General features: G+C 35.9%; 2 protein-coding genes and 1 pseudogene across 11 annotated transcripts; 2 read left to right on the forward strand and 1 right to left on the reverse strand.

The window, feature by feature from the left end:
- Positions 1-91,581: 91,581 nt before the first annotated feature.
- On the forward strand, positions 91,582-100,329 carry Prmt6 (protein arginine methyltransferase 6). 2 transcript variants are annotated; one of them, XM_063255134.1, is made up of 3 exons: positions 91,582-93,227; positions 95,102-95,219; positions 99,778-100,329. In XM_063255134.1, exon 1 carries the CDS (start codon positions 91,813-91,815, stop codon positions 93,130-93,132), a length of 1,320 nt encoding a protein of 439 aa, XP_063111204.1. In that variant the 5' UTR covers positions 91,582-91,812; the 3' UTR covers positions 93,133-93,227; positions 95,102-95,219; positions 99,778-100,329. The 2 variants fall into 2 exon arrangements, with proteins under 2 accessions (XP_063111204.1, XP_003479233.2); XM_003479185.5 differs by lacking the exon at positions 99,778-100,329 and having other exon boundaries at positions 95,102-96,363.
- A 48,797-nt stretch (positions 100,330-149,126) lies between these two features.
- Positions 149,127-153,836, reverse strand: LOC134472793 (tudor domain-containing protein 3-like; annotated as a pseudogene).
- Positions 153,837-171,529: 17,693 nt separating this feature from the next.
- Ntng1 (netrin G1) lies at positions 171,530-487,052 on the forward strand. 9 transcript variants are annotated; one of them, XM_063255137.1, is made up of 10 exons: positions 171,530-172,022; positions 178,869-179,605; positions 349,797-350,437; positions 407,795-407,967; positions 419,149-419,175; positions 429,459-429,524; positions 432,029-432,088; positions 439,903-440,070; positions 444,688-444,822; positions 485,149-487,052. In XM_063255137.1, the coding sequence occupies exons 2-10, from the start codon at positions 179,360-179,362 to the stop codon at positions 485,376-485,378; spliced, it is 1,746 nt and encodes a 581-aa protein (XP_063111207.1). In that variant the 5' UTR covers positions 171,530-172,022; positions 178,869-179,359; the 3' UTR covers positions 485,379-487,052. The 9 variants fall into 9 exon arrangements, with proteins under 9 accessions (XP_063111207.1, XP_063111228.1, XP_063111237.1 ...); XM_063255143.1 differs by lacking the exon at positions 171,530-172,022 and adding an exon at positions 172,144-172,258; XM_063255158.1 differs by lacking the exon at positions 444,688-444,822.
- The last annotated feature ends 65,015 nt before the right edge of the window (positions 487,053-552,067 follow it).

The raw sequence follows: 552,067 nt of genomic DNA on the forward strand, positions 1-552,067 counted from the left end.
GCAACAGAGAAGAGAAGTTGAATTTTTTAAAGATTTAAGTAAAAGAATTGAGTTGATGTAATGAATAATTAGAATAGTCGATGAGGAGAGATGAAACAATGTGATTCCCAGCTTCGAGCCATACGTGAATTATGGAGTCATTGCTGAAAATCGTTGGTGAAGAAAAAGCCTTACTAAGTTGACTTTGAGTGGGTGAATTCCAAGGAGCTCTAAAAATCTCTAGCAGATAAACATAGAAAAAAGATAGCTATCATGTTGAGAACTCAAGTAGGATAAAGATAAGCCTTTAGGGCTACCTCCCTAACAATTATGTTTGTTAGGGAGGTAGGCATTTTTATGGTCACTGTATTGATCAGGATCTGAATCCTCCTGAATTGGAATCCTGACTTCCTTACATATATTTTTTGAGATGTCTTGTCCAAGTTATTTGATATTTCAAGGATCACTTTTCCAATTTGAAAGTAAAGTTAATAAAAGTAACTAATTACAAGGTTGTTTTAAGGACAAAATGACATAAAGAGTCCAATAATATACAAAAACCAGAGCCTTTCACAAAATGAATTTCCAATAAATGCTAACAATTTTTAAATCTTATTAACCAGTTTGACATAAAGATTATTAAATTGATGGGCTTTTTAAATAATGGAGAGAACATTCAAATCCAATACACCATCACAAGTTAAATTTTTGTTGCCTTTGTTCAAATATTTACTTATGTTTCTAGATATATACTATCTATTAGAAGTAAAAGGGAAAATTCTTTCATTTGAACATTCACAATGTTTAAATCCCTAACCATAGTGATATGGGAGTTGCTATTCAAAAGCTTTTACCTTTCATTTTTATAGTAAGTGCTGACATCATTTTAAACATATTTATTCCAAATATTTTCTATTCTTTGTATTAGACTTTTCTCATTTTTGGAAGTAATTACTGGAATATGAATATATATTATTTTCTTAAGAAAACATTAATAAAAATTAAAGATACATATCCTAAATTTCTGTCACAAGCTTTTACTAGTAGATCAATAAAAAAGCATTTGATATATAATATACTTCTCACATGTTTATGTTGAAATTTTTCACTGAATAGGATTTTCATTTTTACTCATAGTAGATAATATAGGTCTATATGCATTAGCAAATTTATAAACTGGAGTTATCTTGCTTCTCTTTTTCATTGAAAGACTTTAGAAAAGAGTTTAAATATTAAGACCAGGTAGAGATATATCTCTGAGTGATGTATATGTGTGTACTTATACACACACACACATATGTATGCAGAATAAATTAAATGAATTATGAGTAATTAAATATGAATTATTTTTATAAAACAGAGTTTTAGAAAGCTAATGAATCTTCATCTTGGAAAGGGCCCTAAATAACACACATTTCAGTGGTTGATAACAAAGCTGCAGTATATGTAAAGTCTGAAGAGGTGGGATGAATTATGGGCAGTGATGCAATACTATGTGGCAGGGTCAGACTAGACGCCCAGGCTCCTAACTCACAGCCTCGTATTCATTTCACTGTATTTTAAATTGCTTCTGATAGAATCACAAATGAGTCTGTGGTGTTCAACATTTCACATCTCCATTACAGCACCTCAACGGAATTAAATCACAGCTAAAATGATTCCCTGTAACTCCTTATTTACCCATATTGTATAGTGTTAATAATAAATAACCAACATAGACAATTAAAAGATTCATATAGCAACTCATTGTCTGTAAAAGATCTGAAAATAAGGCTGGCATCTGTTACAAAGTAGGATTAATTAGGTATTACTTTAAATGATGAATCCTGGCTCCATTTCCCATGAGAACAGTTGGTAAATGTACTGTTCTAATTAAGGATTTGGATCAAAATATCATTTTATTCTGATCATGAAGCCTATTAAGGTTTTCACTAATACTATCAGTTTTACTAAGTAAGTACATCACACATGTTTAAATGATAAACAGCGATACTTTTCCTCTGGTGAAAAAACATCTTATCAGTGAAATAATATTTGCAGTTGGGGCTATTAATTTAGAGCTAAAATGCTGCATTAGAATTCCTTTCATCATATGTCTCCTTCATAATATGTTGTTGAAGATATTATGTTATTAAAATCTCATAAGGTTCCATAAGTAAGTATAGAAAAATCATCCAAGAGGGTGACAGTCATGACTTAGATCATGGGTTTACTCCTGTATTTTCAAAGAAAAGCAAATGACAGGCTCCCCAGATCCTATCTTCTATCTCCCTGTTTATACCTAAATCCAGTCATATGACTTTCCCAGCTCCTACAGTGCTACACTTGGAATGGTAGTTTGAGGTAAAAACAAACAAACAAAAAAAAAAAAACTAGAATAAGAGGTTCTGAAATAAATCCTGCTTTTGTTATTTTCTCACTTCATCATCTTAGGCTGTGATTTACTTAAGCTCCTAAACTCTTCATGTCTTCATTTTGTCATGTGTAATATCAGCAGCAATTATGATGATGGTTCATGTGTTTCTCAAGTGTTATTGTCAAAGTTCAATGAGATATCCAATGAGTGGATGGGACAACATCCACTGCTATTCATAAGTTAACTTATTCAATGTTTATCAAGACCTCTTATAAAGGGTTGTCTTACATTGTTCTGAGATGTATTACTTTTAGAAATTATACATTCTACACACAAGTGGGAGAAAGAGTACATACAGTAAATTTAAATTATAAATACGTGTATGTGTATAAATAGGGATCAAATTGCTTGCAGATTTCTATTGAAAACATGCTTATTGTATAAATGCTTATTATGTATTTATTACTCATGGAACAGAATTTCTATAATTTTACAACAACCACTATTTTTAAAATTAGTATTATACTTAGAAAGAAAAGAGAATAACAAAGCACCTTATTTAAACATAGATATTTGGAATGGCTAGTTGCACGAGGAGGGCTGCCTGATGTAACTGCATCCTCCTCATCCCAATCTCCCTTGGTGCTGCGACCTCAAAGGACAAGTGTCAATGTGGGTGAAAAGCTGTTAGGCCAGAGATGGAAGAAAGATATTTGTTAGATGGATTTTACAAATGGAAAGGATATATACACTTTCAGGAGAAATATGTTTATGGAATGTATATGGGGGGGTGTTCTGATGTACAAGTGTAATTTGAAAGTTCATCTAAAAGAGACTGTTACATGTGTGTGTTGTGGGAGAGTAGAAATACTAATAGATTGCCAGGAGGAAAACATAATCCCCAAAATGTTGAGATAGTAAGCCCTTAAGCTGTGTGTCCTAATTTAACTTACATTCATATAGGAATTATGTTTTAAATTTCATAAGCCATTATTAACATCTCTTATCCAGCCATCAAAGCAAAAATCCATTGTGGCATGTGGCAAGAAAGTTCCTGAAAGCAGCCACCCTGACTTTCACCTGTACTAGTAGTACTAGGAGTGAGAAAAGTGAAGCCACAGCCTCCAACCATTGCCCACTCATCTTCTCACATTATTCCTGTTTCTAACAGCCTCTGCGCCCTGTCTCAGCAATAGGATAATATCTTTGCATGCAATTGTAAAAAGATGTTTAGAAGAAATAGTATTAGAATTCAAATTAAAAATAAAGTCTTACAGAGTTTCATAAAATTATTCTTGTAACTTAGATTACAAATTTCACTAAAGAGAATGCCAATGAAAAAAATTGTTCCCACAGATTAGCTACTAAAATAGCCACATCAAGAAATAGCTCAGAAATCATAATAAAGAAACAGGTATTAACTTTCAAACTAAATATGCATCACAGGACATATCTCAAAGGAAGTTAGGTCACACAAGGTGATACTATAAATACAAAATCTGCATCGTCTATGAGTCAAAATAAATACAATATATCTAAAGCCCAGTTAGTTATAGTAACTCCTCTGCAAACATCTATCCTTGGAATCCTCACTCTCTTATACTGCTGTAGCAAAATGGTGAGCTAGATAAATCCCATTAGAACAAGATGTATCCTGAAAGTTGTGGAGATTTGTACAACTGAGTGAATTTGTAACACCATTTTTTCTGATCATTAAATTCCTCTCCCCAGGGGGAAGGAGTTAGGTCAATGGCATAAGCGCCTGCCTGGCAAGCGTGAGGTCATGAATTCAATCCCTGGTAAAAACCTTTATTCTGAGTTCCAGTTTCTATCACCTTGCCAAGAAATTCTTTGGTATACTTTCTTTTTGCTTTCTCTTACACCTCTCCTATCAGTTAGACTATCAACATATAGGCTTGTTCCTCTATTTCCAATCTTTATAAAGAGAAAAACATATCATTTCCCCACTGCTCTGTCTTTATTCAAACTTTTTAAAGAGTTTCCTTTATCCCCTAACTTTATTTCTGACCTTCTATCATTTTCCCCCATAAACATTGGTCATCTGCGTGTAACACTCCATATAATCTACACTTGGTAAAGTTGTTCCTGACTCCAGACTTATTTTTAAACATTTGACTCAACTGGCCACTAGTCCCAAAATACAGCCTTCATTCGTTCTAGCACGGCATTTCCTTTTTCTTCTTCAGCAACACTTTCTCTGTTTCCTTTGCTAGCTACTTTTGTTTCATTCACAATTCAAATTAAACAAAATTTCTTGGTTTTCAGACTTTAAGACTCCATTCTTTTCTTAGAGTCTTTCCTCCCTAAGAGGTCTCATTTCTTCCCATGATTTTAAAGACAATCAACACTAATGACTCCCAAACTCATAGTTAGTCTTGACCCAAGAATTGTAACTATGCGCTTTAAACACTTGTGGCAAAGTCTGTAAAATCAACTTTTCCAGTACGAAGCACTTATTCTTCCTACCATTATGCTTTTCAATGGCTTTCCATTTAATTTAAAATAAAATCTAACCTCTTCACTTAGTGCACCTCGGTATAACCTGTTCTTTGTCTGGATCTTCAAACTTATCATATACTTTTGTATTGTAACTCCACTGAAACCATTTCAGTTCCTATAAAATACCCAACTCCTGCCTGTCTCTGGTTTTCATATGGTTTTGGGTTTTTGTTTGTTTGTTTGTTTTTTGGTCTTGACATTTCCTTTACTTCGTCCCAAACATCAATTAAGTGTCTTCAACAAAATCAGTTCATGTATGGATTCAGTTCAAACATTATACCCTTCAACTCTTCAGTCTATGTTACTTATCAACTCATATATAGTATTCTCTTACATAGAATCAAGTTTTGCAAACTTTGTCAAAGTTATCAAAATAATTAATGATATAATCATGTATATATCTATGTCTAACTCTTTTCTTATTATTTTTTTCACTGGTACCAGGAATCAAATTTCAAGGGCTTGCACTTGCCAGGCAGGCACTACACTACTGAGCTACATCTCAGCCCAGAAGTCCAACTCTTTTAGACAGAAAACTCGATGAACCAGAGGCACTTTCTGTTATATTCACTGTTATATTATCTGCACCATGTCCAGTGCCAAAATACATTTCTAAATCAAACAGTAACAGAGGGGTTCATTACTGTCTGGTTGTTATGGATTAGATCTACACAGTCTCCCTTAAAGGTGCTAATGTTCAGAGGTGGGAATTTTTGAAGGTGACCGGGTCATGAGAACAACGCAAATGACTAGCTGTTAGGAAAGGTACTTGGTAGAAGCTAGGTCACTGGATATGTAGTATGTTTCCTTGACTCCTCCTTCGTCTCTCTGCTTCTAGCCACCATGCCAAGAGCAGCTGTCTTCCTTCAGTCCTTTTCACCATGCCTGTCCCACCTTGCAGTCAGCCAGATATGAGTCATATAAAAACCATGAGCTAAAATAAACCATTACTCCTTTAAATTATGGGAGTAAGTTATCTTGTCCCATATACCCTCTTTCCTAAAACATAAGACCTACCCAGAAAACAATCACCCTTGGAAACTAAAGGCCAAAAATGCCAGCCTCAGTAAGTCTGACATCACCTTACCTTCCAGCACTATTCTCTTGTTTGTAGGCTATTGTGTAAGGCAGGTAAAGTGAGATAGGATAATTAGGGCTGGCAATTTTTTTTGACACTAGGTAGTTCAAACTGGTCTTGGACTCACTATATAGCCCACACTGGCCTTGAATTCACTGTGATTCTCCTGTTACACCCTCTTAAGTGCTGGGATTACAGGCATGTGCCATCACACTCAGATGGGCTGGCATTTTAGTTCTTCAGGCTGAGTATTTTCTGACTGGAAAATTAATTTAGGAACAAACACAGTATAAGAAAGTTGTAAAGGACAGATTTCGGTACTAGAGAAGTGTGGTTCTACCTCACCATGTGGTTTAGAAGCATTTAGAACTAACTCATGTGAGGAGTTGTGAGAAGATTTGAAGATGCTGGCTAGAGAAACCCTAGAATTCTGTATGAACCATGATAGGAAATTCTAGTCAGAGTTAAAAAGCCCAGAGTACAGCTAAAAATTTAGATAGTAAAGGCCAAAATCAGAAGGTTTCATTGAAAACAAGTACACTATTGACAATTGGATTTAAGGCCGTGTGTTATGGTTGTGCAGGAAATTTGTCTACATTTTGCCCATGTCCTGAGACTTTGAGGGAGACTGACAGGAAGGGCAATAAACTAATTAATCTACTGGAGGAAAGTTTAAAGCATTCCCACTTTCAGGCTATAGTATGGGTGCTTCTTACTGCTTCTAGCCAGATTTACAGTGATAATCAGTAACAAAAAGGAGTGAAAATTTATAGAAAGGTTTCACTTTTACCATTAAAAACATGCCCACAAATTGTGGTCTAGGGATCATGGATGCTGAAAAGATTGTATAAAGAATTCCAGTATATTTGTCCAGTATATTTGTCCAAGTGAATCAAGATCATAGATCAGAAGCCTCAAAGGCATTGCAGTCTACCTTCTTCAGGCCATGAGGTACAATCTTACATTTGAGAAAAGAGCCCATGAGCCCCCTACTACAGAAGGACCACCTAGAAAATTTATCCCCTGGGTTCATTTCAAAGCCGTCCCAGAACCCACAGAACTCTGTAGCCATGATCTAATAGGGCCTAACTACTGTTCATGCTGTGGCAGACTTGGCATCATCTATGTGGTGTTACTTGTACACGAATGCAGAATGCAAGAGTTATCAGTTCAGGGAGGCTTCCACACAGATTTCAGAAGGAGGCCTAGGAGATCAGGGAGTCACTCCAAGAAGGAAGTATGTCAAGCTGTAAGACTGAAATCAGAAGAGCAGTGGAGACCCTAGAAAGTTACAGATGTGAAACAACTAAGAAGAATCAAGGAGTGAGGCAAGCCATCCCAAAACAGAGTTCATGAGGGCTGCAACTGCCACTCCATAGAAGAGGAACCATCTAATCCCTTTGGAACTCACATCTTGCTACAGTTTACCTCAGATGGTGGACATGATACACCAGGATTTAATGTTGTGTTTTTATCTTGCCATGGTCCTATGCTTTTCTATATCTTATCTCTCGATCTTGAAATGGAAATATTTACCCTACTCCTTTGAATACTGGCAATCTCTCTTTTCTAATTTTACAGAGGCTGACAGCTAAGAGTTTGCCTTGAGTCTCAGATAAGACTTTGGATTTGAACTTTTCAGCAATATTAAAACTGTTAAGACACTGATTGACTTTAGAGATTTGGATAAAGTGGTAGACATGAGCCTTTGGGAGATCAGAGGTAGAATGTTACAAAATAGATATAAAATGTCCCCCAAAAGTTTCATGTATTTGGAGGTGGAACTTTTTAATGGTGATTGTATTATGAGGTCATTGTCCTCATCAGTGCACTATTCTGTTGAAAAGTTAACTGAGTTGTTTGGGGGTGGAATCTGGTCAGAAGATACAAGTCACTAAAGGCATGAACTGGAAGAGTGTCTTGTCTCTCTCCAGCTCCGCTCTTCTCTGTCTGCTTCCTGGCCACTATGATATGAGCAGCTTTCTTCTACCAGACCTTCACACCAGTCTCTTTCTGCCTTTGATTCAAGTAGGTATAAACTAAATCCTCTAAAACATGTGAGCCAAAATAAACCTCTACTCCTTTAATGTGAGTGCCAGGAAGTCTGTCCTAGTGATGGAAAATTAACTACAACATTGGCTACTTAAGCAGATTGTTATTTACTCTTTTTAAAGATTATACAAATAATGCTGACCATTCATATTACAAATATGAAGCATCTAGTGTTTGCATCTCATACAAGACTGACTTTACACAAAGTTAAAGACATGGTGCAACCACATAGATAGTTTGCCAGTTCTCAGAGTATCTATATTTTGTGTTAAACATAACCTCAAGGATATCACTATTTTTAACAGATAATAAACTGAGACATAAAGAGATAGGAGACTAGCTGAAATTCACATTTCTAAGGAGATGACAGATCTTTACATTTGCATCTCAAATACTCTTTGCATTGTACATGTGAGTACTCTGCATTATTCCAGAACAAATTTTAAAACTTTTAGAGAAAAAGGGCAGTTTTCAATCTGTTATTTATTCTTCTGAAATCCAGTCATAAGAATACTAATTTTTATATCATTAATAAGTTTCAATGACCAATTCCCCTCTTACTCTCACCAAGCATAATGCTAAATAATTTTGTCAACAAAATATGAAGATTTGAAATATTACCTTGGCACAAACTGTAACATTTTGTTTTTCTAGTACCATTTACTGATTAAAACCATGATAACATGGTAATGGGGAAAATACATTAATTTTGAGGTGAGAAAACTGAAAAAGAATCACACTTGCTTGACCATTCTATTAAAATTTTAATTTCGTTTACATACAAACCCACTAATGGATGATCAACATTTTATTTTGATTATTTTCCAAGGTTCAATTTTAAGTAATAGTTTAAACAAATGGAAAAAAATCTCCTACTGGTAAGATAATGCAGGTAGTATCTTTGGTCTTTTCAAATGTAAAATTACCGGGAGCAATTATTATTAATAGTAGATAATATTTACCGAATAATTTTGATGATCAAAGCATTACTCTAAACTTTTTTAAATGCTATTTTATTTGCAAACTACTCTTAAGACAGATATTTTGTTGACAGTGATACTGAAATATGTGAGCTATAAAAATAAACAAAATTACTCAGTTGCTGAGATTTTAAAATCAATTTGGGTTCTCATTATTAATTTTCTTAACATGTTGTAAATACTAGTCACTTTTTTCTTTCCAGTACATATGTTTGGTTTATTTACCTTTAAGACAATGGTGATTATTCTTTTTATAAATATCTAACCTACGTTAAGACTGTATATAAGTCATGAACATGAAGTCACATAGAAACATGGAATCCCATTTTTAGTTTTCACTTTTTAGCTCTTCATCATTAGCACATCATTCCCTGATTTATAAATTAAAGATAAAAATAATTTTAAGCTACTTCAAGATATTCTCATGAGAAATAAATAATGCACTAAATAAGCTCCCCAACGTACAGGAGATCTTCAACAGTTAACAGTTCTTATCTCATTTTTAAGAGCTTTTGATGATTCCTTTGGCACTTGTTAGCTGTGTTACTTTGAAAAAGGTGCTTAAAATCTCTAGGCTCCATTTCTTCTAATCTACAATGGGAATCATAATATCATCACTTTTTCCAAAGTAATTTTGTTCAAATAGACAATTCTGAGAATGAGAAAGCCATTAAAGTAAGTGATATATAAATATTGAAAAATATATTAACCAAAATTGGTTTCTTTTATATTGACAGACCTAGGATTTGTTCCCAATGAAAATATTATAAAAGTAAAATTATTTCTAAAACATGAAAGTATTTCATATGTGTGTATCTATTGTAGAGCAAAATGAAGGACTTACAATGGCTATGCAGCTCTAAGAGTAATTTGTACGCAATAATAGTTCGTGTTACATATTTATACAACTTACCATTAACTCAGAGAATTTCAGTATAAATCTTTCTGAAGCATGTGATTTTCAGTATTTATCTTAATTTTTAATAAATGTGCATATGGTCATCCTTACAATTACAGTTTATAATCCATAAATTTCAAATTGACTCTTCTTAACAGAAAATTTTTGAGAAAATATTATGTGTGAAAGCAGAAAAAATATAGCAAAAAAGATAATTAAATGAAGAAATCTGAATTTTATTGTTCATACTTAAATGATAGAAATATTTCAGCCTAAATATTTTCGTATCTTTTAGTGCCAAAGTAGCACTGTTCAGCAAATATTTTTTACAAGTAAAATTTGTCAATAAATTGTCTCTATTATTCTTCTGAATGTCTCTCCAAAATCATCAATCATGTTAGTTTGGTTTTATTGTGATATAGACTATAAATATTTAAAATAAAATTGGAAACTATATCAAATGAGTCTTCTCACAATATGAGATATTCTAGAACAAAAATTATAAGATTCTAAAATTAAATTATGTATGACATTTACATCCTAGGAATTTAATGGCTTCTTTTTTTAATAGGGAGAATGTCAGTGTCTACCTCTTTGTTGATTTTCTCTTCCATAATTATGATTTATTCAAAAGTTATAATTATACTTTTCTGCTCTGATTACGTTTATAATGTGACAGCTACGCACCAAAGTGGAGAAGATCATGCCCACTTATCTCTCCTGTTCCTGACCCACTTTCCATCACAGTAGATCATGGCCTTTCAAGTGTTTCAAATTGTTGTTCTCTAACATTCCCAACTCTCAGTTTCTGTGATTATTCAATCACCCACACCAGTTAACACATTTAGGCACAAAAGTAATCATTAGCTAATTTTCCAATCTACCTAAAACAGTGGATGAGACTGTATGTTGAATTATGTATTTATTCTACTTTCAAGGTGGTTAAACTGCAGAAATATTTGTGTAAAACCACATCTATCTATATTGAGGTGTAAAACATGCATCATTATACTACCATGTGAATGATTCTATATCACATCAGAAAAGAAACTCAAGTGACCTCGAAGGTATTTAAAGCCTTGCAAAATGCTGTTTTTGAAGTCAAAATTAGTCTAACTCACTGTTAGCATGATGATTTTTAAAGAGACAGGTATGATTCTATGTAGTGCTTTAGACTTAGTTACTAAGATGAATAGAAAAGTCAGAATAAGCTGTCAAAACAATAAATAAATAATAATATATACACCTAATCACATTAGGTGTGTTTATTCATAGTTATAATTTGTATCCATGAAAATTCTGGCTATTACCTATTATATTCAGAAAATCAAGCTATTAATAGCAAGGTTATTACCAAAGTAAAGAAAGCTTGTAAAATGTACAGAAATTATAGAAAAGTCTAAAATGAGCATATCAATACATGAGTAGAACACATTTTAAGTTTTTGGTACATTTGACTGCTATCCCACTCCATTAATTGCTTTTCTGACCAAATGGGCAAAATTGTTAGTGATTAACTTCACTATAGATAAAAATATGGGTTTTTTCCTTTCCCTGTGGAAAATTTTCTGCATTATAATGCAATGCTGAGCAAGTTTATTCTTAGCAATATGTCTCCTCAGACATTTCATGGCAGCATAGGGATCATACAGCATGTTAACTGTATTATTAATAAATAATTATAACTGTGCATCCAATCTTCAACTTATATTCAAAAATTTTGATTATCTAAAGCCTTCGAGAGAAGTTCTAAAAAGAATATATCTACATATTTAATATTGATGAATTACAGAGTTAAAACACAAATATTTACATATTCCATGTACTTTACATATAGAATTACTTTATCCATTATCAGCATACAGCTACCTCTAGAGACAGAGAGATAAAGAATTTACCATCAGAAAAACATATTAAACAGTTTAGAACAAAATGTAAAGAGTATCAGAAACAAAAAGCATCTGAAATTAGACAAAAGTTTTTTTTTTAATTAAGTAGAGTTTAATCACTCAGAATCTCTGTTACTAGAACTAGAGCATATTTTGTGGAAAGTGCTTTCAGATATTTCTTTAACAAATGAAAATCTTCTTTTAGCCTTATCCACTGCCTATTTCTCTACCTTAGGGTACAATACTGTATAAGTTTAGTATATCCATCATTATGCAGTGACAGAGGCAAGACCATAATATTTGTAGTATGATATAATCATGGGAAGCCTAGGTCTTAAATTTTCTGGAGAAGCCCCAAATTTCTGCTTGATCAATCCTGAATTAGGTTCTAAATTTAAGATCGCTGTAATATGCAAGAAAAAGTTGTCAATGGAAAAGAAAATATTTCTGCTTCCAGAACACATTCAATGTATGACCCAAAATGCTTTATACAACAAGATTAGCAGTCCTTCTTTATGCAAAAACATGAGCAAAAATGTGAGACAGCTGTATCAATTCACAGCTTTATTTTAACTAAAATGACATAACACTTAAGAACACACACTGATATCCCTGTCATTAATTGGAATTCCAATTACCCTAAGCCTAACTTTTGTTTGTTTGTTTATTGTTTTTTGAGACAGGGTTTGACTATGTGGTTCAGGCTAACTTTGAATTCACTATGTATTCCAGGCTGGCCTCAACTCCCAGTGATATTCTTAACTCAGACTCCAGAGTTCCAGGATTACAGGCATGTGTCACCACACCCAGCTACTAAACCAAGCATTGTGCAGCCCTGGGCAAGCTGTTTTACCATTTTGTATCCCAGCCTCTTCCTTTATAATCCTGATGATAATGCTAATCTTTCAGAGAGTTGTTACATGAAGATTTATTAATAAACTGAGACATGTATACACAGAAAGACAAATTAAATAGACAGCAAAGAATTCTAAACTGCTCTTCATTTGGTTTTTTGGCTGTCATAACCTTTTTATACACCACCTCAAAACGCCTTGAGAAATGGGTCTCGTCTGGTAGGACTAAAAGGAAACAGATTAGTGAGACCAATAAATTTGTCCACAGTTCCACCCAGTAAGTAACCTCCATTATGCAAGTCCTATATCTGATTTTAAAATCTGTGCTCTCCAAATTCTTCTTCCCCAGGATTCTTAGAAATTTTCCCAGGCAGTTATTAACATATTATGATAGCCCTTGGTTCTAAATCCATTTTCTATACAAATAAATAATAAGCATGAGTTTTGGATATAACATAATTGAAAAGAAATTCCTCTGATTTATTTTCTCACTATAAATAGTAGAGGTTGAAAACCAGAATAAAGACTTGATTACTTATGTTCATAATATTTTTACTTACTATCTGCTTGACATGGGCTTAGTTTTTTAATCCTCAGTCTGTTTTTCAATAAATAAGCAAAATGGTATCTAATTCAGAGGGTTAAACTATCAATTCAATTAATATAAACAGATTTGAATAGTGCTTGGCACACAGGAAGTACTATAGAAAGATTTCTAGTATCTTTACTACTAGTAGTAGTACTATTACTGCTTGGACTATTTGAGAGTAGATTGGTGAAGAAACATGTAATGGGCTACAAAATATAATCATGGTGCAACAGAAATGGTAAATGTGTTCCTAATTTTACTGAAAGTCACTCTTCCCATCAAAAGGAATTTAACCTTCCCTCCCCACAAACCTGTAGCTTTAAGGTACCAAAGGACCTTGGTCCTCCAAATAGAAATGCTTGAAATACCTCACTTGGAGATACAAACAGCTGGAGATTACACATCCCAACTAACAATAAACAAAAATGTTTAAAGCTTTCAATAGAAACCAGTTGTTAAAGAGGCAGGGCCTAATAATTAGTGACTACATTTTTAAAACATTTAAAAAACCTGACAAAAATCAAATGGATATGTCTGACTAATCCCAATGAAGGAAAACAATAGGATGCACAATAGGAAGTGCAGATGAAAATATAGATCTCTTGGTTACACCTGCTCAGAGCTTTCAGATTCAATGAATAAAGAGAAAAAAGAAATAATGATTTTGAAACTCTTCCATAGCCTTGAAAATCCACTGCATGTCTGTACACAGTCTATAACTCCCAGTACAGAATGTAGACTTATATCATTCACCATATTCATAGACTCCTAAATTAGGGGAGTCTTTTCAATTACTATAAAAGTAGAGTTGATTTAATTGCCTGGGCCCCATTCAGCCATTTGATTTGGTATTTATAATGTGCAAAATAAGTAGCCTTTACAGTACTCTTTCTTAATAAGGCTTATTTGTAGGTAGGCTGTTCTTAGATTGGTCTTGGTAGGGGTTTAGTTTCTCACTTGCCTTTCCCTTTGTTTTCAACAGTGGGGAGAATTTGAACAGATTTGTTGAGATGCTCAGTGAATGGGTCACTAAGAGGATTGTAGATTTTAATAGACTCTTCTCTTTCCTTCCCACGCAGCTAGCTATTTTCTAAAGCCCTAATTTTGAAGGATATGAAATAGAACTTTAAATATTATAGAAGTGAATCATCAAAGGTTTTTAAATCTGCCACTGGATGAAGGACAGAAAGAAAGGACTATCCGATCTAATGTCATGAATTCTTAGCAGTTCGCTGGTTCTCCTGGAGCAGAACAGTGAAAAACAGAAAAGGAAATGTTTAATTGAACCAAAATAGGCTGCTATGCCATACATGAATATCAAAACTTTAAAATGGCAAATTAAAATAAAGAGTACAGAAGGCAGAGGTGATTTTAGCTTTCTTTCCCACAGGCATCTATCTAGGGCAATGTATCTAGGTGGCAGAAAAAGCACTAGTCCAATAATATTTTGAGTGATTTTTCTCAAAGTGAGGGCAAAGTAATGAGGTTTTTCATTAAGTAAAATTTATTCAATTAAAGAACTTTGTTTATTATAAGAGTGTGTCATACCTACATTGTTATATTTAAATATCTCCTCTTTGGAAGAAGTAGTGATAATACAAGTTTATGTTGTATCTTATTTGTGTTTCAATGCCTTTAGTGATTAACTTAAAGGTCAGCAACACTCTTTGTCCCCCAATCAATTTTAGTATTTTTGCTGTCCCCCCCCCCAATCAAAATAGAAAAATGTTCTGGTCTGTGAAAAACAAAAGTCTGAGACTCGGTAATCAGTCAGTTCTCTTCCAAGGGTGGATCAAAGTTACCTTGGAAGTAGTTTCAAAATAAGTGCTACCCCTATTATGGCCTTTGAGGAAGAAACAAGTAAGAGGGGGAGGAGATGATGCTAATTTTGAAATAAGAATCTGATACAGTTCCTAATTGACACCCACTGCTTGCAGGAGAGAATAGCCAACTGTCATCCCTGGAAGATCCTAATCTTCTTTACTTTTTAAATTTTCCTTGAGTTTATTCACCTTAGTGAATAGGGAAGATGTAGTTAATAATGAATTTTATAAAATAAGATGAATAATATTTCAGGAGACAAGTTTCTATGCACCACATAAAAAGGTCTTTGAAGGGGAAGCTTCAAGAAAATGACAGTTCTTTTCATAAAGAAATCATATTAAGACTCTAGGGATATAACAAATATATTCTTGTCTATGATGGAAAACTAAATAAAGACCTTGAGCTAATTTCAATGGAAAGGTCTCTATACACAAACTGAATAAGTAGACCTACTCTATAAATATATATGTCCTGAGCTCTAAAAAGCTACATGGAAGACTGCTAAAATAGATGTTCGAACTATGTGAGATGGGTGAATGTGTAAAAGAAAATCCAGACCTCTAACACTGCAAGCAAAATAAAATACTGAGCTCTTCTCTCTCCTTGCAGAGATCAGTCTAATAAAATCAAATGAATAGCCTCAGTTGCCTGTGTGTGCATGTATATATGTGTACAATTTATTTAGCAGTTGATTTTTGTGAAAGGTTTTGCAACCTTACAACATTATTTTGAGTAATGCTGTATCCTGTCCCTTCTTTCTCCTCTTCCCCTCATTCCTATGCCAGAATGAAATGAGTCTCAACTCTTCCTATGCAAATCCTACTGTCTAAAGCCTATCATGTTTATAAAAACTAAATGTGTGCCAGGCACTTGCTTTGCCCAATATACAACAAAGAGCAATTTCAGGTTTTATGCAAATTTATGATTTAGAATCAATACAATGGTGTGAAATGTAATTTGGAAGAAATCCTGAACAGAAGCAGGGAGATTCATTAGGTGGCTATTATAATAGAGTAGGACAACGATTATCAAAGTGTGGTCCTCAAACCAACAGAATCAGAATTACCTGGCAATGGCTATAAATGAAAATTTTCATGCCACATCTCAGGCTAGCTGAATCACAAATACATGCTCTATCCCAATAATCCATATTTTAGCAACATCTAGGTGATGCCAGGCACACTAGGCTTGTAGAGCACTAACATAGGAGATGAGTTATGGGAGACAACATCAGTGGAAGTGGATTTGGAGAGCAGGAAATATATTTTCCAGGTGTTGCAGAATTAAACAACCTGAAGATGATTAAATGATAAGAAGTGTAATAAAGTTTTGAGACTTGTGATCTGTGTGGTACTTCCTTTCAGAGACAAAAAAATACAAAATGTTTCAGTATCAGGTTAAGCATAGTCAACATAGAAAATGCATAGTTATCTCATATAGTGAGATGTGAAATCTGAAATACTGAACAAATGGAAACATCAAGAATGGTAGCACAATAGAGGTTTCATAATATAGGAAAAAGATATGTATTCTATATATCTTAATATGTAGGGTTCTTTAGAGACAGAATATGATTATGAATATAAATAGATGAGATGAGATGTATTAGGCTCATTGATTCACTGGATTATGGAAGCTGAAAAGTCCCAGGACAGATCATATGTAGCATGGAGATTCTCAGATGCTGGTAACCTGGCTGAGTTCAAATCTAAAAGCCTCAAAAATAGGGAAAACAAAGATATACCTTTCAGTTTAAACTGATGTCCTGAGTACCTGAGACAAAGACCACTGAGGCATGTTCTGAGGTCTAATGGCCAGAAAGACTGGAGTCCTGATGTCTGAGGCAGGTGTCAGGCATGTCTCAGTTCTCAAAGGGAGACATTATTTAATCTTTTATGTTTATTTCCTCTGGGTACTTACCAACAAGATGGTGGTCCTGTGTATTGAGGACACATCTTCCCGACCTAGTTCAATCAAATTCCCATAAAAATATCTGGAAACAACCTCATAGGCATACTCAAGAGAATGCTTTTACAGCTTTCTGTATATTCTTCATCTTATCATGGTGAACCTTTTAGAGCTATCAGAGATAACAAACAGCCCCACTGCAGTATGCGTGTCATAGGTTCACTATCACTGGCTTAATCAGTCAAGTTGATGCAAAGTTAATCATTCCAACATAGAAGTGATTTCAAAAATTGTTAAAGTTGAAAGGTTAGGTAAAATTATGAGTTTAGAGGAAGTCACTCGAGCAGAAGATGAGGAATAAAGGCAACTGAAAGTAGAACCTAGAAAAAAACTATCATTTAAAAATAGAGTTTGATAGCAGCGAAGATCAAAGCATTCAGTTCCATGCCACCCCATGGGAGAACATTGTAAGAACAAATTATTTTCTGTTGGTACTCATTTTGTCTCATGTCATACCAGTCTGAATAGTTAACCGTGCACCTAAACCCCTTTATAAGAAATAAGCCACAAAAGAAATCATAGTGCCTGATTTTAGTATAATAATAGTGATGATATTCTGGGTCGGGTATCAAATACCTATTATCCCAACTACTTTACTTTCTGAGGCAGAAGGATCACAGGTTTAATGTCAGCCTAGATAATTTACTGTGCTCCTGTCTCCAAATTCAAGTATAGAAGGTTCTCAGGATGTATGTAGCTCAGTAACAGAGGATGTGCCTAGCAAAAGTGAAGTCCTATCATCAGTCTCAATTAACACATGCACGCATTTGCAAACACACACACACACACAAACACACACACAAAGACAAGAAGAATTACCTGTTGCTATGATATATCTAGATGTTTCCCCCAAAGCTTTTATTGCTCATAGATGGAGATTCCCAAATCTAGGGTGTGTGAACGTGGATTAAGTGTGAGATATAGGAATGAAGAGTGTATGGTACTAAATCTGCCCAGTGATTAGAATTAGCATAGTTTTGAGTGGCACCCTCAACAAATGGGCAGCCGGGGACATACAGGGAAAGAGAAGACAGCCTTGCGGCTCGCTGCTATTGCTTGCTGTCTGTTGCCTTCTGCCTGGTATATCATGAGCTGTTTCTCCTCTGTGATGCTCCATTACAATTCCATCCCACCCTGGAGCCAGCCAACTCTAGACTGAACCCTCTAAGAACTATGAGTGAAAATAAGTCTTTTCTACTTTAATTTGCGGTGTCAGATATTGGTTTAGGAAATGAGAAAAGTAATTAGGACATCTGTGTCGCCCTTCCCCCAACTCCAAGCAACCCAACATAAAAAAGAGATGCTTTCCCACTGGAAAAGGGGGAAAAATTTAAGTCCAGACCTTAGACTTGAAACTCAGTTCCAGGCCTACAATGGTGAAACTCTGTTCAACAGCTCCTGCCCTCAAGCCAATACTGGTTGACCAAGCCTCTCGGAATGTATTAACCAGGTAACCAAAGACTGCCTTCACTACCCTGTTTCCAATCTGTGTAAACAGAGGGGTAAGCAATAGTTCACTCAGATGGAGAGCAGAACACCAAAGCTACCACAGGATTTTCCCTTTCAGTAAGATCCAGTACCAGGCAAAAAACAGCAGCTCCTACACCCAGGCCAGGACCCAAAAATAAAAATTCTAAATCTGCCATAGCATTAGATATAGACTTGTGCTGACTTGCACTATTTCTGACTTTCACTGAATTAGGGAATACTACCCCCAAACCACTCTGCGACTGTTCAATACTTGGAGCTGTGAGACTCAAGTAATGATATACTTTAGTAGCAGGCTTGGTAGTCAAGGGACCTCTCCTCTATACTCAGCAAATACAGCTTTCATTAGGACAGTGCTCACTGATAGAGTTTTAAACCTGTCCCAGAATCAGAGGCCTGCACTCCAGATGGATTTGTATTTCAGCATGCATCACTGCCAGCTATAGCATGAGCTTTGATATACCCCTGACATTGTACAAATCTTTGTGGCTTTAAGACTCAGCTGCGACCCAGCTTAGCATCAGCCTTGGTATCCAAGTGAATGCCTTCATCTACAGTTTCCCTCATTGAACAGCACAGTGTGGAGCAGGATTCCACTTCCTAACTGTAGGACGGGGTAATAAGATCAGAAGTCTGCCTTGGAACTCAGTACAGGGTTGGTGAAACAACTTCCTTCCCAAGCCCAGTGCCCAAAGAGAGGCTCTATAACATCCTTGGTAATAGATACACAGCCACATGTATAAGGCTTCTATTCTGACCAACATTACTTATGACGGGCTACAGTGTTATGTGTCCATGAATCTGCTACAGCAGTAGACAACCCATGGCCATGTGGCCCTTGACCCTACCTACTGTTATGCTGGTTGAAGAAGGCTGTGGGCTCAGGGTATGACACAATGTTGTAGTACTGGTGGACAGAGGCATACCATAAAACCCTGGTGCTGGGACAGATCTAAGCTCCATATGTAAGCACAGTGACTGATCAGAATCCAGTCACTATGGACAAAGTATTCAGCTCTATACCTTCCCCAGGGTAACCTTGTGGGAACAAACTACCTTCTCTTGATACTCACCCAGTTCATGCTACTCAGCACTCCAACACACAAACCTGGGCTTGGATTGCCTTCTGATGCTGAGACAGCAACAACATACCACAGGTAGATTCACAACAAACTTAGACTTCATGTGCTGTGGTAATGAATATTGAAAGTGTTTAAATACTAAGAAAATGAGAAGTCAATTTAGGATTTCTAGGCACAAACAAAATCAGATTATAAGGACTGGAATACACATATAATCATCAAAGCACAGATGCATCACATTTTAAAAGGCATCAAGAATTTTCAAGGAAATATGAATTCATCTTTTAATGACTCAGAAGCCAACTAGACAGCAATTAGTACGGGGAAACTATGATAAAGAATTTAGAGCAACTATCTTTGTTTTTTTTTAATTTTATTTAAGGAGGAAAAAAAAGCAGAGAAAGGGTACAAGTTATACAGATTTACAGAAAAAAATAAACAGTAGGAAATCACTAGTTAATGAATTACATATTGTCATCTTAGAAATAATTGTTCAAATTACAAAATTAAAGCTTGTAAAGTGGAAATTCCAACAATGATACTGCAAACAGTTCTGTTCAATGATCCAACAAAACTCAGTGATATCATTTTCTATCTTATACACTTAAATATACATGCAGTTATATCATTTAGAGCACTTTCTTTTCCTCTCTTTTGTACACTGACTATTACACATTTTGGGTTTATTGTAGAGCAACTATCTTAAGAAATTCAATAGGCTTAAGAAAACACAGGCAAGTATTCAATATTTTAACACAGAAAATTAGAGACATGAAGTCAATTTTCAAAAATCGAACAGAAATTCTTGCACTAAAAAATATGAAAAAAATTAAAAAGATGAAAGAATGCATGAGTAATAGAATAGAAAGAAGAAATTAGTGAGATCAATGATAAGGTACTTCAAAATACACAGTTGGAAGAGTCCTGAACATAGTTGAGTATGAAAGTGGAGCCTCTTGGCCTAATGCTCAACTGGGTCATGCCTGAGACTCACAGCTTCAGGAACTGCATGATACTGGGGTAGGGTGGCATAGTATTAAGTAGGCCCACTAAAAGCTGGAAATAATGCAGGTTGGAACATAGTGATCTCTGTACTGGGTCTAGAGAGCTCTACTTTTTGCTGTCCTATATTAAATACTAAAAGGAATTTTTGAAATTGCAAAAAAAAAAATCAAAGATGTTAATGAGTAAGAATAAACCACTGGAAGACATAGAATTCATTGGTAATAATAATATAGAAGAAACATAACTTCCAATCTGCTAGATGTCAGATGTGCCGAGTTCATGTTCGCTGAAATAGAATAAATTCCAAAGGATAAAGAAAGTTAAGAGTAGCAAAAGTTTATTGGGAAATAGAAGTACCTCCTGAGAGACAGATGGGGTTCCAGAGATAGAATTCTCTGATAATGTTTCATAAGGCAACATCATAATACTATATGGGTCAACCTATAATCAATCAATAAGACTACAAGTAGGACCACTTAACTATAATTGATCCAATAAGGAATTGGAGCACATAGCAAAGACATATGGATGACATCATTAACCTTGGCTTTTCTATAACTTCAAGGAAGGAATGGGCCCAGGTGTTCTGGTCATCCACTTAGATGTCTGATGTGTGTACAGACTTAATGGAGTGGACAACTCCATTTACAGTATAATCTCAGGTTTTCTTCATCCCCCAGAGAAGTAAGCAATTGTGACTTTAATCTCAAGGTTTTGCCTTCTTCAGATGTACCTCCAGCCACTATTCAGATGTCCTCATCTTTCACTGATTTCCTTGAGATCCCAGATGCTCTCTGACTGTATATTAATTTTTATCTAATGGCCTGTAATTATAGTAACTATACAGATACAATTAGAATGCCCTAATATTATAAACATGATATACAAATGATGCATGTTTTTAGTATAAAAAGCTGAAAAACAAAACAATTAAAACATAATAACTATATCTATATGTTAAAAGAGATAATGCAGAAGACTGTAAATTGAGACATCAAAAATACAAAATGCGAGAAAAAAGGAGGGAGGGGCATGAATCTTGCTTTTTATTAGTGTATTTTCTGTCTCTCTTACAACTTTTGTAAAGGTTGTCTTCATTTCAAAATAGTTTGTTACAATTAGAAGACTTTTGTTATTCATGGCAACTAAAAACCCAAAAGCTATGATATGCAAACCAAAAATACAAGGCAAGGAACAAAACACATTATTAATATTAATCACTTAACTACAACAGACAACAGGGGAAGGCAAAGGAAAGGAATTACAGCAAAATTAGGAAAAATATAAAAATGATGATAGCAAGCCCTTATTTTTCAACAATTTCCTTAAATATACATGGATTAAATTCTTCAATTAGAAAACATAGAATGACTGAGTGGATAAACAAAAGATCCAACTATATATCGCTTACACAAAACTCACTTCATTTCCAGGGATATGCATAGGCTGAAAGTAAAATGATAGATTACAAATAGAATCCAAAAGAAAGCACAAATATGAATTTTTTATATTTTTTATATTATATCAAATATTTACATAATATTATATTATATAAAATATTTATATTATATAAAATAGGTTTATATTATATAAAATAGATTTTAAATAAAAAACATGAAGATAAGGAAGATATTATATAATGACAAAGGTTAACTTAGCAAGAGGAAATAATAATTCTAAATCTCTATATATACAACATTGGATCACCAAATATAAAATGCAAACACAAATGCATCAAGGTAGGAAACAATGAGAAATTTTAATAGTTTCCCCAGGTCAGTGTTCTCTAATAAGTAGGTATCTCACATAAGTAAGAGATCTCAAAACCAAATTAGAATCTATAGCAAAAGAACTCAAAAGAAGGGAAAAGAGCATATATCTTCAGGAAAAAATAGCACTACCTGTGGATGTTCTTGTAAATCTAAAACTATTCTAAACTGAAAGCTTATTTTTAATAAATTAAAAATAAGAGAGCTGATAACAGTAGGGAGACTAGTTTGCCAGAAAGGTAGAAAGAAGGATACTTACCTTTCACCACAGACTCAGCTACTGCACCAGTCTCAACAACATAGTAGCTGTGAGGAGCCAACACTGGCACCAGTGTCTCTGCCAGTTCTATGACTGGTAAGACAGAGCATTCACACAACGAATCTGCCAAAGCACATTTACCACTCACATATAGGTAGTAAGGATGAACAGGACACCAGTGTCCATGGGACCTGATCTCTAAATGCTCAGGGAAGTTTTCCAGGTGGATGAAAACTCATCTGTTCATAACCTGCATCACATCATAGCTGAGGACCCTGAAAGCACTCTGCTCTGGGTTTATCTATCATAGGTACTCCTTGATTTGCTAAGCACAAGTAATAAAGAGCATCCTGTTCCTAGAAGAGTAAGGATATTTACTAGGTTACTATGGACACACTCTCCTTATCTCAGGATGGGAAATTCATATGTCCTTATACATTCTGCAATTATTCCAACAACAAGTGAAAGAGGAAAGAACCAGGTTAGTCAAATGCCTAATACCCTACATTGGACATAATTTCTCCACAGCAAAACCTGTAACAAAGGAAATCATTTTTGGTATAAAAGGAAGGTGTGTGATCACTGTGAGACAGACTTTATTCAGGTCTCTCATCTTGGATAGGAGATAAAAATTTCTCTTGTATAATTTTTGATACACAATGAAGTCTGAATAGAACACTGACTTAAATCTAGAAATCAATTACATTGTAATTTAAATTTTGGGGTTTTTTAGCACCAGACACTAATTAATTGCTCCAGCCAATAAATAGTGACTATTAAACAAAAGTGCACTATTTATAAATGTATTGACTCTAATACTATGTAGTAGGTGTCTCAGGAGTTTACTATGTGGCAACATGATTCTAAATTCTATAAATTCGGTAACTACCTAAATCCTTCTATCAGCTTTTTGGGATATCACACCGCCCCTATTTAACAAGTGTGAAAGCTGGGACCCAAAGTGTTTAAGAAGTCTGCACAACTGATGAACAAGAAGGTCAGAATCTGAACGCCAGTGGTCTGATCACAGATCATAACTCCATGCTTTGTAGATACATGTAGGTTTTTCATATTCTTATTGAATTCATATTTTTCCACTATTATATTTGTTTTTTCATGTTGCAAGTGACAACGAAAACTGAAAAAATTATCTCGGCATCTGGATCACTATCTGCTTGCTCTTTCAACAACCTTCATTAACCTTTCAGAATCTTCCTCCTAGTTATAAGATTTCTAAATTAGCTAGCATGAATATAGAGAGATGTCTTGACTAAATGAAGCTTATTTATTCCTGTAGTGTTACAATCCAATATGACAAAATGATCTGTAGTATTATCAACTCTAATTCAAAAAAATAAAATATTCCACCTCTGACAAAATAGGAATATCTCTCACAAACAAAAGCTAATAGCACTCATTTTTAATAAAGATTGACTTGTTAAATATATATTTAGAAATACCTTTTTAAAAAGAAATAAACATGAGTATGGACAAAAAATTTTGATAAAAGATGTTAATTACAATAATGAAAATTTAACATTATCTAAACTACCATAGAGACAGGTAGTGGTTCAATAAAAATTGTTGTATATATACAGATTTGTATATCTACACTGAAAATTATATTGAAAACTAGTTAATATCACCAAAAATGAGTTTTATACAGTATTAAGAGAAAACCATCCTAATACATTAAAAAATTAAAACATATATCCTAATATCATCCATCACCAGTGATTATGCATTAGTAGTATGAATCAGGGTAATTTAATACTTTTGTTTCTGTTTTGCAAATAATCTACAAAAGGATAATATGATAATAAAATCTTCATTAATAAAATCTTCAAAAATAAAAGGATAATCTGATAATAAAATCTTCATTAAAATAAATTTTGAATAATAAAAAGGGTTTATGCTTTATTTTTCTGGAAATAATGAGCATATAGTACAACTTCATCCTATCAGTAATAAAGTGATTCTCTAACAAAAAGCCCTAGATTCAAACCCAGCATGGCAAAGAAGAGATAAAGAGAGAAGAAAGACTCTTAAAAATGTATTTACCATGCTATTTAATCTACTTATTACATGAAATCTACATGGCTTCAAATTCTATCTAAAGTCCAATAAAACACATTTTAACTTCATTCTATTGGCTGAAACAGCAAAAGCAAAAAAGAACTGATTAATTATGTGAAATAATGCTAGACATCAAGCAATGAAGGATAATCATCCCTAAAGAAAATTTCAAATATATAACACTTAAGATTGTATTATTTTAGTACTTTTGCATGGTTTCCAGGACATGGTAAAAGAATGGGGAAGAGGAACTCAGAGAACAGTGCTTCCCTAAAATTAGGTTTGCGACTATGAACCCAAGGATACAAAAGAAAAGAAAAAAAAAAGCTTAGAATCACAGGATAAAGTGCTGTAAAATTCTAGAGATCACAGTGTGTCTAAAAACAACCTGAGACTTCTGAGACTTAAGAACAACCATTCTGTAGTTTGGGGCACAAGGACTCTCGCAGTCTGGTATTCACAATTTATATAATTACTCCCTTAGAATGTGAAAAGGACAAGTGCTCTAAAAAATACAACAAAGGTGAAACAGTCTATGTGATTAAATGTATGCAATTACAGCATGTAAAAGTCTCTTCCCTGCATGCTTTGAAGAAGTAAACTACCATTTTGTGTTCTACTCTGTGGAATGGTCACAAATTAAAAGGTGCTGAGAGGAACCCCTCACAGCCACCAAGAAATTGAAACCCTTTGTTTGGCAACCTGAAAATACTGAGCACTTTCACCAACAATGCTTAAATCTGAATTTAAAAGTAGGTGCTTCCTAACGTGGGCCTTGCATCAGACTGAAGCTTAATCCAACATTTTGCCTGCAATCTTTTGAGACCCTGTAACAAGGAACTAAATTTACCGAGCATTGTCTGCACTCTTTCATGATTTTTTCTATTGAGTATTTCAAATGGTTTTACCATACACTAGATTTTAGTAAATACTGGACTTGTTTCTAGTCTCCTTGCTCATCTATCCACTCCCCACTCACACCCAGCCCTTTCCCAGGGACACACCACATGGAGAATGAAGCACTTCTCGTCATCTGCAAGGCAACTTTGTCAGAAGATAGATAGATAGAAAGATAGATAAATAGATAATTGATAGAGAGATAGAGCATAAGTATGTATACATAAAGGATATATATATGTGTATTTATGTATATATAATATATATGTATATATATACACCACACACATACTTTTATGGAGAGAGAGCAAAATAGAAGAGACATAATAAAGTATAGGGAAAAGTTCATATACTTCCCTAAACTTCATGTTCTATTGTTTAAAAATATTGCAATACATGCTAATTTATGTCAATAGGATTGAAGCTGCTCCTTTGAATTTGCAATTCAATATGAATAATCACCTCAAGACTTGCTGACAAGAAGGGGGCTGTACCTCTCTGCTTAGATTTACAGTCTAATACCTACTCGGCCATCTTATCTATTTATGTTAATTAACCGTTAACTATTCTCTACAAATCACAAGGACATCAGCACACTGATCTATTTGGTGCTTGAGCTGGAATAGTAGGAACGGCCCTCAGTCGCTAATGCAAGCAGAGCTGGGGCAGCCAGGTACACTGCTGGGAGATGACCAGATCTATAATGTAATCGTCACTGCCCATGCTTTTGTAACAGTTTTCTTTATAGTTATACCAATTATGATTGAGGGTTCGGAAACTGATTGGCTCCACTAATAATTGTTGCCCCTGACATAGCCTTCCCTCAAATAAACAATATAAGCTTCTGACTTCTTCCTCCATCATTTTTACTCTTACTTTCCTCTTCAATGGTTGAGGCTGGAGCTGGGTCAGGGTGGACCCTTTATCCTTCTCTGGCAGGAAACTTCGCGCATACAGGGGCTTCCATAGATTTAACCATTTTTTCACTTCACTTAGCAGGTGTATCTTCAATTCTAGGGGCAATTAATTTTATTACAACCATTATCAACATAAAACCCCTGCAATGACACAATATCAAACTCCATTATTTGTTTGATCAGTTTTAATTACCACTGCCCTCCTTCTCCTCTCCTTACCCACACTCGCTGCAGGCATTACAATATTACTCGAGGATCAAAATTGAAATACAGCCTTCTTTGATCCAGCTGGAGGGGGAGACCCTATTTTATATCAACACTTATTTTGATTCTTTGGGACACCCTGAAGTCTACATTCTTATCTTGCCAGGATTCGGAAAAATTTCACATATTGTTACACACTACTCAGGCAAAAAAGAGCCATTTGGATATATAGGAATAGTGTGAGCTATAATATCTATTGGATTTTTAGGTTTTGTTGTATGAGTTCATCATGTTTACTGTCGGAATAGACGTAGATACACGAGCATTCACAATTTATATAATTACTTCCCTTAGAAGTAATTATACATCTGCCACAATAATTATTGCAATACCTACAGGAGTAAAAATATTTAGCTGATTAGCAATATTACACGGAGGTAATATTAAATGATCTCCTGCAATGCTATGAGCTCTGGGGTTTATTTTCTTATTTACTGTTGGGGGATTAACAGGTATCATACTAGCCAACTCCTCACTAGACATTGTCTTACACGACACCTACTACATACTTGCACACTTCCACTACATCTTGTCTATAGGAGCTGTATTCGCAATTACAGGCAGCTTTGCTCACTGATTTCCATTATTCTCGGGATACACATTAAACACCACATGAGTGAAAATCCACTTCTTCGTAATATTTGTAGGCGTCAACCTGACCTTTTTCCCTCAACACTTTCTAGGGCTCTCTGGTATGCCTCACTGATATTCTGACTACCCAGATGAATATACATTATGGAACACTGTATCATCCATAGGCTCTTTTATTTCCTTAACAGCCATAATAGTGATAATTTTCATAATTTGAGAAACCTTTGCATCAAAACGAGAGGTCATCGACATTGAATTAACCCCAGTAAACCTGGAATTACTTTATGGCTGCCCTCCACCATACCATACATTTGAAGAGCCAATATATATCAAGTCTTAGGGACAAGAAGGGAAGGAACTGAACCTCCTAAAGCTGGTTTCAAGCCAACCCCATAACTCCTATGACTCTCTTGACTAGAAAGATATTAGTAAAAACATTACTTAACTTTGTCAAAGTTAAATTATTGGTTAAACCCATATATATCTTTATGGCCTACCCTTATGAATTAGGTTTCCAAGATGCTTCTTCCACTATTATAGAAGAACTACTACATTTTCATGATCATACATTAATAATTGTCTTCCTAATCAGTATATTATACCTTATCACAATCATACTAACCACAAAACTCACCCACACAAGCACTATAGATGCTCAAGAAATTGAAATAATCTGAATCATCTTACCAGCCATCATCCTCATCCTCATCGCTCTCCCCTCCCTTCGAATCTTATATATGATAGACGAAATCAATAGCCCATCCCTTACTGTCAAAACAATAGGTCATCAATGGTATTGAAATTATGAATATGCAAATTATGAAGAACTTAATTTTGATTCTTATATATACCTACAACAAATCTTAAGCCTGGAGAACTTCGATTGCTCAAAGTAGACAACCGAGTTGTTCTACCCATAGAAATGTCAGTCTGTATATTAATTTCATCAGAAGATAACCTTCATTCATGGGCAGTTCCATCTCTAGGTCTAAAAACAGAAGCAATTCCAGGGTGCCTTAATCAGGCTACCCTAATATCATCACATCCAGGACTATACTATGGTCAATGTTTAGAAATCTGCAGCTCAAATCATAGTTTAATGCCCATCATTCTTGAAATAGTGCCATTAAAAGAATTTGAAAACTGATCATCTTCAATACTATAACATTAGGAAGCTATTTACAGTGTTAACTTTTTAAGTTAAAGATCAGAGGAATGTTTCCTCCATGATGAAATACCACAACTAGATACATCCACATGATTTAAAGTTATTATGTCAATGATCATCTCCCTATTTCTGCTTTTCCAATTAAAAATCTCATCTCACTTGTTCTACTCAGAACCTGACAACTCTCTAAAAAACTACAAAATATAATTCACCTTGAGAAAACAAATGATCGAAATCTATTTGCCTCTGTCATCACATCTACCTTAATAGGACTACCTATCGTAATTTTTATTATTATATTTCCAACTATTTTATTTCCCTCACCTATTCATTTAATCAGCAACCACCTTATTACCATTCAGCAATGAGTGGTCAAATTAACCCTAAAACAAATGATAATACATAACATTAAAGGGCACACTTGGTCACTAATATTAATTTCCCTTTTTTTTATTTATTGGGTCTACAAACCTTTTAGGTCTCCTACCACACTCCTTTACCCCTACCACTCAACTATCAATAAACTGAGGTATGGCTCTTCCACTATGGGCAGCAACAGTAATCTTAGGTTTGCAACATAAAACAAAATCATCACTCACACATTTCCTCCCGCAAGGAACTCCTGGCCCCCTAATCCCAATACTAGTATTAATTGAAACAATTAGCTTATTTATTCAGCCAGTAGCCCTGGTAGTCCGTCTAACCGCGAACATTACTGCTGGTCACCTGCTTATACATTTAATTGGAGGAGCTACACTAGTCTTAACCACTATCAGCACCCCTACAGCTCTAATTACATTCATTATTCTATTCCTCTTAACAATATTAGAAATTGCTGTAGCAATAATTCAATGTATGTATTCACACTACTAATAAGTCTTTACTTACACAACAATTCCTAATGACCCACCAAACACATGCTTACCATATAGTAAACCCCAGCCCGTGGCCACTCACAGGGGCTTTATCCGCCCTCTTACTGACCTCAGACATAATTATATGATTTCAATTTAATCAAAAACACTATTAATGTTGAGCTTCTTAGCCAACATCCTCACCATACATCAGTGATGACAAGACACCGTACGAGAAGGGACATATCAATGAAACCACACAACAACTGTATAAAAATGGTTACACTATGGAATAGTTTTATTTATTATTTCTGAAGTATTTTTTCTCAGGTTTTTTCTGAGCATTTTATCACTCTAGCCTGGCCCCAACCCTGGAATTAGGGGGATTCTGACCACCTGCAAGGTATCAACCCATTAAACCCCATAGAAGTCCCTCTCTTAAATACATCAGTTCTCCTGGAATCAGGTGTGTCAATCACTTGATCCCACCACAGCCTAATAGAAGGAAATCGAAAACAAATAATTCAAGCCTTACCTATCACAATTGCTCTAGGCATTTACTTCACTCTCCCTCAAGCCTCAGAATACTATAAAGCCTCATTTTCTATTTCTGATGGGGTCTATGGTTCAACCTTTTTCGTTGCCAAAGGATTTCATGGCCTACACGTAATCACTGGATCAACATTCCTAGTAGTATGTCTTCTCCCTCAACTACATTATCATTTTACATCTAAACACCACTTTGGTTTTGAAGCAGCTGCTTGGTATTGACACTTTGTAGACATAGTGTGGTTATTCCTTTACGTTTCCATTTACTAATGAGGCTCATTCTTTCTTAGTATAACCAGTATTGCTGACTTCCAATCAGTAGGCCCCAGAAATACCTGGGAGAAAGCAATAAACATTATAGTATCTCTATTAGTTAACTATTTCTTAACCCTCTTACTAATCACAATCGCATTTTGACTCCCTCAAATGAATACTTATACAGAAAAAGCTAGTCCATATGCATGTGGGTTTGACCCCACAAAATTTGCACACATACCATTTTCCATGAAATTTCTCCTTATTGCTATTACTTTTCTACTGTTCGACCTAGAGATTGCTTTATTACTTCCACTCCCATGGGTATCTCAAATCAATAATCTTAACCGCATGTTATTAATTGCACTTATATTAATTCTAGTCTTAACACTAGGCCTAGCTTATGAATGAACCCAAAAAGGCTTACAATGGACTGAGTATGGTAGTTAGTTTAACTCCAAAATAAATGATTTTGACACATTAGATTACGCTTAACACGTAATTACCAAGATGTCATCAATCCATTTCAATTTAATCATAGCCTTCACCATCTCTTTTTAGACAATACTCCATCGATCCTATATAATATCAACACTACTATGCTTAGAAGGCATAATACTCTCAACGTTCATCTTTGGCTCTCTCATCATACTCAACTCTCATTACCTACTATCTTTCACAATTCCTATTATCATACTAGTATTGGCTGCCTGCGAAGCAGCTATAGGTCTCGCCCTCTTAGTCATAATTTCAAACACCTACAGGATTGATTATGTACAAAACTTAAACTTACTGGGGGCTGGGGATTTAGCTCAGTGGCATAAGCGCCTGCCTTGCAAGTGTGTGGTCGTGAGTTCAATCCCCAGGACCGATAAAGAAAAAAAAAGAAAAAAACAACAAAAAAAAATTTATTACAATGCTAAAAATCATTATACCCACAATTACACTTATTCCTACTATCTGATTATCCAGTAAATCAATAATATGAATTAATACAACATCACACAGCTTGCTAATCGCATTAATTAGTCTGACAATTATTAACAAATGACACCACCAGACAAAATTATTCACCGAACTTCTTATCCGACTCACTTTCCTCCCCACTACTCACCTTAACAACATGGCTTCTCCCCTTAATAATTATTGCTAGTCAACACCACCTAAATAATGAAAGAGAGCCACATAAAAAATATATATTACCCTAATAGTTCTTCTTCAAATCTCCTTAATCACAACTTTCTCTGCTACCGAGATAATATTTTATTTGAAACAACCCTAATTCCCACCTTAATTATTATTACCCGATGAGGAAATCAGGCAGAGCGTATAAAAGCAGGTCTATACTTCTTATTTTATACACTAATTGGATCTCTTCCCTTACTAATTGCCTTAGTATACCTGCAAAATCTACTAGGCACTCTAAACTTTCTCTTATTTGACTATAGTAGTATAATTCCTCTTACAACCTGATCTGCCAATATAATATAATTAGCATGCATTATAGCTTTCATGGTAAAAATACCGCTTTATGGGCTTCACCTATGACTTCCAAGAGCCCACGTTGAATCTCCAATCGCAGGTTCAATAGTTCTAGCAGCTAGCTTACTAAAACTCGGGGGCTACGGAATAATATGAGTTCTTCAACTTCTAGATCCATTAACAAACTTCATAGCTTACCCCTTCATCCTTTTATTCCTATGAGGTAGAATCATAACTGGTTCAATCTGCTTACGTCAAACAGACCTGAAGTCTCTCATTGCTTACTCATCTGTAAATCAAATGCACTAGTAATTGTAGCAATCATAATTCAAACTCCACTAAGCATCATAGGTGCAACCGCCCTAATAATTGCCCACGGCCTCACATCTTCCCTTTTATTCTGCTTAGCAAACTCCAACTATGAGTGAATCCATAGCCGAGCCATGATTTTAGCCCGAGGACTTCAAACAGTTCTCCCTTTAATAATAGTTTGATGACTATTATCAAGCTTAACCAATCTAGCCCTTCCACCAACAATTAATCTGGTTGGAGAATTATATATTATTCTTTCTACATTTTCCTGGTCCAACATAACCATCATTCTCACCGGCCTTAATATACTCATCACAGCCTTATATACACTATATATGTTTGTTATAACACAAAGAGGAAAACTACCATATCACAGTACACATATAACCCCATCATTCACTCGAGAAAATCTCTAATGACTCTCCACATCTGTCTTAGTTACTTTATGCTCATCGCTGAGACAAAGTACCTGATGCCCAAGTTGGGAAAGGAAAGGTTTATTTCTTACAGTTTTTGGAGGTTTCAGTCCACACTCAGTTGGCAGGCGGGCATGGCTGGGCTGCCTTTCATGGCAGCTGCAAACAGCAAACAGGAACAAGCAAAGAGCAAGATACATCTTCTTTCTGCCATTACATCACATCCTGGCTCCACCCCTATGTGGGTGGAGCACTGACACTATCAATCCCAGCACTAGACAACGAACTAATCACAAATACACAATGCAAACTTATGAGGCCTGGGGGCCACAGACATAAACCATGACAACATCCTTCCGTTAGTACTCCTCGGCCTAAGTCCCAAAGTCATTCTGGGAAACCTGTACTGTAATTATAGTTTAACAAAAACATTAGATTGTGAATCTAATAATAGAAGATAACCCTTCTTACTTACCTTAGAGGAAGTCAATTGGAACTGCTAATTCCTCACCCCATATTTAAAAATATGGCTTTCTCAAGTTTTATAGGATAAAAGTAATTCATTGGTCTTAGGAACCAAAAAATTGGTGCAACTCCAAATAAAAGTAATTAACCTACTCGTTACATCTTTTATTCTAACATTAACTACCCTTTTATTATCAATTTTAACTTTCACAACCAACATCCACAAAAAAATCTCATTCCCAATATATCATTATTTGTTTTATTTTTTCATAAAATAAAATGAAAAATTAGAGAAAGAACTGCGAACCTGCAGGCCATAGGGGAGTAGTCCCACATTCAATCGCCATCTGAGCCACTGGGGCCCACGTACTAGCAGACAGCATAGTGGTGAATCTCAGCTGACTCACTGCAGTTGCAGCCAAGTCCAGCTTTGTGTTCTACCCTGATCCACCAGATATTGCACCCTTCTAACCTGTAGTACCAGCATCCCCATTATGGGATCCTCCTCAAGTTTAGGAACCAGGGTCCCCAGCATGTGCAGTCCAGGACTTAGACTTTATCTATTCTCACATGCATGTACCTGGGCTCACACGTTTCAGTTTTTATCTGGGTGCAATATTGACCTCCTTTATGCAGTTCATCCACATAGCACAGGTAGTAGTCATTAATGTCAGAGTAAGTCAGCCCACTGCTAGAGGAAAGATGGCCCACACACTGTCAGGATCAAGACTTTCTACCTACCCATAGAGGTAGGTATCCATTAGGGCCAGAAAGAACAACTACAGTGCCACCAAGCACCAGCCCTTGAGGCAAGTCTTCCTCATCCTTTTGTTGCTTCCTATCTGGCCTTGTGGGTGGAGGAGCCACTGGAGCCATTAGAGGCTAAGGCATGGGGCTCAGTGGGACTAGCAACCAACCCAACTTGGGCCTCCATGAGTTTACACAGGGCTTCATCACTTGACTGAAAGTATAGCCAGTACCCTCGCCAGTTTCCACCCCTGCACTGCAGCATGGCCAGCCCTTGGGCCTCCACAGGGACTGCTTCATAATCAACCTCTGGCACTCTGTTATCCCACAGTGCTCTCCCTGAAATTTTCCAGATAGCAGTATATCCTTTTTGATTCATGGGGATAAGTGAGCATGGGATCAATACCACATCCTCACTCTCTTCCAGTGACATCCTGGATTCCTCATAGAGGACTTTCCTTGATGATACCCCATCTGTCAAGGCCTCTGAGAATGGCCGTGGGGTTTGGACCAAGGCTGCTTGCAATAGCCATTCTGAATCAAGAAGATAATCAACTCTTTCAGGGCTTCTGGGGGCTTCATACTCTTCATGTTTTTTCCTTCCACAGTCTTAAAGAAATTCTCCTCTGGGGCCAACCGTGCATTTCCACCCAATCTACCAGCCACCTCTGGACAGAAATACTTGTGAAGCCTGTGACATTGGGGCAGTGGAACTGGCAGCCAACTCCAAAATATTGTGTTCACTATCTGCCATTTTCCCATCTCTACAGCTGCAAGAAAATACAAAGATTTAAATTACTAAGTTTGTGTTATATTTTACATAACAATAGATAACTAAAACATTGTTTTGATAGATATAGGCAAAACAGTTCACCAAAATCATTACTGATATTCTTAAATCTTGATAAATAAAATAGAAATTCTTCAATCTAATAAAAGAATTCCATTATGCATTCACAAATAAGATCATATTTAATGGTGAAACCTTGAATGGCAAGTATGCCCAAAGTTTTGTTATACCTATTCAAGATTGTACTAGTCCTCTCCATTGTAATACAGAAATAAAAAGAAATAAAATTCCACCTAGATGAAAATGGAAGAAATAAAACAATATTCACAGTCAAAATGATTATCTTACTGAATTAGACTCAGTTTGCAAATTATACCCAACCAGCCAAAATACAATAAATTAAAACTGACTATAGTTGCAAAGTTTATAAACTAACAACAGAGTTCAAATGTTTAGAACTGTCATTTTTAATACTTTAAAATATTAAATACTTGGAGATAAATTGGATAAAATATACAAATGACATACACATTGAAAATGATAAATTATTTGAGAGATATCTAAAAAATTATAAACAGATATATATATACTGTGTTCATTAGTCAAAAGATTCAGCTATGATGCCAGTTTTTCCTAAATTGATTTCAATATACAACACAATTCACGTGAAAATACCTGGAAACTTTTTTCTAAAAATAAAGATGATTCAAAAACTTCATATGGAAATATGGAGACCAAACAGAAATATAAAGACTAAAAACTATTTTGAAAAAAAAGGTTTAGTTACTTTTCTTTCATTACTGACACAAAGTACCCAACACTCAAAGGAAAGATGTATTTCGTGTCACAATTTGGAGAGGTTTCAGTTCATAATGAGCTGCCTTCAAAGAAGGGTGGCATTGCAAACAGGCGTCTCAAAGGAGAAGCAGATTTAGCAGGCAGAAAGTGACAAGGCAATGAGGAATGATCACAGCTTTCCATCTCTTATATTGTATCCAGGATGTGCAGGGTGGGTAGCACTCACACCCTGATCCTATCACCCTTGATCCTATCATTGCACTATGAGTCAATCCCAGCACACACATACTAGATCCAGTCACCCCCACCTATGTTAGCATGAGGCTTTGGGAAAACATCTAGACACAATCCATAACACTAACTCTATCTGTACATAAATCAATGTTGAGAGGTATTGGCATAGAGGTTTTAAAAATAAAACACAAAGAATAGAGTTCTGATTGATAAATAATATAGCCTTAGGATAGAACGGAGATATGTTACTAGTTTCACTAGCTGAAAGGAAATTATTTCTGATAGGCTTTATATGTAAGTATGGAGAAAGAGGCATTTGCCAAATGAGTAACTGCTTACCAAGTACCAGGAAATGAATTAATTTAATGAAGCAAGGATACTGCACCTGGTGAAGACAATGCAATTGGAGTCACCACCTAACTCAGTTTACAGTAATCCACCATCATTCTCCAAGATTTATCTGTCTTCTGTGAAGCCAAATAGAATTAAATGGGACTGTGATTGTAGCCAAACTGCTACGTCTTGAAAATCCTTGATAGTGACAGCAATGTCTACAGTCCCTCCAGAGATTTCTTTCTGGTTTATTACTGTAGCAGGTAAAGGTAACTCTAAAGGTTTCCATTTGACCTTTGCAACCATAATGTCTCTCATGCTGCAGGTTAGGAAACCGGTATGAGAATTCTGCCAAGTACTAACTGTATCTATCGCAATTATCCATTCTGAAGTCAGGATAGATTCTGGGGCTTACTAGAGACATGGTTAATCAAACCTTTACTAAAACTCCACAGACCACCTGAACTCTAAAGGTACTCAGTCTCACTGAAAGGCTATAATGATATTTTGGATCCCTTGGAATCAGTGTTAGTTCAGAAACAATGTCCAAAAGTCCCCCAAATTTATAATCATTTCCCTTCTCTCAGTGTACAGTTTAACCAGTGTACTGGTTAAAGTTTTTAGGTCCTTTGGGGGAATGTATAAATTTTTGGTGGTGTACCAGGGTCCTTACACAAGGAGATCCACCACCCACCCCTTCGTTCAAGGGGTTCTGAGTCTGTAAACTAGCTTACATCTGGGAACTGGTTGAGGGGCTGTGTTTTTCTGCTATTGTGATTTGCAGTAGGTTTCTGATCATTTCTCCTTAAAATTTCTAGATTATATAAATTTAGTAAAAAATGTAGTAGATTTCTTGTCTATGTCATTTTTGGGTGACACCATGGCTAATCAGCCAATGCCATAGGACTACACGTGTCAGACCATTCTGATCCTTTCTGTTTCTACAGTCCATTACAGTAATTATGTGCAACTGGTCTTTAGTGGTTAAATGCTGTTGCTTGACTGCTGTCACTTTGGAATCTAGTTAAGCCTATTGCATTAGATTTCCCAATTGAGTTACTGTGATCCTCACTGTAAAGTCTGTCACATGGAGAAGAGCAATGACTGAGCCCTGCGGGGATGCTGGGGCTCCCCTCATAAATCTGATTCTCAAGGTGTTAGTGAAGGGTGCGTTTTCCAGATTTATCTCAGTGTGGAGGATTAGATTTAACATGACCAATTTACTGAAGCATTCTCATTTCCTGGAGACTTTGAATCTCCTCATTAACACTAACCCAAGAAATACCAGGCATTATTAACTCATTCATAGTAAACCATCTTTTGTCAACCAGCCAAATAATCTATTAACCTATTTTAACTCCCTGAGCTGAAACATTGAATTCAGGATCTCTGCTTAATGAATTCCCAGGTGTATGTTTTTGGCAAAATTATTCCACACCTGAAAATCCATTCCTATACTTCTTAATAAGGCCTCTACTTATAAGAAAAAACTCAAAGAGCTCTTTGGGAATGTATCAGACCTCCTTATGGATCACAATATGTGCCTTATCTTTAAGGGCTTTCTGGAATTTGAGGCTGATTATGGAGGCAAGGCTGGTAATAAAAGTGAGTCTTGGGAAGTGTCAGCATGATCATGCTTGCTAACTGTGCCAGGCTACACAGGATGAGTTCCCTCAGGTACAGAATGAGAGGCCGGGGCACCGTGGGTGGGGCACATGCCTCTGCCTCTCTGGGTGGAGACATCTCTTCTGGAAAAATAATCTCATTAGAGTGTAGGCACTCAACATTCCTAGCCTTGTGAGGATCCTCCCAAACATCTCTGTCAAAATTTATAGGTTCCCATTCTTCTCTGAGAGGACTATCCCACTTTTATTCCAGATACTCTTTGAGGCTGAGCATTAAACTTATTATACTTTATTTAAGCAAATTGAATTACAAGGGCTTGTGTTTTGGTTTCTGCAATCTCAGTCCTATACCTCCAGCAAAGAATATTCTCTCTGGACATACTTAGGAGTGTTTTTATTCTTTAGCTTGCTTTGTGCTCAAAAGACTTTGCATTTTTCATGCCTGCTTTGAGCTTATTATTTTCTGTTATTAGTTTGTTCAGTAGTTCCTAGAGCAACAAGGAAGCATCATTATGTTTCCTTGTCTGCCAAAAATATTCAAAAGTGTCTTATATGAAGTTATAAATTCCTTGTATTTCACCAGTGGTGAATGTAGATCAAATGAATCTACACTGCATATCACTTTAAGCAATTCCCACCATGGATTATCAGTAAGTACTTCACACATTATCAGAAGGAGAGACTATGGTATCTTTAGATTTCATCAAATTAGATTGCCAATTCCAGGAACTACTAAAACCATTAAAGAATTTCAACTTTACCATTCTGTTTCTCTAGAGTCACTCTTGGTAACAAAATTTGGTATCAAAATCTGTTTTCAGTCAGAGTTCACTAGAGTGACAGATTTAATATGAATATAAGTATTATAACTATAATACCTTGATTCAAAAATGTTTCTATTCATGAACAATGTGGTTTATGAACAGAAGCATTCTGCTTCCATTCAGAAACTCCACACTGGATAACAAACACAAATGTAACCATCTTCCCTTCTGTGACAAGTGGTTGTGGCTTTCTCTAGTCGAGATCACAGTTGCAGGCAGAATTTGTACATGCTTTCCATTAAGCTTTTTGTGCACTTTTTAGTACATACAGTATTGTACTGTATTATTGAATCCAGCATGGCTCCAAAGAAAGTGCCAGAAAAAGCCTGGTGGCAAAACAAAAATGCAGAGCATTAACAATGATAACAAGAAAGGGCACAGTAAGAATGATAAGATTTTGAAGAATACAACCACTGAACTGAAGCAGGAAATTGCAGGAAAATATGAGCATGGTATTCCTGTGACTGACTGGGCCTTAGAGGACAAGTTAGTAAAGTGAACATTCTCAACCATTTCAAAGAATAACGATGTCATCAAAGGAGCTGATGTGGCAAAAGTAGTAACGATGTTAACCAAGCAGAGGACACAAGCACTCAAAGAGGCAGAAAAACCTCTTCCCCTTGTTAGTCTGGTTGAATAAGCAACAGCTGGCAGGTGATAGCATTAGCGAGGCTATGATCTGTGAAAAAGCCAGAAAATTGCACAGTGATTTACTGCAAGAAAATCCCTCTACCAGCGGAACAAGTGATGAATTTATAGCCAGTAGAGGGTGGTTTGTTAAACTCCAAAGTAGCACTCACTGTGTGATGAGACATGGTGAGTCCTCCAGTTCTAACAAGGCTACTGCAAAAGCCTACAAGAAAGAATTCTCAGAAATCATAAAGGCAGAAGGATACATTGCTCAGCAATTGTTTGACTGGAAGAAGGTGTTAAGCAGAATCTATACCGCACAGGCGGAAAAGGCACTGCTGGAGCACAAGCCCATAAACAACAGAATGAGCCTTCTGCTGTGTATGTGAATGCAATCCCTCATCTAAAGATTAAGCCACTACGCATGTACTGTTTCCAGAACCCTTTTGCATTCAAGGAACAGAATATGAACAAGGCCAGACTGCTTGTCATGAGCAGGGCCAATGGGGAACCTTGAGTCACAAGGCAATTGTTCATTGAATGGCTGTTTGCCCTCACCATTAAGAATCATGCTTCTGTCAACCTACTGCCTGAAAGGTGCCCTCTGATGGACAATGCCCCAGCATACCCTTCAGCCTTGATGGATGATTTGGATGCTGCATATGACTTCATAAGGTCAAGGTCCTCTCCCTCAACATGACAACTTTTCTGTAGCTCATGGACCAGCAAGTGATTTGCAGCTTTAAGAAGCTGTACCTAAAAATGCTTTTCATCAGGCATTTTATTGTCACTTAAGAGATGTCCTTGACTCTGAAAAGGTTCAAGAAGAAATATTTCAAAATCTTCACTGCGTCAACTTCACTGAAAAGCCTAGAAAAAATGTCACATACCAGACCTTAAAGTTGGTCAGGAGGAAACTGAGATTAAAAATGTGTTACTGAGAAAATACTCAGGAGGGGAATAAGCTGGATTGAATGGCACTTCCAACGCTGGTTTTTTGAGGAATCTCCACACTGATTTCCATGTGACTGTACCAGTCTACACTCCCACCAACAGTGGAGAAGTGTTCTGTTTTCCCCACAGCCTTGCCAACATTTTTTATCAGTTGATTTCTTTATCGCAGCCATTCTTTCCAAAGTGAAACAAAATCTCAACGCTGTTTTAATTTGCACTTCTCAAGTAATAAGATCCAAAATGTATAATAGATACTGTTATAATGAAAGGGAAAAAAGTCCTCTAAAGGGTATGGCTGTATGTTTAAGTGTGAAGATAGATAACCATAGTACTAAGTTTTTGTTAGTTCATCAAACAGAAGAATTTGTATTGCCATTGTTTGACTGTCCACTTTTTATGCTTTGAATTTGTAACTTGGACAACTACTTCTAAGATAACAATATGTAATTTATCAACTAGTGATTTCTTACTTTTTTTAAAATTCTGTATTATTTTTATCCTTTTTTCTGCTTTGCTACTTTTCTCTAAATAAAAAATTTAAAAAATGTGTTACTGAACACGACATCAAAGGATCTGATGCACACATAGTGGAAAAGATGTTGCCCATAAGCAAAAGCATGGGCCTGGATGTTGATGGTACAGACATAGAGAAGCTTGTTGAGGACCATAAGCAGGACCTGATGACAGAGGAATTTGAAGAACTCCAGTGTGAGTAGCAGAAGTCATTTGTTAAGGAGCATTCCACTGAAGAAGAGAAAGACAGCGGGGAGGTTAGCAGTGATATGATGAAATCCATTACGGAAAAATGAAGTAAAATGCAAGAATTTCTGCAAGAAACATGACCTCAATGTAACTGTAATGAATAGAGTGTTGAAGATAATGAATGTTCACATGGTTTCTCATTTCTGGAGAGTTATGCAGTGAAGGAAAAAACAAGTGACATTAGATAGATTTTTCATCAAAATTGACTCTGCAGCTCAGAAACAAAAACAGAGGAAACCCCTGGAGTATATCTCTCTGATACTGTTATAGGCAACTAAGTGAGATAGAAATATTATAGGGAATCAGAAGGGCTAAGCCCTCAACCAGATACCTTGCACTTGTGAGAGAGGCAAACACCTCCTACTGTGAGCCAGACTTCAAGATAAAAGATAAATGAAATGGACTCACATCATAAGGCTAAAACTCAGAAACTGATGTTCTAAATAGCTATCAGATCACCTTGAGTAAGCCAGGAGGAGCCACTAACCCAACCCCCTACAGGCAAGGTCCTGTTCTGTACTCATGACCACTTGCCTTGCTTCTCCATTTGCTCATGATTTAATCAATTTTACCTGAGCAATTATACTTGTATTTGTATTGATTGACTTTAATTCTGTCCCACTTTATTCCCACTGTCAGGTCTCTGAACTAGACCACCACCCAACTAGCAGAAAAAACTTCCCCTAACAGATCTTTTATTCACACCTAGAGGGGCATGGTATTCAACAAGAAGCCAGCAGCTGTACCCGCACAACCTGCAAAGAGCTGCTTCCCCAAAAAACCACAAGAGATACCTTCTGCATTCTAGCATCCTGTGTACCCAACACTGCCCTATCACCTAGCCTTAGACATCCTACTCATAGACCCAAACTTTTGCAACCTCCTCAGCCAATACCTCCCTCCCCTGCCTAAACTCCCCTCTAAAAACCTCTTGCTTGGAGCCAGCAGTCTTTTTACCCTTGACACAATCACACTGGGTCAGCAATATAGTCCCTGAATATTGCTTCTAACTTTGCCTGCCTCAGTGGTCTCAGTTGCACATTGGCTTAGCCTAACACCCACCTTGTGAATCCTCCTTTTCCCCACCTTGGACCAACCTCACCTTGTAGTTTTGCTCCATAAAAATTCTTAGAAAAGGTGGAGTCTTTGACAATCAGTTGCGACTCTTTCTGCCTCCCTGTCAGAGAGAAGTTTTCTTTCCCACAATAAATATATTCTGTTCTTAATCTTCATTGTTCCTGAATTCATTCTTCAGTTTTTAGAGAACACAAACTGGTATGGGACATCTAGTAGGCTGGGAGTTTCTTTCCTGTTATGGATGATACGTTGTGTCAACTTGAAAAGTTTAGGAGTATTACTAAGAAATTCAGCAGGGAATCAGGGTCCTTATTTATAAGTATCCTCACTCTGTGCAAGAGAAAGACACGGAGATTTTGTGAGCGCTACATCTGCTCTGGAGTGGTGGGTGACCTGCATGCAGTATAAGGGAGTAAAAGAGGCTTGAACTCCTCCCCTTGTTTTGCTCTGGCTTTTGCTGGTTACTGCCTTGAAGTGTTGCACCTGTTCCATGCCACTCTGCCTTGGAGCCAAATGATTATGGACTGAAACCTCCACAAACAGAGAGCTAAATAAACCTTTCCTTCCTTCACTTGGGGTGCCAGGTATTTTGTTCCAGCAACAAGAGAAAAGTAACTAAGACATTGCCCTGTTTCTACATTCTCATGGAGGGGGACTCTCCTTCCAAACAATGACCTATCCACCCACTTTCCTGTCTTCCACACCAGAAATCACCTCAAACAAGATTGGTGTTCTCTTTCTTCATATTGTACTTTATTTTATATTTTTGATGGTAAAAATAAGACATATGGTTCAGGAGGGATTAACTTTATTTATATTGAACTTTTTAGGGAAATTTGATTCTGTTTGTGACCACTTTGGTTCCCAACCAGAATTGTAGAATGAATTAAACTTGTGGGAAAAAAGTGTGTGTGTGTGTGTGTGTGTGTGTGTGTGTGTGTGTGTGCATGTGTATGTGTGTTTTACAAGGCAGGCAGGATTATAATGGCCACTTATAGAGTCAGGTGTGGAAAAATACAAAAGGACCCTTTGCAGGCTGAAGAGCCAAATGATCCACGCCAAAGGTGGAAGATCTGGAGCTCACTGCTGAAGTTTGTTTGGGTCTGTATCAGAAGCCAAATGGTCTCTCCTGGAAAGCTGAAGAGTGTGAGCTGGAAGGCTAGATAAACTGCACTGAAAGCTACGAATAAGATGTTCAAGGTGACAGGAAAGACTGGACTGCCTCCAGAAACAGAAAGGACACCTCTTTCTTCATTCCTCTTTCATTCATCCAGGCTAGAAGCCTGTTATTTGGTGCCAAACCTTCAGCCACATTGAGAACTATGTTAAACCAGTCAGTGGATTAATCCAGTATCACACACCTAAAGTCCAGTCACTCCTCAAAAGCCCACCCATGAGTGCATGAAGTTTTAAGGGGACATTCATACATAAGCTATAGTACTGTCCAGTCCCAATATATTTCTTAAATCACTTATGTTTTCCTTGTCACTTTCAACATGCAAAATATCCAAAGAGCAAAAATGTCATGATTCTCTCTGCTACTACAAACTTTCATAACTTAAAAATATACCCTGCATCACTGCACTGAGTTGATCATGGAGGGTTGATGGTGCAATTTGTGTAGCCAACACCAGCAGCAGCAATTTTCAGCCAGCCACCATCATTGCTAATGCTCTATTTCCCTTTTAGATTCCTTTTCTTAAATCTGAAACTCAATTGACATTTGCTAAAAATGTAAACCTTCAACTAAACCCTGGCTTGATTTTGGTGTGAAATCAAGCTTCCCAGATCATGTGTGGATCTAGGCTGGAGTCCAGCTTCTTCTACTCCTTATCTCTTTTCATTGCTCAAGAATCCTCCTCCCTACCACTGTCTCTTTATGGGGAAAACCCTTTGGCTTGACTTATTCCTTCTTGTCAACAATGTACAACAGCCAGGTGGCCTTCTGCCCACACTTAGTTCATTTGCCAGTTCTCTCCATCTTCTGTGGAGGAGGACAAATCAGGGGAATCCTATCTTCTTTTAAATTAAGACATGTTGTGAGAGCCTGGGAGTTTTTTGGTTCTTTTGTTTTCATAGATTAAAGTAAAGAGCTGAAATCTCTAACTTGCTGCCAGTTTTCTGATTGTTCCTGTATTTTTCTGGAATCCAATGCTACAAAACCAGTCAATTCTCTATTAAAATACTTTCAATTTAGGGGGTAATTTAGTTTTAACTTACATTTTAAATGTAAAAACAAACTTTAAAAAGAAAAGCCCTAAATAGGCGTTTTTCAATCTCTGAATTTCTTTCTTTTTTTCTTTTTTTTGAGACAAGGTCTTACTGTATAACTCAGGTTGGCCTTCAATTCAGTATCCTCCTGCCTTAGCCTCTCAACCACCAGGCAAGCCCAATTTCCAGTACGTGATAGATAAATAGGGGGAGAGAGACAGTGAGAGAGTGACAGAGAGAGAGAGAGAGAGAGAGAGAGAGAGAGAATGAGAATGGTACCTCGGTTCACAAACATTTGTGTTTACAAATAATTTAGTTTGCAAGCAGAAGCAATTGACAGAATTTTGTTTTTGTTTACAAACTCTGCATCAGGTGACACAATTACAGTCATCTTTCCCAAGCAAATATTAACATATCCATCTTTTCCAAAAGTATAGAACAAATTAAATTCATAGATCAAGGTACTATGGTATGATATATATTTTTTTTGAGTTTTTGAAAAATTCATTAGTACATGTTTGCCGTATGTAATGATTTCCTTCATTGTGAGGAATTGGTATATGTACATAATGTATCTCAATTCTTTTTACCCCTTATCTGCCAACTAACTCCCTTTTTATGCCAGCATCAGATTCATTTATTTGTCTTATAAGTCCTTACAAACTTAATCGTCATCATACAGATTAACAACCAGACTATCGGACCAAAAAGCATGTAAAACACTTAAAACAATTAAACTAAATCAAGGTACACTTTTAGATGCATTGTCCATACTGGATTACAAATATTTCTTTCTCTTTTCCTGTTATCTTTTATTTTGCACTTATATACTGCATTTCTCATATATGTGATATTTAACCTTATGTGTCTGATTTAATTCACTTAACATTATAGACTCCAAGGTACATTCATTTGCCTATAAACGAGGCAAATGTATCATTATGACAGAATAGACTCTTTGATGTATAAATGCCACATCAATTTCTTAAAAACTTTAAATTGAAGTGCTCTAAAGGATACAACAGCAAGTGTGTTTAGGGGTGTTAAATAGCTAACCATATTAGCGTTTTTGGTTGGATCATTGAACACAACTGTTTGCAGTCTCACTGTTTGAATGTCCACTTTGTATGCTTTGATACTGTGACTTGAGCAACTATCTCTAAGATGATAATATGTAATCTATTAACTGGTGATTTCTTACTGTTTTTTTTTGTAGTTCTGTATTACTTGTACCCTTACACTGCTTTGTTTTATTTTGTTTTTTCTCTTTTTCCTTTTAAATAAAAAAAAAATTTAAATTGAAAACTAAAATATCAGCCTCAGGCAAAACTATTGGGATACTTGATCCTATAGGTAAATCAAACTTTGAAAAAACTTTCTGTGTCCACAAAAATTGTTGAAAATGTTTCTATAATTCTCTAATTGACCTAATTGCATATCTGCTCCATTTCTCCTATTTGTCTATGTCTGATTCACACTCCTTTCTTCTCACTTTCCAGTTATTTGTGATCCACTAATATCTTACGTTAGGTGAAATCAGACTGCAGTGACAAATATCTCTTATTCAGGTCACGAGTCAGGACCCAGACTGTTCTAACACGTAGTGACTCAGAATCCAGTCTGCTTCCATGGCATAGTCATGTCAACCACGATGTGAAGGCTCTAAAGGCACATGGCAGGGCAAGGTTACTGACTGTTTCATAACTTCTTCAGCCTCAAATAGACTTTCTTTTTTTGTTTAAAATCATCAAATTCAAGAGAGCCTGTGAAGTGTGGAAAAACATACGGACAGTTCAGGGAGCACCAGACACCTTCATGAGAGTGAACTTCTGGAGTGGTATTCATGCATTCTGTCTTTACCTGGGATTTTTTAATGCTGCATTTTTTTCAGTTTGAAAAAAAAGGGTTTTTTTCCAATCTTAGGCATTCTTGCTTTCATAGTACACTGAATTTCTCAGAAACTGGGTAACACAATATTTAATAAATATTACCTCTCTGGGAAAGTCTTTGAGTTAGGCTGCAGGCAGGGGGAAGAATATCTTGTCAGTAGAAGCCTCTCTTATCATGAAACAATCACATGAGATGTAGGGTTCAGGTATGGAGGGGTTCCTTAATTTATCTAAAAATAGGACATGTAGTCTACTTCCATGTATGCATAAAAAATAAAAAGACAAAGTCTTTCAATATCTACTTCGAATGTACTGCTGCAATTCTGCTGCTTGTTATTACTTGCCAACACATATTTTTCATGTTTTAATAAATCACAGAACAACATTCACAGCCTGACTGACTTAGAAAATAGTTATGTTGTTTTAGAAAAGGAATTCTCAACAGCCAGCCTCATGACCAGTTTAAGCATAAACAAATTCAATTGTCAAAATGGCATAAAAGAAAATGTATGTTGTTACATTAAAAATGTTTTCACATCATGCAAATAACAAACAGAATCAATAAATGATATTCATGGTGAGTGACAAGTAGATGCCAGCTGAGAATAAGAAAAAAGGTAAAAGAACAACATAACAACTAAATGACTACCCTATGAAACTAACATGTTCTCCATGCCGGCAAGACCTGGCGATTTCCCTATGCAGATCATCATCCTTGCAGGTTTTGGTTCACACCTAAAATCTGAGCTAGTTAGTAAAGAATAAACTTTCTAAGTCTCCATGCTACATATATATGGAATTCTGTATGTAATACAAGGAATCTAAGACTACCAACAAATCAAGACTATGAAAAATGTTTAAAACATATTACAGTGTCTAGATAGCTAATTTAGTTAAGCACTGCAATTCTTAATACCACAAAAGTGTACACATTCACACTTATGTTTCTTAACCAGAGTGATAATCCCTGAAAAAAAATTTTAGGTTGTAAAATCTGTAAGAATGCTCTTGACATGTGGTGAGTACAGGCCAGAAATTCTGATAATTCTTCTACAATGCAAAAGACAGATCTTTATCAAAGAATTATCCGGCCTAAAACTTCAATAATGCTTCTCCTGAGAAACTTTGATCTGAATATCAATAATATATTGTCAGAGTAATAAAATTTAGAGTGACTGTTATTCTTTCTTTATGATTTTTCTATGTTATTGCTATTTACAAAAAGTAGATATATTGGGTTTATTTGTTTATCAAGTAAAATCCACTGGAAAAAATAATTGTTTCAATATATATGAATTCATGTGAATAGACTTAAATTAAGACTTAGATAAATTTTACTTAATCTAATTGCTAGGCAGATCCAAATTCTATTATGTGACCTTGTAATTATAGTAAATTTATGTTGCTTTGCACTGCTACTCTACTCAACTTCTCAGAATCATATTGTCATGATCCCAAAACTGAATTTTCTATTCATGAATATAGCAATATAGCAAGAGCACAATGTTGAAAAGATTCATGTATCAGATCATGATTGGCGTGATCAAGAACCAAAAAAAAAAAAAAAAAAAAAAAAAAAAAAAAAAAACACTGCTTATTATCACAAACCATTTTAATACCAGTGTACACTTATCATTCCTGCCCCCACCAACAGGATCCTTCCCTTTTGGTCATGTAACAATGAGAATAACCAAACACATTTCCTAACATTTCTACCCCACTTCGAGAAAATCATGGCCAAGAATCACGTGAAAAGATGGTTTCTTGGAAGTTTCCTCCAAAATTTTGTGATTCTTTGATCTCCCACATATCAACCAAAAAATCATCCTTACTCTTTCATTCAATAAAATACTTTCAAATGATTCCTAGACTTCTAATGTTGAAGAAATATCATTTTATAGATAACTTGGGTTTTGGTCAATTAAACCAAGTGACCTCAAGTGCCAAAACAATAGATGATAACATCCAGCTTTGAGTACAACCAATGGAACTGAACACATATTAATAAATGGTGACTTCATGTGATTCATGAAAACATTTGCATAGGTTTGACATTTATTTCTTATGTTACAATCTTAAATTTATGTCTCATTGCTTCTAATTTCAGAGTTTCAAAGTAAACTATAAATAGCCAAAATATTCTAATTTCCATAAAATATTTTCATATACTTCATCAGGTAGACTATTTCCCAAAATGTTACTACTAGAAATAACACTGCAGTATTTTTGCTCTAAAATTTTGGACTGCTCTCAGTAGAATACTGCTGCATTTAAAAATAAATTCTATACTTCAAAGATTTTCACTGTAACAATGTTAAAATAAATTTTAAAAATACTTTTCTTAGACATATTATGACACACATGAATACTTGGTGACCTTGATTTTATTTCATTAAGGTCCATTAAACTCTTTCTAAGTATTTCGTTTTTATATGTTTGATGACATGCAGGAAAACGGCAGATGGCAAAGGAAATGTGAGCATTTAATTAAGGGACTATAGTAGGTACAGTGGATTGCAACTGAGAGAAGACAGTCTGAAGGTTTAATTATAAGGAGAAGAGGAAGAAAACCTTAAAAGTGGCCTGATGAGCAATTTTGTGGATATCTAAACCCATAGCAGAGGCATAAACAGATTATTAGGAAGTTAACTTTAATTCAAAGACTGAAATTTTGACTGAAGTCTGTAATTCCCAGTTAACATATTTAAATGCCTTTGACTATAAAGCATATGTAACAGAGTGTTTGGTCAAGTTTAAGAAAAATCACTTGATTCTCAGAATTACTGAGAATTATTGAACCAAATTTTTAAAAATATGTTTTATGACAAATAATTTCAAATACATTAAATTCTGGCAGATATGTATGATGAACGCATATTTGTGCATTATCTGATTTCAACCATTATCACAAGATCGAGCATGCTCTTTGACTGTTTCTATTTTGACAAACATCTGACTGGATGCATGTAGAGGCAGCTTTCTCAGAAAGCCTAAATAGAGTTTGGATAATCACACAATTTCTGCCTTCAGTTTCAAAAAAATCAACATCTCAAATATAGCATCAAGTCTGACATGCCCATTCACTTTCATTCTCTCTAAAAGCCCCACTAAAACAACAGCAGCAGATACTTTTTTGGTCATTATCACACATCAATGACAAGTACAGGAGAAAAGGCATTAGCAAATACAATTTGGAATTTGGAGATTGAAAAGCAGATGGAGGAGAGATTATTTAACTGGGCAAAACTAAAAACCACTAGCAATTGTGTCTCAAAATATCTGTCAAGGTTAAGATAGTAGCCTCTCTCCATCTTCAAGCCGATGACTGGAAGACCATTCTCTGCAGCATTTGACCAGCATAAGGTAAAATCCTCAAAGAGGAAGATATTAGAACCCTATCTTATCAAACAGCCAGTGAGATCATCCTACATCAAAGCTCATCAACAATTACTCTTCAAGGTCTTGAATTTTTCAGAGTTCAATTTCTCCACTTTTAAATATAAAACAAGTATTACCAGACAACAGTGGTACTAATGATCATGGTACTAATGTAACATGAGGCATTAAGATCAAAATAATTCAACAGCAACAACAACAACAACAATAAAATATTTGGAGGAAAAAATCAATCACATAGTAGAAAGGACTCCCTTAGAACAAACTATCATCAGTATCCTTAGACACACACAGGAAATGAAATCAGAATGGCAAAAGAGTGCCCCTGTTCATTTACAGCATTATTTGCAATAGCCAAGAAATGGAAACAACCTAAGAATCCATAAAATGATGAATAGATAAAGCAAAGCTGGTACATGTAGCAAATGGAGTACTATCCAAACCTAAATAAAGTAAGAAAATCGCATCCTTCATACAATGTGGATGGAAGTAGGGATCATTATGTTAAGTAAAATCGACCAGACACAGGAAGACGAGTACCATATGAGCTTATGTTATGCAGAATTTACAAAAAATCTCATACTAATTACCAGAGACTGACAAGAGAGGGTTAAATGTGGAGAGGTTGCTCAGTGGAGAAGGTACAGTTATAAAAAACTAAAAGGTACTGGTGCCGCAGCTGGGCCTACAGCTTGGTGGTGACATGCTTATCAAATAAGTGGGAGAAGTATTGGGATCAATCTCCAACTCTGCAAAGGAGAAGGAGAACAGAGAGAGAAACAGAAAGACAGAGACAGAGACAGAAACAGATGGGAGAGAGAAAAAACAAATAGTGGTGTACTTTTGCACCACTATTTTTATAGAAACATTACTACTGTATAGAAAAGAATAGTGTAGTATGTATTTTAACCATTAAGAAAAAAAATGTTTGACTGTTGCCACCATAAAGAAATAGTGACTGAGTATAAATGTGTTTAACCTGATTTAAACATTACACAAGATACATGTATATTACATTACCACATGTAAAAGATTTCTCTGAAGCAAAGAATGATTTCTCTGAAGAGGGAAATGGATAAAAGAATAGAGAGAAATTTTTTCATGCCAAATCTTATGCGCTTATTTATTTGATTATTAAAAATTATTTATTTTGTTTCTAAAAATTGACTGTAATATTGGTAAAAATATTCAGACCCGAACCTTGACTTCAAAACAGAAAGCTGCATGCAGTCCTCTTGTGTTACTTGTAAATTAATGTTTGCTCTAATTTCCTTTGGATGTAAGCAGCATACCTTATTTTCCCATCCTTTGGAATGGCCAGCAGTCTCTGAGTATGTGAGAAATCTTTGGTAAGACTTATTGGGAAATGAGCCTTGACAAAATGAGCCTATGAAAGAGAAATAGAAAACAACTGACCTGCATAGTATTTAATATGTCTGCTGGGCACATAAACATTTAATTAGCTGGAATGTGTTGACAAAGTAAGACCTTCCCCATGGATCAACAATTTTATATTAGAAAAAGATCTACTAAACAGGGGATGTAAGGGAGCCATTGTTGGATTGCTTATAATCAAGTTTTAATATCATACATGCCTTGTCTCTGGAGGAGCTTAAAGAGAAATACGAAACTTTAAAAAATCACTGCTAGGCATTCATGAGATAATTTCCAGCCACAAGAGTCTTAATATGAAAGGACAGTAGTGATGTGGTCACAGCCTGTCTCCTAGTTATCTGCCAACAAGAATCAATAGCTAAGATTTTCATGCCTATAATGTTAATTTTTCTGTTTTTTTTAATTAAAAACCTCTGAGTACACCAAGACCTATGCTTTCATTTTTCCTTGATGCTGTGATCACCACTACCAATAGAACTAAAAAATAAAAATAAGATAAGCATTTCAAGATAAGTAAAGTATAATTTAATTTACAAGAAAAATAGAATGTATTCTTATTTGCTTTTATTCATTAGCACCACTGTTTTGGAATATGTGCAGATACGGAAATAATGTGCTGTTTTTAAATAGATTAATATTTTAATATTTAAAAATAGCTGAGTCCTCTGAAATCAAAATTATAAATATGCACACAAAATTTTTCACATGGTTAAAACAAATGTAAAGTTCTCTAATTAAAGTTAAAATATTCAGCACAAAAGCAGAAATGGAATCAAATATTTTTATTTATAATTCTTGCACCAGACATTCTGATCATTAAAATTATGCTAAAAATATTAACAATCATCCTACAATTACAGCACTATCAACTCTAATAATTGTGTCTTTATGTTAATAATTTCATTTAATACAATGAAAACAATTTTAGTTTATTTTATAATTTGCACAGCTATCTTGTTGCCTTATTTATTTATTTTGTTCTCTTAGGCCACAACAAGTACTTAGAAACCAAGGAAAGGGATGAAGTGAAGTGAAATAAAGCTTTTAATATATTCTTTTCAATTATTTTCAGACTTTGATTTTGGGGAGATAATGGGTATATAACCCAAGGAATAATGCATTCCACACATGTACACTGTCACTGAGCTATACCATCAAACACCCTGAAGTTTGCCCATCTAATTAAGACTCTTGATGCAATTCTGCTGTGGTCTTAAAATCAGATATGTGAAGATTTCTTACATATACACATCTTTATTCACATATAAATATATATGTATGTATCCTCATTATTTACAACATGTAACAGAGGCAGGACTAGTGTGATGAAATTGTCTGACACTAGATGATGACAAGTTTAATTTCTTTTTATTTCTTACAGATTCACATATATTAGAAATATTTCAAGAGCTCATACAGATGTTGAATTTTTACTGCACCAAATGTACTTAACGCTCTTCTAGTATTATTTCCTAATTAATTTTAGCTTCTCAGATGTATTAAAAGAGCATGGTGAATATAATCTTTGTTTTTATTGAAAATATGGATTAATCTGTGCATACATATTTCTGACAGAAATTTAGTAGTAACATTGTCAAATATCCTTTTCCGTGCAATAAAATTTGTCTGAATTGAAATATTTAAATAATTTGAACTGACAATCACCCATAGAGTAATGAGACGACACTTCAGTAGGACAAGGAAATTGAGCATTATACATAAACTCTTGTTTGGTTGAAGATCTGCCAAGAAACTGTCACACCCTCTGATCTTCTTCTTGTAGGTAAGAAGGCTCTACTCTCTCGAGAAACTTGAGTTTCAGTTCTCCTTCACTGTTAATTGTTCTATCTTTTTTACTAAAGATAAAGATAACTTTTTCTTCTTAACATAAAGAAGTAACATTGGTTCTGTTTTCTTTTTTTTGTGTTTCTACATGTGTACACATATGTATGGGTGTGTGCATGTGTCTGAGTGTTTACAGTGGTTATCATACAATTCTCATACAATTCATACAATTATTTTTCATTCTTGCCCTACTTCCTAAGACAGGCATTAAGATTGTCTCTAGCAATTTTCATTGGCCTTGGTTTCATTGAGGTTTCACAATTCTGTCATATATATATTAGGATTCACCAGAGAGACATAATCAATAGAAAATATATGCATAGTTGTGTGAGGAAATTAAATAGGATTACAGGCTCACAGGCAGGATGGTCTACAGTCTGTCTGAGGGATCAGAGGCAGAAAATCCACAATGGATGTCTGCATCCAGGACACCTAAAAGATCCAGTAGCTGCTGAACTCAGCAAGATGGAAGTGTCAGAATAAGAAGGACTAAGGAAGTAGCACCAGTCTGTTCTATTTACTTTTTCATCACTGGCACAAATCACTTGACACCTGTTTTAAAGGAGTATAGGTTTATTTTGGCTCACATATTATTTTATTAAAAAGGAAAATGTGTTCTTAACCAAAGAATAAGATAAAACTAGTTATTACACTGCATATCATTTCTTTAAGGTAGTTACACAGTACAAGAGTAACAAGACCAAAGACGGACATTTTTAATCTGATGTCTCCAAGGCAGAATTGCACAACAGAGCAGCACAACAGAAGAAAAGCTATTCTCATCATAGCATCCAAGTATCAACAAGTACACGGGAGAAGCCAGGAGGAAGAGATGCCTTACCAAGTAATACCCACAGTGATTCATCTCTTTCAACTATACTTCATCTTCTAACATCGAGCTGTATGGTTTCCATAATTCAATCACTTTCCACTCAACAGCCCCACCAATGAGCTTTTGAGGCTCTTGGGTGACATCTATATATAAATCATAGCATTCACCCTTGGCCCCCAAAGACTCAAGTGCGTTTATTTATGCAACATGCATTTAGTCCTTCTCTAAAAGTCACCAAAGGCTTGACAGTTCAGGCACTGTTGAAAAGTCCAGTTACAAGTCCAAAGTCTCTTTCAAGACTCAAAACAAACTCTTGACTCTGAACCCATATAAAAAGCACAAAGCAAAACACTTCCAACACACAATGGCACAGGGAAAGCATTTCCATCCCCAAGGAAGGAATATGTGGGTAGAAAGTAAAGGGATCAAAGGAAGATTGAAACCAAGAAGGGCAAATATTAAATCCTGTAGCTTTATGTCTAGCACTTGGGGTAAGTTTTAGCAACATGAAGACTCCAAATGATTGGGTGACCCTTATCCTACAGCATCACCTGCCACAGCCCCAATTCCTTCTCTTTCTGCCCATTGTGTGAAGTTCTTCTCATATGTCCCACGTTCCAGGCTTCTCCAAATTCTTGGGGCCTCCACTGCACTTTTCATTTCATGCACTGTCTTCTCAGGGGCACACTACCTGGCCCCTGCGACTTTCTATTGAAAGCAGGTAGAAGTTTTTCTGACCTCATAACTTTTGAATTCTGCATGTTTGTAAAACCAGCACTACATGGATGATACAGATGTCTGTAGTCAATTACAGTAGTATCAATTCTTCTGTATAATGGCTGTAGAATTCTCTCAGTGCCTAGAAAACTGAATTTCAGTAAAGTCTCTCCTACTTCTTCCTTCTCAAGCTCAAGTCTTGGGCCATGGGCAAATGAGTCAAACTGCCAGTGAAGTCCTCTAAACCTTGATTTTTGCATCTGCATTTTTATTTGCATTCTGATTCTAAGCTCCAACCAGATTCACCCATCAAGGTAATCTTACAGCATTTCTAAGGCTGCCTCATCAGCGAGCATCTCCAAAACCTTTTGAACTTCTCCCATAAGCCAATTCCAACAGCTTCTGAAACACATGGTCAGGTAGCATCACAGCAATGATCTCACTTCTCTGGTACCAAAAAATCTGTTTTGTTCACATTTCTTACTATTGTGATTCAATACTCAACACACACACAAATTCAAGGAAACTTTTTGGCTCACTTTTTCATTTTCAGTCTATAATTGGCCAAGATGGGAAAGCATGATAGAAGAGCCAAGCACAGGAATACTGCTCTGTACTCAAGAGTTCTGATATCTATTGCAAGAAGTTAGAGTTGAGTTACAAAATCTGAGCAAAAACCACCTTTACATCAAGCACAAACTTCAAGTTCATGGAGGTTCCAAAAGCACCTTGCAACTTTCTTAGTCTAAGAAGATCATACTGAACACTGTTCTACTAATGGTTATGTGTTATCAAAGGATAGAGGAACAAATTGTAATCAGCCAAGTAAAGAGTCACTTAAGGCAGTTTGGGAAGGTTCCCAAATAAATCCACCCTTGTCCTCAAACATGTTATTACTGTGTCACCGTTGTGTAACAACACACATGTTATTGCCTGCCAGAGTTCAATTTCAATGTCCAGAATTTTCACTGAAACTTCATTAGTTAGGAATGATTGATTGATTTCTCACACAGTTATATTCAGCTTTTAGGTTGACTAATAATTTTGTGGCACAATGCCTTTGTCCTAAAGCACATAGTTGGTCTTTCTGATGTGGTCAATTGTACTGCAATGAATGACCCCACTTTAAGATCTGTTGTGATAGTCTCCTACCTAAATAAAGATAACCTGTGAAGTATAGCATAGGTCACTTTGTGAAAACAGAGACAAAAAACTCTGTTTTGGCAAAGTCAAATTCTTTGTTACATAAAGTAGCCACTGGAAAATGTTCAATGACATATGTGGCTCATATTATAGTACTATTAGCACTTCAATTTTCCATAGGCAGAATCCTGAGAGTCAATATTATCATATTATACCTAAGTAATATTTTTAGGTTCATATAACCAAGTAGGTTCATATAACCAAGATGTGCTATTTTCTGCTGTTTAAAAATTTATAATATCTCTATTTTTCCCTTTGTCCAATGTTACCTATTAGGGACTTTCACCATTAGTATACCTGTTTCTAGGTCAGTTTGTGGTAATTAACTGTATACAAATTGTTTAGAATCTGTGATCTATTTTTAGCTGATCAATCAGAAAGATTTCTCAGGAAATGAATTTCCTCTCTTTTTGAAGCTCTTTGTTGACCCTGATTTGTATAATCCGAAACAAACATCTAGCAACTAAACTTTATTTTTTCCTAGTATGGAGGCTAAAGGTAAGGCCTTTGAACTGAGCTGCATCTCCAGACCTCTGTTTATTTATTTATTTGTTTTGGTTTGGCTTTTTGAGAAAAAGCCTTGTTATATTTCCAAATTGTTTAGGCTGGACTTGAACTTTAAATCTCTCATTCAGCCCCCCAGAAAACTAGAATTACAGGCACTGCCTCTATGCCCACTTTAGCAATCAAATTTTTGACTCAGCATATTCCCTTCTCTTCCATAGCAGAAAAAGAAGACCTCAAGGCTTTACAAGACATAGATACGTTCCATAGACTTTTTTCAGGAGTTTTACCTATTTTCTAGCCATAGTAAAATCAGGATCATGTTCAGTAATTTTACCATGTTTCTTGTGTAAAAATGGCACTCCTAGTCAGTTCTTCCAAAATTAACATCTTGACTATTGCTGATATAAAATTATTGATTCGTACACTTTATTCAATTTAAATGTGTGATGTTAAGCAAGATCAATAAAAAGAATGAAGATAAATTTGCTTCTCTCAATAAGTTCACAGCCTGGAACGAAAATTCAAAATAGATGTTCAAAACATTTAAAAATTTTAAACGCCATGGGACAGGCAATCTGAAGGCAGATTAAGAACTGAATCATGCATTCCACAGATTATAGAATTCCTGAGAGATTTATTCCATGTTAGTATTAATCTATGCATTGTTGGAAGAAAATATTGTCAGTTTCAGTAAGGTCTTAATTAAGAAATACTCTTAAAGAATGCACATTGCTCCAGTGAGTAAGTGGGATTCCTAAATCCTAGATCTCGTGTTTAAAACAGGCCATTAACTATGTTTAGTGCTAATTTATTTTCTAACACTACTTCATTCAGTTGTGGGACATACGCCAGTTAAAATATGTACACTTTGCTTTTATGAACACATTAACTTGAGATGACAATTACTAATCCAATATCAAAACAAGTCAATTGTTCTGCTGTGATTAGCTCCAGAGGTGAGCAGTGCATGAGATTCTGCAGCCTCAAGCAGTTCTGTTGATGGTTTCTATTTCCTGAAAACCACTGAGGATGACTCTAATAGATGTTGCATCGGCACATATGCTGTCCGTTGCCCTTCCTTCACGCTTATTCTGCTTTGGCTAATTTTGCATATCTGACATAATTTGCTGAACAATAATAAATACATTTTTGCAATGTGTGATGCTGCAAAGCACAAATAACCAAAAATTCATTAGACAAATAAGACTGAAGAAATAATCTCATTGTGTCATGGGCCACGTGCTACAGCCACCTGGTACCAGACAAAGACTTTTGAACCTTGAGCTCTAACCTAATACTTGTGTTCTTGCTTTGCTGAAAAGTCTTAGGAAAGTTTAATTTTTCTGCCTCAATCATTCATCTGAAAAGTAAGGACAGTAGTTTATGCTGCATAATTTTGCAGAGTTATTATAAATATAACTGATGGCTTTTTAAGTGTAAAAAACAGTATGTCACAAATTTGTATGTACATAATATTTTAAGGTTTTTATTGATGCATGATTTTCATACTTCTTAATCGAGACAGTTTTTCTTGAAACTACCTAATAATTAGTGCCTCTCAAAGAATTGGTTTGAAATTCCTGCTACTAGTTCATAAGGCTATATGAGTCATAAGTTTTCTCAAAAAAAATCATAACTTCTTGATCACATACCAACAGACATTAAGGGAGCTTTTAAGAATATTCTTAGCAGGACATGGTGGCATACTCCTGTAATCTCAGCCCTTGGAAAGGCTGAGGCAGGAGGATCACCAAGAGTTTGAGGCCAGCCTGGGCTACATAGTGAGACTTTGTCTCAAAAAAGCAAACAAATATTCTCAAACATGGGAACAGTAAAGGAAACCTCAGAGAGTTGACTACAACTGGGGACAACAAACTGTTTCACGAAACTTTATATTTCAACTTCTTTTTTGCCAACAAGTGGCTGTAGTTTTCTCTTGATTACTAAAGCATTCCCTTACAAATAGTTGTATTATCACTGAGTAATAAAGCAGCCCTCTTCCACCATTATTGCATGCCCATGGAAATGTTTTCTGCTGTTAACTCATTACAAATTAACTCAATGGTGCTGAAATTAATCACCCATACTCTTTATCTCCATTTAGAAAAATAGGAACTCTTGGCATTTTGTCATTGGTACCATGAGAAGCTCAACATAACTTTCGCATCATCTAAAGTTATCTGTAATTGCCTTAATAGGTTTAATTAGTTTACTGGATTTTGTTTTCCAAGAGCTTGCATATTTTTAATGAGTTTGTTCTCTTGTTAAATGGTCTAAATGACTTTTCATGAAGACCATATCCGTATAGAGGCAGACTGCATATCAATAAAAAAGACTATACTAACCTAGGAATGTTTTTCCCCATGAGTTTAAGTTCAAATATTTTGTGATGAGCTTTCACCAACTGCAAGCAAATAAGCTACATTAACAGAAAAATTTCAAATGTCTTGTGAAGACTTGTTTTCATTATTTTAAATTTTAATATTTATAAATAAATTTCCAACGAGCTTAGTAAATATGTTTTATTTAAAAAGATACAATGTCTATTTCTGGGTTAAAATATTTTCCAATTAACCATATCAAAATATTCAATGATAACAATATCTTATGTCTAAAAAGCAATTAAAAGGGATTTGTTTAACATTTTTTTTTGAGCTGCTGCATCGTGTTTCAATTAATGGTGGAATATAGAAACTCTAAAGATCCTTTAAGGAAATAATATCTGCTTTATTTATTCACTAATACATGTTTACATATCTTGTGTGGAGATGGTACGTGTAACACATCTTAATTCCTTTTTCATCCCCTTTCTCTCCCATCATGTTCTTTCCCTCCATCACTGGTCCCCATTCCATTCAACAAAGATCTGTCTGCTTGCTTCCTCTGGAATTACTATCTTTTATGTTGCTCTTTATTTATACTTGGGTTACTTGTATAAGAAGAATCATGAGATATTTAAGCTTCTATATTAGATTTATTTCACTAAAAAAGGTATATCCATTTTCTTACAAATGACTTGAGTTTATCTTTTTAATGGGAGAGTAATACTGCACAGATTTTAAATAACATATTTTCTTTATCCATACATCTGTGCATAAGAGCTTTTTTTACAAATTAGGCTGATCATAAAGTTTGGTGAAAATTCTGGCAATTTATTTGAAAGTGTTTTGTTTCATAAATTATTATAGAACGTAATAAAAAGACCATGGATGTGATCATTGAGATGGGACTCACATTACTTAACACAGATACAGTATATGATTACTTTATTTAAAGAGATAGAGCCAATGCAGAGGAAACTGTAGTGACCTGAGAACATAGTCACCACCTCCAGTTTCCTAAACAAGCTCAAAGTGAGATAATCCCAGAGAAGCCGCAGAAGCAGGAGGTGGAAAAATTTAACACATATCCACTTTTTGCACTGAGGCAGTCCATCAAGAACAAGCCTTAGGTGCTCACCAATCTCCACAACAAAAATCTCCTAGGCTACCTAAAGACCTTTGACAGGTACAGTGGCACAGTGCTGAACAATGTGAAGGAGATGTGGACTGAGTTCCCTCGGGGAAGCAAGTGTAAGAAGTCCAAGCTGGTCAACAAGGACCAGTCCACTTCCACAATGTCCCTGTGTGGAGCCTCAGTCTACCAAGTTTTGCTACATCCATTCACTGGTAGGGGTTTTATACTTGTCACAACTTGCTCCCAGCCCTGTGAAGATGTGCCTTTTGTGATAGTAATAATAAAGTGCTCTAAAGAAAAAACCAAAACTTCACTTAAAACAAATTTTTAAAAACATTCTTTATAGATAAAGTATATTGGCAATAGGGAAAATTAAAGAAAGGAAGTAAAAATGTTTATAAAGTAAAATCTCAATACACTAACAAGTGTTTCTACAGTTTCCATTTGATCCCAGGCACTATTCTAGGTCATGGAGACACATTAGTGAATAAAAAAGTTTGATTTATATTCGGATGGTAGATACAGCAATAAGAAAATAAATAAATATAAAATAAAACTTGTGGTGTCAAGAAGAAAAGTGGGGTGTTACGGCTTGTATCTAGATGTCCCCATGAAACCTCATATGTTCATAGGATGGCCTTTTGGAAACTGGCTGGATCATGGGTGTATGATACCAAGATTACAACTGTATGGTACTTGATTAGTTCTGTAATTGGTTTAGCATAGTCCTGGGTCTGGCTGGCTGGATTTATTGAAAGTAAAAACTCCACCACTCTGCAGGTGGCACCAACCAGTAGGCATGTAGCCTGAATGGAATAAAATGGAAAGAGAGGCTCACTGCGTCCCTGCTTCCTGCCTGCTTTGCTATGGACTGTTTCTCCTCTGCCATGCCACTGTGCCATATCACTTTGCCTTGGAATGAGCCACATATAGACTAAAATCTCTATAAGTTAAGCAACAATAAACCTTTCCTCCTTTAATTTAGGGCATCGGGTATTTTGTCTTAGTTACAAAAAAATAACTAAGATACGGGGGTTTCAGAGTGAAGGGAAATTTCAGAAGCACCAGTTAGGAAGAAGCCAGGGAAAATAGTTGAAATAAGACCTGACAAATAAGCAGAGACAAGTGAACATCACATACAGTTACATCTATTTTAAGGAAACTTTCACAAAGGCCCTCAGGCAGCAGCAGTGCTCAACATATTCAAGGAACAAAACTGAGCTGGAATGCAATAGGAAATCCATGTTTTATAGGACTTTTTGGAACAGTGGATGTTAGACTTCCACATACTGGATTAAAATACCAATTATACAACATGATACAAGAGATACTTTAAAAATACTATTGAATAAAATGCAACATCTGAATAAAAAACAATGATGTGATCAATATGTGGACTATGCTTGTTTCAAAGCACATAAAAAGCAAAAAGCAAGTGATAAAAAAAAAGCGACCTTTCTTTTCCTGATATAACATTATAAGTACATGCTTTCTGTCAGATGAAACTTTAAATTATGCTCAATTTTTAAGAGGAAAAAATGTTTCAAATCCACTATTTTTGGAAAATTTGAATATAGACTTCAAACCTGGTAAAATTACACTTTAAGTTTCACTTGCATTATATTAATAAATATGCTTTCTCTTGAGGTAAGGACTTGTATTATATATGAATGAAGCAAAAAAAACCCCCACTTAATTACATATTTTGGTCACTGAAGTTTCCATAATTCTGGAGTCTTGCTTGTTAAAAATAGTTTAATTCACAAAAATGCCTCTATCTTTATAACTCTTATACAAATTTTTTCTGGCATAAAGGATGAATGGATACATAAAAGTATATGTTTACTGACTTTCACATTAAAGTGCACATTAAATTAGAATAATATTTATGTGAAAAACCAAAATCAGTTGCTTTTATGTTATTTGTCCTGGGATGTTAGTCTTTTTATGAAATTTTTTTTTGGTCATAACTAATCTTAGCAATATTTTGCAGTTACAGGAGGAAGAAAAAAACAAAATAGTCTACTACTTCAAATAGAATACATCGTGTTAAATGCTGATTCTGCCACTTACTATGTTATGTTAGAAAGTTACCCAATTTCCCTCAGAAAACTCTTTTATTAACCAAGACAATAATTTCTTATTCTTTTAAATGCATAATATTAAAATCCTAGGTATCAGGTAACTGGTAACGTTCTCAAAAAATAGCATCTGTTTAATTGTTACTTGTAGTAAGCTTTTGTAATCATCATTGTTACTATTACAATTACTATCAATTAAAAATCCTAATTTGTTGACAGCAATCCCAACAACCTGTGCTCAGCTATAATTGTATACCTGACCCTGCCAAGATGCACTGGTTATTGTACAGGACTTGCTCTGGCTTGCATTACTAACTTACCTATAGCAGATGGTACTTTTGTGACAGTGACTCTCCTGGGAGTCATGCTGTGTTTCCTTGCCATCATTTAATGAGGAAGGCCAGGCTAGCACAGAAGAAAATAGTCACCAACATCTCCAGAACTGTAATCCCAAGAAGCAAAACAATAAAGAAGATTTTTATTTTATTATGTTTTAATAATTGCTTTAGCCAGGTGGTGCATGCCTATCATGCCAGCACTTCGGAGGCTGAGACAGGAGAATCGCCATGAGTCTGAGGCCAGCCTAGGTTATATAGTGAACTCAAGGCCAGAGTGAACTACACAAAAACTTGTCTCAAAAACAGACAAGCTGCTTTATAATATAAAGAAGAATTAATGACTTATATTGTTGCCCCAGAAAATAGTGAATTGTACCATTTTATATCCTACCTTTGGAGAAAATCATACTAACAAAGTCTTCTTAATGATGAAGTTGTATACTTCTTAATGAACATTAGCTTTATTAATCACAATAGCTTCAGAAGAATATAGACTATGTATGGAAATTTAGTGTATGTTGAAAATGAAAATTACAAATCCAGGAAGGATAGACTACCCACCAAAACAAGGTTTTGAGCCAATTGAATAACATCACAACTAAACACAATCGGTTTAATACTTCAGGAAAATAAATTAAATTTTCAAGTAATCAGAAGTGAAGCAGCCAATATGTTCAGTTCAATGCTCTACCTCCCCAGAAGTTTCCAAGACACCGATTTGGAGTCAAGACTCAGCACATTCTGAACAAGATCATGATACTCTCTCTATTCAGTGTCAAGAACCTAAAACTATACACCCTACGATTTCTGTCTCCCTAATCAGAAACTCAACTTCATTGTGCACACACACACACACACACACACACACACAGCCCCTAAGTTAGATTCCAAGGTCTACAGGGTTTCTCTGCTTTTAGTACACACAAACTTATTTCATTACTGCCTTTATTCCTATTTCTGACCATTATCACACTATTAGACTGTCTACACTGTTTTCATAACAAGAATCCCCGGTCTTTTCTGCTCACTTTTCTCAGTCTAGCAAATAGTGAAACTTTTTCAATGTCCCCTCAAAATTTCATGGGTCCTTTACCATGCCATTTCTTTTGCCCTTTTTTCCCCTAACGGAAACTTAACATATCTCTGCAGTGTGGCTTTTTGATCTGTAGCCTGATATACCTGGTCTGCTAAGGTGGCAAACTTATCTTCGTTCCTACTGCTTGACCATTCTCCTTCCTAAAACACCCACATTGGAATCAACTCATCCCACGGTATTACAAATACTCCCTCTTTTTACTGAAATACCACATGCTGTGGTTCATTATCCTTAATTTTGCAAAAGGTGGGGGCTGGGGATTTAGCTCAGCGGCGTAAGCACCTGCCTTGCAAGCAGGCAGTCCTGAGTTCGATCCCTGGTACCGATAAAAACGAAAAAGACCAAAAAAAAAAAAAAAAACTTTTGCAAAAGGTTTAACCATTGATTTGCTGTTACTCTCTCTGTCCCTACGTATTCCATACAATAAACATAGTCTATTAGTTTGCTACAGCTACCACACACACACACACACACACACACACATACACAAAAGAAAAAAAAAAAAAAACGTGAACATTGAGTAGCTCAAACAACAGAAATTTGTTTTCTCACAATTCTGAAAGATAGAATTCCAAATCAAAGTGCCAGAAAGTTTGGTTTCTTCTAAGTTCCCTCTCTTTGGTTTGCATCTCTTTGGTTTGGTGGCCACTATCTTGTGTCCTCTTTCACATACTGATTATTCTACGGACACAACTCTGCTATTTCTCTGTATGTCTTAAATTTTTCTTTTTACAGTACCCACATGATGAGTTAGTGTTCATCTTAATTTTTTCATTAAGTGAATTGTCTTTAAATCCCTATTTCCAAATGTAGTTACCTTCTGGAATACTGGTATTTAAGGTCTCAACATAAGAATTTGGGTAAGACACAATTCCATACATAATTTAGATGATTCATTTTACATCATCCCATTTAATGATCTTCTTTTTAACAGTGTGTTCTTTAAAAACATGTCTCATTCACTTTATCTCAGCCCCTCATTCTTTTTTGTTTCAGCCACTAATTCTTAAAAGCAATAATAGGTTTTGTCATAAATTCAACTTCTCCATAATCTCAAGTTATTGCCTCTCATTCTCTAGTCATTCTTCTTTCCTGCACATTCCTTTTAAAATCTCCATAATTTCTTGACTCTACTAGAATGGACCTTTGCTGTTGTCAATTCCCTGCTTATCCAACTGAAATTATTTTATCCTTATATCCTTCTCTCACTTCATTCAACTGATCTGGAAAAACCTAACACTGATTAAGCTTAATCCTTCTAGTCCGTCATCCTTAGAGCTGAACATAGCCAAAGTAAAAAAATACTGTCTAGTCTCACTTTAAACCTGTGCCCATGAAACTCAAGAAGACCATTGTCAACTCACTCTCTCACGCTTTATTCAAATCATAGCACCTGAGAATCTCTCCTAACCCTTAGAATTCTTTTATCCTCATTCTGAAATTTCACACTACCTTCAGACTAAATGTGTGTGATTCCCTAAGATTCATGTGATTTCTCTAGGAGGTGTAATTTTGTGAGATTATTAGTACATGAAGGTGAATTCCTTTTACATATAATTTTTTAAAAATCCCAAGAATCTTTTTTTGCAACATAAGAATACAGCAAAATGATAGTTATCTACAAACTAAGGAGTAAGTCCTCCCCAGATTCAGAATTTGTCAGTGTCTTGATCTTAAACTTACCAAGAAATGAGAGGAAAAAAATATTTGTTTTTTGTAGTACATGAAAGAGAAATTCTCTTAAGTAGAATTTTTAAAAGATCCCAAGAATATTTTTTTGCCACATGAGAATACAGCAAAATGATTGTTGTCTACAAACTAAGAAGCAAATCCTCCCAAGATTCAGAATTTGTCAGTGCCTTGATCTTGAACTTACCAAGAAATGAGAGGAATAAATATTTGTTATTTACAAGCCACTGCTAGTGATTTGCAGTAGCACTCTCAAAAGGGTAAGATAGTTCCTCAATGAAATAATTGAAATATTAAGATTTTGACACTATGGTGACATATGGACACCTACTGCCATCTGAACCTGCAGTCTGCTTTTCTTCCCACTGCCATACACTAACCATCATCTTCACAATGGAAATCCCGTGTCCTGCTTGTATGCCAGATCTCATGCACCTCCCCTAATCTGTCGTACAATGTCAAATTCTTGTTCTCTTCTGTATCATATATCCCAACATCAAACAATAAACACATTTTCTAAAAAGAACCTTCTCTTAGCTTAATTCCCCCACCCAGCTAGAGTCTCATTTCTTTTCCCCCACACAAAATAACTTTCTGAATTGGCTAAGCTACCATTAATTTCTGCTTTCTCGTGTTTTTGAAACCACTAAAGTCTGATTTTTTATATACTGCACTCCACCAAAACTGTTCTTATCAAGGTCATTAGATAATTCTACATTGTCTTGCTGTCAGCTCTTAGTTCTCATCCTCCTTGATGCATACTGCTCCTAGCAACACTTGAGAGACTTATTTGCAAATTGTAAGTGTGCCACATACTCCTTTATTTTCCTCTGTATTTCAACTCATTATTGCAACTCTTGCTGGTCCCCTTCTTCTCAAGTCGTAATAATGAAGAGCCCCAGACTACAATTTTTAGTGTTCTTCTCTATATATATTCATTCTTTTGGCAAATCTACTCTAATTTCATGGCCCAACTTCACATCAGTAGTTATGGACATGTTACCAAAATAAAACAAGCCCATAGTGAACTTTCAATCTCAGTCCCTACTTTCAAAATTTCTCCATCTATAGCACTTCTCCTTTTTGGTTGAAGGTAATTTTAATCTTCCAATTGCTCAGGAAAGTCTTCGTATCATCTTTAGATTCTCTTGCATTCTTTTTTTCCCCTACCAGATCCATCAGAAAATCCTCTTACTGTGTCTACAGCATACATTAATTTGACCCTTATCTCTCCTGCTTCTAGTTTGTAGTTGGTCTTCATCTCATCCCATCTAGAAATTTATAGTATTATACTGACAGCTTTCTTCCTCTACTTTTATCCTATAGTGTGTTCTCAACACCACAGCCAATATGATCTTAAGTCATGTTATATTTTTCACTTGTCTGCTCAGAACTCAACTGTGAATCCTTACTTAACTCAAAATAAGAATGAAAGCTTCATTGCTCAATATAGTTCATTGCCAGTGGCTTCTTTCTCTTTATCAGTCATTCTCTTGATTGAGGGTCTATACCTAAAACTTTCTTCCTGTAGAGAAGAAAATCATTCACTTCCTTCTTGATTTTGCTCAGACACTGCCTTTTCAACGAGTTCTCCACTGGTCACTACTCTAAAGTTGCAGTGTTCACTCTCCACTTCGTATTCCAGTTCCTGTTCATCTGCTTTCTCTATCTTAATTCTAGTACTGCTTACTACTTTCTAAATATATTCCATAATCTACTTATTTATTTTATCTATTTCATTTCATAAGAATGTATGTAAACATTGCTTTAGTGGAATGTAAACTTCACAGGGTAATGGTAGATGTCTATTTGGATCACCAGTACATCCCTAGTGCTTAAAACAGTTCATAATATGCAAAAAAATCAATGAATACTTAGTCAGTGAATAATTGAATAAAATAAAAACATAAATGTTTTAAAAATATAAATTACTGGGTCAAGGATATATCTCAGTGGCACAATGACTGACAGGCAAATGTGAGATTGTGAATTCAATCCCTGGTACCAAAAAAAATCATATTAAGAAAATTATATGCATTTGGGAAGGACTGGGAGGTTTTTGTACTATATCTCAGAGTTAATCTAAAAAACTATGAATGAATAATTTTAAAATAAAAAACATGGACTTTGCACAGCAAAACACCATAAGGCAAGAAAAATCTTAAGTCACAAAACATAATATGATTCCTGAATCAAAGATAGAAGCATATGACTTATAATATATAAAGCCCTTCTAGAAACTGATAAGAAAAAAATCTCACAACCCAGTGGGAAAATAGGTACAGGCTATGAGCATAAATTTTACATAAAATGAAATGATGGTTTTTAACAATGTAGAAGATGCCAACTCCTGTAAGACAAAAACTTAAACTGCCCCGAGATTGTGGAATCACTATCAAAATAGCAAAATACAGTAGTTTGGTAGAGAACTCCACAGATAAACTGGATGATAGTGCTCTCACACATTTCTGAGGAAAATATCAATTCACATAACTTCTGTGGAAGCAGATTTACTTTGAAAAAAATCACAGCTGCATTCACCTTTTGACCCAGTAATCCCACTTTCTCAATTTACTCTATAAAAGTCTATTTGGCATATGTGACACTAGGTCTATAAGAAGTTAAATAACACAGATCATTGTATTTTGATATAGGGAACAATAAAATTTAGTATAAAAACTATAAGGTTAATAATAGTATCTCATGTTTTAAAACAAAGAAATATGTACATTTGCATCCAAATCACCTTAATGCACTTGGGATGCCATACTAAAGTATTAATTTCATGGCTTATAAACAACAGAAAAAAATTGAAACTAAAGATTAAAATATCTAAGATAAATTCACCAGCAAATCTGGTGTCTCATGAAGGCTTCATTTATGCTTCATAGATATCATGTTTTCAATGTGCCATCACATAGCAGAAAATCTAGGAAGTTTCTCTCAGATCCCTTTTACAAGGTGTTCATCTTATTGATGAGATTTCAATTTTCATGATCTAGTGATCTTCCAAAGACCTCAACTTCCCAATATTTTCAACTCATATAACTTATTTCTACATATAAATTGGGCAAAGGACAGAAATATTTCTGACCATAGCACCTATGTATAAGCAGACACTGAAATGTATATAAAAATTAATTACAGTTGTTTCTTGGGGAGATGGTCAATCAGAATTAGCAAAGGAGAAGAAAAGAAGTGAAACATTTCACTATGTACTATTTTATAATTTTAATATCATTTCTAAATTGTGAAGTTTTACTTAACCTAAAATTAAATGATAAAAATAATTGCAGAAAATAATTCATTAAAAAATCACATATATATTATGTCATTGAAATACTTCATTTTGTACATACGTTTACTGAACACTAAGTATAAAACTGGAGAAACAGGAAGCAATGCCACTTGCAGAATGAATAGACAGGTGTATATACACATTAAGGGTAATTTCTACATTATAGCAGCAAATAGATACATGAAAGAAAATCTTCCTACTGAGGCTGAGAAAAATTAGACCACAGAATAAGAACAAGATTGTATTGTTGATGTAATAGTCAAGATAGTGGCTGATGAAAACAGAAAACAAACAGAAGTAAAGAGGAAGCCCTCCTTACTGTTAGCCATCTGTCAATTCCCTTCCAGGTACAGTTCAAGGACAACAGCTAAATGGAAACCTCCACTCAAGTACTTCTGTATTTGGGTCCCCAAGTAAAGACTGGATGTAACTTAAAACTGTAATGTTAAGTGAAAGAAGTCTGAAACACAGCTTAAATATTGCACGTTGTTATGTTTTATGTCTGGATGCCCCCTCCAAAGCCTCATGCAGTAATGGAGATAAGCTTCTAGAATTTGTGATTGATTCATGATCCACCTCTGGGATTATTGGTATGAGTTCTATACCCACCCTAGAATGAGTGGCCTACATACAATATAAGGGACACAAAGAATCTTCTCTCCATGTTCCTCCCTTTTCCTCCTGTTGCTTTTGCTGTCGTTAGCCACTGTAAACTCTTGCCTTATCCCATAAGCCACCCCAACCTCTGTCTTAGCTACTTTCCTCTCATTGCTAAGACAAAATACCTGGCACCCAAAATGAGGAAAGGTTTACCTAGCTCACAGTTTGTGGAAGCTTTATTCCATAATCAGATGGCTCCAAGGCAGAGTGGTTTGGCAGAGGGCAACAGTTCATGGCATCAGAAAACAGCAAAAGCAACAGGAGCAAAAGGAAGAGCACAGAGAGATTATTTCTGTCCCTTGTATTGTATGTAGGCCACCATAGGGTGGGTGTAGCACTCATACCCATAATCCCAGAAGTGGGCCATGAATCAATCACAAATTCTTGAAGCCCTCCCCCGTGACTATATGAGGCATTGAGGAGGATATCCAGACAGAAACCATAACATTTCCTCCCCTGGATCACCAAAGACTCATGAACATCCTTTATGCAAAAAACATTTATTCCATTTTCAAGAGTTGTCAAAGTCCTAGCAGTTTCAGAATTGCTGAAAAGTTCAAGTCCAAAGTCTCCTCTGAGATTTAAAGCAAACTCTTAGCTGTGAGCCCTTATACAAGCAAAAAGAATGTTAAATACAGTACAATGGCACACGAATGAACACTATCACCCCTAAAAGAGTACAAACAGAAATGTACAAAGGAAAGAGACCAAAGGAAGTCAACATTCAGCAAGGCAAACATTAAATTTTCTAGCTCCATGTGGAATGTCCAAAGCAATCTACGGAAAATTGTAAGCTCCAAAACTCTTATGTGACTTCACCCCTACAGAATTTCCAGTAATTGTAGCTCCCAGGGCTTCTCTCTTAGACCTTCTCTGCTCAATCTTTTCAGCTTTCCTTAGATGATCCATATTCCTGACTTTTACAAACTTCTGATATCTCTACTGCATCTGTGGCTTCATACTCACAATTTTATCTTGCCCTATCAGGGGCACACTGCCTGGCCTCCCAGGACTTCTGAAATCTAGGGTAGAAGCTATTTTAGCCTCAGAACTCTTGCATTTTTGCATGCACCTAAAACCTATGCCACATGGATTATGGCAAGATCTGCTGCCAACTAGCACAATAGGCACGCTTTCCTCTCTCTTTTCAGTAGGTGTTGAGTGTCAAGATTATTAAGCACTTTGAACCTGATTGTGAGAAACAAATTCTCTAGGCAACCACCATTCTGGAACCTAGTACAGCCACCACCATTTTGGAAACTGAAACAACCACTGCCACCATTCTTAATTATATTGTGGCTGTAGACATTCTGAAACATGGTGCTCTGTAACATTATTCTCAAAGCAAAACTTTTCACTTTTGTAGTTTTGAAGTTGCAAAAAGTGGGGACTTGTTGCTTCTTGTGATGCCCTCACACCATCTTTTTTATTCTCCTATTCCTTCTTAGCAATCAAGACCTCCTCAGATCTATTTTTGTGACACACAGCTTTATTGAAACTTCCTCTTTGTGCAAACACACAACATTTTAAATCATGCTGCTGGACTCTGTACTTTTTATTTGTAACCTGGATCTGGCTATAAGCTACCACCTCAAAATTTGACTGCCTTGAAATTTTTCTGCCAGATTAAGTAGCGCACTGTCCTTAACCTTAATCTCAGGCAAAGTCTCTGGACATGCAAAATACAAACAAATTTTTTGTCAAGTATTAACACATGTGGTCTGGAGTCCAACAGCCAATGCAGTTTCTTCCCTGAAGAAACTCCCAGAGCCTTATCTTTACCAGCAAGATTTCTATCAGCTTTCTAGTCTTCTGAGCTCTGAACAAATCAACTTATAACATTCCAGTGTTACTCTTTCAGATGACTTCTCAGAACCTTCCCAGATGCCTTCAATAAGCCATTTCAAATGCTGAGTCACATGATCAGATATAGTCACAGCAATGACCCCACTTCTATGGTACCAAATTCTGTCTTGCTTATTTTTTCTTGTTGCTGGAACAAAATACCAGCCATTCAAAATTAGGGAAGGAAGGATTTATTTAGTTCACAATTTGTAGAAGTTTCAGTTCATAATCAGCTAACTCCAAAGCAGAAGTCATGACAGAAGTTCAACAACCCATAGTAGCAGAAAACAGCAAGAGCAGCAAGAGCAAACAGGGAGGAATATAAGAGAAGACTCTCTCTGTCTATTTTTTTAAATTTATCTTAAAGAGATTAAGACAAAACAGGACATAACAAAGCAGATCAGAACAGAAAAATGTAAGCAAAATAGTATTTCACCAGAAGACAACCCAAAATTAACAGTAGCTACCACGATGTCTCTTTCTTTGAAATAGTTGAGTATAACTTCATGTACAATAATATCAAACATAACAAAATAATATTAAAACATTCAAGAGAATGAGAGTATTACAAGGTTTTCAGAACCAAATAACAGGAAACAAACAATGGCTACTCTATTATCTCATTTTCCATAGGAAATTTCTTTATACTTTCACATGTAATATAATCCAATAAGGTACAACATGATAGAGCCAATGGAAACAGAAAAGCAAGAGCATGGTAGGACTTTAGAGTAAGATGATATCATATAGTACTAGCTATTAAAATGACTTGTTTCCCTCAAATTAGCTGTTCATACCATCACAGATAATAAAATAAAAAAAAACAGGACAAACACATTACAACTGTGATCATTATAAGGCTTCAAAACAAATGTAATGGGGAATCATGGTTACCCTAAACTCTTATGTACTCTTACTATTTCTTACAGTAGGGAGACTATACAGTATTTATTCATGTGAGTTTGATTTATTTCACTTATGAGTATGGTCTCAAGTGGTGCCCATTTATTAGTAAATATCTCAATGTGATCATTCTTTATAGCTGAGTAGTAATCTATTGTATAAAAATACCACACCTTTTTTATCCATTCCTCAGCTGATGGACACTTAGGTTGTTTCCAAGATCTGGCTATTACAAATTGTGCTGCTATAAACATGGGTGCACATATGTCACTGTAGTATGATGCTTTCAGTTCTTCTGGGAATATGCCCAGAAGTGGAATAACTGGGTCCAATGGGACCTCCAATCCGAGATTTTTGAGGAATCTCCAGACTGACCGACATAGTGGTTGCACCAATCTGCGCTCCAACCAAAGGTGCAGGAGCGTTCCTTTTTCCCCACATCCTCTCCAGTATTTGTTGTTGATAGTTTTCTTGATCCTGGCCATTCTTTTTGGAGTGAGATGGAATCTCAGTGTTGTTTTAATTTGCATTTCTTTAATGACTAACTATGATGAACATTTTTTCATGTATTTATTTGCTATTTGTATTTCTTCATCTGAGAACTGTGTATTCATTTCAGATGCCCGTTTTTGGATTGGGTCCTTGAGTTTTGGAGATCTGATTATTTTTAATTCTTTATATGTTTTAGACATAAGTCCTTTGTATGCGGGACAGTTCACTAAGATTTTTTTCCCAGTTTTTGGGTTTTCTTTTCACTATGCTGGAGATTTCTTTTGACATGCAGAAAGTTTTTAATAAGATGTGATTTAATAAGATTGATTCTGGGAAGTAGTTCCCATGCGGTTTGATTCTTGTTCATAAATTCTCTACCTACCCCTATGTCTTCAAGGTTTTTACCCAATTTGTCTTCCAATGGATTTAGTGTTTCTGTTTGAATATTCAGATCTTTGATCCATTTAGATTTTAGTTTAGTACATGGTGATAGGCATGGGTCTAGTTTTAATTTTCGGCATATGGAGAGCCAGTTTTTCCAGGACCATTTTTTAAAGAGACTGTCATCTTTCCAGTGAACGTGTTTGGCCCCTTTATCAAAGATAAGGTGGTTGAGTGTGTTGGTAGCTATGATTGTATCTTCTAGTCTATCCCATTGATCTTCAGATCTATTTTTATTCCAGTACCATGTTGATTTTACTACAGTAGCTTTGTAGTATAATTTTAAGTCAGGGATTGTGATGCCTCCTGCCTTGCCTTGTATTATATGCAGGCTACGCACCGTAGGGTGAATGTAACACACTTGTAATTCCCACATTAAATCATGAATCTAGAAGACCGCTTCCATGATTGTATGAGGCTTTTTGGGGAGACATCCAGACACAAACTATAGAAATCCAAAATATAAATAAAGAACAAAATCAAAGATAGCTAACGGGAAGTAAGGAGACAGATTTTTCTTAAATGTGAAGTGAATCAAGGGATGGAGGAAACAAAGAGGAAGTGGTGTGGAAGGAGAAAAACATAGAATTAAGATCCATTATGTGTAGGTGCCAGTTCACCAGAAGGAAGGTAACCATTATGTACTGTGAAAATGTACTAATTTTTTAAAAGTGGATATTATGGGCAAGCAGGTATCTCTGGCTACAGCCCTGCACAAAAATTTTCACCAAAGCATGAGAAATAAAGGAAGAGCAACTAAATGAACTAAAAATACAATTGAAGGATATGAGTAAATAGAATTGGGAACATTTTATTTTAAAAAGAGAGAGAGAAGTAAGAGAATGAGCAGTCAGAATTGCTATCAAGAAAAACAAATAGTATTTGATTTCCAAAGAGTGTAAGCCTTGGGAATTATAAAATAAAAATAAAACACAAATTCTGCCTTTAACAAGCCTAGGAGACAGGGCACCCACATATAATAAAAACAGTAAACTGGTCACTAATAGTAATCCACAGTGTAAAAATGTGTTAAACTACATCATGATATATTGATATCAACAATAGTAGGCAATTTCTTATTTAAAAAACCTGAATATTTAGCTTTACTTCCAAAGTAAAATGGACTGCAGAGTTTTGAGGGGAGAAAGTAGCTCATGTATCATTCTATGATGGAGAAAGTAGAAGTATCACGTGAGAGTAACTGATGACATCCTGTGATTTAAAAGGTAGTGCAAAATCAAATACAGTGTTGAGGAATACTATAATGAAATACCACAGACTGCATGGCTTCTACAATGGAAATTTCTTTTCTAACTATTCTGGAGCTAGAAATTTGAGATCAGGGTGCAAGCATGGTCTGGTTCTTGTGAGGACTGTTTTCCTGATTCGTAGACTGCCACCTTTTCACTGTTTTTCACCTGGTAGAGAAAGAGTAGTCTCTGCCTTTGTTATGGCTTAGATCTTGATGCCTCCCCCAAAGAGGCATTCATAGGTGAGGCTTTTAGGGGGGACTGGATCATGGGTATGTGGTACTGGATCATGTGTATGTGATACCTGTCACTGGGTTAAACCACTGATGGGTTTGTAGCTGAATGTGATTTCAGGAAGTGAAGCCAAGTGAAAAAAATGGGTCATCGTGGGCATGGCCTGGAGCAGGAATATCCCTCTTTCCTTGATCCCACTCTGCTTTCTGCCAGCCATGCCATGGAACAATTAATTCTCCGCTGCCCTGCCTTGGAACCCACCAACTATGGACTAAAACCTCTACAAACTGTGAGTCAAAATAAATCCTTTAGGTTGTAGCTGTTGAGCATCATGTCTCAGGGGTGAAGAAAATGACTAAGACATTTTTCCTTTTTGTACAAAACCCAATCCCATTATGAAGATTCTACCTTCTTAATACTATAAGCTCCCAAAGGCATTATCTCCTATACTAGAGATGGCAAACTTTTAGAACATTCAATGATACAAACAGCCTACTGGGGCATGTATGCCATAGGTTCATTACCACTGGCCTATACCATATCTCTGGATATCAGAATTTCAACATGTGAACATGAGAGAAGCATGAGCATTCACCTATGGAAAAAAAAAAACTATAGTAATCTGCTAGCTGAGTAACAGATTTCTATGGCATTGAAAGCCTTGTTGGAAGAGATATGATTTTTCAATTCTTTCATATCTCTTTTATATTTTAAATTCAGTGTAAACTTTCTCCACTCCAAATTTGACCCTTTTGTTTGTAAATATTAGTTCTCCAAGTTAGATTCTTTACAATTTTTATTGCTGTTCATCACTTCTAGAAAAGGTAATATATATTCCATCATATCATATATATGTATGCATATCTATATTTATATATCACATAGCACATGAAGTCAATTTCACAGTCCATATAAGAAAATTGGTCTTGTCAGTTTATAGTCATCTTTCACAAAATAATATATTTGGTGAACAGACTATTAAGGTTGCCAATAATAAAATTACTTAAGGATTTAACTTAGCAATGCCATATATAGTCAAATGTGATTACACGTTTTACTTTTAAAATCAATCACTTGTGCACCTTTATTAACAATATGGAAGCCTCTCACTTATTTTGCAGAACAGCTGTTAGATATTTAAATTTTAAAAACATTCCACTAAAAATCTTCTTTTGCCCATAAAGCTCACCATATTTACATCTCTATTATTCTCCATCCCACCTCTTTCCTTTGAAAGCAGGTGGCTTGCATTTCAAAATTAGCAAAATACCAAAATAGACCATCAAAATGTAACTTTGTCAAGCTCCCTAAAAACCAAAAAAGAACATATCAGAGTACAGTTCAATCCATCCTAGTGGTACTGCACTGGTAAAGCCAGCTCTCTGTGGAACACAGGATACTGTCACAGCATTCCACACGCAATTATCCTCTTACTGAGCTTCATTGTCAGAGTCCTTAAAGCTTAGTTTGGAATCAGCATTAGCTTTTTTTTTTTTTTTTTTTTTTTTTGTCTTTTTCATTTTTATCGGTACCGGGCATCGAACTCACGACCGCCTGCTTGCAAGGCAGGTGCTTATGCCGCTGAGCTAAATCCCCAGCCCCCAGCATTAGCTTTTATAAAAGCAAAAGAAAAATAAAAAACTAAAAAGAAAATAAGTGTAAAAGAGATCTCAAAAGCTGTATTGTCCAGTCTGCAGATTTGAGAATCCCATTAGTTACAATTCCACCATGTACTACTTCTTTGGCCAGTTTACTGCACCGAAATTTTATTCCATCATATCTAAAATTAGCAGAATAACAGAACCTTTTGCCTAATTATTAGGACCTATGTTATACTGTCCTACAGAAAAAGAGGAGTTTTAAATGGAGGTGGATGCACATACCAAAAAAAAAAAAAAAATACACGAATTATTTTCTTCCTTCCTAAAATCATACCATGTTAGAATTCGTTTATTTTGGTTCAAGCCAGAGTCACAAGGAAAAAGAGAACATGAATAGAGAAAAACAATAAAAGTTTGAAAGCAAGAAAGTAAATGATAACTGACATGGTGAATGACCGCAGCCCAAGGAAGGTAAAATGCAATGCTGGAGTCTTAGTTACTTTTCTCATTGCTGAGACAAAATACCCAATATCCAAAATTAGAGGAGGGAAGGCTTACTTAGCTCACAGTTTGCAGAGATTTTAGTCCATAATCAGCTGGCTCCAAACCAGAGTGGCATGTAATAGAGGAGTAACAATTCATGGCCACAGAAGATAGCAAAAGCAACAAGAAAGAAGAACCAAGATTCTTTTTGTTCCCTATGTTGAATATTGGGTGGATGTAACACTCACACCCTTAATCCTAGCCAGAACTATGCCAAACCCATCAGAAGAGTGATGCACTAACACACACCCATAATCCCAGCATCACATATTCAAGATTCAACCCCCTCCAAAAAATGCCCCATGACTGTGAGAGGAGTTGGGACATGTAGACACAAACCATAATGACTGATAATGGGTGAGACAAGAAACAACCCTATTTGCAGCATACACGTGCACACCTCTGAAAGTAAAGGTAAAAATAAAACCAAGAGATGAAGACTAACGAAAAGTATTCCTAAATATCAGTTATCTCACCATAATATCACCAGATAAATCAGTGATTTTCCCTACTGAGCATGTAAGTCAAACGCAGATACCTTGCTTTCTCACCCATTCATTTGACAGATGTGGAAAGACAGTCTTACAACTTCAGGAAAGAGATTGAAAGAGCTTTCTTAGAAGAATCTGATTTTCACTTAGAAAAGTGGGTAATAAACTAAAAAGTGAAAAAGCTTCTCACAAGAAACACAAACTATAAAAGGAAGCAGATTTCAAAATAATTTTAAGTGATTCTTGGAAATGCAATAAAACACAATGTACCTATGAAAAAGAAAGCAGAATCCTATTTTTAAAAAGAAGCATCAGAAAACAAGAAAAAGCTTTCTGATCACCACTCTAGGCAATGACATGGTGATTGTGGTTAGTACATGCTGTTGATTTCCCAAATTTGAAATGGCCACATATGAGTTGATCTGGTTCATCTGAATCACATCCTCCCTGACTCTCCATCATGATTTGGAAGCTCACTATCTCTGTACACCCAATGTATCCTGCACAGATATCTTCCATAGCATATCATTTCTTGTTTGGTACTAGGAATCAAACTCATGACCTCGTGCTTGACAGGCAGGCAGCTGAGCTGTATCCCTGACACTACTATCATTTGTGTGTGTGTTTAATTATCTAGCTCTCATTCTAGTAGGTGAAGTTTCTCCAGAGAAAGGACTATCAACAACACAAACCATAGTGACAGACACTATAATAAGTGTTCAAAATGTTTGTTTAATGAATACATTTAATGAGTGAAGCACTATCACATCACTTTAGTGTTGTCACCTGGCTGGGCAATTCTAAAAGCCCATGTTAGTTTTGTTGAATTTCCTTAGTATGCTATTTCCAACAGAGAAAGAAGCAGAAAAATGTTTTGATAGACAACAAAGAGAAAGATGGGGTTCCCTTGTTAGTAATAAATGCTAATCTGAGCAATGAAACTTACAAATGAGGAAAATGATTATTTAGAGCTCCTGTTGAATGTTTTAACTTCAAATTCAAATACTGTACTATTATAGTTAAATTGTACATTTCCATTTGCTATTTTAAAATAGGAATAGTGGTCATATTTGAAGTTTTTCTTGCTTCTGTGTTATGCTTCTATGATATACAAATGTTATTTGGCTAACAAAAATTAATTTTATTTGCATAAAATAATAAATGTTCTATTGCAGATGGCAAAATATATTTAGTTATTATTCTAAAATCTATGAAATTCCTTTTGAAGTGAAAATATTATAAATTTCTCATTTAAAGCATCATAATTGCTGTAAAGCTTGTAAAAAATACGCAGTGGGCCTGGTTGTTTCCAATTCTGTAGGATCAAAACCTGAGAGAAATCTAGTCCTGCATTTCTTAGAAGAAAACAGGAAGTCTCATTACAAATCCATTATCTCCATCCTTGAACTAAGACTCAACCCCATAATTCCAGCCAGTGACTTTATGTATAACTGATAGGTAGGAAAGTAGTCATTAGGGAAGATGATGGGTAAATGAAAAAAACATAAAGAGCAGGATTTCTTAGGGTGACTACTGAACACAGTGTAATCCAGATTTGAAGTATCTATTAAATGAAGACAATAGGTTAAAAAGGATTTACCAGGCTTATTTCAAATTTATCTTGCTTTTTCGTATTTCTAACTGCTAAGGAGTGATTTCTTACAGGATTACCTCCATTAAAACCCACCGTCTTATCCTTTTTGCCAGAAATTCTTTCCAAAGCCTATAAAAGCTAATTTCACTTCTTAAGAAGCTAGTTAATCAAATGGATGTTCAAGTTCATTTGCCTGGTGTCCTCTGCTCACAGTTGACACTGAAATAAGGGCTTATAGCATATGCATGGGAGCTATTAACCATGTCTTCTAACCATTTATCTTCTTTTTCCATAGACTTAAAGGCTAAAATTCTGTTAGCCTGCCACTTTATTTTTATTCACCATATTAATTTGAATAGCACCCCTATTATATTAATACAATGAATTGTCTCCATAATTGACTGTGAACACTATCACTTTGTACCCTTCCTGAGTTATTAATTTCAATATATTCACTGTTTTTTTGAAGGTAGCTACATAATAAATAAGGCAGAACAAAGAGGCTTTAACCTATCCCCAAAGCATTCAGCAAGCATCTAAAGCCAGTGGTGTATTAAGTTAAAAATGGAACAATCTTATCTTGTAAAAAGAAGACAAAAGGTAGTTCTGTAAGTAAAGACAGCCATGCTTGAGGTTGTAAACTATACTTGAGAATATAAGGAGAAGCCTAGAAGCATGTGTTAAATTTTGTTTCCTGTCCTTGGAGAAAATCCTTAACTCCAAGGACATTTAAAAGAAGCAGAAAATAAAAACAAGAGTGGATTCAGTCATCTGGGTATTTCCTCATATTGCCTATACTGAAAAAATACAAACCTCACAATAACAATAATGGTACTGTGATTTCATGACACTTTAAAAAGGATTTTATATACATGAAAGTGAATATTAACTGAACACTTAAATCAGTACTGTAAAACACTCAATAATATCCTGAGAGTTACACATTAGAAAACCAGGTAGAAAATATAGCAGTGTCGATCAAAAGATGAACACAAGAGTTTCTTGAACCAAAGCTAAAACTCAATGTAAATTAAATACCTCCAAGACCATGTAAGAATGGTATATGGACTATACATTATTTATCCTCAAATTTGTGAAAAATGCACTAGTCTTTATATTCAAATATTAGACAAACCTAAACTAAAAGACTTCCAATTGGTTTATGAAAATTTTTTATTGTGAGCTCTTTCTCCTAAGGGTGGAAACTGAGCAGTCTTAATAAAGATACCTGAAAGATTTCTCTTTTTTTTCTTTTTTAAATAGAATTTTGTTTTGAAGTTGACTGACCTTGAACTCACTAGATAACCCAGGCTGGCCTCAAACTTACAGTGATCCACCTGTCTCAGCCTCCTGAAAGTTAGGATTACAGGCATACATTGCCATGCCCAGTCTGAAATGTTTCAAAAATCCAAAAATTTTGTGTGCCAACCTGATGCCACAAGCTTTGTTTAATGCTCATCATTAAAAATATTTAACAAAGTTAACTTTAGTCTATTTGTATAATTGTATGAAGCACAAATTAATTTCATGTTTAGATTTGAGCTATATTCCTAGGCCATGCATATATATATAAATCACACATCTATAAATGCTGTATATGCATGGAAATATGTAAAACATTTCCGGTCCCAAGTATTTTGGACAAAGAACCCTCTATTTCTCTGAGTGGGTAAAAGGTATGCAGAAATTTGCGTCCCATGTAAATGCTCACCAAAGCAGAGAGTGTGAGAGTTTAATAATTAAGGAAATAGTTTGACCCATTCTGTAAGTATCAGTCAACTTTTTCCCCCTGGCCGTTCTTGTCACTGCCCAATGAGCTCATAGTTGAAGTGATCATGTTGGCAGTAATCAAACTTATTTATGGACTCACCATCATGAAGTTACACTCACCAAGGCCAACCCAGCAATGGCTGTTTCAGAGTATTCAACCTACCAGTAGCAGAGAGCAGCACTGATCTCCTTGATATGGCATTATTCTCCAAGGCAATCAATCAACTATCTAAAGACAAATAGATAGCACTGGATTCCTTCCTTTAGGGAAGGGCAGTATTTTATTTTTACCGGAATAGACCCTTTGAAGACCCATTTGCCTTTCCTATATGAAATGCTTCTGCCAAAAATACCACCCATAGATCCACAGAATAATTATGCTTCAAAACAGTATCCAACACAACATTGTTTCTACCAAGGAATTCACTTCATGTCCAAAAAAGTGTGTCAGTGATCTCATGTGGGTATGATTTCAGGCTTATCATATTTGCAATCATCTTAAACAACTGTTTTGATCGTGTAATAGAATGACTGTTCGAAGACACAGTTACAGCATTAAATAGCTGACAATACTTTGCAGGGGTAGGACGAGGTTCTCTAGAAGGCTGTATATGTTCTGAGTTAGTGACAATTTATGGCATTACTTCTCTTATAGCCAATAGTCACACGTATAAAAATTGAGCAGTGGAAATTGGAGTAGTAAGTACCACTTACCATTACCCCTAATAACTTACTAGCAAAAGGATTTGCTATCTGTGCTGGAACTGGAACTCTTTCTTCCTTCTGCTCCTTAACATGAGAACTGAGAATTCTATGACTTTGGAAATTCAGAATTTAAACCAGAAGTATCCTAAATACTCAGACTTTCAGCTTCTGAGAATCAAATCACTAGCTGCCTGGATTCTAAGGCTTTGAGATCCACACACCCAAAATCCCACGCTTTGAACTTTCCAGTAGCCTGTGTTGGGATTTCTCAACCTCCATAATCACGTGAACCAATAGCCCAAATAAATCCCCTTTTATCTATCTATTATTTATCCGTCAATCCCTCCATATTCCTCTTTGAACTACAGTATAGGGTTTATACTGATAAATCTTTCATAAATTAGAAACATAACTGAAAAATCAATATATTATACCTCATTTATGGTGCTCCCTACCTTAAAAACATAGTACATAACATAGAGTATTGATTGTTTACCTTTGTGATCTGACTGGCAGCTGTGTCTACTACCACTACCCAGCATCTCAAGAGAGTGTTAGAGTATATATTGGCAGTCTGAGAAAATGTCAGAATCTAAAATTTAACATACAGTTCCCTCTGAATGGGCATCACTTTGGCACCATCATAAATTGGGCCATCATTAGTTGTGGACCATCTGTCTGCCTCTCTGGAGAATCCTAATATAAGATTATTTCCTAACATACATCTGTACAAATATCAAGGGACCCATAGAGTAGTAAGTTTTCACTGAATGAATAAATGTATAAAATATTAAGCAATTCTTAGTACATACAAAACACAAAATTCAGCTGGCATTAGTCACTTATCATATGTAGTATGATAATAAAAACATTTATTCAAAGTATTAAATATCAAAAGATAAAAGAGCTATATAGATAATACTATGAGACTTCAAACAAGAATAATTATTTCCATCTAAGAAAATCTGTGATACAACAGAATACAGTTAAATAAATTTTTGTGTATTTGTAATTTAAAATGAAACAAAGCATTAAATGAGAAAAAATATTGTTGTATAAAATCACATGAATAAATGTTACAATTATGGTGCTAAGAAAAATGTTAGACAATGAGAGAACACATTTTATACGAATTAATTTGTTACTATGTAAAAACTGAGTTTTCTTAAGACACTCTGGCAGATACCATGGTAGTAAGAACTGTATTATGAAGACAGAGCTGATCATAATGTGTTAAAAACTGGTGTGGTGGCACATGGCTGTAACCCCAGCACTCTGAGAGGCCAAGGCAGGATGATTGCAAGTTTAAACCTAATCTGGGCAGTTTGGTGACTTAATGAGACTGTCTAAACAAAAACTAAAAAAGGATTAAAGTGTAGCTCAGTGCAAAAGCCCTAGGTTCTCAATTTCCAGTACTATTTAGAATAAAGCAGTTATACTGCTATCCTAAAGGATCATCTTACTAGGAAATTCATTTAGGAGTACTTCATATAGTAGGTGAGTGACTAAAGACTAATGGATCTTTTTTACAGGTGAAAATCTGTGGTCAAATGACACATCTAGTGTTAACACCTAGTAACAAGATGTCTTGAGGTTCTGAATATCTCAAGAAGAAAAATGATTTTTCAAGACTTCTGGGAGAACATGGCAGATAGATAACAGCAGCTATGGAGGCTCTCTGAGATACCCCACTTAGAATCCAGGAATGGTGCGGTGTGAGGAATCCTAGGCAAGGGGAGATATAACCCTGCCAACCCAGGAATGAACTAAGCTGAGAGAAACCAACTGGAAATGCAATCCCGGTGCTATAACTGGAACAGATAAAATCTCAGTGTGGAAGCTGGAACCTGCACCACTGGGAGCCATGATTTGAATTTCCTGCTGCTGCTGCTGCATCCAAATCAACATGGCAGGGAGAGAGACATGCGAAAGCTCTGAGAGTGGGAATCGGTGAACGGAGTTGAGAGTGGGACTGGCAGGGAGCTCTGCATCGACCTGCAGTGAGTGAGCGGAACAGGGACCCTTCCATAGAGTAGGAGGCTCCAGCAAAGGACATTCTGGGACTGGGCAGACTAGCCAGAACAGGAAAGTGTGGTGACTTTAGTTGCATATTCCCCTCTTAAGCGGGATTGGTGTGGAGTGCTTGGCCTGGGTGATGCCACTGACTAAGACCCAGTAGGTTAACCCAAACCAGGTCTCAGAACCTGGCAGTGCACCCTAGCAGTGAAGCCTTCGGTAGGTTGACCTGGAGGGGTGGGACCAGCAGAGGCTGCCCAGGTCTGTGTCTCCCTAGTGCACTGCAGTGGGCGGGAACACCCAGCTGGTGGATTCAAAAAAACTGTAAGCGACAAAGAAAAAAACTGAGCCTCCTATATATGCTTGTATGGAAGGAACAAAAAGTATGGGAAGAGGGAGCAACAAGAAAGGATCCTCCGCCCCCAATCCTGAGAACACTGATCCAGGAAAGGTAAATGCAAAGGAGGACAGAAAACATGCAATATCAGACTTGGCACCAATAGACATAAAGCAATCTCCAGAGCCTCATAGACAAGTTCAAAGGTGAAGTATTTAATGAAATAAAGCAAGATAAGTAGAATAGTTAGAGAAATGCTAAGCACCGCCCAAGAAAAAACAGATGGTGGAAAGGAAGAATAGAAAAGAAGGAGAGAATTGTTTGATGGAGAAACTAGAGAAAACATAGAATATGTGAAGCAGGTTCAAAGAGATTACCAGGAAACTAAAAACTGTACCGAAAGCTGGCATAACAGCTTGAAAGAAACTAAGGATAGATTATCTGAACTGGAGGGCAGATTTGTAATGTGGGAGCATAAAATGAAAAACTTCTTAAAAATAACAAGAAAACAAACAGCAATAATACAAAGGCTAGAAGATGATAAGAAGATCTATAACTTAAGAATTAAGAACATAAAGGAAGTAGGGACACAAACAAATGGACTACAAAAGCTATTCACAGAAATAATCCAAGAGAATTTCCCTAATTTAGCAAAAGGTAAAGGTACTCAGATGTATGAGGCATACAGGACCCCAGCCACCTACAACCCAAACAGAGCTACATCCAGGTATATAATAATCAAAATTCCAGAAATCCAATATAAGAACAGAATATTAAAAGCTGTCAGAGACAAGAAACAGATCACTTACAAGGGAACATCCATCAGAATTACAGCAGACTTCTCGGCACAAACCATCAAATCACGAGTAGCATGGGGGGAAGTAATTCAAGCTTTGAAAGATAACCTCCAGCCAAGATTGATATATCCTGCACAACTGTCCCCAGAAATTGATGGAAAAACAAAGTGCTTCCAGGATAAAGAGGAACTAGGGGAATTTGCAACCACCAATTCAACTCTACAGAGAATACTGTAGGACATTCTAAAAAAGGAAAATACCAAGACTTCAGAAACAGTGGCAGAGAGGCCACAATGAATGGAACAGAAAGCGAAATGAAGAAGACAAACTGACAACTAACGACAGAAAAAGAGCTCAACAGAAATGAGGCAGAGAAGGTTGGATGGTAGGAGCAGCTATTTTGGAGAAAACAAGACATCATAATAGCTAGTGCTGATTTAGTATCATCTTGTTTTGAAGTCCCATCAAGCTTTTATTCTTCTGTCTCCATTGGTCTTAACAGGTTGTATCTTATTGGATTTTATTATATGTGATACTATAAACAAAAACTTTTATAGAAAAGGAGATTATACAGAAACCATCATTCATTTTCTGATAAATACCCTGTAATACTGTCATTCTCTTGAATGGTTTTACATTGTCTTGATATGTTTGGTCCTACAGTATACGAAGTTATACTCAAAGATTTCAAGGAAAGAGACACTATAGTAACTACTTTTGTGTCAGGATATCTTGTGGTGAAACACTATTTTGCTTAAATGGCTATGTTTTGACCTGTGCTGTTTTGTTGTTATGCCCTCTTTTATCTCAATCTCCTTTTTTTAATTATTTACTTTTTTATTTTTATCTTTTTAATTAAGGGAAAAATAAATAAAAAATAGCAGAATATATTATAGTAACCCACTTTGATTTCCTATTAACTTGATTTGAGACCCTGTATTGCCTTCACCATCTTGTTTTGACTGATTTTCCTCTATTCTTCTTTGCTTGATAGTACCAAGTTCAAAAGTATAGGCAACAACTGTGAAAACAATAAGATTCATTATGACACCCATTCTGGTTGACTATTATTTTCTTTTAAAGTCTTATAATGTCTCCAATGTTTTGGTTTTATTCTTTACTGTTTTGTTCAGTTTTATTATAACTGATGATATAGGCAATTCTTTTTAAGATGGCAAGAGGCAGTATGGTAACCATTGTTGATCATCTTGTATTTTGTTTTTACATTATGTATTATGTCCATCCTTTTGATTTGACTGACTCTGTTCTGTTATGTCACATTTCATTTTACTCTCTTTAAAAAAAAGTAATAAGAACTGTGGGAGTAATAAAACCCAAAATGTGTAATTGTCATTGTACAAAAGAAAGGAAAAGAAAGTGCTCTAAAGGATATAACTGCATGTATATTTAAGTGTATAAGATAGATAACCATATTACTGAGTTCTGTTGGATCATTGAACAGAACTGTTTGCAGTCTCACTGTTTGAAATTCCACTTTATATGCTTTAATTTTGTAACTTGAACAACTATTTGATATATATTAGATAACATGTAATCTATTAACTAGTGATTTCCTCCTGTTTATTTTTTCTGAAATTCTGTATAACTTGTACCCTTTTCCTGTTTTTTTTTTCTTTTTCTTCTTAAATAAAATTTAAAAAAAAAGAAGATTGATTTTTCTTGTCACTGATTTGCCTATATGAGTTCCTGACCCAATGGATAGGCTAAAGGGAGTAATTGCCTTGAGATTCTCTTGCTGATCACCAAATTCATGGCAGTGAAAGAAAACATACTTCATCTGATATTTAAGAAAGATGAGGATCAAATGAAGTTAAAGAGGAAGCAGGACAAGGGTCCTGTTTCAATGCTGGGTTTTAACTCTGGGCATATGAAGTTCAAACACCAGGACACTGAATTCTTATGGTATGGGGAATAGTTATCTTTGGGAATCAGTAAAATTAGAGGTTTGAAAAAGAACACAGGGTAGACTCTGGTTCTGGTAATGTTTTATCACCACCCAGGTAGTAGGTCTATAATGATAATTCATTCCGTACATATATATTGGTATTAGTCAATTGGTTATTATAGAAGTAACAAATAATCACAATACTTCAGTACTCACAACAAATGTTTTTTGTTCTTTGCTTCCAACACATAAGAGCTATGATCTGTAATGTTCCCCTGGGTCCTCCAAGCCTCAGTTCATCTTGGCTTCATTCCAAGAAACCATTACTTCTGCATCCATGCTAGAAAAGTAGCCACCATTGGTTTCATGCTTCTTGCACAACAGAATTCAACAATAAAAGAAGCAAGCTACAGAGCTGTTTTCATTAAAATTCTCCAATCAGTTGAGAGGTAGCCTATAGCTTGCTCAAAACTTTGATTTTAATCTATTTGGTCTAATCATTTTCCCATGATTTAAGCCACACTCATATTTCTCTGAAACACAGACTTTTGACAAATGGTTTTGAAACTGACTTCATTTGAACACAGCTTCAATCTCCTTTGTCCTGAGCTATTTTCTTCAACTAAATATATTAATTTACAGAGGTAATTGAGGTTTTAGAGCAGTTAATTTCAAGGTTACTTAGGAAGAAGACTACCTTTGGTTTGGAGAAGGTTGATATGGACCAGGACTCTTTGTGAAATCAAAACCTTTCTCTAGCAGATCCTCTTGTTGTGGGAAAGCCTGGGAGATGGCCACATGGTGGAGAATTGCTAGCAGCCTGTCACCATCGGATAATCACAACACCAAGGGGAAACTGCAGGCTTATAACTACTGAGGAACTGAATTTTACCAACAATCACCATAGCTCATGTATGGTTTATTTCCAGATGTTTCCCCCCAAAGCCTTGTGTGCTGATAGGTGAGGCTTTTGCAGGAAAATTGGACTATGGAGATATGATATTCAGTAGTGAATTAGTTCACTGATGATGTTTGGAGTTGAAGCCTGGTTGAAGGAGGTGGGTGGCTTAGCTAAATTTTCTTGTTGCTGAGACAAAATACCCAATGTCCAAAGATAAAAAAGGGGAGGTTTATTTTGGTTCACAGCCTGTAGAGGTTTCAACCCATACTCAGCTGGCTCCAAGGCCAGTTAGGGTGGTGGAGGGGCATTGCAGAGAATAAACAGTTGGCACAGGCTAAAGGCAGCAAAACAATCGAAGATGCATGCAGCAAGCAACAAACAAGAAGTGATGAGCCTCTTTCTGTCCCTGATATTTTATCCATGCTACCCACTCTTGCTTCATGCTTGTGATACCATGAACTGCTCCTCCATGCCATGACCCTCTGTCAAGCCACACTGCCTTGGAGTCAGCTGACTATGGATTGAAACCTCTGCAAACTGTGAGCCAAAATAAACTTCTCCTTTAAATCATGAGTGTTTAGTATTGTATCTTAGTGACAAGAAAGTTACTAAGACAGCTTGGAAGAGAACCCATAGGTCCAGAAGACTTCCAGATCAGAACCTTGACTGTCCTGCAGAAGACACACCTAAATTTTGTCTGCACTCCTGCTCCAAGGACACTATGATATGAAAATTATATTTTATGTAAGCTGCTAAATTTGTAGAAATTCATTAAATAGTTGTAAAAAAAAGTAATGTGCCCTCCATCGCATAGATCATGTTTGGCCCTACACTAGTGCTAGCACTTTTTAGCTTGTCTAGGAATACAAAGTAGTTCTCAAATTTCAGTGTGCATCAGATTCATCAGTAAAAATAAGGACTGAAGAGCCTATTTTCAGAAATTCTAACTCATGATATCTAGGGCAGGATCCAAGATTTTGGAATTATAGTAAGTTACAAGACAATACCGAGGCTGATAGTCCAGAGACCACAGTTTGAGAACCATTGGATAACTACGATGACAATTACTTCTGTGCTGTTTAAATTCCCTCAGCAATAGCAAAAAAGAAAGAAAGAAAAAGAAAGCATCTGATAAAAAGTAATTGTTGTCTTTTACATGGTACTCATTAGGCTTAATGACTGATTTTCATTTAGCTATCTCATTCTTATCATGCCTTGGGCAAATGAGCAATTGCTTATGTCAGCAGGAACTCTGATACATTATTTGTTCCCTTATTATAATTTACATTCCAGTTTTTCTGTACTGTTTCTCTAATGGTAGCCTGATTTGTAGCACAGAATATTAAAATACCCTAGTAAATATTTACACTTGAAATTGCTAGAATGTCACATTGTATAACTATAAACCATATTGCTAATTATGGATGAAGTCCATAATATTCCTGTTATCATTAAAGAAGTCAATAGAAATATTTCCAAAAGTATTACCAGAGAACTATCTGTTTTAGTATTGGGTTTAATAGCCAGGCCCACACATCATGGAGCTAAAAGACACCATGTATATCAAGCGTTTAACATATCTAGGATTTTTATGTTTAATGTTCCAATTTGTTTAAATACAAAGTAACCATCTTTTGTCTTTATTTTCTACAAAGGATTTCTTTGTTTGACAGAAGTGCCTTTTGCTATTCTAGCATCTTCCTAGTAACTGCAGAACAAAAACTATACTATTTAATGAATATTCATATCAAAGATATTTGTAATATTCTTCATATCATTGCTCCTTTGCCCTTTCTCAATACACATTTTAAAAATTAAAGTGTTTTCCTGAAACTCATAAGGAAATATTTTCAGTCTTTATGCTAGGCTTTAAGTCCATTTTTGAATATACAAAAATATACATCTGTTCAGTGTAAGGATTTTTGTCCTTTTGTTTAGTGGCACGTTTTCTGCTTTTAGAATGATTTTTAGTGCAGGACAGAAGCCCAGAATACTTTTTAAATAAATGAATGACTGAGAAAATGGGTATGTGTGACACAGAAAACTGATCATGATCCTTCTGGTCAAGTAAAGCACATCTGTGATCCAATCTGAAATGTGGAAATGGTTAACAATCTGAGATGTAGAAATGGTTCACATTCCAGCACGATGTACTAGGTCTTCAAAATAAAAGTGAAAAATACTAAATCCTGGTGTTCAATGCTCACAGGATGCAGCATGGTATGAGGAAGCTAGGGATTGTCTGACAAAAGAGGATAAGTAAAACATTTTTTAAAAAGTAGTTTATTTGAGAATTATCTAAAAGATGAGGATGAAAATAAGAGTTCTAGTACCCAAAACAAAAGGACATAAATGTCAAAGTTAGCAGTGAGAGAAAATAGTAAGCTATGAATTTCAAAGTTTTTAACCTAACCTGTATCAAGAAATGTACATATAGTACCCTTAACTGAAACACGATTTGTTTTTTTGAAACAAATTCTTCTGTGTAGTCTAGGCTGCTCTTGAACTCACTTCATAGTCCTAGCTGGTCTCGAATTCATAGCAATCCTCCTGTCACAGCCTCCAGAGTGCTGGGATTACAGACCTGGGCCACCACATCCAGCAAGACACAAGATTTATGAAACAATACCTACCTCTACTCATTTATTATTAGATATTTTCTGACATATTTCATCTTTTTATTGTTCATTTCCATATACATTTTTTGGAAACACACTGGGCTTGAGCCACTGTCTAGATGTGGCAAGGAGACCATTGACACAAAAGAAGCACAAAAAAGATCCTTCCAGCATGGTAGCAGCTCTACTCCCACCCAAGAAGCTTACAGCTAAAAGACTTACAGCTGTTCTGATTTACAATGACTCAAAACAAATGGGTATTGAACTTTGTCTTTGCATTAATCCAAAGTGCTGGAAGGGAAAGTACTATGGACTTTTCTTCTCTGCTCTATGTTTAGACTTTACCATTATTCTATCTTGAAGTTTTAAAAAATGAAACTATTCTCATTTCTTGGAGATTTTAAATTCAATTTATATTAAATTAATTTTAGAGTTTGCCAGACTCACATTGTTGCATTGCTATACTTAACTTTGTGTAACTCTAATCCTTCCTCCTTTCTGAATAACAATTTGTATATCCACAGTAGTCTTCATTCAAGGCTATAGAAGTCAGTGAGATGGCACACACATCTAATCTTAGCTAGTCAGTGCTGGAGCAGCTAAAGCTGGAGGATTCCAAGTCTGAGTCCACCAGGGCAAGTATATAAAGGAAAGACTGTATACAAATTGTCAAATTTTTTAAAGGTTTGGGAATGTACCTCAGTGTTAGAGGTCTTGCATCATATGCACAAAGCTCTTCTGTTCAAGAATCATTATCAAAACGCCAAAACCAAAACACAAACAATTTACTGAGTCCTCGTATGTCTAAAGGGCTGCTGTTGGGGTAAGAATTATAATAGTGGAGAAATGACAGTCTGAGCCTCCTGGAGTTTATATTACATAAAACAAGTTAAATATATAGAGATAATAAAAGCCAAGAAGTTATGGAGGTTAAAAACAAGTAGTCAGGGAAGGTCATTCTCTAGAGGTAACATGAGAGCTGAAAATGAGCAAAAATCCATGAAAGTGAAGTGCTAGGGGGGAAAACAATTGTGCAGTGAATTCACAGTAAGTGAAGACCTGATACAGAAACAAGGGTGCTTTTTTAAGAGATCAGCACAGTTTGACTCTATGAGGAGTGGAATGCTATTATGAGGTGAGATGCGCACCATCCATTAACTGGAATGGGAAGTTAGGAGTGAATGATATGATCAAATATGGGTTTTTATTTCTTATGCTTTTATTTTTGAGACAAGGTCTTGCTATGTAGTTAGGCTGGCCTTGAACTTACTACATAGCCCAGGCTGGCCTTGAAATCACAGTGATCCTCCTGCCTCAACTTCCCAAGTGCTGGGATTATAGGCATGTACCAACACTCCCAGCCAAATTTGGGTTTTGTATGATTTATTTAGCTTTTTGAGAAGAGTTTTACTAAGTATTCCAGGATGGTTCTGAATTTGTAACAAACATCCTGTCTCAGCCTCCCAAATGCTGGCATTACAGGCATGCACCACCAAACCTAGCAAAATTGGATTTTTAAATCCTCATGCTTCTTTCTACTGTATTTAAAAACGGATTTAGATAGTGTGTGAATAGAAAGGAGATCACTTGGGAGTCTGATTTTTAGGCAAGAAAAAGATTAGTGTAAGGTGTTGACAATGAAAGTGGAGCAATATAAATGAATGCAAAATATATTTTGAGTCAAAAGGAACAAAATTTATAATTTTTACAGAAGAGGCCACAAGGAATGAAAACTGGGTGAAGAAGTGAACACATTTAAAGGGGAAAATGATATTCTGAGGAAAGAATGGGAGTGCACACCGAGTAACACCTCAAAAGTAATGTTATGCTGTCACATATACAACTCAAATTCCACTTTCTCTCTGAGCCTGTAATTTCTTAAAATACGGTATTAAACAAGGGCAGAAAGAAAAAGGATAGGATATCTAAAAGTTAAGGATATCTGATCTTAGGTAGTTGGGCCTAGGCTAATGAAAAAAAATGTAATTTATCTAATGTAAATAACGCAAGATCTAACCAAGATCATTTCAGGAAGAAACAGCGAGGTAACTAGAGTTGCCTGGGGCACTTTTAAGAACTACAAGTCTAGGTTTCAGCAAAAGGAATGTGATTTTATTGGTCTGAGGTGGACATAAGCATAGATAATTTTTTAAAGCTCCTTAGGAACAGCCAAGATTCAGAGTCCTGTGTTACAAGTAAAACTGAGTCTTTCACATCAGTAAACCCAATCTGTTAATGAAAGATTAATAAAACAGAATGAAGGAATTCTTTTCCCACACAAGGAAAACAGCATGCTCATTGATTAAATGGGTATATTTTGACACCAAAGGAAAATAAAATTTCATTTTCTTTTTTTGTGAATATTTTTAAACTAGGAGAAAATGTTATTGCCATCTCACTTATTCTTTAAGAGACACCACACACTTAAAAATGTATTTTATTTCCATTATGTGCAGCGAAGAAGCGAGTAACAGCTGATGGTTGACTGAGAAATAGAAGAAGTGGATATGAAGCTTGCCCGTACAAGGAAACACCCATCAACAAATTATATGCAGTGAAAAAAAACTTTTTTTTTTAATAGCATGAAGCGCTTCGTTACATCTGGAGCAGAAAAAAATATATATATATAAAACAGGTTACCAAAATGCACTGGCAATGGATTTGCACCACATCACTGTCGCGTTTTTAACTGTTTTCTCTTGAATGAGGCGCACAATTACCACAATGAGACCCACAGCCTAGTGACTATTCTCTTCAACAGAGACCAGACACAGTTCTTGTAAAAATGGTTCTTCTCTGGTGGGAGAAGAGGTAAATCCAGGGAGGTTTTCTTTGACATATGAGTGGTCACGTTAGAATCTAAACCATGGTTTTGCACTGTTAAGCTTTTACTTGGTCCTGTTTACACCTTCTTTCTACCTTAACTCCACTGAAAGCAAAAGCAAGTTCCAAACTCGCACTTCTTGAAAAGTTGAAAACGTGAAAAGTTCCACCAGCCCGGAGAGGTGGTGCGTAAGTGGCTCAGTGATCTGGTGCGCTAAAACAAGGGGGTGGGGTGGGCGGGGGACAAACAGAAAACAAAGTGTGTTTCTAGTCTTAAGTGGGCGTGCCTCCTTCAGGAAGGAAGTGAGTGAGGATCCTAAGAATGAGAGACAGGGATTCTAGGATTTCAACGACGCAGAAAACTAGAAGGGAAGGGGAAGGGGCTGCAGCTTCCGGGCCAGGGCGGCCGCGAGAGAAGCACACGCCCGAACTACAAGTCCCAGAAGTCCCTGCTCGGAGCCCGCGCCACGCCCCGCCGCGCAACGCCCGCCGGGAGTGGGTCATAGCCGCCAAGATGTCGCAGCCCAAGAAAAGGAAGCTTGAGTCTGGGGGTGGCAGCGAAGGAGGGGAGGGAACAGGAGAAGAAGATGACGGGGAGTTCGATGTGGCCCCCCCGCGACCGCGGAGGACTAAGCGCGAGCGGGACCAGCTGTACTACGAATGCTACTCAGACGTGTCGGTCCACGAGGAGATGATCGCCGACCGCGTCCGCACCGACGCCTACCGCCTAGGCATCCTGCGCAACTGGGCAGCGCTGCGAGGCAAGACGGTGCTGGACGTGGGCGCGGGGACTGGCATCCTGAGCATCTTCTGTGCCCAAGCCGGGGCCCGGCGCGTGTACGCGGTGGAGGCCAGCGCCATCTGGCAACAGGCACGCGAGGTGGTGCGGCTGAACGGGCTGGAGGACCGCGTACATGTCCTGCCCGGTCCAGTGGAGACGGTGGAGTTGCCGGAGCGGGTGGATGCAATCGTGAGCGAGTGGATGGGCTACGGACTGCTGCACGAGTCCATGCTCAGCTCTGTGCTCCACGCGCGGACCAAATGGCTGAAGGAAGGCGGTCTCCTCCTGCCGGCTTCCGCCGAGCTCTTCATCGCTCCCATCAGCGACCAGATGTTGGAATGGCGCCTAGGTTTCTGGAGCCAGGTGAAACAGCATTACGGCGTGGACATGAGCTGCATGGAGGGCTTCGCCACGCGCTGCCTCATGGGTCACTCTGAGATCGTGGTACATGGTCTGTCGGGTGAAGACGTGCTGGCCCGGCCGCAGCGCTTTGCTCAACTCGAGCTGGCCCGCGCCGGCCTGGAGCAGGAGCTGGAGGCGGGAGTGGGCGGGCGCTTCCGCTGCAGCTGCTATGGCTCGGCTCCGTTGCATGGTTTTGCCATCTGGTTCCAAGTGACCTTCCCTGGAGGGGACTCAGAGAAACCTCTGGTGCTGTCCACCTCGCCTTTTCACCCAGCCACTCACTGGAAACAGGCTCTGCTTTATCTGAATGAGCCAGTGCAAGTGGAGCAGGACACGGACATTTCAGGAGAGATCACGCTGCTGCCCTCCCGGGACAACCCCCGACATCTGCGTGTACTGCTGCGCTATAAAGTGGGGGATCAGGAGGAAAAGACCAAAGACTTTGTCATGGAGGACTGAGCGTTGCCTTTTCTCCCAGCCATCTCCTAAGGCAGCCTGGCCTGTTGGGGAGAGGCACTGGGAGGTCGGAGGAGAAAGGGAGATCTCATTTACAAGTAGGGGACAAAATCTTTTTCCCGTGGTTTCTAGGGAGGGAGAGTGACTTTAGTCTCCGTTGAGGAGAGTCTTCTGACAGTGTGTATTTAAAAAGTGATTTCACCATGGATGGACATAGTAGTTATCAAGGGGCTTTTAAGCCTAAAAGTCCGCGGTATGAAGCAGGCACTGGTTAATGTTCTCTTTCACAGGGGAAAAAAATGAGTGAAAATGAGTTTCAGAAGGGGCCATTAACAAACCCCAGGAGTCACACCTTATGTAGGTCTGAAGTTGGGGAGAAAATTAGATTCCAAAAATTTCTAGTACGACTTAATATCTTCTTGGAGACAGTATTTGCTCAGTCTCCGAATGTTCTCCATTTTTAGGTGCCTTTAGGCTGGGGTATTTGTTCCTCATTGTTTTCTAAGTGAGCTACTATTAGGAGTGAAGAAGAGGTGTAGTTTAAATATCTGTGTTCTTATTACATCCAGAGGGTGCTAAAGTTGATAGACATGTGAATCCATTAAGAAAAATGTATTTTTTGTAATTATAATGGTATCTAAGAAGATCAAAGGGCAACATAAGAACACTGAAGTAGTCTAAATGAAAATTATTTAAGTCTGCTGAGTTACAGAAAATACTTTCCCAGCTAGAAAAGCGTGCTCATTCTCATTTAAACTCATTTGGAAAAATCATAAGAGTTGGCCTGCTTGTATCTAGTGAAAGTTCTATGGTTTACCTTAGGTTTTTTTGTTTTTTAAATCTTTATTTCAGCCAAATGTGAAAGTTGTGGATTTAGGAAAAATCACTTGTAATGAAGTGTGAGTTATGTTATAAAATTTATTTCACTTATGTTTCCCTTATCCCCGGCAAATAAAATGTTGACATTCCCACTGTTTTTATAGATGAAGAAATTTCGTGTTTTGTCTGAGTTGTAATGATCTTGCATTTCTCACAGGGTCAGTCCTGAAGTATTAAAACCCTCACAGGGCACAGGTTAACAAGGCAATTCAAATTATGCTTAAGGTATGATCTTTGTGTGCTAGTAGCTTATATACTAATAGGAACAAGTATGAAAAACTGGCATTTTTAAATATTCTGACACGTAACTGCAGTTTTTGTGTAGTTAGTAAGTATGACAACTAATTTGCTGAAATTTGGTGTTTAATGAGATCTTCCAATATAAAGGGAAGCATATAATCATCAGTTTTTACAAGATAATTGAATAGCAAGCAATAAAATATAATGGTCACAATTTTGAAGTGATGATAGTTATCTTGTATAAATGCTACCTTTTGGGAGAGACTTGACCTAGAGGTACAAAAATAGCTACTTATTTTAAGTCAAACTTGTTTTTTAGAGTTTCAGTGTGTGACTTGAGTTGTTACAGCAACCCTTTACTATGTAACCAAACAATAGCATTATTCTGAATTTTATTTTTTACATATTTTATATACCTAAATTCTATAGTTATCAGCAATATAACTCAAAAGAAATCTCAGTTGAAACTTAGAAAATTAAAAATAAGGGTAGCAAAGTAAGCTTCAAGATTCTTTTTACTCTTTCCCAAAATAAAAATGAGTTGGGAAAATACAGCTACACAAACAGGCAAGCGGCACTGTAGCGTAGCGGTTAATGACAGGTAGTCCATGACTCATTTATTATGTATCTTTGGTCAGACTACTACCTTTTATTTTTTTCCCTTCAAAGTATTCATGCTCAAATTAGAGATAATGATACCTACTCCATAGAAATACAAGGGTACAATGACTTAATACAGATAACCACACTACCTGGCACATAAAAGTCATGCAAACCTGGAACACATGGATACATACAAAATGAGTTACAGTATAAATATTTAACATTGTTTTTGTGGTTTTTTTTTTTACAGGTATTGCCTGACAGCATGGCTGTACATAAAGAATATGACCTGGGAAACCAGACATTCCAAAGCAAAACCAAAGTCTTTGGAGTGAGGAGCCCTGCAGAAGGATGAAAGTGTAAGATGTGTCAGTGTCCAGGCACCATCCAATCTGTATGGACTGACATCAGTTGCTTGGGACCATTAGGGTCACAGGCAGGAACTGCTGGGCCCAAAAAGGGAGAGCAGTAAAGTTCTACCTGCTTCCCTCGTACAGCTTCCATTTATTTAGCACTGTGAGATTTTGTAAATATTTTCATTCATTAGACCAACGAACATTTTTGTCAAGTGTACATGTAATGATTTTTGTGATAAACATGCCAGCTACAAACCAACTAGATTCTGCCTTCAGATAAATGCCTTCTAAGTAAAATTAGTGATAATGGGCTATGTGTGTGGGGAGGTCCTGGTATTTAGAAGGACACGTAGTTATCTACCAACGTATTACAAAATAGTTTACAGCAATACTGAAAGATTTGCCTAAGGTTCCATAGCTAATTCTAAGCAGTTACATCCTAAGCACAAGACTGACCTCCTAACCCCAGAGACATTAACCTTGTACTGTTCTTTAAAGACAGAAAAGTTCGTAACTCTTGGTTGTTTTTATCATTTAATGAAAGGAAAGGGACAACAGGAGCCTGAGGAAATCCCTCTGCATCTGCCTCTGAGGCCTTAAGATCCAGCCTCCAGTGTGTAGGATCTCAAGGATGACAAATACAAGGCTTACAGAGTACCCCACGCCCATTTCCCTAGCTGCTAATCAAATGCAGCACTCTGAAAACTGAATTCTTAACACATATGATAAATATGCGCGTCCTATCCTCAACATAGGACACACAAGGGAAAATAAAATTACATCAACAATTTGCATACATTCTTGAACCTGAAATGAGCCTCATTCTAATTAAATCTATTGAAGCATGGCTGAAAGAACAACCTGGTGTCTAAAACTTCTCCCAAATGCAAAAATATGTCATCAGACATGAAATCTTCAGAAAAGTTCCTCGTATTAACTCTAAAAGTGAGTCACTGTCTTCTGATTTCTTTCATAATAGCCCCAGCACATTGTGTAGATGACCCTTCTCACATTGGCTGCTACACAGCTGAACCAACTTTAGTGCCTCACTTTGACTTTTTTAAACCTTGCTTTCTATCTGGCTTTTTGTATGCTCGATTTTTTTTTTTTTCTGATTTGTCCTCTCATTTGTAATAAATACCACATTTTGTTAGAATTTGTGTAGTCTTGTTCTTTTCTGTTAGACATTAAAATATTTTCTGACTTTCTGGAATACTTACAGAAGTTTTGAGGGGGAGGAGGTTAAAAAAGGTACCAAAGGGCCCTGTTCATTTGCTACAAAATGTGTTTGTCCCAGATTTTTTGGATGTTTATCTCTTTTGGTTTCATCCTCTTGTAGAGCTTAAGAGAATTTTGCATTTTGTAGACTCAGAGATTATTAAATATGTGGAAACAGACTTGTACATGATCAGAATGCAATGTTCTGCAGCTTTTTCTAAGTCTAGAAGAGACTGATTAAATCTTAGAAACAATAGTAAGAAAAGCTGTAGTCTCCTGAACCTTCTCCAAGAATATGACAAAAGTTTAAAGTGGAAACAGAGATGTGATATAATTAGTTTCTCAAAATAGGACACATTCTTGTTGAAAAAGATATTTGAAACAAATTTTGGAACTCCTTAAACACTTAAGCTTTTAATAAAACTAAGACATGACCAGTAATATTGGAACTGTGCTCCTTTGGAATCTTTCATAATTAAATTTATCATTGATAATAATGAGAAGATTGCCAGGGATCTCAATCGATTGCATAGCTTTAAACAATATAGAGAGAACTGTGAAGGGAAGAAATTCCTCTTGAAACTGCTGCTTACAAGAATGAGACAAGGAAAAAGTAAAAAGTAGAATAGAAGTAAACAATTTCCACACTTTAAAACCATGTTACAGGCATTTCTACACTGATACATGTGTTATGAAAAACATTCATGTTCTTCAAAATTGTTTACTAAAAGTAAAACTGAAGAGAAAAAATAGGTGAACCATCAAGGCCTATATAATTTTGTAAATACAGCAAAATAATAGTAGTTCTCATTCAGTTTATTACCAGGTATGATGGTTCATTCCTATAATCCTAGCTCTCAGGAGGCTGAATCAGGTTGATTGCTGCAGGTTTAAGGTCACCCTCAAAATAGAGTGAGATCCTATCTCAAAAAATCATAAATGAAAATTTATTAAGATATTCTTGATAAACACTGGAGTAAATATAGGATAACTTCGTGGAAGGAAACAGAAGAACAACAAACAAAATGTCAGAGATAGAAGACACAATAAACATTTCTAAGATGCGGTGGCCAAAACAGCCCAGAAGAACAATCTAGAAGACAAGTCATTCGGATCCATCTGTGCTGACATAATTTTTGTTTAGTGGCTGTTACCTATTAGTACCACATATTAATGGTGGGAATGATCACATGAATTAACCAACATCCACACTCAATACAGACATTTCTACTTTCCAATTGGACTTGAGTATATTTTGTGGAAATAGGTATTGTAGCAGAACATTTTGTCCTTTGCTGAGTTTCCAGAAATTAAAATAATCAAAAAACAATTTTAAAATGTCATTAGGCTTACAGATTTTTTTTTTCAATGCAAAAATTTTTTGTAGGGAAAGAATAGTTTTGGGCTCCAGAAAAAATGAATAGGAAGGGAGAAATGCAAGTTCTGACCTGAGACTATTAGAACTAGTATTTTTTTGCTGTATTTACAAAACTATATGGGCCTTGATGGTTCACCTATTTTCTCTTCAGATTGTTAGCTTTAGTAAACAATTTTAAACAACATGACTGTTTTTCATGAACACATGTATCAATGTAGAAATGCCTGTTACCTGTTTGTGAAATGGAAGGAAAATAGTTGATAGCTTCTGGACATAAAGAGGTGGTTGGGAAAGCTGGGAATGGGAACAGCAACTATTTTTTACACAGAACATAAAGACATCTTGGGACCAAAGAAACCAGATGGCAGTGAAACAAGCAATAAATGAAGATTGGGATCCCCATGCATACATTTGCCTATATCACAGTTTTCTTAGGCAGGGCTTTTTGTTGTTTTTTGTTTTTTCTTAAATCACTGGATTATCAAATACCTAAGTATTTTGACCTGTGATAAACTGCTGCTTTTATAGTAGTTGACGTTTTTAGCCTCTGTTTTCAGTTTAATTTCAAAATTTACTTGAGGAATTATGCATTTATTATTCAGTTCTCTAGTTTATCAACAATCTTTCGACTACCATTATTTCAAACTGTGTGCAGTGTAGTAAAATAGGTATTGTGGAGTAGTGTGACTATCAGCCTCTAAAAATAACTTGCAGCTTTGTTCTTAAGATTATGTTACAAGTATTTCTTAATACTAACAATTATACACATGCTATGAAACTACCATAAGAAAGAAGTATAGGGTTTTGACTTTAAACTGTATACAATGTTAAAAAAGATTAAGATCCACAAATGGTTAAAATTTTTATGTTATACAGTCATCAAGATCAGATTTCTGTAAAAATACAGAAATAGCAAACTATTGTAAACTTGGTTCGACTGTCATTTATCATCTGGCAAAATTACAAAAATAAACATTTAAATGGTTATGAATGCACAGTAAAAGGATTAAAAAAGAGGATTTGGAAAATCCAAAGATTAAATAATAGTACCTGAATAAGTGAGAATTTTCACTAATCAGAATAATTATAGGAAAACAAGGAGAGAATGATAGCAATTACAACAAAGGGATTTTAATGTAAATGAAGTTAGAAGCCATCAGGAAATGTGCTTTTTATAGTAAATAGAATTACATGTCAGCAGGCTTTGAATGAAACCTGAACCAAGTAAATTTTATGGAGACCAGGCATTATTGCAGTGTATGTTCACCTAATATAAATTTTATATAAGGTCCAGGAAAAATTTTATAGTAAGATTTTAGAATGATAAAACTTTATACAGAGAAGACAATGAGTTACTTTAATCATGAAAGGACAACTAGGTTGATAAAAGTATATGATCATTTACTATCTCCACAAATAATGTTAAAACATTAAAATTATTTAGTATTCAGTGACAAAATGTGCTTGCTACTAGGATTTATAAGTTTCATTGTTTGGTCCATTATATCTATTTTATTTTATAATATTATCATATATTATTCACAGGGATACATTGTAAAAATAGGATATATTGTAACTTTATTCCAAACAATATTCAAATGTGCCCACAACTACTCAACATGTAGACTTTTTATCTAATAATGTTATATTAATCAAAGTCCCATTAAAATCAATAATGTTCTGACTTTGTTTACATCACATGATTACACATAATAAAATAATACCCTACAAAGGGTGATTTTCATCTTAAGAAAGATTCCAGAGGTCTGCACTTTCATTTAAAAGAAATGTTTCCTTTGTCAGACATGCCACAGCCTGCATAGAGATAAGCAGTTGATACTTACATAAAGCAGCTTTGTTAACTTTGATATCATTGTTCAGTGACTAAGGTGTCTGATGCACTTTAAGTTCATTGTTTTATTTACTCCTCAGAATAGCTCCATTAAGTAATCCAAGCATCATCCTGTCTTACAGATGAGAAAACAAAGGCATGAAGGAGTTTGATGAATTACACATGGCTACAAGGTAAGTGAATAAGCCTAGGAGTCACTCCCGAAAATCGGAGCACCTGGCGTATATCCATGACCCCTGTGCTCTCAGAGTTAGTGACGTCTATGGACACTTAAGTTGACTGGTCTTTGTCTTAGGTCAGAAATCTCACAATGAAAATTGGACAAAAGGACACATATACAAGCATTTATCAAGAAAATGTTTCCAGATAATGCCACAAGAGCAGCTGGGAAATGGGATCAGGAAGGAAAGGACATGAGGTTAAATTGTGACTCCACGCAAATTCCTAAGACATGCGAATTCTCACGAAAGGTCCTGAAACCCATTTTAGAATTTCCAAGTAAGGAGAACAGGATCTGGAAAACTGCTATGTTCTCATCTGTCAGCTATTGGTTAATGGCTGCCTCAAGGAAGATACAAATTCCTGGGCATTTTCTAGATTTCTGCAAGGCATGCATAGCATGTCCCATCAGCATAGGGAAAACACGGGGAGAAAAAAGACTCAGACAATACAAAGGAATGTAAGCAGAACATGAATAGAATGTGGCTTCTGTCATAACTCTAAGATTCGTGTATGTTGTAAAATAATTTCCAGGCACATTTGCTTTATGTTATTCAGTCATTAGAGTGTTATATGCTTTAAAATTAAGATACTAATATAACAAGATGCTTCAAAAGAAAAAGTTTAAAAATTTCCCTATTCCCCACAGCTAACAGTAAATCTTTGCACTACCTAAACATGTGCAAACATTTATGTTCAATTTTTACATATATTGAACATACTGTCCATGATATTCTGAAAATTGTTTTCTCAGGTTGAGATATATATACTACATATCATAAGTGAAAGTGATACCAGAATTTATTACAATTTTCTATTGATGGACAATTGTTTGCAATCCTTTGCTACTGGAGATTGTACTTACCTTTCATGTATTTCTGTTTTTCTAGATTATCTCATTCAGTCCCATAAATTTATATTCAATCTCATAAGTTCATATGCCAATCACTCCCAAATTTTATTATTCTGACCTCTCCACTTGGTTTAGATTCACATATACAATTGCTTAATTGTCATATCCACTTGGGCCTAATAAATAACTCAACATGTATAAAATTATATACTATAAAATTTAGCACATATACCTGAACCTATATGTATATTTTACCATATACATGTAGGTATCTTTAAACAACATATTTGTTTCATTTGTGAATTTTGTAAAAGTTACAAATGCTGTCTTATACGGCTCTTAATTTAACACAGCACAAATAGCAACTATTATCTCTTGAAATTATTTTGTTCATTTTACTTCTGTGGTAACATTTTTCTAATAAAATCTGTATTTTACAGAAAATTGTATCATCTTTTCCTTTACACTCATGAAATTTATAAATTAATGAATGTTAAACACTGTCTTGCCTATTGGTGTTTTCACATCTTTTTAACCTAGACGTTCCTAAGTATTTGTTTATCATCAATCTTTGGTTAATCCTGACAGATTGCTCTCTGAAATGCTCACATAATTCATATTCTGACTAATGAAGTGAAAATGCCTGTTTCTTGTTTCCATTATTCACCTAGACTGAATTGATAATATTTTTGTAAAACTTATGGTTAAAACTTCTAATTTTGGGCCAGGCATGATGGCACATCCCTGTGATCCTAGCACTTGGGAGGCTCAGGTAAGAGGATCACTGTGGGTTGGAGGCCAACCTAGGCTATACTGAGTTCAAGGAAAGCCAGAACTACATTGTAAGATCTTATCTCCAAAATAAAACAAAACAGGACAAATCAAAACAAAACAAAACAAAGCAAACAACCTGCTAATTTCTTTTAATTACTTTAGGTGCTAGTGGATTGAAATCCTTCTTTACATTCATTGGCTCTTTGCATTTTATTTTCTGTGAATGTACTGCTTGCTTTATTCATTTTCCTATTGGATGCTGTGCTTATTGGGAGTAATTTCTTGCCTTGCTTATTTTCTCATCTTTGAGACAAAATACCCAGCATCCACAATGTTAAGGAGGAACAGTTTATTTTGATTCACATTTGTAGTCCATAGTTGGCTGGCTCAAGGCAGAAAGGCATGGTGAAAGGACATGATGCAGGACAGTTTCAGATCAGGGCAGCCAGGAATCAGAGATGGAAGGAGCTGGGAAGTGAGATGCTCCCTTCCAGGTCACACCTCACTGACCCACATCTCTTAACCAAGCCCCACCCACTAACTGCAAATTAGCTGTAGCACCCAATGGTCCCATCTTCTTCTAAGTCCTCCCTATGAGTGCATGAAGCACTTGAGCAGCATCTAAATATTAACCATAACATCTAATATATGCACTGCAGTATTTCATTAGCTTTTACTATTTTTACATTACTAATTTTTGGCCATTCTAACTTTTTTATTTTTATTAATCCAAAACTATTAATCTTATTTTTCCTGAGTTTCTTTTCTAAGAAATCTTTTAATCCATTATTACAGAAATACTTCTAATTATCTTCCATTTTTCATTGTTTAAATTTTAAACTCAGACATTAAATCCCTACAAAATTTGTGAGTATTTGAATGTTACTTTGTGTGTTTTAATTTTGTAACCTGAACAACTGTTTCTAAGATGACAATACGTAACGTATCAACTGATGATTTCTTACTGTTTATTTTTCTATAATTATGTATTATTTCTACCCTTTTTTTCTCCATGTATTTTTTTGTTTCTTTCTCTTTAAATAAATAAAAGAATGATGTGAGGTAAAGTTCTTTGCTATCAGTGTAAAATTCTAAAAGTCACATAATGAATACTAGTGAATACTTTTACTCCAAGTTGGGTAAGTGTTTTTCATAAAATATCTCAGCATTTAGAGACATAAAATAGTAAGCAAAATTGGGGGGAAAAAAGAGAAAAGTACACATGCACATTGTGTGGAAAGCAGCAATAGAGAGATTTGCAAGGGAAAAAAGAACATTTACAATTCCTAACTCAAAAAGAATACAAAGGGAGTGGGTAAGTGTTGGAGGGGATCCAAATAACAGTGTCTGGCAACAGTATAAATAAGAAAAGCTCACAAAGGTTTGGAATTTGGAAATAAAAGATGTCCAGATGATAGATAAAGGAGCTGAGGCACACTATCCAAGGAAAAAAATTCTAAAAATAAGGCTAGCAGTTGAAATAAAATTTATCATCATTAACACTTGCAATTCAAAGAAAGTATTGTTTCGGAGTAGTTGCGTCCCTGCCTCAGCCAAGTCTGATGCAGTTGCTTTAATGATAAGGAACAATTATTTCCAAACAATATTCTGAGATTTGCTTTGCTTGAAAGATTGACTTCTCTTTCATGAATATCTGCATCATTCTTTTATAAATATAATAAATATTTATTTATTAAAAATTTTTCAGGTGGTATTATGTTAACCTTAAAGTAAATTTAGAATTTTTTATAACTTTGTCATAGCCCTGGACAAATAAAGATCTTAGATAATTGATCAAAATAATATGCAATATTAACCACCAGAAACTAAATTTTAAAGTATCCTAAAATATATTTCATATGTAAATGCCTCTAGACAAATGAATCCTCTGGGTGTTATTTCTGGGTATGGAAATATTTTGAAGTTATCTTCAGTGAGCTAAATAAAAGGGAACAAATATTTAACATACATGAAGTCATTGAACTTACATTTGAAGGGGAGGGTGTACCGGGGATCGAACTCAGGACCACATGCTTGCAAGGCAGGCACTTATGTCGCTGAGCTAAGCCCCAGCTCTGAACTTACACTTATACTTCTAATGCTATTTAAAAATATTTTTAAAAGTTGCATATTTATGTTTTCAGGTAATGTATTTCATCACCAAAAGAGAACTCTATTATCAGAAACACACAAGAGAAAGTTTTTTCCTAAGATTAAATTTGTGTAACAATAAACAAATTCAGTGGAGTCCATTGTGTATTCAACTTATCTACCCTGTTCAGTCTGGTAGGCACATAAACACAGACACACATTTTTTTAAGAAATGTTTGAAACAGACGTAGAAAGTGATTATCTATTGGGCAAATGTGATATGATTTTTAAAAATATAATGATGTTGTCGTTGCAGCACAGTATGCAATTGCCTTGCTTTTTTTTCTTTGCTTGTGGTGTCACTACTTGCCTGTCTACAATGAATGCATCTCTGCTTTCTTTACCTTCCTGTGCCCAACCATTTACTACTTTCGTTTAGTGGTCATTCCTCCTTTGCCTAGCATACAATACTTGATTGTATTCCAAATTTTCTGTAAGTTTCATGTTCCTCACTAGGGAAAAAGAGAGTGTTTTTAAACTTTAGTCATATTTTCTCACTGAGTTAATCAGCCTTCTGTCACTATACCAAATACTTCTGATAATCAACTTATAAAAAGATTGATTTTGGTTCACAGTTGAGGGCCATGATTGCCTTATGGGAGGTGCCCCATCATGACCCAAATATGTAATCAAGCAGAACTGCTTACCTCATGGACAGAAAGCAAAAAAAGAGAAAGAGGAACTGGCGGAGTCCTACTGTTCCCTTCCCAAGCACACCTTCAATGACTTAAAACCTTGTATTAATGTTGATTTTGTAAAAGTTTCAACACTTTCCCAAAGTACCAACCTGGAATGCCACTCTATACCATATGGACTTTTTGGGGACCCTGAAGGAATTATACTGGCTTAACTAATTTACTAAAGACCTTGGATAAGCATGAAATTCATTCATTAATAAGTTTTATAAAGGAGAAATCAATTTGTAGATGTTATATTTTTAATTTAACATGACTTTGAAATTGAGTTCTCCTGGCAAAATAATAAAATACCTATAAAACAAAATTGAACATGTTTCTGTTCTTCAGAAAATATTTAACCAATACAGTGAGTTTCATAGTGAAGAAACTCATCCAAAGCTGCAACGCAAATGCCAGTTTTTGGCGTAATATGTTAGAATTGCTTCAATATAATATTTGTAGTTTATTACATTTAATGTATACATATGAAATGTGGTATTGTTATAAAGTATTACTGTTTTTAGAAACTCTGTAATAAAGTGTTTTTAATTAAACATCTGCCTCATAATTATTGCCCAAAAATTACTTTATCTCAGAAAAATTAGGCAGTATTTTAACCAAAACTTGAAAAAATGCATTAAATCTATTTTGAAAAATGTTTTATTACATGCAAGTTTCAGCCTGATGGGATTTTAAAATAGCCAAGTTATAAACTCCTGAAAATTGGAGCTTATAATGGAAATACCGACAGACCCTTAACTTTTAGAACGCATATGCTGTTGTAATAAGATTCCCTGGTGGTGTCTCAGTCAGTGTAGAAACATCACCAGAGTGTGAGATGTAATGTTTCAAATATAAAACTGGTTTAATACTTGCTGATATATTTTTCTCTACTTCTGAATTTTTAGAAAACTATTTTCTTGTTTTGGAAACACTTTCACAAGTTGTTACAATGAACGAATACGAAAGCCCCTTTCCTTTCTACAGTAACTGTTGTCTTCTATTCCCTCATAGCTGAATTTTCAAACAGGAAATTTTTCTACTCATTGTGGGTCCCTTCCATCACCTTTTTGCTCAGTTTAGAAAACTGGATGTCCTTGGAGGGAGTGGGAAGGGGATGAAAAATACTTCAGATGTGTTACGTACATGTTCCAACTCCTCATAATGAATGTAATCATTCTGTACCACAAACACATACTGATAAAAATAAAATATTAAAAAAAGACTTGGGTGTGGGGGAGGAAAACTAGATGCCAATTTTATCTTCACACATTACATCTTCCTTTACATTAGAGGCATCATGAATTCTGAGGGTTTTACTGCCAAAAGTGAACTTTGAAATCATCCATACTCCTTTGCTCCTTTAGCCCTTAGTCTGTGTGTCACCATAACCTCTAGCCCAGCTAATCACAACAGCTTCCTAGGTTATTATCTCTGAAATGGACCTCAAGTAAAATTTAAACCTCATGTAATCATCTGTGAGATCTTACCTCTCCCTCCTCCTCGCTCCCCCTCCCCCAAACATCACCTACTATTATGCCACCACAAGGCACCAAAGACAAACTAGCCATCTGGAAGCACCTAAAATATGCCAAGTTCTTTAAGCTCCTTAGGTCTTACACATACGTTCTTTACTTAGAACACTCTCACCATGAGTGCTGCTTTCTTTCTTTAGTTTTAATGTCTTTAGTTTGAGTTTTAAGTTTTAATTTCATTTCTGCACAGATATAGCTTAATCCACTCATGTGCAACTTCTCTCATGAATGTTTTCTCAAAGTACCCTGCTTAATGTGGCATTTTAAATAGTCATTTTAAATACTTTATTTGTGTCATTTTGAATAATGTCATTATAAATATTTTTTACAAAAATTTAAACTTCAGAAGGAAAGAAATAATACTTTTTTCTTCACAATGCATATTTTGTTTAGCCAAGTGTTCTATGAATAAAGGATCAATGCATGAAACAATGAATACTAATAGTCAATGTTTGTTGATTATTTTCTGTGTGCCAGGAACCACCACATATGCTTTATAGCACAAATCTTTTAACCTTTTCAACAATTCAGTGATATCAATAAGGTCATTAACCTCAGTTTACAGATAAGGAAGGTGATGCACATGTAGAAAAAATTTCCTATATGTCTATAAAAATGTAGAATGATCTGTAGTAATGAATTCTTTCAGTTCTTTTCATCTTTTCATAAGTTCTGTGTTCTCCGTGTTATTTAAAAGTAATTTCAGGGAATCAATGAATTATTTTGCCAATTGTATTACTGATTTTTGTACTGTTACAAGAAAATACATAAAGTTGGGTAATTTATATGGTAAACAGGTTTATTCAGCTCATAGCTCTGGAAGTCAAGAAACATGGTGTCTTCTAGGCTCTGCTAAGGGCCTCCTTACTGCATGACAGTATATCAGGTTGTATCATGATGGAAGTGAATCCCACAGGTTGAGGATTCACATGGTAATCAGTTTTGCTTTCTTATAACAACCAGCTCTTATGCAAACTAAGCCACTTTTTGGGAACAGCATTAATTCCTTCCTAGAGTGATACTTCAATGATCTAACTCTCTTTGCTCAGGCCCTACCTACCTACTTCCACCACTTCAATATCTGGGAACAAAGCTTTCAAGCTTCTAGCACACGAAACTTTGAGGGACATATTTAAATCATATCCAATATACAGTAGCACCATAGCATTGATATATATTCATATTTATAATATATACATACACACACATACATGCATTTTTCTTTGAAGGATGTATTTAATTACATCTAAACCATTGCATCTATATGCATTTACATATATATTATATATATATATATATATATATATATATTTAAATATTTATTGAGTGTTAGTGCTAGGACCACAAAGATAAGATAAATCAGACAAAACTACTTTCTCTTGCAGAGTTTGTATCTTATGAGTGAATTACAGATCAGGTAGGAAGAAAGGAAAAGCAAAATCAAGATAGGAAGAGGGAATACAGAAAAGAAGACAAACCGATCTCCTAATACGGGTCTCAAAACGAATTAAAGCAGTGAGGTAGCTCATAACTGGAGGAGGCAAGTTAGATCTTATGGTCTGAGAAGTCTTTTCAGTTAATGTAGCGTTTGAGCTGAAGTTGTAAGAAAGGTAAAAAAAAAAATACAAATACTCAAAGACCCAGTGAAAGAGTATTTCAGACCAATGGCCTGAGCAAAAATGGAAAATAGGACAGAAATGGACATTTTCCAGGTACTGATTGAGATTCAACATAGAGAATAATGAAAGCCAATAGGCTTGGAAAGATGGGTTTGCAAGCAAGTGGTGAGAACTTTTTTAAAGAGCAAAAGGAAATAAAAAAATCTTTCAACATCAAAGTACAGTAATATGATTTACATTTTTCCCCTTGAGATCAACCTAAAGTGAATAATGGATCTGAAAGTGTTAGCAGTGGAAGCAAAGAGACCAGCTAAGGAGCAGATGCACAGAGGATAGTCAAAGTCACAGAAGCAAAGAACTGAATGAAGATTACCAAGATCTGAGGGGAGGAAGAGCTGGAGAATGTTGATCAAAAGGTGTGTAATTTCACTTAAATTCCTACTGTTTTACTTTTCAATGATACACATACTTGACAGTACTGTATTGTATACTTTAAAAAAAATTTGTTCAGAGATCATATGCTAAAGTCTCTTATCAAAAGGAATTCATTTATAATAATAATATTAAAAGGAGTACAAGATTTCAAGAGCTAATTGTTAAGATCAGATTACTGCATGGGTTGAGAAGTTTCTCAGATGTATCTTACCTTTAAATGCATTAAATATATACATTAAAAATGTACAGCTATTTTTAAGTCAATCATAAATCAATTTTGCAAAGAAGATATTGTATATATTGAAAGAAGTCAAACACATAAATCCGTGGTGCTTTTTACAAAAATTTAAAAGTTCCCACACACACACATCAGCCATTTTGAAATTTAGTGAGGCAATGCTTTATTTTTCTCAAAATTCATAAAATTTTCTTTCCCTTACTAGAAGAATTTCAGGGTAAGCTGTAGTTGGTGAGGTTAAGCTCTGATTTATAGAATCCCAGGAAATAAAATAGTAGAAATAAGAGAATTAGACAAGCACCATTTTGCAACCAATACTGAGTCTCCGTAATCATCATCCATAATTGCTAAAACCAGGAGGACCTTGTAATGAAGGAATTAGGCTGACATACTCTGAACTAACCAATTGAGCTAAATCACTAACAGTTGGAAAGCCAGTTGCTATGTGTCTCAGCATAGGATGATTGCAACAGAAAGTGTGTATCATATGTCCCATGAAATATTGCTACCTAAAATATTGAATCTGAGCCTTAAAATTTGTAGTAAGTATAAAGCATTTAACGATAAACTATAATCAGCCAAATCTAGAATATAAAAATTCTATATAAAAATGATGTAACTTCTCCAACAGACCAATGACATATAAAATGTGGTAGTGATGAGAGGAAATTGTTATAAAATAAGAAGCATAACAACTGAATATAATGTTAGACTTTCTGGAATGAGGTTTAAAAGAAAACTTTTGTTGAATTCATTTGAGGCAATAAATAGAATTCAAATATGGACTTTACAAAAATCTTAAGTTATTTTTGTTAAGAATATGACAATGGAATTATTTAAAACAATGTTGTTATCAGAGGTTCATAGGAAGTCATTGTAGGTGAAACGATATTATAAACAGATTTTCTATAAAATACTTCAGAAGGTAAAGAGAAGAAAAATCAGTGTAGTACTGATAATAGTTACAGTGAAGTTATTCATATGTGGACTTTATTTTGTGCTCTTACTTTATCTTGTGCATTTTGAAATTTCCCAAAGAAATTACATTCAAAAGTCTAAGTCCTCTGGAAGAAAAATAATTTTAACAAAAGTAGTTGCAAAGGAGAGAAAGAGAAAAATATATTAGTTTGGAATGATTATTTAATGGTCAAATATAATGAGTTAATTGATCAGAACAGTGCTTTCTTCCTGGTGATACAAGAGGCATTATGTTGGCTACTTGAAATTTAACCTGAAGTGAGTGATAGGATTATTTCCAAAAGATGAAAAATATTTCCAAAAGATGAGAAGTATAAAACAAAAAGCGACCTTTATTCTGAGAACACGGAGAGAGATGACCGGCATCCCACCGCTGGCATCCAGTGATATCTCCTGCGGACAAGTAAGTAGCCTCAGTTTGGGGTGGAACCTAAGGCGGGCATTCGGGATGCACAGGTAGCCCATTGGTCCTAGGTTTGGTGCCATATGTAAATTTCCAGGGGCGGGAAGATGGCGTCACAGGTAAATTCCTAGGGGCGAGGGAGATAGGGGCTTCCTGCTTCCGGTTGAGGCTTTCCTGGCTACAGTGTCCTGTCTGGGCCAAATCCCTTTCAGTGAGGATTTAAATCTTTAGCATCTTTTAATTAATTGTAAAGTGCACTTAAATATATGTAAAAACAATACACTAACTCTTTGGTCCTAAATTGAACATTTGGCCCTACACACTGACATCAGCTAACATTACAAGGCCCCATTTAAAAAAAAAAAAAAACAGTTGCTTTGCCTCAATTAAAAAAAGAGCAGTTAATTCAGTTAATCGCCTACCAGCCAGGACAATATTTTGCCCCTTCTTTCCCATACCATAAGTGGATGATATCCCCAGCTTTGAAACCCTAAGACTGCATAAATTTGCATTCTTTTTGGTCTAAATAAATATCAGAAGGGCAGACAGGTATTTAATTTCGAACTAAAGTTCTTTAGGTTTAAGATTTATGGTCCTGAGCACTGATAATGAAGAGTTAGTTATAGAGGACCCTTTCCATGACACCAGTTACCAATCCCTGATCTCCTGCCCAGAGTTATGGTGCAGGCTCAGAGGACAAAAAGAAGGGTGCACCAGAGATGTGGGATGATCAGTTGTTTGTAGGAACAAAATGCCACGAGGCCCCTAGAACCTTGATATTTATTGATTACATCTGTATGAAGCACAATACGTGAAGGGCAGTGGGTATTTCCAGTGAACAGGAATGGTGATTAAGGAACAAAGCATTCTTTCAAGGACAAGGAAAAGGACAAGAACAAGACAGGGAGCAGTGAAGAAACCGCAGGTGCCATATCACCTTCAGCAAGTCTTATTTTACCCTGTGAGAACCACAGCAGCCACTAGCCCTAGAGCTTGACCAGCAAAAGAGCAGAAATTTCCGCATTCCAATCTGGCTCAAAGGGCAAGACCAGAAAGCTTTGGACGTCTCTGGACTCTGTTTATGACTTGTGGTCCCCACCAGTTAGTGAGCTTAAATTTTGTTTTAAGAAATATAAGTCTTTGGAAGCACAATTCATTTTTAAGAATTCGTCTTGTGTTATTTTTGTTTGTTTTTAGAAGTACTTATCAATATTGGAGCCCAAAGAAAAGAATTACAGTTTATCCTAGAAAAGATATTATCTCCATCTATTCCTTTTGAAAGAAATGAGAAGTGTGGTAGTTACCTTATGGAAAAGCACTCAAGCTTAACTATCGCAGTTTCTCTTCAACAACAAGTCCATATTCTGAATAATGAACAACACAAAAGGTAGATGATAGACGGAGATAGATCTTTCTCAAATGGAGAGAAGATCAAGAGGTGGTAGGAGGGATAGGAAAAGAGGATGAATAAAGAAAATAAGAAGGGTTATGTACATGTACATGTACCACCTCTACACCAGGAATATAAACATTATGAGTTGTAAACATACACTAATTTATTAAAAATACCTTCAGGGAAGGTACTATTCAATTGTTTGCTAAAATACAAACAATTAGATTGCAGTCTTCAAGTAACATTTTGTTTTGATTAGATTCACAGAAATAATCTGGGCTCTTGATTTAATCCAAGAAATAATTTGATTGAAAAGTATTAGTAAACTAACCCCTAAAGCATAGGGAAGATTATTTCTAGAAGTGATCAATATCAGCATCTACAGGATGATTTTTACTAATTTTGTTTTAACTTCATAACACCTGATTATCTCTCTAAATTTTTAGCATTCTTGATTATGTTTGCCTGTCCATCACAAATAGCAACATTAATATTTTACTTCTGAAAAAGCAAAACCATTTTCCAGATTTTTTAAAGAAAACTTATTTTACATTTCCATTAGAAGATAAAAATTTTATTATTTCCATTTATCTGAAGAAAAAATTAAAGCAGTTACTAAAAAACACTACCTCCAAATTTCTTTGACTTAGTTTCTTACAGTAGACACTTATTTTTTATTTTTATGCTATAAAATTTGTACTGTAAGCATGAAACTGTAAACTAAATGAGACATTTTGGAGCTCATTGAAATAATGTTCCACTCCCACCTTTTTCGCTTGATTTCAATTCCCATAAGTTTTAATTTGATTCAGTCATCACTATTCAAAATATGCTATGTACAAGGCATTTAGAACTCTGTAAGAAGGGAAAAATATCAGTGGTCTTTTGAATCAGACATAGGTCCAAAACATATAAGATGCATGCAGAAGTCATTGTATTTTAAAATTAAAGTGCCAGTTGACTACCTATGTGAATGCTCTGGAACTCGGGGATGTTTTGTTTTTGTTTGTTGTTGTTGTTTCTACTCTGGTATTGATGTTGTTTTGCTAATACTAATGATGGCTTTATTTTTCCTTTCCTTTCTTTTTCTTTTTTTTCCTTTGCTTCTCTTCTTTTCTCTCTTTTTTTTTCCTTTTTCTCTTTCTCCTTTTCCTTCTCCTCCTCCTCTTTCTTCTTCCCATTTCCTTTCTCCTCCCTCTGCTTTTTCCCTCTCCCTCCAGGTCCATTTCCCCTGTCTCTTCCTGGAAAAGGAACCCAAGGATCTCCAAACCCTCAGCTACATCCCCAGCCCTTTTTATTTTTTATTCTGAGACAGGGTCACACTAAGTCACTAAATTCTTCCAAATTGAGCTCAAAATTGCCACATCCCTGCCTTGGCCTTCCATTTCTAGTTTACTAACTTTCAATGCAACAAGTGCACAAATTTTAAGTTTCTCAGACTTACTAGGTACTTAATAAGTATTGATTAATTAGAAATTGTTTAATTCTAGGACTTCAGAATTACATAAGAATTATATATGTGCAGAGTTTGGATGACTAAATGGAAAATCAAGCCATTTAAGGACTCATCAAAAATTCTAAGTAATTTTCTGTGCAAGATAATTGGAAAAAAAATCAAAGAAAGAAATAAAGTGGTCACTTCACAAAGCAGTCTTGCAATATGAGAGAAAGTTGAGCATTTGAAGATAAATTCCCAGTGCAATCTCTCTTGCTGAAAATCGATGCATCCCTGAAGTCCAAAATGTCAAGATCATTGACTGAGCAACCAAAAGGATGAACCAAGTGATGTTAAAGGGGAGATACGGCATTCCAAGGGAGACATTCCAGAGAGCCATCCTGATCATGCTGGTGAATCTTGACAATCTGAAATTCTGAGAAAGATCTAAGTCTGAGCCTAGAAGAAAATACAGCGACAATACAGCAACAAAGTGTAGGTATTGTATGCTAAAACTGCCCACATGTTCTGAGTCTATATGATATCAAATGAGTATGTTTTTAAAAGAGCTATCTCTCATTTTGACTTTTTTACTATGTACAAAGCATACCACTAATTGCTTTAGGCTGAAAGCAAAACAGTGAATAAACACAAGATTTCTGCTTATGTGAGCAGCAAGTCCTCTGTTGAGAAGGGTTCAATGGGGCCATATTTCTGGGTCCTCCAAAAGGTCTGTGTTCAAATGACACTACTTTAGAGAGGTCTTCCCAGATCACACTGTTGAAATACCTACTCACCACTGTGGCTGGTAATCTATTGTATGTCACTTGCTATTTATTTGTCATCTGTTCACACGCAGAGCATGAACATTATGTCATCAGGAACTTTACCTAGCTTGGCTATAATGTCTACAAATAATCAGCTCTCAGTAAATATAGTTGTTGAATGACTTCATGAATAAATAAAGATCTTAGCTTTGTCTTTTTTATGGTTATTATAATCAACTTTGGAAAATTCTTTAGAAAAATTCTAATTTATTTCTATTTGTCTAATTTTCTTAAGACAAATTCTTGCCAGTATATCTATTAGGTTTGTATAATTTTTAAAGACTTTTCACAAAACTTTAAGTATTCTGATAGAAAACTTAAACTACCATTTCTTTGTCTAGAACAATCTTTTCTTAGGACACAATAAGTCTTGATAACTTGTACCAATTTTTAGGGTTAAGGTTAGGGTTAGGGTTGCAAAATATTTGCCGTGGTGTTTTATTTTGAATTTGCTCAAATAGGTGGATTAGAGGTAGATTCTTCTTAGGCTAATATTAATATTTATTCTTTTGTGAATTTTCTATGTTTGGCTTATACTGTCATTTTTGCTTTTATCTGATTGGTAAGAACTCTTTGTATTTCAGAAATACTAACTCAATGTCACATGTTAAATATTTCAACCATTTTGTTGTTTGATGTCCAATTTTATCATGGGAGTTTAGCAGTAAAAATTTTATGTTGTCAAAATGATTAAAATTGACCTCAAGAATTTGTATCTAAATTACCAAAAATCCTTTGAGACTTCTCTTATCCGGAGGTAGAATTTACTTTCCCAGACAGAAACTTTGGAGATTCGTTGTGCCTAATAGGATGAAGCAGACCATGTGCAACTGTTGCAGAAAGTAAGCAGTCGGCGCAAACATGAGAGCTCCCCAGCCACTCCGAAGAGCCAGAAGAAATCATAGATATTTGTTGTCTAGAATACAAAACTGGTAGAATAATGCTTTGTTTTATGCTCTGATACTTTTTTCCCAATTAACATCGTAGAAATGGTTGGGGAATTAGGTCAGTGGCTCAAGGTCTTGCCTGGTAAGTGCAAGGTTGTGAGTTTGATCTCCGTACCAAAAAAAGAAAAAAAAAAAAAGTAAAAGAAATATATATGTAAAGTTTTAGTAGATTATGACTATTTATATTTTTATCTTTAACTGGAAATTCTTTCTGTGATCACATAGAAATCCAATGTGCTTATTTTTCTAATACCTACGTAGTGTCTCCAGATCATATATTGAAAAACTTACATTTACTTCATCCATTTTAATGAGTCTACTATCATACTAAAATCACCCAAATTAGGATCTATTTGATAACTCAAAAATTTTTTAACTAATTTACTTATTTATTCCTAGTCAGGTTTCACATTTTATAATAAACATAGGTGTGGTTTTTGTTGTTTGTTTGTTTGATTGTTTTACAGCACTGACAATTATGAGTAATCACTGGGGATAATTTGGGGGGCTTTTGTTTCTTCTCTTCTACCACACTGAGCTTGAGTCTGGCTTCTGTGCTTGCTATGGCTCAACCATATGTCAGCATTCAAATATTTTCTTTTTAAATTTGAATAGTTTTACATTCAAATAGTTAAGAATCAGAAGATTTTACATAAGATACAGAATTTGTATTTCTTTTAAAATCCTGGATGATCTGGCAAAATTGGCTGAGAACTCCTTGTGATGTCAGTCAGATGGAGCTGAGCAGCAAGCATTTCTACCTCCAGGCTAAACTTGTTTTATAAGCTACATAGCATATTTCCAGGCATTAACTGACATATTCTTTTCCAAAGACATTGCTTTCCTGGTATCTATCACTGCAATGAAAAAGTCTGAAGGCAACCTAACAATTTTTCACTTTTTAAAAAAGTAACCTGCATATTTTTTTCCTGAATGTTTGGAGGAATATTTTGTTTATTTTTGTAGAGCATACATGTGCAGCATTATCTCATAGCACACAACTATTAATGAAAGTAGTTCTTTGCCACTTTGCAATTTGATCTGTACCTCTTGACATCTTTCCAGGATGGGAAATGATATTGAAGATTTCCTAGACATATTTATCATGCCTCCTGGAGCACTGAATTCCTACTTCAGAAAAAAATATTTAATGTAAATTACAGTGTTTGCTTGCAATTTTGTTTAATTTGCACTGTTCTTAAAAGATAGTCCTTCCAGTTTGTGGTGTAAATTTGAAACAATTCCCTGGTTTTAAATGTGTTGTCTATTTTGTTTATTTTGGTAGATTTTAGGCTACTATTTCTGAAGCTTTCCTGAAAATGTTTTCACTAAATGTTTGACATGTCTCATATAACATGTATGACTCATTCAATATTTTACATATCTTACTGCAGCTGTGTGATACTAAGGCTTTCTTTCATTTTTAGCTACTTCTTTATCAAGGATGAGGTATATACACCACCTGTTGACATTTGATAAAGCTAATCACTGGGGAATTTGAATGTGACTTGTTAAAGTTGCTACATGAATACTTGGATAGTGCTTATTGTTATTAAGTATGGGCATATTCTTCCTTAACTTCTCCCTTAACATACAAATCAAAAAATAAAGTGTGTTTAATCTTATTTTATTTCTAAAAACTATCACTTAAAAATTGCTTTCCGGATATGTAGAGTGACTTTTGTAAGGTCACTGTAAGTTAATTTTTAAAGTGGTCTTATTTGTAAAAGACTGTTGCATAGCATATTTTGATTATTGGAAAAGAAGATTCATTCTTTGGTGAGCCATCTGTTTGTTTATTGTCAGTGTGAACTGATAGAGCCACAGCTATTTTAAACTAGCATTAACACAACATATTACAGAAACTACATATGCTCAAAAAATTGGCCAGTAAGACATACTGATGAATAGTTCTTGACACTTTTATTTATGAACACATTTGCAGAAACTAGTTCATATTTTTTGCAACAGGTATTCTTTTTTAAGTTTGCATAGATCATAATACACATAGTATAACTCAGAAAAAAACATGAACTGAATATGCAAATATTACTCCAGTGGGCACAGGTAGCATCTAGAATAATTAGATCCATATTTTAACAAAAAATATAGAGAAAAGATAGAGATACACTTTTGTGGAAAGTGTTAACTTAAGGTTCTACAGTGTTACATGTTGAAATGTTTACTTTACAGAAGCTATTCTTTTTTCCAAAATAAAAAAGAAAAATTTTCTCCAAGAAATATTGAATTACTATATGTTCCTACCTTTATATTTGTTGGAGACCACTATGAAGTGGCTCTGAGCAGGATTTAAATTTTACTAATTGACTTTCTATGTTTATCTGTGAGTCTGTCCTAGGCCTGGGCCCCTTGCCTGGCGATGGAAGATGATTCATAGTAAGTGAACCTCTATGAATCACTGGTCCTGGCTGAGGCCTGTAGTGGCCTGTGAGGCCAGAGATACCTCAAAGGGCAAGATAAGGCCCCAGTTGCGGACACTTGGCTCCATCCCCAATTAACAAGATAGAGACTGCAGCTGCAAAGATTACTCTTACAGTCTCATTTCTACCATGTCTTCGTAAGACAGTGCTACTGAATTGACTTGATTCATTACTCAGAGACATTCTTGAAATGACTCCCAAGGTCCTGCTCATTGCCTGCACTTTCCTCAGTTTCTCCGCCTTTTGACCTTGGTCCTAATATAGGTGGGCTTATCCAGAGAAGCTTTTGTCTTAACCCTTGGAGTCCCGAGCTTAATTAAAGGGTTTTGACCTTCCAGGAGCCCTAAAAAATCATACAATTTGTCTCTTTTTACTTAACCTTCACCATACTTACACCCGTTTGGGAGATCAGTGATCTAGGTCAGGACCCAATAATATTGTTTTTCAGTATTTTTTAGTTTAGGGAGTAACTTCACAGATACCACAAATATCTGCTTGCTAACCACAAAATAGATTTCATTTAGTAGCACTGTATTAAAATGTCCTCAGTTTAATTTATCAATCTGTAATCTGGGATACCTAATGCCAAAATCTGTCACACAGAAATTGAATGATCACTTTTCTTATGTGACTATAATTGTGATCTATGTGATAGAAATATTTTTATTTACTATCAGTAAAACCACTGGTTCAACTTTATTCACTTTTTTATTTTTTTCAAAATATTCACCATTTTTTAAAAAATCCCCATACTTTTGTTCACACAACTCTTAGTCTTGGAAAAGTACTGACTTCTCTTTTAAGCTCTTAGGAAACATATCCTTCTTTAAAAAAAAAAAAGTCCTGGAATGATTCTTCCTAAAATGGTTCCAACTGAAAAGTTCTCTCTCTAGGCTTCTAGGTGTTCTATAGAGTGTGACTGGCAGGAGAAAATAAATATTCTTGTTGCAAATGTCTATCAGTCTTGCTGGGCACTACCAATAAAGGTAGATTAGTATGTGCCATAAAAGAGATTTTAGGGTTTTAGGAGTTCAATAAATGTAGTCCCTGAGAGTTAATGATGAGATGCTTTTTTGGACTGAACCCAAATAGTTGATGGAGTGAAGTCCAGACGTAAGAGGTCTTGTAGCATCTTACCCAGTGGTCTTCCTTCTCTTAACAATTTTGTGGGAATTAGTTCAAAGCTTTAAGTGCATCACCTGATTACTACATCTCCAAAAACGCAGACTTGTTTCTCATCTGTCAGTTGCTTCTATGGATAGTTCCTGTGTGTACTGTCTCTACCACCAGAATCACTCTCTCTTCCCTTCATTGTAGACATTAACAGCCTGAAAACAAGACTTCAAATAACTGCAAATAGAAGCAGTGTTTTCTAGAATAGTCTCAAGAAAGCAAAGAAGGGAAGAAAAATAAAAATAACTTTCTATGTTAAAAATATCAACTGTTCTAGTTATGCTTCAATGTCTATGTAGGGAAATCAAGAACTTATTAAATGGCATTTTCTTTGAGACACTCATAAACAAAGCTTCCTTTTCAACTTCTTTCAAAGAATGCTGTTTGCATGACTTTGCTTTCAACTTGTTTCTTTGTATGCTCTCTAAAGGAAGCATCCTATCTTTCCTTTCTATCTGTTATGTGGTCTGACTATGAGACTCTGAGCCCTGGATGAGACAGTGTTTTTGAACACACACTTTGAACCAGGAGAGAAGGGCTGTGTAAGAGCCTATGGTGATGAAAGAGAGAGATTCAATCTGCTCCCTATTTCTTCTGGTATTAACTTACCATTATGAAAAAATAGAGGAGAGACGATGGTGGGGAAGGAAGGAAAGAAGGAAAAAAAACAGGGCTGGAAATTCAGCTCAGTGATACAAGCACCTGCCTGACAAGCCCAAGGTTGTGAGTTTGATGCCCAGTACAAAAAAGAGGAAAGAATGGATTATAAGAAAGACATAATAAAACCGTACAGAAAACATCCCTTATCCCAAGTTGAAAAAGTCTGCTCTATATTTATGTTGGAGGTTTCATGCACCTTTAAGAATTTGGTTACTGCCAATAGTGTGAGCACACCTGAATTTCCTGCCTTTCAGGAACTGTGAAGAGTCTGAGATTTTACCGTTTCCTAGTTAACAGTTCAGCCTGCTGCTTTCATTGATACTGACAGGAGACACAAGGCACACTGGCCAGAGACAAAGAAATTTATTACCACACAACAAAATGAAAAGGCTTCATGTTCATGCCCATTCTCCTTTTCCACTCAGTCCCCTGGTCCACTTTGGCAGGCCACATTGATGCTGCAGCTGAGAAAGCCTGAGCTGAGAAAGTGCCAGATCTAAAAAGGGACATCAAGCCGACCTGTCTGATCCATGGTCCTAAGAAAGTCATGATAAGACCCAATGTGTGTATGCACCAATTCCCCCAATGAATGTGGTTATTTTGTCCCATAAACATATACTAACAATAAGGCAAGTGATTGTCTTCTTCCTACAATACACATAACGAAATTTATAATCTCAAGTCATTTTAAGTATGTAATTTTGTGGAATAAAATATATTAATGATGTTATCCAAACATTATCATCTTCCATCTCTGCATCTCTTTTCATCTTCTAAAACTAAATTAAAATGTGACATCAACTAAACAGTAACTCCTCATCCTCCTTTTTTTCTGTCCCTCAAAACCACCATTCTTTTTTCTATCTGTGGGATTTTTGAATACTTTAAATACCTCATGCATAGACCAGTGGTTGTAGTTTAGTGGCAGAGAACTTGCTTTAAATACTTCATATAAGTGGAACCATACAATAAGCTGGTTTATTTCATTTAGTACGATGCTTCTCAAGGTTTATCCCTGCTGTAGTTTCAAAATTTCCTTCTAAGGTGAATAATGTTTCCTTATTTGTGTGCAGTATATTTTATTTAATCATTCATCTGTCCATGGACACTTAGCATTGTTTTTGTGTCACCTGTATTTTAGGGAGACTATATTTTAACCATACCACCTAGCTTGAGACCTCGAGGTTCTGAAGGTTAGATGCCTGTTTCTTTTCATCTTAAACCCCCAAATCACATCTAGTTAATCAATAACCAAGATCACTCATTTCATTCTCATTTATAGATTTTAAAATTGTCTCTTCTTTAAACTCAGGCCCTTAACATCTTTCCCCAAGGTATTAAAATCCTAATTGTATGGATCACTCAAGGCACTGCCACACATTCCTGTCAGATAGTTCTTAATGCTTCTGTCTATAAAATAAAGTTTAATCTTCTATGTCATAGAGTGCAATTGGAATTTGGTTTCTATTTCATTTTCTCTCTAGCCTTCTCTCTTCTCTAACTGCATTTATTTATTTAATTACCAGTTCTCTTCTAGGATATAGACACCTGAAATTCAAGGATCTCTTATTTGCTTTTGATTCTGCCAAAAACATAGTGAACACTGAATACATCTTTACTGCTTATTAAGAGCCTGTATGTACAAAGTTGTATAGGTGTATGACATATTTCTTCTGTTTGGTCTTGCTTATGCTTATAACACTAAACTATAGGTTCAGATCAACTATCTTTTTCAGAAACGTTAAAAACCTTCAAGGTTAGACATCATTTTTTTTTAACATTTTCTCTTTCCAAAGGGGGCTTTATACAAATAATATTTTCTAGCTAAGCAGATATTTTTACTCAAAAACTGTATATGTGGGTTATGTTATTGTTGTTCAGAGCAGGTACTATCAACATGGCTTTGATGAGATAATTTTGCACTACAGTGTTCTGTGACTGTGCATCATAGAAGGTTCAGAATCACTGATTTCTACTCAATCCCAGTAGCACTTCCCCGATTCAGTTTGTACAACCAAAACTTTTAGACATTGCCAAATGTCCTCAGAAATTTATGAGAATGTGATTTGCATCTAGTTTGAGACTTACTGACTCAGAACTAATATATAGACTTTTTTGCTCTCTAAAATATATTCAAACAGTTGAGGCTAGTATAAATTTCTCTCATACCTACAAGTTACTAGGAAAAAAGTAGCTTTCAGCCATAAAATAGTACACTATGGGAAATACGGGATAAAGTCTTTCACAGAATATTTATACTAGTGAATGGGATATGTGGTATGTACAACAAAATCAGTGAAGAGTATGATATCCCCAAACCATGTTGCAGTGAGCCACATGCCCCACATTAGCCATGAATGTCTTTCTTAAGTCTACAGAAGATATTTATATGTTTCCTTTTGTTTATAAAGAAATCCAGCTATATAAAGAGATTTATAAAATTTTTATTGTTTAGAAGACTGCTTATTTTGCCTATTAAAATTCTTATGACATGTGTATTACCATAGTCAGAACTCTATTTATGGTAATGCTAATAAATGTTTATGTGTTTGGTTAATATTTTCCAATGAGATAGTATACAATGATTTTAACAATTTAGATTTGCAAAGGAGTTGTTATCATATTGTCTGATTTTACTTATTATTTTGAATAAAAGTCTTTGAATCGCTGAGATATTATACTCCAGAAAAATCAGTTCAATTTCATGCAATAACAGCTTTCATTTGAGTTAAGATTATTAGCATTTTACTCAAAGCATCAACTCATATTTTTAAATATGCTACTGTGACTCATTTGGAATTTTAACATTCTTAAATAATGCATACTAGAATAGGTTCAATCAGTAGGATATTTAATATACATTTAAAAATAAAAAAATAATAACAAGATACATACACACTTTGGTTAAGTGGAAAGGTATATTTTAAGGTAATCAAACATATTCTTCATCATATTCATTGAGCCTTTCAGGAATGATTTTGAATGTTAAAGCAAGTATCAAATAGTAAAGTATGACAAGCAAATATCAGAAACATTAATACCATTTTCTAAGGAAGATAATATTTATTTACTATTTTCATGAAAAATGAAAATATGAAACCTGCTTCCGTTTGGTTCCATGTATCATTTCTCGTGAAGGATACTGATAAAAATACACATACAGACTTCAGCGATGATGGCAGAGTATTGAGCAACAGAAGAAGAGCCTTTCTGAGATGTGGTGTCCAGATGCTGGAATATAGCAAGGTGAAGAAGAGAAGAAGGAAGGAAGTGAGTCCCTGTACTCCAGGAAGGATCTAAAGCAAGAATTGAACCCAAAGAGGGAGGGAAGAAAGACACTTCAACAAAGAACAAAGAAGTGACAGGTGACACTGTCTCCATGATGCCTGACTCACTGTGTGTGTGGGCACAGTGAGTACTGGTGACCTCTGGGACCTCTACAGTGAAACACAGCAGTGGGATGGAGCAGTGGAAGCCCTGGACTTCAGTGGCTGGTGAATTCAGATTCTGAGGTCCCTCAGGTGAGGGCAGTTGGCCTGCAGCCTTCTTGTACAGGAGCTAACTAAACTCAGAACTCAGAGCAGCTGTGGCTGGCTCCATCTGGCAGCTATCAGTGTCTGGGTAAGGCTGCTGAGTTCAGGGCAGCAGAAGACGAGGAAGCCAAACCGGAGGAGGTACTCAGCATGCTAGGGGCTGCACAAATCAGGCTCCAACCTCACAACTGGAAGCCATCTGAACTTCAGCAGAACTAAGCTTTCTGGGATTAATCACCTGGAATCCAGACTTTGTCTGCCCACATTGTCTACCAGTGACAGCTGAGACACAACTTGATCTTTTTTTCATTTCCTGGTTGTTTTTGTTGTTTTTTTTTTTTTTTTTTTTTTTTTGTTATTTGTTTTTACTTTTATATGAAAATGAATACTGTTTTAAGAGTTTTATTAGTTTATTGTTGTTCAGTTCTGTTCTTGTTATTTCTTCCTTCCCTCTTTTCCTGCTGTCTTCTTCACCAGTTTTCCAAAGTTTGATAATCATCAGCCTTGTTTTTAATCTCTTCCTTTTCTGTTTCCCTCTTTCTCCCACTCACCCCTTTTTAATTTTCTCCCCTCAGGGTAAAATTGTCATAAAGAGGACTCATTTACTAAACACAATTTTCCGGTTCATTTTAGATTTTCCTTTGTAACCACAAATCTGGTTCATATGATTAAAGGTGGCAAATTAATAGTTACCATGCTTGACATTTAATAGGCTGTGCTGATGCTATTGCTGTTGTTGATTGTACTCCTTTAGCAAGGTGACAAAATTGTTCTAACCAGGTGTTCTTGGTATACCAAGAGGAAAATTGCCTAAGGATTATAAAGAATACCGTACGCTAGCGCCAGAGTTACCTGTGTATTCCTAGGTGCAGAGCCTTGTCATAATCATGATCTTCTCAAAAAGTCACATTTACTTTTTCTTCATGAGAAACCTCATCTCCTTTTCTAACAAAAATGTCAAGGTAACTTCAGGTAGATCTTCAAGGTTACTATTAATTATCATTTGAGAAAGGGAAACAAGAACTAAGAGGTCTAGTTCCTCTTCCTTGCTTTTTATTATCACAAGACAGAACAAACTGATAGTTGTAATTGGCCTATAATTTATGCATTGCATATCTTTAAATTTTTCATAAAATTTAGCATATATTGCCTCTTTGTAACATAGAATAACACTATGAAAGTCTAGCTATCTTTGAGGTCATAAAGAGGTAAGAGCTGATGCTGAAGCTCCATTTTGTGTGACTCAAAGCTCCCCCAAGTCAGTAAATGTCTCAGATGGGATGGATGAAGTAATGAATAAGATGGTTCTTACACTGAATGTAACCTTACATGACAGACAATAATTTTAATCCTGATATTCTGTGATGGGCAGAATAATGGCCCCCTGAAATGCTCCCATTCTAATTTCCTGAAATTGTGAATATATTAGATTACACAGAAGAGGGGACTTTAGAAGTGGATGGAATTATATCTGTGGATTAACTAACCTTGAAATGGGAAGATTATCCTGAATTATGTGAGCCAACCAAATGTAATCATAAAGCGCCTAAAGGTTCATAGAATACATATCAGAGTGCCACAATATAAGAATTCAAGTGGCCAGATGCAGCTGGCATTAATGGGAAAGGAGTCACTATCTAGTGCAGGCATTTTCTAGAGTTTAGAAAAGGCAAGAAGACAGAAGTTTAGATATATAGAAAGAACACCACCATGTGACATCTTGATTTGCGCTCAGGGAGACATATTCTATACTTGGAACTGTAGAACAGTAAGATAATATATTTGTGTTGGTTTTAAGCACTAAGTTTGTAGTAAATTGTATAGCAGCCAGAGACCACTAAAAGTTAACAATATACAATATAACATTCTCTGTTTTTCTTTCTTTATATTTATTCAAGTATCTACTTATTCAATCAGCAATTATTTTTGGAGCACCAATAGATAACTAACTTGGTGTTAAAAAAAATAGTGGGAGGCAAAATATCCAAAAATTTGTCCTTTGTAAATTAATGATCAGAAAAGTCACAAATTTCAATTTGCTGAGTGCTGCCTGAGCCTTTGCTATATACTTAAATTAGTCAAAAAGAGTTTCAAAAGAAGTTCACAATGAAGTCCCATGTGGATTAAAAGAATAAATGATATGGTCAGGCTGGGTTGTAGAACTTCTCTCTGGGTCACCTCTTTTGTCTACAGCACTCAGACATTCTTTTCCAGAATCACTATCTGGCTGCCTCTTTGCTCCTTAAGACTAGCTTTGGAGTAGCTTTGATCTTGAGCGTTTCTTTTTTTTCTTCACTATTTCAGTCTTTCTTTGAATGCTCTGCCTACTAATGACTTAAGAGGAACAGGCTATTGCAAAACATGAGCAACAAAAGCAAGACATGAATTTTAAAAGCCTGTAATATTCCTACCATAGGAGTTTTGATTGTTTTTCCATAACTAGAGGTATTCCTGTATTTCTAAGAGGTTCTCAAATATTCAGATCACCCTATAGGTTTAATTAAGCACTAAATATGGAAGTAGGATAGAACACAAGTGACCCCTTCAACCTTAAGTGGGCAAAAGTTGCTAAGAGATGACACCCGATGCACTAGAGTGCTTAGTACTTATACTTGTTGGGTGTAATTTTCCCAGTACCATACATCAGCTAAGGAATAAATCAACAGACATGTTCTCAAGCTTATTTTAGTTGTAATTCTGTAGGAAAGGTGTATTTTAATTTGTGATGTGGTGTGGACCTGTAAAAAAAACAGATTCACATATAATTTTAATCCTTTATATTGAACAATTTGATGAGTTTTTTGTTTTTGTTTTTGAGACAGGGTCTCCCTAGCAGTTCAAGCTGGCCTTGTGCTCACTTTGTACCCCAGGCTGGTCTTGAACTTGCAATAACCCTCCTGCCTCAATCTCCAAAGTGCTGGGATTACAGGCATGCACCACCATGTCTGGCTCATTCTATTTTTCTAAAAGACCTAGACAAGTCACAGCTTGTAGTTAGGAAAACACTACAATGAGCTGTCATGAAGAATTCATTACACAGTCCTGTGACAAGCATGGCATTACAATCTGAAACCTTGAATGTGTCTGCTGGCCTGCAGCATTTTGTCAGCTGTGTGTTAATTAGTTTAACTTACTTCACATCTCTGCTCTTGGTTCCTCATATCTAATTTGTGGAGGTTAATCTTTCAGAGGAGAATGGCAATAATACGTAATATAATGTAAAATGTCTCTGTGGAGGCATAGTTTTCATGTATTTTGTTTATTGGTACTGAACATTCAATGGAGTGTTAAAGTTGGCTTGCACAAGCTCACACGTGCCAATGGGTGAACCACGGACTACTTTGTTATTCAGTGATGACGTCCTCTTGATGGCTTGAAATCAGTCATGGTAGGAGGATTTAATCAGCGAAAACAATAAGTATATGATTCAACCCCTGGCCTCCATCATTATTAGTAAATGTTTACATATCTCTATGTCTACACCAGGCAACCAAAACAGTGCCACATCCATAGTTGCCTCTTAAATATTTGCCTAATCAATAAATGGAAAGAATGATATAGAATATTATATGACAATAATTGATAACACCATCAGGAAATGCATGAATAGAAAATACTTTGAGTTCTATGTTCAAAGAAAACTCACTTAAGGAATTGCGTTTAAGGAAGATCTTGACAGTAAAGCAAACGGTGTTACATGTTCCAATTCTGTCATTGTAGACCAGTGAGTGGAAAGTATTTTTAAAATTAGATTTCATTGGTACATTTTAGATATACATAATGATAACATCAATCATAGAGATTTTGCACCTGTACATAATATAATTCCCATACCTTCGCTTTAACCCCTCCTTCCCTGCCCATTTACAAAAGCTTTGTTTCTATGTCTTCCTTCTTTCTCTCTCTCTCTCTCTCTCTCTCTCTCTCTCTCTCTCTCTCTCTCTCTCCCTCTCCCTCTCTCTACACACACACACACACACACACCTTTCCCTTCTTTTCCCTCCTTTCCTTTCCCCTTCTGACTTACGGAAACTATTTTTTAAAGATTTCATCTTCACTTTCAACTTTGTTTCAGGTGCAAGTAGCTAATTTTGAAAGTCTTAAATATCAGATTATTCTACCTAATATACAAGCTCAGTGTTACATGGTATCCATATAATTGGTACATACTTCTCTTCTAACAGTAGTATTGAAGTAGTGAAAAATTGATGTCCTAGTGTTAACTCATTAAGCTCCCATTCTGCAATATGTGTTTGTTAGTTCAAGATAAAATTAAATACAGTATTATTATTCTTATTTTTGTAATATCTCCTAAGATTTCCTTTACCAAAATTATATATTTTCCAAGAAGAATTTTATAATCTTTTGGGGGAAAATTGAATGTCCCTCTGTAATAAACTTTCATGGCTTCTGTGTATATATTGTACATTTCCAATGTGGATAAAATTACCTTTAATGCATTGACCCTATATGAAAAACTTCAGTTTAATGAATTTATTTTGTTTCTAATTTTAGTCTCAGAGTGATGACGGTAACTTTCAGAATCCCTGGTACACAATAGGAGTTCAGCTATATTTACTGAGATCTTTGTCAAATTATCATTAGTGAACAAAGAACCCTTTATAACTTAAACTCAGGACTTCTGAAGGGCTCAATAACTACAACAGAAAGAAAAAATAAAATAATGAAATTTTAGAGTTTTGTTTTGAGGCCAAACCAGTCGTGACTACTCTTCAGATTATATGAGGAGATGTCCAATGGATACAAGCTGTTCGGTGTTTGTGGGATGAGAGAGAACAGGGATTCCATAAATAATTTAACTAGCTCTACGGGGAAAGTTCAAGGACAAATGAATGGAGACAGGTGTTTATCCAACACTTATCATGTAGCCAATGCTTCTATTAAACAGATATGTGATTGAATTGCTTTAGAATCTTTACTGAAGTGCTATGTCTACTTCCTTTTATTCAGTAACTCAAAATGTTTAAATGCAACTTGTTCAAGACTACTTATACCCATTTTATTGTTTGCATACATTTCATTCAGGGATTGTTTGTACTCATTTAGGTTTAAATATAATTAGATACAAGCCTTAGAAATTTTTACAACTATTTAGTTTAAATGACAAATACAGAAAATACATAGCAGAACAAATGCTAAACAAATCACACAGCTGAATTCCACACACTTGAGTTGGTTTATTTACCCTGCACTTGTTTGAGGAGATGTACAGAAGTATCATTCTCTGTGCCCTTTGCTTTGTATCACATCAAAGCAGCCAATAGTCACAGTAAATCAATGCATATTCTTCTCCCTCCCTTAGGTGTTGTTGAATTGTAATAGATGCAACTCTATTTCAGTGAGCTGGGCTATAGTCCAGGAGAAAGGAAAATCTTGAATTTAGAGTCAGCTTATCCATCGTTCAGCAAGACACTCCAAAATTTAAAGAAGGTACCACAACTAATGTAGAATAATGAAACTGGAGATTGTTTTCATCCAGCACAAGACACCATGTTCAATATGTCAATAGTTCTTTTTTTTTATATAATTAGGCTTCACATTGTTGTGCCATTACAAATGGATGAGCCTTTTTAAGATGCACTGTGTAGTTTTAGAGATTTCCTATTGTTATTTTTTAAATATTAATACCAGATGCAATATTGCTTTATATAATAATTATTAAATTGGATAACATTATATGCTCTCTGCAAGTATAACAATTAGTTACAATCCCACTAGAGACCAACACTGTTAGGTATTCAAATAGAGGAATTTCATAAATGGACAAGAGATTTAATTTTCTATGAGGTTTTTATTATCAGTTTGATCAGATGTTTAGACCAATTGATCTTTTGCTTTCTTTAATTCTCAAAGTAACTTTGGACTTGTGAAATATTTTATATATGATATTAATTATTAGCCTAAAAATATAGTTCATATTCACAGAGATAGCTAAATGGTAAGTGCTTAACCATAAAATTTGCCATAATTTTCCTGTTAAAAGAAAACTATATCTTTGTGTTGAGCTAATAAGACAACTGATACAAAATTTAACTAAATTTTAAAACATAACAGATTGTGTATGTGCATGTGTGTGTGCGTGTGTGCGTGCGTGCGTGTGTGTGTGTGTGTGTGTGTGTGTGTGTGTGTGTAGGAAGTGAGCACCAGATGTTCTCAAACGATTTCATTTCCAATTTCAAATCACTGCTAAAATCTATGTTAGAAGAGAAAGATGAAAAGGTTTTCACACAAACCCAAACCGAGATTGTCTCTGGTATTTAGTAAGTAGTAAGGAAAATATTCTAAAGAGCAAAGGTTGCATTCTACTTTTTGTTTCTTTCCCCTAGAAACATTCACTGGACTATTCAAATGTTGATTTGATATCTGGGTTGCATTAAACTCTGTTACTACTGTAGTGAACTACATTTTCCAAAGAAGACAGCAACAACATCTATTTTACAAATTCTTTTTTCTTTTTACTTTCTTCTTCTTCTTCTTCTTCTTCTTCTTCTTTTTTTTTTTTTTCCTGTTTCTCACTATGTAATTCAGGCTGGCCTCCAACTCACTCTGTAGCCCAGGCTGATTTCACACTCCTCCTCCCTCAGGATCCCTAGTCCTGGGATTACAGGCATGAGCCACCATATCTGCTTTACCAGCTCTTTTATAATAGAACCAAGCTACTTTCCATCACGAGGCAGTGTCTAATGCCCCTCCCCTTCACTAGGCTAGCTTTAGGATTGCTTTTAACCAGTTGAATACAGCAGAAATGAATATGAATAATTTAAAGGCCAGGTCAGAAAAGATCATGCATATTCTCCAGGTGATCTTGAAAATCTTTTCCTATGGGAAGCCAGCCAAAACTTATGATGTCTGCTTACCCTGGGGACTCTTTGTGGGAGAAGTCATTTATAGATATTCTGGCCACCTGGTTGGTTGAGCTCAGTCTTCTCAGACTGAAAAAATATCAAATGCGAATGAACCTGTCTTAGTTCCTCTGGTCTCAGTCAATGTTGCAAGGAAATTATTCAGACAAACCCTGCTTGGAATTTTTATCTGTGAAATGTGACATATAACAAAACAGTCTTGAATCAAGCCACTTGATTTTAGACTTCATTATGGAGTAACAGACAAACATAACAAATATTATTAATAGTAATTAATGTTAATTGATCTCCAATGTTTTTGGCTCTTCCTTAATTCTCACATAAGTAGTGACATTTGCATTTCCTAAAGTGGCCAGAGCTTGAAAGAAATGAAAATCAGGATTTAAATATGTTTTAACTGCTGTGCTCTACAGACTCCTTGCCCTTAAGGAGCTCAGAGTCCAGTAGAGAAACAGACCCATAAGTGGTTAAAATGAAATGTGACAATTACTGTAACATAGGCTTACAAAAGATATTATGATAATTTTAAAAAGAGAGAGATAATGTGGCTAACTTTTCTAGAGTGGGAAGGGAATGGAGGAGAGAGAAAAAGTCTCAAAGAATTGGAATTACAATTTATGTGAACATCAGATGCTTCAGAGCAAAAAGCAATGGATTTCTTCCTCTTTCCCATTTTTTTATTAGAATAATATATAGTTATGACTGGAATAAGGAGAGTGACGGTATAGAAGAGAAAAAAAATGAGGAAAATTTTCAGGAAAGGTTAGCTTGGATCATTTTATTCCATGCTAAAACTTTTAAATTGTTTTTCTTTAGGTAAAAACCATTAGAGAAAGTGTGATTAAAGAAGGAATACAGCGAGCTTGCATTTTATAATACAATTCTAGTTTCAGTGTGGATTAATTAGACTAAATTTAGAAATGAGTACACAGATACACGTTCAGTACAAAATAATGAAAAGATTCGTTGAAATCTTAATTTCATTTCTCATTCACTTCTGTTACCTTCAGCAATTTGTCTTAGTCACAGAAAACAGTGCAGAATATACAAAGTATTACACACAGTAGTAAGATAAGTCACATTTTAAAACACTTATTATGTCTTCAAAAATTACATCATAAGAATTACTATGATCTCCTTTTTATAAAGAGGAAAACTGAGAATGAATTCATCCAAGATTATTTGATAGCAAAACTGGAATTTAAGACAACGGTCCACTTGCAATCAGTACTACAAGTTCTGAGAAAAGGCTCAGAACTTTTTGGTTGATCCTGAAGCAGGTATCTTCAACTTCATTTAGTCAGGGTAGCAACATGGATAGAGTGCTGGAAATATCCAGGGAAAATGCACTAAGCCAGAATGGAAGGCTTGGTAAAGTTTTTCTTGAGATTATCCATTAATGAACCGCAAAAGGTGAATTTCTTCCACATATTCATTCACAAAACATTTTGAATGTCTCTGATATCATGCACCCTGTTAGGATAATGAGAACTGTGGCTTTTCCATTTGAGGCAGAAGCTATAAGTTATAGAGTTAATAAAAACAATTATAAACTTAGATAACACAATTAAATGAAAACTCTATGGTTCTAGATAAATTCCTCAAAAAAAAGAATTTTCACCTGATATGGTGAGGTAAAGTGTAAACCAAGTTCAAAAGGGTAAGTGTTCAAGTAAAAGTGAGAAATGTGGCATAGAAAGACCATTCTAGGCACAGGGAGTAACATGATACAGGCAGAGAGATCTCACAACACAAGGAACTAAAACTCCATTGAGATTGAATCCAATAACAATGCTGGCTATTCTTTCTTTCTTTTTTTTTTTTTTTTAACCAGGGATTGGACTTATGACCTTGTGCTTGCCAGGCAGCCATTTATGCCATTGAGCTAAATCTCCATCCTGAGTCTCATGACCGTAGACAGCAACAGAATTACCAATATGCAAGGCAAGTCTAAAACATGAGAATTTTATCAGCATCACATGGGCTATGGAGGCCATTAGAAAGCATTTGAAAATCCAATTTAGAATGTATTATGCTTACATTGGTTGCCCAATCAGAATGGAATTGGGGATAAATGGATAGATTTTTAAAATATTTTGGAAATTATAATTGATAGATTTGGTGATGGATTACATATTAAGATTGAGTAAGGAAAAGGCAATTTGACAGCTCATCCATTTCTAAATTGTGTGACTAGATACATGGTTGTTTCAATCATGGAACACTACAGAAAACTAGAAGAGGCCCTATGAAGGGGGTGTGGTGACAGTGAAGGATGGGAGAGATCATAAATGTAATTTGTGCAAGGTAAGTCTGAGGTTTCTGTTTGCTGCCTAAAGTGAAAAAATATATGTTGGATACATGGAAGTAGAAATGTTATCTGACTGAAGCTATAGGTGTGAAAACCTCTGGACAACAGATACATGGTAAATGAAGTTATGTACTTATTTAAGGAGAGTAAGGGGAAAGGAAAGGATGATTTGAGTGGAGGGCTGAAGAACATTTCAGACTTAGATGTGTTATGAGACAAAGAGACAGAAGGGTTTTCTAGAGAGTCATAAATTTGAAACTGAGCACGACAGCATTGTAGACAATTTTGAGGTGAAAGAAATTGTTTATGTGTCATTTTTTGACATAAAAAGTGGAACAAATAATAAAATGTGTTAAATTTGACCCCGTGGGATAGTGTTAGCTTCCATGAAATGTTAAGGTAGTTGCTGTGGGAAGGTAAGATAATGCTTTGAAAAAAATTGGCTGCAAGGAATATAAGACATTAACTGGAGCCCCAGAAGGATTAGGAAGACATTTTATTGTGGGTAGTTTTTGTTTGGTTTACCATGGAATATTCTAGATGGTGTTTGACTATTACAGTCAGGGTTCACCAGACAGAGAAATGTGAATGCTTATATGTCAAACTCTGCCCCCTCCACTAAGAAAAGGGAGTTGTTTCAAAGAATGAGATCAAAGGGAGAAAAAAGATCACAAAGATCAAAATGTGCTTGGAAGGTGAGAACATGACCAGAAAATACATTGCTGCAATAATTTTGATAAATCTTTCCCCCAGAGAAAATTATCTTTCATAACTTCAAATAAATCTTTGATAATTTTTACAGTCATTAATTCTTCACTGTGAGATCTGTGGTTCTTAATGTAGTTAATAGCCCAAACATTTATTTAGAGTAGATAATCAGTTCAACATTGCACACATTATATGTGCCCAGTGAAAGTATGTTTTCTTGCTTGTAGTTACCAAATATTTAAACTCACCTCTTCATTATAAACAAGACTATATCATTCAAAAAAATTCTAGAAAATTGTAAGAATTAACACAGTTTGCTAGCTGTCTTTATTGAAACCTAATGTTGATATACCATAGAAATTAGATAAAATTTCTCATTCTAAAAAATTACAACAAAAAAGGACCTGAGGAGGTTACTGTTGGCCTCTTCCTTGCTGGAAAATAAAGAAAAGCAGCTCTAGCCAAAGCCAAGTATTATAGAGGTGACACCCAGCAGCCTTCAACTTTGTGTATATATGAACGGCCAGACAGCTGGTAGAGGCAGAGACTGGAGTTAGTTCGGGAAGCTCTGCCATGCGCTGATCTCTCTTACCACTTCCCCCAACACCTGTGGGGTCACGATGGAATGCATACAGACGTAAGGCAACCTGGCTGCTTATTGCTGGGGAAGGGCTAATTAATCATGGCAGACACACATTATGAAATACTGTGCAATGGTTAGAAGCAATGAATTAGATGTGCAATTCTAATTGTTTATGAATTTCGATGTCTCCCTGAACTTTAAGAAGTATAAGGAACAAAAACAGAAGTATGATCTATAATACACTGTTATTTACATTAAAAATATGAAAACATTCAAAACAATATTTAACAAGGATAGAATATTCTGATAAACATATTCTAAAGAAATTAGAGTATCTGGGAAGAAGAAAGACCATGAGAAGAATGAGTCCAGTGACTGTGGGAGAAAGTGATGGTTAAATAAAATTAAAAGATGACTGATAATAATAGTGTGCCACAAAGCTAAACATAGTGTTAAAACAAGCCTCTATACAAGTACCCATAAAACATAAAAAATGACATCTAAAAGCAACTGACAAAATATAATTAATTATTTAAATAGATTTAGAGTTAATGATTTGTATAAGATGGAAAGCTGCCAAAAATACAATTTAGAAGGGCATAGGTGTTCTTCTGAGCCAGTTCACATGAACAAAAATTTAGCAGCTAGTCTTCCAGGCTACTCTCAGTTCACAAAGCTTTCCCTAGCAGTTCCAAAAGGCACAGAGCAAAAGGGGCAGAGAGAGTACAAAATAATATTTTGGATGAAGCAATCTTTTGGTAGAAAACAGGAAATTTGAGAAAAGGGTTAAAAAATATCTCAGTAGGCTAATCAAAACGTCAAAATATTGATCATTTGTCAAGTTTGTTTTGGAACTGCTTTTATGTATTATAAAGTATTTTTGAGAGGCAAAGACTGCAAGCACTGCCAATTAATAAATATAGTAAATCTATACACTGAAAAATTTTGCTAAATTAATATTTTAAACTTGCATTGAATGCCAGTCTTGACCCAAATGACATTGTGACTTTGAACAGAACAAAAGAAGGTTAAACACGCCCTTCATGTGAAAGTTTTATATGCTGACAGCACAAAGGGATGAAATACTTCCTCATCTGAAATAGCAGTTGTCTGGAAGATTCCTTTATTCTTTCACTGGCACACAGTAAATTGAGTCTTTTCAACAGTAACGCAATTGGGAACTTTAAAGATAATTAAGAAACATAAAATATGTCAGTCTTCTCAAACATAGTTGGAATATGAGTTTCTCTCCTTCAAGAACATTAGTATAAGTTTAAGTCTGTACTTTCATAATTTTTAAAAAGAATATCATTTAAATATATATATATATATATATATATATATATATATATATATATGAAGTACCTAATAACCATGTATAGAAAAATAGAATGTTTATGTTTTTATAAACATTTAATAAGAGCTGTGCTTGGAATTTATTGCTGATCCATGAACAAAATAATAGGTTGATGTAGTATAGCAAAAAGTACAAAGAGTAGAGGAGAAAAATTAAACCTTATGACTGCCTCTGGTATAAATGTGGTCATTCTGTTTTTGCTGACCACTTGGAAGGTCACAGACAGCACAGAAAGATATGTGTTTCTATCTCACCCTATGAATCTAAGGAGCTAAACTGATCACAGAACAGCATAGTCTGTACCAGAACGTACATCCACCATTCACAGCCTCTGTGGTCTCCACGAGGTTTCTAAACTCCTATCTAGTTTATCATATACAAGAAAAAATCTTGCACAATTGATGCCAGCTCCATGATGGTAAATGATCCATGCCTCAATTGCAGTTCAGAAAAATAAATTCCATGAAAGATCATCTGGGTGAAACCTCTCTACACATTGTAGTCTTATTCATAACCCACTTTCCCATTAAACTGTCCCCAAATTCTCTGCAACCCACACCCATGCTGTATAACAATTGAATCTCTTATTGAAAGAGATAGATATTACAAATTCAGATATTGAACCTTGGATATTAAGCTTCCCCTCAGAAATTAAGCTCTCCACTTACTAAGGACAGAGAACCCCAAGCATGCAACATTTGACAGGCCCCATCTAGGCCAAGGCATTATGAACCTTTTGTTATCAGAGTTCTTACTCAGCACCCATCGTGATTATAAAGTCAAACACTGAGATTACAGCAATCCTACATAACATGCATGGAAATAGAACAGAGTCGCAGCTGTCACTATGCCTAACTGCAAATAAAATTTTGTGTTGCTCTAAAATAAAATACAGTCATACCGGGAAGGCTGATCAGCTCTGGGAAGTAGGTTTGAAATATCTAAAACCAATTCAGAACTGCCATTTAAGCATATTATACATCTCCAACATCTAGGAGTTTCCTGTATGCTAAAGTAACACAAATAGAGTATGCTTTCTGATGTCACAGAATAATGATCTGTGCCCTTCAAGGGCACAAGGTTAAGGCAGTTTTCACCAAATGAAACATTGGGATGGAGAATGAGTCTCTTTTCCATGACTCCATGGAAGATGAGCAGGCCTACCTTTCTTGAGTTCTAGAGTACTCTATTCCCCCAAAATAAGAATACATAACAAAAGGTATAATTTGAGGAAATAACTCCTTGGAGTTACAGCTTCCAACAATCAAAAAAAATGTATGCTTTCAATCCATTATTTTACTAATTATTTTTATGAACTGGGGGTGGGAGGCAGCTCTTTAACTTTGTAGGACTCTGTGTCCAAATTTACACAGTAAGAAGTTTGTTAGATGATTTCTAGGGTATTTGTACTTTGCATTTTCATTGATTTCTTTATCTTAAGTTAAATTTAATGGTTGCTTAGTTTACATAATAGATGCATTATAATTAAATTAATATATACCTAGAATGCTAGGTATATACTAAATATTAAAAGGAAGGCCAAAAAGCTACCACTATACTTTATACATCAATTCAAATGTCCATTTAATATAAGTATCATGTGACCATTTTACAAAAATAGAAAAGATTAGACAAAGATAAAAAAGTAATTACTTTTTTGAGGGATCTATCTATCTCAGTGAAAGTATTCTTGAGTTTACACGGAGGATGAGATATTTCCTGCAGATTGGCTCAAATTGTTCTCTGTATATCATTTCAAATTCTGTGACTCTCATAAAAGTTACTGACATCTTGCCCATCAACCACCAACCAAAGAAGTATTACCATTATTAAAAATAATGAAAAATCTTAGTGTGTATCTCCATGTCAAAAGTTATAAAATTGAAACTTTGCAGCCTTTTGTTCACTGCAAAGCATCAACTGTAGTAGAATGTGAGCTAATTTAACATTTAAAGTACCCTTTTTCATTTGTATTCAATCAGGACTTTTGGTAAGGGATCAAAACCCGACTTGAACTAATTAATGCAAAATTTGCAAGGTTGTCAGATCTCAAGGACAGGAAGAATCCTGAGGTAGAATAGAATCTGCCTACGTACTCTAAATTGATAATCCTGGCTTCATTGTCTTAGTCTGGCATTTTGCATGTCATGGGAAACCTGGTTGCCTGGTGGCAGCTGCTACCACCTAAAACTTTCAGTTAATAGCTTTTGTTCCTCTGACTATTACCACACTATCTTCTCCTTCCCAGCTCCAGTTTGGAAATGACGACCTTGAGTCATGTGATTCATATTAGGAAAACTGACTGAGGGTATGGGTAAAGGTAATATTGTCCTTCCAGTTTGTTTCTGGTAACTACCATAGAAATAATATTGTCATCAGGGAGGGAAAGATATAAACAACATGTCTGGGGACCCCTGCCCCCATTTAATGATCTTGGGATGACGGAAAGTTTGCTAAACCTTTCTATGTCTCTTACTTCATTTATAATGGAGAAGCACTAGTTCCAAATCTACAGTTTTATGTGATTAAGTGAATCAATATGCATAAAGTGATGCTTACGGAGTCAAAATGCATATTAAGTGCTCAGTAAAATAGCACGTGGTATTTTAAATTATTATAATCACCAACATCATGGGTGCTCCCGTTAGAATCACATCACCGTCAAGGGGAAAGTTGTTTTTCCTCAGAAGGAAAGTAGAAAGTGCTGGATAAACAAAATGATATTTCTAGTTTAGATTGCCTCCAGAACAGAATAATTTGAAAATCATTTTGAAGCAAGAGTAAAGTTAGATAAATACGAAAAAACTAAACATATGACTAAAACAGGAAGGGAACCAAGGGCAATTACAGTGAACATATGGATTAAAAACACTTAAGCCTGTTTTATATTTTAGCAGTTGAACAGACACATCTTTCTATATTTTTGTTAATACTGCAAATGCACTGGGGTGACAAGTTTATTGGGAGAGCATTTCAACTGTCTTCCTCTAGGGTGACATCTACTGAGGCAGGTAGGGGATGGATGGAAGATAGTAAATATTCATTTCAGTTTGAAGTCTTAACAATTACATAATTCATACATATTACATATAATAAATTATGTGATTCAGTGTAGTACAACTTTTAGGTGGATCTCAGTTTCTTTTGCATCAAAATGTCCTGTTATTTAGATTCCTTTCCCTGCTTCTTTTCGTCATATATATTCCTTGAGGGAGCAGCTGGAGGTGGAGGCAAAAGAGGAATAGTTTGGCTTTTCCAGCTTTATGGATTTGGCAGGGGATATAAGGCTTAGTGGCTGCCTGCAGGTGCCAGTTGGCCCCTGCCAATGAGGGACAGACTACTCCAGCTGACACTTGTGAGTCAAGATTCCAAAAGCATCATCCATGGTTTGGTTTCCTGGTAGTCCTCCTTGAATATCTCAACACTCTAATGACAGTAGGGGTAGAAGACTACTCACCCAGCCCAAAGTAGCACTTTTTCTGTAGCCTCCATCTCTGCTGGAGGCTCAGCACATTGCTGGCAGATCCAGGGCCAGCACTGGACCCAAGGCCACATTTAAACCACCCAGGAGTGCTGACCTTGCCTTGTGTGCCTCACTGGCTCACTGAGGTTTTCTTAAGGGTTACTTTTTAGTGAGGTATGCATGAACGCATATCTTTGTTGTAGTCAGAGTTTGACAGGGGACATAGACACATTATAGGTTTACTTTATATTATTCACCCAAAACGTCAAATGCAAAAAAGTGTAATAGATCTATCCTTGCACTAGAGACCCAAAAAGTCCAGCTGAGGACCTGGGTCCCACAGCAATGTCTTTCACAAATCCAGCTGGAGTCCTAGAGCCCATGACAATGTCTTATGCACATCCGTATCAAGGATCAGCACTGGAAAAGCTGAAAGGATGGTGGTGGAAACTGGAAAGTCACAGGTCAGTGAAGGATCTAGGCAGGCTACGAGATCTGCACTGGATCCAGGAAGTGATACTCAAGGTAAGGACCAGAGTTCCTTCAAAGAGAACTGGAGCCATCCCCAGTGACAGCAAAGACCTGATCTCCTCCAACGATAAGAGCTGAGCTCACACCAGGAAAACCAGCATGACAAGCTTCTCTGGGAGGATCAACAGTGCATCATCTTCCAATCCAGTTCTGCTTATTTGCTGTTGGCAGCAATCCTCAGGTGAGCCTTCCACACCCGGCACTACATGGATTCAGTTCAGCTAGGTGTTACAACTGACCATTACTTAGTCACCACAATCCTGGAACAGTCTCTGTCCCCTTTCTTGCTGAGGACTCACTGCCATTTAACACAGAATATACTTTATTTTCTGTTTAATGTCTGTTTTCCCCTACCAGTTTGTAAGCTTGATGCCTTTGTTTATGCTGCATATCCTGTATCTACAATACGACCTGACAAAAATTAAGTGATGAATAGATGCTTTTGAATAAATGAACAATTAAAACCTGAAAAATCCTTTAGCATTTCAAATTGCTTGTCTCTCCATCCCCTATTTCTTATACTATGATCTCGAAGACTGAATATCTGTTTCTTGTGCTCTGTTCCAACCACTCTACACCCTTACCTGCTCCTAAGAGGAATTCTGCTTAGACAGAGCCTCTTTGCTCCTACCTGGTTTCAGATTATTGGCTAAATACTTTTATGTACAATTCTGGAAGTCCCTCTCCATCTTTTTCGAATTTTCAGAAAACAACAAACTCATCTGACACTGTCTGAATTTTCTCTGTGTAGTCATACTGTATCTAAAATTGTAGATCTTTGCTCTAGTTAAGAACCAGCTGATTATAGATCTAAATTCTGTAAGCACACTATGAATATTGTAAGATTACATAAACTTGCAAATTTAAAAATAGCAAACATTTATTGAGTTTTTATTATGTGTCAGACATTGTGCTAAGCATTTTTCATGTATCCATCTCTTGGGTAACTTTATGAATGGAGATTGCTGTTTTAGTCCCATTACTGAGATAAGGAAATTAAGATCAAAAGAGGCCCAAAGATTCACCCTAGATCACATATTTAGTAAGCAGCAGAGTTGAATTCATGGTTAATTGTGTTTGTCATCAAGGTTTATGTTTGGAAAGCCACACTATATAGTCTTTATTATTCTTTGCTATGAAGAGGAATTTTACTACAATTTCACAATTCATTTATTAAATAAGTGAACTGTGTAATGCAGAGCTAAGAATTCTTTTAATTTCCAATTATAAAACAGAAAAAGGCATAGTTTGTCAATCAGAGATATCTTTTGATAAATTCCCAGAAGGACACTGAAATTACAAGCAAACAAAGGCATTTCAATGAAGCAGAAACATATATTTTTTCCTTTTTATGTCAGTATGATCTTTTTTAACTCATTTTAATGCTACACTGCATTTTCATCCTACTGATTAGACACAAAATTCTTCCTTTAACATCTTCCCCACATCCATTTACATATTGACTTTGTCTAAGCATTCAGACTATACATATTTCATTTGTCAATGGCTATCATTCTAATTAGTAATTTAAATAAATATGGCAGTAGACTGATCAGTCCTATGCCAGGCCACATTAGAGCTTGCAACTGCCAAGTTGTTTACTATTCCCTCATAATATTCTAATTACCAATATGGTCAGGGATGAAATGCTATTTTGTTGAATTTTCTCTCCCTTTTAACATGGCTCAGCATGGATAAGCTGTGAAATATATTAAAAAACAATATTTCTAATGATTTGATTTCAAAATATGTTTCAGATTGTTCATGCTGAGAAAGTTACCATCCAAATCCTTAAACTGCTGTGATGAACTGAGCTTAGAATTTCCTTGTAATCATTTCTGAAATTGCTAAAATGAGAAAAGTCTTCAGAATGGGAATGACTTTATGACCCACATCCCTTTGTGTTTACATGGGGCTTAATTCCTGAGGTCTCATAAGTGAATTTTGACTTCTAAAATAGAAATATGGAGAGACAATGATGAGGAGAAGATAAGAGAGGAATAGATTTGGGTCGCCTCCGGAACTATAGCCCCTGCAATTTACAGCTAACTTTCCTCCATATCAAATCACTCAAGCATTGTTACTAAGTCTACACACACCCTTGCTTTCTCTTTCAGCAAATAAGTTCTTTCATGGCTCCTTCAGAGCAGCAACTACTTTTGTCAACAACCAAAGCAGCTCACTGCTGTGAAAATAACTTGGAGTAAAAATCAACCAAGCAAATAAAAAAATATATTTGTTCCTCAAAATTGAAGTGGAAAGGAAAATATCTGGGGATACAATATTCAAAGAAATATGGTAAGGAGACTAGCAGTATAATGCTGCAAGCCCTGTTGGGAACACAGTTCTAGAGTTTAAATTCTTTCAGGATGGAGGCCGTTTTGGCATAGTTTGGACAGTGAATATTTATTTCAAGGAATCTTCCAGATAATCTTCTGCATTGACAATTTGGTTGATTTGAGAGAAATGGGTAAAATATATTTCTTTTATTTTGTGACTTTAATTGTAGATGTTTCTGAGATTTCATGTTTCCTGAAGTTCCAGCAGACTAGGAGTAACTAGTTAATGGTTTTAATGATATCCAGGCTGTGGCTGACTGAATGATTGAATGATCCTGTTGCAGAAAAGAGAGACAGAACTTAATACATGGAACTCCACTTCTGTTTTGAAAGCATAAATGCCCCCAAACCTCAACAATTAGGTGTCTGAAATTTCAGCATGAATGTGTTAAATGACAAAAATAAGTTGTTTTCATGGATGATGAGATAAAATTAAGACATTTGTGAAGTGACTGCGAAGCTGAGAGGAAGCTGAGTGCCCTCATTTATCACCGTAATCAGACAAAGCTCTGATCAAGGGCAGTGAGGCGTGTTCAACACCCTCTCACAGAGTGGCGTCACCTGACCTTTCCTGGCATAACTGCACACCTCAACACTCACTGACACTGAAAAATGTAGATAAGATGAATTATGTTTGTAAGATATTGAGGAGTGTTTCCTACCTTATCACAATAATTACATGATATCACACAGTTTATCATAACCTTATTGTTCACAGATCTGGCAATGTGGTATGTTTATAACTTCCCCTAGTCAAAGGCAAATTAGAAAGCAGATTAACAGAGAAAAATGTTTCTTTAATAATTCCACTTTGATTTTTATCCTTTTTATTAGATGGGTTCCCATATGTTTTGATTTATACCTGGATGACTCATTAAGACCTTTTGTCTCATAGGTGAGACATTGAGAAGGGATTGTATCATGATGAGTAATTCTCATCAGTGAATTAGTTTATAACTAAATATGTTGTTGGGAGGTAAAGCCTAGTTGGAGGAGGAGCATTACAGGGGGCATTTATCTCTTCCCTCTCTTCCTTGCATCCTCTCTCTGATTCCCAATGGCCATGCCATAAACAAGTCTTCTCTGCCATACCACTCTGCTTTAGAGCCACCCTATGGACTGAAGCCTCTACAAACTATGAGCCCAAATAAATCTTATCTCCTTTAATATGCAGGTATCATATATTGTGTCCCTACAACAAAGAAAGTAACTAAGACACTATAGATTAATTCATACAGGCAATTCTTAATATAAAATGCACTAAAATTACAATATCTAGCAAATAAAGCTTTAGGTCAATTTAGGAAAATGTATATTGCTTCATTGGAAAACATGTATTAGATCATTCTGGAAGAACATCTTTTCTGACTTAAGTGGTATCTGACCTTAGACGTAATCTGACCAAAAAGCTCCCAAGAGCATTCTTTCTTTTGTCTGGTTACTTAAGGACCTGATCATTATGTGTTATTTACAGTCATACCATTAATTAGTACTAAATTAGAAAAGAAGGGCCGTGAGATGATGGCAGGTAGATATATAGACTTTTGTTACAAGATGTGACCTTACACAGTTTCGAAGCTCAAGTTAGTTAAATGGTCTCCATAAAGCAGTTATCTTTGTAACTGATGCTAGAATATTGTGAAGCAGAAAATTATTTTTCCTTGATAGTTATAATCAAACACACAAGCCAATAGAACATTTCTCTTCTTTACCTGATTATCCGGTTGCTTAAGAAAACCAAGTGTCCAGAGTAACAGTTTGAACTGCCAGTATAAAATAATCATTGTTGTATATCCAGTAGCCATAGGAAAGAGAAACAGAAAATTTCCCATTAAATCACTTAAGGTAACAGTGAAAGGAGTCACTCCTACTTCAATTCTTTTATTCCTGGGTTTATGAATCCAACATATAAGGCAACGGCACTGTTAGATGCCATCTCAGAGTTCTATATTTGAGATAATTTGTCATGTCTCCCTCCCTAGCACAAGTTTTCTAAACCAGTTGCTTGAAGATGATGGAAATTTTATTAAGAACTTTAGATTTCATGAGTATGGGTTAACTGTTGTATTTCATTTGCTGTCCCATAAATTGCTAGCTTCAAGTGATATTCTGTGCAATGCTATTAGGTTGGTAAAACATTCCAAAGTCCATGGTTGATCATTTTGGCAAATTCACATCTACAGTGAATGTTTACTTTAATAAGAAATAAATGTTTTCCCTTTCATGATGAAAGTGGTCTATCACAAATAACAAGATGCAGATAGCCCTTCTTGGGAATGGTTCCGTATCAGATGCTCAATAGGCTCATGATGCTCTCTGAAGCTGTTCTCTACTATAGTTCAGCACTCGGCCTTCTGGTCAGATCAACCTTGGTGACAAGAAGTCCATGAAAACAAGTTCACATATAATCTCAATTTTTGCTGTCAGGGTAATTTGTTCTTGAGTCTATCAGGCAACAACAGGAGTGGCTGGGGAGGAACACTAACTTTGTCCATAGAACAGGTCATCCTGTCCATTTAATTACAAAATCTCTTCTCTGCTAAAGTAATCTGTGTTGAGCATTCATATGAGACACACTATTCAGCCTCTCCACCTGTTTGAAAAGGCAATACACCTTCTCCTAAGACTAAGGAGACAGTTTTAAATGAGAAAATCATATTCCAATTCCCATTACTGAAATTCTCTGGATGTGTTTCTCTATTGGATTATATCAAAATTCTGGCTTCTTATTTTTTTGGTATAAACAATTTTGGATCTGTATTTCAACCAATATGCAAAAAACAGCCATTCTTGGCACATTTTAAAACACTAAATCTAGAATCTTTGATTAGTTGTTTTGCAGTAACACATTAGGCCCAGTATAACTTTATATTTCTTCCATTTGATCTCACACGCGTAAGATGTACTCTCATGGAGTTTTCTGGTTTCGGGTGAAGACAAATTAGAAAACCAGACAACTCACTTGGTGAATATTCTACCAGTGACAGTCTTACTCCTGTCAGACCTTCTAAAAGCACTTGTCTACAGGTATCTATAGGCCATAAATTGAGTTACTCTGTTGTCAATGAATGCCATTTGATCAGTAGTGCTTTTTTTTTATTAAGGAATACAGATAATTGCTTTAATAATAGCAGAGAAACAACTTCAGGAAACTCATATAAAGACTTTATTCTTAAGGCTTTGCTTCTTAGTACCTACCCCATTTTCAGTGCCAAATATGATTATGCTCTATTAGGATATAATCAAAGATACAAACCATTAGGAAACAAATGATACATAAATACATACATACATACAGCAACAGAGTGACATATTTGTTACAAGGATATGATTTGCAAAACTGGAGAGCTAAAGTTGATTGAGCAGTCTTTGAGAGGCTTTGTTTTTCACAATTGATGATGGATCTTTAAGTCTTAGGGCAGATAGCCTATAGAGAACGTGAATGCAAAGTGGGAAAAAAAAGTGTAAGAGGGAATCCACAAATACGAGCTGGAACTCATAGGACTGAAGTCCACATCCCTTTATCATTCCCTCTTTTTGGTATTACGTATGTCTTGAAGAAGCCAGAATCCTTCGTCAGGAAGCTTGACACAAACGTGCTCTAGAGTCAAAGAAGTAGGAAAAAGATGCGGGGACAGCTGCGCATTAGTGGCGGTTGCAGGCTCAGCTACTCCCTCAGGCCAGCATGGCGCATCATCAGATCAGTAATGTGTGAACCGCAAAGTGGCTGCCATTTTCACTTTTATCTTCTAAATTTCAAAGAAGAATCTCTCTCAGTTTCACTGTAACCAGAATAAGGCAAGAAATTCTGGGGAATGTAGTTCAGCCTAACCCTTCTGGCACATTGCAAAGCCCCTGTACATCTCAAAGGATGCTAAGAAATAAAGGGTGTAGAAGGGTTCTGAAAGACTAAGCATTCTGAATAGCAAATACGAAGTATCTTTAATAGAGAAAGTGAAGCATAAGGCTCCTGGATGTGAAAACAGAAATTAACACACTTTCTAATATCATACTACATTGACTTCTAATTTCCTTTATTGATGCCCTACTCAAAAGTTACCGTGCGTTTATTTCCCACAGATTCTTCTGAAGATTTCTTTTTCCTGTAGAAAGGAAATGAAAATGAGCTATGTGATTCTGTGATTAAAAATTCAAATTTTGATTTCTCCCTTTCTCATTCCTTTGAGATATGTCTAGATTATTATTTCTTCGTTCACAAATGCAATAATAGACATCTATATGTAGCATAATTGCCAAGGTTATTAAATATATGATTGTTATAAAATGTTATGCCAATAGCTGAAAATTAATCATGAAGTATAACTAAATAATAACTGAAAAGTAAGTTAACAATACGTGTGGTCAAATTATTATGTTCACCCTGCATTATTTGTGATTCTCTTCCATGGTAGATTATAAAATTGTCATGTTTTATGCTGCTAATATATTTTCAAATGATATAAGTATAAAATTTGTTTAAAAAGGTTATAATATTTTAAAACAGCTAACTTTTTGATCAGAAGAATAAGAATAATAAATATTGTCTCAGCTACTAACTTTTCACTTTGAACTATCCAGTTGCATTTTCTATTTTCTTTCTCAAACCCACTCAAAATTGTTTCCCTTCAACTCTATCTAAAATTAAAATACCTATAACTTATGGAACAATTTTCATGTGTTAAGCAAATGGCCTATTTGAAAATTAACCTTCCAAACTCTGACAATGAGAAACTCTACTATGAAATTGGTGCTTTAAACACTATCATAGGGCCAGTGCTGGGTAAGACACTGTTGTACTCAGGGGTTATGAGAAGAACAATTAGAATCAGGACACTGAATTTATAATATTATTAATGTGATCACCCAGAGTTAACACAAGAAAGTACAGGAAATCTGTTCACAACACTAAAGACACAGAGTATTCAGCCAAGGGCCTGGATCCCACAGCAATGTCCTACACGAATCCAGATAAAAACCCAGAGCTCATAACAATGCCTTCCTCGAGTCCAACTGGAGGTCTAGAGCCCAAGAGAAGAACTCACATCAGTATGTTTTATGGATCTGTGCTGGGAAAGTCCAAAGATCAGAGGTGGAAGCTAGAAAGTATATGCTAGCGGGGTGAGAGAGCTGTGCTGGTAGGTGAGGTTTTTATACCGGAGCTGTAATAAAGAACCAGGGCTGTCCTGAAAAGCACCACAGCCATCCTCAGCGACAAAGAGGTCCTGAGCTTCTCTGACAATAAGAACAGTTGAGTACATGCCAGGAATCCAGCATGACGAGTTTGTCCTGGAGATTAAATGACACATGTCTTCCCCTCTGGAGCCAGGAAATGATGCTCAATATAAGGACCAGAGCTCCCCCAAAGTGAACCAGAGCCACTCTCACCAACAACGTCCTGAGCTCCACTGATGACAATGGTCAAACTCACACTGGGAAGCTAGTCATGATGAGCGCCTCCAGGAGATTAATGGCTCAAACAGCAACACTTCAAGAAACCCACAATCCCTCCCCCCATCCCTCTCCATGTCTGTATTTATGCTGGCCACTTTCCCTAGGTGGAACATCTACACTCAGCGCCATGCTGATTTACTTCAGCTGGCCTTAAGTTGACCATCAGTTGTTAATCCATAATGTACACTGTCTGAATGAAAAAATAAAGGTTTATTTAATTGCAGTAAACTTAAAAGTAGCCAAAGGAACCCATAGTAGGGACAGTTAACCAGCCTCTATGAGAGAGGAAACATTTTAAGAAGTTATTTGACTTGAAGGACTTTTTGGAGCTGCAAAAGAATATGATAAAACTTAAAAGAAAGATACTTCCAGAGAGAAAACAGTGTGTACAAGCCCAAGATGAAAGGAAAAACCTTTGAAAGAAACTACAAATAGGCAAGTGTATAGTGTAGATTGTGAGGGTTTGACAGGTGATATTTGAGAATGGAAAGTAAAATGAGGTCTTAAAAAGGGCATAAACTATCAAACTCATAAAGGCCTAATGAAGGTAATGTGTTAGGAAAATCACTTTGCATGACTCTAAGAAACAAAATTGAAGAGATGAATGGTGGCAAATGGACCAGTTCCTAAATAAGAAATGATTAAAGTATGAACCAAGGTATTTTTCCATGGCTTGCAGATGATGTAACTGAATCAAGAGACACTGAGATGGTAGATTTTATAAGCATTAGTGGGCTAAATAACAGGAAGAAGTAGGATCCAAGAAGTCTCCCAATATTCTGGTTTGGGCAACTGGTTGGTACTGTCAAGTGTCAGTCATTGAGTTTAGGAATAAATACAGAGTAGCAAGTTTTTTAGAGGAGTATAGAGAAGTTAAACAGCTTTCCAAGTTCAAACACCCAAAAAGTGGTTGGATCCATGGCATTATATGTGTAAATGACTCCAATTCATGCTAGTAGTAGATTCTGTGAATTGCTTTCCACATCTTTGAGGAACTGTGTGTTTATTTTCCCAGCTATTGGAAGTGCTGCCAGTTCAAAGGTCCTTCAAGGAAATCACTTACACTAGTGATTCCCAATGTAAGACCTCTGGACCAGAAATATCAACACAATTTAAGTAGTTAGAAAAGCAAATTCTCTGTTCTTATGACAGACCTGCTCTGAAACTCTGGTCGGAGAGACCAACAATGATTAATTAAGCTCTGGATTCTGATTCTAATATATGCTAAGGTTTGACAGTCACTGGCCTCTACTAATGATAGCAACCTTGACAAATTCCTTATTCTTCCTACTTTCTCAAACTCCTAACAACATGAAAGAGCTATTTCAGTTTTTTGAATTCTTGAGGATCAGTTAGGGCTTTTAAAATGACTGCATTGCATACCAGCTTCTTCTCCTGCCTGTTATATTTACTTTCCCTTTGCAACACATGCTTATCTTGCACACTAATCTCTGTCTCTGATGTTGGTTTTTAAGAAATCCAGTCAGAAACAGCTGATACCAGGAATGGATAGAGAATATAGAGACTAAAATGGGATGCTGGAGTTGACTACCTCCTGGGACCTTTTCACTGGTGGTACACAGAGCTCTTGACAAAGACTGCAGTAACATCAACAGATTTACTGGCGATATGTGCCGGCGATATAAATAACAGTGAAAGGAAATGTACCTGTGATTGTAACGTATAAAGTATTTAACAAATATAGGATAAGTTCAAAGAAATTGAAATTATTTGACAATTGTTGGTGAAAATGTATGCCTTAGAAAAAGAAATAGATGGCTGAGAGTAGTCAGTTAGCAATTAAAAGATGAGTGCAAAAGCATCAAGTCCTCTTTGGCAGCATAGGAACAGACTAAGATCTCCTGGAACTAGATGGCAAAAAAAGTGATGACCGCTAGGCACAAATGTAATTGTTTTAAAAGGTATTAGATCCTGAAAGAAGATTCAGTTATTTACCTCATAAAATCTGCTGTGTCTAAACCAGAGCTCTAATTGGAAAAGAATGTGGCCCTGAGACATAAAATATAGCTAGAAGTATGAAGTCGTCCTGCTCAGTCAGCCTTCTGGATTCCTGCATTTGCCTCTCCTCTCTGTTGAAGACTAGCACTTCTCCATTGCCTGAATTGACACACAGGCTTAGATACTGTGAGAAAACACATACTACTTTAAGATTTCTCGTCCTCTCCACAATAATAATTAGAATTAAAATCAGAAAATAAGTTAACTAGGAAAGTTCTAGACTTCATTAGGCAGTAAGAGGACAACAAAGGAGAACCTTGTAAGTATGAGAAGAAGCCAGAACACAGAGAGAACACTGGATCAGGAGGGCTCTGCAGAATAGAAAGCTAAATATAGAAACATATGTTGATGTGAGACCACTATCCTGGAACTAGAGTATAAGTTCCTGGCAAGGACCTGCAGGTGACGTGCTGGAAAAAAGCAGTAGCCCAAATTAAATAAAATCGAAAAATGACCCTGCTAAGTTAGAAGGAAAGAAAGCAGTTGTACAGGTGAATATTTATTATCAATTTAATTAAGAGATTCTTGGTTAATGCGTTAATGGGTTAATTCCTTGATAAGTTCATAGCTGAATGGGATACTAGAATGTGGGGCCCAGTTGGAGAACTGATCATGGGGCCATGTCCTCGGGGACTACATCTGGTCCCTGACATGTTCTTCCTTAGGTCTTTCCGCTCTGCTCTCCTTCCCAGGTACAGTAAGCTGAGAATCCTTTGTGTCATCACGTCTCTGCCTGGGACCCAGGTGACCGTGGACTAAAGCCTCTGAGGCTGTGAATCAAGATGTGCTTCTTCTCTTTTAAACTGCAAGCATCAGATATTTTTGTCTCGGCAATGGGGAATCTGATGATGATAGGCATATTTATTCAAGAGTGGTCATGGTGTGACCAAAGGTGTGACCAAAAAACATGATGAATATTTAAATATTTTACAATTAATTGCATTAATTCCCCTCACTTTGAACACATTTGTCCCGTCATTTTTGGCACTTTCTGAAGTAGTATTGGAAAGTCTCTTTTGCGAATGTCTTTATTTTCAGTCATGGTGGTCTTCTTTTTTATTTTAAAAAGAAAAACAGAAAAAAAAAGGATACAAATACAAAAAAATCATACAGAATTTCAAAAAAAAGTAAGGAATTAACACTAGTTAATATATTGCATATTATTACCTTACAAATTACAAAATTCAAGTTACATAATTGAGGCACAAAGTGATTAATCAAACAATGACAGTACAACTTGCTCTTTTTGATGAACAGAGTTTAATAGTATGGTTATCTATTTTGTATACATATATACTTTATATATAAATGTTTATATTCATTAACACTATCTTTAAAACCACATATCATTTCTTTTGTATTATAATACATTTATAGTCCTTACTCCAAGGGAAATTATACCAAGTGGTATATGGAGATTGGTGGAAAAAGCTGTATAGAGTAAAATCTTATACTTTATATTAAAGAATCACTTTTTGAATCTAAAACGTTTTTAAGCTTTCAATAAAATATTTATTTAAATACCTTCATTTGCTGACATGTTATTGAAAATCATTGTATGTAATAAAAGCACTTTTTAAAAAGTTCTTCCAAATCAAACACAACCCAAATAGTTCCTCAAGTGTGAAACAAAGGTAGTAGATGAAAATGAATCAGTGATGCTGACAATTTTTAAACTTTTTTTGCAATTGCTCAAATATTAATAACCTGAGATCCAATCTTTTTAAACATTCAGAATCTGCTTAAACCTTTAAAAAACAAAAAAAAATCATAGACAATTTTAGCCCCATATTGATAAGAACAATCCCAATGTGACAAAGAAGATACTAGACAATAACAAGACATTTTGGGGTTGTTATTATTATGCCCTCCTACAGAATATGTTCTAAGTGGGATTACTACAAGAAAATTGAATTCATTCTATGGATTCTAGGCTATGTATATATTTTGATTATCTCTTATTCAGACACAATGGAAATTGATATGAGAGATCTCATACCAACGTTTGAATAAAGAGAGAGCCAGAATACAAATCATTCCAAAGCAGGCACTCTTTGTTACAGAATTTTCAAAAGCTTAAAAATAAACCTTTGAATTCTTAATTAGTAAATGATTATTTCTTGTTGTTTTTCAAGGTATGAAATATGAAACAAAATACTCTTCAAAGCTCTGCTTGGTTACTAAATGTTAAATTTGAATACTACTCTTGTTAGAAATATAGGAGGCATGTAAACATGATTTTTTTTTTATAAAGCCTATGGTAGTAATTTGCTTTGATCTATTATGTATCTCAATTTTTTCTATCTGTATGAGGGAGATTATAGAAGTAATTACCTCATGAATTCAAGGGGAGTGAATATCCACCAAATTCAGAGGTCACTTAGCATGTCATATGAAGGATATTAGCTATTGTTATATTGTCAAACATTGTTGTGTCAAGTAGTGTTATTTTGTCAAATAAAGACCTATAGTATTTCCAGCAGAATATTTTGGTGCCTTATAAGCAAAATAGGCTCTTATGGACTTGGAACTTAACTAATTTTTTTATCACCTAAAACTTTAGGAAAATGTATTCTGGCTCAAATTACCAATTTTTAGCAGCTTATGCAAAGGCTTCAGTGGGGACTGAAAGACCAAGGAACTGATTATATCTAATGTTTTCTAGAGTAGGTTTATCTTTTGAAAGTAGTCCATTGACAAGAGACCTACATTTTTTCCTTTTCTTAACTTGTTAGGAGGAGCAAAAGTGTTGTGAGGTCAGTCTGAGGGGGTAGCAGGTGTCACAGGATTCCTTCCCACACAGCCTATGTTAAGGATTTTGCTTTCATGTTCAGAGCAATGGAGAGTCACCTCAGTGAACAAATAGAACATGCTACATGACTAGGTATATTTATAAGCAGATAACTCTGGCTGTTATGTAAAAAATAGGTTGATGTGAGATTAGAAGTTTGGATAAATGTAGATGAGACCAATAAGTGATGAATGCATTGTTCTGATGAAAAATATTTTTAATATATAGTACAATAGTTCTATTTTGGCAGAAGAAAAATCTTCCTTTTATTTGTAAAAGGCTTAATATAATTTTTCCCATTCTTGGATTTTTCCCTTAAAAATGTGTAATTCATTTCTTCAAACAGTGGTATCTAAGACAGCTGCATTTTATTCTAAAGGAAAAGTAGAAGGTCTATTGAGAAGTTTCGACTAGGAAATTTCAACAAATGCTTTCTTCACAAAGACTCTTTTTGTATTAGTTTCCATTCCCAGGGTTTGATAAAAACTGCTGGACAGGCAGATTGGATCATCTAGGTTGGCCGTCACCTCTTCTACAGAACTGAAGAGCTTGGTCATCTGTGCCTTTTCTTTCCCATGTCTTTGTCTGATTGGGCTTGTATTTCGTAGTAGAAACTCTTCATACTGTTCATAACCAATGGGTTTAACAGCTGCTATCATACTTTCAGAAAGGAAAGCTTCAATTTATGCTCCATAAAACTTATCTTCCCAACAAAGTGCAATCCATTCACCCCCACGTTTTCTCCTTTATTGCATACTCCATAGCAATTGATTATTCTAGTACTTTCCTGTCTTTATTGGCCCTGATCTTCTTTTGGGCCCACTGTGATCAATTCTACCTTCATAGGGTCCAGCTGTGAGAGATCCTGCAGGCTTAATCTGTCCTGCTCTTCTCCCAGTGACATTTTTCTTTCTCCATTTGGCACACCAATGACACAATTATTTTTGGCAGATTTCTGGTAATCAGTATTTGTATTAAAATGTTCTTCAAATGTTTATACCACTGAAAGCTTCATTATTTATGTTTCATGATTTTCTGTCACAAAAATGATACGGATTATTTGTTTGGATTTCTCTTTTCCCATGTTTTTTTATTATTGTAATTTATGCATTCTTGAGGAAGTGGATTTTCATTTGCTTCTGCATAGGAGGGACCTTTACCTGACCTGCTTTGTGTAACATTATCCCTTTTGTTTAAAAAAAAATCATCATTGTGCTGGGAATTTAGAGGCTATGAAGTTTACCTTTAGTTATGTCGCATCTAGGATATGGTCTACCACATTTTAATCTCTCTTCAGATCCTGAAGAAATACTTGGTCTTTCAGAAACTATTTCTAGTCAATCTATTGCCATCAAAAATTGACTTTGAATTTTGAGTGTCTCTTTGAAAATGAGATTTTTCATTTCTTGCCATCCTGGCATCGTTACAAGGAAGGTGACTTGATTGACTATTCTTTTTCCAATTTTTTTTTATGTTTTACTTTATCTATATCTATGTCTATATCTATTTCATGACTACATTCATTATAAGGAATATGTACCTGTACATAATATATCTTGATTCTTTTTAAAAAAAATCTCTTGCCCTCCCTTTAACCCCATTCTCCTCCTTATTTGAAAGCTTTGTTCTCTGTATTTTTCCACCTATTCTCTTTTTATTTTATTCGGCCCAGTATTTGACATCTGTACTGTCCCTGATGAAGCTCCTGTGGCTGTGACTTGGAGTTTCCCACATTTAAATCCCCATTTTAGGTTCTAAGAAATTGAATAATGTGCCTGGTGCCAAAGGCCTTGCATTTCCATCTTCATGTTTTACTTAACCCTGCCTTTCCTCTATCCATTTATTACTATTAGGCAGTATATTCAATGCTCCTTCGGGGTTGTTACCACTCTCCATAAGAGCTTGCCTGCATGCCTCCTTATTAAAACCTATTTCTGTTATATGCTTCATTGCCTTCTCATCAAATAATTCTATCTAGACATCTTCAGGTTTCCCTTCTGCTTTGGTTGACTTTTCTTCCTGTAAAATTTTCTTATTTCAGGTAATAATAGCATTCATACTAAAATTACTTGTGGCACCATTTCCTCCTCTTCCAAGGTCTTCGTTCCTTTTCTCGAGTTATTTTATTTTACTTTATTTTATTTTGTTTTGTTGACAAAAGTTCTCATGAAGTTGCTAAATTTCCCAGGCTTGGGTTAAACTTGCAGTCCTCCAGTCTCTACCTCCCAGAATGCTGCAACTACAGATGTGTGCCACCAAACCCAAATAAAAAGATATCTTTTTGAACTAATTGTGGTTTTAGTGGAAATGAAGAGCAGGAGAAATTACATGAGAGTTTCTTTCTGCTGACAGGATTCGAATACAAACTATTGTTCTCAGATCTCTAACTAAATCTCCACTTATAATCGCCACACACAGTAGCTATAACGAGTAAAGGAAACGTGGACCCAGGGAGGTTTAGCAAAATCACAGAGCTTGAAAATGATGGTGCCAAGGCTTAACCCAAGTTGTTTTACCATTGGGGCCTCTCCTTTTGTGACATCCTGAAAAATTAAATTAGAAGATATTAATAAAGTGTTGAGTCACACTTTGGTACATTGGCAAATATCATCAATGGCTGTTGTGCTTAAATTAAAAAACCTTGTATATATTTTAAAGCACCAGAATGACCTAGTTATAAAGTAATGTATGCTTGGGTGTCAGTAAACTTGTAAAGACAAGTTTTAGAGTTTTTCTGGTTATTTGACCAAAATTCTAAGAGGAAAAGGAAATAAGAAGCCAGCTTTCATGGTAGAGGTTTTACTTTGCAGACTACTGTTACATATCTTCTTTGCAGGGTGCTGTGGTGATTTCTACAGGGGCTATCAACAGAGGTGAAGTTATATCCCAGCGCCCTCATCTGAACAAAGAAGGTGTGATGGAAGCAGCTCCTTCCTCATATAGGAGTCTTTCATACTTCCCATACTGGCATATTCTTGTTTATTCAATGAGAAAAACATTGAATTCCAAAATGCTCACTCAGTGCTTGACAATATTCACTCAAGAGGTGAACCTTCCTGTTTTATGGAATTTGAAATTTGGCTTTTATGAGATTTGAAATTAAACTTTCATCAGGTTTAGGGCTTCTGTATAGCATATTTAACTGATTCAAACCATGCTTTGAGACCCAGGTGTATCCCTCTGATGTCATCCTGAAGGAATAAACAAAAACAAAAGAATCTGGTAGTACAGCACCCAGAGAGATCATTGTGGTCCCATGTTTTGATTAGAAGTTCCATCTGGAGATGTCTGAATGCTTGGAATATGAGACCCTTTCATATTGGAAACAGGAATGACAGATTAGGAGGAAAAGAAATTGCTGTCTTTTCTACAATATTCGTTTATCCACACATTCTTTAAATGAACCTTCCTTTTTTAAACCACCAGGTGTTAGAGAATGCTTAATTAGATAAAAACTTGGGTAAAGGCTAGGAAAAAATAAAAGGTCTCACAAAATCAAGTTATCCTAGAAGCTGTTTAGCAGCATTTGTGACCTTCCACGTATTTGGAAGAAATACAAGGGCCCTGTGATTCCATATCCAAGGAAGAGTTGAATCACTTGCCTGAAGTTCATAATGCACATAACACTGGTGGAAACTTTCATGTGCATAAACCTCATGCATTGTACCAGTTTCGGGTGGTAATAAAACCTGAAATTAAAACATTTAATTTTATATTTGTGAGCAAACATGGTCCATAAAGTGAGTCAGCCAGACTATATCTTAAATAGTACTGTTTAAAAAAACCTGCAGGGAAATGGACCAGGTCACACTTTCACAGAACATCTACTCAGAAGCTGTGACCTGTGCACCAATGTCACCCTCTCTAAATGTCCATTTCATCATGAATTTGCCTGTACAACTTACTGAGTAATTGAGAAAATGTTCTCTGCATCACTTTTTAACACTTTTAATCTCCAGCCACTTCTAATATCACTATACTAGGAACTAAAGAAAGATGCAAATTCTAGTGTGTTTCATAAAAGCCCAGATTTGATGGCAATACAAAGAAGAAAACAAGTTACTTTCTCCTACTGTTTAAATGAAGAGCAATGAATAGAAATAATAATCTCACCCAAATGCAACACTTCTTGGTGACCCAGGAGACTTACCAACTTACCAGGAGACTAAGGCAAATGTGTCCGTTAAACAAAAATCTGAGTCTGCCATTCAAAGAGTGTTATAGTCAAGTTCTAGCCCAGTCCTTCAAAGTCTCCAAGAACTAGCCTTGCTATTCAGAAAAGAAAGAAAGCATTATGATACCAAAGAAAACAAGGAAGCCTTTTTTAAAAATCAGTGTGAAACTCACATCTTTCAACTTAAAATGTGTGGGACAAATAAAGGAAGCTAAGTGTTAGATATTGCTGTGTTGATTGCTTCACCAACCCAGGAAGACTAAAATGGAGTTAAGCTAATAATCTTTTGTATTCCTGCTTTAACATGTCTGTAACTGTGTCTCCTGTGGGGTTCAATTGTACTTGTTGAGTCCCTGTCTTCTTTCAACACAGCACGGATTTTGAATTGTTTCATTTGTGTTCTTTTGTATAATCAAAACTTTGGAAAATAAATTGATAAGACATTTATATTTTAAATAGCAATTTACTGAAAAATGATGCTTATAGAAAATGATAAGTAGCTAATTCTTTACTTCCTGCCCCAATTACAAGTATTTACTCTTACTATATTTTCCACATTTAAAAGTACCTACTATTTTGAATCAAACATAGTGTGACACTTTGTGGAAGAAGAATTATTAAGTATTTAGAAATCTTAGTAAATTTTGTATTCTTACATTTAGAGTAAAGATGATGGAATTACAGAATTTAAGAGTACAAGAAGCCTTCAAGAACTTCCACTCGACAGTATTTTGCAGAAAAATCAAGAGGCTCAATTAGATCAAAGAGGCAGCATTTTGTATACCAAAAAAGGGCAGGGCTTTGCAGTGAGCCAACAATGAATTCCATTAGGACATGGCTCCATAAGTCACAAGCAGTTTACTTAGTGCAGAGAAGCCTTCATTTCTTCATCTGCAAAGGGAGCAATACTACCTCCCTTTATAGGTTTCTTGTGAGGACAAACAATGAATAACACTCCCTGAAAACATGTGACAAGGTACAGTGTAAGCACTCAGTCTATACTGTGCCTTTCTTTGTTTGCCTTTTCCCCAGACTCTTGGTCAGTGCAGAATGGAAATGACTATCCAAGCCATTCTGTTCAGTGTCTGAGAGGACTGAGCTGTGGCTGGTTTGCTCAAAGACACTTTCATTACAGAAATCAAGTAGCCAAAGAAATTTGTTTCAAATTCACAAACAGATGCAAGGTAGAGAAGGGGAGAGGAAGTGGAGCAGAGTTCTGTTCGGCCTGTAGGACGCTGGTGAGTGCTGAGCTGCTGTTGTCTACTCTCCAAGAATTTCCCCATGCAGTTGTCTCTGGGTATCTGTGGCAATTGGTTCCAAGAATTTCTCCTCCAACTATGAACACTGACATTTGCAAGTAGGAGTTTCTTCTATGAAGTGATGTATAGTATTTGCATATAACCTATCAGTGTCCTCTCACATACTTTATCTCTCAGCTACTTACAATAACTGAAACAATGAAAATGCTGTGCAAATAGTCATTATACTGTATTATTTAGGAAATTAATGACAAGGAAAAAAGCCAGACACATTCAATACAGACACATTTGTTTTCTGAATAGTTTTTGCTCAGCAGTTGGTAGAATCTATGGAGGCCAACTATAATTTCAAAGGAATTGAGTGCTTCTGTTCTGTAAGCAAGGCTGCCAATGTGCCTCAGTAAAAATAATGAGTGAATATACTGAAAATGTCCTCAGAAACAGAGACTGATCTTCACACTCACCGGTGGGCATTATGTCGGAATACTCTACTAGCAGGAAGAGGCTAACATTTATTGTCTACCAGAAATGAAGTGTAGTCTTCTCTGCTTGTGGAGTAGGGGCTATTATTCCTATTTACAGAAGCAGGCTCAGAGATGTCTTTACATCTCTATGATATGGGGATAGTGAATGTCAGTGCCAAAACTGAGGGTGAGGCACAACTCACTTCAAAGTTTGCACTGGCTTTCTTGTTCCTACAGCCTCACAGATTCACTTTGACACATAACAACTAAACCTGTACAAATGAACCTTTTGATGTGAGTAGTTGGAATTACAGTAACCTGATCACAGTTCATTAACACTGCCCACTGCAATCAAAGGCATGCCATGCAGACTGCATTCTATAAAGCATCACATAGGTAAGGAACAGTCACAACCACAAGATTCCTTTATCTATGGAAGGACAAAATCATTGCATGACAGTGGGCAAGACTACAGAAGAAAACATCTCACTTCAGTATTTCATAAAGGAAACATTTCCTAATCAGTTTTGAAATATCCAGTTTTAAATAACCAGTTTTTAGACATCCAATTTTAAATATTTAGTCAAAACAGGAACATTCACTATGAAGAGATTATTTTTAGTTATTCTTTGTTTATTTATCAAGTGAGACTAAATAACATTTTTTAAAACAGGAGAAACTCAGGATAAAATGTATTCTAAAAATTTTAAGTGTTTGGAAAGAAAAGCCACACATTTTGTACATTAGAAGATTCAAATAACAGGCTAAGTCTCAATTTTAAACCAAAGTATTATTTATTTTTACTAATAATGCCACTATAATAGTAAACAAATAATTTGGTGTATTTTAAGTAAATGGTGACTGAGCCACTGGCTGTTAATTGTCATACTCCTGTGCTGATATTACAGAATTCTTATCTTTTAAGGCATATTTGGCTATCTACAGTAAGACTCTAAATAATTTCATATAGCTATGCATATGTATATTAGCTTACCATTTCTGTAGTAAAACACTTGAGATAAATACTTACAGGAGAAGAGATTTACTTTGGCACAGTTGCAAGGGTTCCAGTTGATAGTTGGCTGCTCCATTTCAATGGGCCTGTGTCAAGGTAGAGGATCATGACATAGAAAGTGCAATGGAGCACAGCTGCTCACCTCGTGGCAGCTGGAAAGCATGGAGAAAGAGCCAGAAGGGAAGAGGCTGGAGACAGACATAATCCTCCAGGTCACATGTCTACGAACTATTCCCTTTGTCTAGGAGCAGCTTCTAACTTTCCACCACTTCCGAATAATGCCATCAAATTAGGAATCCATCCATGGGCCTATTCATTTATGAAGATAGAACCCTCACTATCTAATAACCTTCCAAAAGCCACACCTCTGAATATTGCCACATTTGCAAACTACGTCTTTACTACATAAGGTTTGGGGAACAGGCCAGATCCAAACCATAACACCATCCAGCAAAGCAGTCCAAGGCTAAGGTGGTAATCTGTTACATCACAGATGAAATCCTCAATCTTTTACAGTATAACCATTCCCATCTGGCTTCTATGTTCATTCTGGCTCCTACTATCACATACACATGTAGAGGGAAGGGAATAATAAGAGAAAAGGGGAGGGCAAGGCAAACTCGTCCCCCTTAAGGTTATGTCCTAGGAGATTTGCATATTGCTTAACTAAAGCTGAAAAATTTCCTTGGGTAAAAATTTTGTTACTAGGACAGAAAGGAAGACCAGGTAATGGAGATAACTGCTACAGAGGCTGAATCTACTATCTGTGATGTGAATCTTAATGGGGCAATTTGGAAATTACTCTGTCAGAAGCTATTTCAAATTGTAAAAAATTCACAAATTTCATAAGACATATTCATTTACTGAGCAGGATGTACTCCAGGAAAGCACTGAAAGAAAAATGTGATAAGGCAAGGCAGTGCTATGACAGATAGATGACCCTCCTGGGTCCTTGAAGAAACGGCATGGATCAACCTCCACCTTCATTTCACTGGAAATTGTTATAGTGTAGGTTTACTATTTAATCAGATAGTTATTTCTTTTCCAACTTTTTAAAATGCCGCTTTTTAAAAAAATGTATGTGAGCCACCAATTTTTATTCCAATGCAAATCTCACTTCTGATTAAAACTTGCTTTCCTTCCACCTTTCAGCATATTGTGGTGGCAAATTAATTTAATCAAAAAGCTCTTACAAAGTGTAAACTCATTGCATTTTTCTAGTACATATTATTAATCTATGGTAGAAAAGTATAAGTTCAAGTTGTGAACTGAAAGGATGCCTAAAATAAATTCAGTGAGCTTAGTACTATATGTTTCTTTGACTGTGATTACACTTTTTGAAATATCAGATCAATGAAATATTATGCTTTTGCAATTGAATAATATATTTTTGCATGGCAAACTAGATTGCAAGAAAATATTTCATTTCTAAGTGTTTCCCAAACAGTTGCAGAAAATCTTTCATATCTGTTTCTATGTCTGCTAAGAAACAACTGTTGACAAAATGGTCAGTGGTCATGTTAATTATAATTTTTTGGATGTAATAAAACAATATTTTTAAAGCTAGCCTATAAGCACCATTTATGGAATATAATTTGCAACAAATGATTTTATATATAAAAAGTTAATCACTTTTATTTATGACTTGAGTAACTATTAGGCTTCATCAGTCAGTGTTATAAAGCCGTCAGCAAGTGCTGCCCTGTGCTGGTTTGCAGTGGTATGGCAAATCATAACTCACGGCGTGCTGCCCAAGGTGTGAAGATTCTATTTGCAATGTATTATTTTAAATGGCATGTGTATGTAAAGGCCACCCAGGGTCCCATTGGAAAGTATGCTTCAGCCCAAGGCTCACAGTGGCTCTGCACCATTTTTTTCTGGGTTGTCATTTCCTCATCTGAAATCATGTCCTCCAGAATTTCATAACTTTTCTTACCATATTACCTTACAAATGTCAGTGGTCATCTGTGTCCTTATGTCAAGCAATACTTACATGGTCAGTGAATGAATTCTTTCACAGATTTTCACATAAATCTAATGAATGTAACATAATTAAGAGTTGAAAATGAGTCAACCCTTTCAAATCATGATAAATATGTAATTACACCATATCAAATGCATACTATAAAACCTTTGAAACATTTTTCTGTGCTCTCAAAATTTCAACTATTAAGAGCAACATCATGCATTTATATTCTTTTTTATTTTGGTACCGGGAATGAAACTCATGACCTTGCGCTTGCCAGGCAAGCGCTTATATCGCTGAGCTAAGTCCCTGGCCCCATATTTATATTCTTTATCATGATTTGTATTGTAATGTTCTCTGGCAATAGCTTGGTAGCTACTAATCTTATTTGCTGGTTATACTGAAGTGTTAATACACTTTTCCTTCTTGGTCACATGTTCAAATGACATTTAGGATTTTATACAACAGCATATTTAAAAAGTTTGGTAAACACTGAATTATGAGACAAACTTCCATGAGGCCAGGTTTTCTGGGCTCTGTGGTACTTATCCTCAGCAGCTTGCTAGCACTAGACAAACTATTCCAGTCTCTTATTCTCAGGTGTTCTTATAAAGACGTAGAACAAAAGCAGGAATCCCATCCAAGTTTTTTCTGGCTTGAAATAGTGTCTTAATACAGAAGGGACAAATATGTAATTTGTAGAGCTGCAAGCTTGGGCTTATATGACATCCTAGTGAATAAGCAAAATCCTGCTTTGCTAAAACAAACATTACCTCAGATGTACCCCATGCTTTTCCCAGAGGTACTCAATGAAAGTCATGAATTAAACTGCCTTTCCCATAAAACTCCTCTGATATCCATAACTATTACAAAAATGTTGAAAAAAGCCTTTGTTTCATCATATTATGTTCTTTTTGGAGGATACCTTGGAAAATTTTTATAACATTTTAATAAACATTATACTTTTTTCTGTATACCAAGTTTAAAAATATCCTTCCAATATTGTCTATTCATTTATGATTATTTTCTTTTTATCCATTAGTAAACCTGGGTGAAAACTAGTGATATGTAAATGTATTGTATACCCATTTTAAGCTTTGTTCTTCACTCTGTCTTATGTATCCTTGTAAATAGCTTAAATTATTTTTATGGATACTGGCAGTAGTACAAATGTAAAAACTGACAAAGTGAAAAAAGAACCCCCAGAAAATTTCAAAACTGAACTGTTAACATAAATTAGTAAAATAACAATAAGGCAAGCTACTATAATGCAAAAACATAAGCATATAGCATTGAATATACTCTACACAGTTCTGAATCTTTGGGAAACGGATATACTTTCCTCCAAAGGCTCAAAATTGTCTTAGAGAAGGCTGTGAAACACGTGCTGAGTACAAATATGATTATTTCTGAAAGAACTGCATAAATAAATTTTAAAAAGTGATTTGCTTTAAGTTTCTGTCAAATCTTAAAGACAAAGTACTAAATAGTAAGCAAACGTTCAGATGGAAAGGGGAATGAGGGAGGGATCCAAGGGGAATGGACGGAAGGGAAAAGAAAAAGAATTGAAGAAAAAAAAGGGAAACACAGCTTTTATGAATAAGGAAGGGGAGAGGGGTTAAAGGAAGGAAAGGGATTGAGGAAAAAGAAGAATCAAGATATTTTTATGTGTAAACTTCCTATGATGCATGTGATCATTATGCATAAGTAAAATATACCAATAAGAGTACCTTTTTAAAGTCTAAAGTTTTCAGCCACCCTGACCTCTTCCAACATGATCGGATGCCCTATCATTTTGCAGTACTTGTTACCTCTGCCTGGCATAGTATTCCTTCCTCTGTGGAATCAGTTTTTCTTTTTTAAACTTGTAATTACCCAGTGCTTTCTTCTCTGTGAGATCCACACTGATCACTCTGTTTTACATAGCAACCCACCGTCAACACATCACTCCAAATCTCTCATATCCTGGTGTGTTTTTTCTTTCAAATATAATAGATCATTAATTATTATTATTATTTTGACTATCCTTTGGTTATTGATTTAATCTCTTTTTCTCATTATTAAAATTCAAACTTCCAGAAAAATCCATATACGATGCATTCAATTAATGTTTGATTGGATGGAAAGTTTTGTGCATTTTGAACATTTGAATGAAAGCGAAAATAATAAGACTGTTTTCATTTTCACCTAATTTAAAAGAACAGGTTTGCTTAAAATTATTTTAAAAATAAAATCTCACAGAAAACTCACCATTGTACCACATATTCATTTTTTTCTACTTCAACCCCTACTGTTTTAGAATAATTCACTGTCTACTCAGCCATCTGATTGCTCTCTCTTTATCTATTACTTCTCTACCCTGATTCTTTATGAACATTACTCCAGGAAAATGTACAAATCTAAAATCACATTATTTGTGGGTTCTCACTGCTTGAAATTTTAATTGCTTCATATTTATCTTCTGGATATATTTCAAACTTCTCACTGGGAAATTCAAGGATCATTGACTTTTGACTTTCGATACTTTTCCAAATATGATACTTTAATTACAGTGACTTCAGTTCTCCCACCATGTTCTGAAAATGGCTCACCTTTTCTGGCTTCCGTGAATTACAAACACATTCCTGTTAAAATTCTTACAGTATTTACCTATCATATCCTAGAAAAATCTAGCTCATTGTCACACTTGCTTGTACAAAATACTATCTGGTCTTAGAACATCAATTGTATTCATTTATTGTCAGTCTTTAAAATTAGCATTTCAGTTTTTAACCTTACACTGTGTGACACTGTTATAAAAATTTAAAATTTAAGTGCCTTATTGTAGACATTACATCTTATATTTCTGGATCTGTTTTGGAGAATACGTGATACAGTGTTAACATATAGAAGGTAAAAACATAATAGATGTTTGTGTATTAAGTAACCAAATAAATAAATATCGAAGTTTAAACTGACATATTATGAAGAAAGGTTCAATACTATAACATGGAAAGTAAATAGTGGTTTTAGTATTTACAAATCATTATTCTGTTTTTACCAAACATCACAACTATTTTTCACAAAAATCTTACAACATACTCAGCGTATTACCATTTTACAGTTGAGGAAATTGGGGCTGAAAAGTGTTAAATCAGTTACTAAAGGCCAACTGTTAAGCATTGCATTAAAAACACGAGCTCTGGTCATTGGAGACTTACTAAAATAGTATACAATATCTCCCAGTTACTTTAACTTGGATACACAGAAAACATTTATGTATGCATACACACACAGATATATATATATATATATATATAACTTATTATTATATATATGTTATATACTGTACATAATTTCATTGATAAAACTTTAATTGGAAATATTTCTGGGAACCAGACTCTTGTGGAAATCTGATTATAACATTTTTCAAGGGCAGTTTGAACAGATATCATTAACTTATGTTGGTAAAGTCCAGTAATCACTGACTGATTCTAAAAATAATCAACCAGAATATAATGTCCAAAGCTTTTAATATCTCTTGACTGGTTTTTAAGATAGTTTTCAGAGAACTGGTGTTTACCAGGCAAGTAAAATACATTTCTGGGAGAGATTATGGCAGCTTATAACTAAGCATATGTTTCAGAAATTGGGTCTCAGTGAGCACGGTTACAAATTAACAGAAATGTAGCAAATGCTGGATTTCTTTCTCTTTAAAATATGATTTCAAAGTCCTTGGCTTTTATTCTGTTTAATCTTTTAGAGAATCAAACTTATATCCTACTTAATTCTCATATATATAGAAATTTATATACAACTTTTAAAGAATCAGAGATCCTATTTATTATCCAAGAATATCAAAGATAGAGTTATTTTTATCTTAGCTTTTGGTTACATTAGTCTCAACCTAGAAGTAGGATCAAAATGTGAAATCTGGAACAAACTTTAATCTAGTGAGAGTCAAAACTTTATTGTGCTTAAATAAGAATCACCTGAAATGCTACTGACGCAGTGGATGTGTGATGGAGTCAGGATCCTAGTTTTTAGCAAGTTGATTCAGAAACAGAAAATCTACGAAGCCAGCTTTGAGAACTACTGCTGGACAATTACCAAACTCAGCTTCTCATTTTTCAAACGAGGTAGTTAAAATATAGAGAAGTGAAATAACATATGCAAATTCACATGGCAAGAAAATATTGCAACACAAGCTTGATCTGTCTCTTGGCTCCTAGTTCAGTGCTACTTGCACTATATCTCAGTGATACTGAAAAATTCATTTGAAGAATTGAAACATATAGTAAATTTTAAGCTAAACATATCCATTGCTGAGGTCCCAGGCTTTGTTTCTAAATAGCAAGCTGGTAGTATCCAGCTTTCCTGCCAATCAATTAATTCTTAATATCAGGATAATCACCTTATCCTAACAATAATATGTATATATGAATATGCACACATATATGTACACATTGTAAATAATAAATATGCTCAAGTGTATATATAAATTGTAAATAATAACTGATAGTCTGGTTATCTTCTTTTAATATAATCTTAGCTTTCAGAGTAGTGAGATCAGGGTAGTAGTGGAGGAAACAAGTAATTCCAGCATTCATATGTGGATATCAAGAAAACTGAAGCTTACAAATGCATCAGGCAGTGGGACTACATAAGGGAAATAAATTAAAATATGATTCATTTTTTTTCTCATTGCTAATATCATACTCCCTGACTTTTTGGTCATAAACTGTGTTAGACCATACTTAATTGTCTCTATTTAAAAAAATAAATTTGGATTCTGTTTGTTTATAAGGAAGTACTTAGTTACTGTTATCAACAATTTGTTCCTATTTCCTTCCATTATGCATAATGATTTCTAAGTTTCTTGACTTTTAATATAATTTTCTATATTTTATTCTTTCTTCTTGTTGACAAGTATTTTTTCTTTAACAAGAATTGGAATGAAACACAATGATAGAATATTAAAACTGTGAAGAATAAAAGGATGATTGAAGCCTGGTGCTTTCTGTTTAAGGCTTAATTAACTTAATTACTAATTATTCAACTCTGAATGATTCATGTGTGGCTTGTCGCTGGTTAGATGCTTGGACCTTTTAGTTTCTGTCCACCAGTGTGCTCTGCCAACACATTTTCATGTAGTCTGTGTTTGCTCATGTAAATCCAACTATTTTTAATGTCAATATAGGCTCAATAATTATTAGGAAGATATATGTTCTCTTAAAAGGTATATGTAATGTTTTTCAAAAGTGCATAGAGAAATTTTAGTTACTTGCTGTTTTAAATCCTTTTTTCAACACAGATTACAAAGAACTGAGTGGAAAGTATTTGATCCTGTTAGGTTGAGACAAAGTTGTCATTTTTGTGTAGATCAATAATGGTCAACTATTAGCATGTACATTTGTCTCAACCTGATATCACAGGGTGCTTCCTTTTCTTTGGCTTTGATTTATCACCCTTGGTTTGTTACCGATTTCCAGGGTCAAAATGCTTTTAAGTATTCACCAGAAACACCATCTGTATAGTGCCATGACCTGCAGACATACCATACTACTTGTAAGTGTCAACTAGGTTTCTTGACTTCAGATTATTGAACAAAGCATTCTATCTTTGTTTCCTGTGCTTTCTCATCAAAATGTCTTTTATTCCTTTGTGTTGCATGAGCACTTACTCATTTTTGAAAAGGAGGTACATATATCATCTCATCTACCCATCTTTGCTGAGGATCCCCAAGGAAAACTATGCATCCTGCTCTCTGTGGGTTTCTATCCCAGTTTCTACACTGGTATTTCATTATTGTTTACAAATTTGTCTTCTCTAATAGACAGCAAACTAAAGGCAATACCTCATTCATCTTATGTCTAATTAAGTTTCTAACACATAAAATATATTAAATTTATGGTCTGAGGAAGAGGAAAAGGAAGAGAGAAGTGATCGAAAATAATTTTATGAGATCATAGGGATCTAACAATTATGCTATCTTCTATGAGATTTCAAAGTTGATAGAACTGACAATCAAGTTTATTCCTGGCTTACTGAAGTGAGAAGAGAATTCATAATGCCTCTGATTTCATTCCTTTCCCTTACAAATTGAGGAAAACTTTAAGAAAACTAGCTATTTTCTGTAGCAAAGGGAACATTATTGCTAGAAGAGATGGCAGGCTACTATGAAATAAAGGGCACTTGCATCTTGGCATGACTGCCTTACTCAGTTGAAGCCAACATTAGGCTTGTAACCACTACTTCCATTTCATACAGAAGCAAAACTAACAGAGCAGTAGAACAGTTAAAAATAGAAATCAAGCTAATAATTTTACAGCAGCAAGCCTCAAACTATACTCAGAAATAGATAATCAAGAAAATCAAGAAAATACATCTAGGTAAATTACACCTTAAACCAAAGCATTCTGTGATCATGAATTTCTCTTCTATGTCACTTTCCTATTGTACATGTATCTTGTGCCATGGATATTCTCACTGGTAATAGCTCACTGAAGTTTAGGTGAGTCACTATTGCATTTTGTTCCGTATTTATATAACAGTACAAGAATTCATGCCCAGGCTACTATCCAGAGAGGCTGCTCTTTATTATGTTTGGATGAATGGCCGCCCAAATAGAGAACTTTGTGCAAATTTACCCCATTTTTGGCATAAAATGAGTCTCTAGACTTGACTATAACAACTATTTTCCCTTAAGCTATCTCTAGTAACATCAAAATGCACATTACTGTTAGTTGTCCAGCTCTCCTTTTCCAATAGGATTGGTGAGTGCCCTGATTGAGTTTGGCATTTCCTTCAGCACCGAGGACAGTTCCCAGCGGGCACTGAGTTCTATCAATGTTCACTGAATTGCAAGACTGTATTGAGATGGAATTGATAGAATGATCTCTAAATTAGAAAAAGGATGTTACTCAATCTTCCTCCACGTGCTTTTCTCTATTTAAAAGGGCTGCTTGTTTTTTGTGGTTTTACCATATTTGAAAATATGAAAATTACATTAGAAGAAATCTGTTGAAGAAATTCATCTGTTGATTTTCAGTCTACACATGAGGTAAATGGTATGATGGCCTCTTTTCAAGAAATAAGTTCACAATTTTAAGCGGACAAAAGTAAGCACATAAAATATAAGTATGAGGAAGTTTACGGAGTTTGCTGACTTTAGAATGAAAATATTATTCATGCTTGTGAGATGTCTTTTTTAATACCATCAGAAGACAGATAAAACAGTGAAATGAACACCGTATGCATGTTCTTATTTTCAAAAATATAGGTAAAAAAAATCAAGGTGTTAGGATTTTGATAAAAATTTTAATTTTAATTATAGTGTCATTTGCTCTGAGGAATGATTTCTTATGGATGAGAATGGGTTAACAAAATTAAGAAAATCTTGTTTATCAGATATAGAGTCATAAAGTAGGAATGGATCAGACATGAATATTTAATAAGATTACATTTTGAGTTATCATTCTCTTAAAATAACAAACTTTATTTTGAGAATTTAGAATCTATTATTTCCAAGCTATTTTACATGATGCAAGGTAATATCCTGAGAGTATTAGAAAGCACATGCTATGTAAAAATCATGTTCACTGAATCAGTTGTTAACTGTCAATAACTTGTATTATTTAGCCTTCTTAGTTCCAGAGTTTGCAACTTAAGAGTTGGAGATGAGATTAAAATAAAAAGCTGAATGTTTAAATAAAAATTTGTTACAGTAAATGACACATCACCATGATTCCCTACATAATATTCTCTCTTAACGCTTCTGTGGTGGCACTCAACTGTAAGCACAGTACTGGGAGGCTGAGGCAGGTAGCTGAGGCAGGAGGATTGCTAAGTTTGAGGCCAGACTGGGCTACATAGTGAGTTCAAGACCAGCCTGGAATACACACCAAGGCCCTGTTTCAAAAATAACAATAAAATTTAACAATATTCTTCCATACTTCAAACACAATCATTCCATTATTTTTGCCAATTTCTGAAGCAATTATGGAAATTTTCTTTCACAAGCGTTTTAGCTATGCTGTTATGGCTGCTTGTTTGTCCTAAATCAATTCAAAGCATTTACTATTTTAACTTTACTTTTATATATTACTTTGGTAAAGAATCAGAAGTTGTACTACGTCAGATATTGTGAGGGTAGATGAAGAAATACTATAACAATATTCTTATAAACCTGTAATTTTTATTTAAACATTCACTGTGTTTTGTAAACATATGTCATAGATTTTTAAAAAGTAATCTGTTATCAATTAGAAAGGTACTAAATGAGACAGCCCTATGCTGGGCATGTGTGGTACTTAGTTTAGATTGTAATTTAAATCCTTAATAAAAGCATCCTTCGGTATCTAAAAAAGGAGGAAATTGCCAGAATAATTTAGTGATAGAGCACAGACCAGGTGTGTAGGGTTTGCTAGAGGTCTAGATGTCAAAATATTTAAGCATTAAAAATGTCTTTCAGGTAAGGAACTTAAAGCCAAAAATACACCATTAATGGTTGTGTAGTAAAACATATCCTTGAGCACAAAGTGGAGGTAAGAAAGTGCTTAGGGTTTTATATTTGCTAGGAAGAATGTATCTATTGAGATACAATCAGTAATTATCAAAGTCACCTACCATATAGTATATAATTGGTCAAATAGAACTTGCTCCTTGTTGCAAACTAAATATATTTCCCACCATCAGTTCACATGCTTAAATTCCAACCCTCAGTGTGTTAATGTTAGGGGGTCTTTGAGAGGTAACTAAGTCATGAGAATGGAGCCTAGAAATCGAGATTAGTGCCCTTATCAAAGGAACTACAGAGAGCTCCCTAACTCCCCTTCTGGGAGTAGTGAGTTGTGTGCAACTCAAAAGAGGGTCTTCTCCAGAATTTGACCATCTCACATCTTGACTTTGCTCTTTCAGCCTTCGGCTTATGAAAAATAACTTCTGTTGTTTGTTGATAAGCCAAACTGTGGTATCCTCTTTTAATAGCCTGTCTTAGTTACTTTCCTCATACTGGAACACAATACACAACACCTGCAACTTACAGAAAGACAAGTTTATTTTGGCTCACATTTTTAGTCCATAGTTGACTGATTCCAGGGAAGGCATGGTGAAAGAGACTGGGGGAGGAAATTTGCTCCTCTCTTAACAGCCAGCAAGCAGGGCAAGTGGAGGGAGTTGTCCAAGAGAGACATGAGCCCTTTCAGGTCATTGTCCCATTGACCAGCCTTTTATGACCAGGTCCCTTCTCTCAACACAATCTAGCACCATCTAATCTCATTCCACAAAGTTTTGCCTCTGAGTGAAGGCTTTGGGTGACTATCCAGATATAGATAAACAATAACATAGTCTGAAATGCCTATAAACCTTGATTTGGATATTTCAGTCTTATATTTTATATATTGGAGTTAGTTACTATGACCAAGGAATCCATAACTAAATCCTGAGAATGACCAAAAATTACTCACACCTGCAATGAATATTTATCTTATAACCTACTTTATGGTAATTGCTTTACAGTATTTATAAAGAGACACATATCGTTTTGGACCAGATCTATTGCAAATATGTTATCACTACCAGTTTGGCATTTTGAAGTTACAAGTATTTAAACAAACCTGCCAAATCTCTAAAGAGATTTTTAGGCAGCTAAGAACCTAGAAAAATGAACAACAGTTAGAGATCTAACAGGATTACAAATAAATGGATATCTAAATTGAAGAAGAATGAGGAATGCCTGGAAACAAGCCAGGGAGCTGAAGCCAGAGAACAGAAAACATCAAACCATTTGCTACAGGAAGAGAGAAAAAAAGTAGAGTTGAGAGGTTAAATAAAAATGGAAAAATCATTCTTTCCAAATACATACATATATATACACACATATATGTGTATATATATATATATATATATATATATATATATATAAATTGTTTTCCCTGATACCAATGAAATATGTAAATCTCTGGTTGATGCTTATTATATAAACAACTATGTAAAGACATCTTCAGGAGACTTAGGTTAGTATACATATGTCAATTGATGAACGATCAGTTTGTAGGAGAATATCAAGTCTACCTGAAGTGCTGTTTTGGAGGAAAGCACCCTGCCCACCCTTCCCTAAGAAACAAGGAGGGAGAAGGATTTTAGTGTTAAAAACTCTGATTTATTCCCTAGAGTTTAGAGTCACAGGCTTACTTTGATTTACCAAGCCTCTGCAAAGGTCAGAGCACATGTTTGAAAGAAAATTCACCTCTGGAAGACTCTCCTTTGCCTGAACTAGGAGACATTATCTAATGGGAAACGGACTCCACTTCCATCTCAGACTCTGGCCAGCTGTCTGCCTCCTAGTCCAATGAATTTTGCAAATGAAGGCAGATGCAGGAAGAGTGGAAGGTTATTTCTAAGACTTTGACAGAGGAAGGGTAACTTGATTGTGGTTGAGGAGGCAATATCTCTGTATATCCCAGAAAAAATTCCATATTTCCTCATACGTTTGTTTTCTTCTTACTGGAGATGGGAAAATGAGAGCAACACTGTAAAAGACAAGAAGGAGAAGACAGGCTGAGAGTTGTCCACACTTTATGCACAGGCTAGGGGTGGGGATGGGAGATCCAGAAGGCCCCTAACGTTGGTCTTCTGAAGGCCTACAAGCCACAGGCCTCCTTACAAGAGACAGGACTCTGGGTCTGGGAAGGCAGGAGGATCAGGTGTGAGCAGAGTCACTAGAGACTAGAGGATGGAGTGACAAAGGTCACACACAGGCAGTTAATCACCCCATGGGAGTCTGGTGCCTGCAGGTGTCTCTTTTTACAAGTCAGCACCAAAGGGCTGAGGTGGGAAGGAAGAAAGCAGGGAAGTCTCAGGTTGTGAGGTGCGAGTTGCTGAACTACACTGTGTTAGCACAAAAATCTGACCCAAGTACTCCCACCTCACATTCTTCAAAGTGGGGCACGTGGTTAGTGAGCAGCCATAAGCCAGGCCTATTTCTTACCCTCCGCTTTGCATGAACCAAACTGGAGTCCTGCTTCTGCCCTCCCCACAGGCCGCAGCACTTTGAACTCCACTGTCACCCACAAGCACTGAAATGTGGAGCATTCACCCTTGGCCATTTATTCCCAAGATCCCTGGGCCACGGAGATGCAAGTCTTGTTACATCATGAGCTACCCCTGCCATTGGTTCACTCTCTGTTGTATGTCCCACTTTTTTCTAGGGTTCACTCATCTCCTTATCTTATAGAAAACCAAGCAAAACAAACACATAACCAAAAAGTCCTCTAACTGCGGTTTGGTTTGGGGATATATGTGGATTGTGAATTCAGAACGTTTCTCCTACAACGAAGGTCTTTCTTTCTAATAAAAGCTCTTGAGCCTGTATTTCTTTATGCCTTTCCTTAGTCAGTGGTTAAAAGGCGATCCCAGGTGAGGCTGAGTCCCCCTTGCTGGGGACTGACACTCCTCCTCCCCCAGACTTCTCTCTCCAATGCGGGGAGGGCAGCAAGTCTGTCAGCTATCTCTAGAACTTCAACTTTCCGTGGCACGATGAGTTTCCAGAAAGCGGGTTCCAGCTCTAAGGACCACTGGCTGAGCCAGCTAATTGCAAAGCAGCGCGGTGTTCACTGCTAGGGGTGAGGGGTGTGTTTGGGAAGGAGGTGGGGAGGCGACACAGGAGCGCAGAGTGGGATAGGCGGGGGCACAAGCGCGACGTGTGGGAGTTAGTGGGAGCCGGTGGGTGAACGAGGACTGGGCTGAGGAGTACGGTGGTCTTGCAGTCTCAGCACCCATAGGGCAGGAGCGGCGGCAGCGGTGGCGGTAGTCACAGCTAGCGGGACGGAGTTAGGACCGCTCGGAGCGCCAGGTCTCGAGGTAGTATAAGGTTTGCCATCCTTCCACTTGCTGCCAGTTGCAGAAGAAGATCTGCTTTTTAAGTGAAACGTACATGCCACCCCTCCCAGGGCTGCGGCTTCCCGGGGCTGCTGCGCGGCGCCTGCCCGGCCGGGCTCTCGCGCTCACTCTCTGATCCGTGCGCGCCCCCAAGTTTGCCGAGAGCTCCCCGGCGCTCGGAGCGGGGTCCCGGACCGGGCCCGCGGGAGGGGGCTGGGAACCCGGAACCGCAATCCAGAGGCGGCGCGGGCCATGTATATTTCATCAAACGGACTTGGGGTGAGTCGCGTCTCGCAGCAGTCAGCGCGATGTGCGGTGACATTTCTGACTTGAGTGGAGGAATGCGCGAAGGAAGCCCGGGCGAAATCGGTGCTGGAGGATCTTCTTGGCGCCAACACTAATTGTCCTGATTTATGCCCCTTCTGACTAAGCTCAACGGCTCCGTGTGAAAGAAAATGAAAGCGGTGCCAAGCGGGATAGAACCGCCTGGCCACCGGGTCTGACCCCTCCGGAATCAGAGCATCGTCCTGCAGCTGAAAGAAAGAAAGAAATAGCAATAGGAAAGAGAGTGGAGGAAAATCCCTCCGTAAAAGTTTAAGGCAAGAAGTGGCAGCAGCAGCGGCGGCGCGAGGAGGCGCGGAGAGCCGGCGCGCGGGGACCGGCTGGCGACACCTCCGAGGGCTGCGATCGCGTTATCCACACCGCCGCGTTTTGGAGGGAGAGGCACCTTTCCCATCCGCGCTTCCTCTCCGCCCACCCTCCTCCCTCCCCCTCATCTACCTGTCAAAGTCACTGATCTTTTGCATTTCGGAAGAGGACGTCAACAGGAAGGAATTCCCCCTCTGGGCGCGGGCTCCAAGAGGGGGCGACGCGCAGGAGGCGCCCCGGGCCACCAGGCGAAGGTAATTAAGCTGCCGCCCGCGGCGGGCCGGCGCGGGTTCTGGGTCCGCAGCGTCCTCCCGGCGGTGGGCGACCGTGACCCCGGGGCCCGCGCGCCCACCCCTCCGGCTCCGCGCGCCCGGGAGGAGGCTCCGCGGGAGCTGCTGCCGCCCCAGGCGCCCCGGGCTGGGCCGGGCAGGGCCGCCGCCCCGCGCGGACCGCTGGGCTCCCGCCGGCCGCAAGGGCACCGGGCCGCACGGTAGGTACCGCCAGCTGCCCCTTCTCTCCCGAGGCGCCCGGCGCCTCGCGTCCCTGCTGATCCTCTGCCTCCCTCCCTCTGGTCCGCCCCCCGGTGCCAGCCACAGGCGGGAGGGGAGGCTCCGGGTGGGCAAGGAACTTTGGAAAGCGCCTGGAGGAGGCAGCGCGCGGAGCCTGTGCGCGCACTCACAGCCCGCACCTCTCACACCCACACGCGAGTCTTCCTGGCTCTGCTCGCGGCGGGTTCCGCGTCTGTTGCACCCGGAGCCCGGGCGTAGGGTCGGTGCCTCGGGCCACCGACTGACTACGGCAGGGCGCTCCGCCTGTCTCTTGCACACCTGACCACACACAACACTCAGGCAGGTTATTATCCTTATTGTTTCTTTGGGCAATTGTCTGCTTTGGTGAAAAACTTGCCCTGTTGCCAGTCCTTTGGAGCTGGTGGCTACACCGGGATCTTATGAAATCCGTCTTTTAATCTCTTTTATTGGTACGGGATTAAAGCATTATTATCCCACGTTGTGCAACTGGAGAGAAAAAAAAAATGAAAGAGGGAAGGACTTGGTGTAGGAATGCTGCTTGGAATATTTTTTCAGATATTGGCATCACATTAATCCCTGAAGGGATTGAGCTAGAGACATAGAGTTGCTCTCTGGTATAGATCTGTGGATATCTATATATAATACACATAATACCGAATATTATTTGCCCCAAAATAACCAATTAAGTGATTCATACCAGAGAAAACTTAGATTAAAAAAAGAAACTGCGCCCTCTGCCGTTTATTTTGGTCACCTCACCTGGGGACCTTTTTTCCTCCCCCACAGAAGTGCACTTGAGCAGGTTGTCATTTTACAGGGTAAGGGAGGAAAATTCCTTTAGGAGAATTTTAAGACAACTTTATTTAGAAAAGAAAACCTCAGGCTGAGTTCCTATCGTTGCATCAGATATATATTTTCAGAGCATAGAAGCCTTCGTTCCGCACTCGCTCCCATTCTTGTCTGCACAGGAATAATGGAGCCACTCCTTGTCATGAGAGTTTGTCAATGGTTGGAATGGAAAATTCTGAGTAAAATTTAGAATTCTGCTAAACATATGGAGAACCTGGCAGTAAATTTGCTCTAGAAAAAAGACCTCATTTTGAGGCTGAAAATGCTAAAATTTTTCTTAGAGAAATGAAAAAAAGATTTTCCATAAAAATCATTTTTTCAGTATGTTTGGGTTAAGTTTGCTGAAAAGTTCTCCAGAAATCTTTTCTGGGGGACGGTAAGGCTTTTAAAATTTGTGTGATCCTTGAGGAGTATCTCTAACCTGTGAGGAAATCAGCAAGCCCATATTTCATGAAGTATTTTGAACTATGTCACTTTGAATGCTTTGCCCACCTTGCTTTCTGTTCGGCAAAGAAAAAGCAGTTCACAAAGTGTCCAAGATTATTTCTAAAGATAAGTGAGTTATAGTTTTCCATTAAAATAAAATTTGAATATCTGCATGTGGCTTATGGTGCAAGGAAAAGAATGCCTCAAGTATCTCACATGTAATGTTGCAGTTTACATGCATAAGGGCTGTATTTTCTTTTCTGTATGTCATGAAATGAAATATATTTAATCTTTAAAGGCAAACATGAGGGCATCTGGGATTTTATATATCTGGCTATTAATTTGATGATATTTCTTATTGTGAGATTTGAGCGGTAATCATAAAAATTTTATAAAGAAGTGATTTATTTTATTTGGACAAAAAGCTTTTTCCTATTAAATTTTTTTTGTTTTCTTTCACTGTGTGGGTATGTAGGTTACTATGATTTAGGTTAACTTTTTATGAAAAGGCTAACAGAGTTTGCAGTTCCTTTTCTATGTTTGCGGTTAGAGCAAACACTTGTTTTTGATTCCAGTAAAGTATTATTCTGAAAAAGACCAGGTAATATAATTAAAAGTTAAGCTATTATACATAGTTGATAGGTTTTCTAAGTGGAGATTTGGAGACAGTTTTTAACTTACAAAAGCACCAAGTCACGTGCAAAGGAATACATTTTCATACAACTTAGAAAACCGATTATATGTTAATATTGAAAACAGAGAGAGAAAGAGAGACAGAGACAGAGACAGAGAGAGGAGTTAATTGCATTATAGGTCAATAAGATATTTTAGTATACTTTCAAAACCAATTTTATTTTCAGAATCCAGAGTTTTGCTCCAAAACTTCAGGTGGGTGTGGATTTTCTCAGATGTGTATTTGAGACCTTGGATCTCTAAACATCTTTGTATGAGAATGAATCATTTGTTGCTCCTTGGTTAATTAAACATCCAGATTTCTTTTAGACTTTAAATAATTTTGAAATAATTTTATGTATTATCCAATCCCTAAGCATTCTATAAAATTTATGCCTTTTGATTTCCTTCTTTGGTTTTCTCTTAGTGAAAATAGAGGTCTTTAAAATACTAAGGTGTGTTACCTGTTTTATTAAGAATCTCCTGATAGGCAGTTGCTCATAATACCCAATCAAGGATGAGTAAGATAAACCAATGATGTTGCAGGACATGCTAAATTCCTTATATTTTGAGGGACAGTTAACAAAAAACCCCAGCAGCCTATGTTTCCTGTTAAAAAGCATAAAAGATGCTTTTTTTCACAACAAATAAATATGTGAAAGAGCAGTCAATGTATGTTAAAATAGTTTATCTAATAAATATTATTATGGATGTGTTGGGAGCTGCTAATTTTGAGATGTTATAGAATTTGTATATCTTTTTTCTTTATATTTTTATCTCAGTGGCATATGATTATAGTCAATTTTCCTTTTATTCCTTTTCATTCAGAAACATGCATATTTATAAAATTCTTAATGTCTATAAAGAGTGAGTGAATAGCTGTCTATTTCAGGTGCCCTCGAAGAGGGAATAAATGGAATAAATAACCTACCACCACCACCACCTCCTCCTATTATATAATAAAATGAATGCTGAAAGCCAGCTAGTGTTAGTATATTTACTGACAATATTTTCCTCTTACTTGATAAAATTGGCAATTGCTGTTAGAATGTGATTGTCTATAATTTTAATCATTATTATTTCCATATAATACTTTGGGAAGATTTTTTGTTTCCTCCTGATGACAGACAGGGTCTTTGAAATGTCTTCTATATACAAAGCTAATCCAAGGCACAAGAGAATTAACTTCAGAATCCTGGGAATATATATGTTCCATCTATGCAAAGCTATTTTATAGCCCATTTTAGCCTCAGTGAATAATATCTATCAGCTTTCCAGCCATGACATAATTTTATATTTTTTATTAGCTTCTGAAATTTATGTATCAGAGGTCTATGGGGATATTTTTACATTTTTTGGTATTTTTAAATAAAAAGTTTTTGATTAACAGGTAGAGCTGATGACATTATTTGATTACAGTGAGTCCCCAAGTTTGGCAAAGTAAAGAACTAGAGATGGGGTTGCCCAGAGCTCCTCTGAAGCTGTCCTTGTTTAGGTAATCTGGACCCTTGAGACAAATTCAAATGCCACATTACTTGGTAGTTAGTTCAGTTATGGTCTGGGAGGGATATGTTTGGTATATTAAGTATCAATATATGTCATTGACTGTCCTCATAATCGTTTTGCTTTGCTGTTTGTTCTGATGTTCCAGCTTTAAAAGCTCTATTGATAGTTTAACCTGATTGAATATAAAGCCAGAAGAGAATCATTGCCATTAGGTAATGGAAGTGCGGTGTAAGTGATATTCTGTTTGTATATCATTTTCTTTCCTTTGAAAATTCCATAGTTATTAAGTATTAAGTATTCAGTATTAATTCTTGATTTTCATAGACAGAGGTGTCCTTTCTATTGTGTGTCATGGGAGTTCATACATTTAATTTATTACCAATTTGAAGGTGAATGGATTTCCTTTGAAGGATAGCATGTGTGGCACAGACAAGTAAGGAGACCTTGAAATGAATGCATAGTAGGTGATATTCCAAAATTAAAAATTATAATAAAAAATAATTACATTAGAGAATAGCTTAGTGACCCCTGTTCCTCATCTGTAATATGCAGTGGTCACTATCTTTTTCTGTGTCAATGGGAGCTCATTAAATGTAAATTCTCCAGACTAACAAAACCATGCCATAATAGTGCTTGCCAAAGCTTGACATTTTTAATACATTAATAATATGTCTGTAATGTAATGGAAAACTATTAATCACAACTGGTTATGTGCCAGAAATTTAAGCTATAATTGGCTGCTTCTTGTCAAGAATGTCTGTCGCAGAGTCCTGCAACTGCCTAATATTCAAATATCTTGCACTCCTCTGCACTTTTCCTTGTCACTTCTCTAAATTTGATCAATGTTGTAGTCCATAATTCTGTGTAATGACCAGTATTATAATTCTGGTACACTTTAATGAGAATTCGTTATATTGGGATTGCTGTTTGTCAGGAGATAGTAACAGGCTCACATATGTTTCCTTAGTGTCCAAATTTTTCAGGTACCAATGTATGGTCATTCTTCATTACAAAGTTGCAGTAAGTCAAAATGTGGTTCAGAAAAATATAACCAAGATTAAGTGGAGAATCATATTGTTTAAAAAAAAATGGAAGGTTAATCTCAGGGATCATTCCAATATATGCCTGAAATCATATTTTCAAAATAATATTACAGGTTAACACATCCTGTTTATTCAGTTCAATTTTAAAACAATTCTGAGTTTTTGGTTGTATTGTTTTCAATAAATAAATTGTGGTGTATTTGCAACTAACAATCAAAGTTAATAATTTTTGACCAAGTGGATTTTAAACTGATTCACTTGTAATGCCCACTCTCCTTATTCCCACAAGTGTTTATTTTTCCTTTATACCATAAACACGTTGAAAAATGCATCTAGAAAATGTAGATTTATAGCATTTTAACACCTTTCTGTATTTATAAGTTATCTGAGTGTTGGATGTTGCTGAAAATAGCAATTTAAAATTACTAATGAGTAATGAATCTGGAAAAAGCAGAAGGCTATAGTAGCCACAACACATGGTCCTCTGTGATTTTTTTCTTGCTTGCTTAAGATTTGAAAATGTGCTCAACACAAAACAGTCCTTACAAGGAAGAGGAAGATTTAAATCTGTAGTTTATACATGTTTAGACGTACTGCTAATTATTGCTTCATAGGAACTCAAATATTCAACACTTTTCCTAATAGAAAATATCACAAATTGCAGCTGTATGATAACATTTTATGAATTGAATATAATGAAAATTGCACTTGCATCCATAAAGCAATTATTATAAATTACTTTGCTATGGAAACACAATTCAACCATCTGTTGGCATTTCAGAGTCTCTGTGGCTTAGTTCATTTTAAGATGGTACGTGTTATTTAAATATAGTGAATTACTTTTATAAGATTGTTTTAAGATAGTGTGCTTGCGCATTTAAACTGTTTTATGTGAATTGAAGAATTTATAATGGAATTTTCCAAAGTTACAGGCTTTTTCATCCTTTTCAAGCCATTTAAAAATAGTTAATAATTGGATTGTAATTAATAATTTGGAGTTTGAGTAGGAAACAAATAATTAAGGAAACACACCTTTTTCCCCAAACACCTGGATTCCAAGTGTTAGTGCTTTTTAAGATTTAAGTAATGATCTCTAAAGAGAAAAGTTGTGAATTAAATTCATCAATGACTTGTATCTAGTTGCATGGGTTACACTGTCAGTTTACCACACTGATTTTCAAATGGTAATTTTTATTTTCTGTGAGAATTAGTGCCATATTGTCCTGCTTCATAGCCTGTTACCTCACCTTCAGCTATTTTTATATGTGCACTTTAAATTGTACATTTTACTACAGAGCTTTTACTTATAAAGCAGCATATAATATTTGCCTTTGGGACAAATTCTCTTCTGTTAGAGAAAGTAACTGCAAATGCAAATGTAATGACTATGAAAAAGATATAAGAAAATAGGGAATTCTTATGGAAAGGATGATTTGTTCCTTTAGTTTTACTTCTGATTTTTTTTTTTTTTTAAAGAATGACAAGTTATCTTTATCCGCAAATGCAGCTAAACAAAAGATTGGTAAAGTCTCCCAATACAATGAGGAAATCCAAAGGGACAGAATCACATCAACAATACTAGTTTTCAACTTAGCTAACAAAAGTGTGAAACATACAAGGAATTTGGAGATTTTTAGGGTCTCTTTGCTAAGATTAAAAAAAAAACTTACAAGCAATTGTCATTTCTTTATTATTGTTATTTTTAAAATAACACATTTCCCCCACTGTTCTCCTAAAAGATTTTTCTAGCACTGCAATCTATAAGAAGTAGTTAAATCTAGCAGTTTGCATGCAGTTAGGATGGAAGCATACTTTTTGAAGTGAAACACGTGACTCACCAGAAACACACATCTTGTCTTTTTTATGGGAGAGGTAAATACTTCCTATCAAAATTCTCCCCAATATGAGTGATTTTCCTGGTTTTTTCATTCTAAGAAAAGCAACTGAGTAAAGGTTAGCCATATTACACCAATTTGCTTTGTATTGCATCCAACCTCCCAAATGTCAACATATCGTAAATTTTGTAAAGCATTGATTGTGGGACAATAACTCTTACTCTTATTGTTTTTAAAAGGGTATTGGTGCCAGAAAAACAGAATGATTGATGGGAAACAGACATCAGGCAATAAGACACTCGTCTTTTTGCTTCAGCTACTGATATCTCTGCACGTCTGAACAGTCCTTGTAAACTGGGAACGTGAAGATCACTCAGGGTTATCGGATGTACAATGAGAGAGCCTTCACTTTGATGAACTACCTGCTCCTGGACATCTTTAACAAAAAACAAACTAGACCTGAGTCTAATAGATATGTTCTAGGATGAAAAACAAGCTGCAAGTAGTTGATGCTAACACTCAAGTATGTTAGGCTTCCACCAAAGTCATCTGTATTCCTGAGTATGCACAATATCTAAATCCTTCACACTGGTTTTGGAATCTTTTTGAAATCTCATCGTCTCTCTCTTTTTTAAGTATACAGACCTACCTACATAAACAGACGCACATATGTATATGTAAAATAGACACAGATTACAGATAAGCCACGAAGACAACAAAGAATTTAGAGATGTATTTATCAAGATTCCTGTCCATTCATGCCCTTTGGGTTACAGTGTCCTCAGTGATGCAGCCCTACCCTTTGGTGTGGGGACACTATGATGTGTGCAAAACTCAGATTTACACAGAAGAAGGGAAAGTATGGGATTACATGGCCTGTCAGCCAGAATCCACGGACATGACCAAATATCTGAAAGTGAAATTGGATCCTCCGGATATTACCTGTGGAGACCCTCCTGAGTCATTCTGTGCAATGGTAAGGCAATGTTTCAAGTAGAGTATTTCATATAAATGATTGAACTGCATACACATTCCAAAGTGGTGAGTGTGAGACTCGATTCATGCAGGTGGCAGATTTGTGTTAACAGGCTGGCTTCATTCTCAATGGAAGATGCACTACCTAGAATTACAGTTGGTGCATTGGAACTTTCTGCTTCCCAGCAAATTAAGAGTTTCACCGAGTCTATACAGTGATCTATACAGTGATACCTCTGTTCCTGAACTTAACTCTCGCCATAATCCTGGTCGAAAACCAAAATGGACGAGAATCAAATCAGATTTCTCCATAAGATCAACACCGAGCCTAACCATTGAATTTGATTTGGCTCTCATGCACATTCCATTTGCAGCAAGAATCATGGCAAGAGTGAAGTTTGTGAGCCGAGGTATATATAAAATTCAATAGAAAGTTAGAGTTCAAATCAGAAATTGGAAATAAGGTTAAGTCAAATATGGTATATTAAAGGTAAAATTCATTGACAAACCAACTTTGAAGGTTTCTTTATGCTCATATTATGAGACTGTCTCAAATTCTGTGTAGTTGAGGTTAGATCTCATGGCTTCTTTCAACAAGCAAGGGTTGTGGTTTGGAAGTTCATGGTTAGGAGACCACTGAGGAAAAAAGCAGAGGAGAGAGGAACTAAAGTTTCCAGAGATGCTTTTTTAGAAGTCTTTTTACCAACTCACATTGCCTTTTAATATCAAAGAGGCATGTATTTTAAAGAGGAATGTTGGAATGTTAAAAACATAGTCACTGAAAAATAACAATCCAGGAAGTGAAAATTCAGGTATTCTTTTTTTATTATTATAAAAAGTTACAAAATGCATTGTTCTTGGTGTGTATAAATCTTTTTCTTAGGCGAAAAGTTAAATACTATGTGAAAAAATAACAAACATTGGGATGACATAATGAATTTCCACTATGAAAATAGCTGATAATATGCCTGTAGGATATGAGTAAAGAAATTGGTGGTTAAAATGGTGTCAGTTAACATATTAAAGGATTCAGACAGTATGTACGTTTAGTTTATATGGTTGTTTTTTTATATAGGTTGTCTTTACTTGATACAAGGACAGGGATCCCATTTTTCTCCTCATAACAGATATAATCTTATGGCAGATTTTAATAGTATTCTTGATTTTATTATCTTGAACCTGGCCTGGCATTTTTAGGATAGTGAAACTATTAATCAAAGTAGCATCTGCTCACAGTCCCCAGTGAGTTAAATTAGCATAAGATCATCTTAGACCAAGTACTATAGAAAAGGTTCTGTAACAGGAAACAATTTTAAGCAATAAAGAGTGTTTTCACCTGAAAGCTAAGGGCTTGCCATTTTTCAGAAGTGCCTTTGGGGACTGGTTTGAATTATAGTCTAAACCTGATTTTGTGGAGAGTGAGAAAAAGAGCTTGGCTATTAGGTGTCACTATGACTAAAGTGCCCTGAAAGACTAAATATTTCAAAGACAGGGCCCATCTCTCTAGGAAACAGGTATGCAATTTGCAAAGAAGTTACATTTTAGAAACCACAGGCTTCCTAAGTAGTTTATTCAAACATATTAAGAAAACTATAATAAATCTGTGAAAGAACAGGGAAATTTGTTGGTTTTGTATGAGGTCTTTAATAATTTCTTACAAAAGGTCAAATTTAAGATCTTATTGCAAATCTGAAGTGAAATTGCTCTTTGGGTGATAGATTGTGCAACCTTCTGCTCTTTTTCAGAGGAAGAGTTCTGGGCCAACTTTTTGTATTATTAAGAGCACTCTAGCTCTCTATATTAGTTTACATGATACTTGTAACAATATACTACTTCTGAGATTGTTTAATAATTTAAAGCCTCTGTAAAATTGCAAATATCCTTTCTCAGGTTGGTATTTCTACTTGCACAGGCCTTTTATGATGTGTTTAGGGTCTGATTTCTATGTGCAGCTTCTCTGTTCTCAGCCTGTAGCTGAAGAATACCTGATCAGCCCTGCTCCTATCCACCACATTGAAAGGTTTGCTTGGTGGACATCTTTAGCAAGTCCCCCCCCCCTCCCGTCATCCTAAGCAGGAAAGGGTATATTACAAGATTTCCCATGCTTGGCTTTCACAGGAACATGATCTGATGTATTATACAAGCTAATCCTTCTGAGTTCATTGACTAAGTGATATTGGAGGCCAAATGAGAAAAGTGAATTTAAATGATTTTCCTCTGCTGTCCTCAAGTTCAGAAAGATATATACTTTTTATGTTCACATAAAACTCCACAGAAGACTCTCAAAAGCTGCATGTTAATATGATGCAGATATTCAGGAGCCTTGATAGATTTTAAACTTGTCATTGAGCAAAGCAGCTTTTCAAGAGAGTCTGAGGTTTGTGATAATCCTTAATTTGTATTCCTTAATACAATGCAATAATTCCTTAATACAATAATTTGAATTCCTTAATATGGATTTGGGACTATATGCATGACTATTATATGCCCAGTCACTGATAATGGCCTAATGGTGCAACACTTCTCTCTGCAGTTTAGATTTCCATAAAATTATTTAGTTTAGAGGTTCCTGACACAAAGCTGTAAAACTTTTTCAGGTTACTGTCATATCAGGCCTCTTTATGTTCCCAAGGTCTAATAGGGATCCACCAAGTCACTTGTGTTATGATTTGAATGTTCTCTCCTCCTTTACTCTGGTGTCCAAACCTGCTCCCTCTGAGTCATTATGGCCTATTACATCAGGGTAGCTGCCAGATAAGCACAATCACTGTTTGGCCCCTACATGTAAATGTGGGCTGCAAAATGGTTTCACTTGCTCAGCTAGTGACACCCTTATTTAGCTATGGCTCTATTAGTTCTGAGCTCCAAGAGGAATTTGACTGTAGAAATGTCCTATAATTCTCACAGCCAGTTTATTTAATATGAAGTTGAAGTTCATTGGCATTGAATTATGAGTCCATGTTGCTCCTTTTGCATTTGCTCTATCATTGTTTGCCAGGGACTGTCCAGGAATGTTGCACTCATTTTAATCTAAAGTGAAAATTTAGAGAAAATGAGCATATGATTCCTTTTAATAATAGATCTCTGCTTATTAACCTAGTTGACATATTTAATAAATCTTCAGTTTCATGTATTTTAAAATAGGTGCATTTTAAAATATTTGTATTTTAATTATACAAGCATTTATAAACAGTCATTTTCTGGGAGAACGCTGCCGTTTCTAATTATGATAGTACAAAAGAGAAATGTTTATGTACATGAGTTACATGTTTTGTAAACTATACATTTGCTTTTATATTTATTGTATTCCTTTTAAATTGAAAGAGATTTAAGAAAAAAATCTGTTTTTGTCACGAGAAAGGAGTTTGGAAAATAGAGGAGAACTAATCACTTTTGTTGTTTGGGTTGGGTTAGAATATTTGTGGCGACCCAGTGCTTTCAGCCACATTACAAGCTCAGGTAGCACAGCTTTGTCAGAAAACACAGGTCTAGTGACAATAATTTGTTTCAATTTGCATAAAGAGCAAATAGAATGATCTGAACCTGTGTGTAAAGCTGAAGTGACAAGACAAAGCTATGACTTGTTCATTGTGTTTAGACAAACTTAGCTGTCATCTTTCCACGCAAAACCCCAGTGGCTTAAAAATGGCAAAATTATCTGCAATTATCTTCAGCCTGAAGCTAATTTTCTGGATAAGTTAAATAGAAGCTTTGAAAAGGAGCCTACAGACGGGAGAAATCGTGTGCGTTTGTACAATTTACGGTGCAGAAGTGCTGATGACTGTGGAAATGGGAGCCCTTGAGTGCTGCCATGGATTTCAGAGCCAATCAAAACTAAATTAGGAAACAAAGATTATTAAAAAGTCTTCTGTGCATGTAATTTTGCCATAATATTATGAGGTGGACATTAAATGTTTCCCTTGGAGACTTTCAGCATCATTAATGCAGCATGCCTTTAATTACAAAGAGACTCATATTACTAAAAAATGGTGAAAATAAAGTACTCCAAGGTGTAGTTAGCAATACTCTCATTATATTTACTGAAATAATTATAAGAAAGGGTATAATTTTTCTAAATAAAGTGTCAGAATTTGAAATGAAAATGGATTTTCTATAGAAAATTTACTAATGTGTACTGTGCTCTTGATAGGCATTTATTCAAGTACCTTAACAGGTCTATTAATGTTCATTCCATATTGGGCTATTTCTAGATAGAGTTCTATTAAGGAAAAAGTCTTTAATTACTGCAAGCATAAAATAGAGCATATTTTATTATACTCAAATGAAATTTACAAAGGTACTAGAAAGCCTTTATGTTTTACATTTTTAGAGGAATCTATGGGTTGAATGGGTGGTATTGCGTGGTCTCAAGGGTTCCCATAATATAAATTTAGGATGTAACATCATTTCATGTTGCTATCTGGTGGCTATTGAGTGACCTTTGAGAAATGAATTTGACAACTGATTATGGTTTCAATGACAAGAGATTAGTATCAGTTCTTCCAAAAAGTAGAAGTTATATTGACTTACATAATAATTTAATCATCTTAAAAATACACTCTGTTCATATGAAACATAATTTAATAAGTGAATGAAGTCTTAATAACAGTTACATCTTTCATTTGAACTGGTTTATCCCTTAAATATGCCAAGATGAAATTTTAAAAAATCTTTGGTTCTTTCAATATTAGCACTTTGCTGTTAGCTCATTATTTAGACATTTCTTAGAAAAGTTTAATTCATGTTTGTAATGTATTAAGTTCCATAGAGATCAGTCATTCTGATTTATCACTATATGAAGTAAATTGTTATTAGGAAACCTGCAATAGCTCCTTATTATCTATTACATCAAATCTAAAGTACACTATCTGCTGTTAAAATCTGGGTACATACAAACTTACCTCCCAAAACTTTCCATTGAACCCTATGAAGTCTTTAGAGGACTTAAGACTAATAATCTCATTGGAGGGAACTGCTTGAGGGGGGCTAAGGCTGCATTGGCTTACTATGCAAAGCTTATGGGGATGATCATGAGCGGAAGCTAACAAAGATTATGGCAGAGGTACAAAAGCTAAAGCTATTGCCTGCCATTTATTGTCCCCAGAGAGTACTCTGTATATGTACAAACACCCTTGTTTTAGTTGGGCTAATGTTTCACAGGTATTACTGCAGTCTACCATGTACAGAGGAAAGTGAACAATGCACACAGCATGTGCAAAATCTAGTGGTGTTTTTGAAAATTTTGTTTTAAACAGAATGAAACCAAACAAAATAAAAATAGAATAAAGTTAATTAAAATAAAATATTGAGAGTGATACAGAATTTCAAAACAGGATAACAGGAAATCAAACATGGCTGCCATAGTTCCTCTTGTTATCTTCAGAATTGCTGCCTATAACATCAGACATAATAAAAGCAAACAAAACAGAACAGAATAAAACCAATCAAAACAGAACATTGATTAAAACAAAACAATAAAACAGATCAAAACAAAACAATGAGAACAATATTTGATTTCAAAAACAAGACAGTAAGAAATCCCCCATATTTGCTATATTGCATGTTATTGTCCTCTTAATAAATGCTCATAGTACCAGCTTTAGGCCTGTAAAGTCAATCAAATAATACAGGCATTAAGTTGTTTTTTACTTCAATTGCTGTCAACTCAGCCTGTGTTCCTCTGAATTAGCTAGTTGCTTATAAGGCAAGGATGGGGAGTATTCTTGTCTCCCAACCTGCACACCAGGTGGCTCATGGGAAGGGCAAATTGGCTTCTTGGTTACTCTTCCCAGGCCCCATATGACTTGTACTGGCGCATGGGAAAGGAATACTGGTTTCTTATCACTCTTCCTGTGCCACACATGGCTTGTGCCAGCTCATGGTAAGCAAACCTAGTGGTACTTGTGAGAAGCAATGTCAAAAACCATGTGATCATTGCTACCAAAAGAAGTAAGACTCCTTAACAAAATTAACACGAATTAGCTAGAATAACTCTCAGAATTTGAAGGTAAAACATTGTTTTCCACCATTTTAAAGGACCACTTGAAAATACTATTCACTAGCTAAATTCCTAACATTAAATGGTGTCAGAAAAGAAGAGGAAAACATGCTAAGTGGAGCAGATGGATTCCTGCAGAATTTAAATCAGTTTGATGGCCTGCTTAATGGTAAAAATAATTTCTTATATCTGGCAGAATAGAGGGGGAATAAAAAAATCAGGAAACTTGACAAGCTTTAAACACACACATGCCCCTTTATTTAGGAAATACAGGAGTATGTGAGTATAATAAGTCAGGTCTCATATACATGGAATCCCCAATCCATACCAAGGTTAAAGAAACATTTAACTGAATGAAAAATGACAGAATTTTAAAGGTGAACTACAAGACTTCAAGTAATGGATGTTTTGTGGTTAGACCTGTTTGAGTTATTTCTTTCTATCCTGTAAGAAATAATCTTATCTCCTTTTAATTCAGAAGAGCATCACTTGAAAAGTGTGAAAAGCAATGTCCTAAAATACTGTAAGTTTTTAGGGCATATTCTCTCTCTGTCTCTCTGTCTCTCTGTCTGTCTCTGTCCCTGTCTCTCTCTCTCTCTCTCTCTCTCTCTCTCTCTCTCTCTCTCTCTCTCTCTCCTGAAATCTTCATCCTCTGATTTTTGAGGACTAGTGTCATACAAGAAGCCCTTCACCTCACACTACCACCTGTCTTTACCAGGACAAAGAGAAATCATTCCTGTCCTTAGGAGTAGTCTACGCCCCTCTCCACTCACCCTTATCCCAAATGTTCTTCCAGATCTAACTTGTTAGTTTCTATCTACACCTTCCAATATCAACTGACATCATTCTTGTGATCAATTACCTACTTCTGGTTGTATCTGTTTATTTGTCTGTCTACTTACTTATCCATCTAAGTATATATATGTCCTGTTTGTAAGCTTAATTATACTCCACCATTTAATATCTTAATATATCTTATTTTGTATGCCCATATATACATTTGTTTCATCTTTATTATTATTCTTTAATGAGATTATGATTTATACGAGATATGTATAAGAATTGTACCATACTTGTTGACAAATAGTGTGAATTCAGCAGAGAGTGTATTTTACTACTTTTATATTTCATAGTGTTTTCTACCATCCTTCGCAACAAATAAGTAATAACACAGTTGTAGGTTATTAATTATGCAATCGATTTCTTAAAGTGTTTAGTTACCATAAAATTTTTTATTTCTTGAGAAATCCAACCTTAAATCTGATGTTTGATTTTCCTTTGTAAATTAAGAAGCAACTACAAAAATTTACTGAATGCATTTGAGCAGCTCATGAACATAGTCTCAAAAAAAGAGACAGAAGTGAAATTTTGTCTGAGCTTTAGTATTGAAAGTATGTACCCCTCTATGTGGACTATGTATATGAGAATTTTTCCATTTTAAATTGAATTCTTTTAAAAATTTTTGAAAAAGTAATTCTTGATTATTGTATATAATTTGGAAGAGATAAGAAAAAAGCACGTAACATTGAGATTATTTTACAATATTCCTTATATTTCTCATCAAATATAACATATTTTGTTTCAAATTTGGGTTATATAGTATATATAGCTCTTCAGCCTTTGTTTCTCTACTTTGAACTTAAGTCACATAGTTTTCACTTACTATTTTCTGCATCTATTTGTCAGTTTTCAAAAGTATAATTTTTTATACCTGTAAATATTTAACAATGTGAATTTGCAATATTTATTTGTCTTCGCACTTGGACAACTTGATGTTGTTCCTATATTTTTTGCAATTGCTCAGTGCTCAGATGAACACATGTAAGAAGAGTGCTCTTTAAACAGAACCTTCTTCCACACGCTGGATGACATGTGTTTAGAAATCTGAGCTCCGTGTGTTGTATTGAGTTGATAATAAAGGGAGGGTTAAATTCCTCTTTGCTCAGGAATGAGATCGCCGTGGAATGGAACAGACTTCATGTCAGTCATAAGGAAAAAGATTTTGTGGAAGTTAGGCACATCCTTCTACCTGGGTCTTGTTCTCCTTTGTCTAGACTTGAAAGTCACTCTGAAAGGAAGAAACTTTGAAGTAAAAAATCAGGAGATCTCTTTGAAAACGGAAAGCTTACAAACAATAAATGATCCCTTGTGAACTATACTTGCCTTTAAAACTTCCTTAGATTTAGATTGACCATAATAAATAAGTTTCATATTGAATCTCAATAAACACACTTGTACTCACACAATCAGAACAGAAGCTTTGCAAAACAGTGGTTACCTTTTGTATATGTTTTGCTTTCTGGTATTTTTTTCTTCCTTTATGTTCCTTTATGTAACAAGTGATTGAAACTTGTGTACTTATTCATAAGTTGTCTGTAACATTATTTTGAAATTTACATAAATGAGGAAATACTATACATATCATTATATACAATTTTTTGTTAGCTTAATGTTGTATTCTTGAAATGTAATCTTGTATAATATTCAGTCATATGGATATAGGTTTTTTTTTTAAGTTGTTTGTTTACAGACATTTTATGCTCTATTACCTTGAGGTTCATGACCAGTATTGTCAAATTGTCAAATTGTCAAATTGTCAAGTGAGTGGGTTGTAGATTTAGCCCAGTGTCCTAAGTGCCTGCCTGGCAAGCGCAGTTTGATCCCCAGTACAAAAAAAAAAAAAAAATTGTGTGCCATATTTGCTTACTGAGGTTAACATTTCTCTAACATTTAAATGTCTTTATTTCTAAGTGTAGTAGTTTTATTCCTTTATTTGGACCCTTTTTTCTAATGTTTCTACAGAAATCATCTTATATGTATATAGATACATACCCACAGTTAATTATATGTATATATGCATGAATTTGAGCTTTTTAAAAGTTGCATTTTTGTTAGTTTAATCAATTTGAAATAAAATATCTTTTTTGCCATAAAAAAGAGCATACTTCAGAGGTTTTCTCACATCTCTCCTTTTGTGGAAATGTTATGCTTTCCTCCATTGTGCTTTGGTGGAAGGAGGTCATAGTCTCAGGGTGAGAAGAGATTTCTGTGAGAGGTTACTTTCTCCATCTTTTGTTCTCAGTGTAAGAATTTTGCAAACTTGTGTTTGACCCTTAAGCAGAGGATCTGTTTTCATTTTGAATCAGTGCTTTTGGAAACACACATTGAAATGCATTCTCTGTATGAAGCTGCTGGTGTGAAATCTGTTTCACTTTTTAATTCCCCAGACCAATGAGTAGCATGTCTTGATTTTTCATGTGTCATTTTTAAATTTCAGAATTTCATTTCTTACTATACGACCAAATGATAAAAGTTGTTTCACAAGCACAATATTGGAAGAAAAGTTACTGACATTGGCAGGTTGTAGGCTCCTTCTCATCTTTTTGGGAATAGATAGATTCAAATAGTATCTGTTTAGATTCAAATAGTATCTGTTCCATGAAAATTAGAGATGTGAGCTGAGGAAGAAACCAGAATTGTTTTTCACTCTTTGACCTACTTTGAAGCTGAGTTCTAAAATATTAAATGCAGAACAGAACTGGGTATTGCTCCAGTCCAGAGAAGTAGCCCTTTTGTTCAGAAGCTGGATGTCCACTGAGAGGTCTGGCTACTGACTGTACCACCAGTTTATGTCTGTACGATGATTTTTTTTCCCCATCACATATAACCTTTTGTTTATTTTTTGTTGATCCTTTTCATCCTTGAAAATGATAAAATGAAAAAATCAAATATACTTCCAAACAACTTCCAAAGTATGATCTAAAAAGCAATCTTGTGTTTCAGGATTTTGTTATGGTCCCGCTATATTGATTTGTCTGAGGGATGAATTTATCAGTTGGTAGAAAGTATTGCACAAAGAATATGAAACTTGCTTAGGAGTTGGAAGACTGTTCTAGTGAAAAGATTCTATATTTCAGAGAAAGATATTTTAGTGTGTGCATAGATACAAAAGAGATGAATGTGGGTTATATAAAACTAAAAATTGTCTGCCAAATATAGTGAGCTGATACTTGTAGGTCACTTATAGATGGTATTTAGACCAGTTCCCCAATTTATTTGCAAGTGACACTAAAAATTTACAGATTTCTTTGTGGCTATAGTAGCTATATATCAATTGTGAACGATTTGAAGTCTCTCATATGAGAGAAGAATGCAAACTAGGTGGTCTGTACAAGTCACAGAAGATGACATGTGTTTGACACAGGGAAAATGAGCTGGTGGCCAATATGCTAATCAAAGGTTGATTGCATATGGCAAGACCAATACATATGGATTTTTATTTCAAAGTTTGGAATGACTAATTCTATATGAATATTAGGGCACATTCTCATCAATATGTCTGCAATCAGGCTTAGACTAGTGTTCTGTCTAGTCATCGTGGTGATCGTGTGATGATTATAGTAGAACTTACAACATTTTTTGAAATGAAGTTGTATTATATGTTTACAAATAGTATCTACAGTTATTTTTCTGGAGAACTTACATAGTGCCATGAACCATATTAGGTGTTGGCCAATGTTGGTTCTTGTAATCTTCAATTTTATCATTATTTTTATTTGCCAGGTAAAGCAACTGAGGCATGAGGTAAAGAAATTTTCCCAACTATTGGAAGCAGGATGCATCCAGAAGCTTTTGGCCCATGTCTCACTCTTAATCTGTTCTATATATTAGTAGCATGTGTGATAAAACCACAGTGAGCGCCTTTTAAAAATCATATTTATGATTTGGACTATGAGATGCAACACTATGTTCTTACTACTTAAAAAGCTTTTCATCTGAAATAACCTCAGAAAATTAGATTCTGTAAATAGAGTGCATGGAGTGCTGGAAATGCACGGTATGTAATGAGTGTCTTCATTCAGGGATTCAAGAGCCAGTCAACAGCATTTGTTTCCATTCTTGCTTTCTTTTCCATTAATGTGTTTATATAAATGAAAACAAGTTGTTAGAAATCATACAGAGCAGAGTACAAATCACCATCTCAAACCAGAATAAGTTAGCAACTGTTGACTAGTTATAAAATCATATTCTTGTGGGTGAGGTGTTGAGAAAAGTAGTTAACGTGATGCTTTTTGTTGTTTGTGTTTTACAGTGTCAATAACAACTGTTATCATGTATCCAGATGCCTATACGGTGTCTCTACTTGGATGTCTAGAAGGCATTTTTCAATGTAATATATTCATTATAGAACTCTTGATTTCTTCTCGAATAGACTGCTTCTAGTGTTTCCTATATCTGTAAATGACAACTTATGTTTAACGATTTAGCAGTTTAAGACAAAACAACCTAGCATGCCTTCTATAGTCCTTTGTATCCCTTATAGCATAGCAACAAGTCTACTAACAAGCTTTCAAAATATATGACAAATTCAGCCATTTCTTACCTTTTCCACAGGTGACAGTCTGGTCCCATTCAATTCTTCTCTAGTCTGTACCCTACAGTATTTTAATCAATTTCCATGCTTTACATTCTTATATGTTATCAAAACCACATACCCTTCAAAATATTATATAATATGTAATATAAAACATAATTTCATATATGTATCTATAGGTTCTGTATCTATAGATCAAACTAAAGCTGGATAAAAAATACTAAAGGAAATTGTGTCTGTACTGAATTGCATAAACTATTTTTCTTTGTCATTTCATAAACAATACAGTGTAACAACTATTTATGTAGCATCTACACTGTATTAGTTTTTATTAGAAATGTAACTTAAAGTATGAAGGAGGACACGTATAGAGTAGGTACTAATATTGGGTTATTTCATATAAGAATGTGTGGATTTTGTTTGGTGCAGAGGAACTAATCCCTCATTGATACAGAGGGATGATTATCATTTTAATAATCTGGGTCAGTCAGGTCCTTCTCTTGTTCAGTCTTTTCCTGAAAGTTTGTGCCCATCTAAAATTAAATTCACATCTGCACTATTGCCTGACAAGTCCTGTTTAGTCTCTGTATCCAGCTCTGACTTTCGCTCTGACTGTTCTCACTTGCTTGGTTCTCTCTGGCTGTGCCTTCTTAATGTTCCTCATGATGATCAGTTTGTGCCTGGAACATTGCTTGGGTATGCACTCTCAATGTCTTTTATAGACTTTTACTGAGGTCTCTCAGGGAGAAACTTTCTTAAGGGGGCCTATCTGGCCACCCTATCTAAAATTCAGCCCCTCCACATCATTTATCCATCTGTAACCTTGTTTGACTGTTTTCACTGTACTTATTGCATGGATAATATAAAAACACTTAATAACTAGACAAAACAAACATTGGTCAATCATAAGAGATGTCACTGCTAACCTTTTGACTGGACATTGATCCAGTTATAATTATCTGCTATTTTTTATCTTATGTATTTGCTCATTTAATATATTTAATATATTTTTCTCTCCAGAATATAAATTTCAAAGGAGACATATATCTCATTTTTGCCTTATAGCCTAATAAATACTTGTGGAATGAAAAAATTAACTCTTAAAACAGAGTTTTGTTAATTTCACCATATCATTAATATCTAAGACGATGTTTACATCCACACATGGTTTTTGGGCTGCACTGACCATGCTGGAAGTCCTTAATCTTAAAGGTCCTTAGCCCTGAAGAAAATCATAAGCCTTTTCTTAATTAGAAGTTTAAAGTACATAAATAATAAGTCATGTAAAAACACCATTTGGAATTAACAGGGGTAACATATATTGTTTTTATTAATTTTTTTTAAAAGACATTATGTACGGAATTGAATGTCTTGCTGATCATTTCTCACCTTCTGCCAGAGGAAAACAGTAACTTGAACTTTGTGTTTTTATCTAGTTCATATGTACTTTATAACCAAGCTTATGAATTTTCATTCAACATTATTTTTGTAAGTTATCCATTTGTTCTGCATAATGTAGTTCATTCATATTAAAATGGTACACACACATAGATAAAAAAAATTGTATAAATATATTACTCATTAGTGGGAATTTGGAAAGTTTCCTTGTTGTTGTCTTGCAACTACAAATCACTTGTACCAACTTCTAGTGAGTATGAGCAAGAGTCTCCCCACCTACACCAGGAAATGCACCTCAGAGCCAGTCGGCTGGGTTGTAGACTACAAGCATTTTTATTAAATGTGACTACATGATATTCATTCCTACCAAAAGGCTACAAGGGCTCTCCTCTAGGATTTTGTTTTGTCTTGTTCACTGATATGCTTCCTCTTATGGTGCAATTAAATATACTTAAGATACTGTGTTTCTTTTATTTCCTTAGTTGTAAGGACACTCATAGATTTTACAATCTACTCATGATTTTTGATAAAACTAGTTGTACCATGGATCTTAATCTCTCATCTTTAATTATTTAATAGTATGTTGCTTGAAAGTTGTATGTGCATTGTTCATAAATATTCATAATAATAAATCAATAGGGAAAAAATGAAATTTGAAGTAAATATCCACCTTGACTCTATGAAAACTTCTTTAACTAAGTCTTTGTACAGTGGCAACAAATGTTCAGGGTAGCACCCTGGACTTAGCCACCTTATTAGAAAGGTGTGTTCTGACCTGTACAGCTTACAACAAAATCATAGTTGTATAGTTAATGTTAATGGTCACCATACATCATTTTTCCAAAGTCACTGTCTTCATTACTGGACTATAAAAGTAGTCTTATAGTGATTTTTAACTGGAAGTCTCCTTGTTTGCTTTGCAAGATGATATATAAGTATTGCCTCATCCATCACTGGAATGACTTGTCTCATAGATGAAAACCTGAGGGTGGTGAGTAAACTGTAATAAATTTGGACAGTGAGGGTAGGATTCTTTTCCAGTTAAAACCACAGCTTGGAAGTCTCTGTTTAGATTGACAAGAGGTAGATCAGCACATAAATTGTATATATTTTTATTTGCTGGGTGGGGGGGGACTGGCATTATTGCCCTCCTTCGGAGAACTCAATTTCCCATTCTAGAGAGGAAGTTTTTTGATTCCTCTTAAATTTTTAAAACTTAGAGTCAGGTATTCAGAAATATAATATCTAATGCAAAGGCTATGCCCTTAAAGATATTTTATTTGGATTCAAATACATATGAAATACAAGTTAAAAATTAATTATGTCATTTCACCTTGCTCTGAGGAATAAGACAGTAATGTACTTAACATAGTGCCTGGCATAGAATAAATGCTCAATAAATATTCATTACCTTTATCATTGTGCTGATTATTTGTATTGCAAAAAGATTGTACTTACTTTATTCTTGGTTTCTGCTTTAAAGAAACTTTCTGAATGTTTTCCTATTATCTCCCCTTTCTGTAAACTGTCTGGCTCTCTCTGATGTTACTATTGGTATCCAAAAGCTAGCAGCTTATAAAATTCAAGTTTCAAGGCAGGTATTTAAAACCAAAATAATTTCAGAACTGTGTTTTTAAAATGAAATATTCTCTAAGTATCACTGTCTTAAAATTATCATTCATGGATGGATGCAATGGCATTTGCACTGAGATTATAATGGTTTGTAATGTATTAAGATGCACTAGACATCCATAAAAACAATATAATAACTATTTATGAAAAAGTTAAAATAAATAACGGTGCAAAAAACAAAAGCTCATTTTATTAGTAGCATATTGCAATGAATTCAATGTTTTGGCTTTTATGAAGGTTTAGCAAGTGGGAAAAATTCCCACATGGGAAATAGAATTTCCCATGCTATCCTCTTTCTCAAAAGCATCCAGAGATCGCTATAATACTCATGCTCAACAAAACATGGTTAGACAAAACCCTAGCTCCAAAGTTACTACTTATGACTATTGCATTTTAGAAATTCATGTTATTCACACATAGTGGGGCTTTTGTACAGACACCAAGAAGTAGCATTCTCAAGGTGTCTGTGAGTTTGGAAACTGTACTGTTTGCTTCTAATTAACGTAGTCTTGTATGATGGCATGAAAAGAGAGATCCAGGTAGATCTCAGCTACCACATACAGCATACCATGCTGTCTTGTATTAAGCCCAATCTGCCCTATTTTCCTCGCAGTCCTATGCATTCTGCAGATGTCCCAGCTATAAATTTTTGTTTGTGCAGGACTCACAGTACATTCTGGAGTGAGTATCTCAGAGAAAAGGCTCTCTTGCAAGCCACACAGAAATATTACTTACATTTCAATGAGTGATAAAAATAACAAATGTCAGTGATTTAACTTGCTGAGCACCTACTGTGGGTAATGTCCTGAGTTAGAGATACAGAGACGTATAAACAGACACATTTCCTAAGCTCTTAGCACTCACCAGGAGAGCAGGGAGAAGCACATTCAACAAGCACACCAATAAGTGCTACTGTGGTAACTTATTTTGCTTTTGAGGTTTTTTTTTTCTTTTTTGTTGTTGTACCAGGAATTCAACTCATGACTTCATACTTGTCAGGCAGGCAGGCACTGTGCCACTGAGCAATATCCCCAACCCTCAATGGTAAATATTTTTAATAAGAAATTTATGTTCCTATAAGTACATAATCAGAATGTTGGTGATGTTAGAAACTTGAAGGCCATTTATCTTGAAAGATGTCTGAATATTGTCAACTGCTAGCTTTGCTCAGTGATGTTTTTGATTTTGCATCTGTATTCATAAAGCTATTAATTAAGATGTGCAGCTTTATAATAGAAATTCCTATAGTAAAATAGCTTTGCTATTGTAAGAGTGGAAATCTAGCCAACTAATACCTTTACCCTCATGAATTATGCTTTTAAGACAATTTAAAAGCAAAGTTCCTTTTCAGTGCAACTGCTCTGTGGTAGGTAACAAGATACTCATCACTTTACTTTGTAATTACCAGTTTTTGGTCTGCCTCTAATAGCCAGTCATAATCTCTTTAAGGATAGGAGCAAAGCCTTGCTCTCTGTTGCATCCTCTACCAATAACAATGCTGTGTAGTACATTGGAGGGCTTTAAAATCCCACTATGAAATGAAGAATTCTTTCACCAGCCCACTTTTCTAAATCTCTGCTCTGTACTCTTTATTTTTATTGTGTTTTTCTGCTACTTTTTCTTTTCTTTCTAATGTTTTTGCCATCATTTACAATATCTAAGTATCTTCTTGTAGAATCTGTCAGAGGGTAACTCTTGGGGCTATTTTGTGAAAATATACTGTCATTTTCATATGGCTTGTGTGTCCTTTAAGGGTTCATGTGTGAAGACTTTGGTCCCCAGCATGGCAGTACTGGAAGATGGTATGAACTTAAATTGTGGTGTCTTGTGGACAACATTTAGGTTACTGGGGGCTTGGCCTTAAAAGCAATTAACACTTTTCTCATGGGATCTGGTTACTTCTTGCAAGAGGGTCATTGGAAAAGAAGCAAAGCTGGCTGTACACGTCTTTCTGCTTCCTGATTAAGACATAACTGTTTGGTCTCACTTGAACTCCTACTATGATATCCCATCTGCTGTTCTCATCAGGGGTTTAGCAGTGGGGCCACTTCATCTTGAGCTTTGAAATGCTAAATCTGTGAGCTAAATAAACTTCATTTTCCTTATGCATAGCCTGGGTTAGATATTTCATTATGGTACTAAAGTGTTTAGTAGTTCTCTCAACGTGAATTCTCTGACTTCATAACATGCCCTCCACATAGTTAAATTTGGCATGTACTGTGGAATCCTCTGCTCTGTGAAGCCCTGTGCTGGACATGAGGGTGATAATGATGACTGGCCAGCCTTGCCTTCAAAAGGCTTTATAAAGTAAATAAGTATTTGCACAGGAGAAAGGAGCTACGTATAAAGGGCTATGAGAGCATTTGTTGTAGATCCCCAGAGATCAATGATGGCTTCATGAGAGAAGACCTCTGAGCTGAGCTTTCAGGAAAGACACTTCTCTGAGATAGAAGAAGTAGAATAACATTCCAGTTTCTAAAAACTGCAGAGCTTTATCTTTTGCCTCCTTTTAAAAATAATTTCCTTTTGTGCTCTATCTTGACAGTAACAAATGTATGACTGTTCTGCTGATTAATTAATCTGAGTCCTGCTCAGCTTTTTTTTCAGTATATAACACAGTATTTTATATATTCTGCCCCTCTATACTATATCAATCTTTAAGCACAATGATGTATGTGAAGACACTTCATAAAAAGTGAAGTATTATACAATGTAAGGAAAAGTGCTATTCAAAGGTAAGTTTTCTTTGTTCATGTTATGTCCTTATTTGTGAGCTCAATGGTCACAAATCATAGGTACTTAGCAGATAATAATAACTGAATTCAATAAATATTAATAGAATCCTAACAAAGCAATGTTGGACGATTATTTATTTACACTTTTTGGGTTTAGTTCCTTTTTCTTTGTTTTTGTGACGACTGACTGAAATGCTTAACATTTAAGCCTAAAATTCATTATAAGAGAAAAAGCATTCTTAATGTATATGATACTTCTAGCTTGTTTCAGGAATTTGCCTATCAAAAGCTTTGCTGCAAAAAATGGGACTTACATTACTGAGATATATAACTATACACAACAGATAAGTAAGTATCAAAGTCATTAGTATTGTCACTAAGTACCATGGATTTAAGAGTCCTTATTTAGTGAGGAGACAGAAGAATCAAAACAAGCACAGAGTTCAGATACGAGCAAAATTACGTAGATTGTGCCATAATCTTGGACATTAAGAAGATCCCCCTTGATCCTAGTTTAAACTTTTGTTTTCCCTTTTTTGCAGAATACTAATTCATGATCATTGTTCCACTGAACAATTTGAAAGCCCTTTTATTTCATTTGACCCATAGTGTTCCAAAACAAACCTTCTTCTTTCAAACAAACAAACAAACAAACAAAAAAAAAAAGAGCTGGGGGCTTAGCTTAGTGATATAATCGCCTGCCCTGACAAGCACAAGGTTGTGAGTTTGATCCCTGGTACCAAAAAAAAAAAAAAAAAAAAAGTGTTACATACCCCTGCTCAAAGATACAAAATTTGGGGGGCTGGGAATCTAGCTCAGTGGTATAAGTGCCTGCCCGGCAAGTGCGAGATCATCAGTTTGATCCCCGGTACCAAAAAAATAAATACATAAGTAAGTAAGTAAATAAATAAATCCAATGGTGCAGAATTTCAAAGCAAAATAATAGGAGCTTAACACTGGATAATATATTGCATATTGTTATCTTCAATGTAGTTCAGATTATAAGATAGGTATGAAAAAAATGATCAAAATGAAACCACAAGTTGTTCATTTTGAGGAACAGATTAATAGTATAGTTGAATACTATATATATATATATATATATATATATATATATATATATATATGTTTTTCTCATTTCTTTTCTGCTTCCCCTTATCCCAATTGTTCTTTCCTTTTGAGCAGTTTCTTTCCCTTTCATTTCACAATATCTATTATACATTTGGAGCTTATTTACTCTTTTGTACTACAGAAACAATGCTATTCATACATGCAAGTCTGATTTATTTCACTTAATGAGTATGGTCTCAAGTTGCATCCATATACCTACAAATACTTCAAGTTTATCCTTCTTTATAGCTAAGTAATACTCCACTGTATAAAAACACCACATGTTTTTACCCATTCAATGGGCCTTTGGGTTGTTTCCAAGACTTAGTTATTACAAATTGTGCTGCTATAAACATGAATTTAGTTATATCACTGTGGCATGATATTTTCAATTCTTCTGGGAAAATACCTACAAAGGGAAGAGGTGGAATTGAATGGGACCTCCAATCATAGTTTTTTGAGTAATCTCCACATTGATTTCTACAGTGGTTGTACCAGTCTAGACTTCTACCAACAGTGGAGAAGGATTCCTTTTTTCCTACAGCTCTGCCCGCATTGACATGGTATCAGTATTATCTTTTTACCATTCTATTGAACATTTAGGATAATTCATATTACATATGGTCATTATTATCAGGGTTATAATTCCTAAAGTATCTAAAGTTCAAGCCTCATATTTTTGTACTGATAATTAATAACTTGTACAAGAGCAATTTAAACATTTTTCAAGTGTCTTGTGTCATGTGAATCCTAATATACATGGAAAAAACTCATTTTACAAGTAAAGCAGTTTTGAAAGGTTAAGTGACTTACTTTAAGTTGCCATAATTAATAAAAGGTCATTGTTAGATTATCAGATATATTTAAGAATATGATAAGTAACTTGTGTGGAGTATATTGCAGCAGACACTGTCTCTGTAACCAGTATTATTAATTTTATTTTTGGATGAAAGCTTGACTACATTTCAGAAAGCTGTAAGCATATTGCCTCTGAATTTGCAATTTCTTTCAAAGCCGTGCTCTGTTCTTTCCATGTATATGTTGTTAGTTAGTTAAGTAAGCACTTGGCAAAAGAGCACCACAGTCATTATTGATGCTTCTTACCTTGGGTTGTCATAGGCTTATGAAAGGCTTCCATAGATATAATGCTAGAACAGATTCCTTTGGGTACCATAGGATCAGAAGTATTGGGCTATTGACAAATTGATACCAGAAAAGAACTTTGAGAAAAGTGCTCTGTAATTTTACATTATAACTAATGGAAACTTTACTGTAAAACCGGAAGGTGATTCATGTGGTTGTAGTCTGAAGTGCACAAGGCAGTTCTCAAATGTTGCTCTCCTGGCTTCCCTCCCTCCTTCCCGTCCTTCTTTCTTTCTTTGTGCATATTCATAGTCAGCATAGAAAGTCATTGATAAGTCCCTGTTTTCACTTTAGAATACTTTAGGAAAGAAAAAACCTTAGCACTAGATTCTAATAAAAAAATGTAACTTCAGCAGCCAATAAATTCACATTTATAATTAGTTACTAGTTTTTAAAATAAAATAGTATATTCAGAAAATATTTTTCTAACTTACAAATCTCATTTCCTTTTAACATTTTGGGCAGTGATATTTCTTGCTCTTGATAGAAATTTCCAGTATCTTTACTACCTTGACAGAGTGCTTCTCTCTGTATCTGTTTGTGAACGTCTCTTGTCCCTAGAGGAAAACAGAAATGGATCTACTTTTAGCTGACATTTACTAAGGACAAGAAAATAAGCCCAACAGTAAATTTGTTTTAAAATAATTATATTTTGAGTTGTATCCTGGATGAACATAGAGACTAACATATTGTAGTTTTTCATACCTATGACAATACGTATCTGTCATACGTATCGTTTACTCCTTTTTGTCTTGGTTCTCCAAATTTACCATACATTTGTCAGTCTCTCCGTTATAAAATCTATAAAAGATTTATAGAAGCAATACAGCAACAAAATCTAGAGAAACATATTGGTTATTTGTTGCTATTATTTTGACCATTTGAGAAATTGATTAAAAAGGTGACCATTTCTAAGTATACAGCATGTTTTGGGTGGGCTGAGATTTGCTGAAGCTGTCCCAAGTCCGATAAGTGAGCCATCTTTTTGAGAAAATATTTAAATTGAATGTGTACCTTCATTTTGGTACAGTAAATCTAAAACTGGCCATTTAACACAGTTTCATCTACACATATATTACTTTATTCTGTAGTTTTTGTAACTACATATGTTTCCTTAAATTTATAGATTTTTAAGAGTTTCTTGATATGTGGTGTGAATTGTCTTTTTGACCATGAAATCCTATGAGGATAAGGTCTTAATGGCCTGGGAACAGGTAATCTTACATTTAAGCAGAAGTTCAAAGAAGCTTGGATGGAGATGAAGTTCTGAGTGCACTGTCCCCTGGTCACTAGCCCTTGGTCTTAGTGATACTCCCATTTGTTGTCTACTCTCCCATTGGTCTTTCAAATTTTCCTAACTCTGTGTGCCCCAATCAGAAGTAGGTGACCTCAAGTGGTAAGGGTTTTCATAGGAATATTTTATGTGTTGGCCCCATCTAGAAAAGTCTCCCTTTTATGGGTCCTCAGAAAGGAGTGAAGTTTAAAATGTTGTGACATATATTGAAGGGCAAGAAAAATTTTCCAATTCATCCACTCTCTGATACACCTCCCCCGTGACACCTTGCACCAGCCTACCATATCAGTCAGGATTTGTCATTCATTAGAGGGCTAATCTCCTCTGCAACCAGAGAGGCAGAACTATATATTTAAGAGGTGTAGTGCAAAGAGTTGGATTACGAGTTTATGAAGTTGGCAAAGGAAGCCCAAATTCTGTCAGGTGGGGTGTCAGGAAGGGCAAGTTGAAACTCTCATGCACTGTCTGAAGCTGCTGTCCACAACTGGAGCTTCCTCTTCAGGGAAGCCTTAGCTCTAGGCTTAAGGCTTTCAACTAGTTGAGTGAGGAATCTTCCTCAGTGTCACTACTGCTTACCTGCTGCCTTTGTTACTCTCAACTTAATTCCCTGCCCCTCCGTGCTCTCTGAGAAAACACACAGTATTTTTGGAGTCTGAAGTGACAATTGTTAATCTTCTCCAGACAGTGTGAGTGCTGAAGGTAACTATCTTCACCACTGATTTTTTAGCCTCACATTTACTTTGGGATACAGAAGTATTTTTGCCCAGAGCTTAAATTCGGTTTTGTTTTTTATTTATTATTGAGATGGCAAGTGAGAGTCTGAGAACTAAATATTAACTTAGTCTCCTTTATGAATTCCCTTTCCTTTATGTATTTGACAATTTAGTATATAAACCATCTACTTACTGGCGCTGCCATGTGCTATTCAAAGCATGTCAAGAATTTTGCTCCTTGCTTGTCTAATCACACAGTTGTGTGATAAACTATTGTCCTTATTTTACACTGGACAACTCTGAGACTCAGAGGATGAAGTTTTTTTTAGACTATAATTACAATATTAATGAAGAACTGAAGTGGAATTTGTACCCATTTCCAAAACTGGTCCAGGGGAATCCTTGGAGACCTTGCAATAATATATTAATGACTGATTTCTATCGAACACCTATTTGTCAGACACTGTTAGAAGATATTTACATGTGTTAATTCATAACAACCCTAATAGCTAAGTATTTTTATTGCTTTCATTTTTCAAAAAGATGGGGCACAGACAAACTATGCAATCTATCCAAAGTCACAAAATCAGCAAAAAATCTTAGCAATCTGATTTCTAACACTTTATATTTCACTTATGTGCCGTAAAGTGTGATGTCAAGTTTCAGAATCTAAGACTTGTTTTATGTCATCATCAGGGAAGAAAAGCAACCACACATGGAATGTGACACATACTGGCTTTGCCTTTAAAAGTTGTCTTAAAAGGTAATAAAAATTTTTATGGGATCAATCTGATTAAAGGTTCACTTGAGATTACAGATCTCAAGTTGATTCCATCCGTCACTCATGACTATCATAAACAATAAATTCAGTAATTTTCACTAATAGAAGCTGACATTTAAAAATAATAGGCACTCAATAAAATTTTTATATAAGATTTTTTTCTTAGAAAACTTAATAGTAGAGATTTTAGTAGTGTCCTTCTGTAGTTATTACATTGTGAACTTGACTTTTGTGAACAACTTCCTTTCTGGAGAATCACTGTGCTCAAAAGAAATGACTTTTCAGTTTTCAGATTGGGGTGAAATTGGTACAGGAGTGTTTGATAATAAATGAACTAGTTCACATAGAATGTCATAGTGGCTTTGTGGCAAAAACCAAAATAATACTTTGTTTTTAAGCTATTTACCAATAATCATGTAGTATTGCTTCAAGCATTTATTGAGATATGCCCAGTTAAGATACTTCTTTCTCTCAACGTTTTCACACCATTCACTATTTAGTTGTCTCACTTTATGTTTTTTTTTTTTTTTCCTTTTCCCCTTTTATGTTTTCCTCCTCACCCCAGGGTGAGATATAGTCTAGTCTGTGATACAGGAAGAGTGGTGGTTCTTCAGACTCATTTCAAAGACCTGGTTAAAAGGGGTTGGCACTTTTCTCTTTGTCAGTAATAGATAAATGGAATAACCTGACATATTTTTTTCTTGGGGTAGAACGAGGGTCAGGGATTGTGCCACAGTTTATTTTCACAATGAGTTATAACCCACAACATTATACTTTGCCTGAAAAAACATATACCAGACCTAACATCCTTCAATAATACCCCAGCACACCTTAGAAGGGAAGGTTTTATAACTCTAGATCTGCTGAGAAACATCGCTCATCAGGTAAAAGAAGTGTGGAGAGTGTTAAGAAGTTTTCACTGATAGCAAGGAAATACAATGAGAAAAAAGTTATGACTCTTTTTGCTTAGACACCATTCTACGATAAATAAGCAAATAAATCTTAAGTACCTAAATATTTTATGAAGAAAAATGTTCAACTGAGAATTTTTCTTTGTCCTAGAAGAGTTCTGTTTTAGAACTTCCTTTCCTGAAGAGAATTGAGACGCCATTATAATTTTCTGAATGTGATTAATAAAAGCACTATACTAGTCAAAAGAACCATTGGGACTGGAAAATTGAGTCCCATTCAGGATCTATGTAGCATAGAGGATAATGTGTACTATATCTCATGGCAGAAGAATATGCTAGGGTTGTTTTTGCTAAATCTTAAAATTTCAGTCTTCTAAACAAACAACTATGAATTGATGTTTTACATAAGTTGTATCTAGGGTAGAGTCATATACTTAATAGTGGTTATTTTATTTTATTTTATTTTATTTTATTTTGTTTTGTTTTGTTTTGAAGCAGAGTATTTCTGCATACTTCTAGCTGGCCTTGAACTCACTATGTAGCCTGGGCTGGCTGCAATCTCACAGAGATCTTGCTGCCTCAGCCTCACAAGTGGTGGGATTACAGGTGTGTATCTCCACTCCTAGCTCAGTGATGACCATTTATTGAGTATATATTTCATGCCAATTTTATTTTTTTATAAAAACCTTGTAACGTGTCTATTATTACCCCCAATTTGTAGACAAAGACAAGAACCAACAAAGTTCAATAATTTACCCAGGGACACACTGTTGATGTTTGAGCTGTATCTCCTGGGGTTTCCACTGCCGAACACAAAATTTTGGCTGGATTTTGCCTGTTTACTGTGTTACAATATGCATATCTTCCTGTTTACTTTATGTTCTTTAGTCTCTTCTTCCTTGGCATTTTTCTAGAAGTTGTTTTGTTGTTTAGTAGAAGCTATCTCTATGTCTCTGGTAAAACATTCCTTAACTACCTGCTGTCAGCACTGTTGAATGGCATAATTTTACAAAATTCTCCCATAACATCTTTGTCTGTGATTGTACTTACCATACTGTACTGTAAACTTCTGTTTCAAGTTGTAGCTCAGTCATCAGAGTAAGAATCATAGTTTCAGCTTTACCTTAACCTCAAGATGTGATTTTAGAAAATGCCAATGTTAAAGGCCTATCTTTAGAGATGAGTTTCACATATTTTAAAATTGCTAAGTAATTTTACAGCTTTTCTTTCTCTCTTTATTTTTTTAAGTCAGGGTCTCACTATGCAGTCCAGCCTAGCCTTGAACTCACTATACAGCCCAGGTTGGCCTCATAACTGCAGCAATCCTCCTGCCTCAGCCTGCCAATGCTGGGATTACAGGCTGTGCCACCACACATGGTCTGCCTAAGTAATTTTAGGGTGAGTTCTGAGTTGAGAATTTAACTTGTAAAATAACTTAGTATTTCCAAAATTATCACTCTTAGTATATAGCAAGTACTTAATAAATAAGATTGGATACGTGAATGAATGAATGAATGAATTTTAAAATGCTGACTTGTGAATTTTACAATATTAATATTTTATTTGTTTGATCGATATATAGTTGATGAATACATGAATAGTGGGAAATCATCAAATATTAAACAGCAATTATGATCCTAACTTCAAATTCAGCTAGTGCTTTGTGATTTCTACAGCCAAGCTATATTTGCCTAGCAGAGTTCAGTGCAGTGGTTTTCTATCATGCTTCATAAGAATTCAAAACTCAAGAAAAAGCAGCTTTTTGAAAGAAATAGAGTTTAACAATAGTGTAATCAGAATGTGAGATTTCTTTGCAAATCTATCTGGAATTTGAAAGACCTTTACCCACTGGAATATTATATCCTGGTCAAGTTTTATGTCAGAAAGCAAGAGGCATTTTTTAATTCAACAACCTGGAAAAAGAATCCTGGCAGCAGCACACAGCAGGCTACCGCCTTGGGCAACTTCCTAGGAGAAATTGATTGTTTCCCTAGGTAGCCATCAGGATGTTACTAGATTTCTTAGAGCCATAAGAACAGTAAGTGGGATTTTCAGAACTGTAATATATCCTTCAGGTCTCATTTCAATGGCAATCAATGTGCATAGTTCTCCTTTCAAAGCACTGGAATACATGCTGATATAATTAATGTCACTATGGTATTGTTTTTCTCTTTGCTTTCTGTTGTTTTCCTAAGAAAGTTAGGCAAGTTATAAGACAGATGTCTTACATGAAAAGCTATTATATAATTTGAAACAAAAGGGCACTCTCTAATAATAATGGAGCGTTGGGGGCAATGAGTAAACTTTCTTGAATTAGATCAATCATGGAAATTCTCTAGGGTACCATATTTCAACTTGGCATGAAAATTTCAGACTCATTTAACATAGGCCTAGTACAAACCACAAGTAATTTTAAGGTCAGTTTGGTAAAAATTCATGAATTTGTCAGTTGGTTATGTCTTTGTACAAGATCATAAGTAATTTTAGTGTTGACAAGAACATATTCTTGCTGGGGGCTGTGTGAAATTAAACTCAGCAATTCAGTACAAATCAATAGCTGCTTATTCAGGGGCCACTTCTTTCAAAGTTGAGCAATTAGAGGGGAAGGAAGTTGACGAAGAAAAGATTCCTACCTTCCTTTTCTATCATTGATAGAAAAGCTTCAGTTTTCGATAAGAAAACAAGACCTTTCTCAAAGACACTGAGGTTTGTACAGTAGCACAATGGTCGTGAAGATTGTTTTAGGTAGTTGTGAGGCTTCCTATTCCTTGAAGATGCACTTTTTCCACATTCAGTGTAATCAATGACTCATTTGGGATGGGAAATTTGAGAAGATATGATGTGTATAATTTTGTGTCTGAAATTTTAATAAAAAATACTACAAATTTCCAATGACACAAATACTGTATCTTCACTCTAATTGTCCAAATCTAAGATGCTTTGGAGAAAGAATTTCAATGAATTAACTCTTATAAATAAGTCAGTTGTATTGATCCTCAACTAAAGTATTCAAGATTGCTTAGGCCCATTTGTTTAGCAAAGCACAAATCTTAACATCAGTGTTAAGTGCATTAGCTGACAGGAACAAACTGCATACATACTTAAAATAAGGCTGACAGTTGGGGTATGGCGCTTATCTGAGTTAGCATGTTTAAAAATTGGGAGTTTAAATGCAATCCTATTCTACATGAGAAAATTCCCTAATATAGATAAACAATTTATAACTGTGCTTCCAAAGATTATTTTAAATGTTCATTCATCATATATAGTTTGCTCCAATGTCATTATTTTCTCCTAATCTTTTATTCTGTCATGCAAACATTTCTGTCATTGCCAATGTGCTATCTTTTAATCTCTCATTAAAACAAACGTATAGTTTAAAGCAAGCTTTCTAGAACTTGGCATTGTCAACTATTTTGGCTGAATATGTGCTTTTTTTTTTGTAGTTAGCTATCCTGTGCATTCCAAGATATGGAGAAGCACCCTTGGCTTCTACTATATATCAGGTTGGACATGTAGATGTCACTAACATAGTTTAGATAAATTAAAGTATCACCTGATATTGCCACATATAACCTGCATCTAAAATGATCATGGTCGATGATACATTCATCGAATTCAGCTTTGTTGGTATTTTTCTCTCTTCTTACCTTTCTTCACATCTGCTATTTTAACAATTCTGAAGCATTACTTGTTATGAAATCTGCATGTCACTCTTACATCTCCAAACTTTCAGTGACTCCTTACACTAATGTTCAAGGCTTTGCCTCTATTCTGTCTTTTATAAGTTTCTTCACCTTTTTTTCTGTTTTTGCAAAGCACTACGTGAAGATGCAAACAAAACAGCAGAGAAAAGCTTTGACACACAAGTTGCCATCCCTTTTCCCCCACTCTCATGTCAGGAGGTAACTTTTTAAAAATGCTTCTGGTTTACTTCTAGCAGTTTCTTCTGTAAGCCTGGACATATTTCCATTTATTTGACTTATTTACTTTAAACAATGTTCATTTTTTGTTGTGTTTTAGTGGTGAATTTGTGATACAATTATATATTTCTCCTGTTTCCCTATCACTCTTCCTCTTTTAAACACATATAGTACCTAAGTGACGATTTGTGGTCTTATGGGTAATCATTTAGAAATAATTTATTACTGGTTAATTTACTTCAGGACAAGAGCGTTGCATCCTCTGGAGCTGGGGTGGAACCAGACACCAGCTTGATATTATCTCTCCATCCTTTCACCTAGTAAGTTGAGAACTTCATTGCTTTTTTTCTTTTCTCCTTTCTATATTTCAGGTCACTTCAGTTATATTTTATTTACATTACCATTTACAGTGTGGAGGCTTTCATTCTGCCTTGGAACTATAAACAAGTCTTATTGCTTTATTTTTAGGCTGACTCTTTAAGATGAAAAGCAATAAGCCAGATTTGCATGGTGCAAACATTTTTCTGCAGCAGGTCAAGTGCATGCTGTAATTCTGTTTTCTCCTCCATGGGTCCAACGCCATTATTCTGCATGAGTTGAAGCTGAATGAGCAGTGTCAGTGTTAAAGTCTTTTCCTCCAGCTCTCATTAGCTGAGAAAAATCATGCCTTACTTTACACTGATTCACAAATAGCTCTTATCTTGTGAGTTTTCATCTTTTGAACCATTTGCCTGTTTTTATTCATTATATTCTTACATTTATCATATCTAATGCTTTCTCCAAAGATTTCAAATTCATTCTGAGATCTTCTCTTCATTGTTCTCCGAGGTGAACCTGGACTTTTCTAGAAACTGTCGGTTTCTAGTGTTATTTTATGTTTATTTTGCTGAAACACAGCTTGAAATAGCATAAAGTATATTGGAAGGGAACATTACATAGGTTCTTTTTGTGAGAAATTTTCCCACTCTGCTTTCTCTTTGATAGACTGGACATACAATTCTAAGTTTAAAATATTTTCGCTCACAATTCAAAAGGCATGGGCTGCTAAGAAAACTTTTTTTCCTCTAGTGTGGGAATTGAATTCAGGAGCTTCACAACCCTTTATTTTAGCTTTTCTAAGTCTTGAAGTTGCCCAAGCAGGGATGGAATTTATACTTCTCCTGCATCAGCCTCCCAGATTGCTGGGGTTGCTGACCTATTCCTGACTTTTTCTTTTCTTTTCTAAGGAGGTACTTTCGTTCTTTGTACTATATTCGGTTTCACTACAGGTGATGTTGGTGACATATAATCCCCAAATTTTAATGGCTTGCAACACGTTAGCTGTAGGTTATCTTTAGAATAGGTCCACGTGTCTTCTTAAGTCTTGGCTCTAGAGAGTTACCTTCTCGTATGTGCAAGAGAAAGGAGCAATTGTGGACCAAAATTTTGATACTTAACACTGATTAGACATAGTATGTTATTCCTCCCCATATGCTAGTCCAGTCGTATGACCTATCCTGACAAAAATGGAGTATGAAACATTCCCCCCACTTCCACCCCCTTATTATCTACATCTTCTATACAAAAATAAAATCCCGGTAGGGTCCTAGAGCTAAACCCTACAAAGAGGGGCAGGTAGTGAATAACTGGAATCAACAATAGAGGATATCACACTCTTGAAGGATCCTAGAATAAGGGACTTTCTCTTCATTGGAGATGTAAAAATTTATAATGTTATACACAGATAGTTCTTTTATTCATTTGTTTTCCTGGGCTCTTGGTGGATCCTCACAATCTGAAACTCTCCCACTCTTCCTGTGGGAAAGGTGTTTCTAAGATCTTTTGAAGTAACTTCTTTTTGCTCTTATTTGCTTGTTCTTCCTAAAATGTGAAACATATGAACTGCTTTTATATGAATTTTCTTTTTATTCTTAGCAACATATTATATTGTTTTGTTTTTATTTCTACGACATTTTTCCAGGCATGTATTTCATGTTTTTCTAAAATTTGACAATGAATTGCTATTTTGATCATTTTTCACAAAATATTTTGTTATCATTTTAGGAATGTAAAACATCATTGAATCTTTCTGAGCAAATTTCTTGTATTAGGTTAACATTTTTTTTAATTGTCTCCATTTTCCCTATGGTGAGTCTTTCTGATTGCCTTCCTTTTGACAATTTCTCACTCAAAGTTGCATGTCAGGTGATAGGTGTCCAGGCTGCAACAGCACAAAGGCTTCACTTGAAAACTCCAGGATACACACAGGAGCCTTACCTTTGCCCAGATAATGAACACCTGACCCTTTGTAAGCCTTACCATCTATGTGACAGACAGTGCTTTACATTTTCTTGCCTGAAGATGGACATGGATTAGTTACAGCTCTTGGTAGCAACCTGGGAATTATAATGCAGTCATTAGGAAATGAAATTTTATTTGCATATCTACAAGGTAGCAAATGTCACAAATGTATTTTATCCTGACGTGAAACTCTCAGCCAACCGTTTTAGTTAGTAAGCAAAAGAATCAAGTTGAAGCTTCTCCATGCTTATTCCTAATGCCAATGTGAATTTTAGATGATATGATGAAAAACTCTCAAGCACAGTCTTCCAAAGATTTTTTTTTTTCTCTAAAATTAAGGGTAGGGTAATGCCTTATATGTCACAATTGAGCAAACACATATCAGCAAAAATGTACATTTAACTGAAATACAGCTCACAAAATGCTTTACTGCAAAACATTTTATATTTTCTACTTTATATTTTAAGTTTCTGATCAACACTTTCTAAACTGTTCTCATGACTTATTAATAATTTTGTTGTATAAAAAATTTTATAGAACTTGGTCCTAAGAATAATTAAAATGTGTTCTGGGTTTTCAAATAAATGTTACCAAGTTTCTACTCTAAAGATATTGTCGTTATTTTTACCGTTTTTTTTACTTTCTGTAAATTCAGAGCCTTAATATGTGTATTTAACATAATTTTTAGGAGCTCTGTGTGGGTATTTTCTCCAAAATTAAAACTTAAGGGGTGGGATTCATTTCAGTGGCATAAGCATCTGCCTGGCAAGTGCAAGGTCTTGAGTTTGATCCTTAGTACAAAAAACAAAACAAAACAAAACAAAAAAAAACCTAAAAGAAAGAAAGCCACGACACTAAAACAAACAAGTGATCAAATAATTGATTGCTTAGTGTAACAATACAAAAATGTGGCCACTATTATTTGAAAGACATTATGTATTCAGCTTCACTTGTTTCTTATGGCATGGAATTAATAGCATATTTTAAATAACTTTCATCAAAAAATAACCTTTGCTGCTTGACTTTGGTCTGCTTCTGTGTTTAGAGATCTCTATAAGGACAGCTGTAAAGAAGTGGCCCAAGACTATACTGCAGATTTCTCTCTGGCAGTGGCTGCTATGCTGAAAGTTCACATAATATGCTGTTAAATTTACTATACCTATGCAAGATTAGTTGAACATGCTAAGATTGATTAAAATTTGGGATTAGGGATTAGTGCAAAAAAGGATTCAACAAAAGCTTAACACACGCAGAGTTATGCTAAAGAAGAAAAAATTTGCATTCAGCATTGCTTTCTGACAAAACTGGAGACAAAAGCAGTGAATTCTAAATGAAAAATACGTTTCAGTAAAATAACCCATGATTGAAAGGTAACTGTGAGCACACCCACGGTTAACATCAATTGATTATGTGTTGAGTAAGTAACGGTTTGTTTTCATTTGTTATTTGAAGAACTGAATACCTTTCAAGGAGTTAGCAGGTTGCATAGAGTAGTTTTAAGTGGATTCTGTCATCCAACTGAAAATCTTAAGTGTTAGTTAACTTGCAAAAAAGAGAAAGCAAAATATTCTAGGTAATATTTTTTTCTTTCAGTGTGGGTTGGGAAGATTTGATTTTAGTTATCTAGAACTTATTTTGAAAAAGCATTCTTGGGGATTGTGTCAAGTAATAGCCACACAAATAATCTCAAAGTGTAGTGCCATACAATTCCATTAACTAAGTGAAGGAAAAATAGCAACATTTTCATTTTAATGAGGTGTCAGCTCCCCTCTTGCTGTACTGTGCATCCTAATGTCCTTGCCATCTACACTGACTTGGGGCTCCAAGGCTCTGTCATTACTTGGCCGTTTCTTTCTCTAATTTCTTATGGCACTCAATGCTTAAATCCACAAGAAATGTGAGGTAAGGCAGAGAGAATTCCTGCAGACTGGGTTGCTATATGCAGAACACTCATTTACATTATTCATTAGATAAGAGCACTGATTTGCATCTCATTCCGGTTGTCTCATTTAGGTGAAAAAAAATGCCAGAAAACTCTCCATATCCCTCCGATGTTTTACATTAATAAAAATTATTAGTACAATTAGGTTTGACTGCTTTCCTTGATTTTTGTCTGGTATTATTTGCTATTTCTCTTTTAAACATATTTAATACTTCAAAACCTCCAAACCAATGTTCATTTCCCCCCTTGTGTTTAAAATATTTGTAGCTCTAACATTTGATGAAAGATCTGAATGCATAAATATATTTTATTGAAATGCAAAATGAGACATTTATGATCCATATCTAACATTAGGAATGGGAAGGAGGAGGAAGTGGAAAAAAGTATAGGCACAAATTCAGCATTTAAGTCTCCTTAAATCTCATTTTAGAGAAATTTCCTAGCAACAGAAGCATGCCATAGACGTGAAGATACTGCCAGTAATAAATTATTCTTCCCTTGATGGTCAAACCCAAGTGTTGAAATTTTGCTTTTTATTTCATTATTTTTTTTTGCAAAATAAGATTATTGTCTTATAAAATTTAGCCCTACTGCAGTATAAAAATACCACTTACATTCACTACGTGTAGAGTGCTGTGCTAGTCCCTAGAGTTCTTGTACTCTGGAGGATATCAGAAAAACAATAAATTATTCTTTACTCTTCTTCATTCTATAGTCAGAATTCCCCACCGTCCTGGTAAACTTCCAAGCACTCATGTTTCCCACACACCCACCCCCAAAAGGCTGTATTAAATGTCTTTTTCTTTGTCTTGGCTTTTGAGGTATAAGACGTGCAGAAGACACTGAACCATAAACACATGTTCAACTGGAGCCATTGGTGTGTTCACAAAGGAAAAGTAGGACATAGAGTAAATGGCAGCTGTCTCTATCTTTCGGGAATGAAAATGGGACAAAGCTGTCAGAGACTCACTTGCCTACCCATTTGTTTGCCACTATTATGTTACTCCTTGAATAAATGATGGCATTTTCTTGGGCACTGCAGCAAGTGTGGTGTCATGAGTCAATCAACACATCCAAAAAGGAAAGAGAATTCTGATAATATTAAAGTGACATTGCAAGCAGAAGCATAGTGTTTGGCAGGCTGGGATGATTTGTTCTGAGTATATGTTTCTTACAAATACCACATTTTGTTTGATCGAAACAGGTAACAGGAGATTGCATAAATTCTTCTACTCTTTTTAAAAAATGATTCTCAATGATATTAATTCAGGGGTGAAGAGGTCACTACAAATATTTATCGTCTTTGTTTGTGGGGAAACTCCTCACCCCACTGTTAATTATTCTTTGTCTGGTTTCTGTGACTAACACAGTGATGGAAGGCAACTACTTATGTTCTTTATGGTCATACCTACCAAGCCATAACATTTAAGGTCTTTTGATGTTTCTACTAGAAACAAGATTTGATTTTTGATTAGAAATTTATTAGATCAACTTCAAATTGCATTGTTCTTTTAAGGGTGATTATTTACATGTGCCTTTCCACTTTATGCATACATTTTCAAATTTAAAAATTATGTTTCACATATTTAACTTTGGCCAAATAATTTGCTTTCAAATTAACAAATATTAGTATCAAAAATTTGAGCAGTTCATGCTTACTTGTATTAGTGTTGGGTAACTATGTTATTTGGAAGACATTAACGTTTGTTTTGGTTAATGTCAAAATGAACTTGTAGTATCTGCATTATAAAAATGTCACCAGTGAATTGTTTCCCTATAGATGTCATATTGTAGTTTCACAATGTTGAATGAACTAAGCGTACATTAGAATGTCTCCTGTATGTTTCAAAAATAATAGCTAAAGTCAAGTACAATATCTTTTGTTGCCCTCTTCGTACTTCTCACCCCTAAAATCTATCACTGAATATCTCAGCAAGTGGTATCACTAATCATCCATTTGCATAAACCAGAAATACAGTAGTCATTCTTGATTATCCTTTTATCTCATCCTTGTAATCTGTTCGCTATTATTATATAACAAACTACCCCAAAACTCAGTGGCATAAAGCAGAGCATGTTAAGATTGAAGATAAAGTTTTAGAAATGGTCAGTGACTAAAATCATTCACCATCTTCTTCTTTCCACAACTACTCACATTGCAAGATACACCCCATCTTTCCCTCAAGATTCCCAAAGACTCATCTCATTACTTGAAGCCCAAGATATTGTTTCCAAATCAGGCCCAGCGCTGATGAGGCTATATCCATGTTGTTCTACCAAGATTCTTCTTAATCTTCAAAGAACAGTGAACAGAAGATTCCAGTTATCTTCTTCCCACATAACAAGATGTAATGGAGGCCAGACACAAGGCCTGTAAATATTCCATTTACAAAAGAGGGAGAAATGGGAGACATGACAGTAATAGTTGAAGGACAATTCTAAAATTCAGTTGTTTAAAAAAAAATGAATAAAAAAATAAAATTCAGTTGTTGCCACATTGTGGGTCAGAGCTCAGACCTACTACATAGAAACTATTTTCCCCAGACATTGGAACTATCTTCTTAGAATTCATTCCCACAGCCTGATTTGTTCTTTCTTTCCATTATAATATAATGTCCCAGGTATTCAGCCAATTAGTTTTCTTGTCCTAGTTTTTGCCCAAAGTAATTAATGGGTTCAGAGATTCTACTCCTTTCCGTTTATGGCTTATCTACTCCTTTTAGTCCAAGTTGTTATAGTTCTTTTAAAAATGTTTAGACTTCCCACATATCACTTTATAAATCAACTACATTAGACAAAAGATGCATTCACAGATATTCTCAGTACAGGCCTTTACTATGCTGGTCTTCCAGTGAACTGCTGTGGAACATCAGGTGCTTATTGTTAAAAAGGCAGGGTCTTAAATCCCACACACTTTGTATGAATTTGAAAGGTTTATGAAACATCATCTTGAATCTTTCTGAAGTTTTAATGGAGAGTTTTATAGTCACACTCTTGCCTTTATCCTAACATTGAGACATTTTCTTAACAGGTATTGAAGTTGATCTTTGCCCTGAGATCCTTTGTCTTGTTGAGAATTTTCTTCTGGGAGACCTGGAGTGAGCAATGCTCTATTTTGTTTGTCTTTTGTTTTTGCAAATCCAGTAAAATCCAGAGATTTTTTTAAAGTTATTTTTTATACTAAACAATGCCTTTTCATTCATATAAATTTCTGTATCGTATACCTGGCTAAAAGTAACACATCAGCACTTTTAACATTCTGGAGAAATCCACCAGTCCATTAAGTGTGTTTTGTATATCAGTACAGCCTGTAACGTTGCTAAACTGTCACTAAGTAGCAAGATCAACTTCTTGCTAGTGTTCAATAACAGTTTCTTACTAATCTTTCTAACTTTCACCAACATCTGAAAAGATCTCTGGTTTTCCTAACTACTTTCTCTACTCACCAGCATTCACTAACTTTTACTGCATCTCTTATCAATTAAGGTCTTTTCTTCTGCCCACCTGCTACTAAAGCCAGGGACACATGTTTTAGGGTTGTGATGTTGTAGTACTCTGTTTTTCTACACAATTTTTATTGCAATTTTCAATACTTTGTAAGAAACTCTGAAATTCAGTGACATAAATATTCTTTTCTTACACTTAAAGATTTTGTAGATCAGGAATTCGTCTGAGGTACAATAAAGGCAGCATACATTGCACCACAACTCCTGGAGGTTTTAAGTAAAAGGAGTCAGCAGCAGGAAGATTTGATACCTTGGATTGCACTCATTGAAGGTGTCTGCATTCATATGTCTGGTTGTTGGTACTGGCTGCCAGTTTGGCCCTCAACTAGGTCTGTTCCCTAAAGAAGCTCTTATGTCCTGTCCATACGTCCTAGGTTTCCATATGGTCTGGGGGACTCAGAGCAGTTGAATTTGCTACATAGGAGCTCTGACTTTTAGTGTGTCATACGAATCAAGATGTATATGAGATTTTCACTGTTTCAACAAAATGAAAAAAAAATGTAAGGCTTGGAAGCAAAGCACCACGTATTCATTTATACTCCTAGAAATCAGAGTCTGAAATCAAAGTGTCGGTAAGATTATATTTTTTTCTGAAGGTTCCTCTTTGGTTTTTTTGATGTAGACAGCAATGCACAGTATTCCTGCTTTGCAGCTCATCACACAGTCTCTGACTCCCTCATCATGTGGCCTTCTTTCCTCTGGATGTGTGTGTGTATTTGTGCCCTTTCCTCTTGATATAAGGGCACAAACTATATGGGAACCAGGTTTCATCCTAATTCAGTATGGTCTCATTTGAACTAATTACATCTGACAAAATCTTATTTCTAAATAACTTTTCATTTTGACATGAATTTTTTTTTAATTTTATTTAAAAGGAAAAAGAGAAAAAACAAAACAAAACAAAGCAGTGTAAGGGTACAAGTAATATAGAACTACAAAAAAAAAAACAGTAAGAAATCACCAGTTAATAGATTACATATTATCATCTTAGAGATAGTTGCTCAAATCACAGTATCAAAGTATACAAAGTGGACACTCAAACAGTGAGACTGCAAACAGTTGTGTCTGACATGAATTTTGTGGAACATTATTTGAATCAGTACAAGGTGAAAACTACTTTGTCTGCGTGGTTTAGCCTTGAAAGTTGCACAGCATCATTTGTGCTGGGTCCCCATTCTTTAAAGCAGTCACAATCACACTGAGGTACAAAATGAGGAAAATTAGGCTTCATATAGAAATGAGAGACTTCTAGGATCACACTACGTGAGGACATGTGCATCCGGAAGTGTATTCATCTTCAAACACTGCAGTGTAACACATTCTTATCTAGTTCTTGACCAAATTCAATTTACTTTACCTTGAAAATATATCTCAAATCTGTTCCTTTACTTCATTTTTATCAAATCATGCAAAGCACTGTAATATCTCATCTGAATCATTGCTTTAGGTTTTAATCTGATCTTTCTGCATCTACTTCGGCAGTTTCTAACTCCATTCACTGCCAAGGTGCAAGAAGATAAGTTTTAAAACTATAAAGTGATTCCTGTCACTACTTTGAGTCTATGTAGAGATGTCCAGGTACATAAGCAATAAAGTCCAGATGGTCCCAGAGACCTAAGTAGCCCTTTATAATGTCTTTCTCTTCAATTCTGCAAGCTTACTTGTCCTTGGATAGAACTCTTTAGCTACTCAGATCTTCTAATAGTTCTTGGATCAAGAACTAATTCTACATCAAAGACATTGACTTGTGCTTTCTTCTGATTGTAAATATCTGTACTTGGTTCTTCACCAGCCCCACATTTTTCATAGTTTCATTTTAAGTGTTATTTAAATAATAATGAGGAGGAGGAGAAGGAGGAGGAGGAGAAAGAGGGGGAGGAGGAGGAGGAGGAGGAGGAGGAGGAGGAGGATGAGGATGATAGCTAACATTCTTTTGGATGAGCTGAACACATATGCTGAGACCTGGAGCTAGGCATTCTATTTGGATTATAACTGTTTAGAGATGTTACATAATGTTCTCAGTGATATCACCAGCGTGATAGGCTCTATATTATATTATGTAGGATGTTCAGTTTAGAACACATTCTGGAAACAGTGACTTCAGAGACTACCCTCCAAACCAATAGGACTCTTCTACCTCTGCAGAGAAGTTTATTCTTTTATTTTCAGTTATACCAGTTTTCTTTACTTTATTTTGATAATCACTAGTTATTTTTTCTAAATTATATTTATGACCACTTATTTATAGCCTGTCTTTTATAAAAGTTGAAGATTTTGTTACTGTTTTTTATTCTGACACCCTATATAGTATTTGACACACAGTAGGTATTCAGTACTTATTTGATGATTCAGTGAATTCATGTGTTGGGAAGTGCTTGCTATCTAGCTATAGAACAGGAGTGAGGTATGGCTAAAATCACTTTTTTATTTTCTGTATTCTTGTCACCATCTAGTTTCTTATAAAAATTATAAGATTCTGAAAACTAAGCTCTAGCACATCTCTGCATGAAGGAATGAATCAATGAATAAAAGAGTTTTGCAACAAGAAGAATATCTGCCCAACAGTAAGTAAGCCATTTCCAAGCAGGCAGAGGTATTTCCCCTTACCAAAGGCCTTTTTGGCTCAGCTCTGAATAGCCCACATACATTGGTGTGAGGAGTCGGAGTGTAGTTGTGATCAAGGCTATCAAAGAGTTAAAACTGCCTCTGAGATACTAAATATCTCCAACAATGTGGCGAGAAACACAGATCAGATGCTGTCATTTCTTCATCTTTTTTCACTGCCTCAGGTGCTGGAGAGGACACGTGCAATTCTGAAGCAAGGACAGAGTGACTTTGTTTTACCCTTTAAAGAAACAGATTGGCAGAGATTGGAGCAAAAAAAGAATGAAAACAGAGCAAGGGAAAGAAAAACCATTAATATTTAACATTAGGCCTAAACATATTCAGTTATAGCTTCAGCTAAGAAGGGAAATTTCCTTGAGAATATTAGATTTTTATGCTGCATGCTCCTACAAAGACTGATTTATGATTGATCCAGTTATTCACCTCTGTGTATAATATGGAATGGCATAGGTATTATTTTTAAAACTATATATGCCATTCAGTATGGCTGACAGCATCTTATTTGACATTTCTTAATTATAAAAGTATCGACTGATTTTTGTCATTCAACAATGGCATAGTTTTGATTGGTGTGAATCTGGCAATAGCTGTGAATGAATTTGCAGCGCTTGGTAGGATTGCACTACTCATACAACTGAATTGAATTGAAAGCCCTGACATACATTGGCTGGCTGCAGCTCTGGGGTGGTAAGACAAGGGGTGATCCTTGAAAGTCAGGGTCTCAGTCATGACCAAGGTGTCATATGTCTCCCATTTAACAGACAGGTCTATACCTGACCCCAGATACTACATTCCCTTCACACTTTGAATACATAATGCCTTGTGTTATGCTCATTCACTGTGGGGTTTGAATTAATAAATTCTAAAATGCTCTCCTTCCAGCTCCAGGATACAGAGTTTTAAAAGTACATGTATATAAAAAAAAGTACATGTATAATTAACTTTGCTTTAGAATTTTTGATTAGTACCAAAAGAAATGCTTTGCTCTGCAGTAACTTCCAGGTGTAAAACTAAAGAAAACAATGACCACTCTTCTTGAAAAAGCATGAGTAATATTGGAGTAAGAGTGTCGCAGTTGGAAACAAAACGTTATATCTGTGACTCTTGGTAATCTATCCATCGGTTAATGGACCCAGAACCCTCTAGACAGTTCACAAATCCACATAACGGAGCAGATTTTTGCATTAGGATTCCTGACTTAGCTGAAAAAAATGTGAAAATTCAGATGCAGTGGAGAGTTCTCTATTGATTATAAATGTGAGGATCAAGAGTAAGTTATTCCAACTAAGGCAGCATTCATTTAAATTTAAAATGGCCCTTCCTGGTAATCTCATTTTGGGTAGTGACATACAAATCAATGGAATTTTTAAGAGTATTAATTCCATTTCATTGGAGGCTTCCTGTTTGAGACGTGAAAGAATAGATGCTGGTATTTGATCATATTTTGGGGAGCTCTGAGAGTTTGGGTGAATTTAGAAATGCAAAGAAGTTTGAGAATAAAATGATAACTAGTTCATAGTTGTTGGTTTTTTTTTTTAAGGAAAACAGGCAACCAATGGTCTCTAAAAAGAAAAGTGAGTAAAAATCAATCACTACCCTGTCAAATTACTGTGTGCTGCTTAGATATCTTTGACAATTTGTCATATTTGACTCAATTTCTTCTTGTAACACTTAAATGTAATATGTGATATTATAGATATATTCATAAAATATTGATACATTCTTAGAAAAAGATGCTGTAGATGTATAACTAGTTTCTTTTTAAGCCTCTGATTTGTTGCAAGAATCCTGTATATATCACCTTGAACAAATGTACAGTTTTAACTTGAACACATCTAAAAATAGAATGTTCTCAGTGTCCTCAGGGGACAAGAAGATATGGCCCAATGAATCAGAAGTTTAAAAAAGATGCCTTACATGAACAAGTTTCAATGTTTAGAGCATCATTATCCACAATAGTCAAAGGTGGAAACAGCCCAAGCGCCCATGGATAGATGAGTGGACAAAATATGTCATATGATTTCACTTTTTTGAGTTCTGTAGAGTAATTGAATTGATAAAGACAAAAAGTAGAATTGTGATTGCTGGGACTAGAGAAATAGAGTATTAGAGATTTATTATGTAATAGAAATAGAGTTTCATTTTGGAAAAATAAGAATGTTTTAGAAAGGAATCAAATAATAGTTACACACCTATTACCAATATAAATGTACTTAATTCTGAGAAACAGTGCAGTTAAATTTAAATATAATATAATATTACAGAAATTACAAACAACACAAAAGAGCAACAATAAGCAAAATATCCTCAAAGAAGATGAATCCGTGTCCATCCTTCTGCTCCATCTTACACTCTCTACTTTTTATGCCCATCTAGCTTCTACTTTGTGCTACTGTTCTTCGTGTGTGTGTGTGCGTGCGTGCGTGCGTGCGTGCGTGTGTGTGTGTGTGTGTGTGTTGAACCCAGGGGCCTTTTCAGGGAAATACAAACCTACAAACCCAGTCATTTTTAAAATTTTTATTTTGAAAGTGTTTCTAAGTCGCTAAATTGCCTGCCTGGGCTCAAGCTTCCCATCTCGTCTCAAGTCTCCCAGAGTGCTGGGATTGTAAATCTGTGCCACTATACTGGTCTCTTTCTTCTACACAATCGTCCTGGATGGATATGTTTGCTCAAAGTGTTTCCTAAGTGGAAGTGGATTGACTTTGTTCATAAACCTTTTTCAAGGGCTGAGGTCTGTTCAGTGAGTTGCTGTGTTTTTTTTCCCATGAGTCTCTTTTTAATCTTGTGGTTTCCAAGCCCTGACTGTCAGCCTAAATTGCTGGTGTCACCATGTCAATTCCTACGTTCCTCCATTCAACTTATGGGGTCCTAGCAAAACATGTATTAGCCTGAGATCTCCCTCTCCTTGTCTTTATTTTTTCTTTTTTAGGAACATTTTCCCTATTTTGTTTTTCTTTTATTTCCAACATGTGTATCTAGTTTAAAAATTTAAGACACATGCTCTCCCTGGTCAACTGAAATAGGCTTTGTTACAATTACTGCCACATATGTGTGAATACCTAGAGCATGCTTGGAAATTACCAGGGATGCTGTGGGATTTGAGTCTAATGTTCACTTTAATTCAGTTGGCTCTCATAATACAATAAAATCTGACTAATTCTGAGTAATGATGAAAGTTAGACTACTGTGATTTCTTGAAAAATGAGAATCGTTGACTAATGTTGAAAATAATTACATTTTCTTCCTTTTAAATTCCATGTGTACTGTAAACAGAGCAAACAGAGACTAATCGGTAACATTAAATAAGATAAAGAATTATAGTTCAAAATATTCAACATAATAAAATAAATGCCCTTTAACATATACTAATTGCCTAATGGCTAGGCTCAGAAATTAAAAGTACCTGGACTGGTGGCCTTTTTGTCATGATCTTTGAAGGTCAGGGCAGGTTTCTCATACGAGAGCAGGATGTCTCTCCTAGCATTCTCTCTGCTTCTTGGAAATGCTTACCCCACCTCCTTATCATTGCCTCTCAATACTATAGTATTTTCTCACTGTTCTCATTTCTCATAGTCTTCCTGATGTGGTCTTCAGTTTTACCTAGTTGTTTATGTTTATTCAACCTCAAACCTTTTTATGCTTGTCCACCCTGGCTTCCCAGCTGCAACCTTCTCCATCTCAGAGAAATATAAAAATTTAAGATCCTTTAAACTAACTTCAGGCGCTTTTCCTAGTTTCCTACTCTTCCGGGTTTCTCTATACGTGTCTGGCACAGAAACCAATCCTTACTTCCCTAGCAGTAGCAACAGCAGTAAGTAATATTAACATTTGCTATATATTAGACACTTTCATTCATTGTGACATTTCGGGTTGTACTTAATAATATCCTCTGCTCACAAATGAGAAAATAGAGGCTGAACAAGGTTAAGTAACTTGCCTAAGAGAAACCAGTGAAAGTCCAGGCATTAAGATTTACAGGGCTTACACTCTATAAATTTCTAATGCTGTTTCGTCAATTTCCTACCTAGGCAGTAAGTCCTACATAGCTACATTTTTAATGGCTCTTGAAATCTCCCTTCTGTATTTCCTCAACTATTTTGGTTCTAGCCCTTGTAGTTTCACATGGAATATCTCTTAATTTGCTTTTAGTTTCACCTCAGATTCATTCTCTTTAACTCTTACTAGGGCTGGCTGACTCTTAGCTACTTTTCTATCTGTCTTTCTCCCTATCTTTCTTTTCTCCTTTTGGATGTCTCCTGCTTAAATTTTTTAGGCTCCATCTTGCCTTTCCAATAAAATTCAAGCTCATTTGTCCTTTATGTCCAGTTCCTAAAGTTTTGCAGAGCATTATGTATCAACATTTATGAGCCAGCACATCACTCCTGGCCCTATCAAACTTCAATGGATCATACATTCCTGACCTCCTGCTATAGCATGTACTTCCTCTATTCCCTACAATCCTCTACCTCCTGGCTAACTTCCATGTGCTACCTCCTGCCCCACTTCTCTATCTTGCTGTTTTCCTGTGGTACTATGGGATCTAGATTCTCCAAAGCTACTTAAGGTAGTTATGAAATATACTTTAAGGATATGCCAGATAGTAACCAGTACAAGTAATAACCTAAGATGAAATCTTTCCCACTGTGGCATTTGCAAGATTTTCCTGACCTCTTCTTTATCATTTCTTAATTAATTACATCTCACATCAGTGCTTTTCCACAAAAATACATCAATCTCTCCTTTTCTCTTAAAACATTCCAGTTAACATGACCACGAAGGGGAATACATGTCTTCCTGCTTCTTACTTCTGTCCTTCCTTCAGATCTTTTAGTTTTGAACTGCAGTTATGATCCACATATGCAAACTAACATCAGTATCTATAAAAAGAAAATTGAAAGTGTTTGCAACTGACATGGGTACAATATACCAATAGAATTCCATTTTAACGTGTTTAGAAATTTCTGGCAGGCCCTGCTATATCTTCACCGTGTATCCATTACTTTCTGATCTATCTCGGTATACTTTGCTTTACTTCCCACAAAAATCTATAAAAATAAAAATATGTTGTTTATGATTTTATGTTGATTATTAATATGAGAGCATACTTAGTTTCTACTACATTTTTAATTAAAAGTATCTATGATGATTCAATTAGAATATGGGGTTAGGCAAAATCTGTGGGTTTTTAAGAGTTTCTGTGGAAGGAAGAAGACCTTCCAAATGGTTGCCTTCCTGACCTTGAAATGTAACCCTCCTGGTCTGCTTAAACTGAAATTTGTTGAAGTTTTGCTGCATATTTACATTGTCTTCCCTAAATCTGCTTAAGGAACAATGGGCATGTAGTGAAAACTGATGTGTTTTAGAGGTAGGCAGATCTGAGTTTGAATTCCTTTGCCAAGATTTATTTTTTTCTGTTAATGGATTCTGTATGGAAGAGCCTTGAACTTCAATTTCTTCACCAGTAAACTGAGGATTAAAACCTCATACATCCTGCTTCTGCTATGTTAGCAAATCAGATTTGCCGCAGGGTCAGACTATACTGAAAATCCTCTCTCTCTTCACTTGCATACTTCCATCCAGGCCCATCATTATCACCATTACCTAGATAACTGCAATGGATTCCTCATTGGCTGCCCTATCTCTGTCTTTGCTCTCTTTCTTCAGTCTGAGATTGGCAGCCAGAGTATACATATTAAAATGTAAATCAATTACAGCCTTCCCATTGCCCAAAACTAGGGAAAACCTCCCCATTCACTGGGGTAAAAGCCAATGTCCTTACTGTATCTACAAGGCCAAACATTAATTCCCACCCTGCACTTTTCCTAGCCCCTTACACAACCTCAGACATACACTCATGCTTATACCTACATGTCCTCTCTCACCTCTATCTTAATATACTGTCTTTTACTCAATTTTTTCCAGACTCATTGCTCTGATTGTTCTTTGCTAAACTATTATGTTCCAGGGCTTTTTGCTTGCTTATTACTCTGCCTAAAATAGTGTCTGTATTCACAGAACTCACTGCCTTTTTATCTGAATTCTGACTCAAAAACTACCTTCCCAGTAGTCTTTCTAGTTATCCTTTCTAAAATGGCCAGTCACACCCCTTGACCCTTAACCTGCAACACACATTCTACTCTGCATTCTTTTCTCCTTACCATTTACCAGTCTATACCAGTCTACCATTTACACACACCAGTCTGTGTGTTTTACTTATTTAAGCTTCATTCATCTTGCCATTGTAATATAAGCATCATGAAGTATGGAAATTTTGACTATTTGCTCATTTTGGTGCCCTCAGCATTTAGAATGTTGGCCTGACGTACTACTTGTGCCTCATAACTTTGTGTAATAACTACGTATCCCTTTTCAAGGATTAATGAAATAATTCCTATAAACAATCTGCTGCATTGTGATCACATCATCTAATTTCTTTTCCAACTAATTGCAATGAATATGATCTTTAAAGTGGTAGCTAAACTATAAAATATATTCAGCTTATTAAGCAATTTGTTCTTTTGGGAGAGGCAAATGGATTTACATTTAATATAATTCTATTATTAGCTGTTATTCTGTAGGCTAGTTGTTCATCTTTTGCAGCCTTAGTATGTCCCGCCATGGGTAAAATGTTAATTAATGTCTCATTCTAGCATAAGAATGAAATGATATAATGCATATAAAGTTCCCAGCACTCTGTTAGCATACATTCAGCACTCAGTAGTCCATGACCAATAATATATGCCTTATTTAATATTTCATCCCATGACATTTGGAGGTCACACGCTCCAGTGAACTGGAGTCAGTGGTCTTCTCTTCAGTTTTCATTCTGCCATTTTGTATCTTTGGACTTTGACAAAATAACATAACCTGTCTGAGCCTCAACTTATTTTTTTAATCAATTAAGACTTAATCATCATCTAGTGAGAGTAGTACATTAAATAATGTCAGAATGATACCCACACAAGAACTATTCATCAAAGCAAAACCATTTAGTTTCTCTTTGGAAAAACTGTTATGAATTGTACTAGTAAATTAACATTACATTACTGGTATTAATTTCAAATTCTGGATAAAATGAATAAATGAAGATTATCTATTATAATTATGAATTATCTGACCTTTTCAGGACTGTTTGTGCCTTTTCCCAAGTATCAGCCCTCAAATGAGTCACATTTTCATAAGTAGTATCAAACTAAAAGCCTATGATAGTCTTGGACTTGTGTTAATTCTGGTGTGTGTGTGTGTGTGTGTAAGCACAAATAAAATAAAATACAGGACATCCAGGTAAATTTAAATTCTATCTAAATAAAAAAGTTATAAAACATTAACATGTAAGGTTTATTATAGAATTATTCAATTTATCTGAAACTCAAACAATCATGATTTGATAAATCTCACCAATCTTACATTGGGTGCTAGTAACCTCCCTGTGTGACACCGTTAAGCTTTAATATAAGCAATCTGGTGGGGTTTGTTCTCACCCTTAGTGACAGTTCATCAATTACACTGAAACTGGGTCTCTGCTTTCTTACTTTCCAGTCCCAAATGTTGTCCTCTGCAGAAGCTAATTACACAGTCACAGAGCCCCATGATTAGATGAAATCTAATGAAAAACAGAAATAAGTCACCACTTTGGGATTTTGTTCTTCACAAACTATATGACAAATGAGGCACATTGGCACTTAATTTCATAATGAAACGATGCCTTTGAAGTTCAATCAACATTTATAACTGTTGACTAGCATATATGCAAGGGACTTCAGAGGCCACCTTGCCCACTCCTTTTAACACCAGTAAAGACCTTGACACCTGGAGCTCAACAGGTGTGGGGAGACCCACATTCTCCTTGGTGATATTTCAGCGGCCTGATTCCAGGCCTCACTGCCTTCTCCCTATAGAGATTGTCCAGTGCCTACCATGACTTATTAGGGTTCACTGGTGTGCTATGACAGGGTAGAATTGGTCTTCTTCTATGTGGCACTTTACCCAGGATCACTCAGTTGTATGGATGTAAATGAAATTTGGTTCATCATGGCATATGAGCATTGCTATCTACCCAGCCCTTATTTTAACCATGAACTTATCTATATTAAAATGCTTTCTCATGATTGAATCAGGTCTCTTTAACACAGGTACACAAAAATAATTGTCTTATTCTCACACACTTATGATAGTGTAGCCCCATTTTTTTAAGGTGCAATGCCAAAGTAGATTTTGGTGTGACTTTTATCACCACAGAGTTAATTCGCTTGTATTTTCAATAATTTAGTAAAATTTAAATTATCCTTAATTCAAAGAAAGTTCAAAAAATTGCTATATCTCTAGAACAATTCAGAACTTGAGCACTGAGTCCAGCGGTAATTTTAAAGGACTGTTATTAATTATTTAGGCATGATGTATATATTTTTTACATTTAAACATATATATATATATATATATATATATATATATTAACACAATCTTTGGGTTTACTTAAAAATTATATTATAGGCAAAGGAAAGATTAAGTAGGAAATAGATAAGATTAGCCAAAATATAATTATTGAAGAGACATGGTAGACAAATGACACTTTCATTGTACTGTCTACTTTTGTATATGCTTGATATTTTTCAGAATGAAAAATTAAAACTGTATTTCTCATCATTAAGCTCTAGTGTGATTACACAAATATTTAAGGAAAGCACAGTATATCACAATAATCAAAGATTTTAATACTCATATTTAGGGAATGGAAATAATGTTTGTCTTAAAGTCTAATATTTATTTGTCTTTGTGTTCTTTTTAAGTCATTTTAATTGAGTTTATTGGTATAATTTAGATATCTGTAATGATCACATTAACCATAAGGAGTTTTTATTTGTGCTTGATGTATCTTAGTTCCTCTTTTTCCCCATTCCTTACCACTCCCTTGGACCTCTCTTCCCTTCTGAATTACAAAGCTTTGTGACCATTTTATCCTTTTTTGTTCATTTTTTCTCCCCTTCCCATTCCTTTTTCCTTTTCAACAATTTCTTCCTATTCCACCATATCTATTATACATTTGTGGTTCTTATCTACACTTTCAGTTTCTCACACCAGAAACACAATATGATATTTACATATATGTGTCCAATTTTTTTCACTTTAGCGTATGGTCTCAAGATCAATCCATTTAGCTATAAATGTCTTAAGTTTATCCTATATATATATATATATATATGTTTATCCTTATATATATAAGTTTATCCTTATATATCTCCTATATAACTGAATGGTACTCCATTGTATAAAAAAGTACATCTTCCATACTCGCAAGTGAAATAAATCAGGTCCATATGTGTAAACAACATACTGTCTTTCTAGTGTGAGAATCTGAATAAGTAAATAGGATCCAAAATGTGCAGTAGATATTGTGAATTGGGAAGTAAATTTTCAAAAGAAAAGACAAACTGTGATGGGTGGAAGGGAAAGGAAAAAAGGGAAAAAGAAGAAATGTATTTATACACATAAAGTTAAGATAGTTATTCAGCTAGTTTCTCTTAATACATTGAAAAGAAATGTTGTGCTAATATTGTTTAGGCAAGACATCATGCCTAAATATTGTTCTCTAAATAACTATTATGAAAACAATAATATTCAATGTATTAATTATTGTGACTCTTCTACTAACCTGTTTTGGAACTCTGTTTTATTTTTTCTCATTAAAACTAAAGAAAAACCCACATCATTTTTATCCATTCATCAGTTGATGGACATTTAGATTGTTTCTAAGATTTAAGTAGTACAAACTGTGCTGCTATAAACATGAGTGTGCATATGTCAGTATGGTATGGTTCTTTTAATTCTTTTGGGAATATGGCCATTTTTACTATGTTGGTTCTTGCTACCTAAGGTCAAGGAATATCTTTCCATTTTTTGGTAAGCTCTGCAATTTCTTTTTTTAGAGTACTATAATTTTCAATATAGAGATTTTTTAACTTCCTTTGTTAGACTGATTACCAAGTATTTCATTTTTTCAGTACTATTGTGAAAGGCATGGTTTCCCTAATTTCTCTCTCAGTGAGTTTGTTATTTGTGTACAGGGATGATACTGATTTTTAAGCACCAACTTTGTTTCCAGCTACGCTACTGAATTTGCTTACTAAATCTAGGAGTCTTTTGGTGGGGTTTTTGGGGTCTTCCATGTAAAGTATCATTGTCATCTACAAATAATGATAATTGAATTTTTTCCTTTCCTGCCTTTATTCCATTTCTTTCTCTTGTCTAATTGCTCTGGAATATTTCTGATTTTAAAGTAAAAGCTTTCAGTTTTGGACCATTCAAGTTGATGTTGGCTGTTGGTTTTTCATGGATGGCTTTTATCAGATTGAGATAAAGACCATCTATGCCAATTTTTTGTAGGGTTTATATCATGAACAAGTGTTGGACTTTTTGAAATGCCTTTTGTGCATCTATTGAGATGATACTATGGTTTTTGTCTTTGGCTCTGTTAATACGTTTTATTATATTTATTGATTGCATATGTTGAACTATTCCTAAATCCCTATGGTGAATCCTACACGGTCATTCTGTGCAATCTTCTTGGTGATTTGCTGCACTTTGCTTGCCAATTTCTTATTGAGAATTTTTACGTCCAGGTTCATTAGGCAGATTGGCCTGTAGTTTTCTTCTTTATAGTCTTATGCATTGAGAAAGTCAGTGTTAACAGAAAGAATTTAGAAGGAGCAATTCAGAATCTGCATTCTACCTGTAGTTTGCACTTTATTAGCTGTATGACTTTAGAGCAGACACTTAATCTAATTGGATCTCAGTTTTGTCCTTATGCAAAATGAGAACATTAAACATGTGGTTCAGCTTTACAACTGTTCAGTTTGATAACACATTCAAATTTTGCAACTTCACAATAAAGATGGCTCCCGCAGTATACTTAGTATTGTATTCTGGCCTTATTGGAATAAAGGTCTATATTCTGGGAACAGCTGATTTTGATTTAAATATATTAGAACTGAAATGTTAAAATGCTATATGTTTCCTATGGAGTCCATCTATATGAACTTATTTAATTTGATATTTTATTAATACTTCCTCATCAAAGACAAGCTATAGAAGTTACTTCTCACTCTGAAAAGTTGAAATCTTTTGATCTAGTATTCCTTATTTTAGTATTGCAAAATTTTTCAGTAGTATGTCATTTGCTGTCGTTTCATGATTCTATTTCCTTTAATTATGTCCTCCATAGTTCTACGAGTGCAGCCGGAATGGGGAGGTGGATGTAGGCGCCTCATATCCACTTAGCCATTTCACTGCACCCGGTAGCCTGGAGGGTCCCGAACAGTCTGGGCTTCGGGCAGAGTGCTCTAGGCACTTACCCCAGGCCGCGGGCCTCTGGAACTGGTGAGGCTCGCCTGCTTGCTGAGAAATTCACAGTCCTCCAGACACACAGGGAGGCAGATGCAGGCGCCCCAGACTCGCCCAGCCCTCACTCTGCACCCAGAGGGTGCAAGAGTCCCAAATAGGCTGGATACTGTGTGCCTGCCTGCTTGCTGGAAACTCCACAGTTCTCCAAGCGCAGCAGGAAGGGGAGGTGGATTCTTCTTAATTATTTTATATGTTCTCAACTAACTTGACATTGACCTCTTCACTAATTTCATAGGCTATCCTGTGGACTGTCCCTAGTTCCACAGTTTGGCATGCATTGTGCATACAAATTGTGTTTAATGCCTTTTTACAAACAGGTGAAACTTTTCGATATGTGAAGCACAATCCTAGATCACAGCAGGCCTATGACATTGCAACTTGTACCCAAGTGTTAAATGTCCTTATACTCCTGTAATCATTGCAAAAAATTTTAATTAAAAATGTATGCTGAACTATTCTTTATAGTCTTATGCATTCTACTTTATAGTCTTATGCGTTCTACTTAAAGTAATACTAAACTTAAATATTATCTCAATGTCACATCAAAATTCATTCATTCAACAAATGTTTAATGAATGTCTTCTAGGTGTGTTAATTTTGAAAAGGAATTTCACAGGAAACTAGGTTTAGAGGAAATTACCAGAGGACATAGATTTCCAATTTTAAACTGATTTATTTATCAGAAAATGTTACTAAGAGACTTTACTTATTCATACACAGTGCTTCTCTTGCATAAATACTTCAAAATTTCCATAATTAATTCAGAGTCCCAACTCTGGCCCTCCTAAAGTGAAGTGACTATTTCAGAGGAAGCCATAATGGAATATTATCCTCAAGAAATTAATTATTACCCATTTTTAAAACAAATAGGTTTTGCCAACTCAGTGTCTCTGTGATAGTGTACTTTATCAATCTATAGCCTTCTAGACAAGGATTTGTTTGTATTAAACTCATGGCCTTTGTACTGAACTACCATCCTATTTACTTTTTATGTTTTGATTTGAGTCAGGGTCTTGGTAAGTTAGTAAATTTCCCAGAATGGGTCCAAACTTACTATCTTTCTGACTCTGTTAATGAGCTGTGTGCCATGTGAGGTTCACTAACTCTAGAACTGTGACCATTCCTTTCTTTCTTAATTGGTACATTAGAGTATGCTCCACTGTTAACTGTTAACATGCATTCATTTATTCTTTCAGTAAATATTTTTAGCACCCACTGTGTGATACATAAATGAAATGCAAAAAATTATAACAACCCCATTTCAAATGGCACATTTCTCTTTGACAATTTTTGGTCACTTATCAAACAATCATATATTGAGTGGTTGAGGTAAAACAGTGTGCTTGTCTTGCTCATTGTACCTTATTTCTTTTTTTGAATCTTTCGTGAGAATATTTTCCTGAGGATTCCCATCAAGCTACAGGAGAACCTTAACTGAGGAAAGTTGTGCCAGAGGAGATATTTGTCTAAATCATTCTCTCTTCTTGATCAACTCCTTTGAAGAAGAATATTTTGAAGACTTTTTAAACTTAAAGAATCTGAGGTCACTGGTTGCTTCTGGTTCACATAATTTTCTAACTATTCACATAACTTTTTATTTGAGGACAGTCTGATCGTCCACTTCAAAAAAATCAGTTGCTTTTCTTCCGCAAGTCTTTACTATCTAAAGTGACATTTTATTCAGCTATTAAGCATTATCAAATGCTCATTGTGTAATAGTACTGCATAGGTACAACACTGAATCTGAATATTTTTCTTGAGAAGATTCTAATTGAGTCCTTTACTCAGACAAGCATGGTTTGTGTTCTGATGTCACTGACTTGATCCATATCTGTTTCTTGTATTGAGCATTTACTGTGCACATTTCTATTTCCCCTGGCCTTTTAAGCAAAAGAATACAACTATGAGTAATGGTTACCTCCCCAACAGAGCCTTTTTTTAAATGTGTTTACTTATTTACTATGTATGTATGTATGGTTTTTTGTTTTGTTTTGTTTTTGTACTGAGGATCGAACTCATGACCTCGCACTTGCTTATGCCACTGAGCCAAATCCCTGGCTTCCCCAACATCCTTTTTAAAACTCTTTTTAACTTTTGTTGGTGCACTTTAGGTATATATAATGGTCATATTCATCATACGGATTTTGTACCTATAAATGATATGTCTTGATTCCTCTGTTTTTTCCTTAATCCCCTCCCCACCATTCCTCTTCCCAAGTTTATTAATTGAAAATTGAAGCATATGATTCATGTATTCTTCATGTCATATCCGTACTATCATCACAAAAGTGAATACTTACTTGTTTTTTAAAACATCGTCATTTAAATATGTAACTGTCACTCTCTAGTTTCTATGTGTACTGATGGGCAACTGTCTCTTTTAGTGATGAAAACTCTCAAAGTCTAACTTTCTTTTTGTATGACTGGGTTTGACTTGAATCATGTTCTAGAGTCCTGAATGTATTTCTTAATTATACTAAATACTTTCCTTCGTGTCCAAATTATTGTCACCTAAGCTTTACAATCTGAATCAGATTTCACTTATGTGCCAACTTGTTGAATGGCCTTCCAGTTCTGTGTGTAGAAGTTTCCTTCATCATGTCATAAGGGGTTCTTCTTTATTCCCCTGTCTTGTGTATCACTTTGTTTAGAGATCTTGCTGTCACTTCTATGACAAGGAAAAGACTTCCAGAGGCGTTATGTTACCTACCTTTTGGATTCCCTTTATTCCATGGCCCATTCTGTGTCCATGGCCCCATACAGCATATGATTAGGTTGGAAGAAAAAGAAAGTTCAATCCATACTTCACATGTCCAATTTCCTAGAAGATTTCAGGCTTTATAACTGGTCATTCAGTCTTCTTGATGCAGTCCAATCCATGGTCAGATGTTACTGTTAACTCTTTAAAGCACAAATGTATGTACACTTAGACACATCTTCTGGCCCATTAAATAACACCTGTTTCCATTTTTTTAACATTCCCTTCATTCACACTCATCCTCATAATGCACCTCTTTCTTTAAAAGGTCAAATTTTACTGGCTTCATGGAGGAATTCCTAACATGTAGTAGATAATTAGTCAGTTCTGTCTCTGTATATCTTTTCATTATTTTGTGATTATTTAATGTTTCTCTTTATTCCTAAAAATTCTTTTGCCTACAAATTTTACTTTGTCTAATGTTAGTACTAATACACTTTAATTCCTTGGTTGTATAATTTTTATTCATAGCTTGTTAGTTATTTTTTACTTTTTCCTACTTTATGTTTGCAGTATATAATGTTTCCATTTATTATGTAGAGGTGGTGCAGGAACATAACACATTTAAATTCCTTTTTTTCATATTTTTTCCCTCTCTTCTCTTCCCCTTCCTACTAGTTTCTATTTTTAATCTTTTTATATTTTCCCTTTCCATTTTATTTTTGCTTTAGGCATGTCTTTGTACTTCTTAGCTTCTCTCCTTTTTTTTACTATTATTAAATACAATATAACTGAAGACTTTAAATCATTTACATTCATTGTTATTTGGATTTTTGTTTGTTTTGCTTCTATTTTCAAACCTGATTTTTAGCCTTTGTTGACGCTATGATTTAAATTTGTCATTTAACTTTTATATATTCCTACTTTTTTGTATTTGTTTTTGTTATCTAGAAAAAAATAATAGAAACAGGACTACCTTACTATAAAATTCATTGTATGTGTTAAATGCTTAAAGCTGTACATAGTAAATATACTAGGAATGCTATTACTACCACTGTCAACACTATTACTACTATCTTGTATTTTCTATTTTAAGGCCTTTTGCTTTTTTTTTCTAATCAATTCTTTTATTACCTTAGATTAACTTAGAATGTTTTCTATCTATCTATGATTTTAAAATTATGAACTTTTTTCCATTGCTTTATTACTATTATTTTTGTTTCTCTTAACAAAAAAAAAAAAAAAAAAAAAAAAAAAAAAAAAAAAAAAAAAAAACCTTTGTGCTAGAAATCACCTGTTCAAGGTATAAATTTATAAATTTAAATAGATGTATTGATTTTGTATCCAACACCAGAGGCAGGATTCTAGACAAATTCTTTTTATGGACATATAGGTATACTTTCTCAATTAGTAAATGTTGGCAGTGTATACAGTTAACAATAATCTTGGAGACTGAGTATATGTATAATACAGTTTGATTCTTTTTTAACCCCTTTCACTTTTTCTCCTGCCTCCTTTCCTCCTCTAAACACTTTTCCTCCATTTTTGTTCTTGTTTACATTTTTAACCTTTCTCACAGTTTAGATATTCAATGTTTATATTTATTGACACTAACAATTCACAGAATTTTCTCGTGCTCACTTTTGTGGTCAGACCCTACCTTTAGCCCTAATCTTTGCCAACTACTGATGTGCTTTGTCTCAAAAGTTTTCCCTTTTTCATCCAAAAGTATCCATACATGCTATCATTTTGAGATTGGCCTACATCACTAAGAATAATACATTCGAATTCATTGCATGTGAAAATCTGTGACATTTTGATGGTAAAAATTCTTCATTTTTAAAATAGCTAGAGATAACCAGGGAGAGAATTATAGTTTGACAGTTGTTTTGATTTAACTTATAAATATATTTTCTATTGTTTACTGGGTTTATGGTTGCTAATGAAAGTTTATTGTGAGGTTTTTTTTTAATTTCATATTTTTGAAAATAATCATATATTCTGTCTGGAAGCTGTATACACATATACTTATACAGAGTATGTCAAAAATATATATACACCATAAATGAAAAACTTGTATAAATATTTTAGTACTAAATTTATTGAGAAATAATGAGACTCATACAAGTTACCTTTGACTTATGCAATTGCAAGAAGTGCTCAAAGTGGTGGCGATTAGTTTCTATACATTTAGTAGTATGAACGTCTACCTGAGTCACCTTGGTCATTGAAATTGTTGCACGTGTATTTTTAATTTCTTCTCTAAAGGCCATCAGTACAGTGGATTTTCTGTGATGTGCAACATCCTCTAGGCTCTCCCATGTGAGGGTAACACTATCTGTTGAAAAAACATCATACTAATTTTCTTTTCCCAAATTATATTTCTCTCTCTCTCTCTCTCTCTCTCTCTCTCTCTCTCTCATTAATCTTCATGAAACTTCACTAAACTCTAAGTAGAGTTTTATCTTTTGTTTTAGCTTTTCAGCTTTTTCTTTGCTTTATTTTTTAATCTAAGAATACTTATTTTTATTTAGTACTGAAAATTTTTATCTATTCTTCATTTTATGCTTTTTATTCTCTAACACTCCTAAAATAATGGATCTTTGTCTGCTTTTTCATCTAATTTTTAAATATAATTATTCTCATGTTATATTTTAGGTGAATTTCTCAATACCACATTTCAATTTACTAATTCTTGTGACCAACTGTGAATGAATCAATCAATTTACAATTCATTCCATTAAATGAGCTATAATTTTTTAAGAAATTTACTGTCTCTTTTAATATGCAAGATTTCTAATCTACTTACTCTTTTAAATTACTTGTTTGTGTTTTGCTGTATATATTACCTATATGCACTTCTATGAGGTGTGATTGGAAAATTAAGCAAATGTTTAAACTTTTAAAAATTGATTATAGAAAAATACACATTGCCTTAAATACTCCCTGATACATTTGAGCGCAATTATCCCATCATTCTTGTCACTTTCTGAAGCTGTTCTGAAAGTCCTCTTTTGTGTCTTCAGTTGCTCTACCCTGGCTTCCCTGATACCCTGAGTTGATTCAAAGCATTCACATTTCACAGTTATCTTGACTTTGAGGAAGAGCCGGAAGTTGCACAGTGGCAGATGGTGAATAAGGTGGTGAAGACCCACTGCGATGTTTTATGAGTGTGTCTTCCTTTGAACTGCACTTGGAAGCAGTATCCTGGGTATTTTTGCTCACACCTCATAAAGGCACAGCTGTGTCAGACCCTCTATGTCACCCCAGCCACCAACAAATGCCATGCATTGACCATAAGTAGTATTACATAAGCAGAAGAATCATTCAGCTGAAGCTTGCTTTAGTCCACAACTCACAAAATTATAAGATACAACAAACTCATAATTGGTTTAAGCCACTAAAGTTTTAAGGTATTTTGTTACACAACAACAGAGCCTTATTTTAAATATGACTGTTTCCCTGCCTTTCTACTCCTCAAAGTATGATTTTTTTCTACTGCTAGTTTTGGGATGCTCCACTGAAATTCCCCATTCCCTAACCCAGAAAGAGGCCTCAAAGTCTTTGCCTTCAGATGGCACTAGAAATATTGCAGACTGAATTCACCCAACCTAAATCAGCGTGGTCCAGGTTCTGGCTTCCATGCAGGACCTCTGGTATCTTCCTTTGTCCTACCAGAGTCATTAAGGATCATTATAATGAGAAGCCTGTGGTCTTCCTGGAAGAAAAGTTCATGAGAGTGTGGGGCCCACTAAGACTCTGAGTCCCAGCAAGGTCTCACTTGCACGCTAAGTGCCTGTCCAGCCTCCAATAATTCACCAGCATTTCCTTTTAAGTGCTCCCAGCAGTTTCTAGTTCGAGAGGCTTCTGTGACAGGTACGTTGTTGTGGGCTTTCTCTTTTGGGTTATGCCCATTTCACCAAAGTTTAGGACAGTGTTTTGCCATGCAACTTCAGTCCTCTGATGGATCAAAGAAAATGTCAGTGTTTTTCAATTTATCCTGCTTTTGCTCAAAGTCATAACAGGGATGACTTTCAAGTTCATTGTGTGGCAGAACTCATACTGAAAATCTGCCATGAAATTTTTTATTTTAAAATTTCACAATAATTTTTTAATATATCTGCTATCATTATAATTTGCACCAATGTTCAAGGACCCAAACTGTGAAATTACAATACCCTGTTGTTCAAATATTCTGAACATTTTCTTTATAATTATTCTTCATTATGTAAAAGTCTTTTTTAAAACCAGTTACTCACTCTAATATTAACACAAAAGTATGCCTAAGTCATAAGTGTACAGAACAGTGTCATCTGTGTAACTGGCATAAGACCTACACACAGAATCTTCCCCTCACTCCCAGAAACATCCCTTATGCCCTTTTAACTTTACTAGTTGCCTCTGATCCCCAAAAGATAACTACTATTATGACTTCTTCTAGTGTAAATTAGCCTACCTTGCTTGTAACTTCACATGAATGAAATCCTACAGTTTGTAGTCTTTGTATCTAGCTTATTTGGCTTGGTGTTTCTTTTTAAATTAACCTGCATTATTATACATTGTTATAGACTGTTCTTTTTGCTCATTATCACAATTTATTTGTTACTACAACACTGAATAAATATTTGCATAGTTTTGAGGGCTGCCAAAACTTTCTAAAACATAAAAATTTGGTGAAAATGCATGTATTTTTCTTTGTCATATGCATAAACATAGTTTGATTATAGGCTCATTAAGTATGCTTACTTTTGGGTCTCATACACACTGGAAGGAGATTTTTGTACTGGCTCGCCGATACTCCATTATCCCCTTATCTCTCTACTCAGCCAACACTGTGTAGACTATATGAAATTTCTGAGTGTCTCAAATCCTCATCAACATTTGATATTTTGCCTCTTTTTCTCCTTTGCTATTCTAAAATGTGCAGTGATGTTTCATTATGATTTTAACTTTCTTTTCCTTTATAAGTAATAAAATTGAAGTCTTATGTTTGCTGACCACATAAACATGTTATTTATTACGATGAAGTTTCAATCTGCCTGTCTTCCTAACTGGACATTCTTTCTAGGCAGGGCTCACATCACATTTGCATCTCCCCAAATCTGGCACACTGGCCTTTCTCACATGCTTTTCAGCTAATATGACTTGGATGCTGGCTTAACTGAATGAACACGTAGAACACATATGGTTTTCCATTTTTATAGACCAAGTTGTGCCTGGTAACCATTCAAAGGATTATTCCTGGAATCAAATATGCAAGTTTTAAACATTTTTTTTTAAAACTTAGTAAATAGTTTTTCATTGCCTACTATATATTGGCCATTATGTGAGGTTGTGTTGGCAGAGCATTTATGGGGGATCGGGGACCATGCTTTAATTTAGGGATTACTGAGACCCTACGGCAGCCTGGAGTAAGTGCTGATTTTGAATGACCTTCACTTAATATAAGACCTTGGTGTTCATTCCTTCGCACTTCCTGTGCAATCGGATGGGGAGAAGCTGATAAATAACCCTTTAAACATGAGATCTTGGAAGCCACTTTGAAATTTGGTCTTGAGAGATTTCTGCCTAGCAATTTTGTAGAGGGAAAAAAAATATTTTTCACTGACAAATTTTTCAAAAGTGGTATGAAGCATCTAGGAAAGATAAAAAACATCCAATTATTTGGCTCCTAATTTCTCACATACCCTGACCAGTCTCAAGTGTCAGAATCCATGTTATTAAAGAATCCTCTTCTTCGTCTCACACAACTTTATTATGCTCTGTAATAGCAGGTCTGTGGCCTCCACCCTGAGGAGACTCTTCCTGGCTCTAACTATAACACCTTGGGATATCATTTTGCCTCAAACACTTTTCCATTTTCTTCCTTTCTCATTGAAAAACTCTCCTATGGAATCAGATACTTTTATACAATAGGTATTCATGTTGATAAAATGACTTTCAACCCTTGGACAGCCTCTTCCCAGAGGAAGTATGATAGCCAGGAAGATGATGCACAAAGTGAAGTTTTTTTTATGCTGTTTAGTGGGAGATCTCAGTATGCATTTTTTAAAAAAAGATTTTCTTCATTGTGCTTCTCCCTTTTGATCAACTTCTGCTCCAGAAATTCAGGGGGAAAATGAAACCTTCCCTGCAAACACTATATATGTTTTGTATATAAAGATTTCGGTGTTAGCTTTTGCTTTATTTAATGTTTAAAATTATTCATAGCTTTGACCTGTTGGCAGTGAGGTGACACTGGTATGTCTCCACAGTTATTCTTATGCCAGATCTTTCCTTCTGTACCCCATGAAGAGATAAATAGTTTCTATTGCACCACATCTTGCATCTTAACTAGTCTAGGGTTTCAGGTCTCATGCACTTCCCCCTCAGTTATAAGTAGGATTTCCCAGGAAGGTTGCTGCATACCATAGACTTGAACCTGTTTTAGTAGTCATAATATGGCAGCTGAATTTTCTTCCTGTCCCATCGTGGTTCAGAGCTCAGTGACTCTGGTGCCATTATGTCTGATGTACATAGGAGAATGAATGATTTTTGACCACTTCTCCAACCCCTCACCATTACCATAGGGATAGAGATGGTGCTGAAATGCTCAAGGGACCAAAGATCTGTGTGCTCTTCAGTCACCTTAGGGCATTAAAGTCATACTTGAACTAATGCAGAAGAAGGAAAGGTGCTTCTTTGCTCGCTGCAGAATTAACCATTTCCAAATATGTCTTCAAACAACACATCTTATGCCCCAGAGTCTCATGGGACTTGTAGTGAAACACCTCCAGTGGCCATCTGTTGTGTGAATCCCAGTGACTAGCAGCCTGCTGCACTTCTCTCCCCCTCTCAGTAGCCAGGGTCCTGTTGCTGGATGGGCTTTCCTTTCCATAGGCAGAGCTCCTCCCCAGGGTGCGGTGTCTGTCTTTATGGGGGCTTATCCTACCATTCATCTGACAGAAGGTCTCTGTCCACCAGGCTCGCAGATTCTCAGGCTTTTTTGGTGGGACTCTACCACAGCTGCTGTCCCTATCCCTGCCCACTTACCACAGCACTGATTCCTGAAGTTCCTATTCCTATCAGTAAATACAACCATTCAGAGAAAATAGGGAAGATTCCTAGTTGTCCAGTATAAATTAAGCTTAAATTTTATATTTAGTGTATATGAGATTCTTTGCTTGATTTCTGAGGTTCTATGTTCTTACATTTTTCAGACTCATACTTTTTTCTTGACTGTATCTACTTTCTCTTTCTGCTAACTGCAAACATTCGTATGAAATTGGGCCTGAATCCTTGCTCTTGGACTCCAGGCTACTATTGTTTGAGACCTTTAATTGTCACTCTAGGGTACTTATTCTGTTCTCTTTTGATTAGTCACATACTTTGACTTCTTTTAGCCTATTCACTGCACATATGAGAGATCACTATATACAAGGCACTGTAGTTTTGGGTAACATGCCTCAAAGTATACCCTTGAAAAAGGCAGAAAAGGAGGAAGTGATAGTATAACGGTGACTAAGACAGTGAATATAGAAGGATTAGAAACAATGACCAGGAACAGAGACAGCGTTAAAAGATAAGAAAAGTCTTCTTGTATTGGTTACTATTTTTTCTTGCTCATTCATTTGTCCCCTTTTCTGGTAACAGCTCTTAACATATGATCCATTTTGTTAAATTTTATTTTAAAGAGGACAAAATTAAACACAAAAAAACATAACATAAGAAAGCAATGTAAGAGACACAGATTTCAAAGCAAGACAACCAGAGATCTTCACTATTTATCATATTGTCTCTTGTTTTCTTCCAAATAGTGGTCTATATCTTCACATACAGTGAATTCATACGAAACAACATAGTATAAAATGGATCCGAACAGGATGATGAAAGCATTTTAGGTCTTCAAGTCCAGACAATAAGGAAGTCAACAGTAGTTGTCATAGAGTCTCTCATTCTCTTCAAAATAGCTGTCCATACCTTCATGTATGTTGAAATTAAACAAAACAAGATTAATACCACTCTGAACAAAGAACAATAGTATTGCTAGATTTCATATCATGATGCTACAGAGTTAATTCTGCCCCTGTCTTCCTTACCATAACAGTATATCCAGGGATAGACACATGACTTTTGTTGAATCAACTGAAGCTATTCTTCTGGAATGTTCCATGAATATTTTTTCCTCTCTGGTCTAGAGGCATTTGCCTACACATGAAGATACCAAGCCTGTAGGAAGAAGAAATGATGGCTTTAAATTATGAGAATGGAAAACAGAGAGAGTCCAGAGAGAGAATTAACAAGTGTGTCACTAGATGGTGCAGTGCCTGGGGTCAGATCCATCACTTTCCTTGCTGTTAAAAGGTCCTTTTATTTATGTTGCTCCAGGTTTTGCCTAAGTTGGATGGTTCAGAATTTTTAGTCAATTACAACTAAAAGAGATGTGATTCAAATATTTTCTAAATGAGGAGATAGCAGATTTGAGTGCTGGAGATCTTTATAGAAACAGAGCCATTTTGAAGAAACACTTTGGCTATATGTATATGATATATAAACAATGTATTAGTGATATGTAAATATGGGTGGTAATGACTTTTGTGAAATGGGAGGAGGAAACTATTTCAAGAATGTTGAAAAATCATTTCCTTGAGTAATAAAGCAAAGATGTTTGAGTTTTTTTTTCCCTGAAGACAATACTAAAATAATACATTTTAGGAGATAGCATTGGTACGGTAATCATTTTGCACTCAAAGTAATTTGGAAATTGATCTGGCATAGGACAGAAATGAAGAGAAGGAGAAAAGTTATACAGTTCCTGCTTTAGTCCACTCAGAAGTGATGAAGACCTAAATTAAGAAAGCGGTCTTATGACAGAGAAAAAGGGCAACTACGAGACAGAACACAGAGTTAGAATTAGAGGCCACCAGTGGAGAGAAGTATCACTGCACTGGACTAGGGATGCAGGAGGAAGAGATGGTCCAGAAGAAAGAGAGGCATGTGCCCAGAGTACCTGGGAGCTCAAGTGGTCCAGATGTCATTACCAAGTGAATCTTGATAAAATACTATGTTCAGTATATTTCTTCATGTCTTAAAATATTTTACAGGCTGGGCAAGTTTAGAGTAGTTGATTTTTAAGATTTCTTCAACTGATTTTTTTTTTAAAGAATTGATTATATGTCACTGCCAACAAATCTACACCAAGGTTCAAACTCCAGCTTCTCTTCCTGGCTTTTAAGTCTTCTATTCTAACGTGGCCTCCTTGCACTTTTCTAATCTTGTTTACAGACGCTTCCCTTGCCACTCCTCTGAGGTAGAGAGAGCAGTTCCTTCCGTGCTCCTATAGATGCTGAGTTCATTAGGGTGCCCACATCTAAAAGCCCTTCTCTCTCTTCTTTCTTTTTCCATTGGTGTAGCCCGGCTAGTCTGCAATTCCTCTGGGATGACTTCTGTTTCCATGTGATCTTTGCCATGACCCCGGTATAGTTTCTCTGACCATCATCCATCTCTATGCAAGTGCTATGTAATACAATTGGTTATACATACTCCCTATTATTTAGAACTCTAATTATTTCACACAGAGAGTTTGCTTATTCGACTAAACCTAGTGCTCTTTTAGGGGTTTTCAGGGTCTGGATCAGTGCTGTCAGTTAAATTGTAGGATATCGTATAAACCAGAAATATGTGTTCTTCACTTCTACAGGGTTCTTGCTTCAGTCTCACTTTCCTGCCAAAATTTCATTTAAAAGGGAGAAAAGGAAAAAATTTTCAAAGAAGGATAAAATGGAAATGTAACTTTGTAAATGATGGAAAGGCAGAATGAAGGGATGACAAAGGATTAGAGAAACAAGAGCAAAAGAATATATCATGTATAGGCACAAATTCCCTGATGAATGTGATCATTGTATATATCTAAATTGTACCAATAAGCAATAAAATTTTTAAATTTAAAATTATATTTAAATTTAAAATTAAATAAAATATAGTTCATAATTTATCTTATCTGTGAAGTTAAGCCCCAGTCTGAACTGAATTTCTCTCTCTCTCACTCTTGCTCTCGTATACTCTGTCTTTGTCCGTACACACGCACACACACATGCAGTATCTCTCACAAACACACAAAACATACATATATGTATGTACACATGTACAACAAGTTTATGAATATTTGGGCATATCTCAATAACCACCTTCCTTAAGTAACAGAATATATATGAGCCAAACAAAGCTCTTTTAATATTCTTAAACTTCCTTGCTCAAAGTAATTATTACCCCACCCTTGGAAAGATTTTTTCAAGGAGAAGAGCTCACATCTGTATCCATGGAGCCCCATTAGCACGTTGCAGCATGAGAAGGTTGAACTCATCTAAGGAATAAGCCCATCAGCTGACAGAAGGCAAGTGATGAGATCTCTCACCAGATTAAAGAGGGAAGGGCAGCACTCGTTAGGAAACACAGAGATGTCTGCTTAATTGCTTGAAAAATGTCTTAGCCAGTACATTTTATGACACCTGGAGGGTATAAACATGCCCATAAATTTAATTAATTTTCTTTCTTCTTTCATTGCACCTGTATGGCCTAAAGGAAAAGAAGTCTAATGAAAGTACAATCAAGCACTTCTGCTGGACTTCCACAATTCATTTGGGCAATATTCAGAAAATGAAATACTGAATTTCCCATCAGTTTATGGGCAGAATGTATTTGGAAAAATGCAGCCCAGCAGTGAAATTATGCCCACGTCAAACTCTGATCAATGGCTCCTTCAGCTTTATTTCCAAGAAGAGCTTAAATCTCTTTATAGATGTATTAAAATATATTTAATACTCATAAATCTCAAAGGAGAAACCCAGAACTAGATATTATTGTTGTCCTGGAGGAAAATGCTATATGAGAACCAGAAAGCTTAAGGGAGTCAATTAAATCCATAGAGCAAGTGACCTCATTTGTTCTTTGTTGTATGAAGATAATCCACGTATTTTCCTTAAAAATCTTTACATTGATGCTATTGGTGTTTTTATTAACTGTAATCTTGATTATAATGAGATGCTTGTACATCATTTATAATAATGGTATACATTTAATGAGTGCTATTTTCCCAGAGACTGTGCCAGTATTTTATGTCTTTTACCTTGAATCGTCAAACAGCACTACAAGAAATACATCATCTGCATGAGATTAAGACACTTATTCAATGTCTCATATCTAGAAAGTGTTGAAACTTGAATTCAAATCCAGGTCCTTTGACCACAAAATCTATGCTCATTTAATTTTATTGTATGAAACAAGAGTCAGGCCACTTTTTGTCCTGTAAATTCAGTGTCATTGAACATATGAAAAGTTCATAGAGAAAAATTATGTTCTTAGAAAAATTTTGACATCATTGAGCTTTGCATAGTAAGTTATTCACTGGACTTCTGAACATAGCCTGAACAATCTGTCTTCCCCAGCACTTAAAGAAGAAAAAATCCAACTCTGTATGAGTCCATTTAACCTAAAAATACACATTTTGTGCCTAGTTGTTCCTACAGCAAGCAAGAAAGAGCTTCTTTGCTGCTGTTATGACAAAGAGAAAGCAAACTGAGTACCTACTATGTGCACAAGATCCTCAGGCCTTTGCATATATTGACCCACTTAAAGTAAGTTCTTTGGATAGTGAAGATGACCATTCAGAAGCTGTACATGTTATCAGGTAAGGCCTATTGGGAACTCTGTGGACAGGTGCTGCCTATTACTTTGAAATCCTACTCTTAAAAAATATAGCGTTGAATGCCAAGACTCAAGCCAAACATATTCCAGGGTGATCTGAAAATTGCTACTAAATAAAGGTGAAATTCTGAAGTATTTTAATTTTAGTAAATTTCTCATTCGGTCATGAAATACTGCCATTAGTACTGTTTTGAGTTTTAATTTCTTGTAAACTCACTGGCTGTTAATGTTTAGAGGGCCATAAACTAATTTGAATCGATCTGATTTTGCACAATCAAGCCTGTGACACTTGTTTCAATTTCTTGCATCACAGCTTTCACATCTGGAAGCTATGAAAAGCACAAAGGCTGATCTAAATAGATTGTCAAAAGGACATATTATTAAGACTTGACTAACCATTAGCATTAAAACTCTGGCCATGTTTTCCGTTTTGTATTTCACATCACAGAGGGGAGTATAGCAAGGAGCATCCGTGGAGCAAAATACTACCTGGGAATCTGTTCCCAAAACAGAGACTTCTCTAAGTACCTAAGCTGCCTACGGAGGCTTCCCGTTCCCTTGCCTGATTGGTTTAACCCATGCCAATTATTAAATAAGCTCTGACTAGTTCCTTAGTGGTAATTTAGACATAATTAGTTCTAGCCAACAAAATCCTATGGCAGAATCAGAAATAACTTTTGTATACACGATTCTGAACAATCACGTGTGCATCAGCAAGCTTTAAGCCTTTGTGCTTTTATAATCATTGTTCTTTGAAGAAGGTAGTAAACACGTAATTCTGCCTGTGAAAGTACAAAGTTTTAAAAAAGAGACAGCCTGTGATTTCACACCAGCCAGAGCAAGGGAGAATTAAAGTACAAATTCATTCACACATTTACATGCATTTTTAACCTTGATTTAGATTAACATATGTTTGTGTTTCTTACCATTTTAAAAAATATTCTCTCTCCTGGATGGTATATGGTGTCAGCTTTGGTGAATATGCCTAGTGTGAGAGCTGAGAGGCGGGGCTCGCTCTTCAAACTGCTTGTTACTTCTGAGCTTCAACACTCAAGTGCTGTGTGAGTTCAGACAATGATTTAACTGCTTTTATCCTCAGTTTCTTTATTTGTCAGAACTTTATCCCATAAGATTGTTTTAAACAGTAAATGAGCTAAAGGATTTAGAATTTTGTTTGCCACAAAGTATATCATAAGTATAACGTTATGCATTTTAAGTTATTTAAATAGTACCCTTATTTACCATCAAACTCTATATACTTATGGTAGAAAGAGTAAAATATAGAAACATTAGGAAAAAAATGGTGTGCGTTTTCCTTCATCTCAGTAGTAAGAGGCAGTTAATGTTACCATGTTGGTATATTTCATCCCAACCATTTTTTAACTGAAACTTATACTTTGATAAAATTATCAATAGAACTGTGACCAACTCTTCTAACTTCTGTATGCCTTGATTACCTTGTCTGTAAAATAGAGGTAATTCTCTATTTCCTTGAAAGTAAGACTTAAGTAAAATGTAATCAACCTTGAAAACTACAGCTTAAAAATGCATTCCTCAGTCATCTTACCTTACCTGCCATTACAGAGCTAACTAGCAAGAGAATAGCAAGGTATCATTTTCTCTGTAATACTGGCCATCACCATGGAAATGAGGAGCACTCATTTTCTAGTTAGGTCTTCTTTTCTGGGAAACATGAGTTGTAGCACTTACATCATAGGGCTATTGTGAAGATTAATTGAGATAGTTCGTGTAAGTCACTGCCAGCTTAGTCAGTGTCTGATATTTAGGTTAACCACATGACATTGCCAATATTTACCATTTTGACCTATGAAAAAGTCAATTTTGTATAGTCAGTCTAATAAGAAGAACTGAATATGTGTTAGCTTTTCTGATAAGGCTGTGCAGGGCTATAAAGGTATAATTACCCTAGGGTTTCAGCCCTCAGAGAGGCCACCCTCACTCTCAATCCAAATTTCTTAGAGTGACTTTGGGTGACTGACTTTATGTAGCTAATTCTCAAAGTGCTGATGTAGGCAATGAAGATAATAACAGAACCTAACCCTTAGAGTTGGTGTGAGAAATAAAGACAGTAGCATGAAGTCCTTAGCACAGTACCTGGAATGTAATTAAAACATTTTAAGTACTTATTAAAAATTTGCTGCCAGTAGTCACAATTGTATCCTGGGAGTGCTCCACAGTTGAAAGTTACCAAGTACATAATAAGTGTGCTGGATGTTGTTGGATGATTAAAACGGTGTCCATGGAATGAAGACAGTGTTGGCATGGAAGTGTTTTAGAGATGAAAGCCAAGCCTGGAAGTGTTTTAGAGGTGAGAGCCAAAGGGACTCTGTAACATAATTTAAAGGAGAGAGCAAAGTGGGAAGATGTCTGTATCAAGAGTCTAAGCCTGAGGAGTGAGAAAATCAGTGCATTTTGGAACAGGAAAAAACATGGGGGCGGGGGGTGAAAAGACAAGATCATTCAAAATCCAAGTGGGTGCATGCAAAATTGTAAGTCTAGTAAACAGTCCAAAATTCAATACTAGGGGCTGGGGGTTTAGCTCAGCGGCATAAGCGCCTGCCTTGCAAGCAGGCAGTCGTGAGTTCGATCCCTGGTACCGATAAAAAAGAAAAAGACAAAAAAAAAAAAAAAAAAAAAAAAAAAATTCAATACTAGAGTTGAGGAAAGAAGTAGCTGCTGTGGGACAGCACGTAATTGAAGTCAATTTTAAGTAGTGCATTTGAGCTAGAGCTCCTTAATTTTAGAATACATAGGAACACTGAATGTGGTTGTAAAACGGTAAAAGAAACGTTGCCACTAATCCCTCTCAAAACACACTTCTCACTTTGAACACATTTATTCTGTAAGTCTTGTCACTTTCTGCAGCAGTTATGGAAATTCTCCTCCTGAAGTTTCTTCAGTTGCACCGTCATGGCTACCTTGCGCTGAATCTATTTAAAGTGTTTACCTTTTGTGTTCTTTTTGACTTTGTGGAAAAGCTAGGAGTGGTACAGTACCAGATCCAGTGAATAAAGTGGACACAGACAGACAGTAATATTTTATTTGAATCCACTTTTCTGTTGGTTGGAACTTGGCAGTAGCTTTCACTATATTTTTTATCACATTGCAAAAAGATACTCAGAAAAAGGACTTCAGAACCACTCAGAAGGTGAACAACAGTGAGATTTGTGCATTGAAGGCATAGGAGAATATTTGGAAGAGGATTAGTGACAATGTGTCTTTCACTGTAATTTTTTTTTAATTTAAGCTTTCAAAGTTTAACTCACTCACACCTGATACTATGGTTTGTGCTTAGATGCCCTCACTTAAGCCTCATGCAATCATGAGTGGTGAGTTTTCCGGAGATGGCTGTACTTAGAGTGTATGGTGCTGTGATCAAGGGTGTGGGATTAGTAAATCAGTCCACTAATTGGTTTAGCATGGCTTGGACTAGATTAAGGGTTCAAGTGCTACACCCACGCTTGGCAGGTAGCCTGCATACAAGATAAGGGACAGAAAGAAGCTTGTCTTCATACTTCTTGCTTTGCTACTTTCTGCCTGCCCTGAACTGTCCTCTGTGAAACCACCCTGTTGGGTAAGTCAACCAGTTATGGACTTAAACTGCTACAAACTGTGAGCCACATAAGCCTTCTCACCTTTAACTTTAGGTGTTGGGTATTTCGTCTCAGTGAGAAGAGTAAAATAGCTAACACATTTGATAAGTTGTGGACAGTGTTTTTAAAAGGCTCCTATTTTTTTCAAACACTTTCAATAACATGGGTCTGTGGTTTAGCCGAGGAATACATATTTTGACAAATTATTTAGATGCTACTGCTATTAATTTTGGACAAATCGCTTACTCAGAGTCACAGTTTCTACCCTAGTTTATTGGGAATAATATCTGACTTTTGTGCAGTGTAAACGTGAAGAGAATCTGCAAGGGAAGCAGTGTGGGAAGGAGCTGGCAGTATTTTGGAAAGTGTGTACATGTGTGTGTATGTTGTGTGTCATATAAGATAAACAAGTGAAAATTTCTGGAAAGAAAGTTTGATTATCACATAGTGTCACATGTGATATTAAGTGGGTAAAGGGAAAGAAAGACAGCAATCCAAGAAAGCTGTGAGTTTGATAATCAGAACACACAGAGGAGAAAATTGTGTCCACACTCAATAAACTAGGATATAAAAGGTGGTGAGAATAAAGCTGGGTGTTTCAGTCTTCCTCCGGAATAAAAGACTATTCAGTGTCATGGGAAGAGGTAAATGGCATGTTTTTAAATAAAACATATAATAAGTCACAGTGACCTCATTTTCTGGTATATTCACACGATTGTATCATGTACTGTTTCTAATTTCATCTTTTTCCTCAAATGTAGGCATTAGTTTTTCTATGATTAGTTTTATAATGAAAATAAAGTAATGAATACTATTCTTGAATTCTTTGAGTCAAGTCAGGGAGAAAAAATGGTTTCTCTGGTGATAACAGAACTGAGAGAAAGGCTTTTTTCTCTAAGTAAGAGAATATTTCTGCTTGATTGTTAGGTGAAGTGAAGGATAACATCCTGAAAGAATCAGTTTAGAATTATATGAGATCATCAGGTGCTCTTTAGATGAAGAAGGAAAACATCTTATGAGGGAGTAAGAAAGACATGATGACCATAAAGAGAGCTTGAGAAATATTATCCTTCTCAAGGGAATTTTGAAAATACTAGGTTAAAATGTTGTTTTAAGACTTTATTAGAGGAAAAAGTCACAGATTTGATCCCCTAACGGGCCAATTAACTTCCTTCCATTCCTTTAGGCTGAATAATTTCTTCTAATATCAGACACCTGTTTGTGGAATGATGCCAGTGTCATAAAGAACCCTACACAAGAGAGGATGAATGGATCATTGCATATTTATTGGTACTATGTAAGGTAAACCTCAAGTGCATTCATTGCCAAGGTGCCCTAGTCTAACACAGGCCAGCCTTGCCTGAAAATTTGCTGAGTTTGAATTTAAGGTTTAAAACTCTAAACTAGAGCCCATGTTCTGAGAGGTTTCTGTTCTGGAAAAAGATTACTATAAAAATATTTGCCCATGGAGATCTAAGAAACACATTTTGAAGAAAATTGATGCTTATCTGGACAGCTGAGTGCAATGGTTGCAGAATTCTGAGGCTAGTGATTTATGACATGATCTCTCCTGTGATGAGTCTCAGTTCTCCTGTATATTCAGACTGTTTCACTCTGTCCATACTTACCACACAAAGAACTCCTAGAGAAGAGGATAGAGCACAGTCTCTAGAGAGAAAGCTATTAGAGTAGTTTCTGTGGCCAGACATCTGTTGGTCCCTGAAGATTTTATTAAGTGGGATTTGATTCAGTTTTCCTGCCTGGAATGCTGCACTTTTAAGTGTTCTCTCCTGGGTTACTGTCTGCTTTTCTTCTGAAATACTGCATAGTACTTAACAGAAGCTATAAGACTGGATTGTATTCATTTAGTTATGCAGAAATAATGAAAAATTAAGTTGCATCTTAGTTTACATTTTACAACCGAGGCAGAATCTATAGTACTTACAAATGTGGATGTTGGTGTCACACAGAATCCAGTTTGATCAAAAAAAAAAAAAAAGAATCCAGTTTGATCTCTGCAAATCAATAGCGCTAATACTAAGGCTTAGTTTCTTATCTATTCTATACAAGCACTTCCTTTATACAGACTGTGGTGAGTAGCAAATGAGATAAAGTACGTCTATCAATTGGTATAGTATCTGGCATATAATAAATATTTAATAAATGTTAATGAGTACTAATTACTACTTGTGCTGTTACTGTTACTCTTAACCTGTATACTTAAGAAAGTAAAAGAAGCTTATTCCAAGAGAAGACATCAATATACCATTAAACCAGAATTAGCAATTTCACTTTAGTGACCAATGACTGCATAAGAACTTGACTTTGAAAAGGTGCTTTCGGGGGACAATCCAGGATTAGGATATTAAAGACTGCTATACCCTTCTCAGAGGTAAAGGCAGATAAGAAGCACCTGTTTTCTTTGTAGGGTCAAAGGAAAATGACATGCAAATTAGAAAAAAAAAACTCTTGCTTGTCCTCAGTGGTAAGTTCTGTGTGGAAATAGGTAAATAGATCTGGGTAAGTTTTGTGAGTAGGTGAAATAACACAGATTAGGGGTTCAAACACTGTTTTGCTATTAGGTATATCCAGTTTTAAATTCCAGATACATCATTACACTAGTTGCAAGTACCTAAGGAAGATACACAATGTCTTCAAATCATATCTTCCTACTTTCATGAGGATTAATTTGATACTAAATGCAAAGTAGCAGTCTGCATAGAGTAAGATTAAAAAAAAACCTTGTTATTGTTTCTGTATTTGAGACTGTGGCCTGAATGTGTAAGAAAGTTTTCTTGTATGTCGAGATAAACCTGAGACTTAGTTTTCCAATCTTCAATTATTCTATTGATGTAGAAATCTAAATAATCCAGAGGTTGTTTGTAGAATCTTTTCCAAATAATTAACATTTTAAGTGCTCAAATAGCCTTTATGACAAACACAGACTAAAGAAGTGCACGTGAAAGTTCTGGGGCGGCACCGATGCCTCTGCCCATCACTGTTCCAAGAAGCTGGCATGTAATGTCTATTCAGACCTGTATCAATGTTCTGAAATAGGATATTTCATTTGCATTCATAGAAAACCGAAGAGTCAGAGAGATTAAATGTCTTGCCAAGAATTTTGCCGTGTGTAAGAACAGAAGAGACAAACCTTACTCTGTGTCTTTAAAGCCAGTTTTTAATCTACTGTCAATTGTGTAGCATATAGAAATGAAATAGTATGATTATGTTGTACAACAACAAACCCTTACTATGTCTTGGTGTACTCTTGTGAGTCTTCATTTGACTAAATTGATCCCAGATGTTAAATGCTGAATGTGATTCACTGTTTTAGGTTTTTTTTTTTCCTTCCTTCCTGCTACTCGTATACAATCATTAAGATGTAAAATGTTGCACTCAAGATAAATGGCATGTTTGTGTTCCTTCCTTCCCCACCCCCAATGTGCAAAAGAAAAATTTTGTAATTATTATGAGAAAAGTTTTATTTCTCAGGAATAAAACATATGTAGATTCATACGCCTCCAGGGCAATCGGATATACGTTGCAGCTCTGCATCCAACCGGTACAAAATGGCAGTTTCTTACCCAGTACAAGAGTCCATCTCTAGTATCTTCATTTCTTTAGTATAAGTAGTTGTTTTCCCAGGTCATGTCAGCCTAAGGATGAACTGTAGTAAATAATAGTGATAAACAATATTTCTTTGACTCTCCATTCATTTTATGGCACTTCATCCTTTTATAAAGGAAGGTACCCTCAGTATTTCCAGCAAGATCTGCTTATGAAGTCTTCCCCATAACGGACTACTTTTTCTGGGTGTGTTCTAATTCCTGAAGTAGTGGCATTGTGCAAAAGCTGTTGGGGTCTCTGAAGCAACCTCCAATTTTGGTTCCAAGAAAAGATACCAAGTCTCAAAGGCACTGCTTGGTCCTGCATCTGAGCAGCACCAATGGTTCACTGAAATTTTTGAAGCCTCGAGTCCATTTTGGTATGCTTTAAACCATGAGAGAAATAAATCTATTTCTCCATCTGAATGTCAAACTCTATGAACTGTATAAATCAGAAAAAGGATTTAGAAATGGATCTTTTACCTGTGGGTCTGTTCTTCGGACCTGTCTGTTTGCAGTGTAACCTTGAACAACTTCTCATCTCTGCCTAGGTTTTGTCATGTGTGAAGTACAGTTAAGGGTATTACTCAACTTGCAGGTTGCATGTGGTTTAGTCTGAGGCCACTGTTACTATCATAGGAGTGCCCAGATCAAATTGGTTCAGGCTCCCAAGATAGCAGAGAGATGCTAATGTTCTGCTCTTTGGATTTGTATTTACAGCTCCTCTCCTTTAAAACTCAGTCATGAGCAGGAGGATGCTGTGAGTAGCACTTGGCTTTTTTCAGGCTTGCCTTGCTATCCAGCTCTGCAGTTCTAACCTTAAATTACATTTGTGTGCTTTAATTATTTCTTCTGTAGAATTGACTGTTTCTTAGCTAGCTCCTCAGTACTTTGAGCTAGGGAACAGTTCCAGTAGGAATCCAAAAAAACAAGACATGGGTGATGGTTGAATTCTTGCCTAAATTTTATTTTGCTTAAGCTGGAAGCAGGTACTCATATTTTCTCTGTCTTACATACAAACACACACACACACACACACACACACACACACACATTTTGTGCAATGCCTTAAACCTTCAATTGCTTTTAACATTGATTTAGATGCATTTGAATTATTACTAAGTCTTATACAAGGATATTTCAACAGAGCATATGAAATGATGACACTTTCCAAGTAATCCTATGGTGCTAATTGGTTCTTTTTCAGTTACATGAAGCTGGAATTCAAAAATTGTAGAACACTGAAAATATTTACTTTATTAGCTTATTGAAAATACCCATTTTCATGATTTTTACATAGTTATCATATATGCCCTCTTGCTCTCATTCAAGTGCTACATGAGTATCAAGTAAAACACATGTGATTTGTACCTCAACTTTAAAACATTTAGTTTTTTCCTCTAGATTATCCTTGAATCACAAGGATTATTTTCTAAAGAGAAAGATGAAACAATTTCTCCAAGACAAAAGCAGCGTGATTTTTTCACCAGTAGCTTAATTGAACTTAATTATTTATCTCATGATCTTTTCTCTTCCTTGATCATCTTGAATATTGAAACTTTCCACTCAGTACTCACTTGTTACATGACAACAAGTTCCAAAAGTATGATATCAGATTGACTGTTCTTTTGTGAACTCTAAAACTCATTCACACAATTATTTTTGATCTTCCATGCCAGCAAAAATTCCAAACTAACCTAAATTCCATGCAGTCAAATGACCATTTCTTCTATTATTATCTCTGTTCTCACTGTGGTTGAGGAAGCACAAGTACTCCTCTCAGTGGATCCAGGATTTTATCTCAAGCAGCAAAATGATAAAAAAAAAAATTAAAAAAAAAAAAAAAAAAAAAAAAAAAAACGCCTTAGGGATAACTACAGACTGCCCTTACTGAGTACTTTTCAAGGAAGGAAGACTTAGCCCAGCCTACAAGTGAGTAGACAGACTACAATTGTTTTGTCTTGAGCAAATGCTTTGACTATAGCAAGTCTATGAGGTTAAACATGCCATAAATAAAGAAAATCCTTCAGATGCCAACACTACATACTAATTGATTGAAAAGCATTGATTGCATTAGGTCTCTAATACATACATGTCCTCAATTGACCCAGCATTGGCCTTTTTAGCCCCATCTATAACTGCTTGATGTCATTTTTCCCTCATATATGCCTTCCCTGAAAATAAGAGCCAGCGAGGAATACAAAAGCTGGAATGACAAGATTCCTTTTCTGTCCTTGCAGGCTCTTAATCCTGTCAGCCTGGAGTGACTTATTTATGATATGTTTAGTACATTGCAAAGTTATTTTTATGTATTCTAAAATGAAAATTTCAGAAAAGCATTCAGCTCTGAAGAAAGAGAAAACTGGAAAAATACTTAGAGATGGAGGTACCAAAGTGTTAGGCTGCTCTGTGTGGACTGGGAAAGCTGATCTCGGGTACATCTTCCCTTCTCAGTCTTCAAAAGTTTGGTATGCCATGACAGTTTGCAGGAACTTTGGGAGATTTCTTTTTTGCTTAAAAATATTCTTTTTAAAGTCTCAAGTGATTTTTCTCTTAGGTCATATTGCTGAGTATTTCTACACTTATCGAACATTCTTTTGGAAATGATGATTATCCTCTGAGAGGACTCTGGGGAAAAAAATACGTTGGTTTCTCTCCAAGAGAAAGCAAATTCATTTCCCCTCCAAGTTACTTTGCTCTGTAGATCCCTGGGAATATGTTAATGACCATAAACACAGAATTTATTTCTTTAGAAACAATATTCTGTGGTCTCTAGGAAATTGTTTTATTTGTAAAGATGGAAATCTCTGGTCTCAGAATTTTTCACTGAGACAAAATATGGAATGCAAATCTAGAAAATCCAGTATCATGTAGATAAACGATGAGGTAGTACTCATCCTAAAATGTGAGGTTTCTTCTTATTTGCTGGACTATTAAACTTATTTAATTTACTCATTTTATAAGCACCTAAAATGATTGTGAAACACATAAGAAATAATGACTTCTCACAGCATTTGTATTTATTGGGTGTAACAATGATAGGGTAAGGAAAGACAGTAATGATAATCTTCACTGCAGATTCCTACCAATTCATTATTATGTTGATATGAGACAGAATTCTATACTGCCTGTGATCTTTTCAGGATGGTTCTGTGTGGGAGAGCAGACAGAGCTCTACAATGAAAACGTCTGAGGAGAAGGTACTGGGAATGTCTAGGACTCGGTATTGATCAAAAGAGTAGGATTTGAAGATTGCTTTCTATGTAGCAGCCCAACAAATCCTCTACACTTCCGTTTCCTGGACTATTTTTCCTGCTCTCTTTTGATCTTAGATATGTTTCACTATATTTAAAAGGGAAATATTAATAAGATATACTTCAAACTTGCATTATACAATATTGTGCTTTTAAAAGTATAACAGAAAGCTGAGTAACTTCTAGGTCTGCCAAAAACCTACTTTAATGCTGAGAGCTTAGATATTCATGTGACTCACGAGTTGGCCTTGGTAGATAACACAGCACCATTGTCCAATTCCTAACCAGTTTCAAAAATGACTGAGTTTACATGTCATCCATCTTAGGATGGATAACTTCTCATATTTTATCCACATTTTGAGTCTAGTAGAGAAAAGAGGGAATCATTTTAGAATGGTAAAAAGCTTGAACTTTGGGGTCAGATATACATTGGATTGAAGCCAGTTTCTGGTAATCATTAAATATATGACAAAATACTTAACACATAGAGCCTGTTTCTGCATCTGTTACACATTTAATGTATACAGAGTGACCTTTTGGTCCTGAATGTGGTCTTCTGGGATATGTTGGTATGCACACATCTAGTAAATAAACTTTAGAGTTAAGAACTTACTTCTCCTTAACTTGACTTGACCATTTACTGCTGTTAAGTGGTAGTTAATTCAGCAAAGTGATCCACATTAAATGTAATTCTGTATGTCTTTCCAGAATATTATATATATATATATATTTTTTTAGGGTTATTTATTGTATCTGGAGGATAATTCATCTCAAATGATTAATGTTTTGCTCTTTGTAACATTAGAACATTAGATTTCACACATTTACAAATTAATTATATTTTGAGATTTTTTTTACCCTTTGTTAAATTACATTGTGTCACACAGAAGGGTAAATGAACAAAGTGATTTTAACTCCTGAAATGATATCTATTAAATTCATAGAAGGAGGTCTAAAGAGTAAGGGGTGAAACTCTCCCAGTATCTGTTAATTGTTCCTCAGTAACAATTATTCCTTCTTCATAGTTTCATATACCACTAGTTCATGGAAGTCATATTTTGCCAAAGAAGATGAAATGTAATTAGTATAAGACTACAATATAAGAGTGGATTTAGTTCATAGATTGACTCCTTTACTTTGAATGCTTCAAATGCAATCAGTCTGGAGACTCAATAAGCATTCCCATTTATCTGTAGGTAATATGTATTTTGGACATGTTTCTTACAGAGGAAAAGAATAGTAAAGTCCTCTTGAATCAGATACTCTGGATAATAACCTGATACTTATGAATATTACACAGAACAAATTCAGGGTTAATCTCATTTAGTCTTTGTTGCGTTAAGTCAAGATGAATGGAATAAAGGAATGCAACATTTAATCTTCTTTTCCTGACTACTAAAATGTTTCAAAATCAAGTACAGATCCAGAATAATGAAGTGTAAATGACACTTAATGCACACTGGAGTTCTTTATAGATGGGGAAAAATTCGTAACATCTTACTGGTTGTACCCAAAGTTTAGAGAAAACAGAGAATATCTGCTTAAATCAGCTCTCTGTGTATCTTTCCCTACTTCCATAGAAATAACAAGGTCTGGATCTCTTGCCTTCCAAGGTCTCTCCATTTTCTTTTAATAATATTCCTTGAGCTCATTCACTCACTTATTAGTGTCACCATGTGCATATATTGCTAACAATTTAAATAAAGCACTTCCTTTGAAAACATAATCTCCTTGTAAATACATCATCATTTTGAAATGATCTCATAAATTTTGTTGCTGATCTGAGATCTTAAATGGTATATTTATTTATATTAAAGTCTGCTTGCTATACATGTTGAAGTTATAATATTTGTATAGTTAAGAGAAGTGACAATCCAAATTTAATTTTCTTTCTACTTGGGAATGCTTTGCATCTTGTAATCACCATTGATTGCCTAGTTACTAGTCAGAATCAATAAAAGCAGTAGATGTAAAATTGTCCGACCTCATGTTTTATAATAATACACACTAGTCAAAATGGAGGCTACTAATAGTATTCAGCTGTGCAGACATTATCTGATAACGACCATGTGTGTAGCTCAGACTGCAGGGAAACAAACCTGCAACCTTAAATATTGGAGTCAGTTTTATTAGAATTGGGTTTATGCAAAAGACTCAATAAAATATGTTTTTAGTGTTTTATGGATAATAATATAATTTCATTTGTTTTTTGTCACTTGAATTGTATTTTTCTTTCAATAATCATTAGCACCGTTTTACCATTGTCCCAGGGTTGTTTCTGACATGACTAGTGCATTGCTTAAAGTCTATCAGCATGAGATTATGGAATCATTAAAACATATAAACTTATGCTGAGAATAACACCTTTCAATATCAGGTTTATAAAAATCAGTAAAATCTTGGAGGTGGAAGATAAAATACTACTATGCAGTCAGAGATTTACTCAACTAGTTTTAAGCAACTATTTTCATGAAACTATTTTCATGTTTCTGCTGTGCTCTTATTAATGTCATTATGCTTAAATGCTTCTGAAATGATGGTTGTTTTGCATGAAGTCTGTTAAACTCTGGCATCTCATTGGAAGTACCCTTTAGATTAACTGTATTCTAACTTTTAGGTCCTTCAGTAAAGATGCTTGATTATGATTTGAAAAGAGAAATGCAATGTATACGATTTTAAAGGAGATTTACCTAGAAAATCAATCCTAACAATTGCTAGATTACATCCTCTATTGAAACAGAATTGTGCTCATGACTTTTTGGAAAACATTCAACATAGTAGTCAAGTTCTTTTAGTAATTTCCCTGGTCTTTTACTATTTCCTATACTTTGAAGCCAACATTTCTCTCCAGACAGCGAACAGTGATTAGAAGTGCACATGGAAAAGAAATCTCATTGGTAGATGTTGATTATGAATTAATTACTCAATTCTCTATTGCCTGTTTGGGATGGTTAATGACCATCTGGCTTTTTACATTTTCCTCTTCTTTCATTTGCTCTTTTATACTGTTTGTCTCATTGGAAGCCATGTAATATCCACCTCCTTTCTCACCTGAGGTGCTTATCTTCCTTGGTATCTACTTTAAACCAGATGGGATTTTTGTTTCTAAGCAGGAAGTGAACTGGATAAAAGGACAGAGACCTACCTGGACTTACTAAAACTGTGTGTTCCCTTATTTCATGCCTTGGACCTGGGCTTTTTGGTCATTGATGTATACCTTCATATGGGACAAAACTTTATAATAGAGAACAAATAACTTATAACTGTAACATTATAAACTAAAGACCTACAGCTCTTAAGAGACACCCAAGCAAACTTTTCACTTTTTTCCTTAGACATATATGTCAGCAATAATATATTAAATCTTCACTGACTGTTTCTTACTAACCACTGTTCTGAGTTTTGAATGTGTTCCCTTTTTTGCTCTGCATAGCCATTACATGAAATAAGCATGATTCCCCTCTCCTATATGGTTAAGAAAACTACTACACAGAGAAGAAAAGCAGTGTGCTTGAAGTAGTACAGCTCAAAACTGCCAGAGGCAATATGGTAATCTCTCTTCTTTAGGCACTTTTGATAACACACTCTGACTCTCAAATAAGTCCAAAGTCAGCTAGTCTAATAGACAAAACATTGAAAGCCCACAGTTCCTATCATTTATTGATAAAGGCTGAGTTTTACAATGAAGAGGTGCTGTTTCTCCTGAGCTTGCAAATTTTGTCACCATTAGAACTGCTCATGTAGTATCATGCCTCATATGTGGGACAAGGAGACAGGCTACAGAGAGCAAGGGCAAGGCCTCCAGCAGAGGATCAGGAATAAGCACAAATGAAAGTGACCCATGGGAAATAACAACAGCTTACTTTATTGAGCACTTCTCATGGGCTACAACCAATGTGATACAATGCTTTATCTAATTTAAGCTTCTTATAATTATTCCAGTTTTACAGTGTAGCAGCTGCAGATTGGAAAGGGTAGGTAATTTCCCCAGGATGGCAGAGCTCCTAACAACAATAGTAGAACTCAACTCAGTGAGAACTCAAAGTATCCTCTCGTTATCCAGTGTCATTTCTGACATGTAAAGGAACTGGACGTTAGCACTGCTGTCCTTATTTTAAAAATACCTTGGAAACTAAATACCAATGGACTTTCTTTGGTCCACCAGGGAAGAAATTACAAAGATAATCACCACCCTAAAATTCTGGAAAGGCAATAACATTCTGAGAAGGAGCCAAAATCTGTACACCTGGAGCCCAAACAGCTAGAACCACATAGAACCATATACTAGTAGGAATATGTCAGGAATAATTTGGATGAGTTGTTGGATGATGAACACATGCAGGAGTGTAAGACGTTTTGGTGAGCCTCAGCCTTAGAGGGACCCCATAATTTTACATGCTTTACTCCAGGAAACTCAAGTTTTCATAATATACTGTCATTGGTGTAGCCAAAAGGAATTGTGGTAAAGTATGCCCATAGCCTTGTCCATTGAAAAGGCTTACTCTCCCGCGTTACGGACTTCCTCCTCAGCTGTGGGATGAATATTTCTTCCACTCCAGACCTGCTCCCCAACCTGTCAATCCCATCACATGGGGACAAATAGGGCAGAAGTCACATAACCCAAAAAAATATGTGAGTAATGTTTCAGCCAGGGAAGCGTATGAGAAGATAAAGATTGACTAGCTTTGCCTTGCATAACCCAAGGCAAATTACAAGTGGGACACAAGCGCCCACTAAAATATTGAGCTTTAATCATTAAGCAACAGAAATCTCCCTGCTCACATACGTTGTGCTCCACTAAGTGGGCCCCATGTAGCAAGCATGATTACAGCTGAAAAAGCTGCAAGACACAGACTTTCAGATCAAAAGGAAGACAAAAATAAAGACACCTATACTCTACACACCCATATATAGGGATATTATATTCAAACTCAAAAAATCACAAACAGAGGAAATATTGAAAGAATCTTAAGGGAAGAAATGTCTTACAAAGGAACAAGTATAAAGATTACTGTGGATTCTGGTCAGGTATCATACAAGTGAAATAGCATAGACTGAAATAACATGTCGGGTGAAAAAAATACCGATCTATAATTGTATGTCTACTGAAATTATCCCTCAAAATTGAAGATTTCAATTATTAATGTGGAAGAAAAGATCATATATTGTGTTCTCAAAAAATAAAGTCAATGTTTAATTTTTAAAAATGATTACATGGAAATATGTGTTGACATTAATCCCTCTCACAATAATCTCCATCATTTCAAACACACTTGCCCCAGCATTCCTGAAGTCCGGGAAGTGCTTTCATGAGTGTCTTTGGTTGTGCTGTTGCACACCCTTTCTCCAAAAATAAGACCCCTCCAGGAAATAATAAGCTTTGAAAGCTAGACGTCAAAAATACCAACCCCAGGCAGCCTATACACCTTACCCACCATCTCTGTTCTCCTGCTTGGTGACTACGCTGTAATTTCAAATTCAAAGTACTTCATATTATTATACCAAAGTTTTGGAATTAGCACCTGAAACTGTGCCTACTTATCACTCTTGGTCCTAGAGTGAGAAGCCTATTTTCCAAAGAACTATTAACTTTTGTCCAGGAAATGACACCTTATCCTTCTGCAACAGTGATGAAAGATAATTGATGTGGATTTAACTAAGTTGACTACTGCATACTAGGAAAGTACCTCAGTTTCTCAGGTATTTAGGAATTATGTGATATGACTTCAGTTCACCTACACTGCATGTTCTTCCTTTCTTTTTTGGATACATAATAGATCTGAAATAAGTATCTTTGGATTTGATAACTTTAAAGATTTAACTACATGATTTTCTTATAATTTTTTCTATTTTACCTCTTTATTTAGTTCAAAGGGTTTTAGCAATAGCCAGTGAGATTTCTTTTTAGTAGTAATGAAGCAATTACTTATTGAATATTTAGGGGTCAGGGAATTACACATCAAGTTTAATAATCAGGCTGTGACACAGACCTTTTACTGCCAAATGCTCAAAAATTTTGGAAACCTTTGGATCATTTGTGATTGACAGTTCAAAAAAAACCCACAATGATCTGTTGTGTCTAGCCTATGTCATGCTGGAGAATACTCAATCAATAGTAATGCTATCAGAACCAGAAATCAAATGCAAAATAGTTCCTTTGGCTTCCTGCATAAGGACATTTGCTCTTTTGATAAATTACTAATGGGTTCTTAGACAAGAGACCTCCTGAAAGAGTCAAATATGGGTATAAATGGAAAGGAAGAAGCAATGATGTTTACTGTGCAGAAAAGAAATAGCCTTCAGTTAATGTTCTGCACAGTGAATGTCCAAATACAACTGATTCTTACTTTGTAACAGAACATCGGCAAAGAGGCTAAGAATAAGCAAACTGTAAGCCACAACCTTACAACCCTACTAAAATCTGGTTGGAACGCCCAACAGTAAACCTGCTCTGAGAAAAACTACTGAAACAGAACAAAAAGTCAATAGTCGTACCGCAGTTTCTCCCTGGAATACCTGCCTTATTCCCTCAAGAAAAATGTTCAAGGATATCACTACTATCATTTTTTAATAAATTTGATTGATTGCTTTACTCAATTTGAGGATAATTTGATGCAGTGAACATATTTCAGAGCAAAACTGTCTTTCAATCCTAAATTTAAAAACCTTATGAACTCTTGTATCACAGTGATTATGGAATTTCTAGAATATATTTTAATGTATACGTATACACAGCAGAAATAAAATTCAGTGAATAATATCCTCATGGGTAATTGAAATGCTTTAGAAATTTGTGGTAACAGAAACTTTTCGTACTACACAGATGTATTAAATAAATATGTTAAAGGAGATCAGCTGTGAACTTTACAAATCTCAGATAATATCATCTGTGACATGTTAGGTAAAAGAGCAAATCAGACCTCATTTCCTGTATTTGTGGTCTGCAAGATGAACGAACCTAAACTCACTCCTGATCCTAACCTTGGGCTCACTCTGATCATATACCTGTTCTATACTTCTAAGGTAGTTACTGTACATTTATGTTAAAAATGAGTAAAAAAAATGACTTGCTTGCTGTAGAAAACAAAAAATAATTTTCTTCTGGCCATTTTCTACCTCTTCCAATGAAGTAGATGGATCTCACTAAGCTGCTAGAGTGAGTACTTTTGTGCTTCAAAATGCCATTTTTGTTGGATTTCCAAATTAAAGGGAGAAGGATAGAATTTGCACTAAAGGATTAAATGGAACCAGGGAACAAAATAATGAAAAGCTTTATTTGAGAAAAATAACTCCTTGAAATAAGAGGTTACTGTATGTCAATATGTCATAGACAGGGAAAGTGAGCTTTTGATTACTTAAAGGTAAGGTTGCCAAAAGGTTTCTGATTTAAATTTCTGAGGCTGGATCAGAGCATCAAGGGGTTTGTTGAAAATCCTCATAACTTGTGAATTTGACTTTTATTCCTTTGAAAAATTATACAAAATATTTTCCTACATTTATATTCCATGTGGTACATTTCTCCTTGTAGCCTTGCAACTATTCCTGTGCTGACTTTATACTTGTAACATCAGTGACTGAATTGAATTTGAGCATTTCTAGAAAAGTAGTAAGTTTTGCAAAAAGAAAAATAATCCAAAAAGTTAGTTCTAAAAATGTTTGAAAGCTTGAAAGTGACTGAGAATAATTTAAATGAACATGAATAAGAACTGATTAAATATATCATGGTACATCCTTAAAGTGAAATTCTTTCTACCAGTTTAAAACATCAGATAGAAGACACATTGAATGAAAAGCAAAATAACCCCCACTGTTAAGTACTTCTTTTTTACTACATGCATTCATGTACATTTATATATACTATAGAATATATTTGAAGGAAATGCATAATAAATTGGTAATACTGTTCTTAAAGGAGAAATTTTTCAAGAAAATGAAAAATTTTCCCTTTTGGCCATTTTATTTACATAAGTTTAATATAAGAATAGGCAAACATACAGAATTTCAGTTCTTATATCTTTACTCTTTAAGTATATTACTCATATTCTTAATTTCACCAAAACTAGACACTTTGATCATCAAAGTACAGGTGGTGATATAACAAGATAGAAGGTTTTGATTTTATTTTTTAATAACAAGTAAGTGGTTCATTACTCTGTTACTAAAAAACTTAGCTAAACTAACCATTTAACAATCAACAGTTTTCCAATATGTGATGATAATTACTGGCAAATTTAAAACAGGGTGCAATAAATAAATTTAAAGACTACACTTACTATTGTAGGTAATGTGGAGATTAGTAACATGAAATTGCCTGTTGTTATTTTAAAATATTTGTTTATAAAACTCTGTCATTAATCCATAAATAAGCACTTTATTGTCATCTACATTTAATTATCTTGTGAAGACAAAAGTGCTACTAAAATAGATTGCACTTAAAACTTTGAACTACTTCTTTTCCCCTTAGGTTGCCTGTAACTCCCAAAAGACATGATTCTGAAAAATTAGCAAGTGTTAACAATTTGGTTCCCCTCCCAGTGCCCCTCAGTGTACCACATGAGGTGTCCTGTATTGTGTCCCCACATCTGCTGCTCCATACAAACCAGTGCTGCTGTCTTAGAAATAATAGGCTCCCTTTTATTCTCCTAAACAGACACTGCCATTATGTGAGCTTGTATTAAAGTGCTCAATTTTTCCACTATTTCTGTTTTCAGTTTCTTATGGAATAAGGGAACCATTATTTAAGTAATTTTGTGTATTGTTATATTTTTGAGGTTCCTTTGTCTCTCACCTTCCTTTCTTGTGTGCCTTCAAGGATCTCTGTCTGTCTCTCTGTCTGTCTGTCTGTCCGTCTGCTGTCTCTGTTTCTCTCTCTCTGGAACTTTCTTTCACATGTCATTCACAGACCTTCTGATCAGGTGAAGAGTGTGGAGAGGACAGCAAGATCTCCAGTTAAATGACATATGCTTGCCACTGCACCTTGAGCAGGAGAATTTAACTGTCACTTGGGAGCCTGACAAAACTAGTATGCCATTCACAATTCCCAGGTCCCTTAAGAGAAATTGCATCTTGAGTCAGCGCAGTTCACTGATAAGATTTTATCTTCTCTGCCACTGATACTGATAGAGCCACAGCCAGGTGGGCAGTAAATAAAGAAGATTTATTATGGGCTGGATTTGTTAGCTAAGAATACTTTCTCCTAACTATATCCAACAAAAAAAAAAAAAGCAAGAAGTATTTATTTTTCACATTCTTGGAACTTCATAATGAATTACATGGTGGGGAAGAGGCTGCTGTAGGAATTTATCTATGAAGCTCCTTTAAAACAGTGAACCTTTCTTACACAATCAGCTTAATCTGAAAGTTGACTAAAAATCTAGGGGTTGGTAAATTATCATCACGGCACCTGCATCTCATGCTTCAAGAACCTTAAGCAAACCCAAGGCTATACTTGGGGATTAATTGAGCATGCATAATTTACCAGTGCAGTTTACATAAGTGTAAGTATTTTTCTCATTCTGGTAAATAGGCATTTCCAGCTTTAGGAGAAAAATCAGAATATTGCTACACAATGAAATGAGCCATCAGCTTATTTGACTATTATAAGAAAAAATTCTCTGTTCTTACTGCTGCTGCTCAGTTTTTAAATTGAAATGATTTTTCAAGTTTAATTCGCTTTCCACCATTTGCATGTATTTTTTTCATTAACATTTATTGTGTTGGTTTTTACCATTGCTTGTAATCAAGCAATGGTTTTTACCATTGCTGTAATTTGATGCTACTGTATGTGAACAATATACAGAGTGTTACTCTAGGAAAATATTTTAGTGCCGTTATTATATGTAGAAAAGGGTAAGAAGCAAATAAGTAGGAAATAATTGTTATAAAACATCAGGGTCAAAATGATTTGTCACATATTATCACCAATGTGCTTTGGGGTAAACTTTATTAATAGTAGGTCACTATTTTCTTATTTATACAACAGATATAATAATACCAGATAACTTATTTTACTTCACAGTACATACATTCAATATATGTGTAAAAAGCCTAATTTAGAGCTGGGAATATGCTAGGAGATCAATAAATAATACATACTTCTGTGATTCTTTTAAGACAAAATTTATTTCTGTCTTAGCAAATTATAAATCTCTAAATTAGTAATTTTAAAATATGTTGTTATATAAAAATTTATCTGATTCTTGTTACTAGCAATGAAACATCTAGAAATACTATTTCTATAATGGATAGTTGTCTACTAATAGCGTTATGGAAAATTTTACATCTATATGTGTAGGCAGAAAACCTAGGGACAGTGTTATGGGCTTTTGGCTTGCTCATGTCAGTAAGTCTACATTACAGTTTTATTCTCTTTGTTTAAGCCAAAAAAAGGCCTTTGCAGGAAATGAAAGCTTAAATGCAGCTGTTTGTAAATGAATACTGTTATAATTTATTAGTTCCTGTTGTACAAAGGGGAACTATATCTAAACCTCATTCAAAAATCTGGAAAATTTTGTTTAAACTTGATTTACTCATCTACCCTATGTCCTGTAATATGTATATAATTTTTAAAATATTTTCTTTATGCTAAGAATTTTTATTACAGTAGCTACTAACAATGAAATCTTGAATTTTGCTATCTCAGAGCTCCTGTATTGTAAGTTCTAGAAAATAATTTAAATATAGCAAACTGGCTACTAGTAGAAGCTTTTCAGTGAATCTTGTAAAAATCCACGATCCATTTTATAAGAGGTTATCTCTATAGTAAGTTTAATATTTCATATTACACACACCCACACGAAAATTGTAAAATTCATTTTGTGCTTCTTTTCTTGGTGAGAATTACAGCTTTCAGCAAGCTGAAAGGGTTATTCCTAGAAAGGCATGTCGCATTTTCTGCCACTTCTCCATGGCTTTATTGATGTGGCTGTCACCCTAGAAAGTCAGCAAATTTGGAAATGAGGCTGCCCTTCTGCTCAGTTTTTCTCCATGCTAAAATTCAGAAACCACTCTGTGGCTCTGGTGAAAGAAGCCAAAAGGCAATTCTCCGTAGGAAAAATTCTATACTTGAGGCTTTCCATCTGCACAGGCAACTGGTCCTCTCCTGAATACTAAATGGGAGCTGTCATGCCATTAGTCACACCACTATAGCACTCACCATTCTACCTAGAAATAATCATTACTTAATTAGCTGATCTTTGTCTTTCTTTCTGTCTCAATCATATGTAAAAATTGGGTCACAGAGCCATGAATGAAACAAAAACACACAAAGAAAATCATCTAGTGACCAGCACAGAGCTTCGTCAAGCCAGGCTCCTCTACCAGCCATGAAGTGTATGGCTTTGGGCAAGTTACTTAAAATACCTAAGACTCAACTTCTTTTGTGAAGCAGGTTTAATAATATCTACTTCATCTAACTTTTGGAAGGATTAAATGAGATAATTCTTGTACTTATACAACTGGAGTGCCCAATCTTGTGTGTTGGTGTCCTCTAGACATATCTATGTTAGGGAACATGAGCTTTCTCTTATAATTTCTGCTTGGGTTCTTTGGGTTTGAGTCCTAGTCTTAATTAATGCTTTGTGTTTCCCCTTCCCTGATGAATCACACTGTCTGCCTTTTTTTTAAATTAGTTTTTTAGGTGTCAGCATTGCAATACCAAACCACTTGGCATGTAAACAAGAGACTCTTATTTATTCCTAATAAATTATTCTTCTTATAAGAGAAATGGCATCAGCATCAAGTGAAGCAATAATCATGGCTGTGGTCTCCATTAAGAAGCTGGGCCCTTCTTTGCTCAGTTAGTATGTCTGTCACCTACCTTCTCAAGTGCAGCCCAAAGAAAAAAGTGAGAGGCTGGTGCTCCCAGGGTGAGATGCTGAGAGGCGGTAGTGCCTCAACAACACCATTTGAAACAGTTTCTCTAGGTTGATTTTATAGACTTTTAGAATTAGAGGTTGTCACTCAAAATGTTACACAGTCACTAGAGTGGACTATCTTTCTTTAGTTACACTATGGCCAACTTGTCTTTCTATTGAAAGGAAAACTCTTATTGTGTATAGTATTATCTGAATGTAGTAGTCTGTTTCCAAATATGGAAATCAACATGGGAAATAAAATATTGTAAGGCTTTATTATACAGGGGACTCAATCCTCAAATTATTTCTTTTTACGGTCTTGCTTCTAGAATAATAATGAAGAAGAATCATTTATGGTCATTTCAATGACAATCAGTGGCAAAATCGCATACTGAGAAGTTCACTTTATAGTACAAAGTTCTTTTTTTCAATAGAGCATAGGCCTGTGAAGAGCAGGTGATGAAGCCAGTTTTGCTTTAGGAAAGTGTGGGGTTCTCAGTTGCCTTTACAGATTTGTCTCTGCAGTAGACATGGGAGGAAATAAAGAGTTAAGTACTTCCTACTGAAGAATTTAGATTAAAGATCTGTACTTCACTACTCACTTGTCCTCAAGTCTTATGTGACTTAAGACAAGTATTTTCATTGCTTTAGTTGTCAAACTGAGTTTGCTGAATGTATAATGATAATCATAATATCAGCAATTTTATTAAGCTGTCAATTATTATTCAGGTTTCTTATTCTGATCGCATCTCAAGTCCAGGAGAATGTTAAAAATGGAAGAGAATGTTTCTTCATACCCAAATTACTGAACTACATATTTTTCTTTCATGAGGCTTCTTATACAATCTTAAAGATGCTCCTGTTTTATGTTATTAAAGGTCTAGGTACACTGTTTGATAGTGTGCTGTATTTGTATTTGTATATTTTCTCTTTGGAAATTACTATATAATTATTACCAAAGATAGATGTCTCCTAAAGGTGTTATTTTGATGAGATCATCATTCAAAAGGAGTCTGAATTAAAATGAGTTTATAGAGAACTATAAATAATATCTTCTTGATAAGCCAGTTTATTAGCTGGCTTCACCCATTCCTGAGAAAATAAATTTATATATATTGTTGGATTTAAGACTTTTACAAATGTATGTGACTATAATTATAAAAAATGACTATCCCATGTAACTAATAGTCCATGAGATACACTTTGAGAAATATTATCACAAATATTGCTATAGTGTTTCTTTATATCACTTTTTTTTTTCTTTAGTACATGTTTGCAGTACATAGCATTTGCTTTCCTTGTGTGGAACTGGTATGTGTACATTACATGTCTTAATTAATTTTTATCTCTTTTTCTCCCTCTTCCTCCTCTCCATGTCTTTCTCTCCTTCCTATTTTGAGACATCTATTTCCCTGCTTCCTAATATCTTTCATTTTGCTCTTTATTTATATTTTGGTGGTTTTCATTTAAGGAAATGATTTATTATTTAAGCTTATGTGTCTGGTTTATTTCACTTAACATTATGGTCTCTTGCTAAATACATTTTCCTACAAATAGCTCAAGTTTATCTTTCTTTTATGGCAGAGTAGTAGTACTCAATTGTGTGTAGATTCCACATTTTCTTTAGCCATTCATCTGTAGATGGCAGCTTCCAAGATTTATCTACTCTGAATTGTGCTGCTATAAACATGTATGCATGTATCACTGCAATGTAGTATCTTTAACTCACCAAAAAATAGAAGAAGAGATAGATTAAATGGAATTTCTGGCTTTAGTTAGTCTAGTTTAGTTAGTTTAGTTTAATTAGTTTAGTTTAGTTAATTTAGTTGAGGACCCTTCATACTGATTTCCTTACAGGAGAAGAGCAGGTACTAAGATATGCTTCTTTTATAAGTCATTTCAGCCACCTTGTCCTTCTTTACAGTGGCTGTTATGGATGGAAAGAAGTGCTTCTCTTGCTATAGTTGAGCTCCCAAAATGAATTTTTCTGTCTCAATTCATTGACAATCTTTGATTAAATCTTCACTGGCACAAATTTTATAGTCAGAGATCGATGTCGAGATTTTTTTAATCTATTCAGAGATTTAATTCAGCAATTACTTTACCAAGAAAACTGTCAAATTGATAAGATGATGCAAATGTTGGCCTTTTAAACAGGGAGAAAATTGACACTTCCTGTGTAAACATATAAAGGATTACATGGGTGTCATGGTTTATGTCGGTGGCCACAGGCCTCATGCATTTGCATTGTGCATTTGTGATTGGTTCATTGTCTAGTGCTTGGATTGATGGTGTCAGTGCTACACTCACATAGGGGTGGAGCCAGGATGTAATGTAATGGCAGGAAGAAGGCGTGTCTCGCTCTCTTGCCGGTTTCTGCCTTGCTGTTTGCAGCCTCCGTGAACTGCGGCCCCGCTGTGAACTGCGGCCCCGCCATGCCACCCTGCCTTGGAGCCAACTGAGTATGGACTGAAACCTCCAAAAACTGTAAGAAATAAACCTTTCCCTTCCCAACTTGGTGCATCAAGTATTTTGTCTCAGTGATAAGTAAAAAGTAACTAAGACAGTTGGAATGTTAAGCACCAAATGTAAGATGGCAGTTAAGGTTGCAGGGATAGTGCTGGAAGAGACCAGGAAATAATACACAAGACAAGTAGTGGGTATGTTCCTGCAAAACACACTGCAACACTCTGAGGTTTGCACACAAGAAGACGATCAGGAAAGTTCTCAAGAAGTGGCCCTGTAAAGAAGAAAAAAGGAAAGGTAACAAAAGACATCATAATGAAGTAACTTTACAAAATTTATTTCTGTCTAAACTGGACCCTCCAGAGATTTCCAGAATCCAAGCAAGAGTTTCAGGTGTTTAGATCCCTGAAGATATGATGTGAACTATTTCCACATAGGCAAAGTGGCATTTATCAAAGCAGTGTCAGCTGAAAACAGAAACTTAAGGCAGCTGGTTAAATGCGCACATTGGTTTTGGATCTGGGCAGCATTATCCCTTCCCCTGTGTAGGGCCTAAATTTCATTGGTAATTACTTATTTATTAAAATAAAATCTTTATATCTTGTGAATAAAAATTATTTTAATTTATAGTTATCCAGATGTTATTCTTTAAATCTTAGCATCTTAGTTATGCAGGATAAACTTCAAGGAAAAAAGTTAAAAGAGTGCAATGCGGAAATTTCATGCAGTTATGCTTCAAATCAACCAAAGTCACTGGGAAAGATTATGTTCTGGATGACGGATTTTTCTAGTTGATGGTTTTATCTATACAGCAAAACTTTTAAAATCTTTTAAAAATCAATTTTAAATAGGAATCTAGCTCAAATAGTTCTCCTATATCCATGTCTTACTGAGAAAATATGAATTGTGCACAATCAAACCATTCATTGATAAGTAAACATTTTTATTTGTTTGGGCCCTCAGATGTACTTCATTAAACTCATTTTATTGCACACTGTCTCTCATCTTGTCTCATTCTTTGCATATCTACTTGCGTACTAGTCAAACAGAGTCCTCTTTTTTGGTTTTTAGCTTTTTATTGCAATCACCGTGCTCAAAGTCCCACAAGATTATAATCCCAGGAACAACTTTACTACTCAGTGAATCCTCTCCATTGTATCTAGTTACCAAATTAGTTAATATTTCCAAGGATTGTTCACCTTTACTTATTCTAGGATTTAGCTTCTCTTTCCATTCCCTAACCATGGCCTTAGCTCAATATTTAAAACAGTGCTTATGCTAGTACACTAGTATGGAAATTATTCTTCAAAGTTGAAATTCTCTCTAAAAGATCAATCTCCTAAGATTCAATTTTCATTATATCACTCCAATGCTCAGAGTCATTCTAGGTGACTAGACCTTTATCCTGGCATTAAGAATCCTTTGTTCTCACAAGCCTTTCCAGTTTTCCCACCACAGTTTGTCCATGAGCACATTACTTTCAGTCTGCTTGGACTATGACTGAAACACAGAGGACACTTTTTCCATGCTTGCTGTACCCACAATTTGTAAGATCCTCAAAGTAGAGGAAAATCTACCAACCAAAATACTGAAGACAATATCATTTACATTTGATCAGCCGTGGTGATACCTTCTTATTTTCCCAACTGTTTGAAAGTTTGAGCCAAGAAGGTAGCAAGTTCCAGCCCAGCCTGGGTAATTTAGCAATTAGGCAAAACCCTATCTCATAAATAAGAAATAAAAGCTTGAGATTATAATAAATGAAGAAAGGACCACAATATATAGTATGAAAGCTTTGACTTTTATCTCTCAGCACCACAAAACAAAATTGTTTAAATTACTTCAGGATTCAGAAAAGATAGTTGTACATGTACAGGCTTATATATGTCTAGAATTTCTCCTAAAGACTTAATAAGAAATGATTTTATTATATGTGATGGTATGAACACCTATTTTGAAGAAAACAAGACATTATGGCAGCCATTGCTGATTTCCTATCATCGTGTTTTGAAGTTCTGTAATGCTTTTATTCTTTGTTTTAGTTTGTTTTCTATTATTTGATTTCAATATGTGTGAAAGAATAGATAGATATTTTGAAGAAAACAAGAGATATTATGGTAGCCATTGTTGATTTCCTATTGTCTGGTTTTGAAGTCCTGCAATGCTTTCATTCTTTTGTTTTGATTGGTTTTATACTATCTTATTTTGTTTGAATTTATTACATGTGAAGGTATGGTCAGATATTTCAAAGAAAACAAGAGACATTATGGTAGCCACAATCCATGTATATCCTGTTATCTTCTTTTTGAAGTCCTGTGTTGTTTGCAGTGTTCTGATCTACTTTGTTCTGTTTTGTTTTATCGCCTTTAAAATAACATAAATAAATAAAATACTTCAGGGCTGCTAAGCTTATGGTAAATGTGTGAGCCAGCTTTCCCCTGCTCTAACAAAATAGATAAAATAATAACAACATCAACAACAAAATTTAAAAGAGAGAAATATTTCGAATGCTTTGTTTTAATCTCATGGTTTCAGAAGTGTCAGTCCATGGTTGCTTCACCCTGTTGCTGAGAGTCTATGGCAGCATAAAATATTAAGGAAGGAACACATTGTAGAAGAGCTGCTCCTCACAGTAACCGGGAGACAAACATTCAGGAAGGGCCCTACTGCCCTCTTCAAGGGCATGGCCTGATATCTAACTTCCTCCCACAGACCTATGTCCTAATCTTTCCGCACTTCCCTGTAATGTCACCGTTCTAGGGTCCACTCCTTTAACACACAGGTTTTGATGGATGCAGAAAACCCAAGTTCTAGCAGTAGGCATTTCTACAAATGCTGTTTTGATTGTTTTTCCCCATCCCAAATTAAAAACACCACTGACATCTTCTTTTATATGGAATCTTTTAAGATGCTCCATGAAAATTTGATCTTTTTAACTAATTCATTATATAATTATTTGTGTGCTTGTCTCCAGAGTTTTCAAATAGAAAAGTACCAAATAATGATTGGTGAGTTATGTTAACTCAAGAAATGTTGTATCAGAAGTCACAGAAACCAATGCAGGTAAGTGCAATGTTTACTGAATAGATCCAATGAGTAATCACACCAACATGTAGGAACAGGAAACAGCAGACACCCAGGCTACACTCAGCCTACTAACAAAAGGGTTAGTATGAAATTAAACTAACAGTTCTTCCAGGTCTAGACTAGCTCATCCTTTCTTGGTCTGCTGTGGGCCCTTACCTGTTTTGTGTTAGCAGAGTGACTTTCTCTACGTAGTGTTACTATTTCCCCAAATTCTTCTTACACATAGTTGTGGGTGTTTTTTGTTGTTGTTTGTTTTTTTTTTTGTTGTTGTTGTTGTTAAGGTACTGATTCCTGCATGAACTACAGAGCTCTTCATAAACAGAAAACACAGTTGATTGGTGACTGAATTCTAAATTTCCAGGAAAGAGTACTTTTCTGACTCTAATAAGACTATGATTTCATTCTCTGGCTAATTTATCCCCTCCTAATTCTGTAAGCAATAGTTCAAGAGATAACTTCATGTGGTACCAATGTACCTCTTACAGCCAACAGATGAAAAATATAACCTCAGTACAGTGAAGTCACACAAAACAGGCACACATTTAGTCATCATGTTTGTGTAAGAAAGATCAGAGTTTGTTTCTAAGATTTCCCTTCTCTTTACTGCCTTTTGCTATGCAATAACTGAAAAACATCAAGGATAACTTTTTATAACAAAGCATTTTGAAACCCACAATCTCAATTTCACAGATATTTTCAAAAGAACCCTAAAAGACTCACAGTCTTCTCATTCAGCTTCTATTGCTTAAAAACAGTCCAGGAAAAAATGCCTGTTATTCAGCAGGATCTGACTTAAATTGAGGCTGAGTGCCATTGTAGACTACACTCCGCAGCCACATTTCAACTCTAAGTGCAATCTGTTAACTCATTTTTACTTGTTGCAATAAAAGCTTGGTCTCCACAACATAAAGTTCAATGATAAGAGTTAATTGATAACATTTAAACGTATTAAACTAGGACCCCAAAATAGAAACAGCTACTAAATAGGAATTATTCAAAATTTTCAGAATTAGCTCCCACATAAGCCAGTTCCCTCCTCACACGTCAGCCAGTTCTTTGTTCTATTCAGCTTCCATGTCACAGATCTTAGAGGAGAGTACTCTTTGACTCTACTTTTTCTTTTCACCTCATTTTTATACAGTGGGGCATTTATAATTAAGTTACTTATCATTACCCAAAGGGTAATTATTGATCTAGATCATATTTTAATTGTCCCTGATCTGTAATGGCTGGTCTGATATTTGGTAGTATAGTCCCTGTTTCCTCTGTTACTTCAAAGCATTTGTCCCTCTTTGTTTTTCTCTGACACTGATGTAGTTGACATATGTGTTGTTCCTCTCTGCAGACAAAGAAATGAACATCCCATGCGACATAAACATTTGTGTCACACGTTTGTGTCTCTTAAAATTAGTATTCTTTTAAACTGGTTAACACATTTGTACTGTCTCTGACACCTTAGCTATAAAAACTATAAAGCAAATAGTGTACAATGAACAAACACATTACTTGGAGCTGATTAGATTAATTACTATTCGGGACAGTGCTCAGATTAATTATTTTGTTTGTGTAGTATGTTCGTTAAGTGGTTGCCTGATTGCTGCTCAGAAGATTGATTACTTGTTACATTTACTTTGTGGTTTCTGTGGGGAAAACATCTTTTAGGATTCATCACTCTTAAAAGCCCAGGGGGCTTGGTTGACAAGGGGATGCTCCAGTAAAGTTGTAAAATGGAGAACAGGCTGTGGAAAATGTGTTCTTTAAGTAAACATCTACGGTAGTGGTGGCTAGAGTAGCCATCAGATTTGTTTAACGTCAGGAAAAACAATTGATGGTAAAATTGAGTTAATGCAAACAATACAATTTGAAACTCAGTACATCACTTGTATTGTAAAATTGAGGGGAATAAGCACTTCCCAAGATTTTCTCCATATTCAGAAAGCTAAAATGATGAACTCTGTGACTTTGTTGTCATTTTTTCTCTTCCCCATTGCCACACCCATTTCTTGGTGGCAGCCGCGTGATGACCTCTGCTGCTACAGCTGTTTGAATTTGCCCACCCAGTGAACTCAGAACCCCTGGTGTCATGTGAAGAACCTTCCTGAAGCCCTGTGAGTTGATGCTCTGTGGAAACTACACAGGGTTATGCAATGCATAAGCGCATGCATTATCTGCTGTGCTCCAGAAGTGACAGCCAGCAGTGGGAAAGGATTTATGATAGTAGGATTTTGTTGCAATGAGGGATTGTAAGAAATTTAAATAGAAGAGTACTTTTGAAAGAAACAAATGAGTTGAGGATTAAAAATAGAACAGTTCTTTTGTTCAGTGAACAGCTAGACTAATCTCTCCATTTGGAAGCACAAAAATATATTGTATATAAACATGATTTTGTAATATCTGTGACTTTAAATGCTTATGACTGTATTAGAGGAACAGTTTCAGGATTCAAAGAAGCTTCATATATGCCTGCCAAAATAACTATACCTTTGCCCAAAAAAGAAGGACTGAAGAATATCTCTCTGCTTCCTAGTATTTTATTATTTAGATCCACGAATCAGTTATAAAACAGCTACAACAAACAGCACCACATACGAGTAAGGCAGTGAAAATATGTAGACTTTTGTTATTTTGGATTAAAACGGTTTCATTTAAAATAATATCCATCCTAACAAGTGAGAAAAAAACAATAAAACAATGAAAATAGAATAAAATATACCTTATATTTTAGTCATTGTCTTTCCTTTCTACTTGAGATGTCAGATAGTATGCTATATACAAAGAAAACAATTTTGAAATTTAAAATTTAAGGTTATTACACATCATAGTCATATAATCAGTCATATTACCCACCGTACCTTTATGTCAAAGACTTTTTTTTTACCACTGAGAGATACTCATTGCTCAAAGGAGACGTGGTCTAGAACATAGGTACTGGAATAGTGAAAAATTGGATGAGAAGTGCCAGTGAAGTTGTTTCTGAGTGGATTGTTTTCTACAATGGTGCAAATACCAGAAATAAAAAGAAATATATCATCTGAGCTGAAAGCATATTTAAGGATTTTTGACTCAATTCTCTTTCTCCAGTGTTACTTGAAAATTGGAAGTAGACAGAAATTAATTGTTTAAATGTCTCTGTCTTTAACTTCCCTCTTGTCTCTTCAGTGCTAGCTTTCTAAATTCAAGTCCTCCTTTCTAGGTTAAAGTCCATCAAGAAATTCTAATAATTCCTATTTTCAGCAATTATCCCCGACCTTTTTTTAGTTCTGACACAATATTTCTCCAGAATCTGAGCTGAGACTATTGTGGAAATAAAATTGTCTCTAAAACAAGTTTACTGTGGCTTGAAAACTCAACTTCAGCACATTTAAAAGTAACCTTGAATCCTAAGAAAGGAACCCAGATCATCAGCGCATCCTTGGTCCCTTCCTTTATTCACCATTTCATACATTACACTATCTTTTACAACTAACCTATTAAAACCTTGCATTATTATTACTATTACATGGATACAATTAAAATTATACATTTTTGAGATAACTGAAAATATGTGTTTGGGAACTCATTGGATTGTTTATAAGCAATAATGGTCATAATTGTTATAAAAGCAGCTTATTAAATGTAACTGTAACTGTAACTGTGTGACTTTATATTAATGATACTGGCTTTCATGTGTTGTTTACTAAAATCTTTGTATTACTTTGTGGTCATATCTTACGCATTTTAAAGATCCTGTAATTATTTGATAGCTAAAGATGGCTGTTCTTTTAAAAAGAAAATGACGCTATTGATTCATTTTTTATTTTGAACTGACAGTTTAGTTTCATTGCCCATTTCCTTTATAGCCTTGAGCTTCCACTGACCTGTCTTCAATTTCCTCATGTAACTAAAGATATCTCTCAGAAGATATCTCATCCAAGATCAGGAGAATTGAGTATTTTCTAGAACTACAACCTGTTAACTAGACTCATTCAAACATGCTAACTAGATTTACTAAGTCCAAAAATAAATGCATTTATTGAATAATTTGAAGACTTTCCAGATTCCAAACCCTATGTGTTTTTGTTTTTTGTTTGTTTTGTATAAATGAAAGATATAATCCTTGCCTTCAGAGAGCCCGGGGTTTTGTGAGAGGGCAAGCAATCAACACTGAGTACCTGCAGCTAGCCTAAGGGAGCTCGGAGAGGTTGCACGCTTGTCTCCAGGGAAAACTGACAAGTACTTGGAGAAAGGAAGTGCTGAGGGCAGCGGCCCAGACAGTCCCCTATTCACACGTAGCTTCAGAGTACACCTTTCTTAAGTATTTTCTTAAACCTAGAAAAGGAAAAGAGGACAGGAGGCAAGAGAAGGCAGAGTAAGGACGCCATCCGGAAGACATAAGCCATTCGTCTGGCTTTTCCCCTGCTGAAACTGGACTGCAAATGAAGGATTTAATCCAAAAATGACTTTCTCCAATTAGCGTCATGTTCTAACTGACCTAATCATCTATCCTTCATGATTTTTTTATGCCAGTTAAAATGTTTGAACTTATTTTCTTTATTGCTCAAACTGAACTGGCTTCCTTTTAAGGCAGATTTGACACTGAAATAGTTCTACTCATATGAAAGATGTGGAGAATTTTCTTTCTGGTCTGAATATCTTTTTTCCTTCTTTGGCTACTTCCTGAAGATCTTTTCCCCAGATAAACTAGGTAACTCTGCTTCAAAAACATAGTATGTTATTTAAGAGAGAGTATATGTTATTATATGTGATACTAACTGCTTGCCAGTATAATTATTTAAATTGAATGAACAACTTAAGAAAAAAAGTTTAGGTCATAATTTATAATACTATGTAGAAAATATCGGGCTGGGGACTTAGCTCAGTGGCATATGTGTCTGCCTGGCAAGCTTGAGGTCATGAATTCGATCCCCAGTACCAAAAAAAAAAAAAGAAAAGAAAAGAAAAAGAAAGAAAAGAAACTACATAGGAAATCTCTGTGAAAACATTGATGAAATCCATTGTTCTAATCAGATTCCATCAAGTGACAAAATGGTTTATGTTGGTTCTTGGTTTCAAGAGTTTTTTCCATGGCCAGTTGGCCGCATCCCTTGTGGCCCTTGGTGAAACAGAGCACATGGTGGAATGAAGCTGTCCAACTCATGGTGATCAGAAAACAAAGGGAGAAAAGGGCTGGGGAGCCAACAACTCCTTCAAGGGCATGCTCCCAATCATACGACTCCCTGTCACCGGAGCCCACCTAAATATTTCGCTATCCTCTAATTACACCATCAACTGTGATGAAGACTTCAACATATTTTCAGGGCACATTTAAGATCCAAACTATAACAATCAGTTTGATCAGTTGTCTGTAGACTAGAGAACAAGTAGATCTAGAGAAATATTTGGAATTCTCTGTTTTGATGTGTGCCAATTCCACATATTCATCTTGTGGGTTGTTTACATAAACAAATAAAGAAGGTCTCCTGTACTTACAGTATTTTACCTTCATTTCTCAATCAGCTCTTTAGAAATACAGAATTTGTTATCTTTTTAAGATAACCAAAGGATCAAATCATGTCAATATAATGATTGTAGACAAATTCATGAGGAAATTGGATTGCCAAACAGTTGTTTTTTGTAACTTCATTTAGAACTGATTGTGAATATGTCCAAAAATATTGGCTTGACTCTGCACAGCCAATTTGATCCTGCATGTAAACCCAGTCTAAGGATTGGGCTCCATGTGTGGAGGTGAGGGCATCTTTATATTGACTTGGCTGAAAAAACCATTTCCACATATTTTCTATGGAGATGTAAAGCAGATAGAGAAGTAAATCTTTTGCAGAGGCAAGAAAGATAATAGGAGAATTGTAGATGCAACAGGTTGGAATTTCCCACAACCAAAATATCTTATTTTTCCTATGACCTCAGCAGTAGAAAGTCCTTTACGTTTCCACTTTAATAATCCTACATCTCTTCTTATGGTTCCACTGTTTAAGTAGCTCGGGACCTATAAAGCCCCAGACAGCCTTTTTTCCCAAGATTATTTTATTATTTAGGACATTGTCAATGATAATAGGGATTCCCTTCCCATTATAAAACTTTGGAGAAATGGGATTAAAACATTAAAGCATATAAAAGACACTCTTAGGTTAATCCCTAATCTCACCACGACCTTAACTTTATTTCCCTATGCAGATTGGATCATCTACTTTTCAGTTTATGGGATGCATTTCATTAAATGCATGCTCTTTGGAAGATTATCTGCTCTTCTAGTTAATGTTTTGCCAAGTGTTTTAATGGCTCTCAGAAGTTATTATACCACTTTAATAGGAACTGAAAAGATACAAATTCACACTATGTTGCTGAAAAAATTGTCACTATTTTATAGTAGTGCACACATCTCTGAATTAAAACATGTTACTTTACACAGATAAAATGATGAAGGAAAAAAATGAATGAAAACTAGAAAACGCCACTATAATAGACTTAGTATGTTACATTTTTGTTGATAAAAGAGGAAAAAATAGAGTATAGATATATATGTTTTTTAGGGATATGCATAACTGGATGCAATTTGTAATAACACAGAACACTCAGATGGACAGCACACTTTCACATGTTTACCTTCTCAGATATCTATTTAAAGCAGCTACCATTATTTTCTGAGTTGTCAAGTAAAGAGACGGGATCACAGAAATTAAATAATTCACCTAAGTTCATCAACATGCAAATGGAAGAACAAGATTTGAACTCAGGACATTCCACAGAGTGCAAATGGCCACTGCACAAAATGTCTTTTCACTGAAAGTTGTGTTGCGATTCTATGCAGTAAGCACTTTTTGACAAGTGCAAGCTAAGAAGGAACAAAGTTGTCTGATAGTATTGTGTCTCCACACAAGAAAACTAAAGCCATTTTGTAGTTTGTCTTGTTACCATTTTAATCCTTAGAGGAAAGAAAGCTGTAGCATTACAGAGAATATAATATGTGTTATCTGAAAAGCTCAATGGTAATCAGAAAACAAACTAAGGTAATACTTGAAGGAAGTCCTAAAAATTAATCACATCTGTAGTGAGGTGACCACATTTTATTGATATATGGGATCAAAAAGAAAAGCTTGACTAAGAAATAAATTCATTATTTAAATGTGGGTTAAAATAAAAAACCATCAAACTTTTAGGAACTAGCTCCTTAGAAAGCCAACAATTTTTATCATTCTGTTTGTTTTAATCTCCTTCATCTTTTCTTTTCTTTCTCCCTTTCTTTTCCTTCCTCCATTTCTCTTTAAAAATTTTTGCCACATTTTTCTGGTAAATGTTTTATTCATCCAAACCTCCAAAGCAGTCTCAACCTCTACTTGTTTCCCTCTGCATTACTAACCAATTCATAATAAAGTGCCCACTGAATAATGGTAGCAAATGTTTTCAATGGAATAAATTCACTGCTGTAAATAACAGGAGTAAATTGACATAATTCCTTGAAAGGGTCATAAATATTAAGGAGACTATTGTACAAGGAATGCAATGTAGACAGCTTTGATTTACTAACCCATATAATCATCAAAATCAGATACAGAAAATATCTTTAAAGTTACTTTAATCCTTGTTTTGAATAATTTTCAAAGACATAAAACCTATTAAAACTTATTGGTAGTTTATTTCCCTCAAGCTGTACTTTTTTATTTATCCTCCTTAAAATGATATTCTGCTGGTAATGAATAGATCGTATTTGTTACTTCTATTTTACCCTATTACAGATTTCTCCTCACAAGATAAAATCTCAGTTTTGCTGTTTGCTTCATTCGAATACTAGATACTTCTCCTTAGTTTGTTAGATGTGTGTACCATAACTGCTATACAGTTTTGCAGAGATTTCTTTTTATTATATATATTTTCTTTTTCAAATGAGCCTGAGAGTCTTTATAGATTTCTTTACATTTTGAGTAAAAGCTATAATTCAGTGTTCTATTACTTTAATTATAATCATGTTAATTCAAGCTCTAGAATAATAGCATTTCACAGTTGAGGTCAGAAACTTGCTATCAATACTGAGCTAGGTGAGAGTGACATTATAGAACAATGATTATGCAAACATTTCATTCTCTCCTTTTAAATGCAAATTATGGATTGTCTAAAAAAGCACTCTAGGATGCACAAGAAGCATGCTGAAAATTAAAATTTTGCCCATGCCCTCAAGATAGTAAACAACATTTAAAAAGTGAAAACACTCTTTTGGTCCTTGCACCATAGCAGTTTTCTGCAATAACATCCTACAAAAATCAATGAGCCCTTTGGCCTTCCTCGTTTTCCAGACCCTACTTGAATTAACCCTGATAAATAATTCCTGGTAGTATACACTATAAAGAGGGTTTGTGAGATGGGGAGAATATGATCTTCTTCTTGCTGGCTACTTTCTGGGGCTGCTTTGAAAACTTCTTTTCATAGCCATTTCAGAAGCTGTGATACAATAAGATCCCCATTTCATTCTTATTCTCTTTAGCAAGGGAAGGCTTGCTAAAGCCTCCTGTCTCTAACAATAGCAGTCGTGGCAACTTTAGCTTTCATCGCATGTTCAGTTGTAGCATCAGCAATAAGTACCCATTGAAAAATCTGCTACTGGCTTTTGAGCAGTCTCTGAAAGTGACCATATTCATCATTCTCTCCAGAACACATTAGTTCTGAGAATCCCAGAGTGGAATGTGCTTGTTTTGACATCCATTCACCCATACTCGCTGAACTAACAGCACCTTCACCATCACTACCAGCCAATACTATTGTCAAAATGTTGATGTTTCAAGATCCTAAGGCATCAATCAGTCAGTTGAGTGCTCCCCTTGCATGTCACAGACTTATAACTCTGTTTTCTTCTGGTGTTGTTTTTGTTGCTTCTGTTACCTGACAAACCTGACAGATGGAAACCACTGATTCAAAGCCAACCCTTACATAGAGAAAAAAGATCTCACTGGAAATACCAATTTTAATTAATGGGTTAGGAATTAGCAATGGAAAAGATTTAGAGAAATCTTCGTGAACCAGTATCAGATGTGACACATATATTTAAAGAGCTGTATAGCTATGATGAATCAGAACCCAGAAAAGTAGGCATACAGGTGAAAGTAGTTTTCTCCAATTTATTTATTTTGAAATTATTCATTCTTTAATTTATTGATCCAACAGATAATCACAGAAGTTCTGTTACGTGCCAGGAATTTGTTTTAAGTAGTAGAAATACACAGACGAATAAGTAGACACTCTGCTCTCATGAAATCGATGATGTTTGGTAAGATATAAGAGACATTAGACAATAATAAAAATGATAATTTAATCACAACAAGACAAATGTTATGTTTGTATCTAAGATTTTCTCAAAACATTAAAGTTTAACAAATAATTTAATATCTGTAAGTGGATTTGTTAACATCAGATAGAAAACTTTGGCAATTATATTTTTCCTCCATTTACATATTTCATAGGATTAAAAAAATACTCCAAGGAAGTTTAAATAGTTAATGTGTTTCCCAAGTTTTTTGGTGATTTTAGATGTCAAGTTTATTATTTAAGAAGATAACAAGCATTTTGTATCATTTGAGATTCACATTCAAATACCTAAGTTAAGCACCAGCCTTATTATATAAGGCCCCTCTGTCTATGGAAGAGTGAATTAGACACAATTGCATAAACTACAAGCATTTACCTTTATGGAGGAAAAATGTGATACAGAGTAAGTTGCTGCAAAACCAGAACATGAAGTTAAAACCTATCCAAGTTAGCATACCTAAGGGCTAGTTACATAATTTGAAACTAAAAATTAGACCTTCTAGATGATAAAGTGTTTTTCTAATATGTGGGCTTACAATAAAACTTTTATAAGGGAATTGTTAAAATACATCATACATGTCGTAAAATAATAAATAATCACATTTTACTGTTTCCAGAAAGTTAGGGGCAGATAAAGGCAGCATGAAAGGGATTCAAAGCGTTGGTTAGGGAGGTCAGGATGGAGCTCCTGTGTGAGGGAAAAGGATAATTAGGCCAGTTCAGAGGAAAGATGGTAAAAGAAAAGATGTTTAATTAAAAAAATAAAGAAGAAGGTATGCCTGGCTGACCAGAAGTAGGCCAAGTGGCTAAAACAGGGTTTTGATTTATTATTAAGGAAAAAAATATCTAACTGTGGTATCTAACTGGAATCTAACTGTGGTAGACATTGAATGTCCAACTAGAGAGTTTAAATTTTATCTGATAGTTTATGCTATTAAAATTTTGAGGGAAGAGGGTGCTTTGATCAAAGTAGAAAACTCAGTGTGGCTCCAAACTACATAATGATTACGTGGTAAATTTTAAAGACTGAAGGTGGCTGCTGAGAATTGAGTCACGTAAGTGAATTAAAAGATCTTTAAAATCACTTACATTGACTTGAGATGATAATGTGCATATACTTTAAGAAGCTATTTGCCTTATGTTTAAAAAAAGACAAAAAATGGTAAACCTTAAATCCTCACAAAAAGTAGGGAAGAAGTTAAAAAATAAAGTGTCATACTATCTGTTGGTACTATCTACTATCTGTTGGTAAAACAAATTTTTTTGGTTCTTTATTTAAAACTATGAATTACTGTAACTAGAAGAATCACTGTAATGATATCTGAATTGAGAAAGGAGTCTATCAGAGGACCGGGTCGCAAAGAGATAGAATCATTATGTAGAACAAATTACTGCATAAATTGCTACGCACAAAATTCTGGTAAAGCAGTTAAAATTCATAGAATCAGTATTTCCTTTGTTGTGGTGGTAAATGATAATACACAAAATTCCAAGATTTTCAAATGAAGAAAATCCTTGCACTCCCAAGTATAGGATACATTGACTACAATTCTTGGAGAAGGGAGGCATGAATGAATGAGTGGTTGTGTGAGAAAAACTACTAAGAGTTCTAGGGTAATTTAACTTTTTCCTTCTTTCCCCTCTTTCTTCCTTCCTTCCTTCTTTCCTTCTTCCCTGTTTCTTTCAAAAAAAAATTCTTGTAGTCTTTGAGAAAGGCAGGCTTACACCTCAGAGGCCTGTGCTAATTTTTGAGATATATTTTATACTCATTCCACTTAGGCGCTAATCAGGAAGCCAGTCTCTTAGAAGTGCGAATCATGAATAGTGAATATGAAACATTTTAAGAATGTAGTAGAAAAGATATTAGCACTTTGGGGACTGCTGCTTAGTGTAGTGAAAGAGCTAAAGAATACTCTAAGAAATCTAGCTCTTTTCATCTATGGTAATTAGTCTTAACAAGGCAAGCTTAAATTTCATTTTTCCAAGTCTTGTACAGTGTAACTTTCCACTCAGCATTTCTTGTCTCTCTACAAGCCTTTTAACCTGAGGCAATCCCACATATTCCCTGTGGGAAAGATGTATTTCAAAGTTGTGCTTATGGCATTTGCCTTTATTAATTTTATGGAAAAGATCCATTTTAATATTCATTGTTAAGTTTTAATATTCAAGAATTTGGGGTTTGGATATAAATTTTCTTGAAATTTTATTTTAAAAATGAAAGGTAAAATACAATGTCATGACCCAAACACATCTTGACTGAATATTGTGACATTCCAAATCTTTTTTAAAAGCATGTTTCATAGTTTCTCTTAAGAATCTTCTTATCATAATTTGCTGAAACATTCTAAGGAATTACAGATAGTAAGCTATCTTGTATATAATAGATGTCAATAGATGGCAGATTAATCTCTAGTCCTAGCTCTCTCATGCAGTTTGATTAAACAGATCCATGTCTTTGTTTTGCCTTTACTACTGTCAAATACACACTCACATTCCTTTATATTTTTCTGGATTTTTAGCCACATCCAGTACCACCGCTCTTTTCCCACCCTGTTGCACATTTCTGTAGCCAGTCGCCCCTTAAGGTGACAGCAAGAGACTTTCTATTGATCATTTTACCTCCCACACCATTTATTGGAAGTTGACACACACTTTGCCATTTTTTCTCTTTGTGAATGTTGAAGGGTCCATTCATTATAGAGATGGCTTCATTAAAGAAGCAACTCCAAACTTCCAGAGGATTAAGCCATTTAGCTACAGAGTAAAATCCTCAGTAGCTGTATGGCAATCGATGCTCCCCATCCTTCCCTATGAAGTTAAAAGAGTATATATGGATTTTGCTTTCACTTTTTATAAGTGCTCCTTGGACTTCTATATCATATCACCCTGCATTCTCTAAGGAGAAATTCTGAACACAGCTTTTTATCCTTATTTTTTTGTACATCAGCAATGTTAAAAATAGAGACCATTTTACATGTATTCAGCTGATATCAACAGTTTCTCTGTTTACATTTGTCTGAGGCAACTTTGAGCCACTTGTTTTTCATTTTTTCCCTTTTGACTTATATGTTTGGCCCCATTTATCATTAGCAAAGGTTGAGGCAGAGCTGAATGCAACTACCAGTCACTCTGTGCACCTGTGAAATTTCTCTAAGAATTTTACCTCCAGGAAACATACCTGCACCTCCTCTCCACTGAAGTAAAGATTTTGATCAAACATACAGACAGGGTGTTCTGTGACTTGGTACGGCATGAAGCTTTGCCTTATTAGCCTCTCTCACCTGCGGCTGAGCATCTTGTTATGCATTTACTCACCTTCCTATCCTTCAGTGCCTTGAGGAGCAGATGGCAACAAATAATTGTTAAATAAATGAATGTGCCAATAAATGAATATTGCATGGGGGACTGATCTTGGTATGGTGATTGCATCTTGTTTTGTCCTTCCCATATACTAATTCAGTGACCTCTATTGGAATAATGCTTCCTTGAGCTCCCTGGAGAATCACAGGCTAATAGAAATTGATGAAAATTTATGATAAATCAGTGATGATGTAAAGAAAGGAATCTAGAGGAGTCTAACTCTGTTTTTGGTCACATTACTATAAATTTACCTTTTGGGTTCTATAAATTCTCAGAAAATAGAGAATTTTCATTAATAAAGTTTTAAGTAAATGCTTCTCCTTTTATCATATTTGAGAGAAGATGGAGGCATAAAGACTTAAGGCAACTAAAGATGTGCCCACTAGGATTAGCACAATCACCGTGGACCTCGAAAATCCTTCCATCCTGAGCCAGGATTTGCAGAGCTACAATCCGAGATAGTAAGATAAATGTCACACTGAGACTTCTCAAAAGCAACAAGTTCTTTGTTAGCTGGGTTTGTTTTGTTAGCTGGGTTTGTCTATTTTGAAATCACTTGTTTATGACTTACTCTAAGCCAGATAGTTCTCTTTAATTTTTAATATTAGAAGTATGAATTATGAGTTCAAAAATGTTTGCTATTTTAGCAGCAAATTGTACTCCTGTTTTGTTAGATGTGTAAGAAATTTTCTGCTTAAGAGATATATAGAAAATATATAGAAAAGCAGAATTATGAAACCACAGCAAAAATTGAAAACTCTATCTGGTATTCTTTTTTTTTTTTTTTTTTTTTTTTTTTTGCCTTTTTATCGGTACCGGGGATCGAACTCACGACTGCCTGCTTGCAAGGCAGGCGCTTATGCCGCTGAGCTAAACCTCCATCCCCATATCTGGTATTCTTATTGCCTTCTTACCAGTAGGTCCTTCTCTTTAATTCGATATCCAGTTGTCATCAACATATTTGAAATCATATTTTGGGCTTCATGGACAAAAAGAAGTCTCTTCATTCCTCTATTCCTCATCCCAAACAAGTCTTTCCAATCATTGTGCTTCCTTAGTATTCCTTCCACAATTTTAACTGCAGGCTAGCCACATTTGGGAGCATTTTTTAAAATTATTTATCTTCTTTCTTATACTGTAACCTGAAGTCCCGTGTTTCATTCATCTTCTTTTTCCTAAAACCTTAACGTTATTAGCAATGTGCATAGCTGAAATGGAGACTAAAGAGAAATACCACTTTGATAATGGCAGATAAAATCCTCTATCAGGAAAGTGTGTTGAATACTTTTTTTTCCCAAGCTTAGACCTGATGTTAAAACTGAATAAACTTAGTCTAGTCACCTTATTCTCTGAACTCAGGTTTCTTATTTATAGAAGGATTAAGAATAGTCACAAAACTAATCAAAATAGAGTTGATATGTCAACTCTATCACAAAATAGAGTTGATATTCTGTTACATCATCATGTCAGCATTTCAGCCAGTGGGGGCACTCTTTTAGTCTTCCTCCCCTCTCTGAACATGTCTAGTAAAAATTATCAGTTTGTCTAAGGTTTCAAATCATCGTGTCATCTACAGATCTTTCACTTCTTGTTAAAATTAATTGACTTCCCTCATATGTTTTAAATATTGAAGGACTGAAGAGTTAAAGGGTCTTAATTTCACTTCTGAAAACTACAGTCACACTACAGACACAAAACACAATACAATCAATATACAATGAATTTAGTGAATGCAGTTTTAAAAACTGTTCCTTGGCTACTTTTGTTCTATTAATGGAGCACTGAGAGACATGTTAAAGAATTCATCCTGAATATTTATTCCATACTTCTGCCTGTAAGTTGGTATAAAAATTGATGAGATAATTCATTTTGAAAATAGGTACAGGATGCCTAATTGTCAAAGGATTTTCAATGAATCGTATGAACTTTAGATACAGTCAAAGAAAAGAGAGATCAATTCAACATGGGAGAGCACTAGGGGTCTTCACAGGGAGCAGTAAAATATTTGTTATATTTAAATGCAGAAGATGAATTTGCCTATACTGCAATCATGAGTAAAAATTCAGTGTAAATATCAATGTAAACCACTTAAACAAACAAGAAGCACAGCTATAAATTGTAGCCTACTCCTTACTCACCTACTTATCCCTAATAATCAGTGTATTAACAAATCCTAACCATTTCACTTTCAAATGTCCTTCAAATTCATATAGTCCTCTAAAATCACGCTGAACCTCTCCACTCCCAGTGTCTCTCATCAGCCACGACCCCTCCATCTATTCTCACTCCCCAGAGTTTCCTTCATTGTCCTGTGCCAATGTTTGACTATGATGCCCACTGAACATACAGCACTTAGTCACCTCACCACCTTTACTTCTCCACACCAAGCACAAACCAAGTGCGCATACACTAACTACCAGATTTCTTTTCTCCAATAAATTCACATCATAACATTTCGCTGTCGATTTATTTATCTCCTCTCTCATCAGAGTATGAGCACAAAAAAATCAGAAAATAAAAGAGTAAATTTCCAACAATTTCCAGCATATATCTTGCAATCTCTGATCTAGCTTCAGAACTTTGCCCTTATTTTCCTTACTATGGAGTTTAGAATGTGAATCACACAGACTATACTCATATGGATGAGTTTGAAGCTAATGCTCCTCAGAGTGATTCACATGGCACTGGTTTTATAGTAATACAGACTGCAAGAGTTTTAGGATTCGGGGGGCTTTCACCCAGATTTCAGATGAAGAGTTCAGAGCCAAAGCAGTATGTCCCTGTTCTATTTAAGACCAGCCTTTCTATTTTCTTACTGAATCTCATCTGTTACAGTTTAGATCTAGAATGACCCCCCAACGGTCTCTTATGTTCAGACATAGGACTTTTAGAATGATATTGGGTCATGTAGGCATTGTACTCATCTGAATGAGTTCAAAGCTAAATCTGGTCTTATAAGGTAAAATCTATACATGGGTCATCATCTGGAAGGGTTTATCTTCCTCCTCATCCCCTCCTTTATCTCTCTGCTTATGGAATACCACAACATAAGCAGATTTTCTCTGCCAGATTCTTGTACCATACTGTTTCTGCCTTGGAGGCAGTGGACCAGGTGCTATAACTATAAGACAAATTATACTTCCCTTCTTTTAAGCTGTGGATGTTGCATATTGTTTCCCAGCAATGAGGAAGTGACTAAAACAGATTTTGGTGCTGAAACTGAGATCGGTGCTGTGACTACTTTTCCATGTGGTTCAAAAGCCTTTGGAATTGGTTTGTGGCAGAACTCTAGAAAGGTTTAGAGATGCTACCTAAATATTCTCTAGAATGGGGCTGAGGATTTAGCTCAGTGGCTTAAGCGCCTGCCTGGCAAGCACAAGGTCATGAGTTCAATCCCTGGCACCAAAAAAAAAAAAAAAAAGATTCTAGAATGCTGTAAATTAAGCTTGATGGAGGGTTCTGGATGGAGCTCAGAAGTTAGTAAAGGGGCTGGGGATTTAGCTCAGCAGTTTAAGCGCCTGCCTTGCAAGCGGGCAGTCGTGTGTTCGATCCCTGGTACCGATAAAAATGAAAAAGACAAAAAAAAAAAAAAAAAAAAGAAGAAGAAGTTAGTAAATATTTGGGTCAGGAGATTTCAGCTGGAAACAAGGACTCCATTGGCAGTAGGATTCCAGACCATGTGTGTTACACCCCAGCATAAAAAAAAAAAAAAAAAAAAAAAAATTGCACTCTTTTCCGTGTCCCAAGGCTTTGTGAGAGATTAGATAATTAATCTATTGGAAGAAATTTCAAGGCAGCCCAATATTCAAGGTGTAGCATAGGTACTGCTTGCTCTTTTCAGTGAGATCTATAGTCAAAACAAAGAGCAAACAACAGATTTAAATGATTTTTTAAAAAGTACAGTGTCATCAGAAAGGAAGTTGCACATCTGCTGCCTTGGAGAGTATGATTCTAAAAAAGATTAGTTTTTTTGTTTTTGTTTTTGTTTTTTTTTAAGCCATGCACTTCACATTAGTACAATATGAAAAGTGCTTTGAAGACATCGCAGGCTCAAGGTGCAAAAGTGAAAGAGTATGCTTTGAAAAGAGAGCCCCAGGGCGGCACACTGTCAAGAAAGGATGCTGAGGTAGAGATACTTATTTTCATAGTATTCTGTTCACAGTGCTCATTCATTCAGGCAGATTCTACATCATGTTTCATAGGAGCCTGGCTACTGCTTCAGGTACCGGAAGACCTGAGAATCATTCACACGGCACTAGTTTCATGGACATACAGAATGCAAGAGTTTTAGGGTCAAGGAGGCTTTCACACAGATTTTAGATGAAGACTTTAGAGGCTAGGTAGTGTGCCTCTGAGAATGCAGTGCATAAAACTATAAGAGTGAAACTAAAAATGCAATAGATAACTCAGAAAGTTAAAAAAAAAAAACAGAATGTGGATCATCTGAGAAAACTGAAGGAAGCAAGCAGAGCTAGGATAAAGGAGAGGCCATGTAAGCAGTAACGAGCATTGTTTTGGGGATAAGAATGTCCAACCCCTTTAAAGCACACATCTTACCACCAACTGCCAATGGTATTGGTCATGAAGTTACAGGATTTAATGTTGGGTCTTAGTGTTGCTTTAATTCCATTCCTTTCTATATCCTTATACCTCCCTCTTGAAATGAGAATGTATATACCTCATAACATTGTACTCTATCTTGGCAATATTTAACTGATTTTTTTTTTGTCTATTTGTTTTGTTTTATTTTTACAGCGATTTAAAGCTAATAATTTGCCTTGATTCTGAGGGAAATTTGGAATTGAACCTTCTTTTTTAAAAAAAATTAATATAATGAAAGAATAAAGAAAACAGAAAACAGGTAGAAATGATACATACTTTCAAAGAAAAAATGAACAGTAGGAAATCACTTGTTGATGTTTTCATATTGTCCTCTTACAAATGGTTGTTCAAGATACAAAAGTGGAACATATAAAGTGGGGATTCAAACAGTAAAACTGCAAACAGTTCTGTTCAACTACGCAACAAAAACTTAGTAATATGGTTATCAATCCTATACACTTAAACTTCCATGCAGTTATGCATATCTTCATTCATGTTGAGATTAAACAAACCAAAGAAGGCTAAAATCACTCTGAAAAAAAAAAGAATAATAGTTTTGCTGATTTCACATCATGACAATCCAGGATCAGCACTGGGTACTGCAGTGTCTTTTTTTCTTCAAAGTATTTGTTCATTTCATCATGTATAATGAGATCAGTTCTCATAAACTGTTTATAGGTTTTACACATGCATGAGTCTTAACATGTATTTGTATCCTTTCTGTATTAGAGGTAGAAACAAAACATAGCAGGACAATACAAAACATATTCCTATAAACACATAAAATGAAAAAGACATATAAAATCTCTGTACAAGGAGATCTACCATCATTACTGTGTTGTCTCTTCAATAGAATTATCTATATCATCAGACATAATATAATTGAATATATCAGTACATAACAATATTAATAAAAACACAACTTTGTAGATAGTGTAAAACTACAAAAACGGGTAGTAATCAAATCAGGATGGGTATTGTAGTTATTCTTGTCATCTTCAGTGTAGTTGCCTATACTCTCAGACTTGATACTATCAATCATAACAGTTTTGAATAAAATCTATCTATATCAAACAGCAATCAAACAAACCAGATTTAACTAAGATCAGTCATGATAAAACAGTATAAGTTATACAGGGCTCCAGATTAAGTTAATAGGAAATTAAAGATGATTACTGTGCTATATCTTGATATTTTGGGGATAGCTGTCTGTACCTTCAGATCTAGTGCATGCAGACAAACTGGGACAGAATGAATTCTATCTAAGCAGAGCAGTACAAGTAATATGGGTTTTAATTCCTGATACACTATTAACAATATCTTCTGCTATCTTTTTAAAGACTATTCCTCCCCTTTCACTCTCCCAGGGGGTATTGTGCATTTTTGGGTTTCACCAACACCCTCGGTTTTAAATTGTGGGGGCAGCCTGCTCTTTACCTACGTGGTTCCTAACCTCCTCCCTCCTGGATTTGACCTCTAGTTGTATTCCTTTGCCTATTAAAACCTGTCTTTCCAACCTATCCACAAATGCTTGTCTAGTTGCCCCTATTACTCTCTGGTTCCCTGTCACATAGAGCATTGTTTTCTCTTATTTGATTTTCAGTCTATATACCCTTTTTCAGGTTAATTATATTTCCTATAAAGAGAATCTTGGTGGACCCTACCTCCTGATCTACTCTGTCTGTGATTCTCTCTTTTTTTATGTATCAAGGTCATCTATATTAGAGATTATAGCCAACCTTCTCTGCCTCATTTCTGTTGTGCTCTTTTTCTGCCATTAGTTATCTGTTTGTCTTCTTCATTTTGCTTTGTGCTTCATTCATTGAGGCCTCTCTGCCACTGTTCATGGAATCCTGGTACTTTTTATTCTTTCTAGAATGTCCTGCAGTATTCTCTGTAGAGTTTGATTGGTGATCACAAATTCTCCCAGTTCCTCTTTGTCTTTAAAGCATCTTGTTTCTCCATTAATTTCTAGAGACAGTTTTTCAGGGTATATCAATCTGGGCTGGTGGTTATTTTCTTTCAGGGCTTGAAATACTTCACTCCAAGCTCTTCTTGATTTGTTGGTCTATGTTGAGAAGTCTGATGTAATTTTCATGGCTTTTTCCTTTATAAGTGATCTGTTTCTTGTCTCTGACAGCTTTTAATATTCTGTTTTTATGCTGAATTTCTGGGTTCTTAATTATTATATGCCTGGGTGTAGCTCTGTTTTAGCTGTAGGTAGCTGGAAGTTCTGTATGTCTCATACATCTGAATATCTTTTCCTTTTCCTATGTTTTGAAGTTTTCCCTAATTATTTCTGTGAATAGCCTTTGTAGTTCCTTTGTACCCCTGCTTCTTCATTCACATTCTTTATTCTTAAGTTATAGATGCTCTTGTTGTCTTCTAGCCTTTGTATTGTTACTGCTTGTTTCTCTGTTATTTTTAAGAAATTTTTCCTTTCATGATCCCACATTGCAAACCTGTCCTCCAGTTTGGATAATCTATCTTTAGTTTCTTTCAAGCAGTTTTGCCAGCTTTCAATGGAGTTTTTTATTTCCTGGAAATCTGTTTGAACCTGCTTCATGTAGTCTATGTTCTCTTTATATTTTTCATCAGATGATTCTCTCCTTTTTTTGTGTTTCTCCATTCTTTCATCTGTGTCTTCTTGAGAGGTGCTTAGCATTTCTTTTATTAATTTATCTATATCTTGCTTTACTTGGTTAAATGTTTCACTCTTGAACTCATCCATGAGGTCCCAAAGATATCTTTTTATGTCCACTGTTGCCGTGTCTGATATTGCATGTTCATTGTCCTCAATCTCCTTTGTATTTATCTTTCTTGGATCAATGTTCTCAGGGTTGGGGACTGGGAACTTTTTCTTGTTGCTTCCTCATCTCATATTTTTTGTTTCTTCCATACAGGCATGTATAGGAGGCCCCAGTCTCTTTCTTTGTTGGCTATGGTTTTTCTGGAGCGCATTGGCTAGGTGATCCTGCCCCCTCCAGTGTGTTAATGTGATGCAAAAAGGGGCAGCAAATTCTGGCCCTTCTCCTCCAGGTCATTCTACCTGCTGAGGCCTTGATTGTGTTAGTGTGCCGTGCATGCATAAGGAATTGGTTTTGGGTGATTTATTGGGTCTCAGCCAGGGGCGTGACCCAGGCCAAGCATACCCTACCAATCCAATCTGGGAAGGAAACAACTGAAGCCACTGCTGTTCCTTATTCTTGCCAGTCCTGCCTGGTTCCAAGATGTGGAACCCTTTTCTGTGGAAGGGTTTTATTTCTGGCACTCACTGCAGGTCAATGCAGGTCCCCCATCATCTCAGCTCTCTGTTGTGCCCTCTGACCCCCCAGACCCCAGACCCCCAGACTTTGGTTCCAGTGAGTCAAAATGGCAGGAGTTCAAGCAGCTGGGTCACGGCTGCGTGAGTCTAGGCACTGCCAGTGGGAGCACCAAACCTTTAGCTGTTCCAATAGTAGCACTGGGGTTGCATGTTTGATTGGTTCTTCTCACCTTAGTTTCTTCCTGGGTCGAGAGGATCCATCTCCCTGTGTCTGGGACTCCCCATGCAGTGTTATTTTTGGCATCTAAGTTGACTATCTCCGGGAGTTTCTGTATTCTACACTTATCTATCCACCATCTTGATCCGACAGCCTGGAATTGAACTTTCTGCATTTCTGGAGTGTTAAAATTTTGGTGACTTTTGATCTGAGTGCATTTTGTATAAAAAGATACACATGAAAATTTAGAGTAACAAGGATAAAATGTTGTGGTTTAGATCCACAATATTCCCTAAAGGCCTCATGTACTCAAAAGTAGAGCATTTGGAAGGTGAATAGATTATGAGGGCATTGTAATCATTAGATTAATTCATACTGACTGTCCTAATAAGAAGTGGGACCAAGTTGGAGATATGTCACTGGATTTGTGACTTGAAAGGCTTTTGTCTCTTCTGGCTCCTTGCTTTTCTCTCTGCTTCCTGGTTATAAAGATATGAGCAGCCAAATCCTTCTACTATGCTGTATTTGCCTTGAAAGCAGCTGACTAGAAAGTGTAATTATAAACCAAACTAATCTCCTCTTTCAAATTGTGGACATTTGATTTTGTGTACTAGCTACTAGAAAGTTACTCAAACACCACCCAGTGATATTAGAGCAAGGACATTATGTTGGCTGTCTTTCTCCCTTTTATCTAATAATTTCTCCTTTCTAGTTTATTGTTTATGCAAATATGCAAAACTAAATCTAAGTTTAAAAGAAAAATAAAAATGACTTTGATTTTGTGTCCTCTTTTGGCCAGCACCCTATTTGTCGATTTCTATTTATAACAAAATCTCTTGAAAAAGTTGTGCAAACTGGCATTTATTTGCTTTATTTCTCTTCTTTCTCTGACCAATTTACATGTGCTTTGTTACTACCAACCTAGAATGTAATTCTTTATAAAACTACTGGTCTCCACATTACCAAATCCAATGATGAGATCTGAGAATTCACACTTCTTCATTTGTTTACATATTGGACATGGTTGATTACTACTCCTTCTTTGAAATTTTGTTCATTTGTTTCTTTTTTTTACTCTTCCAGCTTGGTTTTCATCTTTGTCATCATCATCATCATCATTATCATCATCATTATTATTATTGTTATTTTGCTGGCATCTTCTTATTCTCCAACATCTTACATAATACTCTATTTCTCTTTTGTTACCTATACTGTCTAGCAAACCAATTTCTTGGCTGTAAATTTGCACTACATGTTGATAAACCCCAACTAGCTCAATATCAGACCACAAAAATGAAATTTCAGAGTTACTGCCTACTTCAACTTGCTCAGTTTCTAGATTTCATTTATCTAAGAAAAAATTCCTAATTCTTACTTCCTATCCCAAACCATTTCATTCCAATTTTTGTCTCTTGATTAGGCCAAAATTGTTAGAGGTCTCTGGGACTCTTTTTATGGCCTCCAGAACCTCGGGACTTGTGTTTTATCTTATTAACTATATATAGAATTCAATAATTCAAGTGACTCTTACAATTCTGGGTGGATTAGTTTTATCCTTCTAGATACTTTCGTTTTTTCCTAGCCTTACTCTACAGTCATTTATCAAGATGACATTTAGAACAAATGTTTTAAAATGTAAGATATACCACGTCACTCATTTGTTAAAACGTTGTTCATAACCTGAATATCATTTATAAATGAGAGTTAAACTGTTTTTAGTGATTGTCCTATCATCCTTGCCTACTTTGCAAGTTCCTTGGGCTTTTTTTTTTTTACTTCATCTGACCACATCTTCATCTCAGGATCTTTGCACATACTTTCTGTCTAGAATTGTCCAAAATTCCCTAGAACTTTTTCAGTGCTCTGCTCACTTATCACCTTTCCAGTGAAAATTTACTTATATTATTACCTAAGAAAAGTGATACCCTGAAATCCATTCTTAGCATATTTCAATTTTGTTTTCTCTGATTTATTTTCCCCCACATTATTTACTGCTCCATAACAAAGACTTTTTAGGTGTCCCTTTTTCCAGGGACACCTGCAAGAACTAAACATCAAGAAAAACATCTGATACATGCAATATGCTCAATTAAGAAAATGTGTGTCAGAAAGGTTAAATTTCATATGGTTTCTCTTCTATGAGAAACACAAAGTATAAATAAATTAAAGGTCACTATAAAGGATAGATAGTAGGCAACAGAGAGCTAGAAGTTTTTGCAAATGAGAAGGGGGCCAAGAGATGGAAGGAGAGAGGGGAGAAGAGGCGGGGGTGGGAAAGAGGAAATAAAAAGAATTAAGATGTGTTATATACATGTACTCAGTATCCACAATGAATGTGGTGTTCCTTATGTACTACAATCACGTTATAATAAAAATGAAATGCATAAAAATTTTTAAAAGGAAGCTATATGAGGTTACCTAATGGATGAATGAACCCCTCAGCTGACCATAGAAAAACCAAAGTGCCAGTCATTCCTTGTGACTCTGCAGTCACATATAAAACATACAGTAAGAGTTATGCCTATAAACTTGGCATGTTGTATTTTATATCTTTACAATACTTCACAGTCTTTCTTTCTTTTAGGCATTTTTTTTCTTTTCATGTGTAAACATTTGCCTTTAAGTATTATAATTTAATTGTGCACAAAGATATTAGCAGCTTTAAAGCAGTTGTATATTGAGACCCGCACAGTGGTGGTCTAAGCAATTGTTTTTGTTTTTTAGGTTAGATAGCTTGGAAATTTCTGTTTATGTTTCAAATGCTATTGAAAGACACCGACTATGACACAAAGTATGAAAAATACCATCAACTGCCATTTTATCGCAAACTGGGCTGCTACTCAGCAAACTGTTCAAATTTGGTGAAAACCAAATCTAAGTCATCTTAAACAGAAAGACAGATGTAAAACAGTGATGAAATGTTTAAAGCTGCAAACAAATTTAATGTGTTAATTCAGTAAGAGCCATATAAATGGTATTATTTTCTGTGTATTTTCTGACCTGTTACTTGTATTGAGTTTTTCCTATTATAGCCAAAATTATTTTATCATTTCTACAAATGGTAAAAACCTCCGTGTGTATTACCACTGTTGTTTTATTTATTCATTTACTATTATGATTTCAAAGCTCAAATTTTGGAAAATGGGAAAAATAAAGTCATTATGGTGATTGAAATAAGTAAATCATACTTAGAACTCGATATTCCTTTACTGGTATTTCTGTTATTATTTATAACAGCAACCCATTAAAGATTCTGTTATACTTGATTAAAACTATTCTCAAATAATTCAAACTCTGGAGCTGGATTTATCTCCAAAAATAAATTTTGTGTTCACTTTTAAATGAAACCAACTAGTTGGCGTAGATGAATTTATCTCCCCAAAATGCAGTGTTCACTCCTTTCTCAGTCAAGGTATTTGCCATATTTCTTTGAATTCAATATTAACTCAGTGATAGAGCATGTTGCTGAGAGAAGTCAAATATCATGATACAGTGTTTAATATGTAATTAGTTATTTACACAAAGATATGATACTTACACTGCTCACTATTTATCCATAACAATATACAATAGATAATATTTCTAAGGACAAAGAAATAGACAACATGCCAAGTGAGGTCTTGTAAAATATTCAAGAACTTATGAATCAACAGAAAGTGTTCCACATATTTAGTCTGAGGATCTGAGGGTTACAACACAAAATAGGCAATAATATTTAGACACAAATCTAAAAAATAACAAGAAAATTTAGTTAGCAACTTTTAAAGATTTTGATTATGATTTTGTACCCATTATAATATTAATCAATTCAAATATATAGAGATTGTGATTTTCAACCTAGGTAATAGAATTGATTCAATTTATGTTTTAATAGAAGTTGAAGAATTTCTCTCAGATAAAATCACTTAGAATTCAGTAAGTCCAACCTAAACAAATTTATACTCTTCAGGCATTTATTACCTTTATTTATGTTTATCATTTTCTTCCAGATTCAGCTATGAACAAATATTACCATTTATTAAGACACTGTATATAAAACAACAAAAAACATGCTGATAACCAACAGACATCAAAAACCTTATTAAATTCAATCAACAGATGAATTAGAGTGCTAAATAAGTTAATTGCAATACCGAACTGATACACTATATGACAATAATTATTTTTGTATGAATTGATGTTTAATTAAAAATAAATAATAGAGGAAAACATACATAAGTATACAACACAGAAAGATATAGCTTCCCCAGATTTGTTGCAGACATTTCCCAATCTTTAGGTTAAAAAAAAAATGATGTGAATCTGACACTAGAATATGATAAGGTATATAGTTTTGCAGAATACGCTCCTTATGTTTGCTTCATGAATATATATTAGTGACTTATGAATCTAGGGCATGCTCTGTCTTTTAAATACATTGAAAAAAATGACATTAATGAAAGGAGAGAATTATGGGGAGCTAAGACCTTGTTCTGTCAAGTTTAGTACCTATTTTAATAACAGTGATTCAGAGTTTCAAGCTAAAAGAATCTCTTCTAGTTACAGTTCCCTTCCGACCAAATAATGATACAGAGAACTTCTAAAAGTCAAATTGAAATCAGCATTATTAAAATATTATTGGTGACTGCCTAAGAGACACTTATTGAGCACTATTTTGATTCAATGCCTGCCTTTATAATATTGTTATTTAATCTTTTGAATAATAATTACTATAAGTTATATTATTAAAAAGACTAAAGACCCTCCTCAGTCCTTTTACCTAGCATTATTTTCTACCTGTGGCAAAGTGTTCCTTCTCTGAGTTTCTTTTCAAAACTCAGAATAACAGGCATTGTTCCTTCCCTGTGTTTATATTATAAATTAATAATTTTCTGCATCTGTACCATCATTTTTAGCTCTTTGCTTGGTTGGTCCAACTTCTGAGTCTTTAGTGGTTAATAAATAAGCATTTTAGAAAGAATTCCACTAAAAAAATGATATCCATTCAAATCAGCCCTCCAGGGCATTTTGTTCCAGTGAATTCTCACAGGTATTTGGAGCAAGACAATGAAAAGTCCCCTTGGGAAAGTTATTTGTGTGCTTCAGCCTGGCTACCTAGAACATCTGAAAATCCTCAGAAGCAGCCATCAAGTCCTAAAATGAACCATTTCCTCATATATGCAGAGCTGAGCAATGAACTCTAATATGGATTTAGGGGAAAGTTGTTGAGATGTGACGCTGAGGTTTGACATTGCTCACTAAGTCACCTGGGGGGTAATTTTAAAAAGTAATATGTAATGAATAAATTTGGCTCCCAGTGTTTTTGTGTTAAGTGGTAGGCATTTCATGGTATAACCACTAAGTATAAAGCTTAAGCAGTTTAAAGCACTAACAGCAGAAGCACTTAAAAGCTCTGGTAAAACTGTCTATAATACAAAATAATTGAAGTGTCATAAATACTTAAAGATTGCTTTGTATAATCCTTGCTATTGTTGTTTCTGAAGGAGCTTTTTTGCAGGATGATAAAGAAGGTTAGTAATTTCCTACATTTTTTAAGTAAAAGAATGTGTATCTGTTTTCTGCCTTTAGGAGGGCTGTTGGTTTTGTTGTTTTTCTGTTTTGAAGAATACCAGGCCTTGTATCTGGTGTAAGTAACTCAAAAGATGATGGACAAGAAGGTCCCTAAAGTTATGGCAAGATGTGACCAAGCAGTGAGAGAAACAGGGAGAGAGCTGCTGAATAATAGCAGCAAGTGTATAGAACATGAAGCAAGAACATGAAATCAGTACTGAGAGTGTTTCGAATCCTGGTGGGAGAATATATTTATTTATGAATTCAGACAAGTTATTACAATCTATCTGAAGTCACTAAAAATCCCTCTGAGAATTGTTAATGCTATTGTGTAAGAAATACCTTAGAAAGTGCAAAAGTAAATCAAAAGCTGTTTCTGTTTTGTTTTATTTTTGCAGGGAGGTGGCTAGTTTGGTTTGGGTTTTTAAACACAATGAACGGGGCACAGGAGCAGCAGTGTTGCCTGCCTTCCGTCCCCTGCTTCTTTCTTTCAGTCTGTGGAACAGTCACAGTGACTCCTGTCTAATAGGTGCCAGATGACTATTTGAGGAATGAGTGAAGTGTTTTTCTCACAATTCTGAAGAATTATGGACTTCCATGAACTGGTTTGATTTCGTATTTGTCACCATACCTGTTACTTTGCAGGCCTCTTGATGACTGCATGTCAGTTATAGTGCTCTAACCCACATTAAGTATCCAGGTAGCTCACCAAACAAATATTCTCCAAAACACATGCAGTCTAAACCCATTGAGCTTTGTAGTTTTACTGCTGAAGGATTTCATTTTCTTTTTGTCCTGAGAATGCTTTCTCCTCCACTGAGTTTCTACAGTGATTTATCATTATCATCCAATAATTAGAGTAAGTACTAAGAATTTGAAATTTAAAGCAAAGCTCTGTGCCCAGGAAACTTGAAATGTATTAATGTCAGACATTCAGTGAATTCTCACTAAATGCCACAGGTACTACGAAGAACTACACATTACCTCTGAGTTAGTACAAGCACACACAAAAGCAGGCAGTATGATTATTAGGCATAATGTACACACACGGGAACCAGAATGCAGGGAATAAATTTACCTAGTGCATAGTGAGCCATACATGCAATCTGACCCAGGCAGGCTGTCTCCGGGGGCCATTCTGGAAAACAAGAAGCAAGAGAAAATATTGTATGCTGTGTCCACAGAGAATTTTAAGTGACATGAGATTCAGTGCCCCTGGGAGTGTACTATTTGGAAAGACTTGGTGGAATGGGTGGAATTTGAGTTTGAACTAAGAAAAGTAGAAATAATCATTGGAAGTACTTACATAGCATTTGACATGAATTAGAGACTATTTGCTCAAAATCAATTTATTTGTGCCTAATGATAAACCTATGGACTAGGAATTATTCTTATGTCCTTATTTACAGATGTAGAAATTGAGAGATGACTGATAAATAACTCGTCCAGGCTGCCCCATTTGCAAAGAGAAGGATTTAGATAAGCAGCAGAGAGTTCAGGTACAGTATCCAGATGAAGAGAAAGGCGTGTGTAGGAAATCTGGAAAGAATCAAAATGTGTTGTGCCCTGTGGGCATTTTACCCTGGGCAAGGAGCAGGAAAGCACTGGCAAGAAGCCATTTTCCACTACTGGCAGATTTTGGTGGCTTTAGACACGTTAGCAGAGGAATTTACACTTGACTCCGTGTGAACACTGGGGAGCTGTTGACATTATTTTGGACCTTTATTGAACAACATTTGACTATCTGTAAAGATCGCTGCACTAAGCCTGAAATTAAACACTTCTTTTGGGTAGCTCTCCATCGCTCTTTTGTGTCTTATTCTGATTCTGGAATAGATGCCCCTCTGCAGTTCTCTGAGGACCCAAAAATCCTCACTTTCAGAGCCCTTCACCCATTTTTATGTTTCCCTTTTGTATCTGTTGTTTTTCCATAGAAACAGAACCATAAGAGAGAGAGAGAACAAACAGATAGAGAGAGGGACAGGACAGAGAGATGAAGAGAGAGAAAGAGAGAGAATGCAATAGGATGTAAAGAGATTTATATAAGGAATTAGCCCATGTATTTTTAGAGGCTTGTGGATCCAAAGATCTGTAGCAGGCTATAGGTCCCGGGGGGGGGGGGATCTAGGAAAAATGTGTTTTGGTTTTTTTTCTTCGTAATCTAAAATCAAGGAGGAAAATAGCCCGATTTGAGACAGTCAGGTAGAAGGATCCCTTCACCACCACTTCCTGTTAATGGGAGGGTCAGAATTTTGTTGTATTTAGGCCTTCATTCAACTCATTAGATAAGGCTCATCCACATCAGGCAAGAAAATAAATTTTACTTAACCTAACAATTGAAATTTTCACTTCATCTAGAACCATCCTCACACGTTTAGCCAGAATAATGTTTGAGTAAATATTTAAACACTCTGTGTCCCAGTCAGGTTGACAAATAAAGGTATACATCACACCTTCATTGTTTCCAAATGGGAGCTCTCCAATAATGCAGATGGAAAGTTTCCACCTTATTTTCCTGGGAACACCCCAGCACGTAGTGCAACATTTAAAACTAAATGTAAGTACATTAACTATGTGAAATATTTTCTGGATGATATTAGCTATAATAGATTTTGATTGTTTTTGTGTTCTCCATTTTAAGTGCATTTATTTGACCTCCTCACCAAGTCTCTGCCCACTTCACAGATAGGTCGTAGAGCTTTGTTTTTGGTCTCTCACAACTTTGACTCTGAGTCTGATGCCATACTAAGGAGAGTGTAAATACTGTGGGTTACATCACAGCCCATCATGGTGAGAACATGTGGAGAAACAAACCTGCTCACCTCATGGCCAGGATGCGACACAGACAATAAAAGAATAAAGAACAAGTGTCTCAAAATCTTCTCTGGCACCACACATATATCTAGGATCGTCCCCCAAGCTCCACCTCTTAAAAGTTTCCACCAGCTCCTAATGACACCAAGTTGAGGCCCAAACCTTTAATGATATTCCTTTGTGAGACATTCCAGATAGAAATTTTAGCAGTCAGCATAGCAAAAGCTTCTGCTTTTAGAGTTATACCACTCTACTCGAGTCACTGTAAGTTCGCGTTGTACATGACAGGCATCACTCACATAACCCGCATGCGGCTTGCCCACCCAGCCGCCTTTGCTCAGAATCTACCCCCGGACAGAACACTTGTCCTCTTTCCCTCTCCGCATGCTGAATGCTGTCTACTCAAACTTCTGAGCCTCCAGCCTCAGGCTTTCTTTTGTAGATGAATTAATTGGGTCTTCAAATGAATTCTCATAATACTGAGTATCTGTTTCCATTAAAGCTTATTCACGGAGTATTTCCTTCCTTACTATTCAGTGAAATTGTAGGGGTTAAGGACTGGGTCATATTCAGTCTATGCATCCCAAATGCCTAGTACTCATCTGGGAGCATACAAAATAATCAATATGCAACGAAGTTATTAGTAATATTTATTAACTAGCAGTCTGATCTTCCTTAGAGCATTTAAATCTCCTTTTTTAAAATTTTATTTTAAAAAGAAAAAAAGACCAAAATTCAAAACAAGATAATATAGTTGATTAACTATGGTTAATATATTGCATATTGTTATGTTTTAATTAATTACTCAGGGTAAAAGATGTAGGCACTTAATCGTCCAAACAATATTCTAACAAACCTTTCTTTTCAATGAACCAAAAGAAATGGGTAGTATATCTTATCTATTATATATATATATATATAAATATATAATCTATATATAAATGTATATAGATATATTTATAAATAGATAGATTTTATTTCACTTTTCCCTTTCTTTTCTCCTTTTCCCATCCCAATTTCTCTTTCCTTTTGAATAACTTCTTCCCATTTTACTATATCTAAAGAACATTTTGGATCTTATGTACTCTTTTAGCTTCTAACCCTAAGGAGACAATATGATGTTTACACATTTAAGTGTGATTTATTTCACTTATAAATATGGTCTCAAGTTGCATCTATTTACCTATGAAAGTCTCCACTTTATCTTATTTATGGCTCAGGAGTACTCCATGATATAAAGCAGCCACATCTTTTTTATTCATTCCTCAGTTCATAAGCATTTGCGTTGTTTCCAAGATTTAGCTATTACAAATTGTTCTGCTATAAACATGGATACGCATATACTGCTGTGGTATAATGTTTTTAATTCTTTTTAGACGATAGCCAGAAGAGGAATAGCTGGGTCAAATGGGACCTACAATCCTAGTTTTTAAAGGAATCTCTTCCCTGATTTCCACAGTGGTTGCATCAATCTACACTCCCACCAAAAGTGGAGAAGAGTTCCTTTGTCTCCACAGCCCCTCCAGCATTCATTATTGGTTGGTTTATTGATGATATCCATACTTTGCAAGGTGAAATGTAATCTCAGTATTATTTTAATTTGCATCTCTCAAATGACAACAATGTTGAATATTTTTTCATATATTTGTTTGCTGTTTATTTTTTTATCTGAGAAATACGTATTCATCTCAGATGCCCATTTTTGGATTGGATCTTTGAATTTGTTTTACCTATTCTATCTTGCAGAAGATTCAGTGTTTCTGTTTTAGTATTTAGATCTTTGAACCATTCTGAATTTAGTTTAGTATATAGTGAGGCAGCTAGGTCCAATTTTAATTTTCAGCATGTGCAAAGCCTGTTTTTCCAGCACCACTTATTAAAGAGGTTAGTTTGCTTCCAGTGAATGTGTTTAGCCCCTTTTTCAAAGATAAAGTGGCTGAGTATGTGTAGAGTTGTTTCTGCATCTTCTAATCTGTTTCCTTGATCTTCAGTTCTGTTTTTTTCCAGTACATACTTTTTTTTTTTTATTTCAGCAGCTTTATAGTATAATTTCAAGCCTGGGATTGTGATGCCCCCATCTTTCCTTTGTTGCCCAGACTTGCCTTTGCTATTCTAAGTCTCTTATGTTTCCAAATGAACTTTAGGGTTGTTTTCTCTAATTCTGTGAGATATGCTGTTGGAATTTTGATCAGAATTGATAGAATCTGTATAACAGTTTTGGAAGTATAGCCAATTTCACTATGTTGGTTATTTCTACCAAGAGCAAGAGATATCTTCCCATTTTCTGATATCCTCTTCAATCTCCTTTTTTTTTTTTTTTTTTTTTTTTTTTTTTTTTTTTTTTTTTTGCGGAGCGGGGGATTCTGTAGTTTTCAATGTGGAGGTCTTCTACATTCTTTTTAGATTCATTCTTAGGTCTTTCTTTCTTTCTTTTTTGGATGCTACTCTGAAAGATGTTTCCTTGTTTCTCTCTCACTAAGTTTGTTATTCAGGTATCGAAAGGCTATTGATTTGAGTCGTGACTTCATTTCCAGCTATGCTACTGAATTTGGTTATTAAATCTAGCAGATTTTAAGGGGAGTCTTAGTGGAGACTTCTATGTAGAATATCATGTCATTCACAAATAGTGATAGTTTAACTTCTTCCTTTCCTTATTCTTTTTATTTTTCTCTTGCCGAATTGCTCTGGCTAAAGTTTCCACGACTATTTTGAATAACAGTGGAGACTTGTCTTGTTCCTGATTTTAGAGTGAAAACTTTCATTTGTTTTTCTGTTTAGTGTGATATTGGCTGCTGGTTTATCATAGATGGCTTTTATCAGATTCAGATAAAGATGATCTATTCTAATTTTTTTAGGATTTTTTTTTTTTACCATAAATGGGTGTTGGACTTTTTCAAAAGCTTTTTCTGCATTTATTGAGATGATAATATGGTTTTTGTCCTGGTTCTGTTGATATGATAGATTCTATTTATTGAGTTATATATGTTGAACCTTCCCTGCATCCCTGGAATCAATAAAATTGTTCAGTATATAATCTTCTTGATGATTTTCTGCATTTTCTTTGCAAGTATCCTAATGAAAATTTTTGCATCTATGTTCATTAGGAAGGTTGGCCTGTAGCTCTGTTCCTAGTTTGATCTTTCTCTGCTTTTGGTTTCAGGGTAATGCTTGATCTCAGGAATGAATTTGAGAATATTACTTTCCTTTCAATTTCATTAAAGAGTCTAAGGAGTAGTAGTATTAGATCTTCTCTGAATTTCTTATAGAATTCAACAGTGAATCTGACAAGGCCTGGACTTTGCTTTGTTGGTAGGTTTTCAATTATATCTTCAGTTTCATTGATTGATATTGCTTTACTTTGGTTTTTTATATCTTCTTAATTCAGCTTTGGTAATTATATGTATCTAAGAATCTGTCCATTTCTTCTGCATTTTCCATCTTATTAGAATACATGTCCTCAAACTAGATATAGATGATCTTCTGAATTTCTGCAAAGTTTCTTGTGATTTCACCCTTTTTATTCCAAATTGTGTGGATTTTCCCTTTTGCCCTTTTTGCTCTTGTCACCTTTGGTACTGCCATGAATGGCTGCCCCTGTGCCATGCCGCCCTGCATCAGAGCCAGCTGAGTATGAACTGAAAACTCCAAAAAAACAGTAAGCTAACTAATCCTGTCCTTCTTTTCATATTGGGCATGAAGTATTTTGTCTCAGCAATGAGAGATAAGAAACCAAGACACCTCCACTGCCGTGTCTCTCCATGAAGGCCGTTGGGGTCACCAGTAGTCACCATGTGTCCAAAGGCTCGAATCTCTTCTCTCATGCAGCAAGTTCCAGACAATCACTAGCTACCTCTGTCTTCTTCGTGGAAGTTTCTCTCTTCATTCTCTCCACAGGCCTAAAATTCATGCTTCAGATCCTTTCTGTGTTCAGGGGACCCACTTCTCTCCTTGTCTTCCTCACATTATGATATTCCAATGTCTGGACAGCAACACTCAGAGAGGCTTTGTCTCTGCTGTTTACCTCTCTGCCATCTTGGTTCTCTTCTTCTAAATATCCTTTCCTACCTTACTGAAGACATTAGAAAATCATTCAGTCCTAAGACATGAGTTTTAATGTTCATTAATTAAATTCTCTCAAGAAATAAATATTATGACCAGATTAGATATCCAAGTGATTTAACTGAAGAAAACTCTTATGAGGGAAAAAAGAGAAGAAGATTCAGGATAGGGAAAATTACAAATCACCATACAGGTCTAATGCTTACAAATGAGAAAAAAGAATGGAAATTATGGATGAAATAAAGTAGAATTCTAAAAAAAGTTTCAACAAAGCCAGTGGGGAAATTTTGAGCCAAAATTCACCCATCAGAGGTTCTTTTCATCTGTCAGTAAATGATCCCTTAGGAGTCTGCAGCACTCAGTTTGGGGTAGGAGTAACTCTTGGGCTGTTGTGGGTTTCTCCATAGCCAAACTCAGACCCGAGTTTCAGAGTCTACCAGCTAGGCTCTTCGTGAGTTATGATCCATTCTTCAGTTGGAGAGCTGAGACACTGAGATCCGGTAGTCCAAGACCTGACACCACATTTTCCTGGTGTCCAGGTGGCTTGAAACTCTAGAGATGGTGCTGTATTATTTTACAAAATAGCTCCCAAAATATGTTGAGCACAGAAAATATTTTCTAAATAATGAATCAATGGATTGTGTACAAAATATTAAATTCATACAAAATTATTCATTGTCTTAGGTAAGCATCAACTCATTCTCATAATTTAGAGGGAAATGGAATATTCAAATGAATGAAATTAAATACTTCAGGAAAGTTTGACCACAAGTAGGTTTTGTAGAAAAAGCAAAAAGTCTTTTTTTTTTTAAATATGAAGTTTCTGATGAGTAGATATTTGACTAAGGCCATAGGTTTTTGAATCTTCAAGGTTAAATTCAAATGGCTTCTTCAAAAGAATCAAATTTAACAAACTGTTGATGCTGCCTATCTTGTGAGAAAGAACATGTAAAAGTTTGCTGTAAGGAATAGAGCATATCTAATTTATAGAGGTTTTAAATGACAAGCCTTTTGTAAATTCCAGAAGGCTTTTAAAATTTGCATTCTTATAAATAAACAGATCTCTCTTTTTAAAAAACTTTAAGTCTAATAAATAAATAAAATCCAGCAGTTACTTCATATGGCATTTTTCCTGACAGAATAAAGTCATTCAAGATAAAGTATGGTATAACTTCTAAAAGTAATGCTATTAAAAATTACATGGAATGATTCTCTGCTACCATCCCTCAAACTTAGTCACACATTTGCTTATCCCTGAGTATTTTTACCTTGGTTTGAAAAAGACCTTTCTACTGTCTCCCTCCCTCATGAATCATTGCTTCTTTGAAGGTAACTTGAGCTGATAAAGTGTTGAAAGTCTAGGTTTCTTCCCTGGTCAAACTCAAAGCTGAATTTCAAGGTCCAGTCTTTCCTGAAAAACCAGTTTCCCAATTTTCTATCAGAAAATAGAAATAGAAATCCTATAAAAATAAGATTAAACTAGGTACTTGGGTTTCTTTTGTCCCCACACAAGTGTATTTTATATACTGTGTTAGATATTTGCTCTCATGTTGCTTTTTCCTTAAGTTTCGTGTATTAAATGGGAAGAATACTGGGGCAAATAGATTGCTTTTTTGCTCTTTTGTCAATTCACATCTATACATTACTTTCACATTAAAAGTTTCATTTTGGCTTTATTTAATCAGTCTTTTAAAATCACAATATGTGATTATGATAAGAAAGCATAGGATAATGTTGCTTTTACTTGTTCAGTCTCAGTGCCCAAGGACAACTCCCTTTAATCAGTTCTGCTTTTTATTCCTACAGGGGATTTACAAGTATGTTCTTACTTTGCTCTCTTAATTAGAAGTTTTAGAAAGTATCTACTGGTTCCTCAGTAGGAAATATGTCTAAGAATAACATAGGATTATTTTGATTAACATTGATAGTTAATATATTATAATTGTAGCTCCCTATGTAGTTCAGCCTGGCCTTGAACTCACTAACTTTATAGCTTAGGCTATCAACTTGTAGCAATCTTCTTTCTTTGGACTCTCAAGTGGTGGGATGACAGCCACATGTCACCATGTTTAGTTTTATATATATTATTTTTGTAATTTAAAAAAATTATTTTCTTGATTTCTTGTTTCATTAATTTCAGTGAACTTTTTAAATTCCCTATGTGATAATTTTTATCCCCATAAAATATCTTCTAACTTTTCTTCTCCTCTTCCAATGACCACTTTCTCAATCACTGCTATCTTTACATTGTCAGGACTCTCAATACTTAGACTGCATTGTGTGGTGTAGACCTTACCAAGGCATTCAAGCTTGATCCGTAAGTTGATTCTAAAAGTTAAAATTCAAATAAATAGGGTTGATAAGACTGTGTTGATTTTAATCAAATCATGCCATTTTACTGTTTGTTTCATATCTACTTTTTGTAAAATGTCCATTATTTTTGCACAGCTTTTTCTTTCATTGTTTTCTTATTGACAATAAAATATATATTTGTCATAGTCTGACATTTTTCATATTCTTAATTCTAAAATCCATTACATATTGTTGCTCTTTTTTTTCCTGTTGACTTCCCTCTTGAATTCACATTGGGATCAAACTATTAACAATTAATATTATCACTGGCCAATCATTGCAGACTTCATTTACAAACAGCCAACTCAAGCATGCATGTGTTTTACATACTTACAGTGATGTTTACCTCAATATTAGAGAGTAGGAAGCCAAATACATTGCCCATACATCACACTAAGATTCCTCCTTTCTATTCTTGTGAATTAATTACTTTCTGACTTTCTTGCTTCTCTTTTATTTCCTAGCATACATCTTCAGATTCTTCAGAAAAGAAATTTGGAAAATTATTTTTACAAAAATGAAGTCTTTATTTCATCTTTTTTTTTTTTATTGATAGTGGCTGGAAATGGAATTCTGGGTTGAAAACACTCTTCTCTAGATAGTTAAAACTATGACTTCATTGGCTTTTGGCCTCTGGTGTTGCTGATGGAAATAGTCTGATGCTTTCAGAATTTCTGTTTATTTGTAGATATGTTTGCCTTTGTGTACCTGTGTGTTTTACTCTCAGTCTTTTTAATCTTGATTTTCAGATATGTCTTGGTGCTAACAGTTTTTCATCTTGCAATCTGAAGGGGCCTTGCAATCTGAAAAGTAATTTTCTTCTTTCTTTGTAGAAAAATTTTTATTTTATTTGTGATAACTTTTGATTCTGTGTGTTCTTTGCTTTGTGTAGTTTTATTTACGTTAGATGTTCTGTGTTGCATCTCTCATTACTAATTCCTTCTGTCATGAGAATGTATATGTTTTTGTATATATGATATATATGTATTAAATATAAATTCATGATTAGGTTTTTTTCCTAAAAAAGAAAAATGCATTGATTTGCTTTTGTTTATTCATTGTGAGTTCTTGGTGGTTTTATTCAAGAATTTTCAGATAATTAAAAATTTTGAATTTTACAAATATTTAAGAGTTGTGGGATTTTCATATTGTTGGCAGAACGCTATGAGAAAATGAGCAAATGTTAAGTTAAATATCTCCTTTACAGTTTTCTGCAGTTAGGTATTAGATTTGACTTCTATACATGGCTATGTGATACAATAGTTAAAAATTAATTATATATTGCAAATAAATGTTTATACTATTAATTTTACTTTATATTTATATATTTACAAATACTGTTTGAAATGTATATATTAACTTATAAAACTTATATATTTTAAATATATTTATATTATATTTACATACATTAAAGTTAAAATGTGTTCTGTATATACTACATGTCAATGAGTTTTCTGTTTATAACAACAAATTTGGTGGTTGAAATTATTTAGAATACCGGTTTATAGTGAAGTTGTTGGTTAATGTCAGGTTGAGTCCAACACATGTTTTTCTGGGAGTAAATTTGGAAACTACCAGAATTACTGACAAATGGAATGCTGAGTTGCATTATGCTTCATTTAAATGGAGAAGGCAGCTTCCCTGTGTTAGGTAAGGGTGGTAGGAAGCAGCAAAGACGGAGCCTGTGGGATTTCATTCACCTTCATATAGGCAGGCTGATATCAGGGCGATATCAGCAAGTACCTAAAGGGCAATCTGAGTATATACAGGGCTTTCAGATTGGGGTTGGAATTTCAAAGAATCTGGACAAAGTGTTTGAAGTCAAAGACAGCACAAGTGTGTACAGAGAGCTGTGCCGGGAAGTCTTCAGGTCTGGCCCTAAATTTCTTTGCTGCCCTTATGTATTGTTTACAGGGCAGGCCATTGTTAGTGCTGGCTGCCTGTTGTTTAACCAAGTACTCTCTCAGATCGCTTTCAGACAAGGCCACAAACTTTAATTGATCACATACATTTTTTTTTAGTGTAGTAAATAAACCCCACTGCTTCATTTATTAGAAGACAATCATGCAAGTTGCCAAGAAAACAATTGCCAAAGTATCTCAGTCTTCTACTTGTGACCAGCCTTGGCCTATTTTAGCATTCTTCTTGAGAGTATTCATACTGACACTTTGTGCCAGCTGATCTCAATTAATATCCTAAAGTCCGCAAGGCGGTGAGTATGGAGTAAACCTATCTTCCAAAGTAAGTTCTCCCAGAGTTTGGAAATGATCTCTCCATTTCTGTTGCTGATGATAGGCAAGATATTTCTATAATGGTTCTGAGAAGGCACTGTCTCTAATACTATGAATTTATGGCATGAACAGCCGAAGGCAGGCACCCTAGGCATTCTTGTTTCTCTGCCTGAGCACTTTTGCCTGAGAAGAAAGCCCACACAAAGCCCACCTCGGCATCAGAAGCCAATCCACAACTGGCTCCACCTAACTCCAGGTTCCATGCTTCATGTTGTGGGCTTCATTCAAACCTGAATAGAATTGTTCCTAAATCGGATGAATTAAAAGAGGAAGGAAAAATATCTAATAGTGAATTTTGACTTACTGATAGCTACTTATAGGTTGATTTGTCTACTGACTTAAAATAGAAAATTGGGAACTATGTACTGTCACAAGTATAGGATTCTGTACTAACCCTAATATTAATTAATTAGTCATAGATACTTCTTAATGATTAATTTGTATCTTACTGATTACTGCTTACATATATTTTGCATTTTGTGGAATATTTGAGAGATACTAGTTTTGACCAAAAATTGTTTATATTGTTAAATGCTATAGGAAAATATAAATTAAATTGAGATTCAGTTTTTATAACTATTCAGAATAACTCAAAGTAGAGTGAGTAATATCACTTCTTTCTAGTTATCATGCTTTATAACTTGAGAATGTAAGCAAGCAACCCTAACTCCAATCTAGGCTCTTGAAGTACACTTTACTCTGCTGAAATCTAGCATGGAAATTTGTACTTTTCTAGATTTTGGGTCACATGGTTGTTAATGAAGTATCATAGGAAAAATGAACAGCTAAACAACCCATTGCACTTTTTTTATAAAAATCATCCTAATTTAGGTTCCTTTTACAATTGCCATTTTTATTTATGCTAACCTCCATTTCAAAGGCTCATGTTCACACAAGGGGTTATTGCAAGCTGAAAAGTACATGAAGGAATGATCAAATACACAGAAATGAGTGCTGAATTGTATAGTAAGAATAAGGTAGAGTTTAGTATATTAAAATAGTGTTTCTGCATACAATCAGCAATTCTAATTGTGGTGTTTGACATTCAGTGTTAATCCACCAGCTCTCAAGCTTATTAAAAATGGCAGCAGAAACACTGGCAGCATGGAAACAGGTCATAAATTGCTGGAAACAACTAGAGCTTTATGATCAACCATGAAATTGTGGTTATTTTAGAAATTTGATTTTTGCATAGACTCAGTAGCCCACAAATAATCCTTGCAATTGCAGACAATCCTAACACTACACTTCGAAGTTCCCAAATAGGAAAAGAGCCTTCATTTGTTGTTTTTGTCTTGGTTCTCTTTTTCATCTGGATGTGTGGTGCTCTTCACCTTCACCCAATGGAATTAGCAAGAGAATTAATAACAAAAAATAAATGTCAGCCTTTTCTGCTAAAAAAAAAATAAAGAGGCAGTGGGGTATGCATCAAAAAAGACTTGAAGAGGCTGTGGGAAACGTGCAGTGTCTTTGTCATTTATGAAGGTGTTTGCTGCAAATTCCCTTAAGCAGGTATATAAGACCATGGGAGCTATTTATATTTTAGTTTCCCTATCTAAATTCATCCAAGAGCCACTCTTAAGTCTTAATTCCTTAATTATACAGATGTCATGGGAAAATGATGAATACTTAGTGGTGTAGAAGTGGCTGAAGATGTAATTCAGTGTGGCAATTTTCTTCTACTGCTCAGAAAATGATTAAACCTGAGAACCTCATTTATGTTTCTCAGTCACAACCCTATGCTTTGTAGCATGTCTGACAAGCAAGTAGGTTCACTCCTGCCACCGATGGTGAGCTATCCTAGTGATGCTGAAGTCTTCCGCTCTGCAAATAGGAGCCTTCCAAGGAAACATTAGCAAACTGAAGCTGACAGGATCTTGTCACAAACACCTATTAATGAACACCACTGAGGATTGCATGCTTTCCATTCAGTGTTTTTCTCTAATTTGTAGCTGATTTTCTACAGATTATGCAGAGGTATTGTATGAATATTTGTTGTAGTTACATGTTTAGAGAAGCAAATAGGATTGTATAATAAATAGGTAAAAATAAATTGTGAGGTCACGCACTTAGGGTGAATACTTAGACAAAGTAAGTACCTTTATAAATATGCTGTCATTTCTTTACTGCTTATTGCTTTCTTTGCATACAAAGGCTTGATTTGCAAATTAATATTTCTTGTTATTGATATGATTATGACATATAATCTCCTTTATGCCAGTTCCAAAGATTTTGTCAAGAAAAATGTAAATCTCATCAATATTATGCAATATAGTATACTCTTTTCAGGCTAACAAAGATTTAGGACAGCAAAATAAATCTAAGTACTGTGTATCACACAAAGTACAAGGATGCTTTTATGTTTATAAGAATTTTTAAAATCATGTGCAAAGTTATATAGCTATTTACAGCTACATTTGGTTTTCTGAGTTATTTTGAAGGTACATTTATTTTGCATACATGGAGTACATACTGATAAAAAGGAAACATAAAATGTATTTATTTATAGCTGGAACAATGTATTGTACTGTACTAGTTATACAGTCTAAAGTCTAACAAATTCTATAGTGTATATATAGGCATATAAAGTATGGTGGATTATTTATCATCTTTAAAATATTTTCTCCTCTTGCCAGGGACATAGCTCAGCAGCACAGTACCTGCCTGGCAAGCATAAAGTTGTGAGTTCAGTTCTTGGTACTAAAAATAATTAAATAAATAGATAAATAATATTTTCTACTCTCAATAAGAAAAATAACAGAAATAATACACTAATAAAAATTTAGCCTAAGACCTAACCACTTCATACCCACTTTTGATAATTAGGGACAGCACAGAATACAAAAATCACACAATGCCCTGCTTAACTACCTTAAGTCCTTTGAAGAATTAGCTCTTCAGAGCCTTTGCGCTGCTTGTAATCCTTTCCAGAAATGTAATAAAACTCATTTAAATTTGGAAATATAATAGCAGGGCAACAAGTAGAAGTTGCATACTTGCAATACAACTTGACAGCCATGAATGTGAAGCACAGGAGCTTGGGCATTTTTATCCAAGTAGGAAAGCAATGGTTAGAGCATAGGTTCATCCAGGGTACTGTTAACAAAGCACTTGGTTTGAGTCCTTGCTTTGTCACTAATTGTCATTAATTGAGTGCTAAGATCTGAAGCACTCTCCTTTGTAAACCTGGGGCAATACTCTCTTAAGCTATAACCACAAGATTGTGGATAAATAATATGAAATAAGATAAGCTTTGAAAAATGATTAGCACTTATGAAAAGCCGCACAAATAACAGTTATCACACACACAGGAGAAATTCGAGCATGGAGGTAGGTAACATATTCATGCATGTAATTTAGCAAGAAGAAAAAGTGAATGTAGTCTGAGACAAGGAATAAAAGAATTATAAATTTGTCACAATTATTGAAGCAAATGTTTGTCAGAGCATGAAGTAGATTACAGAAAAACAAGGATTATAAAATAAGATCAACAGAGTGGGAAAACGAATGTTTCCATAAGAGAAAACAAAGAGAAAAGGTGATTTCCTAAATTTGAATCTAATTTATTGGAAACATATTGACATCTATTAAGAAAGATAGTGAAATGATAGGGCTCAGCATTTGCAGTGGCATGTTCAGGCCACGATGTCTAACTGACTCACTGAAAATGAACACTTAGAGCACAGTAGGAAAGTTCACTTTGGAGTTGCATATTTGATAGGCATCTATACCAAAGTACAAATTGAAGCTAAGAAGTACGCAATATAAATATTGTGAAATTGTAGAAAGAAGGCCAAAAAGTCCAAAATCGCAATGAGGAATACTAACATTTATGGTAGAACAGGAAAAGAATTAAATGTGTCTCCAGCATGAGTGAAAGCATTTCAAGGTTGCTATATTAATGAAAAAGATGGTATAGAATGAAGCCAAAGAACTTGCAAATAAGTCGTCTTTATCCTTGAAAACATCAGTTTCTGTTGCAAGGTACTGAGGAGAAAGTAGAGATTGATTAACAGAAAACAAATATAAAATGTTATTTATGAAACTTGGTGGTAAATGGAAGGAAGGAAATGTTTATATTGTGAGAAGGTTTAACTCATTCATTTTTATTGGATGATAGAAATTCAATCTTATTGGATTGTGTTGATCAACATATTGTTTGAATCAAGGGTCAATGATTTCTTTGTCATTTTTGCTTCTCTCTAGTTTTTCAAATGATTTCATGAGCAAAGATCAAGATAGGTTTTTTGGTTTTGCTTTTGGGTTTTTTTGGTACTGGGGATCGAACTCCTAACCTGGTGCTTGCCAGGTAGGCACTGTTGCACTGAGCTGTATTTTTGGCCCCAAGATACATTTTGAATAATACAAGCATCTTTGCACATAGGAGACTTCACTTTAGTAAATTATAATCTTCTCTAGTTAGTTTTTCCCATTGCCCTCAATGATTATTTCAAAATATTTATATTTCTCCAACTTCCCTTCTTTCTCTTCATTTCTGTCAATCTAGCTCAGTGAAAAAACACAAACCATCAGAGATAGAGATTCTTCCAGCTTTCCTCAGCAAGTCTAAAAAATTTACATGCTATGAATATTCTGGTTTCAGTCCTTTTAGAATGGAAGAAACTGGGCTCTTCCCTTTCTATGCTAGATTTTGCTCCTTGCTGACCAGTTTTGTGCTGTTAGACACCTCCTCCACTTCATTAAATGAGTGTAACTTTACCTGACTTCTTATCAGCACAAAGCCTTTACTCTCAACCAAAATTTTATAAATCTGTCTCTGCTACCCGACCTCCAGTTTCTCTAAGAAGGTAGGTTCCAAAATTTCATAAAGTTTGACCAATGTTTAACCCATAAAACCTCTCATTTGTAAATTTCTTGACTTGAATGTTGTTTTCCACATCCTCTCCACTCCTATTCTCATCTTGCCAGTCAATATCAACATTTTAGAATGATCTTTCCTCAGTCCTGATCCAGATGCTCTTCTTTATCACACCTACGATACTTCTAGTCACTTCTTAGCTTCCTTACAAAGACATCATACATTCCTCAAGGCACTGATAATGTGTCTTGATCATTCTTATATGATGAATATGGCATACAGCCTGAAATAGAGTAAGCCCTCAGAAAGGTTTCATTGATTGTTCTCCACAAAATCACCTGTAGGTTCCTAATGTGTATTTTAATGTAATTAACCAAAGATTTACATTCAATTGATTTTTACATTAGTCAATATTTACACATTGATTAGTAGTAAAACAAAGAACATTTTCATATGAAATCATCTTTCCTGCTGAAACTATTGTAATTTCAAATGTTTTCACTAAAAAAAATGTTTACCTCAATATTTGATAAAACTTCCCTTACATTTCTGTGCTTATTTAAACAAGCATTACCTTTTTATATGTTTGAATTTTCAGTTTATATGTTTAGTTTTCATATACTACTAATAACTTAGTCAACTAGATACATCTCAAATATATACATAGTGAAATACAGAAGAAAAATATTTCACAATCCACTGAGTTTCCCTGTGATTTGATAAGTCTCATTCATGGTTTCAATGTCTTCAGGACCTTACCTTGGTGTCAAGATTTTTAGCACAGGAACCCAACTAGAAGAGTGAAATGAAATGCTAGATGTAAAAGAGTATAGTCGCTTCCGGGAGAACATGGCGGACAGATAACAGCAACTATCGGAGGCTCTCTGAAAGACTCGGCTCAGAAGCCAGGAATGGTGCGGACTAAGGAGACATAAGCAGGTGGAGATATGCTCTGCTGACTCAGGAACGAACTGGGCTGAGAGAAACCAACTTGGAATGCAGTCCTGGTGCTAAAACAGGAACAGAAAAGCCTCGTTGTGGAGGCTGGACCCCGCGCCATTGTAAGCCACGATTTGGGTTTCCCGCCGCGCGGCGGCTGGCTGCCTCTACAGTGGCTCGGCAAGGAGAGAGACGCGCAGAAGCTCTGAGAACGGCAATCTGCGAACGGCAGGGAGGCGTGCACTGACTTGTGGTGAGGTGAGTGAGAGAAGCTGACACTCTACCACAGTTTGACTCCAGCAGAGGACTTTCTGGGCCGGAGCAGTCCTGCGGGAGCAGGGCGCGGTGGCGACTCCAGCCACACATCCCCCTCTCGGGCGGGATTGGTGAAAAGTGCCTGGCCTGCGTGACACTGCCGGCGGACCTGGTAGACTGTCCCAACCCAGATCCCAGAGCCTGACGGTGGCCGGGAGGGGAGACGCGTAGGATGCCTGGTCCGTAACTCCCTGGTGCGCAGCGGTGAGCGGGAACACCTAACTGGCGCAATTCGATCAGGCTGTGGCTGACTGGGAGAGAAGCTGGGCCTCTTATATAAGCTTGCATATATAAGGAACAGAGAAGAAGAGGCAGCATGGGAAGAGGCAGCAACAAGAAAGGCCCCTCGGCCCCCAATTCTGAGAAACAGGCAATAGCAGACACCGCACCAATATACATAAGGCACCATATAGAGAGCCTCATAGACCAATTCAGGAATGAAGTTATCAACGACCTGAAGCTAGAAGTATGCAGAATAGTTAGAGAAATGCTAAGTACCACCCAAGAAAAAACAGGCGGTGGAATGGAAGAACAGAAAAAAAGGGGAGAATTGTTTGATGGAGAAAACAGAGAAAGCATAGAGTACGTGAAACAGGTTCAAAGGGACTACCAAGATACTAAGAAGTCTATAGAAGACTGGCATAACAGCTTGAAAGAAACTAAGGACAGACTATCTGAACTGGAGGGCAGACTTGTAATATGGGAGAATGAAATGAAAAACTTCTTAAAAATAACAAAGAAACAAACAGCAATAATACAAAGACAAGAAGATGATAAGAGGATCCATAACTTAAGGATTAAGAACATAAAAGAAGAAGTAGGGACACAAACAAGTGAACTACAAAAGCTACTCACAGAAATAATCCAGGAGAATTTTCCTAATTTAGCAAAAGGTAAAGATACTCAGATGTATGAGGCATACAGGACCCCAGCTACCTACAACCCAAACAGAGCAACACCCAGGCATATAATAATCAAAATTCCAGAAATTCAATACAAGAACAGAATATTAAAAGCTGTAAGAGACAAGAAACAGACCACTTACAAGGGAACACCCATCAGAATTACAGCAGATTTCTCTGCACAAACCATCAAATCACGAAGAGCGTGGGGGGAAATAATTCAAGCTTTGAAAGATAATAATCTCCAGCCAAGATTGAGATATCCTGCACAACTGTCCCTGGAAATTGATGGAAAAACAAGGTGCTTCCAGGATAAAGAGGAACTGGGGGAATTTGCAACCACCAATTCAACTCTACAGAGAGTATTGCAGGATATTCTAAAAAAAGAAAAATACAAAGAATCCAGAAATAATGGCAGAGAGGCCACAACGAATGGAGCAGAGAACAAAATGAAGAAGACAAACTGACAGCTACTGACAGAAAAAGAGCTCAACAGAAACGAGGCAGAGAAGATTCGATGATTGGAACAGCTATTTTGGAGAAAATGACATCTTAATAGGTAATACTGATTTAGTATCATCTTGTTTTGAAGTCTCATCTAACTTTTGTCCTTCTGTCTCCAATGGTCTAAATAGGTTGTATCTTACTGGATTTTATTATGTACGATAGTATAAGCAAAAACCTTGTAAAGACAAGGAGATTATACAGAAACCATTATTCATTTTCTGTTAGTCGATTCTAAATACTCTGTAATGCTGTCATTCTCTTGAATGGTTTTACATTGTTTTGATATACTTAATGCTACAGTATACGAAGTTGTACTCAAGGATTTCAAAGAAAGAGACAATATGGTAACTACTTTTAGGTTAGGATTATCTGGTGGTGAATCACTATTCTGCTTAAATGGTTATGTTTTGATGTGCGCTGTTTTGCTGTTATGCCCTCTTTTATCTCAATCTCCACTCCATTATTTACTTTTTTATCTTTATCCTTTTAATTAAAGGAAAAAAAATAGCAGGATATATTATAGCAACCCACTTTGACTTTTCATTACCTTGATTTAAAGCCCTGTATTACTCTCACCATCTGGTTTTTAACTGATGTTCCCCTATTCTGTTTTGCTGGATAGTATCAGGTTCGAAAGTTTAGGCATCAGCTGTGAAGATAATGAGATTCATTATGACGCCCATTCTTGTTGACTTTTATCTACTTTTGAAGACCTACAATGTCTCCAATGTTTTGGTTTTGTCGGTTTTATTCTTTACTGTTTTGTTCAATTGTATTATAACTAACGATATAGGCAATTCTATTAGAGATAGCGGGAGGCATTATGGTAACCATTGTTGATAACCTTGTATTATGTTTTTACATTATCTATTATGTCCACCCTTTTGACTTGACCGATTCTGTTCTGTTATGTCACATTTGGTTTTACTCTCTTCCAAAAAAGTAATAAGAACCGTGGGAGCAATGAAACCCAAAATGTGTAATAGTCATGGTACAAAAGAGAGGAAAAGAAAGTGCTCCAAACTATATAACTGCATGTATATTTAAGTGTATAAGATAGAAAATGATATCACAGAGTTTTATTGGATCATTGAACAGAACTGTTTGCAGTATCATTGTTGGAATGTCCACTTTACAAGCTTTAATTTTGTGACTTGAACAATTATTTCTAAGATGACAATATGTAATCCATTAACTAGTGATTTCCTACTGTTCATTTTTTTTCTGTAAATCTGTATAACTTGTACCCTTTCCCTGCTTTTTTTTTTCTTTTCTCCTTAAATAAAATTTAAAAAAAAAAAAAAAAAAAGAGTATAGTCACAGAAAGTCCCACAAGGTGACACCTAAAAGACCTGTACCCTGACCCTACCCAGTTACTAACTAGCTATGCAACTGTGGGTAAGTTTTTCTTCTCTTTGAATCTATCACATTTATAAAAGTAGTGTAAATGATTCACATCTCATTTTTGAGAGTATATGTTTTCTTTAAAAATGTATTGTGTGTTTCAGGACAGGTTTATTTAGCACTGAGAAAGTATAATCCTTATACATAATAGTCTATCTTTATATGAACAGAAATCAAAAGCCTCTAAAATTAAACAGAAACATCCAGTCAAGTGTTTAATGAACAGGAAAACCCATCTATGTTACAGGGGTTAGAAAAACAAAATTTTCATTAAATGGTAGAACTTCTGTATAGATAGAATAGTAATAAAATTGAGAAAAAATCTCTATAATTGCATGTATAATCTGCTCATGAAAATTGATTGACTAAATCAATGAAAGACCAGCTAGATTAATTAATTAAATAGCTTATTATTGATTACATCTGTAAAAATATTTTAAAGTATATGTGTATGTACATGTGTATATATACATATATTAGCACATATCTATGAGGTTTTATATCTATGCACATATATAATGTGCTCTCATACATATATAATGCATGTATTTATCTGAGCATGTGTCTTTTTCATTTATATATAAGGATAGCATTTCACAAAAAAAATGAATTATTCACTTAATTAACTGCACGAAATATAGTGGAAATATAGTAGAATTTTTATACTGTGCTTTAGCCTAAAACATGCTTTAAATGAATTAAAGATTAAATGATGCCAACTGTAATCTTAAAAGAAAATATATCTGAATATTTATGTGTAGCAGTAGGAGAATATATTTTCTAAATTCTGTCTAAAACTAATGGTAGAATCCAGAGAGCAAGTACTTACAGGTATGACCACATTAACATTTTAAATGTGATATATGAAAAAAGTTCATAAGAAATACACAAGTAACAAATCAGAAATATTTTACAACTTACCTGACAGTTTATAATCTTAGTATATTTTTCAAATTAACAATTGATAAGAAAAGACTTATAATCAAAAAATTTTAAGTAAATTAAAGGCCACAACACAAAATTTATAAGAAAGAAAAAAATGAAAACAGTAAATCCAAAGAGCCAGTAATCATAAAAAAGCTGCTCTATGTCATTACTTTTTTAAAATTCAGGTAGAAACAAGATATTTCCTATTGACAAGAGTATGACGATATGGTCACTCACATTTTCTGCTGGTGGGAGTATAAATGTGACCTTTCTTGCAGATGATTTAGAAATACCATGAAGTACTGACAGTTTTGCAGAAATGTATACTCGTTAGTTCCACAATTCCACCTTCAGGAGTTTGATTTAAAGAAAGAAAATGAAATATTATCGAAGATAAATGTACAAATAAGATTGCGCATAAGAGTAATTTTAAATTAGGAAAAATTAGAAATGGCCGCCTCAACATTTGGTCTGGGGAGATTTTTAAAATATGAAGAAATTTCCATAATATTTTTAAAATTAATTTCATGATGTCCATCAAGAAATACGTTTTAAAATATTTATAAGCTTTGACATAATTATTTTTTAGGTATTTCTCCTAATGAAATAATTCAAAACGCAGATAAAGTTAAAGTCCCGTGTTCATTGCAATATTACAGGAATATATAATCCATTGTTGGGTTAGGAGAATTAGGTAAGCAAATGATAGGGTCTTAAATTGGAAGAGAATGTGCAATTTTAACACTATTACTATATGCATGTTTTGAAAGACAGAATGAGAAAAAAATATGAGTTGTTGGATTCAAACCGGAATTTGGTCACTCTCTAGTATAACTTCTTTAAATTTCAGTTGCTTAATGTATAAAATGAGGAAAAATTGTGCATTCATTATAGGGATATTGTGATGTGAAGGTCAAAAGAGATAATGAATGTAAAGCAATTAGTTTAGACACATAAAATTCAATAAATTCTATTATTTTAATGGGGTGTAAGATTGCATAAGAGGACTGCTGTATCTCTTTAATTATATACTGAAAATAATTTATTATAGCATTAAAAACAGCTGTCTTGGAGTGATGAGTATATCTGATTTGTTTTCTTTTCTTTATTCTCCAGATCTCTCTACTTTCATGATTATGAAATTATATTGGCTTTTCTTTTTGTTTGGTTTTGTGTCCAAGTGGAAGATAGACCAGCATTTGTGCAAAGACAGAACCAGTGAGTCAGGCGGCAGCAGCAGCCAGAACCTGCGCTACCAGGGCAGAGTCTCCATCACCAGCACCATCTGCTTATTTAGCAAATAGTCAGAGTCCTGGCCAAGGAGGGAATCCTGACGGCCAGAGCAGTGGTTCTGCAGCTGTGGTGTGATTCTGAATTAACAGCAAAGCCTAGGAACAGGTGGATGCCAGGTACTTACCTCCAGAGGCTTATATTTGGTGGAAGTAAGGTAGCATCCAAGTGCTTTAATTTTTAATAGCCAGACCACCTGTGATTCCACCCCACACCAAAATTTGAGGACTTCTGGGCTAAAATATGGTATGAATGCTGCCAAAATTCCATGTTGCATCCCTAAGGGACTTCCACAAGTAGAAGTTTTGTGTGGCTGCAGGCTGCATGCCTGTTCATTGCCATATGTCTGACCAAGGCAGGGCCAGTTTAGAGAATAAATAGAAGAAAATTACCTCCCCCCTTTACATTCCAACTTCCCACACACAACTAAATCAATAATTCCAAACACATATCCTATTATTGGTGAATCAGTATCAGCACTTTGCCAAACAGTAAAAGAGGGATTATTTTTTAAAAGCAACAAGAACTTGGCTAAATATGATGGTTAGTGAAGATCAGAGAAAGCAAGCGATCTGAAAAGGTGATCAGTGTGGTGTGATTCATATGTATGAAGGCAGGGTAGTTGCGCGTTTTCTTGTGGACACTTAACAGAGATTAGTTGCTCCCAGATGTTTGGTATTCATTTAGAATTCACCAGTATTTTCTTATGCATCTATTGATATCATCTATTTATCTATATCTTGTAACATTACCTTAAAACATATGTGCTGTGGGTTCTGAGTTCATCTGAAGTTTAGGGTGCTCCAATATATAAAATGACTGAGTATAAACCAAAAGTATTTTCATCCCAAATAATATCAACCTAAGAACAGGCAGTACGTGAAATCTTCTCAACTCTGAGAAAACTGATTTTTACTTGCCCTCTTACAAATTCCATTCATGTTTCCTTTAATTAAAATTTTAGACAGTGTTGTTTCATTGTCAGAAAATGGTACTATAATTGTGGGTTAGGATATCTGGGAAGAATAATTTGAGAACTTAGTTTTGTAATGTGGATCCCAGTGGAACAAGGTATGTCACTTTGATTTTCCTGGAGGTGTCACCCAACTTTCTTTGCTTTCTTGTGTTTTGCTCTTGATGTGAATATTTTAAGGTCTGTTATCTGCAGCTTTTGTCCATGGTAGATATATTGAGTGTCACTTTGCTCTCATTAACAGATCCGTTTGTTTCTGTGGTAGATTAACTAATTCACCTTCTTTCATTGTGGGGAAACATCAAATACTATTGCTGATTGTCACTAATATTCTCATGCCATACTGAAGCTGTCTTTGAAGGCATTTGGCTTATACAATTGAAACCAAAAAGAAAAAGATGGTTTTGTGGTATAAATAGGTGTTGATATTCGCCAGAGTGAGTTTCAATTTTCTATTCTTTAAAATACAGTTATGCAAATATTGTTATTCAACTTTAAAGTAGAGACAATAATATGGATTTTAGAGGACTGTTTACAAATGAACAATAGTGTATATAAAGAACCAAAGCTATTATAGGTACTTAATATTTGCAACTGTTGCTATGAAAGCATACAAATCAGGTATATATGTGTAAAAGTCTATGACTGATACAAAGCAGGAAAAAAGATAGTTAATGTAAAAGTTGACAGATCAAGTTTCACAATTGTTTTAGTATTAAATGTTGGATTTAATTTCCAAATGTGGGCCACTCATTGCTTACTTCGGTAGTTATTCCAATATCTTTGTTTAAAGTGTGCTGCAGTGTCTATCCCTATTGACTACTTTTCCTCTCTGGTAACTTCCTCTTGATCCTTTCTTCCTTTCTCTCTCTGTTTCTCTTTGCCTCATGTATCACTGTCTCTTTTACTTTCTTATCTGCCTCAATTGTTCTTTTCCAAGTTCCATAGTCTACCTTCTGCCTTTCCATTTCATATTTGCCTACTAATTCACTGATAAACACGGGACTCACATATCCAGTTATAGACTGTGTATTAGCCACTAATTCTATGGCAATATCCTAAAAGCAAATTCAGAAAATTCCAGCTAATTTCCTGTCTTGATGAATGGCGTTATCATTTACACAACTGTACAAACCAGAAATCTAAACTCTTAAATGTTCTGCTCCCCTCAACTTTGACTTATTCTTATGACTTTATTGTCAATTTCTTCTTTGGTTCACTCTGCCTCTTCCATATTTAATCCTTTCAAATTTCCTATTTCGAGGTCACTTCTTCACTAGACTCCTTGCTCCCTGCCATTGTTCATTGCCAAATAGTTTAAATTTGCTGTCATAATATCATATAAGATAGATTCTGATTAGATACACTTCTGTTTACGTGGTCAAACTATTAAACTCATTACAGATGGTTATAAAATAGGGGCATCCTCATGGCTACAATCAAGTTTTTGGGAGCCTTAAATTTGAACATTTATATGATGGAATGGAACCCCAATAAAATTACTTACTATTTTTTAAACAATAGGACTATGTTACTTTTCTGCTTAAAATACCTTAATGATACTCAGCAACTTGTATGATAAAATTCAATCTCTTCTTCTTAGATGACCAGCTCTCTCCTGGTCCTAACTGAATTCTTCGGTCAGCATTGCCTCTCTCGTATCATTTACTCTGGATCCTGGGCCCATGTAATCTCAATTCTGTAATACCTCTCTGATCTTATATACTCTTCCTATACTTTGGTCACTCGCTCTTCTTTAGTGACCACAGTTTTTCCTTTCAGAACTCATATGTCACCTGATTTATGAAGATACTCTTTGGCATAATCTAGTTGACCATACAACCTGGATTATCAAAGATAGTCCTAGTTTACACCTGTTTTCTCTAAGTATTAATAGCACCATTTTTCACCACTAATGAATTGGACACCCATTATATGGTCATCCTATTTGTTCCCAATCCAAACTAGGCACGTCATATTTTTGTTCATATACCTTATGTATTCCAGCTTTGTTTTAGATTTATCACACTTGCTTTATAATTTTTCATTGTTTTGCAATATCTCACTTATCTGTCTCTTCTGTGAGCTCCTTGAGGGTATGGATTTCAAGTCATTTGTTTTTGCATAATTCATTTCTAATACAGTGCCTGGAAAATATACTTTTATTTTTTACTTTCAGCATTCTTGCTTTCTTATTCCAAAATTAAGCTGTCCATTCAAGAACAAATAAATGAAAATACCTGCAAAGTAAATGTGAGAAGTATTGGAAATTAAGTTGGGTCTGTATTGTGCACAGAATACCTCTGGGCAAGTATGAACACTGTAGAGGATTATCTTCATTGTGCATATCATCCTTCCTGGCCCCGAACTGCTTTGTGCTGTAGAGCCATTCTCTATGTCTTCGGTGTGCTCTTTCTGTTGTATCTGCATTCCCTGCCAGGAAACTCTTCATTAAATCATAAAATACATTAAAATGTTGTCAATTTTCCTTTTTTGCATTCAGTGAGTGACCAGGCCTCCAAACTTGACTCAATGTGTCACTAAGTAATTATATCAACAGCAGCTAGCATTTTTGGGGTTTTCTTGTGTTGGATCTCTCTAAGTACTTTTCATACTATCTCACTTAATTCTGTGATGGGAAAGTAGTATTTTTGGCACTATCAACCTAATATGCACTGAGGATTCCTTCTTTAATCTCAGATTTTGTTCCTTGACTCACATCTTTAACTGATGTATGACTCTTTCCATCCACACCCGAAGACAGAATTGTCTTCCTGTGTTTGGAATTAACAATTTTACTCTGGAAGGGATCATTGGCCAACATCTTCTCTAGAACCAAGAGGACAAGATTGAAGTATAACTGCTCAAACATACGTAACAGAATAGACAAAATGTATGCACGTTCTATGAGACCTGATTTAACAATCTAATTGTAGAAAGATTCATAAATCACCAGGAGAAATTTGACTGAAATTGTACTTTGTGAGATATGAATTATTTTAAAATTTGTTATAGATAATATCATTTGCAGTTATGCAAATGTATTTTTATTGGGTAGAGAGTGCTTTGTAGATTTAATGAGATGTTTTAAAGTATTCTATCAAAAATAATATTCCTTAAAAACCCCCAAATCATATGCAATAGTAATAGAAAAAGCAAGATAAACAAAATATTGATAATTACTGAAGTCAAATGATAGGTGCAGCATGGTTCACTATAAAGTATCATTTTTCTACTTTTGTGCATGTTTGAATACTGCACATGAAAAACCTTTAAAAATTATAACCTTGTCACACCAATGCACTTATTTTGGATTGAGATCATTAACAACGAGCCTTAGAATCTGTATACTTAAAAACGTCCTCAGGTGACGATTTCTATGTGCTTTGAAGATTGAGAACAACTAACGATGGCAGGATCATTTCTTTACTAAACCTCTTCCCCAAAACAACAATTGCTGGTGTTCATGACATCCAAGAAAAATCTTTTTTTTTTTTTTTTTTTTTTTTTTTTTTTTTTTTTTTTATTTAAGAGGAAAAAGAGAAAAACACAAAATCTTAACTTCAAGGATGAAAATATCAACACATCAGTCTCAAAGAGGAAAAACAATAGCTACATTTTTGAAACACAGCAGAGTGTCTGGAAGTGTCTAGAAATAAGTCTGATTTATTTCATGCAATAGAAGCCATGTTCTTAGAAATAACCTACATTTTATTACTAATTAAATAAGAAAGGACATTTTCTCCACTGAGCAAAAGCAGACCTGGGTAAGAAGAGCATGCTACTTAATGAAAATGACAATAACTGAGATAAAAATCTTGTTTGTAGGTAGTAAAAAACAGACCTGACATTCCATATAATCAAATCAGCCATATCCAGAATATCAAGAAAATAAAATCATGGCTTTAAAAGAATGATTCAAAATAAAATGAGCATAGAGTTTAGTCAAAAAAATACAAAAAAAAATCCCTTATGGACCCAACAAATGGATCAAAATTAGTCAGGAACAGCATAATAAAATGTACTTTAGAATTAGAGGAATAAAAAATAGAAATAGAGTTTATCACATCCAAAGTAATACTAGTAATCAGGCTAATGGCACAAACTTCATAGTGTTATATATATTTTTTTTAATTATGGAAAGTAGCAATAAAGAATTTCATGTTTCAGAGGAGAAAAGTAAGATCACTCAGATAAGAATGAAAATTACTTTTCTCCTTACTTCTCATATGAATTCTTACAGGCCTGAAAAGAGTGAAATGACTCTAGTATTTCTGGAAGGAAGTCATGAATTGTTATCCAAATGGGAAGATATCCATGGATACTACGTAACAGAGAACGTGGCACCCAAGAGCTTGTTTTGCCAAAACAACTCACAAATAGTGGAAAAAGGTTCCAGTGAAGGGAACCTGCACCCTCTAGTTTTTTTTAAAAAAATACTGTTCTACTGCACAAATCCTAGGTTACCCCCTTTTCTGTCATTTTAACATTATAAAGACAGGATGTTTATGCAATTAATGATGTTCTACAATTATTCTTTGACAAGTGATAGTTGTGACATGGTTTTCACCATGTACATATGTGCAAATCTAGTAGGATTCCCTATTGGCGTGACTAAAGAAAGATTAGAATGGTTTATGCTTATATCATTTGATCAATTTTTCATGCCTGTGATTTATAATCTGAGTAAGTGCTGTGAAGATAACAATATGCAAAACATTACCCACTGTTAATCTCCTATTGTTTTGAAATTCTGTATCATTGTTTCTATTATTTTTCTCTTTAAAATAAATAATGAATTTTATAAGTATATATAAAATTATATATATTTATATATGATCTATTGGCGTCTTGTAATAAGATCAAGAAAATTATGAGCATAAAAGTTTGAAAAATGATGTTAGCATTTTGAGGAAAAAATCTTGCAGATGGTACAAACAGCATTTTATTTTTTATTTTTTTTAAATTTTATTGAAGGATAAAAAGAAAAAAAAGCAGAAAAAGAGTACAAGTTATACAGCATTTTATTAAGAGTGTTGCCTTAGATTTTGTATACATATGGATGACATTGCCTTGTGTTATGAGTACATTATACTTTTCTCTCTCCTAATAAGGATTTTGAAAATTTTTGAAATTAAAAGTTTTTAAATGGGAAAAAAAGAAGCACAGGAAGTGAAAAAAAGGCCATTCTGTATTTCCAGTTCTCCTCGCCGGCCTAGTTGATGTTGACTTGACAGAATTGGTAGAAAAGAATTGCATGGATAGTTCAGTGTTGCAAACTGATTCAGCAAGTTCAATCCAGTCAAATATATTTCTATTTATGTATAAAAATGATACCTGACATGAATTTATACCTAAATCTAGAGACTTTTTTAAAGTATAAAATAAAAAGTCCTAATAACAAAACATATAACAATTTCAAATTTGAAGCAACTTTTCCTCCTTAATGATATACTGTATTTCTTATATCAGCAGTATATTAGTTCCTCCAAACTATAGATACAGCTATTTTTTATTACACATTTGCTATGTCTTAGACGCTGCTGAAAGAGTTTTACAAGTATTTATTTTATATAACAATACTATAGAGTCGGTACTCTTATCTTTGTGTTATAGATGGAGAAATTGAAACATGAACAATTTACACCTCCCAGCTGGTAAATGGCAGAGCCGAGATTCAAATCCAAGCAGGTTGATTCCAGTGCTCAAGATTGCAACCATTCCATCACTGCTACAGTGTGGCTTTAGGATAAGGAATGCTCAGGTTAAAGATGCACAGACAAGCAAAGAGGCCAGACACACAACAGAGGCCCAAAGAACCTAAGTATCTTGAAAATAAACTCCAGACAGAATGTGGTCTGATCCTATTCTATGTTCTTTTCATCTTGTATTTTGCCCTACCTAAAAAATCCTTCTATAGATACACATTCAACTCTCGTAGACCTTCCATTATTCCCATCATTGGCAGAAAAAAACTAAAGAAAGCATGTGATAAATTTTAAAGAGGAACATGACTGCTGGTTTGTGTTCTTCAGTCACCACAACATGCTGTGTAACACAGGAAACAGTTATAGAAATAAAGTCCAAGACAGGCGACTTACACCAAGTGCCCAAACACTTCATTGGCTAAAATAACAATGCAAACTAAAGTCTTATCTGCTTCAAAAGACCAATCTTTGATTTTCCAAAGCTAATTAAGAATAATTACTAATCAGTGAAAGGAAGCTTGTTGCTATTACAGAAGTTGCACACTAGCAACTTGCAGTTTGCATTTTTGTCTTTAGATACTGTTCACTTGTCAGGTACAGTATTTTCTTTAAAAATGGTGTCAGTGTTTTGATACCGAAAGATCACTGAAAGTCTGAATTATTGCAGTTTCTCCTGCAAACTGAGAGAATTTGGTGGTACTGGATATAAACTCCTACACTGCATTCATCAGTCAGCTGGAGTTGAGCAGAGTTTGCTCCCCTGATACCAGCCTACGTAGTAAAGTTCACATTGATTCCAATGCTCCTTTTTTCCGATACGAAGATTGTTGACTCTGCCTGCCTGTCTCATGTAGGCTCTGTCTGTGGTCTTTGTTCTAAATGCCTATTAAAATTAGGGAAGCTATTTTTTCAAGAACAATGAACTGTGACTGCTGCCGGCAAACATAAGAAATTTTAAGTTCAGAGAAGAACAGTTAGATCTGTTTTGTGAATTATTTGTACTGGTACTTTACAAGCAATTCCAGGACAAATAAGTGTATCATCCCTTCTTTTTAAATTGGAAATAATATTTGTGTCTCAAAAATTAATACATTTTACATTTCACATTTTGTTAAGACCCTGAAGTAGAATTCTTTGTTAAAATTTTAAGGCTTAAGAGGTTAAGTATAATAGGATATTTCAAGGTTAATAATATTCTTGCAGATCTAGATTGTGTTTTTAAAATATGTCAGCAAACTTATTTAGAGAAATTGAAGAGCTTTGGGGGAAAGGGATTTTATAAATCCAAATAACAACAGTGACTGAGTGGATTTTCTCTTTCTTTCTTTTAGTATTATTTTCTACCTAAAGGCTGAGGGCTTTTTGAGATTAGTAATTTTAATTATTTTTTGACTTATAAAAAGTTGCATAGTACACTCCAAGTAGATATTGACATTAGGAAAAGGATTGTTGATTGCTGTATAGACCCATATATGAGCAAATTATTAGTATTTTCAATTCTTCTAAAATTTAACAGCAATAAAACAGCATGTAACATTTAGATTTCTTTTCTACTCTAAAGTGGCAAGCATGCATATTTTCTTTAAAATCTTTATATTCCATTGTTCCAGTGACTACTGGTACTTATCACTAACAGCTTGCAGTGACTAAGAGCGGTACACTAAGGAGACTAAAATAATTTTAGACAAGCACCAAAAACATTAGAGGAATAGGAAATAGCTTCCATGTTTACACTAATTAAAGTTGCATTCTGGTAGGAAACCTTCATGCCTTGAATAATCAGATTCCTTTCCTAGTTGTCTCCAAACCTGCCTCATGTACCTCTCATCGGTAAAGGTAGAAACCATGCACTTTCAGTAGATGTATTTTTATTCACATAAATATAGAATAAATGTTCCACTGCACTAATACATTTCATACATTATAAAATATATTAATATAAGTCATTTTAAAGCATGATATAACCAAAGTAGAAATAGATGTTCATTATTTTGGTCAGTTTCCCAGATCAGTGTGTGTTCTTCTTCACTGTGTCTATCTCATAAGAGTCACAAAAACTTGTACACAATGACAAATTTATTGCCATTATAGAAACTGTTATATGAAAAAGAGTCTATGCGTTAATTTAGTGATATGGACAACTGTTTCTGGGAAGATAATGTGTAGCCTGTTAACTGGTGATTTCGTACTGTATATATTTTTTTCTAGAAATACTGTATTATTTGTACCCTTTTACTGCATTGTTTTTTATGTCCTTTTTTTTCTTCTCTCTTTAAATAAAAAAAAGTCTAAATTTCAAGTAACTTTGGAAAAATATTAAATTTTAATTCGATAAGTTTCCTTGACATGTTGCTTCTCATTTTTAATACAAACCCTTCTATGAGCCCCAAAAAGATATGATACCTACCTGGATAATATTTCCCCTAGTTTCTCTTGATAAAAGTAATTCGAATTTTTTGCAGATCACTTTTGCTTGCTCTTTGGCCGCTCTTTGCATGTGATATCCATATAATCTCAGGGAATGCCCTGGCCAACAGTTCCTACCCTCTGTGATAGTAAACAACCTTCATTTCACTGCTTCTTTCTTTATTTCCTTAGGACATATCTTCTCCCCATTTTCACCCAGAACCTCCAATCTTTTCAACCCAGAGCTGTTTAGGCCTTTGTTTCTTTCTTGTTCATGTAACTCTGGTATCTGAATTGGCTAAAACTTGCTATCCTGGTTTCAATACATTCCCCATGATAAATCTTACACCAAGGTAAAAGAGATTTTAAATAGATCTACCCAATAACTTGGGACTCACTACAAACAGCTTCTCTTTTTGATCTTGAACAAATCTTGACGTGTCAGAACACTTATTTTGACAACCTATAGCATCTAGGATCTAGTCTCCATGCTTCTCTGATGAAAATATGGCTATTACTACTCCCCTGCCTGACACATGATCATTTCAAAAATTACTGTAAATTTTGTTATTCAGAGAATGTACTGATAAAACATCAGTTAGATTCGGTTTGTGGTGTACTCTAATGTAAAAATACTTTGAGTCATTAAAATTTAGATCTGATTTTTGTCCACATTGTATGGCTTACTAACAATAAGACTTTGACGGTCATTTGAGTCCTGCTGCCCTAATATGTAAAGTTAGACTATTAACAATATGGTCTTGTTGAGCTTATATATTTTGAGAAACAAATGATTTAATTCATGTTATGGGCTTAGAATCAAGTAAAAAGAATGTTCTGATTCCTGAAGTGTACACAATAAATATTAACTTTCGTTAGTATTGCAGTAATTACTGTTGTTTTAAACAAATGCATTAGACGTTTTTCTGAGGAAACTCAGATCTATTTTGCAGTTCAATAAAATCAAACATGAGTGTTTTATTTGAGGCCTCAAAGGTGTACATTTTGCTTCTAATTTTAATATTTTTCAAGTATTCTTCAATACTGATCATTCTTAATAAGTATTAAACTAGTACAGTTGAGACATAACGTTGACCCAGTTTGGTATCAGGCATGTGAATCCACATGCTTATCCTCTGTCTTTGTGTTTGCTGACTGCCTTTGTTCCAGCATTATCACTCCCAACTGTGTGGAAGTGCCTTTCCTGGAGGACTGTTTGTGTTTAAAGGCAATGCCACAGATGAGTCACAAGCATACTCTCTGCTTTTTCAGATCAAGCTGGTATTTTATTTTTGTTTCATTTTATGTTAATTTTACTACAGTAGTCAAATATGATTTGGCCATCAGATGCTAGCAAATTACTCCATTTAAAATTTGGCAACATTTGTTTTAAAGCTTAGGCTGTCCACTGTTTAGTAAGTGGTGCAAATATTTTCCTTTACAATGTAGGCTCATGAGCCATCAAATACTGTGCTAAAACAATCCTGATCCTGCAGTAAGATAAAAAAAGAAAGCTAGCAATAAGGGCAATGTGATTTTACAGTTTAATATCTAATATTAGATCCAAAGTCCAATATAAAATAATCTAATATTTAAAATTCAATATCTTCTAACTTCCCAATTTTGAAATCACTTGAGTAGACCAGTGCAATCCATTCAGGACAAGTAGATTTTCTGCTGATATGGTCCTGAACTAATATTGGAGAAGATTTAAAATTGCCTAAAATCAATCCTAATATTGGTTCCTGTTAGTGAGAGTTAAACACAGCAGCTTAATGAGATTAGAAGGTGAGGAATGAAGAAGACATTTATCCAATAATATTAGCCATAGAGCAGCTTGGCTACTAACTAGAGATGCATCCTGTGTTTTCAAATAACAATATAAATACTAGCATTTAGCCCCACACTTATCCCTTCTTTCGTGTGTATGTTTATCCTTTCCTTCTACATTTCTTTGTCCTGTGTCATCACACATTGATCAGTTTTAAAAGTGCATTACTTGATCTATTTCCCAATTTAAACTGCTATCCTATTTTCCCTGCCATTATTTTCAGACTTCTCTAATGAGTGTTTTGAACACCAGCCTCCTTTTACGTTAAAAAATTTTTTGCACCATTATCTAGTAAAACGGCTTCAGCCTCAGCACTCTATTATAACAAGTGTTTCCAAGGTCTTTGACAATCACTTTCAAGACAAATCAAAAGATTTTTCTTTCTCCTTATCTTCTCTGGAGTATCTGGCACTATTGATCACACTTTTTTTTTTTATACCTTCTGGCATTTTAAAAGAAGTTTTTTCTTTATCGTCTAGTGTATGAATTACCTTTCCTTTTCTTTGGAGGTTAGACTACATTTTTAATTTCACTCCGTGTACCCTCACCTATGTTGAATAACTTACATTATATATAGTAACTCAAATGTGTTGGTTGTTATCTGCCAACAAAATCAGTTCTACTTGAATTTGACATTTTTTCCATTAATAACCAGATACCTGGACTTCTCTAAGGTATCTGAATGACTCTCTATATACTAGTCTCAGGAGGTACAACTCCAGCAAAAGAAACTCTATCCTTTATCCCTAAGGTCTGAAACAATTTTTTAATACTGAAATTAAGGAACTTTAGAAGTCTCCTTTCTGGCAACACATAAATACCGCTTCCTGCAATTTGATTCTTGGCTATTCAGTCAATAGTATTTGTAAATACTTTTGTCCTTGTGGCTGATCTTTCTTTATCCCTTCCAACTACAAATAAACACAAGGCTCACCTAATTCTTTTTTTTTTTTTTTTTTTTTTTTTTGTACCAGGGATGGAACTCACACCTTGTACTTGCCCAGCAGGCACTTATGCCACTGAGCTAAATCCTCAACCCCAATTATTAAAAGATATCTTACTCTATTTCTCTTAATATGCTGTTTTTCATCATTTGATTGTAATTTTTTCATGCTTTCAGTACTGTCATCTCTTTAGTACTACTATAAGAGTTATTTTATTTATCCACATTTATAATTATTTTGTCTGTGTGTTTATCTTCTTTCCTGAACTCTTATCTAATGCAAACACTGAAGTGCTTATTGGTCCTAAAGGCGAATGTCATAGGTTACCAGAAGTGGGAAGGACCACTTTGGCCTTTCATTTGCTTAGCAACTGTATCTTTAATGACATGAGTTGATTATTAAACCAGCGCTGTTCATTAGAATTATACTGTTCCCTTATAATTAATCTTAAACTTAGGAAAGAAACGAGTAGAGATGATTTTACTAGTAGTTTGGGTTTATTTGTTGACTTACGAATTTTTTTTGTAATGCCAGGGATCAAACCTAAGACCTTGTGAATGCTGGGCAATCACTCTATCACTGAACTATAATCCCAGCAAGAATATGTTTTATTTAACCTAATACATTGAATACTACCATTTTAAAATATATCAATATAATTATTAAAGAGGCATTTTATGTTCCCCTTTTATGTACTGCATTTAAAATTTAGTGTATAATTTATACTTACACGACAACTCATTTCACACTAGCTACTTTCAAAGGCTTAATAACAACATGTGGCTGCCATATTGGAAACACAGGTCAGAACTGTTAACAAAAGTAAAGAGTGGATATGGAAAAAATGAATCTGTAACTGTCACGATTTGGATCAGTCATATCCTCCCAAATTCTCATGTGATCAGAGATGTCTCCTTTGGAAGATCAGATGATGAGGTCTCTAATTTCTATCATAATTTGGTGGCATTGTTAAGAAGTGATGAAAATGTATGTTGGGGGAAGTCTAGATGTTTAGAGTGGATCATGAGGGTATGACCTTGAGGACTCTATCTCGTTCCTACCCCCCTTTTCTTCTGGCCCCTTCCTTTTTGAATCTTTTCTTCTCTGTGGACAGTCTCCTGGCTTCCATGAGATGAGCAGCTCATCCCTGTCCTTTCCTCCATATTTCTGCCTCATTACTAAAGCACTAGCGTTATCTGACCATAGACTGAACTTCTGAAATCCTCAGCCAAAATAAACATTTCTCCACTAATTTATTATTTTCAGGTTTCAAGGACAAAATGTTGACTGTCACAATAATGAATCTATGCTGCCAACTATATTTTTTGTTGTATTTTGTTGTTTTAAAATTTATTAATTAGTGTACTCTTTATGAGGAAGTAAGACATTGTATGCCTGAGCAAAAAGAACCTCAGAAAAGTTATATAATTTCTCCAACTTGACTTTGCTGATAAATTTGAGGGTTCAGTGTCAGGTTTGATCTCTTCCAATCTAGATTTTAAGAACCCTGAAATTTGAGTTGGTGATAAGGTTGAGTGATTTTTTTTTTTTTTACTAGATTGGTCATAGCTACTATAATTGGTTGAATAATGAGAGTTAGGTATGATACGCAGTTTCAGCCATCTGAGAATGTTTTCACACTTGTCCATAAAGAGCAATTTGAGACCTTATAATATCATAAAGAGTACAAACTTGTTTTGTATCATGTTCCCAAAACACTGCCTAATGTATGTATAGAGAGAAATTGTCTCATATTCCTATTTCATTATCCCACTTTGAAAAACTGTTCTATTAGGTGACACATCGGACCTTAAAAAGCAGTCGCTATGACGTGACAACTTAAAAGCTTCCTAGATATAATAGCAATGATAGTGTGGTTGAGATGGTGGTAATTGCTGACATTAATTGAGTTTTGACTATATTCTAGGAACCATGCTAAGCTCTTTTTTTCATTTTAGTACATTTAGTCCTTACAAAGCCACTAAGAAATGTGTTCCATGATTAATCCTAATACATAGATGAGAAAACTGAGGGGCAAGGAAATCACACAGGCCTGGAATATAAACTTGAATGAGCAGTCTGTGCCAATTTTTTATTAAAGGAGTCTGGTAATCCTTATTAAGGTTGTTATTTTTTTCCAACTGTACAGGCTCAAAACTAATGCCTTCATATTTTTCTAGGTAATAATGTCAGGCATCACTAATTTCAAAAAAATGACTGGTTTTTAGTTATTTCTAATTAATCCTATTTTAATGGTTTCTCTCTGCCTTTTAACAGACCCTTTCACACTCCCGCTCAATTTCTTTCTACTTATTATTTGTTTTTGGCCTCCTATTATCTTGTGAACACTTTGAGAAAGGAGAGCACACTTTGCTCTCTCCTTGAATTTTAATTCTCAGCTTTAGCCTCTTGCTAAAAATATCTGTGGGCCCCCTTATCTCCTTAAGAATATTTATTGCTTCTTGCACTGACTTCTGAGGGTTGTACTTTGCCCTCTGGGCACTTGAGCCTTTAGTTTATAAACTAGAGTAATGTGTAAGTAGGCTATTTAGAAGAAATAAATGGGACTAGCTGGATTTGTAACAAAACACACAGACTAGCCATAAGAAGTTTTAAAAAGAGGAAAAAAACTAAGAGGCATAAGAGAGCTTATGCAAGCTTAGTTGCTGACTGAGTTAATGAGAGCTTTAAGGATTAAAAATAAGAGAAATTTAAATAGACACTTCTAAGAAGTACAAATGGGAAATAAATACATGAAAAAACTATTTAACATCTCTGGCCATTAGAAAAATTAATGCAAGATTCCATCTTACTCCAGAAAGATGGCTGTCATCAAGAAACCAAACAATAAAAATGCTGGCAAAGCTACAAGGCAAAGAGCAACGTAACCTATTAAAACCACTGCGGAAATAGTGTGGAGACTCCTCAAAAACTACAACTATGAATTCCATTTAACCCAGGTATTCCCCTTCTAGATACCTTACCAAAAGAGTTAAAGACATCACAGTACAGTGGCAGATGTACATGTGTGCTTAGAGCAGCACAATTCATAATTGTTAAATCTTGAAAAAGGCCCATGTATACACTGAAAGTTGAATGGATAAACAAACTGCGTATTTATGCACGTGGAGTACTTCTCTGTCGTGATAAAGAAGCTTGAATCATCTGTAGGAAAATGAAGAACCTTTTTGTTTTTTGTTTTTGATTTGTTTTTACAAGGAATTGAACTCATAGCGCCATACTTGCAAGGCTGGCACTTGTACCATTGAGCTAAACCCCAGCCCTGGATGAACCTTGAGACCATAATGTTAAGTGAAATAATCAGATATGCAAGCTCAATTATTGTCTGGTTTCTCTTGTATAACTAATCCATAATATAAATAAAAAGCAAAATAAAAACTAGATGGTAGGTTTTAGGGAAATAGATATCTTTTGCAAATAAGAAGAGGATCAAGAGATGGGGGATAGAGGGAAAAAGGATGAAAAAGAATTAGGATCTGTTATGTCCATGTACCAACTCCCTGCAAGGAATATCACCATTACATAATATAAACCTGTGGCAGTAAAATATTAAAAACTGAAAATAAGAGAGGTAGGAAATATTTGTGGATTAGTAATTATGCATGTGGTATATTTAGTACAGATGAGGAGGGGGAAATTTCAAATGTCTTGTTCTGCATTATAAATTGATTCTCTGGTTTTCAGTTATGCTGGAAAGAATACTGATAGGATGGGTCAATAAGAGTCACAGTGTTATACCAGGTTCAGATACCTTTAACACCATCATTTCCTTTTTCTTCCTGGAATTACAGCTTTTGTGATCACTGGTCCTTGATATTCCTTTGATTTTTACTTTCAATTGATCTAATTTCTGATGAATCTTCTATCACCTTGCTATTATTCACTTTAAGCTCTGCGTTCTTATACTTAAGTAATTGAAACTACCTCTGAGATGGCTTTCCTTGTATATCTCCCTTTCTTTCCATCCTCCACTACACTTACGACCTTCCAGTGTTTCTCAGGATGCTTCAGTCTCTGTTCTAGACTTCAGTGGAAATAGTCGCTAGGTATAGGCCAATTCAGGACCCTTTCTGATCCCACAATGATGTATCTTGATTTGTACATGACACATGACTTTTAGAACTCAAGAACTTATTAAGAGCTGGGCAATATCCCTTTAAGTAGAGAAGTCAAAGATCATGATCCTTGACTGTCTGATACTTTAGAATCAAGTCACCAGCAAATAGAAAACTGAATAGAAAGATGTATAATTGTATTCTTTAATATTGGAGCCTTTTCATATTTTGTTAAACAGAAATACTAATTACAAAATAGCTTTGCATTCATTTATTTACTGTCTTCTGTGATCATGGAATTATGCTGGATATGAAGATGAATAAGAAAGAGATGTCTGGGATTATTTGCATGTTCATGACTAGAATTCTAATGGAATCTTGCTTTTGATTCTTCTTTGCAACTTTAGTAAGATGACTCAGTAATAATTAAACTAGAAAATTTGTTTCTCTTCAATAAAACAAAGAAAACTAATAAAGTTAACTGTATGAACCATCTGCTGTAAAAATCATCAATAGCTTTGTGCTCCAGTTAACCAAACCTGAATATTTCTATCCTGCTTTCAACACTTTCTAAAATCATCTTGCTGTTATGCTTTTAAATTTATCTCCCACTTCTTCAGTCTAACCTCTGACCTTGCAAACAGTGTGGTTTTCATCATTAAGCGTCTACTTCCATCATTTATCTTGACAAGGTTCCATAACACTTTGAACCTTTTTTCTTCATAAGTAAATTAGGATAATGTTTACACTTCGGAGTGTTGTGTGGATTAAATCAAATAACAACTATGAAGTAGCTACCTCAAATTCCTAACTACAAAAATGTGTCTTCTTTACTCAGGCAAACTTAAGATATTTTTCAAAACTAAGACTTCACCTTCTCTAAATCTTTCATAGTGACTTTAAAAATAGATTTTATACTCCCTAAAATATGTTTTCTTATTTTCAAAAGGAGACTTTTCAGTCTTGCCATGCAACAACCATATAACTGATAAAGATGAAATAACCTTATTTTGAACTAATATATAACATCAAGCATAATGCTTGGCACATGATCATTAATACAACATTTTTTTCATACTTTTACATGGTTCATGGCATTTGTCCTGGTACATTAACAGTTACACCAGCTTTAAAAATAAGTGAAATTTGTATTTATTGTTGGTAATATACCAATTTATATGGCTATTTTTCTAAGTAGAATATAATGATTTTTAATGAAATATTGCTATATGTCAATCATAAACTTGGGCACACAAAATTTTAAAAATTGGATTTAGAGAAAATTATTTCAGAGTTATAAGTGTTAAAAATAGATTACAGGGGTACAAAAGAAGTGGAATCTTTTGAGAAGAAATAGTGACGAAGAAGAAAATAATTTTAATTCAATGAATCCGGACAGTGACAATACTAGATTTTATGAGCTTGGAGAATGCACAAGTCTGGAGGTCCTATTTTAATGAGAGAAATACAAAACTACAAGTACAATATCATGGGCAAGCCTGAACCAGCAGATTGTATATTTCATTAGTCCTGAATGTAAGCTTCATTAGTTGGTGTTGAATCAACCCCCTGGTCATGGTAGAGTTTTCAGGATCTCTGTAATTATCTAAAAAGTTGTGATGCAATAAACAAAGATACTTCCCTCTTGAAACAAAATAACTAATTAACTAAAAAACAAAAACTTGATTTCATGTTCTACACCCTTTTCAACCATTCATCGTACCTTTTTTCCCAGTGATATGCCCAAATGAGACACCTCCATGCTTGTGTGTTATACAATTATGTACATCTCATGCATTGCTTCTTTCATAAAGTTTTATTTGGTTATCCATATTTGCTCAGGAAAAAAGCATGCTGGATCTTGCATGACTTTTCAACTCCTCGTATAAACCAAGAAGGAGGCTGTGGGGTCAGATAATAATGCAAGTTGGGCTTTAGAAAAGAGATGTTCAGTTGTAACACTAGGAGAAAGACTGCTTTGAGTCATGGAGGAAAATGAGAATGAAATCAACTCCTGGAGAGGAAGGGGACATAATTGCAGCCCCTTCCATTTGTCTTTGTCCTCCAGCTTCACCAGGTGCCCCAGAAACTGTAAATTTTGCATACAGACACTGTGAATTTAGAATTGTTAAAAAAAAAACCCAATGTGTAATACATCATACATAAACCCCTTTGAAACTTAAGGACACATTAGTTCTTTGAGCATGGTTATCTCTTTAATTTCCAGACAGCAATCTATAGGCAGTTTCCTCTCATTTTATCTTAAACTTGCAAACTTAACTCACATATCCTATCTTCTTTCTGCTTTCTTGTTATTATGCTTTCCTTGCTTTCGTTATAAGTAAATTATTGCCACATACTTATAGATCATTTCTTCTTATAGAACTCTAGCAGGGAGATATACAAGGAGTGATTGAAATACACAACAAATGTTTATTTATTTTTTAAATTTTATTATAGCAAGAGGTACATTGCTGTTAATCCCTGTCAAATCTTCCTCTCACTTCAAAAAAAATTATCCTGTTGTTCTTGCCACTTTCTGAAGCATTTCTGGAAGTCCTATTTTGTGAGTGTCTTTGAAAGATGTAATAAAAAATACTGTGAATGCTGCTGCTGAATTCCATACAAAGGAAAGCCAAGGTCCTAAAAAAGTGTATGGAGTGTCATATCTTATTCACTGATCTGGCACTTAATTCACTATATTGGGCACCAGGTGACTTCTGGCTCTTCCCCAAAGTCAAAATGAGAATATCACGACTCATAAAAAAATGAAATATAATACAGTGAGTTGCATGTTGTATGCATTATCCACTATAGAGTATATGTTCATGGGTTAGTGCAATGTACACATGAGACGTAAACACTACTGAACAGTAAAAGTATCTTTACAAGCTTTCAGATGCTTTATTTCATTGACTCTTTTTTTTCTTTTTTTGGTACTAGGGATTAAACTCACAACCTCACATTTGCCAGGCAGACGCTTATGCCGCTGACCTAAATCCCCAGCCCCCAAGATGTCTTATTTCAACAAATATTGCATATATGCTAAGGAATTCTAATTATAACCTTGAACATAATGAGAAATTCATTAAATGACATTAAAAGAAACCATGATGCAGACAGAGTTGGATTTCAGGCCACATTAATTCCTGCGCAGAGACTAGATGATAACATGGCAATAGCATATGGAGAGAGATAATTTTGAGACTATAAAATTAACTGAGAAGAAAACATTGAAAAAATAGCCTTACACTGTTATATGAATGGAACTCTAACAGTGAACTGCATCTATAGAACTTGTCTGGTAAATGGATTTAGAACCATTAAGGGATATTAGATGACTTGCAGTTTTCCTGTTTGAGGAATAGAAATCCCAGGGTAAAGAAAAATGGGTGGGGCTGGGGATTTAGCTCAGCGGCACAAGCGCCTGCCTTCAAGCAGGCGGTCGTGAGTTCAATCCCTGGTACTGATAAAAAAAGGAAAAAGACAAAAAAAAAAAAAAAAAAGAAAAAGAAAAATGGGTGAACTGTCTAATGCTGACTACTAATTACTGAATACTTACTACATGCCAAGAAGATGCTGAGCACTTAACATACATTATGTAATTTTATCTCAGATTAATACCATCAATTTCATGTTATATTTAAAAGGCTCAAAAAGTGAAGCAGATCATCAAAAATTACACAGTAATATGGTAAACCTAGAACTCAAACCTAAGTAGGTCTAATCCAGAACCTTATTTCTTAATGAACGGCACGACCAAGTTGATCTAGAGACTACCTACATCAGAATTATCTCGAATGCTTACAAAGCTAAAGTTTCTGAGTCCAATCCAACCTATTAGAACAGATTTCCTGATGGATAGAGATCGGACTGACCCTGCATTTATTATGTTTGAAATATTGTATCATATTATTTCTTGATGGAAAACTTTTTCTCACCTTTAATACAGATACTTTTCTTATTTTTTATTTTGGCTGACACATAGTAATTGTTAATTTATTTTTAAAATATCTCACATTTACAAAAATGTTGCAGTACAACAGATGCAACTTGTTTCACTGAACATTTTAACATAAGTTTTCAACATGTTATAGCCTGCTAACTCATACAAGTAAGAAGATTCCTCTACATATTTGAAATTAGATCAGAAAATTAATATAGATACTCTATTACCATGTAACCTTCAGACCCTATTCTACTTTTATCAGTAGTCCCAGAAAAGTCCTTTTTAGCAAAATTATCCCATTTGGATGGCATTGGTTGTTTTATCTCTTTGATATACTAAATCTGGAACTCTTCCTCATATTCAATCATAAATTTAGGTATTGGGGGCATTTATTCACTTTTCAAACAATCTTCAATTTTTATCTATTTCCTCATGATTCAATTCAAGTTTTATGTCTTTGCCTATTATAGAAGTGATACCTGCCTTGCTCAGTTCTAACAGATAGCTTTAGGATTGAATTATTCAGGAAGGCAAGAGAAGAGAAAGAGGAAATATTATCTTTTCAACATATAAAGTTCAACATATAGAGGTTAAGATGCTGATGGTAATGTCTAATATGTATTCGAAGAGATAGGTATGAAGTTCACATGGGAAATCAGAAATAAGGATGAAATTTTAGAATCAAACCATAAGTAACAGTTAAATCTGTAAATGTGAATTAACTCAGTAAGGAATTTCATGTAGACTTAAAAAGTAAAATGTCAAAGGATAAGACCATGAGTTGTTCTTCCTTTAAAGTTCTAAAATAGAAAGAATACAAATGAAGTATAGAAAAGAAGATGGTGTGATGGTTTTTAAAACAGAACCAAGGTCAGAAAAACTAGTGGATATAAAGGTTTCATCCTTAAACGCATCTCTCCCATAGACATTTTATGGAATCCCTTCCATTTACTCCCCTTACTATAACTAAATTTCACTGATACAATGAATTCTCGTGATTCTTTTGAGAACTTGCTCCCTTTCTCACAGCTTTAAATGCACTAACCCAAAAAACGATATAGCTTTTGGATTCAGTTTATCTTTTATTTTTGAAAGCTCTTAGTTTCCTCCTTGCCAGCAGGATGCTTTTCCTTACCACAAATTAGTAGTCAACAAGAAAGTATATCTTCTGCCAAAACCAAAGAAATAAAAGTCTAATAAAGTATTTTTGTCTCATTTTAACCTCTCATATAATATAGAATTCTCTTCCTCAAATTTATTTAAGAAAAACAGTGAGATATATGTAAACATTTGCTTGACAGCTAATTTACAAGATAGAGGTAAATGTCGACTCCTTGTTTGTATTAAAGTGGAACTCAGTCCTTTGGGTCTTTGTCTTTTATTCCTACTAATCTGTCCTCAATTTCAAATATCTCTAAATAGATAATCTTCAATCTCATAAATAGATAATCTGCAATCTAAAACCTGTTATGAGACCAAGACACATATTGACCTGAAAATCTCTACAAATAGAGAAACAAAATAGCCTCGCCATTGAAAATATTGACTCTGTTGACTGATTGCCTAGACTTGCAAACTCCATTGAGACTTGTTAGCTATGTGACTGTATTTATCATCTAAACAGGCCATTGCATTATCTGTAAAACAAGGTAAATAGCAGCATCTACTCCAAGGTGTTGTCATTAAGACTAACTGTATTAGAATAGGTAAATCATTTAGGGCCATGATGGATGCATCCAAGAACTACACAAGCTTAATTCTATGATTCACGAATGTTTTCAACTTAAATTTTTGCTCTCTCCCTAACTCTAAACCTAGCCTTCCACATCTCCATTAAAAGTGCAACCAAATACTTACATGGCCAAGTCCGAACCCCAAAGAACTACTGTTTACCTCTTCCTGTTCCTTACATTTATATCATGTCTAATCCTGTCATAAATATTCAGCTGATGTATAAAGTTTTATCAATTCTTCTTTCAAAATACTTCTGTATCTATCTATCTATCTATCTATCTATCTATCTGTCTACATTCTTTCCACCCTCATATTGGCTCAGTGTCTCTAAGAAACTTCCTACTGATAGCAATATTTCTGTCCCCTATTTCATATGGTCTATTCAACACAGACAATAGAAAGAAAATGGAAAGTGAAAATGAGGTCATAGTACACCGCTCTCAAAAAGAAATCTGTTGCATTTAGAGGTCCACACACAACCTTCAGGTATATCCACAATCTCCCAGCTGTCTACCTCGCCAGCATCATCCTATCTGCTTTCTCTAAAGCTTATGATGCTCCAGCAATGATCATTTCAAGATAGTTCCTTCCAAACCCCAAGTTCTACCCAAACTTAGGGTCGGTATTTGTTATCTCATTTGGCTATTATTATCTCCCTTCTAACCTTTGGTCCTAAGATTTATTCTGACTTTTTAGATCTCAATTTAAATGCTGCCTCCTAAAAAATGTCCCTGGCCCATTAAAGTCCTCTCTCTATTTTCTTTCATGGACCAAGTTATTTCCATTAAATTTTTATTTTCATTTATAATTACATAATTATTCATTTGTAGAAACTTCCTCTCCAGCTAAACTATAAGCTTAGTTTAGATGAGGTCTACATTTGTTTTCTTCATCATATTGCACCAAGTATAACAGTGTCTGACGTACACAGATAAACATGTGATTGTTACCTGTGTAATGTAACCTCCACAATAATTCACAAACATTTGTTGTGTTCCTAATCTTGTGTTGTTTCAAATATTTCTAACATTTGATATTGTTTGATTAGTGTCCAATAAAGTATTAATGAATTTGGAAGAGAAGAGTTTGAAAGAAAGAAGGAGGACGAGAATGTTCCTGGTGGGGACAGAACTGCCAGAAACAAACTTGTTTTGCAAACATTTCACTAGAAACCTATTTTTCTGCTTCTCAAGATCAAGTTATCAATTCAGCAGAGAATGCTTTTGGCTTTTCCATATTCTTTCAAAATTGACAGCCTTTTAGCAAATGAGTTTTAAACCAGCCTGGGACTTGCTTTGTCACGTGAGAGAAGGAACAAGTTTTCAAGCAGAAAGTTAGTGCTTTAAGATTCAACACATTGGAACAACTTCTCACACCTCCAGGGTTCAGGCAGTTCTCACTTCCGTGATGCTTGGTCTACCCTTGCTCCTCCCAAGTTGCTTTAACTTCAGTGCTGACCGCTCACTTCTGTTTCGTGCTACTAATTTTCGAGGGTTCTGGTCTGTTTGATGTCCATCCACAGGACAAAACATAAAGCATTGATGGCCAAGGAAACAACTTTTAAAAAGAGATTTCCACATCATGTACAATAACTGTACCTTTATATGATGATTTTATGTAGCATTCCTTTTCAATTTTACTTGGTTCTGCTAATGTTTATTTCTTCTCTATACAGCAAAGTAATAATTCTAATTGCTATATAGGAATCTGTTCTTGTGACTTGTGGCTTGAGAATGTATTTGGCTTCTTAGAAATGTGATCTTTTTGACCTCTTAGCCTTCTTTAGCTTGGAAATCCTAACTATAATCCTCTGCAGGGATTTACACAGGTTTCTATTATGGCCTATAATCTGTGATATGGCTTCCAGTATTCTCATTGCAGAAAAGGTTAAGCTTTTGCGTCTTTATTTTTTGAGTAAAAAAGTCCACAAGGTATTAGTATTGTCATGGTACAGATGGAAACAGGCTACAACTTCAATCATGCCATAAGCTTGTGTCTGTGCTGGGGAAGAAACTTCATGATGAACAAAGGGTTCCATTATAAAAGTGAGCAGTCACTTTTCAACTCCAAAATTATGAAAACAAAATTCTTTTACCTTCTACTACTCTTAGGATAGCCATATTTTCAAAGCTAAAGTTTGAGACTAATTCTCTGACAAACACATAGCAACAGCCTTAGAATATCTAATATTAGGACAGTCTCACAGTATATATTTCACACTGGTACCCACTACAGCAATTAGCACAGCTGGATGCAAGTTAGATTGCACTGCCACTTTTGAGAGTTTGGTACTTTATGTCCTAAAGGTCAATGAACAATCAGAAACAGGCTGCCCTGTGGGTGTTCCTTTCTGAGGAGGCAAAGTCTCTACCTGTGGCTAAGGTCAGCTAGGCTCATCAGTACGTCTACATATAGTGTGGCTACCAATGTTTATCTTTCAGATTTGTGTAAGAGAAATCCACTATCTTACATTACATGTCCTCTGGTTCTGACATCCCTCTGCTTCTCCCAAGTGCCCTGGAAAAGCTATGAGACATAAAGGAGTTGATTCCGCATGATCTGTGAACATCAGCTCCCATGCTCAGAAGTAACATTGGTGTCTTTAGAAATGCAATAAAAAAATTCTTATACATTATAGTCAAGAAAAACTTGGGCTTACACAGACGAAGGCCAAAGAGGATTGGCCGGGATGCTCCAAGAAGAGCCTAGGAATGGAAAACCCTTTCATTGAAACTGCCATCTCTGATGTAAAAGGATCAGTCCCCACCTCCTGGAGACTGTCTTGCTTGGTCACCTTTCTGGGGGAAGCAGTGAAAGAGAAAGGCAGCCATCTGCTTAAATTAATGCTCCAGCCTGGCAGTGAAAGCACACTGGGCTCACATCTTATTCCTCTGAGGAGAAGCAGTAGGTTGGCTACTAGTTTCTGCGTTCTTTTAAAGGCCTTATTGTAGTGAAGCCCTGATGGTGTCTATTTCAGAATTCAGAAGGACCAGGTTAGGAGTGCTGGCCCAGAATACTGTTTCTTGCCTTTGTGTCATTTTTGACTGTCACTTATCAATAAAGTAAGAAAAGATTTACTGGATGCAAATGGATAGAGACTTCTCTGGCTCAGGTTTTCAGCACCACTTTGAGTGTTAGCCCAGGATACTTCTCACTACCACTTGTAGACACTCTGGTGTGGCTGTCACTGACAGTCAGAAGGAAATCTCCCTGAGAATTGCTTCATTTCCAATGCCATTTTCAATTGTTTATCAGTAGTTAAAACTTGATAGGGCAAAAGTCAAAGTGACAATAGCCTCAAATTTTACATTCATATTGATTGTACAGGATTTTTTTAAACTTTAAGAAGGTCCCTAAATATTACATGAAAGGACTTTTTTTAGAAGTGTCATTTGTCATAAGGAAGACAACTTCCATCAACAAAAACAGTGAAAAATACATCTCCAATTTTATATAGGGCTCTAATTCTGGAAGCACATTAACAAACAATAACAACATTTTGCTTTGGCTACAAATTGCTAATTAATAACTAATTTTAATTCTCCCAGAGGTAAAGTATTAATATTTTTAAATGAAATTTAACACCATAATCTTCTAATTACTATAAAAATAATAGCACCAATATCTACATAATTATCTAGGCATCTCTTTGTGGTGTAAATATTATCTACCTAGTCATAAATATTTTCATCTTTGTCCATAGACAATGAGCTAGGGATCTGTTGCTTGTAGAATTAGATTAAGATATACTAAAGGCTGCCTGCTGGCCACAAAATAATTACTCACACTTGCTAATGCCTAAATCTGTTAGATTTAGCTGTGTGAAGTGTTCTTTGCTTTCATAAGTAGGGAAAAGTTGCTTTTTTCTTATATAAATTTCATTGTTGATGTTATTAAAAAGGATTAGGTGGGGCTGAAGTAGGTGAAAATGTAATTGAGTTAATCTCTTTAATGAGAATTATTTTCATATTGATAATTCTCTATAACAACAGTATTATGAATCACACCCATAAGAAATATTTACACTCAATATTTTTGCATATAATCTCTTCTTTAGCCGTCTCTATCACTAATGGTAAGATTTTCAATTTCAGCTTTCTTCTTTTCGTCCTTCTTTCTTACCTAACATGCTGAGACCAGAGTGACACCCCACCATTTTTTTTTTTTTTTTGCTATACTCCATTAATTTTCTCACAGTGCTGTTGTCTCTTGGAAAATTGTGTTAATGGTAATCAAATCATGCTCTAAAAGACTATGAGTGCTATGAAAAATGGAAAATTGTCCAATCGATTTTCTTTATTTTCCTTTGTTCTCTGTTATGTACAATTATTAGGTGTAATTTCTCATTTCAAATGATTTGTTTATCCATCAATTGCAACAATTTTTCATGCTGCTGAAAATATCACTAAGAGTAGAGACAGATGAAGGACGAAATTGTCATTCTAATCAACCTTCTCTGATCATCTCCAGTGTGACTTGGAAATTGTTCTTTATCTGCTCAAATGTCATGTTATCAGAGAGACCTTCTCTGACCTCCCAATATAAAATTACAAACACCATTCCTTCCCCAGGGCATCTCCCTTTCATTGGCTTTATTTTTTCCATAGTCATTATTTCTATGTAACATTATAAAGCACTATGTTCATTTTTATCTCATCCAACTGGGGCAGAAATGCCAAACAAAGCAAGGACCTGTATTTTGGTACCTAAAGTGCCAAGACAAGCATCTTAAATTCTGTAATATAGTAGGCAGTCAATATTTACTGAATGCAGGAGATTTTTTCTTTCATCATTCAGTTGCCTAAAGCATCATATTTGTGTGAAGCTGGTTGTCCCACTGAGTCGCAGGTCACAGGTACCCCAACCTGGAGAACAGAAGCAGAGATAGAGTATTTTCTGTGTCCATGTCTCCATTAAAGCTTAAAAGTGGGATATGAGATGGTACCTGACCTCCACACATTTACAGTTTTCAGAATAGGTACTATTTATATTAATATATAAGCATGAGTCAGTAAATTCAGAAGGGACTTCATAGTCAACAAAGTTTTTGAAATTGGTGTTTACAAAAAAAAGAAAAAAACTAAGCAAGTCATCTCCAACACATGATAATATTCATTAGGTCTAAGAAGGGTTTTACTAAAACTCATTTGACATTAGACATTAGATATTTCTTTCTACTAACCAATGCTTATTCCAAGGCAGGACAATGCAAGTAATTCCATTGACTCTTGTGTATTGAACAGACCAGGGCAGGGGTAGGTAGAGGAACTCTTCTTACAACTTTACTATGTGATCTCAGGCACATTCCTTAATACTTTTTATGCCTCAGATTCTCCCTCTGTGAAGTAGGAATAAGAGATTTTCAGGTATCTGAAAAATGCCCAGCACGTAAGGACTAATAGTAGGTGGACATTACCAAATCCCTTTCATGGAATACAGGAGTTAATGCCTATTAGATATTTTCAGAGATATTTTTTAAGATAGGTCTGCTAGTGTTGACTTATATCCATAATCAGCTGAATGTGGCTCCTCCTCATCAGTCCCAGCATTTCGCCCGGCTCCAAATAGCTCTGGAGCCATAGACTGGAGGCAACAATGCCTGTCTTTCAACACAGCTTAATACAAATATATAGTCCTACAAAGCTGATTCCCTTTTCTCCATGCTCATGATCTCAGATGAAAACTCTTTCATTAGAAGGAAGATGGTAATGTCCAAGCTAATGATTGTACAGATGGCTACATACTGACAAATTTTGAAGTAATCATATTTTTTCAGTAAATTCCAAATAGAGGTGCAATTTGTATAAATCTGACCCCTTCCAGTAAAATGCACATTTACATATATTTAGAATTTATAAATCCTGACAGATTCTACAATATTTATAGCCCTCCATAAAAAGCCTTTGCCAGTTTGCAGAGCTTTACATTTGGCTCTCTAGCATGCTCAAGAGAGTTTAAATAATAATAAATTTAGTGATTTATTCCACCTGGAACAGAAACATATCCCCCCACCCCCAGCCCAACCCATGCTCATTTTGAAGGGGATATCTATAAATAGTGTCACAGACGCTGGGATCAGGAATAGGGAATTGAAATTTGAGAAAGAAGTATAGAAACATTTCCATTATCACTGATTTCTTGAGTGTATTTTTAAAACAGTTCTGTTCCTCAAATAATGTACCGTCTCTTCTTTCTCCTGCCTCATCTCAATTATACTTTAGTCTCCCAAACCTGTTGCCAGCTTTAGGATTCAATTGCATTAATGGGCAAGAGAGAGAGAGTATTAGCTGACTAGGTAGAAGAAATCTACCTCTGGGGAGGCCATAGCAATTCTCCAACATTCATCTAATATTTCATGCGAGTCAGCAGGTAACTGAACATCAATATGTAAAGTGTAGATTCATTATTTGAGACCAACTTATGCATCCAACAGGTATGAAAATCTCACAATTCATGAAAAAAAAAAAAAGAAAAGAATCCAACTGTAATTCCAAAAGAAAGGCTAAGGAAATACCAGATCGTGGATTCTTTCATCCATCCCTGCGCATAATTCATAGGACTGAATAAGAAAGAAACATAGTATTTCTCCCTTTACCCATTTGTAGTTTCACTTTTCATGTTTCAATTACCCATTTTTACTGGGGTCAAAAACTATTAACTGGAATATTTTAGAAATAAGTGATTTGTACATTTTGAATTATGCATTACCACTATTATCTGCTCCATCCAATCTTAGGTATAAATCACTCCTCTGTCCGGTGTATCCACTTTGTATATGCACTCCTTATTCACTTTGAATCAGCTCAGCTGTCCTCAGCAAGCAGCTATCACCAAGTTCCAGTGTTGCTTTCATTCATTCACATCATATCATCATTGCAGACATTGTCTCAGCTCACATCATCACAAGAAGAATGAGTACAATCTCTCTTCAGAGAGTGACCATGTTCACATAACTTTATTACAGTATATTGTTGTTAGCATTCTATTATATTATTACTTACTGTTATTAGTCTCTTAGTGTGCCTAATTTGTAGATTATACTTTATCACAGGTAAGGAACCATAAAAAAAAACATTCATTGGGGTTCTTTGACCAGGTTTCCTGTACATATTCAGGTCCCTTAGGGTGGGACCTGAATAGTGGACCCCATTATTTTTTAAAACAAAATAAACATAAATCTGGAAGCCAATCATTCTCCAGAGAATCTTCTGATGAAATCTGAGAGTAGGCATTTAGTGCAGGGAAGCAGGATAATATCTTGTGAGATGACAAAGGAATTTATTTTCAGCTTTTTGTTTGGGCTATAAAGGAAGTACCCTTTGTCAGAGGAATCATGATGATGATGATGATGTTGATGATAATGATACAAATAATTACCATCTGTGGAGAGCAGCCTATGGACTGGCACAGTGTAATAAACATGCATGTGGCTAAAGGTTGGTGTATAACACCCTCCTAATTGAGTGAAATTGGCCCTCCACATCTAGAGGTTCTGTATCCACAGAATTCCATCAATAGTAGATTGAAAATATTGAGAAAAATAATTCAGAAGGTTCCTAAAAGCAAAATTTGAATTTGCCATGTGCTGAGCATTACGTTGAATTATGTGAATGAAGAGATGAAAGATGTGCCCTGCTGTAGCATTCGGCTGCTTCCCAGTTCTTCATCCTTCCCTAGCACTCCTTGTTCGAGCATTGCTCACCTTTTTCTCCTGTTCGCTGTGGAAGCCAGTCAGACCTTTGGCAGTTGGGTCAATTCCCTTTAAAAAGTACCATATAACAACTCTGCATAGAATTTACATTGTATTGTATTCTAAAGATGATTTATACTTTAAAGTTTAATGCAAATACTAAGCCATTTTATATGAGACTTGAGCAAAAACAGATTTTGATATCCATATGGGTCCTGAAACCAATCCCTTGTGGATATTGAGAGATAGCCATAGTGAGTTTTCTTGTCCTGACAACTTGGGACATAACCCCAACTCCAAGACTTTCTTGAGAAATCCTCTTATCTCTAGTTAATAGAGTGGCAGATGTTTGGACCAAGCCCCAGAGCCCGGAGTGTACCACATTTTAATGATTTGTGGTGAATAAAGTAAATGTTTTAAAACCAGACTTTATGAAGCAGGGAAGCAGTTAAGTATGATGGATTAAAGGCAAAGCCAAGAGCAGCTGAACATTGGACGGGGATATTGTTCCCAAACAGGACACAGGTGTCCATGTTCCTGGCCAATTCTGAAGCCCTGCTTGGAAAATGCCTTTTTAAAGAATAATGCTCTTAAGGAATGTCCTTGAGGCAGGGAAGAAATTCCCTTGCTTTGCCTCTTTCTAAGAGGAAGCAGAACTACTGAACTGTTAGACAGTTGCTCTGTGTCTTTGTGCTCCTGTGACCACATTATGGGTCTAACACATATGGGATAAATAAGCTGTTTTCATTTCTTAAAGCCCCTGGAAGAAAACAAGACAAGAAAATTACCATATTGCTTCTTTAAAGCTATTAAATAGGAGAATCTGGCTAGGGCAAATAAAAGTGATTACTAAAAACTTTTTTTCTCTTTCTTAGCCTCTTAGCAACAGCAATATGGCAAGACTTGTGTCAAATTAGTGTTTTGATGCACCCTCTTTTTCTTCTTCCATAGGGCAACCCCTACATGTGCAATAATGAGTGTGACGCAAGTACCCCTGAGCTGGCACACCCCCCTGAGCTGATGTTTGATTTTGAAGGAAGACATCCCTCCACGTTTTGGCAGTCTGCTACTTGGAAGGAATACCCCAAGCCTCTCCAGGTTAACATCACTCTATCTTGGAGCAAAACGATTGAGCTCACAGACAACATAGTTATTACTTTTGAATCGGGGCGTCCAGACCAAATGATCCTGGAGAAATCTCTTGATTATGGACGAACATGGCAGCCCTATCAGTATTATGCCACAGATTGCTTAGATGCTTTTCACATGGATCCGAAATCTGTGAAGGATTTATCACAGCACACAGTCTTAGAAATCATTTGTACAGAAGAGTATTCCACGGGGTATACAACAAATAGCAAAATAATTCACTTTGAAATCAAAGACAGGTTTGCATTTTTTGCTGGACCTCGGCTACGGAATATGGCTTCTCTCTACGGCCAGCTGGATACAACCAAGAAACTCAGAGATTTCTTTACTGTCACAGACCTGAGGATAAGGCTGTTGAGACCAGCTGTTGGGGAGATATTTGTAGACGAGCTTCACTTGGCACGCTATTTTTACGCAATCTCAGACATAAAGGTGCGAGGAAGGTAAGAAAACCGCGGTTCACCTTGAATGGGAAATGGGTGTGGCCAAGGAAAACTCCAGTGTGGTGCTCTGACAGCTACAGAGTGACAGTTGTCAAGTTCTAGACTGCACTTTCTCAGGAAAGCTAGTGCAGAGGTAGATTCTGAATGTATCTGTGACCCTTTGTACTCAGCAGTAATTTGTGATCCAAGGCCTGTTGCCACTGGACTTGGCTAGAATCTATAATTTTTTCTTTGAAAATTCACCTTACTAAATAAATAACACATAAAAATATCTTCTTTAAGACAAAGAAACTCCTCAGGTCAGGAGGTGGTTTTTAAATCATTAAGGCAATGAAGTCAGGGGTAGCACAGTCAGTTGCTCTAAAAGGGGCTAAAGAAAAAGAAATATATCTTATGTTTTTGAACATAAAAGAGAAATGTAACAAGGTACCAAAACCTGATAATAGTGTACTGAGCAAAAGAATCTCAAAATGCATGCTATATTTATTTAAATTTATTATATCAAAATTGAAGCATTGAAGAAGCAATGCATTTGTTAAAGAAACTCAAACTCTACTTGCGTTTTATTGGTGACTCTTTTATTGAAATGATATGCTATATTTGAAGTATGGACTTGAGTTGCACACTCTTCAATTTGTAGGTGAATGAACGATGGACTAGAGTTGGAAATTAATGTACATAGCCAGGAATACCCTTAGTTTTGGTATGCCAGAAACACAACTGAGTTTCTAAGAATTTTGAAGATATTTAAGTGAAACACTTGAGGAATGAGAACCTCTCCACACTGAGGTTTTTAACCAGCTTTTTAATCATGGCATATTATCAAATAGCCAGCTCACTAGGGAGTAAATGGGAAGACCTAAATAGTGGAGTTATAGCAAATGGGGAGAAGGAACCAAAGGACAGGCAAAGCAATAATCACCCTAAAAATCCCACGAGCTCTAAGTAAAAAAAAAAACTAAAGATAAGGATATAAACAGTGCATCTATCATGTATGTAAGTAATTAAATAATGTAAACATAATAAAACAGGATTAATTCAGTGTGCTGACCTTCAACCTTTTCAGGGAAAGACTAGTCCTCAGAAAATGGAGCTGTTGAGATTTTCTGGTCTTTTAGTTTCCTCTTGTATGTTGCCAGAGGAATAAAAGGCCCCTGCTGTTAAGCTCAGAGCCATGACGGGCACACAGGGTATGTGGTGTGACCATTCAGAGTGCTGTCAGAAGCTTCAGGGGCACAGCTGCAGAAGTAGCAGTAATGAATGGCCATCTGCTTTGTTCTAGCTTTGTGTTCTCCATGGAAGAGTCAAGAATCTTTAGCTTTTAACCAAAATCTTAGTCATAGATAATGAAGATATCTCTAAAGCAAAATGGCATTTTTGAGAGAAATGTGCACTGACCTGTGTATATCTGTGTTGAGTGAAGAGGTTCCAGGTAACAGAGAACAGCTTATAATATTAGTAGGGGTCCATAGTAAGGGGGATATGTTGTCTGAAATATAAGTCCGCTGTTTATAATAAAATGCAGTAATTATTTTCAGAAGCGCTGTAGTAAAAGATACCAATTCCAGTATCTGATGATTTCGGTCATTTGATATAGGAAAATAATTATTGATGTTATTACTAACATTAGCACATGAAAATCAATGATTCACATTCAATACTGTAGAGACTAAAGGTCAGTATTATAGATTAAGGTTTGAATTTAAACCCTACTGTGACCTATATTGTTAGATTAAATTCACAAAAATTAGTTTCCTGACAGATTGAGAAATCCTTAATCTGAGCACAAAACGTGCCATAGACCAAATTTCCCTAAACACACTCATTTACCACTGTTAAGAAGCCAATCTTCAGAAGCTGTTTAGTTGGGAAATAACCATCATGGAGGCTTTTTTAAAATTCAGTATTTATTTTTCTTTCCTCTGATTATATTTAAAAGGTATAAACTGCATTTAAATGACAAAGGTGTTTTTACACATTTTCCATTGAAACCAGACAACCCATCTCTAAGGGTGACATGTTAGAAGTGCAGAATCCCTTCAGATTACCATTTTTCTTTTGTCTCTCATTCTGGTAGTGTCCTCCAACTGCACTTCAGCAGTTCAGAGGAGCTCGCAGGAGCCCTTGTCTATTCTCTGGGACTCACCTCCACTGTCTTTTCCTGTTCACCTGTCAACTGAAAGCTGATGAGAAGCAGCTGGGCAAAAGAGAAAGGTCCAGCAGAGGTGAACCTTTCCATAAGTTCCATTTCTGTCACCTCCACACTCTGTCCAAATTCCTCAGGGCAAAACTGATGCTGGCATGTGCTGCACCAGACACCAGATGGCCTGAATATTTTTAGTCTTAGGGGAGGGACTAAAGAGGCAAGGCCTGATGGCTCGGGCGTGTCTCCAGCTTTTAAGTTATATAAGGAAGATCTGCTCATGATGGAACCACTAAAGGGAAGGCTGAGCAATACCCTAGTTCACAATGCCTTTCAGCGTGCTATGATTATTTACCCTTGAAATTTCTGCAGGCCTAATCAACTATGCCATCTTTTATACTACATAGCACCTTTAGAAGGTTGAATATTATCTGATGATTTCTGAAAGATTTAAAAATTCCTCTTCACAGCTGTCATAAACATAAATTTTCCAAAGTGTAACGTGTAACTGAGGGCTTGATTTCCTGTATCACAGCCAGCATTCCATGAAACAACTGCACCTTGTTACATGTCTGTGCACATTGGTAGCTGATAATGATGTTTTTTCACTTGTCACTTCCAACACCACCCCCACCAAAATGCAGAAACTGATAAGAGTTATTTTGGGAGAACGGAATGGAAATCAGACGTAAATATCCACAAAATAGTTGACATAGCTCTCCAAATTTTTTATTTCGAAATATTAATATATTAAACAACAATATTTTGTGACCTTTTAAATTGATTGACTATAAATTTCAATTCTCTATTTCTTTATATATGTATTTTAAACTGTTTTGTTTGATGTAAAAATGTTTTGATTGTTGTTTTATTAATGCATCATTTATGTTCTTTTTAGCATGTGATACAATACACCTGATTCATGTTTTACTGATAACAAAAACTATAATCTTATCAAACTTATTCTTCTTTTGCTACAGTTTATTTTGCTTTCATTTATACCTCATTATATGATTACTAAGATAATGGAGGAAAATGAGGAAACATTGCTATTAGCAATCTCAGCAACTCCGTGGTACTTACATTGTTCAATAAAACTAATAATCTTCATGGACTAATTCTGACTTATGGATGTCCTGCTTCAGTAAATCAGGGTGATTTTCTCTAGTGAATAATAGACAAGTCCGTGTGCCAGTGCCTTAATTAAAGAGCAGCTCTCTTAGTCTTGATCTCATTTTAATTTACAGGGCAATACTACAATAATATCACTAATGGAAGGTACATTAAAGGGCATCAAGTAGCATTAACTGTATTAAATTATGGTACTTGTGTTAATTAACTGCTGAAGCAAGATGGTGCTAATGGCCAAAAAGGTTGTCTAGTGCATAAATAAAATCTACCCAGATGAAGGGTAAGAGGAAAGATGAAGAGTAGTTGTTTGTTCTGAACATCTTTTCATACAGGTGGGGGGTAAATTCAAAAGCTGTTAAATGTACATAATGTCCCAAATGTTTCTTGTCTGCACAATTGGAAGTTTTGATATTTAAGTAATTTTGTTTCTTTCTAAGCTTCCAAAACTAAACTAATTAAAAAGGTGGCCACTTTAGTTTTTAGATGCTTATATTACATTAGACTATTCACTAAACGTTCTGTATTGTTTCTCCAAGGTGAACAGTTCAATTTTTTAAATCTGAAAGATAATTATTAAATCTGATAATATGCTCACATCAGCAGTAAACTCCCTGTCTTTGTACCAAAGATAATAGGCAATCTGTGTTCACAACAAGAACTTTAAAACAGAATTAAAAGTGTTTTTCTCAGTGACCTAAAAAACTAATCAACGACTCTTTAACTCACCTTTTTACAAACTATTCCCAAAGGTAATCATCTCGCTTTTTTCAGTATTTGTGTTTATTAATTTCTTGTGCCTGGCAGTGTCCACTCGGGCTCCTTTATAGATGATTAGCTGTCAAAGTAATAAAAACAGTAATCTGCCCTCATCTTAAGGTTAACTTTCCATAGTTTTACTTGCTCAGGTCCAAAATTTTAAAAAGAAAATTCTGGAAATAAGCAGTCATAAGTTTGAAATAAACTTTATTATGCAATATTTTTATAATTATGCTCTTTTATTATTAGTTACTTTGTTAGTCACTGTGCCTAATTTACAAATTAAATTTTATTGTAGGCATATATATATGAATATGTTTGTGAAAAAATGTAGTAGGTATGTCTGAGGTGTGGTGCTATATGTGATTGTAGGCATCCACAGAAGACATAGAAAGTATCTCCCTAAGGGAATAGAAGGATCTGAGTATTTTTTGCCTTTTCTGTCTCATTGCTTAACTTCATGAAAGAAGGCTATAGCTGTGCATGGCGCTGTATACCTGTAATCCCAGCAGTCTGGGAGGCTGTGGCAGGAGGATTGCAAGTCTGAGCATAGTCTGGCAAACTCAGTGATTTAGGAAGACCCTGCCTCAAAGTGAAAAATACAAAGAGCTGGGATATACATTGGTGTGAAGACTCTGGATTTAGTATTCGTTATTACAAAAGGAAGAAAAGAAGAAAAAACATCAGCACAGAAGCTTCATCCATCAAACAATCTTTTCACCTGGCTTCTGACCCACTCAGAACTACGCTCTCCTTTACCTGATTACAGGGTCTGGAGAGAATGAGAGGCCTGGCTTCCCTGCCTGGGCAGCCAGAGTGAGAAAGGGCCCTGCATGCTCGTTCTCAGAGGGAGTCACATGCACAGCCAGAAACCCTTACTGTTTGAAAGCCACCTTCTTGGTATTTGCTGTAAATAGGACACGGTGAAACTCACATTGATTTCTTGAGGCAAAGCCTCTAAGTGGTTAAAGCCAAAATTTTTGACATCAGCTAAGCACTAGTACTTGAGGATATTTAAAAATATAAAAGTAGCAGTGCTTTTTTCAAATTGCTTGAAAAACCATGTAATGCAGAAGTGATTTGCTAATTACAAAAGACATACCAGTTTTCTGCAAGTTCTCCAAATGTCTTTTTCAACCACAATTCAAAGAAATCTACCAAAATATTTACTTTTCACCCTTCATATAAGAGGCATCCAGCAAGATACTTTGAAATCATTGAGCTTGGAGTTTAGTCATTCTTTCCCAATTAGTTCTGATTACTAGGACTGGGTTTCACTACCACTTAACAGATTCTGCTTCCATTTTTTCTGTCATCGATAAACACTTAATCTCCACCCTGGGACAGATGACAGATGCTAATTTAGACGTGGACATATGGAGATGAACGAGACATAGTCCTTGTTCTAAAGGATCTCACATTTGGGAGGGGTAGAAACGTGCTTAAAAAATGACAATGTTGGCAAAGTGATGCTACATTTTTTTTGCTAAAACAAATGTCTTGAATCTGAGAACTTTATAAAGATAATAGGTTTACTTATCTCACAGTTCACAGAGCGGTGGCCTTCTTGCTGGCAGAGTCGAGGCAGCACAGGGTATCACATGTTGTAGGACCTGAAAGGTAAATCTCTTCTGGTTTCTCGTCCTCTTCTTATACAGCCACCAATATTCTATCATGGGAGCTCTAGCCTAGGAATTTGTAGTTGTGTTCCTTTCCAACAGCCTCATCGCTAAACACCGTAGATGAGTTTTTTCTTATTGTTTCTCCTTCTTAATACCTCACACTACGGATTAAATTTCAGCACATAGACTTCTTGGAGGCACATTCAAGCCATAGCTAAACTGTTGCATGGAGTGCAAGAGCAAAAAAGGAGCTACTAGTTTAATATGAGAAGACTAGTAAAACTTTTGATGAGAGTATGACATTTGTATGGTATCTTGAAATGTGTGCTGTACTGTAAGAAGCAGCCAGAACACACTGGGTATCCTAGGCAGAAAAATTATGCATAAAAACAGTAGAGCATGTTAAGGAACTCCAAGTGATGTGAAACTGAAGTCTCAGAAGATGCCTTTCAATATTCTCCCTAGGGACATAGAAGAATACCTACCTCTTGCTCTCAGTGTCCTTCATGTCATAAAAATTAAAAACTACATGGATTCTTACTTATCGATTCAGTGCAGATGAGAAACATTTTAAGGCCATGATAATAGAGGCCATGACAGTGTGACTGTATAGACTGGGAATCTGTAACACTGATTTACTGTGTAGCACCTATAACTCCAAGGTCTGATGGCCAAGTGGAGAGTCTAGAGGAGCTCTCCAAATTCCAAAGAAGCCATCATATGGCAATTATTTGCTTATAATATCAATAGGATTTGCTTATAGTGTCAGTAGGACTTGCTGATTGAGTAAATGGTCTCCCAGAACTGCAGGTATAAATACTGGAAAATAGTGTTTAGTAATTAGTGATTTAGTTGGTTATTTGTGTTGTGCCATTTCAAGTATTTGGAATTCAACTGGAGACCCCAGTTAAGGGATTTCAATCACTGCTTTAGTATTGCAGAAAGCAGTATGAGGTAAAAGAATAATAATAAGAAGAACAGATTTGGAAATTATTATCCTACCCATGGGGAAGTTTAGACAGTGGATGGCACTGATAAAGTTCTGTCCTTTCAGGTGTAAATGACTATGGTTACGGATAGAATTTTCACAAAACCGAGAGGAATACTGTCATTTAAAGGTAATTTCTGGAGGAAATTAAGAAGTATCCTAAGAAGTAGCAGAAAATCAGAGAAAATAATTCAAGTAATCTGAATTGTCCCCATTAAAATGTAAGGAATAACTTACATATGTATATTAATCAGTTTATAAAATTCTTGTCAGCTGCTTTATTTCCCTTAATCCTCAAAAGAAACTTCTGAGACTGACAGATTTGATCCCATTTTACAGATAAGAGCACCAGGGGTGCTTAATGATTTTTTTTCTAGCTTTATACATGATAAAGTGACAAAACCAAGTTGCCACCTCCAAACTATATGCTTTCTCCAAGCTATATGCTCTTGTAGCCGCACTAGCCTCCCATGAGCCTTGTGGATACAGGAGATCCCCAGGGATCCATCTTTCAACAGCAAGAAGGAGTCAACAAATCTTAAGACTCTTTTTCTGAAAGTTCTGAGATTCAGATATTCCATGACTTTTGGCTGCTCGATACCTCATTACAACAGGTTTACATGTTTCTCTTGACTCTAGCTTCCTAGTTTATTTGTGTCAAGTTTCAGATGTACTACTGGGCTAAATTGTTTTATTGTATTGAATCTAGGTATTTTACCTCTAAAATCAAGTTATGGTGTCAGTTTCTCATTTTTGAGAGAAGAGAGTAAATGAGCAGAATTTTCTGGATATTAATATTTCTACCATATTTCTCCATAAATATTTATTGGTAGCTATATCATTAAAAGCTAAAGCAAGTTACATATATTTTTTGGATAAACTTTGATATGCCCTACTGCATTAGCTTCTTTTAAGAAAATTCTTTCTTCAAGTGAGGGCAATCTGCTTTTCCTTTCTACTTCTGGGTATCAGTCCTCATTCTCTTTTATGGAACTATACTGAATAAATGTGCTGCCTCTTTCATATAATATAATTTTGTGAGCTTATAGTCAATAATCTCATTCCCCAGGTCTTTTTTTTCAAGCTAAATGAATATTTAACCATTCCATCATCAAAAATTTAATTTGCTCTTCTTTTAAAGGGAGAATGAAGTCCAGTAAATAAGAATATTCAAATGAAAAGCTTAATAACCACCATTTTTAAAATGTAGACAGTCTAAACCACTGCTATTTAGCTGCAGTGGAAATATTTAGAATAAAGATTTATGGTATGCACCCATTTTAATTGGACAACTGAGTGCCATTTGGATTTGGACCATATTTGTAAATCCTTAGAATTTCTTGAATTATAGAGAGAATACATGCAAAATCAGCTCATTTTCCTTTGCGGACTCTACCATAATAAGCAAAGAATGTGTCTAACAATTCCTTTACTTAAATCATAAACTTCATTAATATGCAAGAAAACAACTCAGTTTAAAAAGTTGTCTCTTTATACTTAATTCCCCAGTGGCAAAGATTTTTCAAGCTACTAGGTAATTAAAAGGAAGATGTCTTCTTTTCAGAAACACATGCTATTTAGGCAAAATACCACATAATTAAGAAATAAAATATTTTTCCCTTTCACTTAACTTAGTTTGTATGGGAAGCTACATCCTGGCTACATCTTTATATGAAGTAGAATCAGGAAGATACTCAGCTCGTCTGATGTGTGAAATGCTGTTCTTTCTCTTAAATCAGTATTTGGCATCTTTTGACAATGATCTTTCTTGTTTTTGTGTTGCTAGGATCAGAGGCATTTTCTGAAACATTCAAAGATTATGGTCATTGGTTGATAATTACTGTAAAATCTTTTTTTGTGGATCTATCTACAATGCTGCAATACAGAAATAATTCCCAACCAGGTGTGATGACATGTACTTGTCCTAGCTACTTGAGAGGTTGAGGCACAAGAATGCCTTGAGCTGAAGAGTTTGAGACCAGTGTAGTATTCAAAGTCAGTAAGAATAAGAGAGAGAGAGAGAGAAAGAGAGAGAGAGAGAGAGAGAGAAAAGGAGGAGGAGAGAAGAGGAAAAAGGAAGGAGGAGAAAAGGTGAAGGGAGGGTGAGAGGAAGGGAGGGAAGAAAAATGGAATGGAAAGGAAGGAAAAGAATGGGAAGGGAAGGGAAGGGAGGAAGAGAAGAGGAGAAGAGAAGAGAGGAGAGGAGAGGAGAGGAGAGGAGAGGAGAGGAGAGGAGAGGGGAGGAGAGGGGAGGAGAGGGGAGGAGAGGGGAAGGGAGGGGAGGGGGGCGGAGGGGAGGGGAGGAGAGAGAAGATAAAAAAAAAGAGAGAAGAGATGATTCCTATTTGTTTTCCAAATACAAGATGAAAAATATTAACGGCTTCGTTTTATTTTGAATCTACAAATTGATGTATTGATTCTATTGGAATTTATCTCTTATTTTGACCTCAGTCATTTTTAGCAGCAGGAATGCTAGTTGAATCAGAACTGTCTGCATTACACATAAATTCATAGTTGCCACTTTTGCCTCCTTTTTGTAGGTAGAAAAACTTATCTAAATAGGTTAATCACTTGGTGGCAAACAGGGAAAGAAAAACTTTCATTTTTGAGGGAATATTAATTTGATTTTGAGCTTCTGCTTGAAAAAATTGACTGAATGTAAGCAGGTTTAAATATGTGACACAGAAGCTCTACAAACCCCCTTGGCCAAAAGATCCTAATCCAGATTGTATTAGATTTACAATAGGTATTATGTTCCTGTGGTTAGGACAATTGACATTGAAAAAAGCTGAGAGCACAGAGGACAAATCATTGAGTTTTCAAAGTCATTGCTTATCATATTTTAGAATAAAGCATTGAGTAGGGTTGGGAAGAACAGGTTCTAGCTCTAGCTGTGTGCAGAACTTTTTTGTAAGGTCAGAGCAAGTAACAGCTACTACAAGCAGAGTGTCTTCATCTACAAGGTGAGAATATTTACCTAGTAAACTTCCACAGAATTACCCTACTTGATGGTCAAACACACCTGAGAAATGTTCACATTATTTCCTTCTAGGACAATCACAATTCTTATTAATATGTTAAAGCCTCTGAGATACTTTAGAGTAAAGAAACAATTCATTTTTAAAAAACTAAAATGTCCCAAACTCACTCATGCAAAAATAACTATGGATACTCTCCATGAACTAGTAGTCACAGAATTTGTGGGAGGAGCAAAGTTCCTTCAAGTACCAACATTATAGGATTCACTGTATAATATAAGAAACAAATGGAAATATCCTCTGTTTTGTGTGTGTGTGTGTGTGTACACTACTTAACAAGCTAAGACAAGATTGATTTTCACAGCAAGGCCTCATTTTAGCTATCAACCACCTATACTGTTAGTACATTAAATGAAAAAGTGACACCATTTTAGGTAAAGATCAGCCTTGATAAGGACTCTCTCTCTCTCTCTCTCTCTCTCTCTCTCTCTCTCCCTCTCTCTTTCTCTCTCTCCACTGTTGCTGTATTTTTTAAACTTAGAGAGTACTGATTTTCTGTAAGAATTATAGGAAATTAAGTACCGATAGGCATTCTTTTGTTATTTTGTTTTTAAGTTGGAGAAGTTATTACAGAAGAGCCAGCAAAGATATGAAAAATGAAATGCCAAGTGGTACAATCTGGTGCATTTTGAGATAAACAGAAATGCTAAAAGCTTTCTATTTCTCCTGTATGTAAGCTACTCAAACTCTAAGTATAGCAATAACTAAAACACATATTTAAATAAAAATGAACATATATATGTATGAATATATATATACATATATGTATGAATATATATATGATATCAAATATGTATATCATTCCATTTGCCCTAGATGATAGTCTTAAGGTGACAGGCTAATTTTACTTAAATGCAAGTTACAGTTCTTTTCCTCCTTAGGACTGTTAATGAATAACAAATTGGAGCCCAGTAAGTCAAAATATGGTATGTAACTAAGTAATATACCTTGTCTAGGAATTGTGTTGCTGTCCTATCAGCTTTTACTCATTTGGTACTACCAGAATATTGACAAAGCAAAGCTGTTACAACATATCAGTGGCATCTATGTGTAATTATAGATCCTCCAGTACTATTTGGAACAGGGAACAGATGGGGGAGGACGGGCCACGAGATGATTGGTGGGCGTCTAAGAGGTCAGAGATTTGGCAGGTTGGAGAGAGACAACATGATGAACTGCTGTATTGAATTTGTGTAGGCAGAGGTACATGTCAAACAGAGTTATAACATTGCAAAATCATTTCTTTTAGAACTAAAAGAAATCACAAAATTTAATCTCATTTCCTCTTTTTCAGATGTGAAACAGAATGGTTAAGTGAATTATTATCCAAAAGAATACTCTTGAATATCTATTGGGGTCTGTGCCTAGAAGCCCAGTCTTTCAAACAAATGCACAGCGAAGGTTCCAAAAATTGAGACAAGTGCTATGAGCTTTAGGGCTCCAGGCAGACCAAAACCCTCTACATAGTTCTTAACTCTGGCAGCTGAGACAGACAGTGTCTCTGGGCAGCCCATATTTATTCAAACAAGAAAGAAGTTAAAGTAGAAAATGCAGGAAACCTGAGCAGGACCTTGGGAGGAGTTCAAGGACCCTCCAAGCAACAGATGATGCAAATTAAGGAGAACTATCCTAGGAGAAAGTCTCCAGGTGTCCTCAGCTGTGCCCCATCTTGCCCCCTGAGGCGTTTCTTCATTCTTAGTTCAGGCATGCCTGGGCCACGCCACAGCCCTACACATGTGTTCAGCTTCAAGGGCTCCAATGTATATCAAGAATCTGGACCCAGATGGGAGTTATATTTTATTCACAAGTGCCTAGTGCTTAGAACTGAGCTTGGCACATAATAGGGATTCAAAAATATTTACAGAAGACATGAGCAAATAATTGTGGAATGTCCTTATGAGTAGCATGTGAACAACCATTTGGAGTATCCATACCCTTTCCCTGAGGCATCCTGTGTCTACCTTTGACTCTACCCCCCACCCCACCCCCACCCCCTGCCATAAGACTGCAAGGGAATTGGAGCAAAGCCTAGTGGTTTTGGTTATGCCAATTCATCTAAATATATCCAGAACCACAACCATTCCAGGTTTAAAGAATGACATTTATTTGACACAGGAATCAAAGATATATATATATATATATATATATATAGATATAGATATAGATATATAGATAGATAGATAGATATAGATAGATAGATAGATAGATATAGATATAGATATAATTAATACTATAACACCCAGCCACATTGTTATTTGTCTGATTACCCTTTCAAAACCTAAAATAGTGAATCATTTTCTCCCTTGGTGAGAAGTTCATAAAAAGCAAGGAGCTTTTTGGCTTACCTTCAAGCAACACGAAGTAAAATTTCAGTATCACTATATACGCCAAAATTGTCTTCAAATGATATTTGCCTCTTAGATGTAAACATGTTTTTAAAATATTTTACACTTTATGAACTAGAGCTTTTAATATTGATACAATTGAATTGGGGCTCCAAAGAGTTTAAGTTTAGGAGACATAAGAGGAGGTAATAACCAAACTCAATAGCATTTATTTGCTTAGAATTTTATAAACATATATCTTTACATAAATATAGAAGTTCACTATATATTCATTAATGGGAAAAGGGATTTAAAACTATTAACAGAATGCAAGTAATTATGAGAAGGTATATTCGTGTGTCTTTCCTCTTTGTGCTTAGGTAGCATCATTCTAATTCTTTACTACTTTTAATCATAGCCTTTGAGACAGACAAAGATGTTGAAAAAGAGGTTCCTGAGAGTAAAAAAGGCTTCATGATGAAGGGTCTAACTGGAAGGCAAAGAATGTCGAGGCCAAAAGAGGTGAGAGTTGGTAAATTGAAAATTTCCATGAATATTATGTACCTCAAGGTGATTTCTTTGCAGGGAGAAAGGAAGTACAGGAACAGATATAATGGAGTCAAGGGACAAATGTAATAGTGGTGGAGGATCTTTAATTATAAGGCTGAGTTATGATTTTCTTCTATAGGTAATTATAATAATTTATGTCCAGATTTCCTCCGAAGCCTCACACAGAGTTTTAAGGGAGGTGCCTGAATCTACAATGTGTGATTGATTTGTACTAGTGCAGCGCTGGGATTAGGGGTGGGTGATGTCTGGTAAATCCACTGATTGGATTGGCAGCATCCTAATCCCAGTAGACTAGATACAATGCAAGAGGCAGAAAATGGTGTCTGCCATCCCATGAAGGGTCGCCACTCTGGCATGTGCCATCCTGCCTGAGAGCTAGCTGAGTTAGGGACTAAAACTTCTACAAACTGTGAGCTAAATAAACCTTTCCCCCTTTAATTTTGATTGTCAGGATTTTGTGCCATCAATAAGTAACTGAGGCAGTAATCCATGGTAAACCATTAATATAATACAAAAAATCAATATTCTTCAGAAAAACATGAAGTCTCTTTTAAAAGTATCATTCAAACTGTCCCCATACAATTCAAAATTACTTGATATGTGAAGAAAACAGAAAATGATGATCCACATTTTATTAAAAAAAAATTAACATCATGGCCCAGATGCTAGAACTGGCATACAGGAATTTTAAATTAGCTATTACAACTGTGTGATTAATGTAAGAATATGTGATTTTAAAACAGGAATACAAAAAGTAAAACAGGAATACATAAAATACCTATAGAGAAAAAGAAGTGATACATAATAAACAAGATGGAAATTATCAGACGTAAGAATATACACTATCTGAATTTTCCTGTAAAATTTCATGGAATAAACTGAAGAGTTTATTGGAGATGAAAGAAAAGCCAATGAACCTAAAGAGAGATCTGTAGAGAATGTCTAATAGAAGAACAGTAATAAAGAAGGCAGGAAAACTAAGCCAAATGTCAGAAATTTTGAGAATATTTTAAAAATTTAATACACTTATAGTAGAAGTTCAGAAAAGAAAATGAGGGAAAAGGAAGCAAGGATTTTTTTTAATGAATTAGCATGTGAAATTTCCCCAAGGATATAATATACTGTGAATCCTAAGCAAGATGGATGGCAAGCAGCCCATAAGCATATCATAAACAAACCACTAACATGCAATGATAAAGAGAAAAATGTTAAATCAGCAAGACAAAAAAAAGGCATATTATAACACGTAAAATTATTCAAATGACAATTGAATTCTCATCAGAAATAATTGGGAGCAGAAGACAGTACAACATCTTTAGACTTCAGTGAGAGACAGAGACAGAGACAGAGACAGAGAGAGAGAGAGAGAGAGAGAGAGAGTGAAATCAAACTGTCAACCCAGAATTTAAATCCAGTAAGATTATTTTTTTACAAATTAAGTTTGACTTAAGGTATTTACATATAAAAGAAAATAAGAGAATTTATCATCAGAATGCTTACCCTAGAAAATATTAACAGAAGCATATTAAGCTAAAAGGAAATGATAACAAATGAAGATTACAACTTCGTGCAAAGAACGCTCCTGGAAATTAAAAATATATGAGTAAGTCTATTCTTTTTCTTTCTTTAAAAATACAAATTCCTGCTTAAGACAAATGACCACATTTTATGGTGAAGTTTATTCCGTATGTGGGTACTGCATACCTATCATAGCTACAGCATAAAGCGCAGGAGGAGTGAGTGTTTGAACCTATGCATGTGGAAGTTCTTCCATTTATCACGGAACATGAATTCTAAATAGATGACGAGAAGTTAAAGATACAGATTATAATTCTTAGAGCAAATTTTCCATTCTAAAGAATCAAAGGAGTGATGATACAATTGATAATATTTTAGAAATTAAGAGCAGAACCAATTTGAGACTGAAGTGAACTCATCATATTTTAATTTAAAAGTCATAAAGATGATATTTAGATACAAGAATTGTCAATAAATATAGTAAATGTCATATAAGTGATTTACAAATGGATTAAATTACAATGTTACATCTAATTGCCATCAAGTGCCAATATTCCTTTAGAACCAAGTAGGTAGTTATAATTCTCATACTGACTGCAGCGCTAATGTTACTGAATGACACTATAATACCAAGATAATATTCTCATCCTATATCTGAAGCTGAATGTGTTCAGACTACTGATAACTGGCTTTATACAGTAGTTTGATCCTCTAATGAGTTTTCCAATAATATAAGCATAGAGAACAGGATTTTGGTTTCAAGAATATATATTACAAAACACATTTGGGATATTTTATCCCCTTTGGAAAAAGTGATTTTAATTTAAAAAAGAGAAGGAATGAGAGAAAGAAGGAAGGAAAAAAGATGGAAGGAGAGACAGAGGCTTGGGAGGAAGCAGCATTTCTTGGGAAATACTGAAAATGCATGAGAACACTCACAGTGTGTTGTGTTTCTCCTACACATTTCCCTATAAAGAGTGGATCAGTTGAGAAATCTCATCCATGTTCATCTAAGAAATACTTTTATTGCCCAGGCCCATGGTTGTCTATAGCAAGGGTAAAGAGATGAAGATGTTCATCTTGTGTAAAAGATAGGTCTCTACCCAATTCTAGGGTCTTGCAAATGCTCTTCAGTTATCACAGGTTCTGGCCACTTCTTCGGCCATTGTAAATCCTAGATGAGAACAGATCACAGCATAAGAGATAGGGCTTTACCTTTGTTCTCAAAGACCCATTGAGATGACAAAATAAAGCCTGCCAAAAAGTATGGATGTTGATATCAAGAGAGGCTGTAGAAACCAGGTTCTTGACTTCAGCGGTACAGAGAATGTAAAATATATAAATCTCATAATGAATGATAAACATATGAAAGTTAGGCAAAGGAAAGTCAGAAAGGCCCTATAATGAAACACTAAAGATCCCTATTTTAGAAATAGTAATAATTATTTGATTAAAGCTATTAATACCATGAAGACATTTTGATATTTTTAAGCATCATTTATTTTTGTGGAAACAAAAGAATAACCAGATATATTTAGTTAACTAGTATGGGTCTCATAAATTTTGGGAAAACATGGCAACTAATAGGTATATAAAGAGGTTAAACATCATCTCACTGGGAATCAAGCCACATGGCATCTAACTTTATCAAAGAAATAATAATATCTGTCAAATTTCTATTTTAAAAGTTTTTTGTTTAAGTATAAAACACAAAGGATACAAATATGAGTTCTTAAATGTTTGCTGCTTATTAGTTCTGACAATGTGCCAGTTGCTACCAATAAAGATAAAAAGCCATAGTTCTTGTCTTTAAGGTGCTACCATCTGGGTAAACTGACAGCCTTCAAGAGAATTATAAAGCAGCATGAGCTGTGCAGTGATATGGATGTGCATAAGGTTGCTGTGGTAACAGCACAGAAAAACAGCACCAGCCCATACCTCTGGGATGAGAGGAACTTGCTAGAGTGGAGTCTGATATTCTCATCTTTATCAAGACTATCATGAAATAATTCCCTGTTTCAAATTAAACTATATGAAATTGCCATTAGTAATGATTTTATGTGGTTGAAGATTGTCTGATCATTAAAAACAATCTAAAGCCCAGTTTTAATAACAAATCTTATACATATTTGCACATTTTTCTTCTCCTTTCCCTACTATAGGTATATCCAGAAAAGTGATTCACACTACATTGGCTTTAGACATACAGAAATATTTAAGTGTGGATTTGCAAAAGTATATCAGACTGAATGACAGGCTTAATTTTCAATCCAAAGTTAATCTTGTTTTCATTAAATATAAATGTTACTTATGGAAAACAAGCGTCCTGTAGAAACAAAAGGATATCTCTCAGGGTTGAGCATTTTATACTTGTTTAGTATTGATGAGTTTCAACCAAGAGACTTCTTTGCAATTTGATTATTTGCTCTTGTCCTTGATATTGATTATTCTATTAGATTTTCTACTAACATCAGCATATGTAAAGATTCCAGTATTGTTTTACTCCCCAAATAAGATGCCAGTGGAAACCATGTACCACAGGTGAGTTTTTAATTCAAACTAAAGTAAGAAAGCATATCAGGTGATGGTACATACTTGTTAGCCAACTGTGAGTCACAGGAAAAAGTGGGAGAGGGTAGCTCTATGCCAAAACAACCTAGGCAAAAATCCTAGCTCTTCCCCTAGGTACTTGGTAAACTATAGAAAATTATATAACATATATTTCAGAGTTTCAGCCTCCTCATATAAATGAACAAAAGATTTTCACATTTATTAAACTGTTTTTAAAACTATAAACACATATAAAGTTCAATTACATATTAAATAAGTGATAATTTTTACAAATGGTAGCTATAATTGAATATTATGACTTTGAAGAAGAATCTTATTTTGTTTGCATTTTTTTTTTGTATTAGGCTCACAATATAGTGGCCTTATCAATCCTAACCATAGGATTTTTTCTCCCTGTACTAACTCTTTCCACTTTCCTACACTGATGGATTGAGTTTATATTTATACTAATATATAATTCATACTCTATTGTAACTTCATTAATGTGCACTTATCTGTCTTAATTGTTTCCTTCCCCTTTAAAAATCTTAGCAAGCTAAATTTAACATTACCGTATTTCCAGAGTTCTCTATTGGTAGAAATCCCAATGAAATTAAAAAAGGAAATTGCAAAGAGAAAAGAGCAAGTTCAGTTTTGTAAGGGTGCTACTTGAGTCATGGGTAAATGCAGTTGTATTACACCCCATTTCCTCCGAGTTGCAGACATGCATTTACCTTCATAGATGATGGATGGTCTCTGCTGACATTTTGCATGTACTGCTCTTGAGAATGGAAAGAATACTTATAAAAGATTCATTGGTTCATTCCACAGTCCTAACATTGTCACCTTGACACACAGTGACAGTATCATAATAACCATTGACCCCGTTGGCCAGTACAAAGAAAAGAAAATGCCTCAAGATGATCTAAGGGAAAAAAGAGTTAGGACTCCTTTTACATAGAATGTAATTTTTAGTCCTATTTCTTCTCTAGCTTTGGGGATCTTCTTTTGAACGCAGCAAAACTCCTGTGTCCTGGGGAGGTTGAGAAGTTACCAACTTTCTCATGAAACACATCCAGTTTGAAGGAGAATCTGAATTGTGAGCAAGTTTGAACAGAGCTTTTAGCAAGTAAAGAAAAAAATATGTCTGAGCATTAGAGTGTACAATTTACTGAAACAGATACAATTTTAAAAGGAATCATGTTATTAATAAATATGACATAAAAAACCATTACAATGGACATTCTCTGTAAATCACTTTTTGATTAGCAATCTTATTTCTCATTCATTTTACATTGAGTATAATCCTTTAAAAGCAAAATACATTTCTTAAAATAAGCATTTTGGAAGGTTTGGTAGCAACTTCTAAGCATTCTGCCCACTTAAAGTATAGCTGACCAATCATTGTCCAGGGAAATTCTGTCATACAAATACTACCTCTCCAAATAAGAAGCAGAAAAGGTAATGACTGAACCATTAATAGAACTGTAGTTACAGAGGAATTACCATAATCATAAGAGGAATGTCATAGTTCAGATTCAACTGCTTTGAATAAATAAAATACTAATCTATAAAAAATGTAAAACACAGTTAAAGGAGAGCTATGTACATTAAGATATGTGTCTTTACACTCAACTAATTAGTTGTTATTGAATGTTTTTGCTTTGCTCAGTGGCATGTGGTACATAAATCATTGCAATATGTTAAATGCAAATGGTTGTTAATAGAGGAGCCATCTGCTCTGTACTGGAGAGTTTGCTAAAAAGAATGTGGTGAACCTACTTTGGATAATGTTGAAAAACTCAAATACCAGATTTCTAAAATGAGCTGCCTCCATTAACCTCAACATTACCAATACTCCTCTGGCCTTTTAAATTCTACAAATTCATCATGAAACCACTGCTAACACAGTCTGTGCTGGCTGCTGCTGAAGACATAATATCTTACAAATGTATCCCACCACACGGAGATGTGCAATGTCTTAAAATTGTGTTCAGGAATTTAGAACACCCAATAAATAAACTATCCTCTCAGAAATATCTCTGCTAACATGAATAAAACAGACTCTCTATCGCTGTCCCTCCTGGAAGCTATTCCTTTAGAGCTGTAGATCACTGGCAAGTTGCTAGCTGATGATAAATTGCCGTAAAGTATCATCAGTGTTTGCAACCTGCACCTCCTGTAATCTACAGTACTGTATTTCTCCAAAAGATCATCAGTGCAAAAGGGAGCAATGATTTCTCTCCCAACATACTTTATTAGATGCTGTCACATAGCATCCTAATAAGGTCTGCCGGACTCACTGGTGACAGTGTAAAACATGGGAAAATTAGTAACACGACAAGAATTGGAGCCTTTGGATTTCCAGCGTCATGCTCAACTTTTTGACGAAGAGGCAATGGTCCTTAATCCTGCCCTTTCTAATCAGCTCCTGGTCAAGGTTGCTATCAGTGTATTTAAGAGCCAGCTGCCATGATGATCTATTGCATTAATATCCATTGGAAGTGTGGTCAATTGATGCAATACTCAAAACGGAACCTTGGCCATGAAAAAACAAGCTCAGAAATTAACTACATGGATGAAAATCTTCAAGCACACAACTTCACTAAAGACAGATGTGAGGTATGATTATTGGTCTACTGCCAACTTGGCTTTCTTGACCTTTCTTTTTTTATTCTTTCATCTTTTCCTTTACCTGCTTTTGGATTTTACAGTATCTGATTTAAGATTGTGCTTTTGGGGATTCGCCTGCAGGAGAAGAGGCTGCAGGATAGCTCATTAGCCCAGCAGATGTTCTATCCCTGGACGACATATACAATGAAAACCTTGCTTCTGAGGGCCACCAAAAAGAGACAGGGCTTTGTGGAGGTGGGCATCCCTGCAGTGCAATACAAGCTTTTTATTGGTTAAAAAAAGGGATTTTGTACTAAAAAACATTTCTCTTTGTTTGTTCTCATGAAAAGAGGAGCCTCCTGAAGGCTGCATGCATTTGATGACTCAATTTCAAAATGAACACTTGTCAGTTTCCAAACGGGGCTGCTACACTTGAAAGTTACACAAAACCATGTCGGAAATGGAGAAACCGGCACTATAATCAGACGAGTGATACCTTAAAGGCAGAGTGCTCTGGCTGTGAATTTGAGAAGCTAGAATATTGAATTCGATTCTAACAATGATCCTGTACTTTTATAAAGTCCACGTTTAGACTAAGAGCCTAGGAAAAAAACTTACATTGTCTAATTACATTAGTTTATTGAGCTGTAGTTCCCAGAACACCACTTTAATTTAATTTAGATTTTGTTACTTCTTCCCTTTCAAAAGGAAAACTTCACCATGGAGGCATATTTATTGTTTTAATGCTTCTGTTTGGAAACATTTACTAATTCATTTTCCCACTTAATTACAGGGAACAGGAAGATTGATTCTTTAAATCTACAGATGATATTTACCAGTTTTTAGGAAATATAAATGGAAAATTTCTCTAATCTAAAATTATGGTCTGATTTTTCTGATTTGTTTTCTTTAAGATGAGGACAGGGCACCCAGGAGATATGAAGAACCAGCAAAGTCAGCTGCATTCATCAACCTTGACTCTTTTGTAGAGGGAAGTGCATTTGGGTTGTTGTTGCCTTCTTGGCAGGATCCTTTGGGGCCTCCCTGGTGCATTCTGCTGATATTTAGTGACACACACATAACCAGCAGGGAGGGGATTCAAAAACAACCCATCTGTTGGTGTTTTAATTTTTTTCATAGCTACTCAATGCGTTGCTTGTCTACAAAATTGTCACTCTGTTTCATTTTTGAGGGTTGGGACATGTTGAGCTTGCTTATATCTCAGAGATGGAAAGCTGAATTTCATGACTCTCCCTTAATACTTTTCTTATGCTACTAATGTCCTCAATTCCAAAACACTGATCTCATTTCTGTTCTCAAATTCCTCTGGTTCATAAAGTTCAAGCTGTCCAGCTGAGTGAAAGCAGTGATTTATTTTGAAAAATAGGAATACATTTTTAAACCTTGCCTTCTCCTAGTCGGTGTGACACTCTGCTTTAAAACAGCAGAAAATGTTGATTTGTGAATAAAATATCTAGTCTTCTTTAAACCTGATCAAGACAATGAGTTATCCTACTATCAAGATAAACAACCCCACACATTCAAATGCTAGTACTTCTGAGAGTTCCAAAACATTACTTATAATATTTTTATCTTCTTAAGAAGGATAAGACAGTAATTCCAAGAGAGAATAGAGACCACATTGTATGGTATATCTGATCATAAAAAGCTCTCCAAATATTTGAGTTACTTTCATTTATTTACTTGAGAATTGAAATCCAATATTCAAGAGTTATATGAAAAACCTGGATTGTATCATATATGTCTGCACTGCCTATGCCAGAATTAGTTATCAAAATAGAGGAAGTAATATTTTGAAGCAGGTTATAAACTGAGACTGCTACTCATTAGCTAATAGAATAACGAACACTGATTACTCCTTAATGCAGAGGGTGATTTTGAACATTCATCAATTGGGCCACAACTATTATTCTAAAGAACCGACCTGCAGACTGAGAGCTTATCCTCAGCAATTTGAATGTCGTTCATACTATTTGTACCTCAGGATTCTTTTTCCTAAGCTAATCCCCATATGAACAATGTGCTGCCTGCATTAGATTTTGGCTATTTTCCATTTCCTCTAAATTATTTTGTGTAAGTTCTACTTTCCTAGATGATGTATCAGGAATGGGGAGTGCTGCCCTGTTTTCACTTCCGATTAAATGTATAGTTTTGAATATTCAGTAGTTCACCTAGCAGAGCTTGTGTAACTCAAGGATTTGTTTTTTGAGAAGCAGTTTCCTAAGGTTGCTCAGGCCCTAATAATACACTTAATACACTTGAGAGCACACTTGTAATAACCAGTAACCAAAAAGCAAAATTTAGCAAGGAAGCTTCTACTTGGGCTCGGATCCGGAGTCTCCCTGAGTGTGTGGCTCATGTGCTGCGATGAGTCACTTATGCATAGCAATTTCTGTAGGTTCCAAAAAAGTGAAAAATATATGAGATTAAAAAGTAGTGCGTTACAGCCAACAAGGAATGATTGAAGTTTTCTCCATTGGGAATGCAGCTTTGGAGAAAGACACTTCAATTCTGTGAGGAAACTACATTTCTTTGGTTCTGAGTATGAATTTGATATACTCTATTGGCCAGACAGAAAATAGTGTGTGAATAAGTTATTTGGGTACCTTTGGGGTTACAACCTGAAGAAAAACCCCATTTATTCACTTGGGAACAAGCCAGGTGCTGAGAGGATTTTACCAAGGAAGAAGCATAGCACAGACATGACCCTCAGCCCTTTCGTGGGATGACAATTACTTCTTGGGCTTTAATAATGGCTGTGGGTCTCAAATACATTTTTCTCAAAGTGCACTCACAAATATGTTTTATTTTTTGGCAAAAAAAAAAAACTTCTTCAGAGGCCAAGCATGATAGCTCATACCTATAATCCTAGCACTGGGGAAGCTGAGGCAAGAGGAGGAGTACCATGAGGGCAAGGCCAGCCGGAAGTACATAGGGAGTTCAAGGCCAGGCTGAATTATATAGTAAAATTTCAAAAAGCCTCTTCAGAGATGTCAAAACAAGTATATTTATAACCAATACAAAATGTGCAGTAGCAGGTTTAAGAAGCTTGATCAGGCTTGCAGATCCAGAATAGAATTTGGAGGTCTATTGCAGGGCGCCCCTTATTTAGCACATTCCATCAAGATTGCTTAATGAAATCCTCAGTATGGCCCCTATTACAGACCTGGCTTTCCTATTTTGTGTATGCTGTTTTAAACAGGTTCATAACAGGAATTCAAGAGAGAGCTTTCCATCTGAGTCTCCCCTCCCCTCCATCATAGCTTTCCTTGTCTAGAAAAATTTCTTTTTTAGTGAGGAGGTGTGCTTACACTGGAAAATAGTGGTATACAAGCAGCCCAGCGTGTTTTAGGAAGAGGAAAGTGAAAAAAGAACAATGTAGAGCAAGTAGAAAGAGCAGATTTGTAGAAAGAAGTCAGAATGGCTGTCATAGTAGGGTTGTTTCTTATTTGGTACATTGGTCTCCATCATCTACTAGCTCTACAATTTGGACAGATGCCTGCCATCACTAGCTTATAGTTTTTACATCTTTAAGTGGAAATAATAACCGGCCTCCTCTAATTGTCTGGAAAATTAATGTAAGACGTCATGATGCTATTGGAGGCTGGCACATGATGGTAAGTAATTCTGATTTGTTATTATTCATCTAAAATCTTGTCATCCTAGCCTCTCTTACCCCATCATCTTCTGTCTCTATCCCAGTACACTTCTGACTTTAATATCTCTATTTGTATGAGTTACATGTTAAGCCACTTTCCCTATCATCGTTCTGATGCTTTCAGTTATCAAGAGGTGTCCACTGCTGTCTCTCAGCCATTGTCAGATGCACCGCTACCCTCGTGCTCACATCCCTCACCCAGGACTCCCTCCTTCCCACCTCTATTCATTGCCTTGACCTGATCCCCATTGTTCCTGCTGATGACAATGTATGAGACTCACTTTAGTAAATTAATTCAAGTATATTTGGCTCCTGGCATAGTGTGCAGGATAAGACTCTTTCTGCTTAAGAAATTCGGAAGAGTGCTCATAATGTTACATGTGCAGTATACAGTAAGTTCAAGATAAACCTTGGCTGCTATTATTATCCTTATCATTTTGAAAGGCTTATTATTATATTGATCTGTGTGCTTTTCCTTATGACTCTCCAAAATCTATTTTATACTATATAGCCAAAGCTGTTTTGTAAATTTAAATCTTACCACTTGCATACCTCCAGGAGCTACCCAATACATTTGAGATAGCATATAAACACTACCTTCTGACCTCCACAGCCTTGCCCTCCCTCACCTCTCTTACTTCCTCTGGGATTATTTCCCTCTTAATCACTGAGCTCTAGTCACAGAATCTTCTTTGTATTCCTCAATTACCAAGCTTGTTCTTCACAATAGAATAGTATACTGACTTTAAAAATTGAATCCTGTCATTTGTGCTTACATGGATCAGCCTGGAAAATACTAAACTAACAGAAATAAACCAGACTAATACTTCATACTCATATGTGGAACCTAAAGAGGTTAAACATGTACAAGCAAAGATTAGAATGGTGGTTGGCAGGGTGTGGGGAAAATGGGGAGATCTTTGTAATGAGTACAAAGTTTTATTCAGGATGAATGAACTATGAAACTAATATACAGCCCAATATCTGCAGTTTATAATGTTGTATTTTATACCTGAAATTTGCTAAGAGAATAGCTATTAAGTGCTCTCACTACCAATGCATATGCACACACAAAAATAACCACATGAAGTAATGGATATGTTCATTAGCTTGATGGTGGTAATGCATATTTATATGAAATCATTATTTTATACAAATTAAATGTTTTCACTTTTTGGCTGCCAATTATACCTCAATAAATCTAGGAAAATAAAATAAATATCTTCCAGATCATAAAGATCTTCTGCCATATCTTTTTCTAAACTTTTTAGGATTTTGACATGCACACGAAGTCTATGATCAATCGGAAGTTGAATTATTATATGATCTAAAGTATAGATCAGCTCATTTTTTTTCTTCTTAGAGAACCAGTTGTCCCAATACCATTAACTAAATAGTGGTAGAGATACAGAATTAAATCCCCTCAAGTGTTATCACATACTTAAACCACTAAGCCCATGCATCTCCAATAGGGTTGGAGATGCATATATGCTCTGCTGCATCTATGCATATGGACAAAATGGCTCTTAACTTATTTTTCTCCAACTTCATAAACTGTAAAGCATCCTCTTCAGCCTCTTTTGGCCCTTAGCAAATACTGGGCTACTTCAGCACCATCCAAAATTTCCACCTGTGACTTATGAGCTTCCTCATCTTTACCACTGCATATCTGCTGAGAACCCTTTCCTGGACTCCTTCCACCCCCCACCCAGGAACTGCCTCTTGCCTGAATAACTAATACATTTCATTTACTTGTGAGAGCACACTTCAGTGTGGTGTGTTCTGATACTGTGTAGTTTAAAAGAAGAATGAGCAGTAGGTGTAGGAGTTAGTATCATAAAATTTATCTTTTCCTCTAAATTTCTCTCTACATAAAACTCTTATCCTAAATTTTAATTTCAGGGCTTGTATCTTCTATTGTTATGGTCTTTATTCCTTTCTTTCCACCTGATCATTTTGATAGTCTCTTATTCCTCAGGAAAGTTTTCAATTTTTTATTTATTTCTTAAGGATATCAAGCACATGCATTGTATAGTTGGTATGATTACTTCAGTTTCCAAAGTCTTTGCAGAGCTGGTTTGCTCTATATTACTTATTCAGTGTCTTAACTGGCATATTTCATTATACATTTCCCATTAATTCTTACATATGGTGATGATTTCCTTCAAGCTTTGTGTCTGAATTCTGCTTTAATTCTTAGCTACAGATCGTACTAATCTACTTGCACCGATTTTTTAAACTAATGTGGTTTCTTTTACTAGTACCTAAGGGCAACCAAAAATATGTCTGCTTAAAGTTATAATTCACAAATTATAGTTGTAAGATCATGCATATAAGTCGTATTCAAATTTAGGGCTCCTGAAGTAACCATAGACAATAAGAAATTGTTTTTAGCCTTAATCCAACTTAAAACTAAGCCATGACAAATATTTTTCTTATCATTTGTCTCTAGAACATTAATAAGAAGTATGGTCAGCAGCACGGAAGTGCATATATGTGTAATTTGTATTAATTTACCCCTTGTCGTGAGCCTTAATTTTTCTGGGTTCCTTCTTTATTTAGGATGGTCATCAATACAATGTGTCCATGGTCTTGTCCCAGCATGAGTCCAGCCACCTGCAGCTCAAGTTCTAGTCACAGAAATTGAAAAGAGACATTCCTCATTTAGTGACAAACCTCTTTAATGACTATTTGGGCTTACAGTAAAGGTGTGCTGTTTGGACTCAACACCCACTTCTCAGACTGATGACTCATCTTTTTTTTTTTTTTTTTTCTGGTACGGTTCTGTATATCTTGTTCATAAAGCCTCAATGTCTTTTTTTGTACACTGTTCCCTTGTTTATACAGGACTATAATTTTTGCTGCTTCTACTGTATAATTCAGTACCGTAGTTTATGTGCTGTTATACATTACAGTCCTGCATGTAAAAGTAACACAGATAAAACAAAATCAAGCTGGAGTTCCCTTTGACCATGTCTTTGTTCTGAATATTGTAATTGTACATACTACATAAAATTCCCCATATAGTGACCAATTCATTTAATAACAGTTGCAGGATTGGAACTCAGTCGTTAAATGAGGAATGACTGTAATCCTTCTTCAATATTTACCTGCTTCTATGTTTTTATGGTTTATTCCTGGCCTCTGCGGGTTTTTCTACATTCCTGTAACTTCAAAATTGTTTTCAAAATAATGGTTTGTAAGAAATTTTTGATGTGTTCTAGACTACCAGAATAGTAGAAACAATAATCTTTATAGTGTCTGAGCTATGTCCTTCTCTAAAATACAAGCTATAGGTACACTAAAGCAGAGATATGAGCTCAATGCTAAAAAATACTTCTCAATCCTGATCACACTTGGGATCATACCCAACAACCATGCAGCTGACATGGAGCCTACCACAGCATATTTTTCAAATGGTTAGGAAATTTTCATGTGCATCTAGGGTTAAAAGCATCAACTTAAGACATACCTAGTAAAGAATATATCCTAAAGAACTTATTGAATCAATTAATCATTTAAAAAAAAGAATTAACTTAAAAACAAAGTAGCCTATTTTCCATATACAGTCTTTAAAAGAGATGTATCAGTCCTCTGGGTATAGGTATAAAAAATCAGTATGACCCTGGGAGGTTTTCTGGACCTAACCAACAGTTCCTAACCAGATAACACTTCACAAATTACCAGTGATAACTTATAAGTATGTTCTCTAGTAAGCCCTACTTTAATAAAACAATTGAATTCATAGAACAGATTTCTTACCTAAGTTAAATATTTGGTAACCGATAGTATGAGAGAGTTATTTGAAAGACGTTTTTCTTTTCTACACTCTAGATTCAATACACTGTAGTATTTTTAAAAATCTCTAAATTCATACTAAAATGAAGTCATACAGAAAGAGGAATCTTGCAGTGATCATGAAAAAAAGAGGATAAAATTGATTTACTCTGATTACAGCATCTTTTCTGGATACCTTGATCCAATAGCTTTTTGTCAAACCATTGGATCCAGAATTTGCTTTTTGTCAGACCATTGGATCCAGATATAAGGCTCAGGTAGGTTTTAATTTTAATTAGTTCATTTCTTTCAGAGATTTTGCAGTTGCTTAAAAACGTGAAGAAATTTCATCGTGTACTTGACTGATCTGATAGAAATATGTGAGAAATAATTAGAAATTATGGATCACAAAATTAGCAATAAATGAAAACAGATTGGTTGGCTTTAGAAGCTGAGAAAAGGCAATAAACAGGAAAAATATATTTTAAATATTGCTTATGTCAGTTGAATTTAACAATTTGGGATTTAGCTCAGTGGCATAAGCACCTGCCTTGCAAGTGGGCAGTAGTGAGTTCAATCCCTGGTATTTAACAATTTGCTTTTCAGAGACTACTCTTAGGGTTATCTGCTTCTTAACTCAATTATTTCCACTTGTAATGGTGAGCTGATATGAAGAAAAATATTATTTTGACCATTTGAAATACACACGCAGTCATTTAAATAGAATATTGAAGTTGCACTGCGTCAAATACTTCAGGAGACTTTAGAAACTGAAAGTGGAATATACAGTAGTACATCCTACATGAATGTGTAAGTAAAATTACTTCTTTTAGATTTCTGACTACTCTTACTTACTTTGTATTATGAAATGAATTTAATATAGTATAACTTTTCATTATGACCCCATTTTAAACACTACAAGAAAAGAGCTGAATGTCCTGAGAAAGAAATAAGGTATTTTGTACATATAACAATATGAAAAATCAAGTAAATACAAAGATACAGATTTTTTCATCCATGTGTGAGGAAAAGTATTTGGGAAAACATACCATTTTCTTGCTTAACAGCGTGCCATCTCCATTATTTTTAAAGTTTAGTTCATCAAGTGTTCTTGATAAAGATGGCAATGATTTTTCCCAGTTGAAGAAAGTAGGATTAACTAAGAGCAAATAACCACCTTCACAGAGAGTTAGACACAAGTGAAGAAATTTTTGTTCTATCTTTCTGGTTAAATTTTATTTAATTTTTTAACAATAATTTATTTGCTACCTTCTAGTGTTGAGCTAGTTCTCTGAAAATCTGCTCGTATTTTCCTAAACTACTAGTTTTTAAAGTCTAGATCATGTTTTGAAGGTAATAAATTCTGTGATCATACTAAGGTATTGCTTAAATCATTGCAGGAAAAACAGGCAGAAAATTTAACAACATCTACAAACTGCTGTTGCTTAAAATACTATTTGAAAGGCAATTTGAGCATATTTCTACCCTTTAGACATTACAAGCAGGCCATAACACCCCACTGTGAGGACAGCTTTGGTGCTCTAGAAGTAAAGGAGTTTAGCTATGATTAAAGGATTGAAGTCTGTGCCTTGAACTGACAGACTAGTCTTTGCAACGTTTTCTCTGTTAACTCTAGACTTGACAGACCACCACAAATTAGTCTTAAATTATGGCAAGTTTCTACAAGGCTGATCATTTTGTAAAAAGTCATAAAGTTCTATTGAAAATGCTGACATCTCCATCATAAAATATTATTCCAGCTTGGTAGCAATCTGAGGAAAGGAAAAATGAAAGGGAGAAAGAGAGACAGACAGAGAGACAGAGACAGACAGAGACCAAGAGAGGAAGGAGGAGGAAGAAGAAGAGGAAGAAGGAAGGAAATAAGGAAGGGGGGGGGAGGAAGGAAGGAAAGAAGGAAAAGAAGGAAGGAGGAAAAATAAAAACCTGATTTCCTCCACGCCAGTGGAACTTTGGAGATTCAGACACAAAAACCAAGCCTTTAGGGAAAATGTACCTGGTCCTGTGGAACGAGCCACAGTGTTTGTCTTCTAGTAGCTCATGATGCAATTACATCCTGCCTGCCCAATTTTTCTCATAACTGAAGTTGATAAATGTAAACTACAGTTTGTGATTGTGAGTCACAGCCTGAAGCAATGTGGCATGGACATTGATTGCAGAGAAATATAAATAGTGGATCATAACAAATTGACTGAATCAGAACCTTATCACAGGCCAGATAGGACATCACAGAATCAGAGAATTACCTAAGACCAAACTTAACTTCTCAGGAAGAGACCATGGACACAGGCTGAAAATTTCCAAAGGTCAAATAAAAACTTTAAAATCTTATTAGCCTTACATACATTCAGAGAATGAACATCCCTCTAGAAATTACACTTCTCTGCAGACTTCAGAGTGGGTGTCAGCAGTGAGGGACACTGCTTTCTATTTTCTCTCTGTTCTGACAATTGCCCCTTTACAGTTTTATTAATGACTTTGTGTTCCTAAGTTTGAAGTTTCTTGTTTCAGTTATTATAAACCCTGAAGATAGCTTTAATTTTCATTCCCTGTCCAGTCAAATCAAGCCGATACACTGTTATTTCAGATATTAAGAAATGTTGAACTGATAAGAAAAAGAAAAAGGATAGAATGAATTAGGAATAGATATTTATTTGGGACAATGTTTTCTCTAAATCCAACCATCATTAGATGATCATTGTTATTCATAATTGTATAGCATACTTGTAAGCACAAAGTAATAGGGTCCAAGATGGTCTTCAATATGTTTGATTTAGTCAACACAAAATGTTTATTATTTTTTATTCGAATACTTTTTTAAGACCTTAAGTTGTCTCATATTACTCTCACCATGCCTTTCTGTCTTATACAGTATCTGCTTACTTGCCTGATAACAGCAAATATTTCAGTGGTAACCTTTCAGTCCGTACCATCCAGGAGATTGAATAAGAAAAATTGATGCCTTGAGGGATGTATTATATTCTTTATGGGATGCATATTTTATATCAGATACTAACCTTGACATAAACCAAAACATAAATATTATAATTTCAATCTGTAACACATACTTCAAAGAAAAATACATTAGGATGAGGAAAAGAGAGTGAGAATACAGATACTTCAGAAGAACCAACCTGCAAGGGCTTCTCTGAGGTCAGGAACCAGAACAAGGAATGAAGTGATATAAAGAATTGAGGCATAGATCTAGGAGAAATATTACAGAAAGAGAAAAAGCAAGTGTAAAATCCCTGAGGGGAAGTAAGAAACAGAATATGGAGTACTTCAGGTAAACAGCGCTAGAAACTGAGAGGAGAGAGTTAGGTTAAAAGCTGTATCACTTAGGTTTTAGAGGTTACTTTAAGGCAATGGAAACCAACTAGAAGGTTTTAATCACAAAAATCAAGTAATTAAATTTTTATGATAATGGTAGTAATTTCTAATTTATAAGTAATGCATAAATATTTTACTTAAATTCTTTAAAGTATTTGCAAAATTAATATGCCCCTGAAATTTTATTAACTGCATTATTAACTGCTTACTTGGCTAATCAATATTAGTTACATGACACACACTGAATATTTACTATATGTATATTCCTATGCTAAGCTTTGTTTAGGTTCTGAGAATCAATTTATGTATGTAGCCTGCGACTTGAATAGTTTTGACACTATTTTTAATCTCTAGACATCAGTCACCGATTGTCTCTCAGCAATGCCTCCAAAATTACATTCCTATGATTATTAAAAGACTTAAGAACCTTTGTTTTTTAATGCATATGTTAATAAGTTCACCTTTAATGAAAACCTATATCATTTAACTCATTTGTTAGTTACATCATGTTAAAGAAAAATCAGGTCTCATTTTATATGGTGAGAATTCACAGATACAGAAAAAGAAAAAAAGGTAAAAGATCTTCAAACTGGGTTTGAGAAAACAGGACTTTTAATCATTGCCAACACCTCACTCTTCTGAAAGGTGATGTCAGTTTTGACACTCAGGAAACAACTTCTATGTGAGGAAATGAAGAACCAGTCTGCATCTTGCTGCAATAGCCTGACAAAAGAGTGTTTGCTATTTCAATTCTGAGGATTACTTAATAATTGTGCAGTCATATCAAATTAGTATCTTGACTTCTGCCATGCTATTTTACAGAATCCTAGAGAGTGAGTGACAGGGTCTATGGAACATTCAACAAGAGCAGACTGTTTTAAATATGGCAGAGACAAGCACAGGAACAGGGAGAGCCCTGAACTGAGTTGCAGACAGAGCAAAGTTTGTCTCACATCCATCCTTTCTCTCATTCACTGCTCTTGTACAATCATCACTGAATCTTTGGACACCACATGGAGCACCCTTCCCTGAAATCCTTCCCAAGAATTGTCTTGACTTCTATCCATTTTCCTTACAGTTCTTTCCCTGATGAATTTCACCAAGCCTGTGTGCCATAATAATCTCCATTGCAATAAAGTAAGTCTTTAGAAACAGGAGGTTATACCATGCCCAAATCAATAACCTGAATGGCAAGAATTCTAGATGCATTAGTAAGTACAGCAGGAGAGTAGTGGGGAAGAGCTCTTTTATTTTCTTTGGAACAGCACCACTTGATATCTAATATAAGGTAGATCTGGCACGAGTGGTAGACACATTACTGCCTAAAACCTGGCTGAGTGTGGTAAATGCCACTTAGTTGTCCCATTGCTCTCATTAATGGACGGCTAAGTGTTCAGTGTTACCCTCACTTGACTGCCACTATAAACTGGCAGGATGAAAGTAGGAAAATGAATCCATCTCTGTGTTATCCCAGCATATGTGGAACTAAAATTGACAGGTCCATGTATCTAATACACAAGAAAGAACATAAGTCTGAAAAGTTAGGTGTGTGATCAATCCTCAGAGTTTGTAGAAAGAGAAATTTGTGAGCCAGTCTCTTGGCCTCTGAGACTCTTACATCACCGGGAAGATCTCAGAGTTGTTGTGAAATGTAAATACAGGATATACATTAAAATACTTTGTAAACTGCAAGGCACGAGCATATGATGCTATTTTCATCTGAAGCAAAAATAAAATAAGGCAGATGAAGATTTTGAGAACTTTTAGATTTGTTTGCTTCACTACTTTGTGCAGTAATGTTTTTATTTGGATTGATTTCTTGAGAATAAGGTCAAAGTCTGAGTGAACGTCTCACTGAGTCTCCATTCCCCACACTTCCTCTCCCATCTGTTTCCTGACTCACTCAGGCCTTTGTCTTGTCACCCAGAATACTGGCTGCCTAAGTTCTCGAGGGTCCTTTTGAGTATCTTGTCAAATTAACTGTCAGAATTCCATGTGTTTCTTCTTTTACAAAATTACTCAAAGAATTAAAATGTTTTTAATTAAGTGGAGTCTAATGATACCTTTCAAAGGAAAGCATTTTCCTGTTTAAGTTTCATGAAGTATTGGGTTTTCTGAAGGAAATAAAAAGCCCTGTTACTGGTACAAATATAATAGAACAGAATATTTTTAAACCTGTAGCCTTTGTGTTGGAAAGATTCATGAAGCTCACCATCACAGAATTTCATAGGATTGGAAGGTGGAAAGTGGGGGACCCGTCTGTCCAATCCAATCACCATTCAGAGTTCACAGGAAACATGATTCAATGTGTGACGTAACCTGCTCACCGTGTCACACTTAATTTTAACTCCTTATCCGAACCCAGTGTGTTCTAGACAAATGATAACTGTTAACTAAGTGAATAAGTATCCCATCATCTTTTCTCCCCAAAAAGAAATCTGCTAATCATGTCAGTCTTCTAATTAATTCCATTCACACCATGCTCTCATTCACTTTTTTCCTTTACTGTAACATGAATCCTCTTTCCATTTATACAAAAATACCTATCTTTCAAAACTAAGAAGTGTTACACTAGTCAGCATTTTCCCCTTTTCATTTTTCCCTGAACTTAATTCAGTTTAGCATGTAATCATTTCATGTGTTTATTTCCTGAGGCATTATATACAATACTTACTTGTTAAATATGATAGAATAAGACATAACTACTACCTATTGTACATTGCTAATTATTGTTTTGATTAGTTACTTTGTGTTGTTGGTCTAGGTTAAAATAGGAGGAAAAAGAGTGTATTTCTCTTCTTTTTCAGATACTCTACTGTTTCCACTCAAGGGAAGAATATAGATCCTAAATAAATACTTATCCTTGACTAAGTAAAGAGAATGTGCAAGTATTTCTAGGGTAATTATTCAATTTATTTTATTAAACTATGATGTAATCATATTAAGTCATTTAAGTCACTTTACCCTAACATAATTATTCCTATTTTTGCAAATTATCTTCCAAGCTTTTTACACCCATACATATCTTATATAATTGTTGTTATAATACATTTACCATTTTATACTCTCAATTTTCATTTGTATTTGCCATAATTACCTCTGTAATTTTATATAATCTTCATGATTATCATTGTTAACTGCATAATAAGAGCATAATATCCTTCAATATGAGTGAACCATGGATCTATTAACCTATTTACTCATTATTGAACTTTTGGCCTTTTTCATTTATTTCTGTCATAGGTAACACCACACTGAAGACTTCATAATAAACTTTTTGTTTCACTTGAATTATTTCATTAGCATATATTAGAGGAATAAGTTAATGCAGTTGAAAAACACATTTCATTTTCTTGATAAGTTTCACACATAGTTTTTCAGAACTTCTAGAATCATTCACAATGTGTCCAGAAGGGTACAGAGTGTACTCTCAAGTGTACTCAGCAAACCAGCCAAAACTCAACCCTTTCATTTCATGCCCCAAAAGCATCAGCATCATTTTCCTCCTCCTAACACTGAGTAGCTGCGCTATGCCAGACCAGGCACTCAATGGTTTGCATGCTTATTTAATCTGAGTCTTGCATCGTTACACATTCTTCACAGATCACAGTGGCTTAGAATGCTGTTACCTGCCCAAGTTCAGCTGTATATTTGAATACAGAGCCAAGAGTTTCAGTCCATGTCTGTATGACACCCACCTAATTATGTTCTCCAGTTTTCATCTCCAGCATCTGTTATTTAGAAAAGCATTTCCCAAATGTATGATAGGAATTTTATGGGAAAGCAAAATAGTTTATACTGTGCAGATCTATGCATTCATTTTAGTGAGCATTAGAAAAAGAATAAATAATATTTCAGATATAATGGTTTAAATGTGTACTAAACTCAGTTTCACTCATTACTTTCTTTCAAATGTGGCTAGACAGAAATTTTAAATAACCCTTTGTGACTTATACCTATGGTTTGCATTACATTTCTACTACAAAGTTCTGGCTTAAAAGATTGAGAGCAGGGTTTTTCCTGAAAGATTTAATTCAGAATGGGCAAAGCCAACCCTAAGCTCTTGTCTTCATTCACACTCTACTGTCTTCAGGCTCTGTAATGCCAGGCTTACATAGGAGCTTTACGTCTTTCCTGACAAAAAATATCATGGCACCTCCCAGAAAGGACAACCAAAGAACCTGCAGTGTGGTAAATGATTTGCTGAGGTTGTACATTAATCTTTCTTTGCACTACAAGGCCCCTAAGAAACAAGTGAATTCCAGCACAATTTTTAAGAATTTAAAAGATAATAAAAATGTACAAACCAATACATGCATTCATTTGCATATAGGTAAACCAATAGAATTTTTATATATGCAACTTTTACAGTCACTTACCATATGTGATGCAATGATGTCTATAAATATAAAAATTCAAATTCAGCCATAATACAGAATAGACAGAATCTTCAATGAAACATAATCATACTTTTGCATATTTTTTCTATATGCCACTTGGCATAAGATATGATTTGTAACAACTACTTAACATAATCCCTCAGGATCTGAATTCATAAGAATTTAAAATCCATTTTAAATGTTCAAAACTACAATGAGTTTATTTTGCTTGGGGGAGGGAAGATTTTAAGCATAACACGGTTATGCTCAAGCATTATTTTATTTTGCATTCTTCTGAAGCTATATTAAACAGTATAAAATTAACCTTTTTTGTTTCTGCAGCAGCAGTAAACAATTCAACAGAAACTCAGTTTTCTTTCAGCTCATAAATGTTCTATATTCCCCACTGTGTCAAAGTACCTTCTCTAGTTTGTCTCTCCAGTAAGCTGATGACAGATAAAGACTCTGTTACCCCTGTCTGATCCGAACAACAAAAGCAGTTGACATAGATCTGTAACAACTCACCTGGGTGGCTCGGTTAATGCAAGAGAAAATAAAAATGTAGCAGAGAGTTAAGTAGTATTTTTGAATGGTACTGTAACCATGTCCACTCAGATGGTAATTTAATTTCCAGAATTTTAGGCCTCCTACACAACAAATTGTTCCCTTTCAGTGGCACAGTAGGGAGAAAAGTGCAGGATACCAGCTGGTAACTGCTGCTACGGAATACTACATACAAAAATGGGTCAGAAGTTGTGGGTCATCACTCACATCTCAGAAGGACTTTTTTAGGATAGCATCTGAGCAGATGTAAGGGCACTTTTAATTAAATATAGACCAAAAATCTGTCACAACGTTTGCTGCAACATATTCTCTCTAGAGACCTGAGAATTCATAGCTAAAATTAACTTTAGAACAAAAGGGTTTAGAGTCAAGAATGATGTTCCATAAGGCCAAAACTGCTATCAGGATAGGGTTACAGATCTGTAGACAAAAGCTTCTATTTCTATACAGCTATGTGTGTGATTGTGTGTGTTTATATTTAAAGGTACTTAAAATGAAAGGATAAAGTCATTTTTCAAATCCTTACCATATTATTAACATATAAGCTACTGGGGAATAATGAAACCTTCCACATTTTATATCCAGATGAAAGATAAGGGATTAACCTATATTGTGTGTTAGGTATTTAGAATGTTTTATAATTTTTAAGTTCTTTTCTGAGAACTTACAAGACACAATTGTCAGATATTCATTTAAAGATATTTCAATTCATTTTTCCATGAAACTGTAGACCTTTAAATTTTTAGTCATTTAGAATTATATTTTAGTATTCTAAGAAGCCAAGGTTTCTCTTCTAGATTTATTGTACAAAATCTTGATTAAATATTTATCAATTTCTTAAAATTTATATTGCTTTTTTATGTATTGAATAAGCATATATTCACTAGTTTTCATTTACAAAGCATTACTAAGCAGGAATGATGTCTTTTATCTGTTCCAATATGCACACAATGGGTGCTTAATAAATATTTAATGGTATCAAACCATATGATAAATCATAAGATATATTGATAAACCATAAGATATTGGCCAAAGCAGCTGCATCATGAATGGAAACTTGAGTATTCCAGACCCAAACAGGAATACCCTGTTTGTATCTACCCAAAACAGGAAGTGTGGATCTTAATGTTTGCCTAAAATTGATTTTATTGTCCATTAGGACCCTGAGAAATGGAGGTAGGACATAGAAACCTGCAGATGTGTCACTCTTTGAAATATGCCACTCAATCAGCTGAATGCTTGACACCAGTTGGTTAGCTCTCATCAGATATGAGGACATAATTGTGGACTGAATGGTTATTGATAAGATCTAACAATCCAAGGTTGCAAATGTCATCAGATTTCCTTTCCAGCAAGTATTTCCCTGGGTGATGTTTAAAACCCATGTAGAATATCTTTGGGCATTTGGATCCCTGTTGCTGCATGACCACACTTGGAATGTCAGTAATAGTCATTCTCATTTGTGTAACAGTCAGATTTGCCCATAAAATAAAGTTATACATTTTACCACTATATGAGCTATTCAAATTTTCCCTTGTGCCAAGTGTACTGGAGTTATCTTATGCTAAACTATTTGAAAAAGAATGACAGAGGCATCCACCTAACATATTGTAGGAAACTATTTGATACCACATAGCCATTATTTCCAGAGTTCTCAAAGGATTGTCTACCTCCTCTTTACCTCCTGTTCCAGTTTCCGCTACCGGCCTTCTTCACGCTGCCATTCCTGTCTGTCTGTTGCTCCTTTCCCTCTCAGCCTGAGTAAGTTCAACAGGGATGAACCTTGGATATATAAAAACAGCATGCTTTAAATTTTTCTTTATCCAGCACCCACAATTGGTGGCAGAATTTCTTATTACAAGTTTCTCATTTTGCCTTGTTTTATGGGAATCCTATGTGGTAAATCCTGTTACTATTTTTAGTTTACAGATAAGGAAACTGAGACTGAAGGAAGCTACGTAACATTAAGATAACCTAAATTTTGACAGCCAATACATAAGTGCCAATACATAAAGTGCTAGAGGTTCAATTTATGATGCCTATTCTACTGCCACTTCTGACTTAGAATTTATGATTCTCAGTACCTCCCTCATTGGGGCAACCACAGAAATGACATATATCAAGTGGGTCATGTCTCTGTTTCATCTACAGATTAAACAAAATTTTTAACTATTTTTAAAACTTGTGGCTGTACTAAACACGTACAGAATATTTTAGTCATTGCTTTCTAAGCAACATATTATAACAACGATTTGTATAGCTTTTACATTGCATTATGTATTATAAATAATTAGAGATGATTTAAAGTATATGAGAGGATGGTCAGAGGTTATATGCATATAGTACACAATTTTATACAAAATGCTTGAATATCCATGGGTTTCAATACCCATAGATTTGGTATCCACAGGGGATCCTGGAATCAGCCCCCCTTGGATATGAGATATGCAGAGATAACTGTACTGATGATAAGCACTCATTCAATACTATCTGTGCAATGACACTCTTCCTGCACATGTGTCATTTCTCTTACTACCCATGTTAAAAACATGACACTTACATGTTACTATGCCAGTTTGTTGGATCAGGAAACTGGAATCTAAGAGGTTAGGGAAGTTTCCATAAACAGACATCTAGTGTATGATAAAGTCAGCATTAGATTCCAGGTAGTCTAAGAGCAGACATCCTATAAGTTTTTTGAGGTGTAATTAACATATAATAAGCTACACATATTTAAAGTATACAATTTGATAAGCTTTGACTTATGTATATATCAAAGAAATCATCATTAAAAGATAGGCAACTATATCTACACATCCAAAGTTCTTCATGCCTCCTTATCAGCTTTCTGTTTCTATAGGATAGCTTACATTTATTTTAGAATTTCAGATAAATGGAATTGTATTAGGTGCACTCTTTATTTTTGGATTGCTCTTCCATTTGGCATAATTACTCTGTGATTTGTATTTGTTGTATTTTTATCTTTTTTATTACTGTATAGAGTTCCATGATTTATCCATATGTTGATGCATTACTTGGATTGTTCCCAGTTACTGAAAATTACAAATAATGGTGCTATGAAAATTCATCTTTGGATCTTTGTGTGGTCATATACATTTTGGGTAAATGTTCAAAAGTAGAAATGTTGAAGCATATGCTAAATTTATGTTTAATTTCCTAAGAAATTGTCACCTCATTATCTAAAGTAGTGCTTTTTTATTTTAAAAAGAGAAAAGTCAGAAAAGAAAAACAAAAAGCAAAAAACATAAACAACAGCAAACTCAAAACAATAATAATATAGGTTTTCAAAAGAGAATGAAAGAAATTTAACCACGGTTGTTATATTGCATATTGTTCTCTTTTTTTTCAAAGACAGAAAATGGAAAAACAGATAAGAAGGGTAGAAAATACTGAATTCAAAATATTATCATCATAGAATCACTAGTTGATACATTACTCATGTTATCTTAAAAAATAGTTGTCAAAGTCACAAAATCAAAGCACAAATAGTGGCTAGACACGCAAACATTGATGTTGCAACAGAGATTCAGTAATATGGTCATCTATCTTACACACTGTAAGTACCATTATACTCTTTAGAGCACTTTCCTTCCCCTTCACTTTCACCATATCTATTATACTTTTTGGATCCCACTATTATGTCAGTTTTTATTTTTTTTTATGCTAGAGAGACAATGTGATATTTACTAATATGAGTCTTGTTTAATTTCACTAATGAGGTTATTTTCAAGTTGCCTCCATTTAGCTATAAAGGCCTCAAGATCATTCTTTCTATAGCTGAGTAGTATTCTATTGTATAAAAATATCAAATTTTTTTAATCCACTCTGTAGTTGATGAACATTTTGGTTGTTTCCATGATTTAGCTGTCACAATTGTGCTGATATGAATATGGGTGTTTGAATATTAATACAGTCCTGCATTTCTGAGACAAAGATCACTTAGTTTTGATGCACTGTCTTTTGTTTGCATTGTTGAATTTGATTTGGAAATTTTTTATTTAGAATTACTACATGAATGTTCACAAAGAGTATTAGCCTATATTATCTTGTCTTATAATAACTTTGTCTTGTTTTTAAACCCGGATATTAATCATAACTACTGAATTAGGAAGTATACCCTCCTTTCAACTTTTTGGAAGACTTCCTATTTCCTAAAGCTTTCCTAGAATTCACTGGCATGTGAGATTGGACCTAGGATTTTCTCTGTAGGGAGATTTCTATTTACAATTTCCATTTTTGTAAACAGTTAAAGACTATTCAATCTATCTCTTTTTCCTTGAGTAATCTTTGGTAGTATCTTTCAAAGAATTTGTCTAGTTCATCTAAGTTATCAAATGTATAGGTATTAAGTTGTTCACATTTTCTTTAATGTTTATTTTACTATATGTATTATATACAGTGATGTCACGCTCTGATTCTTGACACAGGTAATTTGTCTCTTTTCACAGTCTAGCTAGAAGTTTATCAAATTTATCCATCTTCAAGAATTAAATTTTAGTCTCATTGATTTTTCTCTAATGTTTTCCATTTCATTGATTTGTGCTTTGATATTTATTAAACATATTTTATGTTCAAATTTCTCTTTTATTAGAATCTAGTTTCTTAAGATGTAAGTTTAAAATAGATTTGAGGACACGTTTATTTATTTTATTTTTAATAGTGTTTACTGCTGTAAATTTCTCCCTAAGCATTTTAACATTTTTCTCCAAATTTTGTATTATATTTATAATTCTAACAGTTTTTAATTTCTCTTTTGGATTTTCACTTGAGTCATAGTTTAATTAGATATGTATATTACTTTGCAATTATACTTTTAATATTTAAAATACTTCAGTATTCCACATCTTTCTTTTATTGATTTCTAACTGAATTTCTTCATAATCAGAGAATACCTTGTGTGATTTTAATTATATTTAATTTACTTTGACTCATTTTATGGCTAGGATGTGGTCTGTGTTGGTAAATGTTTTGTGGATACATGAAAACTGATGTGCATTCTGTTATTTTGTGTGGAATGTTTTATAAATATCAATAAGATCAAGTTGATTCACAGTGTTGCTCAACCTACTGTACACTCACTAATTTTGTCTTCCTGTTCTGTCATTCTTGAGAATGAGACAGTGAAATCTCTAGCCCTAATCATGATTCTGTTTATTTCTTCTTGCAATTCTGTCAGTTTTGCTCCATGCATTTTAAAGCTTTGTTCTTAGAAATTTAAATAATTATCATAATTTTGTTTCCTTGACCAGAATAATGCTATCAATATTAAATAACCCACTTTATTTCTGGTTACAATCTCTGCTCTGCAATCTATCTTGCCTGAATTAACATACTACTTTTTCTTTGCCTTTAGTGTTACCAAGATCCATCCTTTTGAAAACAGCACACCATTGGTTTTGCTTTTCTTATTTATGAAAAAATAAAATTTCATAACAAAATAAACAGTCATTAATGCACTATAATTGTCTTCACAATAGATATTTTATCTATCTTAACTAAAGTATATATTCAGGTAATTTACATTAAATGTGATTATTGTTACAGGTAGTTTTAAATCTATCATCTTTCTATTTATTTTGTTTGTCCTATTTTTATTTCCTTTTTGTCTTTTGCTGTGTTTCTTTGTATTAATGAAATTTTTATGATTCTTTTTGTCCACTTTATTGGTTTATTGGTTATCCTCTGCCTCATTATTTTAGGATTTCTTTATAATGGATAATATTGAAGTATAAATTAGTAGTTTGAATTCAGTAGCTATCATACCACTTTGGATACAGTATAAGAAACTCATAATAGAATGCTTCTTTCTCTCTTCTCTCAGCACTTATTTTTTTAAATTATCTTTTAAGTAATAAGAAATCTTATATATTTATCCACATGGCTTCCATTTCTAGTGCTCTCCATTTTTGTGTGTTTAAATCCAGATTTCCATTTATTATCATCTTTCTTCTGCCAAAGAACTTCCTTAACATTTCCTAAGTGCGTGTCTGTTGGTGATGAATTCATTCAGCTTTTGTATACATGAAAATATCTTTATTTTGCTTCCAACTTTTCTTCCAGTTTTAAAAGATAGTTTACTGAATTTCCAAATGATAAGACTTTTTTCTTTCCTTGCTTTAAAGATTTTTTTTCACTACCTTCTCATTCGCAATAGAAATCTGTATGTGACGTGTCTTTTATTTTCTTACTACTTTTATTTTTTATATTATAAAGCAAAACCAAAAAGATAAAAACAATATAGTATTTCAAAAATAGGAAATTAACACTAGTTAATATATAACATATTGTCATATTAGAAGTAATTGTACTGGTTAAAAAACCTAGTCATAAAAAATGATTAAACAATCAAAGAATGAAAGTACAAACTGTTCTTTTTGATGAACTAACAGAGATTCCTAGTATAATTATATATTTTGTATATATACACATACACACATATATTTATGTACACATATATACTTATAATCTTCTCCTTTCTTCCTTTTCTCATTTCCCTTATCCCAGTTTCCTTTTGAACACTGTTTCCCTTTCATTAACACATTATCTATTGTACATTTGGATCTTATTACTCTTTATAGTAGGGGAACAATATGATATTTACACATATGAGTTTAATTTACTTCACTTATGAGTATGGTCTCAAATTGTCTCTATTTACCTATAAAAGCATCAAGTTTAACCTTTTCTATAGCTGACTAATACTCCATAGTATAAAAATGTCACATCTTTTTTTAATCCATTCTGTGGTTGATGCACATTTGGGTTATTTCCCAGATTTAGTTATTAAAAATTGTGCTTCTATAAACATGAGTGAACATATATCACTGTGGTACGACATTTTCACCTTTTCTGAAAAAATACCCCGAAGGAAAATAGTTGGATTGAATGGAACTTCTAAGCCTAGTTTTTAGAGGAATCGCCCCACCAATTTTCAGTTTTTGCATCAGTCTACGCCCCCACCAACAGTGGAGAAGTGTTCCTTTTGCCCCACTGCCAATATTTGTTATTGGTTGATTTCTAATTGACAACCATTCTTTCTAGAATCAGATGGAGTCTCAGTGCTATTTTGATTTGCACTTCTCAAAATACCAGTGATGCTGAACACTTCTTCATGCATTTATTTGCCATTTGTATTTTTTCATCTGAGAAATGCCTGTTCATCTCAGATGGCCATTTTTGGATTAAGTCTTTGAATTTGGGAGACCTGATGTTTTTCAATCCTTTTTATGTTCTAGACATAAGTCCTTTGTCTGAGGGACTGCTGACTAAAATTCTTTCCTACTCTGTGGGTTTTCTTTTCACTCTGAGAAAAAGCAGCGAATTTCAGGCTTCAAGTTGAAACTCTAGGAAAGTCTCATGCCATACCCATATGGCGGCAAGAAGGGAGGAACATCTTCAGCACCACCAGCTGGGACCTCCAGCCACCACTACTCCTCACCATCCAGGTTTCCCATTCCCTTTGCCAGAGTCAGAAGGAAGACCTCCCTGGTCTACGTCCCACTTACTGTCCTGCGTTATGAAGCTATCTGGGAACACTTCATCTCTTCATGGAAAATTTTCACTCCTGTTCAAAGTGTGGTCACACTTCCCGGCTCATGTGAACACAGTTGCTCTATTCAATAGTAATTTCTTTAAAACTGTCTAATCCTCATGACATCATCTTCAAGGCACCAAAATCCAGCTCAGGTTTTGTTTGCCAAGCTCAGTCTGGTTCTTCTTTATGGCAAGTTCTCCAAAAGAGGTAAAGGGACCAGAACAGCACAATTCTCCAGTTGTCATACACTGTCTAACTTCTGAATATTCACTTGAAAAGATACACCTATTTCCTTCCAAGAGCAGGTGAGAATTTTTAAACATAAGGTGGCATAAATTGTGTCTTACTGGGATATCTTTTCAGAGACTTGCACCTGCAAATGACATGCCAAATTTATATCACAAAGTACAAGGTTTATCATTGCAAGCAGAGGCATCTGAATTTGAGTTATTTCATAGGACTGAGGTTTTTCTAAGAAGACTAGATAGATATTTGCATTTCACTGTATGAAGGAAAAGCTCACCAAACTGTGGTTTCCAGAACTAAGGTTGATTAATCAATCCTTCAGAAAACTCCACTGCTGATATTTTTAGTGTAGTCCCCAATTGATGGTTTTATAGTTTTAAGTAATAGTAAGTACACTCTTCATTAAACATATTCCCCTATTAAATGTAAATGCTTATTTAAGAAATAACTAACTGAAAGCTAGAATTACTTCAAATGCTTGTAATATGTAAGCTACAGCTCAAGGAAATTAAACACTATGTCTAAGGTGACACAATTTCTTAAGCGGTGGCTAATAATGTCGCGGTGCTCCCCCAAGTGAAATAAGCCAGGCTCCTGGAGAACTCTGGGGTCAGAAACAGAAGCATGTCCTACTCCCAGCTCAGCACAGTGCCTGTGACCCTGAAGGATTTTTCTGATGAGGTGACAACTGAGGGCACAGCCAAGCAGAAAACAGACATAACAAGTTGATTGCTTTAAAAGAAAGAGACCTTCCTGAAAAAGTGATCCAAATGCAAAAACCAGGGCCAAACAATCTAAATCAAATTATGAACAAAGACAGGAAACACAATGGGTATAGATTAATCCTGGCTCCCAGTGAAGATTCCCGTCTGAGATCCATGGAGCAAGGAGACCACAGTCCAACGATGGAGGAAGGATGGGAATATGAGATAATTCAGAGGAGCAGTGTTGGATGCTAAGCACCACAAGAAGAGTGTCTGGGAAGGAGAAAGGCCCAGGAACAGGTTCACAGGTCAGGACAGGCTACACAGAGAGGTTGGTCTGGCACAGCTGAAAGTTTCTAAATGGTTTTAAATCTCCAAAGCCAATCACAGAAACACCTGTTCCTCCTGGCTTTGGTGGTGCGGGCAACCTGCCTGTGACCTGACAGGGTCCTGACACCAATCAGGATGACTGCACCATCCCACACATGGCTGCTAGATAGTTTCAATGTCAACCTCGCATCTTATTCTTTGTCATAATGCTCTTGTGTTTACCAGTGCATTAAATATAACCCTGCAATAGAAAATCCTCATTTTCATGCTTGAAATACATTATCTAATGGCATATCTATTTGACTTTTACTACCTGCCTTTCGTTTCTCTAAGTGAGGTAATTGACCTTTACTTTGCTACCCTGTGGATTAAAAGGCTACACCACACTCTGCATTTGATATTTCCACACCCACAGGAGAAGCAATTTCCATTTGCTTTTGTTCCCTGGCTGCTCTTTGGGCGGGCCCTCAAATGAAGGAAAATCTCAAGGCCCAGCACTGTATCAAGGTAGTTATTGTCTCCATCATAAGGCTTTTATTCGAAAGAGCACAGATCACTTCCTTTCTAGGGCCATCTCTATGAAATCTTAAAGAACGTGAGTTTGTTATCCTTCAGAACCTTCTGCCGAAGTTTCAGATGATGTACTTCCACACCCTGAGGCTCTACCACCAAGAGCATTCATCATATTTGGCTCAAGCACCTGAAAATTTAAAACTGTGCCCAAACTACACAATTTGTTGAGAGAAAAATATTTGGCTTATTGGAAGATCCTAAATTCTCTGCCAGGTGGCTATACCTGGAAGCATTTCATGTGATAAATTTATGTCTGATACTACATCAACCTCTTCAAATCAGGAATTGGGAATTCTTAACTTCCTGTAGTCTCTGTTTCACCCTTCTTCCCACAACCAAAATCATGACAAGAATAATGATTGTGATAATGATGATGAGAGGGTGATATTGACAGCAAACACTTAATACATAGGCGACCCTGTTTCAAAATGCCTCAAACATATCAATTTGTTGATCTGCAGGATAACCTTTGAAAACACATACTATCATTCATTTTTACAGATGTGGAAATGAAACTGAGGTTCTACAAAATAAATAAGCTGCCCAGTTTTAACACACTATCAAATGGTGGGACCGGAAATGGAAACATTTTTGACTTACAAGACAGAGGACCTAAGTACAAGTTTAGAGCCCAAGACAGACCAGAGGTGATGATAGATAGATAGATATCATCTCATACATGTCCTATATATGCAAATTTCATATATATATATATATATAATGTTGACATTTTATCAACCACCATCCAGTTTCTAGAAGATTCTTAGGCTTGATCATAAAGATTCTTGGAGTGCTCGTTTCTTTCCGCAAACTTATAGGAAGATTAGAAGTCAGTGAAGCCTTGTTATATGAAGAAAATTTTCACCCACTGGCAACTAAGGCATCGACACATATTGTTATTGGGATATAACGACTTCTGCATAACCAGTAACTTCCCTGAGGTCCATCTTGCAGTCTGCTAACTTTTCTTGGTCTCCTACCCTCTGTTCTAGCTCTGGGTCCCCCCAGAGAAGGACTAGGGTAGAAAGAGTGTATGTGGGGAATAACTCCATAAAACATACGAGAGATTTGGAAATAAACATAGCAGGAAGGAAATCAGTAAAGGTGCTGTTATCAGAACCACCTCCCCGGTGGCTAAGAAAATGCAGTATTTATTCTCAAACATATATCCCTCATCACTTGAAGTTTTACTCTCTAATTTCTAGTGCATTCACCTCTAGCTTGTTCAACTTGGCTAATCACCAAGTGTGTTGAGACAGGTGACCAGGAAGCAGGCTCTCTAGGGGTCTGCTGATTAGAAAGTCTTTCATTAGGAGCACTGCAAAATTTGAGGAGAAATGATACTTTTGTTTTTTTTTGTTTGTTTGTTTTTTATCAGTATATCCATGCAACACAATATTTACATTTGCTTTGGGGTTTTGATATACATGTATAACTTGATCATTTTTATTTCATGAAATAATGCTCTTGTAACCAATTTATATCTTCTCATGTATATAGTAGATGGAATTAAATAATCAGATATCTGCCTGTGAGTTATTTTTGATGATGTTCTATGTGCTATAACATTCAGGAGTCACAATATAACCCAATGAAACGTTTACTATTGTGTCTATTTTACAGATGAGCAACTAGAATTAGAGAAACCTAGGGCTACAGTATTTTTTCCTTCATCTATAGAATGAGGGAAGAGCTACCTACCTGTCTGTCTCTCATGAAGTTACTATACTAATGAACTAAAAGACGATTAGGAAAATGTACTTGTGAGTGAATATTTGGCCCAAGGTCAAACATTTTTAGATGATCAAGGGTAGATTCAAATCCAATCTCTAACTGAAAATATAGAACTTAGCTAGATTTAGAAAAGCCTGAGGAGGAAACGTAAGAGCATGGACACTTAGCCCCTCCTCTTAGTTTTACTCTTCTCTCACTTGACTATTCTAAGCCTCATTCTCTTCCTCTTCCCAGAATAACCTTAAGACCATCCTAGGTTTATCTTCTACCGGGTTAGTAACAGTACAAGAAAAATAACTCCATCCCCCGGGCCAATTTTCATATCAGAACATTGGGAACAAAATAGATTGTTTGGGTGAGTTTGGTTTTTCCACTGATTCTGACTTTTTCCACAGAAACAGTTCAGCATAAGAATGAAGAAAGGTGGGCCAATCCCCGGTACCTATAAAAAGGAAATAAGACAAAAAAAAAGAAAGGTGGGCCAGAAGGGTTGTTACCAGAAAAAGAGGAAGAAATTTGTGACCTGCATATAGTGTGTATACCCACTACAATTTAGATATTGCCAGAAGAAGGAAGCAGGCAATATGGAACATTTGTAAAATATGGACCAAACTCTTGACATTTCAAAGAAATTAACCCCAGAAAGGCAGTCTGGCCCGCTATGTTAAGCATCTTTCCATTACAAAAGCAAAATACTTGAGTTAAGTTATTTATAAAGGTTTATTTTGACCCACAAGTTGGCAGGTTCAAGATCAACTGATCCCATTGCTTTGGGTCCACAGCGGGACAGTGTGTCATGGTAGGAGTGCATAGAGGAATGAAAGTGCTCTCCTCTTGGACAGGAGAAAAAGTAGAGAAGAGGGAAGAAGCTGGTGGTAGTCTGCTACTTTGAAAGCATCACCCCATAAACCTAGGAGCCTCTCATTAGGCCCTACATAAATCTTCCAACTCCCCACTACACCCTATGGGGACAAATTCTTCTACTCATAGGTTTTTGGGGACATTTAAAATCCGAACTATAATATCAACCCAACATGAACCAACTAGTTGATGACTAAACCTAATTGAGGTTTCCTAATCATGTATCTCTTGACTCTAAAATATGCCCTCAATCCATTGTAAATTATTTAAAATTTCACTTCTCATTCAAACATTCTCATAAATGTGGTGCAGACTCCTCTTCTAAATGTTTAATCATACAGACAGAAAAAAAATCCCCACATTGATGATGATCACAACAATGTTAATAAATTCAGTGCCCACTATCTAGACATTTCTTACTTGGCCATGTCTTGTTTGTTAAAGGCCTTCACAATTTACTGTCGTTCTTTATTATATTTCTATGGCTCTTTGTTTCTTCACCTTGGAGCTTTTGTTTCTAATCTTAACTAGAAGACCTTGGACCATTGGTCAAGGTAAGTTTATTAGGCTTTTTTGATTGGTTTAGATTTTCTTTACATTTTCCCTGTGTGTGTGTGTGTGTGTGTTGTCTTTAAAACCTGAACTTCTCCAAGGCTTCTTAGCAAAAGTAGGCCACCAAATAAGGAGGAAAACAATGCTTTTGTTTGATACATTTTCTCTATTGAATATTATTTTATTTCCAAAAAAAGAATTAGAAGAAAGCTATTTCCCCCGATTTTCCATACCACCATGGGAATCTAATTCAATTTCCTCTCAAATTTGGTAGTGAAAACTGAAAGTATAGAATAACATTGCTATCATGAAATAGCATTCTTTTACACAGAATTGACTTATTAGACTTCCTCATCATTGAGTGATTTATTCATCCTGCTCATTTTTAAGCACACTGCAGTATGCCCAGTTAAAGAAAAGCATCCTTTGTAAGTGCGTAGGTATACATATTAAGAGCTATCCAAACTTTACCTGACAATATAACTGATAAATGAGTGCTATGGTGTCAGATAAACTGTTAAACTTCTCTCCAAAACCTTACTGCACACTGTGGTTTTGCAAAACCCAGGAGGATGTGAAGTTTTTATTCCTTTTCTATCTTTACTTTTATCCCAATTTCTTCTAGGAAAAAGAAAGAAAATTAGGTTGTTTAACCCAAGGCATATATAAGAAATCATCATGATATAGTTTATATCAAATTGGAAATAAAAATGCAGGTGAAAGGTTGTACTTGTGTGTTACTATAAATAGAAAAAAAAGAAACCTAAGGTAGCAGTTGAGAATAGATAAGTATGTGTGAAAATAGTTTGAATGCATAAAAACCTGTATGATTGCTATGTAATATTCAGCTAAAAGTACCAGGAGCCCAAAGGTACAGCTGAGGAAACTGAGGCTCATTTAGGATCATCTAGTGGGTTGGTGAAGCTATGACTTGAACCTGGATTCCTCTTTCATCAAAGTCTAAGGACTTAATCACTGCACTTTCCTTTCTTATAGAACTTCACTACTTAACCCCTGATAATGCATATTTCTGGGACTGGAGACCTGCAAGATTTTGTTGCCCCCAAAGGACTTAGGATATAAGGTTTACCACCCATGTGCATATATTAAGCATCTGAAGTCATTTGTTAACGCCTAGCTGACCCTGAGACAGCTTACTTCTAATTTAATGAGCTCTTTTCTCTCAATCTTTAGAATGATTGCTTGTGCAAAGAAAAGCAGCTGCCTAGATTGCAGGTTTATCTTGTTATGTCTTTATCCCTCATACCTTGAACCCATCCACATGCCTATGAGTTTAGGAAGCAGTATGACCCCACACTCTTACACTAGCCTCAGACAGTCATTATCTCAAACATGTACAGTAATATTTTTATTTTAGACTCATGGTACCCTAGTTTCCCTTGCTAGTTTGGAAATCGAAGAGCCCTATTTTTAATATTATTTAAAATAACCAGTAGTTTCATAAATCATGTAATCTGATACCGTACTATAGGCAATTTTAGAGTGGCCATTTAAATATTTAAATGGAACTTTTACAGTTGTTAAATGCCAAAATGTTTGTGTCATTTATTGCCTAAATGTACAAAAAGGCTTTCTATTCCTTGTCCCATCAACTTTTGTGGCAAGCCGATTGCCTTATACACTTTATAAAAGACCATATTGCCATGGTGACTATGAAGGACTGATCAGAATCTTGATACTTGCTTTACTCACCTAAAGAAAACTATGTAGCATTCAATTACTTTTCTTATATTAAAAAAGAGCCTATACCAATTGAATTGCAAAAACAGAACACACAAGAAGAAAATCTCATCAACAAGGTTGCATTAGAGTGCTCTGTGTTCTTGGGCAAGAAGAAACTCAAGAACTGTGTGGAAAACTGCCCTGTTTGGAGTCCTATGGCCTCTTTCTATGGTGTACATTTCCCCTGCAGTACAAGAAGTCGAGCAGAAGTTGGTGGTCTCTGTTGCTCAGTTAGCATGTGGCTGCTTTTAAAAATTATGTTACAAACCATCTATCAATTTCACATTGAACTTTGGCCATTATATAGTTTGGAAAAACCTATCTTCATAATCAGTGATGTTACCAACAGACTCCACATCTTTCTTAACAAAGGAAAGAATAGTAATAGATTACTAGAATGCCTAGATCCCTTCCCTCATGGGATCAGCTTCAGGTCAGTCCCATTTGACATGTGATGTCTTGGGCCTCTGCTTAATACAATGCTTGATAATGCAGATGTAACAACAACAGCATCATATGTTTATTAAGAGCTTACTATCTACCTGTAGTCACATAGAAGTTCCAGTATATGGAAGACAAGCTTACGGTGACAGTGGCTTAAACAAAGTGGGTATTTGTTTCTCTCTCCTCACATTTGTCAGGTAGGCCTTGGGAAGTGCTGGTTTTGTTTGTTTGTTTGTTTTGTTTGTTGTTTTCATTTTTTATTACAAAAAGCAAAACAGAAAAAAGGGTAGAAATGATACAGAATTTCAAAAAAATAACATTAAGAAATCATCACTATTTTGATATATCACATACTGTTATCCTAGAAGTCCTTGTTCAAGTTACAAAACCAAAGCATAAAAAGTACTGTTTTCTGTGTTAGCTTTCTGACACTGTTAGGAAATACCTGAAGTCATTAACACATAAGAGAAAAGGTTTATTTTGACTCAAAGCCTTGGTGGCTCCAGCCCACAATTGTGTGGCCCATTGCTTTGGGTTTCTGAAGAGATCAGGTATCCTAGTGAGAGCTGAGGAAGAGAAATATCATCAGCCAAAAAAGCAACAAAGAGAGACAGGAAGGGCTAGGAACCCACAAGTTCCTTTGAAAACCTACCACCACCAAGGATATAAGAACCTCCCACATGGCCTCACATCCTAAATGTAGTGCCGCTCCAGAGACCAGGTCTTTAACACATGGACTTCGGAATATACTTACTGAAACCAGAGTGCCCCTATTTCTTCCACTTGTCATCATCAGTGGTAGACCTGCTCTTCTGATGGGTTAGGGTGAGTGTATTATCATCAAAATAGAGATAACTAAGTCTCATCACCTCACTTCCCTATATAGTCACAATTAGATGTGACAAGTATTATCCTGCTTTTGCAATATAGTTGTTCTATGTAAGTCCCCTTTTCTCTGCTTAACAGATTGTATGTTCTTGGAGGTTAGGCCTGTGTGTTATCGTCTATTTGAATCACCTCTACTGGTGTCATCCATAGACTATGTTATTAATTCACACATGCAGAATGAATCAGTGTAATCAGTATTAGTAGCAGTAGTAATTATAAAAATAATAACTGAAACTAACAATTATTTAGAAGTTTGTGCCAAATACTATTTTAATGCTTGCATGCATTATCTTGTTCAGTCTCCACAAATGTCTTTTGAAGCATACCCATTTGTTGTTCCTGATTTAAACATAAAGTAACTGAGGCTTGGCATTCTTGAGAACATGGAACATCTTTTTCATGGTGAAACTAAAATTCTGGAGGTCAGTGGCCCAGAACCACTCATCTATCTGACCAGAACCACTCTTCTATCTTGGGTTTCTTAACTAACCCTTAATAGTAAATTCATTTTCTGTAATTATTAGTGACAATCTCACAGAGTTGTTGTGGGGATCATGTAAAATAATATGTGACATGTGCAAACAGCTTTTAGCACAACTCCAGGTATTTGAAAGTATTCAGTCAATGTTAGCTATATTGAGTTGCTTGAGTTACTTGTTTATGATCTCACAACAACTAAGTGGCAAAGGCAGGGACTGAACTCAGGCTTTCTGATTTCACCATCATCACTAAATTATGTTGTTACAAATGCTCATTTCATATGATGTTTGATGTGGAAAACAGAAATTCATGCATCCATGTGAAGATGAAGATTAAGGAAACACAGGAGCAGAAAATTTGTGCAAGAGGCATTGTATAACTAATCACTGGTTTAAAAATATACTTACAAAGCTCTGTTAAATGGTAGCACATTTTCTAAGAGTACTGATATAGCTGATAATCATCCAAAGCAGTAGATGCAACCAAGGGCCAAGCCCAGTTTGGTGGTACCTGAAACATGCCTTTCAGTGGAGGTGGGAAGGGGATTTTCACTCAGTTCCTTAAGTAAATAACATTTTATTTGTGGAAATTACTCAAAAATATATGACCATGTGAATACATTGTTACAATCGCCCAGGGTCTTAGAAGATTCTTGAAAATTAAACTTTATTCACTTCTCCTGGAGCAAAAAGTAGCCAAAAGCTGATCTGCAAGCCAGCACACCTGGCATTTCTTCCTGTTTTGCTTCAAACAGCCAGTTTTTTCTTGTCTTAGTACCTCTATTTGAAACATTAGTAATACACTATACAGACCTCTAACTGGCAGGAAATTCTGGCGGATAACATGATTCCCAGAATAGATGTATTAACTTATAAAGAAAAACCAGGCAGACTGCATGGGTTTTTCATACCTACTGGCAGGTGGCAGAGAACTAAATGTTGGAGCCTTTTTATAAGCAAGATTAAATTGACTCATGACAGCTGGTCACTAAAATACAGGAAGTGCAGACCTGGTTGAAAGCAAGAATACCCTAGTGTTCATTAAGTTTGTGTCCCAGAATTGAAGTCATTTTTCTTTTTTAAAGTTTACCTTAGTGACGTACTCATTTGCTAGTGTTTGCTGTTTGTCACTTGCACACAGCGGATCTTCGAGGTACATGTAAGTCAATTATTTCTGTCTGCAGGGTTTCGGTATGAGTTCTCTGTGTAAACAGAATTGGTGAATAGGCTTGGCTATCCATGACATCAAAAATCTGACTGCTGGTGAAGGCTTTCCTATCTCACTTGTATAGTTCCTCCCCCACCTGATGTGACAGTAGACATCAGAGCTGGATGGCCATGGGAATGAATAATAAATCTGTCAGAGACAAGTGGGATGTCACAGAAATCTGCCCTTCACCTATCATGAGGCTGGAGGTCGCAACACCACGAATTGAGAGCAATCTCCCAGCATTGAGAAATCCATTTTTTTTTTTTTTTTTTGGTCCTCATCGGAGGAAAAATCACTCTGGCAAGGGCTCTAAATAAAGAATTTTAGCTTCTGATTGGAATGGGAGCAATGAGAATAAACTGAGCTGTGGAAAATGAAACGAACTATTTTCAAATACAGGCCAGTGTCGTGGTCCCTCAGCATTCGCTTTAAATGCTTGGCTCCAGCACAGCATTATCATGATGACAGAGAAAAGACAGCCTCAAAGCTGCACTAGGCCTGCAGATTTGCTGCTAGGGATGTAAGAGTTTTAGGCAGTGCCCACACAATGCTCCCCTAAATGTCAGCCTACCTATCATCTTTGCATGAATAGTTGAGGCTAAAAGATACACACTTCAGAATGATTATGCTGTACAATGCTTTGTTTTTCCTCTTCCTTGGGCAGTGTTCTTTTCCTGGGATTTTTAGGATTTCTTTGGGATAGCTCTTGCATTAGATTTCAGTCATCTGCTAAATTCTCTGGAGTTTAAATTAAATTAAATTTGGTTTACAAGATCTCAAAAATTTTATAGAACTCCCTTTTGTCAACATGAAGTTAGTTATGCAAACCAATGAAGAGGACATGGGACAGTTTTTAGAAAACAGCATAGGCTGTGGGATTTATCATTAGACATAGTAGAACATGCACATGACAGTCTTTTGAGGGAGTGATTTATTATTCATTTGGTTACTCATGCACCCATGTGAAAATGTATATTAAGGGGCTATAGGCACAGAAAATGTGTGAAAAAGGAATTGTATAACTGGTCACCTGGTTAAAAATATACTTACAAAGCTCCATGATGTGGTAAAACATTTTCTAAGAGTACTGACATAGTTGATACCAATCCAAACCAGTAGAAACAATTTGTTTGTTATTCATTTGGTTAATCAGATTTCCTGAGTACCAGTTATATGTCAAGCACCTTTAACTCAGCTCAGAGGTATTGCACAAAACAACACGGATATGACTTCTGCCTTTTAGCTATATTCCAAGGTTACAGATGAGTAAGCAATTAAAATAGAGCTTATTTCTATTAGAAAGAGTACAGCTTCATTATGTAATAAGCTTTGTCCAGTGTTGCAGGTATACACAGAAACTTTATCCTGGAGAGGTGGGAAAGTATTCATATAGTTGGTCAGCAGATATTTATGTTTTTATTTGTTTAATTATTTATTTTTGTAAGGCTGGCGGTTGAAGTCAGGGCATCTGTGTGCTAAGCAAATGCTGCTGTGTCACTGAGCTACTCGCTCAATTCAGATGTTTTTTCAAAGATAAACTAGGACCCAGACATTGAAATATCCAAGTTCACAACTAAAGGAAAGGGTTACCCAGATAAAAGAGACAGAAGGAAAACAGTACAATGTTATAGGTAAAAGAAATAATTTACATGATTACCTGAAGACAAATAACAAAACTAAGTGTAGAGTTAGGGGTTGGAGAAGACACAAAAGGTAAAATGGAAACAGACTTGCAATCCATGCCACAAAGGACTCTGAAAGGACAGTAGGAAATCTTACACTAGGTCTAAGGTAGAAATGACACTGACATATTTGCATAAAAGATTGTTAGATTAGATAAAAAGGAGTGTGACTGGAACAATAACCGCTGCTTAAAAGCTGTTGTGATAGGTCAGATTAAAGTGATGACGATCGCAACCGAAGAAGTAGTCTTCACTGGACTGGACAAATCGGTAAGACAAAAAATAGAAATCTCAGGACCTCATCACAGCTTGAGTAATGGCAGGTTAGATGTAGCAGGAAAGGGAAATGGAGGAGTCATTCTTTGCAAACTAGCTAGAAGGTGGCACATTTTACAAGACAGAATTTCCTGAGGCAGAAACACAATAGAAGCAGTGGAAGGAACAGAACTCAGTTTGGATACTTTGAGTATGATGTGCCCAGGAGGCATCTTGATGAATAAATGTGAAGCCCAAGAGAGGGAGATGTGATTGAGATACAAATGTAGGACTTGTTAACATATTGATCACACATTTTTCACCTGGTGATAGTGGCAGTAGTGTGTTCTATGAATTGCTATGACTAAAAAACAATTGCTGAATCTCCTAGAGTGGTATCAAACATTTGAATTTATTGTACATATATTTATTTAATGGTTGAAGAATAAGATGATGAAAATTTGCTTTAAAATGTCTGGAATTCCAAAATCATTAAATACTACAGGAAGAAAATGAAGGTATGACCTAAATAAGAATTTCTAGGAAGATATCTGGACCAGAACCCAAGAATAGCACCTGTAGATAAAAGGCAAAAAGATGGTCCTGAAAATGAGCTTGAGTGTCACTGCAGAAAGAATCAGAGGAAATAGAGTGGTCCACGGAGTTAATGCCACTGAAGGTCAAATAATGCAAGGAAAAGCGTCCATTGGGTACTCTACAAGGAGCCCATAGATTATCTTGACATAAGAGAGCATCTCTAGTTGAGAAGAGTATAAGATAAGTAAATGGAGATGGAAGCTGTGTATCGAGGAGATAGCTGGAGAATATTGGGTACAAGATGAATATTGATGCCACCCCATAAGAGGGAGAGAACAATGAATAAAACAATTTAATAGCACAAAGAGCCTTTGGTAGCAATTAACCAAACCAAAAACACAGAAGAAATTAAGGAAATCAGAAAAAATAAGCTCAACGTGTCTATGGTGCTCAGAATAGATTTTAGAGAAAGGTTATGAATTGACCTGAGCTTTGAATGAAGCAGGTAAAAACAAGCAAGTCACTGAAGGAAATCTGAACAAAAATAATACCAAAGGATTCATCTATTCCCTTTTCACTTCCCTTTATTATTCAAAGAAAAATTTTCTCAGCTAACGTAATATCTTCAGAATGGAAAATGCTTGTTAACTCAGCAAGTGGCTACCAATATGAATGCACTAATAGTTACAAAATATACAATTCAATTTTACAATTACCATTTGCATTCTTGGTCTTCTTTGGGGTCATGTTGTTCATGTCTTCATTTGGAATTTTTAACACCAGATAGGGTGCTAACTCAGTATAAACTGGTGCTTCTATCACTTACGTTTCAAACATCTTCCATATGTATAATAACACCCATAAATAAAAGTGCTAATGTCAGGAAGGAAAAAGGTCCTTTAATAAACAAACTAGCACTCTCCTACATAGAGCAGACCTTTATAGGATCTAGCTCATAATTAAACATTGCCTATTGAACTGAATTACTTTCTCCCCATTTAAAAGATTGTGTGAAAATGCTAATTTTCAAAGGTGCTATTTATATGACGGAATTAAATAGTCTTGTTTTAATGGTAATTTTTTTGCAGTTTATAAATACACAGAGGGTCGAGGGTCACCAGTACTTTCACAAACTATAGAAAAATCCTAAGGAAGCCAAGGCTTAGTCTTCCCAGAAAGGCTTCTGGCCCAGTGTTCAAAGTATTCGTCAGAAAAGAATTTGGCTACTGCTAGGTAGATATCTAGAAAAGAACTGCAATTGTTTAAAGAAAAATTCATTTTGCCATCTTAGAATGAATATTCTGTTATTTTTTCCCATCTCATGACATCTGACCTTAAGGGCGAGGAAATCACCACCACAGTGTTTCCTAGTCATTATGAAACTTGAGTGTCTGTTTTTGTCCTAATTTCTGAAGGAGGCTAGACTCATTTTCACACACACACACACACACACACACACACACAATCTTTCAGGTTCTGACTCCAGAATATACTAGCACTTCTCCACCCCTAACCCCTGAAGCCTGCAGCCTGGGCACTCTGTATGGGCACATCTCTTCCCAAACACATTACCCTGATCTTTGGTCATAGCCATTGGGTCAACTTTTCCTTTTCCAAAGGATGTGGCCCATTCTTATCGTAATACAATTTATAACCTGCTGCCTCAACAAATATCAAGTTGGCCTTTGTAATTTTATAGTCACAGACTTCGAATATGAGGGAGCATTTTTGTGGAAATTGCATATTCCATTGTTGCCTCTCATATATCACAGCTTTATTTGCAGACAGCAAAGGCAAAGCCATCGCTAATGACTTCAAACCTCTGCCACACATAGAGTTTTTATTTTCTAGGATTCTAAGCGTCTTTTATTAGAATTACTTGGCTTGCTTCTGAGGGCCTTTTATGATGACCTTATGTGCAGTGAGTGAGAAATCTGAGGATTACTGTCTCTTTTCCCCTCAGATCAGCTGGAGGTCTTCATGAAAAACCCTTCTGATCTGAGGAAATGCCATTTTTAGCATCCTAAATGAAAACACCTGATTACAACCTATCACACCAGTAGAATAAAACCAGCAAGCTGTTTTAATGGTTATCTCTATTTCAAAAAAATAAAAATTGTTCTGATGGTCTGAAGGAAATAAAATAAAATTGTCCTTTAATTTCTTCAATAACCTTCAGATGCAATTGGGCAATATCACAAAAAATCTTCTCACTAGTGGCAAGATGTTGGGTAACTATTGGCAACCTCTGGAATTAGAAGCACAACTGTCAGATGAGAGCCATGGGCCCCCAGGGAACACACTGCTGTACTATTAGGCTTCCTCAAAGTGTACAGTGAAAAAAAAACTTCATCGTTATAACCACCTGCCTGGTCCCCTCTCTCCACAAAAGACACTTGTTGAGAAGCCTCGGGGGCTAGGTCTACACAAGTGCATTTTCCCCAAATGTCTCTGTTACACCAAAGCACTGTAAGGTTTGAGAGCCACAACCTTAGCATTACTGGAACCCTAGACCACTGAGACCAATTTGACTGACAGTGACACTTTGTCTCTCCTCTACCTAGGTGCAAGTGTAACCTCCATGCCACTGTGTGTGTGTATGACAACAGCAAACTGACATGTGAATGTGAGCACAACACTACAGGTCCAGACTGTGGGAAATGCAAGAAGAACTATCAGGGCCGACCTTGGAGTCCAGGCTCATATCTTCCCATCCCCAAAGGCACTGCAAATACCTGTGAGTAGCTTTGCTCAATAATGCCTTGTTCGGTGCATGATGAGCTGTTAGTTCCTCTGAATTTCATGTGCATTTGTGTTGTTACTTCTCTTGCCACTACCCTTCAAAGTGCAACTACAGCTGTAGTTCCCATTTGTGATCATGTTTAAGCACTCTGATCAACTTTTAAAGTCAGTCTTCTAGTATTCACATTAAATGTGTTGGAAAATACTATTATTAAAATCAAAATCACAGAAGCAACTTTTTTCTAAATGGATCAAACAGAAAGTAGTTTTTCCTCTTCTCCCAAATTAATTTCTTATTAACACAACAGAGATTGAAACTTCTCAGTCATAACTACACATAAACAACTTTCAGAAACTCTTCAAATGTTTGTAACCCATTTCTCACAATGGGTAATCTGAGAGATATTTTGTCCAGAAGAAGTTTCCCTCTTCATTTGAAGCCAAAAAGTAATATTGCCCAGTGAAATAATTGGCTTTTTCCAAACTCTGTTATTTGAGCCGAGTTTGCTGTGTATGCTGGGAGCAGAGGCTCCCTTTAAGTAAAGAGCATGACAATAGGCCTCTGGGTACCACATTTCAAAAGAAGTTTTTGTGTAAACATGAAAGAAAACAGGATTAGATGTGTTCGCAGAAGTCATTTGAGATGCCATATTACTGCTCATATGTGTGCCCTGCTGAAATCCATAAATATCCAAAGGAGATCAGACTCAAGGAGAAAAGTGATTATTTTCCAAATGATTTGCCCCAAGTCTGTGGATAGAATGATCAGCTACCTGCAAAAGCCTAAGGTTAACCCTCTTTCAAAAGGCAAGGTTAGCATATACCCACGCAAGAAGAAGTAGCAGGAACAGCAGTACAATGAACACAGGACAATGGGAATTTGAAAAGCCACTGGCTCTGTGCAAGGCTAAGAATCTTATCATGTACTTCAAAGCAGCAGCTGCGAGAAACCAAACCTAAAATCTAATATCACAGAAACCAGGACTTTATCAAGTTAAGTGTAAGAGTAATGGACCAAGTAACAAGCCATGAAGTGGAGGGTCATGAAATTATGATAAAATTTCTGTGAAGCAGAAAAAATCCTTCAAAAGGTTAAAAAAAAAAAAAAAAAAAAAACTCTGTAAAAGTGTGCAGTGTTTTTCTCCGTTGAAGGAAAAAACTGGCTTCTCCCTCTTGAAATTAACTCACTCAAGCTGAAGAGGAATGTTGATTTTCCGGGGTGATTTTTTTAATGGAGATTCTGTGCAATTTCCTCAGTTGTTGAGAGCCACAAGTTCGTATGGGAAAGAGATCCCACAAGGTTATTTGTTGTAGTAGTCTGTGGCTGGCTACCTGAGAATCCCTATCATCACAATTACCAAATTTAAAGCTTTCCCAAAATGAAAATGCTCAGATTTCATTCTCACTTTCTGCTGCATTCCTTAGGAGTGCAGGAAGACAGAGAATGAAGTTCACTAACACGTTTGTTCTGGCTCCTGCTCGAGGCAGCTAACATGCCAGGCCCCGGAGATGCAGCTGAGATAGGGTGCTGATGGAGGCGCTGGCTTCTATTCTTCTATTCATGTCCTTGTTCTCCCAGCCATAACTTGTCTTTCAATGACTTTGTTTATTTCAAAACATTTTCCCGGGAACACATTCTTGTGTCAGTCAAAGCTTTCTCACAGCATGAACTTCTTGCTCTACTCTCAGTGGAAATCTGCACACTGCTAACGCTTTGCATGTTGAAGATCAACAACTCAGTCCCCAGCTAAAAGAATGCAGCTTCCTTTGATTTACGTTGTAGGTGCAGTCGCTCATCCAGCCTCTAGTTTCTATTAAACTCCTCCAGATTTCTTGGCTTTAAACATCTCTGTTAAAACAGAACAACACATATGTGTGGTTTTTTAGCATATTCGTACCTGTACGCACACACATATACATATATCCTCACAGAGGCATGGACTATGTCATATCCTAACATGAACTGTCAAGCTAAAACAGTGAAAAAGTTACAACTCTAGTCTCTGGTGCTTCCACATCCACCCCTCAATGTCCTAGAAGTGCCATTTATTAACAAAATCTCAAGAAGCCAGGGGAACTTTTGTATAGAATGTCAATTACTGCATACACCACAAGTGTGAGAAAGAGATGGACCAAGAAATGGATCTAGTATTTAAAGGAGTTCATGTCAATATTTCAGTCACTAGTATGAAAAAATTTGATGACAGATTTTAGAAATTATCTGCAATAGAAACATCTTGAAATCCACAAAATTTCCAACACATCAGACTGTGCTTGAAATATCCCAGAAATGGCTGCAAGTAATTTAGTAATTTGGTGCACATGTCCCAGGATTAAATTTCCCTACCTTCATTTATTCGCTGTATGACCTTGAAAGAGTAAGCTACCTTCAATATTGTGTTTGTTCCATATTATGAGGATAACAACTGTTCTTACCTCATAGGGATTTTGAGTGGATTGACTTAAGCCAGTGCATGGTTACTATGTTTAGCATAACACCTGTCACAAAATGAATGTTCAAAAATAATTTTATTTTTAGTATTTTTTTCATAAGGCACTGTGGTCCATTACTGGACAGTTTTTATTGTTACCAAAATTGTTTCTTAATATCAATATTGTCTGCTTCCTAACTTTTGCTGTATTTTTTTAAGTAGTGAAAGAACTATATTGACCACAGGTTCATACCTTATCCAGGTTAATTGTCATCCATTATTCTCTCCATTATTTATGAGACACAGTGTTTTCTCAGCTCTTATAAGGCTGCCTGTCCTAGAAGACATTCAGTTCATTAGTGTGGTACTTCCAGCAAAGCACCAAGCACACAAGGCTTCCTGAACTTTTATGATTCTACTTTCATGTTAGCTTTTTCTTAGCACAAGCACAAATGTGCACATGCAAAAATATATCCTCACAGAGGCACAGGACACGTCAAGCTGAAGAAGTGAGAAATGAGGGACTACACCTGCTGATCTTCTAACACCCTGCCCCTCCGTGTCCCAGGAATGCCATTTGTCACTGGATGATCTTGAAATTTAGCAGAATCTCAAGGAAACTTTTGGATAGGAGGTCAGTTTCTGTCCAACACCACAAAAGTACAAAGAAAATAAAAGGCTTTCGTTGAATCAAGCAGTTACAATATTCTCCTCTAAAGACACCTGTCCTACTGATCAAGGGTGTCCCAAATCGGATTCTTGCTGGAAGTCTTGGGACTTTGGAGGTCCAGAAGTCCATAGGAACTCAAGGGCTGTTTTACATGGAGCGTGCAGTGCTGAGGAAGAATATATAGAACATCAACCTTCTAAAATAGAACCATCTCCAGTCGGCAAGATTCACTACATTCACTGTTTTTGTTACAGAACGCTTGACCAAACCAGAATATTATGAAGTTCTGTGGTGATTTTGTTTCATTAGTTGTGCTTGTATTAAAAAGCCAATGTATTTTCTTGGTCTTGAAAACATATATGCATATGCAAAAAATCTTCTTTTTAAAATTTTTCTACATAGTTCATGTTTTGTAAAAGAGGCTTCTTCTTTTCCTGATAGGTCTTCATTATATTCCTAAAATACAATTTTATTTTGAATGTCATTTTATCTTCCAAGTAAATAGCAACTCTTTCCAACATCATGCTTAAGCATGACTGTCTCTATTCCTGTTATCCATCTAATGAATAAAAATGTTAATTAGTAATCTGTAAACCCTGCGGAATAATACATAACACATTTTACATATAGATGACAAAACTTAATGATCACCTTGTAGCAAACATAACTTCAGCAATGATAATAGAATATACATGTACACTTCTCTTACACCTCTCAGTGTTCTGTAACACTTAAAAAGAATTCTATGCTCAAATAAAGTTTAGGAAATGCTGTGTACTATACTTACTCTAGATAGTCAGATTGCTTTGTTAAAAACATTTAAGAAGTGTTAGAGTAAAGTAACTCATTTTACCCTTTAGTCTCCAAACTTGTTTCATGGAACATTTAATAAATTTTTATGAACTACTCTCTTGGGGACATGCTGGTCTAAACAATTTCTTGCAGCCTAGTCATGAAGACAGACAATATCCCAGCTACTTTAGCTATATTCAGTCTTTTACCTCTTACCTAGACAGTCTAATATTCTTCAAAGAAAGAAAATCAAATTGGCCCGGCCTTGACATTATTTGTTTGTTCAGAAATCTAACTTGAATTCTTACACAGTATCTAGGACTCCTCTGAGTGATGGAAAGTAATTTGATGATTGTTCTATTATTTTCTCTGATATTAAATTTGCATTGACTTATTTCTATTTTCCTGGAGTAACATGGGTGTGTCATTTTCTAGACAATTTCCTAAGTGGTTTACATGCATTAGTCTTTTCAAACCTGTAACATTTCATAATGCAGATGCTACAATTTCTGTTTTGGAATCTTATAATTACAGAGAGACAGTGTCTTGTTAAAAGTCTACACAACCAGTAGGGTTAGAGGGGACATCTGAACCCAGGTGTGTCTTGACCTCTAAGACTTCACATGTCACTGTGTTGCTTCTCGGGTTCAATTTGAGTGGCTTTCTCTGGCCTCCAGCCTCTGTGTTGACATGTTTGAGCAAGTCCGTCTTTCCTAATACTACTGGCTTTTTACATCTCTATTTGCTGTTTCTCTGCCTTTGAAAATCAACCCTTCATGTCTAGCTTTCAGTCTTCTTGTTCCCCACCACTTCCTATTACCATGCTACATTTTTTTTCTTGGCCAACCAGTCTATCCACGTTATTCCTATACTTTTGGTTCCTAGTATTTGTTAAATAATAATCAACCTATTCTAGTGTGACTTTTCTAAATTAACCAATTTTGCCAGCTATCTGTAAGAATCCCAACGTCAACGCACTAGATACTAAATTCATTTCGTTTCCTGAAATCACCTTTCTCTTCACTCCTTCTTGAAATTCCTCTCATTTTTCAAGATTGTTGCCAATCTCACTTCCCCCAATGAATCCTACCTAAACTGTCCTGTGCAAAATCAGTTACTCTTCTCTATTCTTTAATAATGCATGTACTCTTACTAAACCAGTTTACTATCTCTAACAAATTTATGATAATAGCTATTATTTATTAAACTTACCTTTGAGTCTTTGTACTTCTTAAAGGTTTTATTCCTTAATCCTCATATCTACAGGGGTTGTGCATTATTATTATTCTAAAAATAAATAAACACAGGCATAAAGGTGAAGTAAGTTGTCCTAAAGCCCCACAGCTGATACATGACATATCAAGATTTAAACTCAGGAATATCTGACTATATGAGCTTAAAACGTTAGCAGTTTAGTAGTAGGACCATATTTATCCTTGATCCTTATAAATGTTTGTGGAAAAGTTCTTTTGGTGAATAAATAAATAATCTTAATAACTATGCAATGTGTACCTGCCTACCTTTGTATCCCATCAGTGTTCTGGTGCCTACTGGACTTTGTGAGCCTCTGTAGCTCAGCTGTTCCAGCACAATGGCCTTCAAATTCTCACTGAGAAACCATTTGATATCTTGGAGGAAGTCTCCTAGGAACAGGACTCATGGGCGCTCACTGCCCACTCAGCCATCTCTAAAAAGCTGAGTTTTTTTCACCAGCCTCTTTATGTAGCTTTTACTGGCTGGATTCCCTGAGTCTTTTGTCTGAAGCTCATGGGACCAGATATTTGGAAAGCAATATTTTTGGTATTTTTTAAATGGCAATACAATGAATATACATTGTATTACACTAATAGCCACAGTGGAACATCAGAGAACCCCAGTTGATCATTTTAATATTCCTCTAACAAATGGTTACTCTCACCATCCAGGATACAAGAAGACTGTAGATAATAACCTCATGATAGTTTCAGATTGGTTCTACTACCAAATTAGTTGATGTTACATTACATTGTGTGACAGGTATAATTTGAAAAAAATATCTGTTTTTCATATTTTTTGTTACCTTGATGACTAGATATGAGGTTGGAACTTAATTGTATGAGGATACAACAGTAGTGATGGTGGACCAAAATCTGGAGCCTAGAACTCTGGGTTCAAACTTAAGTTTTATTCTCAGTTGACTGAGATGATCATGGGCATATTACTTATCTTCTGTGTTTGTACACTTCCCATCCATGAAATCTTCCTAATTATTGACTTCATACTGTTGTCATAAAATTAATTAATTAATGTAAAACATTTACTATTAGGGCCACAGTAAACACACAATGAAGTGATCATCCTGTTCTTACACTGAAAGCTAGCAATTATGAGCAAATTATCCCCTTGGAGGTAACTATTTGAGGTAGTAAATTGTGGCCAAATGGCTACTTCTATATCTATAGAATGAAATAAATTATAATATTTAAAATATTCATCCTTATAACCAATGTATTCTCTTCCCTGTAATTAAGTCTACATGAGAGGCAGATAATAATCAGAAGCTTGCTTGGTGAGACTGAGACCAGGAAATTTAAATGGTTTTCATGTTAATAGCATCAGTCTGAAGCATCCTGACACATCCATCCTCCACAAAGATACTCTCCTTAAGGCTAACAGAGTACTGGCAGTCTGGAAATCAGCAGATTAGCACTCCCTTTTCCTAGACAGTGCAGGGGCAGCGTGGCTCAGGATGCTCCTTTTTCTAGGCTGCCATCTTTCAATTAGCCCAGTCTTCCTTTCTTCAGATAAATTAATACAGTGAGTTAGGTTAATACCACATCTGTCACGTGTGCCATGTACACCAAGGTTCCAAAGTCCTTCTAAGGACAGAACTGACATTCACTGTTTCTGTTTTGATCATTTATATGATGATTTCACAGCATAATTTTGTGAAGACAATCTTCTTTCCTTCACTTCGAAGTCCCTCAGATCTAGCTCAGCTCACTTCCTATCAATAACATTTTGAACTGGGGACTGAGACTGGAAGAATATTGGAGATACAGTGATTCTTTTGGAATGTAAATGAGTCTGCTGAATCTTTTCTTGCTCATTACCTACTCCTTCTGCAACTGGTCTTTTTGGAAATGAAACTTCCAAAGTCTGGTCTGACTATAACACCTAGGTACTTACTTAATGTGTTTTTCAAGCCATGTATCAAAATAGTGGTTATTTTTCCTTTCATTGTATAGTACACTGAATCCTTAACCTTTCTTCTCTCAATGAGTAGCTCCTGCACCTTCCGTTAATTCTCATAAAGAATTACACTTTTAGCACTATTTTTGTAGAACAGAGTATTTGTTTTTAATATTTCATGTTTACTTCTCTATGCTTAATTCTATATGTTTTAGCTATTCATTTGATGGGAGAAGGGGAAGTAAAATAAATTTTTGAAAAGGTATCACATTATATAATTCTACTAGGCTCTCAACTCCTTAATTTGAGCAGAATACTTTAAAATAAATGTGGGTGTAGGAAAAGTTGGTTAAAGAGGTAATAACTACAAGTACCTACCAGTACCTTCTTGCTTTTGTATTCTTTTGGCCCCTAGTTGCATCATGGCCACTTGGGTTACTTAACAAGTATGCATTTCTCCACTGAAGTGATGTTTCTATTCTAGAAGAAGCATTAGTACTAAAATCATTTACTGTGTACTGTAGAGCCTTCCATTAAGGCTCACACACACCTGTGCTCTTTCCTTTTGCAAGTTGCACAGAGTCCCAGACAGGGACTAGGAATGACACGTTCCATCACTGAGTATCAACAAGTCAATTTGAGCCAAGCCTTTGCACCTCTTTATGCCTGTTCTGTCAAATGAAAGGATTAAGATGATTTAAGTTTGAGTTTGAGGCCAGCCAGAACTACATGGTGAGTCTATGTCTCAAAAACAAAAACAAAGCAAAGCAAAACAGAACAAGAATGATTAAAAATGAAGATTCCACAAGAAGAATAGGAATAAAATTACATTAGCTGCTAAGTGGTCTCCCTCGTTAAGCAGCAAATAGGTTTTGAACATCTGCATTTTGGAAGAGAAAGCGTTGAGAGGAGTTGTGCATATTATGTGTTGCATAATTCTTGCTATTAGAACAATATCTTGCATCCAAATCAAACATAAATATTCTATAATCTTGAGCTCAATCTCAGTGGGACATTTTACAAGGAACTAAATCATACTATAATCAAAAGTGGTGTTTTTACAAAGGTAGAAATCTTCAGGGAAATAAGTAATAAATTTTTGTAAAATCCTTCTGCATAAGACCTCATCCCATACAGATGTGAAAGATGTAGACATGGGCGTGTCCTCTCAGTGCTCTCACAAAACAATAGAAATAAATTGATGCATAGATCTTGGGGCCTTTGCCAAGAACTGTTGGATTAAAAAAGATAGGGCTGTTAACTCACATTAGGGACATGGAGAAGAAAGAAATAACTTCGGAGTTCAGCTTTAAAGGTAAAAATACTTTTTACATAATAGTTGTCACTTCACAGGGCATGTTTAAAAACTGCCAACATGTGCCTAGACAATTTTCCTGAGCACGCTCTGACTCATTCCCATCGCTCTGGCTGCAGTCTTTCTTTTAAAATGGAGTCACATTTATTGGTTCATTTCATACAGATCCTAAAGATCCCTTACATTTTATGAAATGAATTGCTGCAATTCATTTCTAGGCCTTCTCGTCTATTTCCTTGAGTATCTGAAGGATTCTTCTTAGCTCACTTGTAGTCTTTTAATGAATCTGATGGGTTCACTAAATTCTTTAGTTGTCTGTAGAGAAGCAAAAGCAAGATATTTGGACATAAAAGTAAGAACTATTAGAGGAAAAGTACCCTTTGAAAATGCACTGTGTACATCCATTGGCTTTCAGTTATTTTCAACTTCAAAACTCTTTATTCAAATGAACAGTTTAAAAATCTTTTCTAAGCAATTCTCATTTTACAGCAGTGGAATAGAAAAGTGACTCATCTGGCAGAGCCTCAAAAAATTGTAAGCCACAAAATGAGGAGAACCTGAATTTTAAGCATCCAATGTTAGGTAATAACATCTTCATAAGGAAAAATAGGATCTCAGAATAGCCTTTGTTTGGCACCGTGTGCATACTTGAAATGAACATGACTCTCCTGCACTGGTACACCCAAAGGAATGGAAATATTTCTACATCTTTCTAAAGTATTCAACAGTAGCAAGTGCTGTACCAAACAGCCTTACAAGGTTACTTTCCATCCTGTCTAGCCAAAAACCCTGAGAACTTTACCTTGCATTATGCAAGGCCTCTGACTCCAGGGAAGTTTGAAAACACATGAAAATTCTCTTCCTGCCATGTTAACTTCCATTCTCTTTGATGGATTAAAACAGGGAAGCAGCTCCTTGCAATGGAACAGGATTGTCAATCATGGGGAAATTTGAAACTTCTGCAACTGATACTAAAATTATGATGCTGCCATAGTATGTATTACTTTATCTACAGGGAATTTGCAAAGGAAAAAAAAAGATTCAGTACCAACTTAATGTTACTCTGTTGCTGAGGCAAAGACAGTCTACTGAGGCGTCAGGTCAGGAACCTAGCCATTCTTTGAAGAAATAGTGTGGTGCTTGAAATTCAATTCATAGGATATAGTTACAATGTAGAAATAGCAATTTAGCTTTCCAGTTTAAGTGGATAAGAAAGCAGCAGTTAAAGCATTATAACCTCTGAGTATCTAAAATCAAGAGATTTTTAACGTATATAATAGTAAAAATAATATTGCATTCCTTCAGGATTTAAAAAAATCATAGTAAATCATAGTAAGTTTTTATTCTTCAGTCTTTTCTCTCCATTCAGACATAAGTATGTCTGGAAATATCTGAGCAAGGTACAATGAATAGTTAAAGTAAGCAGAGAGCAGCTGTTTGAACATAAACACTAAAATAGAAGTTCAAGGACTCTTAGAGCCACCACCTGTTAACACATTTCAATGATGTGGAAAACAAGTCTGAACAATCCATTAAAAGCTATCGCTTATGGGCTAAACACTATGTGTCAGACGTGTTTATAGATCATTTTACTCTATCCTCACAGCAGCCTGTGCAGTAGACATTATTGCCCTCCTTTTGGATGAAGAAACAGGCTTAGAGAAGCTAAGAGCAAGGCTAAAATCATCCAACAAGTCAGCAGCAGCCCCCCCCCCTTCTCTCTGTGTGTATGTGTGTGTCTCTCATTTGATTTCCATCTATGTTCTCACACCACCACCCAAATTTAGTGGTGAGAATATAAATTTCTGACTTTTAATTAGCAAGATCTATCACAGTGATGACTTCACTGTAACAATAGTAGTAATCAGTGCAAGGATGATCTGTGAAGCAATCATCTGAGTAAAGCAATGATCTGAGTGCTTTCCATCTATCAAGTTATACAATCTCCTCAACAATCCAAACAGATGAAAAGCCCGAGTAACTGAAGTCATAAGCAACTTGTCCCAGAGTCAAACAGTTGGTGAGAATTCAGGAGTCAGACCTACTCTTGAAACTCACCCGGCTAGCTCCTGAGCCACTAGATATGAGAACAACATTGTTTTGCTTGACCAGGAATTTTAATCTGTATGCAGACTAAATGAGTTTCCACATTCATACTAAGGCCTCATTTTGAAATGGTTCCACTACTTTAGCACAGTTTGTAAATTAAAGAGAAAGCTGAAAAAAAATCAATGAAGTCCATGATCAATGTGAAGAATCTAATGCATTCTTGAATTATTCTGCTCAATTAAGTTTCTATTACAGAGTTTAATCCACATATCTGACAAGTAGAAGAGAAATAAAAATGATGGTTATGAGAAATTAATCAAATGAAGTACCAAATGATTTTCAACATCTAACATATATATTTTATAATGCATTTAAAAAGATCTATTGCATGTATGGATATATTTGCATAGGTATATGCAATGCATAATACCTCAATACACAGTGCTTATTATATCTCAATATCTGTTTTGGATCACATTGCAAATGTTCATCAGCCTTATGGGCAGACACAAAATATATGATGTCACAAGGCTTTCTTATACAAATTAGTGTAGTTGAACATTAATTAACTTCTAAAATATGATGAACTCAAGAGTTAAAAAATAAAATCAAAATGGTTTCGATGGTTTCATATATAGCATATATATATGAATTTTGTTTTAATTTCTGAAATTTTTAAGTAAAAGATGTCATGTGATAAAAGCAAGAAAGCTAACAGCTTTTCTTTGTTGTTTTCTTTCTCTGCAGGTATTCCCAGTATTTCCAGTATTGGTAGTAAGTAAAAAAACATCACCAAACCAAGTCTAGGCTAGCTTTGTGTTGTTCAGCTCCACAGATCTGTTTTTCCAGTGTCCATTTCTGATGTAAAGACCATTTTCTTTGTGAATTTCATGCTTTCCATTGTTTTTCTGCATAGAAATGGTGAATGTATGGACAGAATAGTTATTTATGAAAATTTTTTCTGTGGATATGGCAGTGCCACAACTTTCCTGACTTCTTTATATCAGTGAAGTCCACTCTGCCTCTGCCTTAATAAGCAAAAGTATATACGGTCCTATTCATACATCTAAATAACCTACATAGAAATTGGACTGTTTCTGCAGGGCTGGACGTGGATTTCTCACGTAATTGGGAAGAGCAGAACAAATGTCAAAGAATTTCTTAGGAAATTCATTAGAGAATTTTTGTTAATAAATTAAATTCTACGGTTTGTGAAGGCCTGAAAGAGGCAGGTTTATGATCATTTGTCTTTTGGGAGTAATGACAGAAAAGGATATCTACTACGCCCATTTTTTCCTTAAACACAGTGACCCATGTGTTTCTGTGCGTTTAGGCTTAAATTTGTTAGAAAATGTGTATACAAATGCATGGGGAATTTAGGAGTCAGAGTATGAGAAATTCTGCAAGAAATCAGTTAACAGAAATCTAAGCAATTGAAATGGCATCTGTCCTTACTTCTCTATGTGATGCTCCTCCAATATCACTGCAAAGAGCAAATAACAGTCTCCAGCTTCCATTGGAGACCCCAGACAACAGCTCTGTCTTCCCACATAAGCCAATGGCATGTCAACACCAAGCCTGAAGGTACATAAAAAAAACACATGCTCAATAACTTTTCAGAACAGGAGTTACATATTGCCTTCTTTATCTCAAATGATTAAAACCTTAGAACAACTGCTAAGCAAATGATCAGAAATATATTTTTTAAGAAAGCTCCTATTCTGCACTTAAGCAAAGAGAATTGTCTCCACTGTGTCATCCCTGAAAGCCTTAAGTCCATGAACACTGTGCCAGATAGAATGAACTCAGTGTAAATAGCAGCACTTGAAGCACCAACAAATGTAAGATCCAGCTAAAAAACCAATATTCTGCTAATTTGTATAAAACAACTCCCTGCTTCTTATAAATGCACAGTCAGGTCTTTCAATTTATAAATCAACCCCATTCTACTTCAGCTTGTGAATAGGCCAGATGCTGATTTCTTCAACTTCAGACCTGTTAAATGCCGTGAAAATCAGTCACTTTGTAAAGAGAAGTAGTTTTCACAATCATTTCAATACCAGCCTAGTGCTACAGAATTTGTTTTGTGCTCTTACTGAAATGGTATCTGTGCCACAAACTTACAAATGAAAACTTTCCATTTCAATAGTCTAATTTTTCTGCAGCAATACCTCCCTTGGCATTTGCTTTAGTTGTACAGATAGCCCACAATGTGCTCCTTTCAGGCCTTGACAATTGCATTTGTACATGCATTTTAAAGCAGAAGGAAACCAAATAGAATCAGGCTGTGACAGATTACTGAGGCAACTATGGTGATCTTTTCTGTCAAAAATTTCAGAAATGGATGGATGGAAAAGTCGTTCTCTGGCGCTGAAGTGTGTTTCTGTTCTGAGTGCCAATTGTGTGTTGCATGCACTCTCTGACTGTACTGCTCACTCCACATTTCATCTGGCCTTCTCCACCACATCCCCATCTCTGAGCATCAGCAGATGTTGACCTTTTACACAATGAAATGGAAAATTCCAGTTTTGTTTTGCTTTGTTTTCTTTTCAAATCAGTGGTGACCTGAAAGGATGCTTTATTGTGCCTTTGGAAAATGTATTCATTTTTATTATCAGGAACCTAGGAAAATTTAATTCCTAATACCTGTGGGGGAAAAAAACCCTCAGACAAAAAGTGATAGTTTGTACTCTGCCTTCAGTGTACCTCTGGCTGTTGTGCTTGGAGTGCAAAAGGATTTTCTCTGGTTCCCAGCAAGCAGTTTGCACAAGCTTCCAGGGGTCACCCAATATCACACATGACTAGCTTGCTTGTTGCCTGGCTTTTAAGGTAAAGAGATTTCTGACAAAGCCATCAAATATGATTGTATCTTCTAGGCTGCTGTAATGGCATTCGGACGTTCCTTCTTTGTGGGTTTATAAGGTGCTTGTTGGATGCACTTATGGATTCCTTTCCTCTCTAAAGGGCATGAATTCACACATAGATGATTCATCGTCTGTTCTTAGAGGGCACAGGAAGAGGGGATGCTTTCAAGGTGCAAGTCAGAGAAGAGGAAGATGCTTTTTAACTAAGTTTGGGTGTTTTCTAGGGCTTTCCTCTTTACCCCAAAGAAGGAATCAATGAATATAATTCCACCAGCTATACAGGAAGATACCACTGTAATGAGTGACACCCATGAAACTCTAATAATCAAAGTGTACCTGAAGGAAAATAAATGATGTATATTATCAATGTAAATCTTTGCTGTATGTAACCACAATTTTGCATACATAAACTTTATACACAATGACTAAAGGTTTTAGAGCCCTGATAGAGTTCAGTATAGATCTCAAATTAATTGTCAACACCTTCTATTAAGTTCAAATGCATGGACAGAATTGTCATCCTTTCCGATCATCTGCTAAAAATATTTTTGAAACAAATTTCCCATTAAGATCATTTGTATTTGCTGTCGTTTATCTACTAAGAAGTAGGTTTCCCAAACATCTCAAGGATACTTAATTTAAAACACAGTCCTTCTGGTGTGTTTTGACCATAGCTGAAAAAATACTGGTGATACTGTCAGCAATTAATGACTCCCAAAATAGATCTATAGCCATTTGAGCCTTATAATCTGTTTTTACCTTACTTGTCATCGTAGCAATTTATTCAATTTCACTTTTAAATAAAGTGTACTTACAAGTAAACATTCACAATTTTATTTAAATGAACATTTGTTGAGGCTGATGATACAAATTAATAGTTGGCTTGTTGTGGGTGTTTGCATTAAAGTGATAAACTAATCATTGCCTTCTAACATATATTATCTGATATTTAGTACTGCAAAGCAAATGATTTACTAATTATGTTAAACAATTTATTATAAATAGTATAATTAGGCTAGAGAGAATTGGCTTAATGTACAAATAGCTTTGTAGGGGTGATTATTACTTCTTACAAAAGCAGATGACACATGAGTCAGAAGTAAAAGGTGAACCATCCATGTATTGAAAAATCACATCAAGAAAGGCCATATTTATAAACTTGAAATTTTTAAATAAAAATGTCTTAGAATACTAATAGAAGAAAATGATAAGTACAAGCATGTTGTGACCTTGTCTACAGATTATGCCTTTAAATTACTTTCAAATGACTGACATGGTTGTATATAAGGCATAGAATATCAATAAAGTTGTTTTGCCTTCCCTCCCCCTCCACAAACTTTTATTCAATTTGAAATAATTCACTTAAGGGAAACATTGCATTTTCCTGTTTTCTCTTATAATGAGCATTGCCTTCATCACAGAGTTAAAAATTCATCTCTAATTTGATTTAATTGGCAGGACTATTAAACAAGGGAAATGCTACCTGCAGGGATCCATCACCCTATTGAGAAAGCCCAGAGATGTTTTCATACTTGAAAACATTGATGCCAGTTGGAGACCTTGTAAAAGTTGTTTTCCATACAGCATCTAAATATTTTTGTGCAATATCGATTTACTTATCGTGAAACCTGGATTGTGAAGAAAACAACAAGGTTAATCATTTTCCTACCCAAGGGTTATTAATAATCTTGTTCATACTATCCAGAGAGCTGCTGTGTATGTTTGCTTTCTTTTTCCCTTTTGCCTTAATACTTCCAAATCCCCCAAATAAAAGTTTCATTTGAATTGCCCTTTAACTAATTAGTTTTTATATAATGAGAAAAAATATTATCAGGCTACTGTAGCGATATGGCAAATTGCATGGTATGTTACATTAATTTTAAACTGTTTGCTGATGTTCTAGAAGGAAAGCCAAAGTCCCAGGTGAAATGCCTTTGGGAGTGTTATATCGTGTACCCAGTATCCTCATCACAGATCCATTTCATATTTGTGTAACTAGCATTTCACATTCATGAAACCTTTGTGATTATCCTAAAATTGAATGAACATTAGGACATAGCTGCCTGTTCAATCCTGAAGAATAAATCAAATACTCCAATAAAGGAAAGGGAGAGAAACTCTTACTTTAAAAACATCTAAGAGGTTTACCAATCCATATTGACCTATCTTAAGAAAATTGACTTTTTCATGTTTTAATCCTTCCCCAGCAAATCTATAATGTAAAGCCACTTTTTAAGTGTGAGCAAAATCTCTACCTTTGCTAGTTACCTCTATGAGGTCAAGAAATTTCTGATTTAAACTAAAATGTATCTACTACATTCTGTTTTACAAAAAGTATATCTGAGTCTCAGAGTGGCCAGGTAACTTGCCCAAGGTTACACGGCCAGGAATGTTTATTAGACTTTAAAGTTCACATCCAGCATTATAGCAAGTGGAAAAGATTAGAAAAAAATTCTAGATTTACTCACTGCTGCCCCTGACTCTTTCTAATCCACTGAAGAACACCTTAGGAGATCTATTCACTCCTGAATTGACCCACTTTCATGAAGAGAACAATACAGTCCTGGATAAAAACAGAAATTCATTTTCTGTTGCTTCAATCTGATGTCAAAGTACATTAATAAGTGTGGCATCTCAGGACAGAGAGTGGAGGACTGTGCCCCTTCCTCCATCAAGATGTGTCCTTCCTGTACCACAAAATATCCTCAATATACCGAGGGATACAAAAAGAGTATACGTATCAGATATAGCACCTGAAATGCAATAAACAACTATACAACTTTATACAGTAAATCAAGGTTTTTTTTTCTACATGGAGATATCTCTTACATAAAAACAAAACTCTATGTGCCACCTGAAGGTAGATCTTCATTTTTTCCATCAGTTTAATGATGCTTCATTTCTGAGAGCAAACTGCTAGCTATGAAGATGATAAGAAACCTCCAAGGCTCTAAGGATTTCTCCTGTAGAGCTTCATGCTTTCTTGTAGATTCCTTTGTAGGCATCAATAATGCTATTTGAAGATTCCCTGAGGAACAATAACTGTGACCATATAAACCCAAAGGGACCTTTTGTTTTATCTTTACCTGATAGTCTTTTCTTGTACCTGGAACAAGGATGTTTCATAAAAGCTCCATAACATCCTGTCAGCATGTCACAGTGATATATTTTAGAGCCAAAAAATATGTAAACCTTAGCCTTCTTAACAACTTTAAGAGCAACTCATCATTTTATAGGTAAAACAAGGGGCAAGTGAATTTAAAGCTTCAGGCAGAAATCAAGGCAGAATTCCAAGTCAATGTCCAATTCCAACAAGGACTGTTTATATTCTACCATAACATTAGGATTGACCTTCTCATTTGTTTAAATTACTAAAGTATGACATAATACAGTGGAGACCGTTCTAGGAAGAAATCAGTAAAGTATGGTTACATTTTACTCTGCCCTTAAAGGCTATACATGAAGTGAATTGAAAACTGCCTAAGAGAAAGCAATTTAATATTCTAAAGCAATTCTACCTTTAAAACTTCCTGAAATAAATAAGATGTCATTAACTCTCTGCTTAAAGATTGCTTTTTAGCTTGATTCACTTTGGCATCAGAACTAGATGGTAAAGTTCAGCAACTCTAGCATGCTTCTCTTTTAACTTCCTATGCAGAAAACGGAGCTCAGAGAACAACAATAAAGAAGCAAAATTTTTCCTTCCAGAGCCTCACTTTTTTTTTTTTTTTTTTGGAGACAGTGTCTCTCCTTCTGTAGTCCAGGCTGGCCTTTAACTCACTATATAGCCAAGCTGGCTTTGAACTTCAGGGAATCCTCCTGCTTCAGCCTTCCTAGGGCTGGGATTACAAATACATGCCACCACACCTGGCACTCGCTCTGTTTTTTATAGTACAATCTCAGTGGTTCTGATTCATGAAAATGGATTTCAAGTGCTGCGACTTAACTGTTGTGGAACAATTCTCTGAGTAGTTTTTGACAAATAAAAAAATGAGAAAATGTATATATTCGATTCATCTCCTATGCTAATATGCTTCTAAACTGAGAGAAATTTGGGAATTAACATTATCATATTGCTAAAGATTAAAAGTTGCATATTCTTACAGTATGGAAAATAATTTCTATTGCTTTCTGAATAGTAGTATTAATTGATATAAGGCCTAGCACTGGATTAGTCCCTAAAGTAAGCTATATCTTACATGAATTTTATCACATATCACAATCACTTGCTTTGGGAACAATTAAGATGGAATAAAAAAGGAAGAACAAATTATTTTCCTCACTTCAAGTCAATAAAAGCTATTTAAACTACTGCAATCTGATTTTTTTATTATAACAGTAACCACAAGTAGAGTAAAAGCTAACATCTATTAATGCTCACTACTTTGGCAAGAAAATATTAATACATTCAGCTTTCATAACAAACAGTAACCACGAGTGTCACTGTCTCCATTTTACTGCTAAGAGAGCTTAAGGAGTTTAAGTGGTAAATTTGGAGTTCTGACCCGAGCTCCATTTATATGAACCACATTTTAAATAATTTCCCTAAACAGTTATTTGCCAGGCTTCCTGTAGTCATAATTTAAAAATTCAAAATAGCAATACAACAGTAACAACTGCAAGACCTTTCAGCTGTTTTGTTTATTTTTTATTTTTTAAAAGGACAATTTTAAGGTCTGTGATTGTTGTTTCTCTAGCCCAGAAATTCTTTGAACTCCAGTTGGCAGACTTGCTAAGGATATTATAGAGACAAAGTCAGTCCCTTTTCTAGATGGAGCCAATATCCTTAAGGAGAAGAAATACTGATAAAGGTTATTTCTAAATGATTGGCCATCCACAATCATCAAGTGATCCTTCCCCTCATGCCAACAACATTTTCTCAATGCCAGTTTTAAGTTTCCTGTGACAATCAAAAAGTCCCTCATAAAGCCACTCAGCAGTGATTCCCCTTCATTCCTTAGATTCTCCAGAGGGGTACGTGTCATCCTAACAGGCTTCATCCCCCCATGAGTGTCAGTATGATACTGCTACACCATAAGAGAATCACCAGTGATGGAAGCTGTCAGCTGAAAAACATCTTGGTGATCTCCAATATCTTTATCTCACAGATAAAGAAACTGGAGTCCAGAGAAATTAACCATCCACACAGTTCCTAAATGGTGGAGCTGGGACCAGAATTCTCATCTTATAATTCACAGTGCCATCTGCCCTATAACAAAGCACCACTTTGAGACCTTTTTGTTGACCTGGGGATTTTTCCCTCGTTGATTTGTGAAGAAAATGAAATTACTAAATTTGCAACAGCTCACCCAAAGGGCCAATACAAATACTTTTGATGTATTATAATTTTCTCCTATTTGCAATTTATAACCACCTGAAACAAGCAGCTCAATATCTAAGGGTTCTCAGAGGCTTCATCTTAGGCAAAAATTTTCATTGGATTTGTATATGAAAAGATAGAATTTGTCTCAATTATACTATTAATATGGGCTCTAACATGCCTAGTTTACGTCTGGGAATTAAATGTTTGTTAGTACAACCAGCCTCACATATGAACAACTCAATGTTTGTTAGTAATGCTTGTCAAATATTTACTTCACACTAGGACCTTAGAGTAACAAAATTAATCAGAGAATAACAGGCTAATTTTAATTTGTTTTCTTATGTGATCTTATAAAGCAGAAATTTTTAAATTTCAGATGAGATATCAAATTACATTTTCATATATTAAAATGTATATGACTGATATTTGTGCATCATCAGACAGTGATACAGTATGGGGTTTAGGGACCACTAATATCGATATCTGTATCTTTCAAGGTAACATTTTTCCTCTCACCAAAAACACATAGCATATTACAATTTTACTCCATTGCAGATATATTAGATCAGGATTTTCACATGATGGTTGTTGGTGATTCTGAGTTTTAAGTGCTTAGGAATATTAGGCATCCTATACAATGAAAAATTATCTGGAGAAAATTGTCTATATTCTCATACATAAACAGGGGTTTAACTGCCGTCAAAAAACTATGTTAACTGTGCAGTATAGAAAAAAACTACATTTTTGGAGGGAATAAATTGGAACTGAGGTGTTTAACTTGAAAATTATGTACAGGTCATATAATCTTAACAATTAAAAAGTAGAATGACCTATGTTACTTTTTAAGTACATATAAAATTATGTCCTGAATAAAATTACATGATACTCAGAAAAGCTATACTATAATATTGTCACAAAATATTTAGTTTCTTGGAATATGGAATAGAGCTTAATTGTAGAGCTAATTTTTAGAACTCAGTTCTAAACTATTATTATATTAGTTAATATCTTTGTTTAACTTTCTTGGCAAAATTTATTAACAAACTAGTAAATTATACTGTTACACTCATTTTATTAAGACAAACAAGTTACTGAATACTTAATGTTAAACTTAATAAACATTACCCCAACTTATTACCTGTATTCACCTCTACTACAAAAAAAATAGAAACTATTTCACCAAACTGAGATTGTCTTAATTTAATACAATAATATAAATAAATATATTTTTACACAAAATTTTATCAATGATTTGAAACCCTTTCCAAATATATGTGATCCCTAGGAATTTTATTTTCTTCAAAATATGTTATTTCAATTTTTCAAAGCTGATCACAAATCACTTAGACTTATTCTATTAATATCCTCTCATCAAAATGGTCAAGTAAAAATCAACCTTCCACCACTAAGCTACATGTTTTGTCTATGGATGGTCAAATATTTATTTAATAACACCTAAATATAAATGTGAAAATATTTCTTTTTGTTCATTTTGGTAGATGATGTGAATATTTAGATTTCCTTTGCCTTTGCGTACACGTGTATCAGAGCAGAGAAAGAGCAATGGCTTTGTTTGAGACCAGCTTTTCTAACAAATATGTTAAAATTAGAATAATAGTCTAAGCATTATGTCTGGCTAGAATGTTATTTCCTGCAATCTAATGATGGAGGAAGCCATCTGATAATACCTGTTTACAGTTGCCTCGCCACTTGATATCAATTTCTCAATTATCAGACATTTACAAAATCTTTTTTCAAGTCTTTTACCTTCTTCAAAGATATCTAGTATAATTAGGGATGTATGAAATAAAAACTAACAGTTTTAAAACTCATGTCTACCCAGAGACCCAGAACACTAACAGTAAAGTACTGCAGGAACATGGAAGCAAGAGCAATCCTTGTGGACCTGACTGCTCAAATATAATACAAGCACAATACAAGAAATGTGGTTCTGAGTTGTGCTTATCACACAGTAGGATTTGAATCCTGAAATAGCTGCTTTAATAGTAATGTACCAATTTAATAGTAATAGTAATAGTAAATTTAATAGTAATAGTACCAATTACTATTAGTAATGACAATACAATCTAGTGAACAGCAAATCCTAACCTTAGGTCCTATTCTGTCTTCTATAGTTGGGATTTACTCTTAAATTGCTGAGTCTAAGACAGAAATAATATTAATTAAACAATAATTTTAATGATTCAGGATTTGAAACAATAACCCTAGAAACCTTATTTGAAGACAAAGAGCATCAGGAAGCATACACACAATCATGTGTTGGGACCTTAGATGTGACTGGAAGCACCTGGTACTGTTCTTAATCCAGGAGCACTAATAACCCCCCTTTCCATCTCTCAGAAATTGCACATATAAATATAGGAAATAGGTCTCCTTCATTTCAGAGATAATGGCTCACACTTAAAACATGCCCCCAAAGAATCTCTCATGAAATACTAATGCAAATAGTTCATATCTGTAAATATATATTGAGTAGTATGGAATCTTCAAGTGAGAAACTATTTCGTTAGTGTTATCTTCCAGTTTCAGGCACCAGCTTTACATACAGGTTTTGATTGTTGAAGTCCCTATTTCATTATTTTTGAAAGAATGCTTTACCTTACTTCAAAAGTAAATGTATAACTTTGTTAGGGAAGTGGCTATATATTTAATGTCCATTCAATGTTTTGGGAATCATCAGTTGCTTGCTCTCATTTGGTATAGGAGTCTTGTTTTGTTTAAGTGCATCACGGCCAAGTCAAAAAACAGATGTGTGGTTTGTGTCTTTGTTCATATGATTAATTTTCTGTTTAGACCAAATGACATTATAGCTGAAAATAACATTCCCTGATTTTTCCTGGTGCATGCAGATTCTCCAAAGTTTAATAGGATATGGCCGAATATTTCTTCCCTTGAGGTTTCTAACCCAAAACAAGGTAGGAGCATGTAAAATTCCTACTGATATAAAAATCCCACATATTTGAGGAAAATCCCATATACAATTTTTAACACCTAATAAGAATATCATCATGAATGCCATGCCTTGGTAAGAATCATAATTCAAATCATTTTTTCTAGCATGAAACCTTTCCCAGAAATACTGAAGTAAATAAGGAAGAAAAAAAATTAGATGGCGTAGAAGTTATAAGCTCTTTATCAAATTCACACTGCATGTCAGTTAGTCCTGAGAGAAGCCCAGTTTTGTCACTATCACAATGAGGAGTGTAAATAAGTCTCAAAACTTTTAAATGTCAGAAATGTCCTTCCAGCATCTACCTTCAACTTTTCTTTAGTAACCAACTGTCCTCTCACTTAGATTGAGGGTTCTAGCTGAACAGAAAAGGCAGTGTCATAACACCCAAAAGATCTGTTCTCTTATTGCTGCTCCATTTTGGATTAGAAATCTCTCTCTCTCTCTCTCTCTCTCTCTCTCTCTCTCTCTCTCTCTCTCTCTGTCTGTCTCTCTCTGTCTCTCTCTCTCTCTGTCTCTCTCTCTCTGTCTCTCTCTCACTCTCTCTGTCTGTCTCTCTGTCTCTCTCTCTCTCTGTGTGTCTCTCTCTCTGTGTCTCTCTCTGTCTCTCTCTGTCTGCCTCTCTCCCTCTCTCTCCCTTTCTCTCTCTCACTCTTTCTCTCTCTGTGTTATATAACACACAACACATATATCATTACAATAAATTTTCTTTGTTGAGACTTTACCTTTATCCCTTACTCAGTTGACATTCATGTCTACCAGAATTAGCAGCAGCCTATTTTCTGTTTGTCTTTAGAGAACTATTTTCTGATATCAAAGAAGAAGGAAGGAAGAGAGGAGAGAGGAGGGGAGTGGAAAGGACGAAGTAGACAGCAGTTTGATTATGTTATAAGAAATAGGACAATAAACTTCATAAGCTGCAGAGTAATGTTAAATTCACTTAACATCTATTACCTGTACATATGCATATATAAAGTTCAATTTAATTTAAAACTGTATAATTTTGTCTTCTTATTTCTCAAAAATTTTTGACTGCTACCTTTCTTAGTTGTATACAGGATGCTCTTTAAGATTCTAATGAATACAGATGGTGGAGGAAATGAGCAAAAGGAGGAACCAGGAAATAGCTGCTAAGCAAAACAAAATATATCAGCAACTTGTTGAGGAATCAGATTGAAAAGACTGCATTTTCAGTCCTTGATCAGAGTGATGAAATTGAGACTGTCCTAGATACATATATTACCAGCAAATAGAATTATCTTAATCATTCACTCCAAACAAATTTTATCAAAGTTCAGCATACATATGTGGAAGAAGAAATACAGATCAAGCTCACCCTATTAGTATAATTCTATGAGGATTTAAGGGAGGTTTACTGACTTTATTCTTTGGCAGATTCAATGAAAGCATCTTTGGTAATATGCCACTCACTCTTTCCCATTAAATTTCATAGCTCAACAAATTACACAAGACAAGATCGTAGACTTAACACTTCACAGTAAGTTTTGAGCTGAGCAAGATTGTGCATTGTTCAAAATCTGAAATAGACACATTTAATTATTTTTCTGTGGTCTTCTGTGCGTGTCACAGGACAAAGAGCTCTTAGAAACATTGTTAGACAATGCCAGTTGCACTTTTTAGAATGTGCATAATGAGCTCAAATAAATCTATTTAAAAAGTCGTATAGTTGAATAAAATGCTTGAACTTGAAATCTTAGTAAAAGGAGCACCTTTGTAGCAGAGGCCAGTTCTGTGGAGTCATAATTGGTCTTGTCAACATCTGCAGAGAACATCAGACTCTACTGTATTTTTGTTATTTTCACAAGCAAGACTTCACAAATAATTGGAAAGGAAATGACAGGCAAACTTAAAAATAAAGCCCGGCATTAACAAACTCATAGCATTATAAAGGTAAAGTTGCAATTTTTAAAGGTACTCATGTTCAAGGCCCAAATGCTGCCAAATGGTTGATATCATGGCTCTGTTTTATAGTGTTTAATCAGTTCAACATAAACAGTCTCGTTGCTTGTACTTCTACAAGATATATATGATATAATGATATCATATTATAATGATATCATATCATATTATAATGATACAGAATAATATGGGAAATTGGACCAATGTTATTTGAAATCTATAACACAACTGCTAAGTTTAAAGGGGAGAAAATCAGGGGCTTCTGATACCCATATTTTTATGGGAAAAATCTTTGTTTAAATGAATTTTTATTTATATGTTAATTCCTTTTGATTCTGAATATAAAGTTTCTAAAGTTTGTTATTGACAATGTTAAACCATTTTTAGACCCATAGAAGCCTTCATGAATAATTAAAACAACTCCCAGGAACAACAGATTCAAACAGTTCCTTCTTTTAGAGCTAGTTTTGAGTGGGTTGGTAATAGTATTACAGTTTGGACATTTCACTGTTGTTTCTAATTTGCTGTTATTCTTTTAAACCTATCCAGTTGCTCCCAAATTAGCTTTGTCAACAGTTTCTTCTGTTCAAGTTGCAAACCACAAGAGAGGTAGGATTTCTTGGATTCATACAGTGATTTCATGGTGTTATGTGTTGTGAAACATTGCACTGTATGAATCTGGAATATCTGTGAAGTGTACCCATCAGATTATCGTTGAGGCATGTTGACTGATACTAATTAATGCATCACCTAGTACTGAGACTGTCACCTATAAGAAAGAATGCTTCTCTCAGACATTTGACTGCAACTTAAAATACTGCAATATTTGTTTTCTGAAAGATTGATGTGTGAATAAGAATTATAATTGTTTATGATCTTGTTTAGACCATGAGTATGAGAGCACCGATACTGATACCCATTTGCTTTGAAAATAAGGGAACTCACAGTGAATTTTGATGATGTTTTTCATGAACTCAGAATGGTGGGTTCCATACTTGGTGCCCATTATACTTTGTACCAAGTGGAACCTCCTGGAATTCATGCTTCCAAACATTGATTTGAATAAACTTGAAAAATACTGGTAAAGATCTGGGCTGGATTAAGTGTTGATTATAATCTGAATATAGTATTCATATTACTTTCCTTAAATGAAAGCCACCAGTGCCTCATCTGTGACTCATGAATGGCCTATTCCAACTAGCATCTGTCATTCACAGAAAGAAGATTTTTCAGGAAACATAAAGACCCGTTTTTACTTTACCATTTTCTTTTAAATGTCCTATGTAACAGGTGTGTCTCGTTTTCTACCCTTCACTGTTAAATATATGTCATTCTTGTTGTTATTTTGGAATTTTTTGTTTTTCCATGAAACATGTCCTCCAAAAAATAATATTTATTCACAATCTGAATTTGTTCACAATCAAAATCAATCTGAATTTATTCACAATCAAAATCTGAATTTTGTTTGAATCACTTGATGAAATGACCATACCATCTTTCTTTACTGAATTCAATCATTTTCCAGGTTTTAGGCAATATTAAATTTATCCTGTGGCATGTAGAAAAAGGGAAGAAATAAGTCAGGAGACAAGGAGAAAGGAAACTGATAGTATTTAGACCATGTCTAAACTTCTCTCACAATATGCTCGGAATTATGGAACACTAAAGGTGCTCTATTGATGGATATTCAAATAGTTATGAAATATAGGTAAATGCATTATGAACAGAGCTATCACAGATTCAGAAGGCAGCAAGTTGATTTGGGCATTGATATAGGTAATAGGCAGGCACTAAAGCCACATAGAAATACAATTCCTCATTTACAATAGTCTATGAAATTAGACCAAAGAGGTGAATGAGAAAGGAGGCAAAAGGAGTTGTGTAAAGTCTATCTCTTTATGTCAAGTCGCTGGATGCACGAGAGGCCTCTCACCCAGTGATGGATGCTGTGTTGTTAAATCTCTAATAATATTTTGAGGATAACAGTGTTAATGAGGCCCAAACATAGCCTGGAGGCAGACAGAAGCTACTTAATGAAATAGATTTGTTTTAAAAATCTATGAGGAAGAGCTTCAGTAGCTATGTAAGAATACAAGACAGGTTGAGAGAGGAACAAAAGATTTCTAGATTCTCTTCAGTCCCGCCCATGAGAGAGGCTTCAGGCCCTAGGGGAAGAATCATGCATTCATGCTGTAAAAGAAAAATACTTCGGGAGTTCTAATTCTTTTACCTTCTATTACGCTGTTTGCTTAAATTCTTCCTTTTGGAATGGTAAAATTTTCATCAGCTCTAGAATTTGAATAAGCTTTATTCATTTAGATAAATTCTACCTGTGCCACGTTCAGAGTATTTTATGTTATGGTCACGTATGTAATGGAACAATGTAACTACAAGCAACAGGAGAACAGTAAGAAAGAAGACACAAAAGGGAAATGTAGTCCCTTCTTCCTGACATTTGTTTTCTTCAGGTCTCTTTGTCTCCAAAATTGATTTCCAAGGACTCTTTCCTACTCAGCTCTCCCTCAGTCAGCCTCAGTCAGAATGAACTTTATAAAGCTCAGAGAGTTGTGGGCCTTTACTAATCTGGAAAATCAACTTTCACTCCCCCTGTTCCAAAATGTCTTTAGCTTTTATTAATCTATATGTTATTAAGTATCTTATTATCATATTTACCTTGTATGAGATGTAAGATATGAGATGTAAGATACACATCTGTTTTGGGTTGGGGGACTGCCTTCCAGGGGATATTTGACAGTGTCTGGGAGCATGTTTCATGGTCATAGGTTGGGATTTGCTATGACTTCTTGTGGGTAAGGCTAGAAATGTTTGTGAATATCATACAATGTGCAGGACGGTAGAAACAAAGAAGTATTGGGGCCCAAATGTCAATTTTGCTGTGGTCAGGAAACCCTACATTAGACAACTTCGTTCATTTTCATTTTGTCCCCTGGAACATAATGCCTGGTAAAGAAGCATTGCAATAAATATGTGTTGGCAGTGCTTGCCTTGTCATATCACGTGTATGTGTACTGAAGACCCTTTTAACTCTGTTTACACAATAACACTGGCCTGAAATATATATACAATATATATGTATTAGGTATATATATAATCTACATTATATATATATATATATATATATATATATATATAGCCAATGCAATTTGAAATTAAGAACTTTATAAAGCATAGCAATTTTCAGTAATCTGCTCTTTCTGCCTAAACTCATCTGTTCATAGATTAATACTCAATTTCCAAGTCATCACTAACTTAGTTATATCTTATTGTATAGATATAACTAAGTTATATCTTATTGTGTAGGTGCTGTTTTTCTAAACTCTAATACATATAATATAGCCGGAATCTCTTAAAAGGATTTGAACGGTAGAGGAATCAATTTAAATATAACTTTCTGTTGTGACTGCCTCTGTCATCCAGGGAAGGTTGCTTCAGGATCAACCTTCATTCATTAGTTAATCATTCAATGTTTTCTGAGTGATAACTATGTGCCAGGGGTACTTAAAGCTCTGTGGACAAAACAGGTGTTGTCTGCACTCATATGTTTATGTGGAGCAGAAGGAGAAGATTTTGCAATGTTAAACAGGGTTAGGAAGTTGGAAGACTAGGGTGTTTCAACTGGGAGTCATTAATTCCGATAAAGTAGTCAGAAAAGTTCTTTTAAACAAAGACCTAATGAAAGAAATAAAGGTACAAGTAGTGACCAATGTTTGGGGAGTGTCTAAGGAGGAGTATTCTGGACAGAGGAAACAGCAACTACAAAGGTCCTGAGAAGTGCCTGGCACTTTTGAGGAGCAACATGAAATCTGTGGGGTAGACAGTGATAGCAAGAAACTCCCGGGAAACTAAGAGCCAGAGCAAGGAACGATTTTTTCTTTTTTCTGAAGGAGTTTGGGAGCCGTTTGGACAGTGCGTAGTCAAATGTGACGACCTAATTTGAGTTTTCAAAGAGTCACTCTGACTGCTTGGAAGAAGAGATTCTCACAAGAGTGGAAGCCAAGAGAGTAGTTTGGGGATGGCAGCAATAGCCAAGGTAGTAATGCTGCAGACGGCATGAGGTGGTCAGATTCTGCATGAATTTGAAAGCGCAGCTAAGCGTGTTTGCTACTGATTTGATTATCAGCAGTGGAGGAAAAAAGGACAGTGTATCAAGAAAAACTCTGGGCAGTTGGAGAAATGAAGCTCTTATTTTTGAGATGAGACCTCCTCTGGTGAGCATCAGGTTTAAGAACATAGTCCAGGAGCTCATTTATTTTTTTTTAACATCTTACAGTTGAGATCTTTATTAAATGTTCAAGTGGAGATACTAAGAAGGTTACTGAATGCAATGTAAGAGGTTCAATGCGATCTCAATAACTAGCCGAGGACTTGCTTCAGGATAGAAATAAACATTTTGGAATGGTTCACATACAGATGGTTGTAAAGACACGGGCCTAAGTAAAAATCATCTGGATTTGACCTCAAGGGTACTAAAGTCCAAGGACAAAATCCTGAGAGAGGAAATAACACAAAAAGCAAAAGAAGACACACCAGAAGTTAATGATCAGGAATTTGAAGTGAGACTGATTTCAAAATAGTTGGAGGAAATGCTCTAGCAAAATTTAACTGCTAGGGGGACTGGGGATTTAGCTCAGAGGCATAATCGCCTGCCTTGGTCGAGCACATGGTTGTGAGTTCGATCCCTGGTACTGATTAAAAAAAAAACAATTTAACTGCTGGCATGTAGACCTGCAGAAATAGAGAACTAATTTCACAGCATAGAGTTTTCCCAGGAAACTATGATTAAAGGTAGGAGGGCAACCAAGTTTATAAAATGAAGTACCATTATTATAAGGGTGGAGCATAGATTCTCTCCCTTTACAAGAAAGAAAGGGAGGACATGGTAGGTCAGTGAAACAAAGAATTGAAGAATTATTCAATTATTAATATGATCTCTTCAGTATCTAACTATGATAATGCAACTGAAATTATATCATTAGCGATCACTAATAAGTCCTGTGTCTAAATGAAGACTAGATATTGAAGAATGGTAAATTTATGGGTGCTATAAGATAATATGGCAACCTAATAATTATATCTGAAATGCCTAGGAAAAAGAAAAAGGCTACAAGTTAGTTAAGATAGTTATTCTACTAGTTTCTCTTAGTTCATTGAAAAGAAAGGTCTGTTCTAACATTGTTTGGACAATTTGTCATGCCTACATTTTATGCTCGGAGTAACTACGTTGAAGATAACAATATGCAATGTTTTAACTATTGTTACTCTCCTATTATTTTGTTTTGAAATTTTGTTTTATTTTTTCTTTAAAATAAAAGAAATGCCTTCTATCTATATAATGTTCTAATGTCTTCCAAAGCACATTCAAAAATGTTTTTTTCATTTAATATACTCAAATATAGCATGATCAGAGAAGACAGCTTAATCAAAGTTTCAGAAGGATCCTAAAGTCTTAAAACATCAAGTTATTGTGAACCTATTGTGAACCTATCTCATGGATTAAAAGCATTTTAAATAGCTGCTTATTTTAAGAAATATTTATAATATTTTGTAGTTAGTTGAGCATAGTTTTCACACATAATTATTTAACCTTTCCTATCAAAAATGACAAATTCGTTTTAAAACAAGACTGAGTTAATGTCATCACAGAAATATTTACCACTCACTAAATTCAAATATTGTTAAGCAACATTGTTACATTTGACATGACAATTTTGATTTATGGAATGGATAACAAAATATTGAGCTTAGATTTTGTTTTTCAGTGCTGGGATCAAACCTATAGCCTTGCCCATGCTGAGGTACAGCCTCATCCCTGAGCTTGGGTACATTACAAATACTTTTTTCATGACAGTTTTGTTAGACAGAGTGCAGCATGAGTTACAGCTATTGAGCAGATCCTGTACAAGCCCCTACATACCCACAAAAGAACCATATTATAAAAAGTCTCCTATCTAATTCTCCATATTTCCCATTTCATACCTTTGCACATTCTTTATTCCTTTCAATAGAAATACTAATTTTCTCTTTAAAAACAAAACAGAAACTTTATCTTACTCAGTGTGCAAGTCCTGTTGGGCATTTGCCTCATTCCTCTCAAGTGAAATGAATTTCACTTTCTGCCTTTGTGTTGCTATTTTGTTTTCTTCGCACAAACTATTTTAGTTTTTAGTTATCTGAGTCCATATTTGTCTTACTAATTAAACGACTATGTTGTTACAAAAAGACTTAAAATGAACATATGCCCACAAAGATGCTTTTGAAAAAAGCTGTAAGTAATTAGGGGCCCCAAGATCCAACCTAGGATGGGGATTCTGAAGAAGGACAACCAACAGAGGAACTCTCCCCAAGGAAGGACAGAGTCCCTATGAACATGCTTATATTATTCTCTTCCCAGGAATCTCAGGCAGTACCAAAGAAGTCCTTGGGAAGCATGAAATTTGGAACTTGCACCCAATACTCCTGGAAGGATTCAGGCCAGAATGAGTCTCCCTGTATCAAATTATTAATGAATAAAAGATCTAGAAACCTTTTCTGTTTCCTAGGCAATCAGAGATGCCAATAAGAACAAGGTGTAACTCAGACATGAATTTTGCATTGAGTAAAAGTTTGTTTCCAAAATAATTTACTTTGGTAACCCGTAATTACTTTTATTGCTGGTGTTATTATTTACTTGGCATGTCTTAACCACTGTATTTAATTTTTTACTTCATCTTGTACACTGAAGTCACAAGGCGTCCTTCTATGTACGCTCCTCCCTCTGGCTCTTCTCCGCCCTCATCCCCAATCCTACTCCCTGCACATATGTAGAGCAGACACGTCCTACAAAGCATGTGGCATAGCCTCAGGATCAACCCATCTTCTTGCTTGCCTTTTAAACTGGATTCGTCAAGCTCCTGACACTCCACCTAGATATTTTGTGCCCTTCACCATCCCCACTTTCCTCTTGTTTTTGTCTAAGTCAGACTTCTTTCACTCAGGACCACGACGCTAGCAATCTGTTTGAGTAACCAGCTCTCTAATGGACGAATTCACACTGTTCTAATAAGTGATACTATATTAGCAAGGAAAATTCTTAGAGCCAGCCATCTCTCCTTGTTCTTTTTTACTTGTTAACACAGTTTGTATTGTAAGTAAACAAATTCAGTACTCTTAAAATTATATGTAGGTCAAACAGTAATTCAGCACCCAGCATGGTTTGTAGTATGTAATAGAGACTCAATAAAATGCTGAATGAATGAATGAATGAATGGGCTCAAATATTGACTGTTTTTGAATTTTAGCAGAATAAAATAAAAGCTACATATTAATCAGAAGAGTATTTATACATAAACTCTTTTATGTATACGCTTTTCCTTATAAATTTCTAATTCAGCCTATTCTCATATTATGGCAAGACACAATAGACTTCTCACCTAATTGTTCCTTAGATTTTTCTATTGATTTAATAATTATTTCATCACCACTTCTGTTGAAAAGATTGAATTAGATTAACAATTTCTTCCCTTGGTTGAGCTGCAAGAGAGATCAAGTCACCCTCTGTCCTCCCAAGCTGCTCTCATCCTCTTTTCTTCATCTCCCTGTCTGATCCTTACCGAGGTCGCTCCTAAGCCCCAGGAGCATCCCCTGCATTTTAGAGAGAAAGTGGAAAAGAAATCTTGAGATTTAGGAGCTGCCTAACTCTTTTTTTTTTGTAGCATCAAATTTGAAAGAAAAAGGAAATCTTAACATTATTTTTTCATCCAAATACTCTCTCCTTTTTTTGTGTTTCTTGTTCTACATAAACATGCAGATTTGACCTGAAGAAAGGCACAGGAAGCCATCTTCTCCTCCTAGCATTGTATAGTCATTGGGGGGAAACTACAATAAAGAATTGTGGTGGTTGTCTGGATCTCTACTAAATTTGCCAGGTTTTCCATGAAATCTTGACTGAGTTACTGTCTTGCATAAATAATTGTGAGGCATTAGGTACCGTGATATAACGGCAAATTCAGGCCCTAATGCTCATATGCTTTGCTCCCTTTTTTTAAAGATTGCATATATGAAGAGAAAGTGGAAAAACGTGCAAATCAGTAAAGTTTTCCTTGAGCAAAAATTAGATTTTTTGCATCCACGGAAATCAAGCTTTCTCAAATTTTAAAAGGTGTACACCTGCAAATGCTTCTGTTCATCTTGTCTGCCAAAAGTTAAGTCTTCAGTCATGTTCTGAATGTCTGACCTTTCTATCCTGCTTGAAATAGACGCCACTTCCATGCCAGTCTCAGCCACCTGTTGCCACCGTGTGCCATGCTGACTCACATGTGATGCCATTCCATCTTTTCTCCATCCCTCATCTTATCCAAGCATGTACTGTGCTATTACTCTGCTGCTGTATACACTCTGTATACATTTCTGTTCTTCCTTGCAAGACTGTGAATGCTTCGGCCACTCCAATCGATGCAGTTATATCGATCTGCTAAATACAGTCATTTGCGTGAGCTGTAAACACAACACTAGAGGGCAGCACTGTGAGTTATGCAGGCTGGGCTACTTCAGAAATGCTTCTGCACAGCTGGACGATGAGAATGTATGCATAGGTCAGTTCCATTATAATTTCAGCTTTCGTTCTGTGCCTTTTGAGCTATGGGGAGCTATGTAAGGTGGAGAGGCTGGTATTTGCAACACAACTGAGTCAGAAAGAACTTTCTCAGTGGGCCAAATATCCTTGTGGTCGACTTAAAATTTACTTCTAGTTGAAATATTACTGAGGGAGGGGGCTATATTGTGAATCCTTACATTGTTGCTTTCAAGATGACGATCAGAGAAATCATGTTTAGAAAATGAACATTTTCCTTTATTCTTCTTTCCTTTTCTATTTATTTATTTATTTTTGTAACTTTTTCTTGCATGAAATCTTGAAGCCTGGTGATTTTGACTTGATATTTATGACCAATCTTAATATAAGGAAATTCATTATATAGGATTTATTTATAGATATGAAATGTTGGAGTATGAGCTTATGTATATAACTGAGGATCAGCAAGGAGTGATAGATTTAAAATGTTGCCATTTGGAATTGAAAGCTACTAGTAACTGATAAAATAGAAATTTGTCTGACTTTTCCATCCACGGTACTGAAATTTCATTTATTACATTTTCTTCTAGCCCCCAAAATAGGCATATTTCTCAAGTAATTGTCTTAGCTTCTAAAGAACATGAGAGCCAGAAAACCAGGTTCTCAGTGTCCTCTGGAGTGCTTCCCTCTGCTCCCCCGAAAATGCCTGCTGCTCTTGACACCTGGGGAGAAAACAGGTGCCCTTCCCACCCTTCTGCAGAGTGGGACTTGTCTTTAAGAAAGGGAGGCTGGTGGAAAAATAAGAAACAATAAATGGAATTTCACACTTAACTTACTTTGATGAAATGTATATATCTGAAATGCAATATGCATTACAGCATTAGTAGATAGCTATACAAGTGAGCCATTTTAAAGGTAGAATTTTTCATGTAGGCACTAAATCAAATATACAAAATGAAAATGACAAGTGATCTTTCATCAAGAAATACAATCTACCTGCATTTCTGGAGTTATTGCTTTCTAATTGGCTTGTCAAGGTCATATAGAATCTTGCTGACTGTCACATAAAGTAGCTGTGTAATTTTTTTTAATTGAATTAGCCAAATATACATAATACTATTAATGTCTACAGTATTTTCTGTTTTTCAAAGATCCTCCTATTTATTATTTGTGAATTAGTGGAGAAAGTACTGGATTTAAAACTGGAGAGCTGGGTTCAAGTCCTGGTTTGCTATTTAGTAGCTGTGTACCTTAGGTAAGTCATTTGATCAGGTGGGATGCACAGGAAACACTTGATCAACTGTGAACTGACCTGCAAATTTAACTTAATCCTCATTAACCAAACCGTAGGGTAAGTATACACTGATAATTTCCCCTATTTTTCTACTGGAGAAAAATAAGGCAAATAGACCCAAATCAAACAGCTTTATCAAAAACTTCCTGATTTCAAAGACTGGCCCTCTCTCTTAACCACTGTGACACAATTAGCAAAGTTAAGCACATCAGATTTTTACTTATAACATGTTTTTTGGATGACAGCATCAACTCCAATATGATCTTATGAACAGAAGCTCAGTTGCTTTTATAACACATGGGTTACAATGATTTGAGGATATTAATAAAAATCAGGAGGCACATAGCTTTCTGAATTTTGAATGTAGAATATATTCAACTGAATGGCATTTGTAAAAATATATAAATGTCATGCTGTAAATATGGAAACAGCAGAAAAGGTAAATAAGAACACAAGGATAAGACTTTTTTTTACAAAATACATAACATTAAAATGTTCTACAGTACTTAACATTTTAAATGAACCAAATAAAAAGAACTTAAAGGAAAAACTTGAACACTGAATACTTGTATGCAACAAGTAATTGAGAGTTAATATCATTTTTTTCTAGAAAGCACTAATAATAATGAATAGCTATTTACCTTACTCATTTTCAAAGAATGTGGCAGTAGTCTTGGAAACTTTGAACTTCATCTAATGCTAGTCTACATTCAAAAAATTTTTAAGTGTGCCTTGCCAATTCCTTAACAACTGGCAATTAAATTTTCCATGCTGCCTATAAGGGAACAGCTCTTACCTTTGAAAAATGTAGACTCAGTTGAAATAGATGTTTTAAAATACTTGTATCACTTTATACTATGGCAAGTATGACATACTAGTCCATGTTGCCACACTGATTGCTGCTTTGTGATTACTGGCGAATTTACACATTTTTAATACAAATTCCAGGCACAGCCATGTCTCCAAAGATGCATGTAATTACCTTGTGATGATGCAAAAATTACATGAAGATGACATCCTTGCATGCTTCTGTTTCATATAAACTTAAGCATTAAGCAGGAAGCTAGAGGATACATGGTTTGTGACCTTGGGTAATCACTGTTAATAATCACGGTTAACAAGCTTTGCATCTGAATGAAACACAGGCTCAGCAGTTGCTGCTAAACATATCTCAAGGTTTTGATGTATTATTTTTAATTCTCCTTGAAACCTAAGATCAGATAATCAGAGGTACCTTATGTAGAACAAAGCAAATGCAAGACAATTTTAATGTCTATAAATCAATTTTAGTGTAACTTTTTAATCAAGCCCAGCAGAAGCATTTCATGTTGTTTTATAATCAAGCAGTTCTGTATAGTCTTCATAGTTTCATAGGATAAAATATGTTCATCCAAGGCTATTCCTGTTACCCTATGTCTACCAATAATATAGATAGTTTTGAAAAATTAAAATATTTCTATGTAAGGAGGAAGATAAAACCACACCTCCTCTTGTCATTTGTCTCCATGATTGTTTGAATAACACTGCACTCACCAACTTTCCCTAGGATAAACCACTGAGATGCTATGGTTTAGAGATGTTCCACTGTTCCCTTGTTTGTTTTTTACTTTGTTTATATTTGTGCTTTTAAAGCCTCATATTAATTAATTGTTATGGATATTTAACTAAAACAATATGTGTACTCAGGTTGGCCAGACGTAATTCTGCTAACTGGTTTACATATGTTGGTGATTCATTATTAACTTATATACTTTAAATAATATATAAATAGTAAGATACATTGTACAGTTTTCTTCTAGGTACACATTTATATGCACATATATCCAAATATTGAAAACATTAGAACAAAATTACCATTTTAAGATACATTTTAAAAATAGCTTTTATGGCTGGGTGCTTAGCTCAGCTGTGTAAGTGACTGCTTGGCAAATGTGAGGTTGTGAGTTCAATCCCCAGTACAAAAAAAAATATAGCTTTTATGTACACATATACATTAGAATCGATAACATCACAAAATAGAACCTAAGTTAAGCATAAAACTGCTGAGGCAAAGAGGGAAGATATTAAAGTTTATTTATTTAGATTTTTACATACATATATCACTGTTAGTCTTATAATTTTTTATAAAATTAATGTTGTTAAAAACTTAACCTTAAATAAATCATAATTTTAAATTACTATACCTTGTTTAAAGAAAGTATCTAATTAGTATCTTCAGTAAAAAAGTTAGAACCAAAGCCATGTGTCCATTTGTAATGTTAAAACCTTAATCTCCATTGTTAATTTTAAGGCATTGAACTTGATTTTATCAAACTAAAGTTCTTAGGACTTCAGTTGGTAGGTTGGTTGGTTGGTTGATTGGTTAATCATATGGATTTTAGCAAGAAAATCACTTAATGGGCTCATTTTAAAATAATGTAATTGAAAGATAAGTGGCATATATGCTACCAGAGATTACACAGTGGGCTAGCAAGCAGTGGAAATTTGACTCACAAATGCTATAAATTGCAAACTACCTGTAATACTCCTCCAGTCAATGGAAACCTAGACAAGTCTTACTTCTAATTCAAGCTTTAATTACAATAAAGCTCTAGAAACATCCTATAAAAGAATGTATAAGGAATCAAGAAAATATTCTGTTTTTTATGCAAAATTGTACTGTCCTGCCAGATAGACATGGTAATGAAAAATTAACATCTCAAATTATATCTATGTTGAAATTTATTTAGGATTACAGAACATATTTTTATTTCATGACTGTTAATGTAGGCTGCATAAAAGCTATGTTACCTGGCCTAGCAGCGCAATATCTAAGGGCTCATCACAAAACAGCATGTACATAAATAAGTTAAGGAACCATCCCAAATCATAAAGTAAAACTAACTTTGAATGAACAAAGTGCATCTTTATTGCACTTTTCAAATGTTCAGCAGTTCTCAGATATTGAGTTTAACGGATAAGCCCATTTGAATAATTTAAAACAGATTTTACACTGATGGTGTATTGATTTATCCTTGAAATACAAACTTCTCATGGTGTTCATTAAACTATCTAAAAATGACCTAGCAAATGGAATCTCCATCATAATCTATTGCCAATGAAAAGCATGATGTCTTATTTCCATGGAAGTTTTCAGTTGATTTCCTCCTATGTCATAAAAATGATATGGAGGAAGACTGAGTAAATAAATAAATGGTCCTGAAATAGTCATATTTGCCAAAGCATTTCATTAGCGGACATCTTTCTTTAAGTAAATGATACAGCTAAGTAAGTGACGCTCCTGTGTTACTGATCTGTAAACCATGCAGACCTGTCTCCAGCCTGTGTGTTGTCTTGTTTCTACAGAGTGTTATTGTAACCCTTTGGGCTCAATCCATGATCGTTGTAATGGCTCAGGATTTTGTGAGTGTAAAACTGGAACAACAGGGCCTAAGTGTGATGAATGTCTGCCAGGAAATTCCTGGCACTACGGCTGTCAACGTAAGTAACTCTGGGAGCTGCCCTCTGCCTGCTGCAGCATGGCTGATTCTGCTTGTGTAGGCTGGTGCCGTGCCTGCAGCTTCTCAGAGCAGAAAAAGGCCCAAGCCACTGACAAGCTTTAAAGGCTACTTAGTGCCCCAGCCTCAGCACAAGAACGCATCCATCAGCTGTCCTGCTGGCTTCTATGAAGCTCATCTCAGTTCCCTGTGACAGCTGGTACAACTTGTATTGAAATATTGTATGGAGATCCATGTACCTGGCCAGACCATAAATTAAGTGGCACCATAGGGACCCAGCTTGGAAATCCTCACCACAAAATGAAGAGTGATATGTATGTGGTTAATATATTTCTTGAACTGAAAGCTACTTGGAGCTCCAGAGTTCATAAATTCAATGATATCTACATAACATATTACCACATTTGCTATTGTACCCATTACTGAATCTTAACCAAAAAACTGAAGGTAAGAAATCTAATGAATATCTAAATAAATGAGAAAAATCAATATTGAGTTTAAGTCTTTCAGTGTAGACACCACGTAGAAACTCTTAGTTGTCATTTGGTTCAGCTTCATTTCTCTGGAGATTAGTGAGTCTTCCTAAAAGCTTGTCAAGAGAAGTAGCATATCAATGTATACACAGAACAGAACTTTTAAAATCCAAGCAGAAACTCCCTCCTGTCATCATAATCTTTTCTGATGTTTTTTTCTGCACTAACTTTCTATTCTACCTGTACATAGATACCTTACTAATATTAAATAACTACAAGACATATCCTTTACATCAGAGCATACCAATCGATAATTGTGCAAGCCAATTTTGATGTGTTATTATCCAAGTTAAAGAAAGTAAAATGAAATCATAAAATACACTTTAACAACTTACTCTATTTAACCCTGAACACATAGAAATTATAATTTCAATATAATTTATATCAAAGTTATTAACGATACAGCCCCCATTTTTTCACAGTTTTGGTAGCAGATTTGTGTTTTATATTTACAGAGCCACCTCTCTTTCTTCTTCCTTCCAATGCATAGTTTTTCTTTCTCTGAGTTGACCTCATCCTTGACTTGGCCACATTAGTGGCGCAGATACTAAACTGGCAACAAGAAACCAATGGCAGGAAGAAAAGCAGTAGTAGAAGGCACTGAAAGTGACATGGGCAGTGACGTGCTGAGAGAAAGCAAATATTTAGGTAAATGCGCTAAGAACAACTATTGTAGATATCAGAAAGAGCCTGAAAATTCCAGACCCAGGACTCCAATGCCCTGAGAGCACTTGCAAAGAAAGAGAACCACTAGGAACTGCTGCCCAAAGCGATCCAATTACTATCAATTGTGTATATCCTATGAATGGAACGAAGTGAGTGTGGGTTCTGGGTTTGAATCCAGACCTGGATTTGAATCCTATCCCCAATCCTTTGCACTTGAAAGAGTTGAAGGAAATTACTTGGATTCTCTAAACCTAACCTAGTTTGTCATGTGAAAACAGGATAATAAAAGGACCTAACATATATGGTAATTGAGGAAGTTGTTAACGAAGACTAGTAAGAATCCATATCAAAAACATTTTGTTTTATCATAATATTAGTATAGACTTGGCAGGAGGGTAGGCCTTTATTGAAATTATCGGACTGTAGAGCTATTGAATTCTAAGAAGCCCCTTGGCTGGAGACAGGGTTGATACAATAGTCTGAGGCAAAAATGACTTTAAAACTCTGTGGCTTCAACTGTGGAAATGAAAGAACTTTGGGCTTATCAGTGAACTTTCTTCCTGTAGGGCTACCAATTCTTTGCCTCACAAATATAATCTATTCTCTCTGAGAAAACAGGTGAAACCCTTGAAAACAACCAGGGTGAGTAGTCTTTAGACAGCACAGAACAAATAACCCGTGAAAGAAAACAGAAGTGGAAAAAAAAAAAAGGTTTCAAGGAGCAAATTAGTGTTAAGGTTCTCCGAAGAAAAAATGAGACATTAACTAAGAGAATTTTTCTAAATATCTCTTTAGAAGTCAGAGAAGAGGCAATAGTAGAGTCCTAGAGAATAAATCTGAATCTTATAAAAAGTAAAGCAGCACTAGATGCTTTAATAAAATATGAAGAGCTAGCTCTTGCTACTAGCACAAAAAGATTGCATATCGTCTTTTAAAATTTTGGTTGATAGATCAGAAATCATCACATGTAGAGTAAATGAGGCTGATGAGAATATAGTTTATCTTTCTACAGGATAAATGCAAGACACATTGGAAAATCCTATATTGTTTGTTATAGACACTGATGGATAATCTTTTTTTTTTAACCAAACTTATGTCAGTAATAGTAGTATTTTCAGAAGAACTCACAGTCTGCATACTTGGATCAAACTTTAAAATTTGGTGATATATTAAGTGTGATTTTGGAAAAGAGATATAAAATATCAAGAACTGAGCACACAAATCTCAATGGAGATTTGAGATTTGAAACATTGCTGGTTCATGTCTTCACACTTAGTAATACAGGTTCTTGGGATCAAGACGTAGCTTATTAGGAACAAAGAAACATGTTTAAAGGAGGCTCAGTGGCCTAATCAATAGGACTTTTAATTTTTAATTAAACGAAGTATCTGGAAAATACCCTGATACAACTTCCAAACTAGATAGTGTAGCATACTACACAATAACACACACACACACACACAAACACACAATTTTTACAAAAGTTTTTCAGGTGTCAAGAAAATTTGGAGAAGAAAACTTCATGGCTTTAGATATATGACTTTGCTGAAAATACATGATAGCTACATGAGTTTCCTACTATTCCTATAACAAGTTACCACAATTTTGTTGGCTTTAAACATCATGCATGTGCTATGTCACAGTTCAGTACTAGATGTAGTAAGGGTCATGCCAGAAGACCCTTCCGCTGGCTGTAGAGGAAGGCTATTCTCTTCCCTTTACTGATGGCTAGAAGTCTCCTTGGCATTCTGTTGCTTGCACCCTTTCCCTCCATCTCCAAAGCCAGTAACTTTGCAACTCTTTGTGCCTTTCCTCCATCTTCATTTCACATCTTTCTCTGACTACAACTAAGAAAAAATCCATTTTTTTGTGGAACTCTGGGATTGAACCCAGGATCTCACACATGCTAGGTAGTTGTTCTGCTGCTTAACTACATCCCAACATCTCTGTTTCTAAATCCTTCAGAGATAAGTTAGGGCAATCTGTGCATCTTGAGGTCTTTACTTGAGTCACGTGGCTAAAATCTCTTTGCCTCATAAGGTAACGGGTTTTAGAGAAAAAGATATGGTCATCTCTAAGAATCCATTTTACACTATGTGCTACAATAATCATCTAGAGCATCAACCTTTAATGGCAGAGATAAATATGAGGGTGTCATGGAGATGGAATGCAACCCATGCCAGGAATAAAGATATGCAAGGGTGAAATGTACTCCAAGGAAATATGTAAAAGTATTAAAAAAGAGATGTATAAGTCAAAAAGTAGATCTGTAGTGTGAACTAGGAGGTAAGACAGTAAAGTATTTTTCAGGTAAAACAAGGACCATATAGAAAAACCATTGTGAGAGTATCCTGCAGACAACAATTTGGAGGGCATGTTATACAATGTGAAATCATTTAAATGTGCTGTAATCTTCCAAAATGTGGGAATTAAAATATCAATATATTTGGTAAGAGATCTGTTCTTCTAAAATTGTTTAGTGAGAATTTCTTCACCAAAACAATGAGGTAATCTACTGGTTTAGGAGAGCCACTCATGGATGATGTAGATGCCAATATCATAAAAGAAGTAATGCCACCAAAATCCCAAGATGTATTGTCCTAGACCTTAAGAAAAAGTGTAAGTATTTATGACAAAAGGTAAAATCTTAGATTTTCTTTTAAAGTCTGCATGTGCATACACACACACACACACACACACACACAACAAAAGTGCAAATGTTCCCAATAGACTATCAAGAATACGGGATACATTATAAATGAGAAATTTAACAACCTAACAGTCTAATTTATGAGGTTCTTATAAGCATTAATTTGGTCCCTACTATGTCCTGTGTTTGAAAATTATCCTAAAGATAAGTTGCAAATGTACAGATGGTAAAGAGCTACATGAACAGTGACAAAGATGTGGACGTGCTAGGTAACACCCAAGTTTAATTCTAGAGAACAGTGTGGCATGAGTAACAAAGAAGCAAAGATAATTCCTGGCTGAAGAAAGAATAAAGGAATTTATAAGCCTCTGAAGTACACTATGAGCCGCCCATATCAAGTCTTGCCCTTTGAAACATGTTAAATGTGGTGGACAGTGATGCAGGTGGACCTTCTCTTGGATACAGGTGTTTTCATATGAAATAGTTGGAGGTGGCTGGTAAACATGATTTGGCATCTTCTCGATGTCAGCCAGTATTTGGAGGGCTATGTTGTATCAAGTAGATCAGTTGGTTCAAGAAGGTAGATCAAGGGCCATCCCCAAAAGAACTCTTTCCTCTAGCTGTTGAAGAATACAGTGCAGGGTACACTGGATAATGATAAGTTTATCACATTTGAAAAAGTTCAAACAGAAGTTGCATGGACTCCTCTTAGTGATGCTTTGGAGAGATTTGGCTTAAACGGCAAGTACAGTGAAAAGCCCTTTAGTACTCCTCAACGTTCCAACCCTGACTTTAACACATGCCCATAGACTTGAGGAAAGGTACTGTGGGAGCGCCCAACTCAGGTTTTACTAGCCCCTGTAGTTGGGGATTATTAGAAAATCTTCTATACTCTAAAAACTCTTTATCCACAGGTACCAGATTTTCATACTTTTTGCTACCCGTGCTTCATCCTCCAAAATTCAGGTACTAAAAATATATAATTCCATTTATTCCAGAGATCTGTTGTTACTATAGCTCAGGATGAGTCATTTCCTTTTGTGTTTCTTTCTTCTTATTTTTTTTCTTTCAGACCATTTTATTTATAATACAAGTTTGTGATATATAATGTTTACATTCCCTATGGGAAGTTCGTACATTTCACACACCTTAATTTGTTTTTTCATCCTCTTTCCCCATCCATTTCCCCCTTATATCTATCTCTTGATGTTCTTCCTCTTTTTTTTTTATTATGAGATTAACTTTTTCACGCCTGACAAACTTGTGATCATGAAGATATAAAAGCAATGTTTTCAACTGCTTCTGTGAGATGAAGATTATACCTTCCTGGACAAACACTTTGAACCTAACCTGTAATTTTTCAATTTCCCCTAGTTGCTGTCTCTTCCAATTTGCAGTGTTACATTAAAATGTCCAGTTCACATTACACCAGCTGAACTCACACGTTGAGTCCACCGACATAAGGCATGTCACTTAACGGAGCGTGTGTCTGTGATGCTTTGGCGCACTGACAGTACCAGATATATGATTTCAGCCATTTAGCTCTTTTATCTCTACCACTAAAAGTTGATCTCATCACTTAAAATGAATAAGCTTTTAATTTCTTTGCTAGCAATTTGAGCACTGGTGTTAGTTCTATTGCTGAGCAACATATACATGACAAGGATGAATGATAAGGACTCTCAGTACTGCTGCTCTACAGATCGTGGTGTGAACAGGCAGTGATTTTTGAACATCACCAGCCAGAGCCTCCCATAGGTAATTGAAAAAGAAAATATTACAAAAAGAGAACACAGGAAGTAGTAATTTGTTGGCTTAACAGATATGCTAGGTAGTCTTCCGAGAGAGAAAGACTCATTCCGCTAGCTAGAAGAGCAAACCCCTGGGTTGCCCTACTTGTGAAATTTCTGGACTCAAGAGGAAGATACCACATCACAGGATGATGTTATTGCTACAAATCATTGCTTTTTTCAAGAGTTTTATTTTCCCTTGATTCTGAATTTTGATTTGGGATTTCTAGAAAAAATGCCCTGACCTTTAATATGTCAGGGATGTGGTGTCACCTTTGAGTGGCAGGATAGGGTGTCTGCGCTTATGCTGTAAAAAATGCTGGAGCTTTCCACATACTAATGGCTCCATTCCGAGAAACCACAAGAGGCAAATACTGACAAAGCTAGCTTGGCAGAAGTGAGTAACTTGGGATGCCCTCCACTGTAGGATCATATCCTAAATACATTCAAACCCTGCAGCTCATGAATTGCTGATGAATTGCTGAATACAGATAGCGTACATACTATACAGCAAATCCAGCACCTCCTAGCATTCTGAGGCTTACAGTTGGCCTGCTAAGCTCTCCTGTGCTCTTTCTATACCAGAGATGTCTCTCAGTGCTGACCCAGAGAGCACTGGTCATATTTACTTGGCAATCCATGCTAATTTCTCCCTTTATTTGAAGGGAACATTGAGAAATATTCAAGCTTAACTGTGAATAGTGTATAAAATGCCAAAACTATTGAAAAGGTACAGGGAAAATTTCTTTCACTAGTACCCTAGATTGAATGCAGCAGCCTTGTCCTTTGTGATACTAAGATGATCAAAAGTTTGAGTAGAAATACAAGGTGTGAAACTCTTTTCTTAGTTTAAAAAGAACATACATGGAATTTCACCTTTAGCTATTACTTACACACTAGCAACCATATGGATGAACTGGTATTTATGTCAGTAAATGTAAAAATCTAAAGCTTCCTATGGAAAGACAATGTCTAATATGAAAATTTGTCTAAATGTAAGACAACCAATCAATGTGAAACTTGTAGAAAAAATTTTTGTGGAAGTGAAGGATCAGTTTCTAGCACCTATCAAAACAGAATTTTGAGATAAAGCAGTTGGAAATAGACCATTGTAGGAAGTTCTTGATAACTAAATTCTATGAAACAACATACCAGGGAGAAAATGAGGCTTAGATCTAGAGTGAGGGATCTTAATTCTGGGTAACAACTACCATCTCCCTAAGGAATGAGTGCTGAATCTTAATTAAGCCTGAGCCTTATTCTTTCTGTTCCTTCTGAAAAATCTTGACCAGCCTTGGATTCTAAAGTTTCTTTGCAGTTGAAACTTTTATTTGGAAGTCTCATAAATGGTCTGAGTTGTTTGCACATGGACCAGATTCTGAGAAATAATAGCTATTATTCTACATGTTAGACTCTTACACATTATCTCTTTCAACAAGAAACATAAGATTTTCCTCATTTTATAGAGAGCAAAACTGAAATTTTAAAGAGAGAAGCTCCTCAACTCAAAAAACCTGATTAATGCACAGCAATACTTAGTGATATTTATTGTTGGTCATGTTAGCTGTAGCATTTCATAAGATTTTGTCATTTATACTTTGCAGATGGAGACAGAAGCTTTCATGATTTATTCCAAGGATATGCAAACTTTTTTCTGCAAAGGGCCAGATAGTCCCTATTTTAGGCTCTGTGAGCCATACGGCCTCTGTCATAACTCAGCTCTGCTGCTGCAGCACAAAATCAGCCACAGACCACACTGAAATGAGTCACATGAATGCGGCTATATAGTCTGATAAATATTATTAATGGACATCCTATCTTTTGAATTTTCTAGGTTTTTCACATGCCAAGAAATATACTTTTTCTACTTCTGTTTCAATCATTTGAAAAATGTAAAACAATCTTAAATTCATAGACCACAGTAAACAGGAGGCAGGCTGAATCTGGGCCTGTAGACTATAACTTGATTCATTTCAAACTCACCCAGAAGTTAGAGATGAAGAAAGAGAGGAGTTGTTAAGTAAAATGGAGGAACTATGAGGCAGAAGTCAGGAGAGATCATAAGGAAAAAAATATGTTTCATTGCAATCTTAACATGGATGTCACCGGGAGTAGTTGTAATTGGTTCATATTTGCAAAGCCCTAGTTGACCTTAAAAAAAAAAAAAAAAATGTTAGAAGTACAAGAAACATGAAGGCGTTGACCATTTAATATCCAGAGAAAGATCACAGACACAGTGGAGGCCAACTGTTTAAAGGTTTTCAGGGCCAGCCAATCCAATTTAGCATCAATTTAGGAATCAGCTGCTAATGAAAGAGAAGGCAGGGTGGCCATAATATGATCAGGATTGCTCCTGCTGGTGTGAGGAATCACTGTGTCGCATTCTACAGGAACAACTTGCCACCTTGAATATCAGCAGAAAGCTCTCCTAAGCATTGTAGTAATAGGAGGCTAGAGCACCAAGGCATATGTATCTTTTAGATACATGCAGAACATGTTGGAAATGTAGCTTTCGTTTTCTACCATCGCTTTTAATATTCAAAGCAATTATTCTGAATAAACTGCAGGTTATTTCTGTGAAGCTCTACCCTTCCTGCCCTAATTTTCTCTTAAGTGTAATTAAATCTGTTCAACCTAGAACATTCTGAATTGCCTACAGTGCCCATTCCTATTTAAACGTATATTTAAATTTCATCCCAGCTTTGTTACTGTTTCTGTTTTTAAAAATTAGGGTCAGCTTTCAGTTATCCATTACTTCAAGCTAGGGATAAGAAACCTATGCAAATCCAGAGCAGTTGATCATTGTGATGCAAATTCCAGCACATTTGGATTTCATCTTGAATGCACACTGCATCCCACCTCAGTTTCTGACTCATCTTTATAAATAGTGGTCCAGATCGTTCAGAAATTGCTAGTATTCACTTTTAAAATGGAAACAATAGCTGAAATACATTTTTGATCAACACTGATTTCCTCACTCTGAAAAAGTGTAGGATTGGCATTATATATTGTAGTTAGTTTTCCTGAGCTATGACTCTTCTGAAAAAAAAATGGGCATGTGACTCAGTTTTGAAATATTTCAAAAAATGGAAACATATTGATGTAATTGTTTCTAAGAATTACGTTTAGCCCTCTTTTTAATTAATATTGTTAACCCTATAATAATTACTTAGTTCACAGGTTAATTTGTATTCATTGTCATGAAAATCTGTATGTGGAGTATTACCTTATTCACATGGATTTTGAACACAAAAATGCAGTTTAGACATTTATAGAGGGCTTGTTCCAGCCTAATGTGGTGATTTATTAGAGATGTGAGTGAGCGACCACAGTCACTGCCCTCCCTATGATGCTGCCGACTCAGCTTTTTAAAGGACCTATACCAAAAAAATATTTTTTCCTAAGATATTGCACCCCTGTTCTTTCTAATTAAAATCAAAATAAAAAGTGCTGAATTTGCAACAAGGATGGATACAATGTATGAATTCCAACTAATTACATCAGGCCTTCAGATTTTTGAAGTAATAATTTTACTAAAGACTCGTCAGAATCTTGTCATGGAAGAATTTGTGCTTCACTTGATAGAAACATCTAGTAAAGCATAAATAAGTCAGCCATGTCCAACACATTCCTTCAGGTACAATAAATGAGTTCAGACCATACTCTACAGGAAGCCTGGGACTTTCATATCATCTTGGTTGCAAAATTTAATTTAACTAAGGTGATAGAAGAAGGTTCCAAAATATAATCTTACTCATTCTTTTGAAGTTCCCTCTCTGAAAAACTTGCTCAAATCATTGTTTATTCAATAATTTTTTCATTTATGTATTACTTTATTAATTCACACAGCTATCTAACACATTTTGAAGCCAAGTATATAACAGAATCATTCTAAATTTTGACACCAATGACAAATGAAATATGCCTGTCCTCTTAAGGGTTGACAGTTCCAAAAAGCATCTCAAGTTCATCATACCTCACACTTGTTGAACACTAAGAAGACTCACTTCCAGTACGAATTTCCCAGCTTGCTTTTCTGATTATAAGTGTTTGTGACCTAAACCATTAGAATGCTCTGAGTTGTAACTTGAAACACACTCTAGTTGAGACACTTTTAAAAAGTCATAGATTAGCTCTCCTTATTAATATTTAATAATAATGACAAAACTTACTATTTATTAAAGCTTATCATGTGTCAGCCAAGTCACTTATAATCTATGTAACTCCATTAATGTTCATTCTCATTTTATGGATGGGTGAACAGAGGCTCAAAGAAGCTAGGTACGGGTAATAAGTCAGCCATATCTTCCCAACAGCTTCAAAATGTGACCTTCCACCATCAGCTTTAGCATTGCTGGGAAATTTGTTAGAAATGCAGAACCTCAGTCTTTGCCACAGACCTGCAGATTTGATTTTAATAAGCTCCAGATTTTGAATGACTTTAAAGTTTAAGAAACAGAGGCCTAAATAATTACTGTGGCTGACTATTAACTCAATGTATTTTTGTCTACTTGCTTATTTGATTATTTTTATCACTTTTTATTTAAAGAATAATGGAAGCTAAGAAGTCTTTGGAAAACATATAGCTTGGAAAAATTCAGATAAACGGCAAGATTTTATACAGAATTTCACCTCATCAGCTTTTATTGGCATGTATCATATAAATCCAAATCACATTAAAATAAGGAAAATCATGAAAACTTAAGTAATCTTTTTTCTTTCATCCTTACAATTTAAAAGTGGTTAATATTTGATAGCTTAATAATAAATATTTTAATATAGTATATTGCATTTTGTTATGAATATATCAAGAGGAAATACAAAGTGAGCTCCAAAAGATAAACTTTTATTGGGCACATGAAATAGAACATAAAATTTGATGGCAATTACCACTTAATCTATTCATGTTTAGGAACATATTGAGATAGAAATTCATAACTCAGTTAATTGTTATGAATTATTAATTGCTCATCTGAAAAGCAGAGAGCAGAACTTCACTTGTTGAAAAACCTCCCCTTCTCAGTGGCTGTAACCTTTGTGTCATTGGTTTTACAAGAACAAAAGGGAGAGAATGACAGCAAGATTCAAAACTAGAAAGTCACAAGATAGTGAACATCTCGGTGACTATACAAAGGTTAATTGAGACTGAAATGAAATAGCTGTCTCTGGCTCCAGTCCAGCATACCTTAGTGAGGTTCTCTGGGTGAGCCCTAAGCATCTCTATTCTACACAATTCCCCAGGTTGCTGTAATATGCAGCCAAGATAGAGGGCTACATATTTTGTGATTATACTTACTCAGAAGGATTTAATCCAGCCACAGGCTGACTTTTGATATTCAGAAACCCAAGTGAGAAGCAAGCCAGGCTCCCTTTGCCGCCCCTAGAACGGTAGAGGTGAAAGAGTTGCCAATGCCATTCTGGACCTACACTGTGATCAGCTTTGTAAAGATGTTTTCCCTGGATGGTGAATGATTGCTTACCCAACCGGGCTAAAATTAAGAATATGTCTGGATTTGAAGACACCTGATTTAAAGAGCTTCCTCTTTCTCAAAAAATCAATGTTATGGGTTTCTTCTGTAGGATTAAAAAAAACCTTCAAAAAGTGAAAGGTTTTTTTTTTTATTAACTAAATCCAGGGATTTAATTGTTTAGTGTCAGCAGCGTAACTGCTTTATAATTGATTTTTCTGAAGAGAACTGAAAACTTAAGCCACCTTAATTTCCATTATCTGGACACACATGATTAGTATTACTCTGAAATACATTCTACCAGGTTTATAATTACCATTTTTAAAGTCAACTCTCTGCGTTCATAGTGGTCTTGATAAAATTGTTCTAAGAGGGAGAAGGCAAGTGTGTATAAATATAAATACATAGGAGATTTACTCCTGTTAATACTTTCCATTTTTATAAATTTCTGTTTATGTTCAACTATGTTTCTAAAAACGAGTAGATCTGCTAAAATATAACAACATATGTTAATTCTGTCTTCTTAATTTTGAGCTAAACAAGTAAAATTATGGACAATGACAGAAATTTTAAAAACAATAAAGTGAAAAGCTTTATTTGCAACTTCAGCTAATGTGCCTAAATTCTTATCCAACAAATGAAAAGTAGAGGTTTTTTTCTTGCATGCTCAAATATGTAGTGATGAAAAATTAAGGCTTTAGCAAGCCTTATTTTACTCATATAAAATTAAAATAAAAATTGGCTTTATTTTACCATCTGCCAAAATTAAATAATATAGTGGATTATAATGTTTACCCCAGTTTCTGTCACATAACGAGGGCACACATTGAGATAATAAAACTATAAGTAATGATAATTGCCCTCACAATTTCATTGAAAATAATAAAGATTTGGTTAACAAATTTAGGTAAACAATCAAGTCACAGAAAAACAGAGTAATGAAACGAAAGCTATGATAATCTTAGCTCACTCCTAAAAATTGGAAATCTAAAAACATGTCTTGGATTTAATGGCCATTGTGTCTTTTTTTGTGTTCATTTTACAGTTGTAACTGCTACCTGTGAACACAAAATTTTAGTTAAGATTTTGTCCAAGATTTACATCTTTTAGTTTTTCAGTTTCCAAATAGGAAAATAGTCCTTTATGCTAAACCTTTATCCATTAAGTTTACCCTAACCTTACCAGAAATTATTCATCAATTTTAGTGTCATTTTAAGTCCTGGAAATTTGCTAATAATGCTAAAAACATTGCCTGCCAGATTGGTCTTGAATTATGTGACTCCTAAACAGACCATAGGAGACTGGATTCTCCACTCAGGCACAAACCAATTTCTCAGGAGTGACAACTGGACAGTTACAATCCTTTGAGTCGCCATCAGACCTACTGAATACTTGACTATTTTTAGCGTGGTGACTATTGACACCCTTGGGGGTTTGCGTGTCAGAAATACATTCAACTCCTCATTTTTTCCAAATTCCCCAGGAGACTTTCCACAGGGTTGGTTGGCTATTCTTAGCAAGTTCATGCTATGAGCTATTTTTCAGTAAAGTTAAGATTTCTCATCTTATACTAGACAGAAACTCAAATTGAGACTCCAATTTTAAAGTGAGTGAGTTTATTTATTCGTGTAGAAGATTTAAAAATAGCACAAGGTACAATTTAACTGCATGTCATACTGCCCTTAAACTGAGGCTAATTTTTCATAATGAACCAAAAAGCATGGAAGAATAGAAGATAAGTCAATCTGTCTACATCGTAACAATGTCCCCATAAAATGTAAAATTTGAGAAGGAAATATATTCCCCAAATTGTAAGGAAGGTGCCACAGTGCCTGCCACTAGCTGCCCACTTCCACCGGCTTCACTGCCAGGTGACAGCCTTCTTGGTTGACTAAAATACATTTGAAATGTGCAGCCCTTCCACACACTACATTGGAGCATTATTCTGTGCTGTGACATGAATGTTATCAGTCATTGCAAAAACATACTGAATGTGGAATCATCAGGTGAAAATGGTAAAATAATACCACACAGAAGTAGGAAGGTAGGAAGAGAGACTTTGGATTAGGAAATTCATTGATCAATATCCATACCTTTACTGGCCCTATGCCATTCTAGTTATAAGATGGAAAATACATTTCACATAGCATATGCCATCAAAATTACTTAACCTGTGTTGACTGGAATAAAACTAGTGTAATCATAGAAGCAAGCAGAAGTTTCCTGTCTAAGGTGTATAAGGACTTCCTATAGCTCTGACTGATCAAGAAAAGTGGAGACTATTCTAAATATATTCTAGATGAGAGTCTGCCATATAGGGGTTACAATCTTAGCCTTTGCCCTTAATAAAAGTATGTTACTGAGAAAACTGCATAACCTCAGTGTCTTAAGGTTTAATTCTTTTAAAAAGATTGCTATATGCCTCTTAAGGAAATAGATGAAATGCTTATCAACTAATGAGTACAATTCCTGTATTTCAACAAGCTGTATAAATGAAAGCTGTTACTGATATTAATCTACTAATAGCAAATGCCAGTATATAACCTTAATGAAGAAGTAGGAAGGATTTGCAAATGTAAATGAGGGTCATTATACCTGTAAACAGGGATCCAAAGGATAAGTATTGGTTTTTAAGCAGTGCTTGAAAAAGTAGTTAATCGTGAATGTCCATAAGGGAAATGTAGAAAGTAAAAACCCTTAAAAAGGAATCCTTAAAATTCTGAAATTCAATAATGAGTAGAAGTTGAATGTCTCTGTTATATTCAGGAAATGCCTAACATCTCTGGTCTACTGTCCTGGTCCTAAAGAGGTATCTAAGTGCTGTAGAATACCTGAGATCCCTAGCCTTGCCCTGAATTGTTCAACCTTTCCCTCTATGTCCTCTGAGTGAGATAAGCTGGCTTCTAGTCATTGTGGCTCATGTCCCTGAGACCAACTTATTATCTTAAAGTAATGACCAGCATCATCTTTGTAGTTGAAGAAAAATCTCTCTCACAGTCTTATATGTCCAATTTCAAATTAGACTTAATTAATGTGTAAAAGAATGCAATCAACTTTATTTGTTAATTAATCAGAACATAAAGGTAGTCTGTTATTTTTTAGTCAGGAAGGCAAAACACTATCTGTTCTGAGATCCAAATTTAACATCAGTACAGAAAAGAATGTTCCTTTACAGTACATTTTTTCTGTCAAAATCTCATCCAGAAACTGATAGTCAAAAAGGACACTGCAAACACATTTCCTTTCAAGAGAAGACAGGAGATCACTGGGGATCTTTTCTTTCCCTCAGCATGTTCCTAGTTTCCAGCTACAAGAATATCATTACTCACTGAAGAGTGTGTTTGAAAACATCACTGGAGATCATGACCAAAGCCCCTCAGGGGAGGTATTCAGCCTGGCATAAGTCCATTTTTTCTCTCCAATGTACTTAAGATTTTCCTGCTGACTGTGTCTTTATGTTCAAACTGCCATGAGTTTAATAAACAGAAAAAAAATGGATGCCATTCAGGGAAATAAGCTGGACTCTCACAAATAAATACATCCATGTAAATGCTTTGTAAATTAGATTACATTCAAAAATATTTCACTAAGAAATATTTCATGCCCAATCTGTGTGATTAGACATTTAGAAAATTATATCATTTATTTTTCCAATAACTCTTCAAGAAACCTTAGTATATCCATTTCATACATGAGGCTTGGAATGTTTAATTTGTTCAAACAACTGGTAGGTATGAGAGGTGTTATAAAACCAAAATATAGCATTAACGCCTTGCCCCACCTGCAGTGCAAACTCTGCAATGAGTTCAAAATAGATCTTCACCACCCTCCTTTAAAGATGGGAAAGAACTAGGAACAATGATGTTTTGATCTTGGACAACACCACAGCCATATCATCAGTTTACGTTCAGTGAGACAGAAACAACCTTCAGGGCTCATCATTGGGAGTGTCCACAAGCATAGTGTCCATAGCATAGTACCACACAACAGGAAAAGATTCCTCTGGATAAAAGCAAGCATCAACTGACAAGAGTTACCAACTATCTCTCTATCACTTAATCTTCTACCAACAGGAGCAAATGTTTATTTACTGTCCTCTATGTGCAGTAAATTTATTTCTCACAATCAACAACTAGTCTCACAATGCACACTTGGAATAAGCAAGTTATGCTCAAATTCCCAGTTCATAGGCCTATGCTTAGGTACGTGCAGAAGAGAGATCTTTCCATAAAGGTACAAATGCCGCTGAAGAGCAGCCCCTATGCATTCACCTGGACCTAGGATGTTAACCAAAAATGAGCACCATGCTAAGAATCAAAATCATATAATGTAAGCCCAACATACCTTTTCACCTGAAAACATCACATATGTCCCAATCAAATCATTAAATCTATCAAAACATCAAGTAAGTGAATATCAAACTATGGTCCAATTAGCCCTAAATCACTTCAGTTGTTCATACCCCCAAAAGGAAACAATATACATAAGTGACTGTCATGCATTTAGTCAGAGAATCATATATGAGAAGAGAAGTAACTCTATTTCAGTGTCAGTAGGATGGCAAGCACTTTGTATCATCTTAATTTAATCTTTGCAACACCCCTACACTAAGAGATACGACTTTCTGAAGTTTTCAGATGAGGAAAAGGAAAACTTGGAGAGATGAAACAAACTGTCTGAGATCATGAAATCAGAAGAGAAAGGAATGAGGCTCAAAGCCAGCTCTCTTCCTCTCCAGCCACACAAATCTACATTCATTGCTTAAGTTCTGTATACAGAGCACTGTGCTGTGGCAGCTCAGTGGTAAGCCTTACAGGGACACCGAGGTCCAGAAGTGAGGTGTAATGAGGAAAATTGCTGAACATCAGACCCTTTCTTGATGATTTTTGAAAATAAATGTCCTTATTCACAGTGTTTTCCTGTATCCTAGTGGGAGCTCTTCCAGATCATATGAATCTGAATTTGGAAAGCTGGCCACAGGAAAATGCCTATCACTTCCAAAGCCAGCAACAATATTCCAAAGTTGCTCTTCAACAGCTATGCTAACACCTGTGCAAAGTAATAAGTGCCTGATGCACTTTGAGGGTCCAATATTCTCAAACAGGCAGGGCAAGTACTAAGTGACTCTGCCAAGCAGCTCTATGGTAAAATAGAAATCAGCTGCTGTTGCACTCAGCTATTTCTGTGAAACAAGGTGACAGCATTGGATAGAATGGCAAGAAGAGCCTTTATTGTGGTAGCAGCTTTCACAATGTCATGTCAGTATTACATGGTCAGGCTCCTTCTGTTGCCCTGGAGACAAAGAATAAAAAAGATTTTCTTCATCACTAGGTCATTAACTGCTGGTGGCAGACACGCTGCCTCAGCTCCAGGTCCTTTTCTGTCATTTGTTCTAGAAGGATGTTTGAGAAGAAGTAGAGATGGCTTGATGTGGTAGCTTCAAATGCTGAAAACAGGCTCTCTGTAAACATGTGGCAGGTGTCACAGAATAATCCTCCATGATGTGTGGAAAGAATTCACCTATTTTGGGACGGGTGGAAATATTTTTTAGTCCATAATGCCATGACTCATCATGATAGAAGGTAGGCTATTTTTTGTTAAAAACTGAAAATCATCTTCAGGAAAAGGGAGATTGCTAATGAATGACAAAGGCCATGAAACAGGGTAGTGGAATATATCCTGGAACCATTTGGAGTTTTAAGTTCAGTAAATGATCTTAGGGTAAAATACCCAGAAGATATAGTGAACCCTAAGAATTCAAACCCTCCATTGGCTCATCTGATAAACCATAGGCTTGGTTGGTTGTAAACTATCTGGGCTTAACAAAATAAAAACCTGACAAATACCAAGAAGATGTCTCTACCCCTATTTTGAAAGGGAGTAGACTTTCATTGTCTGATCATTTTTTTCATGCCTATATCTTATAATCTGAGCAACAACTTTGCCCTCCCTTGGGAGAGGGAGTCAGATTTACACACAGCAAAAGCACTGTTTATGACATGCAGACTGACTTTGGAGTGTGTTCAAACTTATCAATACACACCTAATCCCAGGGACCCTCTCACTAAGCTAAATCAGCAAAGTCTCCCTGGGAGCTCCCTCCAGCAGCAAGTGAATCTGTCTAAGGACCAGATCTACATACTTTGTAGAACTCTAGGCTGAGTTTTAGAATAACCTTTGAAATGCCACACTCCATATATCACACTACACCCATCCAATCCTTTATTCTCATAGTATACTGAAGTATCAGATTTCAGCAGGGTACTCTATAATACAACTTGTGACTCCATTGGTTTCATGTTGGTCTGCAAATAATTTTGTCTTACTATACAATGGAATGCTATTGCTTATATAACATGATTGAAGATTGTAATTCCAGGCTTGCAACATATTCATGCCAACTCTCAAAGGTTCACTATGGATTCTCCATATGATCATTCTAGAATGATAGGCCTAAGGTCTACAGAATCTCACATTTGGTATTTTCCATACAATCAATGTACAAATAGATAAATAATTCTTCTGAAAAAATGCTGCATGCAACACTACCTTCATATCTAGGAAATGGCCTCAGTTTCTCAATCATGATTCTAATTACCGGCATGTCTAAATTGTATTTGGAAAAATTCAAATCTCAAGACAAGTATGTCTGGCCAACACAATCCTTTTTGAGCTGCTTTAAGGGCATATATGTAGAATTGCTCCTGTTCACCTGTTTACCTTCATTAGGAAACATTTGTGGAAAAAACTTAAGGTGAAAGAGTAGTGTCTAAATACAAAGGAAAATAGTGTGCTTATTACTGAGCTTCTTTTCTTCTTTTTATTTTAAAATGGAAAAAAGGACAAAAATGATAATAAAAATCTCAAAACAACATAATGGGAGATTAACAGTGCTTAATAGATTGCTCCATGTTATCTTCAAAGTTGTTGCTTAGATTATAAGATATAGGCATGAAAAAAATGATCAAACAATGAAAGCACAAACCATTATTTCTAAGTCTGATTTTCTGGCTCTTTTGATACCAAGTTGCCCAACCCTATATTTCAGCTAAAAGAGAAGCCCATATTTGGAAAAGTTTGGAAGTACCATGTTACCTACCATTCACATTTACACACGAGCACCGCACTGTGCTTAGCATTGTAGGCACAGAGATAGGAGCACAAATGCAACATGGTTGCACTACTGTGTTGTGCTCAGAGAAGAGCTTGGCAACACGGTGTAATATGTTTAATTATAACACATGTGTGTCTATCACATATCCAAGTAATGCTCTAAGAGGCAAATAGATTTGGGGAGTTGTTTTCTTTTCAGTGATCTGAAAAATGATATTCATTTTTTCTCTAATAATTTATTTTTTATTAAATTTGTGTAACAAGAACATAACATTCTTTCATAAATATTACAATTTTAATAGTACATAAGCTTCCAGAATAAATTATTTATATTAGTAGACTTATGAGTTTATAGTACAAGGGTGTGCTTGGCTTCTAATGTATTAGAAAATTATGAATCTAATACTTTGCCATAATATCTAAGAAGCAGACCAATAATTTTTTGGCATTTTTATGTTATGTGTACTGAAGGAAATTTTTCTGCATACTTTTTATATATGTCCCAGAATCCTTAGAGATATTAAAAAATGATCCATTTTGAGTATGTTAGATTTTTACCCATAAGATTCTAGACCAAGTCTCAGTTTCCCATTAAAAGTTGATCTCATTTGCTGTAATAGCCCAAGTGCAGGTATATTATTGCAATATGTTCTCATCTTAAAGTTGGAGACTCCTATTCACCATATGCATCGTGTCAAATATTGAAATACACAGAACAATAAAAGCTGGTTCAAAATCCCCTTACTTTCAATCTATTAGTCAGATTAATGGTGATGACACATTAGTTCTACTGTTACACCACTTCAGTGGCAATCTTCTAAAATTAGAGAGTGCCAGTCTGGGGGAAGTAAAAGAACCCTATATCATTTTAAATTTAACTTCAGCCTACTCTGAAGCCATTAGAGGTGATTAAAGGAGATCTCTTGCCATTATATTCAGCCCAGTAGTCTTAAAGTTCAAAAGGTAAAAAGCACTTTTCACCATAAATAAACTGAGAGACAAAATTATTTTCAATGAAGTTTCAATTTCAGTGAAAATAAAGTAGGTAATTACATTGGCTATTATTGAGGTCACTGCCTTCATAGACCATCTGGCTTAAAACTTAAAAAAAAAAATCGGAATCATTTGTGACATGGACAGAAATGAGGATAGTATCCACTGCTTCCTTCTTCCCGTCTGCAAATTCAGTTATTTCACATATTAACAATCTTCACGAGACAGTTACTGAAAAAATAGACTGATGGCCTTTCTGAGGCTCAACAATTCAGTGGGAAAAAGGAATAGAAAACATGTTGTGTCTTACCATTAATTAACATTATCATATTTCCATAGTTACTGTTTTCCTTAGGATGGTTCATTGCATAACACTGTTGCATGCCAAAACCCGGTGGGCCAGATTTATCATTCAGCTTGTAGCTTTCCTATCTGTGGTATCCTATTTGTTGGACACAAATTGTATTTTTTAAGTGAGGAATGTTATTCCTTGGTAAAAAAGAAAAATACTGTTTAATTTTTGTCTAATTTTGTTCTACTCCCTACAATCTCAGAAAGGATCAAAACAATTTAGAAAATTGGATGGATACTGCTTTAAAAGTCATTTTCAAGGCATATTCTCTATTTGTACTATTCTCTTTTATGTTTGAAAAAATTGCTAGATTTTGATACACACGTCTATTATTACCTGTAGTGTATAAAATAGGAAAACAAAGTGTGGTTCCTTGCTTTTCTTCTTCGGCAACTTTGTGAAGACTTATACACATATTGTCCAAAGAGAGATAGAAATTGCACTTAATTTGATTTGAGTTTTAAACCTAGGATGACTTTATTCATATATCCTTTGTAAAACCTAGCTTCTGTTTTGTTTTGCTTTGTTTTCCCAACACAGAGGTCTCTCACTTCAGGTGATGCTATTCATTCGGCCTCAAAATAGAATACATACTTTCTGAAGATCCTATTCTCTGCATTCATGGCTGTTGGATAAGTCTTTGAAAATATCCTTGCCAGTGTTCAGAGATGTCAGTTTAAAAACAGGAAAGAAAAGGTGGGAGTGGGAACAAGACAGATGTAGAAAATAAGTTGCCAAGAGGGGGGAGAAAAAACCCTGTATTTTCAGTTTGAGGTTATTTCTATTCAGCCAAGTCATTCGGATTTATTCACAGTCAAGATTAATGATTCTTTACAGGTGGAGGGAAGACTTAGCATCACCAGTAGTTTCTCCTGACAAAACCCATTATGCAGTGACTCTAGCAGGAAGCCAGCAGGGGAGGGTTTGTTAAAACACTTCTGGAATAGAGCGCTTTAGCAGAGAACAGGGCACAAAGGAGCTGTTCCAATGCGAGATTTTGGAACACGGTCTAAAAGTGTTCACAGCAGCATTTTAAGAGTGAGACAGCCACATACTCAGAGAGCAAATTATTTGCTTGTGGATTTTTCCAGTGAAAGAGTTTAAATCACAAATCAGCATCTGCCTTCACAACTAGCCAGACGTACACTGAGGGAGTACAAATGAATTTTTTAAATAAAAGTACAATTGTGGTTCTCTCTTTGCATTCTTTGCCATTTCTTTAGAACACTGAGAACAAAAACAATTTGCAATGCTAGGAAAGAAAACCTTTTAAAACCTGTCCACAGTACAATGAATGTGGAGGCTCCTCACCAGGACAGGATTTTAGAGTCACATATGGGTGGTCCTGGTTCCTGTCACAAGCCTCATGAAACAGCTTGTGCCCTGGTGCCACATGGCTGAGCCATGCCCCTCGTGCCGCTCGCAATGCCGCGCTGACAGTTCATTCTGTGTGCACTCTCGGGTCATTAGCAGCCTCACTTACCATGCCGTTGCCTTTCCGCTCTTTTTTTAGGAAAGAGTCAAGTTGATTTCACCTCAGATTTCCTTCTGTGCACTAAGGGATAATATTTTATTAGGCAGGGCCAATTGTACACTTTGGAATAACTTTGGCAATTAAACCTCACAAAGAAATCCAATAGTCACCTAGTTGGGATTTGAAATGATTTCCTCTATAACCCATGGTTTAATATTGACTTCTTATTAATATTTATTTTCCTATCTTAGCAGCAATACTGGAGAAAAAATAACTCTATGTGAAATAATAGCTATAATTATTTGATAGGTTCTTTTTTTTAACAGAACATTCTTTGGCTTTCACTTTTTTACCAAACTAGAAATGAGGAAGTAGCCCAGCTGTGGAAACCAATGCTGGAAACTGTCCATACATCACGAGGAATGATCTCTTCTCTGAGGGGAATTTTCTGTTGGATTGCCAAGTGCATAATATTTCCCTGGAGCAAAGATGCATAACACAACACTGCTGTGACACATCCTGAGATATTTAACAATGCCACCACCACCATACGCTGGGGTGCTAACTGTGGCCTATAGCCATCTTAGGGTCTTAAAGCCCTAAAGGTCAGAAGACCAATTAAAGCCCATCCCCTCCAAAAAAAAAAAAAAAGAAAGCCTTCATAAATGTATTATCCCTGCTCTATTTCTAGGCCCTTGAAAGATGAATGCTAGGTGATACAAGCTGTGGAATCTTTCAGTTCATTAAATATCTACTCTCCACATGAGTTCTGCACCAGCCACTCTTCTAGGTGCAAAGGAAGAACAATCTGTAAAGACTACAGTGGACTGTGTAGATAGCAAAGGTCTTAATTAAAAGGTTTTGCTTCCGCTGAGGTCCAAATGTTAAGCAAGAACCCAATGCAGAGTTCTAGAGGAGGAGTTCTCTACACAGGGGAAATACCTACTGCCAGAACCAGAGCCAAGGAAGAGTGTGATCGAATGAGAAATGAAAGAAGGCATACGCGGCTCCAGGGTGGTGAAAGAGAGATGGTGTGGGGTGACCTGAGAGAGGAAATCATATGTCCCATCCCTTCCCCGAAGGCCAGACAAGTAAGCATGGCTCTCATCCTAAAGTACAGTGGACATTCAGCAGGAAAATGGCATGATGTGATTCTTTACACAGTAATTCAGAGTACTGTGGACAACATGAATAGCAGATTGTAAAGGGTCATCGGGGAGGGTACTATGGGCACCCACAAAGCTACAGCTGTCTAGGTAAACAGTATTAGGGGTTCAGACAGTGTTGGGGGCAAAGCAGAGAATGAAAATGGATAGAGTCAGGACCTGTTGTCTGAGAAAGGCGAAACTGAATCTGAATTTTGAAGTGGTTTACAGCACAGAAGTACTTTTTCTCTTTTCTCTTGCCCTTGCCATGTGCACGTCTTATAAAGATAGTTCTGCCTGCTTCTGGTTAGTGGAGAAAGAAACAAGGACAGAAGCAGCAGCACACACAGCATTGCAGCACGTCAACGTCAAGCACAGCAGTGAGCCAAAGAGCAGAGTACTGCATTACATCGAAGTGGGCAGGATCTAGCCTCCGCCATTTATTACTGGTGTGACCTCAGATAGCTTATTGGCCTTCCCTGGGTCTTGGATCCGTCATCTGAAAATTGTCAGAATGAGATCACCAGCCTTATAAGACTGTGAAGAGGATAAAGTTAGGATCATGCCTGTTAGAGACTACATGCAAAATAAATAAATGTTGGCTCTTGATATTATTCTCACCTGTCTAACCCTCCCTAGATGTGCTTCAGGTAATAACATCAGTGTGGGCTTTCCTTCAGTTAGTTACCAGATTGGAAGAAGGATCATACAGAGACTGTACTATAAAATATCTCTTACAAGGAGAAGAGGAATTTACATTTCAGAAGTTTTGTTATTTGACAGATGTTTCGTACATAATTCCATCTCATGTAGACCTCTCCATAATCAAAACAGACACCATCTGTTGGTAAGCTTCTTATAGGTTGGTATCTATTTTCATCTTTAAAACTGCTTGCTAAGTACAAACACGGTGTAACTGTTTCACAGATATGGAGCTAAAAGCTTGGGTCACTGGCCACACCAAGGTCTCACAATAGAAAGCCGATGTGATTCCCAGTCTGTACAATTCTACACCATTTGCCATTTCTCTTAAAGTGTGGTTAACACATAAACTGTCTCAGGCTACTTCCAATTGTCTCCATTATCAAATAAGCCAAGAAATCATTTTTCCTATCTTTCCCTCACGCCAGCTCAGATTTTCAGTGTGCCTTGACTGGTTTCTAATTAAGAATGTTCTGGTCTAGATTCCTAGTCTTGTTATCACATATTGATCATGCATTTTGATGTCAATTATGCAAGTACATGTACAGGGCCAAGCTACAAGCTTGTACCTGACCATGGGCAACAAAGATGAAACACAGAAAGACACAGAATAGGTCAACATGCGGGGATCAGGGAAGTGGGTTTTATCTCCCTTTGACAAGGACCCCTCAGTGACTGACGCAGCCCAGCTTTATTCACTCCGACAGGGACATAAGCAATAAGAGTAAAATAGAATTCACCTGTCTCCCATCATCCATGGTACGTAAAGAAATGAACAGGATCTCTGTTGCATTAATTTCCCATGCAATGTATCAGCACATGCTTTCTCCCTAGTGCTCACAACAGATGCCCATTAGGCATTGTTTTTCCTATGTTGTCCCCCAGAAGCACCCATCAACAATACAAAGTCATTATAAGCTTCTTAAGAAATAAACTGATAAGGATTGGCAATCATTGAAAATTTTCTAGTTTTTCACTGGGTTGTTCAATTTTTTTCCTCATGATTCTCACTTTATTGCTCCTGGCATTAGAGTTTAGTGTCTACTGATATTAGCATTTTGAACTAAATCTATATTCTATAGTTTATAACTTGATCATAAAAAAAACCACTTGTCTTGAAATTTTGGCTTAACTCTTCCTTACTGGTTGATTTTTTTGTCATAGATTTTCATCTTATTAGTTATATAAAGCCAGAAAAAAATTTCATTTAATGGTACTTTTGCTTTTTCCACTTGTTACTAGAAAAATGAAAATGATAAACTTAAAATAACAAATAATCTATATTAATGAAAGCATTTTAGCTACTTGAACACTACAGCAAAAGAAAATCTAAGAGTTCTTATCAGAAAATTGTCAAGAACTAAAATGTACTTGGTTTTGCAAGAATTTTTTCAAGCATCATGCTACCTGTTCTATAAGACAAGTGCCCTGATTATAATCTCAGAAGTCAACTTCATATGTGTATTAAATTACACTTTTTTTAATTCATACCATCTGGGATCAAAACATGACAATACATGCAATGCAAGAAAAATGAAGTGTTCTTTTTTCCCCCAATGTTGGGAACTGAACCCAGGGTCTCATACATACCAGACAAATGCCCTACCATTCAGGCACACCCCTAGCCATCAATGTATTTATTTTTAGATATATTTCAATTTTGGTGGATTTGGGAGATTTGAGGCTCTCTTAGAAATATATACTCTCTTACTAGAACTTTTAAAAAGGAGGATTCTAATTATTTTCTTTTAAAAAAAATTAAAGAAATGAGTGATAACAGAGAGAAGGCTCCAGTATTCAAGTTTAAATAGCAGTTTAGCTATCAACTCACTCTCTTTTGCAATATGTGTTTCTTCCCCTCTACTTAACATAAGCAGGAGTGTCAGCATTAAGATAAAATGGCAACTACAACATCTTTGAGGCCTAGGCTTTCTTTTCCCTCTCCTCAATAAACAACCTTGTTTTTTCATGAAGCCAAGCCAGCCACAGCCTGGCCTGCAAATGAGGACATTTCAACTTTGAGGCAGATTTGACCGGCATCGACTTTATTAGCACAAAGAAATCACTTGATTCAACAGGTTAGAAACCTGCCTGAAACAAACCCTAGCAGACTGGAGTATTGTTCCAGTGACCTGACAAGTTAGGGGCACCTCAAAATAGGATAGTGCCTGGCAATGAGCGACTTGGATGCATTTGAACCATCCGCTGCAGCAGTGACAGGTAGCAGGAACCAGAGGACATGGGGTGAATGGAAGCAAAGAACTTTAACCAAGAGGCCTACATAAAGCAACTGGCTAAAAAACAAACAGAAGCCTCGCTGAGTCACACAGCCTACATAGCAAGCAGCATAGCTAGGGCCAAGAAAAGTGTCTGCTGAGGTCTTCACTTCGGGCTCGGGGTATGTCTGAATGATAATTTGATGAGTGCCATTGGTGGAGAATCTGCCATTCACCACTCTCTTTTATTTTTGATGAGGAACACATGAGAGTCATTCAAGTCAGCTAATCTGTGGAGTAACATAATCCAGAATAAGACTAAATTCAAGATCCAGTGTTAGGATGAGGCCTTGAGAGTTTAACTTTTCAATCTCCTCTCTATCAGCAAACAAGTAGAGCCAGAGCCCCGCAAGGAGGACAGGCGCCACACTCCAGGTAGGCTCATCGGAGCATTTCTCTTCCATTCAGCCCAACTCCATATTTTTCTGCCCTCTTTCCCTATTTCTCAGCTGCTGTCCTTCACGTCACAAGCTAAGAAACAGGAGCAAATGTACAAAAAACTGCTACGTGACAAGACTTTTCTGAAACCACCACTTTAATATAGTAACAGACACCCTGATTATCTTCAGTCATATTTATTTCTCCATAGGCTTGAAAAGGCAGAAGCTGCTTGTCAAATCATCCCTGGGAGAAGAAAATCATTGGGAACTTCCTGTTATATGCCAGAAAAAGAAAAGTGTAGATGTTTAGCATTTAAAGATAAGAATGACCCTTCAGGGTACAAAAGTAAAAGAGCTATTACCCTCAAGGAATGATGTTGACAGATGGCCCACTGGGGACAGGCACCAAGTTGGTCAGGTGTGGTAAGAGATTCAAGACAATTGCTTGCTCTCAGTTACTTGTAATTGAGTTGAAGAGAGAAGAAATGCACGTGTAGAAGGAGGGTTTGTTTCCAGTGTAGAAGAGTCCAGCAGAGTTTAACATTTACTAAAGGACTTTGTGTATGCCAGGCATTGTTCTATTTGAATTGTATGCATTAATTCATTTAGTCTATGTAGCAATCGGGGTGGTGGGCATCAAGTATTAAATTATTTATTTTATGAATGATACAATGATGTTTTGAATGATCACACAAGATCATCCAGCTAGTACTTAGTGGAATTAACCACCAGTCAAAGAAGACTTTAGGGAGAGAATTGCCTATGATCTGAATCTCGAAGGATGGATGGAGAGCTTAAGGAAGAATACATAAGTAATAGAGTCATCTTGGGAAAGCAGGTGGCAGTGAAAAGACAAGAAAGCAGCGTCAACCACTTTTAGGAGTTGGAGAAGGGTCTACCCTAGCCCTGCCACTGCTGCCCAGGCGCTGCAGATGCCCTGGTGGTTTGGGGGAGAACAACAATAGTAACACCTGTTTTGCTAGGTTATTGGACACATTTGATGAGATAACATGCAAAAGTTCTGGCTTTATAATTGCATAGTGTGTGTGTGTGTGTGTGTGTGTGTGTGTGTGTGTGTGTGTGTGTATGAACTGTGTGAATATATTTGCCAGCTGGAAAAAATGTATGCACAGAGTCAAAGCAAATGACAGGGAGGTTCTGAACACATGGGGGAGGATCCTGACTCTGGTATTATCCAATTAGCAGTGGGGAGCAGCTGAAAGTCAAGAGTGAGAGAATGAGTGTGAAGTATTGTGAAAACACTTTCAGAGGAAACTCAATCTGGCTATAGCACTTCAGTGCAATTTAATTTAGGGGCGAAAGAACAGGCACAGTTGGGAAGCTATTTTAGAAGCAGAAAGGAAGCAATGGATATGGAATATGTGACTTTTTCTATATAATTCAGTTATTCATTCACTCAAAAATACTCAGATATTCATTGAGTACAGTCTGTTGCCAATTGCTATTCCAGGTATTGCACAGCAAAAAAACAAAATAGTCAAAAAATCCTTATTCATCAAGATTATATTCTAAAATAACTCCTTATTAATATAGAAGTATATAGATTCAAAAATGAGACTAAGAATTGTGGAGGAAAGTGAAAGGTTAGAACAAGTTACTTCAGCAGTTACTTCAGTAATCAGACTTTGATTATCAAAGTCCACCCGAATCGTCTTCATCACTGTTTAACTTAAACTTGGTATGTCTTCATCTGCCTCAAAAGCAGCTGTAACATCTTTCCATTGTGTTTTGAATAATGTGCACAGTCTTGCAATTGTATACAAACCAATTAATGGGTTTTTTTCTTTCCAATTCCTAAAGGTACAGATTCCATTCATTTTTTGTCAGACTCTGACTTGGGTCTAAGTAGCTCAACTCTCTCCACTCTCTTCTGAGAAGAACCATATAAGGTCTTTCATGCCCCTGCAGTGATGACATTGTCCTTTTCAGATCATGCACTAAATGAATGTGTTCCCAATTAAGAAAAAGTCCCTTTGAGTATTGCAGGACTCCACATCTTATTTCTGGTTCGCGTTTGAAGTTCAGTTTTAGTGAGAGTTACATTGCACAGAATTAACTAATATTACTCATGAACCTGTTTAACCTGTCTTAAACTTTCTCTTAAATAAAGGCTTTTGTTGTTTTACATCATTAAAGAAAAACAGACAATCTTCTTTTCAAGATATAAGGAGTGGCTTTTTTTCATCAAAGAAATTCTAGGAGTGAAAGACTTTTTTAAAAAATTGACAGGTGTAAAGAATGAAGGGAGTTAGAAGTTATTTCATGATAAATGTGAACTAGAAGACACAGGGATATACAGTAGTATGTGAAATTGCATCATCTAATGAGACATAAGCATGTGAACCTATAATAATAACACTTTGTGTGACTATTACAATCTTTTTACTTAGGGCTGGAAGCATTTCCTGGTGCTTACAAAGCACTTAACAGTAATTGTTGTGTTGAAATATTTCTCCTGTTTACAACAGGCCAGTGAAATGCCCTCTTTTATAGATTAAAATGTAAGGTTTAGAAATGCAGATTGCAAAATCCAGAGTGGTGATAATAGTTTTTGAACCAGGAGTTTGGATAGGATGACAGCAAAACAACAAAATTTGCACTTCAAATTTTGAATGCCTAGGAATTTGAAAATGTGGAGGGACATTGTGAGTTGCAGTGGTCAGCACTGACTTTATTGGAAAGGTCTGCTAATGACTCATTTTGTAATTGTAACTTTGTCCTTTCTTAACCTCACTAATGTATTTAGAAAATTTATATATTTGGTTCTCAGAACAGTAGCAAATGCACTTTGAAAATTAGCAATCACTTTTACTTGGAGCCCGGCATCCCTAAATGACTCCTGTCTTCATTTTGCGCATTCTCTCGATTCCATAATGTTGTTTTCCTCACCTTGAATTTATTGACACCAATTCATTTTGCCTTGACATTGGCATTAAGAGGGAAATGGCTTTGTTTCATCCTGACATTATAAAATCACCTCCCAAGACTTGCTTTGACATTGTCAGGAGCTGGTTATAGTGACAGCAGGGCCAGGGCAGACAAGAGTGAATTACAGTGATTCCCAGGGAAAAAAAATCATTAAGAAAAGTTACTGCTGTGTGATTTCAGTAGCTATTTTTCATACTTAAATATCCCTACTGTTTAAAAATCCTAAGAGGACTTAGACCATATTTAGAACGTTCCTGCCAAGTATATATAGGAAAAATTAAGTCTCTAAGGAGACATTTGGCTACAGCTTGACAAACATGAACCGCAAATTATATTTTAGCTTTACAAAGTGCTCAAAGGCATTGAAATTCTGTCTTTAAAAAAAAAACCCACACGTTGGAATTAATGGCACAATTATCTCCTTTCAGCCACAGACACTTGCATTTCTTAAAGCTGAATATCAAAGGCATGTAGTATTGCTCTGCCTCCTAGCAAGAGTGTAGGGTGTTTTACAAATCTGGCTTTCGCACAGCATGGGGTAATTTAGATTGTCTTTCATAATCCCATCACCATTTCACACAGCGCAAGCCCTCTTGCCTGCATCCTTGTGTCCACTTCCTGCAGCTGCACCTCCCTCCCCTTCTTGGGTAGGACAGCTCCATGTGAATGCTCCTTTACCTGTGTTCCAAACTTAATTAATCACCAGCCCAATTAAAAAGAAAAAATAAAGAAAAGCATATCACTGAGTTGGTTCAGGGCCCAGGGTCACATCTTTTTCACCTTTATGTTACTCACAATGCCCAGATTATAATAACAGCTGATATACTTTGTTTGAGTACAAATATAAGTTAGGCTGCTAATCTCTAATCCCACAACACTGGTCATTCAGTGCTTCTCTGTCTCAACTCCACCTCTTCCTCAAATGCATATTGCATCCTTGAAAGAAGAAACCCTAATATAAAACCTTATTCTCTTCCTAGGAATGTTTTCTCTATTAAAAAATTAAAAAGCACCATGTATGGGAATCTTTGCCACATCGAGATATCCAGCATGAGCTAATGAGTTAAAGTTGCTCAGCAATTTTTTGTGTGTTTCTACTTAGATTCTTCCATCATTTCCCAAATATTTCACACTCCCTTCAAGATACCACCTCATGTCTGCTACCTCAGCTAACTATGTAACCTTATCTCCTGCTTCCCAGTGACTAAAATGCAGTCATCAAGGAAAAATTGCTTTCATTTACTGTTCTCCACCATATAAGCTTTGTGTCTGTAGGTATCAGACTCTGTTCACTTTCCTCTACTGATTAGGTAGCAAGGTAGCTAGCTAGCTATTTACTAATAGTTCTATATCCAAAACTTAGAAAGAGGCACGGGGAAAATGTCAAAATTCGTTTAATACATATTTACTGATTATCCATTCAAAGCCAGGTACAATGCTACATATTAAACCACAATGAATAGGTAACAGATGTAAGAGGCGAGCAAGTTAGAGCCCCCCACAAATTTAAGTCCATTGGAATAGATTTTCTCCAAGTGAGTGAAAGCACAAATTCGATCCCCTCCACTGGAAAAGGAGTGAAAATTCAGTCACAGTCATCTCTGTGACTTGATCGTCATTCAGTATCAGTCTGTATTTGTCACCAATAAAATGGCCATCAGGCTGTAGTCCCTTTGATCCATGAAGCTGATTTCATCCACACCTGATGAGGAAATAAACTAGGACACTTGCAATTATGGGATTGTATAAGAACTCATCATGCCTTCTTCAAGATCAATTTTTGAACATTTATGATCATTGGTAACTTTATTAGAAATACGTATTAACATAAATATTAACATTTTGTAAGATGTAATGGCATGATTCATTTTGTAATTAAGTTACCTTTATCATTTCAATAAAAGAAATCTATTTTCTCAAGAACTATTAAATTTTTTCATTTATATTTTTAACATTTTCAAGGGACTCTTTATTGTAGAAAAATTGGAAAGTCAAAATTATGAAGATAAAATTTAAATTACTAAAGTCAACTGTACTCCTAATACTCAAAGAAAAATGTTGACCTCATTTTATTACAACTTATTTCAGTACTTTTGCTAAGGTTCATGTTACATACGATATTTTAAAGATACATATCTGTATTGGGGGGTATATGGGATAAAAATTTTGCCATTTTACATCTGCTGCTTCTCCTGACATAATGTCATGTAGTTGAAGGTGGTGCTTTGAAGTGTGTTGTGAATGTGCCTGAATATGCCTTCTCGGGACCACCACTGTCTTTCACCTTCAGCTAGGAGTAGAGGTTGCACCTTTTGATTAAACTAGACAAGGCCTTTTCTGATACCCAATTAGAAAAATCTGTGATTTCTCAGCACCGTTTTTATGAGCACTTGCCTATGTCTGTGTCTGAGGTGTTGACCTAAATAGGATTTCAATACATCACTAATGATTGCTTTGGGAAAGGTGCCCAGCCTTCGACTTGTAAGATTCTCAATGAATTAATTGTTTCACAAGATTAGCAAAGACTATTTCTTTTCCTGTTGCAAAAGTCAAAAACCTGGAAGTTGGGGGTGCAGTGCCTCTTGCTCCTGCCTTAGACGCCTGTCACCTTTTAATGTCTGGAATACTGCAGACTACAGACATGGACACTTTCAAACTGAATGGAGATTCCTTTTTACCATGTTGTACATAGTGTTTCCTTGGTTAGACAAGAGAAACTATCCTATAATGGGTGCTTTGATATTGGATGAACAAGGACAGAGGGGTTGCCCTCCAAGGTCAGAACTCTCTGCTCTTGATTATGTGGATCTGTCTGACCACTCAGCTGGCAGCTGCACACTGTTCCCAGCAGTCCCTGCAGTGCTGCTCCTTGGCTTTGTTCCATTAAAACCATGTAGACTACATTCTTTCACACTGAGATTGTGCTGCTAGGACCACTGTCTCAGCAGCATAGAAATCCAGTTAAGAACATAAACTGAGAGCAAATAATCTAGGGTGTTTCCACGTGAGGGCCTCCAGGTAGCACCTTCTCGCTACCGTGGAAACACACCCTATATATGCACTCCACTTGATACAAGGGTGTACACATTGAATAAAAGTATAACAGTCAGGTCTGAGAAAATGGGTGCTGCTCCCCCAAAGTAACCTTACAAGGCTTTGCAGAATACACAGCAGTGGAATACAAATCTTCAAGAGTTACATGCTTTGACCCCAAACTCTCTCAAGGTTCGTTCCTGCAGAACACACACAGATGCTGCCTTCAAGGGAAAGCACTTGCTTTCTTTCTCACTTCAAGTGACTTGGATTGGATAAATAGTGCCAAATTCATTATCTGGCAGAGATAAGAATTAGCACTTACTCTTCCAACCTGAGCTTCTAGCATTAGGGAGGACTGACAAAGAAACTGCACATTAGAGAAGTACTTAGGTCACATTTCATATTTTTTTAGAGCCCCTCTACATAATTCATCTCAAAGATCCCAACTGTGAGATAGGTAAATAGGACAAGTGCTATTATCTTTGCTTAGAAGTGTGGAAAGAGGGGCACAAAGAGGTTAAATGATTTCCCCAAGTTCATGCAACCCATTAACCACAGTGACAAGGCTTGAATACAAGATTGTCTCCTAATTCTCTTGTATCATGTCATCTTTTCAATACATATGAGTGGGAAAAGTACTCTGTTTAATGGAGCACAGATAAGAAACACAGGCCAAACAACAAAAACTCCTAATATTACATAGGTCCAATAGTCATTAGATATTTGTTCAAAATTGGACAGGATGTCTAATTCTTTGCCTTTACAATGATAAGCTTTCTATTAAAATATTTATGCAAACAATGAAACTCAAGAGAACTTTAGAAATGCCTAGTACAAACCCTTTCTCTAGTATTACAGATGTCATCAAGTTAAAAATTCTGTATGTGCAGCTATATTATTTATCTGCCTTATTACTATTTGCTCATAAGTGCAGTTCTAGGGGCTGGGGATTTAGCTCAGTGGCATAAGCACCTGCCTTGCAAGTGTGTGGTCATGAGATCAATCCCTGGTACTGATAAAAAAAAAAAAGGACAGTTCTGGCTAATGAGAGGTGAAAGGGTGGGTGGACATCTCTAAGTAGTTTCATGATAAATTCAAAGTCTCATAGTTAATTGATGAGTAGTCAGAACTAAAACTTGGGTTTCATGATTTTAATCAATATTTTTTCAACTTCACAATTCCACTGCTCAAGGACAGACATGAGACAAAGAGGGAGGAATGTAGTTAGTGTGCCAGAGAAACAGAGTGAGACAGAGACAGAGAAACAGAGACAGAGAGAGCATTAGATCATAGTCTATAAATTTCTTCCATTACCCAGGATCTAACCTGTAGGTTTGGTTTTATATTTCACATCTCACAACTCAGAAAAACATTTACAAAGGCTGTATAAATGGGTCATAATCACAGTTCTTCAACTCCCTGCCATCAGTTCTCAAATGCCTAAATCAGACCTGAATGAAGCACATATACCTTTGTTATTAACCTATTTGGTGGAGGTTATTCACTCTTTGACGTTGCTTGCTAAGAACTGGACAATTTGGATCATCTTTTCCTCAGCAATCCTAGGCTTACTCCAGGTGGTGGAGGTAGAGGTCACTTTATTAATGCAATCATCAAGGCAGCTGTCATGGTAACACTTTGCATTGATTCCTTGCAGTGCAAGAGACAAAGCCAAAAAGAGAAACTTTCAAGTCTATAAATACAGACCTGGCATTGCTCAAGCATAGCACCTCACTGACAGGGTGAGCTAAATGTATGGCTTTGAACAAAATACAAATAGAGAAAAGAAAACTTCCCTTTGGTAATGTAATGGATCATCTTGGCCATGTGGGAATGAGTGACCCTTCCAGCTATAAAAAGAAAGAATAGAACAAGTAGCAAAGCTCAGTCCTGACTGATGTCCTCTTTGAACGTGGAATCCACCTCCAGGTTTACAGTTCCATTGCTTCCAGAACTAATATAGGAAAGATGAGCTAAAGTTTCATAACTCACCTTTTGACCATAATCTGTAGCTTGGGAAGAGCAGATGAGTGCAACAATCAGAAACCTATACATACATATACACACCACACTAAAGAATTAAATAATTTAGTTACATTTCTATGATTCCCTTCACTCAAAGTATACCAATAAATAGAAATAAAAGAGAAAGAAGTAGTGTCCACTCCTATTTTTTCACTATGGAGATTATGAGTGTTTTTTAAACTCATGGCAATTGTGAGAGCTTAATGACTGCAGTTGGGTATTGCTTATTGGAGCTATAATCAGAAGTATAATAACACCTAAATGACCTCAGCCTTTCTATGAAGATTCTACACTGCATCTTTTGGAGATGTAACTCTAAGCCTAACCTTATATTAACCTCACCTGCCAACATCCAGAGATAATATTGGTCATCTCATTTGAAAGCATTCCTAATACTGCAACATCAGAGGATTATGGGTTTTATGATGTGGCAGTGGACACATCATGAATAAATTATTTTTATCAATAGTAAAAGGAATTCATTAAAATACAGTCAAGCTATTACCAAAGGAATATTAGCTTTTACTATATCTAGGGATGATATTTTACCATAACAAAAAATAATGGTACCTAGCCATTGTCTATTTATACCCTGTACTGGATTAAGCATTGTATAAAGTGCTTTACAAACAAACCTTCCTGTTTACTGAGATGAGACACTCTTAGATTGTCAATAACAATAAAGAAAGAGTGTGTGGATAAGCTTAAAATAAATAGACCACATAATGATTTCACCATTTTCAGTTAGAGGCCAACCCATGTAAAACAGTACCTAGCAAAGAATTATAACTGAAAAGTTGCTTATTGAGTCTAAATTCAAAGTTGAATCCTTAATCTATAATGCGTGCAGTAGGAAATGAAGATTATGCCAAGATTGTAAATGGCTGTTTATCTTATGCCAGTTCTATCAACTGGTGGTGGATGGCTGGCAGCTTGTGTTGAGAACGATCTGAATTTCAGTGCAAAAGAGTACCTTGATTAAATAGCTATATCTGTCTGAGTTCATTTTGTACTGCCATAGCTGAATGTAACAGACTGAGTAATTTATAATGAATAGGTGTTTTTATGAGCTCAATGTTCTAGAGGTTGAGAAATTCAAGGTAAAAGGATTAGGATCTGGCTAGGACCTTTTCATTGCATCAAAATATGGCAAAAGTCATGACATTGTGGAAAGGGAGACAGAGAATAGGTGAGGGGGTTGAACCTTAGTTCTGCTACTATTTAATATATGAGAATACCTCTTAATCACTACACTTATTTGTATTATTATAATGACAACTAAACTTCAATGACAAGTTTTGGGGACAAACATTTAAATAATAGCAGTATCCTAGATTACAGAGAGAAAAGGAAGTGACATTACATATGCTGACAGATTTTTCATTCACGACCTAGATCTTTGATATTTCTGGTTTTATTTTCTATATGAGCTGATTTATATTTGGACTTGTGTTATAATATGGTGCAACATGAGAAGACATCATGTTTAATGCCATCAGCAAAGACCTCTGCCTCTTCACAGCGTGGTGTGAAAGCAGAGCAGTCAATAAATACAACTGAAACTTGACTGAAACTCTACAGAAGAGGAAGGACTCCCTGTTCCTGGAAGTGAAGTCAGTTAGGTCTGGAGGAGCACAGAATGCTGCACTGTGTAACACCATTGACTCTGTTGCTCCTGACTCTTCTCCTTGTGACGAGAAGTGATCTGTCAATCTGGACATAGTTCTAGTTCTACCTTAAATCGGTCAGTTTACACCCCATCTAGTTTGATGAAAGCTCTGGTATTACTATTTAAATGAGAGAAAAAACACATTATATGATAAAGACTCTTTCAACTCCTCTTTTCTCCCAACTGTGAGCTGTGCTAAAGGTCCTGTCTTAGGTCCCAATCTTCTGTATTTAGTCCAAGAAGAAAACACACTCTCATTTTCCACTCTTAGTCTTTAGGACCCCTCTAATTCCCATAACTCTGCATTTGAAAATACTCTGTCTCTCCGATATAGATCTGTCAAGACTTCTTTATTCTCTTTTCCCAAAATGCATCAGTGACAGCTGTTCATCTTCATTGCTATAGCTGTACCCTGATCCAAAACGTCATCATTTTATCTCTAAAACCAATTAAGGGGCAATTCTTGTTGTCAGATACTGTCTTCCCCATGCATTGCAGAATGTTTAGCAGCATCCTTGCTCTCAACCCATTAGGAGTCAGCAGCAGGCCCTCTCTACACAGTGGTGACAACCAAATCCACATCCAGATATCATCTACCGTCTCGACAGGCGAAATCATCCAATACTGAGAACCACTTTTTAAAACTGACATTCAAAGAGCCTTGTTAAATGTTCGTTCTTCAAATTTTTTTCAGTCCTTTCTCTACTTATTCCAAAATTCTTTCTGTCAGATTCAATCAAGAATATGCAACACTTATTTTGCATATTGACTTTGCCCGAACTCAAAGTGCCCTTTCTCTCTCTTTTCTGTTCTATAATTCCTAGAGAGTCTTCCACAGCAGGAGTCCTCTGTGCTTCACTGCATACCCTTGTATCATCACTGTAGTTTGTTGGCATTTTTTTTTACCACCATCCTCATAGTCTTTCTTTCTCTATGATTTAAATGCTGTTAAGTGTTTTCTAGAGTTCTAGCTTCAGTCTTTATCTGCTCTTAGTCTATATTCTCCCAGAACGCCACTTTCCTCTTTGTTTCAGTTTCATAATGACCACCCAAATCTGTGTCTCCAGGATGAACTGTCATCTGAAACATTAAGTGGTTTTCCTAATAGCAAAGCACCTATGGAACCCACATACTCCTCAAAGTCAACTGTTCCAAAAAAATGTTATTGTCTTCCCTGACCAAACTCTTTCTACTGTCACCTTTATTTAATACATTTATTATGCATCCACATTCCAAAATAGGAATCTTAGAAATGCCCTCTCCCAAGCCCTTCACAAAAGCCATCTCTAAATCTGTTCCTTCCCGTTGCTGTACTCATTAAAGTACCTAGATTCCTTGCTTTGACTCTGACTCTTGTCTGGTCTAGCCTCACCTTTCTTTGCCCTTTAAAACCCTGTGGTGCACATGCATATTTGACAACTTCGCATTGCCCAGGCATATTCACAGCCAGGTACCACCTACCGTTCTGGTCTCCATAACCCATTCTTCATTCACTAATACGCTCCATGTGTCTCTGAGGTAGGCTCTCTGTTAAAAAGTGAAACCTTACCAGTTTCTTCAACAGAGAAACTTGTGTCATGAGATGGGTAAACAAATGTTTGAGAATTTAGAAATGAGGACACAGGAAAAACTGAGACAGTATCACCCAGGTAGCAGCTATTACTGTGGGGCTGAGGAATCACAGGGAAGAGGATATGGTTTTCAGGCACTGAGAGTGTGGACCGAAACCTCAGAGGTCTCAGATCTGTAACTGTGAGGAGGGATAAGGCCTAGCTGCTGCCTGATACCTCTGTGATAGCAGGAGGGACTCCAGCCTCTACGAAAGGGATCTTGCCAGATTGGTGAAGGGACATTCATGGGTGAAATGAAGCTTGTTCTGAATAAAGTTGAATACGGGAACCAAACTCTGCTTCAGAGATAAAGTCTGTGGCTGAGGTGATACCGTGAGGAAAAGCCATCAATCAGAAACGAAATTTCTTCATTCATCCTTCTTTCTTTGCTCCCTCTAGTGCCCTCTGTTAGTAGGACTGGCAGATGACTTCTCTCAGTGTTCTGGCTTCCACACCAGAAGGACAGATGTAGAGTTTGAGAAACTGTTCAACAGTCAACATTGTATTTAAAACATCGCCTTGCCTTTTCACAGAGTTTCCTCATCCATAACGTTCTTTCTACCAATTCTGCCTGATTCAACCTTTATTCAAACACCATGTCTTTTCCAAAATTTTTCTTACTCTGCCTCAATACTCCATAAAACTCATTTGAGTTTCCCATGTTGGCTTTTCATATTGTGCCATAATATTTCTGTATATATGTATTTATTTTCCACCAATCTGTGAGTTCCATTAGGGCACTTAGAGTTGCAGTGATAAATTCTACCAGCAAACCTGACACAAACCATATGTTGGTTGAGCTGGATGGAACCAATAATTAAATTAATATTAGGCTATTTCTATATTTTATTCTCCAAACTAATTTGAACTCCACAAGAGCAGAGGTCGTGCTTTATGTTTTTTAGCATTTGTGTTTAGTACAAGATTTTATATGCTGAAGAAGAACTCAATGATTTTTAACCACCTAGTTTGTTCATTAGCCAACACAATTTTGGTACAAAATGGTATGAACTTGGAGCATGAGGTTATAAAAACAAGATAGGAACATAGGGAAGATTAAATGTACTTCTGGTATACAATTTCAAAAAATAGTGCACATTATATAATTTGGCATTTGTTCAATTTTAGTGGGAATAACACAAGAGATCTAATACAATGTGTTTTATAGTAAATTCTAAAGTAATTTAATATATTCTAGGTCTCTATTTTCTATTTATATCTTATAGGAAATATATTCCCCCAATCCATAAAATGATTAATCCTGGGCTATATCTGTTCCTTGTGTATTCATTAAATTCCTCATGACCATCAAAATCAACTAGTAGATTATTTAAATGTAGGAAAGATATTGAATTATAACTTAATCACCAACTTCTTAAAAAAAAAAACTTTTGTTCAACAACTGATTTACATTCAGGTCCAAGTAGAAGAAAAATAGCTTTTTTTAAAAGGGGGGAGTGATATTTAATTAACTATTGATTTCTTCTCAATTATTCAAGGCAAGCAATTATCAATATTGATGGAACAGATATTTCCTACCTCCAGTGCCTAAATGAAAGGAAATATCCCATTCAGCAATCTGCTGCCAGAACAAGAAATGCTGAGACCCTTTAAGCTTTGATGGAAACAGTTATTTGGATCTGTTTATTCCATATTTCCCCAATTAAACAGATATTTCTTGACATGTAAGCAAAACAGAATCCTGAAAATCTAAGTATGCTTCCCAAATTAACAACAGAAAAACCAACATTTTCATTAGCTTTGTCCGTTAAAAGCCAACCAAACTATATTTGAAGCTTTTCTTTGTAACGCCAAAGCTTGACATTTTAAATCATAAGTCATAAAATACTATAATTTGAGTCTAACGTTTATGATTTTTAAGCCATCCTATAAGAAGTAACATATCATAATTAGAACCCATTGAACAATTTCTTGTATGTCAGTATTTTGAGCCTCAAGGATTTAGTGCCCTTAACAGTCAATGCTGAATTTATAGATAGCAAATGTGGATACATTTGCAAATTATGCCTAAACACTACCTGTGACTGCTTTGGAGGTCACAAAAGGAATGTTGAAGAAGGTAATCCAACACACATCTCTTTAGGGTGTTTCGTTATTAGTTCTGTGAATCTCTCCCACCATCTTTGCTCAGTTCAGGTGCACATAGATTATTAACGTGTTTATATGTAAGAAGTTTCTCTTGAAGGTGACATAATTATTGAATGCTGTTAATTTTAACAAAAAGCAACATTCACTATAGAGTTAGTACTGAAGGACAGCAGTTGTTTAAAATCAGTATTCCCTTAAGAGTATCATTAAATGTATGTATGAATGTGTCTGTTTAAGTGTTTATGTGACAAACCTAGGATATTTGACAATATCATTTTTAAATAAAAAGTTACAATTTTTTAAAAAGCTACTTTTTCTGCTCTGTCCCCCACCTTCAGCCCCCACTCTAGAGATATCTGTCAGTGAAGTGCTTAACCAGCATTTGTTGTGGAGAAGTGTTCTTGGCTCTTCCACTCTTTGTTGTTGTGTTAATTTCCCTGGGTTCTATTTAACATTCTGCTAAATCAGTGAAACCTTGATTACCTAAAAAAATAACAGACATGGAATTAATGAGATTAACCAGAACTGTGAAGATGCAGAAATTATCGGATGTGAAAGTTACATGACAAAAGCTGTGAGTGAATCTGTCTCCAGTAGTTTGCCTTAATTTATTCAAACTGACCCTATTAACTGGTGAAATTTTGGTAATCAGGGTTTCACCACTGCATTTATCCACATTTTCAGAAATCAAGGTAACCTTGGGCTCTGCTTCCTGTATTTACAAGACAATCAAAACCCTAATAGGCTGTCAGGACAAATGTGACTGATCTTCCTCACACTCCTCCTGTGAAACAGGTCTTCCCTCTTCCCATCTGGCTGCTGCATGCCTGGAGCATGCTACTTTCCCCCCATCTCCAACTCCTCATACCCCTGCTTTCCTTTGGGCTCTGTCTGCATGTACACAGCTGCTGGGGAAACACGCAGGGAGAATGGCCTGCCCTTGGAGATTCTGGGTCATTTTAGCAAAACTGCTTTGCATTTTAAATACCACTCATCTGGCTTTAGAGCTCTGCATTCTTGTATCAGGCACTTGTCCTTTAAAAGCCCAAAAGATCACAACAGGGCCCAGGTCCATGAAGAGAAACTGCCTACGGAGGAGTATAACATTACATTTGTATTAGATATGGGCAATGGTAATCTCCAAGACTGCAACGAAAATCTATATGAAAAAGGACTAATATGATCAAAACAAAGATGGCATTTGTTTGGAAATTGGAGTCACATGCATAGTTTGCGGTGGGGAGGGTGCGCCCAAGATCACAAGATCGATAGAGATGTTTTTTAAAGCTGAAAACATGATGTACCAGATGAACTTAAATTGATTCTGCTTCTTCTTCCCGCAACCCCCTCCCCCAACCCCATTCTGCAGCGAATGTCTGCGACAACGAGCTCCTGCATTGCCAGAACGGAGGGACGTGCCACAACAATTTGCGCTGCCTGTGCCCTGCCGCTTACACTGGCATCTTCTGTGAGAAGCTGCGGTGCGAGGAGGCGGGCAGCTGTGGCTCCGACTCGGGCCAGGCGGCGCCCCCGCAGTGCTCCCCGGCCCTGCTGCTGCTGACTGCGCTGCTGGGGACAGCCAGCCCCTTGGCCTTTTAGGAGTCGCATCCAGCCATCTGACAGGCCTGTGCCCTGGGGAAGCAAACACAACGGGAGCATTTACATCTAACATAGAAAACACACCCACACCCACTCCAACACAGTGTACAAACTCAAAAGGCCTAACTGAACTAAGCCATATTTATCAGACGTGGACAACACATCGGAGTCAAGACTGTTAATTTCTGTCTACAGAGGAGTTGGCAGCTGTTGATATTATCATTGCAAACCACATTGCCAGCTGAGGAGCTTTTCCTGAATTGGAAAGGCTGTGACAGCCCCCCCAACAGGAAAGATGGAAACAAACAATCAACCAACCTAAAAACATTTGCTACTCTAATGTGATGCACCCTAGCACAGCTCTGCCCAGTGTCTGGACCAACCAACAAGAAGCATTCTTTGCTGTCAGGTGCATTGTGGGTATAAGGAAACCTGTTTAAAAGCTGCCATATTGGCCTGCTTCAGTCCCTGAATCCCTTCTGACCTGTGCTTTAGTGAACGTTGCTCTGTAACCCCTGTTGGTTGAAAGATTTCTTTGTCTGATGTTAGTGATGCACATGTGTAAAAGCCCCTCCCCAAAGCGCAAGCCAGTCATAATACCCCTGTATATCTTAGCAGCACTGAGTCACCAGTGTGTGCTCACGCCCACTGTACAAGAGTGGTATAGGAGAAAAGAAAGTGTATCTATCCTTTTGTATTCAAATGAAGTTATTTTTCTTGAAATACTGTAATACGTAGATTTTTTGTATTATTGCCAATTTGTGTTACCAGACAATCTGTTAACGTATCTAATTCAAATCAGCAAAGACTGATATTTAATTTTGTCCTCTTTTGTTCTGTTTTGTTTATTGTGCAGAGATTTCTCTGTAAGGGCAACGACCATGCTGGCATCAAAGAAATATCAGTTTACATATATAACAAGTGTAATAAGATTCCACCAAAGGACATTCTAAATGTTTTCTTGTTGCTTTAACACTGGAAGATTTAAAGAATAAAAATTCCTGCATAAACAATTTCAGGAATTTGTATTGCAATTTCTTAAGATGAAAGAAGCAGCCACCAAGCAGTTTCACACTCACTTTACTGATTTCTGTGTGGACTGAACATGTTCAACTGATGAATTTAGTTCCCAGGAAGATGGATTCATGACCGCTAGCTTGGACAATTTCTACAAAATATGAGACTATTTCCACTTTGGAAAAATATGTAACAGAAAAAAGAAAAAAGAAAGAAAGAAAAAAAAGAAAGAAAGAAAGAAAGAAAGAAAGAAAGAAAGAAAGAAAGAAAGAAAGAAAGAAAGAAAGAAAGAAAGAAAGAAAGAAAGAAAGAAAGAAAGAAAGAAAGAAAGAAATATAAGTGATTGCCAAGATTATGCCAAAGCCTGTTGGCAAAGTACTAAGAGACTTATTTTTGAGTCATGCTATTTTCACAGAATGATGGTGATCATGTGGCTCTAGGGATGCTAATCTATGTATCTTTTCAAATACAGTGTTTACATGGAGGATCATAAGAGGCCACCTGGGGAACCAGGACAGTAACAGGGAAATTGAATGATTAGCAATTTGACTTTGAATATATTCCGCCTAAGTATTTAAGTGAAATATCAAAGTATACAGCAGCAGGTAGACATAACTGCTGTTCCTGAGAATAAAGTTTGTTTTAAGTACTGCCCAAGGTGTAATAAATTCTTGTTTCTGCCTTTTACTAGGCCAATTACCGAACAAGACAGCAAGGGGAGGAGGGTGGGAGAAATGGCAAAGTTTCAAAGAGACTGAAACAGTATATATTCCATTCCCAGCACAACTTTGTCCTACATGTTACAAATGTGTTAGCAGCAGCAAAGTCTCCTGGAATCAAAAACAATTATCAGTCCAAGCCAGAGTCTTACGGACAATGAAGTCCTACATGACTTGGGAGCAATAACCTATGATAGCGTTAGGTCAGAAGCCTCGTTCCAGTCTGAATTCTTCACCCTGCTGCCTCTGCCTGCTGGAACGGGAGCGGGGTGCCTTCTGATAAATAACCTGAGTCCAAACTAGATGAAGGAACAGCATGTCCTATTGGTTTTGTTCCCAGAAAAGCCAATTCAAAGAAGGCAATAAAAGGTAAACAGGTAATGCCTGTACCGCCTGCCACCCCATGTCTAAGTCGATTGAATGTTTGTTATTCAAACCAACAGTCTCTTTTGAAATAAGAAATAAGAAAAGATGGAAATAAATTAGAGCTTTGGCTTAGTTCCAGTGTGACCAATCATAAATTGGAGATTTATATTAGAAGGATAAACATAAAATTATATTTCAAGCTCACCAAAGAATGCACATGAAAATTCTGATAGCTTAGAGTTTCAGATTACTTATGATGAGGTAGATTTCTAATATTAAAATTGAACTTTAAGTTGTCTTATAGTTTATTAGCACAAACCAAAGGCAGATTGTGTGTTATTTCTGGCAACGATGCACTTTATCATTATCCACTCGTGGTTTTGTTACAAGCTCAGGAATCAGACACTGCACAATTCAATATGTGGGATTCCAAAAGCTAATTCTAAAATTTAATGAAGACCTGATCTATTCATCTGCATTTTATCTTTACGAGGCTATAATAATCTAAATTGATGAGAAATATCTTGCATTCAGTGTATTTAGATATAGTTTTCTGAATTTCCTGAAGTGATGTGATCTGCTTTTAATAAAAATTCACTTTTAGGTATACGATGGAAATGAAATGTTCTTTTTAATCTGGATTCTCAAGTTCTTTGAAAAGGCCTATTCCTTTGAAGCAGTCTCAACTCTGTGGATTTTGTCTGCTGCTTCCCAGCATTACTGCAAATCTGTTTTCATCTGAAATAGTGCATCCTAACAATAGGATGGGGGGGAAGGGGGTTCTTAAGTTGCACTTACATTTGAGGCCCTGGTTCATATTCTATATGGATATTGCCCTTATGTGGGACAGTGTAAACGTAAACATGAGTTAATCCGTTAACTTTCCCTCAGAGTGAGAATATGATTGATTCTATCAACATTATTGATGATTATAAAATTTCAAAAACCACAACAAAAAGTTTCACCTATGTGGAAATTGTTGCTATTACAGGAAATGAACCTGACTTGTGGTATAAGAGTGATTCATTTCTGATACTGTATACATCGTGAGGGAGACATTAGTCCCAGCAAAGAAGGATCCTTGGTGAGAGGGATCGTCACCTTCTTCCAGCTGTGTTCCAGTCCCCAAGATACCTAAATGTCTTCCACCCTGTTTGAGGGCATACTTGTGCTTCTTCATGGGTCTGTACTCCTCCTCGTGGCAGACAGCATCAAGTCTGCACCTTCCTGGACACATGGGTTATCAAAGAATGAATTAGTAATTAGGGGCAAGATGGTTTGTTGTTGAATTCACATGTGACCAAGGAGACGCCTTTTACAATAAAACACAGATTTCAAGGGTGGAAAAAACATAGGAGAGTGTGGGAGGAAGGTAAATAAATTCCCCCTAGGGTCAGGGTCCAGTGTAAAACTCAGAGCAGTGCAAAAATTCTGAATATATATATATATATATATATATATATTCAGATATATATATATATATATATATATGGGTTTCCAATCCGAGAAAGCACATATGCCCAAGTAGCAAGATGGAACATATTAACACTTTGTTCAAAGGACTAATACGTAAATTTTAAGTATTTCCACAAATGGCACTTGAATCTCCATTGATACTTTGGTCCTGGACCCTCCAAATAGTTGAAGTTGAAACTCCCTCAGGTATCCTGAAGTCAAGTCCCCAGCCCGGTATCAGTCACTTATCCAGGTGATATAAAGGAAGGGACATATTGGAAGGAGGCACAGATTCCACAGTTCAAGCATTCCTACTGTTAGTCGTCTTAGTCACTTTCCTCTTTGCTGGGAAAAATTACCAGAAACCATGATTTAAAAGAGGAGAAGTTTACCTTGACTCACATTTTCTAGAGGTTTCAGTCCACTGTTGGCTGACTCCAAGGCAGTATGGCATAGCAGGAGAATATGGCAGAGGAGAGTCAGCTGTTGGCATGATAGAGAAGAAACAGAGAGAGTAAAGGGCAAGCAGGAGAGGAGGCTAAACCCTTCCAGGCCACACTCACGGGGCTCACCTTTTCCAATCAAACTTCTAACAGTGAGTCATCTATAGACTTCTGTAATCCCATTGCCTCCGAAAGTCAAACCTATGAGTGCGTGATGCTTTGGGCAACATCTAGATATAAACCTTAACATTAGTGTGCTGCTTCTTCCTTGGGTCTGTGGCCTTACTGGAGTTATGGATCTTTGAATGAATTGAGGTAGCTGTAAGAAAATCCTAAAATCAAATCTTTGTTCTATCTCTTTTACCTTCCACCGTCAGTAATCCATTAATATTAGATATAAGCTTAGTATTCTGAGACAGTATGCTCTGTGCAATATGGGAAACAGTTTCATCCAATTCACCTGTTGTTAATTAGTACATGAAACACATATTTAACAATTTTTCTGCTTACAGGATTGAACAGGATATTTGGGAACTTTAAACTACACGTTCCATGTATTTCTTAGGCACAGAAAACTGTATTTATGGTATGGAATGACAAAGATTCAGTTTCAGAATTCTGAACTTGAATTCTTTCCTACTACTTCTACTCCTAGCTTTTACTAATAAAGATGTGGTAGGAACTAAGCCACAAATTGGAACCAAGTGAAATGGTAGGATTTTTTTTTAAAGAAACCCAACTGAATGGCCTTATAATACAAAGACATGAAAAACAGAGGTAAGAGATACCCCAGAATTTTGATCCAAATGTCTGGCTGTGAACAACTCTTTATCTCAGGAAATAAGCACTAGAGTCTAATAAATTTTATTTCAAACAAATATCAAATGCTCATCTGATGCAAACCTTCTGATCATTCTAACCATTTCCCTACAGAATGAGTTTGTACATTTAATTAACTGTATTTTTACTTTCCTACACTAAATGTAGCTTTGTCCTTTAGTTTCCTAAAACAAATGCCAATAAACTCCCCATATAAAATGCACAAAAATACAGTATGATGTAAGAAAAATTAAGTATACCAACTAACATATTTTGAATTTGTACCAATACTCTCTAGAACACAGAGCACTTTTGCTTTTCTCAGTACTCTGATAAGGTATGACTCATATGCTACCATCCTTATCGTGCATCTGAAGAATCAAATAACTAAGAAACAGACATTGTTCCTTGTATAAACTATATTATTACATTGAAATAGAATTGAGAAAATAATATCTGTGAAAAATGTGTTAATATTGAATAAACCACATTTACAATCTAGTACATTTTAAGAGTGGGTTCTGAAATAAGTTCAGCAACACGACTTAAATAATTTTAAGAGGTATTGTTTTTAAACAGCTACGCATTTAATAAAGTCTGAATTCCCCTTCTGCTTTCTCCCATCACCCTAAAGATATTTTTAATTGATGCACAGAATAAAATGCAGTAGTAACATTTAAAGTTAGATGATGTTTTTATTAACCTGAAATAATAGCTAGGAGAATGGGACATTATTCTGTAAAACCTAATTATGTTCACACTAAAGATTTAGCTAGGCTAGATGAAATAACTAAATAACAAACTGCAGAGGGATGGAAGTTAAAATAACCTTTATTTTCTTAACTTGGTTCCATTTTTTTAGACGTGTCTCTTTTAACTATTATTTAATTAGTGAACTATGAATTTTAAACGGAAAAAATAATTACTACTTTTCCTACATTTTCTGACTAGATTGCAAAATTCTTGCATGGCAAGAATGTGTCAAGTTACTTAAAGATGTATAATGTACCACACTTGTATTCTCCAGCTGCCCTGATAGTTCCACATTGCAGCCTGGATCTTACAAGGGACAGACGTTCTAATCTAATAAAAGAAAGAAAATGGCAGAACAATCACACACCTGAAGTCCTGTTAAGAATAGGTGATTCTCTTTGCCCCAGGCAGGCAGGAACATAATGTCATTTTTGTTCCTTTGTATTTGTGCTCAGAGGGAGGGCTGCTCCTGATGGGGAATGGTTTTTCCCTCTGCGATGTGAAACACTGCAAGAAAACATCCTCCAAGGAAATAGCGGTTTGCTATTTACCAGTCTTGACTCTCCCATGAAGCCCTGAGTAATTGTTTTGGCTTTCATGGTGTGATAAACACCTAGAGGCAAAGAGATTAGTGTCATCACTCTCCTTCTCTTTTTCTGTCCCTTCGGAAAAATAGTGGGGGGAAAGGGACTCCAAATACAGCATGACAACAATTGCAGGAATATTTCAGTCAGTTGATGTGCAATTATGAAGACCCTAGCTAAATATTCTGTTTATTAAATTAATAGTGTGACAAGTATTGGAGCAGCTTTACAACCACTTAAACTCATGCTTACATCCTGTGTAATTACAATTCATAATTGGGAAAGCAGTCAAATCTAAATGCATTCTGATCAATGGTACTCAGCCTGCCAAGCACAACACACATTTCAGTAAGTGACTCCTAAAAACATGACTTCTAGAATTCCAACCAGATTTAGGGAAGTAAAGTGCAGATTCTATTTTAGTGGAATATTTTAAATTATTTTTAAGTTGTTGATAGGATCATATTTTTCCAGGCACAAAACATTATATTTTAAAAATGCATAACAACCTAAAAGTGCAAAAATGACTGATCTATAGTCTAAAATAAAGATTTGTCCCAATTGTGGAAAGTTTCATCAAGTAATAAATTGTTGTCAGAGGACAAATGACAATGACATGCAATGTATGGAAGCACATTTTCCAGTAATCAACTTCATTTATCTATACTGACTTTATTTCTACCTCATCTACCAAGGACACTGTTATTCCCTCTTGTAGATATAAGTACGTATCTTAATATGGTCATCATTTTGGAAACAAGGTATAAAATTTAAATGAAAATAGTCCCAATCAGGCAAGCATATGAGTGCCAAATAATCAAAGTATCTTGGCAACATTGGTATATTTCTCTTAGAAACATGTAGGACCAAAGAGGACCCATTTCCTCTGGATCCTTGGACCAGCTTTCCTTGAAGGTATGAAGGGTAAGGGTTCCAGGAGAGATCCCAAATAAAGCATTCAGGTGAATGCATTTCTGAAATTTTTAAATTTTTGCATTACTATTTTGATAATAGAATCCTTCCTCATAAATGATTCCAAGTCACTGATAATATAATTGTAGAAATTAGAGCTGTATAATTTAATTGAATCCAAATATGTACATATTTTCATGTACATTTCCATGTTCATCCACACAACATATTTACATTTACAATCACATACTTATTTTATTGATAGTAGGACTACTTCTATTATAGTTAAACATTACTCAATTCATTTCAGGCTTGCCTATGTAAGATTGTTACCAAATAGATTAGTGAGATTCTGTCCCTGGAATTATGATTATACTTTGAAAAGGTCCAAAATAATGTGGACCCTAATTCTGTTCGGGGGTTATAAGAAGCACAACCCACTTAGATTTCTCTATTGCAGACATTTTGCCAGAAGGAGATTCAACTATGCCTTTGCCACACTAGTTAATAAAATGCACTTAAATAATATGTGAAACAATAGAGCATACTTAGATTGAATGCACAGTTATTTTCTTTTCTGACTGATTTGCCTCATTTTTATGATTATCATAGCTTGTGAGCATAAGATCAGGAGCTAAGGTCTTTCTAGATGTCTTTATGGCTCCCTGAATTGTGGACTATGACTACAAAAGGCACTTATTGCCCACTTGACTCTCCAGCCCTGCACTAACCACACTCACCAATAGCCACCTGTGACTGTTGTTGAATGCTTGAATGTGGTGAGACCAAGCTAACTTGTCCTGTGAATGTACAAATCATCAGATTTCAAAGCTTAAGTACAAAACAAACAAAAGACTGTGAATTATCTTTTCAATAATTTCCTTATTGATTACATGTTGCAATGATACTATTTTGGATATATTGGATTAAATAAAATGTAATATTAGAATTGAGTTTAGCTGTTTTTCTTTTTTAATGTGGCTACTAGAGATTTTAAAATTATATACATAACTCAAGGTATGTTTCTGTTGGACAACAGTGGTCTGGACATCATATTTTTCTACCTATAAAATAAGATTAATATTATTAGTCTTTCAAATTAATGTGGTAATCAAGCTGAGCCAATGAGCCTGAAATAACTTGGAAAATGGTAAAATACAGAAAAGTGTGAAGTGTGGTTTTTCCATGCTGGTGATAACCATGGTGATATTTTCGGGTTTCCGTTCCACATTTCCATATTTTTCTATAAGTTTGCAGCCTGATATCTGCCATAACTTTTAAAAGTGCTTAAAGGCAACAAATGAATATTTTAAAAGTTTTGAACCTAGGCTTTACCTGGACATACAGCTCACATCTGCAACAAAGTCAACAGGATAACGCTAATGGTGTTAAAATAATAGTAATAGCAATGACACAACCAATACTTGCTGAAAATCTTGAGCTAGACACCGTGTTCATACCATCTTTATTCTACATAGTGTGCTGCCTTGGTAATGTTGCAGTTTGTTCAGCGCATCTCGCTCATAATTTGCTTTCTGCCAACATAGTTGCTTCTGAGAAGTTAAATATGTATATAGCAAGTAAAAATGGTGAAATAAGACTTAGGGACAGCAACTGAGAGGACAAAGGCAAAAACTGGCAATAAGATACGCATAATAGAGAGGCAGTACTTAGAATGTAAAAGGTACCAGGGTATTTATATCTGGAGTCAAGTTGTAAATAAGTCAAGCAGCTGAAGTTAAAGTTTAACTGCTTGCAGGAGTGTCTAACCTGAGTCTTGTCTTTCTTTGCCCACATTTTGTTTGGTTGGTTGTTTTTTGTTTTGTTTTGTTTTTGGTGTCGGGGGATTGAATTCATAACCTCACGCTTGCCAGGCAGGCACTTAAGCCTGCTGAGCTAAATCCCAGCCTCTTTGCCCACTTTTAAAAAATTTAATAAATGAAAAAGAGAACATTTTGTTTTATATATATACATATATATATTAACTATAGTATATATTTTATATGCAGCTCAAAACAATTCCTCTTCCCTCAAACAACAGTGTGGAAGTTTGGACCACAAGTTTGGAACAGCCAGAAGATAATTTACAAGAGAGAGCCCCTTCTTCAAATCCCATTACCCCACTGTAAAATCTTTTAGAATAAACTGCATACTTTATACCTTGAACTCTTTATCTTCATGCTGGCTCTAGCACACCTTTCCAACCCATGAATCTAGAAAATGGCTTACCCATAACCATCTTCTTCACCTTCCGTAAGTCTCTTTTCAAAACCCACCGTGCCTGTCAACCATGTATCTGCACTAAAAAACCCCGCCCCAATTCAAGTTTTACCTCTCTAGGAAACATTTCCACACAGTGCCCACTGCTCCTATCCATGCTTACTGCTTGACTCTTCACTTAACCCCTGGGCCTTGTGACGCTACTATGATTGTCATCTCTCCTATGAGATTATCAGTATAACACTAACCTTATCCATACTGACAAACACTCAAAGGGCCCAGGTTCTAACAGGGCTCTATGCATGCATTTACAAATGCTTCTGGAGTAACTAGTAAGACGCCAGATACTGAACTATTTGATTGAAGCAACAGATGCTAGTACATATTTCCACGTGTACCTCTTAATATATTTAAGTAAAACAAATTATTGTATTAGCCATATAAACAAAAACTAGAACTAAGTTCTGCAAGAGAAAATATGCATTAAAGATATACTAATGGAATCTCATTTTAAACCCATCAGTGGAACATCCCCAATTGGAACTTTTAAAACATGAAGGGTTTTATAATGTGATTAGGCGATCCCAATTTACCTTTCCTATCTTCAGATTTTGATCTGTTTCTGCTTTGCTTAAAATAGAATCGTTTGCATTTCTCAGTCTCTCTCAGATGTAGCCCTTCAGATAATGATTATCAAGCTCCAGTATGCATCCAAATCACCCAGAAGGCATCAGAATCAGGCTGCTGGGGCCAAACCTCCCAGTCCTGCCCTTGTAGTTGAAGGCTAGAGCCAGAGTTTGCTTTGTAACTTGTTCCCCGGTGAGATTCATGTCACTGGTCAGTATGTCACTCCTTGAGAATAATTGACCTAAAATAGTTTTAAAAATCTCACCGCAATTTAATGAGAAGCTCTCTGAGTTTAACCATCTCCCTTTCTTTGAGGCTCAATGGCCTGACATTAAAACGAGTATAAAGAGCCTCACTCTACAGGGCCCTAGTGACAGTTAAATGAGATGATGTGTATGAAACATCTAACCTGAAGTTCACATTCAGGAAATGTCAGTTGAAACTAAACATTTTCAATACGACCATAAAACATGGCCATGGCATTTGTTTCACTAGATTCTCCCATTCAAACAATTCTAGCTATTTATTAGGGAATCTGGTCTCTAAATTCAATTATTTTCACTGACAAAATGATAAAATAATAGAATGATATGGTTGGTAAAGACCTCAGAGATTTTCTGAATCATGCAGTTAAATGTTTTGAAGCACGTAAATAGTCAAACCTTTCTTATTTACTTTCCTGATTCAAAAAAACAATCAAAACAATTGAACAGGTTGCATGTCTCATTCCTCAACTTGAATATTTGGGTTGTCCTAAATCGAATTATTTGACTGAAACAAGCTACATCCAGACTAAGAGAAAAATAGAAATGAGATTCTCATTTTCTTGGCAGCGCATGGTTGCAGCTTCCCTGTCGATGCTCTGAGGCCCGGTGAGATCCCACTTAATTAAAGCCCGGTTCGTTCGAACTCCTGCTTGCCCACTGACTCACTCTGTGGCTTCAATCTGTGATGTTTCTCTACCCACTAGAAGGGCTCAGGGGACTGTTAATGCAAGGAATCAATGATCAAAAATTAATTTTAAAGCCTGTGGTAAGAGCACATTAACATGAACGGTGTCGCCTGCTTAGTGGAATCAGAGCAGCATGGCTGAAATCTTCCAAAGGATTTGAGAACAAAATTTTGCAGATAGAATGTATCTTGAGAATAATGATGCATGTCACTAATAACCTAGTGCTAAGTTATATGCCTAAATTGGAGACTTTTCAGTGGAATACACAGCCTCTATAATTTCCAGTTTGGTGTAATAATATGGAAATGGCTTCAGTGCTGGGATTGGATCAGCCTAAATGAGCTGGAATTGATAGCTGCCTGTAATACAAGGGGCAGGAGAGAGTGATCACGTCTGTGTCCTTGCTGACTTATCTAGGGCTCTCCAGACGTGACAATTTTAGGAAGTGAGCCTTTAAATGTGTTATGAAAACGCACTACAATATCCTGCAGCACAGAGCAAGGAACTTCTAAAATTGCCTCAACAAGAATACATAATGGGAGCTGCTCTTCCAGGCAGGGAAAGGGCTTTTTTTTTCCCAGGAAAAGTAAAATAAATGGTAAGTTTAAGTAAAAAATGTGATGAGGGAATTTTGGGGAAGGAGAGAATTTCAAAACACAGAACATTCTTAGCTTTTGTCCCACCGCAAGCCCCTGTCCAGTCTATGCTCTAGAAGTCAGAGCATCTCCAGAGGCCAGAGGCTTCTTTGGGGATTGATAGAATGGGCACTGGAGGACGGTTTTGGTATATTCCTGATTAAAATGTTGAACACTAAAATGGGAAGCCTGTGACCAGTGACATAGGAATTAAAGGACTTCTTTAGTTTCCACATTATGGATAAAAATCTTAAGTATTGCCCAACAATTCATTTCACTCAGAAATCATCAGGGCATAATAAATCATCCGGAACTGTGCTTTGTGGGCGGCAGCAAGTTTAGATAAGCATGAATGAAATCAGGCTCAGTGAAGGTCCTTGCAGAACACCTAAGGCCCCCTATTATCTGGCCCCTGTATACCTTTAGCCTCATTTTGGTTGCCAGCCCATGTTCTGGCAAAGTTCATGTGATTAAAATTCTCCAAAGACATCAGTCTCTGATGTGTCACTGCTTTTTCATGTGCTGTCACTTCTGCCTATTATGTGCTTCCCCATTTGCTCATCTGCTGAGCTCCCCCTGTAAGACTCAGCTGAAGTGACTTCTTTTGGATCTTCTGTTCCAGTTACTTTTGCTGCATGATAAAACTACTCCAAAATTAGTTGAATAAAACAAAAGAAGCAAGGATGGTCTGTCTCTACTCCATGATGTCTGGCACTTGAGGTGACTCAAATGACTGGAGGTTGGTAGCTGGGACTGTAGGATCCACTTTCAAGATGAGTTTTTCACTCACGTAGGTGGTGCATTAGTAAAGGTGGCTGAAAGCCAAGGAAAGCTGGGACTATCATCTAAAATGCCTGCATGTGATTTTGCTGGCACAATAGCAACAGGGTGGTCAGGCAGCTTAAGCAGAATCCTCAGCAACAAGAGGTCTTTTATGCCCTGGCCTCAGAACTCACAAAGCTTTATTTCTGACATATTCTATCACTTAGCACACTTGTAAGTGAGGCCAGATTCACGGACATAGATTTTTCCTTCCCATTTTTAGAAAAGAGTATGGGACTTTGCTCCTCCTCTATATCTTCCCAGAAGGAATAGGTAATTTCTCTTTGCTCACTTCTGTTGCCTGTGATCCCTATCAGCAACCTCTTCTGATTATGCTGTGTGCTGGTTTATCCCACTGCTAGATCCTGCCACTTTGTATACATTGTACTGTCTGGAAAAATTCACATGTGACACTGGATACACAGTCCTTGAGGAGGATTACCCTGAACATTGTTCAAATGCAAGTTCTATGAAACTGGGATTCCAGATACATAGAGACAACTTCAAAAAAGACCACTGACCTATATACACACAAAACTCAGCCCACCACGCTGTGTGAAAAAGCTGAGAATCTGGTAACTTACTCAAATCTCTCAGACTGTCAGTGGTCACAGCTGCTCACAACCTCTCCAGAGATGTGTAATCAAAGACAAATGACAGCTGCAATCAAGCTGAGATCCCCACACAAGGAAGAGACCTCCTGGCGTGGAGGTGGTGGGATAGGAATAAAGTAGGACTCGAGAAAGAGGATCCATGCAAACTCAAGTCGTACAACCTAGGAACGCCACCGTGAGGACAGTCATGCTTGCAATAACCAAAAGGGAATCAACGCCTGATATTAAAAGTGCTGTTGTACAAAACTAATCTTATCATAGAGCCTGGGGCAAAGAATCTGTCATTCTAAGCAGCAATAATTTTCTCTGTGTTACAACTGAATTGCACCTCTCTAAAATTCATATTTTGAAGCCCTACATAACTGTGTTTGGACATGGGGCCTTTAAAGAGGTAATTAAAGATAAATAAGGTTGTACAAGGGAGGCCTAATTTGATGTAACGGGTATCCTTATAATTATAATGGCAACAAGGAAGCACATACACAGAAAATAAACCACGTGGGGACACAGGAGGAAGGCAGCTTTCAGCCAGCTGAAGAGACTGGTTTCAAGAGAAACCAACCCAGCAGTCACCATGATCCTTGCCTTCCACAGCTTCCAGAACACCAATTGTTTAATCCACTAAGTCCACAGTTCTTTGTTATGACAACCCTAAAAACTAACACACCATACAACAATCTGAATCAAAAAAAAAAGGCAGTCAACAAAATCCCCTGTTCTCCTATGTTCATTCCTTCACTAGACAGAGCAGTTATGTGCTCCTAGATGTTATTTTGAATCTAGTGCTCATATTGAAGCAAAGGACACTGTGATGGTCTGACCTAAAGTTCATCTTCTAGTGGTGGTGAATGACAAGAACAAGGGTACCATACATCAGATGGTCATGCCTGATCTGATGATAGAGTGGTGATAGACTGAGATGGTGCTCTGATATTCTATCATGGCAAATACATTAGTGAGAACCTAGGTTAAGTGAAGAAATAAACATCACCAATATCTTGGGGGAAGATCCTCTCAAGTGAACGGAAAAGTGAGAGCAAATGTCATGAGGCAAGAGTGTTTTTGAGGGACAGCAAGAAGAAAGTGTTCCTGAACAGGGTGAATGAGAGAGAGTGGTAGATGAGTTGAGAGGGACAGTCAGGGTCCATGTCATCTTTTATGCTGATACACAAACATATTCAAATGTTACAGTGAGGATTTTTGGTGTTCAGAGAAAATAAATATGGAAAGGTGCTGCTTCTGTCTTCATACATCTTGTTTCTGCCTTTCACATTGCACTAAAAAGTAGCAATATGTAAGAGGTACTCATTAAATGCTGAGTCATAAATATACCTATAAATGCGCGAGTTAGTTGCCTCCATAGTAAGAACGCAGACATTTTGAATGTATCAATTTTCAAAGATTGATATTTATCAGACCATCCATGCCAGCTTTTTGATTTGGAAAATGTGGTCAACAACCTATACAGGGTAACCTATATTTCTCTCACAATCAAAGGAACAACTTTCCAAATCCTGGAAATTTTGGGTGAGGGAATATGAAATGTAGGAACTACAGGCATCCACCAGGGAGGTTAGAGGTGTGCTCAGCTTGCTATCACTCTCCTCTTTTTACTGGCTCCAAATTTCCCTAGAATCCAGCCTCCTGTGTCTGATGGCCAAGACTTCTACTTGGTATTTAATAAGACTGCTAAGCCAGTCTGTTTAACACACCAGGCTCACGAACCCCTTCTCCAGCCTGTCTGCTCTGTTGAGCTTTCTCGTCCCATGTGTTGGCATGGATTTTCACTCTGCTTCTTGAGCCTCAATTTGGAATCTGCTTTCCATCAAACATCCGGAAAGCAACTCCTTCCACTCTACCTACAAATCATATGTCAGACCCAACGCCTGTTCCACCTAGTCTTCATTGCCAGCGTCTTTATTGGTTTCCTTTCTTCTAGCCTTGTCCCTTCTCACTTATTTTGCCCTTGAAGTAAGCAAATGTGGTCTTTCCTCTCCTTGTCTCAAACCTGCCAAAGGATTCTGTATAGAGGCAAAGTCCAAAAGGCCCTACCTGACTGCCCCTCAACTGCATCTTCATTTCCTGCCAGACCACCCCTCACTAATGCCAGTCAGACACACTCCCACCTCTTCTTCGAATACGATCTGTCTTAAGGTTCTGTGCGTGTTGTTTCCTCAGCCTGGAATCTTCTCCTCCAGACATTCTCTTTAATTCATTTAGGACTTGGCTTAAATGTCACTTCATCAGGCAGACCCATCTTTCTAAACAGTCACCTTCTATTCCTTCACCCGGCTTTATTTTTTCCTGCCACTTATCTTCACTGACATTATATTGTTTGTTTATTGTCTGTCTCCTTCCAGTAGAATGTCTGCTGTGTTCATTTTGCTGCATTCTGGGCACCCAGGACAGCATCTGGCATTATAGAAGACATTAAATAAATATTTGCAGGATTAATGAATAAATGAAAAAGTATCCATGGAAAATATTAATCCCAGTACACTTCCCTGCAGAACCCAGTTGAGACTTCAGGACAAAGTAAGTGACCATGAAAAAATCTTGAAGTATTTCAGCTCAAGAAATAAGAACAGTGTGTCAGTGCTGCATGAAACTGCAATGTTCTGGCTTTTGTCATGTTTTGGTTTTAGAGCAAGGACTGTTTCATTTCTTCTTTGCTAGTAGCAAATGGTACCTGGGACTGATAAGCACTTGATAAGTGTTCAGTAGATAAGTAGAAACCATTGGCACTCAACTTGTGTTCCACAGCCTGGACCCCTCCATTCTCTCCTGGATGGCTCACGTGAGGCTTCACAAGGCCTAAGAAAAGATGCCTACTAACTTCCTGCTCCAGAGGAAAGGCCATCTGAACCCATTACTTTACCCAGCAGAGCCCCCTCCCCTGGTCTCTCTCACTGGCACAGACTGAATTGATGTGGCTGTTCACTCTGACCTGGAATCATTCACTGGATTGCAGAGAGAAAAGAAAAGGTGCCATTAGACAGTGCTTATAGAGAACTTAAAAGTCTTGCTCATGTTTGCAACAAGAGCTATTCATTTACATTTGACATTTCTTGTCTTCTAATGTCAACACTCTTGTCACCCAGGTGTCATGATCATTTGATAGTTCCCGAGAGACAGTGATTGTCTGCAGTGCCTTGTGCCAGAATGGCACTCCCTTAAAAGGTGCTAAAGAAGGGCCAACCTAGATGGAGACTGCTGCTTTGTGTTTTGGAAAACTTCTTTCTGCCATGGCTCTCCAAGCACAGTACAAGCATTAAAAGGAATTATATCCTCATTTTACATAAAGGGGAGGAACATTTGATTTCTTTAGTAATAGCCTCTTAAAACAGTTTCCAGATGTAATTACATTGTTGGAAATACCAACTTATGTAATGAAATTACCAGCACATTATGAGAGACAAATAAAAGGAAACAATGCATCATAGAATATATCAAGCACAAAAAGTTTCCTCTAAGACTTCTATTCCTGACTTCTAGTCTGAGTAGGGGTAAAACATGAACACTGCCATGGACAGTGGCATGTGAGGAAATGCAATGGACTATTGGAAACACTTTGGGGGCATGGACGGAGACTCTAACATTATCCTTCACACAAGACATAAAAGCATCCCCGAAGAGTATGGAGCAGACTGTCCTCCTGCCCCTCGGGCACTTGCTTTCTGAGTGAGAAGAATGAAGAGACAAATTTTTCCCAAACGCCAGCCCTGTACCTAGCTTGGTGCTAAGCACCTTCATGTATTTGATTTCTCTTAATTCCTTTTTCTCTGCGTTTTGCACAGAAGGAAATTGTAGCTCAAAGTAGCAGTGGGCACTCACTTTGGATTTCAGGCTTGGTGTTCTTCCCAACCTGCAACACAATGCCCAGATCAGAGCAGGGCACAGCTCCCTCCTCCACAGCCCACCAAGAATGCACATGTGCATAAAGCATCAGAGTACTAAATTCAAAGAAATAACACGCTGGGATTAACTTGCTCTGAAAATTTCATTTCCAACGGGCTTGCTCTACTTGTTCAAATTACAGGCATCTCTCCTTCCCTAGAAGAGTAGTTGGGAATGTGAGCTGGGAAGTGAAGTTGCCTGTCTGTGAAGCCCAGTTCCTCCATTTATAAACCGTGTGACTTTGGATACTGACTTAGTGTTAGTACCAGTTTCTTCAATGCTAAATGAGTTTAATAATACCTACTTCACACTGTTAAAGGAATTGAATGTATCACCAAAGATGCCCAGCTCAGAGCATAATAAACATGTAACAAATATTGGATATTCTAATTATTGTGTTTATTACTCTTAAGTTCCTTTAGTTGTGTCATCTATCCCCATGATTTTAACTTTAATTTTACAGGGTACTTCTCAGGGTCTTTACCCAATGGTCTGATTAAACTGGGAGCCAGTGTCTGGTGTTGGCTGGTCAGATTCTGTGGGATTCAAGTCAGGCAAGGTAAATATGACATAATCTTGAGCACAAAGAACCAAACAATATGTCCCCATTTGGCTTTACAGGCTTCTTAATAGTCAGAGCTTGCCCTGAACATGTCTCTTTTCAAGTTTAAATAGGTGGGAACAGCCAATCGCCATGAAAAGGTGCGAGATGCACTAGCTGAGTAAACAGTGAAATGTCAGGGAATGTGGCAAGTGTGGAGAGGAGGTGCAGAGAGGGATAAAAAGAGAAGTAGCTGTTTCTCAGGCATCCAGTGTCCAAAACTTGTAGTCCTATTTGCTATCTCCTTCAACTGACCAGTCAATTTCAATCAACACATCCTATTGATTCCATTGTCACTGTGCATTTGTGTCTGGGTTTCCCCCTCTCATCCTGACTGCCCTCACTGCATTTTTGCTCGCCAGCTGCAGTCCTCCAGTAGCCTGTGCCTGCTTCCCTACCCCGCTCATCCTGCTTCCTGGCGATCTGGGTAAGATACACTCTGAGAATTCCAACTCTGTTTTTATAAAACCTTTAGAGATATTTATTTTTAATATTTAATACAATCAATATGCTTTACCATTTTCTAATGTCTGTTTGCAAATCTGGCTGTTTGCTGTCCCTGGAATGCATAGAGCTTGTTTTCATTAAACAATTCTTTGTTGGGCACTCTGCTTCAGTACTAGCAGAAACTAGTGACTCAGGGAGGAATGCTTTGTCCTGCAACACAAGAAGGTCACAGCATATCAGGGACCTAGGAGAATATGTGTCAGGAACAGGAGAAGAGTTTGGTGGAATACATTGGGTGGGCAGAGCTTGTTTACAGGAAGCTTCTTATTTAAAATGCTTCAACTGTTGAGTTATTGTGCCAGTGAATCAATTTTATTAAAAGAATAAATCCGAAAGAGGCCTGAGATGTTACCAAGGAACCAAGTTAAGGCAATGTCCTTCATGCTTATCTCCCCCCAACCCCAACTCCTATTTGAGTCTTTTATATATTAGACTATTGATCTGGGATGGATCACCCCAGAGATCAATGGAAGGCACCATGGTCAAGTGTAGAATAATAAATAGGGTGGTCATGTGCACAGGCCATAACTCAAATGTCTTCAGCAATCAGGAAAAGCATTGTAAAACCGCTGGGGATGGTAAGGATTATACACCTTCATAAAAGCATCCACATTTCCTTTCCCTTTCAAAACTCGGTGACAAACCAGAGTGACTCAGTGTGGCTGGATCATCCCACTGGAAGCCCCATTGAGGTGAGAAGAACAAAAGATCCAGAGCCTTAAATTCCAGGATGGTACTGTATTCCTCCCAGAAAGCTGTGTGTCTTTGGGAAAATGATACAAATTCTCTGAGTTTTGATCAGCCTTCTGCTTTGAAAACTGATACAAGCATTCCTATGGAGTCCTCTGGGACTCACAAATGTAGAATCATTTTCCATTATAAGGTCCTATTAAATTAGGAAATGCAGAGGCAATGGCAGAGTTTCTGGCTCCACCTTAATTTCCCAACTATAAATGAAGTTCACTTTCTGAGTCAAGTGAAATCATAGGCAATGGCACCTAAGCTGTTTTGACTTCCAGTCTTTTCCCTCTTTTCTGAAAGGTCTCTTCCTCCTGATACAGCTGCTGCAGATCACACCTATTCACTGTTTACAGGTGATTCCATCTCACTCCACCTCGCTCACAAGGGTATGGGAAGTTGTCCTCTGAAGATAAGAAAGAATATACTATGGAAGTGCATTCTATACAATCTCATTCCCTTTGGCAGTAAAGCCTAAGGGAGAAAATATTCTTCAACATGTGATCAGAAAATTATTTGTTAAGATCTTATACGCTTAAGACCAAGCATTTTAAAAAAATAAGCACAAGAAAAGGAAATTTTAACCAGTGTTACAGAACCACAGCAGTTAAAAATAAAAAGCTGTTCCTTCAACAACACAATAGCTTAGCCACGTGACCTTCCCTGCCATGTGAAGAGTGAGAAATTCTCTAAATTAAATCAGTCAGAATAGTGAACCCAAGAGGCGCCTCCTGACTGAGACCTCCGGCAGCAGGGCAGAGGGCGAGTCTGGGAAATCAAGCAGAATTGAAGCTACCCAGAGAGAGCAGTTAAGAGGAGAGTGGGGAGGTGTCTGTAAGTTTTGCAAAGACTTCTTAGGTTGACAGGCTGTGGCTTCTCAATCGAATATTCCACTTCTGTTTTATGTTTTTGCTTTGTGCTGTGGCCTCGTATAATTGAACTCTGTCTCATCTCTGAATGAACACACCTAGAGCTCCCAGCTATGCATATATGCTAAGACTAAAGACAAAACACACTCACATACTCAAATGTACCTTTTTTTGAATCAGGACATTTGGACCAAGTAGAATGTGAGCTTTAGATGTTTCCAGGAGCAAAGTAGGCCACTCCTCTCTGGCATCCTTTGCATCTAGCAGAACTGGAATTCAGGTGCTATCCACAGGAGGAACATGTCTCCTCCTCTGCCAGGGGTGCCCTCGCTCAGATGCTACTAAGGAGCGAAGTAAGGTAATGTGCTTCCTCCTTGTTCCTTTGCAATCCCATGTTTGTGTCTCTACTTATTAAAACACTGACCTGGGATAGATCATAGCCAAGACTAAATTACAAGATATAAGGAGTCATAAGAAGAAAACAACTTTGGAGTCAGTGCTATAACCTAAGGCTCGGGGGTGAGCTTTGGATAACAGCCCAGGCATCCTCCTGCCAAGCAGGGTTCTTAGGGAAAATGGCTCTGGGTATAGTCAGGACTGGATTAGGAAACAATGGGACATGCAAAGGGAGATACTAAAGATAACATGAAGAAATTATATTCAGAGATGTGAGCAAACTTAATGATAAGGGAATGAAGTATCAAGGTCAGGAATGGGATTCTAGCTCCCTAGGCATAAAAATGATGAGGGTGAGCAATCACCAGAAATGGAAAGGCCTGGAAGCTTCTGAAAAGCCCTAGCTTACATAGATGAGCCAGCCTCTGCCAACCTGCATCCTGCCAGGAAGGGATCCTCAGCAATGAACCCTGTTTCTTCTCTGCTCTTGAGGTTTCTGCCAGTGTCTCTCATTAGCCAAACCCAACAGAGATTCTGAGGGCAAAGGGGCCTATTCATGTGATTCATAAAGGAACCATGAAGAGACATCCAAGACACCAAGCAGGTAGAGGAAGAGTAGAGTGGGTCTACAAGGAAAAACAGAATGTGAAGCATCATTTTTCTTCTCATTCCCCTGCCACATTCTGGCAGACTGGGTGCATCAGTCTCCCTCACCAAGGCGGACCCAACTGACTTGATTAGTTGCATCTGGGAGACACAGTGAGGGTTGGTGCTTCCTGGTTGGCATCCCCCTATCATGTTGCCAAAGTTCTGGCTCTAAGCAAGGGAAACTAGGGTGTTTTGCAATATAATCATAGAACAAGCCATCAAAACTATGGCCTAAGTTCCCCAGGCCCAGCTAGAATAGACGATCCTGCAGCAGTGACACTTCTGCAGGATGTCCGGGTCTGGTCTCAAATGGGGACAAACAAATTTCTAGTCCCTCAACAAGGAAATCCTCAGAGCCATAGCCAGGACAGACATGTGAGCACTACAAGGAAATCTCAAACATTCAGCCAACCCCGTAGTAGGGCTCATCAAGATTTTTGTACACAGAGCCAAGTATTTTAGATTTCATGGCCCACAGTCTTCCCTGCTGCAATGACTCAATTCTGTCTATCATTGCAGCACAAAAACAGTCACAAATAATGAGTAAACAAATAGGTGTGGCTGTGTTCTAATAAAACTTTATAGCCACAGACAGTAGGCTGGATTCAATCTTTAAGCACTAGTTTGCTGTCCCCTGACTTACAACACTGAGATTTAGGATATTCATATCATCCTGCCCTCGTTTGTACCCCAAAGAGAATAAAGCTAGAAGTGCACTTGTTTTATGTGTTGATGTTCCTGTTTTCTACTAGATTATAAATTACATGAAAAGAGGAACTGTGTCTTATTTATCTGGGCATACTGAACACCCAGAATTATATGAATGAATGGATGATGAATGAATGAATGAATGAATGAACAAATCAATCAATCAAGCAATTGAATAAAAATAGTGATAAGAGATAATACAATCTATAATTTACTTTTCAGTTTTGTTAACCTAAGTTAGAACTTACCTTTTGATGTTCATGTATATTTAAAATATTGAATAATTAAAAGATATGCAGATGAAATAACTGTGCATGAGTCTCAAATTTTTTACAAAACTGAGCCACATTTTCATTCACTGCCTGCTGAGGTTTTAGTTTAGCAAAGGTAGTCTAGGTTACCTCAAACAAACAACTGTTGACAGTGGAAAAATAAACAGGATCTTAATTAATGTGTTTGCTAATGAGACTCCCTGGATGGGTATTTAACCATAACACATGATTTAGGTGTTTATTCCTAACATATGTTCAACTTGTAGGGTAGGATATGCCGAGCTTTTTAAAATCCTACATGGCCTTCAAAAACTGCAGGAGAAAAAGTCCTTATAACTCTGTTTCTGTGATCTTACATGCCTTCCCTCTCTCTCTCCTCCCTACCTATCCAGGGTGTGCGTGGCCACCTGTTATCATTAATGCTGCAGGGAAACGCAAAGACTCCCAGGACTGTAGAAGATCATTAATACCAGGGCAGAGACAGCCCAGGAAGAGACTGAGGGATGATCATCACCTTCCTTTCCAAGTGAAAAAAAAAACAAAAAACCTCTACCCCCAAGAGGAAACATTATCTCTATCATCTGCACTGTCTTAGCCTCTTTACAATGAATAGAATGTAGAAAATGAAGGACTAAAAGTATCCTACTGTTTCTACTTTTTCCTTAGATACACAGAAGTTTGAATCATTCAACTATAAAATCTTAAAATAAGAGGGTTCTTCGCTTTTTTACAGCAGAAACAAACTTTTGAGTATGGTAGAGTTTTAGGGGCACAAAGACTCTAGTAAGTGTGTTTCAGCATGAGCGGTGGGAAATATCTATGATAGAGCATCGAGAAAAAGATATAACCTCCATTTCTAGGTCACTGAATGCAGTCAATAAATATTTATTGAGCATTCACCTAGCACCTAGCAGAGATGAATCCCTATCTGGATGCTGCTAGTTCATCCAGTCCTGTGCTGAGCCTGCATATAAACTGTTCTGCATGCTTTTTGGAAGGCACCCATTTGCTACATGCTTTATTGACATAGAATCAGCACCAAAGTCCCTGGACGATAAAACTCTTCTGTTTTTTGCTAGGCTCCACCTCACCTTTCTAGATGGGAGGTGGAGGGGGCTGCAGTTTATCAACCGACAACAGATAAAACTTCACTCTTTTTGTGTGTATTTGTGAAACAAAAAAGTCTGCTCAGTTTATTTCAGTCTCAAGTAAAATGTGAATTTCATTCTTTTACTTTTTAAGTTATTTTTAGTTTTGTCTATAACTTGTGGCTCTAGTGTTTCTCTATTTTGAGAAATAATAAAATATCTTTCTTTCCTCTCACCTTTTCCTGTTGAGAGTCAACTCTTCCTTACACACTGCTGTCTGCCCTTTCAATCACTGGCACATGTGTGTTAATCAGAGCACCAGACAAAAATCACAAAGCTACTAAAAAAGACCAGATAAAGGGAAAAAATTCTAACTGCTGCTCTGGTGTGCTCAGAGCTTAAAGCACAATGATTTGTTTTACATTACAATCAAGTTCCTGAATTTCCGTCTATGAATGGCACATTCCCCCAGTATTTATTCCCCCAGTAAATAAGCCAGAATAGAGGAAGTGCTAAATTGTTTAAGTGGAAGTATGTTTAAAACTCTAAGAAAGAAAGAAAGAAAGAAAGAAAGAAAGAAAGAAAGAAAGAAAGAAAGAAAGAAAGAAAAAAGAAAGAAACAAAGAAACTATGAATACTGTTGTACAAATTTTTTCTGATAACTGGCAGTTTAAATTATTTATTTTCTTTTCAGTTTCACAACTCACTATCAACAATTCAATGTATAATCTCAGAATATATTAAAATATTTAATATAGAAATGAATTCTCATCTAATTTAAGATGATATATAGTATACATAACAAGAAAGGAACTTCTGTTGGTTCCAGCAGTGAGAACCAAATTCTCTGTGAGTTTACATAGCCAATGAATAAGAAAGTTTTTCATAAAGTAACTTCTGGCACTATTATATTTCAAGCTATTGTTTCTCCTGTTCCTCTTCTAAATCTCCCCTGTCTGAAGTTGTAGAGACACGTTCAGTTTGAAGTACAACGGCTCGCCTTTTATTGTGATATCTCAACACCAAATGAGTTGGCAGATGAGCCAGTAAGGATTACTTTTAGAAACTGTTCTGGACTAGATAAGTTGGTGACAACTTGACCACATAAAGGTGTAAGTGAGAACCTTAATACAGTATGTATGTGCATGTGTATGTATATGTATATGTGTGTATGTACATGCATGCAATTTAGCTTTCCCTTAGCTGAATCCAAAAGCACCCCTGGCCACATCAACACTATTCAACATGAGGCAGTGTGCGACAGAGAAATCAAGTAGGAAAGAACTGTAACTGACTGTGGTTAAAATACCTTTTGCAAATTTTACCAAAAAATAAGTGAACATGTGAACATTTTGCTAAAATCACTCACTTCCCTGTCAAGTACAGAGGTGATGGAAGTTAGGAACCTGAAGCACACATTACACTACCTTTATGATAAATACACCATACCTGGCAGGGATGCATAAATGAACATCGAATCTTTGGCCCCCAATCGGCTTTCCGTCAAAGCAGTAAGCAAGCAGCTACCACACAATGTGCTGTTTTCTGACATTGAAAATAAGCTTATGGACTACTTGAAAAAACATTTAGAAAACAAGTTTACCTAGGCTGGCAGACCCAGAAACTGGTGATAATACAGAGGAGAAATCAGTTCCGGTTCACTCAAGCCAGCAGTTTAGAATCAGAGGTGGATCTTTTCCAAAGACGGTTTGAGAAGCATTTTAGTTCATCACCCATCTGGTGACTATGAATGAGGGGAGAGTGAAGCTAACCAGTGAAGGAGGATTTGTCTTCAATTTTTAAGAATTGATAAACTGAAAAGAACAACCCACAAACGTAATCATCTGCCAAGCAAAATTTTCACATATTACAAATTAGAGATCACTATCTAGTTCTGAAGAAAACCCTCGGAATCCTGCTCCCGTTTTAACCTATCCATGACCACCATTTATTGGGCACTTATCAGCAGGCCTTGAGCCAAAGGGTTTAGTGGTATATGGTGTTTAATTTGTTAAATATCTGTCATGTGGGAAATTCTTGATATCGTGTTCACATATGGAAACTGATGATTAACACTTTGCCCAGATATACAGATACTAAACGGCCAAGAGAGATTTGCAGTAAAATATTGCTGATTCCAAAGCTAGTCTTCAACTCACTAAGTGCTAGGTGTAGTTATTGCCACAGGAGATGCAGAAGAGAAGAAAGCAAACTGTGATCTTTATAGGTAAAAGACTGACAAGAAACAAGAACAAAACCATAAGCCTTACTAAGATAACTCCAGTTTTCTCAAACACTGCATGATTTTCTACCATACTATCTTGTTTGATTTCTCATACGCTCAATTAGAGTTGGTAATCCAAGCTGCCTTCTCTGTTCCCCAAGAACATATTAGAAGCCTTGATAATATGTGCTGCACTTTCATTTTATAATCATACACTTTTCATTTTTCAGTACATTGCTTTTTGAGTTATAAAATTACACCCATAAAACAGAAATATCCTTAAAAATAAGCAGTATATCTTATTTATAAAGCCACCCACAAAATAGATGTTCATTAAACGTGGACTCATTATCTGCCTTATCTTCCACTTAAAGTTTGAGTTTTGGGTTTAACCATAATGTGCTCCAACTACCTTTCCAGCATCATCTCTCATTACATGGCTTCATGAACTTGTTTTTAAATCATGCAATCTAGTTTCCTCCTATTTCCACTACATATTCTATATTTTTCCATCCCTATATCTTTATACACACTGCTTCCTTGTCTTGAATATTTTCATAAAAATATTTTTCTATTTTAAGTTCTACAGATTTTTAAAAGATCTACAGATATTTTCAAAGGCCTGTTATAAAGACAGTTCTTTTTCCAACCTGAAATAATGTCTCCCTCCTCTGAATGAATGCTGGTCAAATTTTACCCATAGTTTATAAAACCACTTTATCATACAAAATGTTCAATAATGATTTTAAAGATGAATGTTGAGTGTTTCACATAGTATAAAATCCTCTCTACTCCCTTCCCACCTCAGAAACAAGTGGACTTCTAAGAATCCATGAAATACTCAACATCCTATTGAGCCCCTATTAACAAACTTCTGGAACAATGACCCTAGAGTATAGCAATATCTGTGTAATTTTAAATGAATTATAAACAATCAACATTTCAACAAGGAAAACCAATAGATATATGTCTTATTTGTCATTTTACCTTATTCATTCTTCCTGGTGGATTTATTAATGTCCATATTATCAGAGCTATAATAAGATTTAAAATTAATGACCAATGTCTTTTGTAGCTTCAGACTTAATTTATTCACCCAACCTTAGACTCTAGCACAATTAGGTTTTGATACATGAACATTTCTGCTTACTCAGGACTCAGTAGAAAAGGACTCCACATTTTGAATGGCCCTCATAAATATATATTTAATTTAATTTTCTAACATGCAAAACCCATTTTCCTATTTTTGGAAGATTTTTAAGCTGAGGTAGATCAAATGTCTATATGTATTTTTTGTGTGTACCATTAATTAGTTCATAAATCAACGTGTCTCAGAATTGCACAGATTATCCTAAAGCTAATACATATAGCATCAGAACATACAACAGCATTCTTGTATCTCACCTTTGGCTCACAAATGTTTGACCCCAGCAATAAAATTGCTGAGGCCACAGGGTTTATAATGAGAAATGAGCAATAATTTCATAGTTTTTCCTGCATTCTTCATGTATATATTTGCATATGATACTGGAGACTAAATCTAGTGCCTTTGCACTAAGCTACATCCCCAGACCATTTTTACTTTTTCTTCTAAGACAAGGTGTCAAAAAATTACCAAATTTCTCAGACTGGGCTCAAACTTGTGATTTTCCTGTCAGCCTCCCTTTATTTTTTTTAACTAGTACACCGAGTAGTAGAGGAGAGACAGAAATGCAAACTTGAACAAGGAAAAAGAATGGGGGAAAGTTCAACTGGAAAAGAGCAAGAGACGTTTAGAAAGGTATGGCATTCCAAAAGGTCAGTGATATACAGAAGAATCTGTAGGAACAGCCATGGAAGGAGCCCATATGTATAAAAGAATGCAAGAGATCAATAATTAAAAAGGAGAAAAGGGGAAGTCAGGTGAGAAAGTGGACAAAGAGGCAGAAAAAGAGATGAAGGGGTGAAATTTGTTCATACAGAAACAGATACTGAAATGCATATTAATCATAACATGGACTTACAAAATGCATATTTTGTGTACATCATTTGCCATGCCTTTGAAAGTTGAGTTTCCCTGAGAGAGAAAAGCATAGGCTGTATCTTTAGTTCAACTTGTAGTGCATGCCTCAAGGAACTTTCAGTGTGGCCATAGCAGCCATCTGTAGGACATACCACATCTGGGTCTCCTATCACACGTTTCTACATACATTTTTCACTTACTCAATCTCTTCCAGCCTCTCTCTCTGTTTCTCTCTCTGTCTGTCTCTCTCTGTCTCTGTCTCTCTCTGTCTCTGTTCTCTCTCTCTCTCTCTCTCTCTCTCTCTCTCTCTCTCTCTCTCCTGGAGTTTTGGGGACTCTGGGGCCTTCTGATGAGCTGCTTCCCCGTTCCATTTTTATCTTTTATTTTAAGATGGGGCCTTTCTATGTCACTAAATTACTCTGGCTGGCTTTCAACTTCCAGATTTTTTGCCTCAGCCCCAGAACGTAGAATTACAGTCATGTAGTACCACCTCTGGCTTCACTCTTTAAGGAGGAAATAATGAGAACATTATATAAAACAAATGAAAGGAACAAACACAATTTCCATGACTTATGGATTGTAATAAACAACAGTTAATCCATCATACTATCCAATCATTCTAAACCTATCCAATTATTATCAGTTATTATCAGTCCTTATTTGTTCATTATTTGCTTCTCAAAGGTATTATCATTATACCCATACAGAGCAATAAAACGAAGCCCTTATCATCAAGGAGTTAATTCTGAGGATATAATCACAATTTCTCTTCTGGTTAAAAAAATACCAAATCATTTCAATCCCTTGCTTTGCCTGAATTTTTTAGATTTGGATCCCAGTCTCCAAGTCAATCACATAAAACAAAAAAACCTTCTTCAGAGTGACAGATCAATTATTTTTGTCAACTTAAGGAAAAATAAAAACATATCCTTTAGTGTTCAATAGATTTTCTTCTAAAATAAGTTTTATGAAGCACACTGTCCAGCTCCAAGTTACTCAGCTGGTACATTGTAAGTGGATGACATGTTATTTTCCTTTCTTTCTCCTTTTTCAAAGCTTATTTTTCATGATGTTCACATCTATCCTGATGTAAGCTCTGTGGTGTTGGATCACTCCTAAAACTAATACAGTGGCAGAATTGGCAGACCCCTGAGCTGTGAATCCTAATCCTCATCCAACCTATGGCCATCGGCTTTCAGGAAAAATATTGGGAAAGAAACTGAAATGCAAAACGAATTCTATTTGGAATTGAACCATTAGAAGCTGTTGCCCATCAGTGGCATTTCTGAACCAGCTTAAAGACAGCTGAGTACTCTCAATTCTCCCATGCCTTGATCTCTGCAACATTCGGAGTCTTCTTGTGTGAGCGGTAAGAAACTGGTGTGTCAGAAATCCTGTGGCAGATGATAGGGGAGCTGTTCCTTGGTGACAGCTACTGCCAGTTCCTTTATGCCATCAACATGAAAGCCAAAGTTTTCATGATGGGTTTAATGTGAGATGTAATCAGACTTACTTTTTACTACACTCCCCCAGCCCCTTCACTCCACCCAGGTCACACTGGCCTGGCATGGCTATGCTTTGGCTTTTATATATTCGGAAGAGTCTTCAGTGTTAAAGGCGTGGTCCTCAGCTTGATATTACTGGGAAGTGGTGAAAACTTGAAGAGGTAGAACGTAGTTGGAGGATTTAGGTCATGGCAGCATGTCCTCAAAGGGACGGTGAAACTCCAGCCTCTTCTTAGATCCCTTCTTCACTTACTAGGCATGAAGTGAGCAGCTGTGCCCCACTAGTACTCCCACCATGATGCACTTGCCTCACCATAGACCCAAAGCTATAGGGCTAATGGATCATGCACCAGTAACTCCAAAATTGTGAGCCAAAACTGTCGATGTCGCTCCCGGCCGGCAGGAAAGACACACGACAAGGTCTGGCGGTGGTCAGGCTTTTCTTTATTCTCTCCTTATACAGTCTGCCCCGAAGCCTCTACCGGTCCGCTCTCCGCGGCTCCTTTTGTGCTTCAGTCTCTCCTGAAGCCTCTACCGGTCCGCTCCCCGCGGCTCCTTTTGTGCTTCAGTCTCTCTCTCGGGGGTGGAGGCACTGGCTATATATAGGATTAATAGCTAGGCAGACTACCCTGTGAGGCGGGAACTTAGTGGGGTGATAAGAAACAGGTGCCACACAGGCGGGCTCGATGAGAGGGGTAATCTAGCTCAGGCTTTTGTACTTTCCCACAGGCCTCGCAATCACCGCGTCTGATGACTTGACAGTGCCACGGCTCCCAAACCTTTTTCTCTTTGTATGTTGATCATCTCAGGTATTTGTTACAGTAGCAGAAAGCTGATTAACATAGGTTGGCTTGCTGCTCTTCAGAGCAAACTAGATCTCTTCTTATGTCTAGGTTTTTCTTTTACGGGGACATTCTTTCCACAGATGCCACATGCTTGCCTTTCATGTTGCCTTTAAGTCCTTAACTAAGAGTCACATTTTCCATCACATTCACTTTGCCTACTAAATTTAAATTGTCAACTACCCTCCTATTTGCTTTGTCTGCTCTTATCTTTTTTGCCACAAATCCCTCATCTTCTAAACTATATATTTTATATAACATGGTTATTATTTATAATCCTTCTGCAATTCCTTTACTGTCAAAGATATATCTCAAGGAGCCCTTAAGAAATACTCATTAAGTTTTTATGGAATGAATGAATGCAGTCCTATACAACAGTCTGGAGCTGATTAAGATGAATACATGATAGATATGTTTTCCTATACTAAGATTTCTTGGATAACTCACACCTTGCAGATTGTTATAAATATTACAGATATTCCTCAAATATCTGTTGCTTTCTGTCCATGGACAATTCTGAATAAGATCCAGGTTTGCTGCAATATCTCCCTGCTAGCCCAGTTCCCTACAGAGCCAGCATTGTCAAAGCAGCACGGGACAGGCGTGGCACTAATTGGAGCCTGTCTGTGTCCCTGCCTGAGACAGCATATGACTTCCATCTAGAAGTGCTTACCTGGCACCATCCCATCAAAGCCAGTTACTCCTGAGCTTTCCTGGCCAACAGCAGCTCTTTTCCTGTTTAATCTGTGTTAACTTTCCAATCCAGACTCTCCTAACTGGCATGAATTCTGTCTAACAAACGTTTTCCTTCCTCCTCTGTCTTCTTTTCTCTTATAGAACTATTATTTATTTATAACATATTGTAACAGACAACCACACAGCCAAGAGGAATGCACACTTCTCCTTAATAATACTCACATATGATATTAAGGACGATTTATTTTTACTTGCAGTGTATAGGCCAGTAAAGTAGTGTATGTTTAACAGGAATAGGAACAGGAGGGAGCACGGAAGGAGACTCTGAAAAGCCCCAACCATCAGGATGTGTTTGCTAAATCACTTTCTCAGCCTGCTCAGCGTGCCTCAGCTTCCAAAGCACTCAGCGTGCTTCCTCCTTAATATGACTCTGATGTATATTTGGAAGTGGAAAATGCTGACCTCTCTGATCTGTTTGACTGGGCCATGTACTATGCAATGTATCTTGCAGAGGCAAGGAGCAAAAAGAGCCTTTAATTTTCTTTAATTAGTCTTGGTTTTCATTTCCATTTAAATGGTATGTGTCAGAAGACCTCGGTGTGGTGAAAATGTCTCACCCCTGTCATCATTTCCTCTTCACAATCGGCCTCATGACCATGAACTACACCTCAAAGCCACTCAGGCAGGAAGCCTGCCCTCCTTCAACTGACTGGAGGCATCTGCCTAGTCCACTTTGGTTAACTTTATCACAAAGCTCATGTGTGACTCTGTTTAAGGGAGGGGGTATATTCTTTCAGGACAATGATTTGCTAGGCATGCAATAAGTAACTATTGATCAGCTGCTAACCACATAAGTAAGACATTTGTAATCTTGCCATTAAGTTGTGCAAAGTCTGGAAGGCCACACCATCCATTAGCAAGAATGTCCAATCTTAATCTCAACCAATCACAAAGATGCTTGGCACCTAAAGAATGTACAAGGAGTACTGTTGCTGTTCTTTAGAGAGAGGGTTTAGAGGGTTTAGAGAGAGACCTGTTTACCTGTTCTGTTTCTTTGCCATCCAAGGCCCTATTTCTGTCCTATTTTTGTACTTCTTCATGATATATTTATAGAATGCATTCCTGGCTTCAGTGATAGAAGTAGCTTCTGGGTAAGTAATCTCATTTTTCAGTATAAAACATTGAAAAGACTTATCTATCATCTCTTGTATAATAGTAAAAGTTAACATCTACCACGATCTGTATACTACATACTATGCTAAACCCCTTGTATATATTACCTCACTTCAAATTCATGACCCTTATGAGTTGAGTATTATTATTTTTCTCATTATTTTATAAATTAAAAAGGGCAGGACATGAAAAGTCACACAGGAAGTAAATATGCAAATATATAGTAAAGAATTCAGAATCTAGCTTAAGCTGCCAAATTCTAGATCTGGTACAAAGGAATAAAGTGGGTCCAGAGTACAAAAGCAGCTAAATCACAGCACAGGGCTGAGCATAGAGGGAGACCCAATGAGGAAAAGAAACAGCCACTTGGAAGAAGGAAAAGCAGAGATCATCTTGCCATGCACTCATTATTTGGAGGGTCCATGTAAAGAAAAATGAGAAAGGTTGTGTCTGTCTCTCTTGTTAACAATTTATAAAAAGATTATTAAAGGTCAGAACATGGGCTAAACAGAAAAATTCAATGTAATTGTCACCTTCTAAGAAAGCAGAAGAAACATATAAATGGACAAGTCCAAAAGGGTCATAGACCTTATTAGAGCACCATCTGTGGTGAAATGGAAGAGGTTGATACCTATAGGGTGTGGTTCAGAGTGAGAAAGGATATCAGACGAATGCCACCAGCTGGAATGGAATGTAACTTCTGTAACAGTGAAGGACATGGGAGTCAACATTTTCCAGAATTCCATCTGCCTTCCAGCCTGACAGACTTCAGAAACCATTCATGGGTGACTCAAGATGTTCTGGTCACCTCTCCCTCAGCAGTACAGAAGCAGTCTCCACTTACCTCTTCATGCCTAATGAAGTATAGAGATCAAATCTCTGCATATGGGCAAACCAGCCTCAGCGTCAGTGACTAAATCACCATTTCCTTTGTTCCAAAAAGGTCACGTTTGCCATAACTATAGAGAATTCTAGGCAGCAAATTTGGGTTTACATTTCAGTTTTGTTTTTGTTTTAGATTCTAAAACCTAGTCATTTTCTACCATACCCACAATATCATATTTCCCTGTTGTCATTATACAGAACTAACTAATATGCCTTCTGGGCAAAGTTTTATACTTGGAGCTTAAGAATATATCCAAAAAAGTTTTATGGATAATATGGATGGGTCAAATGCTAGACCTAGGGTTCAATAAACTGCCATACCTCTCAGCTCTCCCATTTGTGATGTTACTCTAATTTGGTTTGCTCCTCTGCAAAATGGGTTTACAACATATACAGAGCAAGTTGCTAATCTGGAATTTAGAGTGAATTAAGATTGACTTCTGAGAGCTGGGGATTTAGCTCAGCGGTATAAGTGCCTGCCTTGCAAGCGCGCAATAGTAAGTTCAATCCCCAGTACCAAAAAAAAAAAAAAAGATTGCCTTCTGGAAGTTCTGACAGTGTTATAGCACACAGGAGATGCGACAAAGATCTACAAGAATGAACAGAAATATTTCCTGTGAGTTTAAGCTTTAAAAGCACCCCAAATGTCAAACATAGATGAAGGCAAACTAGGGGAGAGAAAAATTGAACACAACTGAGTTTTAGCTAATAGAAAAAGATCAGTAGTTCCAAATCCTCTTTGAAGAATGGTTTTGTAAGCACACAGCTGATATAGGACTCAAAGGGGTATTGGCAAACTATTGTCTGAATTAAATTCAGCTTGTTGCCTGATTGTATAAATAAAATTTTATTGGAACACTTATTTACATATTTTCTATTCTGTTTTTGTGTGATAATAAAAAGGTTCTGTTCTTATGAGATAATAAACATAGTAAAATTTTATTACCTGACTCTGTATAAAAAGTATGCTAGCTAGCACTTGATGAGTCTTCGAAGTCTTGATCTTTGATCAAATCTAGCTCATCTTCATCATAAAGTGTACTCCTATCAGTTACTAAATTGAGGGTTGGGATCTTGATTCTCATAAAAATCTACATGTGTGGCATTTAATTGTAAATGTTCCTTACTGTAGTAATAGTGACAGAAACTGTAAAGTTTCTAAGTTTGAAAATGTATTCCTGGATTGTCTAGAACAAGATGCCAGTTAAGTTCAAGATAAATAATTAATGTTCCTGATAGCCACTTTTCCACTTTGAGTTGAATGCATCAAGCTATCAGTATTCAACACTGCTTAATACTGAAATGTGTAATTCCCCTTGCTCAGTTCCATACCCCTAAAGCAATCTTCTGAGAACATGTCTTTACAGATAGAGTGCCTCCAGAAAGCAAACTAAGTTGGCATCTGTCTGCTTATTAGTAGCATTTCTCATGACAGATGGTAAAGGTGGTGTCCTATCTCATACATCTCTACCCTATGAATTTGTCTTCATGAATGGAAGACGTTCTCAGTGTACAAACATGACCTGGGTTTTGAAACCATGAAGTTGTCCTGAAAACTATAGGAAAAATTAACTTAGTCAACCATAAAGAATCCACTATGCTGCTTTAATTTCTAAAGAATACTTATTTAATAAAATCTAGGACTCAAGGGGAGGAGAATGAGAACAGGTATCTATTGCTTTAAGAGATTTTGCTGATCATAGAATACTGTACACATGGTTTGTGTCTTTGTTACTACCTCATTGCTGGGACAAAAATATCAGCAAAACCACACACTAAAGGAGAAGTTTATTTTTTTGTAGCAGTTCGGTCCATAGTTGGGTGCTCCAAGGCAGGGAGGTATGGAAGATGGGCATGACAAAGGAGACAGTCCATGGCAGGGCAGGCAGGAGGATGCAAGCAGCAAAACTGTTTTCCATTTTTTTTTTTGAGACAAATAATTCATACCATCCTTGAGCTCACTATGTAACCCAGGCTGGCTTTAAATTCATGGATGATCCTCCTGCCTCAGGCTGCCAAGTGTTAGGATTACAGGCATGCATCACCATGTCCAGCCCTCTTTTCCCTTTTATTCTCTTCAAGCTACAACTCTATTGATTGGTACCACTCACACCCAAATTGAGCTTTCCCACTATCCACACCCAGAACTATGCTAAACCAATTTGCTTATCACACATCATTAATTCATAGTCATATCCTAAATCCTTATTCATACAGTCTAGACCCAGCCTTCTCTGAAAAGCTCCACATATCAGTGCATGCAGCTTTTAGGTGATAGGCATACACAAGCCACAACAATTTGATAATACTAATATGGCTAATAGAAACTTATCAACCAATTTCAGTCCAAATTATGGCTTAAGTATCTCAAATCTGCTCCATTCTCGCTCTTGACCCTCCCTATCTTTAAGTGATACTATCACTTCACTCTCATCTGGAACCACAACTTACCACCTCCACTCTCTCCATTCCAAATGGCCATGAACCACCAGCTCTGAGAACCTAGTAAACAGAAAGCTACATCTGCTGACCCCTTTGAAGTGCTTCGAAGTAACACAGCATTCAAATGCCTCCAATTCTGGCCCTGAATTCTCTCCCAGGAGCCACAAACCAGCTGCACTTAATTACATGCAAATCTCATCTTCTCTTCCATATTCTTTTGGTATGCCAGGCTTTTCCTTATTCCCAAGAATATAGTAGATGGAATTCTTCCCTCTTTTATGAACACAGAACCACCACATTGAAAATGTATTTTTCTGCTCCCCCACCTCACCCACCTACAGCTAGAAGTGGCCATGCCAATGAAATGCAACTTTCTGCCTCTCGTAACTAAAATAATCTAACTTGCCCTTGACCTCATCTCTGTATTTTTTTCTATAACTGGCACTTACAGTTAGCAACAAGCCAGCTGATACCCATCAATGTGAAAAATGCATAATGGATGGTAAAGCAACCAGTTTGAACCACTGTGATCTCTGAATGATCTTGTAAAGCAAAGTCGCCCTGTCAAACTAACTAGCCACCTTCGGTCTGTTATATGAAGGACAAATAGACCTCTGCCTCTGAAAGTGTCTTAGTTGCTTTTCACTGGTCACTGAGACAAAATACCTGATGCCCAAAGCTGGGAAAGGAAAGGTTTATTTCTTACAGTTTTTTGGAGGTTTCAGTCCATACTTAGTTGGCTCCAAGGCAGGGTGGCATGGTGGGGCCGCAGTTCATGGTGGCTGCAAACAGCAAGGCAGAAATCAGCAAGAAAGAGACACATCCTCTTCCTGCCATTACATTGTATGCTGGCTCCACCCTTATGTGGGTGTAGCATTGACACCATCAATCCAAGCACTAGACAATGAACCAATCACCAATGCATAATGAGTCCTGGGGGCCACTGACATAAACCGTGACAGCAAGTCGTGACACTGCAGATCTCCTTTACCCTAACATATTTCCCTTCAAATATTCTAATTTTTCAGGTGGTCCCTATCCCCATTCACTTGGTAAACTGTGATTCATCATTTTTGTAAATACCACAATGCCCTCAAGACCAAGCAGAATTAATCCCTCCATAGCACATTTGCTTGCTTACATACCAAAACCATACTGCTGCAACTGGATTTTTTTCTGTGCTACATGACCACACCCTCTCATCAGGAGAGTAAGAACCATTTTTAAATCCATCTTTGACTCAAGCTAAAGTTCAGCACACAGTAGGAGGCAATGTGTTTTCAAAGGGAAATGGATAGACTCTTATACATCATCCAGCTTAGCAGTAAGAAGGATTTGAAGGGTTAAGAAGCAGACCAGAAAATCAGAGAAGGAGGATAAATGAAAGGAAAGGAACAGTGAAACGGAGATCATGCCCTCTAGGTCTGCTGTGTCGTCACCAGCACCTCGCCCCCAGCAGGAACTCAATAACCACATATTGATTGAGCCCAACCTTTACTTGTCATTATTGCTTCCTTCTGCCTGACTCCAATGAAGCAGTCCAGAAGCTAAAAGAATAGAGAAAAGTGGTGTGTTAGCTCAACAGTTAATTGACAAATATGTCTAGTCATAGAATAAACACGTATACACTATATATGTACATGTGTCTAGGTGCATGACTTTATTAAAGTAATACATTTTAGCTTATAAATTTCCTCACAATTGTCAGATGACCATATCTGCTTTCTTGTTTCATCGAATTATCAAACAGAAACTTTCAAGGGCAGCTGCTTCTGAAAGTGATCCTGGAACTCTGTAAATACAGCATATGTATCTTATGGCAACACAGGCTAGAGTAAGAGCTGGGAAACTCAGTGGCCTTTAATTATTCAGGATTTAATCAGGCAAGCATGTACAATCAATATTTGCTGATCTTAATCTGATTACCAGCTAGTGGTGTTCAGTGTCTCCATCACAGGATAACAATATGACACATTTCATAGACTTTCCCTAGACTCTTCCAACAAGCTTATTGGAAGGATTTTAATCAGCTAATGAACTCATCAATGGCATTTTCAGGCGCCAAGACACCTTTCTGCACCTACACTGCATGACCATATTTGCCTGACATCTTGTGGCCACAGAGAACATGACAATCTATAAACCTAACATCTGCACACAGTATGAGCAGCCTTTCTGAATGCTAATGTCAGCATTACAGTTAGAGCAAATACAAAACTGCTTAGACAATGTGTGACATGTAATTATTTCCTCTCATTAAAATGGAAGCTAGCCTTTCTTTTTATATTTATGAGGCAGGTTGGAGCATGTGGTTCAATTCTTATAAGGAAAGGAATGAGGCCTCTGTCTGAGCTGAATGTCTGGCTTGATGTCAGCTCCCTTAGTCACACAACACGTTTTCCTGTGAAGGATCCACCAAAAACAGAATGCGCCTCTTAGAATGAGAAAACAAAGAGCTACTGTGGTCACCTCCGCTGAGAGAGAGGATTTCTAGCTGGGGTTGTTGGAACAAAGAATGAAGAATCCTCCTCTGCATATTGAACAAGGGATTAATAAAGGTTTCATTTTTAATACTGCTGTAGTACAGTGTTGTGTCTCACGAATTTTCCTTGTTATAACCAGAAGCATTTTTCAAAGTCAAATTTAGTGTGAAATCATAAATTAGGACACCAATAAATGTGTTTTAATTGAGGCAGAGGATCTGAGTTCCACTGCTTCAGCTTCCCTCACTCTCATAAGATGCATTCCTTCAAATCCTGATGTTTGAGGGCACAGCTTGAAGAGATGGAGAGTATTATAATTAGAGTCAAAAGTCCCATCTTTCCAACCCAACTCTACTCTTTAATACCTGAGCATCATGTACCAGGTCATTAACCTTTCTACACCTCAGGCTTTCCATATCTAAAACAGAGTGAAATATTTACTTCACAGGGTTATTTGGAACACTAAACAAGGTATTAAAATAAAAAGGCTTTGTAATTACTAGACAAATGATCCTATCGCCATCGTGAGGCATTCATAATGGACAGCCACGCAACCAAGGGGAACAAGTTCCAGACGATGCCTTTGAATTGTCTTCCTACCAAATTGAAACCCCTCCAAGTTCCAGAGGATCTCATTGTAAGTCCTCATTCCTGATATTCGCAGAGTATCTCAGAATAGTGAAGACACAGTGGGATGAATGTCTTTGACCCCACATTAGTTCATTATCATCGTCATGCCTAGAAAGAATAGCTTTTCCTGTGTCTCTTCTTGCCTGAATCTGTTATTCTCCTACACCTGTATTACAGCCAAATCAGAGGATCTACATAGAATGTCTGAGAAGATGATATTGGTCCTGAGGCCCAGAGAGGTTGTAACTTGTTCTCAGGTTGTAACTTGCATGCAGCAAGCTCATGACTAAACTTCTAAGCTAGGACAAGAATAAATTTCTCTCATCACTCCAATGACCACAAAGCTGCCTTAGTTGCCTGTCTTATAATGAACATCAGTCCTTGCCACTAAAAGGAGCAGGTACTAGGGCCACACTAAAGAAATCTGGCAAAAATAGCTAGTAAAGCAACTCCAGAATTACTCCTAGGGACAAGATAGTGGGTAGGAAGTATCAGTATAAAACAACAGAGTAATCTAGCACTTGTTTCCCTTGAGAATTTTATGAGTAAGAAGTATAATATATCCTCTCCTCTGGCAAAAGGAATTTATTTCTTAGTGTCTCTGAGGGACAAGTAATTGTGGCTAACAAACAAAAGATACCACCCTTCAGAACACATGACTCTGGATGCTCACAGCACCATGCATGTAATGCCAGATGAGGGAGTAAATTGCTGGCATCATGGCCGTGACAGGCAGCTGGTCGTCATCATGCTACAATGCAGACAAACACAGAAGGCCTGGTTTATCCCCCAGCACATCTTTAACAAGCTAGAATAAATTTTCAGGAAAGGATGTGTCAGGGCTTGGGATTTAGCTCAGTGGTATAAGCACCTGCCTTGTAAGCACGTGGTTGTGAGTTTGATCCCCAGTAGCAATAAAAAATTTTAAAAATTACCATTTAAAAAAAAATGTGTCATTGAGAGTGGAGAATTTTACAAAGACAAGAAGTGGTCCAAAAATTCAGTTAATGTTTAAAATTTAAAAACCTTTCACAATAAAGCATTTTTCAAGAATGATAGGATGATGGGGAATCTGAAGAAAGGAGGAATACTTTGAGTATTTTGAAGGGGGTTATGGCAATGTGTTCTTTATTGTAATACAGTATTTAAGACTACTTTATTTTTTGATCACCCTGCTTAAGTTGTCTAATATGTGATGCTGACCTTATAATAGGAAATGAGTAGGACCAGATATCCTACTAAACCCTTCTTTTAGGCTGCAAATAATGTAGTTCTAATATGCTATTAAAGATAATTTAAAAGAAAATGGATATTTAATTTAAAGATCATTTCTGATAAGACTGAGCCCTATCTTCACTGGTATTTGAAGCCATTATATAAACCACCAAAATCAGAACCACAGGCAATTTTGTCTATTAACAGCCCGGGCATTTGTGCCTTTTCTCTCATGCTCTGTAGAATATTTGCTATTTCTTTTATTTGAACCAAAAGGAGAAAAGGCTCAGTTGCAGAAATAGAACATGTTGCACTTGAATTCACTGGATTTTTTTTTAACAGAGACTTCAGAGGCAAGATGATAAATGGCTAATAAGATACAGGGGTGTCTCGGGGCTGACAAGGAAGGCTCACTGTGCCAGGAGAATTCAGAATTCGGTGAAAGGTAACTGCTGTCTCTACCCTCAAAGAAACTATTGATTCATTTTTGAAGAAAATATGTGAGATCCAGGGAAATGTTGAGGGTGGAAGGCGGCTTCCCTCTGTCTGTCACACTGGGCGACCTTAGTGTGAGGTCACAGAAGAAACAATGGAGAGGCAACACTCCTAAATTAGTCATCGGGCTGTTTGATTTGTTCCTGTGCCAGATGTTCCCTCGTTGATCCCTGCCTGGCCCATATGGCCTCTGTGAAAAAGAGAGCAACAGAGCCAGAGGCCGCCACTTCAGAAGCAGCCACCAGAGCAGGCTAATGGAGTCGTTGGCAGGAGGCCGCCATCTGATTGGTTCTTTGCTGTTTCTCTTAGAGATCAAGGGCATTATGCAGACAGCACACCTGCCCACTCTCAGGGCCAGGCTCAGGGCTGGGCAGCCTTGATTCCTCCAGCTTTAGAGATCCCCACAGGGCTCCTCAGCTGTGTCCCTGGTCCTCTCTGTCTTTTCATCCTCATTACAGAATGCCCCTGTGGAATTTATCAAACAGCCATTACCACATTCAAAGCAGGACTCAATCTGGCCAGCGTGTCTTCTGTTCCCCCTGACAATTCCCATCTGCTGTCCACTGAGCTGAGGGTCAGAGTACTCTGCTGCCTTCTGGTTTAAGAGTGAACAGGGGATCTCCACTGTAAGCTGGCAAGTGGAGACGAGAGACTTGAGGGCTTGCTCATCTGGGAATTTGGCTTGCTTTTGTCCTTCTTATTCTAACAAAAACGTCACTGTGGGTGCAGAAAGACAGAACAACTTTCCCAGCTCTTCACATGGCCTCAGAAAGACATGTCTTTTTGTCTGCCCACATCCTCTCCTTCTGAAAACTGTCTCTGCCTGCTCTTGGTACTTGGTTTAGATTGGCCAATCAAGGAAACTCCCTGCAAGGTTTCAGACCAACACTGGGCGCAATCAGTTTAATTCTTGAGGATGGGAGCTGTGGGACGAAGACCCTTTAGTGCTTCACCAAGAAGCCATGGATAAGATCAGGCAGACACTGGCCCAGCAGTGGCCAGTAGTTCTTGCAGACCCACTGCAGCCCACAGTGTCTGTTCACTCTGGATTCCTCTTTCAATGCATAGTTTGCTCTTGTATCTTTCCAGTAAGTTTTTGTTTTCCCAAAGGCATTTTGAGTTTTTGTCACTTGAAGAGTCCGGGCAAAGAAGAAATACACTAAAATAAACGGAAGCAAGACAGTGCCTTGGAGCACCATGACTTTGAACGCTGACTCTCTGATTAACCAATTTTCCAAAACTCAGTTCCTCAAATAATGTATTTGCTAAGAGGAGTAATCACAACAGGATTCCTGCAAGCCACAGTTTAGCTGTAACTTCTCTGAGGTTGTTACTTTAGCATTTGGCTAATTTAGCTAAGATGTTAGATCTTCTAAGCTGCTGTCAGTTTTCTCTAGATTTAACAATTTAAATTCTTTGAATTCTTGAAGGTAGAAGTTTTACACGCCAGCGTGAAGAATTTCCCTTTAATACAGTTTGCCATCTCTGATTCAGAGACTAAGTGCCTCGCTCCTACCTATTTCTCTATTTCAATTTCTACCTCACCTGCCTTGTGTCTTGTCTTTGGCCCATTTTGCTTCCCTTTGTTCACAGAGTTGTATGTACAAATGAAAAACATATCTAACTAATTTTAGCAGTGAGATCATTTGGCAATTAACTATCAGATGAATGGCTTCTGAATAACTGATATTCAATGACTGGCCAAGATCCCAAACACCTCAACCAACACAGATGGACTGGAAAATGAAACCCAAGAAAAACACAAAATTTAACTTTCATCTAACATCTCTTTCTGTTCTCAGGTAATGGCTAGTCCTTTTATTTGCTGGAGGCAAATTCTGCACCAGTGAACTAAAGGACTGCTCTAGCTGTTGCTTTGGGAAGCCCAGGGCCTCCTTTTGTATTGGACTATGCCAAGCTGCTTGGTGTAGGTTCATTATTCCCCTTGGCTCCCCAATATACTGTCACTCTTCATATCTTGTTGTTTGCTTGTGTTAATTAACTTACGTAGAAGTCTTTATTTACTGCACCCTTGCTCCACAGACTATCAAGTCCCTGAAGGTAGGAATGATTCCAACTTGTTGGCATCACTGTGTGTTGTGCCTGCTATGGTGCCAATTGCCAGTAGGAGTTCTGCAGTTTCTGTGTAAGTAGCACAAGTTGGGACTCGTGTATCTTTAGCCTCCTACTTCAAACTGTTGCTCTATTACTTAAACCTTCCAAATTTCCAGCAGCCTGAGGACCCAGACCCAGGAAGCCATGGGGCTTCTCCACCAGCTAAGGGCCTCTTGGGGGGCCATGTGGCTGGCACGGTCTAGTGCCACCTGCTGAATAAACCCACCCAGGCGTTCACTTTCAATCATTTGCTATCTACATCTATTTCCTTCACTTCTCATGTCTCTTTCTGGGTAAAGCTCTGCTGTTTCTGAGGTATATCCAAGAAAAGATGAAATACCTGACTTGCCGTCAGCCATGATGAAACAAGACAACACTCAGCAGAACACTTAAGAGCAAGTAGGTATATTAGGTTAGGATCAGAAAGAGTAAAATCAGTCAGATTGGGATTAATTTCATATCCACTATTTATTTGCTGTGTAATAATGTAAAAGAGAATCACCAACAACTACTGGTATATATCACATTAGTTGTAAGGAACAAGAAACTTAGAATAAAAACGTATTTGTGATGAATTATAAAGGAGTGGTTGAGCCAGGGTAGTTTTTTTGTTTTGTTTTGTTTTTGTCTTTTTCCTCTTTATCGGTACCAGGGATCGAACTCACGACTGCCTGCTTGCAAGGCAGGGACTTATGCCGCTGAGCTAAACCCCCAGCCCTGTGCCAGGGTAGTTCCAAGGACAGCAGAGTCTAAAGGGAAGTAGGAAGCTGCCAGCAGGTTATTTCTTTCTCCTTCTCTTTATGTCCACTTTGTCTCTCTCCTTTATGTTCTTCAGCTTCCTCTATACTGTCTTTCTCTATTCTATTAACACCTCGAACCAAACACTTTGGCCACCTAAAAATGGGAAAACAGGCTTCTAAGTTCATATTACTTTCTAACTTGTCATTCTAAAATTAAGGGCTCAGTTCTGTCTCCTCTCCAAAGCTCAGAAGAGTTTCTTGTTTCTCTAGTTTACGTAAGGTTTTCATGGAAATCAGAGCCATCAGGTCCAGAGGGAGAATGTGTCTGTGAGGATGGGAAAGGAAATGAAGCATTTCCGAAGAAAAGGTGCAATTCCAATTAATAGAAACCACCATTCCCCGACTTCACTGTGGAGATTAGAAAATAAATACAGTAGCAAATAGAAAATGCCTGGCTCAGTGTATAGTCCTCTCTCCCTACTGGGTCACAGTTACCAGCAAGCCACGGAACTCTTACATCTAGAATCTCTGCCTACGGTCACTCCTTTCACCTCTATAGCTTTCTATCCTTTTCTTTCTTTTTGCAAGAAACAAAAGCAACAATAAAAACCCTGTCTGGAGGTGCACAGAAGTACTGCTGGCTTCAGCTTTCACTGACCAGGTTATGCAGCTTTCTATAGCAAGCCTGGCTCTTGAGCAGAACCCAGAAGGGTGCCATCCATCTGCCTCTCGGATCTTGCCTTCTAAATTCAGAGTTGCTAAATTTTGTAAATAAAGTTACAAGATGCTTCTTAAATTTTAGCCAAGTCATTTTGTAGTGTAAGTATACCTCAGTACTCACTGTTTACCTGAAATTGAAATCTAATTCTGTGTTGTGTGTTTTAACTGGCAGCCTATTCCTGATCCCGTCCCTGCTTGCTGTGTTTTCACTGCAGTGGTTCTTTACTTTCCCCTCCCCCTACACGTGCACACATTTCCGACCCTCTCCCCTGAGTAGGCCCACAGTGGTGCTGCGTAAGAGTAACCCTCTCCCGCCTTCACCTGTGTACCTCAGTTGGAAGCCTTTAGCCACAGCCTTGTTCTGACTCGTCTCACCAACCTTTAGCCTAGGGTACCTGCTTGCTTATTTACACTGGGCACCGGCCCAGCCCAGACCCATAAAAAACTGTGCCTTGGCCCCAAACCAGCTACTTATGTGGTCAAAATAAACACTATTTTTGCTTATGCACTAAAACATTTACCCTTTTCCTTTTCAAGTCCATGTTTGACTTTCCTTCTTAAAAAATGATCCTCCAGCAGGTAACTTACCATGGAATGCCTTAAATGATTTCACTTTTCTCCTACTATGTACTACTTTTCTTTTGATGATATGTTATAGAAACCCACTTTGGCCTCCAGTTCCCATCTCTCTTGAATTCTTTTATAAACCTTTATTTCTATTAGCTCATGTTTGCAATACATCGTAGTTACATTCATTGTGGAGAGGTGATACATGTACCTTACACATCTTCAGTCTTCTTGCATGCCCATCCTTCCCCTTGTTGCTGTTGTTCTTTTGGCTTGTTTCCCTGGAGTACCTCACTGAAATAGGAATGAACTAACAAACTGATTTTGGAATTTTGAAGTTTGAGGATTGACAAAGGTCTTGGATTATACCCCTGAAGAATGCCACTGTCTTTGTAGTACATGCCAAACTACTTCGCTTGACCCTGACTCAGATATCAAAAGACACAGATTTATATCTGAGACTCAAAGAGCTACAGATTAAATTGCCTTCAATCCTTATATCACAAGACATGTCCCAGGCCTTACAACATCATGTTTTTGAAGAGTAAAAGGTGAGAAAATATCAGACCACCCAGCCAATGAAATTGGCAGATGAGGAAAAGAAAGCAACTCCTGGCCAACTCACCACTAAAGACAAAATAAAACATCTCTTAAATTAGAGTCAAAAAGAGAACACTTTGTCATGAAACTTTTGGTAATTGAATGAATTTTGGCATCAAGCTTATTTTGGTGATGTTATAAACACAAAAATCAAAGAATTTTTTCCCCAGGGAGGCTGAGAAAGAGAGCAGATGTTAATTGAATGAAATTGTAGTCAAGCAGACTGAATTTTGTTTTTTCCTGGTATCATGATTTATGTCAGTGGCTCCCAGGCCTCATGCACTTGCACTGTATATTTATGATTGGTTCGTTGTCTAGTGCTTGGATTGATGATGTCAGTGCTACACCCACATAGGGGTGGAGCCAGCATACAATGTAATGGCAGGAAGAAGATGTGTCTCTCTTTCTTGCTGACTTCTGCCTTGCTGTTTGCAGCCACTATGAACTGCAGCCCAGCCATACCACCCTGCCTTAGAGCCAGCTGAGTATGGACTGAAATCTCCAAAAACTGTGAGAAATAAACCTTTCCTTTCCCAACTTTGGGCATCAGGTATTTTGTCTCAGCAATGAGTAAAAAGTAACTAAGGCGCCTGGTGTAGCATTATCAGTTCACTACATCCACTTATTTGGCACTGCAACCTCTGTTTAAAATAATCCATACATAATTTTTGGTCTATAGAAGTCATTCTCAAAACGTAATCTTAGACTAAATCAACAGTATCACCCAGGAGTTTAGTAGAAGCTGCCTAAGGCCCACTCCCAACCTGCTGAATCAGGGATGTTAATAATGGAGCATTATAGTTTCTATGTTAACAAATCTCTCAGTGATTCTGATATACTACAGTATAATAACCTCTCAGACATCACTTACACGGTTCTTGATGAATGCTTTGAAATCGACCCAAAAAAGCAGGAGAAATGAACACTTTGGCAAGTTATTTTTAATGCATCAGTTAGTTCGTTTACCTTAACATCAACACTAAAGTCAACTGTGTTATTTCCATCACTGCAACAAAAATGCCTGAGAAAATACACTTGCAAAGAGGAAATATTTATTTTGGCTCATGGTTTCAGAGGTTTCAGTCCATAGTCAACTGGTTCTATTGCTTTTGGGCCTGTGGGAAGGCAAAACATCATGGTGGGGAGTACATACAAAACATGGTGGCCAGGAAGCAAAAAGAGAGAGGAAGATGTGGTGTCCCAATGACCCCTTCAAGGGCATGCTTTCACTAATCTAATTGTCTTCCACTAGGCTTCATCTATTCATCTCTTCATCTCTACCACCTTATAATAGCAGTATGTGTTGACCACTAATCATTTAACACATGAGCATTTAGGGCATATTTATGATATAAATAATAACTGTTAATTGTGTTGATACTAGCTCCAGAATTATTTAGTTAGTTTAGCTTAGTAAGTTACCCATAAACCTCTTCAATAACCTAATCATCGTTTTGTTACTCTTCACCTTTGTGTAGAGTCCTAGAGAAGGCTAACCAAAGAAAGAGAGAAAGATAGAATCTATCATATCCAGGCTTGGCTGTTTCTCCTAGCGCCAATAAGGGAAATGAGTCCTATTATCAGCAGTGGAGTGTTCTTTTCCTCCCAGGTGAAGACTCCTAAAATGAAGAGGACAGAACTCAAAAGAATTGTTTTCAGCCTTTAAAAGTAGCTGTTTTTGAATGAGATTGAAACCAGCTTCCAAGATATCTAGATATCTAATTTTTACCATGGAAGCTTTTGCTTTTGGTCTTTGCTTTATAGTCTAAAAGGTGAGAGTGAAGGCCGCAGTTTTGGGACCTAGAGCATTGTCCAATGTCTATGGAACATACACCCTCAATCTAAATTATATCTCCTTGTCCTAAGTTGGAATCCTATATATTTTTGGACCCTACATAATGATACTGATCTTAAGTTCCATTACTGGGAGGTGATAGGCAATGACTGAATCATGATATACTTAGTACTCTTCCCTATAATTTGTCATTAAAGTATATTCCTAATATACTAAATTTAAGAAGTCAGTTATCAAAAAATAAATGCATACACATGAGAACACATATAAACACAACTGTACACAGTATAGTACATAATGATGAATAATTTTGTGTGAAATTCATGAGATTTAGATTTTCTACTTTATACTTTTATGACTACATAAAACAAGTCAATTAATTTTTAAAATAATAAAACTATTCTGTCTCAAATTAGCTCCCCCACGAAATCTATTAGTCATGGTGGTGGTTTTATGATCACAAATTCCTTGATATTCCTCTTTCAGAGAAAACAACATAACTTCGCTCTCTTTGAGGATGGCCTGAAATTAAAGTCTTATAAGAAATAAAATATAAAAAGGAACCATAAGTTCGTGTTTATAGAAAGATATCATCACAATCAGTTCAAGGTTAATGTCACCTGTAATTAGTGATGTTCCCATCACATACACTTTGATATGATATACTGAAAAGGATTTGATACCATACTGATATTCTTCCTATAATTCACATCTCAGTATAATCATGAGAAAGCATAAAACAAAAGAAAAATAAAGGACATGCCACAACATACGTGGCCAGCACTCATCAAAAGTGTTAAAGTCAACCCAGGTGTGCTGGTTACACTACGCCAACCCTTTGATAATTGTACACTTGTAAATCCAGAACTCTGGGAATCAGAGGCAGAAAAACTGATGATTCAAGCCTGTTTTGAGCAACTAAAAATTTAGGAGATCTTGTCTCAGAATGAAAAATGTAAATAATGCTGGAAGGTAGCTCAGTGCAAAGACCCTGAATTTTCCTAGTACTCAGAAAAAAATATCCAGGTAAGATAATAAAAGAAAGCCTGGGAAGTTATTGCAGATTGGAAAATACCAAAGACACCAGACAACTACAATACAATGTAGTACCTCAACTGGATTCTGGAACAGACTTAATGAAAATGGTAAACTCTAAACAAAATCTGTTAATACCATGATCATACAAGATGTTAACACTAGGAATGTTAAATGTAGGGTAAATGAGAATTCTGTATTATCTGTATAACTCTTCTGTAAATCTCAAGTCATTATAAAAATAAAACTTAAAATATAACAAGGCTATTGGTAAAAAAAAAAAAAAAAAAAAAACTACATCATTCCTTTGACAGCTATAAATCACCTACCCAGATAATTATTCCATGAAGGCACTATAGTCAGTCTTTAAAGAAGTAAAAACACTCACAACCTGAAGTAATTTTTTTTTTTTTTTTTTTTTTTTGCCATCTTGCTCACATTCTAGAAGACATATGAAATTGCTCCGGGTTGGGGAAGAGAGTAGTTGGAACAAGAGTTTTGCTTGCAGCAATATCTTCCTGGCTCCATTGTTTAGCTCCCCTCTCTGCTCACTGTCCCACTGCGGCCTTTCTTTCCTGTTAGCTGTCCTAGAGGAAAAGGGGAGCTTCTAAATATTCAACCAGTCTATCGCTTCCAAGATAACTACCCAGCCAATCTGCTTCATTCTCCATTTGTCATAAGCATAAGACAAGGACATTTTAAATATGTGTTTTCTTGCCTTTGTTTTTTTCCTCCCAGAATGAAAAGAGCTTTTTTACCTCTGAGGGTTTGTGTTCCATTATTTCATTGGCATTGATTGCTTTGCCACACAGCCCAGCTTATTTCCAAAGCATGAAATCTGTCCTTGCTACACATTGCCACTGGAGTTCATTTTCTCTCTTAGTTCTCAGGCACTGTTTCTCTTTCTGGAAAAACAAAGGATCCTGCCAGCGCAGTGATCTTGCTCACAACCTATTTCTGGATGACATCTGACCCAAGAATTTTGCATACTGGCTCAGCTGTTGCTGGTGCTGTCATTATACAAGATTTCCCAGTGAGTGAAGACTCTTGTGTCTCCTGTGGATTACAAAGAGTATAAAAATGAATAGAAAAGAATGGTAACAATGGGCATCCAGGATTTACACAGCACCGCTCCTTCAGAAACCGTTGGCACTTCACCTTTATGAGCATTTGCAAATATTTAATGAGAAGTTTTTAGATGAAGGAGATAAAAAAAATTAAATAAAATGGAATAGAACCTGTTTGGACATTTGATCATTAATTCTTAGTGGCTTTCTAAGGCAAGTCAGAAATAGAGAAAAAATGAAAATGGATCAATCACGCATGCGGTCCCCTGAGAATGGAGAGTAATTGGAGTGAAGGATGATCCACTGGTGAGAGAGACGGAGATCACAGGGAACAGGTGGGGACTCACACAGACTTCAAGGAGCACTGGCTGGTTTCTAATGGAGAAACGAGGACACGTGCAGAAATGAGAGTCCTGGGTGGCTGTGGATTACCTGGAAGACAAAATCATGTTGACCAAGGCCACTGAGCCATGCACAACTATTGAACTCCATGACCCTAACTCAACAATATAGTGCCTAGATTTATCTAAGACACAAACTCATTTGCCTCAAAAATGACAGCAACGACAACAACAAAATCAAGAATAAAACCATATTTATCTTAGTTGTTTAATATATTTACTTTACCAAAAATCACTTTAACAAATAAAATGGGAAATGTCACCTTGGTTCTGTCTCTTAGTAAGTCAACTACTTTTATCTATTTAAGACACTTTCAGGAGTTGCCAATGTATGATAATTTTTAGAAATGTATAATCTCAGCATAGATTTTGAATTTTGCTGTTTAGCTTTAAATAACAAAATATTTTCCTCAATTATCAAGTAACCAAAATTGCTATTTTCAATGTCTGTATGATATTTTATTTTGTTGGTGTACTACAGTTTATTTAACTATCATTTAACTATTGTTGGCATGGATATTGTTTCCAAACGTTTGAAATTATAAACCAATAAGAAAAGTATACATTTCTTTTTTTCCGGATAATTTATTTGGGAATATCAAAGAAGTTAAATTGGAAAGTAAGGCCTTTTTTTTTTTTTTTTACAATTTATAATTATTATACATACTATGTTTCTTTGTTTGAGTGGTTAGATTGAGTTGGAGATGAAAGTGGGATACATATTCACTCTTATTTCTGTTGAACACCAGAGCCACATATCAAATTGACTATTGGATGTCTCTGTTTGCTTGTTCTCTAGGTATTTTAAATCCAATAGTTCTACAACCAAACGTTTCATATTCTTTCCAATTTCCCCAGTGCACTCCTCTTCTGCATGTTAGCTATAAAAAGAAACATTAGCACCCATCACATTTGTTACAACAGAAGCCTAGGAATCATCTTTGATTCTTTGGTCTTTATGTCTACTACTTCCATCTCATCCATCATTAATGCTGTGGGCTTTGTCTCCTGAGTCTCCGTTGACCCTTACCACTTTCTAAATATGCACAGCTGCTAGTCTGGCTTACACGCTGTCCTCTCACCTAGACTACTGAACTAGCCGTCTACCTCCACTCCATGCCGCTGGTCTTACTTCCTTCTGATCATTCTTGCTACACACAGAGATCTTTCTAAAACAATTATGTTCCGTGTATAAAATGCTTTGTCTTCCTATTCCTGTTTGAATAATTTAAATTTTTCATCAAGACAGGTTTTCAGAACTATTCAGGATCTGAGCATTCCTATCCTTTTCAGGTCCACCCTGTGACAGAACCTCCCTGTTTTCCCTGCACCAGCTAACCTCCTATTCCAGATGCTGAACCGCCTTCTATTCATGTTTGCCCTGGAATTTACATGTATGCCTTTCTCTCTATCAATCAGTCCCACCCACCACACTTCCGGTTATCTAAATTCCACCAACTCTTTGTGTCGAATCTTCAATATCACTCCCTAAGTAAGGGGAATGATTGACGAGAGGGAAGTAGACATGGGGCCACCATCAAGTACTACTCCACTGTGGCCTAGCATAGTCCAGCAATGTACTCTCGGGACACGCAGTTCCTCTGCTCTGGTAATAGCTATCTCACTTGCTTATTTGCTTAATGTCTTCTTCATCAGACTATAAGACCCATGAAGGCAAGAACCCATTTTCAACTTGTTTACTACTCTATCCTCACCATCCAGAATATAAATGCTTGTTAAATGAATGGACTAATCATATTATCAGACCCTATTTTAATGTGGGTTCCATAATATCAAACAGGATATTCCAGAACTCTTATTCCTGAAGACCTTGCTTATGCCTCACCCCTCCACACTTTATACACCAATTTAAACACTAATAGCAAGAGGAATATTCTGTCAGTTGGCTTTTCTCCTCCACACAGGTAGATCATTAGGGCAATAGAAACCAGTGGCAAAAATGAAGACTAACCCTAAGTATTTCTCCTCTTCTCTTCCTTTTGGACTTGTCCTTTTGGAAAGAAATTATAAAACAGGTGGATTTAGTTCCTATGTCAGTCATCCTCAACTTAGTGGACTTTGTGTGGAAGGAAAATCTAGTATTAAACTAATTGATGATTCGTTTTTCATATTTGCTCCTCAGTCACTGGAGTGACACCAGCAGGACCATCGAGTTAGAGATGGAGAGAACAGCAAAGACAAAGGTTCTTGCAGACATCGGGTCCATTCCACATAAGCGGTCCCTGGAAGGAGCCTTTTGATACATAGTTACTGAGAGAGTTGCAAGCTGACCTGCTTGCTCAAATCCACCCTATACTTATTCAAGAACCTGAGAAATTAACACTAGCATACAATCTTAAAGAGAATACAGAATTTGTAATAGAATTTCTTTTTTTACTACAGATGGGAGATGACAAATTTCTTATGTGTATCAACAAGTCCAGCTTTGACTTGTATTCATTTCTGGTCACATGACAAAGTCCTGTGCCATACACAGATATGTGAGTTTCATGTCCCAATTGCATGCAGCACAGGTGTAACCTTTGAGATCTCAGGTTTAGACCCTGTTGCTGCTACCAGTGCTCTTGTTGAAACTCTGAGCTTTTTCCCTAGAAGATAAAACTCCAAGGAGAAAGATATAATTCACAAAGTGGAGCCAATATTGTCTGACAGAATTTCACTTTTCCCCTGGGACTTGTTCACATCAAATTCCTCTGTCACCAGTCTGCCCCCAGAAATGGCTTCATCCCCTTGAATTCCCTGACACAAATGGAGACAAAAACTTCTGTCTCTGGTTTTCCTGAGAACATCCATGCCTGTCAAAAAAAATTTTTTTTTAAGGTAGAAAAGGGGCACAAAAGAAGGAGAAACAGAAAAAGCCAGAATCATAAAATAAGCGCTTACAAAGCATAGATTTCTGATCCTTCCCTGGATATCTTGCTCTAGAGGTTCAAGGGCTCTTTTCTGTCTATAGTTTTTCTCCTGAAGATGTGATCCTTTAACCCAAAAAGGGGACAAGGCACTCCACTTTCTTGTGTCTCACAGTGGTGTCACTAGTTACAAATGGGCTTCCATCCAAAGGCTGAGTGAGCTCTTCTTTGTTCTTCCTGTGCAGACAAGATCAAAGGCCTCTCACCTTGCTCCTTCCAGTAGGAAGAGGCTAAATAAGACCAGCCATGTGTTGGATTCTTAGTTTGGGTCCAACACTGTGATAAGAGAAGGTTCCTAGGGCAAGGGGTAGGGCAAGGATGGAGAAAAATAGAGGTTTTGACAAGTTCACAAGAAACTGAACATGGTTTCCATCTGGTTCATCAGTAAGGCCCCTTCCTCTCTCCCTTCCTCTCCCTTCTCCTCCCCTGACCCCTCCCTTTCTACCTCTCCTTTTCTTTTTGCTTCTCTCTGCCCTGTTAGTGGATTCAGATACAAATTTAGACATCATCTCGTGCCTTAGCTGCTGGGAAGCTGATAGGAAACACACTCTGGACCGGTACTGCCCAACAGAACTATCTTTGGTGCCAGAAATCATTTCTATCTAATAGTGCTGCTCAGGACAATAGTCACTAACACATGTGACTACTGAGCACTTGAATGTGACCAAGTTATTCCTGAAATGCATGACTAACAAAATAAATTTTAAATTTTACTTACATCTTTATTAGTTTAACATTTTAAAAAGGCGTGTATGGCCAGTGGCTAGCACTGCACACCATAGCCTGGGAAGTTTACTGCGGCAGTGACTCGGTGTGAACTGGTACCTCCGTTTCTGTGATGGGAAATCCCACAGTCACCACTCTGCTTCTCAAACTAACCCAACAGAAGATACCCTTTAACATGGCTGGGCTATGTCCTGAGAACTTAACATGCCCTTGGAGATGTGCTTTGTGTAGTTTTCTTTATTTTGACTTGATGCATAGTCATTGTCATTGCTCATGTTTATGGATTATAGTATGATATTCTGACACATGTATATAATGTGTAATGATCAGATCAGAGAAACTGGCATATATACCATTTTTGAAATTTATCATTTCTTTGCATTGGGAACTTTCAAATGTTCTGCACCTTGGACCTATCTCTACCTATTTTGGAACATGCAAATTGTTGTCAGTCATTGTTATCTTCTGCTGTGGAACATTAGAGGTTATTATTCAATCCATCTGCACTCCTGTACTGCGAAGCATCCTCAGAGATGTGCTTTTATAGTACTCGGTAATTTCTCTTTTGACACACATTTCATAGCTGTAATTTAAAAATGGCTTATGAAGTGCACTCACCATTTATTCTGTTTACTAAACAGAGTTTACTGAGCATCTACTTTCCACATCCAAAGCACATTTACATGCTAGGATTGTACCAGTGAGCAAACCAGGCAAACACCTTGTTCCCTGGAGCTTGCATTTCAGGGACTTAGGGAGCCAGATTAGACACAGTGAAGAAATAAATATAGTACATAATTCGACAGGAGTGCTATGAATTCAACAGAGAAAAATAAAGCAATGTAAGGGTACAGAGAGTAATGGGCTTGCTGTATTAAATAAGGGAGTTGGGGGATTCTCCCAAGATGTGAGGTATGGGCTGAGATTTGAATGAAATGCAGAATGATGCAGGAGGAGAGCTATGGGGAGGAAACTGCAGGCAGAGACCTCAGCAAGGCAAAGCATTTTTAGGGGCTGAAGGGAGTGTAAAGGATCAGGGCAGGGGCAAAAGCCTCCTCACAAACTAGACCTGAATCCATCCTTTACCACTATTCTTGGAGGTCCAGTCCCTGATTTTAGAAGTCCTACCATGGTCATAATGTTACAGGCAACTGAGTTAGATAGAAATATCACAGGCATTCAGACAAGGCTGGGCCCTCTAAGGAGCTAGTGCAGAAGACCAAATATCTTGCAACTGTATGGGAGACAGACACCTCCCACTGCGGGCCAGACCTCAAGACAAAAGATCAAACAAATACACCCACATCCATAGGAGTGATATTCTAAATAGTTCTCTGTCACCCTGAAGAAGCCAGAAGTCACTATTCCAACCCTCTAGGGAAAAAGTAACTGCTCTTTAAGCAGGCCTCCTTCCTGCATTACTTTTCTGTCCCTGGATGACTACAGTTCTGTCCCACCTTATGCCCATCTTGTGAGTTTCCATGATTTCCCAACCTTGGACCAGTCTCACCTTGCAGTTTTGCTCTATAAAGTCCCCCAAAAGACAAAGTCTTTGTCTGCCCACGTGGGATCGTTTCTGTCTCTCAGACAGAAGCTTTATTTCTCTCAATAATTGTATATTCTGCCCTTAACCTCCATTGATCCTAAAATTCATTCTTCAATTTTAGAGAACACAAACTCGTATTGGACATATAGTAGGTTGGGAGTTTCATTCCTCTCTATCAATAAGGAAACAAAGCATGTCCTTGGAGTAAGAAAAATGTCTAGCATCTGTTGGGGTGAGAGCAAACTCCACTGGCACATGAAGGTCAAGGTTCCCCTGTCCTAGTAAGAAAGGGAGGGTCTAACATTTGGGAAGGGCAGCCAGCTGAGTAATACATGAGTGAAAACTGGGGCAGAAGACTTCCTTGACAGAATCCCCATGAGAAATGTGACAAAATTAGAAACAGGAATGAGGCCTCCCTCAGAGGATACATGACTTGTTGAGTTGAAAATAACCACAAGGTCATCTGGTCCAGCTGCCACCAATTGCCGGAAATTTTTCAACAAATTTTTGGGCAGGCAGTCATCTAGCCTCCTCCAGCACCTCAGCGCTCCACAAGAACACCTTTTCTGATGCTAATAAGGATTTAGAAAACCCCAGGGCCCCAGGACTTCCTGAAGAGATCTAGGTTGGATGCACTAAAGACTCCAGCACCTCCTCCTCATAATGTGTTTCTAAAGCCCCACCTTAGGGTAAAGTCTTTTGGTAAGATCAAAATTTCTTCAATTTAAGCTATTTATATGGTTTCTTTAATGGAGTAGCTTTAAAATATTCCTCAGGGAACTGTTAACTCTTGGTCTTGCTTTCATTAAAGATTTTGGAATCATGATTTTTAGGAATAGAAGGAACTTAACAATCATCTAGTCCCACCTCCTCACTTGACTCACGAAAATTGGCGGAAGTCTTGATCCTTGAGGATGAATTCAAAGAACATTCACCCAGTGCTCCCTCTCATGTTGTGGTGTCTCTAGCTCTCCTTAATCCCTGTCTCTGAGCTCTCATGAAGGCTTCTCTTCTCAGTCCCCATGCCACCTGATCAGTGCAGCACTGGGCCGTTAACTCCTCTGTGCCTCTCAAAATTCCCTTCCCCTGGTCTTTGTGATATCTTTTAATTTCCTCCCACATATATGAAGGTTTCTCTTTGGTCTCTTGGCTGGGTGTTTCCCTACATGCTCCATAAATACAAGTATTCCATTGACATGTCCTGTCCCTCTATATATTCACTCTATATATTCTTATATATGTGTTTATTCACTCTATATATTCTTTCCTATCATGACAAACATTTATGTATGAACAATTTAGAAATATCCACCTTTATGACATAGTTCTATCCCAGTAATAATGTTTTTACTTTATAATTAATATCTTTTTTATTTTAAAGAGAGAAAACAATGATACAAAATTTTAAATAAGATAGTAGGAGAGTGACAATAGTTAATCCTTTGTATATCATTATCTTCAAAGTAGTTGCTCATATTACAAGATATAGGCATGAAAATTGATTCAACGACATAGACATGAACTATTTTTTTAAAGAACTAATAGAAATTTGTAGTGTAATCATCTTAACTATCTTGTGTATATATGTATATTTTTTCTTTTCATTTCTTTTTTCATTTCCCTCATCCAAGTTTCTCTTTCCCTTTGAACAATTTCTTACCATTTTACAGTATCTCTTGTACATTTCAGATCTTACTTACTCTTTTGGTTTCTTGCACCAGGGAGACAACAAAAAACATGTGAGTCTGATTTATTTCACTTATGAGTATGCTCTCAAGTTGCAACCATTTACCTATAAAAGCCTCAATTTTATCCTTCTTTATAGCTGAGTAGTATTCCATTGTATACAAATACCACATCCTTTTTTTATCCATTTCTTGGTTAATAGGCATTTGGGTTGTTTCCAAGATTCAGCTATTACAAATTATGCTGCTATAAACATGGGTGCATACATACAACGGTTGTTTGGTATTTTTAATTCTTCTGGGAAAATACCCAGAAGGGAAATAGCCAGGTCAAATGGGACCTCTAATCCTAATATTTTTAGTAATCTCCACATTGATTTCCACAGTGGTTGTACCAGTCTACACTATTACTAATAGTAGAGAAGGCTTCCTTTTTGCCCCCAGCCCCCTCCAGCATGTGTTATTGGTTGATTTCTTGATGATAGCTATTCTTTCTGGAGTGAGATGGAATCTCAGTGTTGCTTTAATTTGGGATCTCTTGGATAACCAATGATGTTGAATATTTTTCATATATTTATTTGCTATTTGTATTTCCTCATCTGAGAAGTTCTTATTCATCTAGATGCCAATTTTTAGATTGGGTGTTTGAATTTGGGGGCTGTGAATTTTTTCAATACTTTATGTTCTAGATAGAAGTCTTTGTGCTGAGGAACAGTTGGCTAAGATTTTTTCCACTCCATATGTTGTCTTTCCACTCTTTTGGTTATTTCATTTGATGTTCAAAAGCTTTTTAATAAGAGGAAATCCTACTTTGCAGAACTAGAGAAAACATTCCTAAAATTCATTTGGATTCAGAAGACACCTAGAATAGCAAAAGCAATTTTGGGCAATAAAGACAAAGTAGGAGGCATCACAATCCTTGACTTCAGAAATTATATCAGAAAGCTACTGTAATAAAGTTAGCATGATACTACCAAATAGACAGACCTGAAGATCAGTGAAACAGATTAGAAGATGCAGACACAACTACAAACACACTCAGCCACCTTGACTTTGACAAAGGGACCAAACATGTTCACTGGAAGAAAGAGAGCCTCTACAATAAATGGTGCTAGAAAAATTGGTTCTCTACATGCCAAAAACTAAAATTAGACAATGTCTATTATCTTGCACTAAACTAAGGTCAAAATGGATCTAAAATCTAAATATTAAAACACAAACACTAAAGCTACTGGAAGAGAAAGTAGGTAGAAATATTGAATACATATATGTAGGCAGAGAATTCATGAACAAACCCTGAACTTCACGGGAAATATTTCAAAGTATTTGTATTTTTGACACATCTCAATATCTTATTAGTATCTTTATTCAACATGTTAATAACTGAGTTTATTATCTTTTTCCTCCAGTTCCATTGCATTGATATATTACCTACCTGTCTAACACCTACCTATAATCATCAAATAACCTAAATAGAGATTATTCTAGAATTTTCCATTCCTGCTTGAAACTTGTAACCTGCCATGAAAACATGGTAGAAGACAGAAATTATTTGTGTCAAGTTTTAAGGACACTGGGCTCACTTTCCAAATGTGATGGAACAACCCTTTCCAGTAAAACCTTTGCCCTCACGGGTGGATCAGTCATTGACTTGGTCAATAGATTGTTCCTCCAGCCCCCAGCTCACTTATGTCCTTTTGTGTTCACCTCCTACCAATCCAACTCAGACTCAGTGGTTCACATTTTAGCAACTCCTTTTCCAGTCAGTTATCCAGTGATGACTATCTATCTATCTATCTATCTATCTATCTATCTATCTATCTGTCTCCTCCAGGCCTGCATCTGACCTACTGATTGAAGACATTTTCCAGCACACACATTAGCCTGAGGTAACTGCTGGCCACTGGACTCAGCCTTGTCCTCAGCATTGCCTACTAACGTTGATTTTTCTGCCGTCAGCTTCTTCTGTCTTCCTCAGTACCCACAGCACAGCTCAGCTTCTCTCCATACATACCTCACCCCTGATCTCCTACCCCTACCCATACCAGTGCCTTGCCACTTCACAAAGAAATTAGAGACCATCAGATAGGAACAGCACCAAATTGTTGTCCCAAATCTTTAAATACTCATCTTTCTTACTCCCGTCCTCTTAAAATGTAAGAGCTGTCCTCTTCCCCACCAAACACCAATTTACTCATTGTTCAGCAGCTAACTTCTTAGGATCTGCTTTGCTAGACTTAAAACTTCAGCCTTATCATCATCTCCTTACAATGTGCAGGAACAATTAAATGTCATTTCTTGCCTGATTTAGGACCTGGCAATGAGCAGGATTAATTAGAATATATACTAATGGTACACAGTAACTCACTGCTACAACATGTTGAAACTAATGGAAATCTATGTATGACATCTAGAGAAGGCCCCAATAAAAAGACAATATTTAAGTAAGGAACTAGTATGTGGAAGAATACCATAGTGCATGTAAGGGGAAAGCATTCAGAGAGAGCTTCAGGTTTAATATCTAGGCAGCAGGAACTTAGCTGGCAAATAGGACTGGAAAGGAGAAGTAGGGGGAGGAAGATGGGAGAGGGGACAGTTTACACAGGGCTTTGATTTCATTGGCAGAAAGATAGCTACATTTAGGGATTCAAGGAACAGAAGTGAGAGGTGACTTATGTCACCAGAAAATAGCTTCTGGGATCTTGTGCTTCCGCATCTCAGGGAGGGTGTGCTGTGGATCACAATCTCCCTCTTCCTTCTCAGTGATGCTGTTATTGCCTGTCTTATGTCTCTTTCTAAAGGTGTGCCGTAGATAACCTCTGAGCATAATGAAGACATGGTGTTACACTAGCAGGCAGTGGAGCACATCAGAAGGGGCCATGAACTGTGTTCTGAGGCTGAGAAAGAAGGATGGGTCCCTTCACTGAGGCCATGCAATGCATTCATTTACATGAGTTTCTACAGTCTTTCTGGCTGGAACTATCCTTGACTTAAAGCCACATTTAAAATCAAAATGCAGTTTGCCACACCTATTAAGACAGACTATGAATAGCCTGATTTTCCAAGATCACCTCCACCCATTTACATTAAGTCCCAAACACACTGATCATTTGTTTCCTCAAATGCGCCAAGCTCAGGTTGCTCTTGAGCTTTAGCAATGGTCTTCATTAGTTCTTTCTCCGTGATATTTGTGTGGTTGCCAAAATGTGTGCACTCCCTCCCTTACCATTGCCTTCTTCCTCACCTGAAAAGATCTAACTCACCTTTAAAATATTGTAGTTGTCTGGACACTTTTTTTCCTCTGACAGTGTGCATTTCTGCCTTTCAGAGACAAATTTCCAGAGAGCAAGTTCAATATCTGCTTCTTTTCCTCAGCTTCTTTCTACTTCTCGGCATTATCCGATCATTGCTGAGTCCCCCATACTCCCACCAACCCCCCTCAACAATAGCTCCATGATGCTGATTTCAGTGTTCACTTTCAGTCCTTACCTTGCTTGACTTCTTAATGATATTTAGTACAACAGAATGTCCTGTGCTCAGTAAAACTGTCTTTTTCCTGCCTCCCTTGACATGATTTTCCTTTGCTGCCTCTGTGCTGTGCTTTGTTCCCTATGCTGCCAGGCCCTGCAGTGCCCGAGTCCCGCAGTCTGTGGTCCCAGACTGCTTTCTTTGTTCATTGCACTTTTCCCTGGTAATCCTGGCCGCACTAATGACCTAGATCATGATCTGGTTGCAGATCTGCCACTCTCTGGCTTAAACTTCCTGCTCAGATGTGCTTCTAAGCAGGGATGTTCCCACAGGAATGTGTATATGTTTATGTCACGCAGTGCATTAGAAGAGGACTCATGACTTCCTCGCGTTCTCACTTTTCTTGCCCTATATACTAAAACCTATTAGTGTGTCTCAGAAAATGGCACACAGTAAAAGTTCAAGGAGGAGCACTGGGCTTTAGTTGCTACAGAGTTAAATTTTAGCAGTTAGGGGACTGATCCTTCCCTAACTACTAAATCTAGCGAATTCTTATTCAAATAGTTTCCAGGTTCATGATCTTCCTTTGAATCAGACTACCTAAGACTGTAATCATCATCTCTCACCTGTAGTACCCCAAATAGCTTTTATCACCTCTCTCTGCACCCACTTTTGACCTCTTCCATCCATTATCACACTGCAGTCAGAGAGAGTTTATAAAATGCACACAGACTGTGTTACCTGCTTACGTCCTTCAGTGGCTTCTGGTGAATAGAAAAACACACAAACCTCAAAAGCGCTTGACTTTTGTCTCATAATACTATTTCTCAACCTCCCTTCCCCAGTTTAGGTGAAAATATTGCAGTTCCACAGATACTTTGACTCTCCGCATATCCATGTCTAATTAATTAATTGTTAGATGACCATCTTCACTGCCCTTTTTAAGATCCATGGGATGATGAATCTTTTTTCTTTTGTTCACCACTGTAGGTCACTAATTAACATAGTGCCCGATACATATTTGGGAAATACGATTCATTTATTCAAAAGATACTTTTGAGCACCTCGTGTGTCTCAAGTTCTATTCTTGGTGCTGGTGACATGAAATAATATTTTGAAAAAAAGAACAAACCTCTCTGACTTAAGGAATGTACATCCTAGTAGAGTGAGACAGAAAAAACAAATTAATAAGGGAAAAAATAGACCATATTTAACCTGATTTAATATAGAATAGTAAGTATATTTGATGGAGATAAATGATATAGTAAAACATTGAGGGAGAAAGTAAAGATGTATGATGGGAGAATGGTGAAATTTTAAATGGAATTGTCAGGGAAGATTTAACCTTTAAGAAAGGATCTGGAGAAGGCTGAAGAGGAGGATGAACAGACACTAAGTAGATACCTGGGAGAAGTGTGCTCTAGTGAAGGGAAAAAGTTCAAACACCCTAGATGGTTCCATGCCTTAATACCCCAAGGAATGATGGGCAGAAAGGAGGCCAGTGCGGCTAGAACAGGAAGTGCCAGTGAGAGATCAGTGCGAACAGAGAGGCCCAAGGGCCTGCACCATCCCAGGACTTTGAAGGTCTATGAACCTCCCACAATGAAGACAATGGAAGCCACTTGTATTCTTTTTTTTTTTTTTAAGAGATTAAGACAAAAGAGAACAGAACAAAGCAGATCAGAACAGAACAATGTAAGCAACACAGCACTTCCAACAAGACAACCAAATATTAACAGTAGCTACTTGTAATGTCTTTCTTTGAAATAGTTGAGCATCCCTTCACATACAAATAGTATGAAACATAACAAAATAGTATAAAACCATTCAAGAGAATGACAATATTACAGGGCATTCAGAATCAAATATCAGAAAATGAACAATGCTATTATATTGTCTCATTTTCCATAGAAAATTTGTATATACTATCACACATTTTAATATCCAATAAGACACTACATGATAGAACCAATGGAAACAGAAGAACAAAAGCATGATAGGACTTAAAAGCAGGATGATATTAAATCAGCAATGGCTGCCATAATGTCTTGTTTTCTTCAAAATAGCTGTTCATACCATCACACATAATAAAAGCAAAAAAACAGAATAAAACCATTCCAACTAATGAATGCAAACATTATAAGGCTTCAAAGCAATGTAATGGAGAATGATGATTACCATAAAATCTTATGTACTCTTACCATTTCTTACACTAGGAAGACCATGCGATATTTATACATGTGAGTTTGATTTATTGCACTTATGAGTATGGTCTCAAGCTGTGTCCATTTATTTATAAATATCTCAATGTGATCATTCTTTATAGCTGATCATTCTTTATAGTACTCCATTGTATAAAAATACCACACCTTTTTTATCCATCCCTTAGTTGATGGGCACTTAGGTTGTTTCCAAGACCCCACTATTACAAATTGTGCTGCTACAAACATGAGTGCACATATATTACTGTAGTATGATATTTTCAGTTCTTCTGGGAATATGCCTGGAAGTGGAATAGCTGGGTCAAATGGGACTTCCAATCCCATCTTTTTGAGGAATCTTCAGACTGACCTCCACAGTGGTTGCACAGTCTACACTCCCACCAACAGTGCAGGAGAGTTCCTTTTTCCCCACAGCCTCTCCAGCATTTGTTGTTGGTAGTTTTCTTGATCCTGGCCATTCTTTCTGGAGTGAGATGGAATCTCAGTGTGGTTTTAATTTGCATTTCTCTAGACTAATGATGCTGAACATTTTTTCATGTGTTTATTTGTCATTTGTATTTCTTCATCTGAGAACTGTGTATGCATCTTAGATGCCCTTTTTTGGATTAGGTCTTTGAACTTTGAGGGTCTGATTTTTTAAAATTCTTTATATGTGTTAGACAGAAGTCCTTTATCTGAGGGACAGTTCGCTAAGATTTTTTCCCAGTTTGTGGGTTTTCTTTTCACTATGCTGGAGATTTCTTTTGATATGCAGAAACTCTTTAATAAGACCTGATCCCAGTTATTGATTCTGGGAAGTATTTCCCCTGTGGTCTGATTCCTGTTCATTAATTCACTACCTACCCTTATGTCTTCAAGATTTTTTTTTTTTTTACCTAATTTGTCTTCCAACAGATTTAGTGTTTCTGTTTTAATATTTAGATCTTTTATTCATTTAGATTTTGGTTTAGTACATGGTGATAGGCTTAGGTCTAGTTCTAGTTTTTGGCATATGAAGAGCCAGTTTTCCCAGCACCATTTATTAAAGAGACTATCATTCTTCCAGTGAACATGTTTGGCCCCTTTATCAAAAATGAGGTGGTTGAGTGTGTTGGTAGTTGTGGTTGTATCTTTAGACTCTATTCCATTGATCTTCAGATCTGTTTTTATTCCAGTACCAGGTTGATTTTACTATAGTTGCTTTGTAGTATAACTTCAAGTCAGGGATTGTGATGCCTCCTGCCTTGCCTTTGCTGCTTAGAATTGCCTTTGCTATTCTAAGTCTCTTCTGATTTGGATGAATTTAGGAATGATTTCTCTAGATCTATGAGGTATGTTAGTGGTATTTTCATTGGGATTGCATTGAATCATTTTTGGGATTGCATTGAAACATTTTTGGGAGAATGGCCATTTTTACAATATGTATTCTTCCTATCCATGAACAAGGGATGTTTAACAGAGGATTCTTTAACAGAGAAGTAACAACAGAGGAGTAGTCTCACTCTGTTAAGGGTAAACTAAACTAGAGAAAAGAGGGTCACCAAAATGCCGGATAAGAAGTCATTATTATAATCTGGCTGACAGAAAATATTTGCCCCAACCAGGATGGTAAAAGAGAGGCTGAATGAGGAACCATTCTGAAGGCAGAGATGATACGATGACAGCTAAATGTTATATCTTGGAGAAAGAGGAATCAGGAATGATTCTAATGATCTTGGTCCTGAGCAAATGGAAAAGCAGAGTTTCCATGAACTGAAGTGGAAAAGACTATGGAAGGACTGGGTTTAATTATACTAATTTTAGCCAGCATACTACATACAGGATATAACATACTGACCAGAGCTGCATCTTTAAAATTAAGATATCACTTGTCAAAATGTCTGACGTCTTTCAGGATTGGCTTCATCCTCTCAGGCCTAAGGTTCTGGCCTTATTCCAATCCTCATAGTAGTTGTAAAGCTGGTCTAAGGGGATACATTAGTTTGGTGCCGCCTGTGGAGCCAGATCTTCAGCTCTACTGCTGTCTAGATATTTACTCTGAGCATCTTTTTTAAAAATCTAATAAGCAAAACATTCCTGGTTGTGCAGAAGGTTTGGAGCTACTCTTCCCTCTAAAGCTTCCCAAACTCAGAAGTATTAGACGCGGTTTTCTCAGCCAAACCATGTGCCAGGTCCTCTGATAAACCATCTGCTAGGAATCTGTCCTTCTGTAACACTGAGCCAAGAGCTCCAGATGGGGCTGTGAAAAGGACTCAAGTCTGTGTGAAGAAGGCAAAGGGATAGCCATGGCAAGCTTTCAAATAATTGTGCCTGGGCCACCAAGGACATCATCAAATAATATTTTTTCAGACCTTCCCAGAAGGTCTGAAAATTATTGTTGTTACCAAAATTATTGTTGACCTCATAATGCAAAACTCAAGCCCAGAAGTTTTTTGGTGAATTGAAAGTCGATGTCATCTTAGAAGTAAAAAGGAAAAGAATTACAAAACCCTAATCTGAAGAAAGACAATAGTTTTACCTTAACTCTACAACAATAAATGGATGAGCACATCTTTTTTTGCCTTAAAATAACTTGCTTGCTAAGGATAAGGGTATGCAAATTTCTCAGACTCAGAAGTGCATCCAAGGAAAACAGCCAAGCTCTACAGACACTCTATATCATCCACCTGCAGGTTCCTGTGACAGACCCTTGGGTGATTAAAATTTTAATGTCTCAATTTGAGATGAGTTGTACCTTCTTGAAGGGCCCACAGGGTAAGTGCTGCAGTTGAACACCTGGGCAGTTCTGGACAGTGTCTTACCCACTGCTATCGTACTTGAATGAAGGAACAGCATTTCTTTACTCTAAGGACAAGAAGTATTCATCAGTAACCACCCTGGCTTCTTTGTAAGTCAGCACAGAAAATCAGTCACCAAGATTACCAAACCCTTCAGAAGCAGCCTCAGTATCAGTGAAATGGGAATACAACTCCTCAAAGGGGAGCTTTGGAAACAATATAACATCACTATAGGATTCTTGTTCAAAAATTCTGTCATCTAAAATAGATACATAAGCAAATGCCCTTGGGTCACCTGATATATAATAATAGATGAGTTAATTTCATTAATAAATTTACTAAGTAATGTGATAATCACTTGTCCACCTAAAATTTGAAAAGCAATAATAATAGTTCAAGTAGATTATACTCCCATTAATATCTATGTCAGAGGCACAAAGAGAAATATCCCTAAATGGGTTCATCATAATCTTTTGGAGGAGAATTATGTATAGAAACTACACTTGCTCCCACGCCCAACCTGGAAATTCTGACCTGCCTCTGGGATGGGCCCATACACATGGAACAGCATGGGGGTTTTCAAGCTGCACTGAGAGTTGTAAATGTATAGTTAGCTTATTCATCATAAGGTACATTTGTAAACTTGTCTCTGGTTGTAGGTGGCAGCAGCTCATGCAATTACAGCAAAGGAAGGTCCCATGTGGGCCACTTTCTAGCTGTGTAATCTTGGGAAAGTAAAGAAAAATTCATGTGCCTCAGTGAGTTCACCTAAAAAGTTAGTCATAATAGTACAGCTTTTACAGGAGAGGACAGATTAAATGACTTAATATGCTCAAAGCATTTCAAATGGTACCAAAAACATAAAAATATGTTTTTGCTATTTTAATACAGTAAGATGATAATTCTCACACCCTTCTGTTTGTAAGCAATTCGGTTCACAAACAAAAGCATTCAGCAGAATTTTGCTTCTGTACACAAGTTCTACATCGGGGAATAAACACAGCCATCACCATCTTCCCCACACAAATACAAATGCAGCCATCTTCCTCAAATCATAAAACAAATTATCAATCAAGATACAATCAACATTGTTGGCATAGACATGGATGCTGTGCCTAATCTGCTAAACAACTGAATTATAATGATTCAAGGACACAAGCTGTCCACTGTGCTTGGGAGGCTGCAGTGATTTCTACCACGGGGATTCTCAGGACAGTCCTGCAGGACAGGATATTATAGTCTTGGCTGGGCACATGTTAGGCTCTGCTGTTCAAGGGAGATGAACTAGGAAAGTTTTCTGTCTAAAGGACAAAGAAGGAATTCAGCTATCCTTTTGTCTTTTATAGAAAATGAAATATAATAGTGTATCTTTCTCACCACATTCATCTCCACTCCAAAAGAAAAACATTTTAAGAGATTTTTGAAATCAATGTGTAAAGTCAGAGGAAAACATGAAATTACTGTATCAGTTTCTTTTTAATCTACTGATATTTGAGGTAAACATTTTAAAAATTTAAATTTTAATGTTTTACTGGGTTCAGTCATATCATATTACCCATTTGTTGGTCAAATGAGATATAATATCAGCACTTTTCACAGAGGTCAATTTATAATATGCCCTGGACCTTGCTATTTTGAGTAGTGCACTTAATTGTTATTTTTTTATACTCTGTACTCTGGAAAAAATTTATTAAGGGGCATGTTTTAAAAGATGTATGTGAAATAAAGACATCTCAGCACTGACCTTGGATTGCATAAAAATCAAGTTTGCATAAAAATTTCCAATGATTTTTGTCTCACTCATACATAGAGCTGCTAAAATTGGAAAGGCCTTCTGAGAACACTGACTCTGAACCTTTCTTTTGATGAGCTAAGAGGGGTCCTGAGGGGTGAATTTATTTACCCATGGTCACAGTTAGAAAATATTAGAACCAAGAATAGCTCTCGGATCCCTGAGCCCCTATTCAGTTTCCCTTGTGTGAAAATCGAATCTCTATTGTCTGGAATTTTTTCAGTCCATGTTCATAAGAAAGGCAGAGGCCTCTTATGGAAAACCTTGGGTGGGAATTCAATGCCAGACTGCACTTTGCTCTCAGCTTCTTAACCAGAATCTTGATTTTGGGCAGAAGTCGTGACAAAAAATAGCCACCTGAATCTAAGATTCTTAGACTGGTGAGGTGAGTGGCACTCCCATCACAATGTCCAGATAGGAAGTATCGAGAAAGAGAGCATAAAGGCGCCCACAATGTTCCTCTACGAGGTACCAATTATCACCTTTGTTTTAGGGATGAGAAAACAGACTCAGAGATATTGGTGCTGCCAGCACTCAGGTTTGTCCTCATCATCACTGAAAAAAGCAGAGTCTTTCTTCCTGCCAGCTCCCAAATCTTTTAAGAGCATATTCAACTGGGAAGTTATGGGAGAAATCTGGACTCACAGAGGTGAAAGCATGAACATTTAGTTATCAGCCTCCTGAATGAAAAGAGGGTGAAAGCAAAGAAAGAGTCAATTCTGGTTGGAAATGCAAGAGACATATATCTTGTGATGATTGGTTTGGCCCTAACTACCTGAGCCAATAGCTATAGTGGAGGAAATAGGGTCTGTCCTGATTGGCTTAACTATATCAAAGCTTACTGACTGAACAGAGGGTGTGCTGATCTGTTGGCCCTTTGTAACAAAGGATTGATTTTACTTTCCTCGGAGATACCTAAACCCTTGAGATCCTCAAGTCTCTTACATGAAATGATGGAATGTTCCATATAACCTATACAGATACTCTCATACACCTTAAATCATCTCTAGATACTTACAATACATAATGTGGTATAAATGTTTTATGGTTGCTATGCTGTATTGTTTAGGGAATGGTAATGAGGAGGAAAATACACTGTACATGTTCAGCACAGGAATCTTTTTTTCTCATATAATTATTTTTGATACACATATAGTTGAATCTATGGTTGCAGAACCTCCTGACTGATATGGATGACCAACTGCAAAGGATCTGGGAATGGTAGGAGAATGCCTTAACAAATCTGACCACTGTTAAGAGCCAGTAAAAG

The sequence above is a fragment of the Cavia porcellus genome, unplaced genomic scaffold (assembly GCF_034190915.1).
Source record: "Cavia porcellus strain 051 isolate PalLab524CR breed Dunkin Hartley unplaced genomic scaffold, mCavPor4.1 scaffold_1, whole genome shotgun sequence".
In the NCBI taxonomy this organism is placed as follows: Eukaryota; Metazoa; Chordata; class Mammalia; order Rodentia; family Caviidae; genus Cavia; species Cavia porcellus.

Bases quoted from the DNA above. Each gene is read 5' to 3' on its own strand.
- Prmt6 (XM_063255134.1), top strand. From the start codon at position 91,813: ATGAGAGACAGGGATTCTAGGATTTCAACGACGCAGAAAACTAGAAGG.
- Ntng1 (XM_063255137.1), top strand. From the start codon at position 179,360: ATGTATTTATCAAGATTCCTGTCCATTCATGCCCTTTGGGTTACAGTG. The intron at 440,071-444,687 runs GTCAGTTCCATT...TTGTTTCTACAG, and splicing joins CGATGAGAATGTATGCATAG to AGTGTTATTGTAACCCTTTG. The intron at 444,823-485,148 runs GTAAGTAACTCT...CCCATTCTGCAG, and splicing joins CTGGCACTACGGCTGTCAAC to CGAATGTCTGCGACAACGAG.